This window comes from Muntiacus reevesi, chromosome 4, assembly GCF_963930625.1.
Source record: "Muntiacus reevesi chromosome 4, mMunRee1.1, whole genome shotgun sequence".
In the NCBI taxonomy this organism is placed as follows: Eukaryota; Metazoa; Chordata; class Mammalia; order Artiodactyla; family Cervidae; genus Muntiacus; species Muntiacus reevesi.
Window position 1 is genome coordinate 140,271,691 of NC_089252.1, and position 476,059 is coordinate 140,747,749.

The 476,059-nt window shown below is 41.9% G+C and overlaps 2 protein-coding genes, 1 non-coding gene and 1 pseudogene across 5 annotated transcripts; 2 read left to right on the top strand and 2 right to left on the bottom strand.

Moving 5' to 3' along the window:
- Positions 1–96,888: 96,888 nt before the first annotated feature.
- Positions 96,889–247,038, top strand: PLXNC1 (plexin C1). Its single transcript, XM_065934213.1, has 31 exons — positions 96,889–98,088; positions 119,102–119,242; positions 132,128–132,262; positions 136,325–136,425; positions 158,389–158,503; positions 167,238–167,385; positions 170,772–170,859; positions 173,118–173,220; positions 173,363–173,464; positions 183,839–183,978; positions 186,842–187,021; positions 189,457–189,538; positions 192,907–193,110; positions 193,227–193,412; positions 195,568–195,670; positions 199,050–199,151; positions 199,454–199,557; positions 202,865–202,903; positions 203,122–203,246; positions 204,230–204,428; positions 209,120–209,266; positions 222,999–223,176; positions 225,566–225,669; positions 236,106–236,160; positions 238,514–238,545; positions 238,643–238,750; positions 239,931–240,094; positions 241,766–241,913; positions 245,511–245,651; positions 245,735–245,809; positions 246,903–247,038. The coding sequence occupies exons 1-31, from the start codon at positions 97,018–97,020 to the stop codon at positions 247,005–247,007; spliced, it is 4,725 nt and encodes a 1,574-aa protein (XP_065790285.1). The 5' UTR covers positions 96,889–97,017; the 3' UTR covers positions 247,008–247,038.
- Positions 127,112–127,883, top strand: LOC136167920 (V-type proton ATPase subunit E 1 pseudogene; annotated as a pseudogene).
- Positions 131,497–131,601, bottom strand: LOC136168036 (U6 spliceosomal RNA). The gene has a single exon (XR_010663201.1). It is a non-coding gene; the product is annotated as a U6 spliceosomal RNA (small nuclear RNA).
- On the bottom strand, positions 247,013–385,495 carry CEP83 (centrosomal protein 83). 3 transcript variants are annotated; one of them, XR_010663047.1, is made up of 18 exons: positions 385,043–385,495; positions 324,837–325,110; positions 324,277–324,427; positions 305,688–305,780; positions 302,873–303,004; positions 294,263–294,511; positions 291,549–291,680; positions 285,858–285,972; positions 284,495–284,639; positions 284,241–284,390; positions 274,485–274,560; positions 272,213–272,370; positions 269,246–269,375; positions 253,465–253,568; positions 251,639–251,828; positions 250,510–250,681; positions 248,975–249,127; positions 247,013–247,811 (listed from the first exon to the last, which is right to left on the bottom strand). XR_010663047.1 is itself a non-coding variant. In XM_065934214.1 (16 exons), the coding sequence occupies exons 2-16, from the start codon at positions 325,007–325,009 to the stop codon at positions 250,577–250,579; spliced, it is 2,103 nt and encodes a 700-aa protein (XP_065790286.1). In that variant the 5' UTR covers positions 325,010–325,110; positions 385,043–385,495; the 3' UTR covers positions 249,996–250,576. The 3 variants fall into 3 exon arrangements, 2 of the variants coding, with proteins under 2 accessions (XP_065790286.1, XP_065790287.1); XM_065934214.1 differs by lacking the exons at positions 247,013–247,811; positions 248,975–249,127 and having other exon boundaries at positions 249,996–250,681; XM_065934215.1 differs by lacking the exons at positions 247,013–247,811; positions 248,975–249,127; positions 250,510–250,681; positions 251,639–251,828 and adding an exon at positions 260,170–260,233.
- Between the last annotated feature and the right edge of the window lie 90,564 nt (positions 385,496–476,059).

Consider the following 476,059-nt stretch of genomic DNA (forward strand, 5'->3'; position numbering starts at 1 on the left):
AGTTTTGAGGCCTGAGATTGTTTTACAACTTCAACAGTCAAAGACTTTTTCTTTTTTTTGAAACTCAGGTTTGTGGTTTGTCTGAAAAATGTAGTAGCTCTTCTCTTCTATTTGCATTTATTCAGTATTATAGGGCAGGGAGTACATCCATGTCCTTCCTTAGACATACTTCTCTAACCTGATTTATGTCTTTGCTTCCTTATATCTCCCAGTCTGCCTGTCTCTCTGTCTCCTGAGTGAAAGACATATGTCACATCCTCCCACATTTGCTCACTCCCTTGGCCACAACTCATTCAATGGTCCATGTAACTGCAACAGAACCTGCAAAATAAGGAATCACTGTGTACCCAAAAGGAAACAAAATGGGGTTTGAATCCATGTCATTACATCTTCCTCATCTGACTTGGTTGGTAAGTTATCCTGATTGGCAATCTCTACTCAAAGCGTGTATTTAAAATGAGTAAGGCTTCTCTGAGATAAGAAGGACATTGTTTCTAAAAGAAAATAGGATTTGAAGTAGATAAACAGATTCCAACCTGGAATGGTTAAATGTTTTGAAAGGACGACAAACCTAGGATGGAATCTTGACTGCAACATTTATGAGCCTTGGGTGTCTATAAGAAAGTTACAAGAACTTTCTGGGCTTCAGCTGCCTCATTTGTAAAATGCAGGTAATAACAGTACTTCTTTCATAGACTGTTGTAGACTTATGTAAATGCTTGTCACATACTTGGCACAGCACCGAGGAAACATAGGGATATGAGAGTGTAGAGGGTATAAGCCTCAGTCTATATATTCAGTTGTGCAAGAAATTTTACTTTATTTTCCTGTATCTGAACATAATGTCTGTGTTAAATCTCCCTTTCCTTCTGAAAATGATGGAGACTTCATCTCAGTCAATTCATGGCTTCTCCCTGGGCTCTGAGGAAGTTCCAGGGAGCTGATGTGGGCTCGAGATGGCAGGTCTAGATGGTAAGCATCTCTCCTTCTATGTTGTTGCTTCTTCCCAGCTACCAAGCACCTGCAGATCTGCCAAGTCCCTGAGTCATGTCTGGATTGCTCCACCATGCTGGGTGCCATGGCCATATATTGCCCACAGCATCCTGGGACCCCAGAAACCCCTTGGGGGTTGCCTTGGACCTGTCTGTCTTGACACATTGCACAGATAGACCTTCTGCTTTCGTGTCTTATTGGCTTAGGGACGTTCAGAGTCTTCCCACTCCCAGCGATGAGGCTCAGATCCACTCTGCTCTCAGTTTCCCAGTCTTATCCAGAGGATTCATCATTCAGCTTCAACGACTCCCTTGCTCCTGTGATTCTGTTCAGGGGAAAGGGCCCAGCCATATCTAAGACCAAGGTGTGCAGTACAGTAGCCACTAGCCACATGTGATTATTCAAATTTAAACTGGGTAACAAATGCCAGATTAGCAATACTAGCCACATCTTGAGTGCTCAGTAACCATATGTGGCTGATGGCTACCACAGTGAAGAATACAATGTTTATTATAGAACACTGCTATCATCCTAGAAAGTTCTATTGACAACACTGGTCTAGGATCTGTGCCTTATATCTGGTCCTAACCCTGTCCGGCGCCATCTCAGAACCTGTATCTAAACTGGGCTGGAAGCTTTGCCCTTTGTACATGATCATACAGTCTCATACCCATCCTGCTTCATACCTAGGTCTATGCTAGGGAGGCCAAGAACTGACTCTTTTGTTCTCTGTGTTCTACTGTATCATCTCTCTTCTGAGGCACAGAGGATGGGATGCTCATATTACCATCAGAGCAAGCAATTTGTCCAGTTTGCTGGAACTGAGAGGATTCTTGGGACATGAAACTTTCAATTTGAAAACCAGGAAAGTCCCAAACAATCCAGGACAATTTGGTTACCTCGGTTCCAGAGAACCACTGGTTACCAAGGAATGCAGGAAAGAATACAAGTCTTTATATCTCAAAGTTGCTTCAACCTTGTAGCTGATATTAATCTGGTGAGGATTCCATTTCACCCTTCAAAGTTAGATTTGGATATTATATTTCTTCTCTTTCTTGAAGCTTTCCTGACTCCCACTCTCCTGCCTCTCTCCCTTCCTTGCCCCATGACGCTCACGGATTTCATTGGTTCCACCTGGTATTTACTAAATATACATCTTCAGATCACCTTTCCCCTTACCTACCTCCCTAGGAAGACTGTTTGAGTATCTGATATTTTGCCCTTTCTGGAAAACTATCGATCCTGAGGGTCATGGAAAGAGTGAGCCACATAGAAGACTTCTGTAGGACATGCAGAAAGAGCCAGCTCCGAAGAGCCCCCTTGGACATTAAAGTAGGACCTTCGGTGGATTGTTAATAGCTACCTTTTGGCCCATTTCTAACTCACATAATGATAGTTTCCAACACAAAAGCTATTACAGAGCTCAGTTCTAAGAGAAGGGACTGCCAGGAACTGCCGTCACTCACCTGCCTTGTTCCCCTCCATCTTCTCCCTGACATTTTCCTGCCCTGGCTTATTGGGTTGTGTGAACTGTCTAAAAATACCTTGATAGCAGAAGCTCAGAGGGTCAAAGAAGGAAAATGAGTCATTCTGTAAGGCCATGAATGTTCTTCTTTCACCCAGTTCCTTCCCTCAGCAAGATTCAGATTTGGGGAAACACCAGCTGATATTCTATCAGACACTTTGACCTGTGAATATGATTTGTTCTGTTTTCTATTCCTGCAAACTTTTTCTCCCTGCATTAACCTTAACCTATATGGTCCACTCCAAGTACAACCTCATCCAGGAAGCTGTTCATGATTTACCCTAGCCAAACTGTTCATCTCAACTGCCAGTATAACAAAAGACTGGAAAAATAAGGCTTATTATATAAACTCACCCCAAACTTGAATCAAAATCTTAAGAAGAGGGTACAGAAAATGTGCAATAAAAATGTTTTTATACTGGAATATAGTTGATTTACACTTTGTGTTTCAGGAATACAGCAAATTGATTCACTTATACATATCCATATGTCTATTCTTTTTTGGATTCTTTTCATATATAGGTTATTACAGAGTATTGAGTAGTGTTCTATGTGCTATACAGTAGGCCCTTATTGATTATCTACTTTTATATAGAGAGCTGTGTATATGTTAATCCCAACCTCCTAATTTATCCCTCTCTTCCACCTCTCCCCTTTGGTAACCCATAAGTTTGTTTGCTAAGTCTGTGCCTCTGTTTTGTAAATAAGTTCGTTTATATCATTTGTATCATTTTTTAAGAATCCACATATAAGTGATATCATGATGTTTATCTTTCTGTGTTTGACTTCACTTAGTATGATAATCTCTAGGTCCGTCCATGTTGCTACAAATGGCATTATTCTTTTTATGGCTAAGTAATATTCCATTGTGCATATTCTTTATCCATTCATCTATTGATGCACATTTAGGTTTCTTCCATGGCTTGGCTATTGTAAACAGTGCTGCAGTGAACATTGGGCTGCATGTATCTTTTCAAATTATGGTATTCTCTCAATATATGCCCAGGAATGGGACTGTTGGATCACACAGTAGCTCTATTTTTAGTTTCTTAAGGAATCTCCACACTGTTCTCCATAGTGGCTATACAAATTTACATTCTCACCAACAGCATAGAAGCATTCCCTTTTCTCCATACCCACTCCAGAATTGATGCATTTATTGTTTGTAGATTTTTTGATGATGGCTGTTCTGATTTGTATGAGGTGAGACCTTACTGTGGTTTTGATTTGCAGTTTTCTAATAATTAGCAACAGTAAGCATCTTTTCTTATGTTCTTTGGCCATCTGTATGTCTTCTTTGGAGAAATTTAGATCTACCCTTTTTTTTTTTTTTTTTTTTAGTTTTTTTTTTTTTTAAATTGAGCTGCGTGAGCTATTCGTATATTTTAGAGTTTAATCCCTTGTCAGTTGCATCATTTACAAATATTCTCTCCAATTCTGTGGGTTGTCTTTTCATTCTTTTTAATTATTTCCTTTGCTATGAAAAAGCTTTTAATTATGTCCCATTTATTTTTGTTGTTGTTGCTATATAAGGTGGATCCAAAAAGACATTGCTAAGATTTATGTCAGAGTTCTAAGAACTTTATAGCTTCTGGTCTTACCTTTTAGTCTTTAATCGATTTTGAGTTTATTTTTGTTTGTGGTGTTAGAGAATGCTCTAATTTCCTTCTTTTACATGTGGCTGTCCCCTTTTCAGCAACACTTACTAAAGAGACTGTCTTTTCTCCAATGTATACTCTTGCCTCCTTTATCACAGATTAATTGACCATAGGTATGTGAGTTTATTTCTAGGCTTTCTATCCTGTTCCATTGATCTATAAGTCTATCTTTATGCCAGTACCATACTGTTTTGTTTACTGTAGCTTTAATCCCTATCAAATTATCAATGGCATTTTTTGCAGATATAAAACAAAAAAATCTTAAAATTTGTGTTGTACCACACAAGACCTGAATAGCCAAAGCAATCTTGAGAAAGAAAAACAGAGCTGGAGAAGTCAGGCTTACTGACTTCAAAAAACATGCATTTTAAACAAACACTCCAGGTACTTCTCTTTTAAAAATTTACTGATATAAGCCATGTGCCATCAAATTCACCCATTTAAAATACACAATTCAATGGCCTTTAGTATATGCAACCATTACCACAATCAATTCTAAAACACCTTTATTATCCCCCAAAGAAACCCCATATCCTTCAGCTGCCACTCCCCAATTTCCACTCCCCTGTCCCAAGTGTGACAGTCACTGGTGATAGTCACTTGTCTATTTCTGTTTCTATAAATTGACCCATACTGGACATTTCACGTTAATGCAGTCATACAATACGTGGTCCTCTGTGATCAACTTCTTTCACTTAATGTTTTTAAGATTCTTCGATGTTGTCGCGTGCATCAATACTTCATTTCTTTTTATGCCTGAACAATGTTTCATGGTGTGGATATATCATATTTTATTTTCCCACTCATCAGTTAATATTTGAGTCATCGTACCACATATGATGCTGCCTATTATAAGTGATATTACTATCGACATTCAGATACAAGTTTTTGAGTGGAGCTGCATCTTCATTTCTCCTGGTTTTCTATCTAGGAATGTAATTACTAAGTCACAGGGTAATTTTATGCCTAACTTTCTGAGAAACTGTCAGGCTGTTTTCTTTTTTTCACCTATATTTCTTTTTTTTTATTTTTATTTTTTTATTTTTCAGTGGGTTTTGTCATACATTGATATGAATCAGTCATAGAGTTACACATATTCCCCATCCCGGTCCCCCATCCCACCTCTCTCTCCACCCGATTCCTCTGGGTCTTCCCAGCCCACCAGGCCCGAGCACTTGACTCATGCATCCCACCTGGGCTGGTGGTCTGTTTCACCACAGATAATATACATGCTGTTCTTTCGAAACATCCCACCCTCCCCTTCTCCCACGGAGTTCAAAAATCTGTTCTGTATTTCTGCGTCTCTTCTTCTGCCCTGCATATAGGGCCATCGTTACCATCTTTCTAAATTCCATATATATGTGTTAGTATACTGTAATGTTCTTTATCTTTCTGACTTACTTCACTCTGTATAATGGGCTCCAGTTTCATCCATCTCATTAGAACTGATTCAAATGAATTCTTTTTAATGGCTGAGTAATATTCCATGGTGTATATGTGCCACAGCTTCCTTATCCATTCATCTGCTGATGGGCATCTAGGTTGCTTCCATGTCCTGGCTATTATAAACAGTGCTTGATGAACACTGGGGTGCACGTGTCTCTTTCAGATCTGGTTTCCTCAGTGTGTATGCCCAGAAGTGGTATTGCTGGGTCATATGGTAGTTCTATTTCCAGTTTTTTAAGAAATCTCCACACTGTTTTCCATAGTGGCTGTACTAGTTTGCATTCCCACCAACAGTGTAAGAGGGTTCCCTTTTCTCCACACCCTCTCCAGCATTTATTGCTTGTAGACTTTTGGATAGCAGCCATCCTGACTGGTGTGTAATGGTACCTCATTGTGGTTTTGATTTGCATTTCTCTGATAATGAGTGATGTTGAGCATCTTTTCATGTGTTTGTTAGCCATCTGCATGTCTTCTTTGGAGAAATGTCTGTTTAGTTCTTTGGCCCATTTTTTGATTGGGTCATTTATTTTTCTGGAATTGAGCTTCAGGAGTTGCTTGTATATTTTTGAGATTAATCCTTTGTCTGTTTCCTCATTTGCTATTATTTTCTCCCAATCTGAGGGCTGTCTTTTCACCTTACTTATAGTTTCCTTTGTTGTGCAAAAGCTTTTAAGTTTCATTAGGTCCCATTTGTTTATTTTTGCTTTTATTTCCAATATTCTGGGAAGTGGGTCATAGAAGATCTTGCTGTGATTTATGTCGGAGAGTGTTTTGCCTATGTTCTCCTCTAGGAGTTTTATAGTTTCTGGTCTTACATTTAGATCTTTAATCCATTTTGAGTTTATTTTTGTGTATGGTGTTAGAAAATGTTCCAGTTTCATTCTTTTACAAGTGGTTGACCAGTTTTCCCAGCACCACTTGTTAAAGAGATTGTCTTTTTTCCATTGTATATTCTTGCCTCCTTTGTCAAAGATAAGGTGTCCATAGGTTCATGGATTTATCTCTGGGCTTTCTATTCTGTTCCATTGATCTATATTTCTGTCTTTGTGCCAGTACCACACTGTCTTGATGACTGTGGCTTTGTAGTAGAGTCTGAAGTCAGGCAGGTTGATTCCTCCAGTTCCATTCTTCTTTCTCAAGAAACAAAAGACCTATACATAGAAAACTATAAAACACTGATGAAAGAAATCAAAGAGGACACAAACAGATGGAGAAATATACCATGTTCATGGATTAGAAGAATCAATATTGTCAAAATGGCTATTCTACCCCAAAGCAATCTATAGATTCAATGCAATCCCTATCAAGTTACCAACAGTATTTTTCACAGAACTAGAACAAATAATTTCACAATTTGTATGGAAATACAAAAAACCTCGAATAGCCAGGCTATTTTCTACACTAGCTGCCAACATTTACATTCTCACCTGCAAAGAATGAGGGTTCAGATTTCTTCTCAACCTCACCACATCCTTACCTGCCTTTTAAAATTCTAATCATCCTAGTGGGTATGAAATGGTGTCTAATTTTTGCTTTGATGTGCATTTCCCTAATGGTTAATGCAGGTGCTTCTTACAAAGTTTGAAACGCTTTGGTACACTGTCCCATAATATGTGATGGAGTTACCTGTCTTATGGTCCCTGTGTATGTGCGTGCATACTAAGTCATATCTGACTTATGACACTTCAGTCTTATCTGACTCTTTGTGACCCTGTGGACCATAGCCCACCAGGCTCCTCTGTCCAAGGGATTCTCCAGGCAAGAACACTGGAAAGGGTTGCTGTGCCCTCCTCCAGGGGATCTTCCTGACCTAGGAATCAAACCTGCATCTCTTATGTCTACCTGCATTGGCAGGTAGATCTTTACCACTAACACCACCTGGGAAGCCTCGTTATGGTCCCTACTAGACAGTAAACTTGCAGAAGGCCTGGAGTGCACTGCCTGGCTGCCTAATCCCCTTCAGCGTTGCCCAGAGCCTGTCACATTATAGATGCTGCATAAACAGGAGGGAACTTCTATTAAGGGCCTGTACTGTGTCAGGCATAGATTATACAAATTAACTCATTTAATCATCAAAACAACCACTTGAGGGAGGGTCATCATTACTGCTGTCTTACAGATGAAGAAACTGAGGCACAGAAAAGTTAAATAACTTGCTTGTATTTGAACTCAGGTTGCATGATGCCAGACTGAACTGCCTCCCTCAGTAAGTACCTCTTGAATAAATGAATGAATTTCGAACTCTAAAAAAGGAGGAGACCGCAGACTGCAGAGGCAGGGCTCACTCCACTATCCATTCGCCTCAACAGCCATCTTTCTGGAAGAACAGCACTGGGAATTTAACTGCCTTGCTCCTGTGAGTGACATCAGGACACTTCACCTCAGTTCCTGGTGAAGGACATGGACAGTGGCACTGGCTTGCATTTTTTAAATCAGATAGATGCTAATCCTGATCCCAAGCCCTTCCAGGAAGTATCCACGATGGAGAATGGAAACAGACTTGAACTCTAGGTGTACACTGGCAGTGAGGTTGAAAGGGGGAAAGAAGTCTCTATAACTCTGAATTCAGCTATTTTATACCAAATGTCTCCTCTTGAAAATAGGCATGCTACACATCTGCTCTGAATAGCAAACATGATTTTCTGCATTCTGTACAGGGTAAATCCTTCAACATATCCTACCAAGTATCACAATTTTTGGCAAATTAGAAAATGATACTATTTCAGTCCAGACCAGGATGCATGGGTTGGTAAGCTGAGCATGGGTTAGATTTCAGCTCACACTAGCCCACTTGGCTGGGCATCCTTGTGCAGTGCCCAACCTGATTATCCATATATGGTCTATAACACCCTATTAGGGAGTTTCACCCTGGTGAATACGGGAATCTTGACAGTTAGGAAATAACTTCTTGTTGTTCAGTTGTTAAGCTGTGTCCAACTCTTTGTGACCTCATGAACTGTAGCATGCCAGGCTTCCCTGTCCTTTACTACCTTCCAGAATTTGCTCAAACTCATGTCTGTTGAGTCAGTGATGTAATCTCACCATCACATCCCCTGCCACTCCCTTCTCCTCTTGCCCTCAATCTTTTCCAGCATCAGGATCTTTTCCAGTGAGTCAGCTCTTTGCATCAGGTGGCTAAAGACTGGAGCTTCAGCTTCAGCATCAGTCCTTCCAATGAATATTCAGGGTTGATGTCCTTTAGGATTAACTGGTTTGTCCCCTTGCTGTACAATGATCTCCCAGGAGTCTTCTCCAGCACCACAATTCAAAAGCATCAATTGTTTGACTTATGGTAGGTTAAGGAAATTATCAAATAAGTCAATTATTTGACCTATAGTAAGTCAAGAAAATAACTTACTGTAAGTCAAATAATGGATTGATCAAACCTCACAGCTCTTTATAATCCAGATGAAAGAAATCAGCAAAAAATGACTGACAGAGACTTTGTCTGACATATGGGCTATCAGTTCAGTTCAGTTCAGTCACTCAGTCGTGTCCGACTCTCTGCGACCCCGTGAATCGCAGCACACCAGGCCTCCCTGTTCATCCCCAACTCCCAGAGTTTACTCTAACTCATGTCCATTGAGTCGGTGATGCCAACCAGCCATCTCATCCTCGGTCATCCCCTTCTCCTCCTGCCCCCAATCCCTCCCAGCATCAGGGACTTTTCCAATGAGTCAACTCTTTGCATGAGGTAGCCCAAAGTATTGGAATTTCAGCTTCAGCATCAGTCCTTCCAATGAACATACAGGACTGATCTCCTTTAGGATGGACTGGTTGGATCTCCTTGAAGTCCAAGGGACTCTTAAGAGTCTTCTCCAACACCATAGTTCAAAAGCATCAATTTTTCAGTGCTCAGCTTTCCTCACAGTCCAACTCTCACATAGAATCTGATAAATCCAGGCAGACAGAATCCAAGCCAAAGCTACAATTTGAAGCCAGCCTCATTCATCTTGACTTCAGTACCTAATCCAGAACGCCCGGGTACCCTTGGAGTCCTGAAAGATAGAATACCAGTTAAGAGCTGAAGATTTGCAATTCAGGACTGCAGGCAGCCTACTCACCAAGGAGCCAGACTAGCTTCCAGAACACAGCTTGTTTCCCAGGCAATGGACGGAGCCATCTACGACTTTTTGAGGTAGCACCACTAAGGTTCTAACCAATAGCCAACCACACCACCATGTTTGCCTCCTGGAAGCAGCTCCAGGAAGCTGGCCATGGGAAGTGGGAGTAGGTGAGCATCTGTGAGAGGAAATGATGACACGTAGTGACATCCACTGTTATTTGTGTCTCTCCAAATGCCTGAGCCCACTGACCTGCACTCCAAATGACATGGCATAGTTGTGGCTTGCTGAGGGACTGGTTACAGATGGAGTAGAAGCGTTCAGAGAGATGAAGAGAAAGACTGGCAGACTCAGTATGGGCAGAGAGGAAGAGCCACATACTGTAGCGGGCAGTATGCAAATGCAGACACAAATCTAATAACAAAAACAATTATTTATGATAAATAATAAAATTATTAATAAGTTGCTGAACCTGTTCTATACCCTTTATTCATGTTATCTCACTTGTATTTTAAGGCACATCACAGTCCTAAGAAGTGATTATTATTTGTAAGCTTCTTAAAAGTGAGGACACTGAAGCACCAAGTGGGTAAATAACTTACCTAAGATCACACAGCTTGTAAGTAGTGGAGCCTGGATGTGGAACAAAAGACCCAACCAGCTGAGTCCTGCCCAAATCTCTGACTCACAGAATCATGAGAAACAACAAATTACTGGTTTCAAGCCATTGAGTTTTAGGGCTGTTTGTCATAGAGCAATAGAAAACTGCTCTGATGGAACTTATAATTTAGTAACAGTAACAAACAAGTGAAAAAACACATAGATGTGTACTTATGCATTTAATACATAGTAAAGGAGAAAGAACAGAATTGTTCCTTCATTGCATTTTGTTGTTGCTTTTCAGTCACCAAGTTGTGTCCCAACTCTTTGTGATCCCATGGACTGCAGCACGCCAGGCCTCCCTGTCCCTCACCATCTCCCAGAGTTTGCCCAAGATCATGTCCATTGAAACAGTGATGCCATCCAACCTTCTCATCCTCTGTCACCCTCTTCTTCTGCCTTCAATCTTTCCCAGTTACAGGGCCTTTTCCAATGGGTCGGCTCTTTGCATCAGGTGGCCAAAGTACTGGAGCTTCACCTTCAGCATCAGTCCTTCCAAAGAGTATTCAGGGTTGATTTCCTTTAGGACTGACTGGTTTGACCTCCTTGTAGTCGAAGGGACTCTCAAGAGTTTCTCCAGCACCACAGTTCCAAAGCATCAGTTCTTTGGTACTCTGCTTCCTTATGTTCCAACTCTCATATCCATATGTGACTGCTGGAAAGACCACAGCCTTGACTATACAGATATTTGTCGCAAAATGATGTCTTTGCTTTTTAATGTCCTGTCTAGGCTTGTCATAGCTTTCCTACCAAGAAGCAATCATCTTCTAACTTCATGATTGCAGTCACCATCCACAGTGATTTTAGAGCCCAGGAAGAGGAAATCTGTCACTGCTTCTGCCTTTTCCCCTTCTATTTGCTATGAAGTGATGGGATCCCACGTGCCATGATCTTCGTTTTTTTAATATTGAGTTGTATGCTGGCTTTTTCACTCTCCTCTTTAACCCCCATCAAGAGGCTCTTTAATTCATTTTTACTTTCTGCCATTAGAGTGGTATCATCTGCATATCTGAGCTTGTTGATATTTCTCCTGGCAATCCTGATTCCAGCTTGTAATTAATTCAGCCCAGCATGTTGCATGATGTGCTCCGCATGTAAGTTAAATACACAGGGTGACAATATACAGCCTGTCATACTCCTTTCTCAATTTTGAACCAGTCAGTTGTTCCATATAAAGTTCTAACTGTTGCTTCTTGACCTGCATACAGGTTTCTCAGGAGACTGATAAGATGGTCTAGTATTCCTATCTCTCTAAGAGGTTTCTACAGTTCGTTATGGTGCGCAGAGTCAAAGGCTTTAACGTAGTCAATGAAACAGAAGGAAGGGTTTTTCTGGAATTCCCTTGCTCTCTCTATGATCCAGTGATGTTGGTGATTTGATCTTGGGTTTCTCTGCCTTTTCTAAACCGAGTTTGTGCATCTGGAAGTTCTCAATTCAATTACTACTGAAGCCTAGCTTGAAAGATTTTTAGCGTAACATCACCAGCATGGGCAGTGAATGCAGTTGTCATTGCATTTATTTCATATGTAAGAAGTATAACTTTCATGGTCATTCAGAGCACTGGTAACAAGATTATCCTTTTTCCATTCTTTGAGTCTACCTTGCAGGTAGGCAAATTACTACCTTTCTGGGTCTTGGTTTCTCCATCTGTGAAATGGGCACAGTAGCATTCATCCTATCTGCCTCATAGGCTCCTCTGAGGATGAAATGAAACAAGAAACAAAAGTGCTATGATTGCTGAAAAGTCCTCAACAAACTGCATCATAACAAGATAAATGTTCCCTTGCGCTAAAAGTGCTTAACTGCTTTATAATTTATTCTCTGAAATTGAAACATCTGGCCAAGGAAACTTGAAAGAAGCAGAAACCTTTCTGACCAAAGCAATTGCATCTAATAGCTGGTCTCTGGAGTCTCCTCCTTCGGCTCTGATTTGCCCATTACTTTGAGTTGTATTTTGAAATATGTCAGCCTTGCTTTTTTGCACATCTGCTTTTTCTATTTTTACTCTAGACCAGAATAGAGAAAGAAACCATTATAAATGGTAAATATCCATTCTTGGGCATTCCATCATATATATATATATAAATCTCTCCATGAATTTATTCATCAATATATCTTCTAATTGTAGAAACTGGAGTGAAGCAGAATTATAGAGGAATTTTATAAGGAACCTCAGCAAAGTGTAATTATTATATGGGTAAATGAGATTTCCACCTGGGTTATGAAACAGTGAACCCAGGAGCCAAATCCAGTCATGTCGTCTCCCTGTTTAAAAATTTCTTAGTGACTTCCCAATGCCCTCTATATAAAGACCAAGCTCCTTGACATGGCACTAAAGTCCAGCCATGATTTTAGTCTTGCTTACTACCTACCCTGCCCAGCCTTGCCTCTCACCACTCATGCTCTTGGGCTTATGACCTGTTGATGCAGGTGTCTCATCCCCAGGTTTGACATAAGCTATTTCCTTCGCCCTAGTACACCACCCTCTTCCATCTTTGCGTCATCTACCCTTCACTTTTCATGTCTAACTTTAGATGATCTGAGAAATCTTCCCTAAACCCCTAAGACTGTTTGGTGTTGCTCATCTGGGACCCCTTAACCTTTTTCTCTAAGGTAGTTTCACATTGTAATTTCCAGAGGGTAAATGACACAGCTCTCACAAACATACATCATGAGCCTATGTCAAATATTCATTTAATTCATTAATAAGGGTGCTAGCAGGGTAATAAAGTTGAGTCAAAGGAACATAAAAGAAGCTGATTTATATGTGGTAAGTAAAAGGAAGAATGCTGATACAAGACTGCTATCTTAGATCCCAAACTGGGCATACTGCAATGCGCTATAGGCAATAAGGTGCGTGGCACTTGGGTGCATGGGTGGTTCACTGGTAGAATTCTCGCCTGCCACGCAGGAGACCCAGGTTTGCTTCCTGGCCCATGCACCCACAGTGTCCCCTTTGTGGGCTTCCCTGGTAGCTCAGACAGTAAAGGATTTGCCAGCAGTGCAGGAGACCGGGGTTCCATCCCTGGGTCGGGAAGATCCCCTGGAGAAGGAAATGGCAACCCACTCCAGTATTTTTGCCTGGAGAATTCCATGGACAAAGGAGCCTGGTGGGCTACAGTCCATGGGGTCGCAAAGAGTCCAACACGACTAAGTGACTAACACACATAGGCAATAAAATCATAACCCTTAGAAGCTAACTTTTCCAATGAACAAAAATTATTTGCATCTTGTCGATTTCCTGCCAGTTAAGATCTCACTTTTCAAGGACTTGATCTTAACTTGTGTAGCAGTAGTTAGCCAAATCAAGGCTGTCAGAAGACCTAGTATGACGTTGAAAAGATACACTGTCATCTTTCTGGGAAAAAAATGTTTTATTACCAGTAGCATTAAGACTCTGTTTTAAAATGACCTGTTATCTTACCTGAAATTCCCAGCAAATTGAAAAGCTTCTCAGGGATGAGATTCTGTTTTGGGTAGATCCTGTAGCCTCTGATCTTAGCTCAGTGCCTGATATGGAGTAGACACTTATAATTCTTGTTGGATGAATTAAAGGTTTTCTTCTTGCAGGATTAAGCTACCCCCTCCAAGGAGCTTATCAATTTCCCACAGATAGAGTTATGGACGATAGAAATCTTTGCAGTGATCACAGCCCATGGACGTCTCCAATCCCTGCCAAATGTGTCTGGTTGCCCGCAGCCCCTTAAGCATTTCTCTTGCCTCCCACTGCTGCACAAACCCAAACTGTCACCTCAGTGGTCAGATGCAGAGGCAAAAAGAAAGAAGCCCATCTCCTGTGTCTCCCGTGTCTCCATTTAAGAATCAGGAAGAATGGGGTCCTTCCCTGCCCAAGCCCCCTACCCATCTCCAAGCCCAGTGGGAAGGCTGGATACCACAGCCCTCCCTAGCTGCCTCACATCCTTGTACTGGTTCTGGGAGCACAAGGGCTCATTCTATTCCTGGATTCAACTCCCCAGGGACAGCTATTGGGGCTACAGGCACAGTACTCGTCATTCTAATAGCCTAATGGGGCAGCCCAGTTTTCTCACAGATAATGAGCCTGTATAATTTAAATCAAGACTAATTTATGCATTTAAACATGCGTTGCTAGGATAGATAAATCACCCTACTTGTGACTTGTTTTTATTAGCATAGGAGGCAGGTAAAACATCATCCACTGATGGGAGAAGGGGCGGAGGCAGGCCTGATTTTCAGTTATCCATGGTCACGGAGTGTCCATAAAAAGGAAGGAGTAGGGGTGGGATGTGCTCCAAATAACTTCGAGTTTTGAGGGGTCAGTCTGGAGAAAAAATGGACTTGAAATAGCATGAATGAGAATGACTATCACTTCACACAACATCTTTGTCGATCTTGTGGAAATCTTGGAAAGAGGTCAGGAAAGCAGGGAGTCATCTGGGCAAGAGTTTGAGACTTTTGGACAGGGAGTGGGTTCCAATATGCCTAGGAACACTGGTGGGAGGTAGATTGGGACCCTGTGAAAGGAGAGAAAGCAGAGAAAGAACAAAACCACAGCAACGAAGGCCTTGTATCGCTTAGAAGCAGAGTAGATCACTGAAAAATCTAGGGGATGGATGAGTCTGCCATTAGAGCACCCCGTTTCTCATTTCTGGGCCCTTCCCTGCCCTGAAGAAACCATCCCACCCCATGTGCCCTCTCCTACGCTCTCCCAGAACCCTAGCCATTTTGCCCCTTCACTGTGACCTGAAGGCTGTGTTCTCCTCTTGCAGTGATACTCACCTTTCAGCTTTTTCTCTCTGTAAAAGGAATCAAGTGGCCAGAGAATTCCTCATCCATCCAGGAGTATTTTCAGCATCCCTTAAAATTACACCAGAACAATAGGAATAAACCAGAACTGACCTAGAAGAGCCCTGGGCAAACCAGACCTGAGGTCATCCTAGAAATACAAGGCCTTGTCTCCCATGAAGAACTGTGGGCAACACTGTGCAAGTAGAGAGAGTTCCCAGATTCTCTCCCAAGGAGAGGGTAATGGAAGGGAGCAGAGTTGCTTTAGGATGCTCCCGACTGCACATAGTGGAGTATTCAGGTATTATGGGCCTATATTAAAAGAACTTAATTTTTTCACATAACAAGTGATCTAGAGGAGGATGATTCCAAGGAAAATCATTGTTTCAACCGTGTCAGGGCTTCTCTGAGGCTCTCTTGGCACTCTCTCCCTCATTATTACAAACTAGCTGCTAAGGTTCCATGCATCGTGTCTTAACAAAAACACTTTCAAAGAAGCAGGAGATGCAGTTTTTCCTCTTACCTCTTTTCTCACATAGATTTTATCTTGCCGAGAATTCCTCCAGCAGAGTTCCCCTGTTATCAGCTTAATTGGCCGATATTGAGTCACATGAATATTGCCAGAGCTGAAAGGGCAGGTGTAAAAGTAAGGACCTACATTTTCTTTCTTTCTTTTTAAAAATGTATTTATTTGGCTGCTTGAGGTCTTAGTTGTGGCGCTTGGGATCTTTGCTACTTCCTGGGGGATCTTCAGTCTCAGCACATGGACTCTCTATTGAGGAGTGCAGGCTTAGTTGCTCCATAGCATGTGGGATCTTTGTTCCCCAACCATGGATCGAACCCAAGTCTCCTGCATTGCAAGGCAGATTCTTAACCCCTGGACCACCAAGGAAGTCCTGAGAACCCACCTTTTCTGCCTCTCTGATACACAATGGGTTCTGCTAGCCTGAAGGGTGAGCTAGCGACTGACAGCGTCTACAGCAGTGAATTGCTGGAGGTTGAAAAAGGAAAATTCTTAGAAAGCTCCCTGCATAGTTTTTGACATAAACCTGGATTCAATAAGTTTAGCAATTTATATCAATTTATACAGCCCTGGACAGAGAAATGTTTTAAAGAATGAGCAATAGGAATACAGATCTAAAGGCAGGTAACTTGGCTTTCCCTGCCTGTCCTTTTCCATTTTACAACCAAGAAGACAGGCAAGATTTAGCCTGTACTCAGCTTTCATGCCCATCTCACTTCAAGACAACCTCAGGCTGCGGAGTTGGAACTTTTATCTTTCACAGACACTAAATTTTCCATTTCAGCCTGCATAAACGGAGCATGAGAATACCCTACGGCCTGTATTTGCTACGTGTTTTCTATGGATGCCAGCAAAGCAAGACTTCTAGTAATGGGATCAGTAACCTGAGTAAGAGAACTGAAAAGGCAAGTCTGAATCTACCCCGCCTGTCATGTTCCAGTGAACAATGAAAGCACAGTAATGGGAAACATTGCCTTCTGACGTGTTCAAGCCAGTCTGTCCCTGCTAGGTACTATTATTAGCAGCAATATTAATAAATGCTTCTGACAGGCAGTAAAGGTTCAGACTGCTGGAGAGTCACAGAGCGTGCCAGACACATAAACTTCCTGCCCCAGGCGGCTCATAAGCATGAAGGATACAAGACTAGGCCCTAATGGCAGAAAACACGATGACCGGGAAGGGGTTCCTGCTGATGAGGTGGGGAGATTTTTTTTCAGAGCTGGGAACAAGAGAGACAGGCCTTGGCACCTGCTACCTGGCCAGCCACCGCATCCGAAGAGCTCTTTTGGGAAATCATGGGAGAGATGATAGCAGACAAGTGATAATCCACTTCAGATGTCACCTCGACCAACTTGGAGCCTTGAGGGAAGCACTTGAGATGAGTCCAGCTCTCTTGCTACCTGAGGCTAGGCTGGGGTAGAGGCTACAAATTGCTCCCTAGAGTCTAGATTCTTTCTTCCTTTAAGAAACAGAGCTCTCTGCATTAGTTAGCAGGAAACTCTTCGAAGTTGGACTTTTCAAGTGATAGTTTGTCCTAGATGCTGTGGCAATAGGTGTGGTCACATGACTGACCTCCAGGCAGTGGGTTGAGGACAGAAGCCATGCATGTACTTTGCAAACCATGGGTTTTTTTTATACAGAAGCTCCAGGCCTCCACTCTTTCTTCCCCCTGCTGTCAGCTGCTGGGGAAGGTCACCTGCTGTCACCTGAGCTACTGCTGCAGGTCCAGAGAAGGAGGCCGCCATGCAAGATGGCTGCTCTGTCTTACCATCATCCGACCTTCCCAGCTCTCGACTTCTCACCCTCCTCCTCTCCCCTGGATGGGAGAAAAGAGAGCTTCTGCCCTACTTAAGCCACTGTATGTTTCGGTCTCTTCCTTATAGTAGCTTATCCCATACCACATTCCCAGGCTTGGTTCTGAACTCGAGGAAGAAAACAAAGCCTCATGTTCACAGGGGGTTAATAGTTTATACACATCACCTTCAGCCAATGCACGTCTCTCCCTCACTCAGTGGACTCCCCTGAACGGAATGCATTTCTCTCCCGTGATTCATTCACTTCTTTCCTATCTTAGAGCTCCTTCCCATTGGATTAGTCTGCTGTTGGCTGTGGTAAAAAAAGATCACAGCCTGGGAGGCTTAAATTACAGAACTCTTATTGTCTCACAGTTCTAGAGGCTGCAAGTCCAAAGTTAAGGTGTCAGCAAGGTTGACTCTGTCCCAGACCCTCTGACCTCTCTTCTTGACATGTAGATGCCATCTTCTCCCTGTGTCTCTGCATATTGCCTTTCCTCTATGTGTGGCTGTGTTCACATTTCCCCTGTTTATAAGGACACCTGTCATATTGGGTTAGGCCCACCCTACTGACCTTATTTTTGCTTAAATACCTCTGTAAAGATTCTCCAAATAAGGTCCCATTTTGAGGTACTTGGGGGTTAGGACTTACAACATATGAATTGAGGGAGGGATACAGTTCAGACCATAGCAACCCTTACTTTATTTTATTAAATTTACTTATTTTTGCTTGTGCTGGGTCTTCATTGCTGTGCGCAGGCTTGCTCTAGATGCCGCGAGCAGGGGCTACTCTTCATTTCTGTATGCGGGCTTTTTATTGTGGTGGCTTCTCTTGCTGTGGAACACACTCTCTAGACACACAGGCTTCGGTAGTTGCGGCACTTGGGCTCAGTAGTTGTGGCTTGTGAGCTCTAGAGTGTAGGTTCAGCAGATGTGGCACACAGGCTTAGCTGCTCCGTGGCATGTGGAATCTTCCCGGACCGGGGGTTGAACCCATGTCCCCTGCATAGACAGGTAGATTTTCACCACCTGGGAAGGCTGCAACTCTTCCTCTAGAACATGAACTTCATTCACTGGTACAGAGAAGGCACTCATTAATCTTTATTGAATGATTCAATATATAAATATTCATCATTTTTATTATCCCAACATCATGATCATTTTCAATTAGAAAACTTTAACTGGCATATCTACTTCAGTAGTTGATGTTAATTCATATTTACTTGGCAAATAATAATTAATGTGAATAATAGTGTCCTAGTATTATGGAAAGATCCCAAAATGTAATTTGAGTGATTGGACAGAGATTACACTAACCTCACTATAATTTTAACAATGATTGTATTTTATAAATATAAAATTTGGTCATTCATCAGTTCAGCTCAGTTGCTCAGTTGTGTCCAACTCTTTGCAACCCCATGGACTGCAGCATGCCAGGCCATCCTGTCCATCACCAACTCCAAGAGTTTACTCAAACTCATGTCCAATGAGTCATTGATGCCATCCGACCATCTCATCCTCTGTCATCCCCTTCTCCACCCACCTTCAGTCTTTCCCAGCATCAGGGTCTTTTCCAATGAGTCAGTTCTTCCTGTCAGGTGAACAAAGTATTGGAGTTTCAGATTCAGCATCAATCCTTCCAATGAATATTCAGGACTGATATACTTTTGGATGGACTGGTTGGATCTCCTTGCTGTCCAAGGGGCTCTCAAGAGTTCTCCAACACAACAGTTCAAAAGCATCAATTCTTCTGCACTCAGCTTTCTTTATAGTCCAACTCTCACATCCATACATGACTACTGGAAAAACCATAGCTCTGACTAAATGGACCTTTGTTGGCAAAGTAATGTCTCTGCTTTTTAATATGCTATCTAGGTTGATCATAACTTTTCTTCCAAGGAGCAAGCATCTTTTAATTCCATGCCTGCAGTCACCATCTGCAGTGATTTTGGAGCCCAAAAAACTAAAGTCTGACACTGTTTCCACTGTTTCCCCATCTATTTGCCATGAAGTGATGGGACCAGATGCCATGATCTTCGTTTTCTGAAATGTTGAGCTTTAAGCCAACTTTTTCACCCTGCTCTTTCACTTTCATCAAGAGGCTCCTCATCAAGAATACAGAAGTGGTTTGCCATTCCCTTCTCCAGTGGACCAGTTTTGTCAGAACTCTCCACCATGACCCGTCTGTCTTGGGTGGCTCTAAACAGCCTGGCTTATAGTTTCATTGAGTTAGACAAGGCTGTGGTCCATGTGATCAGATTGGTTAGTTTCCTGTGATTGTGGTTTTCAGTCTATCTGTCCTCTGATGGAGAAGGATAAGAGGCTTATGGGAGCTTCCTGATAGGAGAGACTGACTGAGGGGGAAATTGGGTCTTGTTCTGATGGGCAGGCAATGTTCAGTAAATCTTTAATCCAATTTTCTGTTGATGGGAGGGGCTGTGTCCCCTGCCTGTTATTTAAGGGGCCAAACTATGGTGGAGGTAATGAAGATAATGGCAACCTCCTTCAAAAGGTCCCATGCATGCACTGCTACATTCAGTGCCCCCAGCCTTGCAGCAGGCCACCATCAACCCATGCCTCCATCAGAAACTCCTGGACTCTTTATGGGCAAGTCTGGGTCAGTCTCTTATGGGGTCACTGCTCCTTCCTCCTGGGTCCTGGTGCACACAAGGTTCTATTTGTGCCCTCCAAGAGCTTGTTTTCCAGTCCTGCATAAGTTCTGGTGGTTCTATGGTGGGGTTAATGGCAACGTATTATATAGGTGGTTTTATAATAATCACCAAATATCAATAATTTTTATTTTTACTCTAATCTAAAAAACCTGATTCAAGGGATTCAAATAGATTCAAGGGATTAGATCTGATAGAGTGCCTGAAGAACTCTGGGTGGAGGTTCATGACATTGTACAGGAGGCAGTGATCAAGACCATCCCCAAGAAAAAGAAATGCAAAAAGTCAAAATGGTTGTCTGAGGAGGCCTTACAAATAGCTGTGAAAAGAAGAGAAGCTAAAGGCAAAGGAGAAAAGGAAAGATACGTCCATCTGAATGCAGAGTTACAAAGAATAGCAAGGAGAGATAAGAAAGCCTTCCTCAGTGATCAGTGGAAAGAAATAGAGGAAAACAATAGGAAGTAAAATACTAGAGATCTAGTCAAGAAAATTAGAGCGAACATTTCATGCAAAGATGGGCACAATAGAGGACAGAAATGGTATGAACCTAACGGAAGCAGAAGATATTAAGAAGGAGGTGGCAAGAATACACAGAAGAATTATATAAACAAGATTTTCATAACCCAGGTAACCATGATGGTGTGATCACTCACCTGGAGCCAGACATCCTGAAATGCAAAGTCAAGTGGGCCTTAGGAAGCATCATTACGAACAAAGATCGTGCAGGTGATGGAATTCCAGTTGAGTTGTTTCAAATCCTAAAAGATGATGCTGTGAAAGTGTTGCACTCAATATGCCAGCAAATTTGGAAAACTCAGCAGTGGCCACAGGACTGGAAAAGGTCAGTTTTCATTCCAATCCCAAAGAAAGGCAATACCAAAGAATGCTCAAACTACCGCACAATTGCACTCATCTCACATGCTAGCAAAGTAATGTTCAAAATTCTCCAAGCCAGGCTTCAGCAATATGTGAACCATGAACTTCCAGATGTTCAAGCTGGATTTAGAAAAGGCAGAGGAACCAGAGATCAAATTGCCGACATCCATTGAATCATCAAAAAAGCAAGAGAGTGTCGGAAAAACATCTACTTCTGCTTTATTGACTATGCTAAAACCTTTGTGTGGATCACAATAAACTGTGGAAAATTCTTCAAGAGATGAAGATGAAGAATTTTATCTCTTGAAATTCTGGTGGTCTGGCAACCAGACCACCTGACCTGCCTCCTGAGAAATCTGTATGCAGGTCAGGAAGCAACAGTTAGAACTGGACATGGAACAACAGACTTGTTTCAAATAGGGAAAGGGGTATATCAATGCTGTATATTGTCACCCTACTTATTTAGCTGATATGCAGAGTAAATCATGAGAAATGCTGGGCTGGATGAAGCACAAGCTGGAGTCGATTGCCAGGAGAAATATCAGTAACCTCAAGTATGCAGATGACACCACCCTTATGACAGAAAGCGAAGAACTAAAGAGCCTCTTGATGAAAGCGAAAGAGGAGAGTGTAAAAATTGGCTTAAAACTCAACATTCAGAAAACGAAGATCATAGCATCTGGTCCCATCACTTCATGGCAAATAGATGAGGAAATAATGGAAACAGTGACAGACTTTAGTTTTGGGGACTCCTAGACAGCATATTAAAAAGCAGAGACATTACTTTGCCAACAAAGGTCCATCTAGTCAAGGCTATGGTTTTTCCAGTGGTCATGTATGGATGTGAGAGTTGGACTATAAAGAAAGCTGAGCACTGAGAAATTGATGCTTTTGAACTGTGGTGTTGAAGAAGATTCTTGAGAGTCCCTTGGACTGCAAGGAGATCCAACCAGTCCATCCTAAAGGAGATCAGTCCTGGGTGTTCATTGAAAGGACTGATGTTGAAGCCGAAACTCCAATACTCTGGCCACCTGATGTGAAGAACTGACTCACTGGAAAAGACCCAGATGCTGGGAAAGATTGAGGGCAGGAGGAGAAGGGGATGACAGAGGATGAGATGGTTTGTTGACATCACAGACTCAATGGACATGGGTTTGGGTGAACTCTGGGAGTTGGTGATGAACAGTGAGGCCTGGCGTGCTGCAGTTCATGGGGTTGCCAAGAGTCAGACACGACTGAGCGACTGAAGTGAGCTGAACTGAAAATCACTGCAGATGGTCACTGCAGCCATGAAATTAAAAGACACTTGCTCCTTGGAAGAAAAGCTGTGACCAACCTAGACAGCATATTAAAAAGCAGAGACATTACTTTGCCAACAAAGGTCTGTCTAGTCAAAGCTATAGTTTGTTCAGTAGTCACGTATGAATGTGAGAGTTGGACTATAAAGAAAGCTGAGCACTGAAAAATTGATGCTTTTGAACTGTTGTGTTGGAGAAGACTCTTGAGAGTCCTTTGGACAGTGAGGAGATCCAAGCAGTCCATCCTAAAGGAAATCAGTCCTGAATATTCATTGGAAGGACTGATGCTGAAGTTGAAACTCCAATACTTTGGCCACCTGATGTGAAGAACTTACCCATATGAAAAGACCTGATGCTGAGAAAGATTGAAGGCGGGAGGAGAAGGGGACGACAAAGGATGAAATAATTGGATAGCATCCCCAACTCAATGGACATGAATTTGAGTAAGCCCCAGGAGTTGGTGATGGACAGGGAAGCCTGGCGTGCTGCAGTCCATGGGGTCTCAATGAGTCAGACATGACTGATCAACTGAACTGAACTGAAAAAAAACTTGAGGGTTTAAGTAACATACCAAAAATGGGATTTCAATAAAATGAGAATAAAAACAGATAAAGTTGGATTGAGCTAAAAAAAAAGAGCAAGTGTTCTGACCATTTGATATGTGGAATATTCCACCTATTCTACTAATATGTGGAATCTAAGATATGAGACAAATGCACATATCTATGAAACAGAAACAGAATCACGGAGACAGGCCAGATGGGTAGTTGCCAAGGGAGGAGGATGTTGGGTGAAGAGATGGAGTAGAAGTTGGAGTTAGCAGACATAAGCTTTTATATATAGAATGAATAAAAAGCAAGGTCCCACTGTATAGCACAGAGAACTATATTCAACATCCTATGATAAACCATAATGGAAAAGAATATTTTAAAAAGAAATATCTATGCATTTATATATATTAACCACTTTTCTGTACAGCAGAAATTAGTACTACATTGTAAGTCATCTATACTTCAATAAGTAAATAAATTGCTCTACTAGAGCATAAAGTCATATTCAAAATTTTGAACAACACAGCAGCAGATGCAAACAATACCCGAGAGGCAGGTTTATAGCAGTTCTTCAGGAAACAGAAGATGTTTACCTTGTAAAAAAAACTCAAGAGAAATTTCTGCAGGGGCCGATCTAGAGGGCACAGCTGTCCCCTGCCCACCAGTTTCACCCAGAATTCAGAAGGGGAACATAAGCTGTTTCTTGTACCCATCATTAAATCAAGCAACAACATGAAAATAATTTAGTGAAGGTAGCTTTTGAAGTGCATGGTGCAAATATGAAAACTTCCAAGAGTAGTACTTGAAATACACAGAAGAGTAGCTGTGACCACATGCCTCCAATTCTCTCTCCTGAATCTCTGATTTCCATTCAACCAGGCTCTTGGCAGGAACAGGGCTCATATTGCAATCCTTGTGGGAGTCAGACGTCTGCATTGGAATCTAGGCTCCACTGCTTCTGAGCTGGGTGACCTTAGGTAAGTTACCAATGTATAAAATGAGAATGATTATAATACTTATTTTACATGTAAATCCTATTTTACAAGATTAAATTAGATAACGTACATGAAACTCTTATTACAATACTTAGCACAGCACTCAGTAATGTTAGTGGCGATCAATAGTAGTCTATGCTTGGATCACAGGAACATAAATATACTTCGGAAACCAATTGGGTTAGTGGTAGAGTTCACATTCCCTTATGAGAGTGCTCCAATGTATTCTGGCCTGGACAGAAGACTTCATGGTCATATAAAGAAGGGTACTGGAGAAATTGTTCTTTCACTAGAACACCTCGTTCTCTGATAGAAAACAGTGTATTCACTCCACTGACAACTTTCCAGCGGTAATGCCCTCATTATAATCCTGGTTTCATTTCTTGGCATTAATTCACTTGATTAAGTAGAAAGCAAAGAGACTTTAATTTGCCCAAGTCTAATTAAACACAAGCATACACACACTTTTGTATAGATAACCCATCTGTTGTACAACAAAGCATTTGACTTGCCTTTGTCCCTGGTTCCTGGGAGGGAGGCTGAGGGGAAATTCCCTTCCTATTAGGCATGTCTTTGTTATTCATGAGCCTTTTGGATGACTCTTGGGTTTCAACACTGAGGTGACTAAGGCTGGAAGCTGAAAGATGGGAAAGGTCTGTGATTAGGAGCTTGAGGCTCTGAGCTCCTTCTGTGGGTGGGAAAGGTGTGTCTGTTTCATAATCGCTAGTAACTGGGAGTTATACTTAACAATTTTGTTCACAGTCCTCTGATAAGAACTAGTTGTGTGGCCTCATCTGGGTTCAGGCTAGGCTGGGAAATGTCACTGTGGTCTGGGCTGCTCTTCCCAGACAGGGTCCTATAATTTGGAAAAGAGGGCATAAGTTTTGGTAGACTGCCATCAGAAATTGGCTAAAGGGTAGACCCATGACATGACCCAAACAACCAATCAGAGGATGCCTGTAGGATTGATATTAGAAAGCTAGGAGGAAAAGAGAGCTTCTGGGGTGGGGGGCGGAGATCTGAATTTGAACTTATGTTGCCAAGTTCTCTGTCACAAGGTCAGAACTTCTGCACAACAAAAACAGGTGGGGAAAAAGAGAAATTCAGAGGAGGAGAGAGAGACAGAATTTGAAAGCAAGTGAGTCCCTGTAGCCACAGGAGAACTGGGGCTTTGTCAGTGACCAAATTAGTGGCCTTGAACAAATCACTGTTCTTTTTTTGCTAAAACACCTCGTTCTCTGATAGAAAACAGTGTATTTCACTCAACTGACAACCTTCCAACAGTAATGTCCACATTATAACCCCTAGTTTCATCTCTTGACATTATTTCACTTGAGATCTGAGATCCACTGAGATCTGCTGATACCAGTTTTTCTTGTTTCAATGTCTCATTAGCCTTTTTTATTCTGTTGTGTCCTTTTCAATGTCCATGTGCATAAATAATGTGTGTTTCATTCATCATGACTCCAGTTCTAAGTTGGAGCCCAACTGAGAACTACAAATATATTTTTATTTCAACATTGCCTTCTTATTGTAGAGTATGCACAACAGGTATTATTGTGTTTTCCTTGTGCCCCCAGTTCATGGAGAGCATGATCCTTCTGTGTGACTCAGTCACTCAGGTGCCCCATAGGATATACGGGGTTTGGCCCCCCTCATCATGTGGTCTCAGAGTACTGTGCTCTGAGGTCGGATCTGTCTCTGGCAGTGCTGCCCATTCCCTCTGCCGCCGTCATTTCTAGCTGCTGCTAATCTCCCTAATGAAGACTCAGTTGCTTAGATCAAGGTCCAAGAATGTGTCCTTGTCTGTCCTCCCTTCGAGTAAAGTACAACTATTTCCCCTGAGACCCTTTCCATTGACTTCAGAGTTAAGTTCTAGGTGCTTGGTGACCGGCATTCCTAGAAATCTGATCTCAGAGAATCAGGGCATTATTGAAATGCCTGCCTGTTTACCTATTTAGCAAAAATACGGCACACAAGTCATAAGACTGAGTTTACAAACCACTCTCCTCTTAAGCGATCAGGCAGCCAGAAATCTTTGGCCCCTGAAAGTTTTCCGTGAACCTGGAGAGTCAATTAGAAGAGAGTCGGATGCCTGTTAAAGACTTAATATTATATATTCTTCATCCTCAGTCAGGCCTGGAGGTCTCTTCCCTTGGGCTACTCTGGAAAAAGTCCACACTCTTATGCTGTCAACAAGATCAAAATGAGCATCAGATCTCTTGGGGGATATTTAGAAATAGAGATCTGAGGATTAGAATGAGTCAAAGGAGGTGAAATAGCAAATGTTTATAGGGCAGCCCTCTCTCCCTGAGAAAGGGTGTGTGGCTGATGGGGAAATCGTGTTTAGTAAACAGCCAGACAGTAAATATCTTTTTGGCATTGCATTCTATATACAGTCTTGGTTGCAGATTCTTCTACTACCTCTTTTTTTGGAATGGGGGAGTTGAGGGGCTTTTTTGTTTTTAACAGTGCTTTAAAATTGTAGAACTATTAGCTCATGAGTATACCTTTCCTTTTTTCCTTTGCCTTTCACTTCTCTTCTTTACACAGCTATTTGTAAGCCCTCCTCAAGCAACCATTTTGCCTTTTTGCATTTCTTTTCCTTGGGGATGGTCTTGATCCCTGCCTCCTGTACAATGTCATGAACCTCCATCCATAGTTCATCAGGCACTCTGTCTATCGGATCTAATTCCCTGAATCTATTTGTCACTTCCACTGTATAATCATAAGAGATTTGATTTAGGTCATACCTGAATGGTCTCGTGGTTTTCCCTACTTTCGTCACTTTAAGTCTGAATTTGGCAACAAGGAGTTCATGATCTGAGCCACAGTCAGCTCCCAGTCTTGTTTTTGCTGACTGTATAGAGATTCATCATCTTTGGCTGCAAAGAATATAATCAATCTGATTTTGGTATTGACCATCTGGTGATGTCCATGTGTAGAGTCTTCTCTTGTGTTGTTGGAAGAGGGTGTTTTCTATGACCAGTGTGTTCTCTTGGCAAAATGCTATTAGCCTTTGCCCTGCTTCATTCTGTACTCCAAGGCCAAATTTGCCTGTTACTCCAGGTGTTTCTTGACTTCCTACTTTTGCGCTCCAGTCCCCTATAATGAAAAGGACATTTTTTTGGGTGCTAGTTCTAGAAGGTCTTGTAGGTCTTCATAGAACTGTTCAGCTTCTTCAGCATTACTGGTTAGGGCATAGACTTGGATTACTGTGATATTGAATGGTTTGCCTTGGAAATGAACAGAGATTATTCTATCATTTTTGAGACCGCACCCAAGTACTGCATTTTAGACTCTTGTTGACTGTGATGACTACTTTATTAACTATGCCAAAGTCTTTGACTGTGTGGATCACAACAAAGTGTGGAAAGTTCTTCAAGAGATGGGAATACCAGACCACCTGACCTGCCCCCTGAGAAATCTGTATGCAGGTCAAGAAGCAACAGTTAGAACTGGACATGGAAAAACAGACTGGTTCCAAATCAGGAAAGGAGTACATCAAGGCTGTATATTGTCGCCCTGCTTATTTAACTTATATGCCAAGTACATCATGAGAAACACTGGGTGGGATGAAAAACAAGCTGGAATCAAGATTGCCAGAAGAAATATCAATAACCTCAGATATGTAGATGACACCACCCTCATTGCAGAAAGGAAAGAAGAACTAAAGAAACTCTTAATGACAGTGAAAGAGGAGAGTGAAAAAGCTGGCTTAAAATTCAACATTCAGAAAACGAAGATCATGGCATCTGGTCCCATCACTTCATGGCAAATAGATGGTAAAACAATGAAAACAGTGACAGATTTTTGTTTTGGGGGGCTCCAAAATCACTGCAGATGGTGACTGCAGCCATGAAATTAAAAGACGCTTACTCCTTGGAAGGAAAGTTATGAACAACCTAGACAGCATGTTAAAAAACAGAGACATTACTTTGCCAACAAAAGTCCATCTAGTTAAGGCTATGGTTTTTCCAGTAGTCATGTATGGATGTGAGAGTTGGACTATAAAGTAAGCTGAGCACCAAAGAATTGATGCTTTTGAACTATGGTGTTGGAGAAGACTCTTGAGAGTCCTTTGGACTGCAAGGAGATCCAGCCAGTTCATCCTAAAGGAAATCAGTCCTGAATAGTCATTGGAAGGACTGATGCTGAAGCTGAAACTCCAATAATTTGGCCACCTGATGGGAAGAACTGACTCATTGGAAAAGACCCTGTTGCTGGGAAAGACTAAAGGTGGGAGAAGGGGACGACAGAGGATGAGATGGTCAGATGGTATCACCGATTCAATGTACATGAGTTTGAGTAAACTCCAGGAGTTGACGATGGACAGGGAGGCCTGGCATGCTGCAGTCCATGGGGTTGCTCATGACTGAGCAACTGAACTGAACTTTTAACTGCTTAGTTCATGAGATGTATAGAAACAGGCCAGATTCTTCCCACAATCCTGCTGACTCCTGTTGGTGGACCGAGATGTGAGTCCTGGTCCCACCACCACTGGCTGTGTGTGCATACGCTTCCAAGCCTCAGTTTCAACCCTTGTAAAATGAGAGTGGGCTTCCCAGGTGGCTCGGTAAAGAATCCGCCTGCCAATACAGAAGCCTTGGGTTTGATCCCTAGTTCAGGAAGATCTCCTAGAGAAGGGAATGGCAACTCACTCTAGTGTTCTTACCTGGAGAATCCCATGGACAGAGGAGCCTGGAAGGTCACAGTCCATGGGGTTGCAAAAAGTGGGACACGATTTAGTGACTAAACAACAGCAATATGAGAGTACCTCAGGCTCTTGGTTGGGATGCTCTATCACAGTGCTCAGCACCTGGTGGCACTTGGTCCATGAACAGTGGCCGGCATTGCTATTTCTTTATTCACCATAAAGTCTCATTTTAATGTGGTAAATCCACAGAGTGGAATATTATTTGGCCTTGAAAAGGAAGTAAGTTCTGACATATGCTACAACATGGGTGAACTTTGAGGACATTAGGCTAAATAAAATCAGCTAGTCACAAAAAGGCAAATCTAGTATGATTCCACTTATATGATTTTATAGGAAGCACCTAGCATAGTCCAATTCATAGAAACAAAAAGAGGGAGGGGTGGTCACCATAGGCTGGTGGGGGCGGAGGATGGGAAGTTATTGTTTAATGGAGACAGAGTTTCAGTTTTGCAAGATGAGAAGAGTTCGGGAGATGTATAGTGATGACTGCCCAACACTGCAAAGTTACTTAATGACACTTCGCTGTGCACTTAAACCTGGTTGAGATGGTGTGTTTATTTTGTCACAGTTTCAAAAACACATAGGGGATATCAGATATGGAAAAATAAATAGGGGAGTAGGCAGTATTATGAGGGGTGTAAAGTTTTAAATAGGGTGATTGACTTCCCTGAGGTGGAGATGTTTGAGCAAAGATCTGAAGTGGGGAGGGGTGAAACAATGTGGGTTTGGTGGAGCAGAAGGATATTCTAGGTAGCGTGTGTGTGTGTGTGTGTGTGTGTGTGCATGCTAAGTCGTTTCAGTTGTGTCTGACTCTTTGCGACCATGTGGACTATAGCCCGCCAGCCTCCTCTGTCCATGGGATTCTCCAGGCAAGAATACTGGAGTGGATTGCCATGCCCTCCTCCAGGGGATCTTCCGGACCTGGGGATCGAACCTGCGTCTCTCATGTCTACCTGCATTGGCAAGTGGGTTCTGTACTAGCGCCTCTAGGTAAGCCTCTAGGTTGTATAGCAAGTGTAAAGGCCCTGAGGTAGGTGAGTGCCTGTGGGGTCAGTGGGCTGGAGCAGAGCAAGTGAGGGGTAGATGAGATCCAAGAAGGAAGGGGAGTATCAAGTAGGAGGCTAAGAGAACAAATCCATAGGACTTGGGCCACTAGAGGCACCTGACTCTTATTCTCAGTGAAATGGTGTGTTATTGCAGGTTTTGAGCAGAGAAATAACCTATAATTTGTTTTTTTATTGAGGCACAACCCAGGTGGTGCAGTGGTAAAGAATTTGCTTGCCGATGCAGGAGATGCTAGAGACATGGGTTCGATCCCTGGGATGGGAAGATCCCCTGGAGTAGGAAATGGCAACCCACACCAGTATTTTGCCTGGAGAATCCCATAGACAGAGGAGTCTGGTGGGCTACAGTTCACGGGGTCACAAAGACTTGGACACAACTGAGTGGACTGTGCACACGTAACCGACACACCATATCATGTTAGTTTCAGGCGTACGTCATAGTGCTTCAATATCTATATGCATCTCTGAGTGAGTGCTGACCTGTGTTTTAACAGGACCACTCTGGTCATTATGTTGTGAGAAGGTCTGGGGACCAAGGGTGAGGCTGAGAGACCAGCCAGGAGGTTAGAGCAATTATCCAAGCCAGGGAAGATGGAGGAACAGACGTGGTGATAGCGAAGGAGGAAACTGGTGGGATTAAGGATAAATTTTGAGATAGAGTCGACAAGATGTGCCAAAGGATTAGGCGTGATGGATGAGAGAAAGAGAGGAGCATGGATTGCTCCCAAGTTTGGGACCTGAGCCAAAATATCCGTGGTTTACATGACACATTCATGTTAATTATCTCATTTGCATCTCACAGTCAAGGCCTCATAGAGATTGCAGTTCCAGGGCTCGGGCTCAGGAGCCACTGGGCCTGGGTTAGAACTGTGTTTCTGGTTCTCATGAGCAGGGTGACCTAGGTCAAGGCCGTTAGCATCTTTGAGCCTCAGTTTCCCCACCTGTAAAGTGGAGATGCTGACATCTGATAGATGTCTTATTGTAAGAACTGCAGCCCCCGACACCCAGGAATTGGTCACTGGTGGTATCTGTTATCATTTTTGCAATACAACAGAAATCAGAGCGCAGCACTTTGCTCCCAATCCTGTGTGTTCTTTCCCGAGTTCTCTTTTCTCCATTTCTGGTCAGTTGATCCTTCTTGGGAGTTAACATTCCATTTTCAAGCATTTTGATTATACTCGATCTTATTGAAGAAGTGTTTTCTTCAACAAACTCTTTTCTGAGAGTCCTGAGCAGTTCTGGGGTTGGGGCACTGGTTCTGTGAGTGCGTGGGGATTAGAGGGCAGCCATGGTGACTTTTACTCAATATTACCCCCTTCCAAGCAGAAACAGCATGCTGTAGCCTCTTCTCCCCTGGCTTAGGGCATTGGGCTGAATTGATCAGGCATTTTAACATTTATCAAGCACTGCCTTCCTCTGACCAAAGACTTGGTTCAAGAATAACAGAGCGGAGAACCTTAGCCTTTCCCTCCTCCCCTAGTTTAATGCATAGACAAGGAGGCAGGAAGAAATGTTGACACCATACACAGTGGGTCATGTGGGGCTTGGAGGAGGTGAGAGGAGTAAGTCAAATGAGCACTGTGCTAGGAGTCTTGGCCCTGGATGTAGGCCAGCTGTCAATCACAGGTCGCAGCCTCTCTGAGTTTTGGAGTCTTTGACCATGAAATAAGAATAACTACATCTGCTCCCGCACCGCATGGAGGATCAAATGAAAGAGGGTAGGTGAATGAAAGATGTCACTCACGAATGACAGTATTGATTAAGTCAAATGCATAAGCCATAAGAATTCCAAATCATTTTCTGCTGCTTCCCAAATCACCTTCATTAGGGTTGCTTAATAAAATGCTCAACTCTGGGGCACAGCCAGGCTCAAGCTTATTCTCCTCCCACTCTGCCCCCTGCCCCCACTCAGCACCAAGCAATTCTAAAACACATTAAAGCTTAGATCTCTTGGTCCAGGAGTTAACTTTGATGGAATAGAAAAAAGGATAAGGGATAATCAAGTGCTGGGAGATTCTTGGTATTCACCTAGGTGCTAACCTATAATATAAATGATGGATTTTATTCATCACATTTGAATCTTCCCAGTGGGTGGTACATAGAGTTCCATTTCAAATAGCTGGGTAAGGGCCACTTGTCAGAATTTTAAAGAGGCAATGTGAATTGTTACACATTTCCCTTCTGAAGGGACATTTTTTAACATGGAACCATTTTTCTAAAGATGAATTTCTAATGTTCTTTCCATGTGTTCCTTCTTGTGCCCCCAGAACTCTCAGCCTTGGCTTTTCTTGGTACTTTGCTAAGTGCCACAAAATTGAGGACTTACTGCTTTCATACCAGCATTTCAGAACTGGGCTCACCTCCCATAGCCATTCCACCACCATGGCCAGACTAACCATCACACCTGCGTATTAATCTGGGCGAGTGCCCAGAGCACAGCCTGTCCTGGTTGAAAGCAGACCCTGAAGTTTTTGCTACACATTGACTCGGCAGGATCCAGATGCCTTCCAAAAGCCAGACAAGCACTGGGAGTTTCTTAACCCTCAGCCTGTGATCTCCTAACTAGACAATAAATAGGCCCATCAGCTCAGTGGCCAACCCCAGAATTTTCAGCTGGGCATTTCTCCATCTACTCAGGAGACAAGAAGCTTTGTGGACACACAGATGCTCCAGAATCTATTTGGAATCAATTGAGCATGTGGGAGAGGAAGGGAGGGGGGGGTGTGGGAGTTGTAAGGATGACCAGCATCTTTGGGGATTTGTTCCTTGTGTGATAGGCACAGGTCCTTTGCTTCTGTGATCCTGTAGTCCCATGTGAAATTCTTTCCAAAGATACCACACACACACACACACACACTCACACACACACAGCCAAGCACTATCTGTGCAAAGAGGCAGCTCTTGGCTATCCAATCATTGGGCATTACACTGGCCCCAAGAAATGAGAAACCAATACGCTGCCAATCAAAACAGAGCCCAGATCCTGGAATGACCCCAGGAAGCCAACACCCCTTCACTCAGAACACACAGGAACCTTGGAAAAGGAAGGGACGTATGCTGTGCTGTGTTGAGGTCATCTAGATATCTGGGAGCCAGGGTCCTCCAGCAGACAGCTGGCTTACATTATTGTTTTTATTATTTTCACAATTCCCATGGACCCACTGTGGGTCCCCTGCCCGCATTGCCCCCTCATCAGGAATGCCCTCCTCCTCTGCATCTGAGCCCTCCCCATCCTCCTCAGGGCTTACCTCCTCCATGCTGTCTTCCCAGGCCACAGGAGGCCCCTCTGACCTCCCACAGCTCCGAGAGCGCCAGCCAGTCATCTTCCTCATGTTACTCTGTGCATGTGAGCCTTCGACACCCAACTGGGTTCCATGGCAAATACCACGCCTGGTGCCCTTGGTTTCCCTACACACCCGCCCCCCCCAAAACCTAGCACAATGTTCAGTCCCAGTGGGTGCTTGCTCAATGCCTACTGACTCATTAGCACGGGCTGGGACATGGAAATCACCTTTAAAAACCAAATTGGGTAAGACAATAGGCTTTGTGAACATAAGACATTACCTGAGTGAAAGATGAGAAGCTAACCTTGGCAAAACCAACCCCGTCAGATTATTCCATCATTCTGCACCTGAAAGAATGAGAGGCAGACAGCAAAATGCAAGTCCTGGTGACATCAGCCTTGGCAGTCCCTAATGGAAAGTGACCCTCCCAGGGCCCTGCTCCCTCGCTCGATCCAGAACACTTTCCATTAACGCTATTAACCCCACACACAGCGGTCGAGGCAGAGCCAGCCAGGCCAAACATGCTCAGTTTCAGCTGCTGAATCATCTCCATCTCGTTTGCCCTTCCTCATACCTTCAAGAACTAGCAAAAGCAAAGGAGGGGGAAAGAGGCATAGAGAACTATCGACTTTAGCAAATCCTTAATAGGAAGCAGTTTGGCTAGTTCACTCCAGCCCTGGGAACTCTTTCCATGAAAAACATTTCTCCACCACAGCTGTGTTTTAGACTTACCATTGTATCCTCAGCCCAAAGGAAAATTCTCTCCACCCCCAACCACATTCTCTGAGCGATTTCCTTCTAAGGGCGGATAATCACTCTTTTCAGTGTACAGCTTGGATTGCTTGACATCAACCAGAAAACCCAGTAACATCCTGACCTTCTGAAAGCAGACTGGGAGATCAGAGAAGGCTTTCCTTGCTGTCCCCAGGACTCAGCATCATCGAAAGCCACAGGAAGGCCCCAGAACTGAAGATGGATGAAAACATTGAGAAGGAAATGACAGTCAGACATAACAGAGGAGTAGGCAAATTCAATTTTCTCTGAACTGGAAAATTAGAGCCAAGGGAATTCTGTTATTAGGGGAAGTTCAGTGAGCTCTGTTCTCAAGCCTGGGTGGGAGTTGGTTGCAAGAAGACTACACTGCCCTCTGTTGGGGGCCTATATGCACACAGCGATGGATGCATGCATGCATGCTCAGTCTTGTCTGACTCCTTGGCTGACTCCATGGACTGTAGCCTGCCAGGCTCCTCTGTCCATAGGGTTATCCCAGCAAGAATACTAGAGTGGGTTGCCATTTCCTACTCCAGGGCATCTTTCCGACCCAGGGATTGAACCTAAGTCTCCTGTGTCTCCTACATTGGCAAGCAAATTCTTTACAACTGCACCACCTGGCAGGCAAGTCCAGGCACATGGCTAAGGGCTTCTCATTCATGGTCTTGATTGATTAGCCATTGCACCACCCTTGGGAGCTGAATATTATTATCTGAAACAAAAATAACAAAAAATTCCAACTGAGGTCATAGACATCAAGTAACTTGCCCAAGGTCATGTGCCTAAGATGTGGCACAAGCAAGTATGCTAAACCAGGGATAAATGACTTCAAAGCTCATTTTTTTGCCACTTATCTTTATAGATAATCTTTCCATCTTGAACTCAGATAGCCTCATGCTCTAAGAATCTTCCACGGTTCTCTCTGGTATGGTGGTTCTCAAAGGTCACTGTATATTAGAGTTACCTAGAGATGCAGCACTAACCTGCCAAATGCTTAAGCCCCACAGCCAGAAATTCTGATTTTAGTTGATCTGGGGTAGATCCTGGCTTAGGTAGATTTTAAGAGTTCTTTAGATGATTCTAATATGTAGCCAGCAATGAGATTTTCTGCTCTAGCTACAGGAGAGATGGAGACAGAAATAGGTGGTCCCCTCAAACCTAGGATATAGTAGGTAATAGAGAGCAGGCTTAGAGGGCTTCACTCACTTTTGAAGAATGAGAGCTCAGTAGGAGATGTTACAGTTATGCTTTATGATGCTGTGGTAGGTGAATAACAGACCCCCAAAAGACACCACATCCTAGTTCCTGTAACCAATAAATATGTTACCATTAATAGACAAAGGGGGACTTTACCAGTGTAATTAAGTTAAAGATCTTGAGAGGGAGAGATTATCCTGAATTATCTGGGTGGCCGTGATATAATCACAGGGTGTTACAAGGAAGGCAGTGGAATGAAAGTAAGAAGAAGATGATGAATGAAGAATGAAGAAAGAAGATGAATGAAGATGAAGAATGAAGAAGATGAATGAAGAAAGAAGAAGAATGATGACAGAAGCAGAGGTTGGAAAGGTGTGAGGAAGGGATCCGAGAGTGTGGCGGCCTCTGAAAACTGGAGATGCTCCAGAAGGAGGCTGGCCAACACTGTGACTTTAGCCCAGTGACATTGGTTTTGGACTTGTGACCTCCAGGTCTATAAGAATAAATAAATTGGTATTGTTTTAAGACACTAGGTTTATGGTTCTTTGTTGACCACTGTTCTATAGGAATTAACACAGATCTGGTATAACTTACTTCACTTCTCAGAGATTCTGTTTCCCTGTCTCTAAAAATGGGGTCATCTTACTTCCATAGGGTAGTTTTGAAGATTAAATGCATTGATTAGAAGCAAAATGCTTGGTTTGCTAGCTTTATAAATAGGGCTTTCTCTTATGATCAGGGATAGAGGTCTCATGAGGCAGAAAGCAATGGGAGGGGAGAGAGAATTCCAGCTGTGCCTAAGTAGATTTCTACAGGACAAGGGATTGAGGCAAATGGAACAAAATTAGCCAAGACTGGTGTCAAACAGCAGTGGCAGTAGGATTTATCAGCCTGCTGGCCTTTGGGATATGTTTTTACCTTCCTGTTCTAAACAGCACTATCGGGTCTAATCCTCTGGAAACTCCTCACTGTAAAACCTTCGCACAGTTGGAGAAATCATCAAGGCACCAAAAAGGCTCCAGAATGCAGGTTGCCCAGCATTTCATTCACAGTTCAAATACAGCTAGAAGGTCATTATATATAGTTTAGGGTTCAGAAACCCTCTCAAGAGTATGGTATGTTTTCTACCTATTTAGTTTCATTGGAATTATGACTAGTCATCTGTTTTCTACCAATCACTGGATTGGTGATCTTGAACAAATGACTCTGTTCTTCAGCTTTGTCATCTGTAAAATGAGGTCAGGGATAATGCCCACCTGTAGGGTTGTTATAAGAGTTGAATGCTTTCTACATGCAGAGGGTATCGTGAACTGCCTGGCACCCCTTCAAGTGCTCGGCAAGTTAGCTATTAACATTTTGATCAGGGTTATTTTTATTTGGGGCAAAGAAGTGAGGATAGGTGAAGGGAACCACCTGCTCAGAAGACCTGATGTAAAAGACAGTTATTTTCAATATTCTTTGATTATTTTACTCAGTTTCTTTTAAGAAGCTGTAAGAGAAAGAAGTCCAAAATCAGACCCATATACAGTTACTTACTGAGTATCTATTATGTGCCAGGAATTCTTCTAGGACCTGAGAGCCTAAAGATAAATAAGATCCATTTCCTCTCCTCAGGGAATGTGGAAAGAGGCACAGTGAATTTCCATCACTAGATAGCAAGACACATGCTAGAATTGGGGTAGGTAGGGTGTGATGAAGATGTTCTAAGAAGAGACCTAAGCCTTGACCTGGGGGAGGGGACATCAGGGAGACCTTCCTGAAAGGCCATCTAGGCTGGCTGTGTGAGGTACTCCATGAAGAGTTTTAAGAGGAACCAGCTCTTCTGAAAGCTTGAGATCAAGAGCAAGCAGTGTTTTCAGGAAACAGCAGAGTCCATATGAGCACGGTGTGAGGGGACATCGTCGGAAAAGTTGAGATGAAGGTATGGGAATTGAGAGATTCAGCTGGAAATCTCAGTGCCATTCAGAGTGCAGAGTGACTTAAGAACCATGATAATAAGTTTGGATGTTAGCTTGAGGATAATGAGGTGCTGCTGAGAGACTTTACTCAGGGCAATTACATAATAAGACTTGAACTTTAGAAAGATCACTCTCAGAGGAACAATTGAAGGGGGAAAAGATGAAAGTCAAAAGATTGTGGGCGGTGACTGCAATAATCCTGGTGAGAGACAATGGATGATGGAGCCAAAGTACTGGCAGTGGTGGACAAATTTAGAGATAGTAAGGCAATGTGTGTGTTAGTCACTCAGTTGTGTCCAACTCTTTGCGACCCCATGGACTATAGCCTGCCAGGCTCCTCTGTTCATGGAATTTTCCAGGCTAAAATACTGGAGTGGGTTGTCATGCCCTCCTCTAGGGGATCTTCACAACCCAGGAATCACCTACGTCTCTTAAGTCTCCTGCATTAGCAGGCGGGTTCTTTACCACTAGCACCACCCTATGCATATAATAATGTGCAAACAGCAGTTATTTAGTAAATGAAAGGATATGTTTTGGTTCCCCAAAGTAGAACCAATTGTGTGTGTGTGCATGTGTGTGTGTGTGTGTGTGTGTGTGTGTGTGTGTGTGTGTGTGTGTGTGTGTGTAGAGACAGGCAGGGAAGTTGATTGATTATAAAAGAATGGCTCATGTGACTATGAAGGCTGAAAAGTCCCATGATTTGCCATCTGTAACATTTGAGGCTCAGGAAAGCTGATGGTGTAGCTCGTGCTCAAAGCTGAAGACCAGAGAACCAGGGGAACCAATGGTGTGAGTTCCGGTCTGAGTCCAAAGGCCCAAGTACCAGGAGCTCCGCTATGTGAGGACAGGAGAAGGTGGACATCCTAGCTCAGGAGAGAGCAGATTCACCCTTCCTCTGTCTATTTCGACTCTCTGTGTATTAAAAATGTGCCCACCTGGATTGGTGAGGGCCATCTTCTTCATTTAGTCTTTGGATTCAAATGCTAACCTCTTCCAGAAACAGCCTCACAGACACACTCAGCAGTAATAGTTTACTAGCTCTCTGGGCATCCCTTAGTCCTATCAATTTGACACATCAGATGGATACTGTCATCTGTAAGCAATAATAGCCGTACATAATTGCCACTGGAATCCTTTTCTGGTATTTTCCCTTTTGCTTTTCTGGTGGTTTTCCAATTACTGTTTCATATGAACTTTTCTATTTCATATGGTATTTTGGTCCTTACTATTTCAACCACATCCTATAATTACAAGATAACTAGAACCAACACCAAACTTCCCAATCATTTTTTTTCCTGCTATATAACAAGGTTCAGACACAACCTACCATTTCTCTTAAGATAATATGTATACCTCTGAGCTGCTTCCAGTACCAAAATCCATATGCATGTGACATGTCAATGCAAATAACTTTTGCCTGGTACCCTTTCATTATTACAAATGGCAGAAGGAGCTGATGGAAGGAATACTGAGTAAAGAGTCAGCAAATCTAAGTTCTAAATCCCTGTTGTACTTATAGCTCTCTGAAGTAATGGAAATTTGTTTCCCTTGGTTTCCTTAACCACAAGATAATATCATATATTTGAAGGACACCCCACAAAACTATTTTTCGCATATAAATTTTCAACAAGGCATGTTAAAATGCTTAGGCATTTCATTAAGCTGTTTATTACTTTTAGTAAACACTGACTCCAAGGCCTTAAAGTGATGGTTACAAACTGGTAAATTGAGGGACCACTTTGAGTCAATAGAAGTGTTTTGTTTGTCCAGCAGTGTTGTTTTTTAAATTTAAGTCAATTACTAAAAATGTTTAAGATTTGAGAGATTTCACAATTATATTCTGACTTCCTTTGAAAAATCTGAAGATTTGGCACCCTCAGTCCACACTGCTGCTGGCAACAATTTTCTGGAATTAAGCCATGCTTGTCTCCTTGTAAGGAAAAAAAAAATGAGCCTTCTAGTTTGCCATAGTCCCCACCACTCCCTATTTTACAACACCTAGTCTTTGCCACAGTTGCCACCTCTGCCTATATTATCACACCTAGTCTCTGTCACAGTCCCCACCATTCATTTTTTTTATTATGACCAATTGACTTAACTCACTTTTGTCACTGTCTGGTTACTGAGGGCATTTGCATTTGGCAATTTCTATTTTAAAGGAATATCACACAGCACATTGTTGACTCCCCAAATTGCAGCTATCAGATTGGCTCTATTCCCAAATAGTTCTAAAGAAGAAAATCCATAACAGCATTTGGTAATCCACAGGAACACTGGAACATCTCTCTTCTATCCAGAAAACTTTGCTTGCTGTAAATAAACCAGAGAGAATAATACACGTTTAGAGAGATGACATCTTCTAGCTCATCTGGTCCAATCCTTTTATATAACAGATGAGAAAACAAAAGTACTAGATGGTGAAGATGCTTGTTTAAAGCCCAATAGAACTAGAACCAAAAGGCAGAACTAAAACTATTAGACTCCCAGTGGAAAACTTTCCAGGCAGCCACTTCTCACTCTTTCCAGGGTAAGTCTAGAAAGTAGCGGCTTACTTTCCTGTGTGAAAAACACATTCAACTTGGACTCGAGAACAAGAAGTGATTTTTCTCTTGTTCTAGGCTTTAGATTCTCAGACAACTGAGTTTTCTAACCTTGAATACTGCAAAGACCCTATTATGAAGCCTGTATTCATTTCCATATCATAATCCAGGGCCACAAACCAGGTAGCTCAATAGCAGAAGCCTATTCTCCCACAGTTTTAGGGGCTGGAATTATGAAACGATGATGTCAGCGGGGCTGTGGTCCCCTTGAAGTCTCTCAGGGGGATGCTCCTTCCTTGCCTCTTCCTAGCTTCTGGTGGCTCCCAGAAATCTTTGCCTTTCTGGGATCATATCCATGTCCCTCCAGTCCCTGGTTCTGTCGCCATGGCCTTCTTCCTGTCTCTGTCTCCTCTCTCTCATAAAGACTTCAGTCATTGGGTTTAGGGCCCATCTCAACTCAGTGTGATCTCATTTTAAATTAATTAATCACATCTGCAAAGACCTTATTTCCAAATACAGTCACATGCTGAGGTTCCAGATGAACATGAGCTGGTTGGGGGACAGGGCAACACCATTCAAGCTACCACAAACCCTCTCCAAATTTTCCTCAATTGTAGCCCAAGCCACTGGGGCTGATTATCTCATGGCTCCTTTGTGCTCTGTGTGTGCTGAATTGCATCAGTCGTGTCTGACTCTTTGCTTCCCTATGGACTGTAGCCCGCCAGGCTCCTCTGATGATGGGGTTCTCCAGGCAAGAATACTGGAGTGGGTTGTCAAGCCCTCCTCCAGGGGATCTTCCCAACCCAGGGGTCAAACCCAGGTCTCTTGCATTGGCAAACAGGTTCTTTACCACTGACACCACCTGGGAAGCCCTACAGGCTTTCTGTGCTCTATAGGCCATTTCTATAAGCCATCACCATGCTGGCTTTAAAGAGACAGTACATGTACTCCCTACTTTGACCTCCATTAGTACAGTAATGACCTTTCTCTTAAAAGCAAAAATCCTCTTGAGATTTCTTTCAGTTAGCCAAAATGGATACTGATATAGGGTACTGTACACCATTTTGCCTTAGAAAAGGTCACCAAAGCGCTCTGCTTTCAGGTGGGGGTGGGACTCTGTATACAAGCCCTCGTTACCTTCAGGTTCTTTAGGTCTTTCCCGGCAACTCTACTGTGAGCAACAGTGGGATGAGATGGTCAAGGGGCTGGGTTTTCAGCTATTCAGCTTTAATGCCGCAGCTTCTGTCCATGTGACTGCAAGACAGCTGGCTCAGCTATGAGAATCATATTTTCGTACCGTCACTTCCATGCAAGGTTATTTTTTTCTGAAGAAGAAAAACCTTTCTTAGAAGACCGTCCCCAACCCCACCCTGAACCCCACCCCCATTCAGACTTTCCTCAGGACTTATTGCTCAAGACTGGGTCATTTAACAATATCCTAGTTCAAGGTCCTCAAATGTTTTTGGCCTCAGGACTCCTTTGTACTATTAAAAATTATTAAAGACCCTAGAGAGCTTTTGTTTTATATCTTTCAATATTTATCATATGAGAAATTAAAGCAGAGAAAGAAAGAAGTATATTAACAGCTTTTTCAGATAATTATAAATATTCTTGATATTACGCCACAGCTTGACAAGTAGTATTTTCTAAATGGTTAGCTGCAATGTGAAATCTGAAAACATACCAAGGAATTTTCCATTCTTGATTACATTAAAACCCTGTACTTTGAATTTTGTAATATGTGGATTGGTCATTTGGAAAATATTAGTCACTGAGTTATGCAGATCTTCCAAATGTTGACACATTTCATTGTATAATATAAAAATATCACATTGATTAATATCACCACAAATCTCACTCTAATTTCTTTTGAAAGTTTGAATTTTACCTTTGGCAGCAAATATTATTTGTTTTTTCCCCTGATAGGCCTAGCTCATTACATTTTAAAAAAATGTTTCTAACAAACTCCCAAGCCTGAATTATCATAGTTTGCCCATTTGTTATTAGTTGAAGTGGTGTTCCATGAAAGACAAGCAAAGAGCTATTTCAGTTTGCAGCCCAATCACACAGATTTCTCAAGACAACCATTATTTGCAGTTGCATTAAATGCTTCATGTGGACTTCTCAAGTCAAAGGAGATGATGTAATAAAATTAATAACTTTTACCACTTCAAGGGCATTCTTAAGTAAAATCCCCCCCCTTTTTTTTTTAAACTCTGTGGTGGTGCAGAATACAGTGACTACATTTTGGCACCATGATTCATGCTAGGCCACCAGCAATTTTTCCCCACCATTACTATTGCAACATGAGTACAAAAAACAACATGGATAGAAGGGCAGATAACATTTTGAAATAATTGTATAATAATGTTTTGTTGGATTTGTATAGACACACATCTATCATTGGAGATCAATGATAGATATAATGGCATATATAATTTTATTTTTTAATTTACTTTTAATTGAAGGATAATTGCTTTAAATATTGGTTTGATTTCTGACATACATCAACATGAATTAGCCATAGGTATATTTATACCCTCTCCCTCTTGAAACTCCCTCCCACCTCCCACCCTTTCCCCACCCCTCTAGGTTGTTACAGAGCCCCAGCTTGACTTCCCTGAGACTTACGGCAAATCTCCATTGGCTGTTTTACATGTGGTAGTGTATATGCTTCAGTGGTACTCTATCCATTCATCTCACCCTCTCCTTCCTCCTCCTCCACCCTGTCCATAAGTCTGTTCTCTATGTCTGCGTCTCCACTGATGCCCTGCAAATAGGTTTATCAGTACTATCTTTCTAGATTCCATTTATATGTGTTAATATACAGTATTTCTTCTTCTCTTTCTGAATTACTTTACTCTGTATAATAGAGTCTAGGTTCATCCACCTCGTTGGCATATATAATTTTGAAAATAGTTTTGACATTAAAATTTCAGAAAGGGTCTTATGGACCCACAAGTATTTTTACACTTAGAGAACCCCAACCCTGGCAGAAAGAAAAACAAGGAAAACAAATATCTGAGAAGTTCAGCCACTTTCTCCAAGAAACAGGGTCTTCCCACGAGGAGGAAGAAGGCAACTGTTTGTTGACCACCAACAGTCCCCACTGTCCCCTTTAAGGCAGGTATGGTGCAGAGAAAGTGCTCAGTGATGTTGAATATTGTGATGAATATTATTTTGTATATAAGCAGTTTGATTTTCCCATCTTCTTCCTCCTCTGGCAAAATTTTTTTGTGTGTGTGTGACTAATTTATTTGATGATCTCAATACCCTGTGAGATACAGTAGGTGTTGTTTCAGAGACATAGGTTAAGCAAGCCAAGGTCCCATACAAATGACGGGTGAAAGTCAACATTCCCCAGGACAGTGCTTTAGAGCCCCACACCTGGTTCTATGGCCAATACGTGTCTAATCTCTGCCTTCCCTGTAGTCCTCTGGACTCAGGAATCATAGCTGGTGAAGTCATGGCAACTCAAACCTCCAGAAGGCTGCTTCAGACATTTAGTCACACCACTGGGTATGGGATTCATAGGATTTTTTTTTTTCCTTCCATGGTAATCAACATCTCTTCCCAGTCCAGATGTTCCCAGCTGAACATCTCAAGAGAATATTCTCCAACTTCTACTTCTGTGTTAACTCATATCATAAGAAAGCTTACATTTTATTGACATTGGCTTAGCCAAAAAGTTCATTTGGGCTTTTCCATACTCACGTCTTATAGAAAACCTCAAATGAACTTTTTTGGCAGAGTCAATATTGTGCTACTGTCTCTCCCTGCAGACATGTATTCATTAAATGAGTACCACATACCACCAATCGTAAGGTGAGCTTTTTCACATTTTAACATCTTTTAAATTAGAATGCACCTTACTGCCTCGGAGGAATCATAATTTATTTGTAGTGTTTTCCCTTTCTTAATGATACACAAAATAGTAGTTTATCTATTATCAGTGGCATCTTAGATCCAACAAAACATGTATGGTATTTAAAAATTTAACTCCAGACTTCTCCAGGCTTGACATAAGAAATTGCTTGAAGACTACCTCCACACTTTCTGCAAAGTTGTTCTTACACATTGTATAATTTATAATTTAAATAAATTGGAAAACAAATCTGTCACAATAAATCTCATAGAGTTCAGTGCTAAGGAAAGTGCTCTGTGTCTCACTGAATGATCTGCCCCTCTTTCTGATAACCATAGTAATGAATTCTTGCAAATTTCTGTTTTAACCAAGACAGCCAAAAAGCTCCAAGCTCACTTCTTCCTCTGGTCTTCCATTTACCATCTTTACCCTCATTTTAATCGTGGTAAAGAGGTACTCTTTTTTCCTTTTTAGAAGTAAGTGGGGGCACAACTAAACAAATAGACTCTGCATATTTCCTAAAATATGCCAGCTACAGATAAAACACCCTCCTAGACCACTGATCCTTGACCTTTGTTTTGGCCTCTACACACACACACACACACACACACACACACACACACACACACACACACACACACACACACACACACACACACACACACACACACACACACACACACACACACACACACACACACACACACACACACACACACACACACACACACACACACACACACACACACACACACACCATCCTCCTGACAATACCACCTCATCACCCGCCGTGAATCAGCATGGAGGGACGATGAAATGTGACAATCCACCTACAGGAGCACATCAGACCTCAGACTGTGCCAACAGCCTCTAGTGATGCTGACCTACATCCCACTCCTGCCGTAGTCTTGTTTCTATGCCCGGGAGAGTGACTTACACAGTGATGGCTCAGTAACGTGTTCCTGAAGAGGATTGAAAATAATACAAAATTAGGTGTAAACATTTGAAAGGTACCCTGGCAATGAACAACTCTGGAGTTTCAGCTTCATTCCCCTCTAGGTGTGACTGTGTGTCTGGCCAATGACACGTGAACGGAAGTGCCATGTGACACTTCCCAGAAGTCTCCTTAAAGGGAACAAGCAAGCCTCTCTTCTTCCCTTCCTCCACCTTACTGCCTGGAACTCACCTATGCTAGTTGGGGTTCCAGCAACCCCAACCATCATTTTCTTGTCTTTGGCCAAGAAAATGAGGGTCAAAGGACCCTCAAGTGCACAAATGGTAGGCCAGAAAGTCAAAGGATTCCAAATCTCTGATGACTTTGGGAAGCTATCTACAGTCCCAAGCTGCTTCCCTTCAAGATTTCTTCATCATGAGAGAAGGAAGCCTGGGGGGTCTTTATTCTTAGGGCTGTCTTGTGTTATATGTCTGTGTACTCACTCACTTCAGCCATGTCTGACTGTTTGCGTCCCTATGGACTATGGCCTGCAAGGCTCCTCTGTCCATGGGATTCTCCAGGCAAGAATACTCGAGTGGGTTACCATGCCCTCCTCCAGGGGATCTTCCTGACCCAGGGATCGAACTCGCATCTCTTGTGTCTCCTGTATTGCAGGCAGATTCTTTACCACTGAGCCACCACGGAAGCCCAGTTCCTCATTGATACAGCATCGTAACATGATCCATATAGGAAGGGCATAGATCAGGAAAAGGATGAAGGTCATAAAATGAGCCCAGGCCTAAAAGTCAGATCCCCTCTTTCTGGTCTTTGTTACACTAGTTATGCCGTTAGCTCTATGAACTTAAGCAACTCACTTAACCTCTATTTACTCAAGTCTTCTTGTTAAAAGAATAAAACTTCCTTCCACAGAGTTATGGTGGCTAAATGACATAAAGAGGGGAAAATCTTTTGAGATGGTAAAGCTATTCATCATTATTACAGTTGGTTATAGTGATGCTCTATGAAATAATCCTTCCATTAGCCCATTTGCTGTTAAATGGGTCGATTCTAGGCTCCGTGTCCTGGGCAGTGATGTTGACATTAAAATTGAAACCATGGAGCATAAGAAACCACAAGTAATTTTGATAGAGCACAGTTTTGCAAGTCCCTTTCTTTTCAGAGGGAAGGGAGCCTCTTCTGATCAAGGGAGGCAGAATTATGGCAATGATCAATCCTTTTATGCTGATAATTAAATGGAAGAGGGCTTAATAAACCTAACTGGAGACAATCTGATTATCCCTGGAGGGGTGAAGACCCACTCTCAGAGGCAGTTTGGAATAATCATTAAAAAAGCAAAGTCTACAGTCAGCCCCCTGGAAGTTCTGCCCTTAGACTTGCTAAGCTCCCTACGCTTTTATTTCTCCAGGTTTAGGGACAGTTCTAGTGGTAGAGGTGGCCAGCTGGTCACCCATCCACACTGTGGGCATGTGGCTGCCGAGTCAGTGTCTACATTTCCCAGTCCCCTTTATGCCCACATGTGGCCAGAGTCTCACAAGTGACAGCAGAAGTGACTGTCCCTGATCAGAGCGGTTAAGAAGTGGGTGATTCCCCTACCAATTCTTTCCCAACCAGCTGAAAGGAGAGAATTCTGAAGATTTAGAGGAGGGCAGAAGTGTGGATGGGAGGAGCCTAGACTCCTGTATCACACAGAAGGCTGCATACCCAGGATTACTCACAATAGATTGAAACAAGTGAAAAAATCAGCTTTTTTTATCATGTTAGAGCACAGAGGTTTGGGAATTTGTTAAAACTAGTATTAACCCAAACAAATACAAATATGAAATCCTGCTTTGAGGTTGTCATGGATTGAGATGATACCTGTAAAAAATTTTAAGCCCCTTAAATAATTTCCACCATCTTACCTCTGTTCATTACCTTACCAAAATGAACATAGTCTATGCAAGGGCAATAGGTGGATTTTTCTCAATACTTTTTGAAGAAAATGTAAATGTGAGTAAAAGACAAACTCCCTAGCTCCTCTTAAAATCGGATACACAGAAATTCTAGAGCACTGTTGCTTAGCGACCTGGCAGATAATCAGCACTTTTAATTGTTAATTATGAGTGTTAGAAGGGATAGTTTTTTTTATGCAAACAATAATAAAAAATCAATAGCTATTGAATGCTTACTGTGTATTAGACACTGTACTAAGAACTCAAATGTGTTATTTAATTCCAGCCATAAACTGATTGAGTTTCACGTATTATCCCTATTTTACAGATAAGAAAACTGAAATTCAAAAAGGTTAAGTAACTTGCTGAGTTAGTAAGTGGCAGAACTGGCTTTGAATTCAGGTCTGTTCATTCCCAAAGCCTGTGTCCTTTCCTTTCTTTATGTACCTGGTTCTAGGGCTACCCCTCAGAGTGTAAGGACTCCAGTCACTGGGGTAATTTAATCACCACAATGCCATAACCGGATCCCTGTTTCTTGGTAGTTTTTTGTTGTGTGTTTTTTTTTTAAGTCCCTTAAAGTCAATTGCCAATCCCAAAAGGAAAGTATCTTTTAAGCCATGATTTATATAGGTTACCTCACTATAATATTTTTCAGTCTTCTCTTAATTTTAATCACTACTCAACCCTCTATAAATTGGCACATCATGGAAGGAATGGACCAGAAAACTTACAAGGAGAAAACTTGGAGGCATTAGTGATTTTTGTCCCTCAGATTAAAGACACTGTCCTCTGAAGTCCCCCCTGGCTTCCCATGAGAGCTCTTGGCATCTGTGATCTTTTACATTACAGCTAAGGGCCAAGGGTGTGGACCCTGCCAGACATCTCTGCACAGGAGAGTGATCCAGAAAAGCCCTTGGGCCAGCTCAGGACAACAGAGGAGAACAGAAGGCACAGATGCTCTGTGTCACCCTGGGAAAGGTAAAGGCCTCCTCAGACCAGGAAGTGTATCCATCACGGGTGGCCCTTTGTGACAAGAGAAGATGGGCTTGGACTACGGCTTAACAGCACGTGTTAAGGGCGCAGGGGGCCAAAGTGCTATCTCCTCCCTAAGCAACATGGGTGGGAGGGCTTCCTTAATGATCCGATGTTCAAGAATCCGCCTTGCAATTCAGAGCATGCAGGTTCGATCCTTGGTCGGGGAACTAAGATCCCACACGCTACAGAACAACTGAGCCCTAGCACAGCAACAATTGAGCCCATGTACTCTGGAGTCCGTGCACCGAAGTGAAAGATCCCAAGTGATGCAATGAATATCCCACATTCTGCAACTAAAACCCTATGCAGTCAAATTAAAATTTTGTTTTTTAAAGAAATTGTTTTAAAAGAAACACACAGGTGGCAGTGTTCTCTCCTGAGCAGCTTGGACTTGCCTTTAGTCCAGGGTGTTCCTATTCCCATCGTTCATACCTTTAAGCCTTCAAGACATCGTTTGTGTCAAAAATAGCTGTGCTTTCAGTACTCAGTTCTGATTTTGTTCTTTAGCCACCACTCAAGGCAAGGGAAACAAGGGAAGTGTTACTGACACATACTTGGCATTTCACTTCCTGAGTTTCTTTATTTGAGGGTGTTCATGCATCCGATTTCTCCTTCCTTCTGGATTCTGAACCAATGGAGAAGTAATACACGAGAATCAAAGATCACATGGATGGCTTTCTTGCCGAGGAGACGGTTTGAAGAGCTGGTTGGGATCTGAGTCCCAGAGAAGCAGTTCTCTTCCCACTGAGATGAAATCACACACTGGTCCCAGGACGAGCAGCCGCGGGACATCACAGGACCTGTGTCAGAGTGGAGGAGAGTGGGGACCCGTGAGCAGGCGGAAGTGCTGAGCACAGTGGGGGGGCGGGGGGCACCAGGCCCTCACCCCGTTTTCCCGAGGAAGGCTAGAGAGAAGTGCTGGAATGGACCCTCCTGTTACATTCCCCAGGGAGGTAAGGAGTCTGTGCTGTGAGTCACTCAGTCATGTATGACTCTTTGCAACCCCATGGACTGTACCCCACCAGGCTCCCCTGTCCATGGGGATTCTCCAGGCAGGAATACTTGTGGGTTGCCATGCCCTCTTCCCGGGGATCTTCCCAACCCAGAAACTGAACTCAGGTCTCCCGCATAGCAGGCAGATTCTTTACCATCTGAGCCACCAGGGAAGCCCAAGAATACTGGAGTGGGTAACCTGTTCCTTCTCCAGGAATCAAGCTGGGGTCTCCTGCATTGAAGGCAGACTCTTTACCAGCTGAGCTACCAGGGAAGCCCAGGTGAGGGGTATAGATTCTGTGTTCTATAGGGATCATGAGGAGTAAGGCAAATAAACTTTCCTCCCAACAAGCTGCTGAAGACAAGAAAAGATCCCCTAATTCTGGAGGCAGTTTAGAAGCCGTAGGGGTGCCCAAAGAAAGGAAGCCCATCTGGACCTCTGAGTCAGCCACACCGTCTCCATCTGTCAGCCACCCCGGGTCTCCTTTTCTGCACCAAGAAGCTGACCAGCTTTGCAACTCTTGGCTAACTAGCTGGGACACGTCAGCATCCATTGATCCAAATCACCTCTGTCAGTCTCCTCCAGCCAGCGCCCATCAGCTGCGTTTCCGTGTCCCCTCTCCTGAAAGCCCTGTGCAGCACTGACATTTTGAAGAATTACGTCTCCTGAATCCACTGTATTTTCCCTTCTTGGATGTAATTGATGGACTGCTTGGCTTCCCTTCGCTGCAGCCGCAGCTCTGCGGTCGCCACAGCTCCAGTATGTGTTAGCGGATTCGGCAGGGTGAGAATCACAGTCCTGGGCTCCACATGCTTTCCTGATTGGCATGGTGTTTTTCAATCTGTTAGCATTTCACAAGCAAAACATTATTTTAATTAACTTTGAGTGATACTGATAGGCTAGATTTTTCCTCTGCTTTGTCTCCTCCTGGTCCCCAGACCCCCATGCAGCATCCCTGTGCTGTCTCCTGTAATGACACACCTCTAGTTATAAGGAATGCCACAAGAGGCTCTGGACCCTTCCCATGCCTCCTCCCAGGACCTTGGGATCTTAAGAAACTGGCCCTGGCTCCTGGCCAAGTGCTGCCCTGGTTGAGCTTGTTCTGATGCCTGAAGAGTGAAAGAATTTCCAAAGCAGGCTTGACTTGCAGGTTTGGTTGATCTGATTCTGCCCACCATAAATGATCTCTTACTTAAAATACTTGTGCATTTGAAACAGTCCGGTGGCCCAAGCAGGGTGGAATGTTCCAGAAGAAGCCACGTAAGTGCAGAGGTTTAAGGCGGTGGGTTCCGCCTTGAGGGATGGCTATTTTCCTGAGAGGCCAGGGTGGCTGAGAAGCCAACAAGACTTGTAGGCAAATATCCTTAGGCTGAATAATAATGATAGTATCTTGCATTGGTCTGGCTTCCAGAAACTTCATAGAACAAAGGGGTATTTTATCTAAATGTGACTTCCCCTTTGCTGATTAAAAAAAAAAAAAAATTTAATGAGAAAATAGTTTTTAAAGAGTCTTTGAAACAGCCCCTCGGCCCACCCAAGTCCAGGCCTTGGCTGTTTCTCACCTGGATTAGCCTCAGGTTCCCCCACTCAGCGTTTCCGCCCGCCCCCCCGCCCGTTGTCCCTCCCTCTCGTGGCTGCCAGCTTCAGCCATCTAGTGCCCAGTGCTAATCATGTCTGTCTCCTGGTTAACACTTGCCGGAGGCTCACCTTCTGAAGGGAGGACAAGTGCCCCAGTGTTGGTCCAAGGCTCGCCACAAAGTCGCCCTGACGGCTTCCTCTGCTACACCCACCCTGCTCAGGTGTAAGACTCCCATCTGTCCTCCAGACACGCACCATGTGCCCACCTCACCCCAGCCCCCCCATCCTGCCTGGAGAGCCCCCGGCCCCTCCTCCTCCCAGAATCCTGCCCATTGTTCTAGGAAAAAAACGCCTCCTTCTTCCTAAAGTCCAGCCAGTCCTTCTAGGCAGAAAGTGTCTGCATTATTGTGGACATACTGTTTTCTGTCCCGTTCTCCGTCCATCTCTGGGCTGGTCATAACCTACTCTTTGAGGATACTTTCTCCATCTGTTCATCTCATCCTCCGTGGCATCCAACACAGATTCCTAAACTTAATAGTTGCTCAATAAGCAGTAATTGAATTGATTTGGACTTAGTGTTGATACCTTTCTTATCGTGTGCGCTGAAGTACTATCTTCCTGAGCATTTTCTCTCCTAGGTTCAGAAATTGCAAAACCCATATCCATCAAGATAGAATAATTGTGCTTTCTAATTTTGAGGACAACTTCTGTTTTTTTCCATCAGATTTGAGGAACTAGAGAGGCATTGGGGTGCAGGGTTGGGGGGGGGTTGCCTAGCAACTTCATGGGAATTTCAAGAGCTTTGAAGTTTGGTTTGAATCCCTGTCCCATCTCTGACTGCCTGTGTGACCTTGAGCAAGTTCCTAAGTCTCTCTGAACCTCAGGTTCTCTTCTCTGAAATGGAGACCAAAGTACCTATTCTGTTAGTTTATTTATGAGACTTAAAAGGGGATATTTCCATTAAGCACTAATTCAGTGCCCTAGATAGTAGGTGTAAATCATTGTTCCTGTCATCATCCCAATCCTAGTAGTAAATTAGTTTTCCTATTCTATCCCGATTTTATTCCAGAGTCAAATGTTGAGCCTTTTAAGGAGTATATTGTGTGCCCACTAGTCACCTGTCCTGCTACTGACAGTTGTACGGGGCGGGGTACAAAAGTGGAATATGACAAGATTATAACCTGATTGGAAGATACTAGCACAAGAACATTTATTGATCCGTGCATAGACTGGTGTTCAAGTGTGTGTTCAAAGGTAAAGAGATTTGCTGAAGTCAAAGCGAGATGCAGTATCATCGTGGCATTGAGACGCCCGGTTGCTGGCCCTGCTCCTCTGGTTGTGCTCATTGACTGTAGCCTGTGTCAGCATCTGACTCTGGAGGCACCTGGCCTCGCAGACCGAGTCCTGTAGCTGCCCTAGCCTCCTCACCCTCCACTCCTGCACTTAGAAGGGCCCTGGGTGTGCGCGCACTGTCACTTCAGTCATGTCCGATTCCTTGCAGCCCTATGGACTGTAGCCTCCCAGGTTCCTCTGTCCATGGATTCTCCAGGCAAGAATACTGGAGTGGGTTGCCATGCCTTCCTCCAGGGGATCTTCTCCACTCAGGGATGGAACTCGTGTCTCTTGCGTCTCCTGCATTAGCAAGGGGGTTCTTTACCACTAGTGCTATCTGGGAAGCCTTAGAAGAACCCTGGGCTTGGCTTAATAATGCTCTGCTGTCATCAATTTGAAATTCTCCCTAATTTCCTAACAGGCTCTGTATTTGCATTTTGTACCAGGCCCGACAAATTCTGTAGCCAGTCCTGCTTAAAAGAATTTAAGGGGTTATGCTTAATTCATTTTCTGCCCCCACTGCCTGATACATGATGCGCTCATAAATGTTTCTGGAATGAATGAATTTTACTTCCATGATCACTGGGTGACCACTGTTCACACGTCTGCTTTTACCTGAAGTTTTATACTTAAAACTGACAAAGTTGGGTATGTTTGTGCCTCAGACTTTGAATTTTGTGAAACAGGATATTTGCAGTTTTCTACATAGTATCCATGTGGAAGAGAGAGCAGCTATTAACAGAACCTGGGGGACTTCTCCATCTGTTTTAAACATCTCAGTTTAACCTGTTCTTTTTTATTCACTCAATTATAACCTAGGTCCTTACACTCCAACACACACTCACTCCCACTCACTCATACACTCACACTCACCTTTCCCTGAAACCGTTTTGGAACCAACTGGCACTCTGATGTAAACAAATTTATTGCAGACATTTAAAAAAGCAATTCGAGTACAGTTTCTGACATCTGCTAGAGTAACAATAGACAAGTGAAAAATACATTCGAAAACTGATTCAGATATACATTTTTTACATGTATGGGTATATGCATTTGTGGTAAAAATATACATGATATAAAATTTACCAGTTTAACCATTTTAAAGCATACAACTCAGTAGCATTGAGTGTTGATACATTCACATTGTTATGCAGTCAGCACTGCCATCCATCCATTTCCAGAACTCTTCCATCATCCCCGGCTGACACCTTGTACAATAATCCCCCATTCCAGCCCCTGGTGACCACTGTTCTACTTGCTGTCTCTATGAGTTTGACTGTTCTGCATATCTCACATAAGTGGAATTGTACATTATTTCTGCTTTGGGGCCTGTCTTGTTTTACTTAGCATAATGTCTTCAAGGGGCTTCCCTGGTGGCTCAGATGGTAAAAAATCTGCCTGCAGCGCAAAAGACTGGAGTTTGATCCCTGGGTCAGGAAGATGCCCTGGAGAAGGGAATGGCTACCCACTCCAGGATTCTTGCCTGGAGAATTCCATGGACAGAGGAGCCTGCAACCACGGGGTTGCAAAGAGTCAGACACTACTGAACGACTAACACGTTCAAGGTCTTCAAAGTGTTTACCCATGTTGGCACTTGTGTCAGAATCTCATTCTTTTTAAGGCTGAATAATATGCTATTGAACATATATATCACATTTTGTTCACCTGTCAATGGAAATTTAGTTTGTTACACATATGTGTGTGTGTGTGTGTGTGTGTGTGTGAAATATATATTAGCCACAATATTTCCTGAGAGCTTTTAAACATTACAATGTGAAAATCTTTTTGATGATGGGGATCCAGCACCAGTGAGCTAGCCAGTCCTTCTTTCCCACACAGTCTCAGAGATCTTCTGTGATCATGGAGAGAATCCTGATCGCTTCTCGGCCTTTTGGCTAAGATCAAGTGAAGAGAATCCTGCCCAGAAGAGAGGAGGAAAAAAGGCCTCTCCAGGGTGCGATCTTTGGCCAAGCCTGAGCTTATAAACAGTGTCTCAGAATGTCCATTTATAGGGAACTATATTCAATATCTTGTAATAATTTTAATCTATAGTGAAAAAGAACATGAGAAAGTATATATATGCACACACCGACAGAGTTTTGCCAAGAGAACATACTAGTCATAACAAACACCCTCTTCCAACAAAACAAGAGAAGACTCTACACATGGACATCACCGGATGGTCAATACTAAAATCAGATTGATTATATTCTTTGCAGCCAAAGATGGAGAAGCTCTATACAGTCAGCAAAAACAAGACTTGGAGCTGACTGGGGCTCAGATCATGAACTCCTTGTTGCCAAATTCAGACTTAAAGTGAAAAAAGTAGGGAAAACCACTAGACCATTCAGCTATGACCTAAATTAAATCCTTTATGATTATATAGTAGAAGTGACAAAAAGATTCAAGGGATTAGATCTGATAGACATAGTGCCTGAAGAACTATGGATGGAGGTTCGTGACATTGTACAGGAGGCAGTGAGCAAGACCATCCTCAAGAAAAAGAAATGCATAAAGGCAGAATGGTTATCTGAGGAGGCCTTACAAATATCTATGAAAAGAAGAGAAGCTAAAGGCAAAGGAGAAAAGGAAAGATATACCCATTTAAATGCTGAGTTCCAAAGAATAGCAAGGAGAGATGAGAAAGCCTTCTTCAGTGATCAATGCAAAGAAATAGAAGAAAACAATAGAATGGGAAAGACTAGAGATCTCTTCGAGAAAATTAGAGATACCAAGGGAACATTTCATGCAAGGATGGGCACAATAAAGGACAGAAATGGTATGGACCTAACAAAAGCAGAAGATATTAAGAGATGGCAATAATACACAGAAGAACTATACAAAAAAGATCTTCATGACCCAGATAACCTGGATGGTGTGATCACTCATCTAGAGCCAGACATCCTGGAATATGAAATCAAGTGGGCCTTAGGAAACGTCACTATGAACAAAGCTAGTAGAAGCGATGGAATTCCAGTTGAGCTATTTCAAATCCTAAAAGATGAGCTGTGAAAGTGCTGCAATCAATATGCCAGCAAATTTGGAAAACTCAGCAGTGGCCACAGGAACTGGAAAAGGTCAGTTTTCATTCCAATCCCAAAGAAAGGCAGTCCCAAAGAATGCTCAAACTACCGCACAATTGCATTCATCTCACACACTAGTAAAGTAATGCTCAAAATTCTCCAAGCCAAAAAAAAAAAAAAAAAAAATTCTCCAAGCCAGGCTTCAGCAATACATGAACCGTTAACTTCCAGATGTTCAAGCTGGATTTAGAAAAGGCAGAGGAACCAGAGATCAAATTGCCAACATCTACTGGATCATTGAAAAAGCAAGAGAGTCCCAGAAAAGCATCTATTTCTGCTTTATTGACTAAGCCAAAGCCTTTGACTGTATGGATCACTGCAAATTGTGGAAAATTCTGAAAGAGATGGGAATACCAGACCACCTGACCTGCCCCCTGAGAAATCAGTATGCAGGTCAAGAAGCAACAGTTAGAACTGGACATGGAAAAACAGACTGGTTCCAAATCAGGAAAGGAGTATGTCAAGGCTGTATATTGTCACCCTGCTTATTTAACTTATGTGCAGAGTACATCATGAGCAATGCTGGGCTGGATGAAGCACAAGCTGGAATCCAGATTGCCAGGTGAAATATCAATAACCTCAAGTATGCAGATGACACCACCCTTACTGCAGAAGGTGAAGAACTAAAGAGCCTCTTGATGAAAGTGAAACAGGAGAGTGGAAAAGTTGGCTTAAAACTCAACATTCAAAAACTAAGATCATGGTCCAATCACTTCATGGCAAATAGATGGGGAAACAATGGAAACAGTGACAGACTTTAGTTTTTTGGGCTCCAAAATCACTGCACATGGTGACTGCAGCCATGAATTAAAAGATGCTTGCTCCTTGGAAGAAAAGCTATGACCAACCTAGACAGCATATTAAAAAGCAGAGACATTACTTTGTCAACAAATGTCCATCTAGTCAAAGCTGCAGTTTTTTTTCCAGTGGTCCTGTATGGATGTGAGTGTTGGACCATAAAGAAAACTGAGTGCCAAAGAATTGATGCTTTTCAACTGTGGTGTTGGAGAAGACTCTTGAGAGTCCCTTGGACTGCAAAGAGATCCAACCAGTCTATTCTAAAGGAAATCAGTCCTGAATATTCATTGGAAGGACCGATGCTGAAGCTGAAACTCCAATACTCTGGCCACCTGATGAGAAGAACTGACTCACTGGAAAAGACCCTGATGCTGGGAAAGATTGAAGGCGAGAGGAGACGGGGATGACAGAGGGTGAGATGGTTGGATGGCATCACTGACTCAGTAGACATGAGTTTGAATAAGCTCCGGGATTTGGTGATGGACAGGGAAGCCTTGTTTTCTGCATTCCATGGGGTCACAAACAGTCAGTTACAATTGAGCAACTGAACTGAACCGACACGTGCACACCCTGAATACTCATTGGAAGGCCTGATGCTAAAGCTCCAATACTTTGGCCACCTGATGCGAAGGCCTGACTCACTGGAAAAGACCGTGATGCTGGGAAAGCTTGAGGGCAAAAGGAGAAAGTGGGCAGCAGAGGATGAGATGGTTGGATGGCATCACTGACTCAATGAACATGAGTTTGAGTAAAGTCCAGGCGATGGTGAAGGACAGGGAAGCCTGGTGTGCTGCAGTCCCTGGGGTCACAAAGAGTTGAATATGACTTAGTGACTAAACAACAACAATGTGTATGTGTGTGTGTATGTGTGTGTGTCTATGTATATATACACACACACATATATATAGAACTGAATCATTTTGTTATACTCCAAAAAGTAACACAACATTTTAAATCAACTATACTTCAATTTTTTTAAAATGTCCACTGAACCCATACCAGCAAGAACATAAGTCATATACATAGACCCAGGTGCTTTCATCAACAGCCTTATACCCCTAGAGATCCTTTCCACACAACCTAAATGGACTCCAAATCATGGCTTCTGGTTTGCAGTAAATCTGAGTTGGGCAGATGGGCTATGGACCCCCCAGTCTCTCAGCCAGGAGAGTAGTTTCTCACACTTGGAGTTTGAGGTGCACATGGGCTGGGGAGAGGGGGGCAAGAGTTGATGTAAATACCCACGTCAATGGCTTATCTATTCTGGAAGATGCTGGCCTGTGACCACACCCAAGTCAGGAAGAGGCCTCAACAGCCCGACTAGCCATCCGAATGTTGGATAGTGTCTTTGACGGAGCTGGGTGATAGTTCTTCTTTTCCCCTACTGAGGGCTTTTCAGGCAGAGGGAACTGCAGGATGGGAAAGTCTCGGAAGAGCCAGGCACGTTCCAGGAGCAGAAGGCAGGCAGAGGGCTCCGGCAGAATGAGGTGAGCGAGGAGCAGGTGGTGGAGGGAGGCGGCCTTGCAGCTGGATAAGGATTTTGACCAATTACAAGAAGCCAGAGGTTGATGATAAGCAGAAAAATGATCCAAAGGACATGTGTAAGGGCGGGCTCAGGTTGCAGGTGCAGGGCGGAGGAGCAGGCACATGCATCTCCTCATCTTCCCTTCTCCCTTTTGGGAACATCACAGGAAGGGGCCACAGAGAACACAGCCTCGGCTCCCCCTCACCTGGCAGGCTTCCATCAAAGCCAAAGATCAGCCCTGGGCTGTGTGTGAACCTGGGTGGAGGTGACAACCCTGGGGGACACCTGTGACCTTTGTCAGGCGCTGCCCTGACTCACTTCCGGTCTTGAACAGTCTGCTTCACACTCCCCTTAGGTCAAAATGGGGAGGAAGGTTTTTGTCTCCAAGAAAGCTCCCGAGGAGAAGCACATGAGGCCCATCCACTGGAGGGCAGACCTTGGCCAGGGGCTCTCTAGGTGAGGGGTGCCCTCTGCATCAAGGAGCAAGCAGAGCAGAGAGTCGTCTGGAAGATTCCTGCCCTGCGGTGGGCAGTTCTCTGGAGCGGGCAGGAGTCGGGGTGGGAGAATGAAGCCACATCATCTCCTTTCAGGGAATCACTCCTCCCCATTCCATGAGTTCAGCATGTAGTTGGACAGTCACATCAAAAGCTCAGAAGAGAAAAATGATCCGGAAATACAGGTTTAGAAACAGGTGTAACTGGCACCTGAAGTCTTGAAAGGGAATAAAAAATCGTGGGGAACATATGGGAACTAACAAGAGAAGACTAACAGCTGATCTCTAGAAAACATCAGTATTGCAGGGTGAGCGGGATAAGAAGAAACAGGGGAAAGGGTAAGAGGGCCAGGGGAAAGCCATGACCAAGGAGGGAGAGAGTCTTTCAAGAAAAAGGGCATGGCCAGCAGTGCCAACCAGAAATCTACCAACAGGAACGGCACTAAGGAGTCAGCTGGTGATCCAACTATTGGCTGGTATTCACTGTTGCCCAGGCAACGGCATCCTGTCCTTTGAATAGGTCTGGCTTTGTGTATGGAGGTAGCAGGGAGAGCGAAAAGATGCCAGGGGTGTAGGACATAGAACTGGCGAAGATTCTGAGGAAGGGTAACCTCAGCAAAGTTTGTAAAGGACAGTAGGAATTAGCCAGCTGCCAAGAATGGAGGAGGAACTATTTCAGACTGAGAGGGTGCTAATGGAACATCCTGGGACCTGCCGGTAGCCTAACAGGCCTGGATTGTTGGGTGCACGTAGGACAGTCATGAGCAAGAGGCTAGGGAAAACACCAGGGCGAAATGACAACAGGGCTTTCAGTCTTTTTAAGAAGCTTGCATTTTCTTTCAAAGCAATAGGGATCCTCTAAGGCATTTTAAGCATAAGGCTAATATGAGCACATTTGCTTCTTGGACTGATCACCCTGGCAACAGCGAGAGGCTATTACTTTAAGGCAAGGTGAGAAATTACGAACGGCTGTGGCAGTAAGGATGGATCTGTGATATATTAAGGAAGAAGAATCGGCAGGGCATTTTCAAATGGCAGCCCACTCTAGTATTCTTGCCTGGAGAATCCCATGGACAGAGGAACCTGGTGGGCTACAGTTGATGGACTAGCAAAGAGTCGGACACAACTGAGCAACTTTCAATTTTATATAATACTTAGTGTAGTGGTAAAGTTAAAATTCGACACCCTAAGTCAGGCTCAGTGGCAAAGACTGCTACTAACAGGATCTCTGATTTTGGCTCCCCCAAATAAAACCTGTATATCCCATCTTCCTTGCAGTTATAAGGGCCATGTGTCTAAGATCTGTCTGATAACTTGTAAGTGGAAGAGTCTTATTCTGGGAACCCTCTTTATAAATTATCTATCACTCACCCTTTGCCCCTTTATCCTTTTCTCCCTCCTGCTGGATGTGATGGCTGGAACTAGAGCAACCATCTTGGACCATGAGATGACCGTGAACTTAGGAATGGAGGTTAAGCAGAGAAATTAGGCAGAAGGAATCCCCTGGTCCTTGAAGACTTCTTGGAGCCGAGTTTCCCTCGGAGTTTTCCCAGGAGCACCTGGGAGTTTTCCCAGGAGTACCTACCTCCAGACTTTCACAGTAGAGACAAACCTTTTTATCTCTTGTTTAAGCCACTGTTGTCTGGAGCTTCTTTTATCCTCTTACCTAATTAACTGGACCTGATCCTAACTAATAAAGCTCTCATTTTTAGCTGTTAATAAAATCCCAAATCCTGGGAGTCATTAGCCAGTACTACTGCTCAGTCTTTATTAGCATATTCCTTTTGTCTCCAGTGCTTTTTTGCATCCTTGGCTGAACATCCAGGCCTATTCCTAGTAAGTGCTTAATAAACACCAAGGAGGAGGTAGTACCTAGAATTGTTGTTTTCAGACCTTGTTAGTCATCAGGCCTCAGGAGAAAACTGTAATGTAAATTTCATCATGCAAAATAGCTGATGCCTTGCCTCGTGGCTCCCAGCCCAGGAGTGTGAAGCAGGAAAGAGGAGAGTCCAGCAAGAATGACTCTCTTACTTCACCTGGGGATGTGCAGCCTTGAAGGCACTGACACATCTGTTTGAGGTGGGCAGATAGAATTTCTGTCAACTGGCAGCACTATGAGCAGAGAAGACAGCATTAGGGTGAATAAAGAGGAGAGCTATGCCTAAGATTCAGGTGAAGACTTCAGCTGGCACCTTCTCCCCGCAGCCTCTGCTTCTCCTTTGTAGCATATATCTCATCTGTAGCAAAGTAATGTCTTCTGCAATTATTTGTTCAGTATATCTCCCCAACTAGAGCATGAGTTCCACCGAAATCAGGAACCAAGCCTGGCTTCTTCGCCCCAGTACCTGGAGAGCAGAAGACATTCAGTAAAATACTGGTTGAAAAATAAATGAATCAGTCCACCTTTTCATTCAAAGAGGAAAGAGCTTAACAAATAGAATCCATCCAGCTCTATGTGGGAAAACCCCTTTGCAAGTTTTAAAGGAAAGTATTGTATTGATGAATAGGATTGTTCACTGTGTGGATGAACTATGAGACCTCTGCAGGAGTCTGGACCCTAAGCCAGCTTCCTTAGCTCCACTTTCATCCAGCCAGGTAAGCTCTCTCTATTAGCCAGTGCTTGAGGAAGTGCAAATGAATTTTAATATTCACTTAATGTTCACAAGAAAAACGAACAGTGCGTCTGCTGGAGCAAAGGAAACAAGGTATTCAAGGGCTATGTCCAAGGTCTGACAGAAGTGACTTTGCAGCTATCCTCAGGACAGGGCTACAGGCTCTGGGGTTGGGGCTCTAAACATAGACCAAGCCGGGCGTGGGGCGGGTGGGATCGTGTTTGCCCGGCGGGGAGCGGGCGCGAGGGGAGGGCGCCCTCTGCCGGGGGTGAAGGAAAATGCATCCGCACGCTCGTAGGTCTGTCCCGAACCTCGGGAGTAAATACTAACTTCTTTCAGGGGGAAAAGTAGAGGGGAAGGAAAAAACGACTCAAACTGTCGCCAGGAAGTGCTCTTCACAAGCATTTTCCAATCCCCACTCTTAGAGCCCTGAACTTTTTCCGACTCAAGAGGGAATGACTGTGTTTAATTGCACATTCTGATGGCTCAGATCCCGGGAAACCGGAGTGCTCCCGGTCTCTCCACTTCTCATCTTTGAAGTCCAAAGAACAAAGAGATTGCTTGAGATGACCAGAAATGGCAGGTTTTATAGGACCCACAGGACCCTATTGTGACCACATCATCTTCCCCTTTCTGGGTTCTGGAGCGCAGGTGCAGGAAAAGAGCCCAAGTGTGGCCTAAGCTTGGAACTGGTCCTGGGGGCACCCCGCGGTGGAGGCCCCGGAACTAGCCAGGAGACACCCTTCAGGCCGGGAGCCTGGACCCAGCTGTGCCCTCCTGGCATCTACCCAAAGCGAGGCAGGGGCGCTCCGACCCACATGGCCGCTGAAGCCTGCTCTGCCCCCAGCCTCCCCCTCTTGTCGCTCAAATGCAAAATCTAGAGGTTTGAATTAGATGGACAGGTGACCCTAACCTGCCAAGCCCTTGGTTCTGCGGTCCTTTTTTAAACTCAGACTGTGTCAGTGGAGGGAGTTGAGGAACACGGGGTGCTTTGGAGTATGAACCAGAGGAAAACAATGGGTGAGGGCTCTCTAACCGGATCCCTTCATAGAAAAGCCTAAACTGCTTTCTGAGATCCGGGGCTCTCTTTACTGAATCGGGAGTGACACCTAGTGGCACATGCGCCTCACCAACACAGCGGGGCTGGTGCTCCCTGGGGGTTCGGAGGCGGCACTTGCCCGCTGGTCGCTAGAAGCCTTGGGAGCACCGGGTACCACTGATGTTTCCTGGGACTTCCGGGAAGCGCTGTCAGGCCTGCATCAACAGCGTGTTCCCTGCGAAGTAGGCAACTCTAGTTAACATGCTCTTCCTATCTGTAGAGCTGACTTGGGCACGTCGTCGCTCACTCTCGGGCAGCAAGTTAAGTGTTGAGCTGGAAGCTGCTATAGATACTGGGGATGTAAGGACATGACCAGGTCTTAGTTCTTCCCCTCAAGGGGCTCACAGCCCAGAGGGGAGGCAACAGAGAGGAAAAACAGTGGACAAATGTTAAAAGAGTGTATTGGATGCGGGGGGGTTGGGGGGGGCGGGTATTGGAGGTGGATCTAACTCTTCCTGGAAGCATTGAGGAAGGCAGAAATCCTTGAGCTAAATTTTGAAGATTAGATGGTGTGGTAGGAGAATTCTAAGATGGTTCTCAAAGTCCTCAGCTCCTCTTCCCCACCCCCCCACACACACATTCCCCCAGTCACTCAGGAAGTGCTAATTTAGGTGCAGTGGTAAGAGATTTTGCATATGCAATTAAGGTCCCAAATCAGCTGACCTTAAAATCTGGAAACTACCTTTGGTGGGCCTGACCTAAGCAGGTGAGCCTTAAATGTAATTAGACTTTTTCCTGGCAAAAGATTAGAAGCATGCAAAGGATTTATTAGGGGCAAGATTCTCCTCTGCTAGCTGTCGAGATGAAGGGGGGCAGTGGCAAGGAAATTGGGCAGCCTTTAGAAGCTGAGAGTAACCCCTGACTGACTGCCAGCAAAGAAAGAGGAGAAATTAACTTCTGCCAACAGCCAGTGAGCTTGGACGTGAACCCTGAGCTCCATGGGAGAACAGAGTACCAGCTAACACCCTGACTCGAGCCTTGTGGGAACCTAAACAGAGAAGCTAGTCAAGGCTATGGTTTTTCCAGTAGTCATGTACAGATGTGAGAGTTGGACCATAAAGAAAGCTGAGCGGCGAAGAATTGATGCTTTTGAACTGTGGTGTTGGAGAAGACTCTTGAGGGTCCCTTGGACTGAAAGGAGATCCAACCAGTCCATCCAAAAGGAGATCAGTCCTGAGTGTTCATTGGAAGGACTGATGCTGAAATTGAAACTCCAATACTTTGGCCACCTGATAAGAAGAGCTGACTCACTGGAAAAAAAACCCTGATGCTGGGAAAGATTGAAGGCAAGAGGAGAAGGGGACGACAGAGGATGAGATGGTTGGATGGCATCACTGACTCAATGGACATGAGTTTGAACAATCTCCAGGAGTTGGTGACGGATAGGGAAGCCTAGCGTGCTGCAGTCCATGGGGTCGCAAAGAGTCGGACACGACTGAGCGACTGAACTGAACGGGCTGAAACAGAGAACCAGCCATGCTTTGTCAAGCCACTAACTTTGTGATAATTTGTTAAACAGCCATAGAAAATGAGTACAGGTGGTCATTTGAAAGGGAGAGACTGCCTGGACAAAGGCTCAGGGGTGTAGAGCAGCAGGGTATGTTTGGAGAACTGAGGTCATTGGGAGCAGCCGGGCCATGGGGAGCAAAGGCGGTTATAAAATGTGATCCTGAGAACTCGGTTTGTGTCACAGAGACTGTGGAGTCGGGCTAGTTAGCTTAGTCCTCTGCTCTGTGCCCCAGTCTTCTCAAAGGTTAAAAGGGGGCTCATGCTAGTAGTGAAAATAAAAAGTTGTTTAGTGGGCCAGATGCACATGGAGAAGTCAACACAGTCTTCAGATGTGGTGTTTAAGAAATATTGGGTAGTAATAGTTGTAGTGATTAATCACGTGGATGATGGATGCGGATAAGCAGAGGCTTAGTGAGGTCATTTCTTACAGAGTCAGTGGGGACACTCTTATTTCAGTCCCTGGGGAGCTTATTAAAAAATGCAGATTCCTGAATCCTACCATGAGTCCAGACTCAACCAGTGTCTCTGGGGCTGGGGCCTGAAAATCTGCACTTTGAAGAAGGATCCCAGGTGATCCTTCTGAGAATCACTGAGCAAGAGACAAGAAGACTTGTACCCAGATCGTTGTTATGGTCGAGGGGAGGGTGAATGGGTGAAGGAGGCAGCTAGGGCATTGGTGGTAAGGGGAAGGGGGCGGCCGACTGTGGAGTGGGAGAATCTACGGGGCTGTAAGTTGATGGGAAGGGATAGTGAGGAAAAGGGCAGAGAGAAGCTGTGAACGCTATAAGGAGGCGGCGGAGGTGGTTACGTTGGCTCAGGCGGTGTCAGGAGCGCCCAGGCATCTGTGGGACTTCTGAGTGGACAGTCAGGTAGACAGTTGGAGAGTCTAAAATGTAGGAGATAAGGTGGGGCTGGAAATACGACTGGGATGTTCTTGAGTACAAGAACCATGAGCTGATGCCTGCAGAAGGAGAAGATGGTCAAGAACAGACATTATGATGTGCCCGTGTGGAGGGCTGGGTGTAGGATCCCGAGACACGGTCATCAGAGAGTCTGAGCTGGTGCTGCGTGGGGTGGAGTCTGAGAAGGTGGCCATCCCCAGGGTCCCCACCTTGGAGCAATCCCGATGGAGAAAGTGTGCTTGCGCCCCTGAACCCCAGCTACTAACAGCTTACGGTCAGGATGAGTGAGGCCCACTTCAGAGGGGAGAGGGAGGGGGCATGGGGGTGGGGATTGCTCTGCAGAAAGGAGGCCATGAATGAAAGTGCTCGGTGCTGTGAACCTAACACGTGGCCCACAGACGTGGGGGCAACTGGGCCTGGCCCTGCCAGCCCCGGGCTATGCAGGCAGGCAGGCAGGTGAGGCTCTCAAAGAAAGAAGGATGCCTAGATGCTGGGGTCAAGAGTGAGGATATGTTTCTCAGTGTGGGGACCCCCCCCCCCCAAGGCAGAAAGAGGAGTGGGGTGGAGATGCACTTGACTCTGGAGAACGAGACATAGAAAAGATGAGAACTCACAGGCACATAGCTCGCTGGGCTGTATGGAGGGCCCAGCTCGGCTAAGATCGCAAGAGTCCTGTGGGGAGTAATCATGCAACTTTGGGGAAAGTACTGTGATTCTCCTTTGCCTCCAGGAGCTCATCTGTGCTGTGGGCACAATAGTACCGCTGACCTGGAGCCTGGCTGCAAGGGTTCCCTGCTGGCCCCCACATGACCGGCGTGGTCATGGTGATGGTGGTTTAGTCCCTAAGTTGTGTCCAACTCTGTGAGACCCCATGGACTGTAGCCTGCCAGGCTCCTCTGTCCATGGGATTCTCCAGGCAAGAATACTGGAGTGGGTTGCCATTTCCTTCTCCAGGGGATCTTCCTGACCCAGGGATCAAACCTGGGGCTCCCGCATGGGCAGGCGGGTTCTTTTCCGCTGAACTAGTGGGGCAGCCCCGGTGACTGTAGCAGCGGTAATACGTGGCAGCCGTCCTGAGGATTGTAACTCTTACCCTTTTATGAGTCAGAGAACTGCTGCCTCCGTTCAGAACCCTCTGATCGCTTCCCATCCCACACGGAGTAAAAAGCCAGTGTCCTTAACTCTGATCTGATCTTGCCTCAGCTCTCTCTGCTCCAGCCACGAGGGTCAGGTACTTTGCACCGAGCCCATCAGAGCCTTTGCCCCCGCTGTCCCTTCTCTCTGAAACGTTCTTGTCCCCGTCACCCCCCGGCTTCCTTCTTCCCTCCTTCAGGACTTTGCTCAGATGCCACCTTCTCAGTGAGACCTTCCTTGATCTCCCCTGTTCCAGCGTGCAGCGCCTTGCCGTGCCCCTCGTCCTGCCTTCCCACCATCACCATGCCCCAGGCTTTGGTTATCTGTCTCTCCACGGTAGGGCGCTCATCTTCCGTTCACTCCAGTGTCCCCAGAGCCCACAGCATCTGCTCGGCACACAGCAAATATCTGTCCTGCAGGAAGGAGTGACCCTTCCGCTAAGGGCCTGGCTCAAGTGTCCCCTCTCCAGAGAGCCCCACCCCCACCCTCTAAACAGCCCCCCGCCAGCCTTCTCTGCGCCTCACTCCGCTCCTCCTCCAACTTACCCACACCTGGTGTTAGTTTATATTCGTTTGCCTGCTTCTTGTCTGTCTCCTCAGCCAAGCCAGCTCCCGGAGGGCAAGGATTTAGCTTAGCTCAGTGTCTATCCCAAATGCCCATCTTGGCACCAGCTATAGAGTAAGCACACAGCATGGATTTGTTGAATGACAGTATTATCATTGTGGGGCTTTATTTATTTATTTTTTACTATGACTACTACTAATGGTTTTACTATTATTAATAATGAAAGTGTTAGTTGCTCGGTCATGTCTGACTCTTTGCGACACCATAATTGACCATATTATTGGAAAGTGGAACTGCCCTGGGGAGAGTGGGCCAGGGCCGGGGAGGACAATGGTCTTGGGCAGGACGTCCTAAAGACATTGTTCGGTGGAAACTATAAGAGGGAGCGAGGAGCCTCGCCCCCATCCCCATTCTGGACGAATCCCCACCCTCAGCACCCAGACCATCACAGGCTGCAGCCAGAGAGCTTTCTTTTCTGTTCTCCTGGAAAGTGGGAATGGGACACGCTGGTGCTTTATAGATGCTTATGCAGTGAATACACAGAACTTCCTGGAACTTTTTAGAAGGAGCAGCATGAACACCCACATCTGGTCAATCTGCCCTTGGACATGTACCAAGCAGCATTTTCAGAGTGAAATTCAGTGGCTGAAGCCAGCTCTGGGGTCCCCACTCAAGAGAGGAAGGAAGCAGAGATCAGATACCAGAATCACACTTCCTGGTCCACACCCTTCATCCTGTGCCTACCTCAGTGACATCTCCGTGCCTCGGCTTCCTCGTCTGTAAAATGAGGGTAACTGTAATAACCTCCCTCATAAGGACGTTAACAAATAGATGTTACATATAAATATTTGTGTGTTTATTTTTTAAATGGTTACTGGTATCTGCCAAGAACTAGAAAAGATTTGAGGATTTACGCTATTTGTAAGCTAACAAATTAGTCTGCTACTCTTTCATGAATGCTGGCCGATAACACAAGACTCCTGGTCAGAGGCAAATAATGGATTTTATTGCTCACAGTAATAGCAATAGACACAGCAGCAGTCATTCCCTGAGTTCGATTCCCATGGAGGAATGCAAAGATGGTAACTGCACTTACAATGGGCCGTGTTAGAGGAGGGGAACCCTGAGTTTAGGGAACCCAGACATTTTATAGCAGGCAGCAACCATTGTTCACTAACAATCAGCTTTGAAAAGATAAGTCAGAACAAAGGGGGTCAGTGCCTCTACTTAGGAAATATGTGGAAATACAAGAGATCCACAGAGAATTGTCTCCCAAGAGTGTGTGGTGAGAACTACTGTTACTATGGGTAGTAATAATACCATGGGAAAATGTGCCCAGACTAGATAATGTCACCTCTTTTGGTGACTCTGAATTTCTTACAAGGCAAACCCAGACATGGACTAAAGAAAACTTAAGACTAATGGCAAGTCCTGGCATTCTAGTTCAGGTTCAGTGACTGGACTACCAAATGCATTTCACAAATGCGTTTCTGGGGGAGCAAAAACCTGCTGTCAGCAATTGATTATGATATTGGGCAAAAGAGTTTGCAATTTCATGCTGAATAATCTGTCACTCCCTATCTTAGAAACTCAGGCACTCAATCTTTTTTTGACAGGCAGCATGTATAGTCTATTGCCAGGAAGGAAGGCAATCGTCAAATTGCTAATTTTTCTCTGTGAAAAATGAACATTTAACTCAAATATAAGATCTGGAGGAACACATAGACCTTAATTACAAAGCACAATCCAAGATTTGTGCTAATTAATAAGCTGATGAAAAATTCATTGGAATTCAGAGAAGAATGAAGGGAAAAAATTGGCCAGTGTTAATACTCAGTGCAGTGAAATGTTTAAGTCTATCCAAATAGGCAGCTACCCCTCTGTCATAATTACAATTTAATCATTCATATGATTATTTCATTTTGTAAGACTTGAATTGTACATCAAAAATTGCAGAGAGAATATTCCTTTAAACTTTGTGACTTCTAGCAATTATACTAGCATGTTAGAGATTTTTGAAGAAGACTAGCTTAGCTACCTGAAATAAGAATTTTTTTAAAGATGCGAGAGAAGGACATCTGTTTGAATACTTGCTTTTGCCATTCACTAGCTGTGACCTCTAGCAAGTTCTCTGAGCTCTTTGAGCCTGTTTCCCTATTCACATGATGATGATGGAGAAACATGAGGTTGTGATGAAGGTGAATAGTTGTTACTATGAATTAACTACCTGCCTCCTCCCTCCCAGATTCTTAACCAAGCCAGACCAGGAACCAGATGGAGATTGAAATGTATTGACAGAACCAGCTTATTATGAATATAGCTGGATTGCTGAATAAGAGAGTACTCAGGCTGAAACTGGACTTCCTGCATCCACTCTCCCTACCCCAGCCACCTACCCATCCAGTCCTGGGACCTGGCTGTGAGTAGAGTGGGTCTTCAGACTGACATCCAGACAGTCCCAGGAAGGGTACTAGGCTGTCTCATCCCCTGAAGGGAGCAGGAACAAGAGCAGCCAGTGAGAGGGTGAACCTGTTATATTCTGTCCTTCCGCTGGAATGTTCTGTCTTCTTGAATATCCATTCATTTCATTCATTCAAACTACTGCAATGTTTCTCCAGGAATCAGGAAAAGAGATGGTAAAAAAAAATTGTGAAACACTTACTAAAAGTAAGTGGCCCATCCTAAGCACTTTTAAGTGTTCGATATTATTATTATTATTATTATCATCCAACTTTGTGACTTTGCCATATCCTTATACTGCTTAGTCTATTATTAATATCTTCTTTAAATCCACCAGCCTCCTGAGCAGGTGTCTGTGAAATTACAGGTTGGAAGAACGAGTTATGTTTCTATAATACACATGAAAATAAAATAATTATTGAAATAAAACCTGATCATCTGAAGACCCTCCACAATCTTTTCCTCTCCTGGTATACCTGGAGAAACGCTGTTTTATGCAGCAGATGATAATCACACGTCCATCTGCCTGCAGAGATGATAAGCTGCATGGAGGCAGACACCATGCTTGGTCCGTGCTTTAGTTTGCAAGCACCCATGACAATTCGTACACCCTCAATAACTGTTTGTGGCATGAATGAATGAGTGTAATTAAATGTATCAACCGATATTCAAGGAGCCAGAATCTTCTACACAAGGAGAGAAAATAACAGGCAAATCAAGAATAAATAAATTTAAAAAGAATTGCAGTGAGCTGCCTTCTCCGTCTCCCCACCTCTCCCCCTTGGGAACACTGAAATGACCTATCCTCCCAATTTTCTCTCTCCTCCTTCAACAAACCAACCTACTGGCTTATTTGACAGCAAGTTGGAGGGGGAATTTAGGATGGAATGAATCTTGCAGTTGTAATGAATCAAAAACTGGGGAGGAGAAATCAGATTTCAGCAACAGCAGAATACTCTCACTGTTTAAAAAGCCCTCGTCCCTGAGGCTGGGAAAGATTAGAAGCTAATAATTTATGTTGAAATCCGTCAAAGCCCTCCACAAAGTCCAAGAGCTTGTCCCTGCCTTTTGACTGACAGATATGAAAATAGAAACTGATTTGAAAACCTAGGGCTATTTAACTAGAGCAGCATTAATTTCTCCATTAGAATCGAAGAAATGGTGGGGGGGGAGGCACAAAGAAACAGATGCTGCTGACGGAAGGCCACGCCTTTTTCCAAATACAAAACTCACGCCAGCTCTTCAAGTTAGAGTGAGCTTTCTAAGCTTCCCAGACCTCGAACTGGCAAAAGATCTTTTTTTTTCCATGCTAGTTAAAATGCCCTCAAGCTACAGTCATTGGATTTGCTGGACAGCGGCATCATTCTGATATTATCGGCTCTGTCTTCCTGTTTTCATGAATAATGTATAAGAAGGAGCTATCAGCAATGGATTCTTCCATAGCTGAACGTGTTGCCACCAGACAGGTCCCTGAATTCTCCATCCTTTCGTCTGCGGCACTCACAGGCGCAAGTCTCCCTCTCCTCCTGGCTACCTTCTGGCTGCTTGATATGCGTGGAGACCCTTCCAAAGACACCCTCTCCCCTGACAGTAAGAAAACTGGGGTCCGGGGGGTTGCACAAGAGTGGTGCCCCCCACCTTCCTTCCTTTTCCCTGTTGCTCCATGTCAGAGGAGCAGTGCGGGGAGCTACTGATGCCAAGTTCACGGGTTTGATTCCTGGCTCCATCCCGTGGGCCAAACCTGCCTTGCTGTGTCCACAGGAGCCTACCGAGAAAATGCTTCTCCTTGGGCACAGGTGGGGCCGCAGGAGAACCTCTCCCTGTGTGTTCTCGTCCATGTCTCTATGTGCTCACCTCTGTCGTAGCTTCACAAAAAAGAGAACTGGATTTCAGCCCCATCCACTCATTTATTCAATACATTTTTATTACCTGTGAGGCATCCAGTGGAGAAGGCTTGCAGTGATGGAAGATAACAGAAATGGCTAGAAAATGGACAAAGAAGAGCATCAATTGTGAGAGTGTATAACTGAGGGAGGTAGTTGAGTCAGGGGAGGCGGCAGTAAAGGATGTAAGACAAGGGACTGGGATGGGAAGGCAGTGGATGGAGTCCCTGCTGGGGAGTGGGGGGGACTGCAAAATGCCTGCTGTGGCAAGGTGTGGGGGTGGGTGGGGGAGCGTTACCCGAACTAGGGGAAGATGCAGGGGCTGAGCACAGTTTGCAAAGAGGTGCTGGGGCTTCTCTGCCCCTCCAGCACTTGTCGTCTTTCTCCTTCCTGACCTTCTCCCTCCCTTGGCATCTGAGAACTGCTGAGTTCTGACTCTCCTCCCACTACTGCCCCTCGCCTGTGAGTGTGAACTTGGAGTGTTCCTCCTCCTCTGTGGTTCCGTGCCAGCTACCTAGAAGGAGCACCGTGAATGCAATGACCACTGATTGTGCTGAGTCCCAAGGGAGAACTGAAAGCATCCTGAATATCCGACAAGGGGGGTGCTCAATAAACCGTTACACTCATGCTTTAGAATGTCATGCTGTCATTAAAAATTATGTTTTTTGAAGACTGAAATGATCTTGGAAATTTCTCATGATATAATATGAGTTTAAAAGCAGCATATAAAATTCATCCTAAAGCATGATCTCAATTTTATGTGGGGAAAAAAAGATAAATGCCAAAAGACTAGAAACAAATTTATCAAAATGTTAACAGGCTATCTCTGTGGGTGGAATTGTTAGTAGTTTTTATTTCTATTTTTGTACTGCTTCACCTTCTCCCCCAAAATGTGTTAAATAATTAATAAATCATTTAAATTGGTTAATTGACTTGAACTAATATTAAACATTCATTACATGCTGGACATCACTACCAATTCAGTGATGGGCAGAACGCAAGCATGGTCTCCATCCCGAAGAACTGCTATTACAATTTTCTTTTCTTTTCTTTTTTTTTTTTTTTTAAGTTTTTTAAAACAAGATGGAAGAGTGGAATAGCCGTCATCATTCCTTGGAAACAACAATGCTCTCTCCTGCCAGTGTCGGGAGGGGAGCTCCATCCAGCAGCTGGGTGATAATACCCGCTAAGGGTGCCAAGGACTGGACCTTGATGTCTGTCCGCTTGTCATTTGCGCCTAAGGCAAGATGCTGGGAAGAAGGGCGCCTTCCTGTCAGCATCTATTACTCTGGAGGGGAACAGTCTTTGTACTATTCACTTTCAAAAATCTAGTCCCCCACCAACACCTCCTTGGATGCTCACAGTTGCTTCGTCTCTCCTGTGGGTTCACTTCCAAGGAGCTTCTTCCCCTGGACTCAGCGCTCAAGCATTCTAATTGAAAATACCACCTCCCCCCAGGCCTACAGCCTGGCTCCACTACCTGCTGCTTCGTCCCCAAAGTAGAGGCTTATGATTAAACCACAGAAAAAGCACCAGCCCGAGTGAGCAAGAAAACAGCAGGAGCCCAAGGACTCCTGTGAACAAAGAGTCTGATTGTTTTCATGCAAATTGTTTTTAGTAGGAGGGAGATAACAGGCAAATGAAATATGGGAGATAGGCAGAGATTTTTTTTTTTCCTAAACCAGTGGAAGGGGCGGGGAGTTCTTTAATAAAACCACAGCACATCTTATTACAGGGAAACATCCAGCTCCCACATTTTTTATTGAATGAAAGAGAATTTCTGCTCTCTACTCTGGCTCCTCTTCCTCCCCTTCCAGTCCAGTGCAATTATGTCTCTTTCTGCTTTCCTGACAGTTCATCTTAGCCTTGTCTGAAATAGTCTGTTTCAGAATGTTAGTGCTACCTAATAATGAAAAGTGTATCACCAGAGAATGATTTTAAGTGGTAGGCAGAATAAGCAACGTTAATTCTACTAGTTGTCTGTTTATTATTAACGTACTTAGGAAATACTGTGTCTAGCACATCCAATCCATGATTTTATTACAGGCAATGGCACCCCTGGTTTTAAAAAGTGAATTAATATAGAGCCAATAAAGAGAAAAGTATTAAATAAATCATGATATGAGTGGTAAGCAAATGTGGCAAAAACTGAAGTTGTGCATACATGTATGACAATTGGAAAGTATGAGTGGGAATTCTGCAAATCCAAGGCAGTTCCTGGGGAACCTCCAGAAAAACCTGTGGCTTGTTGCAGTAACTTACATGCAAACATTTGCATTTCCTTCTGGATCCTCGGTAAGTCTTTACAATTCTGAATCCTGGGACATCCTGTGGTCTAAGATCTGAGCTTTCAAGCTGGTAGTTGTCTCCAGCAGGGTGAAGTATATAGTTTTAAAAATGAGGGCATCTCACCTAAAATGCAGGTTTTCTGTTCTCATAAAAACTGGAAGTTCTAGCACACAGAGTCTCCATCCCTTGTTGTTGGTCAGCCGCTCAGTCATTTCAGACTCTTTGCAACCCCATGGACTGCAGCACACCTAGCTTCCCTGTCCTTCACTATCTCCTGGAGTTTGCTCAAACTCATGTCCATTGAGTTGGTGATGCCATCCAACCACCTCATCCTCTGCCACCCCCTTCTCTTGCCCTCAATCTTTCCCAGCATCAGGGTCTTTTCCAATGAGTAAGCTCTTTACATCAGGAGGCCAAAGTATTGGAGCTTCAGTTTCAGCATCAGTCCTTCCAATGAATATTCAGGGTTAATTTCCTTTAGTATTGACTGGTTTGATCTCCTTGCTGTCCAAGGGACTCAAGAGTCTTCTACAGCACCACAGTTTGAAAGCATCAATTCTTTGGCACTCAATCTTCTTTATGGTCCAACTCTCACATCTGTATATGACTACTGGAAAAACCATAGCTTAGACTATATAGACACTTGTTGGCAAAGTGATATTTCTGCTTTTTACTATACTGCCTAGGTTTGTCATAGCTATTCTTCCAAGGAACAAGTGTCATTTAATTTTGTGGGTGCAATCACTGTCTGCAGTGATTTTGGAGCCCAAGAAAATAAAATCTGCCACTGTTTCCACTTTCCCCCTATCTATTTGCCCTGAAGTGATGGGACTGGGTGTCATCCCTGCATGGCAGTAATCAGGTGACCACATGCCTCATTTATGACCACTCTCTGATGCAAGGCACTATGGATGCACTTGTGTGACCGGGGCTGCCCCAAGAACAAAAGTAGAAAGAGGCTTCCTCTTCTATAAGGTTCCTCTTCCTCTGTTTCTCAACCTTCTCTTTCTTCCAGGGCAATCCCTCCCACCCGTATACACACACACACACTTATAAATGCATCTCCAGGAAATGGATACCAGAGGCAAACTTCTGTCTCCTCCCAGCTGATTCCCATGGCTATAGTTGTTTGAATGGTGGCCCAAATTCCCTGATAGTTCCCAGACTGATTTGTTGCTACCTCTTAGCCATTTGACTGGCAGAAGATCATTTGAAACCACGTTATACGTTATTTTTGTGTAGGATGTGAAGCTGCAGTAAAAATTTAATTTTCTTCCTACTTGCTACATATAAGAAAAAGGACACATGCTTTGAAGTCAGGTGGTCTGAGTTCCAATCCTAATGCTCTCATTTCCTGGCTATGTGATCTTGGGCAAATTATTTAACACTAGTACCTCAGTTTCCTCACCTATAAAATGGGAATGATGTTGATAGTATCTATTGCATGGGATTTTTATAAAGATTAAATGAGCGGATATATATAAAGTACTTAGAATTGAGCCTGCTGCTGCTGCTGCTGCTAAGTCACATCAGTCGTGTCCGACTCTGTGCGACCCCATAGACGGCAGCCCACCAGGCTCCCATCCCTGGGATTCTCCAGGCAAGAACACTGGAGTGGGTTGCCATTTCCTTCTCCAATGCATGAAAGTGAAAAGTGAAAGTGAAGTTGCTCAGTCATGTCCGACTGTTAGCGACCCCACGGACTGCAGCCCACCAGGCTCCTCCATCCACAGGATTTCCCAGGCAAGAGTACTGGAGTGGGTTGCCATTGCCTTCTCCAGAATTGAACCTAGCTTATAGTAAAGGTTGTAAAAATGTTATCTATTATATAAGTAATAATCTTCTACCTTATGAACTACCACCAGGATAAACCTTTACTCTGTGCCATAGATATGGCAATATTAGTTGTCTTTCTTTTACCCAGCAACTCTTTTTGCTGTCCATGTGTCAGGCAGTACCCTGCGCATTGGAAATATCAAAAAAAAAAATGAGAGAGTGTCCTTGCCCTTCAGGGAACTTCCTATCCCTAATGGCTTTGGAATTTAACATTAAGTTAAACAAACATCATATGACAAGTGTTTTAAATAAATACAAGGTTAAATTAAGCCAACGTCATGTGACAGTTGTTTAAATAAGTAGGAGTCTTATAGAGAACAAAGAATTGAATTATTCTAGGTTCAGTCCAGAAGAATCAGTCTCCCAAAGAGTTAGAGGCAGTTAGCATTTTGAACTTATGACCAGAAGAAGGAAGCCAGAGGAAGAAGCTGGTGGGGGCTGTGACTAGGGGATAACCAAGAGTATTCTCTTACGAGAGGTTGATGCCGCTACTGATCTGACAGGAGGAGGCACTCAGGCCATAATGCAAGTGATGGGGAGCAGCTCTAAATACAGATGAAGCTTCAGTGGCCCAGAGGCTGGGGACCCCTGCTTCAGAATAATCAGGATGATATGATGCGTCTGCCAGGTGGTCACACTACTAGGAAAGGTAGTCTGAGAGCGTTCAGCCAGGGTCATGTCAGAGACTGCCAGCTTCAAAGCAGCTAGAAGTCCTTCTGTGACCAGTATCTCAATCAACAACTAATGTTTCCTATTGGTGAAACTAGTGACTTGCTAATTTGCATGATGCCTGTTAGAAATAACTCTCATCAAAGACATGTGATTGGGCTAAAATGGTTCAGAGACAGCCCCCTTCCCACCTCCCCACGGCACCCACACACACCAGGAATGAATAGGGAATGAGGATCCGGCCAAGCCCAATACCACTGAGACTGCGCTGATCCCTAGGCAGCTTCCGGCCTTGGCGAAGGGGGTTTCTGATGACATGGTGCCAGCTGGGGCACGGCATCCAGCCTCAGAAACCAAAAGGGACAGAGAGCTGGAGCTCCAGCAGGATTACTCTTTCAAGGTTTTATGCCTTTGTAGCTAAAGAATTTTAGTCCAAAAGTGAAAGTGTGGCAGAACTTGGCTTGAACTTCACCCGCAGTTCAGCCACAGGTGAGGTTCCGGGGAAGGAGAGAATTCCCAGCAACTCAGCTTCATTAGTGGCTGCTGTCACCTTCTGAAGAAGGTCTGGTGTTGTGTTGACCAAGCTGGCTGCTTCCCAAGAAGGGGTGGGACGATGTGGGCTCCAGGGCCCTGCCCAGGTGACCTTCGATTTTTCCAGGCTTGTCTTCCCACCCAGCCCTACTGGGAAGGGGGTCCTTTACAGCTCAGAGATATGACAGGAGCTGGCAAAGTTTGGCCAGTGTCCTTCCAGGACTGGTATGTGAAGGAAAGCTCTCTATGATCATAATTTGGTCTTCAAAGGTTTTCCATTTGCCCCTAGCTGTACCCAAGGGTCCAAGGAAGGTCCTCACTCTCCTTGTTGAGCTCAGAGCGTCCCATCCAGGGCTTCCATGCTCAGGCTTTACCCAGTGAGGGGCCCCCTCAATGCCTCTTAGGCTGAATCAGAGAGGGGATGGGGCAGGCCAGAAAAAACAGTGAGTTACTGCAGTTTGCCCAGGCCTCCCAGTGTACTGATGTTAGAACACTGTTCTCTAATTGAAATCTGACATTATGGGAAAGATTAACCTCAAGCCACCCCTCAGAAGGTCTGGAGTATTACTGTCTAACAGGACTTTCTGCCACGATCACCAAGTTCTCTGTCCACACTAACAATGGTAGTCACTCTCACATGAGGCGATTAAGCATTAGAAATGTGACAAATGTGACTGAGGAACTGCATTTTAAGTTTTATTTCGTTGTATTAATTTCAATCAAATAGCCACATGTAGCTAGTGGCTAAATCACATCTGTATTGGGGAGCCTAGAGCCTGGCTCCTCTCCCCATCCCTCAGGACCTTCTTTCAGTCCCAAATCAGTTTGATCTACCACCAGACTCTGTCTCCCAATCTCTTGTCATGACCTGAGTCATGACAAAGAAGCTTTCTCTTCTTTCTTCAACTTTTGGAGAGTTCTGGTTTTGGTGGTTAAAGGAAAGAGACTCAATGCTTCATAAATGTTTTCATAACAGAGATAGGCAAGAGGTTATGCCTCCAATACATGGAATATTAATGATATAGGGAATTCAGAGAATGAACACACCCCACTTAGCACTAAGGGATCCAGATGTGCTATTCACAGTAATAATGCTTGATACTGGGGTATTTGTAGAAATATTTCCAGGTGGCTCAGTAGTAAAGAATCTGGGCCTGCCGATGCAGACATAAGAGATGTGAGTCTGATCCCTGGGTCAGGAAGATCCCCTGGAGTAGGAAATGGCAACCCACTCCAGTATTCTTGCCTAGAAAATTCTATGGACAGTGGAGCCTCATGGGCTATCATCCAGGAGATTGCAGAGTCGGACACGACTGAGCATGCACACACACCACTGCAGTGTATCCTGCATACAAGACAAGCAGGGAAAGAATTAGACTCCCCAAGACAAGGATAAGAAAACTGAAAGTCAGTTCAGCTGACAAGATCACATAGCAAGTGATGAGAGAGCTGGGACCAGAACCAGATGTTCTGGCTCCTAACTCCTCACCACTGGAAAATTTGAGTCAGCCAAGATTAGAGAGGGAACATGGATGGAAGAAGAGACGAGACCATATCGACCCAACAGATTGACAATGTCTTTAATGAGGCTCTGCTTTTGGACCTACAGGGAGCCATTTTGGATATACTGCATATTATTTCATTCTCTGGCACTATAGAAACCCAAATGAGTGAGGGGAGTTGAGGTGGAACACCTGCCTCCCGGAACCTCTACAGCATCATCTTGATCCCTCTTGGATTCTTGCTGTATTATTTGAGATCTTATTAACAAATATCTTTCCAACAGGATACCCTGCCCTTTACACAACTCCAGTGGGCACCTTTATACACAATACAATATACAGTGCAGTAGTATTGCTCTAGTAGGATTTACTCCTAAGTTGAACAAACCAGGTTTCTTTCCTCATGCTTCAGTTAAATTCCTTTTCACATTATTTGTCTTAGGTGTTCTGATTAAGCACGTGTTAAACTAAGGGTTTGCAACCTTGGCTGTTTATCTGAATTTATGGTGCTGTTTACAAAATACACATTCCAGGTTCCATCCCTTGAGAAGCTGGTCTCGAGCCTAAAAGCCATCTGGCTTTTCTCAAAGTTCCCTAGATGGCTCCAGTGCTGAGAGCTGAGACTTGCAGAATGGTGGACCAGGAATCAGGACACTCACGTTCTGATTCTCCCACACGGCTGGCTCCCTGAGCCCATTTCCTATTCTGTAAAAAGGAGAGATAGGAGGCCTGCCCTCCTTTTATTAGTTTTAAGCATGGGAGCTTGGGTGAAAGAATTTTGAAAAGAAATCTGTGTATTTATGGCAGGAGGGAGTTCGCAGCTAGTGGTCAGGCCCCACCTGCAAACAGGCCTGGGGTTCAGTCACTTGGAGACATTTCTGCATGACTTCGCATGGCCAGCTTGCTCCATCACACCATGCTAAAAACGGGCAGGGAGTGGGTGGAGCTCAAAATACTTTAACTAGAGTGTAATTGTGTGGGCAGCTTCCACTTTGGCTAGGTAATTCTGGACAAATAGAAGCTCGCCTTCAAGCAGCTATATTTATTTCCAAAACAGCTGGTGAGAGCCCCTAAGAATTTTAGACATTCACTTCAGTTTTATCTGTTTTGAGACCTTTAGGCCATGCAATTAGAAAGCTCCAGACATGAATCAGGAGCCAGAAGTACACAAGTTGTGTATTGCCAAAGTCAGAGCTAATACTCAGGGTAAACCCACAGCCATTTGAGGTGGGAAGGTTTTAATTGGAGAAATGAAATGCAGGACAGATACTACCCTCTTACTTTTCATTTCAAGCAACACACACACACCTGGCTTCTACTGAAGTCGAGCTGTTTACTTATTATGAAAAGTGAAAGTGTTAATCACTTAATCGTGTCCAAGTCTTTGTGACCCCCATGGACTGTAGCCTGCCAGGCTCCTCTGTCCATGGAATTTTCCAGGCAAGAATACTGGAATGGGTTGCCATTTCCTTCTCCAAGGCATCTTCCAACCCAGGGATCAAACCCAGGTCTCCCACATTGCAGGCAGATTCTTTACTGTCTGAGTCACGAGGGAAGCCCATATGCTTGTTATAGACTTACACAGATACTCAAAGATGTTCACAATTCTTTCTTTTCTTTTGAAACTTCATGATTTTACCTCTCGGACAAACAGATGGTTTCATTTCTGTTAATTACATTTTGTGTATTCCGTGCATCACACATTGGCCATAGCGGGAAAGGAAATGAACTAAGGATCATAATTTTGCAAAAGATTGATAAAGATATAAGGAAGAGGAAGTTGAACTTTGGTGGCCCTGATGCAACTCTTTCAAACTTCTTAGGCAGCAAATTTAAAGTGAGACTGGCCCAGGAGCCCCTCCATCTCCCCCAGGGCGGGCTCCATGTCTGCTCTGGACTATGACATAAAAGGCAGTCCAGCTTCCTGATTGTCAGTTTCCAGGTAGGGCCACTTTTTTCCTGCTTTACCCTGCAAGATCAGAAAAGTTCACCTCTTTCTCTTCGCCTTCCTTCCCTAACTTCTGTTTGTGTTTCCCAATAACTGAAGGAGGTCAGCTTGAGGATTCCATTTTTGTTTCTCCTTTCCTCCATATCTGGCCTTTAACTTGAAGACATCTGGTCCATTCCTATGTCCCACCCTGGATGTCTGAACCCTGTTGGGGGATTTTAGGGTGTTGTTGATTACCCAAAACCTTGAGGTTTTCGCATGTATTTCCTGCCTCCTAAGGAAGTTTCAAAAAGGAAGTGTTTCTTAGTAAAAGGCTGATAGACCCTCAAATTTTATCTTTCCCTCCACTTTTACACCCCAGCAGCTGTCAAAGGAATCTCCCCTTCCATCTTCACCCCCTCTCTTTGTAAACTTGATCAAAATGAGGAAGTATATGGTAATATTTGGCTGGTCCAAAATTCTCTGGAGATGAGAGACACAACTCCTAGGATCTTAGAAGAAGCTATAAGAGAACAGAGCATTACAATCTGTTTTGTAATTTTGTGTGTGTTGGAGGGTCACTCTACTAAGTGCGAGTATGCTTTCAAGAAGCAAGTATCTTGTAAGCCCAAGTGGATGCCATGCTGGCTGGTGGTAACCTCCTTTGTTGTTATTCCGTTGCCAAGTTGCGTTCAACTCTTCGTGACCCCATGGACTACAGCACGCCAGGCTTCCCTTTCCTTCACCATCTCCTAGAGTTTGCTCATACTCATGTCCCTTGAGTCGGTGATGCCACCCAACCATCTCATCCTCTGTAGCCCCCTTCTCCTGCTGCCTTCAATCTTTCCTAGCATCAAGGTCTTTTCCAGTGAATCGGCTCTTTGCATCAGGTGGCCAAAGTTTTGGAGCTTCAGCTTCAGCATCAGTTCTTCCAATGAGTACTCAGGGTTGATTTCCTTTAGGATTGACTGGTTTGATCTCCTTACTGTCCAAGGGACTCTCAAGAGACTTCTCCAACACCACAGTTTGAAAACATTAATTCTTTGGTGCTCAGCCTTCTTTATGGTCCAAGTCTCACATCCGTACATGACTACTAGAAAAACCATAGCTTTGACTATACGGACCTTTGTTGACAAGGTAACCTCCTACATCATTCATTTATTTGTTCATTCATTTATTCATTTGTGAATAAATGAGCCATTCATTTATTCCATTTGTGCACAACAAGCACACTGATACATTCATGCATTCACCAAGCCTCGAGTATATGCTAAGCATTCTGCTTGGTGTTGAGGATAAAGGGTAACACAACCAATTCCTGCATTTAGGGAATGAGCAGTCTAGTGGAGACACTCGGGGTAAACAAAGAATAACATATGCAATTACACATCCTATTAAATGCTCCAAATGGAAAGAAGGAATACTATAAGGGAACCTATTTAGACTGTGAGTGAGAGGAGGCATGTCTGAGCAGATGCTGAGACCCAGACGTGTAAGAGGGAACCCGTCACAGAGTTGGGGACATGTTCCAAGCAGCAAGAACAGTGATATAAAGATGAACTGAAAACCTCTAGAACATAAGTCTCTCCTTTCTCCCCAACTCCTCAGGTTTCTCTTCCTCCTGGGTCCTTTGTAATTTCTACTCATAAATTATGAGAAGCACCGAGCACCGTTCCTGGCACAATAGCTAACACTTACTATGAGCAGGTGCTAGTGTAACTGTGTTACATGCTTTCACTCATTTAATCCTCATAACAACCCCTCATGGACATTCTGTTTATGTCTCCATTTTACAGAGGAGGAAACTACGTGAGGCAGGGTGCACTCATGGTCACTATTAATATTAAAATTAGTAATTTATTCAACAGTGGCATATCAAACACCATCAGGTTCCTGGAAGATGGCATTTTGTTCATTTCTACTCTGTTCACTGCCCATTTAGATCCTTCTGAAAATCCATTCTTCATTCTTGATTGTGGAAAATCTTTTAACTGCTGATCAGGTTTTACAGACAAATCATTTGCTGTATCCTCCCTAGCTAGCAACACCTTCTTTAATTACATCCCATTCAGTAAATGTTTACTGAGAATCTAATAATTGTCCAGAAAGACCCTAGAGATGCCAAGACTGGAGCCAAAAATTCAAAATCAAAAAGAAACGCACGCAAATAGTAGTAATAGGATAGGATTTATGCTCTGTTTGTCTTATAATTGAAATGCCAGTACAAATGAAGAAGTGATTCATTCTGTGCCTGCTGATTGGGAAAAATATGACCTACATTCAAGTAGATGACCACCCAGCAGATGTGTTCTTTACTTTAGGCTACTTTTTTGTTTGTTTTTAAAATAGTAAGTGAGTCACCGGTCAAATGTGAAGCTGTAACAACTCTGTATTTTGGAATGTGATGCCCTCATAAGTCTGTCTGAGAACTGGGATTTTTTTCCCCCTGCAAATCACCTCAGTTTGTTTTTTTTTTTAATTATCTACCAGTTTTTAGATATAGGATTATCACCAAATATATTTTTACCATTTAAAAAAAAATTACAGATGTGTAAGCTAACCTTTGAAGACACATTTATGGAGAGAATGAAACAGTAGTTACTGAAAGAGAATTGGTGCCTGCTGTGCTTATTTCTGGGGCTTCCCTGGTGGCTCAGAGGTTAAAGCGTCTGCCTGCAATGCGGGAGACCTGGGTTTGATCCCTGGGTCAGGAAGATCCCCTGGAGAAGGAAAGGAAATGGCAACCCACTCCAGTATTCTTGCCTGAAGAATCCCATGGACGGAGGAGCCTGGTGGGCTACAGTCCACGGGGTCGCAAAGAGTTGGACACGGTGCTTATTTCCAAGGAGAGAGAGAACTTCATTTTTGCAACAATAAAATAGCAACCCACCCTTCACAACAGTGTTAGAACACTTCCCTTTGCACTCCCTCCTCCTCTTCTTGTTTAGGTAAGGATTTAAAATAAGCAGGAAAGGGGAACTCTGCACCAGACCCTAGGCAACTGGGTGGGTCAACTAAGATTACAGCTTGGTATTTGCAAGAAAAAAAAAAAAAAAAAAATTACTGGAGTTCCCCATTTGTATTTTAACGGGCACAAAGTTACCTTTCCAGAGGGACCTGGCCTAGCCACTCGTCTGTTTTCAGAGATGCAGTGAGCAGGCCAACTGCTTCTCTAGGCTGAGGATGTGAATTTATCTTGCCTGCGTCGGAGATGTCCACATCTGATAAGGCAAAAATACCACGAGAGGCTGTCAAGGATCCAGCAAGTCCTAAGTCAGCAGAAAAGACAAGAACATCAGTGTTAGAGAAGCACGTTCCAAGGAAACAATGGGAATGAATTTAATAAGGGCTTTTTCCAACTACCATCCTCTAAGGGCCCTTTTTCTCTTCTTGTTTTTGAATCTGTCTCCCTAAAAACCTAATTTCTTAAGGACCAGAATTATAAATTGTAATATAATTACTCGATGAGGGAAATGCCATCCTACACCTGTGCCCACTGGCAGCAGGAAAACACACACTGACTCTGCTTCTCCACTTTGTCAGCAGGTGGTTGAGGGATCTCAGAACAGCAGTTTTTAACTGGGGTCTGTGAACTCGGATGGTGAAACAAAATTGCATCTTTATTCTCTCGAACTGAAGTTCGGCCTTTCCTTCCATTACAATTGTGGGTAACACATTAGAATAGTAATAGAAGTGCCTGTGACTTTGTCAACAAGGAACATCACAGATCTTTTCAAATCATGTGTCAATTGTTGCCAATATGTTGATTCACACGTATCACTACTTCACCTCATGATTAAATATTAGAGGTGCTGCTAGATCTTGTTATGTATAATGCTACTAAAAAAGCATATCTGTTATCACGGCATGATTTTATTATTTTGTAACTGTATTTCAACATAGTTGCCTTTCTTTCTAATCTTATGTATTTCTTTTTAATTTAAAAAGTTTTGAAGTTTAAAAATATTGTGCGAAGAGTCAGTAGACTTCACTAGGTTCTCAAAGGAGTCCATGCCCTTCTGCCTCCCATACCTACAAAAGATGTTAAGAGCCCTGTAGGAGATTCTCGTACCGTGCCCCTCGCTTTAGGAGATTTCAGTATTCCCCATTGCCAGAGCACAGCTTCCATGAAGACAGGGGCCTACAAAATTAATCATTTAGTGCATTTCATTGTGCCTTTCACTTGGTTTTAATTACCTCTTTCCCATAACATACCTTAACAAAAACCTCAAATGCAGTTCAATTGTGAAATATGGAATCATTTGATCCTCAAATCGCTGGTGAAAACTGCATCAGCTTTCAGCTATTCACGAGCTGACTGACTGAGCTGTGAATTACCAAGGTCCCCTTTTCTTCCTGGCTTCCTCTTTGGCTGTTTACCACGTGGTTCTTTTACTGTGGGTCACAGGTGCACTGAAAGATAGGCAGGGCGCGAGGGGAAATGACATTCAAATCTGACAATTTTCCTCCCTCACTCAGAAGTCGTTGATGGGCAGAGGTTGAAATCATTGATTAAATTAAGATTTTGGGATTACCTGTGGATTTTAATTACCATGCTATTCACTGTCCCAATGTGTTCTGTCTCCCCCATCACTGCACTCCTGTAGCTCTAATGAGACGCTTATCAGATGCTATTTTGTATTGTTAGTTATCTTTGCAGTGCATACACTCTTTGAGTTCATGGATCCTGTGTTATCCTTCTCTTCGGTTGCCTCTGGTGCTTGGCAGACAATAGACCCTCCGTAAATAGGTGTGGCTGAATTGAATAGCTGTCGACTGTGCATATTTAGTGGGTCTTCAGGCTTGAAGTTGCCAGTGTTAATATGATTATTTTCTATCTCGGATTTGTTTATGCAACATCTATTCCACAAATACTTAACACTTACTATGTGCCAGGTATCATGCTAGACATTAGAGACAAAGATGAATATAACTAGTTCTCCCACGGAGTCTAAAGCCAGACAGCCCTCAGACCAATACAGGTTGCAACGGGGTATAATGAGAGCAAAGATTGGGGTGTGAATCAGGTGTGTTGGTGAAACTAGAGGTCAATTCTGGCAAACAAAAGTCAGAAGATGCTAAAAGTGAGAACCCAAAGGATGAGTAGGACTTTAGCCAATAGGAATAGGGGATGAGAAACCATAAATCCATCAGTATTGCAACAGCATTCTTTACCTACCCAACACCCATCTCCTCTTCTTCCCTCCTTCCCTTCTAATAGAACCTTAGTTTCCAGTTTGGGATGGGCTCGAGGAAGGTAAGCTCCTTTTCCAGACCCAAGTTCATGAGCCAATCAGGCACCAAGCATGGTCATTCCTTTTCTCTTTGACAGTGATTGGTCCAGGGTGAGCACATAACCACCTTTCTGGTCAATGAAATAGAAGGGGAAGTCAGCCCAGGGCCTTGCATTCGGACAGAGAAGGACAGAGTCTTGCTAGGAGAAAACTAGCTTTCTCCTCTTGTCTAGAAATCTGTTATGATGTTTGCGACTGTGGCAGCTATCTTGTGACAGCAGGAAGATAATAAGAGCCTGGGGGGCTCTTTGATAGTAACACTGAATAGCAACCAATCCTGGCAACTGGACTTCTTGTGTTGGGGGGGGGATTAACCCCTACTTGTCCATGCTATAAGTATTTAGACTTTTTTCCCCCTTATAACTAAACACATCATAACTTGTATGCATAACTTCTGTAAACTATTTTTTCACAGGTTTCTCCAGTGAATACCAATGTGATCCCATGGCTAATACCCCTGAGTTTTCCTGGCTGATTATCCTCAATATGTATAACTCTAGGTTCAACTCCTTTCTTCTTCAGTCTCTCCAATCACTTTCGGGAGCCTCCAGGAGAACATCTTTGATTGTGGCTTCCTCCTTACTACTCTGCATCTCCCCTGATGCTTAAACAGTATTCTCTGCAAAGCTGGCAAGAAAGTCTGTCTCTCTGACTCTGTTTCACTCTACCACTAGATCCCAAGGTGGTGTGAATGCCTTGAATATCATAGACCTTTGGTCAAAGTATACCTTCTGGCTCCTGCCTACCCCTGCTCTCTACAGGGAATTGTCTGAGAAAGAGGAGGCATACTGTTCTCAGCTGCTTTTCTTAGGGTCTTTCCGCAGAAGCCTAGCATCAACCTCCACCTTTAGGCAGGACCAAACCAAACAAAAGCCCCAGGGCATATGAACCAGTGCCCACAGATGTCCGTGAGTTCAGGTTTATTAGCCCTGCACGACCTCTCTCCAGTTAACTCTGCCCAGGGCGCAGTTACACACGCACATGAAGGCATGGGGACAGAGTGTTGCAAAAACAGGCGGTCAAAAAAAACCAAAAAACAAAAACAGGCAGTCAGGGACCTTTTATGGCTTCTCAGGTGGCGACGTTGGTAAAGAACCCGCCTGCCAATGCAGGAGACGTAAGAGACTTGGGTTCGGTCCCTGGGTTGGGAAGATCCCTGGAGTAGGAAATGGCAACCCACTCCAGTATTCTTGCCTGGAGAATCCCATGGACAGAGGAGCCTAGCAGGTTACTGTCCATGGCGTCACAAAGAGTCGGAAGTGACTGAAGCGACTTGGCGCACAAGAAGTGTAAGCAGTAATTTCTAAGCCAGAGCTTCCCCAGAAGTATGGCATATGGTACACTGAGATACTTCCCTGCCCTCTCAGTCCTTGGGACTACTGGGTAGAGCCTGGCAGCCAGAGCCCTTAGACTGATCACCTCCAGCGGCAAGAGGCCTTGTGTGGATCTAGGAAGGTGGATCCAACAGGGTGGAATCTCATAAGACCATGACATAAAAAGATTGGAAAACAATGGAGAGGCATTAAGGGATTTTTTAACAGTAAGAAACCTAATCAATTTTCCATCTTGGAAGGAAATGAGAAGGCAATGCAAAAGTTGGATGGGAGGGGTAGACAACGAGCCTGAGGCCAGGAATACCAGCCTCACCTACAGTGGCCCAGATGTGAAGCCATGAAGGGCTGCACTAAGGAATAGGAATAAGAAAACAGAAGGGATCTGGGATAAGAGGAATCTTGAGGAGATAAAAATCAATGAATGGACATGGTCTTGCTGGCTGATTAGATACACAGAGGGAAGAATCCAGGATGACTTACAGCTTTTGGCTTGAGAACCTGAATGAACAGTGCTGTCATCCATTGAAACTGAGAATATGTGGGGGAAAGGTGGAAGAATGTTGGTTTGAGATGCATGTGGAATGTCCGAGGGAGATGACCAGTAGGCATCTTGACATACAGGTCTAATGCTCAAGAGGTCACGCTCATTTAGAAATGTAGTCTTCAGCAGATATTATTGGTGATACTGACCAGGTAGAACAGAGCTGGGATAAGAGAGGGCCAGACACAGAACCCAAGCCAGCTCAAGTCAAAGGACCAAGACTGAGAACTCAGTCCCGGTGGGTTTCATTCAGAGTGTGTGTGTATGTGTATCTGTCTTATGTCTGCTTCTCCTTGAATATTTGCCTCATTGCCTTCAGACTGGACTTTTCCGCTAGGTGGAGAATAAAGTCACTGGTAGCTCCAGAATAGCCATTCCAGTAAGACTCTTTTCCCCCCACCACCACACTATAACAAGAAAGAAAGTGAAGTCTCTCAGTCGTGTCCGACTCTTTGCGACCCCATGGACTGACTATAGCCTACCAGGCTCCTCTGTCCATGGGATTTTCCAGGCAAGAATACTGGAGTGGGTTGCCATTTCCCAACAATCCCTAGAAATAACTCTGAGTGACTTTGCTTGGGTCATATGACCTATCCTTAGACCAAACACTGTTGCTAGCTATTGAGCACTTGCATTGGCCAGACCTAGGTCATGTGTCATGAGTTCACATTGTCATCTGATTGGGGCTGGGACATAGGGGCAAGTTCTATTACCAGAAGAACAGTGATGGTAAAGCTTTCAGGGCAGATAAATATAGTTACCATCGTTCCCCACCCATCAACATTTAAAGAGGTAGATAGAAAAGGGGGACCAGTAAAGGAGACAAAAAATTGACATGTCAGAGTAGATTATCAGCTTTTCAGAGGCTGAGAAATGTGTCTTATTCATATCTGTTTCCTCCTTCCCTCTGATATGTAGTGCTATGCCTATAATCAACAAGTGTGGATGGAATGAATTCATAAACATTCCACATGGCAAATAGTGGGTATTTTTCAAAAAACATGACAAAAACTGACACCCGGAAAATCTTATTTGGACAATATACAAAAGCACTTTTTTTTTAAGTAGTTGTCCACCACTGACATAGTTGTTAACATTAATAAATTCTCTGAAAAGAGCCAGTCGTTTTCATGATTTGGATTAAGGCACCATATCAATTTGGACCCAAGTAGTTACAGTGAGAATCTGATTGGGAGACTGTCATGGAAATCAGGTAGTGTTGTTTTAAAGAATGTTCCGTTTATTGCTTGGTTCTAAGGCTGACTGTAATTTCATGCTGCATTTGCAAGCCTGCAGGCAGATACCTTAATTACTATGGACACTAGATAGAAAGAGGAGTGCTAGTCCAAATCTCTCTTAATTGGTGACATACTTCCACCTTCGGGGGAACAGATGCTAGGAAGGAATGAAAGAAAGCTTGTAAACCACAGCACCCAGCAACTCCCCTTAGGTTTTATCTATTTTTTCTTATTAAGTACCTTTTATATCCACTAGGGGGAATCCTAGTGCGTATCAAAACGTGGCTCTTTCTAAGCATAATGGAAAGAAATACCCTTGAAAACTTGTCTGTTGATGGGTGTGTCCTCTACCCTGTCAGGGTCCAGATATCTGGCATATTATATTTTTCAAACAAATTAGAGAATATCATTCAAAATATGTTAAAGAGTGGCAATTATTTAAACTCTCACTGGATTTAGAAGGGGTCCACTAAGCATTTTAGATAAAGTTTTTATTATAAACAGAAGCTTCCACCACGAAAAGGAGGGTTTATATTTGTTAGAATATTTGGCTATTAAAAAAAAGAAAATGCCGAATCTTAACACTTTCAATTTTAAAGAGCTTAATTTTAAATACCTGTGTGATTTCAAGTTTTAAGTTTAAATACTAATGTGATCTTAATGTTCACTGGAATTCTTAAAGTATTATTGGCACTCCATTGATAATTATTATAAGCTTGTCTAACATAATTACAGTATAAGACTCTTCTCTTTTCAACACAAAACCATTGTCAAAGTTTCAAAGACGCTGTAAATTAACAATCTGAATGCAGTACTCAGACTTGAATTCAGAGGGTGCTTCTCCATATTGTCAATAGTATATATTTTTGTGGTTGGCTATTGCTCTTCTCAGTTCTGTTCTCTGTCTTTACAGAGATAATGAACTCACAAATTGGTTAATATGCATTATACATATGCTAGGTTGTCACTGTAACTAGGGCTGTGGGTACCCCAAAGAATGACGCCCTGTCTCTAGCATCTGCAGTGTTTAGAACGCAGTTCAGCCAGTGTTTGTTAACCACTGAGTCTGGACAAGGCTTAAGAAGCTGCATGGGGAGGGAACCATCAATCTAGCTCACTGCCCCAACTCTCAACACATGCTCAGCACATGGTAGGTCCTCAGAAACTGTTTGTTAGAGGAATGAGCAAGTAAATGAAAAAAAGGTGTGAGGAATAAAGGGAATTATGGTGATAACCCAGAGAAGGCAACGGCACCGCACTCCAGTACTCTTGCCTGGAAACTCCCATGGACGGAGGAGCCTGGTAGGCTACAGTCCATGGGGTCTCGAAGAGTCGGACACGACTGAGCGACTTCACTTTCACTTTTCACTTTCACACATTGGAGAAGGAAATGGCAACCCACTCCAGTGTTCTTGCCTGGAGAATCCCAGGGACGGCGGAGCCTGGTGGGCTGCCGTCTATGGGGTCGAGAAGAGTCAGACACGACTGAAGTGACTTAGCAGCAGTAGCATGGTGATAAACTGAATAAGACACCATCCTTGACCTCAAGGAATCCACAATTGAACAGAAGAACTATATACACAACTAATGTACAATGAATAATGCAGACTGCAAGATTCAAATGCTTTCATAGACTGGCAGATAAAGTGTTGTTCAAGTTCAGAACAGGGGATTCACAACCAAATGGAGAAATCAGTTAAACACATTCAATAGGTAACTTTAAGTGCACTGCTAGAAGGGAGTCTGGCGAGGAAGAGATACTCATTCCTATATTAGAATAAGTGAATGAACATTTATGGTACACCAAACCCTGTGCCCATTCCCAGGGGCATGAAGATGAATCAGAACTTGATTTCTATTTTAATTTAAAATAATTTTTAAAGTTCATAGTCTAGTAGAGAGCTTCTAATATACTTTCAAGAAAGACTTCCAGGAGAAAGTGGCTTTTAAATTGGGTCTTGAAGGATGCATAGGAGTTTGCAAGGCAGAGAAGAGAGAAAGGATATTTTATTTTTCCTCTTAAATATGTATTTATCTCTTTGGCTGTGCTAGGTCTTAGTTGCAGCATGTGAGATCTAGTTCCTTGACCAGGGCTTGAACCTGGGTCCCCTGCATCAGGAGTGTGGAGTCTTAGCCACTGGACCATCAACGAAGTCCCAGGGAAAGGATGTTTTAGATGAGAAGTACAGTATATGCAAGGGGATGGAGGCAGAGGAAGGTCTGCCTTGTTTAAAGAATATCCCGTTGCTAAAAATGGATGACAGTACCAAGTATATCACTGGCTCTTAGCACAAAACCCTGTAGAAGGAAGTTCCTTAGTAAATACTAGTTGTTTTTGACAATAATGATGGTTAGAACCAGAGGATGACCTAAGTCTTAAGTGCTGGTCAAACTAAGTAAGAGTGCTCAGTACTGGGCATATGCCCAGGAAACACAAGCTAAAATTCTCCTCTAAGGATGAGATTTAAAAATGAGTATTGTGGTCTGAATGGTGTCCCAACACACCCCCAAATTCACCTGTTGAAGTCCTAACCCCCCAATATCTCAAAATATGACTGTATTTGGATATTGGAGTCTTTAAAGAAGAAAAAGGAGGGCTTCAGGGTGGACTGGCATCCTTATAAGGAAAAAGGAAACAGATACAGGGAGAAGACTAGGTGAAGACACAGGGAAGAGATGGCCATCTACAAGGAGAGAGGCCTCAGGAGAAACCAACTCTGCCACGCCTTGATCTCGGACTTGTAGGCTCCAGAACTATAGGGAAATAAATAGATTTCTGTTGTCTAAGCCACCCAGTCAGTGGCACTTTGTTATGGCAGCCCTAGCAGACTAGTAATGGGTTAGCAAAGCAGTAGAGCGCTGGTACTGGTAATGGTAGTGGTGATGATGGTGGTGGTGGTGATGATGATGTCATTTAGTACGCTTGAAAATTCCCATAAGGTTAGATGCTACTATTTCCCAGCTACAGTGAGGATGCTGAGGCTCAGAGAACCCAAGGCTACCTAGTTTTGGGGTGATGGCACTAGATTTGAAACTTAGGCCTGACTAAGGCTACCACTAGCCTTGTAAAGTGTTTGTAAAGAGAAAAAGCATCTCTTCCTTGAGGGTGAGCAGAAGGTGGGCTGGATTTCAGTTCCTCTTGCCCCACCTTGGCCAGATGCCTTGGTGCAGGGCTCCCCCTTCACGGTGACGCACTCTACAACCCAAGCACTTAATCATTATGCTGGGCTTCCCACGGGGCTGGGGTGGCTGGAGGTAATACCACCAAGCGAGGAAGAGAGCACATAAGAGGGATTCTGAGAGCCTGGATTGCAAACCTCACCTGCTCCACAGTTGGGCATTTGAGAACCCAGGTCCATGAGCTCTGGGTCCCAGGGGGTGGGTTGCCAGTGGTCCTACAGCCACAAGGGGGCCTTGATTCAGCCCAGTTCTGCTAAGTGGCTTCAAACAGCTCCGTCTCCAGTCCTCATTAAGCAAGAAATCTAGTTTGCTGGGATCACACACCTATCCGGTCACCAGCACCCCCACCCCCACCCCTCCCCACCCTCCAATCAAAGCGACCGAGAAAAGCATCTTTGAGCATTTTGACGAGGAATGTCAGCGCGCCTCTCCTCACAATTAAAGCTCCTGAATGTTCCAAATTGCAGCTTTCATGATGGGGGAAAAAAGGCCTCTGACAGCGTAAATATTTAATCACCATTAAGAATGTCCAACAAAGGAGGGGAGTCTGGTTTCAAATTGGCTGGTTCAGATGATGAAGGCGCAGAAGTCACAGCAGAGTAAAAATAAAGTTCCCTCTAAAAAACTCCTGGCTTTAGAACTCAAGATGGTTTCTATTTCTACTCCATGGAACACTGTGTGTGTCACCAGTCCTTGAGCCACGAAGGAACCTAGAATACCTGATTTATCTTTAAATATTAGTGGGGGTGGGGTGGGGTGAAGTCTGGAGACAAGAGAGGATAGCAGTCTCTTCATAAGCCTGTTTTGGGGAATCATGAATAAAAACGGAATTTCTAGACTGTACTGAAGGGACTGCTGAAGTTCAGACTTAAGGAAAAATGTCTAAAAAGGAAAAAGCAGTATGTTCAGCTTTGTGTCTTATTTGAAAATAGACTTCAAACGTCCCGCAGTGTTTTAGATATCAGAACCATCCCTGCCCCCCACCACCTTTTGAACCCTTAGCTCCCAGTAGTTCTCGGTTTACTTTTAAGGCAAAGCTTTTAGTTTTATGATTTAGCTGGAAAAAATATATAATATTAGTCAGGTTTCCATTTATCTCTATCACCAGGTTGAACTAGTGTAGGAAAGCCTGTTGCAAAGGGGAGAAAGAAATGGAGATTTTCCAAAATCCAGACTGGGGGGAGCCAAACATTTGGAGAGAAAGACTAGGAGTTCCTCGGTGCCTAGCAGTGCCTCATGCTCCCCATCAGTGGACAGACAGAAGGTACAGGTTTAAGTAGCATTCTTGTTCCCTTCTCCACCCATGCTTGGAGGGGGGCTGGTACATCAGTTATGGCTCTGACAGAAAAGAAGTGACACGGGCAAATGGGTTTGTTAGTGAAGGGACCATGGCAGAGGTGTGGATGAGATGAAGGGAGACCAGCCAGGGCCAGCAGCAGAGGGAGACGTTGGTTCCTGCAGACCTGAAGAGTAGGGAGAGGGCCGGTGATAACCCAGAGAAGGCTGGGACCATAGCTGTAGTTGTAAAACAGGACTGACCATAGCTGCTGTGGCCTTTGAGAGGGACAAGGCCAGTGCACAGATCACTGGAAGAATAAATATCTGGACATCACCCCTGGGTCTCCTGATTGGGGGGGGGGGGGGGTGGCTCAGATTGGTTGGACCTAACTGGAAACCAAAAAGTGAGGAGGATGTCCAAAAACGTCAAACTTGCGGGTGGACAGCAGGATGGAGAAGGGTGGGAATGTGTTCTGTAGAGATCAGTGGAAACTACCCAGCACAAATGGGGAAGGAAAAACAAATAGGATTAGAGAAGGGGCAGAATGGCGAGGTAAATGCTCGGCCTTCCATTGGATTTGCCCTTGGGACTCTGCATGATGCTGTCTGCACATCCAATGCCTTCCCCACCATGGGTGACAAGTGAGGCTGCCCTCACCATGGGGACCACATGTTGAGCTTCCTGTTGTCAACAACCCAAGTTCAGAGCTGATGCCAGTTGCTTCTTGTCCACCTTGGTGGATATATTTTCTAGGGAGTGGCAAGGCCTACAAATAAGAAGGTGTGCCAACTTGGTGGCAAGCAGCAGACCGCTCACTGCCCAGTCCAGCAACTTCATCATCAGCTCAGAGCATCTCTCTGTCAGAATCTCAAGGAAAAGGAAGTATGACTGACTGTGACGTTATCTGCGTGTTTATCTTATCTTCTGCTATTCGCTTCAAGAATTTGAGTTATTAATATGAGGGCCTGGTTTCTGGCAGCTCTTCTCTTTAATTGGGTTTACGCCAAGCTGCCAGTTATCAAAGGATTCAGGCCCTACGATTACACTAACAGGGAGCCTCAGAGCTGTGACGGCAGAACAGAGACACAGGGCAAGACATTGTATTAAAGAGGGATTGGCATTTTGTGTCTAGTCCATGATGCCCTTTTGGCTCCATATTTTAAAACAGCAGCAAGGAAAACATGAGCAGGGATAGACCCAGGTCTTGTGTAAAACCAGACAAAAGTTGGTGACCAAGAGACTGCTCACAAGTTACCGAGGTCCCCCAGATCCGGAGGAGTAATTAATGGATGACTCTGCGCTTTGTGCCGGATGAACTCCAGTTGGTCTGGAAAAACACTGTGATGGTTGATGATTTACCGTATTTTGCTTTCAGCTGATAATGGTCTCATGCTCTTAACCACTGATGGTTTTGGTGAACGTTTTACAGAAAGGGCTCAAGAGAAACTTCATGACACTGAGTGTATTACATGAGAAGGGAGGGTACTAGGGGGGCAGGGTGATGTCCTAGACACCACAGTCCCTTAAAAACATCTGACATTTGACATCCCTTCCATAGGGCAATAACTCATCCATCCCTAAAGCTGAGTGAAGGCCCCCTTTTAGCTTAAAGGAAATCATTGGACCTGGAGTAAAGAATTGTTACCTTGCACATTCAATCCACTCTCCCCTCTACAATTGTACCTCTGCTGGTGAATGACCATGAGGACAATATGATGTCCAAAAAAACAATTGTAATGTGGGGAGCAAACCAAATTCTGCCTACTGAAGGAATACCACTGAGCCTCCAACACTTTAACCAAAGGCATGGGCATCATCACCAAAGTATAAGATGCTCAGCAATTGTCTGGCGCCATGTTGGGTGGGCAAGGAAGACAAGGCGCCACGTTCTATTGTTGTTCAGTCACTAAGTCCTGTCCAACTCTTTACGACCCCATGAACTGCAGCACACCAGGCTTCCCTGTCCTTCACTATTTCCCAGACTCTGCTCAAACTCATGTCCACTGAGTCAGTGATGCCATCCAACCCTCTCACCCTCTGTCGCCCCCTTCTCCTGCCCTCAATCTTTCCCAGTATCAGGGTCTTTTCCAGTGAGTCTGTTTTTTGCATCAGGTGGTCAAAGAATTGGAGCTTCAGCATTAGTCCTTACATTGAATGTTCTTTTACCACATCTTAACTGTGCCTTTGACTGACTTTCCATGTTTATTGAACTGCATTCAACTCGTCTCTCAGCATCAATTCAAACTTATTAAATGGCTCTTCATCTTATCTGCTTTCAACCATCTACTCATCAGCAGACTAGAAAGAAGCCTGGCTCATTTCTTTTTCCTGTCAGTCACAAAGGGGGCTAGAGGCTCTGATAAGGGCCTTGATGTGGAAGACCACATAGATTTGAGCAAAGCTGTCTTAAGTCCTAGAAGGACATGACTGGAACTGTTCAACCCACTGAGTGGTGCTTTCCAAATGCCACCGAGGGGGTTGTAGCTATGTAAATAAGGTATAGAGAGAACTCATTGGCTGCCGGAACTAATAATCTTAGTGGTTTTTCATCTCTGCCGGGCCAGTCATTCCCAAAGACCACTGTCAGAATTTCCTAAGTCAGAAGGCAAACCGAAGCACCAATGATAGCCACCTTGTGACTGTGACCAATTGCCTGCAGATCAGTTCTTAATGTCCTGAACCTCGGCAGGAAGCCACGGGATCTATAAAGTCCTGTCCAGCAGAAATGAGTCTGATTGTGGATGGTCTGGTTAACCCAGATTGCCTTTGGTGCCTGGGGGAGTTGATATTTTCTCATTATGAAGACTTTCCCATCTAGTCAATGCTACAAATAAAAACTGCTCGGAATCGGTCTGAACTGCCTGTTTCCGTGGTAGCAGGTCTCTGTCTGGAGGATAAATCTGCACCATCTTCCTTTTTTTGGGTTTCAGCCAGTTGTGTTACAAGGAGTTCTGAATGTGCAATACGTGACACCCGGTGGGCTGGGCTCCAGCACTGGGAGAGGGAAACCTTGTCACCGGTAGGATTCGCATCCTTGGCCAAGCGGTGTCCGAGAGAAAGCGATCAAAGACATTCAGAATCCACATGCCTAAATATTTATTTTGGTTGTTCATGTTTCCCACCGTTTTCAAACGTGAACTTATGTCCTGAAGGTGGAGCTTTAGCACACAGGAAAATTGGAATGGGACAAACATGTTTGTACCAAACAGGATAGAATCAGCAAAGAACACATTCATATGCTTCCTAGTCCTCTCCATTTTTCAGGCCAAAAAAATAGGCACAGATTCTGATTTCTTTCACCATAGGAGCCTGCATACAATTAAATGGGAGAGAAAAGAAGCCTGCTCTCAAGAGCGGGGCTTATGATCCCAGTAGAATGGCAAGAGACTGTAGCCATCAAAGCCACTTATGCTTCTTGCTGGTAGTGTTTTTTAAGATGTTGTTTCCTTTTCAACACAAGGCAGCAATGAATTGAGTAGTGATCAAAATGCCGCACCACAGAGTATGTTTAATCCAAATAGCTCCCAAGATGGTCTGCTCCTGATTGTACCAACTCTACGGGACTTCGAGAAATTACTTGGTTACCAGTGAAGTAAAACTATCTCCAGAATGGAATTGAACTGTTGCTTCTCATAACAACATTGCCACAGCCGGCTCATGAAGGCAGTGAAGATCATTGTGTTTCTTCACCATTCACGGGGAACGCTGTCAAAATATGGGCACACACATCCCCTCCTATGCTGTGAAGGGGTCCATGAGCTACTGCAGATGCTTCCAAGACACCACTTTTTCCACTGCTGGCAGTGCAAAAATTCTGAAAACATTTCAGGTGGGAAGACAGTGAAGGGAGTAACGCCTGATTATTTTGGAGCAGAGCGCGTCTGATTAGCCTCGCCTAAAGATCTCCTGATTCACCTCCATCTGGTATAGCTCGAGGTCTTTCCCTTGCTCCTCTTCTCTCCTCACTGGCACCCCAACCGCCGTCACTGCAGCCGAAAGAGCGACCTGACAGCTTGTGGGAAAGCACGTGCTGCCTCCTGGCAGGCAAAGATAATGTTATCCAATTTCAAACAAGGGAAGGACAAATGGAAAGATGACCACTTGTGAATTCAAAGTATGAGAGCTACTGCCGGGATGATGTGAGCCTTTAACTGCACGTCCAGATTGGAAACCCCAGTTCCTCTTATGCTTCTAGCTTCCCCTCATCCTCCTTTGCTTCAGCCTTCCAGATCAATCTCCTCCTGCCCCGTCCCTCAGCACCGGGGAGAAGAACTTGGGGGACTATGGTAGAAGTTTAAAACCTGCAACAGCTGCTCCTTCAGAAGGGCTCAGCATCTAGACAAAGCCCAGGCAACCCACCCCACCCCAAAACCGATTTCATGTAGGACTGGGAAACTGGGAGGGGAAGGAAGAAAGGAGTTGTGACCAGTTACCCTCCCTGGGGCCTCTGGTCTGGAAATAGCCTGGAAAGGGTCACAGATCCTCTCTCATGGCGTGCACAGGGTTCTCGGGGTCCCCCTGCTGCACCCCGAAGATCACCTGCCAGATGGTAGGTAAGGTGCAGCTGGTGTTACCAGCTGCCTCAGGGCTGGGAGGTATCTGTGCAGAATCTGAGGCTCCCTTCTGAGAAATCATGAACCTACACACAGGTGTGCAATGATTCAGACAGTCACTGGGCTCCAGAAGTTCTTGGTTGTTTGGGGGGCGGCCCAGCTGGTATTTGCCGCCTTGGTGGGTTGGTGAGACCTCAAGAGAGTCCAAAGGACAGAAGTGTGAAAGGAGGAGACAGAGGGAGCGCCTCTAGGGAAATAAGGGTACTTGACTCTGAAGGCTGGGCTGGGGAGGTAGGTGGGAACATTTAACTTGGGGAACTTTTCTGTCCCACCTGCTGAGAACACTGTCCAGGTAGTTCTGTAAAGACCACAGGTGGGACTTGGCTAGAGGGGGCGGTGTAAGCGGCCCTGGAGCCAGAAGGGAATTCGAATCTCACTTCTGCTGTCTGCCAGCAGTAGGACCCCCCTCCCCTCCCCCGCAAGTTCCGCAAAGTCTCTACCCCTCCTAACGAGATGGGGCTGATAACAGTCACTAATAGGGTTGTCATGGGTATTCAATGAGTTTTAATCCACGTAGTGAATTTCAAGCGGGACCCGGCACGCAGTACGTCCTCAATAAATATTAGCCATGATCATTCAGGTTAGATGATGAGTAGAACTTTCTAAGTGCTAGGTTTGAAAGCCTGAGACTCCGTTGCCAAGGGAAATGAGAGAACCTCTTTAAGTATGGGAGCTCCGGCCCCAGGGATTGTCCAGAACCAGAATCTCGGCGCCTGCCTTTCCTCCACCTCACTCCTCTGACCCGGGGAAACCCATCGCCTGTCACAGGGGCGTCTTGGTTCCTTGCGCCTGGGGCTTGTCAGTATTTCCCTCTCTCGCGCTCCTCCCCAGGGCCTCCCTCCCGCCGCTCCACACCTGTCAGCCGCCCTCGCAGCCTCCCAGTGGCCCGAGCCCCGGGCCTCAGCTGCAACCCTTTGGCGGCCTGGGTCCTAGTTCCCCGAGCCTTGCGCATCTCTCCGCGCCGCTCTCGTAAACAAAACCCGAGCGTTAGAGCAGCCCCGCGGGCGGACAGGCGCCGGAGCCAGCCTGGTGCGCTGTTAGCGCGCCCCGGGAGCCCCGGGCGAGCTAAGGGGCTATGGTGGCGGCGGCGGCAGGCGGCTCAGCTTTGTTATGAATAGATGAAAGAGGCCACCTACACAGTAACCCAAATTACGAGACCTCCCTCCTCCCTATCTCTCCGAATCAAGAGGGGAGGGGAGATGGGCGTGGAGGGAGGGCGGGCGGCCAGGAGGCGGAGGGCGGAGGAGGAAGAGGATGAGGAAGGGGGCCAGTTGCATCCCACTTTCACAATGGGAAAGTGAAACGCACAAGCGCACCCAACCTCTCCAGCCCTCCCCGCCTGCCTCGCTCCCCTCCGCCCGTCCCCTCCCTTCCCCTCCGCGCCTCCCCTCGAGCGCCAGCATTGCACAGAGGAACTCTCCGGAGAAGGAGGGCCCGGAGGAAGAGGCGCCGGAGCGCGCAGGGTTTGCCGCCGCCGCCGCCGCCGCTGCACAGGCTGCCGGAACGAGCCCGCCGCGCGCCGCCCTCCCCGCTCTCCTTCCCCGGCGAGCCGCGGGGATGGGGCGGCCGCGGGAGCCCGAGCGCGCGCAGGAGCCGCCGCCGCCCGCGTCTCACTCGCCGCGCGCCTGAGCCGCTGTCGCCGCCGCGCGCCCTGCCCGGGGGCGGCCCCCCCCCCGCCACAGCCCCATGGAGGTCTCCCGGAGGAAGGCACCGCCGCGCCCCCCGCGCCCCGCCGGGCTGCTCCCCCTGCTTGCCTATCTGCTGGCGCTCGCGGCGCCCGGCCGGGGCGCGGACGAGCCCGTGTGGCGGTCGGAGCAAGCTATCGGAGCCATCGCGGTGAGCCGGGAGGACGGCGTGTTCGTGGCGAGCGGCAGCTGCCTAGACCAGCTGGACTACAGCCTGGAGCACAGGCTCTCGCGCCTATACCGGGACCAAGCGGGCAACTGCTCGGAGCCCGTCCCGCTGACGCCCCCCGCGCGGCCCCGGCCGGGCAGCAGCTTCAGCAAGCTGCTGCTGCCCTACCGCGAGGGGGCGGCCGGCCTCGAGGGGCTGCTGCTCACCGGCTGGACCTTCGACCGGGGCGCCTGCGAGGTGCGACCCCTGGGCAATCTGAGCCGCAGCTCCCTCCGCAACGGCACCGAAGTGGTGTCCTGTCACCCGCAGGGCTCGACGGCCGGCGTGGTGTACTACGCGAACGACACCCAGAGCTGGTACCTGGCGGTGGCCGCCACCTATGTGCTGCCCGAGTCCGAGACGGCGAGCCGCTGCAACCCCGCGGCGTCCGACCGCGAAACGGCCATCGCGCTCAAGGACACGGGGAAGCGCAGCCTGGCCACGAAGGAGACGGGACGCCTCAAGCTGCGCGACGGCGGGGGTAGCCTGCACTTTGTGGACGCCTTTCTCTGGAACGGCAGCGTCTACTTCCCCTACTACCCCTACAACTACTCGAGAGGCGCCGCTACCGGCTGGCCCAGCATGGCGCGCATCGCCAAGAGCTCCGAGATGCTCCTGTTCCAGGGCCAGGCGGCCCTCCACTGCGGCCACGGCCACCCAGACGGCCGCCGCCTGCTGCTCTCCTCCAGCCTGGTGGAGGCCCTGGACGTCTGGGCGGGCGTGTTCAGCGCAGCCACCGGAGAGGACCAGGAGAAGCGCTCGCCCACCACCACCGCACTCTGCCTCTTCAGGATGAGTGAGATCCAGGCGCGCACCAAGATCTGCCGCTGGGACTTCGAGATCGATAATAACGAGAACAACTGCGTAAGTCCTGCCCTTTCCTGGGGAGGGCAGCGCTCCCCTGGCGGAGCCGCGGGCGAGGCAGAGCCGCGGGCAGAGAGGGTTGACGTTTTCCAGGTCTCGGATTTACGCGGCCCTGTGGCCGCCCGACGGCCGTCCTGGTACCTCGGGCTACTCTAAAGCACGGCCGGAGGTCCCCGAGGGAGTGTTAAACAAACGGGGAGGTGGAGAGGGTAGGAGTTAAGCTCAAAACTCCAGTAACTGCATCCCATTGCCATCCCTGCCTATCCAAACAGGGGCGCTTGTTTGGGTCTGAGCCTCCTCAAGCAGCTCCCCTGCCCTCCCCTAAGCGCCTCCCCCGGCGTGTGGTCCGGGTTGGCCTGTGGCTTTGACCCTTGTCTTCACCAGGCTTACCAAACGCAGTGCCCTGGGCTGAGAAGCCGTGGAACCTAAAGGACTTGCCACACCCCAGTCTTTGTGCCCACCCCCCGTCACCCGTGTGATGTGGTCTGAAGAGTTGGTCTGCTCAACAGCGGGCAGCGCTAGGCTGGAACGGGGGCTCAGGCTTGGGGGAACAGAACCCTCAGCGCGACCCGGTGCAAGGGGGCGGGGCTGCGGCTCTGCCGAGGGTGTGCGCTGCGGTCTAGGCTCGGGGGAGAGGCTGGGCCGGCGGAGGTGGCTTTGTGGGTAAAAAGCCTCACCCTGGAGGGGAGGGCGAGAGAAAGTGTTGGGGGTGCCAGAGGCAGTTTCTGGGCTCCAGATTGCCTGACTGGATGGCGGGGCTCGGGGGCACCACCCACCCAGGCAAATGGCAGAGTTTTCCACCACCGCCCCCTCCCCAACCTCCCCCAGGGTTCCCAAGGCAGCCACAGCTTGACTCTTGAAACTGGCGTTTCTTTGACTGGGAAAGAAAGCCGCGGTTCAAGAGGGTCCAGTTGATGGGGATTATGGAGCCATTGTGCACTTCTCCCAGGCTCTTTTCCTTCCAAGGCTGCTGGCACATCAACTCCACATATGGCTCCTGAGAGGGGAGCCTGCTGAGCGCCTCCTTTATAACTGGACAGAAATCAAAGAGCAGAAATTAACGGCTACAGGTGTTGCCATTGTTTTGGTATAAAATGCGTCAGAGAGCAAGGCGAGAAGTCTTCACTTGGACAAACGTCTTGTGTTGATACATTTGTTGTGTAAGCATAGAGCGGACGTTGGCGCTAAGGTCTATTGAGAAGTGTGTGGAGAAACCCTCCCACCCTCACCCAGGCAGAACCCATCTTACCAAATATTAGCCCTGTTACCCAGAAAGAATTAAAAAAACAGGTCTTTTGTAAGGCCCCTTAGAATGGTCATTTGCTTTCTCCTCCTTGCCGGCTACTTCTGTCCTGGGGCACACAGGTAATGTCTTCATTTAGTTACTGCCATAATTATTTTAAAAGGTAAATAACACATAATACTCCCTAAATGACTTCATCTGGCTATACAATTATAAGTTAATATTTAATATCTGTCTTTATGAGATCCTTATGAGTTCAAGTTTGGCAAAAAATATTCACCTTTGACTTCTCTGTTGAAACACTTGAAAGTACCCCCACATAGCACTTACTGTCCAGCTTTAGGCATACTTGTTCTCCTGGGTTAATGACAAGACAGCTCGGAGGCCCGCAGCAGGTGATAACGGTGGAAGTCCAAGCTCCGCCATCTGACAGCTGTGTAGATGTGTGGGAGCCAAAACATTTCTCTTGACTGCCTCACTCTACCCATTGAGTCCTGGAGGACTTAGTTCCCTTCCAAACCCAGCAGGCACCCTGAACACACTCAGAATCCACGTTTTTGGCTCAATCAGGTGTTCCTACTTGCGCTGGGATGAGGGGAAGAAAAAGTCAGAGAGCTGCTTATCCATCTTTGTGGGGCACTCCTGGGAGGTGGCTGCCCCTTAGAAATCAAGCAAGGGATAAACACAGGCTGCCAAAAATCTGGAATTGGAAAAATAAATAGTTAAACTAGGTCCCTCCACAGCATGTCTTGCTGCTGTTATATATCCAGAGCTCCCAGTGTGCTCAGAGCTGCAGTTTCTGAAAGACGGGGTCTCTACCTCCTGAGCTTGTCATCCAAGTTAAATAATGTACTCCAGTTCAAACAATAGCTTGTCAGGGCTGCCCAGGTGGGAACTTGGAGTTTTGCCTTTTTTAAAAAAAATATAAGTAAATTTCTTGCTGCTCGTATGTATTAAAAAGCCTTAATGAAATTGAATTTCAAGAGAGACTTTGAATGGGGAGGGGGGGAAGGCGGTAGTTTTGATGAAAAAGCTGACAATTTTATAACCTATTAAAACAGGCAGATAAGATACTTTGACAGATATTTGTTTGATGCCTGCTAGTGCAGGCAATGCTCTGTGCTGGGCGCCACTGATTCTACCATTGAAAGGACAATAGCAGGTGGCAACCCCATTTAATGGGGTTATGAGATCAGTGTGCCCCTAGTTGTCGCTCAGAACAATGATGCCATTTGGGTTGCGTTTGTTCTGCGTTTTATTTTCAGGTTTTCAATGTGTTTTGGAAAAGGCATGCTGAATTACAAGGCGCATAAGACAGGAGACGAAACTTGAAAAAACACTCTAGAGGGAGCCTCAGTTGATTCTAACAGTGGTTCCCCCAGAGCAGACACAGCCTTGTAGCAGTAATCCATAGGCAGCGAGGCACAAGCGTAGATTGGCTTGCCTTTCCCTGCTCCCCCTGGATGACTCTCTTATTTTCCATCTTCAGTCAACCGTGGGTAGGAAAGTGACGGGAATGACTGGGTTGTGTTTTCTCATGTCTAGGTTCTCTCCTGATCTCTTGTGAGCTGATTCTCTTGCTTCAGCTTCTCTTGCTAAGGATTCATTCACGAGATGCTTGTGCAATGAGTGTGTCCTCAGCCGTTCACACACTGGGCCATGATTTTTTTCGGTCTTGCCTCCAATTTTGAATCCCCTTTCACAACTATGTCAGATTAGCTCCAGCCTGCAAACGTGCCCAGGCAGCCCGATTCTATAGACCCTCTCTAATAATCCTAATCAGTATTTATATGCAGTTCCTCATATATTACTTCTTTTGAGCCCCTCATCAAGTCTAAGGTTGCCCCTCTGAGGAACTTTCCCATTTACCTGATGAGGAAGCTTGAGATCACTAAAGCAACTTGCTCAAGATAACACACGAAGCAAGCATCACAACCTCCAGCTTAAACCCAGGTCTTGCAATATCTACTTCTGTATTCATTCCACCACTCTAGTGCTTCTCAAACTTTGCCTTCAAAGTCCCCTAATTAGAGGCAGCAACCAGCTTCCCCTAGGATACACCCCTTGAAGTATGTTTTAAAACTTGATGTGATTTTTTTTTTCATTCTATTCCGTAACATATCCGTGTGCTTGGATTAACATAAAAATGAATGTTTTAAACTATGTAAGTTAACTTCCTCTCATCTCTGAATTCCTGCCACCCTTGGCATACCAATACACTGATAGAAAAGTGTGTGTACCTGAGTTTTGAAGTCTGATTGGTCCAGATTATTTGGCTACTGTGGTTGGGTCCTGGGGTTGCTTGTGGTTTAAACATGGTGGCCTCTGTAGACACTGAGGGTAGTGTGTTTTCTTATTGTGTTGGCCAATGAGATGACTCTTCTATTTCATTCTACTGCTTGTAGGGAGACACACCCCCTTCCTGCAACTCACATAATTCCAAAGCCTGACATAAGTTATCTGTCATGCAGACAACCACAAAACACTCGCATGCTCTCCAACAGACAGTAACCCAAGATGCTTCTAGCTACTGTGTGCAGAAGTGATGTCCCAGGGCCACTAGGCAGTGCAGCCTTATAGACCTCAAAATCCACAGTCTTCCTGTGATGTTTATTTCCCCTTTAGTTTCTGTTATGATCTTGTCTGGCCACTTTGCAGTCTATAGACTAGATGGTGAGTTTTACCCCCATACACACATCTGCTATGCAGGGAGGGATTTAAAAAGGCCAACACCTACTTAGAGGGAAAAAGCAGTCATAGCTACTACTGTTAGATAACTACTATGGCCAGGCTTTGTGCTAAGCACTTCACATGCCTTACATTTGGTTGCTTGTAATGCCCCATATGGGACAATGACCGTGGTGGTGGTTATGGTTTTATGATGAGGCATTGAGACCTGGAGAGCTTTGGTTAATTTCCATAACTGGTAAATGACAGAGGATTGAGGACCTGAACTTGTAGCACACAGCTGTGAATAGTTCAGCATCACAGACATTGGATTGTGGTGTTAATCTTGTCATCCATGAGGAGGCTACTCATGAGGAGGCTAGGCTCTTGCTGCTACTCAGAGATCAGCTGTAAGCTGTAAGCGACTTCATTCAGCCGCTCAGTCGTGTCTGACTCTTTGCGACCCCATGGACTATGGCAAGCCAAGCTTTCCCTGTCCATCACCAACTCCCAGAGCGAGCTCAAACTCATGTCCATCAAGTCAGTGATGCCATCCAAGCGTTTCATCCTCTGTCATCCCCTTCTCCCACTGCCCTCAATCTTTCCCAGCATCAGGGTCTTTTCCATGGAGTCAGTTCTTCACATTAAGTGGCCAAAGGGTTGAAGTTTCAGCCTCAGCATCAGTCTTGCCAATGAATACTCAGCACTGATTTCCTTTAGGATTTTCCTTTAGGGTTGACTTAAGTTGGACTGAAGACAGTAGAACAGAAAATTCTTGAGTGCAGACTGGGTTTCTGGATCTGCATATTTGAGCACCTGAAATTCAGGCTTTGGCATGGCTGCAGTTCCTCAGTGGTCAGTCTCTAGGTAGCACTGACACCGTTTGTGTTCAGACTTACAACAACCTCAGAGAGACGTTCAGAACCTGAACGGACTGCTCTCAGTTTTTCGTTTTCGGACATAAGAACTAGCTCATGAACTCAATCCCGAGATCTCAGCCTGTTAAATCTGGGTGACAGGAACTCTTATCTTTATTAGCAGCCACAATTAAGATACAAGCCCCAGGAGGTCAGGAACCTTGTAACATTTTGCTCTTTGTTGAAGTCAGAGTACCTAGCATAGTAACTTAAGAAATATTTGTTAAATTAATAAATGAAAGGGGTTGGGAGCTCATGTTGGGCATGTTTTCTGCCTTTAGCAGCCACACTTTTCTTGAGTCTGGCCACCTCATGCTCCCTTATGTATGCTGTGCTCCGTTGCTCAGTCATGTCTGACTCTTTGCAACTCCGTGGACTACCAGGCTCCTCTGTCCATGGCATTTTCAGGCAAGAATACTGGAGTGAGCTGCTGTTTCCTCCTTCAGGGGGGCTTCCCAGCCCAGGGATGGAACCCTCATCCGTTGCATCTCCGGCACTGGCAGGTGGATTCTCTACCACTGAGCCACCTGGGAAGCCGTCATGCTCCCTTAACTATTGTCTTTTTCTTGACGTCTAATGTGTTGGGGCCTCTTTCTTCTCTTGTCTGAGCCTTTCTGACATCCTCCACTCCTCGGGCTTTCCTCAGAAATTCCCATTCTTTGGACTTGCCAGGCTCACAGTCTTGCCAACCTGAGCATTAACTTTGACCATAAAAACCCAGCATAGTTGGCATTTCTATGGTATAATTTAATAATGTGCATGCTCATGCCTTCCAGAGACGAGAAGAGAGGGCTCTGTGCTGTTGGGCCGTGATCCTCAAAGTGTAGTCTCTGGACCAGCAACAGCATCACCAGGGAACTTACTTGAAATGCAAATTCTTGAGCCCCCACATCAGATTTACTAAATCAGAAAATCAGAGTAGAGTGTGGGATGGGCAGTCTGTGTTTTAACAATCCCACCAGGTGATTCTACTATACATTCAGGTTTTAGAACCGCAGCCGCAAGGTATCACAGTTTCCCTTGCAACTCAAACACCTGGGACAAGAACTTGTCTTATTGTTTTCATTGCAGTTTTACTTCAGGTCATAGAAAGTAACCAACTCATCCCACTCCCCTTATATTCCTTAGTGAAAGTTGCTCAATCGTGTCCAACTCTTTGCAACCCCATGGACTATACAGTCCACGGAACTCTCCAGGCCAGAATACTGGAGTGGGTAGCCTTTCCCTTCTCCCGGGGAACTTCCCAACCCAGGAATCGAACCCAGGTCCCCCACATTGCAGCCGATTTCTTTACCACCTGAGCCACAAGGGAAGCCCAAAGGATTATATTCCTTATCCTCTTCTAATTGCTCAACAGAAATACCTAGAAAAACTTCCAAAGTCTTAACTATTTTTGAGATTGGAGTCTGAGTCTCAAGAACCTGTAAGTCATAGTTTAGTTAGCTCCTTCACCCTTTCATGCAACAGTCTGTTTGCATTTCATTCCCGGATGTGGGCAGGGCAGGGGGGAGATTTCTAGAACCTTCTAAGCTGCTGTACACCACAACCAGTTCCACATGCCAGAATTCGAAGGGTCTACTCTTTACAGCATCAATCTTGATACCCATTTCTATTCTAATTAGGCACGCTTGGTTGCATGAAACCAAGATCTACATAAGTAAGCTCCAACAAGGAGATGGGGAATTTAGTGGATAGGAACATGTGGGATTACATGGAAACCTAGGAAGAGGAGAGGTGGTTGCCTGCACAGACTCTGGATCCAGGTAGGCAGGGACCATAGCTGCCGTTTCCCAGCTGTGTGACCTTGGACAAATTATTTAACCTTTCTCTGGTTGTTTGTTTACCTAGAAGTATTGATCCTTTTTGCTTCATCGGGTTTTTGTCTGGATTAATGACTTAATATGTATAGGATATGAACACTATCTGACCTAGAGTAAACACTATGTATGTTATCTACTTCATCACTGTTGTGATTTTCAGTAGTAATAGGCTGGGGCTCTCTGATGTGGGGGGGCGGTGGGCTTCCCAGGTGGTACTAATGGTGGAGAACCCACCTGCCGATGCAGGAGACATAAGAGACCCAGGTTCAACCCCTGGGTCAGGAAGATCCTCTGGAGAAGGGCATGGCAACCCCCTCCAGTATTTTTGCCTGGAGAATCCCAGGGACAGAGGAGCCTGGCAGGCTACAGCCCATGGGGTTGTACAGAGTCAGACACAGCTGAGCAACTTAGCATGCACGCATTGATGTGGAATAGGAAGAAGATTCTGCAGTCAGAGCAGCGGAAAGGTGCTCAGCAGCAGAAAGTGGGAAGGATCCTCATTTGAAGGTTTCATTGTCAACCTGACTTAGGGTGGCATCTTCCCTCAGTCCTGCTACCAAATGACCACCTCGGCTTCCTCGAATATCTGTCCCTCTCCCTGTCCACCTGAATGTGCCTCGGCCTGACCTGATCCCCACTCTGCCTCCCAATAGCATTTAACCTTCTGCATCAGCTTCCAACTGGCCACACCTTTCTCTATTATTTAGTTCAAACAACCAGGAAATAGAATGGGGTCCAACCCATCCTTTGACTCCACATTTTGAGCCCAAGTTCAGGGTAGGGCTTTGTTGCCGTCGGGACAAGTACTGAGTCCTGGTTCAGTCAGAAGAAGGAAGACCATCATGTGATGGCCCCCAGTAGGTGGTGTAGGCAGGTGGCCTTGAAATGGAAAGATGGGAGATCTACACCATGGTTACCACATTGACTACAGAGGCATGGAACCATCTCTGCCTCCCTGCAGGGTTCTCCATGACCCACCTCTACCTTCCCTGAGGTAGGCACCTACATGGTGGCACCTAGCTGATGATCACTGAAGGCTGCTCTGAGAACCCCCACAGTCTGCTGGGGGACAGCTTCTAAGCATCATGGATCTCACCTGTTTGTGGTAGCAGGGGCATGGTGAAAAAAGTCACTGAGCTAAGTGTTCATCACTCAGTCGTGTCTGACTCTCTGTGACCCCATGGACTGTAGCCCACCAGGGATTCTCCAGGCAAGAATACTGGAGTGGATTACATTTCCTTCTCCAGGGGATCTTCCTGACCCAGGGACCAAACCCAGGTCTCCTGCATTGCAGGCAGATTCTTTACCATCTGAGCCACTAGGGAGGCCTCCTAGGGGCATGGTAGTGGTTAAGATTTTTTATGAGTTATGCTCATAGTTTTTGTTAGCATTTTCATCAAGATGGAAAATTAATACTAATTTATATACTGTCAGAAAACCAAAGAGAATTGTGATTTGTTTTACAGTTTCTATAGTTGATGGGTTTGACTATCTGATCAATAGTTACACTTAGTATCTCCTCAGAGGAGTCACAAAGGGGATTTGACCCCAGTAATCCCCACTGCACTACTCTGGCCAGTGCACTTCTGCAAAAGTCAACAAACTTTTTCTGTAACGATTGTCAGTATCGTAGGCTTTGCATGCCCTGTGCAGTCTCTATTGCAATTGCTCGACTGCCACTGAAGTGTGACAGCAACCACAGACAATGCAAAAATGAACAGTCGTGGCGATGTTCCAATAAAACTTTATGGACACGGAAATTTGAATTTCATGTATAATTTTCACTTGTCATAAAATATTATTCTTTAGATTGTTTCAGCCATTAAAAAAATATGAAAACTATTCTTGGCTTGGGAGGGGGGCGCATTGCAAAAAGCAGGCAGATTGCTAGATCTGGTCCACAGCTGGTAGTTTACCCACCCCTGCTGTAACGGAAAGGGTGAGAGTAGGACAAACCTTCGCGTTGCCCTGAGACAGCGTACGAAATTTAGCAAAAAGGTGATGTGGAAACGCCACGAAGGAGCGTCAAACTCAGCGTGGGAGGACCTGGGAGGCTTTAGAGAGGTGATACTGGAGCTATGTCTTGAAGCCAAGCAGAAGAGGCAGATAGGGAGTTCCAGAGAGAAGGCACAGCTTGTGCACAAGCGGGAAGTTGAATAAGCTTGTGAACCGTAGGTATCTCACCCTGGCTGGGGAGTGTCCAGAAATGAGCATGCTGGGCCAGATGGCGAAGGGTTTAATGAGACTGGCCAAGATGGCTGGATTTTATCCTGATGGTCAGTTGTTTTCAGACTTTACAAACCAGGCTTCTAAATCTTTAACCAGAAGCTCAGTGTGAGAAAAAGACTCACAAATCGTCTTTGACCTGCTGTTCTGGGTGAGGCCATTGCCTAGTGCTGAGACCCAGGGTAAAGCAGGGGCAGGGAGACTCCCAGAATCCTGCAAGTCAGCCTCCCTCCACCCCTTGCTGGTCCCTGCAGCATCTCAGAGGAACTTCTGGGACTCTGCTGAGCAGGGTGGGAAAGCTGTGGCTGCTGGAGGACTACAGCAGGGCTCTAAGTAGACGTGATCTGATGGTGTTCTAGTGCGATCATTCAGAAGAATGAATGAGGTGCGATGAGAGGCAAAACTGCTGATCAGAAGGACAATCACTAGTTCAATCAAATACTTCTTGAGTTCCTACTCTGTGTCAAGCACTGTGTGAAATATTTCTATTAGTGATGAATAGAGTAGACAATAAATAGGCAGAAAATAAAGAGCTTCTTTTTGCAGTAAAATTTGCACCAAGTATTGTTCTAAGTAAGCCCTTTACCAATATTAACTCATTTAACCCTCACCCCAGTCTTGTGAGATGGGTAATGTGATTTCCATTTTACAGATGAGGAAACTGAGGCCCAGGCTGAGACTGGGGCTACATGAAGGAAAAAGCTGAGGATGTAATAGAGCCATGTTACTTGAGCTGTTGGGGAAAGTTCTTTTTAAGGAAGTTAAGTCGACCCCAGGGAGATGAGAAAGGATAGTTGTAGGCGTCTCCCACGGGGAGTGGGGAGCAGTGCAAGTCTTCAAAAGGGGAAATGACTTGGTCATTTTGAAGAACAAAAGGCTAGTGTGGTTGGTTTAGGGAGGTGGAGGGGGGAGAGTGTTAGGGAAGAAAGCAGTAACCGACCCCCCCCACCCCCGTAGGCCTGGCAGGCTGTGGGAAGGAGGTTATTTATTTATTTTTTCTCCTCAAAGCTTAGAAGAGCCTTTGAAGGGAAGTGAAATGATTGGATTTGAATTCCTAAATAATGCCTGCCCTGTGGGTCGTGGATGAGAGATTGGCCCCCAAAGAGGGAAGAGGCTCCTTAAGCAGTCCAGGGGAACAATGATGTCACCTTGGTCTAGAGTGGTGGCCACAGTGAACATGCAGGGAGACAGGTGGATCATGTGGGCTGCAGTAATCCAGGTGAGCCTGGCGGAGACCTGAACCGAGCTGGCAGTGTGGGTGTAGACAAGGGATTAAATGAAATAGCTTCTTAAGATGTTGAATTGAGAGGTACTGGTGACCAGTTAGTTTAATTGTCATAGATTTTAGATATCTTTGGGACCTCCTTGCCAGAGAGGGCAACTAAACATTCAGTTGGCCATGAAGTGAGGCCCACTCTGTCAGCCTCTAATGGAGAGCCTGCCACGTGCCAGGCGGTGTGTTGGGTTCAACGTGGTGATGGTGCCAATGGGGTAGCCAGGGGTGTCTCATCGGTGCTTCCTAGGTATCGAGAATGCCACCTACTGCACAGTGGGCCCTCAATAAATATTTGAACTGAAAAGAAGGTGCTCTCCATTTGGTGGAGAAGATGTGATTACAGCTTATAAAGGTAAGAGCTTCCAAGTAAAGCCCAGGACCCCGGAGCTGTGTTTATAGGAAGAATAAAAGCCAGGTAGCCAAGAGGGAAGGGCATTTTTCTGTGACTCTCTCACCAGTGAGGCCCGATTCCTGGTCTTTTCCTCTGGCCTGGTTTTGGAAGAGTCCGCTTGAGAAGCATGTTCTCTAACCCATCACCTGTTCCTAATGACTCCGCACTGACATCCTCCTGAGCCCCTTTTCCACCAGTGATCAATTTCAGAAGTTGGATTCCAAGTGCTGGTCCTTGCTTCTCGGGGGCATCCGCAGGCCTGGGACACCCAGAGCAGCTGGTAGCTGTAGGTGTCACCCAGCCTCAGTCTCCTGGGCTTAGCAACATCTCTGTGCCCCTCCATACAGGGTCCTCACCCCGCGGAGCCCTTGTGCTGTGGACCTCCGGGGAAGCCTGTAGATCCTTCCTCATGGTTTTAAACGCATGAAAAAAGATAGAGTTTGCAAAATGAACCAATTATATTGATCTACAGATATATCCAGATGTTTTTGTCCAATTTGAGATAGCGTAATGTATCTTAACACATTAAATAGCGAGATCTAACAGCAGTAACTACCATCATTTCCAAGCAGAGATAAGCACAAATGATATTTTGAGATATCTGAAACAACTATAAAATGATTTGAAAATATCTGATTTCTTTTGATGACAAAGTCACAGGTTCAGTTAATATGACTGTGGCCTGCATTAATAATTAAAGGAAATACTAAATTTCAGTCAGAGTTCATGATAGAAGATTTTTTTTTTTTCTCATCAAGTTTCGTGAATTCCCTGAATTCTTTGCAGGAACTGGATGTCAGTGAAGCCCATGCCCTAGACACTCGTTCTGTTACTATGTGTGTCAGAAAACCAATGGCAAAATGTTGCATTTTGTTTTAGAACTCATTTGATTGGCTTATTTTGACAGTAGGGGGTTTAATCCCATCTGTATTTTACAGGTCAAGCACTTGGCCAAGAGCCAAAAGCTTCACAAATGGACTGGATGGAGCGGGTGGGTGGGCGGAGTAGCCTCAGAAAGGTTAAATGACTGCTTAGAAACAGCTCATAAGCAGTAGAGCTTGAACTTAAACCCAGGTGTGTTTTTTTTACCCTGAATCTCCTGTTCTTTCTACTTATCCATGGTGCTACTATGTTATTTCTAAAGTTAGCCCAATGTTCATGAATTATGCCATTCTAATCATGGGGAAAGAACAGTGCTATTATTCTTTGCTTTGGTGAGAGAATACCAAAATACCTTAATGTATTTTGCTTAGTTCTTAGAGCCTCATTTTAAGTACACCAAGTCTGTAGATTGTCTATAGACAGAGATGGCAAAAGACCCAGAAATTCTCTTCCAAGCATCAGTGATCTATGGATATGAATGTATTGGATGGGCCAAAAAGTTCATTCAGGTTTTTCGTGTTACAGGACTACTTGACGAACTTTTTGACCAACCCAATACATGGAAGCAGGTGATGTGGGGTAGTTTGGTATTGTTTCCCTGGGCAGAACTAAAGCCCAGTGCTTGCAAGGAACAAGTTTTGCCTCAGTAGAAGAACTTTGTAATAGACCTACTTAGCAGTGTACCAGGGTCGCCTGGCTAGATATTGACTGAAAGCATTCAAACATTGATCCATGTATTTATTCATTCAATAAGTGTTTATTGACAACTTGCTACCTGCTAGGTGCTGAGGTATATGCTGCATTCAGAGTGTAGAGTAAGATAAGCTATTATAGAGCTTAGAGTCTACTGGGAAACAGACATTAAATTAAAAAATTTAAGCAGTGTAATTATTTTCAAGAAAACAAATGGAATGTTAAAATTCAAAATAACAACTAGCATAGGGGTAGGAAGATCTATAGTCATGTGATCATAAGGAGGTGACATTGAACTTGAAATCTGAAAGCTGTTTTTCAAAAAAAAAATCAGCCTGCAAGAAGTGAAGAGAGGGGAACTAGAAGAAATAGCACATGCAAAGGCCCTGAGGCAGAAATATGGGGACATGTTAAAGGAAGGACACTGGGGGAACTGAAGCAGAGTGAAGGAAAAGAGTGATATGACAAGTGTTGAGTTTTAAGAAGCAAGCAGGGGCCAGATCAGGTGGAACCTGGGGAGGTATTTGGGTTTAATTCTAAATGTGATGGTAAGCCACTGAAGAATTTTGAGCAAAGAAGTAACATAACCTATTTTATATTTTAAATCATCACTCTGACTACTGGATAGAGAATAAATTATAGGTTGAAAGAGAGAGACCAGGAAGCTCTTGCAGTAGATCAGGAGGGAGATGATGGGTAGGGACCATGGAGATGGAGAAGATAGACTTAAGACTGGGAGATTCAGCTGAGATTTTTCATGTATTGGGTGTGGAGAGTGATAGAGGGGAGCTGAGGGTGGATGGTGGTACCATTCACCATGATGGAGAGGAGGAGGAGGAGGGTTGGAAGGAAGAAGCATCTGAATAACCACTTTGCAGCAACTCTGAAACCTTATGACAGATTCCACTGGTACTCAAAAAAGATGATGCCACTTATTTAGAGGGTATTTAGCAATTTGGGAGAGGGAGCTTTTGCGATAGTCAAAATGAGGAATGAGGGCAGTACTGGTATAACATGGGCAGGTGTCAGGGATGCTAAAAATCCCGCATCATGGAGGCCAGCCCCCACAGTGTAGAAATATCCTATTTAGAATGCCAGTAGCTTCCTCATGGAAAACCTTGTTGGATTGTGTCTCTTCCAACTCTCAGAATCTAGGAAGATGCATTTGTTTGCACTGTCAGCCATTCAGAAACTTTCGTGAATTGTTTGAGTCAGGTTGTCTTTTCATAGATAATTGACTGAAAGTAGTCACATGGAAAGGATAGAGATTTAAATAGGGGATAGTACACAAAACAGGAATAAGTGAAGTGAAGTCGCTCAGTCGTGTCCGACTCTTTGTGACCCCATGGGCTGTAGCCTCCCAGGCTCTTCCGTCCATGGGATTTTCCAGGCAAGAATACTGGAGTGGGCTGCCATTTAAAGAAGGATAAACCTGGGATAGTGAGACTTTGGCTATAGGTAGGGCTAGAGCCTGATGGCTCAGATGGTAAAGAACCTGCCTGCAGTGCAGGAAACCTGGGTTAAATCCCTAGGTCAGGAAGATCCTTGGGAGAAGGGAATGGCAACCCAAACCTGTATTCTTGCCTGGAGAGGAGCCTGGTGGGCTACAGTCCATGGGGTCGCAAAGAGCCGAATACAACTGAGCAACTAACACTACTAGGGCTGCAGGGCTGGAGGACTCTGGGCCCTTAGAGGGACATGCAGGTGGACATGAAATATCCAAGTGTGTCCCTAAACTTCCCATCTTTATTCCTCCTGCACACTTTGAACTTTTCCTTTGGATCCTTTGAGTCCAAAAGTAAATTCTTCCTTCAGATGACCAGTTCAGTCGCTCAGTCATGTCCAACTCTTTGTGACCCCATGGACTGCAGCATGCCAGGATTCCCTGTCCATCACCAACTCCCAGAGCTTGTTCAAACTCATAACCATCGAACCAGTGATGCTATCCAATCATCTCATCCTCTGTCATCCCCTTCTCCTGCCGTCGATCTTTCCTAGCATCAGGGTCTTTTCCAGTGAGTCAGTTCTTCACATTAGGTGGCCAAAGTATTGGAGTTTCTGCATCAATCCTTCCAATGAATATTCAGGACTGATTTTCTTTTAGGATTGACTGGTTGGATCTCCTTGCAGTCCAAGGGACTCTTAAGAGTCTTCTCCAACACCAAAGTTCAAAAGCATCAATTCTTTGGTACTCAGCTTTCTTTATGGTCCAACTCTTACATCCATACATGACTACTGGAAAAACCATAGCTTTGACTAGATGAACCTTTGTTGGCAAAGTAATGTCTATGCTTTTTAATATGCTGGCTAGGTTTGTCATAGCTCTTCTTCCAAGGATCAAATGTCTTTTAATTTCATGGCTGCAGTTACCATCCACAGTGATTTTGGAGCCCAAGAAAATAAAGTCTCTCACTCTTTCCATTGTTTCCCCATCTATTTGTCATGAAGTGATGGGACGAGATGCCATGATCTTTGTTTTTGAATGTTGAGTTTTAAGTCAGCTTTTTCACTCTCCTCTTTCACTTTCATTGAGAGGTTCTTCAGTTCCTCTTCTCTTTCTGCCATGAGGGTGGTGTCATCTGCCTATCTGAGGTTACTGATATTTCTCCCTGCAATCTTGATTCCAGCTTGTGCTTCATCCAGCCCAGCATTTCTCATGATGTACTCTGCATATAAATTAAATAAGCAGGGTGACAGTATACAGCCTTGACGTACTCCTTTCCCAATTTGGAACCAGTCTGTTGTTCCATGTCTGGTTCTAACTGTTGCTTCTTAACCTGCATACAGATTTCTCAGGAGGCAGGTCAGGTGGTTTGGTATTCCCATCTCTTGAAGAATTTTCCATAGTTTGTTGTGATCCACACAGTCAAAGGCTTTGACATAGTCAATAAAGCAGAAATGGATGTTTTTCTGGAACTCTCTTGCTTTTTTGATGATCCAGCAGATGTTGGCAATTTGATCTCTGGTTCTTCTGCCTTTTCTAAATCCAGCTTAAATATCTGGACGTTCTCGGTTCACATACTGTTGAAGCCTCACGTGGAGAATTTTGAGCATTAATTTGCTAATGTGTGAGATGAGTGCAATTGTGCAGTAGTTTTAAAATTCTTTGGCATTGCCTTTTTTGGGATTGGAATGAAAGCTAACCTTTTCCAGTCCTATGGCCTCTGCTGAGTTTTCCAAATTTGCTGGCATATTGAGTGCAGCATTTTAACAGCATCATCTTTTAGGATTTGAAATAGCTCAGCTGGAATTCCATCATCTCCACTAGCTCTCTAAAGAGCCTCTTGATGAAGGTGAAAGAGGAGAGTGAAAAAGCTGGCTTAAAACTCACTATCTAACATGGGTAAATAGTTCTTTCCATTCTCTAACTTGATGAACATAGTTTTCCAATTGTTTTCACACATGTGATTTCATTTGGGCTTCACAGCAATGCTAATAGGCAGGACATGTGTATTATTGCATCCATTTACAGATTCAGTTGTTGTGGTTCGGGGGCTTGCCCAAATCAAGCAGCAGGTCAGAGATGGAGCAGGGCCAGATCTTGTGCCTAGGGCTCCTGCTGAGGTTTCCTAACTGCAAGTGGGCCCCTGGGTAAGTAATAATGAAGAAACTGCTTCAGGTGAGTGTATGCCAATGAGGAGCAGAGTACAATATTAACTGCTAGAGAGGCATTGGGCTTCCCAGGTGTGGCTCAGTGGTGAAGAATCTGCCTGCCAATACAGGAGACGCAGGCAACATGGGTTCGATCCCTGGGTTGGGAACATTCCCAGAGGAGGAAATGGCAACCCACTCCAGTATTCTTGCTTGGAGAATCCCATGGACAGAGGAGCCTGATGGGCTACAGTCCATAGGATAGCAAAAGAGTCGGACACAACTGAGCGTCTGAACACAACAGGTTCCTAGACATCCAGTTGTTTTTTGCCCTGGCCCCATGGGGAAAAACCAAAATAAGAGAATCTTTTCAGCACTGTGGGGATTAAAGACTGGACTTTTTCTGTTTCCCCAACAGTTGAGAGACCACATCTGAGTGCATTTCCTCCAGCTGTTCCCATAATAACTGCAGCATGGCTGTGAGCCTCCCGCGTGATTCTCACTGAGTCAGATCATCTTCCACGTGGTAGGGGCGGGGCCCCGTGGTACTCAAGTCCCGAGTGTGCCCTTCACATCCTAGAAGACAGGCTCGTGTCCCCTGGAGTTGGGCAGTGCACACTGGAGGATGTTTATGGTCCTTGAAACATCATATGAAGGAGCTACAAGGTCAAGCTGTTTCCCTCATGACATGCCCAGTGTTTCCTGGACATGCTCACACACACACACCTTCCCAGTAGCCTTGGTCCCACTTTGGTGTGTCAAGCCCAGGCACTCTCTCTTTTTCAGCCCAAACATCATTTGAGACAAACCGAAAAAGGTTTCCCTCTGAGAGCAGGCTCAAGTGTAGGCGGGACGTGTGGTTAGACATGGCACGAAGGAGACACAAGTGACAACTCTGAGGGAACCAAGAAAGCCCAAAGGGGAGACAAGTTTTAGAGCTAAATCAAGATTGGATTTTGTCATGAAAAGCTGAACTGGCAAAAGCATCATTACAAGGCATTAACCTTGTTACACACAGAAGAACAAGCAGAGGCTGGGATTCAAAAATAAATTACACATAATAAACTAGACAGAATAGGCCGCAACATTACCAATTATGCCCTAAGGGGGAGAGAAGGGCAAGATAGAAAATAGACCAAAAAAAAAAAAAAAAAAACCATGAAAGTGAAAATTATCTCTGGACACGGGGGGCCACAGCATTATTTCCCCCCCTTTTTTACTTGACTCCCCAGGTATTAATTTCACTTTTGTGAGCAGGTTTCTCTGGAGCCTGTCTGTCTTTTGCTTTCATTTGCCGAAATGAGCAAAAGAAAGCCATTCAGAGGGTTCTTTTTTTTCCATTCACAGGGACCTGTCCATTTCTGTGTGTTTCCAACACAAAAGAATCCATTTCCATTCAGCACGAGCAGCCCTTCAAGTTTACATGAAGTCCAAACCCGCTCTTTCCTATTTTCTTCCAGACTCGCTGTTGTAATTGGCTGCACTATCCTGACTACGGCCAGGGTTCTCCAGAGTGAGAGGAAAACACTCGAACAGTTCTGATGCCTCATGGCTGAGGAAAAGCTAGAGTCTAGTGCATGTCCAACAGTCATGACTCTCATTTCTTACACAGAGACTTCCTTTGGGTTACAAGTAACAGAAAACCCAGTCAAATAGCAGCTTAAACCATGACGTCTATTGTTAGTAAAAAGCTTAAAGGTTGGACATCTGTGCTCAGTGGTGTCCTCAAGAACCGAGTGTCTCTTACCCTTCCCCTGCAACACTGTTGGTTTTCATCTCCCATCTTGAATTCATGGAAGCAAAATGGCTGCCACCTCTCTGCATGGATAGCCTCACATCAGGGTCCAAAGGGAGGAAGTGTAGGAAGAAGAACAAAGGGCTCTCCTCAAGAGCCTTCTCTTAGCAAGGAGGAAGCTCATTCCCGGAAGTGCCTCTAGAGGATTTCTGGCGTCTTACAGGTCCAGACTGGACCACATGGCCACCTCTAGTTCTAAGGGGTGGGAAAGTGAGTAACCAGGCAATGGAGAATGGGATAACCATGAAGCTTGGGCCAATCATAGTTTTCCCAGGCTTGGGTTGATTGTGACCTGAACAAAATTAGGGTTTTGTGGCAAAGAAGATGGGTTTAACTGCCACAGGCGTGGCAGCAACTGTTTTGTGTTTTAAATAAGGTAATGATAGCAGACATGGGTCATAAGTTATCACGTGCCAGACTTTACTGTTTCCTGAGACTTGCATCCTAACTCATTCAGTCCTCGTGGCAAGTCCATGGCACAAATTCCTCTTAATCGTCACTTCTGTTGTATAGAGGAGGAAATTGAGTCACAGAGAGGCTACATAATGTGTACAAAGTTACTTAGAAAGTGACAGAGCCATGATTGAAAGCCTGAAAGTCTGTCTCACCACCCTACAGGAATCCTTATTTGTTGGAGTATTATAAAATACTCCACGAACACACAGTAAATGCATGTTTCTGCTTCTCTGGTGGCTCAGTCAGTAAAGAATCTCCCTGCCAATGCAGGAGAGATGGGTTTGATCCCTGGGTCAGGAAGATCACCTGGAGATGGAAATGACTGCCCACTCCAGTATTCTTGTCTGAGGAATCCCACGAACAGGAACCTGGTGGGCTACAGTCCATGGGGTCGCACAGAGTCAGACATGACTTAGCAACTAAATCACCACTAGTAGCAGCTAGCATGTATTAACGTGTTATTATTATTACAGTCATTATCCTCTCTCCTTCATAACTACCCTACCAATCAGGTACCATTGCCCTTATTCATAGCTGAGAAAACTAGTTGCCAGCAGGGTTCCATAAATTGCCCAGATCATCCAGTGGATGAGAACCAAACTTGAATTGTAAACCTAACCTCTCTGACCCCTAGTCCCAGGTGGTTTGTTCACCAGCTCTCAAGTTCTGAGAACATTGATTTAATGGCCATGCTAGTTACCTGTGCTGTTGATCTAGGGCTTAATTTGGAAAAATGCAATTATTGAGAAACAGTCAGAAGTCAGGGAAAGATGTTAGAGAAGATGAAACAGTAATTTAGAAGCAATTTTCTCCCTGTTCCTTGTCAGTTTTTGAGCCACTTCTGGGTTTTTTGGAGTCAATCTTTCACAGAGTATTTCATCCCACCTCAGCAAAGTCTAACTGTGATATCATGGTTCTTGGCTAATCTGAATCACTGCAGTTATTAAGTACTTACTGTATACCAGATATGGGCTTCCCTCGCAGCTCAGGTGGTAAAGAATCTGCCTGCAAGGCAGGAGACCTGGATTCAATCCCTGAGTCAGGAAGATCCCTTGAAAAAGGAAATGGCAACCCACTCCAATGTTCTTGCCTGGAGAATCCCATGGACAGAGGAGTCTGGCAGACTACAGTCCATGTGGTGGTAAGAGTTGAACATGACTTCCATTGTCTCATTTGGCCCTTGTGGATGGATAATCAGCAATCCAGAGTCATTACTCTGTCTGTATCATAGGAGGAGGGAGAATGGAGTCCTCCAGCCAAAAAGAGCAGTGTTAGAACATTCCAGATGCTCAGACAAAGATGACATCCAGTTCTCTGAGTGAAGCACTTCTGAGATGCTCAAATATTTAACAAAAATAAGAAGTGTGGTCAGCTGATCTTAAGTTTGAACAATTCTGGTTTTATTTTAAAGCAAGATGTGTGGTGTGGTTTTATTTTTTTTTAAATCTAAAGGTCACCGATTTTTCTTTTTCTACTCATAGTCACGAGGGATCCTTATCTAAACAGTGATCTATTGTTCTGATTTTAGACTCATAGAGATTTTTTTTCCCCCTCAACTTCATTTTCACAGGACAGTTCCTCATCTTCCCTGACAGTATGAGAAATAATTTTTAACAGGAAAAAAAAATCTCTAATGAGCTTTCTAAAAATCTTCTTCAACTGAGTTCACTATGGAATATCTTATGCAAATAAGTCACTTTCTCTTAGGTTATGACATCTCTTACTTGAAAAGAGATCACGGCATTGGAGAAACCCTTGCCAGCTTATCTTTTCCTCCCAGCGCAACTTCAACAAAGAAATATAGACAGTACTTTAAAGGCTTCAGAAATCAATTTGGTCCATGAATCCATTTAGTTTAGATGTTAATGAAACTTGGTGGGTTTAACAATACTGAATATTTAATAAGACATAAATTGAAATACATAAACACGGTTGGCAATAATATGATGAAGTTAATAAGTCTCAGCCTCCCCCTGCCCCTCTCCACCCCCCCGCCCCAAATGGTTTTAGGAGTTGCCCTGATGCTTATAGAAGTATGCGGGCTCTCCCATTGGCTGAAATGTAAATGTGCCTTTCTTTGCAAACCTGAGTACAGTTGGGAACTGAGCTCTGGCAGATAACGTATGCTATCACACTGTGTTCAGTAGCTACAGAAGGCAACGACTCTTTCTAGCTCCCTATCTTCCAGAGATTTGTGTAACAAACTCTGTTTCCTGTCGTTGAAGGCAGGAAGCAGCGTGAAGCACTTCATGCCTTTAAGCAAGAAAGAAAAAGACATTTGGGGCGATGCACTCTCTGCTCTGGGTTAAAGAGGGGCTTTATTTAATGATCGGGAGTGAGCCTGTGATTATATGTGCTCAGAACCTCAGACCATTTAAGTGCCTTCAGGTTCAGAGTTAGGTTTTTCGTTTCTTCCTCAGGAACATGAGCACCAGGTCCAGTCCTTGCATTTGGTTCCTCCTTAGCTCCGTGGTGCTCTCTTACCCACCATCCATGACTCTGTCTTTCCCTCTTTACCCTCTGAATGACTTATCCCGTCTCTGGGCTAACACACTGGCGCCTTCTTATAAATCCAGACTCCTTCCTCTCTACCATCACATCAAATAGGATGGTCCATCTCACATCTTAGGAAATGGCTTGTTTAACCTCGCAGAAGCCAAACCCTCACCAAAATAAATTGTCGCATGTTCCTGCAAATAGCCACGTATAAGACTGTCTCCTTCCCAATTCAGTGTGGGCTCTTTCTTGGCAATAAAGGGGACCTCGGTTTCATATATCTGCTGGGGGAGTGTTAAATGGATGGCTAGCTCACTGCTGGCAATCAATACATGTTAATACGCAGTAAACAAATGGCTTTCCACAGGCTGGGCAAGCACAGTGATTCTGCAGATAAAGGGGATAAAAGGTTGCTCCTGGGGATCTTGCCTAAACAAATGTATTGGGGGCGCCAGTAGGATCCTTCCCAGGTGGGCATGAGTGACATTTTGTCATGAGAATTATCACTGTTAAAAATTATCTTTTTGTTTTTTAATTTGTACGTTTGTGTGCATGTTCAGAAAAACGAGGATGAACCTGAAAGAGTCGAACCAATCGCATCATCTACTTTGATCCATTCCGACCTGACATCCGTTTATGGCACCGTGGTAATGAACAGGACTGTTTTATTCTTGGGAACTGGAGATGGCCAGTTACTTAAGGTTGGTTCTGTGTGCCTTCTTCAATGTTGATTTTAATATTGATCCATTTTGTGCTTTTGGCTTTTTTTTTGTTTATTTTTTTATAGCTTCTGGTTTATGCACAAGACCATACCAACTGCTTTATGTACTGCTCAGAGAGCACCCCCCCATCCCTGAAATGGCCTGAAAGAAATTTCTAGAATATATTCATAATAACCTCCCTACCCATGTGTGAACTTGTCAAGGCAGTTCCTTTCCTTACTCATAAGCTGCCTGGGTGAAGCATATGGGGGTCTGGCCCTACCCCATCCTTGATTTACCTTCCTAAGACTTTTAACCTTTCAATTCTGTCTCCTTTATGATGGAAATGTACAAAGCACCTGATTTCTCATAGCTTCAAAGAGATTGTAGGGCTAAAAAGAAGATAAAAAAAAGAAACTCAGCCCACCTGCCACCCACATAGGGGGTTTGTTTTCTGCCCTTTGTACCCACACCCAGCACACAGAGGTTAGAGATCTGAAACCCTTTGAGACTCCCCTTGACTTTTATCTCTGAGGACTTTTTTTCCACTTGGTGGGTATACCACTGCTCAAGTTGAGATTTTTATTCACTGGGAGAGAGGGGCAGTGGGAAGGAAGAGAAAATAAAGATACTACATGCCTCTGAAATTATATAGCTGTTATCTTATCAATTTCTTTAGTAAGCATTTATTGAGCACCTCCTGTGACCACCAACATTCATAGTTGAAAAGGGCACTGTTTCTTTCACCCTAGTCTGATTCTCCTTTGTCTCTCTGTAGCCAGTTAATTTACTCCAATTCAACATTGAATACTATGAGATTTGTTTTCTCAAAGGATTTCCCACTGACAACTAGCTGTGTGACTCGAGGTGAATCACCTAGTCTCCCTGAGCCTCCATTTCCTCATCTCTAACATGAGGTTGTACTGGATGACCTAGGAAACCCCCTGTTTTTCTGGTGGTCGCTGGTTCTGTCTTCTGTGCAGTCATGCCCCGCCGTAGCCAAACCTGCCTGCTGGCTGGCTTCCTCCAAATGTGCCCCCTGTACTGCTCCCGCACCTTTGCTTACACTGGACCTCCTCCCTGGATTACTCTTGCTTTTTTCCCCTCTGCTTTACTGAATCCTGTGTCTATGCTTTGGCTCAGCTCAAACTTCACCTCCTCTCTGAGCCCTCCTAAGGCTGGAGTGATCACATTTCTCCCTCATCTCCCAAAATATCCATTATCTCTATCATCCTTCTGACTTGTTACAGATGTCTTGCTCGGATGCCTGACCTTTCCTCGTGCGTTTGTCTTGCCTTCCCAACTTGATTTTAAGCTTCCTGAGAAAGGAGGCCGGGAATTCCCACAGCCCGATACAGGGCTGAGTGCCTGGTAGATATTTGATTTAATCTGTTTTCTTTGGAGGAAACCCAGTAACATATGGGAGGGGGTTTGTTTGTATACATGTTCTTTTAAAGTATACATTGATCATCTTTCCTGTTGTGTGAGCCTTATTTCCTGGGCAAAGGTAAACACCCACCCTTCCTTGTGCACAAGTGGCTCAGCCCCGTCTCTGGTGTCAGGCAGCATCTGGAGCTACTGTGACCTGGTCAGACTGATTAGACCCCCTTCGCCTGGCGGAAGAAGTTTCTGCCAACCCTTACTGGGTCTCCTCACCAATTCTGTCCTCAGATGTGGGGTATTTTTGACGAGCGTTTTGACAAAAACACCGTTTCCCCAAAGCTGAGCCAACCAAACTGTTAGATGGTAAATTGGAGGTGAAGGAACACTTGGCTATAAATAGTTCCCCATGGGCCGGCCTGGTTTCGCCTGTCCTGTTTGTTCGCCCCCGCGGTTGGTGCGCACCTGGCTGGCGTGTACTGATGTTGTGGTACTTGAGGGGTGGAACTGAGCTGCAGCCTCAAGCTGCTGAGGAGGAGGTGGCTGACCCAAGTCTCACTTTCTTCGGCATCTGTCCAGGCTTCACCTTCAAAAGTCGCATCTGCAGCCTTGCTTGTAGGGTTCCAATAACAGGGGCAGGTCCATTTTCCATTTCCTTGTTTTGTGCTCGTCACTCTACCTGTTCTAACTAACAGTCCTCTCCACCACTCGGTGAGGTAGATCGGGGTCCCCACCCTCTGGTACCTCTGGTCAGGTCAGTGATGGCATTAGATTAGAAATAAAGTGTGCAGTACATGTAATGTGCTTGAATCATCCCTGAAACCATCCCCCCACCCACCCCAGGTCTGTGGAAAAATGGTCTCTGATGAAACCAGTCCTTGGCATTGCAGTCCATGGGGTCACAAAGAGTCAGGCTCGACTTAGCTACTGGACGGCAACAACACGTGGCAGAGCAGGGATTTGAACCAGGAGCCACTTCAGAGACTGACTAGTATCCCTCAGGCTTGGTAGCTGCTGCCTCAGGTGTGGCAGCCACTCCGTGAAGGGTCTCTGGGGAGAGTGGGAAGACGGTTGACAGGAAGTCATGATGACTGGACTGGGTGGGTGAGGGGCGATGAAGTCGGGGTTCTTAGAAGCTCAGGGAGGAATCCCAGCTTGAGAAGCAGCAGACCATCTGACTGAGGGAATACCTCACTGGCAGGATAGCTTCTTAGGAATTAGACTCTACCCACAGCTCCCCCTCGGGAGGATTCCGCCCTAAGGAGGAGGCTGTGAGCTCACCTGCCCACCCCTGCCTGACTCCCTCGGGCAGCCCGGTCACTCCCAGACTCCCCCGGGAGCCCTGGGCACAGAGGGCTCGGTGCAGCCCTTAAAACAGCCAGAGTCCCGAGGAACCGGCTCTGGGCAGGTGCTTTGGGAGAACCTCCAAATCCTTCATTCAAAAACTTCAAGCCTGTCCCTTGCCAGACTTGTCACTGGAACTGTTGGAAAAGACGAACATTGATAGACACAAGCTTGGCTTCTTAAGCCGCAGAGCGGAGCTACTAATGAGCAGAGAAAAACAAAACCCAACCCAAGGCAGCCTGAGGGGGGGAGAAGAAGAAAGGGCTTGGATCACCCACAGCCTGACTCATCAGTTTCCCCGGTGATCAAGAGTCGACAGCGTTTTGACAGACGCCGGGCGCAGTAGTATATGCCTGGTTGGATGAAAGGCAGGCAATAGCATTTGGGAGCCCACTGCTGCTTTTGACCAACACACACGGATGCGCGCGTATGCACCCACCCCCACACACACACATACACACACACACACACACATCTATCCCACCCCCACTCCCATTTCCTAAATCTCTGAAAACTTCATGGAGTTTTAATATAGTTTGGTGCCATTAAAATGTCATGTTGTTTAAATAATTTTGTTTTATTGCAAGAGTAATACATGCTTATGGAAACTTTCTAAGTATCGGGGTATGAGGGGAAAGCAAAGAAAAAATGCCCATAGTTTTCTTACATGGAAGCAGCCGCTGTCAGCATTTTACCTTTATTCTTTTTTTTTTTTTTACATAGTTGAGGTCAGACTCTATCCTATTTTGCATCCTTTTTTCTTCAGTTAAGGAGGAAAGAAATGCTTATATTAAAATGTTACAGCACACTTGTAAACAGTATTTTTAAATATCATGTTCTAATATGTGGAAACATCATTTTGAGTTTAAGCTAAGATGGTGAAGCATTTTTAACATGTCTTGAAAGGCATGCACTCTTTCAAGTTATCCAGTACTACCTCCAAAGGGAAGATTTTATTGATGAAAAAGTGGAAAAATTAAAGATTTCCCAATATGCTAATACTTTTACTACCCTCTTCCTCCTGCTTTTATTCCAAAATTCCTTTATAAGATGTTAGAAAAACTGAACTAATTTGGAACTGAACATGTCCTTGTGATTGTTTACTCTACCCCTTCCTCACCGACTTGCCATCCTCATGGTTGTGAGATAGGTTATGTCCAGTCACTTTTCTCTCTGGTTATTTCCTCATTTTACTTCCTTTCTGAGTATGACTGCATGTTATAATTTTTTCAGTTGTCAGCGTCTCTACTGAGATCAGCTGAGAAAGTAGGGCCATGCTGAACTCAGTTTTTGGGAATTCATACCCCATGTGTTACATGGCCAGGATGCTGCAATGAATGCTCATTCGTACAAACATGGGCTGGCTCTTTCTCCAGATTGTGGTACACACTCGGTGTAGTTTGGATTCCTTTGAGCTGACTCTGTTGCATATAGCAGATTATTTCAGGAGCAGAATTGAATATTTTGAGCTTTTCCGGGTGGTAAAACAAGTAATAATATGCATGAAATCTAATATTTGTAACCTTACCCATGCCCATACCTTTCTTGTAAGCATAATAAGGCAGTGGGTGAGGAGTAATAACAGCTAATGTTTCTGAGCTCATACTGTGTGCCCAGAATTAGGACCAGTGTCTTCACGGGTTAAGTAGTTGAATGCTATTAGCATCTCCACTTCATAAATGAAAAAACCTGAGGCTGTGAGATGATAGGTAACTTGCTCAAGAGGATCTGAGCAACCAATCTTCTGGGCTTCCCAGGTGACTCAGTGGGTAAAGAACCTGTCTGCAATACAGGATGATGCTGGAGATATCGGTTTGATTCCTGGGTTGGGAGGATCCCCTGGGGAAGGGCACGACAACCCACTGCCTTATTCTTGCCTGGACAGAATCCCATGGACAGAGGAGCCTGGTGAGCTACAGTCTGTAGGACTCATAGAGTCAGACATGACTGAAGTGACTGAGCATAGCACAGTGCAACCAGTCTCCCAAAAAGTTTGCACTGACAATTCAAATGTGTTCTGTAGAGTTTGTGGAGCTGTTTTTTAAATTATTATTATTTTCTAATATTGGAATATCTTGGTTAATATCAAGATGCACATATTTGAGGTTTCATGAGAAAGGGCTCTGGCTTTTGTGGTTTTAGTTTGTTCCTATTTAGGGACAGCTTGCTTCATCCCAGCTGGTGCAGACTTCTCTTTTAGAAAAAGGCAGAGCCCTGTCCTCTTGGGGCTGCATGTAGTTCCTGGGAGCCTCTGAAGTCCCTTAGGAAGCCTGGCTTTTCCCCAGTGAACTCCTTTAGAGCAAAGGTAGGAAATCTGTTCCAGTTGAGTTTTAGAATGGCTCCAGCAGTAAGAGGCTAGAGTTGGCTTTCTCCAGCATCCCTGGGCCTGAAGTAGAGTTCAGGACACAGGAAGCCACACCCGGCCCTCTCCCCGGGTCCAGCAGAGAAGCAGCACTCTTGTGCTTGGTTAGGACTGATTCCCTATGTAGTCCTCCAAACTCTGCTCTTACCATGGAGGGAAATTCAACCCATTTCCAGAAAGTTCTTCCTGCCTCCACCCAGAGTAACCTCTGAAGAGTTTGCCTGAATTCTGGCTTTTAAAATTTGTGAGTGAAAAATAAGAAAAGTCTTTCATAAGGTCAAGCTCCGTTTATACTCCTACAGAATGTTCAAATAAGGAAAAGGAGGCCATGAGGAACCCAGGACAGGACCTGGGCCGGAAGTGGGGGTGGTGGGGCTGGCTGAGCTGAGGTAACAGACCAAGAAGCAAAGACAGTGGGAACTGTTGAAACTTGGAAGTGGCCTCCAGGGTTGGCTGTTGAGAATGTCATGTTCAAGTTTACCCCCATCTCATTCATTCCAGTTTGTGAGTGGGCAGGGACTCCCTGATTCAGAACAAATTCTCCCGTGTAATCCACAAATCTAGGACTCATGATTCAGGCTGTGTGCTTCTCTTACTACTTACACTGAACTCAGGAGACAGGAAACCAGAGAGGCATTTGCTTTAATCTTTCTATTTCATTTTTATTATTACTCCTACCTACTAAAGCACAGTAAAGGCTAGTGTATAATTACCTTGCTTTCTCGTGTGTGTGTGTGTGTGTGTGTGTGTGTGTGTGTGTGGTTTAAGTCTCCTTTGTAGCATTTCTCAGAAACTTTTGATGGAAAAAAAAAGTGAGAAGATTGACTTGTTTCCACTTAACTGGTTAGCCTCACAGAGTGAGGTATAAAAAAAAAATTTGTTGAAAAATAGTTTAACTTCTAGAACACCCATGGCTTCCCAAATGTCATAGTAATAAAGAAAAAAAGTCTTTCATTTAATTTTCCTCCCCCTCATTTTCCTCACCAGGCTATCTTTCCTGTGGATGGTATCCCTGTTATACAGCTAACTGTATGATGTGGAAGTCTCACACACTGTACATTTCAGGACTAGAGTTTGTTTTTATTTATTTATTTTTGCATGCAACGAAAATCCCAAGGCTAGTTAATAGCCTGCCATGAGGCTTCAGGAAGATGTCAACAGAAACAATATGTTGACACTAACTGAAATCCTCCATCGGGAAAAATTTGTTTTCTACACAAGCTGCAGCTGGAAAAGTCTGAAGAGCCCTATAAAATCTTGAATGCTAATAAAGTATGTTTTTCATTTAATAAATATTTACTGGGCACCTTTTTTATGTGCCAGGACCTATTCTGGGTGCCAAGGATACAAAAGTGAACAAAACCGACAATGCCCTTATGCTCTTGGTGGGAAAAGAAAGACAGGAAACAAGTAAATGGATTAATTAGTGGTGAAGTCCTTTCACAAGGTGGTAAATGCCATGGAGAAAGCAGAGTGATGGGTAGAGAGGGATAGTGGGGTACCGTAGAAAGGTGACCAGGGAAGGCTGCTCAGAGGAGGTGACTGTTGAGACTCAAAGGATGAAGGGGTTTGTGAGAATATACATGGCAGAAACTCAAATTGACTTCAGAGCAGGTCTATAACAAGCTTGTATCCTGGAAGCAACAGATGAAAATCCACATCATGCCCGAGGAGTATGTGTGTGTATTAGATGCATTTTCTCTTATGCAAAACTCAACCCCTTTTTGGGTGTCTGTGACTCAGCATTACTTCCTGCATCACTTCACTGATCGTGTTCTTTTCCGAGGCTGCCCAGCTCCCGTCTTGCTGGCTGGCTTTTCTGTGTTGAAGTGGATGTGACTTTTGCAGTTAGAAGATCTGAGTGTTCTCTCAGAGTCCACGTGCTGGGCTGGGGTTGGGTGGGGTCAGAGGTGATATTAATAGGAATCCAGAGGAGCAGGAGAGCCTTCCCCATCCTCTCCCGGAGACATCTGAGAGAGATGAGGACCGTGCTGAAACAGAGACCCCAGTCTCTGTGTAGCTCGTGGCTTTAATAAAATTTAAAATGTGATGAACATGGAAACTTCCTTGGGGCTATGGAGAGCATTCTCTGCATAATCTAGCAAAAAGAAAAACCCTTTGACCCACTCATCTTCAAACACTTGAAATTTAAATTGCATGTATGTATTTTTAAAGACAATGTATCACCATTGTTCAAAACTCAGAAGAACCAAGAAAACATGCAATGTTAAGTCACCCATTCTTGACTTCTGGGGCAACCAAATATCTCTCTATAAAATAGAGATATTTTATATATGTCTACAAGCAAAGGGGGGAGGATAGTCTTTTCCCTGTTTATTAAACATATATGTTATATACGTGTATATATGTAGATATACATACTTAACAGAGCATTTTGAACATGTAATACATAATACATTTGAACATATACATAAAAAGCTTTCTAATTCTTTTTATTGCTAAATAGCATTTATTGTTTGCATTATAGTTTATCAACTGGATCCCTATTGTTGGACATTTAGGTTGTTTCAGTCCTTTGTCGGAATACATAATGTTGCAGTAAGTACCCATTATATGTGTCATTTCACATATATACTAAGGGCTGTGGGGTCTAAGCATATGTGTTCTATAATTTTGATAGATGATGCCAAATTACCTTCCAGAGAAGTCTTACTCTCACCAACAATGAAGCATATCCCTTTAAACCCAGCATCTCTAGTTATTGGGACGAGCTTCAGTGTTGGCCACTCAAGGTAGCTTGTTCAGGAAACTTGCAGGGCTTTTGTCTCTCGTTCGCCTGTCTCCTGTGTCAGGCTTGAGCTCCCGCCAATCGTCCGCTGTTGCACGTCGCTTGCCGCGATGGCCCTCAGCGATGCCGATGTGAAGAAGCAGATTAAGCACATGATGGCTTTTATTGAACAAGAAGCCAATGAGAAAGCAGAAGAAATTGATGCAAAGGCAGAAGAAGAGTTCAACATTGAGAAAGGTCGTCTTGTGCAAACCCAAAGACTGAAGATTATGGAATATTATGAGAAGAAAGAAAAGCAGATTGAGCAACAGAAGAAAATTCAGATGTCCAATTTGATGAATCAAGCGAGGCTCAAAGTCCTCAGAGCGAGAGATGACCTTATCACAGACCTACTAAATGAAGCAAAACAGAGACTCAGCAAAGTGGTAAAAGATGCAACCAGGTACCAAGTGCTGCTGGATGGACTAGTCCTCCAGGGTTTGTACCAGTTGCTGGAGCCCTGGATGATTGTTCGCTGCAGGAAACAGGATTTCCCTCTGGTGAAGGCTGCAGTGCAAAAAGCAATCCCTGTGTACAAAGTCGCAACCAAAGGAGACGTTGATGTCCAGATTGATCAGGAGGCCTACCTGCCCGAGGAAATAGCCGGCAGTGTTGAGATCTATAAGGGGGACCACAAGATCAAGGTGTCCAACACACTTAAAAGTCGACTGGACCTCATAGCTCAGCAGATGATGCCTGAAGTGCGGGGAGCCTTGTTTGGTGCAAATACCAACAGGAAGTCTTTGGACTAAGCCAGCAAGAGGTGCATGATGTGGACACTCCCGACATTGGAAGAAACGAGATGGCCTGATAGCTTCCTCTTTGCTGTCCTCTGCTCTTATTTGTCAGCGGATGCTCTTCTGTAGCTAATGTTCTCCGACTGATGGGTAATGATGGGAGTCTCAGTATAATAGGAAACCTTCCTCTAGCTTGTCTCAAAGTAGCACAACTTCCCGCCATTCTGTAGCTCGCAGTTGCAGGGCCAGGTGTGGGTGCATGCGTGTCCCGCACCTCCTGCTGTCCTGGGCTCCACCATCCAGCCTACAGGCGGTGGGGTGGTAGATCAGTCCTCCAGTGCATGTGGGCCTCATCCCTTCCAGCAGCAGCAGCAGCTTCTCGCCTATGTGTTTGGACTTGGGAGTAGTCTGTAAATGTGATTTTAAGGTCTATTCCATGAATCTGCTCTATTTATTAAAATACAACATGAAGGTGGGAAAAAAAAAAAGGAAACTGGCAAATCCTGGCACAAGTAAACATTGGTAATTTAAAGGAAAAAAAATAGCAATTTTCCTGCCATAGTTCCAAGTTCTAGAGAGAATACTGATGCCTTATCTCCAAGGGATCTAGTAAATAAATCTGTATTGACCCAAATAAGATCTTTCTAGCCCCTACTCATCTGCATCCACCATGCTCCAGAAATAAATAAGCTCCAGTAACAACTACACAGCAGCTCCTAACTCACTGAAAGTGGATGAGTGATATGAGTAAATTAAAAGTATGTTTTTATTTACTTTTAAATTTTAAAGCAAATCCAAGACACTATGTCATTTCACTCATACACATTTTATTATGCATGTCTAAGAAACTATGATCATTTCTTTATATCACCACAACCATAAAGGTGTTATCACAAATATTAATAGGAAAATTTAATTCTTTAGAATTATCTAATAACAAGTCCATATAACCTAATTTTCCTGATTGACTCAAGAATGTCGTTTTAAAATTGTTTTCTTCAAGTTGGTATCTGAACAAGATCCTAAAATGGCATTGAAGTTGGTCAATTTCTCTGAATCTGTGTGACCTCCTCTTATCGTTTGATTTACCTCCATTGACTTTTTGAGGAAGGGAAGTCTGTGGTCCTGTGGAATGTCTCATATTGTGGATTTGGCTATTCACATCCTTATGGTACCGTTTAGCTTGTTCCTCTACCCCTTCTGTGTCCTAATGCTAAATGGATGTTAGCACTAAAGGTTTATCACATTTGGCTTCAGCTTTATTGGCAAGAATGCGTCATAGGTGTTTCTGCCAAATGATGGGTTTTATGTGATCAGTTCGTCAACAGAGATCTGAGCAGCAGGTTTTCTTCTCCTGACTCTAACTTCTATCAATCTTATTTTTATTTTTATCTGATTTCCTCTCTCTCTCCTTCTATACAACCACTTTCCAAGAACGAGATCAGCCGTTTGTATCTGAGCTGATTAATAAGGAATGTGAATTAGAGCTGGGAAGACAGGAGCCTGGCAAGTCCACGCTTGGTCAGTGCCTCCCCAAGTTCTCCCTTGGCTCACCGTTCTCTGTAGGCCAGAGTCTCTAACAGAACTTTCTCTGATGATGGGAATGCTCTCTATCTGCACTCACAATATGATGACCACTAGCCATATGTGGCGGAGAAGGCAATGGCAACCCACTCCAGTACTCTTGCCTGGAAAATCCCATGGACGGAGGAGCCTGGTAGACTGCAGTCCATGGGGTCGCAAAGAGTCGGACACGACTGAGCGACTTCACTTTCACTTTTCACTTTCATGCATTGGAGAAGGCAGTGGCAACCCACTCCAGTGATCTTGCCTGGAGAATCCCAGGGATGGGGGAGCCTGGTGGGCTGCCGTGTATGGGGTCGCACAGAGTCAGACACGACTGAAGCGACTTAGCAGCAGTAGCAGCAGCAGCCATATGTGGGTAGTTATTCCTTGAAATGTGACTCATGTGGCTAAAAAAGTGAATTTTTAATTAAAGTATCCCTGTGTGGCTAGTGGCTACCATATTGGATGGTACAGCTGTAGAGTCATTTTTCAATGACTTAGGGTACAGACCTTTCCCAACTCCCTTGGGAACTGAATATTGCTTTTCCTTTTTTAAAAGTCATATTTAATGTATTTAGTTACATTGATTTTTACAGAGCTGCCACTGAACTTAGCAGTTCATGTGCTTCTCATGAGCTACCAGTGACACCAAATCCACCCGGGGTTGACTCAGAACAGATGATGGAAGGAAATCACCATCATAGGACAGGCCCAGATCCTGAGTGCGTGCAGGGTACAGTTCCACCTGCCAAACTGATAAGGAGCCTATGGTTAAATAGCAAAAACATGCTCGCCAGCAGGATGTGCAGCACACGCATGTTATAGCTCAGTAGATATGTGAATGTAGACTTTGAAAAGAATCTCAGGTGCCAGTTGTTTTTTTTTTTTTTTTTTTTCCCAAATCATACACCCACTGTAATTGATGTCCACAGTGGTAGAGAGATGAATGAATATAGATGCTATATCTAGATGTTTTCAAACTGACCAAATGCTGAACATCTTCACTTTGAAAAGCATCGTATTGTTTGGGGCAAAAGTGTGGGTACAGAGAGGATTAGGACATGGTGCCTACCCAAGAGGAGCTTGCAATCTAGTAATAGATTAGCCACCAAGTATTGATTATGTGCTAAGCATTGTTCGTAATTCTCATCTGATGCTACACCAATGGTGTATAAGGAAGGCATTATGAGTTCCATTTGAGAGATGAGGAGATTGAGGCCCAGGGAGCTTCAGTAAACTACTAGCTCAGAGTAACACAGCTTCTGGAAGGGTAGAGCCAGGATGCAAACTGAGACCGAACTACCATTCTATTTCCCCAGGGTTGGGGTAATAGTCTCCTGAGGAGCCTTCCTATCCATGTTTCAAACCACACCTCTCACCATGTCACTCCTATGCTCAAAGCCCTGCTGTGGCTTCCTGTCTCTTACCCAGAGTAAGAGGCAAAATCCTCACACAGGCCAACAAGAACCTATGTGATCCACCCTATTACCTTGCTGTCCACTCCCTTCTACCTCGCTTGTTTTGCTCAGGTCATACTGGTCTGCTCTCATTTAGGGCCTTTGCACCATCTAACGGATTACTCTTCTAAGAGCATGTTTTGTTCACATACCTAAGTGACTTGCTCCAGAATCTCCTGCAAATCTCTACATGAATGTCACCTTCTAATGAAGCTTACACTGAGCATGCATCTTCCATCTCATTTTATTTTGACCTATATCACCTGCTAAAATATTTTTTAAATATCGGAGTATAGTTGATTTATAATCTTGTATTAATTTCCAGTGTACAGCAAAGTGATTCAATTGTACATGTATAAATTGATTCTTTTTCTGATTCTGTTCCTTTTTAGATTATTATGAGATATTGAATGTAGTTCCCTATGATATAAAATACCTGCTGGTGTATTTTATAACTCACTTATTTGTTGTTAATTATGATTTTGCCCCTCACCCCACGCATATACACGAATGTAAGTTCTATAAGGGCAGAATCTTCCTGCCATTTGTTCACTGCCATTTTGCAAACATCTAGAATGTACCAGAATAATACAGTGGATATTCAGTAGATATTTATTGACAAAAGATGAATGAAGCTCAGGAATGTCCAGTTTCATCCTTGCACAGGGGCCATGCTAATCTCTGTATTGTTCCAATTTTAGTATATGTGCTGCCGAAGCGAGCACAGAAATGTCCAGTTTCAAAGCCACACTTATAATTAATGTATAAACAAGTACCTACTTGTTTATGCCTGCTAAGTTGTCCTGGTTACTTTAAAACACATAGCCATGCAGACTCACATAGGCAAATCAGAGTAACCCATGCAAGTATCTGTCAGACTGACTGCCTTTAGTTTTAAGATCACTTGGCATAGCACTAATGAAGCTGTCACTGTAGCGTCTTATAAGGCCCATATGGTCAGGAATGTTGGACAGTAGGCTTCCACATATAAGGACATTGTCCCAGCACTGAACAGTGACCTTTTGTATGTGTGCATGCATAGTTTTGTCCCCTACAAAAGCAGAAATACCAAGCTTGTCATCACTGGCCTTGTTGAAGGCTGAGACACAAGCTGATGATTAAGGAAAGTAGTACCTCAGTCAGTGTGCATAGTGAGGAAGAAAGGATGTAGTCTTAGGATTAAGCAGTAAGTTTTGCCACCCTGAAATTCAAATTATTTATTGGAAGTTTTATTTCTTTTTTAAAAAACAGGTTATCCTTGGTGAAAATTTGGCCTCGAATTGTCCAGAGGTTATCTATGAAATCAAAGAAGAAACACCTGTTTTCTACAAACTTGTTCCTCATCCTAAGAAGAATATCTACATCTATCTAACAGCTGGAAAAGAGGTAGGCAGGAATACTAGTTATCATTTCTGTCTTATGAATACAAACTGTTTGATTGATGTTATTATCCGATGGTAAAGCTTGTACTTTGAGCTACTGAGTTTAAACACTGCTGCAGGCTTTGAGAAGACCTGCAGTGGTTCACAGACATGGAATTAAAAACCTTACTGTCAGTAAGTAAGCAAGAAATATTACCTATTTAGACAATTTTATTATTGGCTATATTTCCAATGCCAAGTTTTTCAGAGAAGTGTGTGCTTGCAAATGGGTGCATAATCAGCAAGGTAACTGAATTTACACATTTATCATGTGGGCATTGAATGGTTAGATGCATTTATGAATATGCCCAATGGGATTGGCTTTGGAATTTGGGGTTAATATCAGGCCACAGTCTCATACACATTCATGAGCCAGGAAATATATGGCACCCACCCTCCCTCTCTTAATTTATCTGGCTGTTTTAGTTTTTCTTCTTGCTTCTGCTTACTGAAATAAAAAGGATGCCTTTTTACATTTTCTTCAGTTTTAAAAGCGCCTTCACCAAGGGAAAGAGGAGGGGAACTAATTATTATTGAGTTCCTACCAGTGCTATATTAGTTACTATTCCAAAGGGAGTCTCTCTAGATGCACAGAATTGTACACACAAACACACAACCCCAAAATATAATAAACAACATTAACAAAATCTGTCAATAATATAGTAAGATAAAAATTACCCTTGTTTTATATATGAGGAATCTAGGACTCAGGCTAAATGTCTTCTCAAGGATATATATACATATATATATATAGGGCCTTGTCAAGGATAGGACTTAAATTCTACCCTGATCTTAAAGCCCATAATTATTGTTGTTCAGTCACTAAGTCATGTCCAACTCTTTGCAGTCCCATGGACTGCAGCACGCCAGGCTTCCCTGTCCTTCACTATCTCCTGGAGTTTGCTCAAACTCATGTCTATTGAGTCAATGATGCCATCCAACCATCTCATCCTCTGTCACCCCCTTCTTCTCCTGCCCTCAATCTTTCCCAGCATCAGGGTCTTTTCCAAAGAGTCAGCTCTTCACATCAGGTGGCCAAAGTGTTGGAGCTTTAGCTTCAGCATCATTTCTTCCAGTGAATATTTGGGGTTGATTCCCTTTAGGATTGACTGGTTCGATCTTCTTGCAGTTCAAGGGACTCTCAAGAGTTTTCTCCAGCTCCACAATTTCAAAGCATTAATTCTTCAGTGCTCAGCTTTCTTTATGGTCCAACTCTCAAATCCATTCATGGCTACTAGAAAAACCATAGCTTCGACTATACAGACCTCTGTCATCAAAGTGATGTCTCTGCTTTTTATATGCTGTCAAAGCCCATAATAAGTGGGATCAACCCCAAATCTGTGAAAACCAAACATTCTTTCATGGTTGTTTTAACCCATGACCATTTGAACATACAAAGTGCAAAAATAACTGAGACTTACATAATTACATGATGAATGTAACATGCACTCGGCCCACCCCCATTTTTCATTCTTCTCCTCTCCATTATTCTACGGAGAGCAGCAATGACATTATTCTCCATGTACTGGCCAAGTCGCAGAGATGATGTGTGAGCCATTTAGAGCCTCTGACTCTCCTAAAAAGGCCATATTGCCCTTTGCATGTTGAAAAGGCAGCTATTCAAAATGACCACGTTGAGATGGCCAGTGGATCTCATATACCTTTGTTCTTCACCATACAGAACCTTTGCAAACAGCTTGCTTCAACATTTAAACACTGTCTATTATATTTCTTCCCCCAGGGCTCCCATAGTTGAAAGATTTTTGTCTGCTCAACAAACTGCATTTATTAAGTAACAATTCCCATTCTCAGGCTTTATTTATCAAGGGCATCTCAAAGCCGCCACTCAGAGCGCTGACTGTGCTACCACAAGGAGCTGATAAAATTCCAGCTCAAAGCAAAGACACTTGTAGCCTTGCCTAGTCTGTGCATGTTTTTGTAATCAGCTTTTTGAAACATTGCAAATAGTTCATAAATCCTTCCCCCAAATCCCAGACTGTGGGCCGAGAACCACAGTGAGAACCACCAGTAGTTGACAGATCCTCACTTTCTGAAGGTGAAGAGTTCTAGTCTGGCCATTCAAAGCCTGAAGACCTGGGAAGAGTTTTCCACTGGGCATGAAAGCTGGCTATTCTTACTTTCTTCACTTAGATTCACTGCTGGAGTTCCTATTAGTAAGACTCTGGTCTTCTGGTTGAGCCAAGATAGGCCCTACAGAGGCAAAACCCATGGACGATCCTTCCTCAACTCTTGGGGAAATAGACAAACTGAAGTGCCCTGGTCCATCCATAGAATACCTGGTCATTAAAAACAGCCATATGGGGATAGCTGCATTGTTGTGGAATAACCCCTATAATGTGTTAAGTTAGAGAAGCAGGTCCAGTGTAGTAGTTATGGTGGCCTTTCTTTAACATGGGTTTCGCTGGTGACTCACGCAGTAAAGAATCTGCCTACAATGCAGGAGACCCAGGTTTAGTCCCTGGGTTGGAAAGATCTCCTGGAGAAGGAAATGGCTACCCACTCCAGTATTCTTGCCTGGGAAATCTCATGGACAGAGGAGTCTGGCAGGCTACAGTCCATGGGGTTTCAAAGAGTTGGACAGCACTGAGCGACTAACACTTTCACTTTTTTTTCAGAGTAGTTCTTATAGAATGTTCTGGAGATTTATTTTGTACTAAATGTTCTGAGCAAAAGTGGTCCTGGGAGCAGATGTTACCTACTATATCCTTCCTAGAGTATCATAACCAGAGCATTCAAATGCTCTCAGAAGCCTTGTGCTAAGGAAACCTAGTTTGCTTTTTCCCTGTGGTTTCACATGTTTGTTGGACCATGGAAACTTTTTCCAGTGTAGTAGCAAGAACCAACATTTATTGAGCAATGTTGGTAATAACCCTGTGAAGTCAGCAGTACCATCACCATGTCACAGGTGAGAAAACAAGGTTAGAGAGATTCCGTGACATTTGTGAAAATACTCCAGAATCACAAAGATGTCCTGTGAGCTACAAGGAAGTATCCACATTCTGATTAATTTTGGCTCAGGCTGGTGGCCTGCCCGCTGCATCTGTCAGCCACCCTGGGGACTGTGAGATGATGGGTGTGGTTATCCTCCACGAAGTCAGCTTAGAATGGACTGTTCAGGATAGCCTCTGCTTTTCTCACAAACTCCATCTAGAACTCTCTGTTTCTCTGTATGTTTGAAGAAGTTACTTACGGTCTCCAGCAGGTACAACTTCCTGGCTCTGAGTTCTACAGGTTTCCTGACTACCTGCTGTGGGATTTTGCCTGCAAAAAATGTGCTGTGTGAGTCTCAGGTCCTCCCTGCTTCCCCTGGCCCTGCTTGGAGGCTCGGCCTGCCTTTGGGGCCTGGATTTGCCCATCACCATCTCCCTCTCTGGGGGCTGCTGTTTCCTGACAACTGGAAGAGGCAGCTCCAGGGGCTGAGAATGATTGGAAAACTCCTATTTCTTTTATTTTTACCTTCAGTGGAGGGAGTGTGAGCAGTGAGCTGGGAGCTGAGGTGATGGAATACCTTGAGGGGTGTTTGGAAGGGTGGTCCTCATTTCTATGCCAAGTGTCAACCTCCTGCTGACACTTGGGGTCAGAGCCTGTTGCTTTCCCCTGATGCTCATCTCCAAGGTGCTATTGACTGTCTCTGTCTGAACACCAGGTGACCTGATTCCACGAGCTTGGAAATCACTATTAGCAGATCAGAAAGCTAACTATGTACCAGGCTCACCTGTGAGCACTCTTTAAAAATACAGATTCCTAGGCCCCTGCCCCAGTCCTGCTCAACTGGAGTCTCAGCAGCAGGGAGTCTGGGACTCTGCCCTTTCAAAAGCTCCCCCAGGAGATGCTGATAAACTGCTCCATACCCTAAAACTTGAGAATCACTGCCCGATGTCATTACACAGACATTCAGTGTTTGAGTTGATAAATGTCTCCTCGTGGCCCTTCATCAGATAAGGTGTTGGAGTTTTTCTGGTGTTGCTTATAATTCCATCTGAACTGCCATCATCTTTATTTTTAGGTGAGGAGAATTCGTGTTGCGAACTGCGGTAAACATAAATCCTGTTGGGAGTGTTTAGCAGCAACAGACCCTCACTGCGGTTGGTGCCATTCGCTACAAAGGTACTTCCTGAGTTTTCTCACCGACTTGCAATTTTGAAAGTGTGATGCGGCTGCACACTTGTTGCCCTACTTTTAAGGATCCATCCCAATGACCTGGGGGAACTGACCTCGGCGCCCACTAAAATATCATTGTGTAATCCAAATTCATTCTTGGGGATGTTCCCAGCCACATCGGTATTACTGAAATCATTTGACCTGGGCGGCTGAGAGGGTCCCCATCCTGGAAGGGTAGGGGGAGTTGGAGATGGGAGAGAGGGGATAAGTTGGAGCTGTCAGTTTTACTTTCTGCAGAGTTCTCCAAGACTAGAGAGAGAGAGGACAGAAGGTTCTCCCTCAGCGGAGATAAAAGAATAGGCGTGTTTGAAATGTTTCAAATGAACCCTCATGATGTCACGTATTCGGTCGGTTCCGCAGAAGCCTGATTATTGATGATGTTGTCTCCTGATGCGCGGTACAGCTGTGCAGTCACAGTCTCCAGGCAGAATCTGCCCAGCTCGGTCTTGAAATACGATGTTCACGACCCATCTAGGCTCAGGGCGACTTGTAGCAGCTTCCTCACCATGGCAGCTCCCAGAGTCGCTGGGACCGGCCTGGTTGGATTCACTGTTGCCATGGCAACCCAGTACTCAGGCTCTGCTATAGAAGTGAGGAGAGGAGAGCCTGCTGCAGCTCAGGCAGAGGGGAAAAAAAAACACACCGTAACAGTGTCTGTCAGTTTGGTGCTTTCAGTTTTTAAAGGTGAAAAAGGATAAGAAAGAGTAGAACAGGGGCAGAGAAGCTGAAGGCTAAACAAGGGGCAATTTGCGGAAAGAAAAGAAGACTGAGAAAGAGAATTTGGGAGGCTTTTGGGGGGAGGAAGGCAAGAGGATTGAAGGGAGGCGGGGGGAAATACAATATAAGCAAGAGGTTCAGGAAACAAAATAAAAATATGGGGATGGAATTAATTAAGAGTTCATGGAGGAAGTCTGAAGCTGAGATGCAGCAAGATGCATAATTGCCCTTGCCTTTTGCTGAGCTTCCTTACCGGGCTATTGCCGTCAGAATCACCAGCAGACAAAAGAAGCAGGGCCAGGAAGAGTCTCATGAATAATTGTAATTGGGTAGGAACATTTTCTTCTTGTGGCTTGCCTAAGACTAGACTTGAAGAAAATTAACTGATCACAAACAGACCTGTATCGCCACATACCCACTAAACAGTTTTGCTATAATCTTTCCAACCCTTGCACTGATGTAGGCTCTCTGTGTTTGCAGAGCTCTGTGCAGGAGTTAATTCAGTAACCGTGCTGGAGCTGGTGGTGATGGTCACAGTGGTGATGTGATTCAATAGCTGCATGTAGCTAGTGGCCACTCTATGGGCAAACACAGGTCTGGCATTCATAGGAGATGTCTGAATTGGAGATGTGAATTTGGGGGTGCTAGTGGTGTTCAGATGATACACGTCGTGAAGTCGTAAGATGAGTGAGGGAGGGGGCATAGATGGAGGAGAGGAGTAGTTGGAGAACTGAGCTTGGAGTTCAGTGAGCATGGGTGCAGGGTTTAGGGGTCAGGGGGATGAAGAAGAAATAGACCTGAGGAGAGAACAGCCAGAAGGGGAAGAGGAAAAACTAAAGAAGGTGGGTTCTTGGAGGCCCAGGGAAGAAAAGAGGAGGGGAGTGGTCCATCTTGCCAGATTGTGCTGGGATTTCAAGCAAGAAAAGAGAACTGAACCACTGGACTTAGCAGGTGATTACTGCCGACTGTGACAAGGACAGGAAGTAGTGATAAAACTGTAAAGAGAAAATGAGAAGAGGATGGAGCGGAGACAACTCTTTCGAGGAGCTTTGCTGAGAAAGACAGCAGAAACATGGAGCAGACATTGTAGGAAGAGGTGAAGTCCAGAGAGTTGTTTTTTAAGATACATGAAATAACTGTGTTTTTGTGCTACTGGGAAAGTTCTAGTAGTGTGGGAGAAACTGACAAAACAGGGGAGAGAAGAGAGAATTGTGGGGTGTCGTCTTTCTGCAGATGAAAGACAATATGATCTCCTGTGCCAGTGGGGGCGCACAGCCTCAGCCAGGAGCATGGGACCCTTCATCCTTGATCATGGGAGGGCAGGAGGAAAATATGGGCTCAGGAGCAGGTCAGTGGTGGAAGTGTATGCAGTGTCTTTTCTTGTGACTTTATATTATTTTCAGGAATGTATGGTGAGTGAGTGTGAAGTGAGGGAGGAAGACCTGGAGTTGGAAGGGAGAAGTGAGAGAAGGTATGGAACAGAGTGGATGAGAGAACAGAGCTGGGAAATGAAGAGCAATTGCCAGACAGTGTCAGGGTGCACTTGAGGTCCATGGTCTTGACTTTGAAGTGAGAGCAGTAAGCCTGGTTCTGCTTTCACAAGCCACGTTTGGCACTGTGGGCATAAGGGTAGGATAGGGGAGAGTTAGATTTAGCTAGAGATGGGACTGGTGGCTCAGTGGTAAAGAATCTACCTGAAATACAAGAGACACTGGTTCAATTCCTGGGTTGGGAAGATCCCCTGGAGGAGGGCATGGCAACCCACTCCAGTACTCTTGCATGGAAAATCTCCATGGACAGAGGACCCTAATAGGCTACGGTCTATGGGGTCACAAAGAGTCGGACACGACTGAAGCGACTAAGCAGCAGCAGGGAATTTTCAAGACAGGGAAGTGGGGTCCAGGAGCTGAGGGTGCCTGATGACATGGATTTGGATACTTAAAATTGTGGACCCTGGGTTCCAAACTGGAAGTGAGCTCTAAGGAGGGAAGTGAAGATGGGCGTGAGGGATGGGAAAAGGTAGCCAGCTCTGTGCAGGGGAGATTGTTTTGGGGTTGAAGACTCATGGGACCTGGGGAACTGGAGAAGAGGTAGTGGTCGGACTATGGGGAACTTGAAATTGAGGACATGGAGGGGGCAGAGTTATTGGTCCTGACAAGGTCTGGGGTGGGATTGTGTAACTGAAGTAGGATGGAGGACAAGATCGTTAGCAGAGAGGGTGGGGAACTGAGGGGTCACACTGTTCGATGGGCCAGTCGTCAAGAAGGACTATGGAACAATTTGGGAGGGACTGAGGAGCAAGATATTCAAAAAAAGAAAGGAGTTGCCTGCAGGCTGCATGATCTGTGGATGGTCATGTCAAGGCAGGGCCAGGGGGCCTCTGGGCAGATGGCCCAATGGCTTGAGCTTCAGAGCTGGGGTTTGGGGAGCAGCCTTGGAGAGGAAGGAAGAGGAATCATCCTAAAGAGGCAGCAAGACACAAGGAGGACCCTTATGATGAGAGAGGGGAAGCAGACAGCCTTTGGTGGGCTGCAGGAATCAGCGTCCTCAGGGAGAGCCTGGTTTCAGGATGAACAAGACAGTGAAGGGAACAGTTGGAGAAGCTGAAGACTCCAGGGATTTTATTGATGATGGGCTATGATAAAGGAGTTCCCGCATTCTAGAAAAGGCTGCTCATAGCTACCCCTGTTTCTGCTCTTGTTCCTCACCCCTGCCCCAAGAGGAGTGGGCTTTAAAAAATCTCAACCAGCTCATTTTATTCCCCAGTTTAAAAACCTCCACTGGCCTCCATCGTAGAATTCGGTCTAACTCCCTTACTCACGGGACCCGAATACAGAGCTTCTAAGAATCAGGTCCTTGGTTACTTGGCCCTTTCTTTCTAACTTAAGAACATGCCAGATTTGTTCCTCCCACAGGGACGTTTAACTGGCTATTTCCTCAATCTAGAAAATTCTTCCCCAAATCTTGCCACGGTTGATTCTTTCTTACTCATCAGGTCCCAGCACAATGACCCAGTCTGAAGTAGCCTCACCTCACTCCCAGTGACATCACTGTTTTATTTTATTCCTGGCCCCATCACTACCTGGCTTCCCTGGTGACTCAGTGGTGAAGAATCTGCCATGACACCTGGATTCAATCCCAGAGTCAGGAAGATCCCCTGGAGAAGGAAATGGAAACCCACTCCAGTATTCTTGCCTGGAGAATCCCATGGACAGAAGAGCCTTGTGAGCTAAGTCCATGGGGTCACAAAGAGGTGGACATGACTGAGCAGCTTCCACACACACACATCACTACCTGAATGATCTTCTTTCTCTGCCTCTTCCTTTATTAAAATGTAAGTTGCTTGGGAGCCTTGTCTTGTTCATGACCATATCCCCAGAATCTAGAACAGTGCGTGGCACATGGTAGGTGCGTTAAAAATGCATGTGAGAGTGGTTGGGGAAGTCTACCAATGGCAGGGTGAGATGTGTTAAGTATGATTAAAACATTCCAGGTTTGTGAACTGATGGCCCTTCCCAGTCATGTCAGATCACTTGGATTCAAACTGGCTTGGTTCTGGCCTAAAATGAAATAAAACTAAGCCTCATATCTGTGACTCATGTTAAGCTCCCAGTACCATTCAAAATTAGGAATTCTAAAGGGGGATGTTTTCTTATAACTGTAGAGCATCCCACTGTGTTTATTTTAAATGTCACAGATTTATTTAGAAAAATAATTTGTTTTCTCTGTTGAGAAGGTTGAGTTTTATTACATACATGTCTAGAAAGTGGATGTATTGGGGGTGTGTGTGCAAGAAAATGATCTTAGCTTCCTTTGGATCGAGTGTGAAGAATGGGCATCTAGTATAAGGTGATAAAAAGCAATTAGATAAACAATGAGCTCGAAAAAGTCTAGTATTTTATTGTTGGAACCTCCAATCCAACCTATGCTGAATTTTTCTGTGTGGGTGGAAAGTGAATTTTTGCAGGCTGAATATCTTGGGTTTGGAAGCAGCTTCTCAGTTTCTCCCATATTGCAAAGCATAGCACATGTGTTCAGTTATGGATTTCCACAAAACTGGCAATCCTGAACCAATGAACGGGTGAAGTTCCAAAAGTTCATTTGCAAATATTTTTGGCACTCCGAATGCATTTTTCCCATAGAGACAATGTCATAAATTAAGGGCTGATTCCCAAGTCAGCCCACAAAATTCAATTTATTTAATTTCAATAAATATTTATTGAATATCTACCAAGAACCCAATGTGGGAAGTGACATAGCTAGGTGATATTGGGAGAAATCAGATGCCATTCTTGGCCTTAAAGAATTTACATGCCAGCTAAAGAGACAGACCCATCACTGGCCAAGGTTCATTCATTCATTCATACATCGCATCAACAGATTTACTGAGCACCTACTGTGTGCTTTGGATACAGTTCTTTCTTGCCCACATGGAGCTTGCAGTCTAGTGAGGGATAAAAAAAAAAGCGAAAAGCGAAGTCGCTCAGTCATGTCTGACTCTTTGTGAACCCATGGACTTTAGCCCACCAGGCTCTTCCATCCATGGGATTCTCCAGGCAAGAATGCTGGAGTGGGTTGCCATTTCCTTCTCCAGGGGATCTTCTTTACCCAGGGATCGAACCCAGGTCTCCTGCACTGCAGGCAGACTCTTTACCAGCTGAGCCACCAGGGAAGCCCAGTGAGGGATAGAGACAGTGCTATTAGTCGGGTCCGCTCCACTAATACTGTGTTAACCAACAGATTCTCAGTGGCTTACAAGAGCAAAAATTTGTTTTTCTTGCTCATGGTTCAGCTCCAGTGGAGGGTGGGGCTGGGAAGGGGAGTCTTCGTCAAGCTGTAGGTGGAGAGTTTGGTTCAGATCTGCTTCACATGTCTCTCGTCTTGCATGTACTCTCCTCAAGGCAGACAGCAGATGTGCAAGAACCCAAACTAAACTCTGTGGTGCATTCAGAGCCTCCACTCATGTCACGTTTGCTGATACTCTGTTGGCAAGCAAGCCACATAGCCAAGCCCAACATCAGTGAGGTAGGGATCCACGCTCCACCTACTCTAGCGTCATTCTAGTACAGGAGAGACTGCAGAACTGGAAACAATAATTCAGTCTTTCCCAATAAGTTAAGGGGTTTCCAATCTATTAATCTTGATAAGTAAATAGTAATAACGTTTAACACTGAGGAAGTGGAGGATTCCATGGAGGCACATTAAAAAAAAAAATCTAAATAACAAATAGCACACGTTGGCGAGGAGGTGGAAAAAATGAAACCCCACTGTTGGTGAGAATGTAAATTGGTGCAGCCACTATGGAAATCATGGTAGAGGTTCCTCAAAAAATTGAAAATAGAACCATCACATGATCCAGCGATTCCACATCGAGGCTTCTTTCTGAAGACAGTGGACACTAAATCAAAACGATACATGCATTCCTATGTTCATTGCAGTGTTATTCACAACAGACAAGGTGTGGAAGCCACCTAAGAATCCTTCGATAGATGAGTGGGTAAAGAAGGTGTGGTATGTGGACACGGCGGGCTGCTACTCAGACATTTAAAAAATGAAATCTTACCGTTCACAGCAGCATGGATGGACCTAGACCATATTAAGCTAAGTGAAATAAGTCAGGCAGAGAAAGACAAATATTGTATGGATTTCACTTGTATGTGGAATCTAAAAAAGCATGAACAAAAATAGCCGTGGAAACAAGAGTCGTAGGTACAGACACAAACAGGTGTTTGCCTGAGAGGAGGGGATCCGGGAGATAGGTGAAATAGGTGAGGGAGATTAGGAGGTACAGACTTCCCGGACAAAATAAATGAGTCATGGGAATGAAGTGTACAGCTGGAGAATATATGGTAATAATTAATAATAATTATTAGTAATTATAAAATGGAATAATGATTAATGATGATAATGTGGTACTAGCTTTGTATGGTGACAGATGGTACCTAGACTTGTCATGGTGACTGTTCTGTAATGTATAGAAATATCAGATCACTATATTGTGCACCTCAATCTAACACAGTGTTATAGGTCAGTTATACTTCAATTAAAAAAACAACCACAGGTTCAGCGAAAATGAATCAATCGAAGAAAAGAAACCTAAACCTAAGGTCACAGAAGGCTTCCTGGAGGAAGGGATGTCTAAGCTGAGCCTGACATGTGAGCATCAGAGAGCATCCGGGTAAAGACAGAGGAGGTGGAGGAAACTGAGGGAGCAGGCCCTGCAAGGCTGGGAGCTGCAGGAGCGCTTGGCCTGCCGGGCAGCATGGAGCAAGTGTGTGGTCTGAGGAGCATTCATTAATGAGTATGGACAGGGGTGGGGGAGAATGAGCCTTATAGCCCGTGTTAAAGATCGAAATTTTCCTGGAAAGGCTGTGGGAAGCCATTCCAGGGTTTCAATCAGAAGGCAGACTGGATCACTTGTGTGGTGGAGAACAAGCATTCTGGCACAAGACAGACCAGAGTAGACACCAGTGGAAACCCGCAGATCCCTGAGAAGCTGGTTGTAAACCAGCCAGAGACTGGAAACTGAATTAGAGAGATGATCGTGGGGATGGGGAGAAGCAGGTGGATTTAAGAGCTGGCTGGAAGACAGAGTTGACAGGACTTAGTGATTAATTGAATCCCTCCCTTGAGTCTGACACACTAGAAATAGGGCCATAAAATGAAAAATAAAATATCAAGGTGGCCACTGTTTGTCGGGAAGATGTATTCTTTCTCTCTTGATCTAAGTCCTCACAAAGAAAGTAATGATACCCAAGTCTACACTGGATACCTACTGTGTCTCAGGCCTTGTACTTGGCACTGGGTGGGAACCCAGAGGATGGGTCCTTAAGTTAGATGGAGAAGGGCTTCTGAGAGATGTGGAGCTGGGTCTCAGGTGCAGGGACTTTGCTGTTGAAATGATAGGGGAAACAGTGCAGATGTCTGACTTGGGTACCAGAGGGACTGAGGTGCTATTGACTGAGCAGGAGTTTAGGAAGACTAGCCAGTTTGGGATGCCCAGCAATGCAGGGGGCGACTTCCACACTGGAAGGAGCAGTCCAGCAGAGAAAGAAGAGTGCAGACCTGGAGTGAGTGTGTTTAGGATCGAATCCAGGCCCCTGTGTGACCTGCAAGTTTCTTATCTCTGTGCCACATCTCCTCTTCTATAAAGCAGGGCTTCCCTGACAGCTCAGCTGGTAAAGGATCCTACTGCAATACAAGAGACCCTGGTTGGATTCCTGGGTCAGGAAGATCCACTGGAGAAGGGATAGGCTACCCACTCCAGTATCCTTCAGCTTCCCTGGTGGCTCAGCTGGTAAAGAATCAGCCTGCAATGCGAGAGTTCTGAGTTTGATCTGTGGGTTGGGAAGATCCCCTGGAGAAGGGAATGGCTACCCACTCCAGTATTCTGGCCTGGAGAATTCCATGGACTGTATAGTCCATGGGGTTGCAAAGAGTGGGGCACGACTGAGTGACTTTAATAAAGCCAGGTAGTAACACTACCCTTCTTGTAGGGTTACTGAGAGAATTAAATCAGACGATGTGCATAAAGTCCTAGGCACAGTGCCTCTTCGTAGTAAGCACTGTAGTGATGTTCGCTGTTATGATGGCGAAAGCCCAGAGGAAGGAGTGGTTGGTTGTAACCAAGATTGGGAAAGGCTTCAGAGAAGAGGTCGTGTTATAACTGAGTCCTGGGGGAGAGGAGAATATTGGGTCTTGAAGCCTGAGGAGAATTTCACCAAGGGTAGGGGCTGAGGGATAATTCAGGCAGCAGAACCAGCACAATAAGGGTTTGCTCTTTTCATTTTATTTTCTTTTTTGGCGGTGCACAGCCTGTGGGATCTTAGTTCCCCAAACAGGGCTCAAACCCATGGCCCCTGCAGTGGCAGCGCAACTGGACCACAGGGGCAGTCCTGGCAAATATCCTTGGAGGGAAAGGGCCGACTGAATCGTCTCACCCCAGCGCTTCTCTGGAAGGAGGAAGTAGAGGGGAAGGGACCAGGAAGGAAAGATTTCTGAATCTGGACTTTACTAGTTGCTCCTGGGAACTTAGAGAAGGGTTTTCAGCAGAGGACCGAAACAATCATCTCTGTGTTTTTAAAAGACAATCCTGAGGGCATAGAAAAAGATGAAGTGCATTAAGCCAGGCATTAACTGGACCACACTTTCCACTCCTCGTAGTTCTAGGGACACTGCCTTCCAGTATGTTTTACAGTGAGTTTACCTCCTGTCTCTTCCTGAGTCATCTACTTAGCAGCCCTTTCTCCAAACTTCACGGACCGCCCCACCTCTCCAACACCATCACGGGCTCCACTTGGGGTCCCAGTCACGTGACGGAACCAAGGCTGGGTCCTCTTCAGAAAACGTACATGTAAGAAAAGCCACACACACCTTTATTGTCCTGTCCTGGAATGCCCCAGCTCCATAGGATGTGTTCAGGGTGGGGACAAAGCCCCCGGGCATGCTGATTTTAAAGTATCTGTAGACTGCCCTCACTCATTTGTGTGAGTGCAACACTTACCCTTCTACATGTTTCTTCCACGGTGGCAGTTGGAAGACTTCCAAGCAGCCCCTGGTAGCAGTTTTTAGGTTTTCATCTGCTGGTTGGCTGTTTGACACATGACACTGTGAAAGAGGTCATTTCTCAACTTGGCGTAACAACAGACTTTCTGAAAGGGCTGGGGTGACAGAAGGGGATTTGAATGCTGGTAAGAAAAACTCAAATCAGCCTGCTAAACATATTCATCCTCAACACCCTGGAGTAATAAGCAAAAAGAATTCAATGATTTGCTTATGGACGCACTCAGTTCCTGACATTGCTCTCCTGTCTTGAGGCCTTTCTTCCTCCCTCTCCCAAGAGACATTGCTTTTTCAAGTCTCCCCTAAGCTTCACCCGTAAGGTCTGGGAGCTGTTGTTGAATGAGAATTCGGCCAATGTGACCCATGGTGCATATAGTAACCCATAGCCACATTCTTCTGAAGTTTGAGTTATTCTGGTTTGGTCTCCCATTGTGAAAGGCGGGTACTATGCGGAAGGCCACTGGGGGCTTTTCAGTGGAGGAATCCATCAGGATATGCCCACTTCTCCGTCAGAATGCAGTTACAGTGCCCCTTCCCTAGGAAGCCTGCCTTGAGCCCAGGCGCAGCCAGGAGACAAGATCCGCAGGCACGGAGGAGAATCTGCTTGCCACACGTCAGATGCTGTGCCCTGAATGTGCCCTGCGTGTTCCATTTAGTCCTCCTGGCACCCTGTGAAGTAAGCAGTTATTACAGTACCCATGTTCAAGATGAGAAAACAGCCTTAGGTTTCTGCATTCATTTCCTATTTCTGCCGAAGCAAATAACTACAACCTTGCTGGCATGAACAGCATACATTTATTATCTTACAGATCTGGAGGTTGGAAGTCTGTAGAGGGTTTCACTGGGTTAAAACCAGAGTGTAGAAAGGACTGTGTTCCTTCTGGAGCCCATAGGGAGAATCCATTTCCTGTCTTTTCAAGTTTCTGGAGGCACCTACATTCTTTGGCTTGTGGCCTCTTCTTGAATCTTCAAAGTCAGCAGTGTAGCCTCTTCAGACCTTTCTGGCTCTGAATTCTATTTCCATTATCACATCTCCCTCTCTGACTCTGACCCTCCTGCTTCCTCTTACAAGGGCCCTTGAGATTAAGCTCACTCAGATAATCTAAGATAATCTCCCCATTTTAAGATTCTTAATCACATCCTTGAAGTCCTTCTTGCCAAGTAAGGCAACACATTCACAACTTCAAGAGATTAAGACATAGATACCTTTGGGGGCCATTCACCTGCTTACTATAGCTTATATAAGCAGTGGAAACAGGGTTAACGTCTAGGCTCAGATCTAGGCTCTAACTCCCAAGCCAGTATCTTTACCTACCACCATAGTGAAAGGGAGGAGAAGCCTAGGGACATTATCCCTCATGGTTGTGGTGGGGAGAAGGGAGAGTCTGCTCCAGGTGGACCCACCATGGAAGACTGGTTACACATGGAACTCTGGGTCAGCCCGAGTTATGGAAGCCCTTCTCCAGCTTGAGAGTTTAAGCATCCATGCATTTACTTAACAGATTTAGGGGTTGGTTTTTTTTTTTTTTTTTTTGGCTGTGCTGGGTCTTCATTGCTGTTCATGGGCATTCTCCAGTTGCAGTGAGTGGGGACTACTCTCTAGTTTGGTACAGGGGCTTCCCATTGCAGTGGCTTCTCTTGTTGTGGAACACAGGCTCAGTAGTTTTGGCTCATGGACTTAGGTGCTCCACAGCCTGTGGGATCTTTCCCAGACCAGGAATCAAACCCATGTACCTTGCATTGGCAAGTGGATTCTGCAGACTCAACCCCTGGACTGCCTGGGAAGTCCCACTTAACAGATCCTTATAAGGAGCACCTAGTGTGTGTCAGACACTATTCTAAGCCTCGAGGTTCTCTAGCAATGAACAACTCAGCCTCATGTCTTTGCCCCCGTGCAGGTCCTTCTAGAGATGTGTTAGTTTCCTAAAGCTGTCATAACCAGTGGCACACCCTCAGTGGCTTCAAACAGTGAAGATTTATTCTCTCACAGTTCTGAAGGCTAGAAATCCAAAACCAAGGTATCAGCAGGGCCATGATCTCTCTGAAACCTCGATTGGAGAAACCTTCCTCTCCTTCTCAAGCTTCTGGTGGCTTCTAATGTGGTTCATGGCAGCATATCTCTAACCTGTGCCTCCATCTTTTACATGACCTTTTTTCTCTTCATGTGTCCAAATTGCCTTCTCCCTTCTCTTGTCAAGACACTAGTCATTGAACACCCTAAATCCAGAATGATTTCATCTTGAGACCCTTAACAAATGACATCTGCAGAGGCGCTACTTCCAAATCAGGTCACATTCTGAGGTTCCGAGTGGACATGAATTAGGAGTGCAGCATTACTGACCCGACTACATGAGGGAAGAGTGAAAATAAATAAGAACATAGCGTGTCAGATGTGATCACCCTTAGGAAGAAAAGTAAGGCTGAGGAGGAGGTAGGGCTTGCCAGCTGGAGGCAGGGGAGGTTAGTTTCAACCAGAGGGTCCTGGGAAGCCTCACAGAGAAGGGGGCAGCTGAGTCAAGACCCAAAGGAGCGCACTCCACTTTGGGATGTCCCCTTTGGAGACTGCGGCCACATGCAGCCGAGTGGCCGGGAAGTCAATTCATGACAGAAGATGGCTCCCAGTTCTACACACCTGCCCCCCCCCCCCCCCCCCCCCGTTTCCTTCCAACCGGGGATGTGTCCTCATGCTGAATTCTGTGCAGTGACACTCCTTTATGGTCCAGTGAGGCTCTAATGGCAGCGATCATGAGAATAATGGGATTTGGGGGCGGCCCCTCCTCCTTGTGTGAGGACCCCATTGTGCCGACTAATTGTGTAGAAGCAAGTAGGACAACTGTCTGTGGGGTGGAAGCAGTGGGGAGCAGAGAGGAATATGTTATTCGGGCCTCAGGGCATCACTGAATTACCCTGGCAGAAGCCGAACCCATGCATCTGGGTTACCAAGGAGGCTGACAGGGATGTGGGGGCCTTCTCATGCTTGAAGGGGGTCTTGGGTGGACCCGAGTCCCCTGGGTTCTTCATCATCTTTGTCAGCTGTTAGAAGAGCTGTGAATATTTCAAAGCAGAAGGTGGAGAGGGGATGAAACCATGAAGGCGCCTAGCTCTTGGCACCCAGGCAGCTGACAGTGGCTGGCACAGAGGGAATGCTTACCATACTCAGAAGCCAATTTTGTTTGGTCCAACTTCAGTCTCCAAACTACTTATCCTCACATCTTTTTAATTGATGCTGTGTCGCTCGAGCAGGTACCATTAGAAACACCCCTTTTAGTAAATATATGTTTTAATGGAATAGATTTTTTTTTTGAAATGACCTTATCTCAGCAGGCACTTTCATAAGTATGTATCGATTGGCTTTTAAAAATTCCTCAGATGTTTTCACTTGTCTTGGTGACCTGGTACTTTTCCTGTTCCCAACAACAACTCTACACTGAAACCAATGTTCCTGTCTTCATTGGAAGCCTTCCTGCCAGGCTTTGGTGTTTTTGCTCTTGGGTACCAGTGAGGTTTTGTAGCATTTGGGCCCTTGTATCCCGCTTTAGGAAGAGTGGACCATTTCTGAAATACCCCGCGTGGGATTTGATGTTACTCTCAGGAAGATGGAATTTTATTGCTGCCAGCTTTTTACTGATGGGGTAAACCTAGGTCCTAAGAGGCCAAAGAGTGTGCTTCCCATTACAGAACAAATGTGTGGGAGAGCAGCTTGGAACCCAGATCTTCCTGACTTGAGAGGCATCATTTCCGATCTTTATTTCCAGGCTACCTATTCTGTACGAACGCCTCCCTTAAATTCCTCAGTTCAGGGTATGCCTTTGGAAGTTAAAACACCAACTCCTGGTGCACTCATCACCCACCAAAGAACCACATGGGGTGAAGGCCACAAATCCCTTTTTTGTGTGAGTGTTTCAGTCTGCAAATGTGTTTCATGTGTGCTGAATAGCTCCAAGTGTCAAGACAAAGGCTGGTTATCCACCCCGCTAGTGTACTGGCCAGCCCAGTGAACAAAAATCAGTGAAACAACTTCTGCTGGTATCATGGAGACATAGACAAGAATTTAGTCACTTGAACATTTAATTCTTAATCCAGTTCAGTGAATGTGTGTTGAACGCCAGCCATAGACCAGGTCCGATACTAGGCCCTAGGGAGACAAAAATGAATAAGGCTCTGCCCAGCAGAAGCTCACAGGTTAGTGTGGGAAGCAGGTACCAGCCAGTATGCCATGAAAAAATGCTGTCATAGCTGGTATTTCAAGGCATGGGGAGACCCCAGAGAACCCTCGGGCAGAGGACGAGGAGGGTTATGATTAAGAGCTTTCCAAGAAGCTGTGAGCTGAGCCTGCCTCTGTATATGGAAAGGGCAGGCTGATTGTTGATCGGGTGTGTGTGAGCAATGCAGGGGCAGTCCAGTTACCCCTGCGGCCCAGATGCCTGGCACACCAGTATTATTTTGTGTGTGCTTGGCTTCCGTCATTCAAACCTTTTACCTCAGTTCTGTTTCATTTGCCTATGTAATAAATATAATAACAGCTACTAATATTTACTGAGGCATTATTGGAAGCCTCAGTTAAATAGATGTACATTTTTGAAACAACTCTTTGATCTATGTTTTTGTAGGTGTGCGTTAAGTAGATGTACATTTTTGTAACAATTCCATGAAATAGAAGCCATTATTATCTGTGCTTCTGAGCTGGAAAGCCTGAAACACACAGAAGGTGTGATTTACCCAATGTCACCCGCTTATAATTGGCAGCTCCACCCACCACTTCTTCACTAAGTTCTAGCCTGGTTTGGTCTTTAATCAGTTCCTTGCAGAGATGAGACTTAAGTGAGCTCAGGATCTTAGCATTTGCTGTTCCTTCTGTCTAGAATGCTGTTCCTACTGCTCTTGATGTGGCTAGGTGGTTTTCATCCTTGAGATCTGAGCTGAAATGCCATCTTCCTTTTTAATTTAAGTTTTTGGCCTTGCTGCATAGCTTGCAGGATCTCAGTTCCCCAACCAGGAATTGAACCCAGGTCATGGCAATGAAAGGCTAGAATCCTAATCACTAGGCCGCCAGGGAATTCCTTGAAATGCCATCTTTCTTGACTAGCTTACCTAAAGTAGTTCCTTGCTGCTATATTTTTTTTATTTCTGCTGAAAACTAGCCTTGATTTGCAACTGTTTAAATTATTGTCTGCTTATTTGGTTTTGGTCCATGTGCCTCACCAGAATAGAAGCTCATTAAGAGGGGAGCTTTAACTGGCTTAAACATCCATACATCCCCAGTGCTCAGTATGTGGTATCTGGGGGGCACTCAGACAATACTTGTAGAAGGAATCCTAGATGTGGCCCTAGGCCCTAGGGGCTGCCAGGGTGAATAAGGCAGGCTTTTCCCTTGGGGATCTTACAGTGTGGTTGGAGAGACAGACAGACAGCAACCAGCACATCGTGCTGTGTATATCAGAAGCATGTGTAAGGTGCCCACAGGGACACAGCAGAGGGCATGACTGCTTTGCCTGGAGGCTGGGCAGACATGGAGGAGGCTGGGCAGAACTTGGAGCACCATTTCACCAATACTGCAGGCCCTTGGACATTCTGCATATGCCGAGAAGAGCCAGGCAGGTTTCCCTGCATGTGTTTGTTAAGTAATTGCTCTTTGTGAGGTGCCATGGACTAAGTATTAGTGATGGATGTCTTTAGGAGCTTGTAAATTAAATAGACTTGTCAATCCATGATTGTCTGGGGGTGAGTTTGGAAAAGAAGGCAGGGGCTCAATCATAGTATTTGGTACCAAGATGAGTGTGAAAACATGTGTTCTAGGCTCCAAGTCTTGAAAGGGATGTAGGTAGAGGAGTCTGGTATAGGTGGAAGGGTGCCATTGAAGATTTTTCAGTAGAAGTGGTGTAATCAGTTCTGGACTTGAGAATACCCAGGCATTGGTGTGGAGAGCTGACTAGAGGCAGGGAGGAGGGAGGCCAGTCAGAATGCTGCTGCAGGAGCCTGGGTGACAGGTGATAGGTGAGGGCAGATTGTGGGAGACGGCATAAAGCAATGCTTGGAACGAATAGGTCATGATCAACTTGAGTATGAGAGATGAGAAACAAGAGCCCAAAAAAGTCTTAAGTTTTCCAATTTGATATTCCATTTAGATTATTGCTCATTAACCAAGATTTAAGTGCTTCCCAGTGTGTGTGGCTAGGACTTCTAATCCTTCGATAAAAACGTTGGAAGATGTGCATTATCCATTCCTATCTTGTACGTTACCAAGTACCACCAGCCTGTTGAAGGCTCTGAGAAGTCCTGCAGCAGAGAAGATCATTTAATTTTATTTAACTAGTGTTCCCCAAATTTCTTAAGCCTTTTTAATACTAACATCTAAAACAACCTGAAGAACACAGTTGGAGAACGGCTGAGAAATGGAATAAAACCTGTATTTTCCCACAGGACTCAGGCTCTGGAAGGATGTATTTATTTTTATTTTGGCCTTTATGATGTTGTTATCCTGGAAACCTTTGAAAATTCTGAGCTGTTTGGCACAGTCCTAAGTGTATGAAGACCAGTGCCAGACTGCTGAGATTCATACCATGCTGTCTAATCTCTCTGCGCCTCAGTTTCCTCATCATTGAAATGGAGCTGATAACAATAATACCTACTTCCTGAGGTGGCTATAGCATCCACAAGTCCCAGAAAGTCCTAGAAACAGCACCCAGCCCCTGGAAAGGGCTCCATAAACAAGGGCCCTGGTGAGGGGCAGTATGGGGTAGGAGATGAGACACAGTCTTGGAAGCAGCACTGCCTGATTTGGTATCTCAACCCCTCTGCTTCCTAACTCTGTGACCCCGGGAAACAATATGGAGCCTTCTTGCCTCCAGTTTTCCCCAGCTGTAAAAAGCAAGGGAATTTGTCTTACCTACTTCATAGTTTTGTGAAGAATAAATGAATCAAATCATATGAAAGAACATCTCCTGGCATGTTAGATGTTTTCACTTTTAAAAAAATCTAAATTGTTTCTGTTATTAGCATCATTTTCTTATGTAGGTTGGCTTTTCATCACTGGAGCTGAAATTCAGTTTTTCAGCTTTCCTGGCAAGTTATTTTGGTCTTGTATTTTGGCACCCCCCTTGGCTGACTCTCGAGGCCTAGAATTCAGAGTTGAGTTTGTCACAGTGACTTCTCATTCTCTTCTTTTCAGTTGAGATTGGTTTTTCCATCTCGTGGGCTAACAATGTTAATGAAAGTCCTTCGATTCTCGGGACCACCTGGTCCCTCCTCTGGGCTCTGTGCCCTTCTGAAAAAATGCAGACATCTGTTTCAAATCTCTTAGCAGAAGACCTTGGGATGCTCTTGTGGCAAAATCTTCCACCAGTCACCGACACAGTCTCCTGTTCCTGAGACAACTGCTGGATTGGTTCCTTGTTAAAAGTTTTCTGATACTGTATCAGTAGAGAATCTTTGGAACTGATCACACCAACCCTCCCATTCAAGCCAATTACCTGATATTTAGTTGTCAGTTTACTTCAGGGACTGTCTGCTCTTAGTGAACAATTAGATTAGAGGATGCTGATGAAATTCGAGTGGCAGGAAGTAGAAGTTACATTTCTGAGTTCAGAGTTTCTATTTCAAGGTTGACTAAGTAGTAAATTCTTAGGGAGAGATTCTAGCCTAATAGAGTCAGATTTTCAAGGTCCCCCAGTCCATCCCCTGGGCATTTCACTTGCCTGCATGCCTGGCAACTTCAGCTCATTTCTAGAGGTGGGTCTCCCAGTTCTTTATGTCGGCATGAAAACAATTAATAATTTAAGTCATCCCCATTAAAAAATAGAAATACTGTATAAATGCAATACTGTAATAATAAATTTAAAAGTCGATCCAGCTGGGCACTGTTCCCAGACTACCAGCCAAGCAGAAACACAAGTAAAGAAGAAAAACTGCTATATAATGCAAATGGATTCAATCTCATTGTTTTCTGCTACTCTTATATTGCAAATATATAGAATTGAAGTTACATTGCAAATAAATAGGTTTTGTGGGTTAAAACCTGGAGACTTAATCACTGTTTATAACATTATTTCTATGGGGAGAAAGGTGTATTCCATATCACAAACAGAGGGTTTGCAAGCCAATTTTTGGAATACAATAGATTTGTGAGTTGGGGGCTTCCTGGAATCTTAACCTCTAATTGGGTGTTTTGTATTCAGGGCTAGTGATGGGTGAACATTCAAGGCCTCTCTGTATTTGCCTCCCAAATCCATGCTCCCCTCTTCATTCTGGAGGCTCTGTCTCACCTTTTCCATTCTAAGCTCCTGGGGTCTTCATCTTTGTCGCCTTGTCCTGGCCCAGCCCCACCCTCCAACCACAATGGGGCCCAAGGAAGCCTGGAGGAACTCTAAATGTCATTATTTTTGTGCACCTTATTAAATGGCAGTTAGGACCCTGGCAGGCTACAGTCTATGAGGTCGCAAAGAGTCAGACATGACTGACATGTAGGGCTCACAGATGACCGTGCAGCCGAGTGGCCAAGTGTGTGGCTCTGAAACCAGACTTCAGACACTTGAAGCTGTGAAACCTTGGCACGTTGTAAACACCTCTCTGAGCCTCCATTTCGTCCCTGTAGAGCAACGTGGTTTTGAGGACTGATGTGTGTGCAAGCTCAGTCTTGTCTGACTCTTTGTGACCCCTGGCTCCGCCTGTAGCCCTCCAGGCTCCTCTGTCCATGGAAATCTCCAGGCAAGAATACTGGAGCTGATTGCCATTGCTCCTCCGGGGGATCTCCCCAGTCTAGGGATTGAACCCGCATCTTCTGCGTCTCCTGCATTGGCAGGTGGGTTCTTTACCTCTGAGTCACCTGGGAAGCCCATGAGAACTAACAGAGGACTGACCATAAACCCTCAGAACGGTGGCAGGTCCCCCCAGGTAGATACCTGGTGGGGCGGTGACTCAGGGACATCGGGCTTTAGAAACATTTCCACGAACTCAGGAAGCAAACACATTGTCAGCAGATACTTTCTGAATTCGAAACAGCAAACTTAGATAAGTGTCTGGAATCTCCCTGTTCAGAGTTTTGAACAAACTAGGAGTTAAGGGGAAGGGGGGGTGGTCCACATACGTATACAGTTGAGTAACAATCTCTAACTCTTATTATTTTGAACAGGTTAAGCTCTACAGTAGATATTATGAACAAGCCTTCTTAAGTAGTTTAATTCACTAAACTGAATTCATGGTCCTTTCACCTAGCATAAGTTTTTCTTTTAATTAACTTTTGGGTTTTGGCCTTTATTTTTTTTTTTCCTTCAGGCAGTTTTTTCTATCCATTAGTGCGGATTCTATTAATTTACGAGTAGGCTAGTGTCTGCATGTTGGCCTTATTTTGTAGGCATGAAATCTAGCTGGATGTAAGGGCCAGAAAAATATTAATTGGTTGTCCTAGAACTTTGGGAAAGACTCTCCATGAAGAGTGGGGCAACAGCATAAGATAAGAAAAGCAAATACATGTCTGCCATTTTTTTTTCAGAATATGCTCATTCTAATTTGAATCCCCTTTTCCTCCTATCTTTCCTCCTATCTGAAGAAATTATCATGAAGTCAGTTAAGAAATCAGCCTGTCTGAGGTTGCTTCACTGAGGATCAGTCTTGCCGAGACCTGAGTCTGAAAATGAGATTTTAATTTTATTTGGGCAAAGGCTTAAGTGTCTATGCACTTGACCATTGCTTTTGTGGATGTATAGGAACAAGAGTGATGGCTTTCAAAAAGGACCATTTTGGTTTTGTTTACTAAAACATGGGAGCTCTGAGGTCTGTTCCCCCCCTGGAGAAAGTTTGTGTGGGTAACATGCTGTCATGAAGATTTTATCATCTGCAGTATTGAAGAAGTAATAAGATATTGTTGTTGGTTGACCATCTTGTTATATGTTCTTGGCGTTATGGTTTGCTTTTTAATTTTTATTTTTCAGCTGGCGAGAAACAGGTCATGAGATCTCAAAGGTGTTTTATAAACCAGGAATTTATGTTTAGTTGCTTAACATGGTTCAATTTTGTTTTCGCCTTATACAAAATAGGAGGTGAAAGGTCTATCACATATGTATATGTGTCTGTGTGTGTGTGTGTGTGTGTGTGTATGCTTCAGTGTTAAGTCGCTTCAGTCCTGTCTGACTCTTTGCAACCACATGGACTGTAGCCTGCCAGTCTCCTCTGCCCATGGGATTCTCCAGGCAAGAACACTGAAGTGGGTTGCCATGCCCTCCTCCGAGGGATTTTCCTGACCCAGGGATCAAACACGTGTCTCTTATGTCTTCTGCATTGGCAGGCAGATTCTTTACCACTAGCACCACCTGGGAAGCATATATATATATATATATATATATATATATATATATATATATAAACATGTATTGTTTTCCCAAAAGATAAACTGAAAACCTTGAAAACCTCAGTTTCTAATTTGTCCCCTCTCTAGCCCCCAATTCAAACTTTTAACTTATATTAAAAGTAATCTCTTCACTGTAAGTACAAGTCAGACATAAACCCTAAGGAAACTCTAGAAAGAAAACTCACCTACAGAAAGGACTTAAAGAGATTTTGTATTTCATCCTTTCATTCAAAAATGTTTGTTGAAACCCTAGTGTTTGCATATCATGTTGTCAGACATTGAAAGATCTGCAGAAGAAATATTAAAGACATTCTTCCTTCTTTTGAGGAGCTTACAGCTTATTGGGGGGCATGACATAGGCACATAAAACAGTTGAAGTTGTAATTCAAGGCAGCATATGATTAAATACCAAAATGTGTGGTTCCAACAAGAAATGCTATAGGAGTTCAGAAAAGGGAGTGATAATTCAGTGGCACTACTGTTTTCTGCCTACAAACTGGCAAATTGTAGCACTATTTGTATGAAATATTTTACACTTGTTTTTTTGGCAGCCTTAGGCCTTGACTCCCAGGCAGTATTAAAAGCCTGCAAAAACATTTGTACTCCACTCTCTTTAGAACTGGCTTTTTTTTTTTTTTTTTTTTTTTTTGGCCTCCTTTTAGACAGAGGAAGTGCCTTATACAAACTGGAATGCCCCTGAGAGAGAGGCAGGTCGTTTTTGACAGTCATCATCGCTTTCTAATACAAAACGGGGAACCAGCCTTGTCCTGTGTGTTTCAATCCAGCAGAATGTGTCCCTCCATTGAAAACTCTCCCTGACATTGAGAGGAGGTTTAATTTGAACTTAATGTCCGTGACGGACGAGCTAGCCATCAAGGGTCAGATAAATTTATGACTGGAGAATTGCTGATGAAAATCCCCGCGGTCCTGATGTTGGAGAAGGAGCCGACACAGGTGGAGGAGAGCTTGGACACGGATGTGCTGCCTTGGAAGCAGGGTTCCCCGAGATGGGAGAAGATGATGACACGCTGAAAGAATTGCACTTGGGGGTGATGTCTAATGAAACTCACTGGCTTCCTGTTCTATTTCTGTCATATTCAAATTAGCGCAGCGCTCAACGATGAAGCCGTGAGGCCTAAATTTATTCTTAAGAATTTAAAAAAAAAAAGAGAGAAGAAGAAAAAGAAATAAAATGCTTGTCAAATATACTGTTTTGGACCACACTTGTCTCCACTCACTTCCTTTCAGGGACTCCCCAGAGTTGAATGAGGTTATTATTTAGTTGCTTTCAATCTCATATGATTCATGAATTTTCAGTTTCTTTTAAAACTTACTGGTTCTCCTCTACCGCTTCATTTTAACCTTGGACCTCAAGAAGGCAGAGGTAACAGAGGTTTTGTTCTTTCCTTGATACCATTCAGTAGAATGTCTGTGGAGTCCAACACCATTTGGAAACCAAGTGACCTTTGGCATTCATTCTTGTTGAGTTGGCCGCCCTGCTGGTGAGGCAGGAGTTCCCAAGTTCTCATGACCTAGAGTGACCAAGACAGGCATAGGCGAAGCAGTGATTTCACCTTCAGCTTACGATGGTGTTTATCAAAGTAGCTGGTCCTGACCACAGCTTAAGATTTCTTTGGGGACATCCTCTGGGCTGGCTGACTTGGGGAGGTGGCCCTGGCAAATGTTTCACCCAATATCTTTTGATATAATTTGGTATCTGTCTAAATAAATGTAATGTAGCAGATGGTTCTGGAATGTCTTATCAAATTCTTGGGAAGACTCTGCCCTTGAAATATGTTTATTTGATTATTATACTGCAAAGCACAAAAATGGTTGCTTCATTTTTTTTTTTTTTTTAAGCAACAGCAAAAGTTACACAATAGGTTGGTATTCTGGAAATGAATGGCAAACCTAAAATGTTTATGATGTGTAAACCTTTTCTTGGGCTGTTCTATGCTAGGTTTTTCTAGAAGGTAGCTCTTTAATTTTAGAATCCAGGAGAGGATGTGTTTTGGATGTATTTGCAATGTCATCTTGAGAGATGGCTCAGGAGTCTAAGTTCAACATGTCCACATTTGTTCTCAGCTCTGAGACATGATGGAAAAAATGCTCTGCTGGTTTCCTGTTGCTTTTCATGGTTTTAGCATCATGTTCTTATTCTCACCCGAAATCAATAATCCTCATACAAAGTCTGGCATCTTGTACTGAAGCCAAGTATGAGAAAGTTTTAATGATGCATGTTTGGGGTTGCTGCTTTGCTGCCCCCTCCCTTTTTGTTTTTTTGATAGGTGTACTTTTAAAGAAGACTGTGAGCATTTAAATAATTCAGAAAACTGGCTGGATATTTTATCTGGAGCTAAAAAGTGCCCTCAAATTCACCTATTTCGAAGCAGTAAAGATAAGGTAAGAGGAAAGATTTTTAATTTGTCTCTATTGTCTCATTTTAGTCAACTGATGCCAACTTCCTTCTGTGTGTAAAATACCTATTAATGATCAAATAAGCTTAGTTATGAGAGTTCACTCAGTTAACTGATACTGTGTGAGCACCCGTTCCTGTGCATTCTGCAAGGTGATGGGGAGATAGCAGAGAATGAGATGCATCATGAGCCTGCCCTCATGGAGTTTGTCATCTTATGGAGTTGAAGATGACCTTCGGTTGTTGAAATTAAGGGAAAAATGGACTAATGTCATTGAAAAACATTGATTTAAAAAAGAAGGAAAAAAAAGTTCAGATTCATGGTCAACAATATTCCTTAAGTGCGACTTAAGTACTGAATTTATTTTGTTTTTTAGTTCCTTTTCTTGATGTGTTCAAGTTTTTGACAACTGTCTTACGTGCATGCCTTCAGGTGATATTGATAGGGAGAGAAAGCAATACGGGCAGTGAATATTGCAAGGGGGGGCGGTCCCTTGAAAAGTGCATGGGCTCTTGCTATGGCAGTACTATACCGCCTTTGGCAACACATCAGCCCTGTCATTGGATGAGAGAAATGAAGCAACGTGAGCATATTCATGCATTTTCTGATTCACATACCAGCCTCGCCCCATGGGAAAATGGAATTCCTGCCTTGCAATCTCAGTGGCTGTAAGGAGACATTTTCTCCCTAATTACAGCTCTTGTATTATGAATAACTATACAGAATCACCATCAGCAGCCAGTTGACCTGTCTGCTGAGCTCACTCTGTTTTATTTGAATGCCACATTAACAAGGAGATGGGCCACTTTCTCTTTCCCCTTACACTTTGCCATTTCAAATAGCAAGAACCGTACCACTTAAGATGATTTAACATTTAATAAAAGAGAGCCAGAGCATTTAATGAGTGATAAATAATAAAAGAATCAAGCTTTCAGGTCATAACTGATCAGAACTCATGGATTTCAACTTATTTGGCTGTTGTTACTTTCTATTGCCCTCCCGAGGGTGAGGGTGTGGAGGATGGGTTGGGGGGTGCCCTCCCAAAAAAACCCTTCAAAGCTTTCATCCAAACCTCCACCAGACCTGCACTAGCATGAGCAGATTCTGTGGGAAAAGATGCTTAGGTATCTAAGTACAGGTGTGGCCAAATTTTTATTTCTGTTATCAGTCTGAAAAATAGCTGACTTTAGTGCTGATAGAGACTGCTAGAAAATACCATGATCATTGAATATACCCAGGACTCTGATAAGTGGTTATGATAATGCATGGCTTTTTTTCTTTTATCGTTTTGAAAATGTTAAGGGGAGTACTTAAGCTAAGTCCAGTGAGGGAAAGTAAGCTGTTCATTGACTAAAAAGAGTAGCTTACAGTTTGCTTACCTACCTTTGGGTTCACCAGCATAAATTAATCACCATTCACATCTAGTCTGGAACATGTTTACCACCCAGAGAACCACTGGTACTTTCTTCCCCACCTGGAGTCCCACTGTGGTTTACCCTAATCCCTCTAGTCTTCCCACACAAACGCTCTCCAGCTCACCGCCACCCTCAAGGTTAAGAAGATAAGAGTTTAGCAATTTGAGTAAAGCTATTCTTTGAAGCCAACTCTGGGCTGGTTATTTTAGTAACATTGATAAGATGTCTGTCTCCAGCTCTTGGTCATATTATTTCAAAATATTTCCTGTCTTTACGGTTAACTGTGACTTGCTGAGAGTCTTGGATCCTTGGTTATTTAAGTAATTTCTTATCCTGAACCTATAGAGCTGGAAGTCTATTGTCTTCTCCAGTTCTAGCTATCACAATAACTTGGTTCAAAGAATGTTTGCTCACTGCAAATAACATTCTAGTACCTTTCTTGGTACAAAAAAACCCCGCAAAAAACAGATGCATATAATACACAGCCTCTTGTTTACACAAGACAATTAGAAGGCAGTATATTCTCATCCTTGTTATGAAATTGGCATTAAAAAGAGAGAAGTAGAGCAATTCTAATTGCCATGGAGGAATATTATGAGATTTTGTTGAATAAAAATATCAAGATGCAGAAAAGTCTATCTAGCGTGGTCTTATATTGATCCAAAGATGTTCCTCTATATGTTTATGACTGTGTCTCTCTATGATTAGTTGAGCATGGAGAAAAAGGTGAGAGAAATCATACTAGGTTGTAAATTCATACTAGGATTCATACCAGGCTCCCATGATGAAACAATCTGTGTGGTGGAGGAAAGGTCAGAGATAGATTTAAAAAAGAGAGACTACTGAAATCCTCACATACACAGACACACACCAAAAGGGATGCGTGGCACCCCATTTTTACATTAGGTAAAATTATATGTTTGGATGTGAGAGCTGGACAATACAAAAGGCTGAGTGCCAGAGAATTGATGCCTTTGAATTGTGTGCTGGAGAAGGCTCTTGGGAGTCCCTTGGACTGCAAGGAGATCAAACTAGTCTATCTTAAAGGAAATGAACCCTGAATATTCATTGGAAGGACTGTTGGTGAAGCTGAAGCTCCAATACACTGGCCAACTGATGAGAAGAGCTGACTCGCTGGAAAAGCCCCTGATGCTGGGAAAGACTGAAGGCAGGAGGAGAAGGGGACAACAGAGGATGAGGTGATTGGATGGCATCACTGGCTTGATGGGCATGAGTTTGGGCAAACTCTCGGAGAGTGAAAGACAAGGGAAGCCTGGTGTGCCACAGTCCATGGAGTCACAAAGAGTTAGACATGACTGAGCAACAATACCTATAAAGAGATTTTTAACAGTAAAAATGGTTTATACTAATAAAAAGAGAAAAGATGTAGGAATAAAAGTATTCCCCACAAATAGCATGGTTCCTAAAAGAGAAAACAGAAGCATTCTTTTACAAATCAGAACAGAAACATGGAATTCTGTCACTGAAACAACCAACATTGTTTTTAAAGTTGTGTCCCATGCCGTAATACAGGAAACAAGTGTTAATAATATAAATAATTATTGGAATGAAATAGACAAAAATATTATTTGCTCATCTTAAGTGGGTGTATTGATATATCTGTAAAATCTAAATATATTAGCTTTTAAAACTATTCAAATTAATAAAGGTCAAATAAAGTGCTAATGTTCAGTCAACATTCAAGTATCAATAACCTTATGACATGTAAGACAAACTGTTAACACATTAATAAAAGATCCCATTCATTCAAAACAATGGAAATACTCAGGCTCAAACCTGCAGAGTGAGGTATGTACGTTGTGTTTTAAAATTCTTTTTTCTGGGAGATACATGTTGAAGCCACCTACCAAAACAGTGATTTTGACTATGCTACAATTTTTCTTAGTTTTTTTCTAATAGTAATTAGATAGTGAGGCAGTGGTCTATTGAGGCTAATTATAATTCATAATAAGGAAATCTTATCAATTAAAAGTATAAATGAATATAAAAATAAAAACAAAAAACAGGTATTTTCTTGAAAGATATGAAAAGCGTGTTAGATATATCCAGACATATACTATGTTTCTTGGTGAGACAATATCATAAAAATGTCACTATTTCCTCAGTCTGTTGTCTAGATTTCATGTCATCCCAGTAAAAATTTGAATAGTTTTTGTCTTAAAAGTGAAGTCATTCAGTCGTGTCCGACTCTTTGCGACCCCTTGGACTATAGCCTACCAGGCTTCTTCATCCATGGACTTTTCCGGGCAAGGACACTGGAGTGGGTTGCCATTTCCTTCTCCACGGGATCTTCATGACCCAAGGATTGATCCCGGGTCTCCTGCACTGCAGTCGGACTCTTTACCATCTGAGCCACCAGGGAAGCCCTAAAATTAATGTATAAAATTCATCTGAAATACTAATATGAATTGGTCGAGAATATCCAAGATATATATTTTAAAAAAGAAAATTATTTAAGCAAGACCATTTCCATATGATTATAAACACATACATAGTGACAATAATTTAGCCCATGACTCTTGTTTAAAAATAAGAATATAGGGACTTCCCTGGCAGTCTAATGGTTAAGACTCCATGCTCCCAATGCAGGGAGCATGGGTTTAATCCCCATGGGTTGGGGAACTAAGATCCCACATGCTTCGTGGTGAGGCCTAAAAACATAAATAAAAAATAAGAATATAGATTCATGGAATAGGCTACAAAGCTCAGAAATAGACGTAAAAAATTTAAAGATTGTTTATCATGAATTAAGAGGAAACAAAAGAATTATTTCATAAAAAGTTGCTGAAATAACTGGCTTACAATATGAAAATATAATTTAATTCACATTTTTTGCATGAAATATAAATTTTAGGCTAATTAAGAAATTCATCTAGAAACCTAACAGAAAATAATTGAGCGTCAGATAATTTGGAAGTATAATTTTCTTGAATCTGAAACACTATATCATGTGATAGCAAGAGAAAAATATTCATATACTTGACTTTAAAAAAAAAATCTATACCACAAAAAGTAAGTGATAACTAAAGCTCATGCTTCAGGAAAAACATTTGCAACAGGAAAAATATTTGCAGGCAAAATATTAGCTGCAAGATATGAAAGCTAGGAGAAAGTAAAAAAAATATAGAGACACCAAAAAGTAAGCAAGCAAAAGTCTATATTCTCACAAGAGGAGGTTTAGAGAGTTAGATATAGATATGGAAATATATTCAGCTTCACCAGTTATCAAATAAATACAAATTAAAGTGAAAATAAGGTTTGCTGACACCTAGTGATGGCGATACTAATTAACACAACCTTTTTAGAAAGCAATTTGACCGTAATATTTCAAAAGCCATAAATAAATTCATTCTGTTTGAAGCGCTACTTCCAGGCTTAGACTTCTGGAGAAGTAATTTGAAAAAAGAAAAACTATTTGCGTATGGATGTTATTGTTGTGACATGTATAGACTTAGAAACTTGAAAATACCAAACCTCTTATTGTTTGGCAATAAGAGGTAAGATTAGGCAAAATAAGGTCTGTTGATAGAATAGTAGAATGTCATGTGACAAGAATTTCTTTGGCCCCATGGACATTACAAGCTAATTGACACTCAAACTTTGTATTTCATCTGACTTTTTGGGTCTTCATTCCCACTTTATCCAGCTTAATTCAAGAGTTATTACCTGGTAAGCATTCCTACTTTGGGTTCCTTAGTCGAAGGCATCAGCTTTTTAACCATCCTTGCATGGAACCTAAGAAAATGAAAGTGTTAGTCATTCAGTCATGTCTGACTCTTTGTGACCCCATGAACTGTAGCTCACCAGACTCCTCTGTCCATAGAACTCTCCAGGCAAGAATACGGAAGTGGGTTGCCATTTTCTTCTCCAGGGGATCTTCCCAACCCAAGGATCGAACCCAGGTCTCCCACACTGCAGGAGATTCTTTACCATCTGAGCCACAGAGGAATCCCAAAGTCGCATTAAAATACCTTCAACTCCCTGACTATCCCCTTCTTCCACTGCACTTGAAAAAAAAACAAAAACGTCTCCTATTTTCATATCAATGTCAACTTCTGCCCCATTGTTCCCCTGAAACTAAGCTCCACAGAGGTATTCCAGCAGACATGTCAGTCCTCATCTTAATTTGACCGTTTGGTTGCGTTCTTTCAACTCTTCCATTGCCTTCCATGGCGCACACTCTCCATAGTCTCTTCCTTCCTTCTTGACTGTGCCTCAACCTCCTATGCTGGCTCCTCCTCTCCCCGGCTCTAACTATTGGAGTTGCTTCCGCCCCAGTTTTGGCTCTTCCTTTAGCTGACTCTACTTTGTCCACAGACTATCTTATCCACTCCTATGGCTTAATATACCATCATATGTCCATGTCTCCTTTATCTCCGGCCCAGATTGTCTCTGAGCTCCAGACTCAATCTCTCCTTAATTATCACACAAGTACTTCACTGAACACAACCAAGGTTGAAGTCTTGACTTTTCCATCCAAAGTCTGCCTCCGGCTCCATGTGTCCCACTGCAACATATGGCACCTCGGTACATTTATTAGCTCACCAAATCTTCCACAGCCAGATACCCCACTTCCAGTCCTGGCCCATGCTACCTTTAAAGAACTGGAGCTGTCAGTTCTTTGCATTTCTGCTGTACCATCCTAGCCCAGGCTTCTAGCATCTCTCTCTCTCTCTTTAAAGTTTTAATTACTTTATAATGTTGAGTTTGTTTTTGCTGTACAATGGTGTGACTCAGTTTGTAAGTATACATATATCCCCTCCCTGTTGAGCCTCCCACCCACCCCTCCATCCCACTCATCTAGGTCATCACAGAACACCGAGCTGAGTTCCCCATATTATTCAGCTGCTTTCCGCTAGCTGTATTTTACCACATGGTAGTGTAAATATGTCAATGCTATTCTCTCAATTTGTCCCATTCTCTCCTTCCTCTGCTGTGTCCAAAAGTCTGTGCTCTATATCTACATATCTATTCCTGCCCTGCAAATAGGTTCATCAGTTCCATTTTTCTAGTTTCCATGTATGTGTGTTAATATATGATATTTGTGTTACTGACTGACTTCACTGTGTATAATAGGCTCTAGGTTCATCCACCTCACTACAACGAACTCAAATGCATTCCTTTTTTGGCTGAGTAATATTCCATTGTATATATGTACCACAACTTCTTTATCCATTCATCTGTTGATGGGCATAGAGGTTGCTTCCATGACCTGGCTATTGTAAATAGTGCTGCAATGAACATTGGGTTACATGAGTCTTTTTGAAATTTGTTTTTCTCATGATATACCCCCATTAGCTGTTTTGCTGGGTCATATGGTGGTTTTATTCCTAGTTTTTTAAGGAATCTCTATACTGTTCTCCATAGTGGCGGTATCAATTTGCGTTCCCACCAACAGTGATCTCAATCCTGTGTGGCCTTCCACTTTTAGTCTAGTGAGTTCTTCCACGCTTCTGCTAGACTGTAAGCTCTTTGAGGGTAAGGACTGTAGTGGTGAATACCTTGTGCAGAACATGGCACATCTTTAAAGTTTGATACATGTTTATGAAATAAATTAATGCAATGATTACAGTTATGTAAATGCTATGCATATGAGAACTGAAGGCAATGTGGAAAATTTAAAGGAGCTACTGAAAATAGGACTTTAACAAATTTTCTGATACTTTTGTTATGATGTTTGACCAATGAAATCCATTTAAAACATACTTGTGGACAGGGTAACAGGTGATAATGATCGTACGCTGAGATGTGCAGTGCAGGTAGAAATACAAGGGTGAAACATGAGTGAGACTTCAGCCAGGTGTTGCAGATGAGCTGGTGGGGATGGTTGGCGGTTCAGTGCTATGTTTAGGTCCCCTGGAGATGGGTGAACTTCAGTTCACCCATTGGAAGTTGGACTGTAAGAACTTGTGTTCTTCCAGCATGATTCTGTGGCTCAGAAACAGAACTTTTTTAAAGTAAAAAGATAGGGGTGCAACCCCAGGGCAAAAAAGATAGAGCTTATCCAAGGATGAGAGACAGTGGGCTCTTAGCTGGCCGTGCAGACTCTGGGCAGAGATTAGAAGTGTAACAGAAGATGGACACCTCCCAGTGGTGAGAGACTGCCACTCTTCATCCTGGATGATCAGCTGATCGCTTCCTATGTTCCTAGCTTCCTGACATTTAGCCCACCTCCCCACCAGATCCCCTGAATGCACCTGATGCAAAACGGGGTCTCTCATTGACATATTGTTTTCTTTAACTTTCCTCTTTTTTTTTTCTTCTTTTTTCTTTTTTTTCTTCTTTGCTTTCTTTCTCCTCCTCCTCCTCCTCCTCCTACTCCCTTTTCCTCCCCTTCCCCCAACATCTTCCCCCTCCTAAACTTTATGTTTAGATGAGAATACTTCATATCATAAAGATACAAAATCTCCTAAAATTAATGCATATATTTAGTACAATTCCAGTTAGACTCACAGTCCCATCACTCTATTTGGATAAAATGATCTTAAAGTTCATATGGAAAAAATAATGTCTAGAAAATGCTAAGGAAATTATGAAAATAAAAACAGATTTACCATAAATATGTTTAAATCCACAGTCTTGAAAATTTGATGACATTGGAAAAGAAGTGGATCCATAGATAATTGGAGCAGTGCAAAGTTCAGAAATAACTTGTAGGCATATGGTTATTTAATATACGAGAAAAGTGGTATTCCCCTTCAGTGGGAAAAGGAACTTTGTTTTAATAAATGCTTGCAACCTAGCTGATTAACCATCTGGGTAAAAGTAAAGTTGAACCCGTATCTTACCCTTTGTATAAAAATAAATTCCAGATGGATTAAAGATATAAGTTTAAAAAATAAAACAGCAAAGATGATGAAACAGTATTATATTTGTCCACAAGCAAGAGTTGTGAGGAACTTTATAACCAAGACAATAAACTTTGTATTTGATCATAAAAGCACGTTGTGTAGGGTAAAACACATGCAAACTGCAAGACAAACAGTATATTAGGAGAAAATGTGTCAGAAATATGACAGATAAGGATGAATATCTATACTATACAGAGAGCTCTTAAGAATTGATAAGAAAAATACACACAAAGCAGAAAAATGGTCTAAGAATATGAATATGCGATTCACAATAGAGGAAATTAAATAGCCAATAAAACATCTCTTTCTTTTCAGCAATCCAAGATATTCTCCTGTGGCAAGTCAGAAAGTCAGTTCCTTTAAGGCTCTAGGATGGATAGAAATGATGGAAGAACACCACATAATTTGATTCCTGTAATTTTCTTCCCCACAGACTACAGTGACAGTGGTGGGAAGCTTCTCTCCAAGGCACTCAGAGTGCGTGGTGAAGAACGTGGACACGGGCAAGATGCTCTGCAAGGGTAAGAGCGTGCACAATGAGACCTGCACCTGCAACATCCCGACCAGAACAACTTACAAAGGCAAGTAGGCGCCACTGTTTTTTATTATCATTCTTAGAAAACGAAGAAGGCAAGAGAACCTCCTGAGCCCAGAGTGTCCAGGGACACAGGTTAAATGGCAGAATTTGGACAGCCTCACACTGTAGACTCCCTCTCCCGCACTCCCTGCATCCTCCGTCCGTCCCCCTCACCTTTGCTCCCCTCCTCCTGTGGCCGGGCAGGCCCCCACTATCACCTGTGGCTGGAGAAGGATGGAGGCTGGCAAATCCCCCCTCAGGTTGCTTAAATGAGTGGCAAACCAGAGACCATTGAACTTGACCCTTCCTGGATGGTTCAGATAGTTAGGGGATCTGAAAAGCTGGGAATGCCCTTGGTGAGACGAGGAAAGGAAATGGCCAATATGTTTTCATCTTAAGTTCATTGCATTCGTTCATTCATACAGGAAGCATTTATTGAACATCTGTGTGCCAGACACTGTGCTAGGAGGCAGGGACACCATGTCCAAAAGAGACTGATCTGTTCTTTGTGCACAGTTTTTAGAGCCCCTTGGGATAGCAGCAAGTGGCCTGCACCTTACAATGCGATGTGTAGCATGCAGGGGGCACAGCATGCTGTGGGAAGTACGTGAGAAGGACACCTAGCTAGACTCGGGGGGACAGCGAGAGGGCAAGGAAAGCTTCTTGGAGGTGAGTAGGGCTGAGGACAAAGAAAAAGGGGAAGAGTATTCCAGGCAGAGCCTAACTAGTGTGACCGACCAAAGGAAGGAAAAAGCTTTGTCTGAGGAGCCAAAAAAAGGTTCTATGTGGCCAAGTCAAATGGGGTAGAGAGTGAAGTGACAGAAGACGGATACCAAAGAAGGTACAAAGTGTCTGGCACAAAGTGGCCATTGATGATCAATACATTTTTGTTGAATGAATGGCCCCCGGTGGAGAACAGGGCTGGAGGAGGGAAGGGCCGCATTCCAAAAGGTCTGACAGAAGGGAAGCTGTTGCAGTGATTCAGGTTGAAGGGACTGAGGGAGGAAGTAGATGGAGGCAGATAAGGATGGAGAGAAGGGGATGGATTCAAAGGATGATTGGGGGTGGGGTGAATTGGGAGTTTGGGATTGATACAAATATACTATTGATGCTATGTGTAAAATAGATAACCAATGAGAACATACTGTAGAGCAGAAGGAACTCTGCTTAATGCACTGTGGTGACGTGAAGGGGAAGGAAATCCGAAAGAGAGGGGATGTATGTATATGTTTGGCTGGTTCATTTTGCTGTACAGTAGAAACTAACATAATATTGTAAAGCAACTATGCTCGGATAAAAATTAATTAAAAAAAAAAGATGGCTAAGAGTTACAGTGTATGGACTGAGGATTCATGAGTTCCTTTGGGTGAGAAAGATGGGGAGTCAAGTGCATGGTTATTAAAATGCAGGTCTTGCTCACCTGGAACATAAGCTTCTGAAGTATTTGAGATCACTCTGAAAAGCTAATTGATTGCATTCTTAAAATTTTTTAATCTTTGTTTTAAATTGAAATGCAGTTGATTTATAATGTAGTCAGTTGTTTTTAAAGCCTCTGTCAGTTTCTCCCAACCATTTGTCTGCCCGTTTCTCTGGTTGCTTTATATATTCTGAGCCAGCAAACAGACACACTTCTACCTCCTGCATTCAGCTAGTCAGTGGCCGTTACCAAACCTTTGTCTGTAGTCTGTAGTAGCTTCATCCCTTTCACCAAATTCTGTCTCCCTTCTGCTTTGAAGTCATCTCTTCCATAACAGCCTTGATGGATTCTGCTCTAATCATCCTAATCATTCCAGTACCCTCTGCACCCCCCCCAACATGCACCCCAATCTTGGTATCCAGGGGATGCATGGAACTTGAACCACTCATAAGGTGTTTCCTTGGCTATCCTGTCATGGTGATGTTTCGCCTAAATTTTTTTTTTTGTCTTTTCTAGAATAACTGAATGCTTTCAGAGCTGAGATCATATATTCTCGTTTCCTTGTGAGATTTCCCAGGAGTGTTTTGTGCACAGTTGATACGCAGGAAAGTACAACTCTTGCTAGTCTCTATCACTGGACACTTGTAGATTCCAATGACATGTATGTTTCATTGGGAGTCCCTCAGTGCTTACTGTCCATACATTCATTCTATTAACAGTTATCAAGTGTCTATTCAAATGCTCTTGCTGAGAGGTCGTGCCAGCCCTCCAAACCTCCTTGTCTTTGGAACAGAGCATTATCATCTGCACAGAGACCCACTTTATGTGAGCAGAATTTTATGTGGCATCCTAGCTTTCAGAATGAATGTTCCTGTTGTAGAGAAGCCTCTTAAAGTAAGGGTTCTCAGACTTTTGGAATCATGCACTGATCATATTTCAGTAGGAAAACTAGAGGTACCAACAAAGTTAGGCCAACTTATTAATTTGTCAAGGAAAGAGTTTTCATTTTTAAAGTATCATCTGCTCTCCCCCTTAATTCATAAAAGGAAGAAGATACTAATCCCAAAGTGGGTGACAATGAAAATATCACAGGATAGCCCTGGTGCCTGGACACAATGGGATTTGAAAGGTACCACCCTGGGCTACTGCCCCCAAACCTGGCGATACGCAATCAGTAAGGTACATGGGGAGGATTACAAACCCAGATTCCCAACACACCCCAGGCCTGCTAAGTCAGAATATTTAGGAATATGGCTCTGGAATCTGTATTTTCATCCATTTCTCAAGTGATTCTGGTATCAACCAGATTTAGGAATCATCTTGGATAGAGGATGTAAGTTAAAGTGATACAGGAAATAGGCCGTTTCTCTCGTGTTGATTTATCATATTACTCTATTCTTTGGGGGTTTTTCTAACCAGTGTGTAGGTTTTCAAAAGCAAATAAGAAACCCTTCATCACAGATTTGTCAACAGTTGACTCCAGGAAGATCATGGCTCCCAGCCCACAGGAGCCACACTTCACTGTTTGCTGTGTAAACATTTGCAGTGTGGGTTCTTCTGAAGGTGCAGGGTTTCTTCTTCTCTAACATTCTGGTTATCATGTTCTAGACAGTTCTTGCTCAGTGACTTGTTTTATTCTTATGCTGTGGCCAATTACAAGCTGAGATAGTGATTCTGGGGAGAGGATGAGCTGCAAATGGGCTGTGAAATGGCTTTTTCCTAGTGATTATCCATGGGAGGCCTGGAACGAGGTGGGCTGGGGTCTGTTTGGAGACTTGTGCTATGCACTTCGGCTGCGTGACGGGAATGGCCCCGGGGAAGAGGCCACATACTGATGGAAACGTTAGCGAACAGCTGGCACACTCCACCCTCTATGTGGAGGAGGCAAAAAATATTTATTTTCTGTATTTCCAGCTTTGCTCGATGATAGCAGGGCTTCGCCGTCAATGACTGCTTTTCCCTCTTTGCTCCAGATGTTTTAGTTGTCAACGTGACGTTCTCATTTGGCTCCTGGCGTGTGTCAAAGAGATTCAACTTTACCAACTGCTCATCATTAAGAGAGTAAGATTTTATTTGAAATGTAAATATTCTCTCATTGGCTTTAATTTATTTATTTGCTTTACTCTCCAATTTCCTAAAGACCTCTTTTGTGGAGGAGAACTTTCCAAGTTGCCTTTTGGAGCGTGGCCTAATGGGAGATAGGAGGGCCCCTGCGCTAATCAGCTGGCTTGTTCAAGCCCCACTAAGAGGTGATGCAGCCAAGAGGCAAACGACTATGCCTGGGTGTATTTTACCCACAGGGAAGTACATCTTCCTCCGACCCAGAGGTGGCCTTGAAGCAATAGGCAAAAGGGTGCAGCTAGCGGATCAGAATGACTTTGGGAATTTGAGTCAAGGAAGAGAGTGGAACGTGAGATAAGAGGAAGTCACAGTCAATGACAAGAGAAGGAGGAAGTCTCTGTCATCAGAAGAACAAGTTAGGACCTCCCTGGTGGTCCAATGGTTAAGTGCCAGTGCAGGGGACACAGGTTCGATCCCTGATCCAAGAAGATTCCACACACCTCGGAGGAAATGAGCCCATGTACCACAACTGCTGAGCCCATGAGCAATGAGAGAAGCCACCCTAACTAGAGAAAGCCCCTGTGCAGAGCAATGAAGATCCAGCACAGCCATAAATAAATAGATAAATAATTTTTAAAAAAGAACATGTTAATCATGACCCACATTTTTGTACCATGTTCGGCCCTGTTGAGCTGCATACCCCCCTGAATTAGGACCACACCTTCCTCTTTGCTTCTAAAGCAGAGCGAAGGCAGAGAAAAGATGTTTCACAGATTCCTGGTTTTCCAACTGGAAAATGGGATGGACATTTCCATGAAAATGATAGGAAGCTATCCTATTAGTGATTCTGTAGTTCTTTCAATGGTTTGCTAGGCCAATTGGATGAGTACCAAATGTAGGTTTCTTTGGGTCTGGCCTGGAAACCATTGTTTCTTCAGGGAAAAGGCATCGAACTCGAAGCTGAGTAGGCAGGCGACCCTACATCTATATGGACAGGAGCTGCCAGACTTTATCACCTCAGCATTCTGAAAGAGGGGTTGAGTTCAGTGATTTCTAACAAACAATGAATTCAAGGAGGGGAAAAGCTAAACTTGTTACCAAAAGCCTCAAAAGTCCTTGAAAATGGCGGGGAAAATAAGAAAAAGGGAAAGAGTTAAATAGAATTGTATAGCTCAAGGAGAGTTTAAACATAATACAGCTCCCCACCTCCAGTTGTAAAGCCTGGCGAAAAGAAGTGACTTGCCTCGGGTGCACAAGGAGGTAATTAAGAACCAGATCTCAGACCCACAGCTCCCCAGAGGGTGAGTGCCCGCCCTTTCCTGCCCTTTCCCTGGGTACCTGCTTCCCTTTTGAAAAGCACTTAGTAAGGTCATCATCACACCTGAGGGTTAGCAAGAGGAGTGCAAGTCGCAGACCTGCTTCAAGTGCACCTGCTTCGGTGGCCTGGTAAACACTTAGGCGAGCCTGCGCTTGCTTGCTTTCTGCCACCAAAACTGCAGTTTCTGTGGGTCAGAGCCTCAGGGTGCCTTGGCATCTCTGGAAGCATATCTGAAATGCGAATATGTGTCCTCTCCCTGATCTGGTCCTCTCCTTGTCCCAGAGGCCAAAGCTCTCTCTTGCTTCCCTTAGCTACGTTTCCAGACCCACTTCAATTTCCATTTTTATCGTTCTTGCTTTAACACTGATTATCCTATTAAGTGCTTTTCAAGTCTTCCGCTGTTATCCATGCATGGTTGTTTGATTAGTAGACACAATTCTTCCTTAATTTGATTAAAAAGCAAACAGTGGCACTCTGTTTTCTCTGCTTGCCAAGGTAGCACTTTTGGTTTCCCGTCTTGCAGGCACTGGGTGGTGTTCCTGCTTCAGTGAGGGTGGGCTTATGGGGGATGGGGAGATGAGTGTCCAGAGGGAAGCTTACCTGAAGGTAGACAAATAGCAGAACCAAATGCAGAAACAGATTCAGAGGGTTCCTGTCATCTACCAATGCAGCAGGTGACCCCAGCTTCAGGTTTCCATGGCAACCCCCCAGCAAGCGTCATGATGGTCCGTCAGCCCCGAGGGCTGCCCAGAGCAGGACACAAAGTCAGTACTCTGTCCCTAGCCTGAAAGAATGGTCCTCTCTCCCTTGGGTTCATCACAGTCTATCTAGGGACTTTTTTTCTTGTTTTTAATGCTCACACACAGCATCACAGAGGGAAATTCTAGGATGTGTGTTTTCCTAAAAATGCAGGAATTACGTTGGTTTTCTGTGTTGCCAGATGTCCAGGATGTATCGGAACCGGCTGTGCTTGGTGTAAAAGTGAGAGAAAATGCATCCACCCCTTCACAGCTTGCGACCCTTCAGATTACAAGAGGAACGAGGTAAAGTGACTTTTTTTTGGTATTACAAAGTTTCACCGAAAATAAATGTTTGTGACCACCCAGCCCTAGCCTGTATTTTGTGTTTATTTCAAACTCTGAATTTCCACCCATTGGGATGTTGAAGGAATGTTCTTCGTTTCAGGACCACTGTCCAGTGGCTTTTCCGAAATGGACACCACCCAAAACAGCAGGAGGAAGAAGATTCAAGGAGAATATGAGTAACAGAACCACTTGGGGCTTGCAGGTCAGACCCTATTTTTGTATTGATGCTGGGAAAATCCCTCTTTAAATGACAGTAACATCTGCTACTTTGGGTTCCTTTTAAAAATTCCCTATTTTGCTTTCTACCCAAATTCCCTGTTTTCCCTTTGGTTTTTAACCAAGTTTCATTTAATTGGCTCAGTACATCAGAGGCTGCACACTCACATAAAAGAAATTAAAAATCTGTAATTGTGAAAAATGATGTTCTGGTAGAAGTCAAATTTTAAATCTGACGTCGTGATCTCAAGAAGAGTTAGAGGGAAGTCTAGAGCACATAGCACTGAGGGGATTTCAATTTTAACCACATTTATGATTGCATTTCTGAGGGGTATACAAGGGCTGGGCGTGTCTATGCACACCATACAAATGAATCTCTTTGAAGTATTTTTCTTTGTAGAGACTATCTAACCAGTAGTTAATAGTGTCAAAAAACAAAGAGTTGTTTCTATGTAATAAGTATACATTTGTCTTCATGCCTCAAAACTGTCGTTCATTAAAAAATACTTTTCATGAAAATTTCTTTGGAAATTCCTCTTATTTTCTTCATAGTAAGTCACCAAGGTCAACTGACAGACATGATTGAAAAGAGAGAATATAACCAAGGAAACACTTCTGGGCAGAACATAATTGATGCACTTAGCGCACAAGTGCTGGTGTCGTTCAGTCAAGGGAAGTTAATTGAGCATCTACTATGCAGTGAAAAAAAAGGACAAGTTCTTATTCTCATTAACCTTGGGTCTAGTGGGAGCAGACAAATTAAACACAGTAACATGTTTTGTTTTTAAAGGCTCAGTTTTCTATTTCTTGACTCATCTGTGGCTTTGACATATCCATTTGCTGCTACTTAAGGTCAAGTGCCAATATAAATAAGTAGCACATTTTTAATCACCACCAAACAGTTGAGAGTAAGTGTAGGTGAATTCAGTAACAAGCAGAAGGAATGGTGAATCAAAATGGATTATGAAGTTAATTAAAGGCATTAGAAAAGCTTGCTGTGCCAATATCTTCAGACTTTTTAAGTCTTCAAGGTTTTATTAAATGATGAGCCACATTACTCTTCTCATTGGTTGATGAAACTAAGGCATAGTGACAGATGTTTAAATCAAAAAGGCAGTGGCTTTTTAAAAAAAATTAAACTTCTCTTTTGCTGTTGTTTCAGTTGTTTTTTTTTAAATTGGTCAAATACATATAACACAAAGTTTACCACTTTTAAGTGTACAGTTTAGTAGTGTTAAGTACATTCACACTGTTGTCAGTCATCACCACCATCTATCCCCAGAACATGTTTCAACTTGCAAAACTGAAACCTCGTACCCATTAAACAGTAACCCCTCATTTTCCCTTCCGCTCGCCCCTGGAAGCTGCTGCTCTACTTTCAGTTCTCTATGAATTTGACTACTCTAGGTACTTCAGATTAGGTGGAATCAAACAGGCTTTGTCTTTTTGTGACTGGCTCATTTCGCTTAATATAATGTTCTAAAGGTTCATCCATACTGTAACATGTGTTAGAATTCCCTTTCAGGTTGAATAATGTTGCATTGTTTGTATATAACATTTTGTTTATTGAGTCATCCATTGACGGACACTTGGGTTGCATACATCTTTTGGCCATTGTAACTAATACTTCTATAAATGGATGTGTACAAATACCTCTTCAAGACCCTGTTTCAGTTCTTTGGGGTATGTACTCAGCAGTGGAATTGCTGAATCGTGTGATAATCCTATCTTTAATTTCTTTAGGAACACCATTCTGTTTTCCTTACCTCTCAGCTGTTTTACATTCCCACCAACAGCATTTCAGTGTTCCAAGTTCTCCACATTCTTGCCAACACTTTTTTTTTTTAAATAGTAACCACCTTAATTTGGTATAAGGTGGTATTTCACTGTGATTTTGATTTGCATTTTCCTACTGTTCAGTCACACTGAACCTCTTTTTGTGTGCTTGTGGGCCATTCGTGTGCTTCTTTGGAGAAATGTCTATTCAAGTGTTCTATTTTATAGTCAGGTTGCTTGTTTTTTTGTTGTTGTTGCTGTTGTTGAATTGTAGGAGTTCTTTATATATTTTAGATATCAACCATGTATCAGATAAATGATTTGCAAATATTTTCTCCTATTCCATAGATGGCCATTTCATTCTGTTGATTGTATCCTTGGATGCACAGAGGTTTTAAATTTTGTTCAAGTTTAATTTATTTTTTTTTAAATTTTGTTGTCTGTGCTTTGGGTGTCACATCCAAGATATCACTGGCAAATTCAATGCCATAAAGCTCTTATTCTAAGTGTTTTATAGTTTTAATTCTTACAATTAGGTTATTTGATCGATTTTGAGTTAATTTACATATATGGTATAAGGTAAGTGGCCAACTTCATTCTTTTCTGTGGATATCCAGTTTTCCAAGACAACTTGTTGAAAAAACTGTCCTTTACCCCATTAAATATGCTTTGCACCCTTATCAAAAAATTATGTGATCATATATGCAAACATTTACTTCTGGGCTGTATATCCTATTCCATTGGTCTATAGGTCTGTCTTTATACCCATAAAATACTGTTTTGTAATAACTTTTGAGATCAGAAAGTGAGCATTCTGAGATTTTGTTCTTCTTTTTCATGATCATTTTGAAAGAAAACTTTTTATTCTGAGATAATGTAGATTTGTATGGAGTTATGAGAAAATAATACAGAGGTCTCATGCATCCTTTACCCAGTTTCTCCCAGTAGTAACATCTTGCCAAACAATAGCACAATATCACAACTAGGATTTGACAGTGACAACAGTCAATATACAGAACAACTCTTGTCACCTCAAGTCTCCCCCCACATTGCCTGTCTGTAGTCATACCACTTCCTCCTCCCCTCCCGCTTGCCTATTTCTCACCTGCGGCTACCACTAATCTGTTCTCCATTCTGTAATTTTATTATTTCAAAGATTTTATATAAATGGAATCATCCAGAGGTACCCTTTGTGAACTGGTCTTTTTAACTCAACATAATTCTCTAGAAATTCATCCACATTCTTTTAGGCATCAATAATGTGTCCCTTTCTATTGCTAAGTCATGGTTCAGGCAGTGACTTTTTACATTTTTATTTTAAAGAAAAAAATAAGGTCACTGCATCCTGGTTTCCTGTATTATGTCTTCTTGAACCTTTTGACATATGTGGTTGAAAGAACTGGGGTCACCAAGGAAATAGGAGAAAGCTGGAAATAAACAAAAGCCCAGACCTGTCTTCAGGGCTTCTCCATGCACTACCTTTGGCTAAAGACATCTTTTTGATGCTGAAATGTTTTCTTTAAATACGCGGGGATTCCCTGGCTGCCCAGTGTTTAGGACTCTGTCTTCCACAGCAAGGGGCATGGGTTCACCCCCCCAACTGGAGAGTTAGGATCTGGCAAGCTGCATGGCATGGCCAGAAATGAATGAATGACTCCATTCAGAATGGACGACTGGGAATGGAGTACTGTCACGGGATGGGTTTCTCATGCTCTGTGATACACTGCTGTCTTTTCCTTATTGTGTGGAATGTGTAAATCCAGGTTTCCAGTTCGGCCCCCAGGCTGGCTTTGAATGAGGCAGCGAACACTTCCTAGCAGAGAAGCCATCGGAGGCTTTCCTTCAACGCATCTTCCACGTCACATACGTACTGGGTGCTTCCTGTGTGCCAGGCATGGGGACACGAGATGTGAATGAATCGTACACAGTCTTAGGCCTCCTAATGCTGAGCTTGGATTGGTGATCCCTACAGGTATCGTTTGTGCACCTAATATATACCAATACACAGAGCTCCATGGATACCGTGAGGAGGACACACAGGAATCAGGAACATCTCTTGTCATCAGTCTTAAGAATCTTATTTGTACATAAGCACATAAATAAGAATAAAAGATAGAAAAGAGTAACCTAGGAAAGGTACCAGGAAGTTTACAAACCCTGAGAGCCTCTTTGTGCATGGGGCCTTGTCTTAGTCATTCCTGATTATTTAAGCCCAGGGCCTGGCAGTTAAAAACACTTCATCAGTGCGGTTGGTTAAGTCTTGGATGGATGGATGGATGGATGGATTGACGCAAGGTGACATGCAGCCTATAGTTAAGGGAAGAGACACCTGGAGACGGAGTGGGTCTTCTAAGCATAGGGCCCAGCCATTGCAAAAGCACAGTGCATCATAGAAAATTCCAGGGTACCCCTCATGGGAGACCCCAAGTGATTTAGTTTGACTGGAGCAGAAGGATGCAGGAAGTTATGGGAAAGAGCAAGGCTGAAATGACCTTGGAGCCTGCATCTATAGAGCCTTACATTTTGTTTTTCAGCAGCAGTAGAATGTTCTTCAAGACTTTTTTTTTTAATGCATGAGTGAACTCATCTGAGAAGAAAATGGCAAACCACTCCAATAATCTTGCCTGGAGAATCCCATGGACCGAGGAGCCTGGCAGGCTATACAATCCGTAGCGTCTCAGACAGTTGGACATGACTGAAGCAACTTAGCATGCGTGCAAGCACGTGGAACTTATGAGAGAGGGTTCCTGGTTGACCCCCTATTTGGCTTTGTTGTCCTCATACTTTTTCATGAGCCTATGCACCATCCCTTGACCACAACTGAAAAACATGGACTGTCATGGCAGCTCCCCCATGGGAACCAGGAATGGACTTAATGATGTCAAACCAGAAAGAACCCCAGGGGGCTTCATTAGGAGCCGCATCACCAGAACAGGGCAAATAGCTTAAAAATCTATCAATATATTTGCCCTTTGGATGGAAAGTATTTTCAACTGTCAGGGCCAGTCTCTGTCAGAAGCAGTTGCCCTTGTCACCCTGCCCTAACCTCTTTTCCTTCCTTTTCTTAATAATCTTATATCTGGTGCCTCCACCTGCCCAGAGAAGAGGTGACTGCTCTGTCTTTCCTGTTCTCAAGGAAAGGTTGTGAAGGTCTGTGATATGAGGTTGTTCTAATATTTGTTATACTTATCACTGCCGGGTAGAAATGCATGGTACAAAGCCATGTCCTCCTGCTCCCGGGAGATTCATATTCCTTCTCTTTCTTGAGTTTTCCTCTCTTCCTCCATCATGTATGATGTGCATTTTAATTCCTCACAGGCAATCCAAATGACCTCATTCAGGGTCCCTGCCTTAAAAAGCAAAGTCAAGTTTAACACGTACCTTGCTGAGTAGTTTCTGTGGGCCTAGCACTGAGCTGCGTGCTGTGGGCTTCACTGCCAGTTGCTCTTGTATTCATTCATTCGAAACGTGTTAATTGAACACCTACTCTGTGCTGGGCAGAGAGGCAAAATATGTGCCCTCGTGGAGTTTATGTTAAGAACTTGTAAAAGTTGGGGATGCATTTTTGTGAAGCTTCTTAGTGTGTATGACAGAAAAAGCTATAAGCAGGAATGCCAGAATGTGCAGAATTGACTAGGGGTGGCCCGTATTTGTGAAGCCTGGGGTTATATCCTGAACTCAAAGTACCTCTTTATTGGAGCTTTATGATGGACCTATTTTCCCTACCTGATAGACAAATGTTGGCTTGCACAGGATCAGTATGTAGTGAGTGATAGACACGAGGTTTGACCCAGGCAGTCTAGGCCATAGCTTTAACCACTAGTATACACTGCATGGGGCCTGCCTTGTAGCTCAGTTGGTAAAGAATCTGCCTGCAGTGCAGGAGCTCACCTGCAGTGCAGGAGCCCCAAGTTCGGTCCCTGGGTTGGGAAGATCCCCTGGAGAAGGAAATGGCACCCCACCCCAGTATTGTTGCCTGGGAAATCCTATGGACAGAGGAGCCTGGTGGACTACAGTCCTTGGGGTCACAAGTGTTGCACACGACTTAGAAACTAAACCACAAACATTGCATGACCTCAATGTAGTATCAGTGATAAAAGTCAGTCTGGAAGGGACTTCTCTTGGGTGGCCTGGGCAAGCTGTCAGGGGTGTGCATTAGTGTTGAAGGCTTGGGATGGGGGAGATAGGTTGGAGCATAATCTAAGAAAAGGAGTTGGACCAAGGCAACCCTGGCATCTTCCCAAGATGGGAAGAGCAGAGAAGGCTTGAGATGGGAAACCGAGGCCCTTGGGAGAGGGGAGCACCAAGCATCTCATATTGAAGTTGAAGCTCAACAGAGGGATGGGTTTTGATTGGTGGGGTTAAATCTGCAAGCAGGAATTTCTAATGGAATGGCGGCATTGCCCACCCCGGTCACAGAGTCCTGGGTGCCTCAGCCAGATCTGAGGAACCACATTCAGAAGGTTCAGTGACCAAGAGTAGTTACTTGATGGACTGGCCTCAGCAGCCTCCCCTTCAAGTCCCCCAGGTCAGAAAAGCAAGCCTTGATCTCTCTGCACAAGGCTTTGGTCTGTCACCTGCTCAGAAATCTCCTGGTCCCTCTCAGTTGGCATTCTAACTCTCGATAATTCCTAGGACCAAGCTCCCTAGGACCAGTCCTTTCACAGATGGGTGGGCCATAAAGAAGTATTCAGCTGAGGGCTGAGCATCAGATGGACACGATGTTTTTGTTCCAATTAATGCTCTTATTTTTCTCTGGTGGGACTGTATTTTGGTGTTCTCTTTCCACATCTCACCCCTTTTTACACTTTGCCATCTCCACTGCTGATCACCACTCTTCTCAATTTATACATTTCATTAATATATTACTTCCATCCTTTTTGGTCATTAATAAAGATGTTAAATAATTCTGAACCAAAATCTCACCCCTGCGGGGCCCTACAAGGCACTTTCCTTTAATTAGTTGTGCCACCTTTCATCTCTCTAATGTCCTTTGGTTTCAGATTTCCAGCTGGTTTTTTTGAATCCATGTGACTTTTTATCCAGTCTCGTTTGAACTAATTTCACAAGTGAAAATCTGAGAAACGTTTTACTGAGTGTTGATTCAGGTCCAGGCCTACAGAGAGCTTTGCTGTATTCAAATTTTTGGGGAAACAGATTAATAGAGTACAATTTGGTCTTAATAAATTGAGTCTTCCTAATGTACCTCTTTCTAATATTCTTTTCAATCATTGTGGTAGTTTCTCCATTAATGTCATGGTAATTTGAATTGTGTTGATGTCAGGTTTCACAAAAGGTACTCTTCCTGTCAAGAGTAATCCTCTTAGACCTTTCCAAAGATAACTAGTTCTTAGAGCTTGTGCTATTTCCAGTGTCTTATAATAACTTTGTTTTTAAAAAAATAAAATAACTGGGTATTCTGTAATCACCTAATTAACCAGTTTCTAATGTGCTTTTTTAAAATATCAAATAGGCAGTGATTTAAACTCGTGAGCAACCAGAATTCCAAATATTTTATTAAATAGTTCAAAATTGTGCAGCCATTTAAAAATAACTCTCAAGCCTTTAAAATGTAACTGACAGGAAGTAGATTGTTCTGAGGTTAATTGTTGGGCAACCCAGGGCTCTAAGGGTTAGAACCAATGGTATTTTTATTTGATAAATGGAAATCCTTGGGCATAGAATGAGGGAGGAATCTCACTCCACAGGGCTGTAAGGAATAATCTCTTTGCATCAAGCTAGATTATGTTTTTAAATTAACCCCTTGTATGTGTCAGCTTATGGGACCTGCTACTTCATTTCAGGTTATGAATGAAGTCTTGATTCAAATTCAGAAATAGAGCTAGAATACTGAGTGTGTGGCAAGAGCATTCTTGGCCTTTTGTATGTACTGGATTTTTAAAGACTATTTATCAGTAAAAATAGCAAGTGTTGTATTTCTAAGAATTGTAGGCATATAGTACAGCCATATAGGTACACTTTTTTTTTTCTTGTATATCTGTGCTGTTTATTTAATGAGGTCTGCTTGGTAGCCCTTTAACTCACTTATTAAAAGAGGTTCTCCAGGCAGACAAAGGACAGCTAATCTGATCCTCTTTGCAAGCAGACCTGAAGCATCTGCTTTCACAAGATAGACCAGGGCTGGATTCCATCGTAGATAGCCAATGGAAACCTCTGTCAACAATAAGGTTTTAAAACAAAATCCTTTTGAAAGTAGCAGGACTGTCTCTACTCAGGGGGAAATAAAAAGTTAATCAGGTGACATGGCAAGTCCTCTGATGGTGTTTGTGGAGCTGTTTAAGGAACAAACTATAACCCCCTTTAGAAAATCTTTTTTAGCTTAGTTAGAAGGCTCTCTTTTTAGCCTCTCCTGAAAGCAAAGAAGTAGCATTTACTTGGCGTGTTTGAAATTTCACTTGAGCAGACATCAACTGTCTAAGTAGAAGAAGTGAGAAGGGCTATCTGCAAAGAAACCCAGGAATCAGAGCTGAGTTGGATATAAATGTGAAGTCTGCATCGAGGTTTACCTAAAGCCTCTTGCTTCCCTAAGAAGACTGGACCCAGTAGTGCAGGGGTCTGCCAGATTTTTTTCTTCAAAAAGTCAGACAGTAAATATTTCAGGCTTTGCAAGCCATGTGATCTCTGTCGCAAAGACTAGGCTCTGCCATTATAGTGCAAACGCAGTGACAGACAATGCATAAATGATGGTGTGGCTGGGTTCCCAAAAAACTGTATTTATGGATGCTGAAATTTGAATTTCATGTGTTTACACATGTCATGGAATATTCTTCTTTTGACAATTTTTTTTTCATAGGCTGTCCAAGAACGAGCAGTGGACTGAATTTAACTCGCTCCAGGCAAATCTAGGAGTTTACTTTCTCCTGATCTAGTGCACCCAGAGGTCCTGTGTCCCCCACAGCACCTCGTGCCATCCCAGGGATCCTGTAGGTGTTTAACAAATACCTGTTCACTTAGCTGGCATCCTGTCAGGGCAAAGAGTAAGCCTTTTGGTATACAACACACACTTGACATTTGCGAGGGATTTATTTCCACGTCTTTGCTAATCCCCCCCATTCCAAGTACCACTCTTGCAGATAATTTCCCCCATAAAATGCAGTCAACTCTAACAGAATAATTAAAGTGACCCTCTCAGGCCCTCTGTGATTCTATAAATACAGGACTGAAGTCCTTTACTAAGTGATTAAAATAAATTCTGCCACCGAAATCAATTCCCTGTCGCATTACATCATTGCTGTGATGACATTAACAATGAATTCACCTCAATCGGGAAAATCAATCCACAGTGATAATGAGTGACGGTGACTGTTCCACCATATAGCACCTGTGTTTGTCAAGGAGCAGAATGATAAAACATCCTTTCAGCAGGGTGGGCACCACAGCAAGGCCATCCTGATGAGCATCATACGAACAAAGGAGCAGTGGATCCTGGGGTGCTTGAAACAGGTGGCAGGCAGGTGCTGGACATGAACTCCCCCAATGCCTTAAGTGGCTTCTTCCTAGACTTCATCCTCTAAGTGGATACACTCGGTATTTATGACTTAGCCAAACTCCACATGATTAAGCATCTCTGGAGTTGGAGGTCATTTTCAAATATTAGGAGTGTGAGTATGAAAATTCACTCATACTAAAGATCTGCTGAGCTTAGTATGGGCTAGAATCTTAGAATCTTGCTCTGTTTGGTCCATATGATAGAGGAATATAGACTTGCTGGAAATATTCTACAAAACAACTACTAAATGAGCAAAAAGATAGGCAGTGGCATCTGTAGAGAAAAGTGAAAGAGATTGGTTTGTCTTTGAAAGGGAAAATTATTCTTGCCATCAAATAAAGGGCTTTTTTTTTTTTTTTAAAGGGGAATTTGATTAGATGTTGCAAATAGAGAAGTAAGGTACTTAAATCTACATGATGTGGGGCCCCAGTTATTGGGTTATTCCAAGGGAAACTTTCCTGATAGAAAAAAGCCTGATAAAGCTTGTGATGGGTTCCAAGGAGGAGATGGTATCTACAAATGTGGAATAACAGTGGTTGGCTCCAGGAGTTTAGGCATCTGACTACTTGATATTAGGTGACTTCACTGGTTGGTTTCTTACTGAAACAAACAAACAAAAATAGGAACTGCTTTCTTGGAAATTGAAGTTATCCTGGATGACATTTATTCCAACTTAATGATGGATCTGTTGTTGACTACAGTCAGTAGGCGCCTCATCTTTTACTTCATTTTATTACGTTGTGAGCCTCCAGAGGCTGTGAGGCAGCAAGCTTGTTTGAGAACTCTAGTGATATCTCACTCTTCAGACAGAATGTCAGACTCTTCAACTGTATTTTCAACTGTCTTGTGAGACAAAGACTAATTGGTTTGACCTCATGCTGTCGCATGTTGAGAGACATGAATCTGCAGCACTCCTCCTTGAATACATTGATTTCATTAAACACTGTCTGCTTGTGTTTGCAAAATGTTGTAATTTCCCAGTGAGTTCTTCGAACGGCAGTGCATAAACAGATTTCTTGGAACAATGCCATTTCTTAGCTTTGATCTTGTGTTTTAATCTTTTCTTTCCAATAGGTCTTCTCTGTTAAGTCCATTGAGCCACAGAAAATATCGACCTTAGGGAAAAGTAATGTGATCGTCACGGGAGCAAACTTTACCCAGGCATCGAACATCACAATGATCCTGAATGGAACCAGTACTTGTGATAAGGATGTGTGAGTTGAAATATGAGTGATTTATTCTTGGTAATATACTGAAAAGCTAAAACCTATACCAAAGGAATAGCACTGAGATTATAATCATTTTATGGTTAATTTCTTTTCCATGTGCCAGTGTGAGCCAGTTATTCTGTATATTTGATTTAACATGATTTCAAGAAGTAAAATAATTTAAGCACGACATTGAAGTTAGTTGTGGGAGAATCTGTGCCATGTAACCCCCAACACCTCAAAATATAGTAATTCCAGGATGCTGCCTATTGGGGTCCTGATTTGTTTTAATGAACAAAATCAAGTAATTTGAGGAACAGATATCATTTTGAAGATGATCCACTTAGAAAAATAGTTGAGTACCTTAGAATTTTATGGGAAAATAGGGCCACTCTTCCAATGTATTACTGAAAGTTGAGAGGACAAATTTTCTGATCTATTTTATTCTTTTGTAGCCTTCTATGTATTGCAACTTAGCATGCATGCATGCATGCATTGGAGAAGGAAATGGCAACCCACTCCAGTATTCTTGCTTGGAGAATCCCACAGACAGAGGAGCCTGGTGGGCTGCCGTCTATGGGATCGCACAGTCGGACACGTCTGCAGTGACTTAGCAGCAGCAGCTATATTGGATTGGTTTCGGGCTCAAATAATAACTAAATGAAACATCCATTAGTGTTAAAAAGAAGAAGAAAACACCCCAACACAAATATCTGTTCAATGATGTACCATTTGAACACCATTATTTCTATGACCTCTTTTCCCTAACACATTCTTTCAACGAAACTTTGAGAAAAGAAAATCTCAGTATTTGACTATCACGCTTGTGTAAATGTTACTCTCCGAAATGAGGTAAAGTAATAATAACATAATAAATCATTTGAGTTTTCTGCTTGTTAGTGTTTAGAGGTGTTGGCTAATTTAAAGTAAAAAGATGTTGCCATCTACATGATGTAGAATAGTGAGTTTGTCCTCACCATGGAAATGTGTCAAAGACAATCCACTGAAGCATGGTGTTTTGGTTCTTAGCTACTAAAACAGATTTGTACAGCATTTTAATCTGCCACACTTATATACTGAATTCTTTGTTTTAATTCGTTTGCTGCATCTAACCGCCATCCCCTTCCTCTCCTAGCAGTAAATTTGGGATGTCTGTCATTTTGATGGAAAAAGCTGCTCCTTGGGTGCTCTTTTTCTCTGTTCTGCTATTTACCAGAATTATCCAGCACACATTAGTGGCTGTATCTATGCAACATAGGTATTTTTGTACCGTTTATCCTGGCTAAATACTTCACTGCAAAAATCTCTCATTTTGTGTAGCGAAGTTAGACACCTGTGTGTTCACTGAAAGGCAATCAGCTTCACTGGAAAATAAGTCGTTTTTTAGAGCATTACCCTGTTTCTGACTCTTTATGCTCTCATTTCAATTCCGAGTGTGTCTTGAGATACTGCAGTTATTAAATTAAATGACTAAGAGAGACCTTTCTGCATGTAGCATTTCAGTAACCACATCTGTGTAGTGAACCCAAGGTTCACGAGCAATAAACGTAATACGCAGTTAATTCTGTATCAGAGTTCATGCCATAATCCTAACCTCTCAATACAGCATTTTTAAAATACCTAATTATTCCAAGGAGAAAAATATAAGAATAGCAATGGAATGATCCATATTTCTGCCTCTCTCCTTCGAAAATTGATAAACAAGTTTGAATTTTAATGATCAGCCACTTTACAATGAGTTTCCTAGAGCTTTGCTCTGAATATAAAATCTTAGAATGTAAATTTGAGGAAGTGTCAGTACAAACCAGCTCAAATATTTCTGAATTTGCCTTGTTGCTAGAATCTATTATTACTGCTTAAAGGCTATGGGCATTACAGTCAATAATCACGTACAAAGTCTTTAAGTAATAATAGTAGATTCTCATGTTGTATAATTATACTGAGCATTATCCAGACACAACCCCATCTTCATGACCTGTGCTTTAGAGGCTCCTTGTAGATGTGATATACAGAGGAAGCTGCAGAGGGGATGCTGTAGAAGGCTTTGCTTTGACTCCCAAAGGGTGTTGAGGGCATGCTCTGCAGATTTCAAAGAGCACCCAGGACAGTCCCAGCTAAATTGCTGTCTGGAGATTGTCAGGAGCTCTGATGCTGGTTGATTCCAAGGCCCCTGGGCTCCTGGCTTGGACTTTAATGTTGAACTCTTTGTTCTTTGAATGGCAGAATCCATCTCTGCCCAGGGTCGGGTTCTACCACACCTTCCCTACAAGTGCTTGATTGATTTTTCAAGCCTTTCATTATGGAAATTTCCAGTCATACACAACAGAGAACCTCTTCATATCCTCCAACTTCCAAATTCAACGTTTTACCAATCTTATTTCACCTATCTCCTCCACATTTTTGAGAGTGATGGAAAGTTAGTGGCTAGAGTTTGTAAGAGCATATCCCAGGATATCTCACTATATCCTTTGACTCATGATTACTTCAGTATGTATGTGTAGCAGATAAGGATGGTGCCATTAGCACACTCAAAATTAATGGCAATTCCTTAATATACTTTGATTCCCAGTCCACTTTGCACTTCCTATTATATTAGGGTTTTTTAAAGGCAGTGGTTCCATTTCCTTCTCTCCCCACTTCTAAGGGAAATGCAAATAAAAACATAAAAATGCACAAAAGAAAAAGGAACCCAGACCCAGATAATACCCATGCTGGGTAAGTGGGCCCTGATTAATCAGTAGCTGCCTGCGGCTGTTCTGATAGTTTGGGAGCTGTTGCAGTTCAAATGAAGTTCATATCCTGTCTCCTTGGGTAATCGACTATGCTAGGTATCTGTGTCACCGAAGAGCTCTCTTCTATCCCTTTATAGGATACAGGTTAGCCACGTGCTAAATGACACCCATATGCAATTCTCTCTTCCATCGAGCCGAAAAGAAATGAAGGATGTGTGTATCCAGTTTGATGGCGGAAACTGTGCTTCGGTGGGACCCTTGTCTTATATTGCTCTGCCCCACTGCTCGCTCATATATCCTGCTACCACCTGGATCAGGTACTTTCTAGAGTGTATTTTTTTCTTGCTGTGGTTAACAAGGCCATATGTATAAAGATCATGGATTTCACTCAAAAAAATATAGAAATGATTGTCATAACTTAATTTTCACAGACTTCCTCTTTAGGATTTATTCTTAGAAAACAAAGGCATACCTGAGAAATAGGTTGCCTCCCATCATCACAGTAAATACTGTGAGTATATCTTGTTTTATTCTTAGCTGTGGCTGCTAGGAAGCTCACAGCTAAAATGTTTGTTGAAATTCTGGTTTCTCTTCAGATCATGTTTGTGTTTTGCAATGTTTGTTCAACTATAAATTAAGCTTAGGTTTCTGATACAAATACATAATCCTCTTCACTACATTGCACTCCTGTGTATGACCCAAAGCTTGTTCCTTCTTACAGCCTTCATTTTATAACCTTAAGAGTAAGCTCTTTTGAATAATTTCAAGAAATATTGGGAACTATCTAAATAAGAAGCAGTGTCTACATTTCAAAGATACTCCCTATGTGAGAGATGGAAATTCCAAAGAAACTCTTACAGATGACTCTTGTTATATTAAGAAAAAAAATTCTCCCTCTAGTTGAATTTAAATTCACATTAAGATTTTTGAATATAAACCTAAAGATAGTTTCTCCACCTAACACAGCATGAAACTAACTTTCAAAGTACTGTCTAGGTAAAACTACAGATGAAGCTTTGTTTAAAAAAAAAAGAAAGGGAAAATGAAAAAAAGAAATCACTTCTAATATTCTTATTTAAGATGAAGTGAGAGGTGGATGTATTAGGCTGCTAGGGCCGCCATAACAAAGTACCACAGACTGGACTGCTTAAATGACAGAAATGTATTTAATCAAAGTTCTGGAAGCTATGAGTCCAAGATCAAGGTGCTGTCAGGGTTGATTTATCCTTCAGCCTCTCTCCTAGGTTTGCGGAGGGCCATCCTCTCCCTGTGTCTTCACAATGGTCTTCCCTCTGTGCCTGTCTGTGTTATAATCTCCTTTCTTTTTTTTTTTTAATAAGGACACCTGTCATATTGGATTGGGGCCCACTCTAATGACCTCATTTAACCTTAATTACCTCTTTCAGGGTCCTATCTCCAAACAGAGTCAGGTGCTGAGGTCCTGGAGGTTGGGACTTCAGTTCCACTCCTAACAGTAGCATGAGGAAAGCTAACATTTCCAACCCAAGGCTCTAGCATGGTTCTCCCAGCCATGGGTCTCAGTCCTTCCTATAAATAGGAGCAAACGGTGATGCAACACTCCCCATATGCCCCGGGTGTCAGATCTTTTGACTCAGGAAATCCTCACAAGCCTACGGGGTCCCCTGTGCATAACCCTTTTGGCCAATGAGGAAACTGAGGTGTGGAGCATTCAGACAGCTTGCCCAGGCTCCCGGGCAGTCTGGGCCAGGCTTGCTGTGATCTGCGCTTTGTTGCAAGGTAGGAGGTTTCCTAGTGTCTCATCACCTGTGACAGTCTGAGTCAGTGTCTCTCGGTTACTCCTGGGCAAGAGCACGGCTCTGCAGTCTGGCCATTGGCAGACCATGCTTGGCCTGGTTTTCTAGTAACGGTGACAGGCTGGCGTGAGGCCAGCTCGGCCATCCCCCTGGTGGCTGGAAGGTTCAGGGCTTACTGCCTTCCCTCTGCCCTACACAAATTGGCCTTCTTGTGCCCGCCTCCTGGTCTTGTCATCATGGGCTCGGCAGGCCGATGGAGCTGACCTGTCCAGGCTCCTGTCCCTTGGAATGAGTGTCTAGTGACCTATGTGAACAGGGATGTGGGGGCCACCAGAGTTGTGGACAGCTGTTTATTTCACATCTAATGGCCATTTTGCTGAAATGCAATTATGTGTTAAAAAATTGTGAAATCATTTGGCTTAGTTTTGGAGATTTAGTTTTGGAGAGCTAGGACATAGCTGTTATTTATATGGTTTACCAAATAGGAATTTAGATTTGTCATGCCATTTATAATTTTACCTTGTTCAAAGTACTCCCTGTCTCCCTACATAGAATGTAATTGGTAGGTTGGGAGTTTGATTTTGAAAATTGGTAGATTAAAGAGTCTTCATATAGATTAAACAGCAATCAAACAAAATTCTGTTTAGTGCAACCTTTCCAAGGTGCAGCTGATGATCTAATTATATGGGGTAACATGATACAATAAAATTCAAAATTCTAGAAAAGAATCTGGGCATTTTCCTAGAGTTAAAACAGGATTCAACCTGAATTTTTACATTTATGTTTCTTAAAAAACTATGATCTGTGGCCAGTATCATGAAAGGACATAAAAATGTCATGCATTTGAAATTAAAATGTATTAATTTGCTTTCAAACATAACTGAGTTTAATATTAATAATGAATAAAGTGATGGTTTTATTCATAAATGCAAAATGCTTGTATGTGTATCTATGAAACTCCTATTTTTTTCTTGCAGTGGTGGTCAAAATATAACCATCATGGGCAGAAATTTTGATGTAATTGACAACTTAATCTTTTCTCACGAGGTAAAAGGAAATGTAAGTCTTCAACTGCTTTGTAATAATAGTTATCTTCAAAGATGATTTTTGTTTTCGTCATACTGAAATATTTGTTCTTGTTCAGTCACTAGTCGTGTTTGACTCTCTGTGATCCCATGGACTGCAGCATTCCGGGCTTCCCTGTCCTTCACTATCTCCTGGAGTTTGCTCAAACTCATGTCCATTGAGTCGATGATATGTTGGGGATACTTTTGGTTTCTGTGCTTTTGCGCTGTTATGAGGTTTTACCTGTTGCATGATATTACCATCTGTGCTCCAATGGAAATAATAAGACCTCAGACTTGGAACTGCGAGGTGTGGCACAGAGGGAAGAGGGATGAACTGGAAATGACAGGAGCTGCCCTCTTCTCCCTTGGTGATTGTGGCCAGTCATGTTAATGAGACTTATGAACACGTGTGAACATGCCTTCTGAGTGGCTGAGGTGTGATGTAAAGATGAATGTTTCTGGGACGAGTAGGGGGTGGTGGTCCCACTGCCCTTAGCGTGATGCTGTTCAGAGATGCAGTGACCTGCTAAACCCCTAGAGAGCCTGTCATGTGCTTCTCCTCTAGCCCTGTCTCTCTCTGAACTGATTTGGCACCTTCCTTCTGACCTCACCCCCTCTTGCCCTTCATCTCCCCGCCCAGGGGTCTGGACCCCATCCCCACTCAGCTCTTGCCCCAACACAAGCCACACACGGGCCTTGTCATGGGAATTGATGGATTTCAGAAGCAGGCTGGGGCCACTGAGTGCACATATGAGTTCTTCGTGAATGCTCTCCTCATTCTCTCTTCCTCTTTCTGTTCTTCCTTCATGAGAGATGTGATAACAGCCTCTCGGAGGCCCGGTCAGACCACTTCCTGCCAAAGCTGACAGGCGTGCGAGTGGCCAGAAACCTGGCCTCTGCTTGGGACCAGTGTGGCTTCTGGCCTAGATACAGGAGGCCTTCCTAAGTCGTCCCAGAGCCTTGTCAGGATGTGCATCCACGTCCTGATACCCTTCAGAGCCAGTTCCGAGCCTCACATTGTATCTGACTCCAGGTCACGTCTCCATGATGTCAACACCTCCTGTTGAGTGTTTTGTATAGGTTGACCCTCTGACCAGAGGCCTTGCTTGCATCTGTAAGTGAACTTGCTCTCCCTCCCAGTGCTGTCCCTGAATCAAGTAGAATTCATTGAGTACCTGCTGTGGGCAAAACATTTTCCCAGGTCTAGGGGACCAAAGAAATAAGAGAGTCATTGCCTTCATGGTGGGAGATGGCTAATTGACTGGGATGGAAAGCTGAGAGCACAGGGTATCGTTAAGTTCTAGGTCCACTGACTCTCTTCTGGCTCAGACAGCCCACTGTGTATTTCTAAAGGAAAGGATAATTAAAATTGGGCAGGTTTCAGCAGGTCTGTGGTGTGGAGCATGATAGTAGGACTTGGGCAGGTGGAAGCAGGGAGGGAATTTCAGGTACAGAGGAGACAAAGCTACTCAGAGGCCCCTGATGGGATTATCAGTGATATTCCAGCTCTGCTGGAACCAAGAGGATGGGTTGGGAATGAACCATAGGGATGGCTGGAAAACCACATTGGGCCATAAGAAAGGATCAGACTGAAAATGTTGCCCTTAATTCTGTAGATGATGGGGAGGTATTGAAGATCTTTGAGCAGGGAGTGGTGTGAGGTTAAGTGCCCTTTATGAGGATGAGTCTGGCAATGTTGCACAGGATCATATGTGGAGGAGTAACTGAAAAAAGCCTGAAAGGTCCCTGAGGATGCTCGTCCCAGTATCCAGGGATGCTGGGGAGATGGTGGAGCTAGAGATGACTGGTCATTTCTCTGGCGTTGTCCTTGGAGAGAGTATGTGAATGACATCCTGGGAGTGAGGCTGGAGGGAAGGAAGAAAAGAGGGCCTGAGACAGAGTCTTACAGAACAGCTTCATTTGAAGGTGTGAAAGAAAATAAGATGGCCAGTGAAGGTGGCCAAGAACTTTCTTTGGAACTGCGGAAAGAGTATTTCAGATGAGGGGAGCTTGTCACAGGCATGGAAATCCAGAGAGTTAGAATATTGAGGTTAGGGGTGACCCTATCACCAGTCATCTTCCTGGAAGGTATCTTCAGCAAAAAGCCAGCCTGCTGGGGTTACGGCTGTTGAGAAGGGAGAGGCTGTGGGTTTTGTGGTTTTCTTCATGCTGCCAGAGACATGAAGGAGAAATTTGGGGCAGTCGTTTGGAAAGGGGCTTAAAGGGGAAGGGAGGTTTCACTCGTCCATGTCTCAGCGCTTTGCATCTGATTTTCTCACCTGTTGCTTCTTTCTACCCTCTTTTCAAAACTCCAATATTAGACAGCAAATAATAAAGAAGAAAACGCCCCACCTAGCAAATTTCATTTTGTGAGTTTTAGTTGCTCTTCTTTAGACTATTTGTCAACCTCCCCTCTCCCGGCAGCTTTCTCTGCCCATCTCTTTGTACTCCTGAAAATGACAGTATTTATATTTGCTTATTTGTTTTAAAGAAGCCGGTAAAGCTGTTGTTGTTTAGTCCCTAAGTTGTGTCTGATTCTCTATAACCCCATGGACTGTAGCCTGCTAGGCTCCTCTGTCCATGGAGTTCTCCAGGCAAGAATCCTGGAGTGGGTTGCCATTTCCTCCTCTAGGGGATCTTCCCCACCCAGGACCCACGTCTCCCGCGTTGCAGGCGGGTTCTTTACCAATGAGCCTCCAGGGAAGCCCAAGTCTGTAGAGTAGGCCATCCTTTCTGCCTTGTTTCCCATCTTTGTGCTCTTTCTTTCATGGGGGCTGTGTTGTCCCTTTTACTTTTGTTTTCCTCTATTTTTTTGCCAGGCCTGAAAAGCATTTTCCTCCTTGTGGTTAGTGATTTCTGCTAAAGCACAGACATTACCCAACACAGGGAATTAAGCCAGCAGCATGCAGGCCAGCAGCTGGCCTTGCTGAGGGACCGGCTCCTCCCTTCCTGCAGTTTCCGAGGACTCAGCCTCAATGCCCTGAAGGACACACAGGCGCGTTGGTGCAAAGCCTTCCCCTTTCTCTCACTGACTTCTTTCCAAGTACCCCTTTCCCCTCATTGTATTATCTTCTGCTTTCATTATTACTGATAGTGTTAATAATCGTGTTAGCATTTGTTGAGGGCTTTTTTGCGTGAATGTGTAAGCATTTTCACATGGAGAGTCTCGTTTAATTTAGTGAGCCCTCCTCTCATTTAGGGTTAATTCAACCCCTTGAGGTGGGTAGTACTATTATCCCCATTTACAGAGGAGAAAACAGAGGCACAAAGGGATTCAGTTGCCCAAGTCACTTAGTTCCTCAATCCCAGAGCTGAGATTCATTAATGAAGCTGTCAAAATGCTTTTTTCTTCTCCCTCAGGTCTCTGAATATTGTATGGCAAATTACTGCAGATTTTTAGCCCCCAATTTAAAGAGTTCAAAAGGGCCTACAAATGTCACTGTGAAGCTCAGAGTCCAGGAGACCGCCTTGGATTGTGGAAGCTTGCAGTACCTTGATGACCCCAGATTCACAGGTTATCGAGCTGAGTCTGAGGTGGACACAGAATTGGAAGTAAAAATTCAAGTATGTCTCTCTCATTCAAGGTGTGGTGGGGGGGATGTACTCCCCTCAACCAGAAAGGTGTGTTATGTTTGTGAGTTTCCACATGTGCCCAGATTTCTTCATCTTGTTCTTCACAGAAAGAAAATGATAACTTCAACATTTCCAAGGAAGACATTGAAATTACTCTCTTCTATGGAAACAATAAATCATTAAATTGCAGCTTTGAAAATATTACTAGAAATCAAGATCTTACCACCATCTTTTGCAAAATTAAACACATCACTGCTGCAAACAGCATCGCCACCTCTTCCAAGAAAGTTCACGTAAGTCACCTGACAATCCTACCCGTTAGTTTTACCTTATTTGGAGAGATTCTGATAGTTTATGGTGAACAATGCCAGGTTCCTGATCTCCAAAGAAGAGGATTTAGCTTCAGACACTCAGAACTTCATGTGGCAGAAATTTTGTTACAGTGGAAAAGGGAAAGAGGAAGCTTCTGACATAGACATCAGAAGGGGGTGGAGAATTCCCCACTTGCTAGTCTTTTCAAAGTCTTATGTTCTTTTTCAATTGGTTACTAACAATAGAAAGGTCTTACCAGACCCACTCCCACAACATACATCTTTTTTTTTCCCCACAACATACATCTTAACATAGCAGGATTTGTTAAGAAGGAGAACCATGTCCTCTAGTAAGAAACATTGTTGTTATATAATCATTAGTACAGAACTTAAGGAAAAACATACTCTTGAGCAAGATAAGTTGCTTTGTTGTGTAATCATTAGCTCTGGGCTTAAAAAAAGAATAACTTTCTTTAAGAAATAGATTGTTGCCATAACAACTCAGAGCTTAAGGGGAAAAAAAAAGTCTTATATGTCTAAGATGAAGGAATGTAGAAAAAAAAAAGTTTGTCCTTTTCTCCTCCTTGACGGTCCCGGACCCCTCTTCTCCTTGGGGGCCCTGGACTCCTTATCAACCTATCTAAGAATTAACTCTCTCAATTCCTTGGCTAAACCAGAAGCCAAGATAGAATCTTTTATGGATCCTTGGGTCTTCACTTTAAGTGAAGATAAACAAAGCTGGTGTCTCAGGCCCAAGCATTATTTCCCCAAAATAGCTTGCAGAATCCATCCATATGCCTCTTGGAATGGCAAAGCATTGAGCACACCATTGTTTATAATGATAATGTCTTGATAGCTTTTGTTCTAGCCATAGAACAGTCTTTTGTTCTAGATTGTAGCATCTGCAAGCAGAATCTCTAGACCCCATTGACAAATGAGCTGTCATCCGTTGCCTGAATGCAGAGGTGACATGTCTTAACAGAAATCCAGGATAGGGTCTCCCCAGCACTCTGAAAGTGACCATAGAGGCTAGTGGAGACCAGGTAATCTATGGGTCATGGGCTGCTTCTTCCTCTGTGAAGCCACACTCACTGCATTTAATCTTTTCCCGGACATGTTTGAGGGTCCCATCACTGGTATATTTATGTCCCACAATAAAGACATGAGACCATGGGGAAGGGAAACATATTGGAAACCTCCATTTTCAGTGCTCATGCCATATGAAACTGCACAGTTTCTGTCCCTCCCAAAATGCTTTATCATCTAGAGTCATAAATAAACGGATAAAGGACAAGAAAAGAGAACATTGGACTGGAAGGCGAAACAAAAAATGTGTTCATGTCCCAGAGGAACCAGTTAATAGCTGTGTGACCATAGATAAGTTGGCTTTAACTGAGCCTCCCTTGGTCCATCGGTTGTATGCTAAAGAGGGTCATAATAATTATAAAATGAATAACAAGAGCTAAACCCACAAGTGCTCCCAGGTGTCAAGTTAGTTAAAAAGAGCAAACGCTAGCATTCTTCATTGTTCATGACTCATTCCTGAATGCCTGCACTGGGACATAGGGATGTAGCAGAGAAGAAAACAGAACTCCCCCCCAAAAAAGTCTGCCTTTATGGAGCTTACCTAATGAGGCATGCAATATAGAAAATAAATTGAAAGTGTGTTAGATGGTGGTAACTGTTGTAAAGAAAAGTGAAGTGGAAGGTAGGGGACAGTGTTGCAAGGTCTCTGCAGGTGAGCAGCAAAGGGCTGCCTCTAAAGACGACTTTTGGGGACTTCTCTGGTGGTCCCAGCTGGCACTAGTGGTAAAGAACTCGCCTGCCAATGCAGGAGACATAAGAGACGTGGGTCCGATCCCTGGGTTGGGAAGATCCCCTGGAGGAGGGCATGGCAACTCACTCCAGTGTTCTTGCCTGGAGAATCCCATGGACAGAGGAGCTGGGCAGGTTGCTGTTCATAGGGTCGCACAGAGTTGTATACGACTGAAGCGACTTAGCATGCATGCACATAGCTAACCTACTCAGCTATCCCACTTAGCTTGCCACCTCCTTTTGTATCTTGGAGAAAACTATGTTGGGGGAAAAATGTGTTCCTCACCTCGACTGGGTCTAATGACACTCTTTGTACTATTAGGTCAAGCTGGGAAACCTGAAGCTCTCTGTCGAACGGGAATCAGTTCTTTCCACCTGGTATTTTCTGATTGGGCTTCCCATCTTGCTAGTGTTTGTCATTTTTGGTAAGTGCCCTGTTTAATTTTGTCAGAGAAATTATTCCCTGGGGCCTCTCGGCAGGCAGGAAGACTTTTCTGCTTCCAGGGGCAGTTTGCTTCAGTTGAGTATCAGTGGATGAAAACCCAAATCAAAACTTCAGGAAAGGGCTAATAGTTTCACACTGTGGGCTTCCTAAATATTTTTTTAGGATGCTTCATTAATAAAAGGCTGAATTACAAAGATGATACCTTGGTGTTTGAGAAATATAATCCACTTTGCTTCACTAAACTCGTGAATTATGATGACAGATGTCCCATTTACATTATTTCCTTGGAATTCCTCTGGGATATGGGGCTCCCGGGACTCGGTCATCTCATCCTGCCTCCTCACCCCAGTAACAGCCACACCCCTGACCCCAGCCCTTCCTTTCTGACAGAACTGTATTTTGGAAGTGTGATCTGTAACGTCTATTAAAATGTTCCGCGGTTCATCGAGGCACAGTGATCCCGTGGTGGTTGCTCGCTGGATGACATCCAGCCCACCAAGGTGTCTTGTTTGACTCAAGTAGCATTTTTAAAACGTTGAAGTCACTGACAACATTTTAAAACGAGATGCTTCACGTTGTTTAAAATTACTTGAAAATTGTTAAGACCTGGATCGTCGGATCCTGATGTTTCCATAGCATGGGTTTGCTAGAGCTGGGGAGCGGCTCTGCCTGGAGGGAGGGCTGTGTTCACCACACTTTTGCCACAGACTCAACCACTCCCTTCCCTGGTGGCTAAGATGGTGAAAAAATCCACCTGCAATGCAGGAGACCCAGGTTCAATCCCTGGGTCAGGCAGATCCCCTGGAGAAGGGAATGGCGACCCACTCCAGTATTCTTGCCTGGAGAATCCCCAAGGACAGGGGAGCCTCGTGGGCTACAGCCCATGGAGTTGCAAAGAATCAGGCATGAATGAGCGACTAACACTTCCACTTTTCCACCACTCCCTTACTGCTCCACACAGGCCATTTAACTCATCTGAGGACCTGGTTCCTGTAGCCATTCAGTTTTTGACCTGTGTTTCTGAGCTGCTTTTCACTTTAAGTCTGTTTCCTCTTGTCCTCCTTAAAAAAAAAAAAAAGAGAGAGAGAGAGAGAACTCTTCTCCAGAGCTATGGAGCCCTTTCAATTTCTTGTCTTAGTATAGGCCTTGCCTTTCTGATGGTTTTCCATTAGCAGTTGCTCAGTTTCCTTCCCTATACTCACTGTCTCACTCACTCATCCATCCATTCATGCATGTATTTACATGATGTTTATTGAGCACCTCTTATGTTACTGATAACTGTGCAAGACTCTGGACCTTGGGACAGTGAGTTCAGTCCTGGTCCTTTCTCTTGGGGAATTCCCGGTCCAGCGAGGATAAGATTTATATGCATTGTTAACTAGTCTGATGGAATGAGTTCATTCTGTAGAGACCTTGTTTTGTACTGTTTGTTGATGATCATGTCAGGTATTTGTTAAGCTCTCCCAAGTTGGCCACCACTAGTACGCTTCTAGAATCCAGAATTGGGCCTGATATTTTAATAAGGTCTTGGCCGGTGCCGGCTTTGAATAAGAAGATTACTCGTAAATTCTAAATGCTGAGCTCAACTTTGAGAAATCCACTGCTGTCAGGCAGCTCTCCATAGAAGAGTCTCATCATGGAGTCAGTAAACTTTGTGACTCCCTAGGAAGGTCTGATCTCTTCCCGGGCTCTCTGTGACTCTTCTTTCCTCTCCCTTAACTTTGTTGGTAGAGACTGTTGATGCTCTTTAAGGTGAGGAGGGCTCCACTGACATGTGGCTCTTGATTTCATGGGTACCTGAAAAGCCCTTTAAACTTCTCCTCCTCTTCTTACCACGTGTCAATAGCAGCTTCAGTAAGTGTACCCTTCAGTCCATCAACCATATCATTAGTGAAACCACTAACCACACCTGGCCTAGGGCTGCCACCTATGAAACACCCCCTGGAGATTTCAGCCAGGAAAAAGTCACGACTGGACGGACGTGGCCTTTAGCTCCCTTTGCAGGCAGTGAGCTGGGGCTGCCTATAGGGTGGTCTGCAGACCAACCGTCCCAAGCGATGCTCCTGGGAAAAGGGTTCCACAGTCAAGTCAATTTGAGAAGCACTGCCTGCTCCACCGTTTCTTGAAGATGCATGATGCAAGACTGTTGACTGTGGAGTAGTCCAGCGCAGAGCTGTATAGTAAGTCCCTACATACGAACCTTCAAGTTCGTGAACTTTCAAAGATGTGAATATGCATGTCAGCCCCTGAATAACGCTTGTACTGTACTGCTGTACTTTTCAGGGTACTATACTATAAGATTAAAAATGTGTTTTTTTTTAATTTTTTCTCTTTATGTACATGTTATTTTTTTTGGAAGTATTATAAACCTGTTACAGTACAGTACTGTGTTAGTTGGGTACCTAGGCTAACTTTGTTGGACTTATGAACAAAGTGGGCTTACAAACCCACTATCAGAATGGAACATGATGGTATGTAGGTGACTTACTGTATTGAATTTTATTTCCTCCAGCACAATTCACATCTATTGGTAACAGGATCCTTTTATCATGAAATTTCTATTAAGAGAAGAAAAAATTTCTAGAATAGTAAGGACGGTTGACAATAGTAAGGACAGTTGTTACCTATGCTTTTTTAAAAAGAAGCTCCAAATGCTTTCTGTGAGTTACTTCTTGGAATCCTGTCAATATCGTAAGGAGGCAGGCACTTTAACGTAAGGCAGCCAGGCACAGAGATGCTAAGAAACTTACCTGAGGTCACACAGCTAGTTAATAGCAGAGCGGGGGCATAAACCGAGTGCCGAACTTGTTCAGTATACTGCGTCTACAGTGCGGGTTAGAAGCAGAATGAAGTGGAGAAAGAAGCAATATCCAGATGGGGGGGTTCTCTGTGGACCACTCACGCTGTCACTCCATTTGATCTATGCAAGTTTGACTCACGTAGCTCACTGTGGATCTGTGGGATTTTTTCTGCATTTAAGGTTCAACTTTATTTCTCCGGGGATGTTTAGAAACATTAAAACAGAACAGAACAATATAAGTGGCCTGTGGCTGTAGGGAGACTTGGCTTGTTTCATTACTTTTCAGCCAGCTGGAATCTTTGGTTACAAGTGAAGGTTATTTGATTTAGTTTTTACTTTGAGGATGAGTAATTTTTTTTTTTTTAATTTTTCTGTTACATGTGAGCATCTTCCTCTCTAGAGTGACCCCTCCCGGGGAATTTTTCTTCTTAGAAGTTCTGCCTCTTCCGTGCTAGTCTTCCTTGCTTTCCCTCTGTTACAAGAACTGTAAAAGCTGGTTCTGTTTTTTCCTTTTTGTGTTTTAACCCGTCAATCTCTTGCTGGATCTCTGTCTCTGCAGTGGCCGTGGGGGTGACCAGGCACAAATCGAAGGAGCTGAGTCGCAAACAGAGCCAACAGTTGGAGCTCCTTGAGAGCGAGCTCCGGAAAGAGATACGTGATGGTAGGCTCCAAAATTGTATTTGTAGAAAACAAGCCTTTTTTATTGTCTTTTTTTTTTTTTTTACCCTTAAATGGAACCAGCCATGTTAATGAGAACCATTTATATGATAGAAGACAACTGAACAGCAGGATCTAGGCCTGGCTTTGTATTTTATTTCAGTTTCTTCGCAGCCAACCAAGTAATTATCTATTGTTTCTTCTTTAATGAAAAGCAAGGTCATACTCTGTGTTAGACAAAACAGCAGAAGATCTTATCCGTTGTTGGTTGAGTTAAAATATTGCTCTTGGGATTCTGTTTCGCAGGCTTTGCTGAGCTGCAGATGGATAAATTGGATGTGGTTGATAGTTTTGGAACTGTTCCCTTCCTTGACTACAAACATTTTGCTCTGAGAACTTTCTTCCCTGAGGTAAAAGAGCATTGATCATCTTCCTAAGGTTGAGACTTGAATAATAATGAAGGTGCTTGTTGCTGTTGTCAAAAACTGGTGTTTGCTTCCAAGGCAGCTGCAGATAATGTGCTTGGTACAGAATAATGGCTTAAATCTGAGCAGAGCGGGGAGGAGGAGAACTATTAATTGGATTGATGAGGGTAGAAAGCAGTGATGGGTCACTGGCAATTACTCTTTGTCCAGTAACAAAAACCTAGGAGGGACACAAGTTCAGAGTGATGATTTTTGCTTTATTTTACTACCAGTTTAGAACTGAATTTGTAGCTTGGGAAGTGAGCTAGTTTATTTAAAAATCAATAAATTGTGGGCTGGCCAATTTGTTGTGTTTATCTGCATGACTTCCATTGCAGCCACTGGATTATTCACTATTACTTCACAATTGGAGATGGAAAGTGCTGTTGGCCGAGAGACAGGAACCTAGACACGCGTAGAATTTGAGTTAATAGCAGCCATTTTTAGCGATGTAGAGTTTTACGGTTCTCTTCAGCAGTTATTCTTCAGCTAATCCGTTGGTGTCACCCTCATTTAGCAGAAATAGCTGCATGAGATGATTAATTAATTTGTTCTAGGACTCTAAGGAGTAGTCTCCTTAACCCTTTGGGTTTTCAGTCTCACGTTCTCGCACCTCCATCTTCTCACCCACTCGCATAGCCTTCCTCATTCACCCTCCTTAGTCTTTGGCAACATATAGTCATCCTCCTACCATCACCTGCACATCCTGATACCCCAGTTCTTCCATATTGCCCTTTTATCATCCAGAACTGGTGACCACATTAAGGCTTAGCCTCTGGAACACATCAACACCAATTACCAGATTTAAATCTAGATTCCTAAGCAAAGCCAGAAATCTCTCCAGGCCGAAAGAGAGCTTGTATTACTTTACCAGCAGCTTCTCAGCTTCACTTGGCCAGAAGCCTAGAGTTCAGAAACCCAGACACAGGCAGTAAGCAATTTTCAGTTTCTCTATCATTCTAGAAGCAGACACCGTGATATGTGATGCTGTGTCTGGAGGTTAGGGTACCTCCATAAAACACCTACCGTAATGTTTTTTTTTTTTTTTTTTTTGGTCCAAGACCTTAGTGTTGTAAATCAAGGAGGCTAGAAATAAGACCTTAACTTTTTGCACTTGTATATATTTTTAAAGTTATCCTCCAAGAATATCAGGCACCCAGACTTACCGTTTGGCACCCCTCCATTTCCACGGCAGAACGCCGCCTGAGGAGGGGAGTTTAATTCCCTGAGTCAGGATGACTGTGCCTGGCCTCAGCAAAGGTTGCACCACGAGTCCTATTTCCCAGCTATCTGAGATCCCCATTAAGAATTTAATAGCAGTAAAATAAGAGATTTCTACCATCTACAGGAGTAGTATGTGGGCTTCTATAGTTAATGATTGCCCTTGAGTGCTGAAGAGAGTAATCTGTGGCCTGCAAAAAAAAGTTTTCCTGTCTTCTAAATTCAGTAATCAAGAGCAAGATTGAGTTGAGGAATGTAAAAGAACACTGTTGTGAGTGTTTTAAAAAAAAAAATCCCAGAAATAATGCTGTATTATCTTAAAAGAGAGACTTTTGCAAGAAGACAAAATGATTTAACTCAGGGTTCTGTAGCATCTCAAATGAGCTGGGAAGACCCGGGAAAAGCAAGCATACATTTGTTAGAACCCCGTTGTGAAGACCTGAGTTAAAATTGAATTGATAATAATTAAGAAAGGATGTGAGAACAGGGGAAGGTATTCTATGACGACACCAGATGAAATGCATTCTAGACTTAGAAGCCCCAGTGTTGAATAGGCCCTTCACGGATAAATCTGGACCACATCCTCTAGGCCTGGAAGTTGGGAAGTGGGGAGAGAACTTGAGTGATGAAAACCTACTCAATAACAACAGGCAAAACCCAGAGGAAATGGTAGCTTCTCAGAGACCAAGTTTTACCAACTCCTAGTTTTTTGCTCTGCTAGTTGGGTTTTTTTGGATATAGAAGCCTTGCTTTAAATTTTATCGGCAACTTTGTTTTACTGAAAATAGAAGACATAAGGGTAAGCAGAGTATCTAACCACTTGGAAGAGAGGAATTTGGATGAAAGGAGGAAGGAGCCTTTGAACCCAGGGAGCCAGAGCAGTATTTCCCTATTTGAGGTCAAGAATTCATCTGTTTAAACTGCCTATCGACATAAGGTTGGTTCAGCAGAAAAATATTAGGAACTAGAAAATGCAAACCTGGGGTCTGATTTTTCTGCTTATTACTAGCAGAGAGTATAACCAAAATAGTCTGAGATCGTCTGCTTGGGCTAACAAATTTGAAAATATAAGGCAAAAATTCTCTACAGAAGAAATTCACTTTAATATAACTTACGGTTTCAATGATTACCAAAACATTTAAAAATAACAGAATATTTAGATTTATATTTTCATCCTATTTACTCACTGTTACACATCATGCTTTTTAAAATTTAATCATTTAATTCCAATATGATTTATGATACATTAACAGAAACTCAAATTTCAAAGTTTATATTCAGGGGCTACACAGAGCATAACACTTTAAAATATTTTTAGAAACCCGCAGGGCAATGACATTGTGGTTTAGTTTGCTGTTAAATTAGTGATTAAAAAAAAAACAATGATAGCTGATGTGAAAACCTTACTATGCACTCGTTTGTTTTATTTTCACACCTAACCCATGAGGTGGGAGTCATTATTGTTTCCATTTTGCAGATGAGGAAAGTCAGGTTCAGAGAGGTTGAATGACTTGTCCGAAATCATGTGACCAGCAGGTGATAAAACCAGAACTGGAACCCAAGTCGTTTGACTCCAGATTCTAGCTTTGAGCCACCCCTCTCCGTTCAGTCTTGAATAACATTGTGTATTGAGACAGTAAATACTTCTAAGCGAAGACTTGTATAAACTTACCAATACAACTCAGTATTTATCCTTAGAAGGTAAATGGCTTGAGAAGTGGTCTGTACATTTGCATAATCTTCTTTTCACCACCACTTCTTTAACTTTTGAATCAATTCTTTTAAATGCCTTCATCTGTCAAAAAATGGGATTGATGCAATGTTAATTATTCTTGGAGGCTTTCCGAAGTCACTGGTGTTTCTTGAGAGCTGGATAATTATTTATTATGTAGAGAATATGCAGTGAACATAAGCCCAGGGGCTCTTCAGATTAGCAAATAGTGTATTAAAACGAACTCAGGTTTTATAACAAAAAAACACTCTTCATTTCCTTTGGATGTTATGAATAATAAAAGTGTCTCCTTCCTCTCAGTCAGGTGGCTTTACCCACATCTTCACTGAAGATATGCATGTAAGTCTCTAAGTTTTCATTTTTAGCCCATGACTGCCTGACTTTCATAGTGTCATCATCACCATCCTCATCATCTCCATTATTATTTAGAATTGTTATTGTGGGCGTTTGGGGATCACAAATTTGATATTAAATAATTCATTGTCTTGAAAACCCATTGTGGATCTATTTTCTAACTTTTAGTTTATATATTTATATTATGTTATATATTTTTTCAGAACAGAGATGCCAGCGACAAGAATGAAAGTCTCACAGCTTTGGATGCCCTAATTTGTAATAAAAGTTTCCTTGTTACTGTTATCCACACTCTTGAAAAGCAGAAGAACTTTTCAGTGAAGGACAGGTATCCATCAATTTGTTTATATTTTGAAAGTGATTAAGTAGAGAGAACAAAACCTGAGCCTCATTTTCTTTCCAAACTACAGCCTGAACTTGGTGTCTGAGAACCCGCATCTCTCAAAAGGTTGGCTGTTTGGGTGGCCACGCAGTCCTAGTGCCTCCATTGCAGATCACAGTGCCCTAACACAAGTTCTATTTTGAAGAAACACACACATGTGACCCCCCCCCAAAAAAAGCACCCTAAAAAACCCCAACACCAAGAAAGAAACATGAATCCTGAGTCACAAAAGCAGAAGTGCTGTTTTTTATTTTTAAAACACTCTGAAAATTCAGGGAAGACATTCACTTCTTTTTACCGCTCTAGTTTGAAGTTTTAGAGCTGAAAAACATATAAGATGACCTGAAGTTAACATTGATATATGGTTTTTTTGGATCGAAGGCTAAAGTAGTTGAAACCTAGATGTTAAAAAAAGCACCCACGGGGAAGCACCCCATTAGCACCCCGTTGCTGGGCCCCTCATGTTTCCTTGGAGACGGCTATCAACACCAAGCAAGCCCGCAGATGATGGTTAACCGTAATTAACCGAGGCTCTGGTTTTTTCTGGGTTTTTTTTTTAATGTGCTTTTTTTCCATCATCTGTGTATCTTTTTTTTTTTCTTTTTATTGAGATATAATCGACATACAGCTCTGTAGAGGTTTTAGGTGTATAGCATGATCACCACAATCTGATCTCTCTTTCTGAGTTTGAGTCTTTTTTCTTTCATATGCCATATTTAAGTGAGATCATACAGGATTTTTCTTTCTCTATTTCATTTCACGTGACACCCTCAAGATCCATCCTTGTTATTGCAGATGGCAAGATTTCCTTCTTTTTGTGGCTGAATATTATTCCATTGTACATAGGCATCACATCTTCTGTACGCATTCATCTGTTGATGGACACTTCCGTGTCTTGGCTATCGTAACCAAGGCTCTGTTTTACGCAGGTGTCTGTTTGCTTCTTTCTTAACCATTGCCCTGCAAACCAAGCTGGTCTACCTAACCAGCATCCTGGAGGTGCTGACCAGGGACTTGATGGAGCAGTGCAGTAACATGCAGCCTAAACTCATGCTGAGACGCACAGAGTCCGTGGTGGAGAAACTCCTCACAAACTGGATGTCTGTCTGCCTCTCTGGTTTCCTGCGGGTAAGTGTCGCATCCCTTGGCAGTGTCAGAAGTGAGACGATAAGCAGTTATTTTCAGCAGATGCCAGGATAAGTCCTGCGTTCTCCATGGTGTCAGTATTTAACTGCTTTTAGTCTTGGTCTTTACCAGGGGCACATGAAGGGGAAGAGAAAATTTGCTTTTGCTCTGACTGGCCTGTGCAAGTGTAATTCATTTAGAATTTCCTCAGGTAAGACTTCTCTCTTCTTAAAAATTGTATTATAAGAAAATCAATGTGAGACCTACCCTACTCACAGATTTTTAAGTGTACAAAAAGTGTTATCTGTCAGTACAATGTGGTACAATAGAATTCTAGAACTTCCCCTACGTGACTGAGCCTTTACACCCATTGGCTTTTGCATCCATCTTCACATGGTTAATTAACACATGCTGACTGGAGAGAACATTCCTTTCTTTCATTTTTTTTTCTTATGTCTGGGCTGTGTGGCGTATGGGATCTTAATTCCCCAACCAGGGATCGAACCCATACCTCCTGTACTGGAAATGCAATCTTAACTACTAGACTGCCAGGGAAATCCCTGTGTTTCAAATACTGATGAAAACACACACTTTTTAGAGCCTCTGAAGCATCTGGGAAATTGCTGTTTATCTACCACTACACTCGCTGTGAGCTAATGACATTCAATTCCAAGTGGTCATCTCATGTAAAAGCAAGTCTCCAAAGAGCCCCCCGCCCCTTGAGTTCACTTTATGAGAGTTACTACGTGAATATGGTTATAATGTAATCGAATCTTGGAATCTTTTCTTAGGTGAGCTTTTCACAGATGCCATGGGTAAGAGGGCGTGCCCGGAGCCTGCTGCCTGGTCTGAATCTAGACTCTACCACTTACTATAGACCCCAAGCAGCTTTTTAGACCAGCCTGGGCCTTGAGTTTATAACCTGTAGAATGGAAGAATGTTTTAGGGCTGTTCTGAAGCATAGATGAAAAAATGTTTGCAATTGCTTGGCACTGAGTAAGCACTCCATAGATTGTGCCCATTATTATTATGAAATATTAATAGGAAAAGAAGTGAGTTCTGTTGAACCCAGTCTCCATTCTACCCTCTGAGGCCCCTGGTGCAGGAGGTTCTTATCCTTCTTTAATTTCACCAGCCATCCAGATTCCAGCAAAACTGCATAATTGTGTATTTGTAGCTGGTTCCGAAATCTAATTAAAGTTTGAATAAGATACACTGCTATGCCACAGGTTTTAGCAGTGCTACTTAAGTTTAGATCCAAAAAGCAGTGCCTTAAATAGGCTATGCTTAGAGTTTAATGCAATCTTACAAGTAGAGGCACAACATTTTTTTTTCTTTACCAACTCTTTTCTCTCCCAAGGCAATACCCATTTATTAAGATTAATGAAATCTGCCTTCTTTTCTGTTTACTTGGTATAAATCATCATATGCTTTGGGGAGATGTGGAACAGTTATTTCTGGGGTGAATATTTTTGGCTCCCTAGCTTCAGCCACAGCTGCTTCGAAAGAGGTAGCAGGACCCTCACCTCGTTCCTGGATCTGAGTCTCAAAAGGCGTCTCCTGGCCCACCACTCGCTAGTGCCACTGAATCAGAGACACGGCGAGGTCTGGCAGCCCAGGTTGCCAAGCTCCTGCAGGTGACTCCATCGCCCTGCCTTTGAGAACCTGGAGAGGAAAGCAGAAGGAGCACTGGCCTAGGAGTCTTGGTTAGACGTTCATCACAGCCCCAACTCGCTCTGTGGCTCTCTGGGTTTGACCCTTTCCATCTGGGCATCTTCCCCCTAAATGAGGGGCCTGGTCATTTGTTTTGAACTCCTTTCCAGTTCTTTCTTCTGGAACCTTGCGATTCTTATTCTGAGCCCTGGAGGTCCTAGTGAGAGCCTTGCCATTACTGCTCTTGGGTATTAAAAAGGTCAGGAGTCCCCAGTGTCTGGGCTGTGAGCCCAAATGGCCCCTCTGAGCAGAGGATTCTGCATCAGGATTTTGCAGTGCTGATTCACGAGTGTCTTGAGCATTTGGGGTAGGGACGGGGCAGTGTGCTCCCTGGGGAGGAAGTGGCATTCAGCCAGTTGGGCGATGGTTTCATTTTCAGGGGAACAATTCCCTGTGGTGTAGAGAGCCTGATTTCCCCCTCCACATGCCCAAGAGGCATAGGGCTCTGATGGCCTAGTCCTCCTGCCCTCCCTACCTCCCCGTCCCGCCCCAAACATTTGCTTGGGTGCCATGAGTTCTGTGACCTCCAGGTAACTTCCTCCTCTGTGCCTCCAAGGCCCTGTGGGTCAAGTAAAAGAAATAACTGCCATTTCTTGAACGGGCCAGCCGCTATGCTAAGAGCTTTGCTTCCTTTTTCTCAATGAACCCCATGAGGTGAGGACCTTTATGGCCATTTTGCATTCCGGAGACTTGGGGTGTGCAGAAGAGATGAGACTTCTCTGCGCACAGATCCCACAGCTCTCTGATAGCACCAGAGAGCTCTTAGTCAGCCCGCTTCCTGCTTCTGCAAGGGGGAGGCTGCCTTCTTCCAGGGTTAGGAAAGGATGCAGGATGGGGTGGTGAGTGAGATCACAGGTGCAAAAGCCTCAAGCTCAGCTATGGTCAGAGAGGCTGGTCTCATGAAGGAAAGGATGGTGGAAGGGCCAACCTTAATTCCCATCACAGGATGGGAACGGCGGGCTCAGTTCCATAAAGGAGGCTCTGAAGGCCGGCTCTCCAGGAGCTGTGTGCATCCTGGTCTGCGTAGGTTCTAACACAACTTAGAATTTGTGTTCAGTGGTGACAAAGAAACCTCATGGCCTCGTGTTTTCCTAAGCCAGCCACGCATCAGAATCTGCTGGGAAGTTGTTAAAACTACCAATGCTCAGAGCTCTTCTTTAGAGATCCGCATCTAAAGTAAAATCCAGACATTTGAGTTTTTTTTTATAAGAGCCCCAAGGGATTCTGGTGATGATTCTCCAGGTTTCGAACCACGGGTGTGGGTAACAATGCCAGATGAGATGTTACTTATCTGAGTCTAGCTGCATGCAGACTTCTGGAAAATTCTGACTAAAGGGCCACTGAGTCTGGAGCTGTCGCACCACACAGCCCAGAGGAGCCCACTGGCCCCCTAACACTGACCTCTACAGAAGCCTCCAGCCCCCTCCCAAAGGCGCTTATCCCCAGCTCTGATGTGGGCTAGAGGCAAAGAGAGAAGTGAGGTTCTAGGTTTGCGGTCAGGACATTACCTAAGGGGGTGGAGGGAGAGAGAAGAGAGCCGTGTGGTTGTGAACCTCTAAATAAAGGAAGTTTCTCATGAGAATTGAAATGTTGAGTTCTGGTCCCAGCGCTCTCCCCACCTGGGAAATTTTTGAACATTCCAGCCCTGTCCTACAGTAAGGAAGCGACTAGAGGCTATGTCAGCAGGGGAGAGGGAAGTGGTGCGGGGCCCCGGGGCGGGTAGGGCGGCACAGGAGAGACAGGAAGCCAGGGACTGGACGGAGGAGGGATGTGCCCCTGCCGTCAGCGTAGAGGATGGTATGAGGGCTGGTGGGGTGGGATCCCAAGAGGCTTCAAAGACGTCTTGGTTTACCTGTTCAAGGAAAAGCAGGCGAGAGATTCAGTGAAATCTTCCTTTCCTGGCCAGGTGCACTGGCTGTGAAGCTTAACTTTGTAAACTGGGGCTTCAAGCCCTAGTCACGTGGTTGGCTGCTCATCATCACTGAGGCAGTCTGACTTCCTGGCTTTGGCCCTGATTCTTTCCTCCCCCTCAAATTCAGTTTAATAATATCCTTTTGATCACGGATGGCTTTTTTACTTCGTTTATTTTCCACGCAATAGTCAGCCCAGGGCTACATGCCTTGGGAGGCTGCATGAAAGCGCAGCACACAAGCCTCCCGCTTTTGGGCTGTTCTGAGTCCACTCAAGCACAAAGTGGCTGCAGACGTGAAGCATTCCTAAAACCGCAAGGGTAGATACCGTTGATCCAGGAGAAAAAAAAAAGTGCAGGAGGAAGTTATCAGAATGCTTGGGAAGATCCTTAGAGTAATGGAATCGGATCTGGCCTGGGGAAGGAAGTGGGGTACCTCTGTGGCCTGTCCTAGCAAAGGTGCCCAGGTGGGACCAGGAAAACTGGGTCCAGGAAGCCCTGGGGGCTGGCTGGCTTGTGGGCAGAAGAGGCTACAGATTGTGTAACTGAAGGCCACTTCCTTTACGAGAAGCTGTCAACACCAAAATTTCCTCCTAGATGAATTTATAAAATGTTCTTATGTTTATTCTAGTTACCAAGGCCAATCATCCTGCCATTTGTTTTCAATGTGCTTAAAAGGGGCAGTTAAAGAGGAATGTAAACAAAGGTTAAACTTCTACGAACTGTTCTTAGGCCAACTGGTGAGAGTTAGGCTGATGTAGAGAAGCTTAGGCATAAAAGAATGATCAATCTGTGTACTTCATGCTGTTATCAACTGTAAATACAGTGAGAGAAAGTGTGTGTGTGTGTGTGTGTGTGTGTGAACACATGTTTGCTGGGGAGAGGAGGCAGCTTCCTGAGTTTTGCTCCCAGTCCTAAGTAGAGCAATATGTATTTTCTTGAGAGTTTCATGTTGATTGTTAGAAAACACTGCCTCCTGTCTCTTGTCCTGGTGCCATAAGCTGAAACTTTAATTCTTTGGAAAGTACAGTGGATTCTGGCAAAAACTGTCACTTTTGCATCTTTTTCCAAGGAGACGGTTGGGGAGCCATTCTATTTGTTGGTGACAACTCTGAACCAAAAAATAAACAAGGGCCCCGTCGACGTAATCACTTGCAAAGCGCTGTACACCCTTAATGAGGACTGGCTGTTGTGGCAAGTTCCAGAATTCAGTACTGTGGTAAGTCTGCGATGAAGCTGGTGGGGTAGACAGTGTGTGTGGGGGGAGAGTGTCACTTGAAATGATATCATTACTACTGTGAGAGGCTTCAGACTTTTAGTTAATTAAAAACAGTAGTTGATAAAATATTAACACGTGTTCACATAATAGATTTTAATTACTCTGATTGGGGAGAAAAGTATTGTAATGATGCCTGGGGTACTCATCAATTTCCAAAGATTTTAATATCAGGATTGCTTATAGCCTTCAGCATCATCAAAGGAAATGCAAAGTACTCCCTATTCAGCACTTAGAATTGCAATCAGAATTTCTCAAATGACTCTGCCCTGGAAGACAATGTGTGAAGATGTATTTCAACCAAATTGAGGCCGTCTTATTTTAGAACGATAACATAAGACAAATTCCACTGTATTCCCCCTGCAACCTGACGCCCTTACTTTATTTTCATGGATTAGTTACAAATGTTTGGTGTCATGCACTTAATGTTCTGTGATCTCATAGATATTTTTAGAGGAATGCTGTAAATCATGACAGTAAGACGATTGCCTAGTTGCTAGAGGGTTTCACCCATTTAAGAACTTCCTTTTCTCCCATCCCCACTCCACCCACCCACCCTCTTCCCTTCCTTAAAGGAAAAGAGACTAAATTTTTTTTTTTTTTTTTGCACAGTCAGGAATTTTAGGGAGTCAAGCGTGGCAAGTATCTCCAAAATCACTTCGGATTTTTCTGTGCTTTTCTGTTAATAGAGGCTTGAAAAAGAGATGGCTGTGTTTTGGGTTTGATCTTTGGCTTTATGGAGATTCTGAGCTGCTCACAATCTCATAAGTGGGGAAGGAGGGAAAAAATTACAGTGGGGTTTTGGTATTTCTCAGTAGAAGGGCTGAGTCTCCTGTGGCTTTGCTGTGGATGGCGAGCACCGCAATGTCATCCTGGAAGAATCTATCCGTAATTGGAGAAGGCACCGAGGTGCTGTAGTCTATGTTCTGGTTGTGTCCTCTGGGGGGAGAATACTCCCTCGGTAAGCTCTTTGGAGTTCTTGGTCATTGCCAGATGGAGCTCACCCTCCGCTGAAGACACATGCTCAGCCCCATCCACTAGGTGGGAGGCTGGGCAGAGGGTCACCAGTTCTGACTTCTGTCTCTGCTCCATCTATACCCGAAGGGCGCAGTGGCTCTCCAATGTTGGCATGCATCAGAGGCCCCTAGAGAGCTGATTAAACCCCAGAGTTTCTAATTTAGTAGGTCTGGGGGTGTGACCAGAGAACTTGGCATTTCTTAAGAGCGTTCAGCAGCTACTGCAGTTACTGATAGAGTGGTTACTAAGTGTAGACTCTAGAGCTGGGTGATTTGAATTCTGCCTCTGCCTCTGCCTCTGGATAGCTGTGTGACTTTGGGCAAATTTGGAAACCTCTCTCTACCTCCATCTCTTCACATGTAAGATGAGGATGGTGATCATGGTGCTTGCCTATCTCATGGGCATCGCAAGGATGAAGGGTTGATATTCTGGGCTTCTCTGGTGGCTCAGATGGTAAAGAATATGCCTGCAATACAGGAGACCTGAGTTCGATCCCTGAGTGGGGAAGATCCCCTGGAGAAGGGAATGACTACCCACTCCAGTATCTTGCCTGGAAAATTCCAGGAACAGAGGAGCTTGGAGGGCTACAGTTCATGGGGTTGCAAAGAGTTGGACAAGTCTGAGCAACTAACACACACACATACCACACACATGCACTTAGACCATTGCTGGACACACGAGTGCCCTGTAAAGAGTTATTAAATTTAATTTAAATCTCGGGCACTTGCTAGAAATGCTGATCCAGATACACCCTTTCCTGGGCCTTCCCTCGGGACTAACTACATTTGACTCTCTGGGGATGGAACCCAGGGCACAGATAGATGTCTTAAATGCTCCAGGTATTTCTGATGTGCATCTGCAGGAAGAACCCCACTGGTATGTTGGGAGAATGAAAGATGAACTTGCATCAGAGCCCATTGACTCTCCTTTCGCTGATTCAGGATTTTGTCTTCAGACCCAGGGCCTGGGTCCTACCTTGAAGATGTTCATGCTTTTATTTTGAAACATTTTAGACGCTCCACAGGTTCCCAAAGAGAAATATTTGCAAGTGAATCTAGGTCAGGGGAAGCCAAAAGGGTCTCACTTTCGTGAAAACACAAAACCCCCTGACAGGAAAGAGAGGAGAGGAGAGGACAAGATGGAACTGGGAGTGGGGAGGACTCAAGCGTGGAGCCTTGGAGCAACTTTCGAGGCCTGAGTCCTTTCTGATGCTTTACATCTGAACACTTTTCCCCCTTTCATTTTGAAACGTTATTTATTTCACAGTCAATTAAGACCATGTGTTTCTGATTTGTTAACACTCAAGTCATCATCAAAATGTTTCTTGATGTTGAAATTTGTGCCGACTCTTGAATCCTTTTTTCCTCTGTAGCCCCTGGGGAAAAGGTTGATGGAAAATTATGCTTTCAGAAATCCACATCAATCTTCCTTTTTGAATACGGATTTGCCAGTAGATAGCATTGAGACTGAGGAAGGGGCGGGCCTCTTGTTCCTAGGGCCCTTGACTTTAAAATTGATTTTTAATACCTTTTATTGGACCTGCCCCAAACCTCTTTCATGGTGAATGGTTATACTAGAAGCTCCAGAGAGGCTTGATCCGGTCTGTGCTTGTGTGACAAAATGTTAGCAGAAGGTCAATATAAAAAATTTAAGGTTTTTCATTTCCTTTCAGGCAAGTCCCCTCAGCCTTAACCATCATCTTTTAAATTTTCTTCCTTCCTCTCTCCTCCTCCCTCCCCCTCTTTCTCACTTTACCCCCACTTCCCCAGGCTTGTACATACACCCAGCGGTTTAAAGTCTTGATTTTCTAAATTTGCCTGAGGTGGTTTATGTAATTGAAAACCAAGGTGTGGTGAACAAACTCGATTGTGTGTGCGTCTGTGTAGTGTACATTTTTTCAAGGAAAGAAAAGTCAGAGGGAAAAATGAAGAGCAGCCACCACAATGGTTTGAAATGACAGGTTGGTGCCATGTCAGGGGCACATTTTAAAAGAGGCCCCCAAACTCCTGTTTGGCTAAATGTTCAAAAACACGGCACCTCGTCCAACAACCTAAAAGTTAGGTTTGACACCTCTAAAGATTAGAATGTGTTGTTCCTGATGTGTGGAGTGTTGTCTAGACCATAAAGACATCCTGCCAATTGCTTATACATGAAATCATCATAGTAACACATGGGCTCCAAGAAGTAACTCTTTGTTTGCTGTGCCCTGGGGGGAAAACTCCTCTGCCTTTCTTAGATGAGAGCAAAGCGCCATAAAGTCACTTCCTCTAGGACCAGAAGAAACCCACTCTCCTCTACCTGGGGACCGCGGACTGGTGTTCAATGAGGCAGACCGCCATAACGTTCTCAAGCTCCTGGATGGAAGAATCATTGGAGCACACATACCACAGACACACACACAGACATACACACAGACACACACACACACACACACACACACACACACTTAACGAAGAATCATTGGAGCACACATACCACAGACACAGACACACACACACACACACACACACACACACACACGACTCTAACATCCAGGCATTCCAAGTTGACAGCTAGACGAGGAATAAAGCCTGCTGCTCTGTGGTTTTACCTCCTTTAGGCACGTTTGATGTTGCGGCTGGAGCCTCTCGGGCCCTCCCTCAAGGAGGTCTGTGTCTAGAGAGTGATTTTGGAGCAGATCGCCTGAAAGGAGTGAGTGAAGGTTGGGGATTTCAGTTCCGGGAAAGTGGACCGCATGGGAGAAAGGACATTTGCTTCACTTTCAGGAGGAGATGAGAAAACCCAATAACTCGTAGCACGCGTGCTGAATTAGCGAGAGGAGCTTGACTTACAATCAAAGTTAAGCGAGAAATGGTTTTTTGAACTCTTAAACCCAGGAAATGAGCCTGCCAGTCGGCTGTGTCTGAGAGATAGCATCTTGGCGCCCTGGGAAACAGTGTTCCGACAAACATATTATTGCCCTCATTCTCATATCTACGAGAAAGTCTTTAAGATTATTAGAAAATCTTGAAAAAGCACAGATACTTACCTTCAGAAATCTTAACGCCGCTGCGATGATTTATTGCAGGTTTCTGCCAGCCCACACCAGCCATTTCTCCACAATAGTTACATGCTGGGGACAGTCATGTCTCATGAACTATTTCATCTCTGATACAGCTCTAACTATCTCTAGCAAGAGCTGCTCATCGACAGGCTTCCTTCAACACAGTGGCTCTGCCCGCCAAGCCCCAGCTCCTTCTCTTTCCTTTAGTTTGTCCTTTCAGAAGATCCATTATCCCCATAATTAAACAACCCACTGTCCCGATTAAGTCATTCTCTGTTACTTCAATTACATCCCATTGTTCATTAAATCCTGATGTTTGCTCTTCAGAAATCTTGTTTTTTTTAATACTCCTAGCATTTGTGGCCAAACAGTAAAGTTAATTAACAGTTCTTAAGCTTTTTTCCCCCTTTTCTCTCTCCCATCGTGCAAATCATTTCCATTATGACTTGCAATAATACTGAAACCATTACTAACTCCATAGTTACTGTTCTGAGCTTTCTGATCACAGAGGCAAAACCATTTTTTATAATCATTTGAGGTTAAGTCATCGTAGTTGATGGCAGGCAGTGGAAAATGAAAAATTAACCTAAATGAGTGCTTTAAATGACTTTCCTCTTCATACTCTTTGTTCTCACATCCGTAGTCATGGGATTAGAAAATAATTTAGTTACCTAAGTACAAAAGTACTTAATTTTCTTCTTTATGGCTCAAATGTGACTCTATTACTTCATCATTAAGGATTCTTATTTATATTTGTACTCCTCAGAGGATGGTAACTTTTATAGGAATTCATAGTGGAGATAAAGACATTTTTTAGATTTGTCTTCTCTAGTATTGTTAAAGTCAGCATTCTGTTTGATGTTACTGTTGTCTAGAGCAGGAATCAGCAAACAAGAGCCTGTGGGCCAAATGTGGCCCTGCTGCTGATTGTTATAAATAAAGTTTTATTAGCACACAGCCGTGCACATTCAGTTACTTTGTCTGTGGTTGTTTTTCCTGCTGCAATGGCAGAATTGAGTAGTTGCAGTTGAGAGGATACAGACCTCAAAGTCTTAAATGCTTACTCTCTGACCTTTTACAGAAATGATGCCAGCCCTTAATCTAGAGCTTGACATAATAGAGGAAAGGAACTAAAATCCATCCTCCTGCTCACTCCCAAAAACCTTGGCCTGTTTCCTCTCCTAAGAGGGACACAGCAGTGGGAATGTTTCATCACTATCCTCAAAGCTGCAATTCATGGGCGTTTTGCCAGAAAGACCAAAAACCTGTGAAACACATTAAACCTAAAATACTGGAATCAATCATTCTGGGCTAAATCAGACAGATTCTCACTTGATTTTTGCATGAACAAGTGTTAGTAAATGCTAGCAAGTGTAGAAAAACTTGTGAGAGAGACTTAAATTTGAGGAAATTCTCTCCATTAATTTAGTTTTTTTTCTTCAAAATGGAAAAGACCTTTCTTCCTCATTATTCTCTCAGGGGGTCAAATACCTTGACACAGGAAGCACTGGGCTCTCAGTCTTTGGTGGGGAAAGGAAAAGGAGGCTGGGGAGGGGTCTTCGGGCAAGCAAGAGCATCATTAGAGGGGGCAGCTGGTAGGATGTCCCCGGGCCAATGCCAGTTTGAGATAAACCTCAGATCAAAACCTTTTCTGAGACTTGCACGTCTAATTCTGGGCTCTTTCTGCTCCTGCTGAACTCCTGGAAGTGGTTTTCTTCTCTCTGATTCAGTTTAGTATAAAAAACAGATCTTCTCTTGACCTTCATTTGGTTCTGCAGTGAAATTAGAAATGTATCTTTTAGGTTTTATTTAATGAAAGCAATTATTGGCCTAAGACCTTTTACAATAAAGTTGCTGGTTTGTCATAAATTCTTTTGAAATTGGTTTCTAGATATTAGAAGTTATTCCAGAAAGGATGCAGCAATGTCCCTGCCGTCATTAGCCAAGAATATGGCTGGTGAGGTCAAGAGGTAGATGGATCACTCTTTTCCCACCACACTGTGGGGAAAATGGACAATGCCTCTCCACCTGCTTGAATCCTCTCGACCCTCCGCAGCCTTATTTTTTCTAGCCCCCTCCCAATACCTGAAACCGCCAAGTTGGTTAAGGGCTGTTGGGTAAAGCTGCTAGCGAAGCAGTGGTATTATGTTCCCAGGTGCCATGATGCTCAGCTCAGAAGAGGTGGGGTTTGGAGTGTGACAGTCTTGGGCGTGACTCTGAGCCCAGCCACTTTACAAACTAGCTGTGTGACCTTGGGCAAGTCACTCAACCTCTCTAAACCTGTTTCCTCGTCTTTAAACAGGTAGATTATAAACCCTAGCCTTGCACCTTTGTTAACGAGGTCAGGAAATAATATCTGTAAGATGTCTAGCCATCATGCCACAGAGTGTGTGCTTGTTATTTATTTATTTGTATTTATTTATAGCCGTGCTGGATTTTTGTTGCTGCACACAGCCTTTCTCTGGTTGCAGCAAGGGGGGGGCTACTCTCCAGGGGCGGTGTGCCAGCTTCTCGTTGCCGTGGCTTCTCCTGTTGCGGAGCACGGGCTCTAGAGTGTGGGCTCAGTATCTGGCATATGGGCTTAGTTGTTCTACGGCATGTGGGATCTTCTCAGACCAGGGATTGAACCTGTGTCCCATGCATTGGCAGGTAGGTTCTTAACCACTGGACCACTAGGGAAGTCCTCATTATGTGTGGAAGCAGAAACTGCCCCTCGCCATTCCTTTTGGTCGGTCATTTATTGATGATGGGTGATACGGGGAAGTTGATTAGCTGCATCCATTGTCATTAAATGTTTATGTTACTATTGAAAATGTTACCTAAAAAAAAAAAAGAAAATGTTACCTATAACCCTATACATGGGCTTTTACAACCGGTAGCATGCAATATCTCACTGGACAGATGTGAACAGGAGAGCCCAGTGACACTCCTGCATAGCTAACTAGGGGTGCAGTCCTGCACGCCCCAAGGGGCTGGACTGTGACCTGCAGTGAAGGATGGGATCCTTCCAGTCTGGTCCTTTCTCTGGGTTTGGTACCTGTGCCTTCCAAATCGCCTTGCCCTTCTAAGACCCCTTCTTGATAATAGCTAAGCCATTGTTTCTGAATTCATAGTTCCTTGAGACCCAAGATACCTGTGGTTTAAGCCACAGGGGAATTTCTCTCTCAACCACGTGAAGTTCTGGGGTGGGCAGGCCAGCTCTGGTGGGTGCCTCTGCTGGGACATCCTCACAGACCCCAGCTCCTTTCTTGTCATCCTGAGGTCACCTCAGGACCTAAGGTGTTTGCTCCCCACCAGCCTCCTTCCACAGTGCAACCAGCAGGACATATGCTGAGCCGCAGAATAGTTGACAGATGGTCACCAGCTGTCTTTTGAGGAAGTTTCCCAATGCGCTGCCACATAATGCATCTGCTGAATCTCACTGACCTGAACTGAATCACATGGCCATACACAGCTGCAACAGGGGCTGGGAAATGTCATCTTTATTCTGGGGGAACATGGGGCTCCTAAAAGTGCCTGCCAGTGGGGCCTGAGCCACAGGCTGCTCCAGATCGAGTGGGTTCCACGGGGTCCCATGCCAGCCAAGGTAAGGAGATTGAGTCTCCTCTTCTGTGTCCAACCTGTCTGCTCAGACAGCGTTTATTAAGAACCCCGGGCAGGTTGGGCCTTCCCTTCAGAGGTTTATCACCTCGCTGGCCCTTTGGCTGTGCAGTTAAGAGTGTGAACATGGCCTAGTTTTGACCCTCAACAGCTCTGCGATCTTGGACTCATTTCCGAACCTCTCTGTCTCAGTTTCTTCATCCATTAAATGATGCTAATAATAGTGGCCACTATAGACAGCAGTTGTAAGGATTAAATGAGTTAGCAAAGCATACCTGACACATGGTGAGTGTTCAGTATGTGCTGGCTATTATTGTTAGAAACCTAAACCAGTATTCTCTTCTTCAGACTTTGTTTCTATAAATAGTACAGGGCTTCTCCCTCACGCGGCAGATGGTGGTTTTGGAAAGGCAAGCATGGTTCTTCAAGCCTCTACCCTCCATTCTCCCCCAGAGGAAGTGAGATTCTTTATCTAGACTTCTTGACCTACTAGCCTGAGCAAAAGATTGAAGCTTGCTGCACATCAGTCTAATTAGGGTTGAAGCCAAGAGTCTCCATAGTCTAGAGGCTTCCTTCTCTACCACTGCACATGTAGCGCCTTTCCAGACCCAATTCAAATGCCCCTTCCTCCATGCAGCCTTCCTTGATTTCTTCCCCTTTGAAAACCCTCCTCCAAGGTAGAGACAATATCTCTCTGAACCTCTAAAGCACTCCATTGATGACTACTATTTTCTATTGGTATTAGAATTCATTGCATATATCCCACAGCTGTATCAGTCTTCAAATACTTCCCAGGCAGGATCAGTGCCAGCTTCCATTTGTTATCATTTGCAACGCCCTGCACACAGTATGTTCCAGGTAGATGGGTGTCAATGAATGACTTTATAACCTCAGCATCGACAAATTAAGCTTTGTCAGGTTGGGTGCAGACAGATGTAAGTAACAGAAAATATGACTAATGGTGTGTGAAATCCTAAAAGCATGGAGTTGCATCTCAGAGCAGGAAATCTGGACGTAAGCAGCCACAAGGCAGGTCGATGTACTCAGCAGTGTCAGGGCTCTGGGTCACTATCTCCGTGCTCCTCTTGGCTCTTCCTCTTAGTCACTAAATAGCTGCCACAGCTCTAAGCACTGCTCTCCACTTTTGCAGAAACCTTTTCCCTTCTCATTGGCCCAACTGGGTTACATGACCAGTCCCTGGTGAATGAGGAGGAGAGTCACCACCAATCATGTTTCTTAGCCTAGATTGGACCTGGCTTTTGTCTAGCAAAGAAGGAAGAAAATGGCTGCTGACTGAATAACCCACCATATCTATTGCCCCAGCTTTGTTGACACTTTCATAGCCAGAGTAATTCCCCTTAACAGAGGGACAGATTTCTGGAGAAGAAACCAGGTGCATTTTAGAGCACTTTAGCCTTTTGTGCATCTTGAAAATTAATTACCACCCCATAGATTTGAACGGTGCTTGTTTTTCAAAACATTTTCATATTTTGAAAGGCAGGCTCAGCAAATGTTTAAGAACACGGAGCTCGAGTGCCCGCTTCTACCTTTTCCTTGCCAGGTGATCTTTTACAACATACTTAACCTCTCTGTACCTCAGTTTCTCATCTGTAGAATGGGATAATAATAGAATCTATGTCATAGGGTTGTTGCTGAGATGAATTTATATACACTGATACACATCACATTGACCATGGTGATTGGCACACAGGAAGTACTCCTTAATTTTCTATTATTACATGTCTTGATTTAGTGATCCTGTCACTTCTTGGAGATAGGGGCAATGAGAATTTTGAAACTCAGGAAAGCTGGAGGACTTGCCCATGCTCCCGCAGCTAGGGAGCAGGAGAAGGGGATGATCCAGGTGGCCTGGTACCAGTGCCAAGGCCTCTCAGCCCTCCTGTCCTCTCTGCTTGAGTTCTCTGAACACATACTGAGAGTGGAAGAGTCATATCTGGTGGCTGAATATGGTTTCAAAAGTGATGCTTTGGCTCTCAAGTGTATTGTGGATCATCTGAGAGTGAGGACTATGTCTTAAGGCAGCTGTCCCCATCCTTTTTGGCACCCAGGACCTGTTTCATGGAAGGCTGTTTTTCCACTGACCAGGAACAGGGTGGGACAGAGGATGATTTGGGGATGATTCAAGCACATCACATTTATTGTGCACTTTAATTGCTAGAATCTAATGCTGTCACTGATCTGACAGGAGGCGGAGCTCATGCATTAATGTGAGCGATGGGGAGGGGCTGTAAATACAGATGAAGCTTCACTAGCTTGCCCTCAGCTCACCTCCTGCTGTTCGGCCCAGTTCCTAACAGGCCACAGTCAGTACTGGCCCATGACCCTGGGGTTGGGAACCCCGCCTTAAGATGTCTCCTAGCCCTGGCCCCTAACACTGTGCCTCTACGAAGGACTCTGTTGAAGTGGGTTTTGAAGGGGAGGTCCCATGGGGAGTCTTTCATGATGAGAAGCAGAGGCCCAGCATGAGCTTTCCAAGCCGGGGGATCGGATTATGAGGAAGGGCCTGCTCTGAGGTCCCCCAGCTACACTTGCACTTTCAGAAGCTGCTGTTGGAGCAGTATGCATTAGCGGCATAAAAAATGAACACAAATCAATTTGTCTCTGAATTTGCTCTCTGAATTCCCCATAGACTCTATAAAATGCCATTTTACCCTTTTCCACCCATCTGACTGTAGAGGCAGTGGTGGATTTACATTATTTTACATCCAGTTACGGGTTTATTCTTTTCCCTTTTGGTTATGTTTTTAAGAAGAACGTTTATTGCCTATAAAGAGGTGTTTTTGTTGAAGACAATAGTGCCCTTTAGGTAGTCATAGGATGTTATTTCACAAATACCTATGAAACTGTTAAACAAGCTGGGATCGCTGGAGCTCTGCTTAAAATGGGCTTTTCATTCGTCTTTACCTTTGGAAGCTCCATGACATGGGTCTCACCACCACGGCTGCTACTGGGAAGGAGACCGGCTGGAGAAACACAGGGAGACGTGGGCAAGGCCACCCCGACCGACTGTACAGGGCAAGGCTGCCGTTTGCCCCTCCAGCCCCTCCGGGAACCCCGAGTTTGAGGGAGACGCAGCTTAGGTCTCTGGTCATGGCCCGACCTAAGACAGATTCCTGGTGGTTCAGGCTCCTGGGCTGTAGGCGGGATGGGGAGGAGAAGGAGGGAGGGTGCCTGGGTGGGAGGGACTGAAACTGAGGGGTTCAAGGTGCACCTCAGACTCACCACTCACAAGCCGTCTCCCTAGAGGCAGAGGCCTCTGTTTCCTCACTCAGAAAGTGGGGGTAATAATAATATTACAGGACCCTTCACTGGGAGGATTAGAAGAAGCAAGTCTGGAGGTGCATTTGGCAGGGTGCCAGGGTGAAAGTGTTATTCGCTCAGCTGTGTCTGACTCTTTGTGACCCCATGGACTGTAGCCCGCCAGGCTCCTCTGTCCATGAAATTCTCCAGGCAAGAATACTGAAGTGGGTTGTCATTCCCTTCTCCAGGGGATCTTCCCCACCCAGGGATCGAACCTGGGTCTTCAGCACTGCAGGCATTTTCTTTACCATCTGAGCCACCAGGAAATGTCACTAAGAAGGGAGGTGAGAAAAGGACTCTGGGCTTCCTTCTTGCCCTTCCCGCTGCTTCTCACCCGCCCAGCAGGTCAGGGGTCATGGTTCTGCATCCCTGCCTGGTGAGCGGCAGACCCAGAACAGGAATATGCGCTGAGAACAGTCAAGGGGGCCACTCTCTGGCTCAGGAAAAGGAAGCTCTCACAGGCCAGACCGAGACGGCAGCTTCACCTCAGACTCCAGCACCAAGTACTCAGAGTTTCAGTCTCTTGGTGAGGACCCGACCAAGATTTACTCTTGCACAACTGTGAGCAGGATTGTAGGGGCAGGCTGTAAAGGCAGCAAATGCACCTCTGAGCAGCCCCCGCCCTTCCACCCAGAGCTTCGAAGCTTCCCCCCCAGCTCCCTTTGTTCGGGATCTTTAAGTCCTACCTCCGGAGTCAGATGCCATTCTAAGTGTGATGTGATTAATTCGGTTCATCATCTTGGGAGCCCTGGGAGGCAGTTATTGTTGTTGTTCCCACTTTGCAGGTGAGAAATCTGAGATGCAGAGAGGTTACCCAGCTAGTTAGGGTGAACTGGACTTGAACCCGGAGTCTGACCCAGAGCAGGTGTTCTGCCCTGTTCTCCTGGGCAGCTCGCTCTTGACTCTGGTAGAGACCCTGGCAGTGGCGAGAGGGTCCCAGCTGCTCAAGGCTGGCTGAGTCTCTGTTTCCCTGTGAAAGCATGCTAATACTAACAATAATCATAGTGATGACTTACATGAAATAACAATCTGCCTGTTACTTTTACTATTATCATCATCATTGAGCCTTTCCCAGCAGCCCAGCTAATGCCAAGCATTTGACATGTATTATCTTTTTAAAAAGAATACTTATTTGGCTGCACTGGGTCTTAGTTGTGGCATGTGGGATCTAGTTCCCTGACCAGGGATTGAACCCTAGCCCCTTGCCTTGGGAGTGTGGAGTTTTAGCCAATGAACCACCAGGGAAGTCCCGAGTTATTTTATTTAATCTTGATAACAACACTAGGGGGCGAGTACTATATTTATATACTGCTCTTCCCTGGTAGCTTAGATGGTAAAGAATCCACCTACAATACAGGAGACTCCAGTTCAATCCCTGGTTTGGGAAGATCCCCTGGAGAAGGGAATGGCAGCTCACTCCGGTATTCTTGCCTGGAGAACCCCATGGACAGAGGAGCCTGCTGGACTATAGTCCATGGGGTCGCAAAGACTTTCACTTCACTTCACTATTCTTACACCCATTTTAAAGTTGAATTAACCCTAAGGCTCCCCATTTACCACATTATTTGTGTTTTCATTTTTTAAACATTTCCAGCAGCTAATCATTTACATGCCCTCACTGTAGCCAGGCTCAAAAACTCGAAATAACTGCACATTGGCCACCACAGCCAGGTCCTCTGGCTCCATGATTACCAGGGTGCCTTAGAATCTGAACTGTATGTTGTGCTAATTACAAAACACTCAGCACTTGCCTGAATCAGCTCCACTGAGAATCCTGAGTATGTAACTTTATTGTTTTAGATCGCTTTATTCCTAGGCAAAGTAAACCTGAAATTGCTTTTAAATTCCTTTTGAAATATTCCCTAGTTCTGTGTTTTCACACCTTCACCAAAGCCTTACTTCTCCCATTAGGCTGATTCTGAGGTTTTGCTGCACGGGGAGAATGTTAACTGACAAAAACCATAAGTAATGGCGCTGAACTGTAAAGTAATTAATGCAGGAATAATGGCACAGAATGGGGATCTCGGTGTTTTAATGAGAGCTCAGGAAACTGCCTGGTTGAAGCTGGTTGAAAGTGGAGGGGGAGAGGAACGTAATCATAATCACTGCTGCTTATTAAAAAGTGACCTCTTTGGCGTGATCAATACGGAGACCTCAAAACCTTTCTTATCACCTGGAACTTTGCTTCTAAGACTCTGTGGGCCTTTTAATAAAAAAGATAGTCCCCAGTCTACCCTCATCTACTGGGAAACTTTTCCAATATTTTTTTTCCTTTTTTGAGGGTGAAATTAGAAATCACCATTTTTAGAATATTTATGTGTGTGTGTATGTATATATTTTACCCTCAAATATATTTATTCTTTTTTTTTTTTTTAATTTTTTATTTTTCAGTGGGTTTTGTCATACATTGATATGAATCAGCCATAGAGTTACACGTATTCCCCATCCCGGGGAATGAATATATTTATTCAATGTTTGCTCTATAATGAGAGTTTTAACTTTCTGTTTTCCTTTCCATTATCCCTGAAAAGAATGGATTATGGAAAAAAGATTAAAGTAGGTATAACGCGATACGGTGTTGGGTAATGTGCTATCAGAAGTATTAGTAGGATTTGCCGAGGTTTGTGTCTTTTATGAATGCCTTTCAGATTGCAATTATCTAATAGACTTGGAAACCTGTTTGTATTCTTGCAGGCATTAACTGTCACCTTTGAAAAAATCCCAGAAAATGAGAGTGCAGATGTCTGTCGGAACATATCAGTCAATGTTCTTGATTGCGATACCATAGGTCAAGCCAAAGAAAAGATTTTCCAAGCATTCCTAAGCAAAAATGGCTCTCCTTATGGACTTCAGCTGAATGAAATAGGACTTGGTAAGGCAATACTATTTTGTCCCAATTCCCTGAAGAGGATCCCTCCCACCATCCCTCCCTCCCACCAGGCCCCCAGCATGTAGCTGTGACTCTGTTTGCTGAAGCTTACTAGCCTGGAATGTTCCCAGAGGGCATGTCTAGGGACCCAGAGATTGCATTGTTCTCTCACAAGTATCATCCTACAAAACCAGGATCCTTCAAAGAAGCTGTTCTTTTAAAAAAAAAAAAAAAAAAAAAATTATGTTTGTAAATCAGATTCATGAGATTGCTAACCCTGAGACCCAGTGAATTCACCTTGCATCAAGAAGTACAAAAGGTGTCAACCTCAGGCCTTCTGTATGTGTTGCGTTTCACGTTGGCATTTGATTTGTTTGTTGTGATACGGAATATGTCATTAGTGGGTGGCTCAGACTCTGGGTGTGAACCCCAGCAGGCTAGAAAGGTCATCTTCCTCTCTGCTAATCGCATCCTGCATTAAGTATAGACTCCATCCTCCCCCACCACGAAGCAGCATCTGCTTGGAATTCATTTTCGGGCTCTATTGGTATACTGCAAAGGCGAGCATATGCGTGAGCGAGCTAACAGGGCTCCACTTCACTCAAATGTTCATCAACATTTTAAAGTTGAGCTCCACGCAGCCCTCCCAGGAGACTGTCGTGGGATTTTACAGCAGATAATGGGATAGGGAAAAAAAGAGTCAAATCGCAGCAGTGACAGACGGCGTAACAAGGTTCATCTCTCCTGCACGTGCAGTTGTAGCCTAGACTAAGCAGGCAATTAAATTCATCCCACCTGGCCCTCCAAGGCAGACCCCCTGCTAAAAGGTCATTGAGAGAAACCTGGGGGCAGGGTCTGGCCCCATGAGTGAAACCATGCAAATGTATATCAGTTCCAAGGCCTGGCTTCAAGGGAAGCAAGGCCACTAAAGCACTCTCATCCACCTGTCTTCTGCTTCCTTCTGTTGGCTGGACTGTGGGCACTTCAAGACCGTGTGAGCTCATTTGGTTGAAGGTGGGGTCAAAGGGCAGCCCCAGTCAGGCAACCATGACATAACCCAGGACCATCAGCTTCCTGGACCTGCGCCTGCATCTCTAAGTGTCACTCTGACTGCAAAGGCCCTTGGAGCCAAGGCCCATGGGGAAATGGCCCCGTGACCTCAGTCCTGCTGCTGCCAAGTCCATAGGACCATCCTCACACCATTTAGGGTTTCTGCCCATCAGGTGTTCCTGGCCTCTGATGTGGGGGGTGGGACAGGGAGCAGGACAAGCCCCCTAGAAGCTTCCCATTATAGTCTGATGGCAAATGGCTTCTGCATGTCTGCTGATCTTCCAAACTAGCTCCTTGGCAGCCTCAGAAAACTAAGACATAGCCTTAGATACCAGCCATAAATTGTATTAAAATTCGATACGAGAAGCAGCTGTGTGGAGACCTCTCATAGCAGAGACTCACACAGGCAGATGCCCAGAGGGGCAAGAGGCATCATAAATAAGGGGTGTCAGCCTACCTGGGATAATGGGAACTGATGGGACCCAACTTAATTGGTGAAAGCCACCAGCTAGGTAAGGGGGCAGTGTGATCAGTGTTACCAGATGATCCAGTTTTTTTCAGAAGAGAAATCACAAGTCCTAATTTTTATGTGCAATCTTCCAATCTTTAAATGTTGGTTCTGAATTGACATTAGAATATAATAAAACATGGTGCAGGTTCACACAATGAAAAAAAACCACATCCGTGGGCCACACTCTAACCCTAAGGCACAAGCTGGTGACCTCTTAAAGTAGCTGAAGCCCTGATGCTGGGGTGCCAGCCAACCAGCGCACCCTACACGGGGATGGACAGATCATTCCCAGAGCACCTGCTTGTGAACACACAGGTAGTAAGCATGCAGATTTGCTTTTGGAATTTTCTGAAGAGTTTAATATCTTGGAGGATGCATTATTTTGTCTTCCTTTGACTTTATTTCCAGGGTTAGCCTCAGAGTAAAAGCTTCAGGAAAAAAATGTGATCTTACCTATCAGAGCCCTAAACATAAAAGTAAAACAGAAGAGAACGCAGGCTACTGGCCTGGCTGATAACATCTCCAAACCTTCAAAGCCACTTTATTTTAGCCTTATTGTTTAGCCGCTAAGTCGTGTCTGATTCTTTGCCATTCCACGGACTGTAGCCTGCCAGGCTTCTCTGTCCATGGGATTCTCCAGGCAATAATATTGGAGTGGGTTGCGATTTTCTTCTCCAGGGGATCTTCCCAAACCCTGTCTTACTTACAGGAGACAGGGATCAAACTTGTGTCTCCTGTAAGTAGTAATTGCAAAAGTGACACATTAGTATGTTACATTTCTGTGTCATTTTAAAAGAAAGCAAAATGCTCTTTTAAAAAAATTTTTTCCAGAGCTTCAAGTGGGCACACGACACAAAGAACTTCTGGATATCGACAGCTCCTCTGTGATTCTTGAAGACGGGATCACCAAGCTCAATACCATTGGCCATTACGAGGTAAGAACAAGGTTATCCCCAGCCCAAACTGGGGCTTAGATCATGTCCAGGACCATGCAAATTCTTTGAAAATTACAAGATCCCCACCAGTTTTCTGGAATCATTTGAAGATTGTTTGTTTCAGGGGCAGAAATTTTCCTTACTTGCTCATGGTCTGGGATCTCCTTTCCCAGAGCTGTGATTTTCACAGGGTCCAGTCACTTTCTATCCTGTGGTTTAGGTCAGAAACTTCACCTTTACCAGATCCTCTGGACTGTTCAGTGGAAGAAGCGTTGTTGAGCTTGACACTGGACAAAGCTATGGGAGTTGTAAGTCACACCACTGTTCATTACTGACCTGGTGACCTCTGTGTAGGGTCCTTTGTTTCTGAAGAAGTTTTACATTTCCTGTTTGTTTGACTATTCAGTGATACCTCCTTGGCCTCTGACCCACTTGCTGGGTGAGTGGAACATCTGACCCAGCAGAGAGCTGAGAGCCAGAGAAGCGTGCTCAGGACCAAAGAGGGGAGGCAGGGGGAGGTTCCTGGACACCACGGGATCCTGGGAGTCATTCAGTAAATTACCCGAATCTTTGTTGAATATCCACTCTGTACTAAGAGCTGGGACGGCATGCGAGTGGAACAAAGACTAGGTCCCTGGCCTCAGAGAGCCTACAGCCCTGGGACTGGGGTGGGGGTGGAAAGGAAAGAGGAGGCAAGTTGTGAGGCAGCATCTTACAGTTTAATAGTGCTATGACTCAGAGCATCCAGGAAGGCTTCCTGGAGGAAGCAGTGACTCATCTGAGACCTGAAGAGTGAGAACTTAACCAGGCCAACATTCCCAATAGGGAAGGGGAGCGTGCTTGCTCTTCTGCAGAAAGACTTGTAGACTAGCTGGTACTGGAGAGGGGCACAGGTGGCAGTGAGAGCCAATAACAGCCAATGTTTATGGAACGCCTATCCTGTGCCAATTGCTGGTCTCAGTCTTTCCCTTTATTTCTGCAAATTCTATCCATAGCAGTCCTATGGGGTAGGGACTTATTAACCCACTTTATAGATGAGTACACGGAGGCTCAGGGAAGTGTGAGCTAGTCAGTGGCAGAGAGAAGTTGGGGCCCGAATCGTTGGGCTCTAGGGCCCATAGCTTAACCAGTACAGGATGGCTTCTCACAGTAGAAAGGCAGAGAAGTGGGAGGGAGGGGAGCGGGGAAGTGCAGACCGCGCAGGCCCCGCAGCTTCGTCCAGTCTGGATGTTGTGCCCAGCACAGTGGGACACCATGGGAGGATCTTAAGCAGGAGAAATTTGTGTCTCAGGAAATGACTGTTGCTGTGTGTGGAGCATGGATATAGGAGGTGCCAACGGGGAAACGGGGAGGCTCTTTAAAGGATTTCGGGTGAGGAATGATGTTGACCAGGAATGACACTGTGGCTCTGGAAAATGAGGCAAGCAGATGAATTCAGAGATGGGCGGAAGGTACAAGCCGTGAGCTGTGTGAGTGGGGGAGATACTGGGGGGAGGGTGGTCAGGAAGGCATGGGGATGGCTGGGTAGATGCGCAGATGCCCTTGCAGAGCTGGAGAAGCAGGGGAGCAGCTTCCCAGGCCCTTGGAGAGTAGCGCCCCGTCTTTCAGGGCTGAAATCCCATGGAGACGTGTCTGCACCAAGAAGGCCTTTGGGGCGGGCACTCCCCTCACCCAGACAGAATCTGAGACCGATCTTTGCCAGAGTTTCCTGGACAACCGCCGGGAGCAGAGGACCCCCTCAGCCTTGGGCTCTTTGGCTGAGCAGGTCTCAGAGCCGGGTGAGAAATTGTTGCTTTGGGTAATCCCTGGGTGGGTGTTGCCCCTGCAGCTTTTACTGGAGGGCGACCCGCAGAGAATGTGCCAGGCTAACAGTTTGTCCCTGTCCTCAACCTTCTGCATCTTAGACTTTCCAACCTTGGTATCATCTTGCCAAGAGCTGCGGCGCCTGTAGGGTTTTTAAAAATTCTATAAAGTTCAAGGAACTTTCTGGAAGTACCTCTTCCTATCGGTGGGCCACGTTTGGAGAAGCGCTGCTCCAGAGGAAATCTAAGGGCTGGGAAAATTAGAATCAGGCTCATTCCGCCTTCAGTCTGCGTTTGAGAGCTGCACCCCGCTGCTGTCTCCTCCTCCTGTTTCTGGGTGGTGGGCTTGTCTGGGCAAGTTTGCCAGAAACACAGCCCCCAAGGCCCTCCTTTGGTGTCTTGAGCCACATGCTGGCCTTGCTCAGCTGTGCAGGGAGGGCCGGCCCGCCCTGGTCAGGCTTCTGGGTGCCCCCTGGCCACCGTGTGGCAGGCAGTGGGCCCCAAAGGAGGGGGTGTGGCCGCTTACTGGACGAAGAGGGCAAGGCAGGACGAGACACTCCAGCCGGGAAAGGGGAGATCCACGCCCGCTGTCTGCAAGGTGAGGGGAGGACTGTCAGGAGAGAGGGGACATCAGTCTTCACTGCAGACACAGCCGTGCTAGACCCCGATCTGCTTAAGGATGATAATGAAATTAATCTGGCCTGTAGTCACTTCCCGTCCCAATGATTTATTGGCCTCATACCCTAGCGTTGCCACATGGTGGTAATAAATGACAAGACTAGGACAGAAGGGCTTAAAGGATTCTCCTTACGTTTAAAGAGCTAAGCCGTAAGGCAAATAAACGCAGAGAGCTTGAAGGAAACTGGGGAGGTCAACGGCCGCATGCTCTCTGTGCCTGGACCATCCCACATGCCCTGGTTTTCAGAGACGATCCAGCCTCCTAAATCTACACCCGCTTCACAGCACAGTCAAAATCTGGAATCATTTGACAGGGCTGAGCTGAAGCTTGCGTTTGCCCTTTCATTAAAGAAAAATTTTCTCCTAGAACACTTACATTTCCCTCCAAAGAGACAGGGCGCTAATTATCACTCTTATTCATTTACTAAAGCGCTCTCGTTTGAGTCACTGTAAGTGCTTGAAAGCGAAAAACTATATTTCATTTAAAAATAGGATCTCACTCGGAGTCTTAAGTGATTCAGACTCACCTCCCTCCAATTAGCCCAAATTAGTGAGGTTTTCGAGTTAATCTGTAGCGAAGGCCAGTTCCTCCTCCTATCTAAACAAAGTCCCTGCTGCTGGAGTGTGAGCCTCTCTCGCCTTGTTCTGTCCTCAGGGCAAATAGAGTGTAGCTGGTCTCCTCCGAATGATTTACTGTCCGTGTACTTGAAGAACCAGTTTCTGGAAGGGATATGATGGTGCAACGAGAACATAGCATCTCATGGGTCCGATGCAGCCTCCGGAGCCCCAAAATACCAGCAGTGCCCTCTCACCAGCAGGATGGCATCCTTGCCCGCCCTGGGTGTCGGGTCGCTTTGCACAACGGTGGCAGCGACTGACGACAGTGGCAGCTGATGCCCAGCCCTGCTGGAGGGCATAGACATGATCGATGTCCACACAGCCTGTGTGTATTACCCTCGTTCTCTATCGGGTGAACACGAAAGAGCAGAAATTCCTGCTCCAGTCTTTGAGTCCTGTGCAGACAAGAGGCAGAGTGACACCTTTACAAACCCATGAAGCCAGAGGCATCTTCTCGCCTATCATTAGACCCTCCCGAATGCCTCCTTCACTATTGCCCACTGTGTGTGTTTACTACGAGGGGGACGGTGCTATGCTCTGGAGCCAACGCGGGTGACTGTGTGAGCCTGTAGAGGGTGTGAGATCGCTGGTCCCATGTGACTGCGGCAGGATGCTCTCTCCCGGTCCAGGCTTGCTGCAGCTGCCCCCGCCCCTGCCGTGTGACCTCTCACTGCACCCACATCCAGCCGCTGGGTGGCATCAAGTTTGCAGGACAGGTGTTGTGTCCGGCAGGAAATCTGCTCTACAGATCACACCTCTCGTTCTGAGCTGTGAGGTTTTGAGGGCAGAAGAGACGTTTAACCAACGTGTTGCTGAAGAACGTTCTTCCTAACGGGAGCGTGCCGGTGGTCCAGTGGCCACTGCTAACACCAGAGTTGTCACTCACCTGACATTTAAAGTTCAGAGGAACGTCCCCAAGGTCAGTGGGCATTCTGGTGAGGTTTGCCATCTGTGGCACAGGCTGTGGGCTCCATCTTTGGACTGTCTCTAAGGGTCTCGTATAGCACGGATGACTTTAGATTCTTATTTACCAGAAAAGTGGAAAGCTTTTAGTGTGCTGGGCACTGTTCTAGGAGCTTTCACGAACAGTAGCTGCTTCATCCTCTTTGTAGCCCGGTGAGATAGACACTGTCATTATTCCCATCCCGAGGCCCAGGGAGGCTAAGAAACTTGGCCACACTCCCATAACTCTCCTCACTGATGCCCCAAGGCTGGAAGCAGATGAAAAAGGGATTGCACAGAGGCTGTGCCTCTGCTCAGCGCCAGAGGGGTCACCTTGCTCAGAGCCGGGCTTGCAGCCCACGTTCCTAGCCTCTGAAGCAGCCTGACTGGAGAGCTTAGGAGAAATTCTGGTAGTCATCTTCTCTGATGTCAAATTCAAAAGGGTGACTTCTCTTCAGATCTTACGCTGAATCTCACGTCTGTGAGTTTATCAGAATGCTTCCTTATGTCTGATCCTTTTTTGATATCCTTTAAGGCCAATACTCCTCGAAGGCGACAGAAGTTTACCCTCATCAGAGGGAAGCCTCTTTCAGGTATCCAAGGGCTGACAACTCCAGCGCAACAAAAGCCTGGGGAGCTTAGGCTCCTCATCGTACGCTCACTGGTGGAGCCCAGGCTCCCGCCTCGAGGACTAGCTCGGGGCTCCCGCCGTCCTCAAAGCGGCTTTGTGTCTGGCCCAGGGCTGATCCCAAGCACACCAGAAAGAAGCCGGACCTCTGTTGTCATTGTCACTAGTGTCAGGAACCCTCCAGATCTCTGTCCTGGGTGGCGGGAGCATCTTGGGTGATGTGATGTGTCTGTTGAGAACGTTCTAATGGCCCCTTCCAGATGCTCTGCTGAGCCCTGAGCCTCCTCTCTTGAAGGACTGAGCAAGGTTATCGCTTGGGCTCTGAGAAAGAAAATAGATTCCTTTTTCGTCTGCCTCCAGCCTTGGGATGTCAGTGAGAAGAGCTGAGGGGAAGGCGGGAGAGCAGTATAGATGAGTGGTTGCTGGGACAACGTTAGTTGAATAGGGTTCTGTTTTCACAAAATACCATTTTAGGAATGAGAGATGCCAGTAAGGGTTTCCACATGGAGCTTTGTAGTGACTATTGTGTTTTTAGACTTAAAGAGAAAATGTAATTGTGGTTCAGACCCTACTCATAATTTTCCATAAAATTCTGAGGCTAAAGTTCCAGCTTTCCTCTTGGACCAGCCATTTGAAATTGATACTGTCTTGGCCTTCCCTGGCAGCCTGGTGGTTAAGGCAAAAGGAGAAGGGGGCAGCAGAGAATGAGATGGTTAGCATCAGCAACTCCACAGGCATGAATGTGAGCAAACTCCAGGAGATAGTGAAGGACAGGGAAGCCTGACATGCTGCAGTCCATGGGGTTCCAAAGAGTCAGACACGATCAAGCAACTGAGCAACAACCACTAGTGGTTAAGACATCCTGCTTCCATCGTAGGGAACCCAAGTTTGATCCCTGGTTGGGGAACTAAGATCCCACATGTCTTGCAGTGTGGCCAAAAAAAAAAAAAAAGACATTTAAAAAGAAAAAAAAAGGAAAGAAAGAAATTGCCAACATTTGACCATTTTTTACTTTCAAAATAGTTTCATCAGGTTAAGTTCAACCTTATATTTCTAGAAAATCTGTTTTTATGGTATAATCATCAACTTGTGGCATTAAGACAGTATTTTACCACAAAGAAATCTCACCTTCACTTATAATTTGAGGGTGTATTGCTTTTATTTCAGAAGCAACCTCATTTTATTTTTTTAAAGGTGTTCTTTAGTGACTCAGTCCAGTTCAGTCACTCAGTCGTGTCTGACTCTTTGTGACCCCATGGACTGCAGCACACCAGCCTTCCCTGTCCATCACCAACTCCCAGAACTTGCTCAAACTCATGTCCATCGAGTCAGTGATGCCATACAACCATTTCATCCTCTGTTGTCCCCTTTTCCTCCTGCCTTCAATCTTTCCCAGCATCAGGGTCTTTTCCCTGAGTCAGTTCTTTGCATCAGGTGGCCAAAGGATTGGAGCTTCAGCTTCAGCATCAGTCCTTCTAAATGAACACTCGGGACTGATCTGCTTTAGGATGGACTGGTTGGATCTCCTTGCAGTCCAAGGGACTCTCAAGAGTCTTCTCCAACACCACAGTTCAAAAGCATCCATTCTTTGGCACTCAGCTTTCTTTATGGTCCAACTCTCATATCCATACATGACTACTGGAGAAACCATAGCTTTCACTAGATGAACTAGTCCCCATTTAGTGACCAGTCCCCATTTGATGAGCTTTAGTTCAGTGTACCTTAAGATTTAGTTATTGATTTCTGTATTTTTGGCTGAGCTGGATCTTCGTTTCTACGTGCAGACTTTCTCTAGGTGCAGCGAGCAGGGACTCCTCTTCGTTGTGGTGCACAGGCTTCTCATTGCAGTGGCCCCTGTTGCAGAGCACAGGCTCCAGGTGCGCAGGCTTCAGTCATTGCAGCACATGGGCTCAGTAGTTATGACTTGTGGGGTTTAGAATATGGGCTCAGTATTTGTGGCACCTGGGCTTAGTTGCCCTCCAGCATGTGGGACCTTCCCAGACCAGGGGTTCAAACCCATGTCCTCTGCACTGGCTGGTGGATTTGCCACAGTGGACCGCCAGGGAAGTCCCGAAGCAACTTTAAATTGATGACATGGGTCCATCTCTCCCTGTGTGGTCTCAGCTCCTAATTCCGATGGTAGAAAAGTCTGCAGTCATCTTTGCCTCATTCCAGTGAGGACCAGTTACCTTCATTGGAGGGGTAGGACTTTGATGTCATTTGAATCTTCAAGCACCATGAGACTGGAAGGAATTTAATGTGAAATTGCTGTGTATACCAACTCTGCTCTGGGCTGGAGAAACATTCCTGTCACAGATCCATCTAGTGACATTAATCTTTCTTTGATTTAATTTGTTTTTCATGCCTAAAGTAGGGGCCCAGAGAACGCTCCCAGCCTCACAGGAGTATGGGAGGATTAACGAGCCACTCTTAGGAAAGCATTTGGAGCTCCTCAGATATAACAAACAAAATCATATATTTAACACCTTGAATTCTGTGGCACTTTTCAAAATGGCATTTCTGTCCTTCATTCGGCAGCAGCTGACTTTTGTGCAAAACCGAAAGTGGAACCCTTTACCACCCACCCCCAACAAACATCTGTAACTAAACTAGTTTTCTGTCTTTAGAACAGTGTTAACGTGTCACGTGGAGGGAAAAATGTGCCAGCCCTAGAGCCTCTGTGAAAGTTAGACATACCCTCGCACACATACATGCTCACACACACACAACTCATCCTCTAATAAAATGCTTTTACACTTGCTCTCAGGAGATAATTTCAGAGTAAAATTTCCCCAGTACAAGCTGCGTCTGCGCTGTCTTAATGCCTGAGCACCGTGCCAGCAGCGAGTCATTGCCAGCTCTCGAAAAGACATTTGAACTTTTGGCTGTGCTCCTTATCGGAAAGCCCATCCGTGGTGTTTGTGATTATAGAGTAAGGGTGCTCGCTTTTGGCAAAACAAAGCATCTGACAGTAGCAGAGTATTGGCTCAACACACAACGGGATCCATTTGGGATTCATTCTTTGACAATTACCCAGAATGAATCACCAGCTTCCTTTTATAACAAAGGTGTTTATTGGCTTAGAAACAGAGCATATCCAGCTCTTCATGGGGAGGGATTTTGTAATGATGTTCAGACATTCTCATAAACTCGGTGTCTGAGTATTGCTAAGGGGGTGCCTGCACAGAGCGTTGACTTTAATTGCATCAGAAATGGAGGAGAATTGAAAAATCAGCCAGAAAACAATGAATGGCTCAAGGGGAAAGGAGAGGATGTTTGTTAATAGCAGCAGGGTCCAGGAGCTCAGTACGAGTTTAGAATCCATGCATAAGACACTCTGAGGAGGCCAGGAGGCCCCCACCAGCCCTGCCCAGGGCCCCCTTCCCCCACGAGGTGTCGGGAGCACCAGTAGTTGGAGGCTTCTGGTCTAGACTTAGTGACTGGCTGGACCCTGTGCTCAGGGGCCTACTCCAGGGCCGGCGCTCATGTTCCTTCCCCATGGGGACAACCTTCGAGAGATTAGGCTTTAATCCTTTGGTGTTTGCTGAGCTGGTTTGTACATTCTGATAACCAACTTGCCACAGGCCAGAAACATTCTAAGTTTTTACTTTTTTTCCAAATGGAGGGAGGCCAGGTCCAAATTAATATTAGAATTCAGAACAGCCTTGGAGCTTTCAAGTGCAGGGGACAATCAGTTGGCTGATGACAATGTTCAGAAATGACAGGGTTAAGCCTCCAGTCACATCCCAGAATAAAAGTGAGGATTTGGGTATCCCCGTCCTGTCGCTTCTCCACGGCCCCTTTGTCTAGTATTTCTGTGGACCAGCCCCTCAGAACAATTTACTTTTCCAGCGAGCAAAGCCTGCCCTCTTTCTCTTAGCATCTAGGCCCCCTTGGCCTGATGGGCCCTTCTTCCTCTGGTTAAGTGTGAGGAAGGGTTACACCAAGGGTTCCATGGTCCCCAAAGTTTCTCATCCCTCAGAACTCTTGATGTTATCTCCAAAAGAGCCTACACATCAGGGTTGAAATCACATCAGTATGGTGAAAGCATTTGTCAAATGCATACATTTAAAATCCATGACAGTTTTTGAAAACAGCTGTGTTGGGATATAATTTGTATATCATAAAGGTCACCTTTTCAAAGTGAAAGTGGTTCAGTGGGTTCTTGGGAACATTTGTGGAGTTGTGCAATTGTCACCACAATCTAATTTTAAAACATTTTCATTACTTCAAATAGAAACCTTGAACTCATTAAGAGTCACTCTTTATTCCTCCAAAGGCAACTAGTAATCTACCTTCTGTTTGTACAAATGTGCCCATTCTGGACAAATTATGATTGTATAATACATGATCTTTTGTGACCGACTTCTTTCACTTAACCATGTTTTTGAGATCCATTCATGTTGTAGCATGTGTCAGTACTTCTTTACTTTTATTGTATGGGAATATTTTTGTAGTGTGTTCATTCACTAGAATAATAATTCTTTTAAAAGGATAAACTGCTGGTAGCTGTAACAATGCAGATAAATATAAACGTGATAGACCTTATATTGACCCTAAGAAGCTAGACACAATTGTACGCTGAATGATTCCATGTACATGAAGTTCAACAACAGATAGAACTAAACAGTGGTGATGGAAGTCAGAAAAGTGATCACCCCTGGGTGAGGACGGGGTGGTTATTGATTGAGAGGCATAATAGGGGTACTTCTTGGAACCTTGAAATATAATTTGTATCTTACTGTGGGTGGTGGCTACACAGGTATATACTGAAGTGAACACACTTGAGTTGTACACTTAATACAAGAACATTCCTATAAGTCATGTTTAAATTTTAAAGTTTTGAATTTTAAAGTTTTTATTTAAAAGTGTATGCAGTTTTACGATTTTTACAAGCTTCTTTTAAAAAGATAGAGACCTGCAAAAAAAGAGGACAAATTATAAGTGTCTTGCTGGATGGATTATCACAAAGTGAGCCTATCTTACAACTCCCACTCAGATCAAGAAATAGAGCGTTATGGGCAGCACAGATGCCCCCTCATGGACTCTCCTAATCGCCACTTTCTCTTCTCCAAACATTTAAATCATAGTTTTGACTGGGTTTTTTTGTTTTTGTTATTTTTTTTTAAGTTAAATGTGAATGGAACCACACAGTGTGCATTCCATTTTGTCAGGATTTTGGTTCACCAGTATCACTATGAGGTTCATCCATGTGGCATGGAGCAGTACTTTGCTCGTTGTCATTGTCTTATCATAACCTGTTTTATGAATATACCCCAAGCTCTTTATTCATTCTACTGTTGATGGATATTGGGGTTGTAAATGCCAGTTTGCGGCACTTAAAAGTTTACCCTCCGGATATGCACATGTATATACCTAAATGTGATATTGCTCTTTCATAGGGTAGCCACCAGGCCAGTTTCTGAAAACTTGTTTCAGCATTTCTTTATATAGTAGGAATCCCCCCTTCAAAAGAAGAAAGTGGTCTAAACAGTCCCTACTCCCAAGAGACAGGGCTGCCCCCAACACAGTCGACTCCTCCCCTTGCCCGCCTCCTTCACAAAACCACAAGCTCCTAGAGGGCAGAGACACTGTCTTGCTCATCACTGCAGCCCCAGCCTGCAACGCTCAGAACATAGGAATTCTTAATAAATATTTGATTGAATAAGGGAGAGAATGTAAGATCCATCCAGCCATCTAATTCCTGAGTGAAGTTGAGAACTACATTAAATTTTGAAAACTCATCTATTTTTTATCTTTGCTTTCAGATATCAAATGGATCCACTATAAAAGTCTTTAAGAAGATAGCAAATTTTACTTCAGGTAACCAACACAATGTTAACCTTTTGTTCTCCGTCTATAAAGTATTGCTTTTTGCCTCTCAGATGTACTGTCACAAAGATGAGATTGAGTTGTTGCTGTGCAATTCTCTGATTGGAGGAAAGCCATTTTGATCTGTTTCTGGTCCTAAGAATGCGAGCTCTGCAAAGGGGGACAGGAAACAGTCAACAGTGGTTGCTGTGACTGCCTGGCACTGAGGAAGTTGCTATCATTAACCACCCCTAAACACAGGGCAGAATCTTAGCCATCGCAGCTCTTTTCCAACTCCTCAATAGGATGGGGGCTGACAGAGGGCATCCTCCTGGCAAACTGAGGGAAGCCTGCAGATTATCACACAGCCCTGCAAGCTCTGAACAAACAAGATAATTCACTTAGTCCAAAGCTCCTACTGATGGACCAAGGACAGAGGGAGCTTTGTGGGCAAAGTTAATCAGCCAATCTCTAAACTCTCTTCTATGTCCCTGATAGCCTAGGGGCAGGAAAACACTGCGACAGTGCCTTGAGAAAATCCTGAGGTCTATGCCGGGCCTCTCTCTAGAGAAATTCTATCCAAGCCAAGACAGTCAGCCCTCCTCGGCCCTCAGAGAGGTTCTGGGCCTCACCAACAGGGCCTGTTCACACACACACAGCTGGAGGCGGGGCTTCCCTATTCCTGGATTCAGTGGTAGGAGCAGCCTGATAGGACCCAACACCTGGTGCATGCAAGTGAGGAATGCAGGGCTCCCAGTGAAACGGTTAGGATGACTGGGAAGCTTGTAGGACACCCCTTGGTAGGTTGTAGGACATCCCCACCTCCCAAGCCCCCATCTACTCCCAAGTCAAGCTATATTGAGAGAAGCCATCTTGCAGTGGGCGGCTGTCCTTCTGGTCTGGGGTTGGGGGGGGGGGGGTGGTGTCCTTATGCTGTAATAAGTGGCGGAGCTGTGTATTTTAGGCTTCAAATACTATAGTCTTTTGAGAGCTTGTTATTTAGAGATCTTGCATTTGGATCACTTCATGGGCCTTAAAGGTGGTCAGCACCTCTGCTTCCTCCATGTCCACTCCCTCCTTACTCTCCAAAACCCTTGCCCCTCTGTCCTTTCATCACCCTCTCTGTGAACATCCCAGCCAGTCCCCTGGTGAACCCCACTGCTCCCCTTTGCTGAACCTGAGGCTGGGCCACCACGTGGGAGAGGTCTGCAACAGCACAGCTCAGTCGCTATAAATTCCCATCTGGATCTGGACGCTCAACGCACCCTGTTCCCGTTTGTGCTTCTCCAGACAGCTGACTGTTCCCTCTGACCCCAGGTTCTCTCCTCTGATCCCCACAGGCTTCCCTATCAGCAGGTGACTTCACTCAGTACCTCACAGAGAAAACAGAGGTCAGAATGCCTTCAATAGCCAGCACCACCCCGCCCTCCCACCCTCTCTCCCTCTCTCCCTGCATCTGCCAGTCCCTTCTCCTGGCTCCCCAGACGCGTCAGGGCTGCCCTTCCCCCCAGCCAAATCCTGTTTCCACCTGGGCTTTGCGTCCCCACTACTATAGTTTTCCACCAGCATTTTAAGGTGTTCTAGTCTCTCTCGTCTTCAAAACAAAACCCAACTGCCTTGCTTCCTCCTTCCCGTGTTTGCCACTTCCTTTTCAGCCACATTTCTTCTCAGACTGTCCGCTTTGTGCTGCTCCATCACTCCCTCTGTGACCTCCGCCTGGCTGCCCTTCTCTCAGATCCTAGAAGAGGTCACCTTTCCTTTCCACCTCAGGGCATTTGCACCCACCCTTCTCCCCATTTGGTCCTGCGTGATCACTGTCCGTTCATTTAGGTCCAGCTCCAGCATCCCTCCTCAGAGAACCTCGCTGATTAGGTCCGTGCCTTGTTAGATACTTTCCTAGCATATAATTCTCCACAATCCTTATCACAAGTAAATTAAACAGCTAATTGTGTAATTAGTAGAAGTCTCTCAGTGGCTAGGATGTGAATTCCTTTAGGTGAGAGCTAGGTCTTTATTCATTGCTGTCTGCTTAGTAGCCCCTGGCATACAGTAGGTGATCCAGCTCTATTTGTTAAATGAATGAGAACTGAACCTCGCCTACCCCACCCCCAAGGGATGGTTCAGCCTCTGCTTCAACACTTCCAGGGACAACTCCAGTCCCTGGCCCATCCTGTCTTCACACTGTTCCTAAGGTCGTAAGACGCGGGGGTAGGGGGGGCGTGCGGAATGTCGCTAAGAGAAGCTCGGGTGGGAGGGCTCAAGGAACTGTTCTGTTTCTCGCACACGTGGGGCATCTTATGGGAAGGCCATTAGCCTGTGGTGGTTTTTAATGCACTGTTTCTCTCCCTCTTTCCGCGGCGCTCAGATGTGGAATACTCGGAAGATCACTGCCACTTGGTGAGTTCAGGCTTGCTTGTGCTCCCGCTGAATCGGATGCCTTCTGCAGCACAGCGCGTCTCCTCGGGTAACGCTGCTTCTGCTGTCTTCCCTTTAGATTTTACCAGATTCGGAAGCGTTCCAAGATGTGCAGGGAAAGAGACATCGAGGGAAGCACAAGTTCAAAGTAAAAGAAATGTATCTGACAAAGCTGCTGTCCACCAAGGTACACTTGCCATTCTGGGAGCGCTTTTACGGCTACCTTGGGGGTGTATGATGTGTTTGACTTAATTTCCACTGAAGTGTGAAAATGTTACAAATCCCTTGTGCCTTCTAGCAAAGCAAAACGAAAGTTTAAATTGTAAACACTTCCTACCCCCTTCTTCTTCTTCCTCACAAACTGCAAAGATAAAGCACTTTACAAATTTCTACCACAGCATCTTCAGTCAGGGATTTAATGTTGTTCCCAAGCCCTTAACCCGCCGCTGCACTGTTATTTTTTAGGTTGACAGCATAATTATTCCTTTTTGTTTACTTGTTACTATAGATGAGCAATAAAACTCCCTCTTTAAATTGCAAATAAAATGAAAAGGGGGGGTGGTCATTTTAAAAATTAAGAATTCTGTTCACATATAAAAGTGTCAGATGTTTTAAAAGCCAGTGGAATAGGAATACCAAATTGGGAGCAAATTTTCCTTTATCTAGTTTTTAGTGGGATTAAACAGAAGTCTGTAGTGATCCATTTTTTCCTGAAATGACTAGCAATATAAGTGCTATTATCTACACCTGGTCCTAGTTTTCTGCTGGGCATGTGTCTTCAGATTATAGCAGAGAGTCTGCTTGGAGCTTAAACAAATATATTAGACTTGTTTGGTGGGTAGAGGACAGCCAGAATCTCTTGGCTTTTCTCATCTGTCCCACAGAGCTCTACTTGTTTTTTATAAAACAGTCAGATGCTCTGGAAAGTACACAATAAAACCCTATGATGGAAATATATGCAACAGGAAAAATTCTGGGAACCAAGCAACATCATTTGAGTTTTTCCAGGCTGAACATAACTAACAAAAGCCAAACATCTGGGGCTTCTTGGTTTATGTATACAGCCCTATAACTGACATTTCAACTGCTAGCAGTTTCAAAGACAGCCTCCCTGTTGCCTAAACAATGTCATTATCAGCAAGAAGCTTATGCACCCGATCTAAACCTGGGCATGGATTTTTAAGACCTTTGTCTTAAACACTGAGTGCTGGCCTTATTTGACAACTGTACATACTTTCTGTTCAGCTTGTTTTTCTGTTTTGTACATCATTATCTCTGAACTTGGATTTCATTTTTCATCATATATTCAAAAACCACTATCCTATTTTCTCTTTAATCTTCCAAGTCTGATGTGTTCTATCTTTCAGGTGGCAATTCACTCTGTGCTTGAAAAACTTTTTAGAAGCATTTGGAGTTTACCCAACAGCAGAGCCCCGTTTGCTATAAAATACTTTTTTGACTTTTTGGATGCCCAGGCTGAAAACAAAAAAATCACAGATCCTGATGTTGTACATATTTGGAAAACAAACAGGTGGGAACAATAATAGGTGATTACCGACTTTTAAGAATCTGGGACAGAATCTTAACTAAAAGAAGGGCATGGATAGTTACAGAAGGATTATCCCTATATTTGAATTTTTTGGCTTGGCAAGCTATCATGTCAAAGCAATTTCTTACTGGTAGGTACTGTTTTTAAATAAAAATGATTCCTGTGCTGAGAATCCTATTCTTTAGGGCAAGGTAAATAAACTCTATTATTTTTATTACTTTAAACAAGTTTAGCTTGACCAGTAAATGATGAGAAATTAATATTTTGTGGTTTTATCAGTTTTACATTAGAGAAGAGTCTTAAATTTGTCTCTCAGAGGATTCATCACTTAGCAGTTTCCAAGCTGTCTGTTGTATAAATTTCTGCTTTTATGTGGTCATATGCCATGAGAATTAGTCAAAGGATTATGTTTTAATACTTTACCTTGAGCTGAGGCAAGGTATCCAAATTAAAATTTCTCCTCACTAAAGAAACATAACTCATTACCTCTTATTCAATTACTTTGTGCATAAGCTGAATGAGACTCAGTTATTATGTAACAGAACTTCTCAGTGCAAGCTCAAGCCCTTCTAAGCACTGAGGTTAGCCAGACCATTTTAAATAAGTATTAAAAGCTCCAGGCCTACCTTAAGTGTCTACTGTGGCTCCCTCCTGCCCTTTGCTCTAGCCTTGGCTTCCTAGGCCCTGCCATCTCACTGGGCAGACTGTAGCGTGTGACCAAGGGCACTAGTCAGGACAGCAGAGCTGCTGAAAGGCCCAGCAGCCCCTCTGATGGCGACAGCTAGCTAGGCCAGAGGACTCTGAGTGACTCCCAAGACCATACCCAAATATCTGAGTACCAACTATGTATCAGGTACTGTTAGGCGTTGAAGGTAAAGTAAGAGACAGAAATCCATGTTCTCACAGAGGTTGTATTTTAATAGATAAATTGTATATTAGAAGGCAATATTAATGCAGAGAATGAGGGAAAAAACAGACTAATAGGACAGGGTGGTCAGAGGCCTGGTGGACATATTTGAGTCAGGTCTTGAAAAGAGGCATTAACCCTGAGACTGTCTGGGGCAAGACAGTTTCAGGAAGACGGATGAAGCCCTGCAGCACAAGCTTGCCTGGTGGAGCTGGGGTGCGTAAGGTGAAGCACAGTCGATGAGGACCAGGCCTAGATCATGCAGGGCTTTCTCCAAGGGGATGGAGAGCTGCAGTGGAAAGACAAGAACCTGATTCCGTCTTCAGAGGGTTGCTGGTCCTTGGGGGAGAATTAACTGTTGAGAGCTGGCGGGTAATAATCCTGGTGAGAGATGATGGTGGCTTAGGCCAGGGTACAGCACTTAGAGGGGGTGAGAAGAGGTCCGATGAGATGTTCTCACTGGTAACCATTATCTAATATAATTGACAAATTTCTGGTGGAGAAGATTCTTGTTTTGTCAGTGGCCAGTTTCAGACTTCTCCAGGCCACCCTTTCAGGAACTCTGACAGTTTAACCCTTTCTTGTTCTGAGTGACGCTGCCATCTGTTGCTTGGTATATTTGGCAAGGCAGACTTGCATACTTCAGTAACAAGGACAAAAACACCCATTTACAAACTGTGATAAACACAGCATCTGCCTCACATGAAAGGCTGTACTTGAAAAGAGGTCTCTCTCTCTCGGAACAGCCTTCCTCTTCGCTTCTGGGTAAACATCCTGAAGAACCCTCAGTTTGTCTTTGACATTAAGAAGACACCACACATAGATGGCTGTCTGTCAGTGATCGCCCAGGCATTCATGGACGCGTTTTCCCTCACGGAGCAGCAACTTGGGAAGGTAAGGCCCAGCTTTAGGATTTCCTGTATGTGTTTCTGTGAGTCTGAGGCACTCTGTCTTCTTTGTAAACATTCAAGTAACACACGACATCAGCTAAAAAGAAAAAGTAAATGATGGTCACTGAACACCTGCTTTTCTATAAAATTGCTCATTTATCTCTATTTTTAATCTAGTTTAAGTGAAAACCAAAATGGATTATTTCCATCCTACTACAGAACTCTGCCTGTGAAAACCTTTAGCTTTTGTTTCCTAGAAAAATCTTATGTAGATGCTAATATAGATGCTACTAAACTATGAACCCAGAGTATGTAATTATTGAAATTTGCCTATGTTAATTCCATCTGAATATACCTAAAAGCATCTATTTGATTATAACAAATTTCTTATGGGGAAGAAAATCTTGCCTGAGGTTTCTAATACCTCTGTTTTGTCATTTTATAATCAAATCAATATTGTTCTATGGTGTTCTTTGCTGAGCAAAAAATCTATAAGGCAAGAAAAGATAAAAATACAGAGGAAACTCTGAAAGAGATGTTTTGGTCTTAACCCAAGTACTCCATAATAAACTGAGCAATATCTGTACCTAATGAGTTTAGAAATTTTTTCATGCTGAGCAGTGGGTCTTTGATGGAAGAATGTTCAGAGTGCCTGGAATGAAGTGTGATGGACATGTCATAGGTGCCTCAGACTCCAAGTCTAAATCCAGACTCACTATCGTCACTATTTCTAGAAACCAAATTTGTTTTTGACTTGTATTTTCCTAGCACTGCCTATAGCCTCTCAAGGTAAAATCCTCAGCATTGTCGTCTCCTCCTTCCTCCCACCTGTCTCTAGTTGGTTACTACTCACTTCCGTCCCTCCCCTGCCATAGCTGCCTGCTAACTGCTGTCCTGGCTCCTGCTGTCCCCCTTCCACTGTGTCTCAGGCTTCCTAAAACAAAACTCTGATCCTGTCAGATTCCTGCTTAAACACTGTAAATATTTCCCATTACCTACCAGATAAAATCTTCAGTGCCACATAGCCCTTTCCCACTGGGCTTCAAGTCTCTTTTCTGGCCTCCTCATTTTCTTCCCCAATCCATCTACCTATGTTTTATGCTGCAGCTTTTAGTTTTCCCAGACTTAACCATGAGCTTCTTTTCACATCAATTTGTTCATCCCTTTCCTGTTACCTCTGTCTAGTAAAACCCTACTCATTCATTCAACAAATGTGATTTTCTAATGTGTACCAGAAAATGTATGAGGCGCCTCAGATTTAGTCTAAATATACTTACTCTGTGAATGTTCCCCTGATGCATTTCCCATGTGCTAATTTTGACCAGTAAAGTTCTCCCTAGCGTGCAATACACTGAAACACAGTTATCCATACTAAAAATGGCTGTTTATTGATTACTATGTTCTTGGCATAATTCAGTTCTCACAAGAACCACAACAATTACCATTACCCTCATTTTCTAGATGAGGAATTGATGATGAGAGGTTACAGGTCTTATCATACATCTAACTCTATGTCCTCCTCTTTGTGCTACACTGCTACTAATTACTGATCTTAGATTGTAAGCTTAAGGGCAGGCACTGATTGGTTTTCATTCAGTGCCTACCCACAGTGCCTGGCTAAATAAAACTTTGAAGGATCACAAGAGTTGTAGGTTCTAAACTTGACAGGTGAAAAAATATCTCAGTCCAGGCCTCCTTCAAGCCATCAATACATTTAAAAAAGTACTGGGGCGCTGGCCCTAGCATTAACTCACCTATCTTCCCTGAGTAGTGATATGAATAGTGATATAAATAAAAATTCATATTTTAGAACAAGAAAAATTTAAGCAAAATGTTTGCCTGTGTGGGCCTCCTCGCTCCCCTCTAGTGTGCACTGTACACCTACATTCTGCATTTATCAGCACTCTCCAATGGCAGAAGTACCCACTAAACCGTGAAGACCCATTATTCTTCTGGCACTAGCTATGTAACTCCTTAGAAGATAGTATTCCTCTCTAAGCCCTGTAAGGGGTCACAATGACCCACCACACACTGTGTATGTACAGTCTACTTTGGTGAACTTTATATACAGTGCCAACATAGTATTTCCCTTAAAGATAGCGATTGGTCAGATGACCTGGGGAGATACTGGGCTGCACATAATGGAAGCTCTTAGTTTAAATACTTTATTAATGTTAATTATTAATGTTCCTACATTATTTGTATCTTGTGCATTACCAAATATATGACTGAACCTCCAATAAAAATGGTGACTAGATGACTTAAAACAATTTGACCAAGTATCAATTATTGTAACAGTGTAATTCTAGATGTGGGAAGAAGCAACAGGAAGAAACCATTTCCTGGACCATGAGAGTCTAGTAAGACAGGCAGTCCAGAGGCTTTTGGCTGCCGTTAATAGGGCCTACCTTGTTCAGTAACAGCACAGTGAGTGGCCTATCAATGAAATCCTCGTCTGACCTGAGAATGAGCATTCCTGCTCATGAAATGCCTCCCCAACACTGGGGAAAGTTAAGTCTGAAAGGGAGAACATTGCAAAATAATGTTGCCCATCATCCCACTGCAGTTGCTGACCTGTTACGACACACCTGAAAGGAATTCAGGCCAAAGATCAGGATGAGGCCGTTTGCACTCGGGGAAGACTGGCTAGCCTTTGGTTAGTTATTTTCAGGAGAAAATTTCATGAACTCAGTTTCTTGAATCTTCCCATACTTAGAAATGCACTAAAACCATTAAGATATCTGTTCCTCACAAATAGCAGTGTGTGATTGATTGCACAGCCCCCTTCCCCAAAATCACATGTATGCAGGCCCCACCCCCCCTTACTTCTTGAGAACAGTCCTCAGATCTTTCTGAGAGGCGCTCTCCTAGGTCATAATCCTCAGGCTGGCTTGAATAAATTTTTCTGTCTCTTTTCTATACTGGCTATGATTTTTCTTTGACATGTTAATTCTGTCAAAATTATAACTTAAAAAAAAAATCTTCACTTGCATTTTAACGTCAGTTAAAATTACACAAAAACATTCAAACTACCAGGGAATTTTTCCAAAATCAAGACATCAGAGCCACCAATATTAATGACCATGCTCTTTCTTGAGAACACTGAAAGATTTTTATAATCTAATAAGATAGGAAAAAGCAGAAAAATCTGCCATTGCCAATTACTTACCACGTTCATGGTTATATAAAGGGCTCAATCAGACCTACAATCAAACCTTTTATAAATGCCAAAATTCACTGGTGGGTGAGGATGAGAGCAAATGCTTTAATTCAGGCTTTTTACAACTATTAGTGATGAACTATGATTGAAATAAGTTCCATTGTTACAGTAACTCAAAATCATGCAAAAATAATAATTTTAGTTCTTTTATGAGAGGAAGGCAGAATATATTAGCATTTAATCTGCCTGAAAATAACAGTGACTCACCAGAACTATCTGGATAGCAGTCAGTCATTCAGTCAATAACATTTATGAAGGCCTACTGCATGAAGAAGACTTGTTACCAGGAGATAAGAATAGTGGTGGAGGTTCAGCTACATTGGTACTGCTATAAATTCCTGATGGTTTTTTAAACTCTTGGTGGTTGCTGCTTTTTTTCAGGAAGCACCAACTAATAAACTTCTCTATGCCAAGGATATCCCAACCTACAAAGAGGAAGTAAAGTCTTATTACAAAGCAATCAGGGATTTGCCTCCTTTGTCATCTTCAGAGATGGAAGAATTCTTAACTCAGGAATCTAAGGTATTGTTAGAAAGTAGAAATAAGATTATATTTGGGTACTTAAGCCATTTCAGAATCTCTCAACAAGGCTTTCTTTCTTTAAGAAACATGAAAATGAATTTAATGAAGAAGTGGCCTTGACAGAAATCTACAAATACATCATAAAATATTTTGATGAGGTAAGATTTTAAATAACATTAAAAAAAAAACAAAAAACAGATACGAATCAGCCACCAGAATTTGGTTATAAAGCATCCTGTAGGTCTCAGGATGGCTCTGGCATCCCATGTGGCCAGAAAGGGAGGCCAGGAAGCCTGTCTGAGATGCGGGATCCTGGCACCAAGCCAGACCCTGCGTGTGGCTGCCCACCTTTGGACCAGCCATTTGACTTAATGGGGCCTATTGACACAGTTAACTTTGATGAGTAAGTAGTGGTCCTAATAAAAGGGGCCTGCTTATGCTTGATTGTAATCTGCTAAAATGAAGGCAAAGCTTGTTAAATCGCCTAGAGTCTGTATTCAGTAGTTAAAGTATGACATATTTCTAACTTAAGCAACTATTTCAATAAACCATTCTCCTTTATGATTAATTCTCCTTAATCTGGATTTTTTTCTTTGGGAATTCACACAGACACAGTTATCAGATGCGCTGTTTCCAAATATATGTTAATTCCCCCTTCCCTGATTCCCCCCCACTCAGTCATGCTGGGACAGGCTATCCATGTCAATGGTGAGAATAGCTCACCAATTCCATTTGCTACTTGAAGATCAAGTGAAGCACTAAGGTAGGGTAGAGGCAATGAGTTCCTTAAACATGATAAGCATCCCTCTTTCCAGGGGTCAGGGGTTAGAAGGGAAGCATTGGGAGGGGAGGGGAGGGGAGGGGAAGGGAGGTAGACATCTCTGACCAGGATGCCCCCTGCCTGCTGCATTTAAGAAGAAATACTTGCCTGCATGTTGGCTGCCCAGGAATGCTTGCTGTGCTTGGAATGGCTGTGACATAATGCATAAAACAGGGCCTTGGAATTCTGGCCCCATATTTGTAAGCAAGTAGTTCGGTGTTTCTTGCGAGTTTCTATTTTAAGCCGAAGTGTTGTTGATCCTGTGATAATGACTTAGCAAAACAACTTACAAAGTGAGTATGTAAATGATCGAAGAAAATCTTGGCATCTGTTTCATACAGATTTACCACTCACAGCATCAGGAATGCAAAAAAACAGAATTGTAATGCTAAAACCACAATATCTAAAATAACTGTTCTAATTGTCAACAGATTCTAAATAAACTAGAAAGAGAACGAGGGCTGGAAGAAGCTCAGAAACAACTCTTGCATGTAAAAGTCTTATTTGATGAAAAGAAGAAATGCAAGTGGATGTAAGCACTCTGGGGCCTGGCTTAATCTGGTAAAGTTCTTCACATGACTTGGGAGCAAAATGGCTGCTTGAGCTACTCTGTGTTGTAAATTTCAGTTTGCACATAGGTTCCACTTTGAGCACTGTCTTATTTTTAAGAGACCAAGGCACATGCACAGCTTTTAGAAAGCATATCAACCCGTGTGCCTGTGTGTGTACTGTGGGAACCCTTCTGTAAATAGAGCTGAAGTGGTTGTTGCAAACAGCCTCCTTGTTTACAGAGAATACAGGGCCAGTAAGCAAGGGTCAGTATTGTTTAACTACACTCTCCACTTAAGCACAATGATATAAGTGGTTTTGTTTGAAAACTACAGCTATGTAGCACTTGTGACTACACTGCACCTCTGCAGACAAGGGACATTGCTAATGATCAAAACAAAATGTGAAATGAGTCATTTGGAGACAAGGTGGGGGTGTGAGGGCAACCTCGAGGATCTGCAGCTTTGAGACTTTTCCCCAGTAGTTCTTGGAAAAGCTGACCGCAGAATTTGGTAGTGTGTACACTTAGCATTTGTGAGTGTGTGTGTGTGTGTGTGTTTTTAAACCAAAAACTAACAGTGTTGCAACATTGTTGAAAGGGCTCGTGTTTTTCAGTGGTCACCGACTGTACTCCATCAAACTCACCTCCAATTCACTAGAGAGCTCTAAAGCAAGGAGGGGGAGTAGGCGTCATTAAAATGTGACAGCATCTTACCCAGACACTTTAAAGTACCTACTTTTTCTTCTTTTTATTTTTCCATGTTAAATGTATTCAATAGTAGACGTGTTGGCTATTGTTAAAAAAAAAAAAAATCATTAGCTTATTTCTAAGAACTTTGATCAGAACTATCAATGGAAGAGTAACTCCGTCCCCTAATCCTACATTTCTATACTACTATCTCCTTGCTTTAGACTTCTGGTGAACCCTGTGGTTATAAATACTTGTGTGTGATTTAAAAAAATACATTTTACATTTCATGAAATTGCTGTTCACACTGGAGTATTATATATGAATATATATATTTGAGGCCCATGGCCTGAAAAATATTAGTATACAACTTGGTATCTTAGTCTTACTATGTACTTTTTGAAAGTATTCCTCACAAGAGAAAGAGTTAAGAATACCTGTTTTATTCATGCCTTTTTTTAAAAAAGAATTCCCTATCTAGTTATATTGTAGTCTTTTTATTGCTGATTTTTTATTCCTGAATTTTTGCTGCTCATGACCAATTTTAATACCACTGTGTTTTCCTTCTATTAAACCAGAAGTAAAAAGTTTAATTGGCAACTCTTAAACTTTCTTTGTGGCACCTTTACCCTTGGTGCTCCAAATCCCAGATTGAGGAAAGGAAAATTTTCAAGTAGCAAATAAAACATTGATCATACATTCCTTATAATCACAACAATCTATGAGCAGGATTTAGAAGTACATTTATCTTAAATGAATGCAGCTCTTTTTGGTTCTCACTATCTGGTAAAGAGTGAGAGATGAGACCTCAACAAACTGATCAGAGAAAATAAGCATTTTATTGCCCTATAGGCGCCTTTCCAGTCCTGTCACTTCTGACCACTGTCTTTCCAATGGACACACCTCAAAAATCCTGCCACAGAGGTTCTTTATGAGAAAGGTCTTGTCCCCCTCTAAGGCTGCTGCAGTCTTGATGTGAAGGCATTCATAGGAGAACAGCAGGAGAGTTGAGAGCCAAGGGTAGGAGAGTTGCCCAAAAGACTTCCCCTCTTTAGGGTACAGAAATGCTAAGAAATCTCAAAGGATCAGCTACAGCTTTATCTCAGTATTTACTAAATGCTACATGAGGGTGTCCCTGTCCGGCTCTCTGGCACATGAATCCTGTGTGGAGATTTACCTCCTTTTCCAGGGACTGTGCTGCTGGGAAGTTTGGGCAAGTCACTTACCTCTTTGTGCCTCAATTTCTGTATAATATTTCTAACCTACCTCACTGAGGTGGTGTGAAGATTCACTAATGTGTGTAGCGTGTCTGTCAATCCTCCAGTGAAAAGCACTATCTGGATCACATTTTGGATCACGTTAGCCAAACGCAGTACATGGCCAAATTAGATGTGTGCTGAAGACAATCAGTCACTGGGTCTATATTAAACAGCAACCAGAGAAACAAATGGCAAACAATTTCTATTTTCAAGTTTCTTTGCATATTTTTTTGGTGCAAAACCATTTATAAACTTTTCTTTTTTCTAACACTAGTGTCTACAGCAGCATTTAAAAACTAATTCTGTTACTTTTTTCTGTATTAGGGATTTAAAGTCTATTTCTTATTGTATACCTGATTGAAGCAGTTCTTGGAGATGAATGTTTTAAATGTCTATATCCAAAAATAAACATTTTGATGTAAATATGGACTGTTTTTGTCTTTTTCTTCCTTCAAGTTTTCTAGTAATAGATTTTTTTCATTCTAAGTAGCTCCACGGAAATTATTTTTCAAGAACAAAGTGTCACTGTATACACTTTGTAAATCAGCAGCTACATTATATAGTAAGTCAGTCTAGTTTCTTCTAAATGATGTTAAGGCTATGCAATCTTACTCCTGGCCTCCACTGTCATCTTGGAATTTTGAATGTGATGACGTCTAGATAATGAACATTCCACTTAGTCCAGCAGACTTTAGCTTTGCCTTGTTGACATGAAGTTATTCCAGCAGAATGCCTTTAAAAGATGTTACATAAAAAAGCAAATGACGGCATACTTAGGGACACAGAGAAATAAAACATTTATAACAATTCGGTTAGGTCCAAAACAGCAGGAGACAAAGTTAAACACCAACATTATTTCTAAAGGGACCCCACTGGGTTCAGGTTTTACAATAAATGGCCCCTGTTTTATTATACAGCCACAGGATCTCACTATTTGTACTTTGTTATTTTCTATTAATTCTAACTCAACGAAGCCAAAATTAGTGAGATCTTCTACACTGTATGGTCAAAACAAACACAAAACAATATAACTAGAAAAATATTTATTAAGCTTTTAATAAATTATGTGCACACAGCTTTTAGAAAAGGTAGTGTTGTGTAATATATATAGATATCTTAAGTTTTATGCTGACTTTAAATTGTCATCTTTTTTCAAGAAGCAGAGGTTTGTAACTTTTACATATAGTAAACCAGAAAACATTTCTGACCATGTGATTGCTAAGCACCTCAAAGAGGGAATTCAACAAAGTCATATTTTGGCAAAATGGTACCCCCCAAAAAAAAATTCAACAAAGTAAAATTAATAATTGAAAAACTTGATTCCCTATTTAGTTCCTTTTTATTTGTTCATTTATTTAACATTCTCAAAGGGTTGTCAATAATATTCTAAATATCTCTGAAGCTGTCTTAGGGCTTCACTTATCATTACTATAACCTTAAAATCCTGACATTCATGCAACACAGCATGTAGCTAGTACTTTTTCTTGAGGCACAGTCAAGTGTTTTGGCAAACAGTAATGAAGTATCTAAAATGCCACATACATTAAAACTTCAAGCTTTATTGAGTCACTGATTTCATCCCTTTTGATCTGCCTTTTCTCCAAGCAAATCATTCCCCAGGAGATCCAAGTTCCTCTAGTTGTTTCCTTTGTGTTGTTTCAAGTTCTTCTAGTCTTTTGCGAAGTAGAGAGAGTTCCCTTTGATGCTGTTCCTCCTTAAAAGCACAGAAAAAGGAAAAACAGAAAAAGCATTGCAAGAAAGACTGTTAGAAAAACTGGTATAAAAATAACTGTTAGGCAGTGGCCTCAGTGCCTCTTTTATTCAGGTCTGCAACATCTGGCAAGAAAAGGATGACCATTTTAGCAGTCTAAGAACACCAGCATGGTCTAGACTACCAACTAGTCCTCCCTCTTCTCCTGCCTCAGGCTGTAGCCTTCAGCCAATACCCAAAGTCTGTTCTTCTCTAGGTTTAAAGTACACCGCAGAATAAATTAGATAATAGTAATACAGGGCCCAGGTGTACTTATGTGGCAACTTTCTAACAAGACAAGTTTAACATAAGTTTATTATGTAAACAAAGCACTTCATCAGAGATACAATTCAGTGACTTAGAACATTAAAAATCTTCCTTGCTTACATTACAAAATGTCATTGCTTATTAACAGTTCATCTTCTAAAAATCATCTGATCAATCTGGTTCCCTCAACATCTCAGGGATTTGATAAAGTAAAATTAACTCAAGTTTTGGAAACAAATTTAGGTTTGAAACTCAGCTCTCAGTTATGACCTTGAGCAAGTCACTTCACCTCTCTGACTCAGCTTCCTCATCTGCAAACTAGGAATACTAATACCTTCCCTCAAAGCATTTTTCATTAGGATTAAATAAAATATTGTATGGAAAGCGCATAGTACATTTGCATAAATGTTGGTAATAATCAGAATTACATGAGTGACCTACAAACTCAACAGTTTACTCAAAGACTATCAGTTCCTTCCTTTCAGGTGCCCAGTAGGAGACTTTACTCCTAGCATCATCACTGAAGGACAGATTCAAATCCACTATGCCTCTCAGCAATTTTTCTGGTAAAGATTTAGGTTTTTAACTATTTAAACAGGTAAAACTTACAGAAGTATCTATCTAACTTTGCTCTCGTAAAATAAATGCCCATACCTGCATGTGAGGAGGAAAGGACAGTTCCATGCCTGGAATCACAGTTGATGACTGAAGACTAACAGGATTGATGGATGCTGATGGAGGTATATTAGGAACCAAAATTAAACTTCGAAATTCATTATGTCTTCTCTGTATATCCTTTAGTCTTTTTTGAAGTCTTGTATACTCTTCAAATGGAACATTTTGTCTTAAAAAGGAAAATCATTTCTGTTGCTTAATACAGTTATATTCTGTTGAAGAGCAGTATGAGTCACAGAACATTATTTTAACTGGGAGGGAAGGATTTTTAAGTTGTAAGATTTACCTATATATAATACATAAAATTCAGTTTATCTAGAAAGATAAACAGAAACAAGACATCTTAATTACATGTGTTATTGTTGGCCCTGTAGGCTGTCAACTTAAAGTTTTATTTGACAATTAAGAGATTAAAAACATTGATATTTTTACTTTAATTCTATTGCCCCAACCCATGAATCTTCAAACCACAAGGACTCCTTAAAAAAAAGGGGGGTGCCTTATTTTACTTCAGAAATCAAATAGAAATAGAGAAAATACCAGGTTGAATATTATAAATTTTGTAGGTGAAATATGGTCAAACATAGCTAATTTATTTTGTCCTATTTATGTTCCTAATGACAAAGGTAAAGCTACCCAACTGAAGGGAAAATGACATGGATTAAAAAAAACTTTTCAGGCCTTCACAGATCACCACCTTTTTGGACATTAATTTCCTAATATCACAAGTAATCAAATATAGTTTCAAAACCACTTAAAGTTTTAGGTGATCTGTGCCATAGCTGCCCACTCTTAAATTGATAACACCTCCTCCACAACAATTAATTTTTTTTTTAATATTATTTTATTAGTTGGAGGCCAATCACTTTACAACATTTCAGTGGGTTTTGTCATACATTGACATGAATCAGCCATATAGTTACACGTATTCCCCATCCCGATCCCCCCTCCCACCTCCCTCCCCACCCGACTCCTCAGGGTCCTCCCAGTGCACAACAATTAATTTTGAAATAATAAGTTGAATTTTGCTTTAGAATGAATGTGGTGGCTTCTCACTTTGGAACAGAAAGTATTTGTAAAACTGGCATTTATTGCACAGTCTGGAAACCTCTTGGATGTTCTAAAAAAAAACACCACACACAACTGTTCACATTTTAGTACTAATTATACCCAAGAAGACCAGTGCACATTGTAAAACATCATTGCTTGACATACAGGCAACTTCCATTACAGAAAAGTCTGATACTGTCTAAATGCTGAAGACTACCACTAATTAGCTGAAATTGAAAAGATTTTATTAACTTAAATCACATGGGTCATACAATGCCACTACTACTAAATAAAAATGGTAAATCTCTGCTCAAAAATGCTAATGATACAGATTATTAGTTGTGCTTGGCTATAAATAAGAACCAGAAACTACTGCCCAATAATATTTTCCATACCAAAACATTAAAAAACTGAGCCTTGATTCAAAGTTCTGGCCACAATTTAGAGTTTATAATCACTAAACTGTCTTGTCTCAGCAGCAAGGATTTACACCACTCCTGGCTACCAAAGCCAGGGATTGACCTTCCTGTCAGTCTCAACCATACAAAACAGAAATGCATATATTAAAGACCTTTTCATTTAAGAAACATTCAATCAGAAAAAAAATAGCAAAGATAATGAATGAGGAGTCTAACGAAGTTTTAAGATTGTTTTAAATTTATATTTTAAAAGCAACCCAAGTACATTATACTCAAAAACAAAGTTCTATAACATCAAAATACCACATGGGGCATATATACATACAAACGTATTACCTATTTAACACCTGATTTTCTGTTTCCAATTCTTCTCTCTTTGCCTCTAAGATTTCTACCTTTTCCTGCAGTCTCTTCAGTTTGTTTTCATGCAGAGATTTTCTCTAAAAAAAAAAAAAAAAAAAAAAAAGAGAAAGAAACAAGTATGGTAACACATACTCTCCTATTTGAACAAAGCTATACAGTGAATATTTTACTCACCAAAAAAATTTTACTTAGAGAGGAGTATTTTCAGTGAATAATCAGAGCAAAGATCAGTGGATACAATGCTTATTGAAAATTGCAAAGATAATAATGCAGAGATCTAGCTCATACCCTCAATGTAACAAACAGAACTATTATAAATACCAAACCAGAAAATTAGCATCAATAAGGAAATTGTACAAATAAAAATTCTCAGGGAATTTAAGAAGGGAAGGAGTCAAATTTTACTAATGAGTTTGTCTGTCACCTGACAATCATGAGCTCTTCATTTTCCCAGAAGATATCGTGGGTTTAAAATAACTATAAATTTAAAATTAAAAGCAAGTTTGCAATTGATAAATCACTACCAAAGTTGTAAATTAAAGGATCAGACAGCTAAGACTGATTATGGATGCATCTCAGTTTGAAAACATGCCTTTCTAAAGGGAAAATTTTCTAATAATATGGAAAAATCTATGTAAAATGCAAAACAAGTAAATGAAAAAAGGTAATACCTTTTTAATTTTATAAAAAGTTTGCCTTTTTTTAAAAAAACAGAAAAATACCTATAAATGTTGACACTCACTCAGTAGCTATAGACCTTCAGGTTTTTGGTTTCTAACTCTTTACTAAAGGATAACAGGCTTACTAAAAAATGAGCAGAATATAAATGTTGAGCAGAATGTAAAACCACAAAGCAAACGCAGGTGTCACCTCACAGGTCAAGAGCACTGCCGTACCAGAAGGGCCCCTATCCTTCCCTCTTTCAGTCTCCACCCTCCCTGTCCTCCAAAAACATAACCAACCAATCCACTTCTAAAGCTGCAGTTTAGTTTTGCCTGTTTTTGAACTTCATGCAAACAGAATCATAGTGCACATTCTTTTACAGATGGCTTTCTTCTTTTACTCAATACTGGGGGGAGATTTATTCATGGTATTGCTTACAGGCAGAGTTCACTCATTGCCTACCCTGGCACTAAAACCACTTTTCTGTACTTTATTAGCGCAAGTATATATTAATGTATTGACAGGTGATTTGGGACTCTATTTATTCACCCACACACATCAAAGAAATCATACAGTGTATATACTTCCATCTCTTGATTTTTTGTTGTTCAACATTTCATCTCTATGATTAAGTCATGTTTATTGCATATCACAGTTCTCTATTGTTATGTCATTATCCATTTTACAAATACCTCATATTTTATCCATTCTCCTCTTGATAACAATTTGAATTGTTTCTAGCTTGAAGCTACTACGAATAAAGTTTTTATGAACACTGCTGAATATGCTTTTGGTAGATATATGTCCTCATTTCTCTTTGGGTATATATTCAGGAATGAGTCATACAGAGTCATATGTTTTAACTTTAGTAAAACTGGCGGTTTTCTAAAGTGGTTCTAACAAATTGTTAATCACATCTTGTGTGCATGCTTAGCCGTGTCCGACTGTGTGACCCCATGGACTACAGCCCACCAGGCTCCTCTATCCATGGGATCTTCCAGACAAGAATACTGGAGTGGGTTCTCCAGGGGATCTTCCTAACCCAGGGATTGAACCCAGGTCTCCTGCATCGTAGGCGGACTCTTTACCGTGTGAGCCACCAGGAAAGCCCATTAATCACATGCCCACCAGCAATATACGAGAGTTCAAACTGCTCTGCGTCCTTACCAACACTTGGTATGGTCAGTCTTTTAACATTTTAGCTACTCTGGTGGAATAGAATAATACATCACTATACTTTTAATTTGCATTTTCCTGTTATCTAATGAGGGTGAGTATCTTTTTATGCATACTGGCCATCTGGATATCCTTTTTTAATGAAATGTTTGTCCTAGTCTTTTCCCTGTTTAAGAAAATATTTTGAGTAATCTGTTTATTTGTAGGAATTCTTTACATATTCAGAATATGAATACTTTGTCAGATATATGTGTGGCAGATTGACCTCCCAGTGTGTGGTAATATTTTTTCTCTTAAGAGTGTCATTTTATTAAAAAAAAAAGTGACACTTTTATGTCATTTATCAATCATATCTCTTAGGATTAGTTCTTTTTTTAATGTCCTATTTCAGAAATATTTACTTATCCCAAGATCTTAAGATTTTCTCCTCAAGCTTTTTTCTAGCAGTTTTATTTTTTACCTTCACATTTGGGTCTGTGGTTCATTTTTATTTAATTAGGTTGGGTTAAGGATAACCAATTGACCCCACATCCTTTAAGTCCGCCAGCTTTGTTGTTGTTCTTCAAGATTGCCTTGGTTGTTCTAGTCCTTTGTACTTTCATATGAATTTTAGAATCTACTTTCTAGTTTCCACAAGGAAAAGTACTGAAATTTTGATTAGAATTGCATTCAGTTGGTAGGTCAGTTTGAGAAGAACTGACATCTTAATAATATTGAGTCTTTCAAATCAAACATGGTATAGTTTCCCTTTAGCTAGGTCTTTAGTTCTTCTTAGCAATATTTGCAATTTTCAGTGTAGACTTGCATATCTTTCATTAGATTTTTTCCTAAGTATTTTGTATTTCTTATGCTAATGTAAATGGATTTAAATATTTTATTTTCTGTTTGTTGTCTATGTAAAGAAAGAACTGAACATCACAGAAATGCAAGTAAAAACCACAATGAGATATCACCTCACAACTGTTAGAATGGATATTCTCAAAAAGACAAGAAACAATTGTTGATAAGAAGGTGGAAAAAAGGGAACACTCCTGCACTGTTGGTGGGATTGTGCAGCCACTATGGAAAACAGTGGACTTGCCAGGTGGCTCAGTGGTAAAGAATCTGCTTGCCAATGCAGCAGGCACAGGAGACACGAGTTTGATCCCTGGGTTGAAAGATTCCTGGAGTAAGAAATTGCAAACCGCTGCAGTATTCTTGCCTGGAAAATTCCACGGATAGAGGAGCCTGGTGGGCTGTCTAGTGCATGGAGTTTCAGAGAGTCTGACACCACTTAGCAACTAAGCACGCACACATGGAAAACAGTATGGAGATTCCTCAACAAATTAAAAATACAACTACCAGTAATTCCACTTCTGGATATTTATCTGAGAAAAACAAAAATACTAACTTGAAAAGGCATATGCACCCCATGTTCACTGAAGCATTATTTACAATAGCCAAGACATGGAAGCAAGTGTCCATCAATGGATAAATGGATAAAGAAAATGTGATACACACACATTAGAATATGATTCAGCCATAATAAAGAAGAAAATCTTGCCATTTGCAACAACATGGATGGATCTTGAGGACATTTTGCTAAGTATAATAAACTAGACTGAGAAAGAAAAACTACCAAGTAATCTCACTTATACGTGGAATCTTTAAAATAACATAAGCTCAAAGATATAGAGAACAGATGGGCAGTTGCCAAAGGCAGGGTGTGAGGGATGGGTGAAGCGGGTAAAGTACATCAAAAGGTACAAACTTTCAGTTAAAAAATAAATAAGTTCTATGGATGTAATGTACAGCATGGTGATTATAGTTAATAACACTGCATTGCATATCTGAAAGCTGCTAAGAGATTTATCTTAAAAGTTCTCATCATAAGAAAAATGATTCTGTAGCTATGTATGGTGATGGATGTTAACTATTAACTAGATTTACTGTGGTAATAATTTTATTATACAAGTATCAAATTTTCTCTATGGAAGGTTTTTAATTAAGGACTGCATTTCTCTTATAGATACGGGACTATTTAGATTTCCTAATTTTTGTATTAATTTTACTGAGATGTTCAAGGAATTTGTTCACCCTAAACTGCATTATTAACATAGTTGTTTTTATAATATTGTTTTAATATCTATAAGATATATAGTGATATCCCCCTCTTCATTGGTTTTGAACCCGGGTCTCCTGCACTGCAGGCAGATTCTTTACCTCCTGAGCTACCAGGGCCCATTATATTGTCCATTCGTGTTTATTTACTTACCTACCTATAAGGAGTCTGGGGAGAATCGATTTTTTCCCCATCTTTTCAGATTGATCAGCCTTATCAAGTTAAATTCTCTCTATTGCATATTTTCTCTTCATTGATTTCTGCTAAATCTACCCACAGAGTTCATAATTCAGTTAATTCAGTGTTTTTTAGTTCTCAACTTGCCATTTAAAACAAAAAAATGTCTTCTAGTTTTCTGGCGCAATTCTCAAGCACTTACTTTGGAGCATACACAACATGGTACTTTAAAGCCTACGTCTGGTAACTCCATTACCTGAATCCCCGTGGGGGTGTGCTTACATTGGTTGTTACTTCTCTTGATTTTCAGTGTTATTTCCTCATGCAGCTATTTTTAAACATTATTAACAGAAATCTGTTAAAATTGATGAACCCATATTGATACATTATTATTAACTGAGGTCCACAGTTTTCACTGTCATCCTGTGTTGCTCAGTTCTATGGTTCTATCACATGCATAATGTCATGTATCCACTACTGTGTGTGTGTGTTAATTGTTCAGTCATGTCCACTACTGTAGCATTATACAAAAATAGTTTCACTGCCATAAAAATTCCCTGTGCTCTACCTATTTATCCCTACTCCCTAACCTCACAAACTCTGGCAACCATTGATTTTTTTTCTGTCTCCATAGTTTTGCCTTTTCTAGAATGACATGTATTTGAAACCACATAGTAAACAGTCTTTTCAGACCAGCTCTTTTCATTTAGTAATATGCATTTAAGGTTCCTCCATATCTCTGCATGGCTTAATAGCTCATTTCCTTTTTACCACTGAATAATATTCTCTTGTGTGGATATAGCAGTTTTTTTAACCATGCACCTACTTAAGGACATATTTCTTGCTTCCAAGTTTTGGCAATAATGAACAAAGCTGCTCTAAGTTTGTGCACAGTGTTGTGCGTGTGTGTGTGTGAGAACCTAAGTCTTCAACTCGTTTGAATAAATACTTATGAGTGTGATTGCTGGACTGTATGGCCAGACTGTTTCAGCTTTGTAAGAAACTGCCGAAGTATCTTCCTAAATGGCTGTATCATTTTACAATCCCACCAGTAATAAATGAAAGTTCCTATTGTTCCATATCCTTACCAGCAGTTGATACTGTGTTTTGGATTTTAGTCACTCCAATAAATGTGCAGTGATGTCTATGTTTATTTTTTATTTAGGGACAGATATTATCATTTAAAAACTGAGAAAGTAACTTGAAGCCTTACAATGTTAGTTTCCCTTAGAAAAGATTTATACTTGTTTCTGGCAGACAGCTAGGAACACTAACAAATAGAGGTTAATTTAAAATAGTTATAAGGACAGATTATCTGAAGCTGTGCTTCAATACCTGCAAGGACCAAGCTATTCTCAGTTCACTCTTAGGCCAAGGGTATATTCCTTCACAATGTCAACCCAAAGCACTAGTGGACTGAGACCTAAGACCCTATCTCTAGCAGATTCTGAACTCTGATTTTTGTTCCCCTATGAGGTTGTCAAAAGCTTTGCTTCACTTCTCAGCTCTCTCTTCTAGAACTGGTTGTTTCCTCTAAGGGAAAAGCAGCCAAATGTCGTGCTCATCTCTCTAGGTTTCCTATCTCTACAGGATCTTGGCCTCTTAATTCTTCACTGCCCTTCATGGGGATATTTTTAAAAATATTTTGTCTGCTTCTTCTAGTTCTCATGTGGAGAGGTGATCCACATATTTCCTAGTCTGTTATTATCAAAAGCATATGCTCCTTTTAGGTATTTTAGTTCAACTATCAGCAGACATTTTAAAGATGGAAATGCTTAATACTTCATTATTATATGATTCTGTAAAACTTTAATCTTAAACTCTAGTTATATTTCTCCATTTTTACTGCTCATTTAAACTGTAGCAAAATACAACTTTTTCCACTTTCATGAAATCTTAACCAACTATGTATATTTATATGCACACACATATACAGAGTGCCCACTTAATTGGGCTCTATTTTAATCATAGTTAATGCAAACTGTAGGGATTTCTGAGGGAACGCCAATCAATAAGGACAAAAACATGAGAAAAGGCTTTTTAGAAAGGGTAAGAATTGAATAAGAAGAATCTGTAATTCTATAAGAATGTGGATTCCCCTGAAGGTTCCCCTGCAGTGGACTGATGGGTAAAAGCATTGTTTTGAAAAGATTAATATGGCATCAATGTAAAAGATGGGCTCTGAAGTTTGCCTCTTAAGAGGCAAATCTGGAGATAAGCTTCTTGAAGATAGGAGTCATGACACTGTTATTATCCTCATCACTGTAAAAACAGCCATTTACTGAGGACTCTTCTTTGCCAGGAACTGAGTAAGAATGCTATAAAAGAGCTGCATGGCTGGTTGACTAGTAGACTCAATGAATGCCTTAGACCCTAACGTTAATTTCTTCATAGAACCCTCATTATCTTGACTCAAGTCTCCTTCTTCAAACTCACCTGGAGAAACTGACCTTAATTAAATACGACTCTACTGACTGCACAGTTGGACCTATAGCAACTGAAATACAGCGGGCACGCACACGTGTACTCACACATACACAAATTATGCTGACTGGTCTTACCTTAAATTAACCAGCACTAACTTCAAATGGGGTTTCCCAGGTGGCTCAGTGGTAAAGAATCCATCTGCCAAGCAGGAGACATGGGTTCAATCCCTGAGTCAGGACAATCCCCTGGAGAAGAAAATAGCAACCTACTCCACTATTCTTGGCTGGGAAATCCAAAGGACAAGGAGTCTGGCGGGCTATAGTCCATAGGGTCCCAGGGAGTCAGACATGACTCAGTGACTAAACAGTGTCAAATGGGCCCCAGGGCAGTACCTGGGATTTCTACTAATTCCCCTAATGCAATCACTCTCCCAAACTCATTCTTTCACAACTTCTTGTCTCTCCTCAAATCTGTTAGACCTCCACTCGTCACAGTCTAAGCTGGTGACCCAGATTCTTTTTCACATGGAGAAAATAGCAGTAATCAGTAGAGAATTTCCACATATTTCCATTATATCCATCAATTTATCAGGAATTTACAACTAAATATTTTGTCGTCTTTCCAGTTACAACAGAGACACCGTGTCCCAATCCCTTCCCCCTCTGCACTGAATCTAATGCCCTTCTGCCTACTAAAACACATCGTCCCTTCATTTGCCCTCTTTCTCCCGCATCATCAGTTTTTCCCCTGCAACTGAATCATCCTATAATTTCTTCTTAAAAGAAGCCTTTGCTCCCACAATCTGAGTCAGTTCTCTGTTCTTCACAACAAAAATCCTTGGACAAACTATGTTCTACTTCAATCAGACCTGCATACCTACTATTCCACAGGAACAACTTTGGACAAAGCCATCAACAATGATTACAAGATTGTTGTTCAGTCGCTCAATTGTGTCTGACTTTTTGTGACCCCATGGACTGCAACACGCCAGGCTTCCTTGTCCTTCATCATCTCCTGGAGCTTGTTCAAACTCATGTTCCATTGAATCAGTGATGCCATCCAACCATCTCATCCTCTGTTGTCCCCTTCTCCTTCTGTCTTCTATCTTTTCCAGCATCAAGTGACCAAAGTATTGGTGCTTCAGCTTCAGCATCAATCCTTCCAATGAATATTCAGGGTTGATTTCCTTAAGGATGGGCCAGTTTGATTTCCTTGCTGTCCAAGGGACTCTCAGACGTCTTCTCCAGTATCACAGTTGGAAAGCATCAATTCTTGGGTACTCAGCCTTCTTTATGGTCCAACTCTCACATCCATACATGACTACTGGAAAAACCATAGCTTTGACTAGATGGACCTTTTTTGGCAAAGTAATGTCTCTGCTTTTTAATATGCTGTCTAGGTTTGTCATAGGTTTTTCTTCCAAGGAGCAAGCATCTTTTCATTTCATGGCTCAGTCACCATCTGCAGTGATTTTGGAGCTTAAGCAAATAAAAGTCTGTCACTATTAACATTTTTTCCCCATCTATTTGCCATGAAGTGATGGGACTGGATGCCATGATCTTAGTTTTTTGAATGGTGAGTTTTAAGCCAGTTGTTTCACTCTCTTCTTTCACCTTCATCAAGAGGCTCTTTAGTTCTGCCATAAGGGTGGTGTATCTGCATATCTGAGGTTACTGATATTTCTCCCAGCAATCCTGATTTCAGCTTGAGCTTTATCCAGTCCAGCATTGTGCATCATGTACTCTGCATATAAGTTAAATAAACAGGGTGATAAAATACAGCCGTGATACACTCCTTTCCCAATTTTGAACCAGTCTGTTGTTCCATATTCAGTTCTAAATGTTGCTTCTGAACCTGCATACAGTTTTCTCAGGAGGCAGGTAAGGTGGTCTGGTATTCTGATCTCTTTCAGAATTTTCCAGTTGTTGTGATCCACACAGTCAAAGGCTTTAGCGTAGTCAATGAACCAGAAATAGATGTTTTCTGGAAGTCCCTTGGTTTTTCAATAATCCAACAGACGTTGGCAATTTGATCTCTCGTTCCTCTGCCTTTTCTAAATCCAGCTTGAACATCTGGAAGTTCTTGGTTCATGTACTGTTGAAGCCTGGCTTCAAGGATTTTGAGCATGATCGTGCTAGTGTGTGAGATGAGTATAATTGTGCAGTACTTTGAACATTCTTTGGCAATGCTCTTCTTTGGAACTAGAATGAAAACTGACCTTTTCCAGTCGTGCAGGCACTGCCGAGTTTTCCAAATTTGCTGGCATACTGCGTGCAGCACATTCACAGCATCCTCTTTTAGGATTTGAAATCGCTCAGCTGGAATTCCATCACCTCCACCAGCTTTGGGCTTCCCTGGTGGCTCAGACAGTAAAGAATCTGCCTGCAACGCAGGAGACCTGCATTCGGTCCTTGCGTTGGGAAACTCCCCTGGAGGAAGCCACAGCAAACTGCTTCCCTTGTAGCTCAAGTAGGTGAAGAATCTGCCTGCAGTGCAGAAGACCCGGCTTTGATCCCTGGGTTGGGAAGATTCCCTGGAGAAGGAAATGGCAACCCACTCCAGTATCCTTGCCTGGAAAATCTCATGAACAGAGGAGCCTGATGGGCTGCAGTCCATGGGGTCGCAAAGAGTAGGGCACGATTGAGCGACTAACACTTACACTTACTTACTTATTCTTGCCTAGAGAATCCCCATGCACAGAGGAGCCTGGTGGGCTGCAGTCCATGGGAGTCACAAAGAGCTGGACATGACTGAGTGACTTAAGCACACCACCAGCTTTGCAGTGATGCTTCCTACAGCCCACCTGACTTCACACTCCAGGATGTATGGTTCTAGGTGACAGATCACACCGTCATGGTTATCCAGATTATTAAGATCTTTTTTGTATCGTTCTTCTTTGTATTCTTGCCAACTCTTCTTAATATCTTCTGCTTCTGTTAGGTTCATACCATTGCTGTCCTTTACTGTGCCCATCTGTGCATGAAATGTTCCCTGGTGTCTCTCATTTTCTTGAAGAGATCTCTAGTCCTTCCCATTATATTGTTTTCCTCTAGTTTTCTTTTTAATACTCACATAGTCAAATAAATTGTCTTCATCTTACTATTTTATCATCTTACCATTGTGAAATAAAGTTCACATTATGGGAAGACAAGAAAAATTTAAACATAAAAATTCTTCTCTGCCTTTGGCCTCCTCTCCTTCACTTTCTAGGTGACCTCATTAGTCCCATTGCTTTCAATACCATTTACACATTGGTGAGCCCCAAATCTTTATCTCCAGCCCAGTCCTATTCCTGGAAGTTCTGATTCATATACTCACCAGAATGCTTAATGTCTCCACTTGGAAGTCTAGTGGGCATCTCAAAGAGTTAATGTGTCCAAAGGGGGCATCTCTGTTTTACCCATGAATCTGCCCCTTCCAAGGTCTTTCCCATGTCAGTAAAGAGCGATTCTACTTTAACCAGGTACTCAAGCCCAACATCTCAGTCACCTTTGATATATCTCCTTAATACCCTATAACCACTGTAAGCTCCACGTTTAAAAATGTATCCAGAATCTTACCATCAGTCTACTACTAGTTCTCTATAGCTCTCGTTTGGACTACGCAAAAGTGGTCTTTCTGAGTCCTCTTTACCCTGCTACACAACAGGCAGAAATTCTTCTAAAATATAATTCAGATTATATCATTTCTCAATTCAAAACTCTCTAGTGTGTTCCTATTATTCAGAATAAAACGTAAAAAAAAAAAGCCCGACATGACCTAGCCTCCTCCTACATCTCACCATTCCAGCTAATCAGGTCTCCCTTCTTGTATTCCTTCAACATACCAAGTCAACTCCTGCCTCCACCTTTTACTTTCTATTCCCTCTGGAACATTCTTCCCCTACAAACAAGAGATGACCTCTCCCTTCTTTCCTCCAGGTCTCTGCACAATGTTACTTATCAGAGCCTTCCCTGCTAACCTATATAAAATACCACCCTCTATCCCCACTAGTTTTCCTCTTAGCACACAGCTTCACCTGACATGTATTTGATTCTTTACCCCATGTCTCCCATCCACTATCATATAAGCTCCTTAGTACAGTCTTTATTTGTATATCCCTGCAAATAAAACAATACATAGCATACAGCAGGTTCTCAATAAATGTGTTGAGTAAACTGACTAAATGAACACAGAGGAACTGTGTAGAGAAGAGTCTGAGCTCAGATGTTAGCAATAGGAATCAAAAGAAATGAGGTGGAGAAAATGCGAGATATATTATAAAGGAAGAATTCACAGGCTCTAGTGACTGTATTGGGTAGAAGAGTGTCTCCGTACTACTTATGTTTACTCAGAATGTGACTGTGATAGAAAAAGAAATGTATTTGGTCTTTTTCCTGGGTTACTGGCAGAGAGCTCCAAAAACTCATGGAATTTCTTGAGTGACAGAAGCATCTTTTGCTATTCATAATCAGCCCTTTTCAATCATATCCAAGTTAATACTAATGAGTTAACTTAGGATGGGATCCCTAGATAGTCTTAAAATAGGACTAGCCACTAGAAAAACCAAGTGGTAAGAAGGTAGGAACTTTCAGCCCTACTCCCACCTCCCATTCTCAACTTCTGGGAGTCGGGATACTGGAGACTGACATCTATAAAAACGCTTAACAAGGACCCCTGGAAAGTCGCCAGCACAGTGAGTGCACTATTTGCTAGGAGGGTGGTACGCCTCACCGTTCCTATACCTTGCCCTATACATCTCTTTTATTTGGCTATTCCTGAGTCGTAGTATAATAAACCAGGAAATAGAAATAAAATGTTTTCATAGAACCTGGGCAGGGGTTTTATAGGGACCCCAATTTATAGTCATTGGTCACAGTGCAGATGACTGAGAACCTGGCAGTTGACATGGAGGCAGTCTTATGAGACTGAACCCTTTAATCTGTGGAATCTGATGTAGTGTCAGAATTTAACTGAATAGTTAAGACACCCAGTTGGTGTCCAGAAAATTAGGTAATTGGTTCTTGGTGCTGTAAGGTCACTCCAGAGTGACCTTATTTGGAAAAAAGGGTAAAGATAAGATGAGAGTAGGCTCTGAATCCAAAACTGACTTGTATTCTTATAAAAAGGGAGATATCTGGACACACACCAAGACGCACAGAGAGAACACCATGTGAGCAGACCCTTATCCCAGAGCCCCTAGAGGGAGCATGGCCCTACTGACACCTTGGTTTTGGACTTCTAACTTTAGAACTATAACATTATACATTTCTGTTGCTTTAAGCCATATAATTTGTAGTAATTTGTTATAGCAACCCTAGGAAACTAATACAGGGATTGACTAGATGTGGGAAAAGGGAGCCCTCAGGCTGAACCACAGGTTAGAAGCATAAGTGATTGGAAGAATGGTGCTCCACTGAAAGAAATCAAAGCCCAGAGGGGAAAGTGGCTGTAAGAAATGTTTTAATTTTGATTTTAGTCTGATATAATCACAGGACAATCAAATGGATGCCTTAGTGTTATAAACATTACAACACAAAAGAATAAAAGACAAATCAAAAGAATATTGATGCAAGATTCAAAGCTAAAGTTTTCCTTTTACCACATTCTAGCCAAATTCAATGAACTCTTTTCAACAATTATGAGTGTTTATCTTTGATATCTTTCTTTCCTGTGGCTTATATAACAACATACTATAGCTTCTATATCTATGACCATCTGATCATTCCTCTACTAAATCAGCTACTTTCTCAGTCAACTTAGTTCATAGTCCTTTTATTTTTCAGCCATTCCTGAAATTTGAAGGGTCTAATTATACATTTCTAATCTGAACTACTGATCTTCATGCTTTATGTTCCATTATTTCTGGTTACCTACACAATATCTTCACTTAAGAGTCCAGGACTTGTCTACATGGATGCACTGTTATCAGTTTATATTGGACATGTGTTTAGTCAAATACATTTTCTCTTTGTACTCAACTGACACATGCTCTTTTTTCCATTATGACAACTCCTCTTATATCCTCTCATAGCTAAAATACTTCCTATTTTCCTCTTTCTTATTTAGCACTGTAATAGTAATTTTTTTTCTTTTGGAATACTTTTAGGAGTCATCCTTCACCTTCATTCTATACTGCAAGCCCAAATTCCAGACCTCTTACATCATTTTAAGATTACTGTAATAGCTTTCTAACTAGGCTGCTTTCAAGCTTTCTTCTCTCTAGGAGAGTGGTTCTCAAACTTTAGTGTCCATACAGATCACATGGAAGTGACTAATAGATTCTTTAGGTATTGCATGTTATTTTATTTCTCCAGTTAGATTATATGGTCAACAAGGACAGGAATTAATCATGGCTTCTATGTTCTACTCAGTGTATAACATAATGCCAGGCCACAAAACATATTCAATAGATATTTTACAACTTTAAGACTACAGTTCATTTCTTTTTCTAAACCATTCACAACCTCTAACCAAGAATTATTTCAAAGACATATACCTTAGAATAAATGTCACAAGTTATTTCAAGTGCCTCAAAAGGAAAAGCACAAATCATTGTCCTCATACCAAGAGATTGCTCTTCATACTCACACTTCAAGAATGTGTGAGGAAAACATACAGAGAAGTCATCAATTACAGAAGGGCATTCCAACTTAAAGACACCTGGTCAAGCTTTTCCAAACAAATCAACACAACAAAATATCATTACACATTAACATTACATCTTCATGTAATGTCACTTACCAGAAATAACATAAGCTTTGTGCTTAAAGAGGTTGGAGTTGTAAACAAATACAGTCAGATGGCAGTGAGCCATCTCACCTAGCCTGTAGGAAAAAAGATCAAGCTGCTACTCTCCAGTTATAAGAACCTTTCACAGGATTATGATTTCTGCTCTAGAGTTAATACATATTTGACCTGTTTTAAGTCTTATCATGTAAGAAAGTTGTGAGTTTTGTCATCTAAAGAAATTTTAAAAGTCTGCTGCAATTTTATGAATCCTCTTTATGCTATCTTATAGCCAAAATTTTCATACAGAAACATTAATATGAATGGGAAAATGGTCTGAGTTAAAGAAATTAATTTTATAGTGACTGTTTTGCCACAGGAAATAAGCTTATGTGCATTATGGCTACAATGAAGAGAAGAGCAGTAGAGTATCTGGAATCAAAGGGAGAAATGAAAAGAGTAACAATGCAGAAAAAAACACAGAATTAAGAATAGAAAGATGCAGATTTCAGTCATGGGATTCCTAACTAGTCAAGTGATCTTGGCTACCTACTACTTCAGTTTCCTAATCTGCAAAAATCTATCTGAATACTAAGATCCTCCAGCCCTAAAATTACATATACTTCAATACTTTTTTGACAGTATTCCCGTGTCACATTTATTGTCTGTTTTTTCACTGTAACTGAGGTACAGTTGTAAGCCTACAGGGTAGTGTTCCACATGATGGGACAGCTCTGGGTCATAATTATTTACTGAATTAACAACTTTGTACAACTTAAAATCATAATCCACAGATTATATTTTTAAAAGTAAAATAGGTATTTACTATATTCATATCCATCATTTGGCAGTTATTTCAGTAGGAAAAACATTCATCCTAGGTCAATACTGATCAAAGGTTATTTTGCAAGTTTCTTAAAATACTTACCTTCTCCCTTCTTTCGGGTATACCTATGATTAGCTTATAATCTGTCTCACCACTGGATGTCACTTTTGCTCCAAAGGAAGTCAACCCAACCTAACCTCAATAATTAGAATCTGATCTCTAAGATACTTATCTCTAAAGCCTCAACATGAAAGTTTTTCTGTGAAAGATAAAATCAGCCCTTGTAATTTCTAATGATTTCCAGTTAAAATCTGGCTTCAGATGCTTTTAGGCTTCAAACAATACAAGGAGGCATAAGTAGGATTTCTGAGATCATCCCAAGCTGTGAAATAACTTCACTAAAACCCCATCAATACCCATACACTGCTTAGTACTTACATGGACAGAAGGAAAGAGAAAGAGAAGTGATAGATTCAGGGGGAAAAACAATGAAACAATGTAAGTATTATATTCATACCAGCATAAAATACTGGTATTCTTCTATAGTTAAGTACTGTTTTATAATCTCACTGTTATACTATTTTTAGCATAAAAGAAGGAGAAATGCAATATTCATAAACCAAGAAAGTGGGGAAGTAATAACGTTTAGGTCTCTCATGTTGTCACTCCAACTATCAGGACAAATTTGGCAGTTATATCTAATAACATAAACAAGTCACTAGGAACTGCATCCTTTATTTCCAAATTCAGAATATGTAAATGATATACAGTTCTCTTAAGCAAATATGAACAACTACACTTACCAATAAACATATAGACATTAAGATACCAGTCTGTATATGTCTTGAAGTACCTTCCTCTCATTTTAGACCTTCTCACTTTCTCACACCAGTGCCAGTACTAAGGGAGCTTATGAAATGAAGACATAACAACTCATTTGTGGGATTGTTTTTTTTTTACTACGTTCCCCTTCACCCAGCATACATGTGCCAATCTTGCTGAAAATAACTGCTGAACTGCTGCCATAGTGAGCCATGGTTACTAATGGGGCTATGCTGCATTCCTTGGGTCTGCTGCTGTAAAAACCACTGACTTAGATGGATCACCTGGTTACATTATTTCCATAATGCCCTGGACTAAAGTTTTTAGGTTCTGGAGAAAATGTGCCTGCAAAGATAAAGTTTTAAAAAGATCATGAGTGTGGGAATTATCACAGGTGTTTCAGAAGCCAGGGGAGTCCTAGTTCCTTCTGCTGGGGTAAGGAGATACTTGCTCTTATATTCTTCAGTTGGAAACAAAAAAGTACTGGAACCACAAAAACAATGTTACAAGAACTGGTTAAGCCCGGCTGAAACAGACCTAATCAAACTGTATTTTAAGTGAAGAAGGAATTAAATGAGCCTTGTATGGGCTGGTCTAGAAACTATCAATGAAAACTACCATCTCTGTGGAAAACCATATGTGGGTTCTGAAAAACTGACTTGTACACATATTTTGAAATAAACCTGTTGAGTAGTTTGCATGTTCTCAATTTATCTTTGCAAAGTTGACAGCAAAATGTCATGTTTAAATATCAAACTTAACATACCACTAAAGTCTGTTTTAATTATATATTTTATTCTCCTAAAATAGTTATGTTTTTACTCTAAAGAAACAATTTAATAAGAACCACTTGCCTTTTTTTGGGCAATTGCAGCTCGCTGCAATTTCTCTTTAGCTTGATTATACTTTTCTTCTCTGTCAGTGATACGTTCATGAAGCTTATGCTTTTCTTCCAACCACTGTATTTGCTTCTCTTCCAATACCCTGTCAGAGAATGTATGCAAAACCTATTAACTCTTAGAATTAAATAGATATTACCACAAGTATAATCAAACTCACTGCCTCCTTCTTCACCACATCCTTCCTTATCCAACACAGGCATTCTTGCATGACCACGTATTTCCTAACACCACCATTAGTGACTGTTTCCTATGAGCCAGCCACTGTGCTTATTAAAACAATACATGTACTACATCATTTATTCTTCATAAAAATCTTATTTTTTTTAATGAAGGATAATTGCTTTACAGAATTATGTTGTTGTCTGTCAAACCTAAACATGACTCAGCCATAGGTATACATATATCCCCTCCCTTTTGAACCTCCCCCCATCTCCCTCCCTATCCCACCCCTCTAGGTTGATACAGACCCCTGTTTGAGTTTCCTGAGCCACACAGAAAATTCCTGTTGGCTATCTATTTAACATATGGTAATGTAAGTTTCCATGTTACTCTTTCCATACATCTCACCCTCTCCTCCCCTCTCCCCATGTGCATAAGTCTGTTCTCTATGTCTGTTTCTCCATTGTTGCCCTGTAAATAAATACTTCAATACCATTTTTCTAGATTCCATATATATGTGTTCAGTTCAGTTCAGTTACTCAGTTGTGTCCGACTCTTTACGACCCCATGAACCACAGGACGCCAGGCCCCCCTGTCCATCACCAACTCCCAGAGTCCACCCAAACCCATGTCCACTGAGTCAGTGATGCCATCCAACCATCTCATCCTCTGTCGTCCCCTTCTCCTGCCCTCAATCTTTCCCAGCATCAGGGTCTTTTCAAATGAGTCAGCTCTTCGCGTCAGGTGGCCAAAGTATTGGAGTTTCAGCTTCAACATCAGTCCTTCCAATGAACACCTAAGACTGATCTCCTTTAGGATGGACTGGTTGGATTTCCTTGCAGTCCATGGGACTCTCAAGAGTCTTCTCTAATACCACAGTTCAAAGGCATCAATTCTTCGGTGCTCAGCTTTCTTTATAGTCCAACTCTCACATTCATACATGACCAACGGAAAAACCATAGCTTTGACTAGACGGACCTTTGTTGGCAAAGTAATGTCTCTGCTCTTTAATATGCTGTCTAGGTTGGTCATAACTCCTTCCAAGGAGTAAGCATCTTTTAATTTCATGGCTGCAATCACCATCTGCAGTGATTTTGGAGCCCAGAAAAATAAAGTCAGCCACTGTTTCCACTGTTTCCCCATCTATTTTCCATGAAGTGATGGGACTGGATGCCATGATCTTAGTTTTCTGAATGTTGAGTTTTAAGCCAACTTTTTCACTCTCCTCTTTCGCTTTCATCAAGAGGCCTTTTAGTTCCTCTTCACTTTGATACCACCAAGCTATTAAAAACTGAGCCCAGTAAAGACGGCTAAAATCAGCATTGTTATTTAGTCTTAATGTGGTATGTTTTCTAACTAGAGTAAATTTCATATACATGCTATTTTATAGTAACATCATAACAACTTACATCTTAAAAGCTCTTCTGTATACTTTATGATTTTTTGTATCCTCACTATAGGCAGTACAAATGAGATATACAAACCCTGAGGAGTCAGACTGTGTGACTAAGGTCATAAAGATTTTAAGTGTCTTCGCTGGAACCAAAATCACATCTTATTGGCCCCTAGTCCAGCTATTTTCTGCTATGTAATCCTATAAATGGGCTTCCCTGGTGGCTCAGTGGTAGAGAATCTGCCTGCCAATGCAGGAGATGAGGGTTTAACTGCTGGGTTGGGAAGATCCCCTGGAGAAGGAAATGGCAACCCACTCCAGTAGTCTTGCCTGGGAAATCCTGTGGAAAGAGGAGCCTGGCAGGCTACAGTTCATGGGGTCACAAAGAGTTGGACACAACTTAGTGACTAAACAACAATCCTATGAATAACATTCAGAAACCAATGATAAGTTGGTTAAATTTGCTAGCTATCCTGTTATTAGAATTCTTAAGCACATTTGAAATCAAACACTTAATGATTTAAAGGATTCCACAAACACTTAAAGGATTCCAAGATACAAATTTCTAATTTTTTTGCAAAATCTGAGCAAAATAATTTGGACTCTGTGGTATGTCACAACACATTATGGACAATTATCTTGCTTACTTTTCTTGAAATTCAACCACATATACGAAGCCATGGACAAGCCTTAAAAAATGAAAAACTGAAAATAAGAAAAAAAATTTTATGTGGCGAGCAGCCTTCAGAAGAAAAAATGCGAAAAGAATAATGTTTTATAAATTCAAAAACTTATAATGACATGTTATAATAACAAAGCAAATACAAAACAGTAGTTTTCTACCATATATAAACAAAAGTTTCCAGAGAAATCTTCATCACCACAATCATCTCCTTACAGTTTACCAGACTGTCTACTACTAACAGATTCCAAGATCAAAAAATATAAACAAATAAATGAGCTTTTCAAAGAGAAAATTCAAAAGATTCTAATTCTAATTCTAGGAAGTAAATTGTACACATCAAAAATTTTGTTTCTGACTTCTGGCATTCAGAAGAATTTATATATTTGAAGTAAGAAATGTATTGATTTACTCAATGAATAAAGAAGTGTTTCTTTGAAGGTTTTCAAAATACTGTGGTCAGGCAGAATTTTAAGAGGTCTTTTCTTTTTTTAAAAAGCAATCTCAGAGTTCTAAAAGCTCATCTCTAGAAACAGAAAATACATTACCTAAAACCACTGTACGTGTCAATGGGGTATTTTAACTAGTTATCAAAATACATTCAACCCTGGAATCATTGTTAAAAGAACTATATATAATACAGCAGAAAGAAGAAACAATTTGTACATAAAAAAGCAAACTCTACTTTTCAACTTCTAGTTGTGCTTTTTCAGCTTGGCTTCTTAAATTTCGGCATTCCTGTTTTAACCTCTCCACCATTTCCTTCAATATTTGGTTTGAATTCAGCAACTCATTTTCTGACTTTGCCAGTGAGGTCACTTGGATCTGCAAACCATTGATTTGCTTAAAAGAAGAGAAACATAAACAAATGCAACAGAATATGAGAGATATAGACGACACTAAGCATCTTCCCTCACAAATGTCCCACCCCACTGATGTGCCCTTTGGAATACCCTGGAACAAAATAATAAAAAGCAGCAGCATTAGGATCATTTCTTAATATAACCAGAGACTATAAAGAACCCTATTCCTCAATCTGCAACTGAGTCCTCTCTCCTCTTGCCCAAACAAGCGGGCCAGAAGAGGTACTAGAACTGGAGAGAAGGGTCCTTAGAAAGAGAGCATCGAGGTGAGCAAAGAGAATCCAAATATGAGTCTCCTAGCTTCCTAGGAAAGAACAGATTTTAAAAAGTGAGCTGGGAAAGCTGCTAAGAAAATCCATCTCATACTCCTACAAACCTTGTGATTAGCACTCCGCCAGGGAGTTCTGCTTTCTGAACAGCCAGAAATCATAAATACAGAAAGGCTCACTCTCACATTGTTTCGGAGTAGTTTTCAAGCATTCTATACATCTAGTGTTGGGCAGAAGAAAGATGATTTGAGAAACCTAATGAATGGTAGGGATTCCTTGGCCTCTAGAACCACTTATCAAACCGTGAAATGTCACTTAGGCTTCTCTATCCCAGTTTACTTTTATCTGAGAGTAGTTTTTCTCATGAAAAGTAGTTGATTATCTAGTTACAAATTAACAGGCTAGGAGATTCACATCACTGCTCTTAAGTTCTATCCAAATAACACATTTGGGACATATTTATACCTACTTCTTGAAAAAGCCATTTTACCAATTAATAAACAAGTTCTCACTTTTCTTTCACTTTCTTCTACCTCTAAAAGCCATTCTCTGAGAGAAGTTAGGAGGCAGAGAGTTTAAGTGATTTCAGAGCAAAAGAATCCATTATAAGACTCAAGAGTCAAAAGAAACCAGATTCGTTATGCAATAAAGAAGAAATAATTCCATTACTTTCTGATGGCAGCAAAGCCACCTACAGAATTATATAGGTACAAAAAGCAATCGTCAGACAAATAAGGTAAAAAGGTATGTCTCAGATTTCTATTTTAGAATGAATTTCTCCAGAAGAACTATTCAGTATTTTTAACTGCAGCTGTAAATATTAAATCTGTATTATAGATGGCTGAACAAGCAACCTTCAAAGAGTTTAGTACTTTTCCATATCTTCAGGATGACAGAAAGCCCAATGCCAATGAAACTAGATAACTTCTGAGTACTAAACATTGTGCCCTCCTACTTCAGACTCAGAAACCATAACTATATATGCAAAGCACAAATCCTAAAAATGGAATTTTCACTCCTCATAATATGTTTTGCCCATATAAATCTTTCCTGAACCCAAACAATTTTAATTAAAATATGAATTTCCTTCCATAAATACAATTCTTTAGATTTCACAGGGATGTAATAAAAAAAAAATAGCTCATGGAATAAGAAATGCAAAGTTACAAGTCAATCACACAAGTAACTCACAACAGGGATGATCTTTCTAATTCATTTTTTAAATTCATAATATCAAAATATTGCCCTTTAAAATATAATTTTAAAAAACTGATCTTGGGACTTCTCTGATGATCCTGTGGTTAATAATATGACTGTCAATGCAAGGCACAAGGGTTCAATCCCTGGTCCCAGGAAGAGTCACATGCCATGGGGCAACTAAACCCACGTGCCACAAATGGTAAGCCCACACACCACAACTACTGAAGCCCAAGCACCCTAGGGCCCATGCTCCACAATAAGAGAAGCCACAGTAATGAGAAGTCTGAACACCACAACCAGAAAGCAGCCCCCGCTCACTGCAACTAGAAAGACTGCGTGAAGCAACGAAGACTCGGCACAGCCATAAGTAAATAAATAGTAATAAAAAACTGATCATGGGCCACAGCATATAAATATTTTAAGAAAAACAGCAATTAGCAAAAGAAACTTAATAAACTAGAGCTTAAAGAGGTTTAAACACTTTATCTTTACATATCAACCTCATCAATTCATTATCAATTCAAATATTTTCAGAATTCTTATATATAAAATTCCAATAGATTCAAAACACAGATTTAAAGAAGCACTTAAAAAAATAAAAGCAATATGTTTGCTAAAACAATACCTGTTTCAGGTCAGAATTTTCTTTTTTTTCTTTTTCTGCATTTTCAATATCCACAATTTGTTGTTGAAGTTTTAACCTAAAAGTCACAATCCAACAAAAGATATTATTAAAAATCCATAGTTCATATATTTGACTAGTTAGACAATCATCTTATTGAGTGCTCATATTGACACATGGCATTGTCTTTATGCAAAGTGGTAGATTCAAAGGCAAAGATTTTGACTTCAGGCAACCAAGTTGCGTTCATATATAAATAAAATGTAACAAATTTCTACTTCTGCTATGAAAAAATCTATAAACTATGGGCACAGAGAAGATAAAAAATCAACTCTATCTAGAAGGATGAAAGATTACTACATGGAGATCTAACTCTGATGGGTAGGGTTCTGACAAACACAGGGAACAGCCTGAACAAAAGGCTTTTGGTGGAGGAGAGCACAATGGGTTAGTAAGGCGAGATAAAGTAGTCCAGTTCAGGAGGAGCCATCTTAAAGGCAGGCAGTGTTTCACAATTTACAACATGCTTTCAGATATACTGCTTCTTCATTTTCATTCCACTAGGTTATACAGCTTCTAAATGTATCTTTAAAGCCTACCATGATGTCTAGAGTGTAACAAACAACCTTTAATTAAAGTTGGCCAGTTTAGTAATTTCTCACAATAGTTCTATGGAAGTATCAAGAGTCATCTTTATAATTCCAAATAATAAAGAAAGAAAGACTGAGGCTTAGCTAAGTCAGGCCCAAATCACATGGCTAGCAAGTAGCCAAATTAAGATGGACAAAGGTCTTCTCATACCTAAGTATTCCTGTGTCCCACTTCATTATGCTGCAATTATACTGATTTTAAATCCAGAATTTAGAAGAAAACTATCTAGTACAAGACAACATACTATGTTCTGTAAAATATATTGAGTTTTCATCCCTGAGATGCAAGAACACTTACACAATTTGTGTCCTCTTCAAAAGGAATGATACACTCTCAGCCAAAACCTTAAAAACACAGTGCATCCCTGGTGACCAAAGGACTAACCTCATGAGAAAGACTTTACACTAATTAGCTTTGACAGGATAAGCTCTCAACCCTCCCTTTTAAAAATCCTTCAAACACTTACCTCAAATATAATTTGTTTGGCACGTACTCTTTATAGTTTAGCATTAATAGCATGCCTTTTCAACCTAATTAAAACTGCTTCTTGGGAAGACAACATTCTCAAGGGCCTAGAGCTGTGCTTTAAACACTAATAAAGATTCAGTAAGTATTTGCTGATGGACTAAATGAACCAACTCAAATCTTGGATTAGATGTCTGGTTGGACAATATGACATGGAAGAAACCATAAAATACACTGGTCCTGAGATAGGTACACACAAAGCCAGAAGCAACTGCTCTAAAGGAAGAGAGCCAGTCTTGCTCTGCCTGTGCTCCTTTCACAGGACCAGTCACACTGATTCTGTAAGTCGAGCTATACGTGACGCTCTCAAACCTGTGCATTTTCCCCTTAAATGTTTATGGTGTTCTTAACTTGGCACCTTTAGGTTACTGAGTTAATAAAGGCTTCTTTCTACGTAACCATGAAGATGAAAACAGAGGAGAAAACACTGTGGGTCCTTGCTCAGGTCCAGAGTTAAAGTGAGGCTTCAAATATATCTTGGCTCTTGTCAAGATTTTGGATACGCCTGGTAAATCAGTTAAGAAACAAGACCCAGTTATGAAAGCATTAGTGAACGCTTTCTAAATAAATTATGTAGACATGAAGAGAAACAAAAATGCCCTACATACAAAAATCGAAGCCAAAGAAACCAAAAATGACAGAGTATCTGACAATCATTAAACATGAAAGAGGTAAGAATATCATTTCGGTAGACTATAAAAGATGATCTACATAATTCTCTTCAGTTCACTTTGCTAAAGCAGCTCTGGGTTAGAATTCACAACTGACTGGAGATTTGTATTTCTTTAAGGAGAAAATTGGCCCTTGATTTAAGATCATTATAGTTAGGATTCTAAGGGATATTTAAATTTAACAAAAAGTAACCTTAACAGGGATAAATTCAATGGTCTTAAATTTCAGTAACAGTAAGAGTTCAAAACATGTAGATATTATTTTGAAAAAGTGCTGAAGATGGTTAGAAGGTTCTGAATAGTCAAAGGGTATCACAAGCCAAAAGAAAACAAGTTTTAAAAGTACAAAGTGTAGAAGAAAGTACAATTAATTTTCATAAAAGGATTACTAAAGACTACACAAGAGAAATGCAACCTGAACTGAAACTTTCAGGCAAAATTAGAGTCTGAGGAGAAGGTAGAGGTGAAGAAGAGGGTAACTGCTGAAGCAAGACTCCAGAGGAAATAAAGGGGTGGGATGAAAAGCACTACTTACTTTGGATATAAAGGGAGGAAAGAATCTTAATAGAAAGGGAGGAGAGGATGGATAAAGACACAAGAATTCTCAGACAGTAGGAAGCGGGGAAAATTCATATCCAGGATCCTTTGCTCAGGTACAAGCAAGGGCATGGTGGAACAGTGGACACAGTTTCCAAGCTGAATGGCACCAGGGGAACCAGCCTAAGAGACTGGAGGAATTTTTTTTTTAAGTACAAGAACTATCAGTTTCATTATCTTCAGTGAAAATAGGGTGGAAAGAGAAAATAAAAATAAGTGTCTGAAATGACTGGCTCTAAGAGACGACAAGGTCTCCAAACCACGGCTAAGTGAAAGGGCTTAGAATAAAGATGAAGAATGCCAGAATTAAGATAAAATAAACAAATGGCTAAGGTGTTAGAAGAGTCAAGAATATGAACAGTATGGTCAATATGAATGATGGGAAAGGACAGAAAATAAAGAAAAACTGAAACAGAAGTGAAAGTCCTCAGGGACCATTGGGGAATATTCTGTATGTCAGTAACTGGTCGGAAAAAAGACAGGCATGAGATGGATGCAAGGAACATCAAAGGAAAGGCCATTTTAACCAAAGTTAGTCAAACAATTGCAGGCGGATTCTTTAACCAGCAGAGCCAGAAAGCTGAGCGCCAAAGAATTGATGCTTTTGAACTGTGGTGTTGGAGAAGACTCTTGAGAGTCCCTTGGACTGCAAGGAGATCCAACCAGTCAATCCTAAAGAAAATCAGTCCTGAATATTCATTGGAAGGACTGATGTTGAAGCTGAAACTCTACCTGATGCGAAGAACTGACTCACTGGAAAAGACCCTGATGCTGGGAAAGATTGAGGGCAGGAGAAGGGGACGACAGAGGATGAGATGGTTGGATGGCATCATCAACTCAATGGACATAAGTTTGAGCAAGCTGTGAGAGTTGGTGATGGACAGGGAAGACTGGTGTGCTGCAGTTCATGGGATCGCAGAGTCAGACACAAATGAGGAACTGAACTGACTCAAACAATGGTATGAAAGCAAGAGTGGGATTCACAAACAGTGATTTCTCTTCTTGGTCCCTAGTTGTAGGACAGAGGATGGAGAAATAATTTCACTTAAAAACGTTGCCAGGCAATATAACATCAGGACAAAGTTATCAATGAGGGGGGAGTTTTAAAATTGTGGAGACTATAAAAAAATTTATTGGTAATGGGACAGATTTCAGAGGCTACAGCAAAAATTGTTAATGGATTGCTGATGGGGAGAAGTTGAAAGGTAAAGGGTAAGTTGAGGAATGAGAAACTATGATATCACATACTTTACACTTTGAAAGTAATTCTGAAAATAATGAAACTATATTTGGTAGGCAGACTGGAAGACCAAAGTACAACAGAGTATGTAGCTGCAGAAAAGTTCAATGGGAAACATTTGTAGTGACAGTGAGATGGAGCTGTTCTAAGTTCTCTTCAAAGTTCTCTTGTGCTGACTACTGCCTAAGTTTTCTACGACAGACAGCTGATGTATGTCATTTCAACATTCAATAACTATTTACAGAGTACCTACAAACACAGAACACAGTCCTAAGTGTTGCAGATATACCAGAGAATAACAGACAAAATCCTGTCCTTAAGGAACTTACAGTCCCACAGCACTGACTGATAGCTTTCTTTAATGATGGAAATGTTCTATAATTTGCACATCCAATAAGATAGCACCTAGCTACATGTGGCTACTGTACGTTTGAGATGTGGCTAGTATGACTGAGAAATTAGACTTTAAACTCTTGGCTCCATTTGATGTCAGTCTCAATTACCAAGGGAAAGCACAAGAAGTTGTATTTGTGATTTCTCTATTATCTAAGATCCTTAGAACCAGTTTTTTGAGAAAGGCAGTTTTTCCTAAAAGCCAAGGTTCTTGCCCTGAGTGATGGAAATCGTCTCTGGTCATTATTAGCAAAGAAACAAGGAGCTTCCTGGGAAGATACACGAGACTCTATGAATAGACAGGGAACTAGAGAGCCAGAACCAGGCTAGAGTAATTGGCCTGAATTACAAGCAAGAGCATGTCTGGTCTGGTCTGTCCAAAACTGCCACATATTTCTCCATCCCTTATTTTGTTGTTTAAATTCTGTAAAAGAACTTGTTCAACTGGCCAAGTCTAAGTCTCCTGCTCCCTACTAAGATGATATGCAACAGATAATTCATCTCAAGATACAGTATAATAAGTAGAAAGGAAGATACATTAAGAGAGAGTTTTTAAAAATGTTTCTAAAAAACTTAAGAAAAAAATCAGAAAGCCACAAACAGAAAAATACAGCTCTGGCTTTAAACTGCAAAAATTTTAAATGATTAAGTTTTCTTTCTCTCAGTTAGTTACTGATGCTATTTCTCTAAGGTACCTCTTCCCACTTGTGGTAACAAATTGCACTTTACCACCTGTCCATCTACATACCCCCACCATGCCCATGCATTCAGAAACAGGCAATAAAACTTCGGCAGAGTCAGAGTGCCCTATCCCTCTGGCCACAGTGCTGGGCCCAGGGACAGGCATATGAACCATACACAAAGTCTTTCCAGATTTTCCTAATTTGAATCATCAAGTGCAAACTCTGTCTCTGATCTCTAAAGACAGTCTTGTCCTCACAGAGAAAGCAGCAGAAGAGCAGCAAATACAGGAGTTAGGAAAGAAGAGAGGAGGCAGGTGAAAGGAGGGAAGAAATCACTCTCATCTGGCACATTTGAGTTCCTGGATCCAGCTGTCCCTGAGCCCAGCACAATCCCTGTCCTGTCCACAATATATCTCAGCCAATAAAGTACCCGCCACTCTGCCACCCCTTTTTGTTATGCCTGAGTTAGCTGAAGCTGGGTTACTGTCATAAAAAAAAGTTGGCTGGGTATGCTATCTCATTTAAAATCGTGTAATTTTAGCATGTTTTTAATTTACAGGTAACTTTATAAATTTTACAAATTTGTGGGGGGGTAGCCTTTTGAAATACAGAATACTAATTAGAATAATCATTTTATTATTTAGGCTAGTGATGAAGAAACCATGTTAATGAAGACAAGAGACTGGAATGTAATTAGTAGTTGAAAGCATCTGCCAAAGTGATTAATCCCCACTGTGTAAATAAATGGATACTTCTACTTTATATGCTTTAGACTTTTTGTAACCTTAGCAAAACCTTTTTCTCCACAGGTAGTCTCTTTCTGACCTACCACAAATTCTAAGTAAGACAAGTCACAATGATGACTGTTTTATTAACTGGTCAAAATAGACCTGGTTGATATAGCTAGACTTAATAAATCAGAAGATCAGAATTGCCATGGGAAAAACACAATTGTTGACTATTAAAAAATGCACAAATTTTGTGAATTAACCCTTCTGCTAATTAATATATTTTAAGTTGGTTACTAGGTCCTTATTTTAATAAATTAGGGTCCATTAGACATTATAAATGGCCTGGAGAAACTGAAGAGGAATCAAAAATTGATCAAAGTGGCTAATACAAAATCATTTATATTTAAAAAATACAGGAATGAAAGCTGCTTTATATAGCATAAAAAAATAAGGGTCAAGTTCATTATTGTCTTCAAGTGATGATTGCTGCACATTTTATCACTATAGCAACAGAAGCCCAAACCAGGAGAAACAGGCTTAAATTTTAACAGAAAGGATTCTAATTGGCCAAACGGTGGGACCATAATAAGATAAAACATTAGAGTGAGTTTTCTGGGATGAGGGCGGGCCCCTCTCTCTCCTTTCTGGAGACTGTCAAGAAGAGATTTTAAAAAGAGCCAAACTGTCCTGATTCATTAAAAAAATATGTACCCACATAAAAGCAAAGAGTAGCATAAGATTGGCTCTCAAAATCCCTAACAGATTTATGATCCTAGAATTGTCACAGCTAACATTTAAATTAATAGCTCATAAAACCTGACATTTGTAAATAATACATATATCTTTGCCTGAGGTGATTCCTTCCTGGGTAATGAAAATTTAAAACTGTGTCCCAAAACATAACCTACAGCTTAATGAACATGATTTAAAAAAAAAAAAAAAAAAAAAAAAAAAACCTCTCAACTGTAATCTATATAATTAGAAAGTCATTAAGATTTTAGAATTTAAAAAAGCAGATATAGGGGACTTCTAGGTAGCAAAAGATAACAGTAAACGCCTAGTCCTATGATATATATATATATATATATGTCCTTAAAAAAGTACAGAAAACCAACATCAAATAAAGCCACACAAAATCACATCTTTCACATAAATGGAAGACAGAAAATGCCCAAACTTCAAAATACCTCTAACGAAAAAGAGGAAGATAAGTCTAAATCTCAACAAGTGATCTCTTATGCTCCTCCTGCATGTGTGCTCACTGCATGTGAACAGGCTTAACTCATCCATTAAAACAAAAAGGTTTCTAGTTTGGATATAAATCAAGACCCAGCTGTCTGCTACACATAAAAGACACATTTAAACAGACAGACTAACAGTAAGTATACCAGGCAAATGGAAGCAATAAGAAAACAGGAGTAATAATAATATCAAAGAGAAATTCAAGCCAAAAAAAAAAATGACAAAAAGAAAGTGCTTTTAAATGCTAACAGCCACAATTCATAAGTGTAACTGTTATAATTATTTATATACCAAATAATATAGCTATCACCTATGAAGAAAAAAAATTACAAAAAATGTAAGGAGTCATAGTTCTATACAGAAACACATTAAACAATAGGAGACTTTAATATATAACTCTTTGTACAAGACAAATGAACAAAAAATAAAAGTATGGAGAAGAACTGAACACCACAGTTAATAAGGTAGACCTTACAGATGTATATATCAAATTTTATACTCTTATAACTGAGCACTTTCTTTACTAGTCCTTATGTAACACTCACAAAATTGATCATGTATTACAGGTCTAAGACTGGGATAAGGCAAGAGAGGTGCCCAGGGTAAAAAATTTAAGGAGACTCAGTCCAGATTTCCTGCAAGTCCAATGTCAACACATAAGAGTACCTCCTTAAATTTCTGTACCCTGATTGCCTCACTGGCTTTACCCTAGTCCTGGCCTTGATATATTAGGTCACAAAGAAAACATTAGTATGTCCTATAAAGCAGAAATAACAGATAAATTACTCTCTGATCGCATTGCAATAAAACTAAAATTTAACAATAAGCAAATAAGGCCTATCACCTGGAAATTTTAAAAAGCTTCAATAACTTACATGTGATTTTACTGGAGACAAGGCATTTAAAGAGGTAACAAAGTTAAATGAAGTTATATGGGTGGGTCCTAATCCTAAGACTGGTGTCCTTATAAGAAGAGGAAGGAGGTACGAGGGATACATGAGCACAGAGGAAAGGCCCCATAAGGGCACAGTAAAAATGCAACCACTCTAGCCAAGGAGAGAGGCCTCAGGGGAAACTCAACCTGCTAATACATAGGGATCTCAGGGTTCTAACCTCCAGAACTATGAGAAAATAAATTTCCATTGTTTAAACTACCCCTGTCTACAGTATTTTGTTATTATGACAGCCCTAGAAAACTATTCATTTCACCTTCTGTTAAACAACCACAGCTTCTATTAACACATTTTCTTAATTCCTAGGTAAAAAGATGCAAATTAAAATTAGAGAATTTCTAAAAAATAATAATTAAAACACTGCATATCATAATCTCTATGATACATTTAAAGCAGTAATAAGAAAATTCTCAGCACAACACTTTCACCAATAAAAATGAAAGAATGAACATTAGGTGAAGTAAATTTCCAACTAAAAAAATAACCAATTAAGAAATAAACTAAAAGAAAGTACAAGGTATACAACATGATGTTAGAAAATGAAGAACCCACAAAGCAGCTAGTAGACAATACATGACTTTAGTAAGGTCACAGAATTCAAGACCAACACATAAAGTTAACTATATTTCTAACTATGAGTGTGTTTTTTCTTTTTTGGAGGGGCTTCCCTGACAGCTCAGTTAGTAAAGAATCTGCCTGCAATGCAGGAGACCTTGGATGTTAGCAATAAACAATTAGGAAGTAAAAAAAAAAATTTTTAAAACCTGTTCATAATCACATAAAATGCTTAGAATTAAAATTAATACAATATTAGCTTGATATATACAATGAACACTACAAAACTTTGATGACAATAATTAAAGATGACCCAAATATAATACAAATGCTTTCAGAGTAGAATCAGTGGTAAAGAATCTGCCTGTAATGTAGGAGATGCAGGTTTGATTCCTGGGTAGAGAAAATCCTATGGAGAAGGAAATGGTAACCCATTCCAGTATTCTTGCCTGGGAAATCCCATGGACAAAGGAGCCAGGTAGGCTACAGTCCAAAGGATTGCAAAGGGCTGGAAACAACTGAGTGACTAAGCATGCATACAAGCACAGTGCCAGGCACTGATCCAAAAGCTGAAAAGAAACTGTAGGCCTAAACCAGGGCCTGTACCCTGGTTATATTCATCCTCCCACTTATCATTCCCATCTCAACAGCACCCCACTAGGTACTGAACTTGTCCCCTTCAGGACAGAGAGTATATCTTAGTTATCTCATTCTCCTGAATGCCCATATCTAGAACTGCGCTTGGCACATAGTATATGCTCAACAAAGGTTTGTTGAATGGAAAACTTCTGACTTCCAGCCCAGTGTTCTCTGGGCTTCCCTGGTGGCACCAGTAGTAAAGAATCCGCCTGCCAATGCAGGAGACACAAGAGATATGGGGTTCAATCCCTAGGTCGAGACAATCCCCTGGAGAAGGGAATGGTAACTCACACGAGTATTCTCACCTGGGAAATCCCATGGACAGAGGAGCCTGGCGGGCTACAGTCCATGGGGCCACAAAGAGTTGGACACAATTGAAGCAAGTTAGAACACAAATACAGTACATGGAGAGATAAGCCATATTCACTGACTGGACAGACTTGAGATAACAACTCTTCTTAAACTGAGCTACAGATTCAATGCAATGCCAATCAAAATCTTAACAAGTCTTTGTGATAAACTGATTTTCAAATTTAAGTGGAAAGGCAAAGGACCCAGGGAAGCCAAAACAATCTTGCACAAAAAGAACAAGGTAGAAGATATGCATTACCTGAATCAAACTTACTATGAAGCTACAGTAGTCAAGACAGTGATACTGGTGTCAAGACAGACATACAGGTCAATGGAATAGAACAGAGCAGAATACAGACAGACACATATATAAGGCCAACTGATTTTCAACAAAGGTATCAAAATAATTCAAATATATAAGAGATCTGGGCAAAGATTATATGGGAATACTCTGTACTAGTTTTACAATGCTTTGTTAGCTATGAAATTATTTCAAAATAAAGTTTAAAAAATATATGCATATATAACCTAATACTCTGTAGTTCCCTTCTGGCCGACTCTTCTGCCATCTGTGAAGATCGCAATTTCTCTTCACACTGATCCTTTTCAGACTGCCTCCAGACATCATGTTCCACTTTCATTTTCTCTAAATCCGCTAATCTGCTCTCAAGTTCTAGCCTAAAACAACAAATGATAATTACATTACAAGAACTACAATAAGCATGATATGACAGCAAAATGTTTTCAAGATTTAACACAAAATAAGGTAATTAATTACTTACTTTTCATCTTGTAATTCCACAAGTTTTTGATAACCTTCTTCTTTGGCAGCTTGTACTTTACGTATTAATTCACGGTCCTTTTCTACTAAGAGTACTTTGTGGTGTTCAACAGCTGATTTGAGAATTTCATTGTCTGACTGTAATCCTAGTATTTTTTAAAGAAGAACACTCTACTATGTTCAATGTTATTAAAAAGAAAAAGTGTAATTAAGAGCAAATATTCATAAGTCAGTAAGACAAAAGAACATAGAAAGTCTCTCCAGATACATATATCAAAGATCTTTACATTTGTTGACAAGTTTTTCTTAATGAAAAAGACTACTACTCAGGCTTCATTTGTCATTTTATTAAGCATGCACACAAAAAAACCTTAATAAACGGCATATACATTTACACATTTGGATCTTGATAGCTGGGGATATTGACCTGGGTTATATCAAAAGAGGTTTAAATACTTCTAAAAGGGTTCTGTAATCTAAATCCCAAAGAAAGCTAGATGGGAAGCAGAGTGAATAAAATCAAAACCTATTAGAACTGTTAGATTTCTAATGTAAATTGGAAGCTTTCAAGTGTGTCCAATGAACTCACAAATTTTCCTTGTAATGAAATGACAAGTATTTTGTATATGGAATAATTAAAACAAATTCATATCTAACTCAAAGTTTAAAAAAATGCAAAGCTGGCTCTCAAACTCTAAGTTCCAAAGAAAATTTGCTCCCTAACACTATGAAAATCCATGAGTCAACATCAAGCAGAAATTAATAATGAAAACAGTCATTCATCATAAGCTCTGTCTGAAACTGGAGTCTAGTTCAACTAAAGACCAATTTGATGACAGCTGCAGGTCCAGGCAGCTTATTTAAATACTTAAGAAAAGTCAGGAACAATATAAATTCTGAGAAATCTTGGTGATAAGGACATTCTAAGGCTAAATTGGAGTTTAAAAATAAGCTGTGACTGAACTAGACCCAACAACTGGCCTAGCATCTACCTAAAAAAAAAATTTTGACTTAAAAATTGGGCCTGAAACCCACCTACGTTGCTTACATTCTTTAGAATTAAAATGATCTGAGACTAATAATCATATAATCTAAAGAGATTTTAAATTATAAACACTGGAAGTATGGAATCCTACCCATAAAGTTTCACTTAATTTATGTATTAATCAAATAACTAAGATTGATTTTTTAAGTTACATCACAGAATGAACATTTAACACACAAACAAAAACAATACATATGTGCTCTAAAATTAAAATTCAATTAATATTAAAATTGGAAATAAAAATTCAGCTTGATCTATTTCAGTAATCTGAATTTATATGTGACAATAACAGTAAAAAGCATGGGAAATCATATATTACCATCCAGTTCACTTTGAATTTTACTCCTTTCTCTTTCTAGCTCACTCTTAGCTCTTGCTGCCTCCAGTTTGATGTCTGTTATTTCTAGTTTGTTTGAATGCTTAAGCTCCTTTACCTGTTGATAATCAGAAATTGAAATTACTATTGGTCATTTTCTTACCACTAAGTGCTACCCCAAAAACATTAGGAGAAATAAGAAAAACCTCTGGTAGCAGAGTACAGAGTGTAGGCACCTTCCAGGAGGGAAGACGCTTCAGTGCCTAGAACAGTACTTGGCACTAGAAAACAGTCTGCTTCTAATAGAACTGAGTCACTTCTTTAAATAGCTGGGTGGGGTCATCTGGCTTAATCTGGTCTTTAAAAGTTTAACTGCAAGTACCTAAAATCTAACAGTCAATGACTGAAACATCTTCAGGGAAGAAATATGGATGTCTTCTTCCAAAAAAGAGTGCTGGTGACAAGAAGGCATTTTAGGTATAAGACACAGCATAGAAAATATTATAAAAGTAGAATATCAACAGTCTGCTCGGAAAACAACCACCAACTTGTTCCAGATAGAGCATAGGAAGGTGTGAAATCTGTCAGGGAATAAACCTATATGCCATACAAAAGAACTGTTTATCCTGTTAGCTGCTAAAGGTGATATAATCAACTTTATTTCCGAAAGTTAACTCTAAGTGTATTGGATCAAGAAACTGAAAAGAAAAGAAAAGAAAAAAAAAACTGAAAAGAAAGGAACCAATTAAGAGGCAAAGGACTGACAAAGTGGACAAGAAAGAATAATCTACTGAATCTGGTGACTAAATTGTGTGTGCGTGTGTGTGTGCATGTATACAGGTTGGTTAGTAGGTTAAACAAGTACAAAATGTATAAATCTAATTTAAACCTTTACTGCCAAGGTCAATGTAACTAATATTTTCTAAACAGTTAACCAACACAGCCTTTTCTCTGAGACATTCCTTTTGAATGTTGAATGATTATAGTTCATAAGTAGTATTGCTTTGTTTATTCAATAAATATTTATTGAGAGCCTATTACATGCCCAAGCACTGTCTGAGAAGCTTGGGGATACAGCAGCAATGAAGAAAGTTTTGTCTCTCTAATCATCTGCACTACTCCCTAAGTTTCCATATTCCTGCCCTTTGGTGAGGTGTTTCCAAAATTAGGTACAGTACTATATTGAGGATTTAACCAATATAGACATAAAGGTTAGATAAGCCTGCATTCTCACATATTAAACTATTGAATAAAACTATTAAATCAGAGGAGAAACATCACAAATATATAAAGGCAAATATGTAAAATGTAAGACGGTGGTAATAGGAGGATACAGGATAACTTACTTGAGTGCAATAAAAGTCTATAAAAACTAGCGATGGGAGTTAGAAATAAATCAGGAAGAGGTCCTAGAGCCAAAGAGGGCAAAGACGAGAAACAGAAGTATCTTACTGGAAAAGACTCCATCTAAGAAAGGTCTTGGAACCGTAACAGGGTTTCGTGCAAAATCTCCACTTTGAAAGGAAACAAATTAAGAAAGTACTTTGTACTGCTAAAACCACACAAAGACACAACCCTCCAAATTAACCCGCAGATTTGCAAGTGACACTACACCAAATGAATGCCTTGTGCTGACATCAGATTTGCATTTTAAATCTTCCTGAAGTTCTTTTCTATGTGAGCAAGTCTCAAAGAACAATATTTACAAAGCAGTTTTTAAATGCTTTCAGAGCAGCTAAAAAATTGTATTCATTTTAAAATTCAAACTTGCTATAGATTGGGTTTTTATAATTTCATGGATAGAATTCATAAATGCTTTAAAATTTAAATACAGCTATAATGAAAGTCCAATTTGTATGACAAATGTAATCATAACCTGCTATTATACACTAACTGCAGAAGGTTAAGAGTGACATACAGTTCATTAGCAAACCACATTGTAGCTGCTTTATAGATGAGGTAGAAAATCAGAGCCATGTTTTTTTGCAGAATCTTTCATTTCAATGAGAAAAACTACAAAATATATAAAATCATATTTTTAATTCATTCACTCTGAGATTTACTGAAATGAGAAAGTATTTTTCAATTAATCTATAATCAATGAAACTGAATAAACACCACTCAGTTCAGTTCAGTCACTCAGTCACGTCCAACTCTTTGTGACCCCATGAACCACAGCATGCCAGGCCTCCCTGTCTATCACCAACTCCCGGAGTCCACCCAAACCCATGTCCACTGAGTCGGTGATTCAATCCAACTATCTCATCCTCTGTCATCCCCTTCTCCTCCTGCCCTCAATCTTTCCCAGCATCAGGGTCTTTTCAAATGAATCTGCTCTTCGCATCAGGTGGCCCAAGTACTGGAGTTTCAGCTTCAACATCAGACAGGACGTTATCTTCAGACTACTACTATTATTAAACTCGTGGTATATGCCCAAGCAACAGGCATTCAGATTTATCTAAGGACCCTGATGAGTTTGTTTTCCTTTAGTGTCACATTTCCAAAATCCTAAAATGACTGCACTCATACTAACAGTTAATTAACTTCCAAAAAGATATTAAAAGGAATTATTTTATTAAAAATGGAAAAACTTGTATGAATATTAATTACTGAGATATGACAAATGAAAGTACCTTCTATGAGTAATATGAACTAAATCTCAAATAGCTACAATAGTTTCTTTCTGCCTCTAGATTCCTAGGTTGTAACTTTTGTAGTCAGACATCAAAAAACCCTAGGAAAACCAGGAATCTTCTCTTAAATAAAATGTACAATGTTAAAACACTGCACATAATTTGAAAAGATTTACAGTCTTCTTAACTTCCCAGGGCCAAGCTACCCTGTTTGTTTTTTTCCACAATGTGTTTTCCATGTAGATTCTAGTCTCTGTGAATTTGCTTTATGCTTTTGACACAACAGAAGTATTAATACTCAGAAAATATTAGCTAGTATTAATAAAACTTTAAGAAGTACTACAAAGTAGCAAGAATAGGCATTTTATAAGGGTTCAGAATCTTAAATTACACACACACACACAAGAAAACAATATGTGTAAGCAAGAAATTCAAATATAGTTGAAAAAATGTATTAATCAAGAAGCTCTTCAAGCTAAATTCCAAAGAGATAGTATTCAAACTCCGATCTTTTTCAAAGGTCAGAGATGGAATGACCTTATTAACTTACATAATAAGAATAACTCTGTGGGATGACTTCCTTAAAACTGTACATTTTACTGGAGTCCTAAAGCTCAAACACCTCAAGAGGTAACAGAAGAATTTATCTAACTGAATATAAAATATTTTTAAGGTCATTATTTCTAGGCCATCTTTGGTAATACTTTTTAATCCAAGACATTGATAGTTACATGACATAACTCTGTTCAAAACCTAACAAACATTTACAAATCTGAATAATTTAGACAAAAATACCCCAGGTGTTCCTTTGCATTGCAAACAACCATTTGTGAGAACTGCAAAATGTTGATGAAATTTTCAAGTTGCAAAGAAAACTGTGACAATGCTTAAAACATTATTTTAAAATTTATCCTTCCAACAAAATATTTTTATAATGCAAGATCTCAAATGAAAACTTGATTTGTCTAAAGTTGATGGGTGGTTTTTAAAAGACCATTTATATGCAAAATAATGCAAATGTGCCTTTAACAAAACAGGCAACTCTTAGCAACCTATGTTAATAAACATACAGTGTGAAAATGGAAAATATATGTATTTGCCACAGAAAAAACTGGGTAGACTATCTTCCAAGGATGGCATTTAATATATCTAATATTACGGCTTTGGCCTTTCAGACACAGAAATCCAATTTTGTCACTACACTTAAAGACAACTCTCAAGGTCAGAGAGAGATTACTAAAGTTTACAAAGTTCACACTACTGAAGTTTACAAAAAGTGATCTATAAAACCAGAAAGTCAGTTTATTAATCATGGGAAAAAACTGTAATGAAAACTACAATATTCTAACCCTGAAGGACCAGTGCATTCTCTCCCTGTACAAAAAATTTCAGAGAAAGCTGCTTAGGATAATGCAATAAGAACAAAAGGAATGGGAGGAATTGATTATTTCACAGCCACAACTTAAAACAGATTGAGTTATTCCTTTCCACAGTAATAACAATCTCTTCGGTGGGACCAGAATATTCACACTCTGCCAGCTAAAACTTTCTCTTTCCTCTGTCATAAACACTGTTTGACTCTAGACAAGGAATTTATGATGAATACATCACTCCTCTAGATAACTCCACATATTTCTACCAGACTATGGTAAATTCCCTATGGTCTGGAAACTGTTTTTAAGGTGACTTTACATTACTCTAACAGAAATATAATACATGATCTCATTAACAGAAATCAATTTTTTATTTTCAAGTTCTTAGAGCTGCCCCAAGTACTACTAATATAGGTATAGTCAGGTGATTATATATTAGTCTCATGCTAAGTGCTTCATATCTAAGTGTGGAATATCTCATTTAATCTCTGCCACACTCTATAAGGTATTAGTCTTGTTTCATAAAAGAAAATGCTGAAGTCTTCACAGAGAAAGTAAATTGCCCAAGATCACACAGCTAGTAAAGGGAAGAAATGTAATTTGAATATGTCTGACCACCCCCCCCCACCCCCCCCCCCAGTGCTGATATTCACTACAGTATTCTATAAAGTACTTTCATCACTGGTATCCTACTTCTGGTTACTGGATTCCTTATAAATACTGCCTTTGACGGAGGAAAAAACCTATAAATTTCTGAGAATACTGTATGCTCAAACCACTATATTCTTTAAAAAAAAAAATGCAGATCATGCTGTTGATTCACTCATTTTGCTGTTGATTCACTCATTTAACAAATACTTACTGAGTGTCTACTGTGTGCCAGCACTGTTCCAGGAGCTAAGATCTAACAGTAACAAAAGCAATGCCCCAGTTCTCTTAGAGCTTATATTCGATTGAAGGAAAAGGGGAAGAAAACACAAAAATAAACAAATATATCACATGGTGTTAAGACATATAAAGGAAAATAAAGCAGATAAAAAAGACAGAGAGTAAGGTGGAGGAAGAGGGAAAGGGAAGATGGTATTTCACTAAGGAAGAAAAGTCCTCTCTGATAAGGCAACATCAGAAATAGGTGAGGAAGAAAGCAATATACATATGTGAGGGAAGATCATGCAAGGCAGGCAAGCACAAAGGCCCTGAGGTAGAAACCTGATCAAAGAGTGAGAAGACCAGTGAGGCTAGAGCAAAGTGAGCAGGAAGGAAAACGGACTATGAGGACTGGGGAAAAGACTGCAGAGGCCAAATCACACAAAGCTCTGACAGGGTAAAGAGACCAAGTTAGGAGACTAATCTAAAAACTGGACTAGAGTGGTCACAATGAAGGCGGTTAGAATGGTCAAATTCTACATGTATTTGGAAGGTAGAATAAGACCAAAAAAGAGACTTCAACATGGAGAACTAAGCTGCTGCTGCAGCTGCTAAGTCACTTCAGTTGTGTCTGACTCTTTACGACCCCATGGACTACAGCCCACCAGGCTCCTCTGTCCATGGAATTTTCCAGGCAAGAGGACTGGAGTGGGGTGCCACTGCCTTCTCCAAAGAACTAAGCTACTTAAACACAAAATTCCTTTGTCATTATACAGTCTCAAGCATTCTAAAGAGTATAGCAAATACTGAGGACAACTTACTTTATTGGCCAATGTATTTACTTCCCGTTCAGCTTTATGCAGTTTACTAATTAACGTAGTGTTTTGTTCATTGCTTGATTGTAGCTCTTTTTCCAAGCGTTCAGCCTGTAGTTTAGCGGACTGTTTTTCAGCCTTTTATTAAAACAAAATATTTTAAAATTTGTTGATAATTTTTCACAATTATATAAATATAATAATCATACTACCTCAAGTTATTCAAAACCTCAACATTAACATATACCAAAGTAACAAGTTTTCTCAAAGCAATTAGAAGAATTCAAATGAAAGATATTTGTTCCAGAAAATATGCAAGAACATTACCTAGACAATTACTTATCAACAGCCGCTACCACCAAGCTAAAACCCATATACTTCTCTCAGAGAATGTGTACCTAACACACTCATTTGATACTTATTTACTATTATTGTGAACATAATTCAAATAAGCATTCTGAGGGATTAAAAATGCATAGAAGATATGAAAAAATATATTACCAGGTAGACAGGAGGGCTCATTTGTGGTATTAAAAAGTGAGAACTGAAAATCTAAAATCAATGGAGATTAAGGAAAAAAAAAAAACCCAAGAGATGAAAATTTCAAAATCCTCAATTAATCTGGAGCTTCTGGAAGTATGGGCAAAGAATTCCACAGTTCCTGACCTCATTGTATAGTAAAAATTCTTAATGAAGTTGTCAAGAAAATTTCTGGTTGGTAATACTCATAGTACTCTTTAATTAGAAAGGGAAAAATAAATACTTTTTAAAAATATTTCTATTCAAAATAGCTAACATGAAAACATTTTGCAATTAAAGGATAAGCTTCAGTTCTATAACATCTCATTTCCTATATATCTTAAATATGATAAGGAGTGTATTAAAAAGAATTCAAAAAAATTATTTCCTCACATATAAAAATGATACTCTCCAGGCACAATGAGCCCCCCCCCCCAAAAAAAAACAACAAAGAAAGGCATGATAGCTGCCATTTACTTATTTTCATCTGACAAATAATAAAAACATAGGCTTTTTTGAAAACATCACAAATAAACTTCCCACCCTGTGTCATCATTCAACTCGTTCTAAAAATAATCACTAAATGATCTCAACACAAAGTTTCACACAGAGATCACATACTATACTCAAAACACAATCACCCCACTTATTCTGTCACTGAGGAGATACGTTAAGGATAAAAGGATGGCAACATAAACACTTCATTCTGAAATGCCTCGTGTCTAAGGTCCAATGATACTGTCCAATGACAACTTTAGTTCAGGAATCCACTAAATACTGTCAGGAGTTTCATCCGGAAAACAAAAAAGTGACTTCTACTCTTCAAAATATACTAACATACTTCTTATACCAATTGGTTGCCTGGAAAAAACTCACTATTTTGGATTTGGATATGGGATTTTATATACAAACTATGTGCATACTAATTTCCCTCCAGTTCAAATCACTTCACAACTATTCTGAAACATTCTGAAAACAAAACATTTCAGATTGCTCAAAATAAATAAATTTTTAAAAACTATGAAACTAGTATATTTGCTTTATGTAAGACACTAAGCATTATCTAAATAAAATGGTAAAGGGGTCCAGAATTTGCCACTGCGACACAAATATTACTTTGAGCTGAAGTCTTCTGAGAATCAGAAGACACAAGAAAAACTTTTATCTTGAACTCCTCTTATCTGTCTAAAAGCAGAGCCTCTAAAAAGAATTTAAATGTTAGAATTCCTTTCCCCAAGGGTTTCATAACCAGGGAAGACCAATTTCTATCACAGGAGACACCACCACCAGGATAAGAAATCATCTACACAATCATCATCACAAAATTGTCACATCTCCCATTTGTTTTCCTAAGGGCCCATTTATCTTTCCTAAAAGTCATTTGTTTTCCTATAATTGTCCTTTCTCCCCGTCTCTTTTTCTCATTAAGATGGTATATAAGCCCCAAATTACAATTGTCTCTGAGTCACATTTTTCTGTGAATTCCTGTTTACACACAAGTAAAAATCTGCCTTTTCTCTTGTTAATCTGTCTGTTGTCAGTTTAACTCACAATCCTCAAACATTGAACCTAAGCAGATAAAGGAGAAGTTTTTCCTTTCCAACAATGGAAACCAAGAACTTCATAGGAAAATACCTCTAAGAGTACTAATGTAGCTCTGACAGCTCTTTTCTTTCTCTAATAAATTTAGGAATACTTCAGTAAAGGCTTATATGCATTAGTAGCCAAGCTGAATTTTGTTACTGTGGCACGAAGCTGTCATAAGATACGTAAGTGCAGTATTTCTGTTGAAACAGGATTTATGATTTTAAGATCTTAAATCCCAGAGTAAGGGAATGACTAGAAATTGCTCTTTCTGGTTTGAGATGATTTTAGTCTTCAGAAACTCAATTTTTAAAAAAATGTTTGAATATTCTAATCTGTGGCATTATAAGAGTTAAAACATTTCAGCTAGGTGACATGACTCCCAAAGAACAAATAAGCCCTTTGTAAATGTGGTAGCATAGCTATTGCTTCAATCAAGAGCTTTCTTCTTTACAGAAAGTATATCTACTCTTGGGATTCCACAAATGCGTCAGCATTAAAGTGGTGAGCATGTATTTATGCTCTAAAAATCAAAGGTCTGTCAACTGCACTTCAAAAAAAAAAAAAAGAAAAGAAAAAGGATGCCATAGTCTACCGGGAAGCAATTAAAACCTTACCTCCAGGGATCTGACTGTAGCCTGCATCTCAGCCAACTGCCGCACCTGAATTCTTTGGGCATTTTCCACCTGAGCACTAGAATTCTCTTTTTCAGCTCTTAATTCTGCTACTTCAGCTTCTAAACTTTTTAATTTCTGATTCAAATGGGTTTTTTCTCGAACAAGCTGGTCCATTCGTTTGCCCTCTCTTGTGGGATCGACACTGTGCAGCTGGTTAAGGAGCTCTTTATCTTCCTCCAATCTTGCAATCTAGTAATAATTTGAAAGACAACATACAACCTTAAATTTTCAGCCATAAACATGTTACAAGTCAGCAAATTAAAATTTGAAATTGCACAATACAAAACAAAAAAGCTCAGGTGGTGAATGAAAAAGGAAAGGAAAAAAAATCCTAAAACGTCATGTTCTTCATTCTGTACTTGGCATGACTCAAATGTGAGGGCAAGGACCCTGTCCTATTTTTCTCCCTCCATCTCCTCATGGTGTTTAGCACAGGGCTTCATCAGATGCTAGCTAAAGTTCAAAATTAAAAATAACACTACAGAATAATTTAAAATATGTCAAGTATTTTAAAAATTCATCAGAACATTATAGAGGCTTACACAAGATCAATATGCTGATTACTCCTAAACTTTTCCTCATGTGACAGTAATTCTTTGGCTATATCTACACTAATAAAATCATCTATTCCAAGGCAACTTAATTTACAAAAAAAGCTGCTTGTCCATATTACTAACTACAAATGTGACTGATGAGAGTTTTAATGACAGCTGAGAATTTATTAAAGCCCCAGCTGTAGTGATGGCCTAGTTCTTAATTCTCAGATGCAAGAAAGAACTGAAAATCACTACCCCAGGGTAATGACAAATCACCAGAGAACTTGTTGAACAGAAAGTCTTCTTATTCATGCCAACCATTGGAACTGGATCCCATGCACCTCAGCATCAGGAGATTTCAAGCTGCTTCCTAACCTCTAACGCACTTCAGAGGTCCCACACCTCCAGGAATGAGGGTCCAAGTAATCAGAGTAAAACTCATTCTTTCCCTTTGCTGATCTCTCCAACTCCCTATCCCCAACTATTACCACTAACAAATCTCTGTTGTTAACCATACCAGCTCCTCTTTTTATGTATAGGGTTTCTTTAGAGGATTTAACTTTAAAAAACAAATTCAGTTGTTTAAAAAAGAGAGAGAGAGAAATAAAGTTAAAAACGACATCTATAAACACAACCAGGGGTTGTTTTAGCCAGGATGAGCTTAGAAGGCTCACTTTAAGCCAAAAGGACTTAAAATAATGCTCTGCAGCCTGGGCCAAAACAGCCCAAGAGACAACTGAGTGCTCACATTGCTATAAATGAATCTAAGAAGTGCGGTCAAGAAGCAACAGTTAGAACCAAACATGGAACAATGGCTGCTGCTGCTGCTGCTAAGTCCTTCAGTCATGTCAGACTCTGTGCAACACCACAGAGGGCAGCCCACCAGGCTCCTCTGTCCCTGGGACTCTCCAAGCAAGAATACTGGAGTGGGTTGCTATTTCCTTCTCCAATGCATGCATGCATGCTAAGTCACTTCAGTCATGTTCAACTCTGCGCCACCCCACAGACAGCAGCCCACCAGGCTCCTCTGTCAACAGGATTCTCCAAGCCAGAATACTGGAGTGGGTTGCCATTTCCTTCTCCATGGAACAATGGACTGGTTCCAAATTGGGAAAGGAATATGTCAAGGCTTTATACTGTCACCCTGCTAATTTAACTTATACACAGAGTACATCATGAGAAATGCCCGGCTGGATAAAGCTCAAGCTGGAATCAAGATAGCCACGAGAAATATCAATAACCTCAGATATGCAGATGACACCACCCTTATGGCAAAAGAGGAAAAGGAAATAAAGAGCCTTTTGATGAAGGTGAACAAGAGAGTGGAAAAGCTGGCTTGCAGGGGCGGTGACCGAGAGGAGCAACCCCACCTCCAAGGAGCAGCTGCTGCGGGGTGCAGGAGGGCTGAGAGGAGCTACTCCACGTTCAATGTCAGGAGGGGCGGCCGTGAGAAGATACCTCTCGTCCAAGGTAAGGAGCAGCGGCTATGCTTTGCTGGAGCAGGCACGAGGAGATACCCCACGTCCAAGGTAAGAGAAACCCAAGTAAGATGGTAGGTGTTGCGAGAGGGCATCAGAGGGCAGACACACGAAAACCAGAATCACAGAAAACTGGCCAATCTGATCACAGGACCACAGTCGTGTCTAACTCAATAAAACTAAGCCATGCCGTGTGGGGCCACCCAAGACGGTCGGTTCACGGTGGAGAGGTCTGACAGAATGTGGTCCACTGGGGAAGGGAATGGCAAACCACTTCAGTATTCTTGCCTTGAGAACCCCATGAACAGTATGAGAAGGCAAAATGACAGGATACTGAAAGAGGAACTCCCCAGGTCAGTAGGTACGCAATATGCTACTGGAGATCAGTGGAGAAACAACTCCAGAAAGAATAAAGAGACAGATCCAAAGCAAAAACAACACCCAGTTGTGGATGTGACTGGTGATAGAAGCAAGCTCGGATGCTGTAAAGAGCAATATTGCATAGGAACCTGGAATGTTAGCTCCATGAATCAAGGCAAATTGGAAGTAGTCAAACAGGAGATGGCAAGAGTGAATGTCGACATTCTAGGAATCATCAAACTAAAATGGACTGGAATGGGTGAATTTAACTCAGATGACCATTATATCTACTACTGTGGGCAGGAATCCCTTAGAAGAAATGGAGTAGCCCTCACGGTCAAAAAACAAGTCCAAAATGCAGTACTTGGATGCAATCTCAAAAACGACAATGACATGTAAATCCATGGCTGATTCATGTCAATGTATGACAAAAATCACTACAATATTGTAATTAGCCTCCAACTAATTAAAAAAAAAGAAACAAAAAAACGACAGAATGATCTCTGTTCGTTTCCAAGGCAAACCATTCAATATCCCGGTAATCCAAGCCTATGCCCCAACCAGTAATGCTGAAGAAGCTGAAGCTGAACGGTTCTATGAAGACCTATAAGACCTTTTAGAACTAACACCGAAAAAAGATGTCCTTTTCATTATAGGGGACTGGAATGCAAAAGTAGGAAGTCAAGAAACACCTGGAGTAACAGGCAAATTTGGCCTTGGAGTACAGAATGAAACAGGGCAAAGGTGAATAGAGTTTTGCCAAGAGAACACACTGGTCATAGCTACTCTTCCAACAACACAAGAGAAGACTCTACACATGGACATCACCAAATGGTCAACACCAAAATCAGACTGATTATATTCTTTGCAGCCAAAGAGGGAGAAGCTATATACAGTCAGCAAAAACAAGACCAGGAGCTGACTGTGGCTCAGATCATAAACTTCTTACTGCCAAATTCAGACTTAAACTGAAGAAAGTAGGGAAAACTACTAGACCATTCAGGTATGACCTAAATCAAATCCCTTATGACTATACAGTGGAAGTGAGAAATAGATTTAAGGGACTAGATCTGATAAAGTGCCTGATGAACTATGGACGGAGGTTCGTGACATTGTACAGGAGACAGGGATCAAGACCATCCTCAAGGAAAAGAAATGCAAAAAGGCAAAATGGTTGTCTGAGGAGGCCTTACATATAGCTGTGAAAAGAAGAGAAGTGAAAAGCAAAGGAGACAAGGAAAGACATTCCTATTTGAATAGAGTTCCAAAGAATAACAAGGAGAGGTAAGAAAGCCTTCCTCAGTGATCAATGCAAAGAAATAGAGGAAAACAACAGAGTGGGAAAGATTAGAGATCTCCTCAAGAAAATTAGAGATACCAAGGGAACATTTCAGGCAAAGATGGGTTCGATAAAGGACAGAAATGGTATGGACCTAACAGAAGCAGAAGATAATAAGAAGAGGTGACAAGAATACACAGAAGAACTGTACAAAAAAGATCTTCATGACCCAGATAATCACGATGGTGTGATCACTGACCTAGAGCCAGACATCCTGGAATGTGAAGTCAAGTGGGCCTTAGAAAGCATCACTACGAACAAAGCTAGTGGAGGTGATGGAATTCCAGTTGAGTTGTTTCAAATCCTGAAAGATGATTCTGTTAAAGTGCTGCACTCAACATGCCAGCAAATTTGGAAAACTCAGCAGTGGCCACAGGAACTGGAAAAGGTCAGTTTTCATTCCAATCCCTAAGAAAGGCAATCCCAAAGAATGCTCAAACTACCATAAAATTGCACTCATCTCACATGCTAGTAAAGTAATGTTCAAAATTCTCCAAGCCAGGCTTCAGCAATACGTGAACCGAGAACTTCCAGATGTTCAAGCTGGTTTTAGAAAAGGCAGAGGAACCAAAGATCAAATTGCCAATATCCGCTGGATCATTGAAAAAGCAAGAGAGTTCCAGAAAAACATCTATTTCTGCTTTATTGACTACGCGAAAGCCTTTTGACTGTGTGGATCACAATAAACTGTGAAAAATTCTGAAAGAGATGGGCATACCAGACCACCTGACCTGCCTCTTAAGAAACCTGTATGCAGGTCAGGAAGCAACAGTTAGAATTGGACATGCAACAACTGACTGGTTCCAAATATGAAAAGGACTATGTCAAGGCTGTATATTGTCACCCTGCTTATTTAACTTATATGCAGAGTACATCATGAGAAACTCTGAGCTGGAAGAAGCACAAGTTGGAATCAAGATTGCTGGGAGAAATATCAATAACCTCAGATATGCAGATGATACCACCCTTATGGCAGAAAGTGAAGAGGAACTAAAGAGCCTCTGGATGAAAGTGAAAGAGGAGAGTGAAAAAGTTGGCTTAAAGCTTAACATTCAGAAAACTAAGATCATGGCATCTAGTCCCATCACCTCATGGGAAAGAGACGGGGAGACAGTGGAAACAGTGTCAGACTTTATTTTTTGGGCTCCAAAATCACTGCGGATGGTGACTGCAACCATGAAATGAAAAGAGGCTTACTCCTTGGAAGAAAAGTAATGACCAACCTAGATAGCATATTAAAAAGCAGAGACACTACTTTGCCAACAAAGGTCCATCTGGTCAAGGCTATGGTTTATCTAGTGGTCATGTATGGATGTGAGAGTTGGACTGTGAAGAAAGCTGAGCTCCAAAAAGTTGATGCTTTTGAACTGTGGTGTTGGACAAGACTCTTGAGAGTCCCTTGGAGTGCAACGAGATCCAACCAGTCCATCCTAGGGGAGATCAGTCCTGGGTGTTCATTGGAAAGACTGATGGTGAAGCTGAAACTTCAGTACTTTGGCCACCTCATGCGAAGAGGTGTCTCATTGGAAAAGACCCTGATGCTGGGAGGGATTGGGGACAGGAGAAGGGGGAGACAGAAGATGAGATGGCTGGATGGCATCACCGACTTGATGGATGTGTGTTTGAGTAAATTCCGGGAATTGGTGATGGACAGGGAGGCCTGGCGTGCTGCGATTCATGGGGTCGCAAAGAGTCGGACAGGACTGAGCACCTGAACTGAACTGAACTGAAAAATCAACAATCAAAAAACGAAGATCATGGCATCTGGTTCCATCACTTTTGTCTATTATAATGTAGTTCAGTGTAATCTGAGAAGGGTATAAATTAGAGAATTTGGAATATTTTAAAAAAAGGAAACACCTGGACCTAAAGCAGCACTTCAGATAGAACTTTACAACCCACCAGAACAAAAGTGTTCTGAGAGATTTAATGATGTCTACCAACTTGATTATGTACATGTCAGTGTAAGGACCCAAACAAGGAGGCATGATCAGTTCTCCTGCTACCAGTGCTATAAGGAAAAAAGATCATGTGGTAACAGAGACCCAGAAAAGTTCTCCTTTTTGCCATAGAATTTTGGCTTCTCATGATCCCTACATAAGCCAAGGTAGAGCACATCCAGTTTGGGACACATGATGGAATAGTCTCAGAGACCTGTCATTATGTATTATATCAGTTTTTCATATGGTGCAGTGCTCACTGCCCTCTCTCAAAATCTTAATACTTCTTCACTGGATTACTCTTTCACTCATTCAGCCTACATCACAATCACCTGAACCTAAAACTCTCTGTATTGCTCTTCATTACTATTTGCAGAATAATAGAAAATCAGAGTCCTAATAAAATGAAAACACAGTAGTACCGCTTCCAAATAACAATGTATGCAACGTCAGAATTTCATTTGTATAAAATCCCAGACTTAATATGTCAAATGCACTTAATACAGTCAATCACACTAAGAAATCACGACATATCTTTTTCATATCTTCTTTCATGTAATTTTTAAAATTTAAAATATCATGAGGAAAATGTGAATTCCTAGTGCTCCTCATGAAAACACTAATAACAAAATCTTCTTCAAGTATTACCATATGAACCAAAACACTAAAGAATAGGAGAAGTGAAAATGTACAAATATTGTGTGAGTCCTTAATTAATGCAAGAAAATCCAATTATTTTTAATACACCAAGATAATATATTTTATACCAGTTAAAATTATAAAACTGATAGATGGCAAGGGGAGGCCTTACTTTGAAGTTTTACTGCTGTTTTGCTATCCACATCATCTCACTAGCTTTTACTTTAATTGTATAGAGAAACTGGAGTGTAAAGGTAAGTGATGGAACGAAAGCAGACACCCAATTATCCACTAATTAATACTGCTCCTGCATAATCAACTGGGAAGTAGAAAGAAGAGAATTTCGGCCTTATTAGAAAGTTTTACTTTTCCAGCTTTTACTAATCATGGCATAGAGCTAGCCATTTATGTCCAGATTTCTAAGAACGTCATAAGACACTCCAATTAGAAAATTAATGATGCCACTGGCATCTTAAAATTTTTAATGATTATCATTTGGTCTTTCATGGATGAAAAATAGAATAGCCATCAGATTTCAGATGCAGGTTTCATTCTTTAAAAGAAAAAAGATAAAACTAAGAAACGAGAGAGTACAAATAATCATTACCAGATAAACATCAACCAACATTAGATTTTAAAAGCAAAGTATAAAAGAGAGCATCATTATCTTTAATTTCAGTAGTTACTCTTCAACATACTAAATCTACATTTTAAATTTGAAATTTTTATCATTCCTTTTCCCAGAGGAAAAATTTTATATGTAGTTCCCTTAAACGGATTCAAAATCTTATATAAATCAACTCATTTCTCTACAACATTACAGTGGTAGATGGCCCCTAATTAACATGGCAACCTCAAATCATTAGTAATTTCAAATTTAAAACTCTGGGCTGGGAGTTGGGGTACCAGAGTTCTGATAACTTGGCTAATGAGTTTCTGTGAAACTTTGGGCAAGTCCCTTATCTTGTGCTTCACTGTCTCCATTTAAAATGGAGAAAATAAGACAGTCCTGCCCCATCTCACTGACCATAACAGAAGTGAGATACAATGTTTAAAAAAAAAAAAGCCATAAATAATTTTTTAATGAAAAAGACTATTATAATTATTTTTAGTTTTTTAGTACCAAATTCTTAGTGGACTCAAATAATCTGAAGTTCATTCAACCTCTTACATTTCAAATAATCATGGAGCAATTTGCTCACTAATAAAAAGAAATCAGTTTGATCTAACTAGTAAATGTTAAAGGAAGGACAATATATTTTAGCTCTTAATTCCAAATAAAGACAATGCAATAAATACATGATGAAGATGTGTTTGTACACAGAACACTCCCCATAACTACAGACAACAAGCAATTTTTTTTATAAATTCAACTAGCATTAAATTCTTATTTGAATGAAAGTATGTTAGTTGCTCAGTTTTGTCCCACTCTTTGTGACCCCATGGACTGTAGCCTGCCAGGCTCCTCTGTCCATGGAATTCTCCAGGCAAGAATACTGGTGTGGGTGGCCATCTCCTTCTCCAGGGGATCTTCCCCACGCAGGGATTGAACCTGGGTCTCCTGCATTGCAGGCTGGTTCTTTCCCATCTGAGCCACCAGGGAACATAGCAGGATAAAACTGTTATTTCTCTCTTTCCATCCTGAAAAATCACCTAAAAATAACATGAAGAATAAGAAACACAAATTTCATTTCTGGCAAGTTTAGGAGACAAACCACAAAATGAGCACAGAGGTCACCTAACTCAACAGACACACAATATGGTTGTAGACTACAGGCATTGTTACGGTTGTAGATGTCAGAAAGAACACAGTGATGGTGAGGGGCACAATCTTGGGGGTGATGGGCACTCCCTAAGGTATAAATTCCTTAATTTTATCAGTAGAAATAAGGAGCATTAGCTGACAGCCAGAGCTCTCCTGAATATGCTTTCATTTTAGTAAGTAGAGGGGGACACTGCTAACCAAGCAATCACACAGATAAACTTTATTTGCAAAGAGAAGTCTGCCTCTGTGGTTAAGCATCTCCATTACTGAGGAAAAAGGAAAGAGGGAAAGAAGAAAAATTAAGTCAAAACAGAACATTCACAAGAAAAATGCTGCTACAGAGCAGATGAAAATAATAAATATTAGTCATATAATTATTAGCCAATAAAACAATTATGCATCAGCTCTAAGTTGGGATTCACAAAAAATATATAATCATAAAATTTTATTGATTAGTAGCATAATGACTAAACCAGTATAATCAGTCACTCACCTCTGATTTGTGTTTTATTTCTTTTTCTTCTAAAATACGTGCAAATTCTTCTTTCTGGTGTTCAAATTCTGATTTGAGAAATGTATGTTCATAGCGAAGCTTATTATATTCAGCTCTATACTTTTCCACTTCCTAAATTTAAAAAGATTGTAATTTATCACAAATTTAAAAATGAAATTTATAGTTACTTCAAAAATCACTTTTGCAAAAAATTTAAACTGTTTTATACTGAAAGCCAATCTAAAAGTAAAAAATAAGCTTAACAGAAATATAAACAAACTTTGGAAAAGTCCTCATGACAAGAATGCTACAAACATAATTAGCACACTCCTGAAAAGGTATTAATAAAGCAAATTATCATTAATCTCATTTCCTCATTGATTCTCATAATAGAAATGTGTAGCATGTCAGAAGTTTTGACTTCTGGGCTTAATAAAATAATATTTAAGAATGTAGCACACCTTTCAAAATAGATTTTAAAAGTTAATTCTATGAGAGAGTATCACTGAAGTGTTTACACTACCATGTGTAAAACAGCTAGCGAGTGGGAAGCTGCTATACAGCACAGGGAGCTCACCTCGGTGCTCTGTGATGACCTATAGAGATGGGATGGGGGCGGGGGTGGAAGGGAAGCTCAAAAAGAAGGGCATATATGTATACATACAGCTGAGTCACATTGCTGTACAGTTAATATTGTAAAGCAATTACATTCAAATTTCAAAAAATAATTAAAAATAAAAACTAATTCTATAACATAAAATACCCCCTTAAAAGTCAGAAAGGATGAATTCTAAGTATGTAAATGGTTATTTGAATGCCTAGCATAGTAACCTAAGGTTCAATCAAATGTTATGATAGTCCAAGTCAACACACCAGTCTGAAGTATAACATCAACCCTCCTGACTAACTAACACCACATGCAATACCTATGATCCAATTCTGCTCCCTAACACTAAAAAGTTGATGGCATTCTGAATCCCAATAAAAACTTAGGCAACAGAGCAAGAAGAAGTGGTAGACACTATTTCAACATGCATCAAGAAATTAGTAAGGAAAGCATGCCTCCTAAAATACTCAGCTCACTGTAAATCTTCAGTTGAAAGATTTCTAAGTCAGTTTATTGACCAAGAAAGTGGGTTTCATGATTTTAATATGAACATAGTTTGATTAAAAAAAAAAATTCTTTTCACTTAACTTGATCATCTAACTCAGGTTTAAGTGATTTTGTTATATTCCAAATTTAAATCTACTCAGTTCAGTTCAGTCTCTCAGCTGTGTCCGACTCTGTAACCCCATGGACTGCAGCACGCCAAGCCTCCCTGTCTATCACCAACTCCTGGAGTTTACTCAAACTCATGTCCATTGAGTCGGTGATGCCATCCAACCATCTCATCCTCTGTCGTCCCCTTCTCCTCCTGCCTTCAATCTTTCCCAGCATCAGGCTCTTTTCCAATGAGTCAGTTCATCATAACAGTTGCCCAAAGTATTGGAGTTTCAGCTTCAGCATCAGTCCTTCCAATGAATATTCAGGACTGATTTCCTTTCGGATGGACTGGTTGGATCTCCTTGCAATCCAAGGGACTCTCAAGAGTCTTCTCCAACACCACATTCAAAAGCATCAATTCTTCGGTGCTCTTTCTTTATAGTCCAATTCTCATATCCATACGTGACTACTGGAAAAACCATAGCCTCAACCAGATGGACCTTTGTTGGCAAAGTAATGTCTCTGCTTTTTAATATGCTGTTCAGGTTGGTCATTACTTTTCTTCCAAGGAGTAAGCGTCTTTTAATCTTATGGCTTCAGTCACCATCTGCAGTAATTTTGGAGTCCAAAAAATAGTTTACTACTACTAAACTGTAATGCTTTGGTTACCAATGAGGATGATATTAAAAAAATGACTTTATCAAGCCAGAAAATCATTTAGAAAAGAGGATTCCACAACTATTTTGTGCAATGGCAGTATCACTAGACTACAACTTTCCAAAGGGGTCCATTGTGAAGGGGACAATATTCATTTGCATCTATAAGATTCAGGATATTTATTAAATAATGTAACATATAAAATGTCTAGCATAGTTACCTAATATAGTCAGTATCTGTCATCTTTTCCTGTTCCTTCATCAAACAATTAGTCACATTATACTAACATTGCATATGAGGAGACATCTCAATTTGAAGAAAAACTAACAAATTTTTACTTTTTTGAGGTTGCTTGAAATTCATTCTTTCATTCAACAAGTATTAATTGAGCACCTGCTGTATGCTAAGAGTTTCAACAACTCAGACTATAACAGTCAAAAAAAACAGATAAAGGTTCCTCTTCTCATGCAACTTACATCCTAGCAGTTGTAAAGAGAAAAATTTTAAAACAAATACAATAAATATATAGCATATTCAGAAGATTATAAATATTAGAGAAAAATTAAAAATAAAGCAGAGTAAATAGGCATCCAAAAATCTAAAGACTGATGGGAAAGTCAGGCTGCAATATTAAATGGAGGCAGTAGGTCAAAGTAGGCCTCACTAGGAAGGTGAAATTTCAGCTGCCTTGAAGATGAGAAAGTTAACCAGGAGATAAATGGCAGGAGGAATAGGTACGGCAAAGCCTCGAACGGCACCATTTTTAGAGTGCCAACACCAACAAGGTTAATGTGGAAGGAGGAACAGGATCTTATCCTGTGCAGTCTTGAAGGGCACTCACTATAAGGACTTTGAGTAAGAATGGAAGCCACTGCAGGGCTTTTGAGTAGGAAAATGATGCTTTTCTCATCAAGCTTTCACGGTCTAATGAAAATATAAATACAAATTACTTACTTCATCTAGGTTCCTAAAACGTTCTCTCATTGGAGTTTCCAGCTCTTGTTGTATTTGGGCTCGTAACAATTCCAACTTTTGTGGAGTTAATACCTAATACATGGAGAAATACAAACAATTCTAAATACAAAATCACAAATATTAAATTCAGGAATCAGACAAATTTTGAAGCCTCTCTCCTGATCATAAGAGTGAAATTCAACTAACAGAAATGTCGCAATATACTTAATTTTACAGTAATCATTATATAAACAGAACCATCACCTGAAACAATGAAACTCAATCTCAAGCTCTCAGAGATTAACAGACTAACACACAGAGTCAAACTTCATAGATTACAAAAATTTACCAGGAAGTATGTCTCTCCCAATAATTAGTTTAAAATCTCAAGTTAAAAATAATTTACACATATAAATACCTAAAAACAGGCAATATAGGTGGACCAGACAAGATGAACAAAAAAGATATTCAGTACAGAAAGAATGGCACATCAAAAGAACAGGAAAACTAAAACTTACGTACAATACAAAATCAAAGAATGGATAAAATATTAGATTCACTACGGAGAAAAATGATCCTCAAAGGTGGCCTTAAAGGCATTTTAGGTAGACCACACTAAGCACTACAGGAAATTCAGAATTCTGGGACCCTGCGTCAATACTGGTAGCAATCTCCAGGCTCTGTAACAACTAAGACCATGCTGAAAATTCTGTTAAACACCGCCCAGGTGACGTGCATCCTGGCTGGAAACAAAAGGGAAGGGGGAGCCATAGAGTAGAAGGTTCCTGAATACCAAGTTCATACTCTTATAACTTACTCCGTACTTATTTAAAATTTTTCTTTTACTTAAAATGAACAAACATAATTACATAAATAAAATAATTCAAACAAAATAAAATATAATAGGAAAAATCTGTTTTCTTCTCACTTCAGTCATCTAGCTTCCCTCTTAGAAACCAACCACTGTCAGTAACTTTCGTAGCTTTCTTGAGGCAGTCTATAATGCATAAGCACATATACTACGTTCAATTTTTACAGAAAGAAAGGCATACTATACACATTTTCTGCACCTTGTTTATTCATTGAAGGTTTTTGAGCTTAAGAATGGCAACATCATATGTTCATTTTACAAAGAAGCAAGATGGATCAAAAGTGCTGGTAGGAGAAAACTGGTGGCTATGGGAAGAAGAAGCAGTGAATGGAGCTAGAGAAACCAAAGAGAAAGTTCCTCTTATAAAATGGTTTAAGATGTCAAGAGACTAATAATTGAATCCAAAGTGCAAAATAACTGTTTCAGTTAGTTCAGTCATTCAGTCGTGTCAGACTCTTTGTGACCCTATGGACTGCAGCACGCCAGGCCTCCCTGTCCATCACCAACTCCCGGAGCTTGCTCAAACTCATGTCCATTGAGTTGGTGATGTCATCCAATCAACTCATCCTCTGTCGTCCCCTTCTCCTCCTGCCTTAAATCTTTCCCAACATCAGAAACTTTTCCAGTGAGTCAGTTCTTCGAATCTGGTGGCCACAGTATTGGAGTTTCAGCTTCAACATCAGTCCTTCCAGTGAACACCCAGGACTGATCTCCTTTAGGATGGACTGGTTGGATCTCCTTGCAATCCAAGGGACTCTCAAGAGTCTTCTCCAACACCACAGTCCAAAAGCATCAATTCTTCAGCGCTCAGCTTTCTGTATACTCCAACTCTCACACCCACACATGACTACTGGAAAAACCACAGCTTTGACTAGATGGACCTTTGTTGGCAAAGTGATGTCTCTGCTTTTTAATATGCTATTCAGGTTGGTCATAACTTTTCGTCCAAGGAGCAAGCGTTTTCCAAATTTGCTGGCATAGAGTGTGCAGCGTTTTCATAGCATCATCATTTAGGATTTGAAATAGCTCAACTGGAATTCCATCACCTCCACTAGCTTTGTTCATAGTGATGCTTCCTAAGGCCCACTTGACTTCACATTCCAGAACGTCAGACTTCAGGTGAGTGATCACACCATCATGGTGATCTGGCTCATGAAGATTTTTTTGTATAGTTCTTCTGTGTATTCTTGCCACCTCTTCTTAATACCTTTTGCTTCTGTTAAATCCATACCACTTCTGTCCTTTATTGTGCCCATCTTTGCCTAAAATGTTCCCTTGGTATCACTAATTGTCTTGGAGAGATCTCTAGTCTTTCCCATTCTTTTGTTTTCCTCTATTTCTTTGCATTGATCACTGAGGAGGGCTTTCTTATCTCTCCTTGCTATTCCTTGGAATGCTGCATTCAGATGGGTAGATCTTTACTTTTCTCCTTTGCTTTTTGCTTCTTTTCGTTTCACAGCTCTTTGTAAGGCCTCCTCAGACAACCATTTTGCCTTTCTGCCTTTCTTTTTCTTGGGAATGGTCTTGATACCTGCCTCCTGTACAACGTCATGAACCCCCATCCATAGTTCTCAGGCACTCTGTCTATCAAATCTAATCCCTTGAATCTATTTCTCACTTCCACTGTATAATCATAAGGGATTTGATTTAGGTCATACCTGAATGGTCTAGTGGTTTTCCCTACTTTCTTCAATTTAAGTCTGAATTTGGTCACAAGGAGATCATGATCTGAGCAACAGTCAGCTCCCAGTCTTGTTTTTGCTGACTATATAGAGCTTCTCCATCTTTGGCTGCAAAGAATATAACCAATCTGATTTTGGTGTTGACCATCTGGTGATGTCCATGTCTAGAGTCTTCTCTTGTGTTGTTGGAAGAGGATGTTTGCTATGACCAGTGTGTTCTCTTGGCAAAACTCTATGAGACTTTGCCCTGCTTCATCCTGTACCCCAAGGCCAAATATGCCTGTTACTCCAGGCATCTCTTGACTTCCTACTTTTGCATTCCAGTCCCCTAAAATGAAAAGGACATCTTTTTTTGGGTATTAGTTGTAGGACATCTTGTAGGTCTTCATAGAACCATTCAATTTCAGCTTCTTCAGCATTACTGGTCAGGGGCACAGTTGGATTACTGTGATACTGAATGGTTTGCCTTGGAAACAGAGATCATTCTGTTGCTTTTGAGACTCCAAGTACTGCTTTTTGAACTCTTTCGTCGACTATGATGATTACTCCATTTCTTCTAACGGATTCTTGCCCACAGTAGTAGATATAATGGTCATCTGCGTTAAATTCACCCATTCCAGTCCATTTTAGTTCGCTGATTCCTAAAATGTCAATGTTCACTCTTGCCATCTCCTGTTTGACCACTTCCAGTTTGCCTTGATTCATGGACCTAACATTCCAGGTTCCTATGCAATATTGCCCTGCATTGCACTTTCCTTCCATCACCAGTCACATCCACAACTGGGTGTTGTTTTTGCCTTGGCTCCATCTCTTCATTCTTTCTGGAGTTATTTCTCCACTGATCTCCAGTAGCATACTGGGCACCTACTGACCTGGGGAGTTCATCTTTCAGTGTCCTATCTTCTTGCCTTTTCAAATTGTTTATGGGGTTCTCAAGGCAAGAATACTGAAGTGGTTTGCCATTCCCTTCTCTAGTGGACCACGTTTTGTCAGAACTCCTCACCACAACATGTCCATCTTGGATGGGTGGCGCTAAATGGCATGGTTCATAGCTTCATTGAGTTAGACAAGGCTGTGGTGCATGTGATCAGATTGGTTAGTTTTCTGTGACTGTGGTTTTCAATCTGTGTGCTCTCTGATGGAGAAGAATAAGAGGCTTATGGAAGATTCCTGATGGGAGAGACTGACTCTCAGGGGAAAACTGATGGGCGGGGCCATGCTCAGTATATCTTTACTCTAATATTCTGTTGATGGGCAGTGCTGTGTTCTCTCCCGGTTATTCACCTGGGGCCAAACTATGGTGGAGGTGATGAAGACAATGGTGACCTTTTTCAAAACGTCCCAGGCATGCTCTCAGTGCCTCCACCCTCTAGCAGGCTGCTGCTGACCCACGCCTCCGCCAGAGACTCCTGGACACTCACAGCTAAGTCTGGGACAGTCTCTTGTGGAGTCACTGCTCCTTTCTCCTGGGCCCTGGTGCACCCAAGGTTCTGTTTGTGCCCTCCAAGAGCCTGTTTTCCCAGTCCTGTGTAAGCTCTGGAGGCTCTGTGGTGGGGTTGGTGGCGACCTCCTCCAAGAGGGCTTATGCCATGCCCAGGTCTGCTGCACCCAGAGCCCCTGTCCCTGCCGCAGGCCACTGCTGACCTGGACCTCTGCAGGAGACACTCAAACACAGTTCTGTCTCAGTTTCTGTGGGGCCTCTGGGTCCTGGGGCTTGTTTGAGCCCTCTGAGCATCTCTGGCAGGTACGGGGTTTGATTCTAAATGCAATTTCACCCCTCCTACCATCTTGCTGTAGGGCTGCGCAAAAAGGTCATTCAGGTTTTTCTGTAAGCTGTAAGGGAAAAACTCAAATGAACTTTTTGGCCAACCCAATAATTTAAAAAGAATATACAAATTTTATTTGGATCCTTTTTCAAACAAACCAACTTTAAAAACAATAAGGAAACAAAACTGTGAGAATATTAGGAATATCTTAAAGAAAACATAACATTAAAAGGTTTTAAGAAAAGTACTTTTAGGTATGGAAACAGTATTGTGAATATGCCTCCAAGGAACTGCTCAGGTATATAACAGAGAAATGTACTAACATATCTAGGGTTGAGATGATATGATTAGGTTCAAAATAATCCAGGGGGAGTGAGAGAGAGAGGCAGTATGTTAGAAGACAAGACAACACTGGCTCCAAGAGGGTGATTATGGATGCTTACATATGTAACTGGTGATGGGTACATGGGGATGCATCATCCCACTCTCTATATTTTTGTAGTTGCTTCAGATTTCTATAATTAAAAGTTAATTAAAACAAAAGTCCTTTCACTTCAAGCAGATGGAATAGAGACCAGCTTTACTCCCTTGTCTGAAACAAAAGACTGAACAAAAATCAAACAATGGTTTTCAAGACGCTGCACATGATGAAGCAACAAATATCCCTAAGAGACAGAAAACAAAGAAGCTGAGCTTTGCTAAAAGCTTCCAGGCTGTGACAAAGGAAGAGTCTCATGGACCCCAACTTAAGGAGACAGAACCAAGGCTCCAGGGAGACTAGTGTAGCTAGAGTCACAGAGTGAGTAACAGAGAGGAGGGTAGCAAGGAAAGAAAATGATGGAGATCTGCAAAAAGACCTCTCGCCTCACTCACTACTGATCAGGACAAGCATGTAAGGAAAACACGGAAGGTCAGGAAGCAGTCCACCTGAGAGGATTAGAAGAATGGGCTGCTGAGCTCGTGTAGAGTTCCCTCTCCCAGGAGCCACACGTAAAGCTTCATCTCACAGAGATATGAGCAGAATACTCAGAAGAGTATCAGCAGTGAGAAATAATCAGCACCAAACACCAAACTTCTCTCACTTGACAAATCTTAAAGCCAAGACCCAGAATGACAAAACTGTTTCCAAAGAACTGTCCCAAAACAAAGATCAAGAATATTTACCAGAATACAAAAATATCTAGCATTCAACAAAATAAAATTCACAATGTCTAAAAACCAATAAATATTTACCAGGCATAAAGACCTAAGAATAAATTTTACCAAGGAGGTGAAAAACCTGTACACTGAAAACTGTAAGACACAGATGAGAAAAACTGAAGATACTAAAAAATGGAAAGATATTTCAAGCTCATGGATTGAAATAATAGTTAAAATATGCATACTAACCAAAACAATCTACAGATTCAGTGCAACCCTTACAAAATTCTAATGGCAGATTTCACAGAACTACAATAATTTTTAAGTTTGTATGGAACCATGAAAGACTCTAAATAGCCAAAACAACCTTGAGAAATAAGAACAAAGCCAGAGGTATCATATTCTCTGGTTTCAAACTATACTACAAAGCTACAGTAATTAAAACAGTATGGTACCGGCACAAAAACAGATGTGTGGATCAATGGAAGAGAACATAGAGAGTCCAGAAATAAACCCATGTATATATGGATAATTAACTTATAACAAAAGAAGAAAGAAACATGATGGAGAAAGGATAGTGTCTTTAATAAACAATACTGGGAAAACTGGACTGCCACATGAAACAGAATAAAACCAGACCACTATCTTATACCATACACAAATTAACTCAAAATAAAGATGTGAATTCAAGACCTGAAACCATAATATTTATAGAAGAAAACACAGGTGGTAATCTCATTAATGTTAATTCTTACCAATGTTTTAGTAGATTAGACTCCAAAGGAAAGGGAAACAAAAGCAGAAACAAAAGCAAAAACTAATATCAAATTGAAAAGCTTCTTCACAGCAAAGGAAACCATAAACAAAACAAAAGGAAACTTACTGAATAGGAGAAATTATTTGCAAATCACATACTACCAAGGGGTTAATATCCAAAATATATTAAAGAACTTATAAAACTCAACACCAAAAAGCCAAGCAACCCAACTTAAAAATAGGCAGAGAATCTGAGCAGATATTTTTCCAAAGAAAACACACAAGTGGCCAACAGGTACATGAAAGATACTTAACATCACTAGTTATCAGGAACCTGCAAGCAAAAACCGCAATGAGATATCATATCATACCTGTAAGTAATGGTGATTATCAAAAGAACAACAAATAATGAGTGTCAGTGAGTATGTGGAGCAGAGACTGTTAAAACTATTAGTGAGAATGTAAACTGGTGCAGCAGCTATGGAAAACAACAGAGAGGTTTCTTTAAAAAATTAAAAACAATTCCATTTCTGGGTATTTATCTAAAGAATACAAAAGCACTGATTCAAAAAGACATATGAATTTTTATGTCCACTACAACATTATTTACAACAGCCAAAATATGCAAACAACCTAAGTGTCCATTGATGAATAAAAGGATAAAGAGAACATGAAATACATACACACACACAAATACTTCTCAGCCATAAAGAATGAAATCCTGCCATTTATAACATGGTTGGACCTTGAGGGTATGATGCTAAGTGAAGTAAGTTAGACAAAAAGACAAATACCATATGATTTGATTTATATGTGGAATTAAAACACAAACACATGCACATACCAATGGATAAACAAAACAAAAACAAACTAACAGATCCAAAGAACAGATACTAGTTACTAGAAAAGAAGGAAGTTGGGAGATGGGTGATTTGGATGAAGGGGATCAACTGTATGGTGATGAATGGTAACTAGACTTGTCGGGGGTAATAACTTTGTAGTGCAAACAGATGTTGAACCATAATGCTGTACATGTGGAACTTAAATACAAATAAAAAATATTTTTTAATTTAGCAGATACATAAAGAAGCCTGAAAAAAAGACTGGGTTGGTGCAATAGTAATTGTGGTTTTGGACCCTGAATTTTCAATCAGTATAACTAGGCTCAAAAACATATTTATTAATCAAAATAGGAACATAATAATAATCAACATACTTTTGCCAATGAGAAATACATTTATCCTGCAGCAAAAAAAATCAGTGCTTCAGGATTCAGTCAACTCTTGGAAAGCATTTTCTGCATCCTGCTGGTTGTGGAAGCATTTTCCCTGCAAAAAGTTGTCAAGATGCTCAAAGAAGTGGTAATCAGTTGGCAGTCAGGTGGTTAGGTGAATATAGTATAGATGAGGCAAAATTTAGTAGCCCAGTTTGTTCAACTTTTGAGGCACTGGTTGTACACCATGTGATTGGGCACCGTCATAGCAAAGAACTGGGCCCTTTCTGTTGACCAATGCTGGCTGCAGGCACCGCAGTTTTTGGTGCACCTGAACAACTTGCCCAGCATACTTCTCAGATGTAATGATTTTGCTGGGATTCAGAAAGCTGCAGAGAATCAGACCAGCAGCAGACCACTAAACAGTGACCATGACCCTTTTCTTGGTGCAAGTTTGGCTTTGGAAAGGACTTCAGAGCTTCTTCTCAGTCCAACTGCTGAGCTGGTTGTCACCAACTTTCGTATACAATCCAGTTTTCATTACACGTCACAATCTGATCAAGAAATAGTTTGTTGCTGTGTAGAACAAGAGAAGATGACACTTCAAGACAATTTTTTTGATCTGCAGTCAGCTCATGATGCACCCACTTACCAAGCTTCTTCACCTTTCCAATCTGCTTCAAATGCCAAACGACCAAAGAATAGTCGACGCTAAGTTCTCAGGCAACTTCTCGTGTAGTTGTAAAAGGATCAGCTTGGATGATTCTCTCATCTGGCTGTTGGTCAACTTCCAATGGCCGACCACTACTCTCCTCATCTTCAAGAGGCTCATCATCTTTGCAAAACTTCTTGAATCACTGCTTCACTACATGTTCATTAGCAGTTCCTGGGACAAATGTGCTGTTGATGTTGTGAGCTGTCTCCACTGCTTACAACCCATTTTGAACTTGAATAAGAAAATCACTGGAATTTGTTTTTGTCTAATATTAAATCCATAGTCTAAAATACATATAAAGTAAACAGCAATAATTCATTAGAAAAAACATTAAGCAAGAAATGCACAATAATGTATAACATAACCACATTTAAGAATGTACTCCAATATCAAACAGCAAATGCAACAATGCAAAACCACAATTACTTTTGCACCAGTCTAATAATACCTACAATAGGAAAAGAAAACCACTCAAAAACCACCCCGAGTGATGGAGATCTTAACATTAGCAAAAACATTAAAATAGTTATTATAACTGAATTCCACATGAAGTTACAGTAAAGAATAAACACGTCAAGGAAAACATGAATAAGATCAAAATTGGACTTCAGGATAAAAACTACAATTTCTGAGATGGGAAATGCACTATGAAATCACTAGCAGATGAGACACTGAAGGAAAAAAGATTAGAGAACTTGAAAGACATGAAAACAGAAACTATTCCAAATGAAAAAGAGAGACAAGAAAGATTATCAAGACAACATCAGTGAATTATGGGAGAACTTTAAGTGGCCTAAAAGCAGTTCCCAAAGGAAATCAAATAGGAGGCAGAAAAAATATTTCGAAAAGCAGTATCTAAATTTTTTCTAAATTTGATGAAAACTATAAACTCATAGACCCAAGAGGCTCAAAAAACTTCGGTACCACAAACATGAAGAAATGTCCAATGGGAAGTCAACCAAACTACTGAAAACCAGCAATAAAGCAAAAAATTTAAGAGCTGACAAGAAAAAAAGATATATTAGATAAACAGAACAAAGATAAAAATGACAACAAATGTCTTAGGTGACACTTAAGTGAGAAGACAGAAGAGCAACATGTTAAAGTAATAAGGGGAAAAACTGTCAACCCAGAATTCAAAACTCAACAGAAGTATCTTTAAACACCATTTATATATAAAAGTTGAGGACTTCCCTGGTGGTGCAGTACATAAGAAACTGCTTGCCAAGGCAAGGGACATGGGTTCGAGCCCTATTGCAGGAAGATTCCACACACCGTGGAGCAACTAAGCCCATGCATTACAACTACTGAGCCTGAGCTCTAGAGCCTGCAGGCCACAGCGACTGAGCCCCACGTGCCCAGAGCCTGTGCTCCATAGCAAGAGAAGCCACCACAATGAGAAGTCCAAGCACTGCAACCAAGAGTCAGCTCTGCTCTCTGCAAACAAAGCATGCACTAAGCAATGAAAAGTCACTGCAGTCAAATAAATAATAAAAGCTGAAAAAATTCTCACCAGTATTTCTGCATTATAATGAATTTTTAAGTCCTTAAGATGTCAAAAACAACATCCAGCTGGGCATGAGACTGGTGATGGAAATAAAGTCCAATGCTGTAAAGAGCAATACTGCATAGAAAACTGGAATGTTAGCTCCATGAATCAAGGCAAATTGGAAGTGGTCATACAGGAGATGGCAAGGGTGAACGTCGACATTTTAGGACTCAGTGAATTAAAATGGACTGGAATGGGTGAATTTAACTCAGATTACCATTGTATCTACTACTGTGGGCAAGAATCACTTAGAAGAAATGTAGTAGTCATTATAGTCAACGAAAGAGTCTGAAATGTAGTACTTGGATGCAGTCTCAAAAATGACAGAATGATCTCTGTTCGTTTCCAAGGCAAACCATTCAATATCACAGTAATCCAAGTTTATGCCCCGACCAGTAATACTGAAGAAGCTGAAGTTGAACCATTCTATGAAAATCTGCAAGACGTTCTACAACTAATATCCAAAAAAAGATGTCCTTTTCATTATACGGGACTGGAATGCAAAAGTAGGAAGTCAAAAAACACCTGGAGTAACAGGCAAACTTGGCCATGGAGTACAGAATGAAACAGGGCAAAGTCTCATGGAGTTTTGCCAAGAGAAAACACTGGTCACAGCAAACACCCTCTTCCAACAACACAAGAGAAGACTCTACACATGGACATCACCAGATGGTCAACACCAAAATCAGATTGATTATATTCTTCGTAGCCAAAGTGGAGAAGCTCTATACAGTCAGCAAAAACAAGACTGGGAGTTGACTGTGGCTCAGATTATGAACTCCCTATTGCCAAATTCAGGTTTAAATTGAAGAAAGTAGGGAAAACTACTAGACCATTCAGGTATGACCTAAATCAAATCCCTTATGATTACACAGTGGAAGTAACAAATAGAATCAAGGGATTAGATTTGATAGAGTGCCTGAGAACTGTGGATGGAGGTTCATGACATTGTACAGGAGGCAGGTATCAAGACCATTCCCAAGAAAAAGAAAGGCAAAAAGGCAAAATGGTTGTCTGAGGAGGCCTTACAAAGAGCTGTGAAAAGAAAAGAAGCGAAAAGCATAGGAGAAAATGGAAAGATAAACTCATTTGAATGCAGAGTCCCAAGGAATAGCAAGGAGAGATAAGAAAGCCCTCCTCAGTGATCAATGCAAAGAAATAGAGGAAAACAAAAGAATGGGAAAGACTAGAGATTTCTTCAAGACAATTAGTGATACCAAGGGAACATTTCATGCAAAGATGGGCACAATAAAGGATAGAAGTGGTATGGATTTAATAGAAGCAAAAGGTATTAAGAAGAGGTGGCAAGAATACACAGAAGAACTGTACAAAAAAATCTTCATGAGCCAGATCACCACAATGGTGTGATCACTCACCTAGAGCCAGACATCCTGGAATGTGAAGTCAAGTGGGCCTTAGGAAGCATCACTATGAACAAAGCTAACGGAGGTGATGGAATTCCAGTTGAGCTATTTCAAATCCTAAAAGATGATGTTGTGAAAGCGCTGCACTCTCTATGCCAGCAAATTTAGAAAACGCCGCAGTGGCCATAGGACTGGAAAAGGTCAGTTTTCATTCCAATCCCAAAGAAAGGTAATCCCAAAGAACGCTCAAACTACTGCACAGATGCACTCATCTCACACACTAGTTAAGTAATGCTCAAAATTCTTCAAGCCGGGCTTCAATAGTATGTGAACCATGAACTTTAAGGTGTTCTAGCTAGATTTAGAAAAGGCAGAGGAACCAGAGATCAAATTGCCAGCATATGCTGGATCATCAAAAAAGCAAGAGAATTCCAAAAAAACATCTACTTCTGCTTTATTGAATATGCCAAAGCCTTTGACTGTATGGATCACAACAAACTGGAAAATTCTTCAAGAGGGGAATACCAGACCACTTGATCTGCCTCCTGAGAAACCTGTATGTAGGTCAAGAAGCAACAGTTAGACATGGAAGAACAGACTGTTTCCAAACAAGGAAAGGAGTGTGTCAAGATTGTGTATTGTTGTCCTGCTTATTTAACTTATCTGCAGAGTACATCATGCAAAATGCTGGACTGGATGAAGCACAAGCTGGAATCAAGACTGCTGAGAGAAACATCAATTAGCTCAGATGTGTAGATGACACCACCCTTATGGCTGAAAGCAAAATGGAACTAAAGATCCTCTTGATGAAAGTCAAAGAGGAGAGTGAAAAGGCTGGCTTAAAACTCAATGTTCAAAAAACTAAGATCATGGCATCTGATCCCATGACTTCATGGCGAATAGATGGGGGGAAAATGGAAATCTTGAGAGACTTTTTTTTCTTGGGCTCCAAAATCACTGCAGATGGTGATTGCAGTCATGAAATTAAAAGACGCTTGCTCATTGGAAGAAAAGTTATGAGCAACCTAGACAGCGTATTAAAAAGCAGAGACATTACTTTGCCGGCAAAGGTCCATCTTGTCAAAGCTATAGTTCTTCCAGTAATCATGTACGGATGTGACAGCTGGACCATAAAGAAGACTGAGCGCTAAAGACCTGATGCTTTTGAACTGTGTGGTGTTGGAGAAGACTCTTGAGAGTCCCCTTGGACTGCAAGGAGATCAAAACAGTCAATGCTAAAGGAAATCAACCTGAATATTCATTGGAGGGACTGATGCTAAAGCTGAAGCTCCAATACTTTGGCCACCTGATGCGAAGAGCCAACTCACTGGAAAAGACCTTGATGTTGGGAAAGACTGAAGTCTGTGAGGAGAAATGGACGACAGAGGATGAGATGGTTGGTTGGCATCACTGACTCAAGGGACATGAGTTTGAACAAGCTCCAGGTGACAGTGAATGACAAGGAAGCCTGGTGTGCTGCAGCCCATGGCACAGCAGAGAGTCAGACCTAACTGTGCAGCTACACAATAACAACACCCATCACATTTCAAATCAGTAGGTATTAGTTGTGACATTTTCCTACAATCACTCAATAGCACCAACTGTTTATTTCTGCTTATCCAGTGCTTGTAACAGTAAGGTTTTATTAATATTGGAGGCATGGGTTGATAGAGTCTAAAGCCATCTTTCAAGTCATGCAATTCAGTATCAGTGTCATCCAATTCATGGGTTCCTTTGACAGCACTGTTTGTTTGCAGTTCAGTATCTTCTTGAAATCTTCCATTGTTGGGAATACCACCACGTTAGCCTCCACCATGCTTACTGTTTCATTCCTTGGTGAACGTATTTAGGTTTAAAAAACTCAGAAACACGAGTTGAAGAGGGAAATAAAATCTGAACCTTTAGAATTGTTAGACTAATTTGTTTTGCAAAGATTGAGTCCTACATGAATGCAATCTCTGGGCACTAAACCAAAGGTATTCAAATTACTGTTATCAAACATTGAAAATGTAATTACTCTGTTTCTTGAAAGTAACATGTAGACATGCTTATTTGTAACAAGCACATACAAAATAGCCTAAAAGACTGGAGTGGCTATATTAATATCAGATAGAATAGACTTCAAGAAAAAGATTATTATGAAAGATAAAAAGAATATTTTTATAACCCCAAAAGGGTCATTTCATCAGGAAGGTTATGACCTTCAGCAAACAGTTACATTTTTATGCCTTCATTTTCTCATGTGATAAAGGGCATAAACATTGTTTTCTAACAGGGATTGTTGTGAGGACTGATGAGATAAAAATAACCTGTATATTTTTAGTATAGTTTCTGGCACATAGTAGATACTCATAAACGATGGCAATTTTTATTCTGTTTGAATACAGACTCCATGAGGGCAGGAATTGTTTTTAGTGTTTCTGTAGTGCTTAAGATGGTGCCTAGCAAGCATTTTTTTATATGAATGACATGAATAAATAAATGAGTCAGAATTATTCTATTCATATATGTTGTACTTGTTGTTTCATAGGTACCTAGATAGATAGAGCCTTAGTATTTTAGAGTTGATAGTCTAGTTCTCTTTCATATCTTGCTGTGAGTTGAGTTGTGTCCTCTCAAAAGATACATTTTAATTCCCAGTACCTCAGAATGTGACCTTATTTGGAAATAAAGAGTTTTGCAGATAAAAAGGTAATACTGAAGTATGATGGGCTGTTAATCAAATATGACTGATGTCCTTATAAGAGGGTAGACAGAAATATGTGGGTGGGGAGTGGGGTGGGGCAGAGAGAATGTCCTATGATGACAGAAGTAGCGGTTGAAGTCCTGCAAGCTGCCAGGAAACGCCAAGGATTGTTAGCATATCAACAGAAGCTAGGACAAGGCAAGAAGTATTCTTCCTACAGTTTTCAGAGGAAACATGGCCTAGCTGACAACTTGATTTTGGACTTCTGGCCTCCAGAACTGTGAGGCAGTAAATTTCAAAGCAGAATTCCTATTTCAAACATCTATGACACAGGACTCTTCATTCTGTGCTTCACTGCTCTCAGTGTTAGAGAAGCTAGAGAACCTTGTAAAGCGATCCACTTCCATTTATGGATTGGAGTCTGTGAAGCATTTTCTTTCATATTGAAATGAAATCACCATCCCTATAGCCTTCCTATTGTTTCTTGTAGTGTTCCTTGCCTGTGTATTTGTCTGCTAAGTCGTTTCCTTCCTGTCCAACTCTTTGCGACTCTATGAACTGTAACCCACCAGCCTTCGCTGACCAGGGGATTCTCCAGTCAGGAATACTGGAGTTGGTTGCCATGCTCTCCTTCACTGGATCTTCCCAAACCAGGGACTGAACATGCATCTCAATGTCTCCTGCATTGGCAGGCAGGTTCTTTACCACTAGCACCACCTGTGTTCCTTGGACCTACACAAAAAAACGCTAGGTATTTCTCCATGTGATAACTTGCCAAATGTTTGCTGATAAATAAAATTTATCTGGTAAAGTTTCTGTTTTTCAATATAAACATATCTGATTTCTGTGTGATATTTACCTGGCAAAAATAACTGAAAGAAACATCTATACATAAATACACATATTGAAGCAATTTAGCTATTTGCTTAATGGGTATTTGCAATTTGTACAAATTGTGAGTTGAGTAAAGGTAAGTAAATTCAACAAAGTAAAATCAGCAAGAAATACTTCAGTCAAGGTTTTATGAGAGATGATTATTTTAAAAATACACATGTTATTATATTGTTGACTTGCAAAATGCCTTTTCTGATTTAAGATTTATTATCTCTTTGGTTTTCATAGAAAAACAATATAAAAGACATTCATTTAAAGAATATTCTGCATCACTTGTGTAGTTGTAGTGATTGGGGATGAAAACAGTGCCTAGTTCATAGGATAATTTTAAAGGTACAGTGAGTCAATGCATAGACATTGTTCATATAATGCTTTGATGTCATAAGTGGTTAGAACAAGTTAGCTATTACATTGTTATTATGTAGCATGTTAACAAAACCTTTCCTAAAAAAATCTTAAGTATTTTTGATAATTACCACACATATACATCCTTTCTTTGTGCCTGGTAATACAAATTGTGTAACCCATATATTTCCTGTATTATTTGGCTGCTAGGAAGCTCAGAGCAAAATTTATTACTCAGTTTCTCATTAATTTCTTAAGAATCTCTGGTACAGCGATATTTGCCCCATTAAATCAAAGCATTCTTTGAAAAAACTGGTCTGTATAGTATTATAATATTTAATAGGACAAATGTTGGAGTGTTGAAGATTTGTTTTTATAGATTTAATGTAGGTAATGAAACATAGATGATTATATGATGAAGCATTCTTTTAGGCTTGTTTTGAGACAAGTAGTGGCAGTAATTCCATTAAAAATCTAAGACACAGCTTAATTTCCTCCTAATTTGGCATCAGTTTAACCCTCTAATTCTGTGTCTGGAGTATGTCGGCTTTGAGAAAGAGGGAGAAGGGAGGAAGATAGTTGTTTTTTTTAAATGTGTCTGCTTGTTCTTAATAACTTGCTTATGAAGTAGTCTTTACCATAGTTAGAGACCTCACAAGACCGATTTCAGTGTTGTTTTTTCCTTTGTGGAGACTTACTTTTCCATCAGTATCATTTACCCGTCATCTTCAGTTCAGTTCCTCAGATGTGTACAACTTTTGTGACCCCATGCACTGTAGCACGCCAGAACTCCCTGTCCTACACCAACTCCCAGAGCTTACTCAAACTCATGTCCATTGAGTTGGTGATGGCATCCAATCATCTCATCCTCTGTAGTCCTCTTCTCCTCCCATCTTCAATCTTTCCCAGCATCAGGGACTTTTCCAGTAAGTCAGTTCATTGCATCAGGTGACCAAAATATTGGAGTTTCAGCTTCAGCATCAGTCCTTCCAATGAACATTCAGGTCTGATTTCCTTTAGGATGGACTGGTTGGATCTCCTTGCAGTCTAAGGCACTCTCAAGAGTCTTCTCCAACACCACAGTTCAAAAGCATCAATTCTTCGGTGCTCAGCTTTATGGTGCAACTCTCACATCCATACATGACTACTGGAAAAACCATAGCCTTGACTAGATGGACCTTTGTTGACAAAGTAATGTCTCTGCTATTTAATCTGCTGTCTATGTTGCTCCTAACTTTTCTTCCAAGGAACAAGTATCTTTCAATTTCATGGCTGTAGTCACCATCTGCAGTGATTTTGGAGCCCAAAATAACAAAGTCTGCCACTGTTTCCCCATCTATTTTCCATGAAGTGACGGGACCAGATGCCATGATCTTAATTTTCGGAATGCTGAGGTTTAAGCCAACTTTTTCACTCTCCTCTTTCACTTTCATCAAGAGGCTCTTTAGTTCTTCACTTTCTGCCATAAGGGTCATCTGCATACTGTAAGGTTATTGATATTTTTCCCAGCAATTTTGATTCCTGTTTATGCTTCTTCCAGCCCAGCATTTCTCATGATGTACTCTGCATATAAGTTAAATAAGCAGGGTGACAACATACAGCCTTGACATACTCCTTTTCCTATTTGGAACCAGTCTGTTGTTCCATGTCTTGTTCTAACTGTTGCTTCCTGAGCTGCATACAGATTTCTCAAGAGGCAGGCCAGGTGGTCTGGTATTCCCATCTCTTTCAGAATTTTCCACAGGTTATTGTGATCCATATAGTCAAAGGCTTTTGCATAGTCAATAAAGTAGAAATAAATGTTCTTCTGGAATTCTCTTGCTTTTTCTATGATCCAGCGGATGTTGGCAATTTGATCTCTGGTTCCTCTGCCTTTTCTAAATCCTGCTTGAACATCTGGAAGTTCACAGTTCACGTACTGTTGAAGCCTGGCTTGAAGAATTTTGAGCATTACTTAACTAGTGTGTGAGATGAGTGCATCTGTGCAGTAGTTTGACCATTCTTTGGGATTGCCTTTCTTTGGGATTACAATGAAAACTGAACTTTTCTGGTCCTGAGGCCACTGTGGAGTTTTCCAAATTTGCTGGCATATTGAGTGCAGCGCTTTCACAGCGTCATCTTTTAGGATTTGAAATAGCTCAACTGGAATTCCATCACCTCCACTAGCTTTGTTCATAGTGATGCTTCCTAAGGCCCACTTGACTTCACATTCCAGGATGTCTGGCTCTAGGTGAGTGATCACACCATTGTGGTGATCTGGCTCATGAAGATCTTTTTTGTGTAGTTCTTCTGTGTATTCTTGCCACCTCTTCTTAATACCTTTTGCTTTTGTTAAATCCATACCACTTCTATCCTTTATTGTGCCCAGCTTTGCATGAAATGTTTCCTTGGTATCTCTAATTTTCTTGAAGAAATCTCTAGTCTTTCCCATTCTTTTGTTTTCCGCTATTTCTTTGCACTGATCACTGAGGAAGGCTGTCTTACCTCTCCTTGCTATTCTTTGGAACCCTGCATTCAAATGGGTATATCCTTCCTTTTCTCCTTTGTTTTACAATGTCTTTACAATTGCTGTACCATGTTGCAAACCTCCATCCATAGTTCTTCAGGCACTCTATCAGATCTAACCCCTTGAATATGCTTGTCGCTTCCACTTGCATAATCTTAAGGGATTTGATTTAGGTCATACCTGAATAGTCTAGTGGTTTTCCCTACTTTCTTCACTTTTAAGTCTGAATTTGGCAATAAGGAGCTCATGATCTGAGCCACAGTCAGCTCCTGGTCTTGTTTTTGCTGACTGTATAGAGCTTCTCCATCTTTGGCTACAAAGAATATAATCAATCTGATTTTGGGGTTAACCATTTGGTGATGTCCATGTGTACAGTTGTCTCTTGTGTTGCTGGAAGAGGGTGTTTGCTATGACCAGTGCATTCTCTCGGCAAAGCTCTTGCTAGCCTTTGCCCTGCTTCATGCTGTACTCCAAGGCCAAACTTACCTGTTACTCCAGGTATCTCTTGACTTCCTACTTTTGCATTCCTATCCCCTAAGATGGAACGGACATCTTTGTGGTGTAAGTAACAAGCACGAAATAAGCAGAAATCAACCACTAGTGCTACTGAGCGATTACAGTAAAATATCGCAATACCTACCAATTTAAAATCTGACAGGTAGCTGTGCTCTACTTTTTGAGCAAATAGAAAATGAATAGTGTAAAAAAACATCAAAAGAAACTGTAGTTAGTTCTTTAGTATCAACTATCTGTTAACTTAAGAAACTCCACAGAAATTTAGAAAATCTTTATTTTTAAAGTATGTTTAACTGTGAATTTTTATCAATTCAGACAGGCCTTTCCTCCAATTATTCTTAACAGTAAGATAGTATTTAAATCAGAACAGAAAATATAATAAAAATTTACATAAAAGTTTTGTGGCTGAATTCTACAGAGTAGCTAACATTCTAAAGTATATGAAAGAATATTACATTATACCACTGGAGATACAACAAAATACTCATTATGGATACAGAGAGAACTTACCAAATTTACCAAAATGACATAAGTATCTCCATTAAACATCTGACTAATTTATACTAATTTGAATATATTTTCTTACCTGCAGCTTCATCTCTTCTAAGTCTTTAGTTTTCGCTACTAATTCTCCTCGTACCTCTTCAAGCAGCAGCTGAAATTTTTCCTGGTGAGTTTGCTTTTCATTTAATAGGCGCTTGAGTTCATTCTGTGAATTTACATACTCATTTTGCAACCTGAGTTTTAGAAAAAGAAGAATTTAAGTGTATCCATTGTTTTTTAATTGTATTACCTTAAAGTCAACCAATACTACGGAACAAGATCAACATCATATATTCTATTTAAACTTCCAAATATCATTGCTTTACCAGCTGTCACTTAACTATTAACACTAATTTCTGGATACAACTTTACTTTGAAGGAAAAAAAATTTAGCCACCTATAAACATAAATTTTATATCCCACTTTCAAAATGACTTTAATAAATTTATAATCCACTTGATTTAAAGAACATTTATTGTATTCAAAAAGTTTTAAATGTATACTGTACATTATAACAAAATTATACTGTGTGTTCCAGAGCAAATATTCAGACAAAATAAAAATTTTTAATCAAGCCTCTCACCTCCAAATTTAAATAATTACCTTGTGTGTTCAGTTTTCAGAGTCTGATAATTATTTTTATGATGTTCACATCGTATTCGTTCATCAATTAACATTTTTTGCAACTCAGTTTGAGAATGTCTCAATTCACTGTCTCCACCAGGAGGAAAAATGGTGGGAAAACCGTCCATATTGGTAACTGAGTGGACAACCATGTAAAAATAAGTTCTGGCTTTCTTAATGTCTTAGTTTTCTTTCCAAGAGTATGTTCCACTTTCTTCTTGCTAAGACAGAATCTCAGGAGGTCAAATTATCCCTGTAGAGAGACATACACTTAATGATCAGTGAACTTTTTCAGTGTTATATATTTTTATCACTTATTCCTTATCATTTCTATAACAAAATTCAATTTTCAGATTTTCGATTGTTCGTAAAACAAAATTCAAAAATAAAGTTGAATCATACCTTAAATTCTCTTTACTTCCATGCAGTTTCTGTGACCATTAAGGTCACATCTTCAAGTAGTAACCTAACTAGAAGTATTGATTCTTCCACTATAGGTAGTCCTAGATTCACATATCACCAACATTTTCTAAAGCTACTGAGGTAAATTTCAAGGGTGGATTCTGGTACAAAATCCATACTCTGAAACCAGGGGAAAAGCCATTTGGATCTTGGTAAGTGACTAGTGAGAGTCACAGTCTTAACAAAGATGAGCTTGAACATGTAATTATGTCTGTGATTAATGTTACAAAGGGTGTTTTACTTGACACAAGGAGACTGCACTCGGGCAGCAGATTCAGAGGAGAAATCAGTTAACACATAAATATTGATCATCTACGTATTACACACTGTGCTAAGGACAGGAAACTCAATCACCTCTGTTATCCCCAAAAGCACCAATTCAGGATTATGAAAGTAACTGAAAGTTTGCTTCATCTAGAAGTAAAAAAATGACAATGGTATTCTTACTGTAGATAAAAACAAAAATTTTAATCAACATAATTCTGCTACTTTTAACTTCATTTATCTTTCTCAAGACTATTATATATATTTTTTCCTATCTCCCTTAGGCATGGGTGATTATGAATTACCTTTCTTTACTACAAAAGACAATCTTTAGCCTACACAAACCAACCATTAAATTACTGAGTCTTGCTTGAAATACATCATTTCTGATAAATTAATGTGATTCTACATATTACATAAGAAGACTTTTAAACTAAAAATAAGGTTGCTTTAGTTTCCTGCTTTGTCTATGAAGAATCTGCCTGTAACACAGGAGACATGAGTTCAATCCCTGGGGTTGGGAAGATACCCTGGAGAAGGAAATGGCAACCCATTCCAGTATTCTTGTGGGAAATCCCATGAACAGAAGAATCTGGCAGGCTACAGTTCACAGGGTCACAAAAAAAGTCAGACATGACTTAGCAATGAAACAACAACAAAAGTCTTTCAAGGATGCTTTACTTCTTATTCTTAGGTTTAATGAGCACAAGGATTCAACCTTTGAAAATGCAGAGTGAACTGTTTGTAGCAGCTGCCTCAACATTATCCCATTACGAGTATACATTTTACATTTGCCACGGAATTAATAAACTAGATCATAAAACTAGCATGACTAACCCTAATTTTGATTCTGCTCTTTGATCCAAATTAATTTTTAAGAGACAGAAGCATACAATAAGCGTATCTCATATTTTCTATTAATATCACCAAAATGCATTATAAGGCTTTAATTTTCATTAGCCAAAAGCTTAAACTATATTGGAAAAATCCAAAGCTCCCTTTTAGTTCTACTACTAGTGAAAGGAAGATTTCCAAACTGAGATTGTTTTTTTTTTCTTTTGTATTCCAGTTAACTTGACAGTAAGGTAAATATTCTCACTGACCCCCTACCCAAAAATTAGAGTTAAATCCTCACAGAAATAAAACTTTCCTCTTGGGAACTGAAATATTCACTAGAAGTACTTACTTTCTAGGATTTAACTAATTTTAGAAAATCCCATTCTCATTCATCACCACATTACCTCATCTCCAATTCTAGCTTCTTTGCAAACATATGTATAATTGCCCTCTTATATTTTCCCAAACCAGGAGGATTTCTCTGCTCCAAGATGATGTTTGCAAATTCATTACCTTTTTATATGTTTAAACTTAAGTGACTAATAAAGCTAGAATATACCAACACACACTACCAGTAGGTACCACACCGAAACACATGATATACTTTCCCCTCATACACTAAGGGGCTTTTCCAGGTGGCTCAGTGATAAAGAATTTGCCTGCAAATGCAGGAGACACAGGAGAAATGGGTTTGATCCTTGGGTCAGGAAGATCCTCTGAAGAAGGAAATGGCAACTCACTCCAGTTATTCTTGTCTGGATGATCCCATGGACAGAGAAGCCTGGCGTGCTACATTCCATGGTGTCACAAAGAGTCAGACACAACTAACTAAGCAAACATGCATGCAACACAAAAAAATCACGTTGCTAATTTCCATGTGTGCATATATGTTCACATGTGCATGCACGCACACACACACGAATCTATACTAAGCTCTCTGGAAAGTTGTTTTTGTTCAGTGGCTAAGTCATGTCTGACTCTTTGCGACCCCATGGACTGCAGCACATCAGGCTAATCTGTCCTTCATATCTCCCAGAGTCTGCTCAGATCCATGTCCACTGAATTGGTGATGCTATCTAACCATCTCATCCTCTTCTACCCTCTTCTTCTTTTGCCTTCAATCTTTCCCAGCATCAGGATCTTTTCCAATGAGTTGGCTCTTTGATCAGGTGGCCAAATCTGCTTATTCCTTGCCCAATCTTATGAAAACAGCTAGATGAGTACCCAAATGTAATTCAGTTCAGTTCAGTCACTCAGTCATGTCTGACTCTGCGACCCCATGAATCACAGCATGCCAGGCCTCCCTGTCCATCACAAACTCCTGGAGTTTACTCAAACTCATGCCCATTGAGTTGGTGATGCCATCCAGCCATCTCATCCTCTGTCGTCCCCTTCTCCTCCTGCCCCCATTCCCTCCCAGCATCAGGGTCATTTCCAAGGAGTCAACTCTTCGCATGAGGTGGCCAAAGTATTGGAGTTTCAGCTTCAGTATCAGTCCTTCCAATGAACATCCCGGACTGATCTCCTTCAGGATGGACTGGATGGATCTCCTTGCAGTCCAAGGGACTCTCAAGAGTCTTCTCCAACAGCACAGTTCAAAAGTAAGAATTTTTCAGTACTCAGCTTTCTTCACAGTCCAACTCTCACATCCATACATGACCACTGGAAAAATCATAGCCATGACCTGAAGGACCTTTGTTGACAAAGTAATGTCTCTGCTTTTTAATATGCTATCTAGGTTGGTCATTACTTTTCTTCCAAGGAGTAAGCCTCTTTTCATTTCATGGCTGCAATCACCACCTGCAGTGATTTTGGAGCCCAAAAAAATAAAGTCTGACACTGTTTCCACTGTCTCCCCATCTATTTCCCATGAGGTGATGGGACCAGATGCCATGATCTTAGTTTTCTGAATGTTAAGCTTTAAGCCAACTTCTTCATTCTCCTCTTTCACTTTCATCAAGAAGCTTTTTAGTTCCTCTTCACTTTCTGCCATAAGGGTGGTGTCATCTGCATATCTGAGGTTACTGATATTTCTCCCAGCAATCTTGATTCCAGCTTGTGCTTCTTCCAGCCCAGGGTTTCTCATGACGTACTCTGCATATAAGTTAAATAAGCAGGGTGACAATATACAGCCTTGACGTACTCCCTTTCCTATTTGGAACCAGTCAGTTGTTCCATGTACAGTTCTAACTGTTGTTTCCTGACCTGCATGCATACAGATTTCTCAAGAGGCAGGTCAGGTGGTCTGGTATTCCCATCTCCTTCAGAATTTTCAACAGTTTACTGTGATCCACGCAGTCAAAGGCTTTGGCGTAGTCAATAAAGCAGAAATAGACGTTTTTCTGAAACTCTCTTGCTTTTTTGATGATCCAGCAGATATTGGCAATTTGATCTCAGAAGTGCGCCAGCCGCGACGGACAGTGCAAAAGCATGGCCGTGAGGAGCTACCCCTCACCCAAGGTCAGAAGTGGCGACCAAGAGGAGCTTCCCCACACCCGAGGTCAGGGGCGGCAGCCGAGAGAAACTACCCCACCCCAGAAGTCAGGGGCCCCTCCCAAAAGGAGCTACCCTACCTCCAAGGAGCGGCTGCTGCGCGGGCGCAGGAGGGACAAGAGGAGCTACTCCACGTTCACGGTCAGGAGGGGCGGCCGTGAGAAGATACCCCTCATCCAAAGTAAGGAGCAGCGGCTGTGCTTTGCTGGAGCAGCCACAAGGAGATACCCCAAGTCCAAGGTGAGAGAAACCCAAGTAAGACGGTAGGTGTTGCGAGAGGGCATCAGAAGGCAGACACACTAAAACCATAATCACAGAAAACTGGCCAGTCTGATCACAGGACCATAGTCGTGTCTAACTCAATAAAACTAAGCCATGCTGTGTGGGGCCACCCAAGACGGTCGGTCATGGTGGAGAGGTCTGACAGAATGTGGTTCACTGGGGAAGGGAATGGCAAACCACTTCAGTATTCTTGCCTTGAGAACCCCATAAACAATTTGAAAAGGCAAGAAGATAGGACACTGAAAGATGAACTCCCCAGGTCAGTAGGTGCCCAGTATGCTACTGGAGATCAGTGGAGAAATAACTCCAGAAAGAATGAAGAGATGGAGCCAAGGCAAAAACAACACCCAGTTGTGGATGTACCTGGTGATGGAAGGAAAGTGCAATGCAGGGCAATATTGCATAGGAACCTGGAATGTTAGGTCCATGAATCAAGGCAAACTGGAAGTGGTCAAACAGGAGATGGCAAGAGTGAACATCGACATTTTAGGAATCAGCGAACTAAAATGGACTGGAATAGGTGAATTTAACTCAGATGACCATTACATCTACTACTGTGGGCAAGAATCCGTTAGAAGAAATGGAGTAGTCATCATAGTCGACGAAAGAGTTCAAAAAGCAGTACTTGGATGCAGTCTCAAAAACGACAGAATAATCTCTGTTCATTTCCAAGGCAAACCATTCAATATCATGGTAACCCAAGTCTATGCCCCAACCAGTAATGCTGAAGAAGCTGAAGTTGAACGGTTCTATGAAGACCTACAAGACCTTTTAGAACTAACACCGAAAAAAAGATGTCCTTTTCATTATAGGGGACTGGAATGCAAAAGTAGGAAGCCAAGAAACACCTGGAATAACAGACAAATTTGGCCTTGGAGTACGGAATGAAGCAGGGCAAAGTCTCATAGAGTTTTGCCAAGAGAACACACTGGTCATAGCAAACATCCTCTTCCAACAACACAAGAGAAGTCTCTATACATGGACATCACCAGATGGTCAACACCGAAATCAGACTGATTATATTCTTTGCAGCCAAAGATGGAGAAGCTCTATAAACTCAGCAAAAACAAGACCGGGAGCTGACTGGCTCAGATCATGAACTTCTTATTGCCAAGTTCAGACTTAAACTGAAGAAAGTATGGATAACCACTAGACCTTTCAGGTATGACCTAAATCAAATCCCTTATGACTATACAGTAGAAGTGAGAAATAGATTTAAGGGACTGGATCTAATAGAGAGCCTGATGAACTATGGACGGTTCAGGAAACAGGGATCAGGACCATCCCCATGGAGAGGAAATGCAAAAAGGCAAAACGGTTGTCTGAGGAGGCCTTACAAATAGCTGTGAAATGAAGAGAGGCAAAAAGCAAGAGAAAAAAGGAAAGATATTCCCATTTAAATGCAGAGTTCCAAAGAATAGCCAGGAGAGATAAGAAAGCCTTCCTCAGTGATCAATGCAAAGACATAGAGGAAAACAACAGAATGGGAAAGACTAGAGGTCTCTTCAAAGAAAATTAGAGATACCGAGGGAGCATTTCATGCAAAAATGGGCTCAATAAAGGACAGACATGGTATGGACCTAACAGAAGCAGAAGATATTAAGAAGAGGTGGCAAGAATACACAGAACTGTACAAAAAAGATCTTCACGACCCGGAATAATTACAATGGTGTGATCACTCACCTAGAGCCGGACAGCCTGGAATGTGAAGTCAAGTGGGCCTTAGAAAGTATCACTACGAACAAATGTGATTACTACATAACAATTTTCTCTGTGACATTGTTTTTAATTAAAAAAATGAAAAAAATCAGAAATAAGCTAAACTTCCATAAATAAAGGAAAGCATATCTACCCTATCATTACAAAAGATAAGTTAGATCTGTCTCCACAGTATGGTGAAGAGTATGAATGACAGATACACACATGTGTTTACATACACATGAAGAGTCAATTAGTGGTACAGCAAGCTGAGAATAGTGGTAATTTCTGGGGAAATAATAAGCAGGTGACTCTCTGACAGGGAAGCTTCTACTTTCAATTTTATTGTTAAATTTTATTTTTAAAAATTACAAAAATTTTTTTCAGGTAATGAACAATTCTTCTCTATATTCAAATTATCTTAAATCAAATTCAACAACTTTGCTTTCACTCTACCTTCAACATCCTTACTCTCCAGCTTTTGGTACTGATACCAATATTATGCTACCATTCATCCAAACTTACAAACCCGAAGTCTTCTGTTTTCTCAATTTCCCATGCATAAACAACGAACGCTCTCTTTAAAATGCACTCCATTTTCTTCATTCCTTCTTGACTACAAAAAGCCAGACTTCTATCACCTTATAACTAGACTATTAGAGCTTTTTATTGTCCCTGTTTCCAATACTTTCTCTCTAGTCTACCCACCAAAGCACTGCCAGATTAGCAGTCAGAAATTTTTACATCACTTCTCACTCTCACTCAAAAGACCCCCTATATGAAACAAAATCAAAGCACTTCACTCTTTTACAGCCTGGCACAGTCAGCCCCCATCTTCCTCGTGCACTGTCATTTCCTACCATCTGCCAGGAATGTCCTGCTCCAGCCAGTCCCTGAGAAACATGCACATAACACCGCTGTTCACAGTGCTTGTCTTAGTTTGTGAACTCTACACTAACGAAAATAGACTCTACTATGGATAGTAATCACTAATCACTGTTCTCTATTTCTGTGATAATTGGATATAAAGACGCCTAAAAAGAGTAGTTAGATATTGGAAAGGAATCCTCGACTCAAAGTTATGAGCTCCTGGGTTTCATTTGCTAATAGACTTGTCCAGAATTTTCTCGTCTAGGAGTATTTAAGAATTACGGAAAACTATCTGCCAGTTTGTGTGTATCTAACCAAGGTCAGGATGAATTTTATATCTGCTTTCAAGTGCTCTGCACATATATCCAGTTCTCCAGTTCAAAACTAATCAACTTATCAATAATAATCTTGGAAACTATAGTATGGCAGCCCTCCTAACAGATATCTAGTGTCATAGACAGAAAAGCCTCAAAAAACAATTCTTTCTCTGACCTTCAAATGTGGTTCCATCATTCTACATTCAAGGCTACAAAGAAAGAACTCTATTTTTCTATACTAATTATATAAGGAGCTAAAAATGGAAAACCCTAACTCAGTTACTATATAATCTATCTCTTATAACAAGAAATCTGAAGATAGTTTTCTATTTCCACAATAGAGGATTAAGTAATTTGGATCAAGCCTTCTGCTAAGAACAACAAGAAAAGTTGTATACACATTAAAAAAAGAAAAATCGGCTTGAAGACACTGAAAAACAAGAGAATATTTACTGAGATGGAAACAGAGGAAGATACAGATGCAGAAAGATGAGACTGGCACTTGAGATCACCTTTCCCCTACAGGTATCTGCCAATTCCAGAGAGGTACCTTGGAGACTGAAAGCACTAGGATAGTCTTTAAATTCAAAGAAAAGACATCTATTAGATCAGCAAGGAGTAAAGAACCCTTGATGAACACCTTTCATTTTGGATAGAGACTTTAAAGGCTTTCTCTTAGGAATAAGGGCAATTTAGAAGGCAGATATTAGACTAGACTCCAAACTGCTCTAAAAAATAAAAACATGACACATCCACACACAAAAGTCCATAGGAAAATAAGGTAACAGGAATTAAAGCCAGAGAAAAAAACAGACAATAGGCAAATGCATGAGTTCTCACTATTAAAGAGCTATCAGACAACAGTTCTAAAAGAAAATTTTAAATTATTATTGTGTACAAGGCAATAAAAAATAAGGTTAATAAACCTGGGAGAGGATTATTAATAGAAAGCATAAAAATAAACTAACAGAAATTCTAAAGCTGAAAAATATGATAACCAAAATGAAGAGCTCCATTGAGTGGGTAAAACAGACCAGATGAGACATAGATTGGAAGGAATTAAAAGATGGGTTAAGAGAATATATTCAAGGGAATTTCCCTGGTGGCCCAGTGGTTAAGACTGTGCTCCTAATACAGAAGGCCCAGGTTTGATTCCCGGTCAAGGGACTGGACCCTACAGGCCTTAACTAAGAGTTTGCATGCCACAACTAAGATCTGGCACAGCCAAATAAATTTTTTTAAAAAAGAATACATTCAAGATAAAGTAGAAAGAGAAACAAGGATGGAAAAAACAGAAAGAAGGAAAGAAACTCAGAAATTAAAGTTAAAATGTCACTCTAATAGACATGAAATTAGAGTCCCAGAAAGAGAGGAGAGAATAGAGCAGAAACAATACTTCAAAAAAAAAAACCAAAAAAAAACAAATTTGACAATATCCCCAAACTGATGAAAGGTATCAACTCTCAGATTCAAAAAAGTCCTACAACTACCAAGCACATAACTAAGAAGAAACCTACACCTACACATTAAGACAGCTAAAATAACAAAAATAAAGGGAAAATCTTAGCAGAAAAAGACGAAATACCTTCAAACAGAGCAACAAAATGACAGAACTGACTTCAACAGTGATGGTAAGAACAGAACGTACAGTGCTGAAAGAAAACAACTGTCATACTAACATTCCATTAATACAGCAATACTACAACTTTGAAGAACGATGGTAAAATGAAGACATTTTCAGAAAAACAGAACAATTTATCCCTAAAGATGTATACTAAAGAAACAGCAAGAGAGTTTTTACACACAAGGAAAATTCTTAGATAAGAACTTGACAATGCAGAAAGAAAGGAAGATAAATGAAAACTATAAATATGTGCATAATCCTGAGTATTAATTGCATAAAATAATATCTTACATATTTTAACATATGAAACATGATATAACATGGAATATAAGTCAATAAAGGTAGAATTACAAGTATAATAGAGCCCTTGCAATGTATGGGAGAGGGAAAAAGTACCAATATATTCTGTAAGGCAAGGATGCATATTGTAAAGGAAATGGATTGACAAACTATAGTCCATGGGCTAAAGTTGGCCGGTAGCCTTTGCTTGTATATGGCCTAAGCTAAAAATGCTTTCTCCTTTTTTAAGAGTTAAAAAAAAAAGAATGAAAATAGTTGTAAAAAATCCTCAACAAAATATCAGTAAATCAAATCAAACAATAAATGAAAAGAACTATATACCATCACCAAAGAGGATTTATTCCAGTCATGCAAGGCTGGTTTTCAATATTAAAAAAAACCAATTACTATAATTCATTACATCAACAGACTAAAGCAGAAAAAAAAAAATCACATGATCATAGCAACATACGCCAAAAAACACCTTTCACAAAGTCCAACATCTACTCGTGATAAAACTCAGCAAATTAGGTGTAAGTGATACTTCTTCAATTTGATAAAGACCATCTACAAAAAATCTACAGCTAACAGCATACCTAATGGTAGGACAAAAAAAATAGAACCTTTCCCAGTAACATCAAGAACAACCAAGGCTGTTCCCTCTTACTATTCTTTTTCAAAACTGTCCTGGTTGGAAGCCTAAGATGGGGCAATAAGAAAAGGAAATAAAAGGCATAAAGAAAGAAGAGGAAGAAATAAAACAATCTTTGTTTGCAGAGGACATGATTGTCTATGAAGGAGATTCAAAAGAATCAAAACAATTTCAAAAACTAACAAGAAATTATAGCAAAACTACAGAAGAGAAGGTTAATATACAAAAATCAATCACTTTCTTACATCAGCAATAAACAGAAACTGAAACTTAAAACAATATCTTTACATTAACACCCACCCCAAAATGAAATAGATATAAAATTAACTAAATATGTATAATATTTATATGAGGGGGAAATTTCTTAGTGGTCCAATGGCTAAGACTCCATGTTCCCAATGCAGGGGGCCTGCCTTCAATTCCTGGTCAAGGAACCAAACCCATATGTCCCCATTAAAATATTCCACATGCCGCAATTAAAGACCTTGCATGCTGCAAGGAAGATCAAAGATCCCAAGTCCTGCAAGACCCAGCACAGCCTAATGAATTAACTTTTAAAAAGCATGGTTTCAAACAAAGATTTATATGAGGAAAATTACAAATCTTTGAAAACTGCAAATCATCTTTGATGAAAGAAGTCAAAGAATTGCATCAATAATCAAGTATTTTATGTTCATGGGTTGGAAGACTAAATATGGCCAAGATGTCAGTTCTTCCCAATTTGACTACCATATTCAATACAATCTCATCAAGTTATTATGTAGATATCAACGAAGCAATTCTAAAATTTATATGAAGAAGCAAAAGATCGAGGACAGTCAACACAAAATTAAAGAACAAAGTTGGAGAACTGACACTACCCAACTTCAAGTCTTATTATGTAGTAAAAGTAATCAATATTATATTGGCCAAAGAATAGGCAAATGAATCAATGGAACAGGACAGAGGGTCTAGAAATAGACTAAATTATAGTCAACTGGAAGAAAATCATAGTCAACCTTGGAAGAGAAGCTATGACAAACCTAGACAGCATATTAAAAAGGAGAGACATTACTTTACCGACAAAGGTCTGTCTAGTCAAAGCTATGGTTTTTCCAGTGGTCACATATGGATGGGAGAGTTGGACCATAAAGAAATCTAAGCGCCAAAGAATTGATGCTTTTGAACTGTGGTGTTGGAGAAGACTCTTGAGAGTCCCTTGGACTGCAAGCAGATCCAACCAGTCCATCCTAAAGATCAGTCCTGAATATTTACTGGAAGGACTGATGCCTAAGCTGAAACACCAATACTTTGGCCACCTGATGCGAAGAACTGAGGAGAAGGGGACAACAGAAGATGAGATGGTTGGATGGCATCACCAACTCGATGGACACGAGTTTGAGCAAGCTCTGGGAGCTGGTGATGGACAGGGAAGCCTGGCGTGCTGCAGTCCATGGGGTCGCAGAGAGTCAGACACGACTGAGCAACTGAACTGACTGAGAGTCACCCGAGCTCTGACAAAGGAGCACATGCAAAATATAAGTAACACGAAAAAGTGTGGATCTAGGTACAGACCTTAATTAAACCTCTCAATAATTAGCGCAAATGAACTATACATCTAGATGTAAAATGCAAAATTATCAAATTGGGCTCCCCAGGTAGCTCACTGGTAAATCCTCCTGCCAAGCGGGAGACACAGGTTTGATCCCTGGATCAGGAAGGTTCCCCGGAGAAGGAAATGAAAACCACTCCAATACTCTTGCCTGAGAAATTTCATGGACAGAGGATCTTGGCAGGCTACAATCCATGGTTTCTCAAAGAGTCAGACATGACTGAGCAACTAAACAACAACAGTCATACAAACATCAAATTCCTAGAACACAGCATAGGAGAAAAATCCATTCAATAATGACTTTTTAGATACAACACCATAGGCAAGATCCATGAAAAAAAAATTAATAAGTCAGACTTCATTAAAATTAGAAACTTCTGCTCTACAGAAGACACTGTCAAGAGAAAAGGAGGAGCCATAGGCTGGGAGAAAGTATTGAAAAATATACACCTGATAAAGGACTGTTATTGAAAATATACAAAGAAATCAAACTCAACAATAAGAAAACAAACAACTGGATTAAAAAATGGGCCAAAGACCTTAACAAACATCTCACCGAAGAAGATATACAAATGGCAAATAAGAATACATTTTGGCCCTATGCCATTAGGGAATTGCAAACTAAAGTAACAATGAGATACCACCACACGCCTATTAGAATGACTTAAACCCAAACACAGACAACAACATATGCTAGTGAAGACGTGGAGAAACAGGAACTCCATCATTACTCAAACCATACAATCCAGCAACTGCAATTACTGTTATTTACCCAAATGAGCTGAAAACTTACATCCAACAAAAACTGATACACAGATGGTTATAGTGGCTTAATTCATAAATACCAAACCCTGAATGCAACCAAGATCTCCCTCAATAAGCGAATAGATAAACTGTGGAACATCCAGACAAAGCAGTATTATCCAGCCTTAAAAACAAATGAGCTACAACATCACTCATTATCAGAGAAACACAAATCAAAACCACAAACGAGGTACCATGTCATGTGGGTCAGGATGGCTGCCATCAAAAAGTCTACAAACTATAAATGCTGAAGAGGGTGTGGAGAAAAAGGAACCCTCTTACACTGTTGGTGTGAATGCAAACTAGTACTCGCCACTATGGAGAACAGTGAGGAGGTTCCTTAAAAAAACTGGAAATAGAACTGCCATTTGAGTCAGCAATCCCACTGCTGGGCATACACACCGAGGGAACCAGAACTGAAAGAGACACAGGTACCCCAATGTTCACTGCAGCACTGTTTACAATAGCCAGGATATGGAAGCAACCTAGATGTCCATCGGCAAACAGATGGATAAGAAAGCTGTGGTACATATACACAGTGGAATATTACTCAGCTATTAAAAAGAACACATCTAAGTCAGTTCTAATGAGGTGGATGAAACTGGAGCCTATTATACAGAGTGAAGTAAGTCAGAAAGAAAAACACCAATACAGTATAATAACGCATATATATGGAATTTAGAAAAATGGTTAACAACGACCCATTATACGCAAGACAGAAAAAGACACACAGATATAGAGAACAGACTTTTGGACTCTGTGGGAGAAGGCAAGGGTGGGATGATTTGAGAACAGCACTGAAACATGTATATTAACATATGTGAAACAGATGACCAGTCCAAGTTCGATGCATGAAACAGGGCACTCAAAGCTGGTGCACTGGGACAACCCAGAGGGATGTGATGGGGAGGGAGGTGGGAGGGGTATTTGGGACGGGGGGGACACGTGTACACCCGTGGCTGACTGGTGTCAATGTATGGCAAAAACCAACACAATACTGTAAAGTAATTAGCCTCCAATTAAAATAATTTTTAAAAAAAGAAAAGAAATAGGCTAACAAGTCAAGAAACAATATAGAGAAACATTAAATGCTGTTACTAAGTGAAAGAAGTCAATCTAAAAGGATACATGCTGTAGGATTCCAACTATATGACATTCTGGAAATGGCCATACTATGGACTCATTAAAAAGATCAGTGGCTGCCAAGGATTAGGGGAAATAAAGCAGTGAACGGGTAAAGCAGAAAGGATTTTTAAAGCAGTGAAGCTATTTTGTATGATACTATAATTATAGAATATATGCAAATATACATTTGTGAAAACCCACAAATGTATAAATACCAAGAATGAACTGTAATGTAAACTGTGGACTATGGGTAATAATGACATGTCAAGGTACCACTCTGCTATGGGATATTAACACTGTAGGAGGCTGTGCATATGGGGTCAAGCAATGAGTACATGAGAACCCTCTGTATTTTCTGCTCAATTTTGACATAAATCTAAAACAGCTCTATAAGGGATAAAGGAAGGGAGGGGTAAAAGAGTACATAACAGAAACTATGCATGACCTGAAGAACATAAAGTATTTGCTATCTAACTCTTCATAATAAAAGTTCGATGAATCTTTCTCTAGGATAATCATTAAAGAATGCTAAAAGGGTGGAGAAATTACTCAAACACTCTAAAAAAGGGTTTCTGAACATAAGAGAAATTTTAAAATATAGCCATATGCCTTTTTTATAAGCCATTTTTAAAAACACAAGGGCATGGAAAGGTTGAAATTAAAAGGAGAGAAAATAATACAAACATTAATCAAAAGAGATGTTAGAACTAATAATAATATCAAATTAAATTCATTTTCAGACCAAAAAATACTAGTAAAGATGAAAAGACACATTCATAATAAAAGGTTAAGTATACCAAAAAGATGTGACAATTTTCATTTACATACAACAAATGAGACAGACAGAACTACAAGGAAAAACAGACAAATTCACAATCTTAGGGAGACAATTTAACCATTATTCTTGTTAACAAATAGAACAAGCAGAAAAAAATTATCAGTAAGAATACAAACAATTTAAACAACATAATTAACCAACCTGACCTGACATTTATATAAAACTGTACACAATAATTATAGAACACATTCCTTATAAGCATGCATGGAACATTTATAAATGACCACATGCTGGATCATTCATAAATGACTATAAGACTATGCCAAAGCCTTTGACTGTGTTGATCACAATAAACTGTGGAAAATTCTTCAAGAGAGGGGAATACCAGACCAAATCTGTATGTAGGTCAGGAAGCAACAATTAAAACTGGACACAGAACAACAGACTGGTTCCAAATAGGAAAAGGAGTACGTGAAGGCTGTATATTGTCACCCCGCTTATTTAACTTATATGCAGAGTACATCATGAGAAATGCCGGGCTGGATGAAGCACAAACTGGAATCAAGATTACTGGGAGAAATATCAATAACCTCAGATATGCAGATGACACCACCCTTATGACAGAAAATGAAGAACCAAAGAGCCTCTTGATGAAAGTCAAAGAGGAGAGTGAAAAAGTTCGCTTAAAGCTTAACATTCAGAAAACTAAGATCATGGTATCCGGTACCATCACTTCATTGAAAATAGATGGGGAAACAGTGGAAACAGTGACAGACTTTATTTTGGGGGGCTCCAAAATCACTGCAGATGGTAGTTGCAGTCATGAAATAAAAGGACGCTTACTCCTTGGGAGGAAAGTTATGACCAAACTAGACAGCATATTAAAAAGCAGAGATATTAGTTTGCCAACAGAGATCTGTCTAGTCAAAGCTATGGTTTTTTCAGTAGCCATCTATGGGTGTGAGAGTTGGACTATAAAGAAAGCTGAGCACTGAAGAGTTGATGCTTTTGAACTGTGGTATTGGAGAAGACTCTTGAGAGTTCCTTGGACTGCAAGGAGATCCAACCAGTCCATCCTAAAGGAAATCAGTCCTGAATGTTCATTGGAAGGACTGATTTTGAAGCTGAAAATCCAATACTTTGGTCACCTGATGTGAAGAGCTGACTCATTTGAAAAGACCCTGATGCTGGGAAAGATTGAAGGCTTGACTAGAAGGGGACAACAGAGGATGAGATGGCTGGATGGCATCACTGACTCGATGGACATGAGTCTGAGTAAGCTCCGGGAATTGGTGATGGACAGGGAGGCCTGGCGTGCTGCAGTCCATGGGGTCGCAAAGAGTTGGACATGACTGAGCGACTGAACTGAATTAAACATGCTGGATCTTAAAAATATCACACATTAAAAAAATTTATACAGAATATGTTTCCTGACTATACTGTAATGAAACTAAAACTCAATATAAAAAGATAACTGGAAAAGTTACATATGCTTAGAAAGAAAACACTTCTAAATAACTTGCAAACTATAGAAAAGTCACAATAAAATTCAGGAAATATTTAGAACCAAAGGAAAATCGATTATTAAAATTTGAGGGATAAAGACATTTGCTTCCAGGAACATGGAGCAGATGTACATTTCCCTAAGCCCAGTAATACAAGTAAAAGTCTCAAATGTTATACATATGACATATATAGCATGACTCTGAAAAATGGAGACTAGAAGGAAGATCAGCCAAGAACCCCGGAACAAAAGAACCAACACAGTGGCAGGCTCCCTGGATTTCCTTTTTTCCTCATTTATGCCCAACTTGGAGGTGAAGAAGCTGGCAATGAGTTCAGATCCCTCCCCAATCCCACAAAATGTTTTACCCCTGTTCTTTAGCCAAACTAACAAGAAAGGGGAAGCCCAACAAGATAAAAAAAATTTTAAGACAATAACAACCTACTACAAGCAAATACTATGGAGAAAGTTGTAGTTCTACCACTTCCACACAAGCAAAAGCCAAGAGGAAGGCCAGGCTGTTATTCCAATACCCTAGCAGGGATGATATACAAGCAAGTAGGAAGTTGGGACTTTTATCTCTGCTGAAAAGTAGTTAAGCCTCAAGTTCCTGAATGTCAGTGGAGACCACGTGGGACACCTGAACTTTCACTCCACCAAGAGTAAGCATTAGCACATCCCTCAATCTGCTTAACTGCTGTCAGAGAAGGCCTGGCACTACACTCAGCAATAACAAGGCTACCCTTTCTGCTGTGCCAGTAGAGACCACATGAGAAGCCAGAAGTCCTCGCCACCCAACAATAAAATGATAATCTTTCACAACTCAGGTGTCAACAGAAGCTAAATCGAGAAACTGGACTTTCATCCCCAATTGGCAATAATGAGATAGTATTTCCCCTCTTTCTCCCCCACCAGAGAAATGTCAGGAAAAGCCAGCTAAAACAGGTTTAAGTAGAATCCAAAGTCGCATTAACATAAACCCCAAAGTTCCAGGTTTTAAAAGAAAATCACTGTCATACCCATAATGAGAAAGATCTCAAATGTAAAAAGACAACTGCAAGATGCCAACACTGAAATGAAAGAGATGTTAAAGTAATCTGACAAAGATTTTAAAGAAGTTATGATTAAAATGCCTCAGTGAGCAATCACAAACAAGCCTGAAATACATGAAAAAAGAGAAAGTCACAACAAACAAATGTCTCAACAAAGAATTCAAGATATAAAGAAGAACCAAGTGGAAATTTTAGAAATTAAAAACACAATGACCAAAATAAAAATCTAAGTATGAGCTCAACAGTATGAGAAGATAAAGAACAAAGAATTAACTAGAAAAGAAATTACTCAGCTTGAAAAGACAATAGACTAAAATATAACAGATGCTCAGGGACTTGTAAGAAAATAAAACATCTACCATTTGTGTCAAAGTCTGATTCCAGTTATATGATTATCCAAAATAGGTAAATCCATAGAGACAAAGTAGATTGGTGGCTGCAAAGAGCCTGGGGGAGAGAATAGGGAATGACTGCTTAATGGGTACAGTTTTCTTTGAAGGTGATAAAAATGTTTTGAAATTAGAAGTGGTAGTTGTACAACATCAAATGTACTAAATGCCACTGAACTGCACACTTTCACATGGCTAATTGTGCTATATAAATTTCAACTCAATTTAAAAAAATTTAAAAGCAAAACAGGAACCAAAAGGCACAAATAAATTTATCAAATTTATCAATTTGATAAAAGGTGTGTTCAAAAAGAACACAGTAAAAACCATGCGTGATTTTAAAATCTTCAATGCTTGCCTTTGAGAATCTGATTAATAAGACAAGGATGTCCATTATCACCAATTTTATTCAACTTTATACTGAAGATCTGGAAAAAGACAAAGGTATAAAAGGTCAAAAGAAATGGAAAGAAAAAAAAACCTATGTTATATACAGAAGTTCTGATAGTATATATATAAAGTACAAAAGAATTTATAGAGGAATGATTAGAGGAAGGAAGACTGCTAAGGAGATTAACACGCAAAAACTAATTGCACTCTACATACCAGAAACAGAATATTTTAAACATATTCTTTGTTCATGGGTCCTCTTGATATCTTCTTTTATGTTATGAAATCTTTCTTTGAATCTTTTGTCCTATTTCTTCTGCTGAATTATATTTTTAATGTACTAATGTGTAGGAATTATTACATCATGCGAAATGCAGGGCTGGATGAAGCACAAGCTGGAATCAATATTGCGAGGAGAAATATCAATAACCTCAGCTACGCAGATGATACCACCCTTATGACAGAAAGCAAAGAACTAAAGAGCTACTTGATGAAAGTGAAAGAGGAGAGTGAGAAAGCTGGCTTAAAACTCAACATTCAGAAACCTAAGACCATGGCATCCAGTCCCATCACTTCATGGCAAATAGATGGGGAAACAATGTAAACAGTGAGAGACTTTATTTTTGGGGCTCCAAAATCACTGCAGATGGTGACTGCAGCCATGAAACTAAAAGACACCTGGCTCCTTGGAAGAAAAGCTATGACCAACCTACACAGCATACTAAAAAGCAGAGACATTACTTGTGGACAAAAGTCTGTCTAGTCAAAGGTATGGTTTTTCCAGTAGTCATCTATGGATGTGAGAGTTGGACTATAAAGAAACCTGAGCACCGAAGAATTGATGCTTTTGAACTGAGGTGTTGGAGAAGACTCTTGAGAGTCCCGTGGACTGCAAGGAGAGCTAACCGGTCTACACTTAAAGGAAATCGGTCCTGAATATTCACTGGAAGGACTGATGCTAAAGCTCAAGCTCCAATACTTTGGCCACCTGATGCAAAGAACTAACTCACTGGAAAAGACCCTGATGCTGGGAAAGATTGCAGGCAGGAGAAGAGGAAGACAGAGGATGAGCATGGCATCACTGACCCAATGGACATGAGTTTGAGCAAGCTCTGGGAGCTGGTGATGGACAGGGAAGCCTGATGAGCTGCACCCCACAGGGTCGCAAAGAGTTAGACACGAATGAGCGACGACTGAACTGAACTGAATGTGTAGGAATTCTTATAAAATTAAAATCACAATGAGAAAAACAAAAAGACTGATGATAATAAGTTTGGAGAGAACAGAAGAGACAAGTGATAATATATCCACTTTGGGGAAAAACAAGCAGTATCTAGTCCAGTAGTTACTACTGAGTTTTCTAAATTTGCTGGCATATTGAGTGCAGCACTTTAATAAAATAATCGTTAGAATTTGAAGTAGCTCGGCTGGAATTTCATCACCTCCACTAGCTTTGTTAGTAGTGATGCTTCCTAAGTCCCATTTTGAAGAAGGAATTCATAGGCTCTGGACTCCATCTTAGGCCTGTCTGTGCTGATCATGCTCGGCCGCCTCTCCAATGGACTCTGAACTCTCTGCTTAGTGCCAGTGGGAACGACAATGGAAGGATAAAACCCCCTCCGGACAGGGGAACCTTGAAGATCGTATCCAGGTTACTCATTGCCTAAGAGAAAACATACTCTAATCACCCCTGCCTCCGGACAGGAATGTAACCACAAGCTTATCGGTTATTAACTGGTTGGAATGTAACTGCGGGCTTATTGATTATTAACTGAACACATGAATGATGGGGTTATTGTGACTGTATTTACCCTTCCTTTGTAAGTCTCAAGGAATTTGGGGTGGTGGGTTCGGACACATACACATAGGGTATAAAAGATTTTCGCAAATGCTGGTTGGGGTCCTTGGCTAAGAGGAGACTCTGCCTTGGACCTGCCAGTGTATTAAACTGCACTCCACTATCTGCATTGTCCTTCTGAGTGAGTTTGTTTCCCGGAACGCGAGACTCTAACAATTTGACTTCACACTCAAGGATGTCTGACTCTAGGTGAGTGATCACACCATCGTAGTGATCTAGGTCATTAAGACTTTTTTGGTACAGTTCTTCTGGGTATTCTTGCCACCTCTTGATATTTTCTGCTTCTGTTAGGTCCATACAGTTTCTGTCTTTTATTGTGCCCACCTTTGCATGAAATGGTCCCTTGGTATCTCTAATTTTCCTGAAGAGATCACTGGTCATTCCCATTCTATTGTTTTCCTCTATTTCTTTGCATTGTTCACTTAAGAAGGATTTCTTATCTCTCCTTGCTATTCTTTGGAACTCTGCATTCAGATGGGTGTATCTTTTCTGTTAAAGTGCTGCACTCAATATGCTAGCAAATTTGGAAAACTCAGCAGTAGCCATGGAACTGGAAAAGGAGAGTTTTCATTCCAATCCCAAACAAGGGCAATGCCAAAGAATGTTTGAACTAGCACACAATTGCACTCATTTCACATGCTAGCAAAGTAATGCTCAAAATCCTTCAAGCTAAGTTTCAATAGTACATGAACCGAGAACTTCCAGATGTTCGAGTTTGATTTAGAAAAGGCAGAAGAACCAGAGATCAAATTGCCAGCATCCACTGGATCACAGAAAAAGCAACAGAATTCCAGAAAAACATCTACTTCTGCTTCATTGACCACACTAAAGCCTTTGACATCATAATAAACTGTGGAAAATTCTTCAAGAAATGGGAATACCAGACCGCCTGACCTGCCTCTTGAGGAAGCTGTATGTAGGTCAAGCAGCAACAGTTAGAGCCAGACATGGAACAACAGACATGTTCCAAATCAGGAAAAGAATACATCAGGGTTGTATATTGTCACTTTGCTTATTTAACTTATATGCAGAATACATCATGGAAAATGCCAGGCTGGATGAAGCCCAAGCTGGAATCAAGACTGCTAGGAGAAATAACAATAACCTTAGATATGTGGACGACACAACCCTAATGGCAGAAAGCAAAAAGGAACTAAAGAGCCTTTTGATGAAGGTGAAAGAGGAAAGTGAAAAGGCTGGTTTAAAACTCAAGATTCAAAATACTGATATTATGGCATCCAGTCCCATCACTTCATGGCAAACAGATGGGACAGGGAAATGGAAACAGTGAGATATTTTATTTTCTTGGGCTCCAAAATCACTGCAAACAGTGACTACGACCATGAATTTAAAAGACACTTGCTCTTTGGAAGAAAAGCTATGACAAACCTAGACAAGGTATTAAAAAGCCAGGCTTTGCCGACAAAGATCTGTCTAGCCAAAGCATTGGTTTTTCCAGTATTCATATACGATGTGAGAGCTGGGCAATCATGATGAAGGCTGAGCACTGAAGAATTGATGCTTTTCAACTGTGATGCTGGAAAAGACACTTAAGAGTCCCCTGGACTGCAAGGAGATCATTCTAGTTAATCCTTTAGGAAATCAACCCTGAATATTCACTGGAAGGACTGATGCTGATCTTGATGCTCCAGTACTCTGGCCACCTGATGAAAAGAGCCGACTCAATGGAAAAGATGCTGATGGTGGGAAAGATTGAGGGCAAGAAGAGAAAGGGGCTAGACAGGATGAGATGGCTGGATGGCATCATCGACTCAATGGTCATGAGTTTGAGCAAACTCTGAGAGATGGTGAAGGGCAGGGAGGCCTGGCATGCTGCAGTCCATGAGATCACAAAGTCAAACTTGACTGAGTGATGGCACAACAAAGCAATATCTAAAGTTAAAGAAATGAATATGTATTATGACTCAGCAATTCTCAACTTGATATATATCTAATTGAAATGTGAGTAATACAAGTATACCATGAGATACTGTTCATAGCAGTATTATTCCCAACTGACACCTAGAAGCAAATCATACTGCCATTAACAGCTGGAGACAAACTGTGATATAAAGGAATTAGTACTATATGGCAACGAAAAGCTATACACTCTACATAAGTGAGTATCACAAATATACTATTCAAACGAAAGAGAGAGTCAAAAGAATATATACTCATCTATTCCAGACAGCTAAAGCTCAGAAAAAATAAAAAGAGGACAAAGTGAGATTTAGAGAATATCCACTTAGGTATGTCTGGGTTGTGAAACAATTTTAAAAAAAAAAGGAAGTGATTAACAAAGAAGTCAGGATAATGTTACCTGAGGAAGGCTGGTAGTAATCCAACTCTGGATCTCGGTTGTGGTTACCCTCGGGTTTGCTTTGTAAATCACTCAGATGTGTTCTTTTGTGTACTTTTTTTTTAAACTTTATTATAATCAACATTTTAGAAACAGATTTAATTTTGAATTTTAAAACTCAAATTTCTTAACTTTCATTCAAAAGTTGGTCTCAGTATTACCAAAGACCCTGGTCTTTTCCACTGCTCTGACAGCATAATGTTGTCTTAATTATCCTCACAATCGTGAGAGTACCACAATTTCAGACATAACATGGATACACAATAACATGTGTAAAGGACTATTTCTTTTACTAATTCTCTTCTGTTTAATTTCTTTACAGTTTTTGTTTTTAATGTTAAAATTTACATATAATGAAGGCATAAATTTTAAGTATACAATTCATGAGCTCACAAAGGAAGAACCCAAGAGTATTCCACTGTTATATTTAAACAACAAAAGCATATTTTGTTCTTTTACTGATGTGGATTTGGATTGTTTCCAGTTATTATGAATAAAGTTGCTTGTAATAAGACATTTTGTGGACATATTTTCAGTTGGGGAGAGGTGTAAATATATAAGCAAAACTGCAAGATTATGGAGTATATGTCTATAACAAACTGACAAATCTTTTTCAAAGTAGTTGTACCGTTTTCCATTTCAACCAACCTAAGAGTTCTTTCCTCCACATTTTGACCAACATTTGGTGCTGTCAGTTGTTAAAAGAAAAACTGAGGCACATTAAAATGTTCAAGTTTATATGAGCATAATGGATCAAACCTGGGTCTCCTACATTACAGGCAGATTCTTTACCATATGGAGCCACCAGGGGAACCCTCCATAGCAATTCAATTCAGTTCACTCACTCAGTTCTGTCTTACTCTTTGGGACCCCATGGACTGCAGCATGCCAGGCTTCCTGTCCATCACCAAATCCCAGAGCTTGCTCAAACTCATGTCCATTGAGTCAGTGATGCCATCCAACCATCTCATCCTCTGCTGTCCCTTTCACCTGCCCTCAATCTTTCCCAGCTTCAGCATCAGTCCTTCCAATGAATATTCAGGACTGATTCCCTTTAGGATGGACTGGGCTGGATCTCCTTGCAGTCCAAGGGACTCTCAAGAGTCTTTCTCCAACACCACACTTCAAAAACATCAATTCTTTGGTGCTCAGCTTTCTTTATAGTCCAACTCTCACATCCATACATGACCACTGGAAAAACCATAGTCTTGACTAGACAGACCTTTGTTGGCAAAGTAATGTCTCTGCTTTTTAATATGCTGTCTAGGTTGGTCATTACTTTTCTTCCAAGGAGCAGGAGTCTTTTAATTTCATGACTACAGTCACCATCTGCAGTGATTTTGGAGCCCCAAAAAATGAAGTCTGTCACTGTTTCCCCATCTATTTGCCATGAAGTGATGGAACCAGATGCCATGATCTTAGTTTCTGAACATTGAGCTTTAAGCCAACCTTTTCACTCTCCTCTTTCACTTTCATCAAGAGGCTCTTTAGTTCTTCTTCACTTTCTGCCATAAAGGTGGTATCATTTGCATATCTGAGGTTATTGATATTTCTCCCAGCAATCTTGATTCCAGCTTGTGCTTCATCCAGTCCAGCATTTCTCATGATGTACTCTGCATGTAAGTTAAATAAGCAGGGTGACAATATATAGCCTTGACATACTCCTTTCCCGATCTGGAAACAGTCTGTTGTTCCATGTCCAGTTCTAACTGTTGCTTCTTGACCTGCATACAAATTTCTCAGGAGGCAGGCAAGGAGGTCTGGTATTCCCATCTCTTGAAGAATTTTCCACAGCTTGTTGTGATCCACACAGTCAAAGGCTTTTTGGCATAGTCAATATAGCAGAAGTAGATGTTTTTCTGGAACTCTCTTGCTTTTTCAGTGATCCAACATGTAGGGAATATGCTATGCACAGGACTGTACTATAATTAACAGGGCTTCTTTGAAAAATAAGAATGGTTTTCTTATCACTCCCAGGCAAAGGGCTGGGAACAGTAAAAAGTACATGATGGAAAGACATCTTGGAAACTTTCTCTCAGAAATTACACCTTTTGCAAAGATCTAATCTGCTGGATGCAGCAACAGATGGGATATCTCAATTAAACCCCATTCCTCACTTGAAAACTATTGGCGGATCAATGGCTGGTTTTATGTTAATTTTTATATGTCTTTTTTTCTGTTTCTACATAGTCTGCGGGCAAATCACTAAGAAAGTCAACGGACAATAACAGCAATTAGCGACTAGCAAATTAGCAACTGGCAAACAGCATAGAAGCTTTGGCTTCTATGACTATCACTTCAGCCAGTAATCACCAAAAATAAGCTTCAGAAAAAAAAAAGGTGGGGGGGATATGTAGGGAATATGTTATGCACAGGCCTGTACTATACTTAACAGGGCTTCTTTGAAAAATAAGAATAACTTTCTCATCACCCCCAGGCGAAGGGCTGGGAGCAGTAAAAAGTACATCATGGAAAGACATCTTGAAAACAAGATGTTAAAGTACTGATGTGACTGATGGAAAACTAGTGACTATCCCCGTAATCAGAGCCTTGAGGGAGTTGTTGAGAAAGGGCATCACTAGCCAAAGGGCCAAACAGAGTCATGAAAGGTCTGAAGGTTTGACATTGAGAACTGTGCACTGTATATCTTTATCTGTCTGAGATTGTAAAGAACAGATATCTATAGAGCACTTACAAAGAAGTAGATGTTAACAATAAAAGGCATGTAGGATTAGGATCTGGTCTTTTGCCTGTGAATGGCATCAGCACCTGATCCCCACTTTATTTCTGAGTCTTATTTTTCCTTATTCTCATGCGGCACCGCTCCCTCAGGTCAGTTTGTTGTTGGGCTGGTCCCAACACAATGGATGCTGGCAATTTGATCTCTGGTTCCTCTGCCTTCTCTAAATCCAGCTTGAACATCTGGAAGTTCACGGTTCACATACTGTTGAAGCCTGGCTTGGAGAATTTTGAGCATTGCTTAACTAGTGTGTGAGATGAGTGCAGCTGTGCAGTAGTTTGACCATTTTTTGGCTTTGCCTTTCTTTGGGATTGGAATGAAAACTGACCTTTTCCAGTCCTGTGGCCACTGCGGAGTTTTCTAAATTTGCTGGCATATTGAGTGCAGCACTGTCACAGCATCATCTTTTAGGATTTGAAATAGCTCAACTGGAATTTCATCACCTCCACTAGCTTTGTCCGTAGTGATGCTTCCTAAGGCCCACTTGACTTCACATTCCAGAATATCTGGCTCTAGGTGAGTGATCACATCATTGTGCTTATCTGGGTCATGAAGATTTTTTTTGTATAGTTCTTCTGTGTATTCTTACCATCTCTTCTTAATATCTTCTGCTTCTGTTCGGTCCATATCACTTCTCTCCTTTACTGTGCCCATCTTTGCATGAAACATTCCCTTGGTATCTCCAATTTTCTTGAAGAGATCTCTAGTCTTTTATATTCTATTGTTCTCCTCTATTTCTTTCTGACAAAATGTGCTCCACTGGGGAAGGGAATGGCAAACCACTTCAGTATTCTTGTCTTGAGAACCCCATGAACAGTATGAAAAGGCAAAAATATAGGACACTAAAAGATGAACTCCCTAGGTCAGTAGGTGCCCAACATGCTACTGGAGAAGAGTAGAGAAATAACTCCAAAAGAATGAAGAGACAGAGCTAAAGCAAAAACAACATCCAGTTGTGGATATGACTGATGATGGAAATAAAGTCCGATGTTGTAAAGAACGATATTGCATAGGCCCTGGAATGTTAGGTCCTGAATCAAGGCAAACTGGAAGTGGTCAAACAGGAGATAGCAAGAGTGAACGTCAACATTTTAGGAATCAGTGAACTAAAATGGACTGGAATGGGTGAATTTAACTCAGATGACCAGTATATCTACTACTGTGGGCAAGGATCCCTTAGAAGAAATAGAGTAGCCATCATAGTCTGAAATGTAGTACTTGTGAAGAAGGAATTCATAGGGCCTGGACTCCATCTCAGGCCTGTCCGTGCTGATCGTGCTCGGCTGCCTCTCCAGTGGACTCTGAACTCTGCTTAGTGCCTGTGGGAATGACAATGGAAGGATAAGACCCCCCTCCGGACAGGGGAACCTTGAAGATCATATCCAGGTTACTCATCACCTAAGAGAAAACAGACACTAATCACCCCTGCCTCCGGACACTATGTATCAGAATGTAAGCACAGGCTTATCGGTTATTAACTATTTGGAATGTAACTGCGGGTTACTGATTATTGACTGTTTGAACACATAACACCTGAATGATGGGGTTATTGTAGTTGTATTTACCCTGCCTTTGTTTATGTAAGTCTCAAGGGAATTGAGGTGGTGGGTTTGGACACGTACACATGGGGTAGGTGGTGGGTTTGGACACGTACACATGGGGTATAAAAGATTTTCACAAATGCTGGACGGGGTCCTTGGCTAAGAGGTGACTCTGCCTTGGGCCCGCTGGTGTAATAAACTGCACTCCACTATCTGCATTGTCCTTCTGAGTGAGTCTGTTTCCTGGAAAGCGTGGCTATAACACTTGGATGCAATCTCAAAAATGACGATTGATCTCTGTTCGTTTCCAAGGCAAACCTTTCAATATCACAGTAATCCAAGTCTATGCCCCAACCGGAAACGCTGAAGAAGCTGAATTTGAATGGTTCTATGAAGACCTACAAGACCTTCTAGAATTAACACCCAAAAAAGATGTCCTTTTCATTACAGGGGACTGGAACACAAAAGTAGGAAGTCAAGAGATACCTGGAGTAACAGGTAAATTTGGCCTTGGAGTACAGAATGAAGCAGAGCAAAGGCTCATAAGAGTTTTGCCAAAAGGATGCACTGGTCATAGGAAACACCCTCTTCCAACAACACAAGAGAGGACTCTACACAAGGACATCACCAGATGGTCAATATCAAATTAGACTGATTATATTCTTTGCAGCAAAAGATGGAGAAGCTCTATACAGTCAACAAAAGCAAGATCAGGAGCTGACTGTGGCTCAGGTCATGAACTCCTTATTGCCAAATTCAGACTTAAAGTGAAGAAAGTAGGGAAAAGCACTAGACCTTTCAGGTATGACCTAAATCAAATCCCTAGGATTATACAAGTGGAAGTGACAAATAGATTCAAGGGATTAGATCTGATAGACAGAGTGCCTGAAGAACTATGGACGGAGGTTCATGACATTGTACAGGAGGCAGTGATCAAGATCACCCCCAAGAAAAAAGTGCAAAAAGACAAAATGGTTGTCTGAGGAGGTCTTACAAATAGCTGAGAAAAGAAGAGAAGCTAAAGGCAAAGGAAAAAAGGAAAGACATAACCTCTATGTCTTACTGAATAGTTAATTTCTTTATCCTGAACGTCTTTTCCATCCCCTTTACACTCTGGTAATAGTGAATGCCCAATCTTCAAAATCTTGTTCAGGAATGCATTACTTGCTCCATGAAGTATTCCTTGACTCTTGCAAACATATGTATGTAATATCTTCACCCTCTAGCTTCTATTTTAGTATATATAACACAGACAATGTAACTTCACCCAGGGGAAGAAAACGTCTTAACTCACATTTATAACCCCAAAACCTAAAACACATGTACATATGAATACAAAAACATTAAACGAGTATGTTTACCATCCTAATGCTGCTTTAGCCTCAATTCACTTTTCTCATCCATATTCAATAACTGAGGCTTCCATATTGGGCTGAATGCTAGCCCCCCAAAATGGTATGTCAGTTCCTAATCTCTGTAACTTATAATAACATTAAATGGCCAAAGATGTGATTAAATTAAGGATCTTAAAAGAAGGCGCTTATCCTGGATTATATGGGTAGGCCCTAAATACAATGACATGTATCCTCATAAGAAAAAGACTCAAAAGTAGGCAATATGATCAAGAAAGCAGAGATCAGAGAAATGCAGTCACAAACCAAGGAATGCCTTAAACCACAGGAAGCTGAAAGAAGCAAGAAAAGGATTTTCCCTCTAGAGCATCGATCACCTTCTTGGCACCAGGGACTGGTTTCAAGGAAGACAATTTTTCTACCAACCTGGGGGTAGTGGGTTGTTCAGGATGATTCAAGAGCATTACAGTAGGGTTTGTGCTCCTATGAGAATCTAATGCTACCACTGATCTGACAGGAGCAGCAGCTGCAAATATAGATAAAGCTTTGCTTTCTCACCCACCCATTGCTCACCTCCTGCTGTGTGGTCTGGACTGGGGACCCCTGTCCTAGAGTCTTTAAAGGGAGAGTGGCCCTTGATTTTAGACTTCTGTTCTCCAAACTGTGAGGGAATAAATTGTTGCTGTTTTAAACCATCTGATATGTGGCAAATTGTTATGGTAGCCACAGGTAACTACTACACCGGCTTTCTCTTCAGTCTATCTTTTCACAATGAATTTTAGCCAGTCTGTAAATATCTATCAGTTTTAAACTCTTACCATAGTCAAACTTTTCTGATTTTAGCCAGTCAACAGACAGGTATCAATTCCTCACAGACAACCTAAATACATTAGGCACCTAAACTACACAATAAAAGAATTCCTATTAAGTGGAATGTACCAAATAAAAAATTCATAATGCAAATTATAAAAAGTATTCAAACGATAAAAACTAAAGCAGATTATTTTGATCAAGTCCATTAATCAGTTAAGCACTTATTAGAAGAACTAGTCTCTGTGAAAGGCAATTTTTAAAAGCCATAACACATTCACTATTGCAACAAAAAGAATAAAATATTTAGGAGTATATCTACCTAAAGAAACAAAAGACCTATACATAGAAAACTATAAAACACTGATGAAAGAAATCAAAGAGGACACAAATAGATGGAGAAATATACCGTGTTCATGAATTGGAAGAATCAATATTGTGAAAATGAGTATACTACCAAAAGCAATCTGTAGATTCAATGCAATCCCTATCAAGCTACCAACAGTATTCTTCACAGAACTAGAACAAATAATTTCACAATTTGTATGGAATTACAAAAAAAAAACCTCGAATAGCCAAAGGAATCTTGAGAAAGAAGAATGGAACTGGAGGAATCAACCTGCCTGACTTCAAGTTCTACTACAAAGCCACAGTCATCAAGACAGTATGGTACTGGCACAAAGACAGAAATATAGATCAATGGAACAAAATAGAAAGCCCAGAGATAAATCCATACATATGGACACCTTATCTTTGACAAAGGAGGCAAGAATATACAATGGAAAAAAGACAACTTCTTTAACAAGTGGTGTTGGGAAAACTGGTCAACCACTTGTAAAAGAATGAAACTAGAACACTTTCTAACACCATACACAAAAATAAACTCAAAATGGATTAAAGATCTAAATATAGGACCAGAAACTATAAAACTCCTAGAGGAGAACATAGGCAAAACACTCTCCGACATAAATCACAGCAGGATCCTCTATGACCCACATCCCAGAATATTAGAAACAAAAGCAAAAATAAACAAATGGGACCTAATGAAACTTAAAAGCTTTTGCACAACAAAGGAAACTATAAGCAAGGTGAAAAGACAGTCTTCAGAATGGGAGAAAATAATAGCAAATGAAGAAACAGACAAAGGATTAATCTAAAAAATATACAAGCAACTCCTGCAGCTCAATTCCAGAAAAATAAATGACCCAATCAAAAAATGGGCCAAATATCTAAACAGACATTTCTCCAAAGAAGACATAGAGATGGCTAACAAACACATGAAAAGATGTTCAACATCACTCATTATCAGAGAAATGCAAATCAAAACCTCAATGAGGTACCATTACACGCCAGTCAGAATGGCTGCTATCCAAAAGTCTACAAGCAATAAATGCTGGAGAGGGTGTGGAGAAAAGGGAACCCTCTTACACTGTTGGTGGGAATGCAAACTAGTACAGCCACTATGGAGAACAGTATGGAGATTCCTTAAAAAACTGGAAATAGAACTTCCATATGACCCAGCAATCCCACTCCTGGGCATACACACCGAGGAAACCAGATCTGAAAGAGACACATGTACCCCAATGTTCATCGCAGCACTGTTTATAATAGCCAGGACATGGAAGCAACCTAGATGCCCACCAGCAGACGAATGGCTAAGAAAGCTGTGGTACATATATACAATGGAATATTACTCAGCCATTAAAAAGAATACATTTGAATCAGCTCTAATGAGATGGATGAAACTGGAGCCCATTATACAGAGTGAAGTAAGCCAGAAAGACAAACACCAATACAGTATACTAACACATATATATATATGGAATTTAGAAAGATGGTAGTGATAACCCTATATGCAAGACAGAAAAAGAGACACAGATGTACAGAACAGACTTTTGGACCCTATGGGAGAAGGCAAGGGTGGGATGACCTGAGAGAACAGCATTGAAACATGTATATTATGAAGTGTGAAACAGATCGCCAGTCCAGGTTGGATGCATGAGACAAGTGCTCGGGGCTGGCGCACTGGGATGACCCAGAGGGATGGGATGGGATGGGATGGGATGGGATGGGGAGGGAGGCGGGCGGGGGGTTGAGAATGGGCAACACATGTAAATCCATGGCTGATTCACGTCAATGCATGGCAAAAACCACCACAATACAGTAAAGCAATTAGCCTCCAACTAATAAAAAATAAATGGGGAGGGGGGGAGACGTAGCACAACCGTTCTCCAAATACATCTTCCTATCTTTGCAACTGTTACTATCACAAAACCACACCTATATGTTCTTCCTACTACATCTTTAGACCAGTCCCAGCTCCACAGACCCACACATGATATTTACTTTCACACAGGACCTGTATTTCTTAAGAAGTGGTACAATATCTGCCCAAAAGGATGGTAATTCAAAATATTCTAAAAGCACTGCTGCTGAAGCTCATGGAAAGCTTCCAAAACACATTTCATTAAAAAGCACATACTATGCTTTTGAACATTTCAAAACAATGCTTTAAATACTACATGCCCCAAGGTTAAAAGTCTAGGGAGAACCCACATTGGGCACCACTTCACTTATAAACAAAACATTACAAATAAGTTACTTTAAAATTCGAAAGAATTCTATAGTAGTCACCCAAACAGCCTTCGGATGGCCATCCCAGGATGTCTTGTATACAAAAAAATGTCACAACTTGACACCCTGCCAAAACATGAAGTGCAGCTGGGAGCAGACCCTTCAAAGCCCTGGTAAGGTGCCAGGCCCTATAATTGTGATTTAGAAAGGAACAGGAGGGGAAGGAAAGAGGAAGGAAAAAAGATATGTATTAGAGTGGTTAGCAATCAACCACCAGAGCACTGAATTAAAATGTTATTCTATTCTTATAATTGCACTGTCTGCCTCCACACAGCTTAATTCACACAAAAGAATTCTGGGAAAGTATGATATAGTAACCAGTCAACCTCAAATGCTTAGCAATAAATTATAAAAGTCTCTGAAAAGTTGTGATCTGAAAAACAAAGATGACTCTTACCCAAACCATGCTTCATTTTTGTATTTCTCTGTGTAGGCTCTATTACATATAAGGACTTTACAAAAGATTTATGAGTACTTAATACCTTTATGCAAGCTGCAAAGTCTTCCGTGCTCACACTCCCATATTTCTCCAGAAATAGAAAAGGTGGTAGCTCCTAACCATATGGCTCCTAGCACAAAATGAAGGTTGTCTACAGATCCAACAACATATCCTGGAAATAATTTGTTTTTTAAATAAATTCTGATTTAACTATTTCCATGGGATTTATGCTCTAGTCTGAAAAGTTAAATAAATTTTAAAATGTGTTAGGACTTCAACTGGTGTTTTTATTGGGGTTAATAAGCATCCAATTTTCATATTTGAGAATCTGCCAGAAAAAATGTTCAGAAATTTTCAGAGCCAAAAAAGGGAGATAAAAGTATACAATACAGGTTAATTTTAAAACCATTTATTTAAAAGAAGAAAAAAAGGAATTAAAGAATCAGTACTTACCTAGTGGATACTATATCATATTTACTGAGTGGTCCACTTACTAAAAGGGCTCTGAAGGATATAAATATGCAGACCATCAGGTCAAGCTGACTTCTCAGCAAAGAAGAACTTGCCCATATTCAGAATACTATGGACATTTTCTAAGTACCTATTTTATGCCAGATACCTTGCTGAGTACAGGGGTTCAGAAATAAAAGAAAATTTGTGCCTTCAAGGAATTCATAGTGGTCAGTGAAACATGTTGATTAACAAGAGCTAACTAAACAAAAATGAGAAAATTTACAATTTATTCCTTATTGTACTTAAATATTTTTTGCTGTGTGGATATATTATCTATTTAAAATAAGTGAATTCAGAGCTTCCCTGGTGATTCAGTGGTAAAGAATACTCCTTATAATGCAGGGGACACTGTTTCAATCCCAGGTCAGGAAAGATTCCACAGGCCACAGAGCAACTAAGTCTGTGTTCCACAGCTACTGAGCCCATGCTCCAGAACCCGGGAGCCCTAAAGCCCGTTGCTCCACAACAAAAGAAGCCACCGCAATAAGAAGCCTGAGCTCCCGCAAGCCTAAGCACAGCAACAAAGACCCACCACAGCCAAAAATAAAATAAAAAGTGAATTCAAAAAGTTTTAGAACTATAAAGCACAGTAATATATTTATAGGTAGTATGGGTGCACTTGGGAGAGAGGCCAAATTCTGCTGGAGAAGCTGTCAGGGAAGACTTCATAAAGACAGAAATCCTGAGCTAAGACAAAGAAAGGGATGCAGGGAATATCAAGTACAACGGAATGGAGATGGAGAGATGACATTGGAGGTAGGGGCTGACAGGTATGGAGGAGCGTTACCAGCCTGGAGAGATAGGGCAGAGTCCTGAAGGCAATGTGTAGAAGACTGGAGTTCATCCTGAGATCTAGGAGAGTCAACAAAAGGCTTTAAGCTTGTGATAGATAAGGGACAGTACAGGGTGGGTTCAGATTTGTAGTTCAGAAAAACAACTACATTATCCAAGGTGTAGATCAGATTTGAGGTGGGGTAGGGAGTGAAAAAAAAAAGAGAGAGAGATAACAAAAGTCCAGGAAAGTAAAGATGAAGGCCTCAACTACAAGACTGGCAGCAGGTATCAATAGGGAGTAGTCTTGAAAACGAATCTGGAGGCAGAAGTAACAGGTGTTAGTAGTCAGATATTGAGACACCTCTCAAAAACAAACACTTTCAAAGACACTAAAAGGCCAAGAAGGAAATCAGGACTTTTTTTTTCCCCCTTATAAATAAAATGGAATCCCAGCTAAAGCAAAAGACTGTTTCAAAGATGACAATTACTTCAAGTACTAATCCTTCGCATGAACAAAGAATAAAGCACAGGGACCTTTGCAAAGCATCCAAGTAAATGCAAATACCATCACAGTATCTCTAAATATCTACCTTTCTTCCATAGGGATTTCATCAGCAGAGGGGTAAACGCTAAAGCTGGCTCTGTCGGGAACAAAGACATAAAATAAGTATTTTGTTCCTTAAATGTCCACCTGCTGTTACTCCTCCTCATTCTTTCCTTCAAACAATCATCTCTATAGCAACACATTCTTAAGAAATTTGTGGGTGGAAAGCATATGTTTTTGCAAAAATATGAGAACTCAAGAACATGAGCTACTTTTTTTTCCCTTTAATACAAGAGATACACAATATATCTTAAAAAGACAACTGCAAAATATGAAGCAAAAAAAAACACACTTAAAAACAAGGAAATGTAAAAATTGGCATTGCACATTTACATGCAGTTTCTTTTTATAGGTTACAATGACACCTTGTGGCAAGATTTTTTAAATTATAAGTTATCTTGGGAAATATTTTACAGCAGATATAATAAAACTGGTTTAGAAAATAAGACCAAGACCACACTGTGGAGGCACTATGAACATGTACAACAATACATTTGAAAAATTAAGGACAAGGAGGTTCCTCAAAAAATTACAAACAGAGCTCCATATGATCCATCTGCCTGCAATGCAGGAGACCCAGGTTCAATTCCTAGGTTGGGAAGATCCCCTGGAGTAGGAAATGGCAACCCACTCCAGTATTCTTGCCTGGAGAATCCCATGGACAGAGGAGCCGGGCGAGCTGCACCCCATGGGGTCGTAAGAGTTGGACACAACTTAGAAACTAAGCCATCACCACCACTTCTGGGTGTTTATCTGAAGAAAACAAACACCAAACTCAAACAGATAAATGTATCCCCATGTTTACTGCAGCATCCTTTATAATAGCCAAAATGTGGAAACCACTTAAGTGTCCGTCAGTGCATGACTGGACATAGAAAACGTGGTGCACTGTGTGTGGTACACAAACACAGCACAACTCAGCCACAGAAAAGAAGAAAAGCTTGTCACTTTCAACAACACTAATGGACCTTGATGGCATTACGCTAAGTGAAATAAGTCAGACGAAGAAAGAAAAATACCATATGATCTCTCTTAAATGCAAAGTCTACACACAAGCACATGAAAACACAAGCTCAAAGAAACAGAACAGATTAAGGTTGGGGGTGGAGGTGAGGGGAGAGTCATGGGTAAACTGCTTTGGGATTTTTTTTTTCCTTATTTAAGTTGAAATAATTAAGAGTAAAAAATAAACTTTAAAAAATGTCACACTATTAGGAAGGCAAAAGCATCTTATGAAAGTATTATTACGAAGTCATGCTATTCCCTTCACTTGAGTCAAAACTATAAGACTTTTTTAATGATGCAAAAACAAACAACTTTTATAATCTGAGACAAAACTGATAATGTTGGCAAAACCTTTATATGAAAATATTGACATACTGCTTACAAACTATGAAATAATCATATGTCATTAATCCTTTCTTATCAATTGAATCCTAAAAGATGATACTGTGAAAGTGCTGCACTCAATATGTCAGCAAATTTGGAAAACTCAGCAATGGCCACAGGACTGGAAAAGGTCACTTTACATTCCAATCTCAAATAAAGGCAATGCCAAAGAATGCTCAAACTACCACACAATTGCACTAATCTCACATGCTAGTCAAGTAAAGCTCAAAATTCTCCAAGCCAGGCTTCAACAGTACATGAACCATGAACTTCCAGATGTTCAAGCTAGATTTAGAAAGGCAAAGGAATCAGAGACCAAATTGCCATCATCCACTGAATCACTGAAAAAGCAAGAGAGTTCCAGAAAAACATCTACTTCTGCTTTACTGACTACACCAAAGCCTTTGACTGTGTGGATCACAACAAACTGTGGAAAATTCTTCAAGAGATGGGAATACCAGACCACCTGACCTGCCTCTTGAGAAATCTGTATGTAGGTCAAGAAGCAACAGTTAGAACTGACATGGAACAACAGACTGGTTCCAAATAGGAAAGGAGTACCTTAAGGCTGTATATTGTCACTCTGCTCATTTAACTTACATGCAGAGTACATCATGAGAAATGCCAGGCTGGATGAAGCACAAGCTGGAATCAAGACTGCCGGGAGAAATATCAATAACCTCAGACATGCAGATGACACCACTCTTATAGCAGAAAGCAAAGAAGAACTTAAGAACCTCTTGATGAATGTAAAGAGCAGAGTGAAAAAGTTGGCCTAAAACTCAACATTCAGAAAACTAAGATCATGGCATCTGGTCCCATCATTTCATGGCAAATAGATGGGGAGACAGTGGCTGACTTTATTTTCTTGGGCTCCAAAATCACTGCAGATGGCGATGGAAACCATGAAATTAAAAGATGTTTGTTCCTTGGAAGAAAAGTTATGACCAACCTAGACAGCATATTAAGAAGCAGAGACATTACATTGCCAAGAAAGCTATGGTTTTTCCAGCAGTCATGTATGGATGTGAGAGTTGGACTATAAAGAAAGCTGAGCGCCAAAAGAATTGATGCTTTTGAACTGTGGCATTGGAAAAGACTCTTGAGAGTCCCGTGGAATGCAAGGAGATCCAACCAGTCCATCCTAAAGGAAATCAGTCCTAAATATTCATTGGAAGGACTGATTCTAAAGCTGAAATTCCAATACTTTGGCCACCTGATGCAAAGAACTGACACACTGGAAAAAGACCCTGATGCTGGAAAAGATTGAAGGCGGGAGGAGAAGGGGACGACAGAGAATGAAATGGTTGGATGGCATCACCAACTCAATAGACATGAGTTTGAGTAAGCTCCAGGAGTTGGTGATTGACAGGGAGGGCCTGGCATGCTGCAGTCCATGGGGTCGCAAAGAGTTGGACATGACTGAGCAACTGAATTGAACTGAACTACCAACTGAACAGATAATAACATGAAAAATTTCAATATTAATCCAATAAACAAGAGAATAAACTATCTTTCATCAAGAGTTTACTATGTTTATTATTAAACTATGCTAAACACTAGTAAACATAAACCTTACCAATGCAGTCTGCACACAAGCACTTTTAATAATTACTTTGAAATATTCTTCTCTCAGCGTCTTTAACACCATGATCACCTCCTATCTCTGATTTTTCTTGTTCTCCCTAATATGTATATTCTTTTGCTTACCCACCATGAGAATCTCTAGTCTGATGAAAAAGTAAGTCGCCTCTCTCACTGCCTGATGTATTACTGAATTGGCCAGAAAGTTCTTTCAGGTTTTCCCATAACATCCTGAAGGAACTTTCGGACCAACCCAATACATCCATCTGAATGATACTCAAATTTATAACCACATTCCTAACCTCTTTCAGAGCTAACTCTTTACTATATGTCACACCTACAATGGAAGCTCAGCATAATAAGAATGAAACTCACTAACCAAACTTTCTACCTTCCTCCTTAAATAAAAAAAATTACTACTACCATCCCCTTATTTCTTAGCACACAAACTATTCCCCCTCTCCTATTAGTAATAATTAATCCTACTGACTCTTTACCTGTCTGTTGATTTTAACCACTCTTTTCCATCACCCTTTAGTGCAGAAATCTCAAATACTTATATTTGGCTTATTTTAATAAAAACCTCCTAAACAGTGTCCTGGATTTTGGCCTTTCCTCATCCTTTCCTCATCCTTACAATAGCTTACAAATATCTACCAGGATAATCCTTCTTATATATTGTTGCCATTATTGTAACTCCTACTGTAATCCTTCCTATTGTTTACTGGATCAAATCTATACTTCCCAGCCAAACTCAAAGCCCTGCATTAGCCAACTCCCCTTACAAATGCAAACAGTTTCACGTTGCTGCCCCACAGGACCCCTTTGCAAGTTAAGATGTTTGTCTCTCATATATGGGTGCCTATTCCTACAATGTTGTTCATATACTTATGCCAAATTAAAATACCTTCTTAAATCTTTTCAACTAATCCACAAATCAAGATTAGAGTCAAACCTAAAATTCTATCATCTGAATAATCATAAAACTATTGTCAGAGCTTATAGTTAACTCTAAAAGTGAATGTAAACAATAGCTTCTGCCCATCTTTCTGCTCCATAAATTTCTGCCTTCCTTGTGCTTGCCTCACAGTATTTATTCTAAATTCTATAACATAGGCATTTTCCCTTTCATTAATTTATAACTAAGTAATCTATCTTTCCAAAGAGACTGAGATCCTCAAAGATAAAACTACAATCATCTTCGTTTTTATCACCACAGCTCCCAATTCCAGTAAACCAAGGTAATGATAGAAAAGTGATCCACAAAATTTTTGTGATGTGAATCCTACTTTCACATAGGCTAACAGTGTAATTTAAGAGAAAGCTTAGGGAGAATATCATTAAGAACATCATTTGCCAATCAGTTATACATGCTTTCTGATATTTATCAATCAAAATATTTCTGCTTTCAAAAAGAATTCTAGGCAAGTGTCTGGTAATCAAACGCTTTAAAAATGAACATATCCTTTGACCTAGCAATTTCACATGTAGGAAGTATTCTTAAGAAAATAATCAAGACGTGCACAAATATTTATGTTCAGGAACCTTCTTCATTTATCATTTAATAAGTGTTTATTGAGAGTATGCATGCAAAGAGTCAAGTAGGAGTGGAAGACAGAATCAGATCACTGCCTCCATGATGCTTACATCACAGTGCAATTTATAATGGATAAATAGGCTATAAGAAGTAGCAAGATATACTATATTCATGGATCAAATTACTTAACATTAAGATGTTTATTTCTCTCAAATTCAGTGCAATGCCATTAAAAACTCCAGCAGACTTTTAAAAAATAGAAATTAACAAGTCAGTTTTAAATTTATGTGGAAACACAAAGGAGTTGGAATTGCAAAAACTCTGAAAAAAAAAAGTTGGGAAATTTGCCCTACCTGACTTCATAACTTATTAAAATGCTACAGAAATCAAAACAGTGTGGCATTCATATCAAGGCAGACACACAAAGAGAGTCAAGTTCACAAACAGACCCAAATATACATAGTCAATTAATTTTTGATAAATATGCATAGTCAATTCAATGGAGAAAGGACAGTCTTGTCACAAATGGTCCTGGGACAACTGCCGATCCATGTGTAAAAACACACTTCAAGTCTTACCTCACACCGAACACAAAATGGACTCAAAATGCAAACACAAAACATAGTAGAATACAACTCTTAAAATCAAACATGGCAAACTATCTTGTCTTGAGTTAAAGATTTCTTAGATACAATACCAAAAGCATAATCCATTAGAGGAAAAAACTGACCAACTGGACTTTAAAATTAAGAACTCCTTTAAAAGACATTGTAAAGGAGTAGATAAGCAAGCCTGAAGGAGTAATTTACAAATCATATATTGATAAAGGACTTGCATCCAGAATAAAAAAACTGTCAAAATTAAATAACAAGAAAACTCAATTTAACAACACATAAAAATTGGCAAAAGATTTGAACAGGCACCTCACCAAGGAAGATACATGGATGGTTAACTGAACACATGAAAATTTGTTAAATATCATTAGTCATTAGTGAAGGGGAAACTAAAAACACAATGCAGAGACGGCCCTGGTGGTCCAGCGGTGAAGACTCCACTTGCCAATTCATAGGACATGGGTTCAAGCCCTGGTCCAGAAAGATCTCATGTTGCCAGGCAACAAAGCCCATACACCACAACTACAGAGCCTGTACTCTGCAACTAGACAGTAGTCCCCTTCCCCCGCCCCCCAGTTAGAGAAGAGTCTGCAGAGGAACAAAAACCCACAATGCAATATTACTAATTATACACCTGTTAGAATGGCTAAACTTTAAAAGGATGACCACACCAAGTACGAACTAGAATGCAGAGAAACTGCAGTTGTTATAAACTGCTATTGGAATGTACAATGGGAAAATCGTTTGGGAAAAACACTTTGGAAGTTACTTAAAAATTATTCATACACTTACCATATAATCCAGTCATTTCATTTACAGGTAAAAATGCAAGAGAAAAATTTTTACACAAATGTAGAAAGTAGCTTTATTTGTGAGACTCAAATATGGATCCAACAAGAGGTAGGTAAACAACTTGTGATACATCCACACAAAGGAACTACTCAGTAATTAAAGGAATACATTAATGTGGGTGAATCTCAAAATAATTATGCTAGGTGAAAAAAATGAAACAAAAATGGGTATATATTATATGGTTCCATTTATATCAAGTTCTCTGAAATTCAAACTAATCTTAGTAGCAGAAAGCAAATTGGTGGTTGCCTCGGAATGGAAAAGACTGGCTGGTGGAGGGGGCAGGAGGAGGGAAGAATCTCAAAACAACATAAATAGATCTTTAATCCATTTTGAGTTTATTTTTGTGTATGGTGTTAGAAAGTGTTCTAGTTTCATTCTTTTACAAGTGGTTGACCAGTTTTCCCAGCACCACTTGTTAAAGAGATTGTCTTTTTTCCATTGTATATCCTTGCCTCCTTTGTCAAAGATGAGGTGTCCATAGGTTCGTGGATTTATCTCTGGGCTTTCTATTCTATTCCATTGATCTATATTTCTGTCTTTGTGCCAGTACCATACTGTCTTGATGACTGTGGCTTTGTAGTAGAGTCTGAAGTCAGGCAGGTTGATTCCTCCAGTTCCATTCTTCTTTCTCAAGATTACTTTGGCTATTCGAGGTTTTTTGTATTTCCATAATAAACTCAAAATGGATTAAAGATCTAAATGTAAGACCAGAAATTATAAAACTCCTAGAGGAGAACATAGGCAAAACACTCTCCGACATAAATCACAGCAAGATCTTCTATGACCCACCTCCCAGAATATTGGAAATAAAAGCAAAAATAAACAAATGGGACCTAATGAAAATTAAAAGCTTTTGCACAACAAAGGAAACTATAAGTAAGGTGAAAAGACAGCCCTCAGATTGGGAGAAAATAATAACAAATGAGGAAACAGACAAAGGATTAATCTCAAAAATATACAAGCAACTCCTGAAGCTCAATACCAGAAAAATAAATGACCCAATCAAAAAATGGGCCAAAGAACTAAACAGACATTTCTCCAAAGAAGACATACAGATGGCTAACAAACACATGAAAAGATGCTCAACATCACTCATCATCAGAGAAATGCAAATCAAAACCACAATGAGGTACCATTACACGCCAGTCAGGATGGCTGCTATCCAAAAGTCTACAAGCAATAAATGCTGGAGAGGGTGTGGAGAAAAGGGAACCCTCTTACACTGTTGGTGGGAATGCAAACTAGTACAGCCACTATGGAAAACAGTGTGGAGATTTCTTAAAAAACTGGAAATAGAACTGCCATATGACCCAGCAATACCACTTCTAGGCATACACACTGAGGAATCCAGATCTGAAAGAGACACGTGCACCCCAATGTTCATTGCAGCACTGTTTATAATAGCCAGGACATGGAAGCAACCTAGATGCCCATCAGCAGATGAATGGATAAGGAAGCTGTGGTACATATACACCATGGAATATTACTCAGCCATTAAAAAGAATTCATTTGAATCAGTTCTAATGAGATGGATGAAACTGGAGCCCATTATACAGAGTGAAGTAAGCCAGAAAGATAAAGAACATTACAGTATACTAACACATATATACGGAATTTAGATAGATGGTGGCGATAACCCTATATGCAAAACAGAAAAAGAGACACAGAAGTACAGAACAGACTATTGAACTCTGGGGGAGAACGTGAGGGTGGGATGTTTTGAAAGAACAGCATGTATATTATCTATGGTGAAACGGACCACCAGCCCAGGTGGGATACATGAGTCAGGTGCTCGGGCCTGGTGCACTGGGAGGACCCTGAGGAGTCGGGTGGGGAGGGAGGTGGGAGGGGGGATCGGGATGGGGAATACGTGTAACTATATGGCTGATTCATGTCAATGTATGACAAAACCCACTGAAATGTTGTAAAGTGATTGGCCTCCAACTAATAAAATAATATTAAAAAAAAAAAAAAAACAACATAAATAAACTTGGGGTGTGACATATATGTAATACCTTGATAGTGGTAATACTTTTACAGGTGTATACATATAACAAAACTTAAAATTGTTTACTTTTAAAAAGGTATATTTTGTTATTATTAATTACATTCAATAAAGCTATTTTTAAAAATAAACATTATGAACTTTAGAAAAAAGATTTTCCTAAAAGAAATCTCTAGGCCCAGATGATATCACAGTTAATTTTCTCTTAAAAAAAAATTATGAAAGAATACTTAATAACATTACATATGCAAGTTCAGTTGCTTTAGTTGTGTCCGATTCTTTGCAACCCTATGGAATGTGGCCGGCCCAGGCTCCTCAGTCCATGGAATTCTTCAGACAAAAGTACTGGAGTGGGTTGCGACGCCCTTCTCAAGGGGATCTTCCCAACCCATCCAGTGATTCTGGAGCACAAAATTATAGCGGCTATAATGCAATCAGCCTCTTGCATCATAGGCTGATTCTTTACTGATAAGCGACCAGGGAAGGCCTTTAATAAATTTTTGTAAATGTTATAAAAGAAGAAAAAGCAAATTATAAAAACATTGCTCAGTTCAGTTCAGTCCAGTCACTCAGTCGTGTCTGACTCCATGCGACCCCATGAATCGCAGCACGCCAGGCCTCCCTGTCCATCACCAACTCCCGGAGTTTACTCAAACCCATGTCCATCGAGTCAGTGATGCCATCCAGTCACCTCATCCTCTGTTGTCCCCTTCTCCTCCTGCCCCCAATCCCTCCCAGCATCAGCCCTTATTTTGCAAAAGCATGTTTACATTACTATATATGCAGAGGAAAAAAAAGATAGACATTAAAATACTAATAAGATTATCTCTGGATCATATGCTGATTTTATTATTTGTGCATTTCCTGTCGTTGTGCATCACTAAGTCGTGTCCAACTCTTTGCGACCCCATGAACTGCAGCACAGCAGGCTTCCCTGTCATTATTTCCTGGAGTTAGCTCAAACTCATGTCCACTGAGTCAGTGATGCCATCCAACCATCTCATCCTGTCATCCCCTTCTCCTCTTGCTCTCAATGTTTTCCAGCATCAGGGTCTTTTCCAATGACTCAATTCTTTGCATCAGGTGGCCAAAGTATTGGGAGATACTACTTCAGCATCAGTCCTTCCAATGAATATTCAGGGTTGACTTCCTTTAGGATTGACTGGTTTGGTCTCTTTGCAGTCCAAGGGACTCTCAGGAGTCTTCTCCAATACCACAGTTCGAAAGCATCAATTCTTCGGCACTCAGCCTTCTTTACAGTCCAACTCTCACTTCACACATGACTACTGGAAAAACCATAGCTTTGACTATATGGACCTTAGTCGGCAAAGTGATGTCTCTGCTTTTTAATATGCAGTCTAGGTTTGTCATAGCTTTTCTTCCATAGAGCAAGCGTCTTTTAATTTCTTGGCTGCGGTCACCATCTGCAGTGATTCTGGAGCCCAGGGGAAAAAAAGTCTGTCACTGTTTCCATTTTTTCCCCATCTATTTGCCATGAGGCGATGGGACCAAATGCCATGATCTTAGTTTTTTGAAAGCTGAGTTTTAAGCCAGCATTTTCACTTTCCTCTTTCATCTTCATCAAGAGGCTCTTCAGTTCCTCTTCACTTTCTGCCGTAAGGGTGGTGTCATCTGCATATCTGAGGTTATTGACATTTCTCCTGGCAATCTTGACTCCAACTTGTGTGTCATCCAGCCTGGCATTTCACACAATGTACTCTGCATATAAGTTAAATAAGCAGGTGACAGTATATAGCCTTGACATAATCCTTTCCCAATTTGGAACCAGTCTGTTGTTCCATGTCTGGTTCTAACTGTTGCTTCTTGATCTGCAACAGGTCTTGATCTTCTTGATCTGCATACAGGTTTCTCAGAAGACGGGTCAGGTGGTCTGGTACTCCCATCTCTTTAAGAATTTTCCACAGTTTGTTGTGATCCACACAAAGACTTTAGCGTAGACAATGAACCAGAAGTAGGGAGTCTTTAGGAATTACCTTGCTTTTTCTATGAACCAGTGGATGGTGGCAATTTGATCTCTGGTTCCTGCACCTTTTCTAAATCCAGCTTGAACATCTGGAAGTTCTCAGTTCACATAATGCTGAAGCCTAGCTTGAAGGATTTTGAGCATAATCTTGCCAGCATGTAAAATGAGTGCAACAGTATGGTAATTTGAACATTCTTTGTCATTGCCTTTCTTTGGGATTGGAATGAAAACTGACCTTTTCCAGTCCTGTGGCCACTGCTGAATTTTCCAAATTTGCTGACATATTGAGTGCAGCACTTTAACAGCATCATCTTGTAGGATTTGAAATAACTCAGCTGGAATTCCATCACCTCCACTAGCGTTGTTTATAGTGCTGCTTCCTAAGGCCCACTTGATTTCGCATTCAAGGATATCTGGCTCTAGGTTAGTGACCACATCATCAGGATGACCATTAAGGTCTTTTTTGTATAGTTTTGTATTCTTGCCACCTCTTAACATCTTCTGCTTCTGTTAGATCCATACCATTTCTGTCTTTTATGGTGCCCACCTTTGCATGAAACGTTCCCTTGGTATCTCTAAGTTTCTTGACGAGATCTCTAGTCTTTCCCACTCTATTGTTTTCCTCTATTTCTTTGCATTGTTCACTTAAGAAGGCTTTCTTATCTCTCTGCTTGCTATGCTCTGGAACTCTGCATTCAGTTGGGTATATCTTTCCCTTCTCTTCTCTTCTTTTCTCAGCTATTTGTAAGGCTTTCTCAGACAACCACTTTGCCTTCTTGCATTTCTTTTCCTTGGGATGGTTTTGGTCACCACCCCTATACAATGTTATGAACCTCTGTCCATAGTTCTTCAGATCCTGTCTATCAGATCTAATCCCTTAAATCTATTTGTTACCTCCACTATAAAATGATAAAAGGGATTTGACTTCCTGTACTTTTCTTATTTTACAACAAATACAGGTTATTATGTTTATAGTCAGAGGGAAACTGTTTTTGAGGAACAAGAAGAAGGACCTCCAAGTCTACTTGAAGACCAGAGTGGAGGCAGGGGCGTCTCTCCCTTTCAAACCAGAAAATAGTGACCAAATTATTAAAGAGTGTAAGACTTGAAGTTCTAGCTCCCACTTTTGAAAAAATACCCAGAAGATCTCAAATTCCATTCCCTTCTATGCAAGTTTATGTGATAAATTCAAAAATATAATTTTAAAAATGTGGCTCTTTTCAGTGTCAGATCCATACTTTATAAAGTTAACCAAATCTAAGACTCAACTTGTAATTCCCTTATCAATATAACTGCCTTTTATCTACAGTAAGTTTAATAATTACCAGTTAAACTTCTTTTTCAAATTAAATCCACAGAATCCTATATTAGAACAGACTGTGTAATTTTATCCATACATATTAATAATAAAAATATTTAAGGTCATAACATTATTTTAAAGACACATCAGACCTTTTATTCTTTATCAGTTAATATGCTGTTGGTCTCCTGACTTTTAAAATCCAGCTATACAGCACAGCTGAAATATATATACTGTATATGTCTTTTATTATGGCTTTGGGAGTAATTGAAAATGTAGTTAAACAAAATTCAAATCACACCTTGACAGAATCCTGAAGTACTTTCCATTCAGTTTTGCAGAACTGGTCAATAAAGGTTAACCCAAGCTTAATATAGTATACAAAACCCTTCACAACCTGGGCCCTCTCTACCCTTTCATCCTCATCTCTTGCAACTCCCTCATATGTACTTTTGTCCTAACAACATTAAACTGCTTGTAGTTCATTGAACATACCATGCTTTTTCTCACCCCATGCTGATCTAACTAGAACTCAATCTCCTAATCTCACCCTTCACTCATTTTTATATTCAATTCAGTCATTCCTTCCTTCTGATAGTTTTGCTTAGATGTCTTCCTTTTCCATTTACCCCAATCCATTCTGAGTTAAGTATCCTTAAGAGTTCTTCCAGAATGCCACACATTTATTGCTATCAATGTATTTACTTTACCACAATATAATCAGCTATTTGTATACCAATCTCCCTCACTAGGGAAAGACTTCCTTGGGATCATTATGTCTTAGCCATCTTTATACTCCCAAAACTCTATACAATAGCTAGAACACGAAGGTAGTTAATAAACACTTGCTAAATGCAGTTTCTTTCACTTGTCAAAAGGATAAGAAACACAAGAAACTAGCTTGGAATTCCCCAAACCCAAGTGCCTTATAGTTTCAGGCTTGAGGGAAATCATGAAATTTAATTCTAATTCATGTACATTTGGAGTGATCAATAAATGTCTAATATGGTGCAGAGGATTATAAGTAACATAAAAAGATTTATCCTCCTGAGAGAAGAACACCACACATAAATCAAAAAACAGACCTCCTATTTCCAGCCTGACAGAATGAACAGGTCAACAAATCCTTTCCACAAAACGGTCAAAAAACAGCCATATCAGTGCTCTGGAATTCAATCAAAGGCATTCAACAAACTGTTTATTCACAAAAGCTGCTGAATTCTGCATAAGAACATGAACAACACTGGATAAGAAAACTCTGGATAGGAACATGCTCCAGAAACTGGTAACACCACACTTGACTGTAAAAATCTGTGAGCTTTCCCCCCAAGACCAGGAACACTCATCCTCTCACTGAAGAGTCTTACTCACACAATAAGGCAAAAATAAATAAAAGAATGCATCAACATTCAGACTGGAAATGAAGAAGTAGAAATGTTTTATTCACAGACATGATTACCTATGTAAAAACAATATATAAAAGTTGATTGCATTTTTATGTGCCAGCAAGGTACAATCTAAAAATCAAACTATGGAAACTCCATTCTCAGAATAAAAAATGATCAAATTCTTAGGAATAAATTTAATAGAAATACAAGACATATATTGAAAATTTTAAAAGTGTTGAAAGTAAAGATCTAAATGGACAAGCATTACATGTTTATGAATTGGAAGCCCCAATTTTAAGTCAGCAATTCTTCCCATGTTGATCTACAGATTCAATGAAAATTCTATCAAGTCCCAGAAAATTTTGTAGAAACTGACAAACTGATCCTAAATTTTCTATGTAAACAGAAAGGATCTAGAATCACTTCTGAAAAAGTTAGGGGATTTAACACAACCCATCTTGAAACTTACTATATAACACTATAGGTTATCTAAACAGCATGGTACTGAAGTACAGGGACATAGACAAACATAATTAACACTCTAGAAATAAATTCAAGTTATAGGCAACTGATTTTTTTTTTTTTTTTAACAAAGGCACCAATACAATCCAAGAGGGGAAAGAACAGCCTTTTTAACAAATGGTTCTAGGACAAATTGGCACCCACTTGGCATAAAAATAAAAAAGAAATTTAATTCAATATGAATCCTAAATCTAAATGAAGGAGCTAAAAGAAAGCCCAGAAGAAATCTTTGTGACCCTGAATTATGCAAAAAGTTTTGAAACACAAAGTCAAAAATATTTATTATTGTTGTTGTTCAGCTGCTTAGTTGTGTCTGTCTCTTTGAGACCTCATGGACTACAGCACATCAGACTTCCTGTCCTTCACTATCTACTGGAGTTTGCTCAAATTCATGTTCACTAAGTTGATGACGCCATCCAACCATCTCAAATATCAAAATATTGATATATTGATACAGGCCATAAAAGCAACAAATGATATATTATACTTCATTAAGAACTCTGCACTTCAAAGACACCAGTAAGAAAAAGCCACAAACTGACAGAAAGTCTCTGTAAATCTGTAACAAAAGACCTTTATCCAGAATATACAAACTTTTGCACCTCAATAAGTTAAAAAAAAAAAAAAAAAGCTAAAAAATGAGCAGAAGATTCAAACAAATGTTCCATCAAAGGCTTATAAATGGGTAATAAGCATATTTAAAGGGCTTTCCCAATGGCTCAGGAGGTAAAGAAACTGCCTGCTATGCAGGAGACACAAGAAATGCAGGTTCGATCCCTAGGTTAGGAAGATCCCCTGGAGAAGGAAACAGCAACCCACTCCAGTATTCTTGCCTGAAATATCCCACGGACAGAAGAGGCTGGCAGGCTACAATCCAAAGGGTCAGAAAGAGTCAGACACGACTGAGTGACTAGCACACATGCACATGAAAAACTCAACACCATCTGTATTCGGGAAATGTGAGTTAAAACAGGGAGTCTCTACTGACTGGCAGCAGCAGTTGCTCAGTGGAAGGGCAGTAATAAAAAAAACAGATGATACCAAGTGCTGATGAGAATGTGGAGAAACTGGAACCCCTGTACATTTTTGATGGGAATGTAACTGCTCACTTTCGAAAACAAAATTTGGCAGTTTCCGAAAAGATTAAAAATAAATTCTGGGGACTTCCCCTGTGGTCCAGTGGTTAAGAATCTGTCTACCAACGCAGGGGACATGGGTTTGATTCCTGCTCCTGGAAGATTCCCAGGAGCATGTCCAGGGTCAGCTAAGCCATTGCTCCCTAACAAGAGAAGCCACCACAATGAGAAGCCAGCATACCACAATTAGAGAGTAGCCCCCACTCACTGCAACTAGAGAAAGCCTTCACCCAGCAATGAATACCCAGAGCAGCCAAAAATAATAAATTTTACACAAAAATTAAAAAAAATAATTCTGAACTGTTGTTAGAACACTTCTGTAGAGTTTTCTTCACATCAACCAATTCAACCAATTCACCAACTTCAAAGTTCTAAAACTGAATTCAATTCTGACAGTAACTACCCAGAAGCAGTGCAGACTCCACAGTCTAAGGGCTCAGTCCAGGCGGTGCTCCCACTTTGGACACCAGTCGTAAGTCCCAGGTTGCCACCTATACTTCTGACCAACCACCTGAAAGTTGGGGGTTCCATGACTCTCCTTGCTGCTGCTGCTAAGTCGCTTCAGTCATGTCCGACTCTGTGCGACTCCAGAGACGGCAGCCCATCAGGCTCCCCCGTCCCTGGGATTCTCAGGCAAGAACACTGGAGTGGGTTGCCATTTCCTTCTCCAACGCATGAAAGTGAAAAGTGAAAGTGAAGTCGCTCACTCGTGTCCAACTCTTAGCGACCCCATGGACTGCAGCTTACCAGGCTCCTCCATCCATGGGATTTTCCAGGCAAGAGTACTGGAGTGGGGTGCCACTGCCCTCTCCATGACTCTCCTTAGGTTTGATAATTTGCTAAAATGGCTCACAAAACTCAAGAAAACAATTTACTACTACTGCTTTATTATAAAGGATACAACTCTGTACCATGCAACCTTTGCACAGGCTGCTCCTAAGTATGGGGAAAGAGGCACAGAGCTTCTCCCCTCGGGGAAAGCCACTTTTTCAGCACCTGTATTCATCAACTGAGATGCTCTCAGAATTGCATTGTTTAAAAGTTTTTATAGAAGTCCAGTCTCCCTTCCTTCTTCCCAGAAGTTAGTGGGTAAGGCTGAAAATTTCAACGGTCTCATCGCATGGTCTTTCTGGTGACCTGTCCCTTCTGAGGATCTAAGGATCCCTTCTAAACCACCATATTAGCACAAACTTAGGTGTGATCAAAAGGGGCTCATTAAGAATAACAAAAAAATGGGTCTCCAGTTCAAGATGGCGCAATAGAAGGACATGTACACATCTCTCCTGCAAGAGCACCAAAATTACAACCATCAACAGAACAATGCTCAAACCCACCAAAAAAGATACCCCATATCCAAAGACAAAAAAGAAGCCAAAGAGAGACGGGAGGAGAGGCACAATCACCATAAAATCAAATCCCATATCCGCCAGATAGGTGACCCACAAAACTGGAGAACTATAATACCACAGAAATTCTCCCACTGTTGTGAAGATTCTGAACTCCATGTCAGGCTTCCTAGCCTGGGGAATCTTATAAAAGGACTGGGAATCCCCAGGAAATCTGACCTTGAAAGCCAATGGGACTTCCAGGACTGAGAGAAACAGAGACTCCAGTCTTAGAGGGCACACCAAGACCCAGAGGAATGACCCCACAGGGGACTGAACCAAACCTACCTGCTAGTGTTAGAGGGTCTCCTGTGGAGGCGTGGGTCGGCAGGGGCTCACCCACTGGTACTGGTACCAGGGACATGGCACTGGTAGCAGCAGTCTGGGAAGGTCCCCCTTGGCATAAACCCTTTTGGAGGTCACCATTAACCCTACTATAGAGCCCATAGATCCCAGGGCCGGGTCACCTCAAGCCCAACAACTACCAAGGAGGGAGCACAACTCCACCCATCAGCAGATAATTTGGATTATAGATTACTGAGCAAGGCCCTGCCCACTAGAGCAAGACCCAGTTTTTCAACCACCAGTCCCTCCCATGAGGAAGCTTACACAAGCCTCTTAGCCTCCTCAATCAGAGGGCAGACAGAAGAAGGAAGAAGAACTACAATCCCACAAAGGCTAAAAACAAAACCACATTACACAAAGTTAATCGGGATAAAAAGCAGAAAGTTATGTCCCAGATGAAGGGACAAGATAAAATCCCAGAAAAACAACTAAATCAAGTGGAGATAGGCAAACTTCCAGAAAAAAATTCAGAATAATGAGTGAGGATGACCCAGTATCTTGAGAAAACAATGGAGAAGACGCTAGAATTGTTTACCGAAGACCTGCAAGAACTAAAGAACAAACAAACAGAGATGAATAATACTCTAGAAGGAATCAATAGCAGAACAGATAAATGACCTGGAGGACAAAATGGTGAAAATCACTTCTGCAGAACAGAATATAGAAAAAAGAATGAAAAGAAATTAAGACAGTCTAAGAGACCTCTGAGACAACATTAAATGCACCATAGGGGTCCCAGAAGGAGAACAGAGACAGAAAGAACCTAAGAAAATATTTGAAGAGAGAATAGCTGAAAAATTCCCTAACGTGGGAAAAGAAATAGTCAACTAAGTCCAGAAAGCACAGAGAGTCCCAGGTAGGATAAATGCAAGGAAGAACACATCAAGACAGATAATAATCAAACTGACAAAAATTAAAGACAAAGATAAAATATTACAAGCAACAATGGAAAGACGACAACATAAATGGAAACTCCCATCAGGGAGTTTCTCAACAGAAACTCTACAAGCCAGAAGGGAATGGCATGATATATTTAAAGTGATGAAAGGAAAGAACCTACAACCACAAACACTTTACCCAGAAAGACTCTCATTCACATTTGATGAAGAAATCACAAGCTTTCCAGACAAGCAGAAGTTTAGAGAATTCAGCACCACCAAACCAGCTTTACAACAAATGCTAAAGGAATATTTCTAAGCAGAAAACAGAAGACAAGGAAAAGACCTACAGAAAGTAAACTTAAGAGAATTAAGCAAATGGTAATAGGATCATACATATTGATAATCACCTTAAATGTTGCTGCTGCTGCTAAGTCACTTCAGTCGTGTCCGACGCTGTGCGACTCCACAGACGGCAGCCCATCAGGCTCCCCTGTCCCTGGGATTCTCCAGGCAAGAACACTGGAGTAGGTTGCCATTTCCTTCTCCAATGCATGAACGTGAAAAGTGAAAGTAAAGTCACTCAGTCATGTCCGACTCTTAGCAACCCCATGGACTGCAGCCTACCAGGCTCCTCCATCCATGGGATTTTCCAAGCAAGAGTACTGGAGTGGGTTTCCATTGCCTTCTCCGCACCTTAAATGTAAATGGATTAAATGCACCAACCAAAAGACACAGACTGGCTGGGCAGATGAAAACATGTGCATGTATGCACTTCTACTTACCAAATCAGTCTGCTTGACACCCCAAATTCTATGTAATTATTTTATACTGTTAGGTTAATCATGCTCCCATTATGGCTTGCAATTTTAATTACCTTTTATTTTTTGTCAGGCTCTTGATTGTGAAAATTGATAAACATCTTTCACTATTATGACTATGTTAACTAATACTAACTTAATACCACTGTATCACGATTGGCCAATAGAAAAATAATAGAACTCTATATCACCAAAATTATCATTTAATAGAAAAACCTGTAATCACTTTCTAAAATCCAGGTGCCTATGAGAATTATTTTGGAATTTTTTGAAAAATACAAACGCTGAGGAATTGCTTTTTCACCAAAGCTTCAGATAGATATGTGTCTAATGAGCAACCCTGTTTAAAAACAACTTGACTATATGATGATCTTTTACTTTTATCTAGTTTGTTTCATTTTTTCTATTTCATATTCAGTGTTTCCATTTCATTTAGTTTGTTTTCCAATTTCTCCATCTTTTTTTATGTTCTTTCTCAAGCCTTTATTAAGTATAATAGAAAAGCTTTTGTATACATAAATATAAATAATAAGTATAACATATATTTTAGAAAACTTATGAATTTTTGCCTAACTAAAAAATTTATGACATTTTGATTCCACTTATTTGATTCAGTATGAATAATAGAATGCTAGATTTCTAATTTTAAAAAAATTGATATGCAACAAGCAACAAACTTTGTGGATGACAACAAACCATGGAAAATCCTTAAAGAGATGGAATTACCAGACTACTTTACCTGCATCCTGAGAAACCTGCATATACATCAAGAAGCAACTGATAGTACCGGACATGGAACAATGGACTGGTTCAAAACTGGGAAAGGAGTACGTCAAGGCTGTATACTGTCACCATGCTTATTTAGCTTTTACGCAGAATACATCATGCAAAATGCCAGGCTGGATGAAGCTTAAGCTGAAATCAAGACTACCAGGAGAAATACCAACAACCTCAGATATGAAGATGATACCACCCTTATGGCAGAAAATGAAGAACTGAAGAGCCTCTTAATGAAGGTAAAAGGAGAGAATGAAAAAGCTGGCTTAAAACACCACATTCAAAAAACTAAGATCATGGTCCCATCACTTTGTGGCAAAGAGATGGGGGAAAAGTGGAAACAGTGACAGAGTTTATTTTCTTGGGATCCAAAATCAATGTGGATGGTGAATGCAGCCAAGAAATTAAAAGATGCTTGTTCCCTGGAAGAAAAGCTATGACAAACCTAGACAGTGTATAAAAAACAGAGACTCACTTTGCTGACAAAGGTCAAAGCTATGGTTTTTCCAGTAGTCATGTTTGGATGTGAGAGGTGGACCATAAAAAAGGCTGAACACCAAAGAACTAATGCTTTCAAACTGTGGTGTTAGAGAAGACTCTTGAGAGTTCCTTGGACTGCAAGGAGATCAAACTAGTCTATCCTAAAGGAAATCAACTCTGAATATTCATTGGAAGGACTGATGCCGAAGTTCAAGCTCCAATACTTTAGCTATCTAATGCAAAGAGCCAATTCCCTGTAAAAGATCCTGATGCTGGCAAAGATAGAGGGTAAGAGGAAAAAGGAGCAACAGAGGATGAGACGGTTGGATGGCATAACTGACTCAATGACATGAGTTTGAGCAAACGCAGGGAGACAGACAGTGAAGGACAAGAAAGCCTAGCATGCTGCAATTCATGGAATTGGAAAGAGTTGGACATGACTCAGCCACTGAACAACAACAAAGCAACAAAGGTTTACTGTACAGCACAGGGGACTACAGTCAATATCTTATAATAACCTATAAAGGAAAATAATTTCAAAAATAATATGTATGTGTAACTGAATCACCTGGCTGTTCACCTGAAACATTGTAAGTCAACTATACTTCAATAAAAGATATATATATATTAAAAAAAAAAAAAGAGTAACAAAAGAATATCACTCAGGAAATTCCAAAGGTTTTAGGAGCTCTGTGTCAGCAATTAGGGACAGAGACCAAATATACCCTATAGGCGTAGCATATGTCTCAGCAATTCCACTCCAAGGACTCTACCCAAGAGAAATGAAAACATGTGTTCACCCAAACATTTATGCAAACCTTCATGGAAACATTATTCCCAATAGTTGAAAAATGAAAACAATCCAAAACATCCATCAACTGATGAATGAATGTGAACATTTATATGAAAGCAATAAAAAAGAACAAAATACTGATACATGCTACACAGATGAACTTCAAAAATATTAAGTGAAAGAAGTCAGATACAAAAGACATTTATGTATGTATTTTTTATTCCATTTACATGAAATGTGCAGAAAAGACCAATGTATAGAGAAAGCAGGTAGTTGATTTGTGGGAGTAGGTTAGGCGGTGGATTGACTGCAAATAAGCCTGAGAGAAATGGGTAGGGGGAATTTAATAAAAACATGATGATGGTTGTACAACTCTACAAATGTACTAAAAAACATTGAATTGTATGCTTACAATTGGGTAGAGAAGTTATGTCTTTTGAACTTTAGAAAATGTGATGATTGGACTTCTGTAATCAAGCCTAAGTTCAATGAGCCAAGCAAAAAAAGAAAGAATCCAGGTTTTTTTTTTTTAGAATCCAGGTTCTTAATGATGGCACTGAGCCACTGATTTGACAATCCTAGAATCACCTGTCTGCAAACTTCTTATACGCGAGTTAATAAAATCTCCTAAAGTTAATAATAAAAGGATAAGAAAGTTCTAAGGGATATAAGAATATGTTCATTTCATTATAGAAAATTTGGAATTACCATCTGTAAAGAAACGTACCAAGGAAAAGGCAGGACTTCTGGTGGATCCTGAAGGATAAAAGATGATGATGAGGGTGGAGGAGTGGGGAGAATAGGCAGAAAAGAAAAGTATTTAGAAGAGTCTGTAACAGTGGAATGAATAAAAGTTAACATTTAACAAGTGCCCACTGTAACTGAGTCAGGCATTGTAACATGTATCTTTTAATCCATGTGACTTTTGCAGATAAAAAAAAGTTATCGTTTTACACATGAAGACATTCCTCAATGAATGTCTTAAAATAACTTCTTTTTGGACCTTTTGCTGCTGCTGCTGCTAAATCACTTCAGTCGTGTCCGACGCTGTGCGACCCCATAGACGGCAGCCCATCAGGCTCCCCCATCCCTGGGATTCTCCAGGCAAGAACACTGGAGTGGGTTGCCATTTCCTTCTCCAATGCAGGAAAGTGAAAAGTGAAAGTGAAGTCGCTCAGTCGTGTCTGACGCTTCGCCACCTACCAGGCTCCTCTGTCCATGGGATTTTCCAGGCATGAACACTGGAGTGGGTTGCCATTGTCTTCTCCTTGGACCTTTTGAGGACCCTAAAATAACTTTTCCAAAAAGCCAAGCAGGTAGTATAAGTGGTACAGCCAAGATTTTAATTTTCAATCTCAGGATTTGGGCCCCAAAACATATACTTCTTCCTCTCTGATATGATGCTAACCAAAGACTTATCCCCATTTGCAACTTCAGATCTTTGTAGAGATCATCTTTGCACTGATGAGTTTACATTTACAGAGCTACACTATGTTTCTTGACTAGCAACTTCCATTTAAACTATAAAGTAAATGTGATATGTATTCCCTCCTTGGGTTCCGAAAACCCGTCTTTGGTTTGGCTCCCTATTCTCTTACTCCACCTTCTCATTACATGCTGATGTTCACCAGGCCCTGTGTACACCCAGGATCTTAACTAAACTACTACCATGGCTGACAACTTCTGACCCTCTCTCTCCAATTCAGAGAAATTCCTGTTTTCCTTGTCTGATTAACTCCCTCCAGGCCACACTGAATATTTCTTTGTACACTCTGATTACTCTTACATAATTCAAATGAGGCATTCCTCAATCATAGTGTATCATGTCTGCAGTTCTAGGTCAGTTGTCCTCCCTACTTGGCCCCAGTGAGAGAAGTTGCTCAGTCATGTCCAACTCTTGGCGACCCCATGGACAGTACAGGCTCCTTCATCCATGGAATTTTCCAGGCAAAGATACTGGAGTGGGTTGCCATTTGAACACACCCTTATTTATTTACTGTATTTATATTGCAAATAATTATCCATTTCTCCCACCAAAGCTGCTTGAGACTATGTCTTATTCACAATCTGGTACTCTGGTATCTAGCACAGTGAAAGACACATAATGAGTACTCAAGTATTGACTAAACCAATGAACAGAAGAAATAAGATTTGCTTTAAATTGCAAGGATAAAATTTCTTAAGAAATCTTTGGGAATTTATTTTTTCAAATGAGAAAATAGGCCAAGAAAGGTTAAGTGACTTAGTCAAGCCGTGGTCGCCTGAGTCATAATTCTCTTCCCACAAAAATCAGGGTGCCTATCAATTCATGCTTATTGACCTACCCTTCTCAATGAACCTCTAGAAGTAATATTAAAATGTTATTTAAAGAAGAACCATTTCAACTTCATCCATTCCAGCTCTGGCTGGCTATATCAGTTGTAAAGAACTCTGATATTAATTATTATTTACCAGTTTTTTCTGTCTAGAATAGACTAATCTTTAATTGAACCAGTCTTTTCACATGTTCTTCACATACAATTCAATATATATTTATTTTGCATCTCTATGTGGAAAACATGAAAGCTATGATTTGTCAGCACTTAAAAAAAATACGTAATTATATCATATATAATTTCAGTTTGCCTCCCTTAATGTGATTCAGTTGAGAAAAACAGACTGAATGTGAACACTAGAGATAGGCACTGCAACTTCATTGGGAAAATCCCTGTAGCCCAAAGCTAACGTTGCCGGTGGTTGCTATGCTCGACCGCAATCGTGTTACTGGGCAACAGCTCAAAAGCTAAGACAGCCAGCTCACTAAGAAGCAACTGAATCAAACCAAGATTTATAAAAGGACTCTGAGACTCAACTTTTTAATACCTTTAACTAAAATGACTCTTTGTCATAAGCATCAGATATAAGATTTACAGCAAAACTATTAAAATACCTAGAATTTATTTAAAGACCTATCTTGAGAGTGATAAATGCTTTCGAAAAGAGAATAGTTAGGTTTGGGTTCCTCCTAACTCCATCAATTTTAACCCAAAAGTGATCTGAAGTTACAATATACAGAAAACAAATAACTGGACATTTCATGGCTTTAATTTCTTTCTGGATTATAGCTCAGTTAAACTTAAAAAAAAAAAAAAAAGTGCTAAACTACAGAGTCTGTGATCTTTCCAGGACCCAGAGAGGCAGTCATGATAGAAAAATATAAAACTTAAGAGAACTGTTAATTTATGAGAGCCAAATGAAAATACTAACATAATTTCATAAATAAAGTCTTTCCTAGGTAAAAAGTAAAGTGGAAAGGGGCAAAATGAGGAAACAGAAAGAGAGGAATGGAAGAAGGCAGGCAGGAGGAAAGGAAGAAAAGGGAGTGGCGGAATTTTTTTTTTAAACCCAGATTCTACTAAAGAAGAACTAGGAAACTGACCAAACTCCCAAGACCACTAGGGAAATAGCGCCAGCATTCCTGAGGGAGTCCTTACAGCTAATACTGTCATGGGAAATTCTCAACTATTCATACTTTCTAGGAACAGAAACTTTACCTCCAATTCCAGTTGAATCCCCTCTTTTTAATCCCCTTTCTTATGGCTGATAGTTGCCCTTTCTCCTTCAGTTACTCTCAAAAGATTTTCATTTACTTGCACAACACTACAGAAGGAGTACAAATACACATTCCTCATCTCTTATTCAGCAACTCCTATTTGGAAAAGACTAAGGATACAGTTTACTGAAATCTGATGTTCTACCTCTAAAAAGCTTATCATCTATAGTTAGGAAGGTAAGAGATACATAGAAATGTTGTAACAATACAATATAAAGTTTCAAGTGAGCAGGACTGATAAACACATTCTGCAGGACTTCAGAGGTAGAGTGCAGTACATGTTACCACAAAATCTGCCCCTTTGGTACACGGATGGAGTTAAAGGCACCTGAGAAACAGCAGATGCAAGAGGAGCACTCAGACCGTCCTTTTTCTTCCAGAAGGCAGGAAATAAAACTCCCATGTGAAAGGTGCCCTCCCTGTACCAGGAGGAAGGAAGACATTCTTATCACCAGAGACAGTGAATGAATCAAAGCCAAGAAATTTGTACCAACTTGTTAAACTAACCGTTATCTTCCTGGTCATTTCTCCAATTTGCTCCTCTTAGCCCAAAACTCTTTGTTTTGTTAATTTTTCACAAATTAGTTTGTCTAAAAGATACAGACCTTTTTGACTTTACAATAGTGCAAAAGCAATTCACTGGTTCAGGCGGTATCGAGCCCAACTGTAATGCAGACCTGAGTTCAACCCCTGGGTTGGGAAGATCCCCTGGAGAAATAAATGGCCACCCACTCCAGTACTGTTGCCTGGAGAATTCCATGGACAGAGGAGCCTGGAGGGTTACAGTCCATGGGGTCACAGTTGGACACAACTGAGCCACTAACACTTTCACCTTTCACTTTCACACACAAATCACATTCAGTAGAAACCGCACTTCGAATTTTTAACTTTGATCTTTTGCCAGACTGTGACATGCAGTACAGCCCTCTCTCTCATGATTCTGGGCAGCTGTAGCTCTCAGCAATCAAGAAGGTAAACAAGTGATACACTTCCAACCATTCTGGACCCATACAACCATTCTATCTTTAACTTTCAGTACAGTATTCAATAAGTTACATGACATAATCAACACTTTATTATAAAACAGGCTGCATGTTAGATGATTTTGCCCAACCTTGTGGGCTGATATAAGTGCTCTGAGCATGTTTAAGGTAGGGTAGAATAAGGTATGATGTAATTGGGTAGGTTAGGTATATCAAACCCATCAGCTTATGATAGGGGAGGTAACACCACTGTAAGTCAAGGAAGATTTATAGGAGGAGGAGCTAACATGGCAGAGGAATAGGACGGGGAGACCACTTTCTCCCCTACAAATTCATCAAAAGAATATTTGAACGCTGAGCAAACTGCACAGAACAACTTCTGATCGCTAGCAGAGGACATCAGGCGCCCAGAAAAGGAAGATTAGTAAAAGCTTCCTGCTCTGGTCACTTTTTCCAGTCTTCATTCTCCGTGTACATGAAAAAAATTTTTTGTTTAACTTGTATGCTGTTCTACTGTTAATCTATATCAATTTAATTACTAGGCCCGGCCAGAGACCCTAACAGGGTAGAGAATTTTTCCTCCCTACAGAGTTGAATTTTATAGAGAGCGTACTATTTAGATTTTAGGAAAGGAAAGAAATCAGGTCAGGTAGGGAGAAAGACATGAAGACTGGTAAGGAAAGGAGAAAGCACATAGTAGGTTTAGAGGATGGTCTGGTCAGAGGATAGCTTTTCTATAAAGAACACGAGCTTGAAAAGGCAGAGTGTGATGAAATTCTGAAGAGTTCAGATAAGGAACGTGAACTTCAGTCAATAGGAAAGAGTACTTCTGAAAATTTTTACACAGATTAGACAACTTAAGAAAATTACTTGCTGAGCCTAATATATTATGTATGACAAAGTTAAAATAAAACTCATTTACTTTAGGCAGACAGCACCTAGAAAACACCACACATACAAAGAAGTCTGGCCATTCACTAATCTGTTAAGATTTCATTCTTCTAGGCTTCTTAAATTATAACTTCCCATGACAAAATGCTGACTTTTGATTACTAAGGATTTTATCACACAACATGTATGAGTCATTCTGGATTTTTCTCCTTTGCTTGTCTTGCCCAATTCTTGACAATTTCGCTACTTCAACATCAGTATACAGGAAAGGAAAAAGAGAAAGGACTAAAACAAAGTCTATAGATTTTTTAAATAGTCAGGGCATGATGTAAATAACAAAACCTTAAATTCCAATTCCCATCACTAATAGTCCGACTTCAAAGAAGTCATTCACTTTCACAGTGTCTCAGATGTTCTCACCTTTCTTCCATACTTGATGGGTTACTGCATTCAGTGTCACCCCAAAAGTGGTCTAAAAACTACCTACCAGCATAATTCATTTTATTGCACTTCATGGTATTGCACTTCACAAATAGTGCAATTTTTTTTTTTACATATTATAGGCTTGTGGCAACTCTGCACTGTCAGACAATGGTCAACACTTTTTGGCAATTAAGCATTTTTTAAATTAAGATATGTATATTTTTAGAAATAATGCACACTGCACCCTTAATACACTACTGTATGGTGTAAACACAACTTTAATATGCACTGAAAAATAAAAACAAAAAATTTATGTGACTTGCTTTACTGCAGTGGTCTGGAACCAAATCCACAGTATCTCCCAGGTACACCTTACTTGCCAAACAAATTATATCATTAAGGGTTCAATGAGTGGAGAAGAATGAGATTATTGGCTAAACTAAGGTTTAAAAACCACCTGTGGGCAGTTAGTTTTTCAATCTCCCAATGCTGTTACCCTAAATTGGTATTACTCTACTACTTGATAAAATTTCTAAATATAACCACACTTCACCTGGTTAGAAAATACTCAAAGGGGAACATCTGACTTACTATGTCCCAAAAAACCAAAGGGTGTAACTCAAATTCATTTTTAACTCTCTGAAGAGTTCTACACAACTCTGAAATTTAAAGCAATCTAATAATTCTAAATAAAATGAGTTTGAAATCGCAGCTCAATACAAAAGGTAAGTATGAACTGCAATCACCTACAGACTGAACCCCTGAATTTAGAAAATTCTGAATCCAGATATTTGTAGGATACATACATTTAATTATATTCTAGTTGAGTATTAGACTTGTTTACAAGAGATGTTGCTTGGTAACAGAAGCAATGCTTTAACAACCTACTCAGTTTTAACAACCTACTCAAGTAATTTATGCTCATAGTCCGAACACAGTACGAACTATATACTATATGTGAGAAACTATGAACAAGTTTCTGGTTATCCTAGACATTGTCAAGATTTTACTGAGGCAGTTTCATCATTACAACTTTTTGTGACCAAAGGCTTTTAAAATACTTAGAAGGGGCATTTTAAAAGCCAAGTGCCCGTTTATTTTGGTCAAAATTTGGATATTAAGGGCATATCAAAATGTCCATTAAAGCCCAGCATGCACTCAGATATTCTAACGTTATCTCTGTAATTACAGCCAACATCACTGTTAGAATTGTCTTCAGGGTCAACGAAAACGGCAGCGTAATTTTTTTTCGCAAGCGAAACTAAATGTATCACACGTTTAGTCAGTTTTTAAACAGGCTACACAAGCACCACGCTGGAGTACATCAAAAAGCCCCATAAAGAGTTTCACGTGCAGTCAATCGGCTACAGAACACCCTCTCCAACTGCTCCACGAGAAAAATAACAAAAGAACTCAAGGGCAAGTTGTGAAGAAAAAAGCCATGAGTATTCCAACCAGCGTTACCTACCAGACTCACACACGGTCCTTGCAACGTGCGCACAGAAAAGTGACCGGTGTTCTGGCCGCACTCGCCAGGCGGACACCCTCACGGCTCTCTTCCCGCCCCCGGGCATTTGGGGCTACGGGAGGCGGTCGCGCACGCGGGTTGCCGGGCCCAGCCCGTCACGTCTGACGAGGTCTCGGCTGCCGCTCGTGGCACAGGCTGAAGAGCAGGAGCCGGTCAGCCGAGCGCGCCCCTCGGGCTCCCGACCCTAGGGAAATGTGGGGAATCCCGGGAGAGCTCCAAAGGCACAGAGGGTGGCGGCGGCGATGGAAAAAAAAGCCCCGCTCCTCCTCAGCGGACCGGCCTTCTCAGGGGTGAGGGGCCGGCGCCGAAGTCCGGCCGGGAAGGCACCCCGGGCCCGCCGCCCCTCAAACCCCACGGAGCGGACTCGGTACCGAGACCCAAGGGCGCGCGAAGCAGGAAGTCCCGCCCCCACGCCGACGTCACCCTCGCCGCGGACGCCGGCCGCGGCCGGAGGCCGTTAGAGGGAGGAGACGAGCTGCCTGACGCGGGAGCTGAGGCCGACAACCGCGGGAACGCCAGGTCCGGGCGGCGCCCCGAGAGGCCTCAGAGTCGCCAAGACCCCCAGAGGCGAAAGGAACGCACAGTCCGGGGCCGGCACTTGCTTCAGGGAGCCAGAGTGAAGCGCGCAGTTGAGCGGGAAGCCGCGCTTCCTCGCCTCCTCCCCACGCAGCTCCTCCGGCGCTTTCTTCCTGCTTCCCGCTTGTGCGCTCGGCCAGGCTCTTCACACACTTTTTTCCTGTCTTAGGGCTCGGGTGGTGGTCCTGGCGCCACCGCCGCCTGCCTTCGTGCCCGACCGTGCAGATTTAGAGTCTCGAAGTCGCTGCCTTACGTCGGCCGTGGGGCCTCCGCCCACGAGTGGGGAGCCGGCGCAGCCTGCCCGGAGGAAACGGCCAGGTCAGAACCCGGGCCCAGGCGCCAGTCCCCCTCGCCGCCCGCTCCAGACCTCTAAACGTGTCACCACCTCAAGTTCAGGGCCCACTGGGGTACCATTGTGAACGGTTTGTCTCTAGGTGGTAAACTAGAGTTGGAAGACAAATTCTAGGTTTTGAGAATGTCAGTTATAGGCCAAGGGCTGAAATAAGGTAGGACTTCAGCCTTTCAGAACAGGAAGTAGGAGAAATGCTGCCAGCCTTCCCCCTCCGATTCCCCCGAGCTTGGGTTTTAACTGTCACGACCCTGTGTAGCCCCGCTTATCCCCTCCACTCCCCTCCCCTCCCCAAGGTTAACATTTTCGAGCTCTAATTATGATTAGAAAAGCAACTGAGATTAGGACCTTTTTTGTGAAAATGAGGAAAGAGGAGTCATTAGATGGGACTGAGGGACGGGTAATAGATGTTAATGGATCACACAGTTGTGGGAGATTTATCAGGGAACAAAATACAGAATCCATAAGTGAACTGCTGTGTACATATCAATAATAGTAGTTCACATCCTCTGAGCAATTACATGTCAACTACTGGAGTCCCTTTTCAGATTATCTTATTTCACTTTCTGTAAGATAGATGCAATTATTATTATCTTGATTTTACAACATTACCCAGAGCCTTTACTGGTGACTGATGAAGTCAGTCAGTCTGACTGCAGAAGTCTCAGTGGTATCAATAAACTATATGTTACAAATCATTCGTCAGTGGGAAAAAGATTATCTGAGGAATGACTAAATATTGGGGACAGGCTATTCAACTATTATATTTGTTAAATACCAGATGAATCAAGAATTTAAATGTAAAGAATGAAACCATAAAAATACTACAAGAAAATTAAGGAAACTGAAATAATTCTGAGTTGAGAAAGGCCTTTTCTAAGTATGAAACAAGAACCAGAAACCATAAAAGAAAAAAATGATAAAAATTAACCAAATAAAGATTGTAATCTACACACAAATAATAACCAGTGGAAAATCAATGTGTATCATGTGAAAAAAGAAGGAAAAAGATTCCTAATAAAAAGCTCATAGAATATCAATTTTAAAACAACACAATAAAATTGGCAAAGGATATCAACAGGACTTTCTTAAACCAAGAAAAACAAACATCTAACTAACAAATGAAAAGATGTTCAAGTTGCAAACATCCTTTTTGTCAGTGTACACAGTGGAATGGGGATGCAATTACTGTCATGCATTATTGGTGTGAAATTGAAATTGGCACACCAATATTTATCAAAATTTAACATAAGCATTAGCCTTTGCCCCAGCAATCTCATTTTCTAGTCATACACACTAAAGAAAATAAAACATTTACAAGGATGTTCCTCACTCCCTTTTTACAATATATGCTTCTAGAAACAGTGTAAGTACCATCACTAGGACACTAGTTAAATATATGATACCTACATACAGAAACCCCTGAGCTGCTAAAAATGATGATGTAAATCTCTGTTTATATGAAAATTTGTCCATAGTACATAAGTTTCTTTTTACCCCTAAAGTACAGTTTAGCATCATTCAGTTCAGTTGCTCAGTCATATCTGACTCTCTGAGACCCCGTGAATCGCAGCATGCCAGGCCTCCCTGTCCATCACAAACTCCCGGAGTTTACTCAAACACAAGTCCATCGAGTCGGTGATGCCATCCAGCCATCTCATCCTCTGTCGTCCCCTTCTCCTCCTGCCCCCAATCCCTCCCAGCATCAGGGTCTTTTCCAATGAGTCAACACTTCGCATGAGGTGGCCAAAGTATTGGAGTTTCAGCTTCAGCATCAGTCCTTCCAATGAACACCCAGGACTGATCTCCTTCAGGATGGACTGGTTGGATCTCCTTGTAGTCCAAGGGACTCTCAAGAGTCTTCTCCAACACCACAGTTCAAAAGCATCAATTTTTCGGCGCTCAGCTTTCTTCACAGTCCAACTCTCACATCCATACATGACCACTGGAAAAACCATAGCCTTGACTAGATGGACTTTTGTTGGCAAAGTAATGTCTCTGCTTTTTAATATGCTATCTAGGTTGGTCATAACTTTCTTTCCAAGGAGTAAGCGTCTTTTAAATTTCATGGCTGCAGTCACCATCCACAGTGATTTTGGAGCCCAAAAAAATAAAGTCTGCCACTGTTTCCACTGTCTCCCCGTCTATTTCCCATGAAGTGATGGGACCAGATGCCATGATCTTGGTTTTCTGAATGTTGAGCTTTCAGCCAGCTTTTCACTCTCCTCTTTCACTTTCTTCAAGTCTTTTTAGTTCCTCTTCACTTTCTGCCATAAGGGTGGTGTCATTTGCATATCTGAGACTATTGATATTTCTCCCGGTAATCTTGATTCCAGTTTGTACTTCATCCAGTCCAGCATTTCTCATGATGTACTCTGCATATAAGTTAAATAAGCAGGGTGACAATATACAGCCTTGACATACTCCTTTTCCTATTTGGAACCAGTCTGTCGTTTCATGTTCAGTTCTAACTGTTGCTTCCTGACCTGCATATAGGTTTCTCAAGAGGCAGGTCAGATGGTCTGGTATGCCTATCTCTTTCAGAATTTTCCATAGTTTATTATGATCCACACAGTCAAAGGCTTTGGCATAGTCAATAAAGCAGAAATAGATGTTTTTCTGGAACTCTCTTGCTTTTTTGATGATCCAGCGGATGCTGGCAATTTGATCTCTGGTTCCTCTGCCTTTTCTAAAACCAGCTTGAACATCTGGAAGTTCATGGTTCATGTATTGCTGAAGCCTGGCTTAGAGAATTTTAAGCATTACTTTGCTAGCGTGTGAGATGAGTGCAATTGTGCGGTAGTTTGAGCATTCTTTGAGATTGCCTTTCTTTGGGATTGGAATGAAAACTGACCTTAGTATCATTAGGGAAATGCAAATTAAAACCATGATGAGATTCCATTACATGCACTAAAATCAAAGTCTAACAATAACACAAATATTAGAATTTGAACCAGCTAGAATTCATACATTGCTGGTGTGAGTTTATAATAGTAAAAACACTTTGAAAAACTTCTTGGCAGTTTGTTTATAGTTAAATATTCGTCTAACCTATTCATGACCCAGCAGTTTCAGTTTTAGATAGTTATCAAAGAGAAATGAAAATGTTCACAAAAAGACAAAGTTTAAAGCAACCTAATTCATAATAACTAAAAACTAGAAACAACCCAAATGTACATCAACAGGAGCATAGATAAGCAAATCATATATTTATACAATAGAATGCATGTGCTTGCATGCAAAGTCGCTTCAGTCATGTCTTTGTCTGACTCTGAGACCCTACGGACTTAGCCCACCAGGCTCCTCTGCCCATGGGACTCTCCAGGCAAGAATACTGGAGTGGGTTGCCATTTTCTCCTCCTGGGGACCTTATCCAGAGATTGAACCCATGCCTCATATCTCCTGCATTGGCAGGTAGGTTCTTTACCACTAGTGCCACCTGGGAAGCCCCATACAATAGAATACAACACAGCCATAAAAACAAATAGCCAGTATGCCTAACAACATGGATAAATCTCACAGATATCTTAGTTAAAGAAGAGGCCAGACCCAGTAGAGTGTGTGCTATATGATTCTATTTATGTGAAATCCAAGAAAGACAATACTAATCTGGCATCAAAAGTTGGCTGCACAGGACAATGGCAAGGTAGATATAAGAGAATTTTCAGGAGTAACGGAAAGGATCTATATTTTGCTGTGGTTACACAAGTATGCATACAGTTAGCAAACCAAAATGAAATGTCTGAGAACAAAGTTGAAGGACTAAAGCTACAGTAATTAGTAAATTAATAGACAAATAGATCAATGCAGCAGAATAGGCAGCCCAGAAACAGACACCCATTAACTTAATCAACCTTTGACAAGTAAGCAAAAACAACACAATGGAGCAGATAGTCACTTAAACAAATGCTGCTAGAACAACTGGACATCCACATGCAAAAATATGATTCTGGACACAAACCTTATATCCTTAACAAAAATTAACTCGAATCACAGACCTAAATGTAAAACACAAAACTATAAAACTCCTAAAAGATAACATAGGAGAAAACCTAGATTACTTTGGGTATAGTGATGTCTTTTTAAAATTTTATTTTCATATTTATTTTTAAGTATAATTAACCTACAACACTTGTGTTAGTTCTAGATGCACAACATAGTGATTCAGTATTTCTATACATTACAAAATGATCACCATAATAAATCTAGTTACCATCTGTCACCACACAAAAGTTAGTACAATATTCTGGAGTTTATTCCCCATACTATGCATTCCATCCCCATGATTCATTTATTTTGTAACTGGTGATGCCTTTTTAGATAAAACACCAGACATCATCCATGAAAGAGATAATTGATAAATTGGACTTCATTAAAATTAAAAACTATGCCCTGCAAAAGACAATGTCAAGAAAATTAGAAAACAAGCCACAGACTGGAGAAAACATTCACAAAAGATGCACCTGATAAAGCACTATTATCCAAAATATACGAAGAATCTTTAAAATTTAATAATAAGAAAATAATCTGATTTTAAAATCAGCCAAAAACCTTAACAGACACTTCAACAAAGAAGATAAACAGATGGCAAATAAGTATATGAAAAGATGGTCCACATCACAAATCATCATGAAATGCAAAGTAGAACAATGAGATACTTCTACACACCTATTAGAATGGCCAAAATTCAGAATACTGTTAACACCAAATATTGACAAGGATGTGGAACAACAGAAACTCTCATTCACTGCTGATGGGAATGCAAAATGTTAGAAACTCTTTGGAGGACAGTTTGGTGGTTTCTTAGAAAACAAACTGTTACCATATGATCCAGCAATTGCACTTCCTGGTATTTATCCAAAAGAATGGGAAACTTATGTTCCCATTAAAACCTGCACACATATGTTTTAGCAGCTTTATTCATAATTGCTAACATTTGGGAGCAACCAAGATATCCTTCAACAGGTGAACTGATAAACTGGTACATCCAGACAGTGGAATGCTACATGCATGTACGTGATCAGTTGTGTCCAAATCTTTGCAACATCATAGACTGTAGCCCACCAGGCCCCTCTGTCCATGGGATTTTCCAGACAAGAATATTGGAGTGGGTTGCCATTCCTTCTCCAGGGGATCTTCCTGATTCAAGGATCAAACCTGTGTCTCCTGCTTGGCAGGTGGATTCTTTACAACTGAGCCACTTGGGAAGTCTGTGTTAATTATATCACAATAAAATAGATATAAACATTTTAAGGTGCTAATAAAGATGAATTTATTAACTGAAATACCAATGTCTGCTAGCAAGGTCGCTTTCTTCCTTATATCAAGATATCCAAAAAATATACTAATCATAAAGTTGTTTGGTGCACCCATATTCAGAACAGAGGAAAGAATACGGTCCAGAGGGGTAAATCCAAACTACAGAAAAGCTTGATAAGCTATCAAGTGATAACAAATGTCTTTGTTTACTATGGCAGATAAAGAAATAATGGCTATAATAATGAAGGCTTTGATAATCATGGAGCTAACAAAGTTCACATTACGTGTACATAAGTGGAATAACAGGGTCCTTAGGAACCTAATAGAAAATAGTTTTATAAGTTTAAATTTTAAATGAGAGAAGTGAGGACGTGGAATATTTGATTAAGAATGAGTGATTTAGGATATGGGAATTCTTTTGATGAAAAGCAGGCATTCCAGTATTGCTTTTCACATTTAATGCTTTGTTGCCAAAGCCAGAAATAACGTAGAGGAATAAGCTTGTATTTCAGAATGTCAAGGAAAAGAAGTTGTATGTCATATGGCTCAGTGGTAGACAGAACTATTTTTGTATTCTTAAAATTTCACATACCTTATTTCTCTTCTCCTCTTTCCTATTTCTCTTTCATAACGCTACTTTTCCTTCTTGTTTTCTTTCATCTTATTTGTTTTTTTCTCTTTTTCCTCCTTTACATCAGGTTAACTTTAGTTTCATGATTGACCTAAGAAGCCATTTTAGACATTTTTACCCTAATTTTACTCCCATCCCATATGAGATCTTAAACCACAGATATCCTGTATACCTGTTTATGTACTGGAGGGCCACAAACCACTGTAATATGGAAGGTTTTTTGCCCATTGAGAATGCATTCTCCAGATAATAAGTTCTTTAGGGGGAAGGACCATGGGGCTTTCCAGGTGGTGCTAGTGGTAAAGAACCCGTCTGCCAGTGCAGGAGATGTAAGAGACCCAGGTTCAATCCCTGGGTGGGGAAGGTCCCTGGAAAAGAGCATAGCAACCCACTCCAGTATTCTTGCCTGGAGAATCCCATGGACAGAGGAGCTTGGCGAGCTATGGTTCACAGGGTCGCAAAGAGTTGGGCATGACTGAAGCAACTTTGCCAACAAACAAAAACAAAAAAATCATGTTCTGTTTACTATTGTATGTTCTGTGCTTAATATATAATACTTGGGGCATAGTAGGCAATAAATAATTAGATGAATATTTGTTGAATTAAAAGTGAAATTGATCTCTGCTACAGACTTGTCAACTACACTAAAATTCGTGGATCTTTTTCAGATGGTGCTACCTACTACTGACTACTCCACAATCCCTCCACATTCCAAGAATGTCTTCCCGAGACTATATCCTTGTGACTTGATGGAAACTTGGAAAGCATTATAATCACAAGAGCAATACGTTTGCAGCCAATTCCAAGAGCAGATTACTTATACAGGAGCTAATTTCATCTATCATAACTGATTTTTCTCTTTAGCTTCAGTTTCAGAAGGTGATCATTTCCTAATATTTTTTCCTAAATTCTGTGGCTGTACAGCCTCTTTGGTCCTTAAAACCCCACTATTCAAGTTGTATCAGTTTCAATTGAGAGATTAGAAAATGAAAAGAAGATGAAGGCACTGTAGGAGAGGGAGAAAAGGTTAAACTTTTCTGTTTCCTAATTGTTTCACCTGAACAGTTTTTCGAGCTAAAGTTTTGTGATCTAGATGACTATGTTCTTGAGTGGTTCTCAATAGAAGCATTTTGGTAATCTGTGAAGGTGTCATTAGTTACCTCAAGATGGGGACAATACCACCAGCATTTGTGGGTAAAGCCAGGGATGCTAAATATCCTGCAATACATATGACTTTGATCAGTCCAGTTCCATGGAAAAGGAGACATCAAGAGATTTGTTGGGGAAAATAGCTATTAAGCAAAAAAAGAAAGAGGAGGCAGGAGGCCAGGAGTGCCCTTAGGCTGATGCAGTTCTGCTACCTATGAAACAACAAAGAGCTGCCATTCCTCTCTGAGAAGTCTTGGCTAGACCAATGAGGAGCCTCCAAACAAAGACTGACCATTTGAAGGGTTCCCCATTTGGGTGGGCGTGGCCTGGCTCTAATACCAGGGCTGTGCTCAGTCTTGATGCGAAGCAGTTCAGGGAGCACGAGGCTATAACATAATTGCTGTGAGTTCCCAAGGTATAGCACTAGAAGACTGCCAGCTAACTATAACATTCACAGCAGTTTCTCTCCCTCTGTATCTCTGACTCTCTCTAGAAAGGAAATAAAAATGACACTTTACTTAGAAACCTTTGCCTGTAAACAGGAGAACAAGTTGATAATAAATAAGATCATATGAGACATACCACGGTGGCAGATCCCTGAACCTTCTTAAGGTTTATCTCCTACCCTCTGGATGCATGTATCTTACTGAGGCCTCTAGGATACAAGCCACCTATTGCTCATCCTACCCATCAGTATATTATAGGTGTAATATATCAATGTGACGTTCTGCAGGGTGTCCAGACAGTCCAGATCCCTTCAGACTGTATTAAAATAGGGGTTAGAAGAGGTAACATAGTCCTTGGATGAAGCTGGAAATAAGTTACCTCTTTCACATCAATGTAAACTGCTTCTTATTCTTATTTTTGATTGGAATATAAAAAAATGCATTCACCAAATCAACAGTCACATAACATGTACCTAAGGCCTTACTAATCTGCCCTAGCAATGATAGCATGTCCAACTCAGCTTGAATTGAGACTACTACTTGGCTGAGCTTGCTGTGGTAGTCTCCATCACTCTGTGGGATCCAGAGCAACACTAAATACCACCATCTCCTCTGGGACACAGTGTAAGTTTTCATTATCTTAGCTGGGCTGAAGAACGATTTTAAAGGCCTCCGTGGCTGATTCATGTCAATGTATGGCAAAAACCACTACAATATTGTAAAGTAATTAGCCTCCAACTCATAAAAATAAATGGAAAAACAAACAAACAAAAAACAAAGGCCTCTAGTTGCTCTTCTTCACTATGGCAGCTCCTACCCAACAACCTAACAACCTAGTACTTCAACTGCTAATTATGTCTATTGGAATTACATACCCAGGGACCAGGGAAATGACCAGCAGGTAAGTCTGCAGACCCAGTGAATTCTCTGTAAACCAGACTTTAGCTAGGACTCTATTAGCTGCTTCTGTAATCCCCTGCTCTAACAAGAGCGATGATGACATTTTGGGTCTCCGGTTATCAAAACAATTAGAGCCTCGCTCCAAAGCTCCTTGAAATGACTGGTCACTACCCTTTCCTCATCGTAAATGCCTTAAGTAAATACCCTGGATCCCTTTGGGGAATGACTGAAGAAATCATTACAATATAGTATGCACAATGCTGCAGAGTCCTTCTCCCAAGGATCCAGACACTTTATAGTCAGTAGATTCTAAATCTGAAAACTGGCTCAAATTCAGGAACTGAGCAACATACTGTACCTTTTTATTGCAATGACAGCCCTTAGCCTCCTGCACCTCCATTCTTGCTTTCTTCTGGCCAAAGAGGACAGTTTAAGCATCATAATGAATTATGACTGAAGTGAGTTAAAAATGTCAAATATATTAAAATCTGTAAGTATATAATGATATTCAAAAGTAGGAACTTAGAGTGTAAATTCATAAGGACTAGTTTAGAAAGAAAAGGGAGTTAAATTGAGCACTTATATTGCCCTTCATGGCCAAATATTTGAAGAGAGAGTTTTAATTTCAAGTAACAAATGAAGAAAATATAAAAATTAGAATATTTCCATTTTGCATCTCTAAATGAAATAATGAGCAGAGGCCATGATCATTAGTGTCTGCTAAGACCATTAGGTGAAAGGCTACTGAGAAACACTGATACAGGACAGACCATGCTGTCAACATTTGAACCCATTAATCAACCTTTACATCAGAAAAAGAAAAACAACCAGATATTGATGTGCTTTCTGCTGTGATGCAACAAGGACATAGCACCACCTGTGAAATACTCCTGACAAAAAAAAAAATCAAACATGACTATGCTCCAAGCCTCTAGATCTACTAGCTGATAGTTTAGTAGCTAAGTTGTCACTCTTGTGACCAGTGGACTGTAGCCTGCCAGGCTCCTTTGTCCATGGGATTTCTCAGGCAAGAATACTGGAGTGGGTTGCCATTTTCTTCTCAAGGGGATCTTTCCAACCCAGGGACTGAACCAGAGACTCCTGCACTGCAGGCAGTTCTTTACTGCTGAGTCACGAGGGAAGCCAAGAGCTAACAGCTAGATTACAGTAAATATAGAAGTAAAAGAAATGTAACAAAATAATAACATGGGGCAGAATCAGCAAAATCTTGAATGTTGGAAACTCTGTCACAAGTGATTCAGTTCCTTTACCAAATAAATGGCAGAAAATGAAAAAGGAGAAAAATCATCATAGATTAAGAGAGATTTGAGAGACATATCAACCTAAGGCAGTGTTTGAACTGCTTCACACAAATCAAGTATAAAAAGACATATGAGCATCTGAGAAAATGTAAAACTCTCAATATTTGCTGATATTTAGGAATTAGGACTTTTGTTAGCTGACAATGGTGTGCGATTATGGGTTTTTTAATAAAATATTAATTTTAATAATAGATTTAATTAAAATAATATGTCTGAATGTTATCTGGCTTTGCCTTAAATAATCTGGGAAGGTGGAAAATAGTAATCAGAGAGGTGGGGAATGTTATGTAGATCAGTGGTTCTCAAACTTCAGTGGACCTACAAATCAGCTCAAAAGATTATTAAAACACAAATTCCTGGGCCCAACCTCAGATTCTGATTCAGTGGTCTGAGGTAATTCTTGTTCAGTTGCTCAGTCGTGTCTGACTCTTTGCAACCCTATGGACTGCAGTACACCAGACTGCCCTGTCCTTTACCATCTCCCAGAGCTTGCTCAGACACATCAATGGAGTCTGTGATGCCATGCAACCATCTCGTCCACTGTCGTCCCCTTCTCCTCCTGCCTTCACTGCATTAGGATCTTTTTCAATGAGTCAGCTTTCCTCATCAAGTGGCCAAAGTATTGAAACTTCAGCTTCAGCATCAGTCCTTCCAATGAATATTCAGGGTTGATTTCCTTGAGGATGGACTGATTGGATCTCCTTGCCGTCCAAGGGACTCTCAAGAGTCTTCTCCAACACCACAGTTCAAAAGCATCAATTCTTCAGTGCTCAGCCTTCTTTATGGTCCAACTCTCACATCCATACATGACTACTGGAAAAACCATAGCTTTGACTAGATGGACCTTTGTCCACAAAGTAATGTCTCTGCTTTTTAATACACTGTCTAGGTTTGTCATAGCTTTTCTTCCATGGAGCAAGTGTCTTATAATTTCATGGCTGCAGTCATGATCTGCAGTGATTTTGAGGGCCCAAGAAATAAAGTTTGTCATTGTTTCCCTTGTTTCCCCATCTACTTACCATGAAGTGATGGGACCAGATGCCATGATTTTACTTTTTTGAAGGTTGAGTTTAAGTCAGCTTTTTTACTCTCCTCTTTCACCTTCATCAAGAGGCTCTTTAGTTTCTCTTTGCTTTCTGCCATGAGGGTGGTGTCATCTGCATATCTGAGGTTATTGATATTTCTCCCAGCAATATTGATTCTAGCTTGTGCTTCATCCAGCCCAGCATTTTGCTTGATTTACTCTATCAATCAATATTATCGCTCAGTAGTGTCCAACTCTTTGTGAATCCATGGACTACACACTCCATGGAATTCTCCAGGCCAGAATACTGGAATGGGTAGTCGTTCCCTTCTCCAGGGGATCGTCCCAACCCAGGGATCGAACCCAGGTCTCCCACAGTTTAAGTGGATTCTTTACCAGCTGAGCCATGAGGGAAGTCCAAGAATACTGGAATGGTTAGCCTATTCCTTCTCCAGTGGATCTTCCTGACCCAGGAATTGAACCAGGGTCTCCTGCATTGCAGGCAGATTCTTTACCAACTGATCGATCAGGGAAGCCTCCGATGTACTCTGCATATAAGTTAAATAAGTAGGGTGACAGTATACAGTCTTGACATACTCCTTCCCCAATTTGGAACCAGTCTGCTGTTCCATGTCTGGTTTAACTGTTGCTTCTTGATCTGCATACAGGTTTCTCAGGAGGCAGGTAAGGTAGTCGGTAACTCCCAACTCTTTAAGAATTTTCTGAAGTTTGTTGGGATCTACACAGTCAAAGGCTTTAGCGTAGTCAATGAACCAGAAGTAGATGATTTTCTGGAGTTCTCTTACGTTTTTCTATGATCCAACACATGTTGGCAATTTGACCTCTGGTTCCTCTGCCTTTTCTAAATTCAGCTTGAACATCTGAAAGTTCTCAGTTCACGTACTGTTGAAACTTAGCTTGGAGAATTTTGAGCATTACTTTGCCAGCATGTGAAATGAGTGTAATTGTGCGGTAGTTTGAGCATTTTTTGGCATTGCCCTTCTTTGGGACTGGAATGAAAACTGACCTTTTCCAGTCCTGTGACCACTCCTGAGTTTTCCAAATTTGCTGGCATATTGAATGCAGCACTTTCACAGGATCACCTTTTAAGATTTGAAATAGTTCAACTGGAATTCCATCACCTTCACTTGCTTTGTTCATAGTGATGCTTCCTAAGGCCCACTTGACCTCACACACCAAGATGTCTGGCTATAGTTGAGTGATCACACCATTGTGGTTATCTAGGACATGAAGATCTTTTTTGTGTAGTTCGTCTGTGTATTCTTGCCACCTCTTCTTAATATTTTCTGCTTCTGTTAGGTCCATGCCGTTTCTGTCCTTTATTATGCCTATCTTTGCATGAAATGTTCCCTTGGTATCTCTAATTTTCTTGAAGAGATCTCTAGTCTTTCCTGTTCTATTGTTTTCCTCTATTTCTTTGCATTGTTCACTTAGGAAGGCTTTCTAACTCTCTTTGCTATTCTTTGGAACTCTGCATTCAGATGGATATATGTTTCCTTTTCTCCTTTGCTTTCACTTCTCTTCTTTTCTCAGCTATTTGTAAGGCCTCCTCAGACAACCATTTTACCTTTCTGCATTTCTTTTTCTTGGGGATGGTTTTGATCACCACCTCCTGTGCAGTGTTACAATGGTCCTGTACAATGGTCTGAGGTAAGGCCAATGAATTTGCATTTCTAACAATCTCTTAGGTGAGACTGATGCTGCTGGTCCAGGGACTACATTTAAATAGCACTGGTAAGGATGAAAACAATTGGCTGTTTATAATTGATCACTGTTGAAACTGGGTTGTGATAAGTACAAAGTGGTCCATTATACTTAATATGATTCTGAACCCAATTTCAATGGTGTACAGTGGGTACACCAAGCAATTCTCCAGACTCTAGCTGAGTGGCCTACAATTCAACTCAATTCTGACACAGTCTACCTAGAGACAGCAGGTTAAAGGCCGAGTTGCTCAAGACTGAGCAAACTCGCTTCCTTCAGATGCCAATCACAAACCCAGGTTACCACTTGTACTTCTGACTATGTAGCTCTATTAATAGATTGGAGGTTCTCATGACCCCTTCATCAGAGTCAATTAATTTGCTTGGGAGAATCATAGAACTCAGAGAAATATTTTACTTATTAGATTCATTTCAGTTCAGTCACTCAGTCATGTCAGACTCTTTGCAACCCCATGGACTGCAGCACACCAGGCTTCCCTGTCCATCACCAACTCCCAGAGCTTACTCAAACTCATGTCCATCGAGTCAGTGATGCCATCCAACCATCTCATCCTCTGTCATTCCCTTCTCCTCCCGCCTTCAATCTTTCCCAGCATCAGGGTCTTTTCCAAGGAGTCAGTTCTTCACATCAGTATTGGAGTTTCAGCTTTAGAATCAGTCCTTCCAATGAATATTTAGAACTGACTGATTTCTTTTTGGATTGACTGGTTAGATCTCCTTACAGTCCAAGGAACTCTCAAGAGTCTTTTCCAACGCCACAGTTCAAAAGCATTAATTCTTCAGTGTTCAACTTTCTTTACAGTCCAACTCTCACATACAAACATGACTACTGGAAAAACCATAGCTTTGACTAGATGGACCTTTGTCAACAAAGTAATGTCTGTGCTGTCTAGGTTTGTCATAGCTTTTCTTCCAAGGAGCAAGAATCTTGTAATTTCATGACTGCAGTCACCATCTCCAGTGACTTTGGAGCCCAAGAAAATAAAGATTAATTACTAGATTACTGGTTTATTATAAAAGGATGTAATTCAAGAATAGCCAGATGGAAGAGATGCATGGGGGAAGCTTGGAGTGAAGGTCACAGAGCTTCCATGCCCTCTCAGAGTACACCACTCTCCCCAGATCTCTGTGTGTTCGCCAACCCAAAATCTCTCGGAACCTCATCCTTTTGGGTTTCTATGGAGGCTGCATTACATAGGCATGACTGATCATTGGTCATTGCCAACAGATTCAAACTCTAGCCCCTCTGTCCTACCCAGAGGTGGGGGAGGAGTAAGACTAGAAGTTCCATTACTCGAATCAGTTTTGATGCTCTCTTAAGAAATTCCAAGAGTTTTAAGAGCTGTGTAACAGAAATGGACATGAATCTGGACAAACTCTGGGAGACAGTGAATGACAGGGAAGCCTGGAATACTGCAGTCCATGGGAACAGAAAGACTTGGACATGACATAGCAACTGAACAACAACAATGCCAGAAATGAGACAAAGACAAAATATGTTTCTTATTATAAATCAAAATACCACAATCCTAGTCACTCTACTTTAGCATATGTTTGAAATTTATCATAATAAAAATTTTCATAGAATATATATGCAGACTACCTGAAATTTGCATGTACATTTAAATTTGCCAAATTACATTTGCCATTTTCCCCCAAGTATTTACATATTTCAATATGTAGTTTTATTATAAAGTAACCTGAATTTATTTACCCTTTGTAATACAGTGAGAGCATTGATTGCATTATGTTTGTGTTTCATTTGAAGATGGTTAAAAATACTTATTCTAAAATGGGAATATTGAGTCCAATAAGGGTGACATCTGCTAATCTAAGACAGTCTATGGGGAAATGGAGGCTATGGAGAAAAGCAAGCCGTGGCAGCTGAATGGGGAACTTCAACAGTAACCAAAGCAGATATTTCACCAGACCTGCCAGGATTTCCACTTTCCTAAAAGAGAGGCTTAACAATTCAAAGTATTCTCAAGTCCTCCCAGGATATTTTCTTGTTCATCATTTGGGATTTCCTAACTATTCAAGATGGGAAAATGGTTCTGAAGACAAATTGATTTTTCTCCAAAGAGCAGCAGGCTAGCTATTAATGCTTCAGGAACTTGTCAGAGAGCTCTATTTTCAACAGCCAACTACCCAGCACCAGACAAGAAACAGCTGAGAACTGTGTGGGAACGACACTCAAAGGCAGTGGCTGCATGTTGGAATTATCAGGGGAACTTGAAAATACTGATATCTGGGTCCCACCCTTCGGATTTAATTGGTCAAGAGTAACTATGGGTCCTCCCTGGTGGTCCAGTGGTAAAGCATCTGCCTGCCAATGCAGGGGACATCGGTTCGATCCCTGGAAGATCCCTGGGTTCAGGAAGATCCCACATGCTTCAGAGCTACTAACCCCATGTGCCACAACTACTGAGCCCTCGTGCCAAAACTACTGAAGCCTGCATGCCTAAAGCCTGTGCACCCTACAGCCTGTGCTGTAGGTGAACAAGAGAAGCCACGGCAGTGAGAAGCCTTCCCACCTCAATGAAGAGTAGCCCCCGCTTGTTGCAACCAGAGAAGAGCCCACGTGCAGTGCAGCCAAAAAGATAAATCATGATTGTAAAAAAAGTAACTGGGCAGTGGAGAGTTTAAGTTACACAGGTGATTCTAATGTGTGAGCAACCCTGAGAACCACTGCTCGAAAACTGAAGCAGTGGTTCTCAAAATTCAGAGGGAAATCGGAATCACCTGGAAGATGGTAAAACACTGTAGGTCTTGCGTGGGACCCAATAATTTGTATTTTGAACAAGTTCCCAGGTGATACTGAGGGTGCTGGTATGGAGACCACACTTTGAGAACATAAAGCACTCAGCTGCATACCCTAAGGACAGTGGCTGTGACAAGGAAAAGCACTTGTGCAATTGAGTTGCTGAACCCGACACTTTTTATGGAACACCATTTTAATTTGAAAGAATGCTGGCAAAAGTTATTCAGACTTGGGTATTTGGGAAACATTTTCTCAAAAAGTGTGCCAGTCACTCTAAGGAAAATTAGTGATAAATTTGTTGCCAATGACAAAATTTGAGCTTGTAAGTGAAAACTAGAAATTTGGAAAACTTGCATCTACCATCATGAGCTTGATTACATACCAATGCTTAAAGATGTATGTGGTCAGATTGGTAGAGATATTGGTGAATGTATTTTTCTTCCATGATACAATAAGATGTGTTAAAATTTTGAAAATCTGCATAACTCAGTGAAGCTATATTTTCCAAATGAACAGTGAATAATGTTACCAAATCATGTATGGGAGACAGAGCCACTGAAGGAACAACTTAGACCAGCTGATTTTAATGTCACAGAATATGGTGCAGTTTTAGATTCTGTATTACAACTAGCCTTTAAAAAACTACCTGCAGAGTGCTGGTATAGTACAAAGACTATCCACAGCTATTTGAAAAGGCCACTAAAATACCCAGGCCCCTTTTCCAACTGCATGTCTGTGTGGAGCCAGATTTTCTTTATATAATTTAATGCTCTGGGGCAGAAAACTTTCCCCTTTGTCTATTCTAGGTTCTTTGGCTGGCCTAATATTCAGTTCAGTTCAGTTCAGTTCAGTTCAGTTCAGTTGCTCAGTCATGTCTGACTCTTTGCAACCCCATGGACTGCAGCACACCAGGCCTCCCTGTCCATCACCAACTCCCAGAGCTTACTCAAACTCATGTCCATTGAGTCAGTGATGCCATCCAACCATCTCATCCTCTCTCATCCCCTTCTCCAACCTTCAGTCTTTCCCAGCATCAGGGTCTTTTCCAATGAGTCAGCTCTTCACATCAGGTGACCAAAGTATTGGAGTTTCAGCTTCAACATCAGTCCTTCCAATGAATATTCAGGACTGATCTCTTTTAGGATGGACTGGGCTGGATCTCCTTGCAGTCCAAGGAACTCTCAAGAGTCTTCTCCAACACCACAGTTCAAAAGCATCAATTCTTCAGTGCTCAGCTTTCTTTATAGGCCAACTCTCACATCCATACATGACTACTGGAAAAACCGTAGCCTTGACTAGATGGACCTTTGTTGGCAAAGTAATGTCTCTGCTTTTTAATATGCTGTCTAGGTTGATCATAACTTTTCTTCCAAGGAGCAGGCATCTTTTAATTTCATGGCTGCAGTCACCATCTGCAGTGATTTTGGAGCCCCTAAAAATAAAGTCTGCCACTGTTTCCACTGTTTCCCCATCTATTTTCCATGAAGTGATGGGACCGGAGGCCATGATCTTAGTTTTCTGAATGTTAAGCTTTAAGCCAACTGTTTCACTCTTCTCTTTCACTATCAGCAAGAGGCTCTTTAATTCTTCTTCACTTTCTGCTATAAGGACGGTGTCATCTGCATATCCGAGGTTATTGATATTCCTCCTGGCAATCTTGATTCCAGATTGTGTTTCATCCAGCCCAGCGTTTCTCATGATGTACTCTGCATTTAAGTTAAATAAGCAGGGTGACACTATACAGCCTTGACGTACTCCTTTTCCTATTTGGAACCAGTCTGTTGTTTAATGTACAGTTTTAACTGTTGCTTCCTGACCTGCATACAGATTTCTCAAGAGGCAGGTCAGGTGGTCTGGTATTCCCGTCTCTTTCAGAATTTTTCATAGTTTGTGGTGATCTACACAGTCAAAGGCTTTGGCATAGTCAAAGGCGTTGGTATTGCCAACGCATATTGGCAAGTTGATCTCTGGCATAATATTAAGTTGACATAAGACAGCTAAATAGGAGAAAAATTTAATTGTGTACTTAGGGAAGCCCACAAAGACATGAGAGACACTCCAGCAATCAGATAATGAAGGCGTATATACCATTCTGAGCTTATGAGGAGAAGACAGGGGTGTGAGGTCTCAAAAGGAAGAAAGATAATTCACAGGAAGAGGAGAAGAACAGATGTTTGGTAAAAAGTCGTTTGCCATGTAATGTAGGCATGTCTTTAGGAAATAAAATGTTATTTTTGGTAATATCTGGAGAAGGTACTGGCAACCCACATCAGTATTCTTGCCTGGGAAATCCCATGGACAGAGAAGCCTGGCAGGCTACCACCCATGAGGTGGCAGGGATAGGACATGACTTAGTGACTAAACTATCACACCACCTCTTCTTGGTACAAGACCCCTATCTAAGTTGTGTTATATAGTTCAAGGAGAGAGAAAAAGTTCTACCTAAGTCTACTGAGCCATAATTGTCTTCAATTCCAAATAATTTACATGCCTGCCTGAACCTCCTCAAATCAAAAGCAGCATTTCACAATAGACCAAATGCAGAATCAGATATGAGAAAGAGAGTTGGGGAAAAAATTGTGAAATAATGTTACACTTCTTGATAATTTTTTGTTTTGGCAAATATTTAATTTTCATTACTTTTTTTTAGCTTAGCGTGCAGTAACCTAGTATGGTTATTTTAAAGTAAAATTCTCAAAAAAAAAAAAAAAGTAAAATTCTCAGTTTTAATTTCTGATAATGTAAATATTACCAGATATAGAACATATACACATAAGCTCATTGAAGCTTTCAATAATTTTTAAAAGGAAGTCCTGAGACCAAAAATGGAACTGCTGTTCTCAAGTTCCAGGAGTATTCTATTTCTTGACTTGATTTTGGCTACATGGATATTTGTTTTACAGTTATTTCTTAAAATATGTATAGAAATTTTATGTACTTATGTGAATGTTATATTTCACAAATTTTTTTTAGTTGCAATTAAGGTTATTTGCCTCAGTATAGTAGAAAAAGCAGGGTTTTGGAAAGAAAAGATTTATGATTCAAGTTCTCTACCTGTGTTAACCTGTTGCAAATATTAAAAAATCCAAAAAATACAATGGTATAATACCACCTTCTGTAAAGCATGAAAGTGCTTTATGAACTGTAACGTGGTACGCAAATACTGGCCACTATCATTACTGCACAGTATCAACATATATATCAGTTTAAAATTGTCTTCTGACAAAATGCGGTCCACTGGAGAAGAAAATGGCAAACCACTTCAGTATTCTTGCCTTGAGAACCCCATGAACAGTATGAAAAGGCAAAAAGATAGGACACTGAAAGATGGACTCCCCAGGTTGGTAGGTGCCCAATATGCTATTGGAGATCAGTGGAGAAATAACTCCAGAAAGAATGACGAGATGGAGCCAAAGCAAAAACAACAACCAGTTGTGGATGTGACTGGTGATGGAAGCAAGGTCAGATGCTGTAAAGATCAACATTGCATAGGAACCTGGAATGTTAGGTCCATAAATTAAGGCAAATTGGAAGCGGTCATACAGGAGATGGCAAGGGTGAACATCGACATTTTAGGACTCAGCAAACTAAAATGGACTGGAATGGGTGAATTTAACTCAGATGACCATTACATCTACTACTGTGGGAAAGAATCCCTTAGAAGAAATGGAGTAGCCATCATAATCAACAAAAGAGTCCGAAATGCAGTACTTAGATGCAATCTCAAAAACAACAGAATGATCTCTGTTCGTTTCCAAGCCAAACCATTCAATATCACAGTAACCCAAGTCTATGCCCCAACTAGCAATGCTGAAGAAGCTGAAGCTGAACGGTTCTATGAAGACCTACAAGACCTTCTAGAACTATCACACAAAAAAGACGTCCTTTTCATTATAAGGGACTGGAATGCAAAAGTAGGAAGTCACGAAACACCTGGAGTAACAGGCAAATTTGGCCTTGGAGTACGGAATGAAGCAGGGCAAAGGCTAATAGAGTTTCTCCAAGAGAACACACTGGTCATAGCAAACATCCTCTTCCAACAACACAAGAGAAGACTCTACATATGGACATCACCAGATGGTCAACACCAAAATCACATCGATTATATTCTTTGCAGCCAAAGATGGAGAAGCTCTATACAGTCAGCAAAAACAAGACCAGGAGCTGACTGTCGCTCAGATCATGAACTCCTTATTGTCAAAATCAGACTTAAATTGAAGAAAGGAGAGAAAACCACTAGACCATTCAGGTATGACCTAAATCAAATCCCTTACAATTATACAGTGGAAGTGAGAAATAGATTTAAGGGACTAGATCTGATAGAGTGCCTGATGAACTATGGACAGAGGTTTGTGACACTGTACAGGAGACAGGGAGCCAGACCATCTCCAAGAAAAAGAAATGCAAAAACCCAAAATGGTTGTCTGAGGAGGCCTTACAAATAGCTGTGAAAAAAAGGGAAGTAAAAAGCAAAGGAGAAAAGGAAAGATATTCCCATTTGAATGCAGAGTTCCAAAGAAGCAAGGAGAGATAAGAAAGCCTTCCTCAGTGATCAGTGCCAAGAAATAGAGGAAAACAATAGAATGGGAAAGACTAGAGATCTCTTCAAGAAAATTAGAGATACCAAGGAAACATTTCACAAAAAGATGGGCTCAATAAAGGACAGAAATGGTATGGACCTAACAGAAGCATTAGATATTTTAAAAAGGTGGCAAGAACACACAGAAGAACTATAAAAAAAGATCTTCACGACCCAGATAATCACGATGGTGTGATCACTCACTTAGAGCCAGACATCAGAATGTGAAGTCAAGCGGGCTTTAGGAAGCACCACTACAAAGAAAGCTAGTGGAGGTGATGGAATTCCAGTTGAGCTATTTCAAATCTTAAAAGATGATGCTGTGAAAGTGCTGCACTCAATATGCCAGCAAATTTGGAAAACTCAACAGTGGCAATGGGACTGGAAAAGGTCAGTTCCAATCCCAAAGAAAAGCAATGCCAAAGAATGCTCAAACTACCACACAATTGCATGCTAGTAAATTAATCCTCAGAATTCTCCAAGCCCCAACAATACATGAACCATGAAATTCCAGATTTTCAAGCTGGTTTTAGAAAAGTCAGAGGAACCAGAGATCAAATTGCCAACATCCACTGGATCATCGAAAAAGCAAGAGAGTTCCAGAAAAACATCTATTTCTGCTTTATTGACTATGCCATAGCCTTTGACTGTGTTGTTCACAACAAACTGTGGAAAATTCTGAAAGAGACAGGAATACCAGACCACCTGCCTGCCTCTTGAGAAATCTGTATGCAGGTCAGGAAGCAACAGTTAGAACTAGACATTGAACAACAGACTGGTTCCAAATAGGAAAAGAAGTACGTCAAGGCTGTATAGTGTCACCCTGCTTATTTAACTTAAATGCAGAGTACATCATGAGAAACGCTGGGCTGGATGAAACACAATCTGGAATCAAGATTGCCGGGAGAAATATCAATAACCTCATATATGCAAATGATACCATCCTTATGACAGAAAGCGAAGAAGAACTAAAGAGCCTCTTGCTGATAGTGAAAGAGAAGAGTGAAACAGTTGGTTTAAAACTCAACATTCAGAAAACTAAGATCATGGCATCTGGGCCCATCACTTCATGGAAAATAGATGGGGAAACAGTGGAAACAGTGGCAGACTTTATTTTTAGGGGCTCCAAAATCACTGCAGATGGTGACTGCAGCCATGAAATTAAAAGATGCCTGCTCCTTGGAAGAAAAGTTATGATCAACCTAGATAGCATATTAAAAAACATTATTTTGCCAACAAAGGTCTATCTAGTCAAGGCTACGGTTTTTCCAGTAGTCATGTATGGATGTGAGAGTTGGACTATAAAGAAAGCTGAGTGCTGAAGAGTTGATCCTTTTGAACTGTGGTGTTGGAGAAGACTCTTGAGAGTTCTTTGGACTGCAAGGAGATCAAACCAGTCCATCCTAAAAGAGATCAGTCCTGAATATTCATTGGAAGGACTGATGTTGAAGCTGAAACTCCAATACTTTGGTCACCTGATGTGAAGAGCTGACTCATTTGAAAAGACCCTGATGCTGGGAGGGATTAGGGGCAGGAGGCGAAGGGGATGAGAGAGGATGAGATGGTTGGATGGCATCACCGACTCAACGGACATGAGTTTGAATATGCTCCAGGAGTTGGTGATGGACAGGGAGGCCTGGTGTGCTGCAGTTCATGGGGCACAAAGACTCAGACAGGACTGAGCGACTAAACTGAATTGAACTAATGAACCTTTCTGTTGCCTTTTAGCAGACATTTAAGCATGCCTTAAACCATCATGTTTTCTGTTTTTCTTTGACTTCCAAAGTACCTGGAGTTAAATTTATTGCACCATGTTAATAGCACTACTCTATGTTTGTTACAGATTACTTCTCCTTCAAATCGTACTTAATCTTACTGATTTAGCTTTAACTTATGTGTATCTTAATATTGTCAACAACCTCAAATGCTTTATGGAAAAAGAGAGAGATGGTAAATCTTATACAAATTGTAAAGGATATTAACAGTATGGGAGAGAAGATGGCCCTCACATGTCCTTTTTCTAAACGTTCTGAGGCAACATTTGTGGCAATCTTGCTTCCCTCTTTCTTCAGCACATCACCCTCAGATAAATAAATAAAGCCCAGGACTTTTATTTCCAGGCAGTTGTCATAGCAACTTTTGACTATCCACAGCAGAAGGAATTCTCATATCTTAAGCCCTGATTCCAGCAGAGCTAAAAGACACAAAGACTAAAAGGAACCGTAAAGAATGATTGCAGGATGTAATGAAACTGGATATCTGTTATTCAGAACTTTTCCACTAAATGTATGTTCTTCCCCCAAAGGCATATATCCCCTTATAGATTTCAGAACTCAACAGCAATAGACTAATAAAAGCTACCATTTATCACTTACTATATGCCAGACACATAGAACATTGCATATACTGCTTTTTTTTTAAATACTTCTAACAACACTATATGTGTGGTACTATTTTTGTCCACATTTTACTTTATGAGGAAATTCAGTCAGATACATGAAGCAGTTTCCCCAAACTCACACAGTAAGTGCACAGTCTTTCCACCGTTGACAAAGCTGGCCACTTCTTAAAGCACTCTCAAGTTTTCCGGATTTCCTCCTGCTTTACTGACAAGATATTTTGCGGGCTCCTTTCTGCCTGATCTTTAAATTGTTGCTTGCCTGGGACTTAGATCTGAGCACTCTTCTTTACCCAGATGATCTCTTCCAGTCCTGTGGCTTTAAGTGCCTTAGGCTGCTGCTGCTGCTAAGTCGCTTCAGTCGTGTCCAACTCTTCAGTCGTGTGACCCCATGGACTGCAGCCTACCAGGCTCCTCCATCCATGGGATTTTCCAGGCAAGAGTACTGGAGTGGGTTGCCATTGCCTTCTCTAAGTGCCTTATATGTGTTGATAATTCCTAAGTGTGTATCTCCCACCCCAGATACCAACATGCATGACTCATATATGCATTGCTTGTTTGACACAGATCTCTAATAGGTATTTCAAAGATAACCAATCTTAAAAAGTTCCTGTCCTTTACTCTTCCCTGTCTCCATAAATGACAGCATTGTCTAACCCAGATGAAAGTGAAAGTGAAAGTCGCTCAGTTGTGTCTGACTCTTTGTGACCCCATGGTCTATACAGTCCATGGAATTCTCCAGGTCAGAATACTGGTGGGTAGCCTTTCCCTCACAAAAATCTTGGAGTCATCCTTGATTTCTCCTTTCCTTCACATTCCACTGCTAATGTATAATCAAGTCTTTTTAGGTATATACCCAAAATCTATCTTAAACCGACCTCTTTTAAAAAAATTTTTTGGCCACAGAGTATGTGGGATCTTGATTCCCTGACCAGGGATCCAACCTATGCCCCCTGCTTTGGAAGCACAGACTCCCAACTGCTAGACCGTCAGGAAAGTTCCTATAAATTCACCTCTTTCATCTCCATCACCATCACTCTTGCCAGTTTTAAAGCCTTCAGTGGCTTCCCATTGCTCGTGGAATATGACTTGAGCTCCTGACTATCACCTAGAAGATCCTGCATGGTCTAGGTCCTCCATCCTGCCCCAGTCTCCTACAGTAGTTCCCCTCTATCATTCTTCTTTAGTCACAATATTCTCCTTTCCTTCCCAAACATATCAAGCTCTTTTCTGCCTCTGGGATTCTGCAGTATAAACAGTATGACCGGTCTGAAACTTCCCTCAGCTCATCTTCCTAGCCAGCTCTTTTTCATCCTTCATATCTTACCTCAAATAACTTCTTAGAGATTACCTTATCTAAACGTGGTTTCCTGTCAGAGTTTTCAGTCAATCACATCATTTTTAATAGCACTTCCCAGTATCAGAAATCTTTACTATCTTCCCTCCTCCCATTTACGTAAGCTCCATGGGGTCAGGGATCCCAACTGTCTTTTTCATTTCTACAGTCTCAAAACTTAGGAGCATATAGGACATGCTAAATGCACACTGACTGATAGAGAAGGAAGGAAAAAGAAAAAAGAAACCATTCAGTGCCAGGCTCCCGTGCCAGGACTATTTTACTCCAACACTGCTTTTTACTACCTCTCTATTTTTATTTTTATTTTTTTTTATTAGTTGGAGGCTAATTACTTCACAACATTTCAGTGGGTTTTGTCATACATTGACATGAATCAGCCATTATTTCCTTTTTTAAACTGAGATATGTGGAGAAAGAGCAACCCTCATGTACTCTTGATGGGAATATAAATTGGTATGGCCACTATTGAAAATATTTTGGAGATTCCTCAAAAAATTAAAAAATAGCATTACCATATATATATATGATCTAGCAATTTCACTTTTATTTATCTGAAGAAAATTAAAGCATTAAGTTGAATAGACACATGCACCACTATGTTCATTGCAGCACTGTTTACAATAGCTAAGATACAGAAGCAACCTAAGTGTCCCAGCAATAGATGAATGAATAAGGAAAATATGATGTATATATGCACATGGATTGTCTCCTCAGTTTCTCTTTCTAACAGCTCACTATTAGTGTATATAAACACAACTGATTTCTGCATATTAATTTTGTATCCTTACAACTTTGCTGAATTCATTTATTCTAACTGGTTTTTGATGGAGTCTTTATATATATTATCATGTTATCAACAAATATTGACTGTTTTACTTTTTCCTTTCCAATTTGAATTCCTTTTACTTCTTTTCATTGCCTAAGTGCTGTAGATAGGACTTCCAGTGCTCCTGGAATAAAAGTGGTCATAGTGGGCATTCTTGTGTTGTTCCTGATCTCACAGGAAAAGCTTTCAGCTTTTCAATGTTGAGTATGATCTTAGCTGTGGGTATATCATTTGTGGCTTTCTTTATATTGAGGTACATTCCCTCTACACCCACTTTGGTGAGAAATTTTTATCATAAATGGTTGTTTGAATTTTGTCAAAGGGTTTTTCTGCATCTATCTTGATGATTTTTATTCTTTGTTTTGTCAATGAAGGTTATCATGTTGATCGATCTGCAGATGTTGAACCATCTTTGCATCCCACTTGATAAATTCCACTTGATCATGATGTATAATCCTTTCAACGAATTGTTGAATTCAGTTTGCTAATATTTCATTGAGGATTTCCCTTCCTACTTTTAGCTTTTCAAGATGATTTCCAGTTATATTATTATGCTTTAACTCAAGACTAATGCCTGAATCCCACAAAACCTTAAGTTGAGATGAAAGTGAAGGAGATGGGCTGTCACAGAACAGAATAGGAAGACCTCCCAAACAACTGCAAATATACCTTATCCTATAAATTAGGAGGAATAAAGATAGAGGACACTTTGGTAGTTTTACTCCCTCAGAAATGACGGTTAAATTTCCTGAAACAAGAATACATAATCCCCATCACATCCTTCCCAACCAAATTCTCAAAGTGTTTAGGGACTTGTTTATAAGCAAAGAATGTTAATGTTGAGGATAGAATTGACAATTGTACCAGATTGTTGCCTCTCATTTTCATTCATTAATTACTGGCACCAAAATTACATTTAAACAACCTGTGAAGAATGCAGGCCCAGGAAAGCAACACCTGAAGCATTAGGAGGCAAAGGACAGCCTGAGGGCTGTCCTTTCTTCCCTACCCTGGACGTAGGGAAGAAAAAATATCTTTTTCCTCTACCTGTCCAAATTCTAGGCTGGGGGCCCTGTAGCAAAAGACAAGTTACCAAGAAAAAAACAAACAAACTTAGTTAATATAAGTTTTGCATAGCATAGGAGGCTTCATAAGGAAGTATAAGACCTGACCTAGTGGTTAAAACTGAATATTTTTATGATAGGGTTGATGAAATGTGGAAAGTCATGAAAAAATGTGATAGGACAAAGTGTGTGTGCCAAGCATAGTAAACTAATGGTGACTTAGCAAGATCTGTTCATTCAGATTCTTCTCTGTGTCCTTTATCTTCAGATATAAGGATGTTCTTTCCCTCCAAGTTTAGGGAGGATACGTCTCATATGAGGGGTTTATGATCTGCTTCAGAGGAAGGTCACAAAGTTCTTCCTGCACAGGTCATTTCTCAAATTCCTTCAGCTTACAACATTCAACATGCTAAGACGCCATATTTTATGTTAGGGTGTACTCAACCATGTCATGGATGTTTCTCATAGCTGATCCCTCTGCACTGACTTAAAATTGCTTGTAAAGTCCAGCCAGTTCCTAGGGGAAGGAACAGGAAAAATCATGCAAGGATGTTCTTTCACACAGAATATCATTCTAATTTATACAAGTTTCCAAAGAATTTAAATCTCAAATATTTCATTCTACTTCTGGCGTCAAAAAGAAGCATGCCAAGGCCTGAGAGAAATAAATTGTTATAATCTATCTGCATGTTAGTTGGCTTTCAATGTAAGCTTGGCTCCTGAGCCTTTTAAATGTCAAGGATTTTAGCATTAAAACATTCAGCTTTCAACACTTTAGAAACTCTCAGTGCTAATGTTTTTGTTTTGTATTTTAACTAACAATTCTCTAGCTGAAGTATTTCATCTTCAAAACACTTAAATTCCTAACACGTAAGAAACCTGCAGGCAGTTTGAAGAGTTTGGGCCATAATTTTAAACTGCAAATGAATTCTTCTCTTGACCTTAATATTGATTTGCTGTGACTGTGCAAAGATCACTTATCTTCCTGCAGGTTTTTAATTATTCAGCATTAAGACCAATACAGATATTTATTTTGAGATCATTGAAGGAAATGGACAAGTCTATGTTATTTGTAGATATACTCATATCTAATCCAATTATGTAAATACTATTTTAAAGTATCTTTCTAATTCTGTATGATATGATTTATAAGTTTCATACAGTGGAAACAAAATTTAATTTGATAGTTTGTCAAAATCTAATATCTCCAGCTTCCTTTCAATTAGGGTGAAAGAGCCACACTAGAATTGAAATAATAGAATCTTCAGAGTTAATTCTGTCTTTTCCTCTTCTGCACAGAACCATGCCTCTTTCCTCTGTCTTATAAGTTTTCATTACTCAATGCTCCACTCTCGTACCCCTGACTTTGGATCTACAAAGAACACAATTTTATATGAAAAGACATCTTATATAAGAAAAAATACAGACATAGAAAACATTAAAAGTCTAGTAAACAAAGAATAGAAACTGAAAATGATAACTTTTTCACCTAGCCATTTGGCAAATACTAAAATTAAAGTTGGCCAATGTTAAAAAAAAAAATCATAGTTTTCAATACTGGCTAAGGTATAAGGAAACAGATTTTCACAGAATGCTAGTGGGTGTATATACTGATAAAACCTTTTTGAGGAGCAATTTGGTAATACCTATCACAAGCTTCTAATTTTACTTTGATCAGCATGGTAGTACACAAAGATACAAAAATAAATATCAACTATCAGTGGGAATGTAAAATCACTGGAACACGTTTACACTGCTAATGGGAATGTAACCTGGCACAACCACTTTGGAACATAATTTTACTTTATCTGATGAGGCTGGAGAGGTGCATATCTAATAACCCAGTAGTTCCACTCCTCAGCATGTAGTCAAAAGAAACTCTTGCACATGTGTTCATATACACACACTGTAAGACCAAGAAAACAGAAATAATCCCAATTGTCAACCAACAGTGCAATAAATAAATAAACACAGCAGTGAAAATGGATGCTCTCCAGAACATCCAATAGATGTTTTGAGGAAACAAAGTTGCAGAATAATGTTTACAGTTTGAGTCCATTTATATAAAGTTCAAAAATATGCAAAAGTAATTCATTGTTTAGAGAAACAAATATTGTAAAATTAAAAACAAAGTAATAACAGATATAAATTCAGGGTAGTGGTTGCTTCGGAGGAAGAGGAAGGAGGACAAGCTGGAGAGAGGCACACAGAAGATTCCAAGGGCAGTAAAAACACTGAGTATTTTCCCTTAAGCTTGGTAGTGATTTAAGGTGTTTGGTGACAAATGTGCTTTTTTTACTTCATCTGTTGTTGTTGTTCCATCATTAAGCCATGTTCAACTCTTTGTGACACCATGGAATGCAGCACACAGGCTTCCCTGTCCTTCACTATCTCCTGGAGTTTGCTCAAACTCATGTCCACGAAGTCAGTAATGCCATCCAACCATCTCATTCTCTGTTGCCCCCTTCTCCTCTTGTCCTCAATCGTTCCCAGCATCAGGGTCTTTTCATAGAGCTGGCTCTTTGTATCAGGTGGCCAAAGTATTGGAGCTTCAGCATCAGTCCTTCCAATGAATATTCAGGGTTGATTTCCTTTAGGATAAACTGGTTGGATCTCCTTGCAGTCCAAGGGGCTCTCATGAGTCTTCTCCAGCACCACAGTTCAGAAGTATCAATTCTTTGGTGTTCAGCCTTCTTCATGGTCCAACTCTTACATCTGTGTATGACTACTGGAAAAATGATAGCTTTGATTGTATGGACCTTTGTCAGCAAAGTGATGCCTCTGCTTTTTAATATGCTGACAGGTTTGTCATAGTTTTCACTTCATAAATATTTTTCATCTAGTGAATGGTTAAAAAACATTTTAAACTTTAATTATTAGTCAACATAAATACAATGCTTTTATTGATATAAAACTCTATACTTATTAGATATATAAACTGCATAAAAGATCCTGAAAGGACATACTCTAATGTATTAATCACTATTATCACTTAGTGATTGAGTTTGGGCTAATTTTGCTCTCATTGTTTTACTTTACTATGTTCTTTGTTTTGTTTTATAAAAGACACGAATTTATCTTTATAAAGGCAAAAAACTATTTTTTTAAAAAAGATACAATATTAGGATGTTCCTTACATTGTTGTATATATTACATACTAAGTAGTAAAGAAACAACCTCATCTAAAGAGAGATCTGGCCTTTGCTCTTGGCTTCTGTGAGGTAACCTCTACGCCTGGTAAGAGTGCCTTTGTTTACCTGGGGACCTTGGCCACACCAGACTGTCTATGCTGACAATGAATTGATGGTTGGGGCCTTGAGCCACATGGTATCAGCATAACCCCTGCAGGAGCTGCTTTTTGTCCCATGGTAAGCAGTTGACCATATCTCTGTGTCCAAGCTCAAAAAACTCTGGACAGCAAGGCTCAAGCAGGCTTCCCTGGTGGTCAATGCTCCATGAGTATTATCTTGTGCATTGTCTCTGAGCGGAGCTAGGGCTGCCCATGACTCCACTGGGAGGAGACAACCAGGAGCTTCCTGCTTGGAACTCTCTCGGGCTCTGCCCCATGTGCTGAGGCTGAAAATGTGCATACCTGATGACCCAGCAGTTCCACTCCTGGGCATGTAGTCAAGAGAAACTCTTGTACATGTGCTCATATACACACAGTTTGTAAGACCATGGATGATTTTAATCTGTCATTAGCCTTCCACTCTAATAAACTATAGGCATGAATGCAACACCATTCAGTGACTTCTGTCTGTCCTTCCAACAAAGTACAGAACTTGAGAGTGGTCTTGGAGATCCCCAAACTTGTACTTGGTATCAGAAGTAAGGGTGGCCTTGAGGAGTCTCAAACTTTACACATATATATTATCAACTATAAGCAAAACAAACAAACAAACCCTTAGAAGCCATTGAAATGTCTAGCAACAGAAAATTAGTTAAATAAATTCTGGTATATCCATAGCTTAGGACACTATTGTCATTAAAATCCTATAAAAGAATGTTGAAATTATACATTAAGAAACAAGTACTGTGACAGTAAGATTTCCTTTTTAGTAAAATGTTTGTAAAGTAGAATCCAATAAGAGAGCTTTTTTTTTTTTTTAACAAGGGCACACATATTCATCCAAAATCCTCTCCTGAGTTCTCTGTGTCTGTCCCTGTCCCTTCTTTAGTGACCGTCCCTCCCTCATACATCAATCATGTGGTTCCAACTATATTGTTGTTGTTTAGTCAATAAGTCGTGTCCGACTGTTTGCAACCCCATGGACTGTAGACTGCCAGGCTCCTCTGTCCATGGGATTTCCTAGGCAAGAATACTGGAGTAGGTTGCCATTTCCTTCTCCAGGGAATCTTCTCGACCCAGGGACTGAACCTAAATTGGACTCTTTATCACTGAGCCACCAGGAAAGCCCTCCAGGTATATTACCAAGTTCTTAATCCATCCCCCTGCCCGTAGTCATTAATCTGGAGTAGGCACTTGATCTTAGTTGGGCCTGTCACCCTATACTACCCCACTCACCACAGTTGACTGGTTGAGGAATGAGTCAGCGAGAGTTCTACTGTAGAAGTTATAAAAAACAGTTGTCCCTACAGTTTGAAATTTGGGAGCTGCCAGTGGCAGTAATGTTAGGAAAGCAAACTGACAGTGAGAAAAAATACAGTCAGTTCTCAAAAAGACAAATAGAAAAGAGAATTTTAAGAGTCACGGTCATGTTTGAGACTGGATCCAGTTTTCCTGAGACCAAACTGTATTCTCTTCCTTTTGCCCTTTGGTTATACAACCCTTGAGTTATTTGATCTATCCCATTATCTTTCCAATAAGTTTCCCCGATTTGCTTAGGCTTCTTGAGATGGAATTATGTTGCTTGCATTTAAGGATATTAATTAATAAATAATTGGCCAAGTCAGAAACATGAAATATCTTTGACTTCTTTCTCTTTTTTCCCACATATACGTGATCACTAAGTTATGCTTGTACTCCTGCATAATACCTCTCCAATACAGTAACTCCAGTCACTTCTCTCCATCTTCACTGGCGTTTCCTTAGTTAAGGTCACCATCCCTCTTGCTCTCCTTCTCCCACTTTTTATTGTGACAGCGTCCTAATGATCTCCTTACTCATTAAATTTACTTACTCAATAAATAAGTATTGAGTGTCCAGTATATACCAAGCACTTTTTTAGGTGCTGAAGGAGTAAGCAGCAAACAAAACAAAGCCCCTGTCTTCACGAGGACTCTATTCTCCTTGTGTAGGGACTATGGTTAATTGATAGACAAATGTATAACATAATATCTAGTGGTGAACAGTGCTATGAAGAATCCATGGTTCAGGGCTTTCCTGCTGGCTCAGTGGTAAAGAATCTGCCTGCCAATGCAGGAGACATGAATTTGATCCTGGGTCTGGGAAGATCCCACACACCACACAGCAACTTAGCCTGTGTGCCTCAGCTACTGAGCTGGTGCTGTTGAGGCCGGGAGCCGCAACTACTGAGCCCACATGCGGCAACTACTGAAGCCCGCGCGCCCTACAGCTTATGCTCTGCTACAAGAGAAGCCACAGCAACGAGAACCCCGCACACTGCAACTGCTGAGAGTAACCCCCGCTTGCTGCAACTAAGAGAGAAGCCTGCACAGCAACGAAGGCCCAGCACAGCCCAAAGTAAATAAATAAAAATGAAATTAAAACAAAAATTTTAAAAGAACCCTTGGTTCAGTGTTGCAGTAATGGGCCTTAGTCATACCCCCGCCCCGGCCCCCATATCCACACCCTTGGGTATTCTCCTCCCACAGTGACTCTGGCTCAACTCTATGACAAGTGTTAGCCAACATGACATTACCAAACGAGGTGCAAGCAGGACACTAAAAAGTGCATGTTTAGTGGACTTGCTTTCTCTTCCTTCTGAGAATTCTTCTGCCACCATGTGAACAAATATTAACCCAGCCACTTCAACTGTTCCAACTAAGATCTTATACATGTGAATGAGGTCACTGAGACCACCTGGTCACAGCCAAACCAGCCCTAGCCAGGATAACTGCCCAACCAACCCACGGAATGTCAAAAAATAATCATGTTTGTTGTTTTAAGACACTAGGTTTGGGTATGGTTTGTTACACAGCAGAAGCTAACCATTAATAATAGAACATTATAATGGAACAGAATTATGGGAAGCTGCTACTTAAATGGAGGTAGAGAAGGCCTCTATGAAGAGATGACATTTGAACAGAGAACTGAATGAAGAGAGGAACTGAACCATTTGGCTATCTGGGGGAACATTTCAGGCAAAGAGAACAACATTCCAGGCAGAGGGAATAGCATGTGAATATAGCTTTGAGGCAGGAGCATGCTTGGCATGTTAGAATAATAGCCTTGGCCCTTGAATTTGTGTTCAAGGGAAAAGAGAAATAAGAAATCAGAGGTGGCTGGGGGTCAGTCATATCTTGTTATTGCAAACAATGCTGAAGTCAATAAATTTTTATAGATGTTTTGCATAAGTGACATTACAGCTACAGGGTAAGTTCACATAATTAAATGGCTGTGTCAAAAGGTTTGTGTTTTATATTTTTGACAAGTATTGCTAGATTGCCTTCTATTAAGGTTTGGAACAAGTTACCATGCTACCAGCAATATGTTCCTTGCAATTATCAAACAAAGTATTATCAAACTCATTGGTCTTTGCCAATCAGATAGGTGGAAAAATGGTTTTAATTTGCATGTTTCTTATGAATGAGGCTGAGCAATTATTCACATACTTCAGAGCCATTAGTGTTTTTTTTCCCTGTGAACTGCCTATTTATCTTCTTTGCCCATTTTTCTACTAGATTGTCAATCTTTTTATAGTCCTTCACATACTAGGAAAATTAGGCTTTGTTTGTAATGGAGTCACATTTTGAAAAAAACTCTGGCTGCAGTAAGGAACAGACTGATGGGGGCAGGCAGGGCCACTGGTGGACCTGTTAGGAGGCTCCCCTAGAGCTCCAGGTAAGAGAAGGTGGTGGCCAGGGTTAGAGATGTAGAAGCAGAGATGGTGAGAAGCGGTCAAACTCAGGGGAATGCTGTAATAATATCTAATGTTTATTGAAGGTTTACTTTGTATTATTACGTAGTGTGATAATGACCCTATAAGCATTTTCTCATTCTACTTCTCCAACAATTCTATGAGGGAGGTGCTATTTTCCTTCATTTATAAAAGTAGGTTTACTGGGTTTGACTGCAAAGTTCTTATCCACAATGCCATACTTTTGATAGCCTCCTGCAGCCAAAGTGATCTTTCTAAACTGCAAGTCTGTTCTTGTCGCTCTCCTGCTTAAACACTCTAAAGTGGCTCCCAAGCCTTAGGCATCCAGAGTTTGCTGAGCATTCAAGATCTAGCTAGAGTTAACTGCTGCCACTCCTCCCCAGCCCTGGGGCTCCTCCATCCCCTGATATGGAACTGCTCACAGCTGGAAGCCCAGGACACAGCACCCCACCTTCCAACCCAGGCTGTGGGGGTGGGAACAGCGACATCAACAACATCCTTCCCAATCCCCAGACTTTCCCAGACTAAGTCACACTGGCCCTCTAGTCTCAACTTAGACATTAGCCCCTTTGGGACACTGTGCATAGAGTCCACTTCCCCAAAAATATCCTGGATGAGGTAGCCCTTGTATGTTTTATCAAAGGACCCTGCAGTCTCCCCTTCACTACCGTCCATTCTAGTGTCCATAATTCCCCCACAATCCCTCCCAATTGCACTATAAACAAAATAGAGACAGAAGTAATATTTGTTTTTTTCTTAAATATTTCTATACAATGATTTTAAAAGATAAAAAGACCTAGGTTTAGGCAAAAAATTTACATTGCTCACACATCAGGGTATAAAATGGCATCCCCTCACTGTCAGCTAGACAGTGATTCCAGGACACCCCACCTCCACCACCGCCCTGCCCTGCAGTTACCAAAATCTGAGGATGCTCAAGCTCTTGACAAAAAATGGCATTCTATTTGCATATAGCCTCCACACATCTACTGGTATACTTTACGTAATCTCTAGATTACTTATAATACCCAAATACCATGTCCATGTCATGTACATAGTTGCCAGTGTGCAGCAGATTCAAGTTTTGCTTTTTAGAACTTTATGGATTTTTAAAAATATTTTCAATTCATGATTAGTTGAATTCTCAGATGGTATGGAAGATTAACTGTACAGTGAAAAGTGTCTTTCCCTTCCTCCATCAGTCCCCATTCACTTAGTTTTCTTCGCTTACAAGTAGCTATTATAGCTTCTATTTATCCTCCTGAAAAATGTTTATGCATGATTCACGACTAAATATATATGTGTATGCATGCATGTGTGGATTCGTTTCTCCTGCAAATATTCCACACAAATGGTAGCATACTAAACACATTTTTTTCTGCGATTTTTTTTAACCTTAGAATATATTGGGGATCTTTCCATATCAATACACAAAGGAGCAACTTCTTCTGTGTGTATATGTGTGGGGGTAAGGCCAAGAACTACAGTTTGTTCACTGTTATATTCCTCACTGCCTCAGCACAGGGCCTGGCACATGGTAGGAGCTTTATATGGCTGTTTTACTAAATTGAAGTGGACTGAATTGAATTACAATACAGGAGGTTGATAATAAAAAATGCCGAGGAAATAAACTGTGTGACTAATAGGCACACAAAAATGTGCTCATCACCATTATTCAGCAGGGATATGCATATTGAAAATACAGTGATATTTTACTACCCACTCACCAGAATGGCCGAAACAAATAAAATGAAATATCTGGAAGCAGCAAGTATTGGAAAAGACATGGTACAAATGGAGCTCTTCCACTACCGGTGAGAATGTAAACTGATATAGCTGCTTCAGAAAACTGTTGATAATAACCACTAAAGCTGAACATATGCATAAGTTATGACACAGCAACTCTATTCCTCCTTATATGTCCAATAGAAATGCTATATATATTCATCAAAAGATATATACAAGTAAGTATGCATAATGGCTTATCTTTGTCCAAACAAAGGTTTGATTCTTGAACAGCTCCTAGGAGGTAACCTTTAAGCTCATGAAGTCGTGACTAAAAAGAGTGTCTTTGTTTATCTGGGGGCTTTGGGGTGTCCCAGATCACAGTGTGATTTATGGTCAGGGCCTTGAGCCACATGGCATCCATCAGCTTGACCTCTGGAGGAGCTAGGGACTAAAGACAAGCTCATGGGCAGTCACCATATCTACATGACCTACCCCCAGTAAAGCCCCTGAACACTGAGGCTGGGGTGAGCTTCCCTGGTTGGCAATAATCTGCAAATACTGCCACATCTCACTGCTAGAAGTGCATGCTATCTGTCACTGGGAGAAGACAACAGAAGCTCACACCTGGAACCCTCCTGGACTCCGCCCTATGAATCTTTTCCCACTGATGATTTTAGTTTGCATTCTTCCACCATAATAAACCATAACTGAGTATAACAGCTTTATTCCTGAGTTCTGTGAGTCCTTCTAGGGAATTACTGAGCCGGACAGTGGTCTTGGCTATCTCCTTAATGACAAGAATATTCAGAGAAGCACCATTCAATGACGAAGCACTGAGCAACCCCATTCAGAAGAGCTCCACCCTCAGGACTTAATCACTTTCTCAAGGCCCCACCTCCCAATACCACCACTTTGGAGGTTAAGGTTTCAACATATGAATTAGGGGAGGGGGAGACACAACATTCAGTCCACAACACAGGGAGGGGGCACAGGGCTGTCTCTGGGGCATTGGTAATGCTCTGGTTTCTGATCAGGATGGTGGTTATAAGGATGCATTCATTCTGTAAAAGTTCATAAAGTTTGACAGAGGATTTGCACACTTTTCTGTAAGTATATTATACCTCAACAAAAATTTTACTCCCCTACACATCTATTATAATGCCAGTGAAAGAAAAAAAAATGAAAGGAGAGAGGAAGAAGGAAGGAGGGAAAAGAGAGAGAAGAAGGACACTGACCACACGAAGTGCTAGCAAGGATAAGGGAACCCAGAATTCTATCCTGGGGGGGAATACCAAACAGTTCAGCCACTTTGGAGAACAGTTTGACAGTTAATTACAAAGTTAAACACACACTTACTGAGTAACCTGGCAATCCCACTCCAAAGAGTCACCCAAGAGAAAAGAAAAATTATCATCACACAAAAACCTGGATACAAACAAGCAGCTTTACTCATTATCTTAAAAGAGACTTGTAAGAATCCAAATGTCCTTCAGCAAGTGAATGGATGAATGAACTGTGATACATCCAATAATGGGATACTATTATTCTACTCAGCACTGAAAAGGAGTGAACTGTTGATCCATGCCTGACCTGGATGAATTTTATGCAAGTCAAAGAGATCAGACTCAAAAGGTGAGACATAGTGTGATTTAGTTTATGTGACAGATCAGACTGCCTAGCTTTTGTGGAAGGGGTTAACCACAAAGGGGCACAGGACATGTTATATAATTTAATTATGGTGCTGGTGGTTATACAACTCAATGTGTTAGTCAAAACTCAGAACTATACACTTAAAAAATCTGGGTAAGTTTTACTGTACACCAAGTCTTCCTCAAAAAATCTAACAGATATATAAAAATGCTCAAAGCTTACTTTAAAGTGAAAACAGTAGATGCCACAAGAGATGTAATATGGATGAAGAACAAAATATGGAAATTTTATTTCCAAGTGAGAATCAGGAAGGCTTCATGGAAATGTTCATATTTACACTGGGCCTTGAATGGAAGTAATATTTGGGCAGTCACCATCTTGAAGAACTAATTTCCAAACGTGAATTTATAGGAAAGTATCAAAGGAGATCAGATATCTGCCCTTCTGCCATGAGTGCATCCTATGGTGACACAAACCAACTAGAATCTGAGAGCCACTCAGCCCCACCTGTCATCACATGACAGTCACATAGCCTCTGCTTAAGAAATGGTTCAAGGGCTTAGGAAAAAAGTCCTTGGGTCTTCCAGAGAATTCCAGACTTCTCCCACAATGTCTGTCCCTTCAGAGTAAGAAGGAATGATCCATTAATTAAAAAAAGCTAATACACAGCACTTACCATGTATTAGAACCTGTTGGGCATTTTATGTGTGTGTGTGTATCTGTGCACGCACGTACTCAGTCATGTCTGACTCTTTGCGACCCCATGGACTGCAACCCACCAGGCTCCTCTGTCCATGGAATTTTACAGGCAAGAATACTAGAGGGGGTTGCCATTTCCTCCTCCAAGGGATCTTCCTGACCTAGGAAATGAACCCCATTTCCTGCATCTACTGCATGGGCAGGCAGATTCCTTACCACTGTGCCACCTGGGAAGCCTATATACGTATATTGCTGTTCAGTAGCTCAGTTATGTCCGACTCTTTTTTGACCCCTAGGCTCAGGTGGTAGAGAGTCTGCCTGCCAATTCCATGGGCAGAGGAGCCTGGTGGGCTACAATCTATGGTGTCGCAAAGAGTCGGACACAACTGAGAGACTTTCACTCACTCTGTGCTGTAGCCTGACAGGTTTCTCTGTCCATGGTGATTTCTAGGCAAGAATACTGGAGTGGGTTGCCATTTCCTTCTCCAGATATAGATATAGACATAGATACAGATACACAAACACACACACGTATATATACATACACATATATAATCTTTAACATAGTATATAGAAAGTATATGTATAAAATAATAAATATATCTAAGATTTGACATGTATGTACATGTATATGATATATGTATATATTTATACACTACAAATATATATTTTTTATTCTACCAATACATACTTACATAAGTTTATACAGATATAATTTTATGTTTAATATATAATTTATTAGTATATTTAATATATTAAAAGTATCTGTGTAAATGATGTGGTTAACGAACTTGCTCAGGGTGCCACATTCCTACGTGCTGAGGCCAGAATTAGAATCTGAGCAGCCTGGCTCCAAAGCGCCTGTCCTGACCACCGCATTCCAGTCCCTCAACATACCAGCGAGGCTGAAGGGAGATCCCTGCAGAAGCCTGGTGTGGCAGTAGGCACTGGCTTCCTGCCTGCCCTTCCACAGTCCTAAGTGCAGAAGGCAAAGCAGCCATGAGATCCTCCCGTCTCTGCAGAAGTTCAGCTGCCCCCAGTGACCAAAGCCGTCTCTGCCAAGTGATAAGGAAGACGGAATCATCAGCTGGAAGTGATTTAGCAGAGCAGCTGCCTAGTGCTAAACGGAGTCAGACAGCCTTCCACACCCTGCCTGCCCCCTTCGGTCACTCAGGGACCTGGAGCAAGTGACTTCTTTTTTTTTTTAACTTGTTAATTGGAGTATAATTGCTTTACAGCATTGTGTTGGCTTCCCAAGTGGCTCAGAGGTAAAGAATCCGCCTGCCAATGACAGAGACTGGAGTTTGATCCCTGGGTCAGGAAAATCCCCTGGAGGAGGAAATGGCAACCCGCTCCAGTATTCTTGCCTGGAAAATCCCATGGACAGAGGAACCCGGCCGGCTACATACAGTCCATGGGATCACAAAGAGTCATCGTGTTCATTTCTGCTGTATTACCAAGTGAATCAGCTATATGTACACATATGTCCCCTCCCTCTTGGACCTCCTTCCCACCCCACCCCCACCCCACCCACCCATCTAGGTCCTCACAGCGCACCAAACGGAGCTCCCCGAGTCCTTCTGAACCCCTCTGTGCATTAGCTTCTTTATCTGTCACGGAAGAAAAGCAAGACTACCTGCCAAGTGAGTGCATACTACTAGAAACTTAGAGCAGCAGCTGGCACAGTCAGCGCTATTATAAGAATGTTTGCTTGTGGCAAACATTTCCCCTGTGGTTCTAACGTTGAGAAAGTCATCCTCCTCCACCGCCTGGCTTTATTGCAATACACTTGACATACAACCTTGCATATGTGTAATGTGTATAGTGTTGATCGGACACACCAACATATTGCAAAATGATACCTTCACAGCCTTCGCAGACACCTCCATCCCATCACATAATCACCATTTCCTCTTTGTGGTGAGAGCACTTAAGATCTACTCTCTCAAAAACTTTCAAGTTTATAATAGAGAATCAGTAGTTATAATCACCGTGCTACACATTATATCCCAGAACATGCACATCTTCTAATTGGAAGTCTGTACCCTTTCCCCAATATCGCCCCATTTCCCCCAGTACCTGGTAACCAGCTCTCTACTCTCTGTTGCTCTGAGATCTTCTTGGATCCACACAGAAGAGCGTGAAGGCCTCCTTTGACCTGCCGGTTGCTGACTCTCTGCCTCTGATCAAGATCTTTTCCTGTCCTGCTGTCAGTATAGGGCAGCTTCTCCACCGTCTCAGCCTGGCCAGTGCGTTTCCCAGTCAATTCCTGCCACTGGCACTTTGTCCTTTTTCTAGCGATCACCATGTTCTTCACCATTTCAAAAATCCAGCATTAAAAACTCATTGGCTCCTCTCCTTTTCCCATCTCACACAGCCTGGCCATACCCCTCAGGAACAGGAGTCTAAGCCCAACTGCAGACCAGGATAAGGATCAGAAAAGTGAATTCATTTGTGGTTAATGTTTTCTTTGACGCTGTTTGTAGGAGGAGCACTTTCTGCTCCCTGCAGCTTCATGTCAGGGCTATGATTTCAGGCCTTTTTGAGGCTGCAAATAGGCCTGACCCATCTGGCAAATCTCAAAGTCCACGTTCCCAGAGTACTCCTTTTGGACTCCGTTCCAAACTGGAGTCACTGAAATTCAACTCCCCCCAGACCTGGAGGGGAACAAACACCCCAGTGTTGCTTTAAGTGTTCAAACCAAGACTCTGGCGCCACTGATGAGAAGGAGGTAAGCAGGACTGATGGGGGAAGAGATGCAGTTTCCCTGGGTCTTTGCACATCATGTAATGTACTAGAGGAATTAACTTGCAAGAACCCTTTGAACCTGGAAGAATGTCCCCAAAGTAAGTCTGGATTTTTAAAAATCTGTACTTCCTCCTCTTCCTCATTTAAAATTTTTCTTCTCTCTGTGAGGTAGATACAATCCCTTAGCCAGTTCTGTACCTTCTCTTTCCTTCCAAGTCCTCGTAATCAATTTATAGAGTAATCAATTTAACAGCCATATATTTGCTTCCTCAGTCTCTTGAGCAACCCTGCATGGGCATGAGACCTTATTCAGGCAATGAAACATGGGGAAATCGAATAAAAGAGTTCTAAAAAAGATTTATTTCTAATAAAAAAGGGGCACAGGGAGAGCAAGTCCTCCCTCCTTATTCATTGACACATCTCTGCCCACTTGTGATGTCTGGGCTTCATCCTTTCTCTTAAATGTAGAACCCTTTTTCCCTTGGGGTCAGGGGATGTGTCCATCCTTCGAAATCTCAATCACACATGATTCCACCCGTTACTTCTTTGCACTTATTTCAATAATTCAACAAATATTTATTAGGCACCTACCTTGCGCCATATTCTAGAAGCTAGAACAAGACCGGCCAGGTCTCTACTCTTGGGAGACTTCATCCAGTGGGCTCCTCCTAGTACAATCTCGTCAACTGTCTCTGCTGCACATTTCTGTTTGGGGCCCCACCAGCCCTGACACAGCACATCTAAAGTCAAAGTCACTACCCACCCCCGCCCCCCGCCCAACTCATTTCTCCAGCACCCTCCATTTCTCAGAGTCATTAAGTCTACTCTTATTGAGTGCCAGAGAGTGGAGCTACAAAGAGAGGTAACAGTCTCTGATGCACAGAAATCATCACAATAGAGTGCAAGATGTGCCACAAGAGAGGTGTGTCCAAGATAAGTGGGAGGAGGGAGTGTCTGGACTCCTCTGAAGGAGTCAAAGAAAGAGAAAAAATGGGGAGAGGAAGAGAGACTGAACCAAAAATGAATCTTGGAAAATGCTAATAGAGGGTGGAACAGTGTCAAATGCAGCAGATGTTGAGAAGGCCCCAAAAGATCTTTGATGTGTTAAATCTTGGTGAGAACAGTTCCATGGAGAGGTGGGTTAGTCTATGGTAGGTGGAAGAATAAGAAAGTGGCGAGGAAGACTACTTTTACATTCTCAGCCTCTAGCCTCCCTTCTGGTAACAAGGTCTTGATTTTCCTTTGGGACCACTCCTCTCCCTCTGTCAGTGGTTGGGTAGAATTGGTCCCACCCCCAGGTCCAGAATCCAGTCAGTCAGATCACACTATCCATTGCCATGGAGATTTGCTTAGGGGTGTGCTCATGATTCAACCTGAGCCAAGAGAAATCAGCTGGTGAAAGTCTTAGGAAAAAACTCCCCTACACCAGTTGGTAGCCCGGGCTCTTATTGTGTCAGAGCTGGACTACTGCACCAATCTTTTCACTGGTCCCCTGACTCCTAATTCTTTATATTAACCAGAGCTTCCACACCATTTTTCTCAGCTCTGCTTTCACATTATTCAAAAACTCTTGAGCAGCCACCATTAAATTCATTGCACCTAATGCTTCATATTCATACTCCACAGCCTGTATCCAATTTACCTTCCTTGCACCTTCCTGTCATCAAGGCTTTAATTATCTTCCTCCTCCTGGACTGCCCACCCCTTTCTTTTCTATTATTCAAACCTGCCTCATCTCTCAATGTCCCAGCTCAAATGCCATCTCCCCTGACTACCATTTGGTATCAGTATGAATTGATGGCAATTTTTGGAAAACATGATTTATTGTCTAGTTATCTCATTTTACATATTTGTTTTTTCTCCCGCATTACCCTGGAGGGAAGTTAAAGACAAAGACTGTGTCGAGTTATTGGTATACCGTGTGGCATTTATGACAGAGCTCTGCACAGTCAACACTCAAACATTTTCTTAGAATGATTAATAGACATTTCCCAGTTTGGCAGTGGAAATGGCGCTGAATGTAGAGTTGCAATTTAAATGATGAGAAGATGGTCTTCCTGGTGGACCAGCAGTTAAAGCCCTGAACTCCCAAAGCAGGGGATACTGGTTCGATCCCTGGTCAGGGAACCAGATCCCACATGCCGCAACTAATAGTTCACATGCCACAACGAAGTCCCTGCATGTCACAACTAAGACGTGGCACAGTCAAGTAAATAAATAAATATGAAAATAAATGATGAGAAGAGACATACTCAGCGGGGAAAAAGCTTAATGGATACGAATAGTCTAGTCAAGAAAACAAAGCTGGGAGTGTGAGCAGTGGAAAGTTCTTATACAAACTCAAACTTGCCAAGGCAAGGAGACAAACCTTGAACACAGGAGAAAAGTTCTGAAAACCCTGGACAATCTGTGGTTGAAAGGGTGATGAGGGGTGGGAAAGTCAAGGAAAAACTAAGTGACCTAGTTGAAGGAATCAGCGCTGGGACTGCAGCAGCAAGGTCTCAGATGACCTAGGGAGTAGAGGATAAAATGTCCTTGGAAGTAGCACTCATTGGATTTAGGACACAATCTCCTTCGTTTCAACTCCCAATGAATGAAGGAAACTTCCCAGAATTGGCTCCCCAGTTTGTGTGGAATAGTGACGAGGAACCACTCTTAATAAGGTTCCAGAAGACCTCCCCGTTGTCATTCTCATGGTGATTTCCCATCATGCTTACTTGATGATTCCCTCATCCTGAAATATTCTCTTCATTAACCCTCTCTCTCTCGGTTATGCTCCTAAAGGACTGGCCCTTCCCTCTCAATCTCATCTACTGAGTCATCTTCATCTTCTTGGCCTCCAAGCATTGTGCTTAGGTCATGGGGGATTTCGTTCAGATCTAGGCTTTAAATCTAGGGTTTTTATGAGCTGATGATCTAATTTTGCATCTCAAGCCCTAACTTCTCTCCTTTTCCTTGAACTCTAGATTTCTATATTCACAGTCTATCCTAAATATCCACTTGGAGGTCTAATAATCATTTCAAACTTGATATGTTCAGAATTAAACATTAATACACACACACAGTGCCGAATCTTACCTCACTTGAATTCTTGACCATTTCTGTAAATTATTGCTTCACTCTACAAGTCATCAGACACAACTCCTTTGCTCATCCTTACCTGTACTCTTTCTCACACCTGACATCCAATCCATCAGCAGATTTGGTCAGCTCAGCCTTTGGAATCCATCTTGATTCTGAAACATCTCATCATTTCCACAACTGCCATCCTAGTCCAGTCCACCATCATTTCTTGTCTGGATTTTAAATGGCCTTGTGATTGGTCTTTGCATTTCTGCCTGTGTTGCCTACCATCTCTTTCCACAAAGCCTCCAGAGTCACTATTCTGCAGTGTAAGTAAAGTCATATCAGCTTGAAACCCTCCAGTGAAATTCTGACTCATGCTACAATACAGATGAACCTGAAGGAGTTATGCACAGTGAAATAAGATAGACATGAAAGGATAAGTATTATCCAATTTCACTTTAAAAAAAGGTAACTAAAATAGTCAAACTCACAGAGACAGAAAGTAGAACTGTGTTCACCAGGGGCTGCAAGGAGAGGGGAATGGGAAGTTATTATTCAATGGGTACAAAGCTTTAGTTTGGAATGATGAAAATGTTCTGAGGATGAACAGTGATAATGATTGCACAATGATGTTAATGTACTTAATGCCACTGAACTGTACACTTAAAATGGTAAAATTTATCCCTTCCAAAGTTTTTAACCCTCCAAAACCTTCCCGTCTCACTCAAGGTCAAATTCAATGCCTTTACCAAGGGCTAAAAGGTCCTACATCCTTGGGCCCCTGCCCCCTCTCCAACCTCCTCTGCTACTGCTGTCTATGCCATCACTCTGCTCCAGTCACACCCACCTCCTTGTTATCCTTGAAATAAGCTGTAGGCTCTCCCACTCTGCAGTCCATGGGGTCACAAAGAGTTGGACACAACTGAGCAACTGAAAAACAACACTCCCATTCAAATATGCCAAGCCCTGTTCTGCCTCAGGACCTTTGCATATGCTGTTCTTTCTTTCTGAAATACTTCCCCCCTGAAGTCCATGTGGTTATCCCTTTTATTTCACCTAGTTCTCTACTCAAGTGTCTCCTTTGAAGCAGCAGTCTCTACACTATCACACATACCACTTCCACTCTTTACAATCTCTCTGCCCAGCTTTATTCTCTAGAGTACTTATCAGGACTAATAACTGGTTTTTTCTTCATATCTTCAGTTATTGTCTGACTCTCCCCATTGGAATATAACCTGAGAACAAGGATGTTGTCTGGTTCACTGATAGATCCCAGTTTCCTACCACAGTGTCTAAAATATAGTAGACACTCTAAAAATATTTGTTGAATAAGTGAACTTCACCTCAGCAAGTGCCAAAAGATACTAAACCAAGAAGCTATTTAGATGAGTGACTAATATCTGGATAAGTAAAACAGATTTTCTTAGAGGAGGTATGCAACCCAAATTGCTTTGTGTTTTTTTAAGTGTGAAAAACATGTTCATTATAAAAATTTGTATTACACCAAAAAGTAAAGAAGAAGCTAAAAGCTACATGCTTCCACAATTACCTATATGGGTATTAGGAAGTTTCATCCAAATTTTTTAATGTATATGCGTTTTTCTTAGCCTGGGTGCTCTAAAAGGCAGAAACAAGGGTTGAAGTGGTGAAGAGAAGAGAGAGCATGAGGCAAGGGAAGATGCAGAGAAAGGCAGCGACAAACCACAATGAGACAGAGCAAGCCAGGCTGCCAATGCGTTCACTCAGCAGAAGGTGCTTTGGGAGGCTTCCAAAGACAAACCACAGAGAGAGAATCCAAGGATCAGAGACATGGGGAAAGTATCACCTAATTCCTTCTGATTCCATCCCGTCTCCTAATTTCTATCAAACTTCACCCACATGGAACTAACTTTCCTCAGCTCCAGCTTACATCACACAGCCCCTTGGTGGCTTCATATGAAACCAGATCCAATGTGTCATGGTGACATTTCAATGGAGTCTGGAGGTGAAGAGGTGACTTGGTGCGGGTGTGCCAGTCAACAAAGAGAAAGACGAAGGCGGTCAGGAGCTTTTGAGAAGTTGCATGAGATTTGTATCAAATGTGACATTTTAAACAAAACCGGAATCATACTATTCACAGTTTGTTTCCATTGAGATATAATTCATATACCATAAAATTCACGCCTCTAAAGAATACAGTTCATTGGTTTTTAATATAGTCACAAAGTTTTGCAACCACTGCCACCCCTATCTAATTCCAGAACGTTTTCAACTATCTAAAGAAATCTCACACCTATTAGCGATCACTTTCTAAACCCACTCCTCTCAAATCCCCAGAAACCACTAATCTACATTCTGTCTGTAAGTATCAGCCCCCTCTGCACATATTCTATCAACCATGTGACCTTTAGTGTCTGGCTTCTTCCACTCAGCACGTTTCCAGGTACATCTATTTTGGAGCTTGCCTCAGTACTGCATTCCTGTTCATGTCTAGATAGTATTCCATTGTAAGGACAGACTACATTTCATTTATCCATTTATCAGTTGACAGAAATTTGGGGTGTTTCCACTTTTCTGGCTAAAATGAATAATACTGCTATGAACATTCATGTACATGTTCATGTAAATGAACATGTATTTTCATTTCTCTTGCACATATACCTAAGAGTTTCATATTTTCTTGGGGTTTCTTTTTTTTTTTTGCACATCGTTTTTTAATTGAAAGCTGAATATTTTAAATAATATAATGTAATAACTCTGGAAACCCCAGGCTTTGTTGAGGTTCTTGCCCCTGACGGTTGCTGTTTGTCTAGCATCTCTCTGAACTCACCTGTAAAGTCTATTCTTTCTTGAATGAGGCCACTAAAGTATCTGCTTAGCACTGTGGTCAGTTTCTTTAAATACCTAGAGCCAAGAAGTTCACCAGTCTTTGTTGAACGGCTCTGTGTACACATTTGGAGCACGCTTTCAACATTCAGACAGTGGAAAGGCAGTTCAAAACTCCCCTTGGCCTTTACTCACTCTTGGCATGGATCCTCAAGCTGAGCCACAGTAGAGAGCGCAGGCCCGACTCACACCTCCCTGAGCCTGCACACATCCCTGATCAGAGGCACAACCAAATGCGTGCACACTGTCTTCTAGATGCCCAGCAATATCTTAGAGCTTTTCAAAGCCCCCTGTAGGCTTCTCATCCCCTAGCTTTCCTTTCAGCCTACTGTTCACCCAGTCATCCACCACCTAAGGCCGCCAGCGATTTTTGCCTCTGACTATTCTTGACAAATAACCCTGGAGAAAGGTCTTCCTAATGGTCAACCTCTGGATGAAATCAAATAAAGCCAGCCCTGTAAGAGGGATCTTCCAGGGAACCAACCACTAGATAGGCCAAATAATGACATGGGCTTTGAGGAGCCCCGTTCTCCTCCCTCTGGTGGCTGCCAGGTTTTCAACATGATCGTGTGAAGAGGGCATGGCAGCCCACTCCAGTATTCTTGCCCAGAGAATCCCCATGAACAGAGGAGCCTGGCGGGCAACAGTCATAAAGAGTCGGACACGACTGAGCGACTAACCACAGCACAGCAGAACTGGGAAGAGGTGGGTGGAATATAGCTAATTAAAACGCCATGACGCTCAGTGCTTTTACTGAAATCCAGTCCCTTTTTTTGAATCAACATTCTGACAACTTTGCCAGTTTTCTCATTGCTTAAATGGGACTGAGGATTTTTGGAAGTCTGCTATTCTCTCTGACACCACTCAGTTGTTTAATATTTGTTTTTAGATGTTACATAATTATTGATTATATTCCCAACACTGTACATTTCATACCCTTGAATCATTTATTTTGCGGCTAGAAGCTTGAACCTCTTAATCTCCCTCACCTATTTCTCTCCTCTCCCCAACTCTCAACTCCCACTAGGAATAAGCCAGTGAGACAATTCTCAGTACTACGTCACATGGACAGAGGAGCCTGCAGTCTATGGGGTCACTAAGAGTCGGACACGACTGAGCGACTTCACTTTCACTTTTCACTTTCATGCATTGGAGAAGGAAATGGCAACCCACTCCAGTGTTCTTGCCTGGAGGATCCCAGGGACGGGGGAGCCTGGTGGGCTGCTGTCTCTGGGGTCGCTCAGAGTCAGACACGACTGAAGTGACTTAGCAGCAGCAGCGGCATGTCACATGGCCATCATTAAATGTTAGGGGGGATTAGGGAAACAATGCCTTTCCCTTTATAAATCCAATAATGAAATATGAGGTTTGATATAGCTTTTGCATAGTCAACTGTGTTAAGACAGCAGAAGTTACACTAGTGCTGGGTAACAAACTGCCATGGAATTTAGAGGTAAAAAACAATAAATATGTTTTTTCTTGATCACACCTTGGATCAACTGAATGGCTGAGCTAGACTGGATTTGGCTAGACTTGCCTACGGTTTGGCTCAGGTTTGCTTTATATGTGGTCATTTTTGTTCATTCATTTTTGTTTTTACTTTTTCTTGCAAAAACATATAGAGAAAAGAATGAAAAACAAATATATATATGTATGTGTATATATATATGTCTATATCTATCTTAGTGAATTATTATAAAACAAACACTTTTGTAACCACCACCCAGGTTAAGAAATAGAACCTTGCCAGAACCCAGAACTCTTCCTATATGGCCCATCCCAAATATAGCCCTCCCCTTCCCCACAAATAACCACCATTCTGACTCTTACAGTAATCACTTCCTTGTACTGATTTATAGCTTAATCATTCATGTTCACATCCACAGATCCTATGGTTTTCAGAACCATATGTTTAAGAACTTGGGCCTGGACTTTCCTGGTGGTCCAGTGGTTAAGAATCTGCCTGCCAATGCAGCGTACATGGGTTCAATCCCTGGTCCTGGAAGATTCCACACGCCACGGGGCAACTAGGCTTATGTATCACAGCAAATGAGCACACGTGGCCTAGAGCCCACGCTCCACAGCAAGAAAAGTCACCACAGTGAGGAGCCTGTGCACCACAACTAGCAAGAAGCCCCCCTCACTGCAACAAGAGAAAGCCCACGCAGCAATGAAGACTCAGTGCAGTGAAAAATACATGTTAAAAATTAAATTAAATTTCAAAAATAAAAGAACCTGGGCCTGCTGACCTATAGAAAATCCCACGGCCTGGATTTTACTGATGCTATATTCATGGTACAATGCAACATATTCCTTTGTCCTTTCATATTTTCTGAAAATAGGGAGCTGAATCTAGAGGCTGAATAAAATCAGGTTTAACCTGTTTTTACTTTCTGGCAAGGCTATAGGTAATACCTGGTTTTCACTGCATTTTTTTTTTAATGTTACCAGACTTTAATGCTCAATGCTGAGATCCATTAACTCATTTGAGTTGTAAAAAGATAACAATATGTCTATCATTTCACCTTACTTATTAAATAGATTAAATTTTTAAGACAGAAAACATCCTCTCATCTATTAATGGTTACCCAGTGGTACAGCTTATATGGGAAAGGCAGAATAATGCTTGTTTCTTTTCCTTTATTTATCTAGTTTTCAAAAGAATGAATTAATTTCCTATTATCCTCCAAAGGAGACCAATTTGTTTTTTATTTTTATGAATTCATGAATTTAAATATATTCAATGTGTTCTGATGCATGACAATTCTTATCCTTTTGTGGCTTAAATTGTCTTATCTTTGAACACTGGGAACCTCTTCAAGTTGACTTCTGTGTCATTTTGACATAACTCTAATTGTCTTTGATCGATTTCTTGCTATCTGGTATGACAAAATGTTCCAGGATAATTTTTGCCACAGATTTGGAATTTGTCATTTCTTCAAGGAGTCCTGGTTTTCTTTTAGGGGAAAATGGCATTTCATAATCACAATCTCTTATGCTATTGGATGCGTTGGTCAATATTTATGGTCTTTGGTAGTGGTCAGAACTAGGAAATATATTTTTTAAGATGAAACATTTCATGAGCTCACAGTGATATTTCCAATTCAAATTCAGGACTATGGGGGCTACTCTTTAATCTCTTTTATATTACTCCTGAATCTCCTCTGTCCATACCAAGAATTCTTATATGGTTCTCAAACACATAATTAATGACAGAATATCCCATGATTGCTCATTTACTTTACCCTACATTCTATACAGAAGAGATTCAAAACAGTAATACTCAGGATGCTGCTGTTGTTTCATCGTTAAGTCATGCCTGATTCTTTTGTAACCCCATGGACTGTAGCCCGCCAGGCTCCTGTGTCCATGGGATTTCCAAACGAAGAATACTCGAGTATTGAAACTGAAAAGCTTTTGCACAGCAAAGGAAACTATAAGCAAGGTGAAAAAACAACCCTCAGATTGGGAGAAAATAATAGCAAATGAAACAACTGACAAAGGATTAATTTCCAAAATATACAAGCAGTTCATACAACTCAATACCAGAAAAACAAACAACCCAATCAAAAAGTGGGGAAAAGACCAAAACAGACATTTCTCCAAAGAAGACATACAGACGGCTAACAAACACATGAAAAGATGCTCAACATCGTTCATTATTAGAGAAATGCAAATTAAAATTACAATATCACCTCACACCAGTCAGAATGGCCATCACCAAAAGTCTACAAATAATAAATGCTGGAGAGGGTGTGGAGAAAAGGGAATGAATGCTATTGTACTGTTGGTGGGAATGTAAATTGATACAGCCACTTTGGAAGACAGTATGGGGACTCCTTAAAAAACTAGGAATAAAAGCACCATATGAGCCAGCAATCCCACTCCTAGGCATATACCCTGAGGAAACCAAAGTTGAAAGAGACACCTGTATCCCACTGTTCATTGCAGCACTATTTACAATAGCTAGAACGTGGAAGCAACCTAGATGTCCAGCGACAGATGAATGGATAAAGTTGTGGTACATATATACAATACTCAGCATAAAAAGGAATGCTTTTGAGTCAGTTCTAATGAGGTGGATTAACTTAGAATCTACTACACAGAGTGAAGTGAGTGACAAAGACAAAGATAAATACCGTATCCTAAGGCATATATACGGAATCTAGAAAAATGGTGCTGAAGAACTTATTTACAGGGCAGCAATGGAGAAAGAGACATAGAGAATGGACTTATGGACATGGGGAGAGGGGAGGAGAGGGTGAGATATATGGAGAGAATAAGATGGAAACTTACATTACCATTTGTGAAATAGATAGCCAACAGGAATTTGCTGTCTGGCTCAGGAAACTCAAACAGGGCTCTGTATCAACCTAGAGGGGTGGGGTGAGGAGAGAGGTGGGAGGGGGGTTCAAGAGGGAGGGGGTATGTGTATACCTATGGTTGATTCACGTTGAGGTTTGACAGAAAACAACAGAATTCTGTAAAGCAATTATCCTTCAATTAAAAAATAAATAAATAAAAAAAAAAGAATACTGAAGTGGGTTGCCATTTCCTTCTCCATGGGATATTCCTGACCCAAGGATCAAACCCATATCTCCTGCACTGGCAGGTGATACTTTACCACTGAGCCACCAGGGAAGCCCCAATATTCAGAATAACCACCACCATTTATATTACTAAAAACAATTTTTAAAAATTTTGCATACCCTACCCCCATTCTCACTTCATTTTTCTTTTAATTGTACAACATCCATATTGTCAAAACATACAGTCATCACATGCTATATTCTCTCTTTTAGTTGGTCTTCAACTATAAGTAACTGTATATGTAATGCTCAGCATAATTCCTTATATTAAAGTCTCTCTAGTGTCTGAGGGGGCCTTACAAATAGCTGTGAAAAGAAGAGAAGTGAAAAGCAAAAGAGAAAAGGAAAGATATTCCCATTTGAATGCAGAGTTCCAAAGAATAGCAAGGACAGATAAGAGAGCCTTCCTCAGCAATCAATGCAAAGAAATAGAGGAAAACAATAGAATGGGAAAGACTAGAGATCTCTTCAAGAAAATTAGAGATACTGAGGGAACATTTCATGAAAAGATGATTTCGAAAAGGACAGGAATGATATGGACCTAACAGAAGTAGAAGATATTAAGAAGAGGTGGCAAGAATACACAGAAGAACTGTACAAAAAAGATCTTCACGACCCAGATAATCACGAAGGTGTGATCACTCACACTCACCTAGAGCCGGACATCCTGGAATGTGAAGTCAGGTGGGCCTTATGAAGCATCACAACAAACAAAGCTAGTGGAGGTGATGGAATTTCAGTTAAATTATTTCAAATCCTAAAAGATGATGCTGTGAAAGTGCTGCACTCAATATGTCACCAAATTTGGAAAACTCAGCAGTGGCCACAGGACTGGAAAAGGTCAGTTTTCATTCCAATCCCAAAAAAAGGCAATGCCAAAGAATGCTCAAACTACCGCACAATGGTACTCATCTCACACGCTAGTAAAGTAATGCTCAAAATTCTCCAAGCCAGGCTTCAGCAATACGTGAACCATGAACTTCCAGATGTTCAAGCTGGTTTTAGAAAAGGCAGAGGAACCAGAGATCAAATTGCCCACATCTGCTGGATCATTGAAAAAGCAAGAGAGTTCCAAAAAAAACCCACATCTATTTCTGCTTTATTGACTATGCCAAAGCCTTTGACTGTGTGGATCACAACAAACTGTGGAAAATTCTGAAAGAGATGGGAATACCAGACCACCTGACCTGCCTCTTGAGAAACCTGTATGCAGGTCAGGAAGCAACAGTTAGAACTGGACATGGAACAACAGACTGATTTCAAATAGGAAAAGGAGTACGTCAAGGCTATATATTGTCACCCTGCTTATTTAACTTATATGCAGAGTACATCATCAGAAACGCTGGACTGGATGAAGCACCAGCTGGAATCAAGATTGCAGGGAGAAATATCAATAACCTCAGATATGCAGATGACATCATCCTTATGGTAAAAAGTGAAGAAGAACTAAAGAGCTTCTTGATAAAAGTGAAAGAGGAGAGTGAAACAGATGGCTTAAAGCTTGACATCCAGAAAACTAAGATCATGGCATCCGGTACCATCACTTCATGGAAAATAGATGGGGAAACAGTGGCTGACTTTATTTTTCTGGGCTCCAGAATCACTGCAGATGGTGGTTGCAGCCATGAAATTAAAAGGTGCTTATTCTTTGGAAGGAAAGTTATGACCAGCCTAGACAGCATAGCAAAAAGCAGAGACATTACTTTGCCAACTAAGGTCCATCTAGTAAAGGCTATGGGTTTTCTAGTAGTTATGTATGGATGTGAGAGTTGGACTATAAAGAAAGCTCAGTGCCAAAAGAATTGATGCTTTTGAACTGTGGTGTTGGAGAAGACTCTTGAGAGTCCCTTGGACTGCAAGGAGATCCAACCAGTCCATCCTAAAGGAGATCAGTCCTGGGTGTTCATTGGAAGGACTGATGTTGAAGCTGAAACTCCAATACTTTGGCTACCTGATGTGAAGAGCTGACTCATCTGAAAAGACTTTGATGATGAGAAAGATTGAGGGCAGGAGGAGAAGGGGGCGACAGAGAATGAGATAGCTGGATGGCATCACTGACACAATGGCCATGGGTTTGGGTGGACTCTGGGAGCTGGTGATGGACAGGGAGGCCTGGCATGCTGCGGCTCATGGGGTTGCAAAGAGTCGGACAAGACTGAGCAACTGAACTGAACCGAGTTGTTGTGGTTATGTAAAACTTGTTCTGTAACAGATTCCTGAGGAAATACCTATAGGAAGAATATTCCCTAAGTTCCTTCGCATTCATAACAGCTTCTCGGTCCTTGAAAATAAGTCACATTTTCTTTACTTGGATATCACAATATACTGTTCCAATATGCTTTCTTCTGACATAAAGTGCTACAATCAGAAAGTCTATTAATAGGAATAGAGATGCAAACACAGAGAATGGACTCATGGACACAGCAAGAGAAGGAAAGGGTGAGATGAATTAAGAAAGCAGCAGTGACATATTTACACTATCATGCTTAAAACAGCTAGCGAGTGGGAAGCTGCTGCATAACACAGGGAGCCCAGCCTGGTGCTCTGCGATGACCTGGAGGGGTGGGATGGGGGTGAGGTGGAAGCGAGGCTGAAGAGGGAGGGGGTATGTGTACAGTTATGACTGATTCGGGTTGTTGTATGGCAGAAACCAGCATTGTAAAGCAGTCATCCTCTAGTTAAAAATAAATATATATATATATATATTTAAAAGTCTAATAATAACCTTCCTTCCCTTATAAGCTACACATTCCTTTAACCTAGATGCCTAAAGATGTTTTTTTCTATTTTTCTTTAAAATCCAGAAATTTCACTAGACTATGTCTTGGTGTTGGTCATTCAGTTCCATATTCTCATATGCATAGTGTGTTCTTTAACATGTACTTTCAAATTTATTTTATTTCAGAAAAAATGTTCTTGAATTATAATATTTAGCATTTGTTTAATTGCTTTTCTTCTTTAGGAAATACTGTTCACCATATGTGAACAGTAATCTTCTTTGCTTATACTTATTCAATAGTAGAACTGTCTCTCAAATCTTTATCTCTTTCTCAATTTATTTTTTATTTTAAACAATTTCCTTATTTTCATCTTCTATTTCTCTCAAGGCATTATCTCTGTATTTATTCACTGGCTTCCCTATAGGTTAACCTTCATTTATTTTATTTCATGTTTTCCCTAATTTCTATCACTTTACTTCTAAAGTTTTGTATTTCTTATTAATTTAGCCTTTCATTTCTTCTATGTTTTTTAGCTTAATGTCTTAAAGTCTTTCAGCTCATTGTGAAATAATACATTATACTTTGCTTCTTCTTTCTTATTTTTAAGCAAATATTTCTGGCCTGCTTTCATTAACTGTAGGGATATTATTCTGTTCATTATTCTAATTTTTCTTAGAATAACTTTGTACAAGATTTGACTTTAATACTTTTTTGTTGATCATTTTTCTATGAATTTAGTTTATAGAGCTTTCATAAGATTTTTACCAAGGATAACTTTAACTTCACAAAGCTACCCATTCTGTTGTGTTTCATAGAGTTGCAAAAAATGTAACAGCTTGCTTTGTAAGACTTCCTAGACAGGTGCCACTTTTATCTGGACTTCCTTTCCTTCATCTCTATAGGGTCTGTTCCGCTCAGTTTTAATTCCACTCCCAGCAGCATCCTCAGGGAAGCGCCCCGTCCTAAAGGAAGCCCTTGCTGATGAGGTTTGGGAGTTCACAGGGGGTGGACTGCTGCGCGCCATTCAGGCTCTACTGCAGGCCTGCACTCACCTGCTAATTGGAGTGTGCACAAGCATTTCAGCTGTTGTTCTAAAATCAGCTTGCTGCGCTTTCCGGTGAATACCTGTTGGATATTTCAGGGGTTTCTTGTTCTCCGGTTTGTTAGATGCCCCACTGCTTTTTCCTGCACAGAAGCTGACGCCATACAGGCCTTGTGACTATCAATGATTTTTCCTCATCTGCTTGTATTTCGGAGTCCAGAGGGATACTTTCTCACCTAGTTTTGTTGGAAAATTGGTGGGTTTTCAGTTTTGTTACTCAGTTGCTCTCTGTTTGTTTGGTTTTTTCTATTTTAGAGATTAGATGAGTTCTAACCACTATTCTGCCACTATCATTTCCACCTTCCCAATTCCATGTGTTCACTCGGGGTCTCAGACTGAAGGGGCAGGAGCGCACAGGGGAAGCTCTTCTTATGGTGAAAGGAGAAAGGCAAGAGAACAAATCTGAAACCACAGTATGCTTAAATCTCTGCGTGCAGGACACATTTGTTAATACGTCATTGGCCCAAAATAGCCACAGAGCCAAACACAACATTGATATGCAAGAAAGTACACTTTGCTTCTAGCAGAAGGAACTACAAAATCACGCAAAGAGCAAGATGAGGAATCGGGAACAATAATGCAATGTTCCACACCAACCACCTGCATTCACTCCAAAGGCTTTTTCTTTTTCTTTTTTTTTAAAGATTTTATTTATTTTTTCTTTTTGCAGGTTTAGGGTCACAGAAAAATTGAAATAAGGGAACAAAGATTTCCTATATACCCCTTACACTCACACATGGAAAGCCTCCCCTTTATCAACAACCCCCACTAGAGGGATGCATTTTTTTACAACTGATGAACCTACACTGATACATCCTAATGTATACAGTTTACATTAGGGTTCACCCTAGGTGTTGGATCTTCTTTGGGTTTGGTCAAATGCATGATGACATATATCCACCATTAATAGCATCATGTCCCTAAAAATCCTCTGCGCTCCCCTTACTCATCCTTCATTTCCCCTTTGCCCTACTGATTTTTTTCTGTATACATCCCTTTGCCTTTTTCAGAATGGCATATTGTTGGAACCATACAGTATATGGCCTTCTCAGACTGACTCTTTTCACTTATCAATATGCATTTAAATTTCTTCCATGTCTTTTTGTGGCAGGATGACTCATCTCTGGTTCGTGCTGAATAATATTTCCTTGTCTGGATATACCAGGATTTATTCCTTCACTCACTTACTAAAGAGCATTCAGATTGCTTCTAAATTTGGGCAATTATGAATAAAGCTGCTATAAACATCCAAGTGTAGGTTTTTCTGTGAACATAAGTTTTAACTCTTTGGGTACACAACAACGAACACATGTGCTGGATCACATGGTAAGAGAATTAATTTTGTTAGAAATTGCCAAAGGCTTTTTCTAAATCTTGCTAGTTGTTATTGTTTAGTCCAGCTCTTTGTGACCCCATGGACTGCAGCTCGCCAGGCTCCTCTGTCCAAGTGTGATTGCCATTTCCTTCTCCAGTGGACCACATGTTATCAGAACTCTTCACTATGACCTGTTCTTCTTGGGTGGCCCTGCACAATATGGCTCGTAGCTTCATTGAATTATGCAAGCCCCTTCATCACAACAAGGCTATGATCTATGAAAGGGAAACTTGCTAACTTACCTTCAAAACACAGTTTGTTATAATAATTATACTTTTATCCATAGAAATGAGAGTATCCATCACACTACACTCATCATTATCAAATATTTTATACTGTTAATTTAATAAGTAAAAGTATGTACATGGTTTAATATTCAGACTGCACCTCTTTTGTTTTGGGGAAGTTTAATCTTTTTTCACTAGTTTATTAATCCATTTCTTTATCTCCTGAAGAACTTATCTCATGTCCTATATCCATTTCTCTATAGCAGATGTTGCTTTTCTTATTGATTTGTAAGACCTCATTTCATAGTAAAGATTTTAATCTTTATCTTTCATATTTCTTGCACAGATTTGTTCCAATTTGTCATTTTCATTTTGCATCATTTATGTAACTCTGCATAACAAATTACCTTAAAACCTAGTGTTCTAAACCAAGTAACATTTACTATTGCTTATGAACCTACCGGTCAGCAGGCTGTATCTGATGACCTGGACCAGGCGTGGCTGATCTCGGCTGGGCTCACTCAGGCATCTGCTGTCAGCTGGTGGCATGGCCAAGGAGCAGATGGTCTAGGATGGTCTCACTCACACACTGGCTGTTGGCTTACTGTCAGCTGATGCAATAGGGATTAATGGGCCATGTTACCACCATACTTTTTTTTTTTTTTTTACTGTGTTTATATTAGCTAAATATAAAAGTGTAGACATTTTAAATTTTATATATTCAAAGTTATCATTTTAAAATCTCATTTCTTTATTGCTGTTGTGCTTGTAAAGTTCTTTCCCAGTCTCAAGGTCTGGCAAATATTCACTTACATTTTCTTCTACATTTTTATTCTTTTATTTATGACTTCTGTTAAACCCATTGGAAATTGTTGGGTATAAGGTGAGAATTTAAATGATGGTTTTTGCACATGTAGTTGACCAATTACCCAAGCACTATTTACAGAATATTCGTTTCCTCTTCCCATGAATTAATGATATCCTTTTTTAATCACAGAGTAAATCAGGATAGAGTCCTTGGGTCCGTTTTTTGGGGCTCTTGCCCTCTGCCACTCACACGCAGGTCTATGGGTTCTTGTACTGCTCAACTCTATATGGTCAAGAGGTGGAAGGAACTCAGCGTTGGGATGAGATTATCATCAGTATCTCGGCACGTGAAGTTCACACTGTCTCAGCCCTTCTGAAGACGAGGGTTCACTCCTGAAAGTTCCGGAGTGAAATGGGGTGATCAGTTCAGACCTCTCAGAAGGCAGAAGTCTTTGAGCAGAGGAAGGGCACTTATGAAGACGAATGTCCTAAGCTAGCATTTGTTGTAAAAGCAGAAGAAAGACATATAAATACAGTCTTGATAAGAAGTGAAACCCTTGGCTTTTCCATCGTATCTGAAGTACCCAAGATGCTCCTGCAAGACCAGAGTCAGGCCGAGCCGTGTGACCGACGCATGCGCAGGAAGTAACTGTGCAGTTTGGAACATTGGGCTCCAGCCTTTCACCTGCAGCAGAATCGGTGATATTGACCGATTTTCCTTTGAATAACAGGTTTAGTGTAGATTGTCAAGCTTCTGGGGGGATCAACACAAAGTGATCCCCCCCCCAAGTCTCTCAGTTATGCTCTGTGAAACTTCCTCTCCCACTGGGTAGCTGGCTCCATTAGCTATGTGTATTATCAGTCTGATTCTAAAACATTTCATCATTTGAGTTATCAAAACAGCTTCTCTTCAGTTATTAAGATTAAGCTCTGTTCAATTTAAAATTTCAATATTATATTTGATCCGAAGCTTTCCTCGTTGCCTCTAATGCAAAGAAGGCCCTAAGCTTTAGAGGATCTGGGGTGGGGGAAGGGAGGGTAGACTTGGCCGTCTCTCTCCCTCTCCTCTCCCTCCCTATGATTACCTTTCTGGCTGTGGAGGAAGAAGAAGAAAAGCCAAAGGTGAACATGCCTCTTTGTGATTGCTGGCGGCAGGACTGCCGCTCCCTGTGGCTGACCAAGTGGTCCTGAAGTCTGCAGTGGTATGGTGCCAGGCAGCTGCTGGTGGTCCTTTAAGGACCCTGTGGCTTCCTTTTCCAGTCAAGCCCCATGTGACGCCTTGTGCAGCATTTCTCCAATGCACAGGTCTCTCTGCCCAACACGTAGCCATCTTCCGGCAAATCTACCACCCCCAAACTCCAGGGCCAGTGTTCAGGAGAGGGACCCATCTGTATTCTTAAATCAAGAGCTTCACAGGAGAATCCTCTCAGGTTACATCAGCCTGTGATTAACCAGCATATGTGCTCCGTCACTTCAGTAGTGTCCGACTCTTTGCAACCCCATGAACTGTAGCCCACCAGGTCCCTCTGCCCATGGGATTCTCCAGGCAAGAATACTGGAGCGGGTTGCCATGCCCTCCTCCAGGGGATCTTCCCAACCCAGGGATCGAACCCACATCTCTTGCATCTCCTGCATTGGCAGATGGATTATTTACCACTAGCACCACCTGGGAAGCCCAAACTGTTACATTTCCACCCTATTAAAAACTTCCTTCTTCTGACCTCAGCAGCAGGTTCTTACAGATCTCAAGGCTGACCACAGCCCTGGACTCTACATTAAGCTGGGCTCTTGGTGCCCCAAATCTCTACCATAAAGGTTATATTATTTTTATTTTGAAGACTTGAGTTAGTAAGTATTTTCTCATTATAAGATCTTAGTATTTAACCAAGGTATAGTCACTTTCCTAAGATAATGGACCAAATCAGCACCAGGCTCCGATTAGAACATAAAATGTCAGCACATATGACCCAGGTTTTTTCCATCAGGAGAGAATTTCCTGGGCTTCCAACATGACAGGAACTAAGAACCTGGCTTTGGTGTTAGCTCTCAGCCTAGGAAGAAACACTTCCTAGCTGGGTATTCTTGGACAACTTACTTAACCCCTCTTAACTTTCGGTTTCCTCACCTGGAAAATAAAGGTAATAATAGTGTCTATCTTATAGGGTTATATTGCTTAAATGAGATCATGCAAGAAAATCCCAGTGCCTGGTATCTAATGAGTTCTGATTTATGGTAGTTATTGTTTTGTTTTGGATTTTAAACTGAAGTATAATTGATACACACTAATATGTTAGTTTCAGGTGCATTACATAATGATTGGATATTTGTACATATTGCAGAGTGGTCACCACAATAAGTCTAGTTAATATCCATCACTACATACAGTTGCAAAAGTTGTTTTCCCTTGTGATGAGGACTTTGAAGATTTTCTCTCTTAGCAATTTACAAATATGCAACATAGTATTATTAGCTATAGTTATATGATCGTAAGTGGTGTTCTAACCAAGTGAATTGCCTCGGGCCACTGTAAATTGAAATATGTTCAAATGTCACTGCCTTGATGATGGCTGAGTCCTGTTACTGGGGTTAACTCCCAAGCAAGAAAGCAGCATGTAGCTGTGGTCCTTCCATCTCTGCAGTGTGTGCTGCATTCAGGTGGTGAGACAGAGTGAAGGTGAGTGTGAGGAGGAGCATCTCTGGATCAGTATATGTGTACCATCAAATTAATTTGCGTATATATTTCTTTAATGTTTTCCAGCACACAATGTACTAGAAAACTCTTAAAATATTATTTGGTGTTTCTCAATACCGAGACCTACTCCCTTATGACAAATTGCCAAGTAGTGGTCAGAAGTCAATTCACATTAAAGAAGCACAAAGATTATGAGACAACTGACCCTTTAAAAAAGTCATTCAGTGCTATGTTCATTATTCACATTGCATCCACTCTCAACTTACCCTCTGGGTTTCTTATTTTATACTTATTTCCAGATTAACAGACCAATTAGAAACATATTGACTAAGGCCCTACTAAAGGCAATGACCCTCCTTCCTGCTACCAGCTCGCCCTTTTAAAATCATCCTTAAAAGCAGAGGAAAATGGCACAGCTGCTCCCATTCCTGGACATACTCTGCCCCCTAGTGTTCATTTGCACATGTGCACACCGGCAACCAAGCATCTCCTTTGTTAATTTTTCCCTCCGGAGACTTGAACAGAACAGGCTTGTCACCCCCACACCCCTGCCTCCCATTAGCCCACTCTGTGTAGATAACCCACCAGAAGGCTCAGATGTTATTTCTGTCTCATGTATTTGAAATTAATTTAGCCCACCAATCTCATTCTCTGGCAGAAAGTGTCCCTCCATGGAACAGTAAGAATCATTCACGGTGGGGGAGGGCAGAGGGGTGTCTGAGGTCTCCTGGAACCCCTCCCCCCAGGGGAGCAGGGTTAACTCAGGCCCAGGAAGTGGCGCCTTGGCCAGCTCACATGACCAGTCTGGGACCTTGGTTTCCCCGCATGTAAGAGCAGCGGAGCAGGCTCCACACCCACGCATCTGTTGCAGAGGAGAACTAGGGACGCCTGTGCTGTCATGAACAGGATCCTGGGTGTGGGGACAGGGCACATGCCGCAAGCTGTGGGACCTTGGACTTTCAGAAATTCACTTTTTCAACACTGAGCTTTTCATTTTATTAAATGGAAACAAGGACTTCGTGCTACCGATGGCATCATTCTCTTGTGAAGAGCAAGTGAGAGAGGGGCAGAAGGGGCTCTCCTAAATGTGCTCTAGGAGTCCCTGCTGCATAGTCACCAGGGGTTGTTCATGGTGCATGTTCTCAGACTCCATCGGAGAAGATGGAATCAGAAGCTTGGGTGCAGAATCAGAACCCCCAAAGATGCCCATATTCCAATACCCTGTGATGATGTGACCTTACGTGGCAAAAGGGACTTTCCAGGTGACTTAGGATCTTGAGATGGGAGATTATCCTGTACTATCAGAGGGGCCCAGGTAATCACAGGAGTCCTTGGAGGGAACCAGGAGGCAGAGAGGCAGAGAAGCTGTGATGACAGAAGCAGGGATCCACAGCCACCAACTAAGGAAAGTCGGCAGCCGGAAGAGAAGCCGGAAGGGACAAGAAACACATTCTCCCTGAGAGCCTCAGAAGGAAGCAAGCTCTGCTAACACCCTGCCCTTGGGCCTGTAAGACCCTCTTCAGGACTTCTGACCTCCGGCACTGTAAATAGCAAACTTACGTTGTCTTAAGTCACTGAGTTTGTGGTTATTAGTTATATCAGACTTAGGACACTAATAGAGCATTGTGGGTGTGGGGGAGCGGGTGGTGGTCAGTATTATAAATTGCATTTTTCAGAGATTCCTTGGTGAGATCTTTGTGCAACACTAAATTTAGAAACTGGAAGTGTGGTGAGAAGAGGCTGGGGACCAGGAGGTCTGGATTCAGTCTGCTTCTGGCGTCATGACCTGTGTGACTTTGGCAAGGTCATTTCACTTTGCTGAACCTCAGTTTCCGCATCTGTAAAAGGGGGCAGTTTGCGGGGGGTGGGGGGGTTTGCTGTCTAAGGATTTTTTTGCCAGGAGCATTATGAGACTCTGAAAAAAAATAGAGAAGCTCTTCAAAGAGAGTCAAGTCTGCTCAGTACGGGTCTTAGTCCTCAAATCTCCTAGAAGAGATAATTCTTTGAAGTAATAATTCTTCTTTTTATACAGCACTTCCTGTGCATCAGGTCTTGGTCTAAGCCCTTCACTTACAGGATGAGTTATCTGTGGGGTTATCTTAGCACAGCAATTATTAATGTGCAATTAATAATTCAATGCTATGGGGGGAATGATTTCTAATCAGGAGTCTGATCAATAAGCCAGGAAGCAGGGGAGCCGTAGGCACCATCTTCAGCTAATTAAGGGGGCAACTCTGTGTCTCTGCTATGAAAAATGTCACCAAACATTACAAGCAGCCTAAGGGGTCTGGATAGAAGGGGGAAGGGGCTGCTGTTGCCAGGCAACGGGCTCCTCATCACTAATCATGTGCATAAAGCCGTGGGTCCTGTTCTCAGCACAGCCAGTGGGCCTCCCTCCTTCTCCCCCGCTCCCTCCGCTCCTGACAGCTGGCCTTTGGGCTCTGGTTCCAGACACCTGGCTCCTGAATCAGGCCCAGGAGCCCCTCAGTATTCCAGGGTTAGTGCTACTGCTAAAAAGCAAAATGATGCAGGAAACACTCTATGTCCATCTCAGATGAGCTGAGCCCTGGCACTGATATTCCAGAATAGCCTTTCCTCCACAGCCCTTTGAATGAGCCATCACCCCAGAGGCTAGCTTAGATTTGAGAAAATCCCTTTCTGACCCCTGCATTCAAGGGAGGCTCTTGGTGTTTGCCATGTAGATGCTGAGCAAACACGTGGGTCCCTGGGCTGGCTTTCGATATGCTCTGCAAACACTTCTCTCTGGATACAACCAACTGTCCAATTATACAAGATGCAACCCTCTTCCCCTGGGGATTTGTTGTCTTAAAGAGTTAGGACCCAGTGTGATCAAAGAGTTTACATAGCACATGTTGTACAGAGAAGATGCACCCACTGGGGATGCTGTGGTCCCATGGGGGCCCAGCCATCTTCCAGAAGAGAAGCGCAGAAGGCTGTTTCATCTGTGACTCCTTCTGGAACGCAGCAGCTCAGGAATAGCCAAAAATGGAAAAAGTGTTTGCATCTGCTTGCTTCCAAGATACACAGGCTCTCTAGGAGAAGGAAGGACTATTTTTGTGCTGCAGGGGCAAATGCCACATTTGGGATGTGGTGCTGGAATTATCAAAGGGAATTATCCTGGAAGGTTATTTCAGACAAAAGGCATCACAGGCATCAGCTAAAAAGACATCACTCCACAATGTATAATGTACCAACCCAATGACCTTCCACAGTTATAAAGCTGGAGCTGCCGTCCTGTGCTGCAGTCAGAAAAGGGGGCTGGCCTTTCCCAGGAACCCCTGAGGGTTGGTGTCACGCCCAGTGCCCAGGAAGGCTGCACCTGGAGAGGGGCTGCAAAATGCGGGGACACAGCTCAGCTCCCTGTCACTGCCCCTCCCTCTCTGCTCGAGCCAACTGGCCTCCATGCTGTCTACTCAGAACTACCCGCTTCAGGCCTTTGCATGTGACCCCTGGATTCTCCATCTGAATTCCGGGTGACTGGACACCTCCTATGACCATCAACCTGTCTAAGATAATAGATCTCCCACCTGTATGTACTCTCTACCACCATGTTTAATTTTCTACAAAGTACCTGACCTTCTCTCTCTCTCCCTTTCTCTCTTTCCATCTGTCTGTCCACCCATGCATTTTATTTGATCATTGCCTGTTTTCTTTACTAGGTTCATGAGGGCGGGACATTTGTCTGTTTTATTAATACTAACTGCTGGGTCCCTGGCACCTGCCACATGCCTGCCATAAGACCAGCCCTCAATAGACATTTGCTGAACCCAATGACTGTGATTCCACTCTTTTCAGGAAGGCACAACACTCTTTACTCCCATCCTCTCCCCTGCCCCAAGCAACCACAGCTTTTCTCTGGAAGCAATTCACGTATGAGCTTCTGGTGTGTCTTTACTAAGAGGTAACATTTATTCCAACCACACACATATAGTTACCTTTCTCCCACCCATCCTTTTTAAAACACTAACAATAGAGTATTTTATATTTCTTCTATACCTTGCTTTTTTCACTGTATATATCTTGAAGATCATTTTATGTCAGTTCACAAAATAAACTTTTTTTTTTTCCTACAGTTTAGTAATATTCCAAGGTATGGATATACAGTAGTTTACTTCTTTGGTCCCTTGTAGATAGACATGATGGTTGTTTCTCATCTTTTGTTTTTGCAAATAGTGCTGCAAATAATCTGGTTTTTATGTTATATCATGCATACATAACCATATCTACTGACAAATTGTTAGAAGTCAGATTCCTGGTCCAAGAAGGATATATGTGCTTATAATTTGGGGAGATATTACCAAAGTGCTCCCCACAGAAACCGTATCTACATTCCTACCAACAAGTTATGAGAAAGGTTGTTTCCCCACATAACTACACTCTTTTCCCTCTACCAATCTGATGATTGGAAAGTGATACGCAATGCTATCTTACTTTGCATTTCCTTATTGCGAATAAGCTTTAATATCTCTCCACTTCTCCATATGTCTAAGAGGGCTTCCCAGGTGGCGCTAGTGGTAAAGAACCCAACTACCAATGCAGGAAACATAAGAGCCATGGGTTTGATCCCTGGGTCAGGAAGATCCCCTGGAAGAGAGCATGGCAACCCACTCCAGTTATCTTGCCTGGAGAATCCCATGGACAGAGGAGCTTGGCGGGCTACAGACCATAGGGTCTCAAAGAGTTGGACATGACTGAAGTGACTTAGCACCCATGTACCCATATGTCTAAGAGGTACTTGTATTTCGTTCATGAACTGTCTCCTTTTCTATTAGATTGTTGGTCTTTTAAAAAAAAAAAAATGATGTATAGGAACTCTGATATATTAGGAAAGCTAATCTGGCTGTGATATGAGTTACAAACATTCCCCCTGTATGTCATTTGTCTTTGGATACAAACCATTTTGTATGTTTCCTGCCTTTTACATTTTTAGTCTAACTTCTGCATCCGTGTACACGTGTGTGTGACTGCCACCTTTTAATTTGCATTTTACCTTGTGCCATTGTATGTTTAGTAGTGTTCTCGGAAACTGTATCTTTTCCAATTTCGTTTTGGAAACAGTGTTTCCCTAATGAGGCCTTTAGGAGCCACCCTCACCTCTTGATGAACTGGGAGGTGAGCTTATATCTTCAGGAATCAGGAGGGACTTGGAAAGCACTCAAACTGGAGAACCCTCATCTGTCTGATGTCAGCTCTTGTAAGTCTGTTTCAGAGAGTGATAATTCTTGACTCTTTTTCAGGATTCCAAAACCTATCACATGTCTTAGTCTTTAATCCACTCATTACAGGTAGGAGGTGGAAGCACCTGGAAAGCATTTGCTCCCAGAGAAGAGGAGCCCCTCTCTCATGTCACTCTGCTTGGCTGGAACCCACTGTCACTGCCAACCTCCATGGACCTGTCCTCCCCTCACCCATCTTCCCGTGTTCCATCATCAGCACCCCCACCTCCCTCCCACTCCACTTCCAGCCCTGGCGCCCCAGTTCTCAGCCTTGGTTCCAGGCAGGAGGCCCCTTCCCACCTCTTCACTGCAGCCCGAGTGTGGGGGCTGATCCAGGTTTACCAGGCCTGAATCATGTTCACTCTTTTAAAGAACATGAATGCAGGGACTTCCCTGGTGGTCCAGTGGTTAAAGAATCTGCCTTGTATGCAAGTGATGTGGGTTCAATCCCCGAACGAGGAACTAGGATCCCACATGCCATGGGGCAAGTAAGCCCTTGCAATGCAGTTATTGAGCCTGCATGCTGCAACTAAGATGCAACACTGCCAAATAAATAAATATTTAAAGAACATGAATGCAAAATGACAAGTACAAAATTAAATAGAAAATGAACAGAAGGAGTAAATAAATCATAACAAGTTACAAATTTTGAAAAGTGGGAAAATATCACAAAACACAAAATACAGACAAATAACCTATTTGTTAGTGTTAATTAGTTGTCTGGCACACTTTAAAACACTATTTTTTCTTCCTGTTTGGCTGCATACTCTTTGATTGTCTCTTTATATGACAGTAAGCTAGAAATGCCTTTGTCTGTCAAGGGACCAGAAAGAGACTTCAGGTTTTTGTCTAGCATGGTTGATCATTTAGAAAAGCTGATTTTAGCTTCACAACCTATTATTGGGACTGTCATGGTAAGACACAGTTCAATACATTAGGAGGCATGTACACAGACATATTCACTGTTACATAAATCCTACAGGATTAAATCCACAGGAATTCTAATAAATTCCATTTTTGCACAGTTTTCATCAAAAAAAGAAAAAAACTGTAGTATGTTTACTTTATAACAGCTTTACCTGTTATATTCCTACACAGAGAGTTCTAATTTTGACCAGAAGTCAAGGATTCTGACCTCTGTTTTTTAACTTGACACATCTGATGACTGGAAGGATTTTTCAACAGACCATCTTTGGCTCAGTACATTTCAAACTTGTTCTACACTCCCCACAGACTTCTGGAGGTGAGTGCTGCAGGCACAGTCTTACCACTACATGACCACTAGCCCTGCACCTTCTTGAGAGCAGGCAGAGCGAGTCAGGCACTCGGAGTATCCCTAAAACCCATTCCTACGCCCAGCCAATGAGTAAACTTAACAAAACAACTGGAGGTCACATAAAAATATCCCATTTGACACACAGTAAGTATATCCTCAGCTCAATTTCCCACTAGTTGGTTTTCAAAAACATCCACAGTCATGTCAAAACTGGGGGGAGGGAGGATTTGATCGAGGGGACATTGAAATGGGAAGAGACTGAAGTGGTTCAGTAATTGCAGTTACTGCATTGCCTAAAAATTCTGCAAAAGCATATGAAAATGACTCCCAACTAGGGTGGTGGAGGGACTCATGAGTGAGTGGCCTTGAAGCTTAAGCTTTATTAGCCTCAAGAGAGATTCACCCTTCTGTCTCCCCACCCCTCCCCCACTGCCTAGCCTTCATTCAAAATAGCCTCTATATATGTCCACGTGATTTGGATTTCCAGGGATAGAAACCCCACCTGAAGCTAACTGAATGGAGGATACGTCAATTTCCCAACTGCTGGTCTCAAGAACAACTGAGACCAGTGATGGAAACACTGACAGGTCTCTCTCGACCCGTCCTTCTCTCTACACCTCAGTTTCCAGCTCTACAAGGGCAGATTGAATCTCTGACCTCACAGGAGGTTTGCTCTCCACCAACCACACATTCACATCACCTTGCTTTGCCACTTAAGTGAAAGTGAAAGTCATTCAGTCATGTCCAACTCTTTGCCACCCCACGGACTATACAGTCCATGGAATTCTCCAGGTCAGAATACTGGAGTGGGTAGCGGTTCCCTTCTCCAACTGATCTCCCTGACCCAGGAATCGAACCAGGGTCTCCTGCATTGTAGGTGGATTCTTTACCAGCTGAACTACCAGGGATACCCTTAAGGGGAACCCTCAAAAAAACTCAGGTTGGGCGAGCTGGGGTCATGTGCCCACTCTAGTGGAGCACCATGATGGACAGCTCCCCACTAGATCTTCAAGGCTGAAATATGCAAGAAGAGAGAGGTGCTGTGTAGACAGAACCATACCGCTCCCTCTCCCAAAGGCATCCATGTCCTAGTTCTTGGAACTGTGATTATGTTATTTTATGTGGCAAATAGACTTTGAAACTGTGATTATATTAAGGACCTTGAGATGGGGAGATTATCCTGGATTATCTGGGTGGGCCCAATGTAAACACAAAGCCCTTTTAAAGAAGGAGGCAGGAAACTCAAAAGACAGAGAAAGAGATGTGGTGATAGAAGCAGAGAAATGGGGGGCATGAGCCACGGCATGCTGGCAACCTCCATAAACTAGAAACGCCAGTGAGCAGGTTCTCCCATGTTGCCTGTGGAAAGGTGGTAGCTTTGCCAAGGCTTGGTGTCAGGACTTCCAGAACTGCACGAAGATGAATGTGTGTTGTTTAAGCTAATAAATTTGTGGCAATTTATTACAGCAGCAACAGGAAACTAATATGGGTGCGGTGTATTGGACTTCCCTGGTGGCTCAGATGGTAAAGAATCTGCCTGCAATACAGGAGACCTGAGCTCCTGACAGAGGAACCTCACAGGCTACAGTCCATGGGGTCGTAAAGAGTTGGACAAGATTGAGCAACTAACAGGCGCTGAGAGAATAACAAAACACAAGCCCACTGTACCTTTCCTCTCTTCCTTCTTGGACCTACGCATCTGTTATAGACCCAGCTGTGTTCTCCCCATATGCCTATGTTGAACTGCTAACCCACCATGCCTCATAATATGTGGAGATAGGGTCTTAAAGAGGTAATTAAGGTAAGACGAGGTGCTTTGAGTGGGCCCTGTGAGAAAAGGAGATGAGGGCCACAGACACAAAGGGAAGATGATGTAAAGACACAGGGAGCAGAATACCATCTACAAGCCAAGGAGAGAGGCTTCAGAAGAAATGAATCTCACAGACACCTTGACCTCTGACTTCCAGCCTCCAGAATTGAGAGAAATTGAATTTCTGTTGTTTAAGTCACCCATTCTGTGCTATTTTGTTATGGCAGCTCTAGCAAATGAATACACCATCCTTCAAGGCAGAGTGAAATTCTACCTCCTTTCTCTAACTATCTTTGATTAGCCTGGCATCAGTGAAGTCGTGGCCTCAGAAAACCTAGAGGCTGAGAAAGAAGGACATCCTGCCATCCACAGCCATGTGAATGGACCTCAAGTGAATGATGCTAAGTGAGATAAGTCAAAGAAAGGCAAGTACTGCATAAGTTCATTTACATGTAGACTCTAAAAAAGGCAAACTCATAAAAGCAGTAAAATGGTGGTTACCAAGTGATGGGGAGTTGGGGAAAGGACAGATGATGTTTAAGGGTACAAACTTACAATCAATTCTAAATAAGCCCTACACATCTCATGTTCAGTGTGGTGAATATGACAACAAAATTGTATTATGATCATGAAACTTCCTAAGACTTAATGATTCCAGCCACTAAAAAGAAAGGAAAATTAGGTAATGTGATAGAAGTGCTAATTATCGCTACACTGGCTAATATATTACAATATATTAATATATAAACTTTAAAAAGAAAACAACCAAGTGTCTAAGAGTCACTTCAATTAATGCGAGGGTCAGAAATCCAAATGCCTACAGGGCCAGGAAGAGAACTGACAGGAGGGAACTGGCTAAGGAACACAGCACCTGCAAATCTATGTAAGTGACATCGACCATCATAAAAACAGGTCCCCTCTCAGTCACCCCATCTGCTTCTCCTTTCCTCACCTTTATGGAGGATGGGAAACATTCTCTTCTCTTCCTGGCAGTGCCAGGGGTTGAGGCGGCCGTGCGAGAGGAGAGAGGCACAAGGCTGGCCTTGTTCTGCATGGGGTCCAGGAGCCCACGGGAGCTGGGCTGCGGCGAGTGGGGGGCAGCCCTGCCCTGTGCAAAGGGGCAGCTCAGCTCCAGCCGGTTGTCACCAGGGCCAAGCTGAGGCCCCAGGGCTGCTAGAGTTTTTCAAATTGTCAAAAGAAACTAGAAATCTAGGTTTAAAACAAAACAGTAAAGCTGATTTTTAAGCATTGGCAACTAATTTTAAAATTTGGGGGAGACTTCCCTGGTGGTACAGTAGCTAAGACTCAGAGCTCCCAATGCAGAGGGCCCAGGTTGGATCCCTGGTCAGGAAACTAGATCCCTTATGCCGCAACTAAGAGTTCACATGCCACAACTAAAGATTCTGCATGCTGCAATGAAAACTAAAGATCCCACGTGCTGCAGTTAAGACCTGGAACAGCCAAATAAGTAAATAAACTGTCACAAAAGTTTAAATTGTGCTAGCCACTTGACACCCTTTAGGATGACTATTATAAAAAAAAATCAGAAAATACGTGTTGATAAGGATGTGGAAAAATTGGAACCCTGTGCAGTGTTGTGGGACAAAAGACAAATACTGCATGATTTAATTTCCATGAGGTGTGCAGAATAATTAAACCAGACAGACAGAACAGAGGATGGTGGTTGCCAGGAGCTGAAGATGGGAAGTGGGGATGGGGAGTTACTGTTTAATGGGTGTAGTGTGTGTGTGTGTGTGTGTGTGTGTGTGTGCGTGTGTGCGTGCACGCTCAGTTGTGTCCAACTCTGCAATCCCATGGACTGCAGCCCACCAGGCTCCTCTGTCCATGGGATTCTCCAGACAAGAGGCTGGAGTGGGTTGCCATTTCCTTCTCCAGGGGATCTTCCCGACACAGGGATCAAACCTGCATTGGCAGGCGGAATTTTTAGCATTGTACCACCTGGGAAGCCTGTTTAATGGGTACAAGTTTTCAATTTTGGGCAAGGAAACATGTTCTGGAAATGGATGGTGGTGACAGTTGAATGGCAATATGAATGTACTTAATGCCACTGAACTGCACATCAAAAATGATTAAGACAGGAAATTCTATGCTAGGTACATTTTGCCACACTAAAAAAAATTGGGAAAACAACCACAAAACCTGTGCTGGCTAAAATTGTAATTGCCAAACAAGATACACATAAGGGCTCCATTCAGGCCACAGGCTACCAGTTTGCAAGGTCTTGTTTAATACTTAATTTTTTCTAGTTATTTTGTGTGTGTATGTATTATTCACTCAACTAGAAAGTAGAAAGCTATAAAAGTAGGATCTCTGTTTTAATGTCCTTCGATGTCCTGCAGGTCATCTGCAGTGGACAGCTCACAGGTGACCTGCAAAATATCTGATGATACACACACATACTCACATACCACTCACACACACAAACTCACCGCCACACACATACTCACTCACACAAACTCACACATTCACACATACACACACCACTCACACACATAAACCCACACACACTCACTCACACACACACTCACACAAGCACATTCACACGCACACACATTCACCCCCCCACACACACACTCACATACACACTCACACAAACTCACACATTCACACACACAAACCATTTACACACACAAACTTACACACACACTCACACAATCACTCACACCAGCAACTGATTATTACAAAGTATGGTATGTGGAGCTGTGAGCTGAGGGACTGCCTCTCAGCTGCCCAAGAGTGAGGGAGCACCAAGTTGGGAGCACTAAAAGGACATTATCTGATGAAAAGGTGGAGATGCTCTGTTGGGAGAGACAGGCTGAGGGTAGGTGGATCAGGAAATTTTCTGAAGGTTCACCCTCATCGCAGAGGGGATGAGAAAGTGCCGCAGGCTCTTAAGCAGATGGTGACAAGACCAGAGCGGATTTTGAGATAAATCCTAAAAACTAGAGAACTAAATTCTTGCCCTGGCTGACAACCCAGGACAAAGCTCAGTCTCCCAGAGACAGTTCTCGAGGGCCTCGCGTATGTGTGGGAAGGATGGGAAGACTGGGACCTGAGGAAGCAGTGGGGGAGCTCAGGGGGCTTCGGTGAGAGGGGTGATGACTTGGCGGTGTGCCCCATTCAGAGAAATTGCTGTGTGTGTCTGTGTGTGTGCGCGTACACATATGTGTGCACACCAGTAGGCGCAGTAATTCTCAGGTGGAACCAGGCAAGCTGACCGCCCACAGGTTCAACTCATCCCCCTCTGTGGGAAGAAGACATTTCCCTCGCTCATCCAGCTTTGTCTCTCTAAGAATTAAATTGACATGAGACAGATGAACAGGAGAAAGTCAAACAGAGCTTAATAACACATACATGGGAGAGACTCAGGAAAACTGCATAACCCACCATAGGTTCATAACTAAAACCCTCACCTTAATTACCATCTTCAGCTAAAGATAGAGGATGTTGGGGGTAGTGGTCTGGGACCTCAAAGGGGAGTCAGGCAACTGACATGGAGACAGAAAAGCAAATATTTGATAGACAAATGTTTGCTGGGTGGGCAGAGATGGTGAGCCATAGAGAGGGATTTTAACAGACTTTGCTAGGTCCCTCCCTCTCCACCACTGGTTCACCCTGCAGTCGTCTATGGTGATGGCTCCCCTCTCGGGACAGGCCCTCTGTCTACATTCTTTGGGTGGTCAGGGGGAAGGTCAAAGTTTCTACCTGAGTCTTTTGGGTCATGATTGTTTCCAGCTCAAAATAACCCATGTATGAAAGAGATACTTGGTGGGGGATACATTTTGCTCCCCTCCACTTCCTCTACATGTGTATGCCAACCAGTTCCAGCCCCTGGTCAGCGAAGGGAGGTGATCTTGAGATGCAGCCATCAGATCATCTTTGGCCCCCGGGGACATCTGGAGGAAATACTGAGCACTCTCACTTTAAACAGCCCACGCGCTCAGTAACCCGTGGCAACCCCTAGAGGCTGCTAGAACCTCAGCAATGAGGAGGACTGTACCCAGGGAACTTGGTTCCCCAGATGAGAAATGACTGAGCCTTGGTGATCACAGGACATGACCACCAGCAGTCTGCACGTTTCCGCAGGTCTCATGTTGATGAGGTCTGAAGGGGGAGATGCCCACTCCCCTAACACCCTTCTCTGAGAGAAAAAAGAATCTCAGAAGAAATGATGTGAACAGCAGAGGACACTTCTCTGGTGGTTCTCTGATGGCCAACAGTGACTGGATGTTTCTTAAGTCTATTTCTATACATTTGCTCAGGGGCAGATCTTCAATCCTGAGGCTTGAAACAATTTCTTCAGAAACAAGTGGGCTTCCCTGGTGGCTCAGATGGTAAAGGATCTGCCTGCAATGCAGGAGACACGGGCTTGATTCCTCGGTGGGGAAGATCCCCTGGAGAAAGGATAATTAACCAGCTGCAATTAGCGGTACCTCATAAAGCCCAGAAAATACTGTGGTCAGAAGAGTTCCCACTGAAGAGGCGGTTGGGGAGGCTTGGGGCATGTGGATGGGACCACTGTGGTCAGCGGTCTAGTTGTTAAGAACTGGGTGACGTCTGGGCTACTGGCTCCAGGGATTTTGTACTTAGCAATGGAGGGGTAACTCTTCATTCCCAATCTTGACTAGTGGTAAAGATGTCAGATGCCCACGACTGATGAGGTGATCATGATCATGATCCCCTCGACTCATTCACCGTGCATTTCTGTATACAAATGGGGATGCTTCCAAAGGGGCCAGGGTCCTGCATAGCCCCATTAGCCCCTGGGTCCCCCCTCTCTCCCTGTTCTGGATTGCATCTGTTTCCTCCACCCCTGGCACAATCGGATTCTCCTTGGTGCTTCCTCTAAGCAACCAAGAGCAGCCAGTAGAAGCACCTAGAGTTTCAAGAGAAGGACCTCAGCCCTTGCTTCCATCCAGATTACCACTCCTATACCTCAAGATGGAGATGGCTGTGATCCCTGAACAACACAAGGAGCCACGTTACGGGTTTCACATTATCGGTGACCTGAGAGGTCTCAGAGGTAGGTGTACTGGGAACACAGAGGCTAGTTGAGAAGGAGGCCAAGAATGCCCCCAGTTAAAGGTGCTCCTCCTGCCAATTTGGGGAAAAAAGTGTTCCCAGCTTTTTTGTACACTGCATTTTGTACATATTTTGCTCCCACCCTGTTCCCAAACCTCCCATTCTCTGAGTTCAGTCAGACCCCACACTAGCCCACCCATTCTCCGGGAATTCCCCGCACACTCAGCCCAACTGGACCACTTGCTGCAGCCTCACCCTCCACACATTCCCGTCCCCACATATCTGTACCCAAGATGCACGGGTGATGAAAGCCTGTTTTATATGATCATTTTGACCCAGGAGGGGTCTGATGTGACCATTTTAAAATATCCTCCACAAAAAGACTCAAAACACTTTTTGCTGTTTAGTCATGAAGTCATGTCCGACTCTTAGAGACCCCATGGGCTGTAGCCCGCCAGGCTTCTCTTCCATGGGATTCTCCAGGCAAGAATACTGGAGTGGGTTGCCATTTCCTCCTCCAGGAGATCTTCCTGACACAGGGATCGAACCCACGTCACCTGCATTAGCAGGCAGATACTTTACTGCTGAGCCATCAGGGAAGCAAACCCATATAAAATACTATCTTAAAAACTGCAGTCCTTTTTTAAAAAAATTTAAATAGGAAGATTTTTTAAAAATTAAACTTCAAAATTAAAAAAATATGATTACCCACTATCCAAATTCACTTAGAAAAATTATTTCCATGTAAATTTTTAAAAATAATTTTCTATTTTTATTGTATGCCTAAAAAAATACTGCAGTCCTAAGTGAATGAAAGGGCTTCCCAGTGGGCGCAGTGATAAAGAATCAGTCTGCCAGTGCGGGAGATGCAAGAGAGGTGTTTGATCCCTGGGTCAGGACGACCCCCTAGAGGAGGAAGTGGCCACCCACTCCAGTATTCTTGCCTGGAGAATTATATGAACAGAGGAGCCTGGTGACTATAGTCCCAGAGGTGGTAAACAGTCGGACATGACTGAGCATGTGCATGCATACATGCAAGTGACAGGAAATCAACAAAGGGTAGGGTATGGGTTCATAGAGAGAAGCACATGGTATCTGTTAAGCACATTACTCAGTGACAACAACATAAAAAAATCTAAACATTTAATAATGCTTGTTTCGGCTACCTAAAAATACACGTCACACTAAAATAGCTGCTTTAAGATTGCCATGTCAACACGACACAAGTTTTCTCACACTGCTTCCTCCATTTTCCCACTGTCAGTGTCAGTTAGGAATGTCTTACAGTGTAATTAGAAGCAACTAACAGAGCTTAAGCAGGAGAGACATTTATGACCTTACATCACAAGAAGTCTGCAAGTAGATGATTTCTGGTATTGACAGGTGCTCAACCAAGCTGACCAGGACCCAGCCTCTGTCCATGTTTCTTCTACCATCCTTAGCATGCTGGCTACCAGGCCTCACGCTCATCACCTCATGGTCACAAGATGGCTGCCATAGTTCCACACATCATATCTTCATGCAAGGCAGGAATAAAGTGAAAAGGGCAGTAGTTAAGAGGTTGTTACAACTGAATTAAGAACTGAACCATAACCAACCTAGTGGTAGCTGAGATGAAAGGCAACAAATTTGACACATGTTTAGAAGGTAAAATTGACATGACCGTGGTGGCAATGATGAGGAAGATGGACAGAGGTTTCTAGTGTGGGTGACTAGGTGGGTGATGGTGGTGGTGACTTCAATGGAAGCAAAGGGTACAGAAAAAACAGATGTGGTATCAGAGAAAAATAATGACCTTGGTTTTTTTTTATTTTTATTTTTTTTAGTTTGAGGTACAGGGGTCATCAAGGTTATATAGATATTTTATAGAAAACTTAAAATTGCATCCATGGCTCAGAAAAGATGTAACATTAAGTATGTAATTAAGGTAGTACTTGTCACACAGGTGATGCTGAAACCACGGAGAGTGTGTAGAAAGGAGGTGGAGGGGAGATGATGAAGCCACGGAACTCTGAAGAGTGGTGGAGAACTATAGGACACCCGAAAGCATGGTGTTAAAGAAAACGTCTAAGGGAGCACAGAGCATCAAAGAGCAGGCAGAGATCTGCACTGTCCAGTGATCTAGAAATCAAGAAGCACCAGGGATATGAAATATATCCACTGTTTCTGGCAATGAGGTAACTGATGACCTCATTGAAAGCAGATTATGGGAGGGAGGCCCTGATTGTACTTTATCTGGTTTGAAGAGCCTTAGGAAATTAGGAAGTGGAGAAAATTCCCTCAGGAAGCATGTTGTGAGGTGTGGCCATATGACTCATTCTGACCCAGGAGTGAGAAGATTGGTCTTATTGGGAGCCTGGAGATGAGATTTTCCTCTCTGTAAAAGGTAAGAGCGAGGACAGCCTGCAATTCCTGCCGTGTTTTTCTGTGTGAATATGTGATGGCTGGATCTGGGGTAGCGATCTTGTGGCCAGGAGGGGAGACATCATTAATACACTGAGGCTTAGCAGAGCAGTAGGATGGGATGAACTTGGCCCTTGGCCTTCACTGAGCTGATAAACTATCCTTGCAGCCACCTACCTCTCAACTTCTTTTTCAGTTCAGTTCAGTTCAGTCACTCAGTCGTGTCTGACTCTGCAACCCCTTGAATCGCAGCACGCCAGGCCTCCCTATCCATCACCAACTCAAGGAGTTTACTCAAACTCATGTCCATCGAGTCGGTGATGCCATCTCATCCTCTGTCAGCCCCTTCTCCTCCTGCTCCAATCGCTCCCAGCATCAGGGTCTTTTCCAATGAGTCAACTCTTCACATGAGGTGGCCAAAGTATTGGAGTTTCAGCTTCATCATCAGTCCTTCCAGTGAACACCCAGGACTGATCTCCTTTAGGATAGGTTGGTTGGATCTCATTGCAGTCCAAGGGACTCTCAAGAGTCTTCTCCAACACCAAGTTCAAAAGCATCAGTTTTTTGGCACTCAGCTTTCTTCACAGTCCAACTCTCACATCCATACATGACCACTGGAAAAACCATAGCCCTGACTAGACGGACCTTTGTTGGCAAAGTAATGTCTCTGCTTTTTAATATGCTATCTAGGTTGGTCATAACTTTCCTTCCAAGGAGTAAGCATCTTTTAATTTCAAGGCTTCAATCACCATCTGCAGTGATTTTGGAGCCCCCAAAAATAAAATCTGACACTGTTTCCACTGTTTCCCCATCTATTTCCCATGAAGTGATGGGAACCAGATGCCATGATCTTAGTTTTCTGAATGTTGAGCTTTAAGCCAACTTTTTCACTCTCCTCTTTCACTTTCATCAAGAGGCTTTTTAGTTCCTCTTCACTTTCTGCCATAAGGGTGGTGTCATCTGCATATCTGAGGTTATTGATATTTCTCCCAGCAATCTTGATTCCAGCTTGTGCTTCTTCCAGCCCAGCATTTCTCATGATGTACTCTGCATATAAGTTAAATAAGCAGGGTGACAATATACAGCCTTGACGTACTCCTTTTCCTATTTGGAACCAGTCTGTTTTTCCATGTCCAGTTCTAACTGTTGCTTCCTGACCTGCATATAGGTTTCTCAAGAGGCAGGTCAGATGGTCTGGTATTCCCATCTCTTTCAGAATTTTCCACAGTTTTTTGTGATCCACAAATCCTTGTTGCTTAAGCCACTTCTCTTCTGCTTGTAACTGGCATGTTGAACACACTGTTCATGAGATACAATAAAAAATGAACTCTATTATTGCTTCCCACCATCTCTGGAAACTATGGACACCTGGGTTCGACCCCTAGGTCAGAACAATACCCTGGAAGAGTAAATGGCAATTCACTTCAGTATTCTTGCCTGGAGAATCCCTGGTAGGCTACAGTCCATCAAGACTGAGCAGCTAAGCACCTCTCCGCCACAGGAAATTATGCACTGGGGATAATATCTCCCTACCCCTAGATAAAGGCTCTGGCAGACCCATTACTTTTGTCCTCACACTTAGGTCAAAGTATAAATTCTCCTCCAACAGCAAATATGGTTGCAATTTTGTAATTAAAATGGTCTAAGACTAATAAACACCCTGAACCTAATTTTGGATCAAATCTCATCTCATCAGGCCTGGGTTAGGCTCAAAGCCCAAGGTGAAAAGAGCCACAAGGCTGGATTTTTTGTCCACTTCATGCTCCTCATCCTTCCCCTGGAGCTCACCTCTCACCTGCCTGCTAGGGCGCATTTGACCCTTTAGGTCAGGGTCAGGGTACAGGGTCATAAATACTCAAGTCATTGGGAGGGGGAATCTTCCTTGAACAAGTCCTGCTAGAAGCTGGCTGTGGCTCTACAGTCTCAGCAGAGGTGAAGCCAACTTTCTCATGGGTGCTATTGTGGGCTCTTAGAAGCTTCTCATCCTTGGGAATCATCATTCCTTGCAGCTCCCTTGACTTGAGGGGATGCAAAAGGCGATGCCAAAGAATGTACAAAACTACTGCAGAATTGCACTCATCTCACACGCTAGCAAAATAATGCTCAAAATTCTCCAAGCCAGGCTTCAACAGTACGTGAAACGTGAACTTCCAGATGTTCAAGCTGGACTTAGAAAAGGCAGAGGAACCAGAGATCAAATTGACAACATTCGTTGGATCACAGAAAAAGCAAGAGAATTCCAGAAAAACATCTACTTCTGCTTCACTGACTATGCTAAAGCCTTTGACTGTGTGGCTTGCAACAAACTGTGGAAAATTCTGAAAGAGATGGGAATACCAGACCACCTTACCTGCCTCCTGAGAAATCTGTATGCAGATCAAGAAGCAACAGTTAGAACCAGACATGGAACAACAGACTGGTTCCAAATGGGGAAAGGAATACGTCAAGGTTGTATACTGTCACCCTGCTTATTTAACTTATATGCAGAGTACATCATGAGAAATGCTAGGCTGGATGAAGCACAAGCTGGAATCAAGATTGCTGGGAGAAATGTCAATAACCTCAGATATGCAGATACCACCCTTATGGCAGAAAGTGAAGAGGAACTAAAGAGCCTTTTGATGAAAGTGAAAGAAGAGAGTGAAAAAGCTGGCTTAAAACTCAACCTTCAAAAAACTAAGATCTGTTATGATCTCACCCTTTTCATTTCTTATTTTGTTAATTTGGTTCTTCTCTCTTTGTTTCTTAATGAGTCTTGCTAATGGTTTGTCAATTTTGTTTATTTTTTCAAAAAACCAGCTTTTAGCTTTGTTGATTTTTGCTATGGTCTCTTTAGTTTCTTTTGCATTTATCTCTGCCCTAATTTTTAAGATTTCTTTCCTTCTGCTAACCCTGGGGTTCTTCATTTCTTCCTTCTCTAATTGCTTTAGGTGTAGAGTTAGGTTATTTATTTGGCTTTTTTCTTGTTTCTTGATGTAAGCCTGTAATGCTATGAACCTTCCCCTTAGCACTGCTTTTACAGTGTCCCATAGGTTTTGGGTTGTTGTGTTTTCATTTTCATTCATTTCTATACATATTTTGATTTCTTTTTTGATTTCTTCTATGATTTGTTGGTTATTCAGAAGCATGTTATTTAGCCTCCATATGTTGGAATTTTTAACAATTTTTTTCCTGTAATTGAGATCCAATCTTACTGCACTCTGGTCAGAAAAGATGACTGGAATGATTTCAATTTTTTTGAATTTTCCAAGACCAGATTTATGGCCCAGAATGTGATCTATTCTGGAGAAGGTTCTGTGTGCACTTGAGAAAAAGGTGAAGTTGATTGTTTTGGGGTGAAATGTCCTATAGATATCAATTAGGTCTAGCTGGTCCCATTAGCAAGACTCATTAAGAAACAAAGAGAGAAGAACCAAATTAACAAAATAAGAAATGAAAAGGGTGAGATCACAACAGACAACACTGAAATCCAAAGGATCATAAGAGACTACTACCAGCAGCTCTATGCCAATAAAATGGACAACTTGGATGAAATGGACAAATTCTTAGAAAAGTATAACTTTCCAAAACTGAACCAGGAAGAAATAGAAGATCTTAACAGACCCATCACAAGCAAGGAAATCGAAACTGTAATCAACAATCTTCCAGCAAACAAAAGCCCAGGACCAGATGGCTTCACAGCTGAATTCTACCAAAAATTTAGAGAGGAGCTAACACCTATCTTACTCAAACTCTTCCAGAAAATTGCAGATGAAGGTAAACTTCCAGACACATTCTATGAGGCCACCATCACCCTAATTCCAAAACCAGACAAAGATGCCACAAAAAAAGAAAACTACAGGCCAATATCACTGATGAACATAGATACAAAAATCCTTAACAAAATTCTAGCAAACAGAATCCAACAACATATTTAAAAAAATCATACACCATGACCAAGTGGGCTTTATCCCAGGAATACAAGGATTCTTTAACATCCACAAATCAATCAACATAATACACCACATTAACAAACTGGAAGATAAAAACCATATGATTATCTCAATAGATGCAGAGAAAGCCTTTGACAAAATTCAACACTCATTTATGATTAAAACTCTCCAGAAAGCAGGAGTAGAAGGAACATACCTCAACATAATAAAAGCTATATATGACAAACCCACAGCAAGCATCACCCTCAATGGTGAAAAATTGAAAGCATTTCCTCTGAAATCAGGAACAAGACAAGGATGCCCACTCTCACCACTACTATTCAACATAGTGTTGGAAGTTTTGGCCACAGCAATCAGAGCAGAAAAAGACGTAAAAGGAATCCAGATAGGAAAAGAAGAAGTGAAACTCTCGCTGTTTGCAGATGACATGATTCTCTACATAGAAAACCCTAAAGACTCTTCCAGAAAATTACTAGAGCTAATCAATGAATATAGTAAAGTTGCAGGATATAAAATTAACACACAAAAATCCCTTGCATTCCTATATACTAACAATGAAAAAACAGAAAGAGAAATTAAGGAAACAATACCATTCACCATTGCAACAAAAAGAATAAAATACTTAGGAGTATATCTACCTAAAGAAACAAAAGACCTATACACAGAAAACTATAAAACATTGATGAAAGAAATCAAAGAGGACACAAACAGATGGAGAAACATACCGTGTTCATGGATTGGAAGAATCAATATTGTCAAAATGGCTATTCTACCCAAAGCAATCTATAGATTCAATGCAATCCCTATCAAGCTACCAACAGTATTTTTCACAGAACTAGAACAAATAATTTCACAATTTGTATGGAAATACAGAAAAACACGAATAGCCAAAGTAATCTTGAGAAAGAAGAATGGAACTGGAGGAATCAACCTGCCTGACTTTAGACTCTACTACAAAGCCACAGTCATCAAGACAGTATGGTACTGGCACAAAGACAGAAATATAGATCAATGGAACAGAATAGAAAGCCCAGAGATAAATCCATGAACCTATGGACAGCTTATCTTTGACAAAGGAGGCAAGGATATACAATGGAAAAAAGACAATCTCTTTAACAAGTGGTGCTGGGAAAACTGGTCAACCACCTGTAAAAGAATGAAACTAGAACACTTTCTAACACCATACACAAAAATAAACTCAAAATGGATTAACGATCTAAATATAAGACCAGAAACTATAAAACTCCTAGAGGAGAACATAGGCAAAACACTCTCCGACATAAATCACAGCAAGATCTTCCATGACCCACCTCCCAGAATATTGGAAATAAAAGCAAAAATAAACAAATGGGACCTAATGAAACTTAAAAGCTTTTGCACAACAAAGGAAACTATAAGGAAGGTGAAAAGACAGCTCTCAGATTGGGAGAAAATAATAGCAAATGAGGAAACAGACAAAGGATTAATCTCAAAAATATACAAGCAACTCCTGAAGCTCAATTCCAGAAAAATAAATGACCCAATCAAAAAATGGGCCAAAGAACTAAACAGACATTTCTCCAAAGAAGACATACAGATGGCTAACAAACACATGAAAAGATGCTCAACATCACTCATTATCAGAGAAATGCAAATCAAAACCACAATGAGGTACCATTACACGCCAGTCAGGATGGCTGCTATCCAAAAGTCTACAAGCAATAAATGCTGGAGAGGGTGTGGAGAAAAAGGAACCCTCTTACACTGTTGGTGGGAATGCAAACTAGTACAGCCACTATGGAAAACAGTGTGGAGATTTCTTAAAAAACTGGAAATAGAACTACCATATGACCCAGCAATCCCACTCCTGGGCATACACACTGAGGAATCCAGATCTGAAAGAGACACGTGCACCCCAATGTTCATCACAGCACTGTTTATAATAGCCAGGACATGGAAGCAACCTAGATGCCCATCAGCAGATGAATGGATAAGGAAGCTGTGGTACATATACACCTTGGAATATTACTCAGCCATTAAAAAGAATTCATTTGAATCAGTTCTAATGAGATGGATGAAACTGGATCCCATTATACAGAGTGAAGTAAGCCAGAAAGATAAAGAACATTACAGTATACTAACACATATATATGGAATTTAGAAAGATGGTAACGATGGCCCTATATGCAGGGCAGAAGAAGAGATGCAGAAGTACAGAACAGACTTTTGAACTCTGTGGGAGAAGGTGAGGGTGGGATGTTTCGAAAGAACAGCATGTATATTATCTGTGGTGAAACAGACCACCAGCTCAGGTGGGATGCATGAGTCAAGTGCTCAGGCCTGGTGGGCTGGGAAGACCCAGAGGAATCGGGTGGAGAGGGAGGTGGGATGGGGGAACGGGATGGGGAATACGTGTAACTCTATGGCTGATTCATATCAATGTATGACAAAACCCACTGAAAAATAAAAAATAAAAAAAATAAAAAAATAAAAAAACTAAGATCATGGCATCCAGTGCCATCACTTCATAGCAAATGGATGGGGAAACAATGGAAACAGTTTTCTTGGGCTCCAAAATCACTGCAGGTGGTAACTGCAGCCTTGAAATTAAAAGAGCTTTCTCCTTGGAAGAAAAGCTATGACCAACCTAGATGGCACATTAAAAAGCAGAGACATTATGGCTCAGCTGGTAAATAATCTGCCTGAAATGTGGGAGACCTGGATTCGATCCCTTGGTTGGGAAGATCCCCTGGAGAAGGGAAAGGTTACCCACTCCAGTATTCTGGCCTGGAGAATTTCATGGACTGTATAGTCCATGGGGTCGCAAAGAGTCGGAAATGACTGAGCGACTTTCACTTCACTCCACGTTATTTTACAAACAAAGGTTTGTATAGTCAAAGCTATCATTTTTCCAGTAGTCATGTATGGATAGAGAATTGGACCATAAAGAAGGCTGAGTGTCAAAGAACTGATGCTTTTGAATTGTGGTGTTGGAGAAGACTCTTAAGAGTCCCTTGGACTACAAGGAGATCCAACCAGTCATTTCTAATGGAAATCAATCCTAAATATTCATTGGAAGGACTGATGCTGAAGCTGAAGCTCCAATACTTTGGCCACCTGATTTGAAGAACTGACTCATTGGAAAAGACCCTGATACTGGGAAAGATTGAAGGTAGGCGAAGAAGTGGACGACAGAGGATGAGGTGGTTGGATGGCATCACTGACTCGAAGGACATGAGTTTGAGCAAGCTCTGGGAGTTGGTGATGGACAGGGAAGCCTGGCATGCTGCAGTCCATGGGATTACAAAGAGTCGGACCTGACTGCGTGACTGGACTGAACCTGTCCTGGGGGCTCCTTCCTCAGCCAGAGGAAGGCTGTGCCCACCTCCAGCTTCCTTCTGCTGTGCTGCCCCCTGGCCCCACCCACTGGCTCAACCAAACTCATACCATGCAGGTGTCTCTCCTTCGTGGCCCATGGGAAACCGGGCATCCCTGTGGCTGAACCTGACATAGCCCATGTCTCCCGGGCGGCCACAGGCCACTTCACTGTCTCACCTGTCGATCAAAACTCTCTTGGGGATCTGCTCTCAGGTGAGGGCAGTAGAACCCTAGCCCAAGGCCTTCTGAGTGCCTGAAATCTGAAGAAAGAAATAATTTACAAATATTCTCCTTCTCGGACTTCTCTGGTGGCTCAGACAGTAAAGAATCTGCCTGCGGTGAGGGAGACCCAGGTTTGATCCCTGGGTCAGAAAGGTCCCCTGGAGAAGGGAATGGCTACCCGCTCCAGTATTTTTGCCAGAGAAACCCCATGGACAGAGGAACCTGGCGGGCTACAGTCCATAAGGTCGCAAAAGAGTCAGATACAGCAGAACAACTAACACTTTCACTTTTCTTTCTTGCCTCTGTCTCAATCCTTTTCTGTTCTCGAATCAGTGAGAGGCTCCTGATCACCTCCTTTGGAAGTTCTACATGAACGACCTGGCTTTAGAATTTCATCTTTTATATTCTGGTGGTTTCCTCAAAACTTTGGTTTAGCCACCCACCCCTGAAATGCTAGAAAAATAAACCTCTATTGTTTCAGTTCAGTAGTCCATCACCAGGCATGCAAAGTAGCTCAACCACTTCAGCTGTCTCAGGGCTCTCCTGGCACAATAAAGTCCAAATCGGTGATTCATAACAGTGAAAAATCAGAAACATCCAACTACAGGAGACTCAACAAATGAAACATGCATTAGGATGGAAAATTATACAGCCTTTTAAAATGGTATTTGGGAGGAATCGAAATATAGGAACATAGAAAAATGTTCATACTTTGTTAAATTATAGAAGAAGACTGACTTCCCTGGTGGCTTAGACAGGAAAGCATCTGCCTACAATGCGGGAGACCTGCGTTCAATCCCTGGCTTGGGAAGATCTCCTAGAGAAGGAAATGGCAACCCACTCCAGTATTCTTGCATGGAGAATCCCATGGACGGAGGAGCCTGGTAGGCTACAGTCCATGGGGTCGCAAAGAGTCAGACACGACTGAACAACTTCACTTCACTTCATAGAGGAAAAAGATTAACAGGAAATATGTCAGAAAGATCAAAGTCCAGATTGGCTGAAAAACATAAGATGCACATTATAAATGCATAGAGAACAGCTGGGTGAATACACAAGACACAAAGGTGTCAGCATCTGCCTCTGGGGAGGGTCCTGGGGATGACGGAGGAGGGGGTGGTGTGACTTCTGAAGGTATCAATCAGATGCATATATTGCATTTTCAACTAAAGAAACTGACAGTGTTGTTTTTCTTTTTTTAAGTTTGATACTTTAGAGGGTAAAGGATAATAATAGTTTTCTCTGAATGGAAGATTAAGATTTTAAAAAATCTTTTTCTTCGTTTCTCCTGTATTTTCAAATCATCATGTGTTACTAAAATAAACAGGAAAGGGGACTTCCCTGGCCATCCAGTGGCTAAGACTCCATGCTCTCCATGTTCCCAGTGCAGGAGGCCTGGGATTGATCCTTGGTCTAGGAACAAGATCCCATATGCCGCAACTAAGATCTAGCAGACACAAATAAATATTTAAAACAGAAAGAAAATAATCAGGCAAAAAAAAAGCCACACACCCACAGAAAAATGCCCTCTTTCTCTGTTGCCTGCCTTTCCCTCCCTGAACGGTTTTAAATCCACAAGTAATAAGTGGGCACAGATGGTTGGGCTCCATGGTGAGGAGTGGATGGCCTCGAGTAGGGTGGCGGAGATCAAGCAGGGGGACAGGACTTGGTGGGGGGAGCCTGGGGGAGGGGGTGAGGAGGGTTTCCTGGGTGTCAGACTTGGGGCAGTAGGGGAGGGCGTCCACGCACTGAGATGACCTGGCCAGGGTGACCGAGACTGCAGTAGGGTGAGGAGGGCCACTCGGCAGGGAGGCAGCCTGGTGCTGAGTGTCAGCACCCAAAACCCACCCACGCCGGGGAGAGGCAGGCAGCGAGAGAGGAAGTTGGCTGCACATGGAAGCCGGGCAAATGAGGAAGAACATTAGAGACAATGGAAGGCAGTGTTTCCCTGTTGGAGAGGGGGTGCAGATACCGAAAGGAAGACAATTTGAATTAATTTGTGGGATTGGACAGGGGTCAGAAGTATTGGTGTGCACTCATGGTTTTCAACATATAGCATCCGTGTGTGTGTATGTGTGTACTCAGTCGCTTCTACCTCTTTGCGACCCCATGGACTGTAGCCCACCAGGCTCCTCTATCCATGGAATTTTCCAGGCAAGAATACTGGAGTAGGTTGCCATTTCCTACTCCAGGGAATCTTCCCATCTCAGGGATCAAACACACATCTCCTGTGTCTCCTGCATTGGCAGGCAGATTCTTTACCATTGAGCCACCTGGGAAGCCTTTTCAACATACAGAGAGGTGCAAAATAAGCAGAGATCTAAATATATATCTATGTGAATATATGTATAAACAAATATATATGCTGTCTAAGCTTGGTCTGCTATAATAAAATATCATAAACTGAGTGGCTTAAACAATAAGTTTTTTTCTTTTCCATAGTTCCAGAAACTAGGAAGTCCAAGATCAAGGGTGCAGATTTGAGTCCCGGTGGGGGCCCTCTTCCTGGCTTGTACTGGGTTGGCCACCTCCTCAGTGTGTGCTCACCTGGCCTTTCCTCAGTGCACACTGCTCCTCTGCTTATAAAGCCTCTGATCCCATCATGAGGAAACCACTCTAATGACCTCATCTAACCCTAATCACCTCCCAAAGGCCCCATCTCCAAATACCATCACATCGGGTTATGGCTTCAACATATGAATTTGGGGGACACACACATTCGGTCCATGGCAGGTATGTACACAGGTGTATATATCTCATTCCATGTTATGTGCACATGCCCATACACAAACAATGCATCTATTCCCGACCTCTGTCCACTCAGAGGGCCAGAGGGTGATGACACCCCAATATCAGAGAGCAAAGCTAGCACCTAGATCTTTGCTTTTAAATACTGTTTTCCACTGAAAGGGACCTGGATTCCTTGCCAAAACAGCCAGTTCCAGGTCTGGTGAGGAAGGCACAAGATGAACCTGGAACATCTTGAGCCCAAATGCAAACGGTGCTCAAAGAATTGTGAGGACATGTCAAAGGGACACAAAGGACAGCTCGAATGAGTTCCCAATGGTCAAGCAGGGGACAACCCGTCCTTAAGATGAATAATCGTCATCATGAATTGTAACCTTTGAACAAAAGAAAAAGCCATTAACCCCTACTGACAGAAGTAAATCAAAGAATAAATTGAAAGTTTTTGGAGAAAACAGGAGGCGCAAAGTAACTTCCCCTAAAATACTTGCTAATTGCCAAGAGGAAAAAATATTTTTATAGTGGTGGAGCCTGGCAGACACCACCTTAGTCGAGTGTTCAAAGCAAAAGCATCCGTAATGAGACACAACAAAACTGCAGCCCATCTGATAGGATGCAGTGAGAACACAGCGTCACTTCTGCGATATTCCTGCCAAAGATGGATATACTAAATCTAATCACGAGGAAACACCAGCTTGGGGGACATAATACAAACAACTGTAATCTTCAAATGCGTCAAGATCAGGAAAGTCAGGGAAAGATTAAGGAACTGTTTCAGACAGGAGACAAAAAAAAAAAAAGAAAACTAAATGCAGCTCATGCTTCTGAACTGGATCCTCCGGCTGCAAAGGACAATACCAGGACAACTGGCGAGATGTGAATGGGGTCTGAGGATTGGACGCCAGTAACACCTCTATTTAATTTCCTGATTTTGATGGTTGTATGGTGGTGATGGAGGAGAATGCCCTTATTTTCAGGAATCACACAGTAAAGTCTGAGTAGGTGACTGGATTTCACTCCCAAATAGTTCAGGAAAAATAAAATTCTTTGTACTAAACCTCCAACTTTTCTCCAAGTTAGTGATCATTTCAATTTTTTTTAAACCAATAAATTCAATTTACATATATGAGTTCAGTTCAGTTCAGTCGCTCAGTCGTGTCCGACTCTTTGCGACCCCATGAATTGCAGCATGCCAGGCCTCCCTGTCCATCACAAACTCCCGGAGTTTACTCAAACTCATGCCCATTGAGTCGGTGATGCCATCCAGCCATCTCATCCTCTGTTGCCCCCTTCTCCTCCTGCCCCCAATCCCTCCCAGGATCAGGGTCTTTTCTAGTGAGTCAACTCTTAGCATGAGGTGGCCAAAGTACTGGAGTTTCAGCTTCAGCATCAGTCCTTCCAATGAACACCCAGGACTGATCTCCTTTAGAATGGACTGGTTGGATCTCCTTGCAGTCCAAGGGACTCTCAAGACTCTTCTCCAACACCACAGTTCAAAAGCATCAATTTTTCGGCAATATCCCTAAATACAGAATAGGGCTTCCCTGGTGGCTCAGTGGTAAAGAATCCGCCTGCAATGCAGGAGACATGGGTTTGATCCTTGAATCAGGAAGATCCCCTGGAGAAGGAAATGGCTCCAGTTTCTTGCCTGGAGGATCCTATAGACAAAGGAGCCTGGTGGGCTACAGTCGACGGGGTCACGAAAGAATTGGACAGGGCTTAGTGACTGAACAACAGTGACGACAAGAGACAGAATATGTATGTTGTATACCGCATGTCTACTTTATTTGTGCACTAACAGAGCATAAGCAGACACATGTATAAACACACAGCACGGGGACCTAACAGCAGACATAGACCTCCCTATGCTGAGTTGGGGGTTGCAGCCCCTGGAGACCCAGAGAGGTTCTGGAGAGATGGGCCAGCCTCTGACGGCTTCCTCACTGCAGCTGGAGGCTGGGCACCTCCCTAGAATATCTAGCTCTCCCCCCACCCTCTGTCACTTCTGAGAGAACAGCTTCCAAACATCCTAGAAGACTCAGAAAACAGAAATTCACAACTGCTGACCTCAGAAATCATTGAAATCCCAAACACTCTTCTATTTGAGGATCCCCGGGGCATGTCCCAGACAGCCTCATACCCCTGATGGTGGCACCCATCGTGACCTGAGGGTTTGGAGTCAAACAGAGGAGGTTCTATGCTCAAGCTTCCCTGAGTCTGTGCCTCCGTCACTCCACCCGTAAGATAAGAAGGGGGAGGGGGGGGACTTCCCTGGCGGCCCAGTGTTTTGGACTTTGCCTTCCAATGCAGGGAGGGATGGGTGCAAGTTTGATCCCTGGATGGGTAACTAAGATCCCACATCTTGCAGCCAAGAGGTCAAAATGCAAAATAGAAGCAATGTTGTAACAAATTCAATAAAAGACTTTAAAGATGGTCCACATCAAAAAATTCTTAAAAAGACAAGAAGAGGGCTGTGGTGGGGCTGAGGTAACATAATCCACAGGCCCCACGCCCTGCACCGGGGACATGACAAGCTCAGTGAACAGGAACTGTTTTCCTTTATCAGTTAAACATTCATGTTTCCTTTCCTGGACTCCAGAAATGTGTCACCACTTCAATAAAAGCTAGAAGTACCAAAAGCCAGTTAGGCTGGGCTTGGGATGTGTGCTCTATTTTTAGCTACGTGAACTTGGGACCCCAGGGAGGTTTTATGAGCCCTGCTTTATGGCTCCAGTCTTCCTTCTGGCACTAGAGTGAGAGTGAGGTTACTGGGTGAGGTGACAGATCAGGGAAAGTCAAGGTGAAGGGAAGCTTTTCAGAAGCCACACTGTCCCAGTTAAAGACCCTCATCCCTTGGCAAAGTGAGGGGTTTCTGGGAGGAAGTTTATGCAGACCCTATATTCCATACTCAGTAATATGTTGTTGTTTAGTCGCTAAGACGTGTCTGACTCTTTGTAACCCCATGGACTACAGCCCACCAGGCTCCTCTGTCCATGGGATTTCCCAGGTAAGAATACTGGAGTGGGTTGCCATTCCCTTCTCCAAGGGACCTTCCCGACCCAGGGATCAAACCCACATCTCCTGCATTGGCAGGCAGACTCTTTATAACTGAGCCACCTGGGAAGCCCCAACAATATGTTTTGAACACCAACTGTCTAAGAATGGTAGATAAAGAAGAAAGGAAACACCCAATGAGGGCAAGATGCTTCAGCCAAGAGGGAGCATCACAGTGGCAAATGATGTAGAAATTAAGTGAAGACACAAGCTGCAAAGTAGGCACAAGATAAGCAAAGGGGTCACTGGTGAACCCACTGAGAGAAGTTGTCCATTAGTTTGGGGGCTGATACTAGTTTTTGGTGGATTAAGAAGCCCGGGGAGAGCAAAGTGGAGATTATTCCTTTAAGACACATAGTGAAGGGATAAGAAGGAATAGTGAGTGGAGCAAAGGCAGGATGCAAAAAAAGTGGGTACAGGATATTGGCGGTGTGGACGGTGGTGTAGGCTGAAGTGAATCCATGGAAAAGCAGGCATGGATGGCACCAGACTTGATGATAGAGGAGCAAAGTCTCAGGAGAGGCGGGGCGGGGAGAAGTGGGCACAGGTGGGTGGGTCATTATGGATGGAGGGCAGAGCAAAGCAGGGAAGAAGAGAGAACCACCAAGCAAGTCTAGGCCTGATGAGTAGGGGCCCGGGGGCTCTGGGGAGGGAGATCTACCAGGGAAGGGAGTGTCTTCCTTGGCACCAGCTGTAGCCGAGCACACCATGGCCCCAGATGGTGAGGATGCTCCTGGCATCCCTGCTCCAGGGTTCCAGGGAAGCAGTCTCATCAGCCGCACCCCTGGATGCAGGTGGGGGAGCAGCTGGCCTGACCCGGGGTTGTGCCCAAGCAGGGTAACATGGGCAAGAGCCTGGGGTGAGAGCACAGAGGCTGCCAGTGAGAAGCCCCTCAGGGATGTGAGGGAGCCAGTGGGGAGCTCTGTGCACGCTCTGAGCCCAGCATCCCGCAGAGGGGTTACTCACTGCTGACTCAGACCCAGGTGCTCATTTGCATGTTATTCACTCCAAGCCAAAAAAAAGAAAAAAAAAGAAAAAAAGCAGGAATACTAAGAGTATCTCATTCCCCTTCCAAAAGAGCCACCCCAGATCTTCCCAGTACTCCTGTGGTTGTGCTCAGTCTCTCTGACCTAGAAATCTTTCCACCTTGGAGGGCTCCCCTCAATCATGCCCACACAGCTGTCTGTGAAATTTGGAAACCTCATTTCCTCTCCAAGAACACCAAGGTAAGTTTTCATTTTAAGTTAAATGCTCAGAGCATGGCCCTTACTGCTGCCAAATATTCTAGTTGTATCATTGTCTCCTCCCACTACGACGTCACCTCCATCAGGAGAGGGGCGTTGTTTTTTATCTCTGTTCCTAGAACAGTGCCTGTCACACAGTAGGTGCTCAATAAACACATTCAACGACTGAAGGCCCTGTCCAAGCACTTTAATTACACCTCACCACCCTGGGCATGTTCCAGTTGAGGACTGGGAGATTCAGAGAGGCCAAATGTTTTCCCCAGGTTATTCAGATTGCAGCTACAAAGAAAGTCCTGAGTTTCAGGCTGGCCTGCCCACACGTCATGCAATCATTCAGAAGCTGCTTGATGAGTTTATTGGGCAACCACTCCTATGAAACTGATTCATGCTAACCCAACTCTGATAAGAACATCCCTGACAAGAAAAAGGAAACATGCTAATTTACATTCAAACATAAATAAACTACCGAGGAGCTGAAATGCTCTGAGCAGCTGGATGGCTCAGTCCAGCCCCAGTAGGATACGTCTTGTGACTAAGGAAGGCAGAGGAACGTCCTCCAGCCTGGCCAGGAGCCAGCTCTGGGGAATGGACACCAGGAGCCCCACTGGGCTGACTGGTCAGGATCCTGCCTCCTAGAGGAGGAGGACCAGTGACACACGGCTGCCTGCTCTTTCCACTTGCCAGGAGAGCCAGCCTCCAGCCTCCTTGGGTCCTCCCAGGTTCTCATTTGGGGAGAAATGCTTGTTGAATAATTAGTGGACCTTCCCCCTTCCAATTCCATCTATGGTTTTCATCAACTCTTCAGTGACTGCTTCTCGTTCATAAGGGGAAACCCTACATGTACCAGGAAGTCATACTGTTTAACAACTCTGACCCCAGTGTCTAGGGAAGCCTGTCTCTGTGAATCCAGGCCTCCATTTGGGTTCCTGCCAGTATGAGCCACTGAGGGAGTTTATGT

Excerpts from the sequence above, each read along its gene's own strand:
- CEP83 (XM_065934214.1), bottom strand. The coding sequence starts at position 325,009 with ATGGTTGTCCACTCAGTTACCAATATGGACGGTTTTCCCACCATTTTT. Across the intron at positions 324,428-324,836 it reads CTGAAAACTGAACACACAAG|GTTGCAAAATGAGTATGTAA; the intron begins GTAATTATTTAA and ends TCTAAAACTCAG. Across the intron at positions 269,376-272,212 it reads GCACAACTAGAAGTTGAAAA|GGTATTGGAAGAGAAGCAAA; the intron begins GTAGAGTTTGCT and ends ATTCTCTGACAG.
- PLXNC1 (XM_065934213.1), top strand. The coding sequence starts at position 97,018 with ATGGAGGTCTCCCGGAGGAAGGCACCGCCGCGCCCCCCGCGCCCCGCC. Across the intron at positions 136,426-158,388 it reads TGGTGCCATTCGCTACAAAG|GTGTACTTTTAAAGAAGACT; the intron begins GTACTTCCTGAG and ends TTTTTTTGATAG. Across the intron at positions 170,860-173,117 it reads AACTGCTCATCATTAAGAGA|ATGTCCAGGATGTATCGGAA; the intron begins GTAAGATTTTAT and ends CTGTGTTGCCAG.